General features: G+C 36.0%; 1 protein-coding gene and 1 pseudogene across 2 annotated transcripts; both read right to left on the bottom strand.

Annotated features, from left to right (window-relative positions):
- Positions 1–110,828: 110,828 nt before the first annotated feature.
- Positions 110,829–111,802, bottom strand: LOC307108033 (heterogeneous nuclear ribonucleoprotein A1-like; annotated as a pseudogene). Its single transcript has one exon. The product of its transcript is annotated as a heterogeneous nuclear ribonucleoprotein A1-like (transcript).
- A 33,593-nt stretch (positions 111,803–145,395) lies between these two features.
- SEMA3A (semaphorin 3A) lies at positions 145,396–416,915 on the bottom strand. The gene is made up of 18 exons (XM_079785338.1): positions 416,872–416,915; positions 338,816–339,009; positions 286,362–286,519; positions 283,661–283,723; positions 271,369–271,488; positions 237,121–237,214; positions 228,246–228,365; positions 194,089–194,231; positions 192,697–192,811; positions 192,533–192,602; positions 189,411–189,555; positions 183,291–183,510; positions 180,343–180,434; positions 168,181–168,222; positions 163,851–164,008; positions 161,533–161,600; positions 149,982–150,124; positions 145,396–148,676 (listed from the first exon to the last, which is right to left on the bottom strand). Exons 2-18 carry the CDS (start codon positions 338,925–338,927, stop codon positions 148,221–148,223), a joined length of 2,319 nt encoding a protein of 772 aa, XP_079641464.1. The 5' UTR covers positions 338,928–339,009; positions 416,872–416,915; the 3' UTR covers positions 145,396–148,220.
- Positions 416,916–576,716: the final 159,801 nt, after the last annotated feature.

The raw sequence follows: 576,716 nt of genomic DNA, 5'->3' as shown, positions 1-576,716 counted from the left end.
TTTGTGATTTTCCTTGACTGTTTAGTGTCCATTTGTGTGTAAGTGGTTCAACATTCTGTCTTTACTTTGAGACTTCAGATGCCAGATTGTAACCACAATAGTGTACCTACCTAAAATCTTCTCAGACATTCATTCTCTCTAGAAGACCATTAGATGTCATTGATTTCCATTCCTGTATTGTATATTGATTGAAAAGATCACATAAATGTCATGTAATTTTAAGGATTTCTCTAATGTTTAGTATAGTAGATTAAAATATGCTAAAGATTAAAATGATAAAGCAATGAGGTCCTTTGGGAAATATTAATTAGGAGGTTGTCATATTTAATACAAAGGAATGTATTTTTCTTAAAATGTGTATGTGTGGTTCTTTTTTCTTGCTTTATAATACTAAATGTATGTTCAATTAAAGTCATTAGACATAGTTATCTCAAAAAGATATTAATATACATATTTTCTTTTAAATAATTTATTAATCTTGAACTGTGGATAAGTTAATTGTTTGCAGCTGTCAGAAGCAAAATGCTACTTCCACTTCAACTAGCTACTGTAGTTAAGTTCAACATATGGCTTCATAACTTAAAGAATGTTCTTAGTCAGAGTCTCTATGACAATAATTATTGTCAAATAGATCAGGCATGAACTCCATCCCATACAGAATTTATTAGTCTAGAGTCACAATTTATTAATGTTATATCATTCAGAATAGTGTTTTAGAGGTGTGTGTTTTTTTTCACTCTTGCAGGGAAAATATAATAGCTCTTTCACAAAGTGTATATTTCTTTCACAAAGCCTGTGTGTGTGTGTGTGTGTGTGTGTGTGTGTGTGTGTGTGTGTGACTAGAATCACCCAATACTACTTAAATCTTATACGCTTAGGTGTTCAATAGGACTTTATTAGGTTTTGCTCCTTGGTAAATAACCCATGGTTTTCTAGTTTATCTGCCTAATTGAAATTTTCTAATTTGTGATGGTTCATGCATTTAAACAATTCAATCTAGAATTAGAAAATAAAGAGATCACAATTTATTTAAACCATTTTTATTTTCTTTAAAGTTTTGATCTGGTATATTTTATATCTTAAGGTCTATCTATCACATATTTGTTTTGTTTAATTAGCAGAAGTCTATTTCTTACATTGTTCATTTCACTATTAATTACCTATATTTAAGATTGATTTGTACATAAATAAATGTTCTGAAATAGAGTGTTGATGATTAAGAGTCTGATGCCAGTTATTGACAGTTATTAGTGCTATAATTTGATGTATTTTTGTGAAATTGTCATTGAAGAATATTGCAATCATGTAAGCAATTTGTTGATTTGCCAAATAAAAGACCACATATAATCTTTGAGCAAATGTAACATTAGCCAAAACATCATATGACCTCTAAAATAAATCCAAGTCTCTATTATTAAAATACAGCTGTCCATAAAATGATTGATTATTTTAGAAACCAAATGGAAGTAATGGAAGGTGAAAATTTGACCTTTCATAATGAGATTTTTTTTTAACGAGGCAACACTGAAAAAAATATTCAGCAATGTTGTTCTTTTTTAAAAAAATATGTTTTTATTGATTCCAGAGAGGAAGGGAGAGGGATAGAGTGATAGAAACATCTATGATGAGAGATAACTATTGATTGGCTGCCTCCTGCATGCCTCACACTGGGGATCAAGCCCACAGTCTAGGCATGTGTCCTGACTGGGAATGGAACCATGACCTCCTGATTCACAGGTTAATGTTCAACCAACTGAGCCACACCTGTCTGGGCTCAGCAATGTTTTTAATTTTTATTGTACTTCAATATCTTAAACAAAAGTTCTATTTTTATCACTCTGACAAGTTTTTGTCTCACTATATATTATATCCAACTGTCAATTTTACCATACAGCATATTATCCTATCTTTGTATTCTTGGAATTAAAACTCTTTTATATGTTTTGTGAAGAATGGTGTATTAATAGATGCCATGAAATTTATTTGAAAATAAATAGCCATTAATTTTGGTCAAATCAAATTCCTAAAATTCATGCCAATCACTATAAAAGTGAATAAGTGAAAACAATGTTATAGAAGTCTAAATAAAACAAACTAAAACAGCATATTTATAGTTCCTACTTTAATTTCAATGTTTTTTCTTTCTTTTTCTTTATTTTATTGTTGACACTGTTACAGATGTCCCCATTTCCTCCAGCCCCCTTGTTTCCCTCTACCCAGCTCCCAACCCCTTCCCCCAGGCCATCACCACACTGCTGTCTATGTCCATGGGTCATAGAGTGCAAGTTTATGTCATATTCTCCTGAACAAAAAAGACACTTTGTCACATATTCAGCTCGGGATTCCAATGCAATGCTAATGGCACATTCAACATTGTGGTCATACATAGAAATAACAAAAGCCACTTAAAGGCTTTATGAGAAATTTCTACATACATCATAATTTACAAACTAAGAATACTCTGATATAATTTCAATTACAATTCTTCTTGGTTTGTTCATATGACATTTAAACTGCCATTTATATCTGAATTAACACATTAGCAGCATTCCCCACTAGGGTCTATCAGCAAATATGTAATGAGAGATAAACATGGAAAAGCTCCTCAGGGTTACATCAAATGATCATTTATTAATTAACTCAGTAAATATTTACTAAGCACCCACTTTGTGATAATCTCCCCTCCCCCCCTTTTGGTCTGTTTATTTTGCTAGATAGCGGAGAGTCCTTTAGGGGAATAAAAGACTAGGCTTTGCCTCACAGCGGGCACATGATCACACAAAATTGAAAACATGTGGGAGTGGCATTAAAATTTTTTTGTTGACAAAAGATAGCATAAACAAGAAAAGTTGGGTCTAATTCATGAATATGCCAGGGAACATCTTGGCATGTGAGCTGACACATTCCATAAAGGGTTTCTTGGCGCAGAGGGCTTTTTTTTCCCTTTGAGAAAGATAGAACATGTATGTGCATATAAGTAAGTACAGACTATTGTCTTCCTCGCCCCCTTGAAGAGCATAATTAGCAAAGATTATAGGTGGGAAGAGATGTCCTTCCAATTAATATCTAAATATAGAGGTGTGTCCTTATACTAAGCTTTAATCCAAATATATTTATGACACTGTCAGTGCCTGCTAGAGAGGGGCCAAGGGACCATGAATTTGCCAATAAAGCTTTAAACTCTGAAAGGCAAGTACGTTTTGCTTTGGATATCAAGTTGGATATGTGTCAGATTTTTGTTACATTAATATTTATACTATTGCGGGGCCGGTGTTGCTCAGTGGTTGAGCGTTGTCCTATGAACCAGGAGGGCACAGTTTGATTTCCAGTCAGGGAACATGCCCGGGTTGCGGGCTCGATCTCCAGTGCAAGAGGCAGCCGATCCGTGATTCTCTCTCATCATTGATGTTTCTTTCTCTCTCTCCCTCTCCCTTCCTGTCAGAAATCAATAAAGATATATTTAAGAAAATAAATAAATAAAAAAGAAAAAAATTAAAACATACATTATACTGTTTTTGTTCTTGCATTTTCCAGGGAGAATTATGTTTTTAATTAGTTATGTATGTTAAAATAAATCAATAATTTAGGTGAGAATGTTTGCCTGGCATGATTTCATCCCTACAGCCTTGCTCTCACTCTTCTGCAACTTATGAACTAAATAAACACACACACATACACACACACACATACACACACACACACACTGCTGATGTTGGAACATAGAATAAAATTTCCCATTCAGAAAGGGAAGGAATAAAAGACATGAAGTGGACACTTGCCCATTACAACTCTGAAATCCCACTGGGAAGACTTTCTTGAAGGTCACTTACCTTGAGCATGGGGTCGGGGGCCTGGGTTAGGTTCTAATTTATCTCCCTAGAAGAAATAATATTTTTCCATTTTCTCTGTGGCCTCTGATCCACTCATTTGGAGACTGCTCCTCATCCATTTCTCTTCATGGCAGCATCTGAAGTGAATGTGAGAGAGACTACCTCTTTTGGGGCTGTACTGCCTTCAAAGTCTGCCTCATGCTGAAGGGAAATTGGGGTCTCAAAGTTTTATTTGTTATTGTAAGTCTGCAACAGTCAAAGGCTTCTTTAGTTAAAATATGTGATATTTGGCAATAAAATTATCTCAGGCTGTACATACACTTATTAATTTTAGTCTTGATTGATTTTATTCAACTGGGTCATTTCACTGGATCGTTGTTTAATCCTTTTAAAATATCAACACCAAACACTGGGGTCTAAAATCTATAGCTTTTCCTCCTTTTCAAGGCACAAATGTCAAGACTATTTTCTTTTATTCTGTTTGTAAAATGTCCAATTTACTCCTATATTTCTCTCTTTGATGGCAATACTTTGTAAAAAGCAGTCAATAATGTTCAAAATGTACTAATTCTTTGATTTGTTTTCCCAACCATATCCCTTAATGATTCTAGCTGAAGAGACAGTCTGACTTTCAAGTTACTGCATACAACAGTCTTCCCAAAGTTTTGCCTCCGCATAATATGGATCATCATCTTTCCAATTTTAACGTCATTTTTCTTGCTGTCCATCACCTGATCTCTTAACCTATAACAAATATTTTAGGTCTTTATCACAGCAGTAACCCTCAGATAGCACCAATTTATGAATTAGGATGACCTAAGGTATGCTGTGATTAAAAATAAAGTATGAAAACTCAGTAGCTTAGTAACAACAAAGTTTTTATTTATTTCTTCTGTCACAGTCTGATGTGCATTTGGTTTAACGCTTTTTGCCTGTTTACCTTCAAGCAGTTACCCAGCAAGCAGTTCAGTCTATTTTTATTGTGTGATGCTGATAACTTAAGGTCATGGTCCCTAAAAAGCATCAAAAAAGTTCCAAAGGTAGGTCAGGAAGTACTTTTCCCCCCCACCCACTTTGGCCAGAAACAAGAGACCTGGACTCAACCCAGCTGCAAGAATATGACATCATTCCTGCCCTGGCCAGTGTGGCTTACTGGGTTGGAGCATAGACCCTTACACCAAGAGGTGGTGGTTCAATTCTTAGACGCCTGAGTTGAGGGTTCAATCTCCTGGTCGAGTCATCGCAGGAAGCAACTGATTGATGTTTATCTCTCACATCTCTCTCCCTCTGTTCATCTCTCTCAAAAACAAGGAATATGGCATTCTGTGTTTTCAGGAAGGATTTGATGAACATCTAGACAGTATGTGCAACATATTTCCTACTGTTATTTTTTTAAAATAACATAAATAATCTATATAGTCTAGAAAATATATATGGAAGATTAATTAATTTAAAAGAACAGCCCTCTTTACCCCTAACATATTGTCATTGAAATAATGTCATTCTCTACCACTTTTTAAAAATATATATATTTTATTGATTTTTTACAGAGAGAAAGGGAGAGGGATAGAGTTAGAAACATCGATCCGCTGCCTCCTGCACACCCCCTACTGGGGATGTGCCTGCAACCAAGGTACATGCCCTTGACCAGAATCGAACCTGGGGCCCTTCAGTCCACAGGCTGATGCTCTATCCACTGAGCCAAACCGGTTAGGGCTCTCTACCACTTTTTTAAAAGTAAAACTTCTTTCCTCTTTTTTTCCCAGTGACATCAACTTCCATTTCTTTCTACTCCTCTCTTTCAGCATATCATTGTGTTTATTTACTTGGCCCTATTGTTTAATTCATTCCTTCATATTTTGGGGGAAAAAGATTTCACACTTCTCCCTTCTGTAAAACTTCGCAATTTATAGTGGGGAAGTTCCTAGGGAGAAAACACACCTTCCTAAGAGCTGATTCCTTAACTCTCTTGTTCCTTTTTCTTCATTACTCAGAATAAATGATTTTATGGTAGCAGTAATCACTGTACTTATTTGCCCAAACCAAAGCCAGTGTTGGACCAAATTCAGAACCCAAGGTTTTGAGGAATATGGGAGTAGCCTTTGGAGATAGTTGTTGGATTTACCTCACCTCCATTAGACTCTGATATCTAAGAAATGTCAAGGATGAGTTGCCAAACCCGTCATATAATTTGATATTAGAATCCTTGACATTTTCAACAAATACCAAGAGTGACCTATAAAGAGTGTGATTCTTCATAACAAGTCTATAAATTACCTTTAGAGTAATTAAGACCTCGAGATATTCACAGAAGTGAGGGCTTCATTCTGGCTCTAAATCTACTCTACATTTCTGATTTCTGTTGAATATCCTAACCACCATTCAAATTTCTAGAATTTAGTTCGTGGAATGGAGTTCCTAAGAATTCCTCAAACTGTAGGTAACAATTAGTCTAAATCAGATATCCCAATCCTGCTAACTTCCAAGATCCCCTATAGATTCCCAAAGATTAGGTCTACATGGTGACCCAGGGAAGAGATTTGAATTAGCCCAACGGTGGTTGCACTGCAGTCTTCTCTTTGGCACCAAAAGACTGATTTTGTGAGAAATCGAATTTCTGGAGATTGCTCTAAAAACTAACTTATAGTCTGGTTTTACAGGCCTTTACTTTTAACAGATAAATAATTTCAAATCATATAATTTTTATTAATATTCTTTTAAAAATAAATAAAATGCCCTGGCCAGGTGGCTCAATTGGTTGGAGCATCTTCCCATACACCAAAAGGTTACAGGTTTGATTCCTGCTTGGGCACATACCTAGGTTTCCACAGTTGGGCACTTATGGGAAACACAGATCAATGTGTTTCTCCCATATCAATGTGTCTCTCTCTTAAAAATCAATAAAAACATATCCTCTGATGAGGATTAAAAAATAAAAATAAATAAATAAAGGAATAGGCTATACTAACCTGGCTCTAAGAGAACACATTGAGTTTTATAAAATATGATTAGATGTTCATCAAAAATGAAAAGTCATAGGGTTTTTATATGTTAAACTAGAGGCTTTATTTATTTCCACTTCTGACTTTCTAACTCTTATTTATTTATTTATTTATTTATTTATTTATTTATTTATTTTATTTCCACTTCCACTTATAACTCTTAACTCACGTGACATATTTCATTACATCATTATATAGTAAAAGTAACTGAGAAGGGTATTCTGAGACTATGAAAACCCTTAAACCAAGTTCTATTACATATCATAATATATGTAGTGATCTAGAGTCTTCCATAGGAAATAAGAATCCATATTTTTCACACTAGCAAAGTGCAGAGATTCTGCAAATTCAACTACATGTATCAACTTGTCTGCTAAGAATGGAATGAAAAAGAATAGTGAGAAAGCCCTTTCTTATTAATATGTACTTTGCCAGATTAAAAACAACAGTGCTGAAATAACACATTAGTTATATACTTTGGAGGCTTTCTGCATCTATGAATTGAATGGCCAATATTAGCAGCATGGCATTAAACAATATGAATGAGCTCAACACTGGCTTCTCTATTACAATTAAATCAAAATACATTGAACGTGATTTTTAATGGTCATAGCTGCTGAACATTTAGAAGAATATTGATGTCAAAAGCAGCGTATTTTCTAGAAAAATACCTTGCACTGGGCAAGTGTAGGCATTTCCTGAGAGTCAATGTTAATATTATTCTTTCAAGTGTTTTTAATGTATATAAACATAACCTTTTATTGAATCATTTAAGACTCTTAGTGGAAATCTTGTGGTTCATGTTACAATAACGGATCTTTAGAGATTCAAGTGGCCAATTACTTAACTAAATAAAGGAATTGCTTTTCTAATCTGCTCTTGTAATGTTTAGTTAACATGTTCAAAACAAAGTACATGGTGCACTATTTCTTGTTTCCTTTTTCTTATGAGTAATATGGGACTATCAATGAACTCACGCAATGCTATTATAAATTGGATTCTAGAAATGCATGATGTTAGAAGGTCTGTGCAAATTTCACAAATGTGAAGCAGAGAAAAAAAATTTGCAAAATGTTACTTTAATATTCCAATTGCCAGAGCAAATTTTTCAGGACAGTGAGAAAGAACGTATTTCCCCCACAATTTTAAATATATATTAAAAACTATGCTTCCTCTGTTAGACCAAGGATGCATAACATATTCAATTTGAGAATCAAACCATTATAGATATTCTTCATGCGTATCTGAGATGTGGACCCATTCTTGGAGCTTCAATTATCAGTACTATGAATATTTTCAAATGAATGTTCTGGAAATGTATTATCACTGTCACTGGAGAGCCAATATCAAAGTAGACATATGAGTTGGATGAGAGTTTTGGATCAGATAGCTAGAGAACCCAAAGGGCAGTTTGTGAACATTTTTTAGCACTTGTTCAAAGAGACAGACAATAAAATAAAATGTTTCATTTGGTAAAGTCCAGACAGATGGTAACCGAGAGGAAACATCAAAATAGCGAGGGCACATGTATATAAACAACTTGATTCCTGAGACAGGGTATTCACTCAGGATTACCCTGGAAAATCTGGGCAATAAATATTAGTGTATTCTCTCTCAGTGGTACAGGCTCAGGGAAACTTCCTCTCATGTGCTTGGGGCTTGGGCTCTATTGTCTTCTCATACGTGCACTCCTGGGAAATTCCATTTACTCATGTGGCTATGACTACTATCTATCCTTTCCTCCAAGACTCACCCCTTTTCTGAACCCAGACTAGACCTTTTCTTTGGTGTCTCACAGCACTTTAAAATCAATATAACCCAAATGGGATTTCTTATTCCCACCTCTGCTTCTCACCAAACACGCTAACATTCTGCATTCAGCTTTCTGCCCCTCCTATAATCTCCAACTCTCTGGTTAGCACAGCCATCTATACAGTCATTTAAGTAAAAATCCTGGAAATAATTAAGTAGAGGGAAAAGTCCAAGAATCTAGAAAATTTTAAAAGTGATTGCTGGGTATATAATAAGGATATGTTATATTTATATGCAAGGTGTTCAAAACTTATGGATAGAAAAGAGATTCTAAGAAAAAATATATATATAGTCGAGAAACATTAGACAAACACTCTTTAATCTTCACCAAAACTTGCACTGTTCTTGCAAGTCCTCACCCCACACAAACTCCCATGTTTACCTCCTCAGGGCAAAAGCTGATAGGCACTTGACCTTTTGGTTAGACAAAAGCCTTTAAGACTGGCTTCTATCTCTAGAGAGGATTTTCTAAATAGTTCCTCTTTCCTTTTAGCATTTCAAGAACCAAGAATGGACTTAGCTAAAAACATTCTTCCATGCTATAGGAAAGAGACAATTTAGTCTAAGGCTTTCTGTTCTTTTTTGGAAAGTGGTATGGAGACTGGGGAAGAAAATAGAAGTGAGGGATGTAGGGAGTTTCATATAGAGTTTTTAAAGTTCAGAAAATTCAGAGATATTCTGTGTTCACATCTATGTAGACACATTTTGTTCACTGGACTTTCATGGGAGTACGATATAAGGCATAAGATCAAAGCCCAATATTATGTGTGCCTTGACACCTGGGGAAAACTGAGATGGACTTGAATATCCTAACCACAAATTCCTTTCCCTGTTCTGCTCCTGTGGCTAAAGTCCCCTACCCAAACAATTTCCTTATCACTATGATCAGGTGCAGTTCCTACTTATCTTTAAGTAGTTGGCTTCATTTCCCTTTCAGCTCCTGGGATTAGTCAAACAAGCCAATCATATTCTTCTCCTTGAAACAGGGGCACTCCACCCTCTACAAAACCAGCTCCTGGTACAACCTCATGTGACCCTGTTGGGTGTGTGATATTCTCTTCCTCCAGGCTATGAGTAGATGGGACTAATAAACATTGTCAATCTTATCTGCCAGTTTAGGGTGTCATGTGTTTAGCCATCCCTATAACACTAGGAAGATAATCTCTCCCTCACCAACAAGGTGAAGAGGAGGTAATTAAAAAAGAAAAGTGTGACCTGGCCAGTGAGTTCAATGGTTAGAGCATTGGCCTACCACCAAAGGGACACAGGTTCTATTCTGGGGTTGCATTCTGGGTCCTGGGCCCTGGGCCCCAGTAGGGACATTTGGGAGGCAGCCAATCAATGTGTCTCTCTCACATGGATGTTTCTCTCTCCTACTCCCTCTCTTCCACTCTCTCTAAAAATCAATGAGAAAACATATCCTCCGTTGAGGATTAAAAAAAAAAAAAAAGTAAAGGTGTAGTAGATATGCCTGAGGATTCCATAGGAATACAGATCTCTCTCTCTCTCTCTCTCTCTCTCTCTCTCTCTCTCTCTCTCTCTCCCATAGAGGACTTTGGAAAGACATCTCTGCACCAAGGAAAGCACATCAAAGAGAACTTGATGACAACATATTTTGAAATATAGAAAGCATTATTATTTTGGCTAAATTTCTGGGTGACATGCCAGAAGTTTAATTCCAACTAGTTTAGTGCCAACTAGCTTGCTACAACCTCAAAAACAAAGCATTGTTTCTTCTAAACAGCTCTAAACTTGCTTTTGGTTTCATTAAACTATGTCTTCCAAAAACTTATGGTGTATCTGAAGCATGCATGTAGCTGAGCACGCACAACATTTAGAGACTTTAGTGTAAAGTTGGAGGCTGATCCTTATTGTGATTAATTATTAAATGATTAAGTTGGTCATAAATGTATTGGGAACTAATTGCTTTTAGTTCAGATTAATTGCTGTCATGCTTATTTATAATCTGAGGCTTTATTCATTTTAATCCTTATGATAGGTAGAAATCTGAGATGATCTTTTTTCTTTTATTAAACCATAATTAGCTTACTGAACTTAGTCCACAGACATGTGCTCACATGTACCTTCTACTTTCCCTGAGGTAATGGAAAGTAATTATATTCACTTTCCTGCAATCATCATTCTTACAAGTAAATATCAGAACTTCAAGGTTATGCTCACAGATACTTAGTCTGGAAGACTGCTCTCTTAAAAAAATAAAAGTACACGATAGGATTTTGTAGTGGTTATGAAATCCTACGGGTTAAGAGTCCTGCAATTATTTTTGTAGATTTTTTCCCCTTTTATTCTTCTTTTTCATCACCCTCTTTTTCTATTAACTACTTGGCTAAATATGATATGATTCAGAAAAGAAAATTTGGCCTAGCCGGAGTGGTTCAGTGGTTGAGCATCGACCCATGAACCAAGAGGTCACCGGTTCCATTCCTGGTCAGGGCACATGCCCAGGTTGCGGGGCTCGATCCCCAGTAGGGGGTGTGCAGGAGGCAGCCAATGATGTTTATCTCTCTCCAATGTTCCTATTTCTCTATCCCTTTTCCCCTCTCCCTCTTAAAAATCAATAAAACGTATTTAAAAAAAAAAGAAAAAAATTATTCATAGTAATTCTCTTGGGAGACACACTCTTTCAATACCAATCTGCGGGGCAGTGTCAATGAATACTGACTAGCACAAGCGAGGGAACTGGGGAGGAAACCATTTCATGAAAAGCTGATTGCTGAATGGAGCCTATGTAGTCGATGGCAGATGTTGCGAGTAAATCGTTGGGAGGTCTACTGTCAGCCACCTGAGTATTTCTTAGCTCCCGCTGAACAGCCATAAATTAGTAGGAGCGCTGAAAAGTCTGTCGACAATGTCGCATGCCTGCAGCGACCAGGCTTTCATCTTTTCTTACATAAACAAAATAAGGATCAATCTCAATGTGATTAGTAGTTTAAAGGGACTACTTTATTTTTTTCACTTGTAATATAAAAGGAGACTGCCTTTACCAAAACTTTATAACCAAAAGATCTTATGTCCCATAAACGTTTGTTAAATATCTGTCTCTTTATTCAAAATAATATTTAAATAACTAAAAAATATAGAAAGAAATATTTCTTTAAAAAAAGGCAGATTAATTGCTCAAACTAAATGCATGTGATGTAGAAGAAGACAATATATAGTCACAACATTTAAGCTCAACTTATAAATAAAAGGACTTAGTCCAGTTTCTTGTTGCTATTAATTCTTGTTCAACACTCTAAGAGTTTCTGAGCCTTAGGTGCATTTCCATTACTTAACAGAAAAAAAAGGCATTCTTCCACCTCCTTGTGACTATTAGGAGGTTATTTTTATTTTTATAGTTCAAGACGCACCTGTGCTGCTACTCATATAAGTAACTTTAATATATTACAGTCATAAAATACATCTGATGGTTAAAATTTGGTTCCCAAGAGATTACCTAAATACTAAGTTTCAGAATTTTTTTACTAGAAGTTTCTGCTGCTCACTCATTCCCTTTCTACTCCTCCTCTTCCCACAGCCTCTAGATTTGTTCTAGTGGGATTAGTCTCAAAGGCCAAATAATGACGTTAAATTATAGGCCCAGGAGCAGAAAACTGTTTCAGCCATCAAATTCGCTTAATATTGGCCTTGCTTCTGTTTAGCGTTATGCTGCCTTTGAAGGCTGCCCTTCCAGTGAACAGTTTCCCCAGAGCCAGGAAGAAATGTCTGCTCTTTGGTTAACAAAATTCCTTCTATATTATTTTGTTGTTCCAGTTTCTATGCTGTGATTTGCTTGGCAATGACCTTCCTTTCAACTCCCCATACCACTTTACTTATGCCTGTCTTACAGCACTTATCTAACTTTGCCTTTTATTATAGTTGTATTTTACTTATTTTATTGAACCATTAAATGTTATAATCATATAGGGAGAACAGCACCTGTCCATTTTTTTTCTATACCCACCCCATAGCATGAATTAAATGTGTGTGCCTTTTATTTTCATTTCAGTTTTGGTAATTAATTTTTTCTTAATTTTTAAATGGATAGCGTCTTTCTTTCCTTACCTTCTTTTTCCTTGGTATACGGTTATCTGATTCTTCAGTTTTGAGCATAATATTTTGAAAAACAACCTGTTCCAAGTCCACCCGAAGGTTTATATCCTATATTTGACATTCTGCTCCTAAACATGACAGTTAACTTATGTAACACTCTTCCTATTTTAAGGTTGTTCTAATGCTCTCCCTAACAGTTTTGCAATAACCACGGCTATGTGCCCTTGGATAAAACAAGGAAAATACCACAGGCTCAAGAGGGCAGCAGAATCCTCAAGCTTCACAGATCAAGAATGAGTAGCTTCCCAGTCAGGAAAGAGAACAGATGAAGAATTAGCCCGAGAGGAGCATCTTGGTCTTAAAGAGGTTAAGAGAGTTCTTGGATGTTTTTAGCCTCTGCTTACTAATTAAAGTATAACAAGATTAAATTTACCTTTTTTTTTTCATGTATAAAACAGAGATGGTAATGCATACCTCAAAAAGTTGTAAGCATTACAGCATCCATTCAACCTATTTACTAAGATTCTCTCACATGGCAAGCTCTAGTCAGACCATGTCTGGTCCATTGCAATAAGTTATAGGTTAAAGCTGAATTTAACTGGCACAGGTCTAGAGAGGATAGTGGAGAAGGAAATGTTAATCTTATTAAAATAAATTGATTACAGATGATGTGATAGTTATCATTGGCTAACTTAATTCTGGTCACTATGAGTTCATTCTGAAAAATACCTGTATAATAATTGGGACTCTCTAAATAGAGTTCTATAAGTAGGAATGGATGACTATCTATTGTTGATATTGCAGAAAGAGAATGTCAGAAAATGAGTCCTAAATGATTTTTAAATATGATTTTCTATAATAGTGCTTTTCCTACTCTGCAGTGCTTTCTAATACCAAAAACGAATTCTCCAATTCTCTGAACAACAACAGCATGTCCAAAGATTCAATTCAATTCTGATACTAACTACTCAGAGTTACCACAGACCCAACAGGGTAAGTGCTCAGTCCTACAAGACTGTGCCCACTTCAGACAAGAGTAGCAAGCCCAGAGCCTTCTGTACTTCTGATTAAATGGCTACAAATTGGCTTCCCCATCACCCCTCCTCAGGTTCAATAATTTGCAAGAATGGCTCATGGAACTCAGGAAGGAACTGTAATGACCATTACTGGTTTATCATAAAGGATACAACTCAGAAACAGCCAAATGAAAGCGAAGCATAGAGCAAAGTATGAAGGGAGGGGCATGGAGCTTCCAGGCTCTCTCCCAGCAGGCCACACTCTCAGCAACTCTGTGTGTTCACCAACCTGGAAGCTCGCCAAACACCATCACGTAGGGATGATTGATGATGAACTCTCCCCTCCCCAGAGGTTGTGGGGGATGGGGCTGAAAGGTCCAGGCTTCTAGTCAAGGTTAGGTCTTTTTGGCTACTAGCTCCAAGCCTGAAGCTGTCTAGGGGACTGCTAAGAATTGCCTCATTGGAACAAAAAAATGCATGTTCATATACTGAAGTTTTTATATGGAAAACATTGGAGGTAGAGGAGAGAATTCTAGAGCAATTCCTTGTAGATGGAAGAGAATAGGGTTTAGTGTGGAAATGAAGAGAATTTGTCCTCAGACAGGGACCCAGATAGTCTATCTATGGTAATGGCAGAAAGACAAAATATTAGGGTACAAATGTAGAAGAGGGATACTTGGGGGTAAAAAATCTATGGAACTTCCTCCTGATAAGTTAATGTTCTCCATAAGGAAAGCGAGAATGAGAATGTAGAAGAAGTGTAAGAAGTTGTAATGTAGAGTGGATAATTTAATGAAAAATAAAAATAAAAAAGTAAAAATAAAAACAAAATAGAATTATCATGCAGGAAAAAGGCTCTGTCCACATCACGAATTTAAAGGGAGATGATTCATCATTGAGTATATGTTTTTCAATAGCCATGTTCAGCTACGACAGTCTAGACATGAAGAAAGAAGAGGTACATTCAATCAGGCTTGTGATTTTATTAATATTATTATTATTATTTTCCAAATAAGGATGGTGGAACAGAAGATGGAGAGGGTTTAGGGTTTTTGCAAGGGAAGGATTACAATGATTGCCATTGAATATAATTTGAATTAGAAAACTAGAGAAGGGATGAAGGGTGGAGGGGGAGGGGAAGTGAAATGGTTATAGTTCAGTGAGTTGGAGATCTCAGTATTTTTTCAGTCAGAATGAGAAATAGAAAGAGGTGATGTTCAGAAACGGGTAATGCTTGGATTTAAACTATAGGAAGGGTACAGTTACTGGTAATAAAAAGCTTACATTACTGGTATAAATATTAAAGTAAGTGGCTGAGGTTAAATGGGGAAAGATAACTGGGGAGAAGAGGTGAAAGACTAAGAAGCCAGAAAAATGACAGCATAATCTATTGTAGATATTTACTAGTAAATCATCTAGAAGTGTAACAGGAGTAGTTATGGCATGAGTGATGGTGTATTAGTCATTAGTCATTGTTCTCTGGAGAAACAAAAGAGAGAGAGAGAGAGAGAGAGAGAGAGAGAGAGAGAGAGAGAGAGAGAGAGATTATGAGGGATTGGCTCATGTGATTATGGAGGCTGAGAATTCCAGGATCAGCTGTCAGAGCTGGTGGCCCAGGAAAGCTGGTGGTATAGCTCCAGTGCAAACCCCAATGCCTGAGAAGCAGGGAGCCAATGGTATATCAGTCAGAGCCAGAAGGCCTGAGAACCAGGAGCACTGATGTCCAAGGGTAGGAGAAGGTAGATGTCCCAGATCCAGTATATAGAAAATTTGCCCTTCCTCTGACTTTTTCTTCTATTCAGGCCCTTGGTTGATTAGATGAAGGTAATCTTTATTCAGTCTATGGATTCAGATGCTAATCTCTTCCAGAAACACCCTCACAGACACACCCCAAAATAATGTTTTTACCAGCTATCTGGGCATCCCTTAACTCAGCCAAGTTGATATAAAATGAATCATCACAGACATTAAGCCAGGAGTTAAAATATAAAAGAATTAAAGATGTTACCAAGAAATCATTTGCTTCAAATATGAGCTGTTTTACGTGAAAGGAAGAGAAGTTTTGTGTATGTTTGGGGACAGGATGGGGTGCGGTTCAGCATGCACGAGAGACAAGAAAAAAAGAGGAAAGGATGTAGGTATAATGCTCTGTGATTCAAGGGCTTAGAGACACATGTGGGTTGGCCAACAGGGCCGTTGCAGAACATAAATGTCTGATTTGTACTGTAATGTGGCTTATTATTCAATGAACTCTGTTATTCTATCATGTCCAGCTTTGGAATAAATTCTACCAAATCTATTATAAATGTTTTGTGCACATTTTACCATGTTAATATTTTGTAGAAATTGTTCCACATTTTGTTTCATAAAGGGGTGAACAGAGACTGACAGACAGAAGCAAGAACGTAGGAGGGAGAGAAGGCCAAGAGAATATAAGCCTCGTGTCAGCTCAAAGTTTGGGGAGTGCTTTAGAGTTCCTCGAGTTGGACATTTGGTGGGCTATAAATGAGGGATGTTTTAACCAAGTTTTCTTACCTAGCAACTGAGATCTGGTCTGTATCTCTATATATTCATGTTATAGTTTACCAGTAGCAGTAACTTTTTTTTAAACACTCATCTCTCTAATGAACTTTTGTCGATAATTGCCCTCACCTTCATGCCATGAAATTGTAGCACCACAGATACAGTATGTATCTGTTTATGGACTGAGGTCCTTTAGAGGATCACAAACCACTGAAAGTGTCTAAATTTTTTTCACTCTCCTCAAGAACCAATTTTTGTCCCCTTGGAGGTAATATCAGGCCTACATGATGTAATGATATAAATTTCCATATGCTGAATATCTCTGTGTAGTGTTCTTTTTACTGCAACCATGCACTCTTGCTTTCTAGAAAGAGTTCTTTAGGGAAAATGATCTGTTGTGTCCCTGTCACAAATCTTATCTTGTTCATGTAATTTTTTTTCTCATAACCATCTCCAATGGGAATTTCCTAGTAGAGTTTCCAAAGCAATTTAATTCCTTATTAGTGTGGTTGATTCAAGAACATTTAAGCAAGTTTCCACTCTCCTTAGGGGTCCAGGACATGTTAAATGGTTTTGTATCATCATGTTCTAATCCTAAGTAATAAAACATGGTCCAGGAACAGCTGCTTAAATGACTTGGCCTCCTGGGTACACAGTTCACATTTTCTTCTGCCATAAATCTATAATCATTTATACCAAACATTCTCTCCATTCACACCAGATGTGGGTGGAATAATAGGATGAGGATGAAGGAAGTGAAGGTCTGAAAAATATTTAAATAATACTGGCCTCTTTCAAAACTTGGGTTTTCAAAGTCTATGTACAGCACATCTTATTTTTTCTTTGGGGTTGTGTATGGGTTCATGTCCAAATTTTCACCTGAACATCACAGTATGCTTTTTATTTTAACAAATTATCTTGGACATTTCAGCATCCAGAACTGTGAGAAAGCACATTTCAGTTGTTTAAGCCACCCAGCTTGTGGTATTTTGTTATGGCAGCCTATCAGACTAAGATATATGTATAATATTTTATATATACTATAGCAATTATATAGGGTATAAAATATATATAACATTATACACACAAATGTATATATTTTTCCTAAGGTGAACAGGATCTTAGGAATTGAAAAGAGGGCAAGAATTGGTGATATAACTTAAACAGCTGTCCATCTCTCTTACTCCATAGCTTACCTTCTGGTTAGAGATGTTGGTGAAGAAAGTGTACATTTTTCCTGGATATTAGTAGGGGAGTTGAATTTTAGGAGGCACCTGTAGTCACCCAGTACCTATTTTAGCATTTGAACTTTTTAAAAATCAGTGTACTCAAAGAGAATAATTTACTTCTATGTTTCTCCTGTCTAAAACGTTAAATACTTAAACAAAATGTCTACATGACAGCAATATAGAGTGTTAAACCAATCCAGATGTTTAGATCATTTTATACTTGATTTGAACTAAATAAAACTTAGGTAACATAAATCTGGCCTTACATTATAGTTATACACACCATTATATATTGCTCCCCTCCCTTGTTCTTACAAAATGGCATCACACTATACACATTAAAAAACAATTTGTTTTTCTCTCCTCTAAACAATATCTTGCAACTACTTGCTTTTAAGGTCATCATCTCTAGTTCTAAGTAGTGTTTAAACATGTATTAGCTGCATAATATGGATATTAAGTAATTTGTACAGTTTTTTAATAATGGCCATTACTATTTCTAGTTTTTGTTCAATTGGTGCTGTAACAAATACTATTGTAATGTATTCTTATTTGCTGTTGCATTTATTTCAGAAGGGCAAAATCTTAGAAGTAGTTTTGCTTTGTCAAATGTGCACATATTTCATGTTTTACTACATTGCCAAATATCTTTCCAAAAATAGTTTAGCAAACTTTATATGCACTTACACTAGTAATTTTAAGATTATCATTCTCTTTCACCTCACCAACACTTCATTTTATCAATGGTTTTATGTATTTTACTTTTCATCATTGTAACCTATCCTAACTTAAAAATTATTATGAGCCCTGGCCGACGTGGTTTGAGCTTCAGCCCATGCACTGAAAGGTCATGGGTTTGAATCCCAGTCAAGGGCAGGTACCTGGGTTTCAGGTTTGATCCAAATAACTGAGCCACACTGGTGAGGGTCATATATAAGTTTTAATTAATATAATTTAATGCCTTAAATTAAAATAGGTTTCCACTGCCAAAATGAGGTGAAAAGAAAGCAATTATCTTATCAGGATAATTTATTAAAAATATGATGCTCATGTTGTAGAATGAATTATTTTGGCAATTCCTTACTTTGCTGTTCAGGTCTTCAATGATGGTGACATACTAGAATAAATGGGGAACTGCTTTTCTTTAATATTTAATATAATGGCAGTGTGCAAACAGCAACACAATTAGTTTTGCAAATATGGTCTTATAAACTGCAATTGGAAATAGGCTCATTTAGGTTAAAAAAATCCTATTATAACACAATACATTTCTGCTTTAAAATGTAACTAAATCTATGCAATACCAATATGAGCAACAAAATAAACTTGGAAAAACAAAGCTCCATTTCAACGTGATGAACGAAGGCTCTTCCTTCCCTGTACAGACCCGCCGCCATGGCGTAGCCACCTTGTTCTGGTGGGGAATTTGATGATGGCTTATAAAACCTTGAAGTTTCCGAAGCAATTTAAATATGATCTTTAATGACTTTGGAGTGGATTAGCCCTTGACCTTTCTGCTCCCATGGCATTTTTCTCAACTAGCTTTGACATATGTTACAGAAAATTATGCTCTTCAGATCTCTTTGAAACTTCCAATTATGTCAAGAGGCTTAACTTGACTTTTGATTGACTTATAATGGCAAGAGCTGATCTTTGAAGGGGATTACAGATGCAAATTAATGCTCTTTGGGACTTCCTATTAGCTGTAATTCTGTTAATATTAAAAGGAGACATTTAAAAATAATGAAGTTATGATATAATTTATGTTTTGTGATTTAAAACAATAGAATTGATTTCCAAATGAGTCCAAATTATGATATGACTTTTGTTCCTACAGTACTTCTAATTCTTGCCCATTTACTAGTAAAGCCAATACAAGAAGTGTATAAAACACAGGGTGTGCAAAAACAGGTTTACAGCTGTAATACAATAAATAATACAATAAATAAATAATACAAGAATAAACTCTGTTTCCTATTCTTACAAATGCAAACTTACTTCAGCCTATCCCTGTATAGTGTATCAAGAAATTGAACATTTTATTCAATTTAATTTGGGAAAATGTAATTATAAGACAAGAAACACGATTTACAAAATGAATAACAGAAAAACAATATTAAAACAAGTAATTGACAAACAAATTTCTTACAAAAACAGTTTCAGATGCAAATAGAAGTGAAAAGAAGAAAATATAGAAAGTAAGCTGAGACACAGAAGAAGAAATGTAGAAAATACTGAGATGGTAAACAGAAATAACTAAAATGGTCATTAAAATACTCCATACCATAAATAGAATAATGTCAGTTTTACATGAACATTTTTGAAGAGGGGAAATAACATGTATGTATATATATCATATATATACATATATATACATATACATATATATATATATATATATATATATACTGATCTTTAAAAATAATTATGTAATTTAATTATTTATGTAGATCTACATAGGAAGAAACTATAGATTATGAAAAATGGATAATTCATATTAAGAATATAGAACTTGAAGGTAGTGATTATGAATAGAATATTTTCATTCAAGTTTATAACTCCTTAGTATAATTCTAAATGAGACAATCTAAATGAAGCACACATTCAAAAGGGGGCTTGCTGTAATTCTTGTGAATAAGGAACTTAGATTAAAAAAATATCTAGTTCTGTAGGCAAGTAAAAATCTGTTAGGTTAGGATGTTGTTTTGACTTTAAGTCTTGTGTCCTAGCAATATAGGCCCTTACTTCATTTATGGGATTTATAGTGAAGGTGGTAGATAAATGCATGACAATTTCTTCTAGTTAGATTTATACATTTATTTAATTACTGTATGCATTCTTATATTTAAAGATTTAAAAGGATATGTGTTGAATTATATCATAAGCATTTATATGTCGAAGTCCTAACCACCCGTACCTTAGAATGTGAACTTATTTGAACATACTGTTTTTGTAGATGTAATTATTTAAACCAGGATGAGGTCATATTGGAGTAAGGTGGGCTCTCAATCCAGTCTGACTGGCAGGCTTATAAAAGGATGCCAGGTGACTAGACAAATACACACACATACAGAAAAAATGCCATGTGAAGATGAAGGCAGAGATGAAGGTGATGTTTCTACAGGCCAAGAAACCCCAAATCTTGCTAACAAAACACCAGAAGCTAGGCAGAGAGACATGGTACATATTTTTTCTCATAACTCACTGAAAGAACCAAACCTGCCAATATTTTGATATTGGACTTCTAGCCTCCAGAACTGTGAGAAGATACATTTTTGTTGTTTAAGCCATTTAGTTAGTTGTATTTTATTACATCAGGCCTAGTAAATGAACACAATAAATAACCATTGTCCTTCTACGTTTTCTATAATGCAGTTAAAACCAATGGAATAGAAATAAATAGTACAGACTAAATCAGTAAGCTTAGAACAGAGAAAGCCTGAGTTATAGTGTAAGCACGAGATGAGAAGACTAGTATAATGTAAATAATTCAAGTTAATATTTACCAATATATATGCAAAAACATAAAATTAACCAATTATCTACTAGTCCTATCTAATAAAACAGTAATATGCAAATTGTCTGTACCTCCGCTACACCCACAAGCCACGCCCACCAGCCAATCAAGAGCGAGTATGCAAATTAACCCAACCAAGATGGCTGTGGCCACAGAGAGAGCAGGAGGCTTGGGTTTCCCCAGCAATGGAGGAAGCCAAGCTTTCCACCTGCCATGGCCTGCCTTGGCCTCTGTTTAACCCTTTGCACTCACTTGCTTTTTTCATCAAGCTGCTACAGATGCTAACCGTGTCAAGTCACACTCTACATCAGAGTGTAAAAGGTTAAGGCTACAAAGTTTCAATTACAGAAGATAAATAAATCCCAACAAAAATGGCTGCAGCCAGGGAGCAAGCAGGAGACTAGGCTCTTCTCAAGGCTACAAAGTTTTAATTATAGAAGATAAATAAATCCCAGATACCAGGGCCTCTGCTTGGGTCACTGGGGGCCATGGCCAGCCTGCAAACCACCATAGGCCCCTCGCCCAGGCCACCCCACACCCCAAGGGAACCCCCACCCTGATCCAGGACACACTTCAGGGCAAACCAGTCAGCTCCCACCCATGCACCAGGCCTCTATCCTATCTAATCCTATCTACTAAAAGAATAATATGCAAATTTACCATCACTCCAACACACAAGATGGTTACCCCCGTGTGGTCAAAGATGATTGCCCCCATGTGGACACAAGATGGCCACCACAAGATGGCCAGCAGGGGAGGGCAGTTGGGAGGGACCAGGCCTGCAAGGAAGGGCAGTTGTGGGCAATCAGGCCAGCAGGGCAGGGCAGTTGGGAGGGAGAAGGCCTGCAAGGGAGGGCAGTTGGGGGTGATCAAGCCTGCAGGGGAGGACAGTTAGGGGTGACCAGGCTGGCAGAGGAAGGAAGTTGGGGGTGACTGGGCCTGCAGGGAAGGGCAGTTGGGGGGGACCCAGGCCTGCAGGGGAGAGCAGTTGGGAGGAACCAGGCCTGCAGGGGATGGCAGTTAAGGGTGACCAGGCCTGCAGGGGAGGGCAGTTAGGCGCAAACAGGCTGGCAGGGGAGCAGTTAGGCATCAATCAGGCTGGCAGGGGAGTGGTTAGGTGGTTATCAGTCTGGCAGGCAGACGCGGTTAGGGGCAATCAGGAAGGCAGGCAAGCGAGCCATTGGGAGCCAGCAGTCCTGGATTGTGAGAGGGATGTCCGACTGCCCGTTTAGGCCCAATCTTACCGGGAGCGTACCTAAATGGGCAGTCGGACATCCTTTGAGGGCTCCCATATTGGAGAGGGTTCAGGCTGGGCTGAGGGACACCCCCCACCCCATGCAGGAATTTCATGCATCGGGCCTCTAGTATAATAATAAAAGCATAATATGAAAATTGACCGAACAGCTGAATACCAGAATGACCATCTGGACAACCATGCTATGACACGCACTAATGCCAGGTCAGCCAAGGTGGGTGCAATGTGATTGTTCCAGGAGCCCGCCATCGCCCCATGATCACCCCGCAGAGGGAGGCTCAGGCTACTGGCTGGGGACCTATTGATGGGGGGTGGAGGGGCTCTGCAATTACCCCAAAGAGGGAGGCCTAAGCCACCCTCTGTGGGGAAATCAATCAGGGGGCTCCACAGAACTGGGGAACTGGGGTTGTAGTGGTGGACATGGGCTGGTGCAGGTGGGAGGCAGGGCCACGAGGCAGTGCGAATTTCGTGCATCGGGCCTCTAGCATGTAATAAATAAGGACTAATGCTTGCATCAGAATTCCTTTGTTCCTGGTCTAATAGGTAAATTTTGCATTGATTTCACAAATGTATACCATTTCTTTTTATATATATATATATATATATTGTTGATTTTTTACAGAGAGGAAGGGAGCAGGATAGAGAGTTAGAAACATCGATGAGAGAGAAACATTGATCAGCTGCCTCCTGCACACCCCCCACTGAGTATGTGCTCACAACCAAGGTACATGCCCTTGACCAGAATTGAACCTGGGACCTTTCAGTCCTCAGGCTGATGCTCTATCCACTGAGCCAAACCAGTTTCGACAAAATGTATACCATTTCTTACTCTGCTAGTATAATATACAGTTTTTCAGTTCATCCACAATCTATCTATTTATTTTCAGATACCCTACTTATTTGCTGGCTATGATAAATTCTGCTAAAAATTAGAACATTGATATTGCTCCAGTCTAAGACTTTAGTCATACAAATAACTCAAGTGTTGCAGGATGGGGTTCTTTTATAGTTCCTTCTTTCTGCTGCATCTCCTTACTAGACAGAGTCTTTAGGTCAGGTGAGAAAAGAGAGACTAGTGCCATCATGACCCATTAAAATTCCAGTAGAAGCTATTGTAATATATCTCACCCTTAACTGATTCATAAGGTTGATTGACATAGTCTGCAGAGTCTATTTATTCATGGAAATTGAAATATGCTGAACTGTTTGGGTAATAAGCTGTTCATTAAAGTACCTGAGCATTTCTCCTTACCTGTAGAGCTGCATTCTTACTGAAATTCAGGTGTTTTTGTTTTGTTTTGTTTATAGTATATATATATATATATATATATATATATATATATATATATATATATATATATTTATATATATACTGGAGGCCCGGTGCACGGACTCATGCACCAGTGGGGTCCCTTGGCCTGGCCTGCACCCTCGCAATCCGGGACCCCTCGGGGGATGTCAGACTGTCAGTTTCGGCCCGATCCCTACAAGCCAGGCCAAGGGACCTCACCAGTGCACGAGTCCATGCACCAGGCCACTTTCAGCCCGATCCCTGCAGGCCAGGCCGAGGGTCCCCACCAGGCCTCTAATATGCATATAAGATCTTTGGTTATTCTCTTCCCACCCTCTCCCATTCCCTCTGAGATTCATCAGTCTGTCCCATGTTTCCATGCCTGTGTGTTGAGTGTCTGCCCCCTGGTGGTCAGTGCACAAAATAGCCACCAGTCGAATGGTTGAACAGTTGCTTAGACTTTTATATATATATATAGATATTGATTTTAGAGGGAGGGAAGGAGAGAGAGAGAAAAACATTGATGTGAGAGAGAAACATCATCAATCGGCTGCCCCTGCAAGCCCCCTCCTGGGAATTGAGCTTGCAACCTGGGCATGTGCCCTGACCAGGAATCAAACCTGCGACCTCTCCTTGCAAGTGAGGATGCTCAACCAACTGAGCAACACTGGCCAGGGCCGGGTGTTTTTTTACTTAAGCCTGTTTATGCCAATTTTATTTGTTTTAGCAATTATAGAATTCCATTAATATTATGCAAACCAATGAAATATGAGTACAAAAAGAATAAAAAATATGTGGTTTCTACTAATGGAATGCTTTGGAAAAATCTTGATAAGGATAAGTCAATAAAAAATTGCTGTCAAATTTAGAATGGATGAAACAACTACTAAAGATTGGGAGAAAAGTTTTAAAAGCTAGAATTACTATTTATTCAAACAGTTTTGTAAGTATCTTTAAGTTCTTATTCTCTTTAACAAATTTTGAAGTAAAAATCATAGATGATTAAGGGTATGCTTTCTAGAATACATCATAAAAAAACTTTATTTAATGGACCATACTCAAAGAAAAGGCCTGGCTCTACATCACAAAATTGGTAAATGAACACATATGCTTATGCTTTACATTAAAACAAGATGTATACATTTTATATAGATGTTTTAAAATTTCCTGCTTAAACAAAACATTTTAATTAACCAACTAAACTACTAGTTCTGATCTAGTCAGATAGAATAATCTCAAAGATTTTTATTTTCAATCTAAAATAATCTATAACCCATTCTCTGCATTGACAGAAATCTGGTTAGAGCCAAATGATTGAAAATCTTGATCTTGTTGAGAGGGCTGAGAAATGAAGAAGATGAAAATAAACATGAGGAAGAAAAGGAAGGAACTATGTGAAAGAAAATATCTGTATGGAATGTAAAATTGCTGAATGCAAAATATAAAACAATACATCTTATTGTTCTTCTGGATTTAGATGTGTTCATAGTAAGATTTCTAAAATTACTAAAACTGCCTGTTCACCTAAAGTTAACTATTAAGGCCATAATTAAGCTGTTACAAAGTAAAATTAAACTTATTTGGCAGAGACCAAAATGGACTGACCTCTGAGGTTAAACACAAAACAATATACAATGGTTCAGAATAAGAACAATATCTGGTCCAGAGCCTACACTCCTAACCATTCTGCTATGCTTCCTTGTCAGTTGCTGTTAGGAAATTATTACCTGGCATAAATATGTTAGTTAAGTCAGAAGATTTGATAGTATCACTAAAGTAATAAATATACATAGAAAAGAAAAGAGGGGAAAGCAAGAGATTGAGATTGAGCAATGGAGGAATTGACAAGGTTGTTCAGGGAGATAAAAACCCCAAAAGAGGGATGTATTGTAAACCAAATGAAGAAAAAAATTCAAGAGGAGACACTGAGCAACTGTGTCAAATAGTTCTTATAGGTCAAGTATGATGAATATTAAGAACTGGCCAATGGACTTTGCAAAATTGAGGTCATTGGTGATTTTGACTAGGTTCTGTGGACCACTGAGAACAAAGCAATCACTGGTGTGGGTTTAAGAAAGAATGGGAGAAAGGAATTGGGTAACTCTTTCTTTTTTTTTTTTTTTAATATATTTTATTGATTTTTTACAGAGAGGAAGAGAGAGGGATAGAGAGTTAGAAACATCGATGAGAGAGAAACATCGATCAGCTGCCTCCTGCACACCCCCTACCGGGGATGTGCCCGCAACCAAGGTACATGCCCTTGACCGGAATCGAACCCGGGACCCTTGAGTCCACAGGCCGACGCTCTATCCACTGAGCCAAACCGGTTTCGGCTGGGTAACTCTTTCTAAAACCAAAGAAATTGAGTAGTACATGGTGGAAAAAGTGGAATCAAGAGACAGTGTTTTTTTTATTTATTTATTTTGTTTTTAGATGACTGTGATTATCATATATTTGAATGCCAATGTCAGTCCTGTCAATAAATATTGATGTTAATTCATACATCTTGCAAACATGAAGCTTATATGTTATTTTACAGTCTAATTCTCTTTCATAACAAAATGAATAAAAATGGAAAATACTAGAAATTATTTGTGCTTTATCAATTTTGTATAGCTCTCAGAAATTTTTTTAGATATAAATATCTGAAAATCTTCCAATTTAAAACAAATATTTATAAGATTCTTTTCAATCAACTATATGATTTTTGTTGCAGACTTCCCTGTGACATTTCACTACTTACTTAGTGAATAAATTGGTCAGCTGAATTTAAACCAAGTTGGTAACATAATTTAACCAATACATGTGATGGTTTGAAGGCATAAATTATTTAAGTAAGTAATGAAAACAAAGAGCTACAAAAAATACTAATCAAGGAAAATGGGAATCTAAAGTAAAAGGTGATCTTTCTATTCTCCATCATTTTAAGTAATTACAGTACCTAAAATTTATGGAACATATTTCTTTGACCATTAAAAATACCTATTTTTTTCTTTAACTTATCATGTTTCATTTAAATTATATAATAATCCAAAATTACTTTATATATTTAAGTATTAACAAATAACCCAAACATTGTCTCTTCAATTCAAATCTATTAGCCTTGCAATGTTATCATTGGGAATGTAACTGATTAAATATTCATATTTAGTATTAAACATTTATAGTAGAAATTTTAAAACCATATTAGAGGAACAGCATGTTGCTGTTTTTTTTTTTATTGAAGCATTTGATCAAATAACAATGTTTAAAGAAATTGAATACTCAAAAGGAATTTAGATTTAAAATGTCACAATTTTGAAGTCATGTATTTTTACTTCCAAATGGCTTACTCAACTTTCCTGTTTTTCTTCAGATGGTACAAATCTTTTGCCTTTTAAAAAATGCTTACTCATTGTTGTTATTCTCTTCCAAGTTCCTAGATAAATTGAACTTATTTCAAAACTGTTAATTCAGTACCAAAATCTATATTTTTAAATAAAAAATTAATATAAATTAAAATAAAACAAGATATAAGATATTTATGGCTTAGCTAGTCTAGAAAAGGATGGTTTAAGTTTTATATTTTTATTCCCTAATGTTTTGTTTAAGCAAGCTGATGTAAAAAAAAAATTCACAAAGACTATACTTAATTTATGAAAAAAACACACCATATTTTTTAAAATGTTTTTATTGATTTCAGAGAGAGGAAGGGAGAGGGAGAGGGAGATAGAACCATCAGTGATGAGAGAGTTCATGTTCAACACCTGCTGGACAATTTATGAAACATTTTTGACATTTCATTATTTTAGGTTAGTTCTAATATTGCTATTTCAATGATGTATTTAAAATGGAATGAAAAACAAATACTTAAAGAGACTTTTATTTGGATTGCAAGATCAGTATTTACTACTCTGAAAGACCTAATTTTCTTGTTTTAGAAAAGTATGCAGAGTGGTTTAAGTTCCAATATTATTTTTAGAATTACTAACTCTTATCACCCAGGGTCAAGTGGTTTCATTGTGTCTTGCTCTCCTATACTGTTTTAAATCTGCTCTAATCAAATTTTCATTATCATCAGGACACTGAAACTTCTCCTATAAAAGAAAATAATGATCTTCATGTTATTTATTTATTGATTGATTTTTAAAATTGATTTTTAGAGAGAGAGATAGAAACATAGATGTGAGAATGAAACACTGATTGGCTGCCTCCTGCATGCACCCACTCACCAGGGATTGCAACCCAGGCATGTGCCCTGATGAGGAATCCAACCAGTGACTGACTTCTCGGTGCAGGGGACGATGCTCAACCAACTGAACCACACTGGCCAGGCCAATTTTCATGTTATTAAGTCCAACATTCAATTCTCATATTATTTTGCTGACAGCCAGAGCTGACATTTAGTCACTCTATAGTAGATTAAAAATGGCCATGGATTCTTTTACACTCCTCTCAGTGAGAGCTGAGGTCTATATCTCCTCCTATATTGTGGAGGTCACACTACCAGTTTCAGGACCCAGACCTTAAAGCACAGGCACCTTTACCTCATCCTAAAATACTCATTCCTTACACTGAGACTACCATGTTGGAGATGCCACTGTAGGCACTCTGATAGACAATTGCAGTTGAACTCAGCCTTTCAGACATCCCTGCTATGAAGCCAGACATGTGCAGGAAACTGTATTGGACCATTCAGATCAGCCCTGCGCCAGTTAAACATCTCCAAGGATCTTAGTCAGTCCTCTGAAGAGCAAAATATTCACTCATGAGAGCTCTGCCCAAATTATTGACCCACAAAATTGTGACTATATAATAAACTAGAGGCCTGGTGCACAGATTCATGCACATTGACAGGAAATCAATTAGAAGGTGGCCAGCGAGGTGGGAATGGGCAAGACGGGCTGGACACGTCCTGGAGCCAACCTCTCGTGGTCTCTCCCTGGCTGGCCTCACCTAGGGCGGTGCCAGGGCTCAAAGGGCATCTGCGGAGTGAGAAGGGTCCCTCCGGCAGGTGCGGTCCCTCGGCCTGGCTTGTGGGGATTGGGCCAAAACCGGGAGTCCAACATCCCCCAAGGGGTCCCAGAGTGCAAGAGATCACTCTGCAAAGTTGCTGTCACTCGGCAGCTCCTGTATTGAGTGTCTGCCCCCTGGTGGTCAGTGTGTGTCATACCTACCAGCTGGTTGGCTGGTTGGCCAGTCAGCTGCTCGGCTGGTTGCTTAGCCTTTTAAATATATAGAGAGTTGCTGTTTTAACTGGCTAAGTTTCAAGGTGGCTTGATTCACAGTAATAGATATATGAAACACAATGCCTTCTTTTTATTATAATTTCTTCACATTGCTTCCGAGAGCAATATTTTCTTGGTTTTCCTCCTACCTCACTGACAGTTTATTGTCTTTTATAAAAATATATATATTTTTATTTCAGAGAGGAAAGAAGAGGGAGAGAGTGATAGAACCATCAATGATGAGAGAGAATCATTGATTGGCTGCCTCCTGCACTCCCCTACTGGGGATAGAACCTGCAACCTGGGCATGTGCCCTTGACCTGAATCAAACCTGGGACCCTTCAGTGTGCAGACAGATGTTCTATCCACTGAGCCAAACCAGTTAGGGCTAGTTTATTGCCTTTTTGTTGGTCAATTCCTTAGCTGTTTCCCTTATTCCTCAATGTTCATGTCCCTGGACTGAGTAGTTAATGTTTTGATATGTGTAACTGTTATTTACATTGTGAAGAGCACATATTTTCCTTCAGATAGCTATTTGACTTTTTTTAACTTTTAAAAAAATATTTATTTTTATTGTTGACAGTATTACAGATGTTCCCCCATTCTTCCCTCTCCTTTACTCCCACCCCAGGCCTTCACCACACATTGTCTATGTCCATGGGCTATGCATATATGCATATACATTCTTTGGCAATGTCTTCCTGTTGCCCTACCCCACCTCTCTGAGATCTGTTATTCTCTATGACTAAAACTATTAGTAATGCTTACAGAGAAGTGAGAGATATAGGCAATCTGTTACATTATGCTTTAAGCCTGACAGTTTTGTCAGCTTTGTGATTTGTAGTCTTGTGTTTTGATATCTTCAAATCACACATTTTTTGCCTTTGCCATTTGATACAAAATATTAAAATTAATTTTCTCAAATATAAGTTATTAGTGGAAACATAAAATGGCTGTGATTTGCATTTCTCTACTGATTGATGATTAGTGACATTGAGCATCTTTTCATATGTTTATTGGCCATCTGTATATCCGTTGGGGAAGTGTCTATTCAGGTCCTTCACATTTTTAAAATTGGATTGTTTGTTTTCTTGGTGTTGAGTTCTATGAATTCTTGATAAGTTTTGGAAATTAATCGCTTGTCAGATGTATTATTGGTGATTATGTTCTCCCATTCAATGGGTTGTTTTTTCATTTTGTTGATGATTTCTTTTGCTGTGCTAAAACTTTTAGTTTGATGTAGTCCCATTTGTTTATTTTTTTCTTTAGTAATATATCTCTTTGCCTGAAGAGATATATCAGAAAAAATTATTGCTATGGGAAATATCTGAGATTTTACTGCCTATGGTTTCTTCATGACTTACATTTGTTTTTAGTCCACTTTGAGTTTATTCTCGTGTATGGTACAAGAAGGTGATCTAGTTACATTTTTTGCATGTATCTGCCCAATTTTCCCAGCACCTTTTATTGATTAGACTGTCTTTATCCCATTGTATGTTCTTGCCTCCTTTGTCAAATATTACTTAACCACAAAGGTGTGGGTTTATTTCTGGGTTCTCTATGCTGTTCCATTGATCCATCGCCTGTTTTTACACCAGCACCATGCTGTTTTGATTACTATGAACTTGTGATTATAGCTTGATATCAGGTAGCATTAATTCTTCAACTTTGTTCTTCTTTATCAAGATTTTTGAGACTGTTCAGGATTTCTTAACACCTGTCAGAATGGCTATTATCAATAAATCAACAAACAAGCCTTGGTAAGGATGTGGAGGCCACATGCACTGTTGGTGGGGATGCAATTTGATGCAGCCAAACCTTATTTACAATAGCTAAGATTTGGAAGCAGCCCAAGTGTCCATCAGTAGATGAGTAGATAAAAAAGCCATATACAATGAAATATTACTTGCATGTAAAAAAAGAAGGAAATATTACCTTTTGTGACAGCATGGAGGACCTGGAGAATATTATGATAAGTGAAATAAGCCAGTCACAGAAAGACAAATACCATATGATTTCACTTATATTTGGAATCTAAAGAATAAAATAAACTAACAAAACAAAAACAGATTAATTGATACATAAAACTGACTGACAGCTGTCCGAGGGGAGGTGGGCTGGAGGGCTGGGTGAAAAAGGTGAAGGAATTAAGGAAAATATCTCCCAGACACAGACTATAGTATGGTGATTGCCAAAGGGAGAGGAGGTGGGCGAAGTGGGCAAGGGCAAAGGAGAGAGAAATAGTGAAAGAAAGAGATCGCTTTGGGTGGTGAACACACATTGCAGTGTGCAGATGATGTGTTAGAGAACTGTACACCTGAAACTTGTATGGTTTTATTAACCAATGTCACCCCAATAAGTTTAATTAAGAAAAACATAAAATTGTTATATCTTTAAAACAGAAACTTTTCTCTTATTTAGATATGGGTGTGAAGAAATATTTTCCTGATCTCACACAACCTGATGAGGCTATTGAAACGTAATTTTTGGACTGGAACCCAGTTTCTTTGCCTGCAGGAATTGAAGAATGCATCCACGGACAGAAAGTGGTATAGCAAAGGTGGAGATTTATTAAAGAACTAGAGGCCCAGTGCACAAAATTCGTGCACAGGGTGTGGGGGGGAGTGTCCCTCAGCTCAGCCTGCACCCTCTCCAATCTGGGATCCCTCTCACAATCCAGGACTGCTGGTTCCCAACTGCTTGCCTGCCTGCCTTCCTGATTGCCCCTAACCGCTTCTGCCTACCAGCCTGATCACCCCCTAACCACTCCCCTGCCAGCCTGATCGATGCTGAACTGCTCCTCTGTGAGCCCAATTGCCGTAACTGCCCTTCCCTGCTGGCCTGGTCACCCCTAACTGCCCTCTCCTAACAGTCTGGTCGCTCCCAACTGCCCTCCCCTGCAGGCCTGGTCCCCCCAACTGTCCTCCCCTGCTGGCCTGGTCTCCCCAAACTGCCCTCCTCTGCTGGCCCAGTCACCCCTAACTGCCCTCCCTGCTGGCCTGATCACTCACAACTGCCCTCCCCTGCAAGCCTGGTCCCCTCCAATGCCCTCCCCTGCAGGCCTGGTTCCCCCCAACTGCCCTCCCCTGCTGGCCTGGTCACCCCCAACTGCTTTTTCTTATAGGCCTGGGTCCCCTCCCAACTGCCCTCCTCTGCCAGCCTGGTCACCCTTAACTGCCCACAACTGCCCTCCCCTGCAGGCTCTCTTGTGGCAGCCATCTTGTGTCCACCTGGGGGCAGCCATCTTTGACCACATGGGGGTGGCCATCTTGTGTCTTGGAGTGATGGTCAATTTGCATATTACTCTTTTATTAAATAGGACAAGTACAGACTCACACATAAAGAGGGGGGAAGGGTCCCACTGAGTTCCTTTTCCCTATGGCTTATAAAGGCTGCAGATCCTGGTGCCTTGACATCCCCTCTGATTGGTCACTATTCCCTTACCCTGGTTACTATAGTAACTCCTGAGCTCAAAGGTGGAAGGAACCTTACATGAAACATGTGAAGTTCTTCCCCATCCCCTTCCTTATTGTTTTCCTATTCCCTTTGGGCTTTCTTCTTCTCCTTCTGGATGAAGGGCTTCCTTCTCTTTATTCTGTAAATATAGACCTTTTGCTGTTCCCAGCTTCCCCATTCTATGGAAATGTACCTGTTGCAGCTTTCCAGCTCCCCCATTCTATGGAGATATACCTTCTGCTGCTCTGCAGCCCTGTGCTTCCTCCATGGTCCCCTTGATTTCTAAAATTTCCTAAAACCTGTCTTTTTCACCCCTAAAAATTCTTTTTTCACTATGTTATGCTCTTATCACAGCAACTGTTATCACTTCAAAACAGATTGATTATCATGCAAACTGAGTATTTTCTTAGTCATTATTTTAAATATTATTTTTTTCTGAAAATATTTCTTGGCTCTATTAAAATGTACTTGAGTCAGATATTTATAGTGTGAAAGGAAACATAGTTAGTCATTTTATAAACGAATGCAAATAATATAGGTTTCATAATTGCTTTCTTTTAAATTAATTTTTATTTATTTAAAACTAGAGGCCTGGTGCACGAAATTCGTGCATGGGGGGGAGGGGGATGTTGTGTTCCTCAGCCCAGCCTGCACACTCTCCAATCTGGGACATCCCTCTCACAATCCAGGACTGCTGACTCCCAACCACTCGCCTGCCTGCCTGCCTGATTGCCCCTAACCGCTTCTGCCTGCCAGCCTGATCACCCCCTAACCACTCCCATGCCAGCCTGATAGACACCTAACTGCTCCCCTGCCAGCCCGATTGCCCCTAAATGCCCTCCCCTGCTGGCCCGGTCACTCCTAAGTTTCCTCCCTTGCCAGCCTGGTTACCCCTAACTACCCTCCCCTGCAGACCTGGTTCCCCCCAACTGCCCTCCCTTGCAGGGCTGGCCCCCCCAACTGTCCTCCACTGAAGGCATGATCGCCCACAACTGCCCTCCCTTTCAGGCCTGGTCCCTCCCTACTGCCCTCCCCTGCTGGCCATCTTGTGGTGGCCATCTTGTGTCCACATGGTGGTGGCCATCTTTGACCACATGGGGGCGGCCATCTTGTATGTTGGAGTGATGGTCAATTTGCATATTATCACTTTATTATATAGGATAACAATATTCATAAAATTAATTTTTGGTGAAGTGTGGTTTTAAAGGGTTACTGAAGAAGTTATTAAAAATAATGAAGTGCCAACTGGTGTAATTCAGTGGTTTAGCACAGACCCATGAACCAACAGGTCACAGTTCGATTCCCAGTCAGGGCACATGCCCAGATTTCCAGCTTGATCCCCAGTAGAGGGCATACAGGAGGCAGCCGCTCAATGATATGCTCTCATCATTGATGTTTCAATTCCTCTCTCCCTCTTCTTTCTTCTCTTTGAAATCATTAAAAACATATAAAAATAATGAAGTAACACACACCATTTAATAAACATAAACAATGTGTTTATAGGAACATTTTTCTCATCTTAAAATTGGTTGTTTATTGTGCATATGTTATTCAGAAGTAAAACAATTCATTATTTTACAACAGAGGTTGTCAATTATGATCCTTTAGTTTACGTTTATTATATATATTTTTGGCTCTGATAGTAGTATACTTAACTTTATCAAATTGAATCAATATTTCTGTGGCTTTCTAATGTTTTTCCAACTAGACTGTAAACTGCCAAATATATAGCCAATGAATAAATTTAAGAAGTAAACACATTGATTTATTTACTATAGGTGCTCAAAGCGTTAAGTTAATACATGGTATTTTTATAATGTGTGTGCTGTGAACCATAAAAATATACTTGCCAAAATGCCAAAAAGCTAACAGAAAACACACACAACACATAAATATATGGAGTCACAAATTTACCAAGATATGCTGAGTGATAGGAAAGAGCCTTACACAAAAGAGCACAAACTATATGATTTAATTACTATAGGTAGTTCTATAACAGCCAAAATTAGCCTGTTAGGGAAGAAGTCAGAATGATGGTTTTACACTAATGGGCAGGGTAAAGATTGACTCAGAAGAATATGACAGAACTATTTCGATGAATGCAATGTCTAATAGCTATTTGTATTGCACAGCTGTATGCATTTATCACAATTAATAGAATGGTATAATGAACAATGATACAATGGTACATTTGTGCATCAATTGTATGTAAATTTTACAGAACTATAAACAAATACTGAAAAAAAGTAAACAAATAAAAATGTAAATAAGTCTGAGAGTTTTAGTTAATGATATGCATGCTAAAGTGTTTATGGTTGTTTACTATAATTTTTTTCAACTTATAAAGCATTCATAAATTTTCATGTGAAAATTCCTGAGAAAAATTTGTTTCTTAATTTTTCAAACTGATTTCTCAAAATATTTTTACATGAAATTACTTTTTTGTTTTAAATATATGCAAAATCATAAGATATTAACATTATCAAAGGTTTGCTAAAATTATCTGAAAACTAGAATCTATATAATTTTGTGTCAGTTACATTTTATATTAAGCTTTCTCAATCTCTATTTGTTAAGAAAATTGATTTGGGTCCTTCAATAGCATAAAAGTAAATTAGAATGTTATGCCATGAATCTATAATAATAAAAGCATAATATGCTAATTATACTGAACAGCTGAATGACCTTCCAGATGATGCCGCCATGGCGGGGGCCGAGGCAGAAGTGGTTAGGGACAATCAGGCAGGCAGGCAGGCAGGCAAGAGGTCAGGGGAGATCAGGCAGGCAGGCAGGCAGGCAAGTGGTTAGGAGCCAGTGGTCCTGGGATCAGGCCTAAACCGGCAGTCAAACATCCCCCGAGGGGTCCCAGACTGTGAGAGGGTGCAGGGCAGGCTGAGGGACTCTCCACCCCTGTGCACGAATTTAGTGCACTGGGCCTCTAGTTACTATATAAAAAATACAACTATGTTTTTTATTTTATTTTAAAAACTGATATTTTAGCTACTCTACCCCAGAAAACTACTATTGTATACATTATTAAAATGATAATACCCTGACCAAAGTGTTTTCTATAATTCATGACTCTCATGTAAATAGCTGGCTTACAAACATAATTCTCCTGAGCCTCAGGTAAATACTCAGTGTGGCAAAAGTAGGCTTACAGTTGTTCATATGGAAAATAATATGATAATTACTAAATAATAACACAAGAATAAACTGTTTTGCATGCTCACAACTGTAAACCTACTCTTGCCCCAGTGTGTGTTGGTGTTACATTTATTAAAAAAGAAAATACTACGTATGAATTTGTTCTGACAGGTCTGATTTGATTCATTGGTCTCTGATCAGCAAGAATGCAGTGTACTGTTATCATATTTTTGCACGGGTTTGTTTAAAAGCCATTGGAAGCATAGCCAGACTTATAAGTAACTAATCATTTGCCTTAAGAGTGAAAGAAAATCAATGTTAATAAACCAATGGAATGGTCCAGAAGAATGATGTGACAATTAATTTTATGTATTAAATTGTCTAGGCTATGGTGCCTACTTGATTGCTCAAATATCAGTTTAGATGGTGTTGTGAAGGTATTTTTTAGATGTAATTACCACTTAAATTGGTAGACATTGAATAAAGCAGATTATATTCCACACTGTCGTGGGCCTCATCCAATCAGTTAAAGGTTAAAGAGAAAAGAATGAGGTCCTGGCCAATGTGGCTCAGTTGGTTGGAGTATCATCCTGTACACCAAAAGGTCATGGATTCGATTATCTGGGTTGTAGGTACTGTCCCTGGTTGGGACGCTTACAGGAGGCAACCAATTGATGTTTCTTTCTTTCTTTCTTTCTTTCTTTCTTTCTTTCTTTCTTTCTTTCTTTCTTTCTTTCTTTCTTTCTTTCTTTCTTTCTTTCTCTCTCTCTCTCTCTCTCTCTCTCTCTCTCTCTCTCTCTCTCTCTCTCTCTCTCCCTTCCTCTTTCTCTAAAATTAGTAAACATATCCTTGGGTGATAATTAAAAAAGAAAGAAAGAAAAGATTGAGGTTCTGTGAAGGAAGGAATTGTGCATCTAGACTGCCTTTGGACTCAAGATCGCAACATCAACTCTTCCAGCATTATGAACTTGCCAGTTCCACCAATCACAAGGGCCAATTCCATGAAATAAATCTCTCTCTTTTTTTTGTCCTCTCATCTTACTGGTTCTGTTTCCCTGGGAAACTCTAATAATTACAAATAATAAAAGTCTATAGAAAAAATGTGGCATAGGTAGCAGGACTTTCTCAATGTCCACATTTTGCATAAACCCTTTTTATATCTGCACTAATTTGAATTTGAAAATACTCTACCATAAGGCAAAGCGCTCAAAAAGCTGTATATAGTGCAAAAACCAATACATACTGGTCTTTTAGTATAGCTCCTGAACTGGAGATATTCTGACTGAACACAGTGTTTAAAAGGAACACTTTTTATATCCAACTTGGATTTGCTAGCAGTGTAAAGAATATAGACTGTCTTAGTCAGTTTGGGCTGATATAACGAAGTACCATAGACTGGGTGGCTTAAACAATAAACATTGTGAGAAATATAGTTCTTGGGGCAGAGAAATCAAAGATCAAAGTATCAACTCAAAGCAGTCTGGGAGTTATTATCAACTTCTACCTCTTCCAATATCTAAATTTATTCAACTAAAAAGTTCCACCTGTGTTTTAGACTTTTATCAATTTTTGCCTAGGTTATTTGAATAAGTCATTCTTTTTCTGCCTTTATGCTGAGGTTGTCTAGTTTACAGATGTGTTGTTTTTCTCTCATTTTTCTGATCTTAGCCTCTTTTTCTTTCATCAGCAGTATTCTATTTCTGCATTCTAAGAAGTAGACATTTTTTAGTATATAATTTTCAACTGAATTAGTAGATAATTTTACCATTTGTATTCTAAGGAGTAGCCTAGCAGATAATTAAAAGATGTAGGTTCTGGAATAAGAAAAGTATTTCAGAGCTCTCTACCACTTTGTTGCCTGATCTGAGTGAATTAGACAAGATTCATACTCCTAAGTTTCAGTTTTCCTATCTCTAAATATGTAGTCCTACTTCATGCTGTTGAGATGACTACAAAGGTGACGAGGTAATGAATGAAAAATACATATTTACTACATTTCCTGATAGAAGGGAGCATTTAATAAATGCCAGCTGTTGTTATTTAATTGAGATTATAAAGAAGGGTTTGCCCTCATAGATTATTTCAATTTTTTAAAATCTTACTTTGACCAATTTAAATTTGCTTTTATAAGGAAAAAGTAATTGACCTTAACTCTTAACTTGACCTACTAGAAATAACTTACTCATTCTTGCAGATACTTATTCCTTTCCATGGCTCCTTCCAGTATTTGTTTTCTTCTAGACCTTTCTTTGTTTCATCTTTAAATAAACAAATCTCTGAAATTTTCCCCTCGAAACGAAGTATAAAGTGATTTTAACTCACTTCTAAAATTCTTACTAGTAATATTAGACCTTAAAAGATGAAAATATGTACTGAATAACTACATACTACTTCTACAGTAGTTGAATCATCCAGCAAAATACTAGGTAATTTCATTTTATTGTAACAACTTAATAATCAGAAAACTTGCCTCTAGACTTCTGGTTATTGTTATATTTATTGAATATGAACTTCTAAGTAGTTGTCTGAGGATACCATTTAAATGTGATTTTGAGGCCTTTTTTTATGGGAAGATTATTTAGGTTCACAATATGTACATTGTTATATGGTTATAAAAGAGTTCTAGAGAACAGTTTTGAAGAAAATAATGACAATATTTTCTTCTGCTTTATTTAATGACATCAAAGTTTAACTTAACATCTGGTATTATTTTTGCTTAAGAAAAGGCACTGTGTTAAAAATAATTGGGGCAAAATCTGTGTGATTAAGTCCAGAACACATGTAAAAATGCATATATATTTTGAATTTTATACTTGGTTTAAATTTTTTAAAAGTTGGTAATGGTATACGTAACTAATAGTGTGAAAATGATAATTTGATCATGGTGTGTTTTCATAAAGTAAAATATACCTTATTATGTAATTAAGAATTTGAATATTATAATTTGTATCTTTAGGAAAATTACATTTAGTTTTTTAAGGTTTTGTTGTTAAAAGCAATGTGTCACTAATTTAAGTTATACAGTTTTTCAATTACTCAGTATTTAAAATAAATCAGGTTAATTCATGAGCAGACCCTTTCAATTTTAAATTGTTTATAATACATGAAAATACATTTTAACATGTTATGTAGATAATGTTATAGAACTCATGCAAATAATGGTTGTTAAATATTGAATTAAATCTAATCTCTGGTTATCTCAGACTATTTCATCCAGTTTCTAATCCTAATATATAAAAAGCCAGGGTCTGTCATGACTGAAACAACCGGACAGACAACCGAACAGCAGGCTGTGTGGGGTGACAAGGCAGGCAGGGGGGTTAGTGAGGGATGACCAAATGGCTGAACAACAGGCTGCGTGGGGCAACCAGGCCAGCAGGGGGGCATTTGGGGGTGACCAGGCTAGCGGGGGTGGGGGGCAATTAGGGGTGATCAGGCCAGCAGGCAGAGGCAGTTAGGGTTATCAGGCTGGCAGCGGGGGCAGTTAGGGGTGATCAGGCAGGCAGGAAGATGAGCAATTAGGAGCCAGCAGTCCCAGATTGTGAGAGGGATGTCTGACTGCCGGTTTAGGCCCGATCCCCAGGATCATCCCCCGAGGGGTCCTGGATTGGAGAGGGTGCAGGCTGGGCTGAGGGGACCCCCCACCATGCACAAATTTCACGCACTGGGTCTCTAGTTATGATATAAAAGATTTCAACTATAAATTTACAAGGTTCTTTATTCTATTAGTTGGCTGTCATTGTGGTCTTTCAAAAGTATTTGGTCCCTATGTTCTCTATAGTATTTATATTTCAACAACTTATATGCACCACAGGAAAGTAGAGTCTACAGTTTGATGAGAATATCTTTCACTTGGGAACATCAATTAGCAGTATATATGGTAATGTCAATCCAGAACCATGTGCTAAGAGGATGTTTTGTTAAATGTCATATTTAGAATAGAGAAGGACCTCTTCCTGTATCTCAGAGTGATTTATCAAAGCTCACAGCAGCCACACTACTTGCAATGTTTATTATAGTTATACCAGTCCAGATGTTTTACTAGAAGAAAGATCATTTAATTGATTAATCATTATTATTCCCTTGAAGAATAAGATCAGTCCACCTTTGTATATAAATCTTTAGTGTGGAATTATGCCAAGCTTATAAGCTATAAATTTTTATGTTATGAAAATCTGTAAATTGAAACAAAAACATTCATCTAGTTAGAGTCTACATTTTTATATAAGTATATAATTATGAATAATTATTTTAATTTAAAAGATATTTAGTTCTTTAGCAATGTTTTATAGAACATATTAAAGTGATACATTTTAAATTCATTGCTTTAATAATGAGTAATCAGACATTGAGTTAGCTTCACACAAAACATATTCTGATAATTACCAACAAATTTTAAAACAGCTAGAAATGTGGAAATGTAAATGGATTAAAAACATGGGGTTTGGTGTCAGACTAACCTGGCTTCCTTCAGTTACTGTGTAACTTTGGATAAGTGTCTTAACATCTCAGAGCCTAATATTACTTATTTGTAACGTAGGCATATAAAGACATACCTCATCACAATATTTTCCCAATTAAATAAGGTATCAAACCAAAAGCTTATCATGGTAAATTAACTAAGTAAATTTGAGTTTCTTTTCCCTATCATTTGACTAGAAAAAAAAAAAAAAAGCAAAAACAGCAATAGGAAAACAAATCTCTGAGTATAAACAATTTTAGATTATTTTATCATTTAGTAATACTCAGAATTGGGCCTTTTTCTCTATGCACTCAAATTTTAATTTTGTTCTCTTCCTAGAATAATCAAATGTAATCACTTTGAACAATGCACTTGATCAAACCAATTAAAGTAAGTGCTTAAGCTAATTATTTTGCAGCCAATCTCAGAACTGCAGGATATGGCAGGCATGTCTCATTGTGTAGTTTGTGTGTATAGTCCTCTCTTTCTAGAAACCAGATTTGCATGTGGTGTTCCTATTCATTCATGAATGACATTTGGGTGACCTGTTCTCTGCAATTTCTATTAAATTCATTATACAGAAGAACTCAGATCTACCATTATGAGCACTTACATTCTTGGTGTTTTGAAGATAAAAGCACTATTTAGTATTGGGCTTCTACTGCATACAAAATTCATTTGTTTATACTGTTCTGATTTTTATTGTTGAGAAGTTTTAACAATGCCTGTTTAAATTAAAATATGTCTTTGCAAAGACCAAACTGCAGAGTCTCTGATTGATTCATTAATCACAAGTTAAATTGTTTATAGTTCTGATCCTCACAAAGGCAGGCAAGTTATGGGAATCCCACCTATATAGCCAGAGGAGGTTCAATCCAGTGCAGTTGCCCTAATGAATTGGATGTGGCTGGACTAAGTCCTAGTGTCATCAGAGAAGAGTGTGGGTGAATGGCGAGGTGGGGGGAGGGTGCAGGTTCTTTTTTTTAAAATATATTTTTATTGATTTTTTACAGAGAGGAAGGGAGAGGGATAGAGAGTTAGAAACATCGATGAGAGAGAAACATCAATGATCAGCTGCCCCCTATATGCCCCCTACTGGAAATCGAGCCTGCAACCAAGGTTAATGCTCTCGACTGGAATCGAACCTGAGGCCTTTCAGTCCACGGCCCAACGCTCTATCCACTGAGCCAAGCGGGTCAGGGTGGGAGTGGAGTTCTTGAGATACTGCTGGAATAGCATTTCTGGAGGCCCCCATGGGAGGATGAGATATGGTAGAAAGCTTTATTTCAGTAGAATTATATCCCTTCAGTAGAGCTGAAAGCAAAGCCAGTGTCCAGAGTTTCTGTTCCATGTTGCAGCCGGGTCCAGTTCAGCATCAGGCTAGTTGCATCCATTAGTCCATTGTGTGTGGGGTCCACATGGCCATGTGCCATGAGAGCCCTGCAAGCCAGGAGTCAATTGCGACACACCAAGAGCCAAGAGCTAAGAGCGCAAGAGCCAAGGGAGTGCACCCCCTACAACAAGAGTCCCCAGAGAATCAAGAGCCAAGAGGGCCAAGAGAGCAAATTCCTGTGTTTAGAGAATTAAGCATCTCAAACCTTCCTGCTTGCAGTGGTGTGCCCATTGTGGCCAATGACTTCTGTTCCCAGGTGTGACTGACTGAAAACACCTTTGCTAGTCTTCCCAACTTTACTGGGCACTGTGTCTATCTTCCTCCCTGTCCAGTCCCTTCCCCCCACCAGTGGCTTCCTGGAGAATAAAGCTGTGGCTTCCTAATGAAGCTGCTGCCCAAATAACATGTCTATAATATTTGGCCTTCCCTTTGCTCCTTTCCTATTATTAATAAACTAGAGGCCCGGTGCACAAAAGCCTGCACCCTCTCCAATTCGGGACCCCTCGGGGGATTTCCGACTGCCAGTTTAGGCTTGATCCCCGGGACATCCAGTTGGACATCCCTCTCACAATCCTGGACTGCTGGCTCCTAATTGCTCACCTGCCTGCCTGCCTGGTTGCCCCTAACTGCCCTCCCCCACCCCCCGCCCCGCTGGCCTGATCACCCTTCACTGCCTCTGCATGCCAGCCTGATTGCTCCTAACTGTCTCCCCTCCTGGCGGCCTGGTTGCCCCCAACTACCCCCCCTACTGGCCTGGTCGTCCCTCACAGCCCCCTCACTGGCCTAGTCGCCCCATGCAGCCTGCTGTTCAGTCTTTTGGTCGTCCCTCACTAACCGACCTGCAGGCCTGGTTGTAGGCAGCCATCTTGTGAGGACATGATGGTCAATTAGCATATTACCTCTTTATTATATAGGATAGATAATTACAAAGGTATCACTCGTAAGTCATTTGCTGACAGAACTGGCAGCTTTAACTTTCTGTCAGCAAGTATCATGCCTGCCTTGGCAATCTGTCTTCCTGCGACTAAAGTCCAGGTAATCCATCCAGACTGCTCAGACCCTTGAGACCTTGCCTAATTCCCACGAAGTACTCTTTCCCAAGTCAGATTTCCCTCCTGCCTATCTTGGAGATCTCAATGGCTTCATTTTGTTTATTTGAATAGTGACCATAGCAGAGTTCTGTTCCTGTGTGGTTGTGTTGTTGTTCTTGTTTGTTTTTAGGTTGGTTCATTTATTATTTGTGAGATGCAGAAAGAATTGGATTATCTCAAAGAGGTAGCATTCAAAGACCACTGCTGCTTTTAAGCCAAATTTGAGAAAAATAATTCTACTAATTGATAAATCAAGTATATATGGAGATAAATTTGGGGGTCATTATATCAACAGCCTCCAAAGTAATGTGTAGAGAAGTGTACTGGATGATTTATCAGCATATGAAAAATATTAAAATTCTATTTATATTAATTTTTAATAGAAAAACAAGAAAAATGAAGCTGTAATAAAATCAGCCACATTGAGTTAATATTGCTTCTCTCAAATAGTCCTTTATTTACTTGATTACTTGCCTTGTGAGTTATGAAAAAGGAAAATCATGTCACATATTGCAGGTTTGTGGGTGCTGATATGCTATCTAGCAAAACATAAAATACCCTCCTAAGATAGACATGGCTTAAAAAAATCCTATAAGTAAACTCTTGGTTGAAAATGATACTAATAATGCAAGAATTAGAATAAGAACTGTCTAATACTGGTTTGTAAAAAGGCTATTATGACACTAATTCCAACATCCAATATTTTTTCTGTATTTTCATTTCTTAATAGCAGAATAAAGGGGCTTATATAACTAGATATGTCACCGGTGGGATGAGACCTTTGTTCTTGTCTTCTTGTAGGAAAGATTTCAATCAAGAGACAAAGTATAGAAAAGCAAGCAAGAACACTCTTAGGGCAGTGAAACAAGGAAGGGCATAGAAGAGGCAACAGGAGAGGCCAGGCTGGGCTGCTTTGGCTAGCAGGGAAGTCAGAGAAAAGGGGTCTTCGAGACAGGTTCAGGTGGTTAGCCTTGGACAAGCTGCTGCTGCCCATTGCTCGTCTCATGGGGTCCCTTGAAGTTTCGTAGATACATGCCTGTGGGGGAAGCAAAGGGGTAAGGAAGGGCAGATAATTCTGTATATACTTCCTCAGAAAAATCACCTATTTTTACGTTCCTTTTTCCTCATTTATAAAATGGAACTATCATGATTGCCTTTTATTGAATACCAACCATATACCAGCACTCACCATATATTATCTATTTTATCCTCATAAGAACCCTTTTGTATAGCTATTGTTATTTCCACGTTTCAATGAAAAAAAACTGAGGTTTGCCTGGCCAGTGTTGCTCAGTGGTTGAGTGTCGACCTATGAACCAGGAGGTCAGGGTTTGATTCCAGGTCAGGGCATATGCCTGGGTTGTGGGCTTGATTCCCAGTGGGGGACATGCAGGAGGCAGCTAACTGATAATTCTCTCATCAATGATGTTTCTATCTCTCTCTCCCTCTTCCTCCTTCTCTGAAATAAATAAAAATATATTAAAAAAATAACAACCACAACAAAACCCTGAGGTTTGGTGATCATTCATGGTATGTGACTAGTAGTTGAGACTTCAAGTCATTTGAGTCTAGCTTTAAATTGGTTATGACCTCCCTTGTAATGCATTTTATTGCTGATATTTTAAGAGTTTTATTAAGGAAATTGAGATATAAACTCAAGTCTTGCATTTTCTAAGAACAGAATGCACACCCTGCAGAATAAGAGAGCAGATGCCTAACCGAAAAACAGATCTGCCAGATTTCTCCACGATTGAACCCAAAGTGGACTAAGGTCAAGAAACATCTGTGTTTTCATCACAGTTACAATATTTTATACAAACATTGTACCTTTTTTTCCTAATAATTTCTAAATGTGGAAACTGGCTTGGTGATTTTCTTCTCTTCAGCTTGAAAAGGTTCATGAATGCCTTTCACTTCCACACTTTCGCTTCACTTGCCTTTTCTGAGGCCACCCATCTTAGCAGAAAGATTACATGGTTGGAGGCAGGCAATTGTGGCTTTGAATCAACAAATTTGCTATACACTCTGAATCTGAATTTTCCTATCTACCAAGAGATAATCTTAGCATTAAGGATTGTTTTGAGGATATAATGGGGATTAAACAAATAGTGTGTAAAAATGTTAAATATTACAGCTCTACAATTCTGAAATTCCAAATGCTTTGAAAATAATAAACTATTAGCAATTCACTTGGTGACAATATCTAACCTGAAATAATATGTCTATTTATAGGGTGAATAATATATTTTCCACTGCAAATATTTTGATGAGTTTAATTATACATTGTAGCAACAGACTATAGAGGAAATAAGATATAAGATATGACATATGCATCATTTAACTTTTTCAAAACCTCAAATCCTCAATTCCAAAAAGACATCTAAAGTTTTAGAAAAAGTATACAGACATATTATATTGTCATTAAATATAATAAAATTCTAGCTTAAAACTTCTATGTAAGACATGAAACTGCTACATATAGTAATATTGTTCATTAAGTTTACACTGAACTGTGAAGATTTATATTAAAACACTTTTGACAAAATTATTGTTATACATGACTTGGTAAAATTAATATGACTTTTTTCAAAGCTGAAGAAATTGAATTATAGAAAGATATATTTAATTTTAGCAAAATTAAGTTAAAAATTAAGATCATAGTTGAGACTAAGAATCCTTAATTCACTTCCTTTGTGTTCAGCTCCTTGATTAGACATTTTCCATTTTCAGCTCAAGTACTTTAGGAAATGATTAGTTTTACAAAAGGATCTCATTGACTGCAAGAAATAGCAGCCAGTCTTTTCTATTTTTTTTTTAAATTAGGATACAAAGTAAAATTTTGGAGGGGAATGTTTGTACTTGATCCTTCTATTTGCTATTTGTTTAGAGGAATTTGCTCTAGCAGATAGTTTGAAAATATAGATTATAAGAATATCTGTGATATGTAAGAAAACACACATATGCAAACCTACATATCTATGCTTTTTAGCCATCTAGTGGCTTCAGAATAAAATTCATGGCCAAAGTAGAAATCACTATGTTATCCTGACTACTGCTATGGAATGCTTATTTTTTAAATTATAGAGTTTTTAAAAAAATACTTTAACAATCATTTAGGAATAGTTTGATGTTGTTTCACATAGCAAATCCTGCTTTCAAATTTTCATAAACTGTACCTACTCACTTTACTCCTTACTTCTGATGGACAAAAATAAAGTTAAACTGCTTGCCATTTTAACTTAGTGTCACAACATACTGTAGTCTACATGAGCGGTACACAAATGTTTTGCTCTTTTTTCTTATGTTAAAAGATCTGCCTTTCCTGTCACGGGATTGTTTTGGATGAAAACAGAATCTAAGCACTGATTGGTCTCAGTATGAAAACAGTAAAATAGAGTCACAACTTGGAATTTATACTCTCCCATCATTAGACTTCTTATTTTTCTATAGAATATCCTATATACCATGCAGTTTCATATATTTTATAACATCAAACACCCAAAATCATGTTCAAAGATAAAAAATAAAGGGTACTTGGATCATTTTCCATTTTGGAGCCCTTACTCTATGGCTGAATTCTTGGTCTTGCCTAATGAAAGATTTACTCTATCCCTTACATTTATCCCTTATTTTGTGGTTTGTTAGATTTTATATGTGTATGTGTGCTTTTCATAACTTGGCAAGCTTAGGTACTCAGAGATAAAAAGAACTAGAGATGCCACACAATCTTTTTTACTTCCCTAAAAGAATCTGCTATTCTTTACTCTTGTGGAGTAGCTATATTAATAAATCAATAAAAATGATGTTATTTACAGTAAGTCAAGAGTTTTTGGATATAGACTTCTCATTGTTTGATGAACTCAATTTGTCTTTAAATGAAACAAAAAAAGAATCTTGTACAAAATCTTTATATTTATTAATGTAAGCCAATCTAACAAAAATTATTGTTTTTTTCATTACTAACTAGCTTTATAGACCATAACCAAAAACATGTTTATTTATAAGTTTGCATTTATTTCTTAGCCACTATCTTTGCAAATTCTTGAGAATTATATGTGTGACCAATGTGGGGATCGAAAACACTTATTTTGTCCTGTGTAGGCTTCTGGGTCATCTTACTTTGAAGCTACACTTATGTGACCAGTCACATCAGTTAATGTCACTGAGTTTCTTTCTCTTAAAAAGAGAACACTGACTAGGTTCCATTGCAAACTTTAGATTCCAGATAAACAGGAACTAAAAACCTTCCTATATTTTGTTCTAGCAGTTGCTATATAGGGAGTGAATAACTATTTTATTGATCACCTTATATGTACATTCTTATCTTTACCCACTGCTACATGACTGTATCTTTACCCACTGTGACATTAGCATGCCTCAGAAACAGAACTAAACAAGAAATGAACTAAACATTTTTACAGCAATTTTTAAGTTTTCATTGGAGTTAAGGGCTATAGTCTTATAAGTTTTCTAAATGTGTATTAATCTAGTGAAAGACTTCTTTATTTCTTTATATATTTTTAGGAATTTGGAGTTGTAATAATACATCCTTTTTCTTGGGGTAACAACTTACCATAAAAGGATGTTCTTGAATGATTTTTCTGGAATGGAAAGACTGATGTCTCGATGCTTTTTTTTCTTTTCTGTTGTCTGAAATGTCAATAGATTATCAATAGTAATTAAAAAACATGTTTCATTGTTACAAGTTAAATTAACAGGTGCCTTTTAGTAGAAAATAAACTTTCTTTAGTGTCATTGTAGATAAGATTCCTTTTTAAATTGCATAATGGGAATTTTAATCTTTATATGTCAGTTGAGATTAAAGTATTACATTTAATTACATACCACTTTTAAAAGTTGGAAGGCTAAACTGTTTTTATTAGGAAATTTTACATTTGAATTACTTAATCCATTTTACAAAGAATTTACATCTCATTTCTTGAAAGAATATTGCCTGTGAGCTAATCCTGTGAATTAGAGATTTATGCTCATGGTTTCTTGGCATACTAAGGGATACTTGCCTGGGATTAGTTTGAAGACTTAGCAAAAAGATACATAGAAGATAAATTTAAAATATAATGCCTCCATTCAAATGGGGCAGGACATGGCAAGTCTCTACATTGAAGATGAACAAAAGGATTCAGGAAATCAGAATGCTATCTAGGAAAAATAGATACAAATTTAGAAAGTAATCATCTTGGAAGGTTTCCCCAGCTTGTCCAAAAAATAAGTCTCTTTATCTAATTACAGGAAGGGGGAAAAATAAAGAAGAAAGAATTTGCAATACATGCAGAAGACGGTGGCAAAGGAAAAATAAAATTATTGTCCCTTTGAAAAGCACTGAAATAATTTGGAACATAATATACTCACTAATTATAGCCAGTTAATATTATCAGAGACATATTGATTGGCAGAAGGCTCAGCTACAAGGTGTTCAATGCTCTGTATTCCTGCTGAACTAATTAATGCACCTCCAGGCATCAGCCATGGGGTCTATTTTCAACAGAAGGGTATTCCAGTCCTCTGTGTCTTTTGATTCCTCAGTGCTTGAACATCTGAATGCAAAACCGAGCACTGAGAGTGTAGGGTCGGCAGCACCTGTTACACATTTCCCACATCCTCTTTCGCTAAATAGAATAGTTTCAGAAACCATGTGTGAGAGTGACATTTGGTAACAGACCGCCAGTGCTGTCATTTAGGCATTGAAATAATCAACTTATTTTTTTAAACTTTAATTAGCTTGTTTTTTTTCTACTCTAATATCAATTGAAATTTGAAATTTAAGACAAACAATGATGATGAGGCATGTTAGCATCCGTCTGCTTTTCTCCCTGGTGAATTGAGCTGTTGGAAGCAGTTTTATTATTACAAATATAGCATGGCTTATAATGCATGGAAAGTAGGCATGTGTCATCTAAAACAATTATAATTGTTTTGGTGATGCAGTAACATATGAAACATTTATATGTTATGCAACATACTGAGAGGTTTCATTTGAGAGTCTAAATTCAGTTGTTTAAAATGCAAATTTGGCCCTGGCTGGTGTGTCTCCGTTGGTTGGAGTCTCCTGCCCTGCACCAAAGGTTCAATTTGATTCCTGGTGAGGGCACATACCTACGTTTCGGGGCTCCTTTGGGAGGCAACTGATCAATCCACGTATCTTTCTCACACTGATGTTTCTCTCTCTCTCCCTCTTCCTCTCCCTCTGAAAAAAAAATCAAATGCAAATTTTGTTCAATATTTGTTATTTATTAGAAGAATGTAATGTATGATAAGGTAGGACAGAGGCTGTTGCCTGAAATAATTTTAGAATTAGTTATACTTTGTTTTGAATTTTAGTTCCTGCATTCACCAGGTAGGCAAATTAATAGCTCAATTTCCTTCTCTGTGAGATGGGAATAATAAATCAGAAGTTGTTTTGAGGATTATATTACCTACTAGGTAGTGCTTAAAGTGACTAGCAGATGGCAAGTACTTTCAATGCAATAATATTAATGTGATGATGTTAAACATAGTTTAAATAACATACTTATAATTAGTTATAAGTAATACAATTATATGATATAAGATAATATAGTACATTATATTAGCTAATATTTTCATTTTATATTGATGGCATGTCACAATAACATTTCTTTAAAATATGTCAATTTTAATATATATTTTATAGTACACTATAGCATACTATTAACATACCCTACTCATATAATGTAAAATCATATAAAATATCTATAATAATAAAAGAGTAATATGCTAATTAGACTGGACGTCCTTCTGGACCACCTTCTGGACCAAGCTGGGGCCAAGAGGGAAGCTCGGGTCCAAGGTGCCAGAGGGAAGCTGGTGCAGCAGCCAGGGGAAGGAAGGCCTACTCTTGCACAAATTTTGTGCATTGGGCCTCTAGTATTTTATATTTTGCACAGTGGGAGGGTGTGACCCTCAGCCCAGCCTGCACCCTCTCTAATCTGGGACCCCTCAAGGGATGTCCGACTGCCTATTTAGGCCCGATTTTTCTGGGATCGGGCCTAAACGGGCAGTCGGACATCCCTCTCACAATCCAGGACTGTTGGCTCCTAACTGCTTGCCTGCCTGCCTTCCTGATTGCCCCTAACCGCTTCTGCCTGCCAGCCTGATCACCCCCTAACCACTCCCCTGTCAGCCTGATTGATGCCTAACTGCTCCCCTGGCAGCCTGTTTGCCCATAACTACCCTCCCCTGCAGGCCTGGTCACCCATAACTGCCTTCCCCTGCAGGCCTAGTCCCCCCCATCTGCCCTCCCCTGCAGGCCTGGGTTCCCCCAACTGCCCTTCCCTGCAGGCCCAGTTGCCCCCAACTTTCCTCCTTTCCCAGCCTGGTCACCCCTAACTGCCCTTCCCTGCAGGCTTAATCGCCCACAACTGCCCTCCATTGCAGGTCTGGTCCCTCCCAACTGCCCTCCCCTGCTGGCCATCTTGTGGCAGCCATCTTGTGTCCACATGGGGGCAGCCATCTTGTGATTTGAAGTGATGGTCAATTTGCACATTACTCTTTTATTAGATAGGATAGATGCCTGGTGCACGGGTGGGGGCCGGCAGGTTTGCCCTGAAAGGTGTCTCAGATCAGGGTGGGGGTTCCCTTGGGGCATGGGGCAGCCTGGGCGAGGGGCCTGTGGTGGTTTGCAGGCTCGCCATGCCCCTCCGGTGACCCAAGCAGAGGCCCTGGTATCTGGGATTTATTTATCTTCTATAATTGAAACTTTGTAGCCTTGAGTGGAGGCCAGGGCAGGCCAGGCTGGGTGGGAAGCTTGGCTTCCTCCATCGCCGGGGGCAACCCAAGCCTCCTGCTCTCTATAGCTCAGTGGCTGCCACCATTTTTGTTGGGTTAATTTGCATACTTACTCCTGATTGACTGGTGGGCATGGCTTGTGGGTATAGAGAAGGTACGGTCAATTTTCATGTTTCTCTTTTCTTAGCTATGATTAGCTTATTAAAATTTAATAATATATACCTGATCAGTGAAATTAAACAAGGTAAGAATGAAAAATAATGTAATATATTTTATTTGTGTTTTTTTCAACAAAGTACATACTTGAAGTTTTTTACATAGCACATTAGGGCTGGAAGTAACATGTAAACTTTATACTGCTATTCTCTGAACCTACAGAGGAAATAGGATATCTAAATTATAGAGGGAGAAAATAATGCATCGCTTGCAACATCTAATTCTTTCTTCAAACTGAAATTCTCTTAAGCCCCAAGTGAGAACCAGTCTTCAATGGCCTCCACAAGCCCAGACTGAGATGTAAAATGGCAGCTTGCTCTGAGGATTCTAATGATAATTGTAAATTTAGCTACTCATGAGGTCAAGAAAACATAGTCACTGTAGGAATGGCTGTTCCTCCAGGTGATTTCTGTTCTGTGAAGTCAGAAATTTCTCTCCAATTTAACTCTTTCACTTTATATGAAGCTTTTCTCTAAACTAGTTTGTAATATTTTAAATGATTTTTCTGACTTTCTCCTGAACTCACAACCTAAACTTCAAATTGCTATTACTGACTTTGATATGAAACAGATCTGAAATATGAAGCGTTGACAATTAATACATTAAAGTTCATGTTGATATGCGTTGGCATCGTTCTGGGTTTGTGGTATTTGTTAGGCAACACCACTGCAGATTTTGGCATTTGGGCACAATAATCTCCATATTGACAACACTCATATCAGAGAATAAAGAGAATAGAATATTTTATTCAGGGTTTCCTTTTAGTAAAACATGTGATTTCTTTGTAGGTTTTACTATAAAAATAACTTTCTTAGAAATCCATTAAAAAAATGAAACAGTGATCAAATATTTATCTGATATTCTAGCCTGTTATCTGGTTGGCAACTCTTCCACACAGCTGCTTTGTACGTAAGACATATTTATTATAACTGCAGATTCTTATCCGTTGGAAAATAAGAAAATATTAACAGACTATTCCTAGAACACTATCACATTTGGCAGTCACAAGTACCCTCCAAATTCAGAATCAGTCAGCAAAGTAAATTCCAGGTAGTTGAAACCATGTGACTAGCTGGCATATATTTTTTTAAATATATTTTTATCGATTTTCAAAGAGAAGAAGTGGGTGGGAGAGAGAATCAATAATCGCTGCCTCCTGCTGGGGATCGAGCCCGAAACCCAGGCAGGTGCTCTGACCAGGAATTGAACTGTGATTTCCTGGTTCAACCACTGAGCAACCCGACCAGGCAAGCTGACATCTTTTCATAGATTAAGGTTTAGAAAAATATAATTTGATTTAAAAAATGGTATTAAAAATTACTGAAGATTAAGACTCTGTATGGGTGAGAGGCAGTGCTGGGAAAGATTCCACTTGGTTGTTCAGCTCTGATCTGGAGTGAATTTTCAGTACTCTGGCCAGTCCACTGTAGTGTACCATCTGCCCACTGGGTTGTGTAATACTCAGACAAGGGGAAGTTGATCATAAAGACCATTAAAGTAGATAAAGAATCTCATTGTCGCCCTGGTTTGGCTCAGTGGATAGAGCATCGGCCTGTGGACTGGGGGGTCCCAGGTTCGATTCAGGTCGGGGGCACATGCTTGGGTTGTGAGCTCGATCCCCAGTAAGGGGCATGCAGGAGGCAGCCAATCAATGATTCCCTCTCATCATTGATGTTTCTATCTCTCTCTTCCTTCCTATCTGAAATCAATAAAAACGTATTTTTTTTTTAAAAGAATCTCATTGTCTCAACAAGATATAATGAAAGTAATACCAATCGCTACATATGCTAAGCATTGTCCTAAAGTCTCTGACTGCTGTCATTCAATAAGAAAGATAATTTTTCTATTTGTTGTTACCATTTATAATTTATAGAATGTCTCTTATGGAAGTCCCAATCTCTTTCAGTCCTCAAACTCCTCAAAAGTGTTACTTGTAAAGGGTAAAACTCTTCAAATTAATAGCGTCAGTAACACTAATATAACATAATATGTATTACCAGTGTAAGATTATCTATCTACCTATCTATCTATCTATCATCTTCAGTGTGGGACAAAAGTAGGTTTACAGTTGTATGAGAAACACAGAGTGTATTCTTGTATTATTATTTAATTATTGTATTATTTCCCATATAAACAAATGTAAACCTACTTTGCCCTGCACTTTCTATATATTTTAAGTGTTTGTGAAGTACAAAAGACATAAGTTAATATAGTTTGTCTATAAAAATAATAAATAAAATGTGAAACATAAGTACAAAGACAGTAATAAAATATTTCAAGTTATACAGAAACAGATTCAGTGTATGTTGCATGTGGAAAACTTCCAAATATATAGAAAAAAATCTTGATATGAGGATAACATTTTTTTTTTCTTTTACTACTGGGGAATAAAGAGCTGAATAAACGAAGTCCTAAAACAGAGAGAAGATACAAGAAACTTAATGTACCAAAGTATAGATTTATTTATTGTTTTCCTTTCCAAAAAAAACTTGCCCCACTTATGATTTTAAATAGACCACTAATTAGTGACTCTTTTATTTTTTAAAATATATTTTTGTTTTATTTTAGAGAGGAAGGGAGAGGGAGAGAGATATATAAACATCAATGGTAAGAGAGAATCATTGATCAACTGCCTCTTGCAAATCCCACAATAGGGATCGAGCCCAAAACCTGGGCATGTGCCCTGATCTGGAATCAAACCTTGACCTCCTGGCTCATAGATAAACACTCAACCACTTCGCCACACTGGCTGGGCTCGGACTCCCTTTTAATAATAGAATTTAATTGTCATAAAATAAAACTAATGTAACTAAATGTTACAACTTTAAAAACTGTTACATGTTCATTAAAATACAAAAAGGTGAGAATCTTCATGGATTTTTAGATCATGAGGAAGTGTTGATCAGTCAGAATTTTTCTTCCTTTTATTGTTTGTAAGTGATGCTGAGGTTTTCCAACACAGATACCTGATCAGTTAGGAAGATATGCCCTTAAATGAAGAAGGGTGAATAGCGTCATAACTTGGAAACGTTTAAGGCCTTTTACTTTTACCTACTCTCACAAGATAGCATGTTACTGTCCCGTGTAAGCTTTCCCATTGAGAAGAGGTCATCAGATTATACAATATGAAGATTTTGGGCTGATTGGGAAGCTGAGTTAAAAAAGTAAATACCCTCATAACAAAACCACCTCTTTAGGGTTTGATTGCCATGAGCTCCCAACAATCATGCAATAAGTAAAGGTACACATGCATAATGAATGCATACACACACACAAATGTGCACACACATGTATTTCAGAAACTTCCAAATAGGAAAGCAAACCCTAGGTGGCCAAAGGAAACCATTCTGATTTAGAGCAATATAATATCATTTTAATAATAGAGTTCTAAAACAATAATGAACTAAGCCAAGTTTGGGCTAAGTATACATTAGGAATTAGCACAACAAAATGCACAGACATAGAGCATAATTGATGAATCTAAAATTTATACCAAACAAACCAATTTTCTATTTCTAAAACTTAATAATGAAATTATTTTATTTTCTATCCATTCTGATATTAATTAATTTTATTGTATTATGTTGATTGCACTATACAGTGTGATTATGTTATACTCTTTTATTTGTTTTATTTTTATTCTGGATCTAATGAATCATTTGTACATGCTTTTGTATTCTTCAGGAGCTTAACTTTAGCTCTCCATTGTATTACTGAACATATGTTTGTTGAATGAAATATGTACATAATTGTTCACCAAGTTACATATAATCGAAGAAATTAAACAAGTACATTGCCCTGACAAAGGAAAAAAAATGGTGCATTATTTGTTTTAGTAACCAGAGGCGTTTCACATAAGTAGTCGGACAACTTAAGAAAATAGAGATATTTAGATAGCAACAGGTTAGATGATTACTTCTAAATAAATAGCTGTTAACAATAATTTGAATAATAGATACTATCTGTTCTATATGTTAATATTCATATTAAATATATTGTAACAAGAAAACTTTCCAAACCTGCAGCAGCACCAAAATATGTTGGTAATAAATTCTTCAAAGCCCTTTGAAGAGTATGTATGGCTCATTATACCTTCGAGAATTGTTAACTGAGATGACTCACGGTGATAACTTGACAGATGGAAAAAGAAAAGACCCAGGGAGGTACAATAACTCCTGGTCTCACACCAGAGACACTGAAAATACAAAGAATATTATTAGTTTTGTTTTTTTTTTACTATATACACAAACTTTACATTTCCCTTGACAAATTTCTCCTACACACCAATTTTTAAATAAGTTATATAGTGGTATTTATGTGATATTCATTTATTTTCATAACTATCCTTCACTATGAAATACTTTGGACTTCACCATGGTGTGACTGTTCCAGGTTCAGTTAACTAATGCTATGTGTTGTGACTCAAAAGCAGAAACGACGTCTGTGTTGTTCACCTCTGGATCCCCATCGATTGGGATGGTGTTGGGATATTACAGATACTTGACCGGTAATGATGAATTCATGTTGTTAGCTTCAGTCACTGACTTGAGCATTTAAGAATACTATTTTTAAATATTAGCACTATCTTCTGTGTAATGAATTCTATCTACATGATTTTTAATTGTTTACAGTCTAATTCTGTTTAGATTGCTCGTGTTTTATACTGGCCCTTTTCTCCAAGTCTCCTTTCTCTCTTATTCAAGGAGCTTTAGATGTTAATCTTAATAAATGATAGGAATAGAAGTTAAGTAACTAAAATACTACCTTCAAAATACCGTTTTCTTAGTTAACTAATACTTTAATAAAAAGGAGTTTAAGTCTTCTTTTAACTATGTTATTTGATTCTATTGCCAGGATTGTTTAATGACTGTCTATAATTCATTATTAATCCAATGTGTTTATAAGCAAAATGCTGTATTCTTAATCTATCATCGTTGGTGCTGATAAGGATTTGTAAAGCTAATGTGGCGTGGTCTCATGTTCTGAAAAAGGAACATCACCCCTGTCCTGGAGATAGTAAAATGTACCCTGAAAAAATCTGTTCAAGTGTCTCTTTGTTATTATCCCAAATACCTGGCTCAGTGTTTATAGTTATCAGTTCTGTTGAAATAGCTAGGAGGGCTAATTAGCTCAATTAGAAAATGTAAATTCATAAAGGTTGATACCTTCTCTTGGAAACTGAATTGCGGCATCGATACACTTCAGGGGTGTGGTTCAAAATGTATTTGACATTTACCAGGCCACACCTGTAAGTTACTTATATAGTCTATTTTCTGTTGGTAAAGTCTTGTTTGACCTGTACCACAAGCCCTTTTTGTAGGATTCCTATCTTAGCAATTAGCAGAGAGTGTACTTAATGTCAAATTAACAACCTGCAATATTTGAGGAACAACTTTAAAAGATGAGCAACCTCAAATAAGAAAGTCAGTATAAAGTGCTAGGATAGTGAACTCTGAAGTTGGATTCTCTGGGTTTAAATCTGCCTTAATCATGTGTTATCTTTCATGACACATTACCTAACAGCTTACTGTCTCTGTTTCCTCGTCTGTAAAAAGGAAATAATAATTGTAACTAAATCTCAGGACTAGTGTGAGCAGTAAATGAATAAATACATGTGAAGGTATCAGATACATATTAATATTAACAGCTCCATGAATATTTTTCATTTTGATGATTAATATATTAATTCTTGATCATTTTGATGCACAAAATACATTCAAAGATGATCCTTTCAACACTCTGTTTGCTGAATTCTTCTCCAATAAACTTGTCCTCCAACCGATTTCAGCCACACAGTCTCATGGTGATACTGCAGTGTCCAATAGGGTAGGCACACACATGTGGCTCTTTGTATTTACATTTTCATCCCTCATTTTTACTAACCATATTTCAAGTGTTCAATAGCCCCATGTGGCCAGTGGCCATTATATTGTACAACCCAGATATATACTATTCCTATCACCACTGACAATTTTATTAGATTGTACACCTTGCATTCAATAACTTTAATATACCAACCATAGTTTCATGCATTCTACTCTTTTATCAACACCTATCTTTCTAGATCACTCTTTGTTTTACTATGACTTCAACAATATCTTTACCCTATCCATTACTCTAATTTGTCAGTTCTCAAACTTTTTAATTTCAGGAACACTTTATACTTTAAAAAATTACGAGGATGCCATAAGTCTTTTATTTGTGTACTAGAGGCCCGATGCACGAAATTTGTGCAAGAGTAGGTCTTCCTTCCCCCCGGCTGCCAGCACCAGCTTCCCCCTGGCACCCGGACTCAGGCTTCCCAGAAGGTCGTCTGGTCTAATTAGCATATCATGCTTTTATTATTATAGATGTGACATCTAGTATTTTTATTGTATTATAAATTAAAAGTTAAACATAAAAAAGTATTTAGAAGTTTAATATAAATACATATTTTAGCATCAATTTCCACATTTGAGAAATTACCACATATCCCAAGCAAAAATAAATTTAGAGCAAAGTAGCTTTGTTTTACATTATGAAGAGCTCTTTAATAGCTAGCTAAAAGAAGATAGATGGATTCTCATATTTGTTTACATATTAAATCTGTTCATGTATTAAATCTTGAGCTTCTATAAAATTCCATTGTAGATTCATGAGAGAATTAGAGTTTAAAAAGGAACAAACATCTTAGTAGCATTATGAAAATAGTTTGGATCCCCTGAAAGTTTCTTAAGGAACTCCCAGAGATGCCCAGGCCACACATTGAGAAACACTGTTCTAGATGCTACCATCTTTTCACTGTCCCTCACTCCATGAAGTCCTCTTTCCCCTTACCCAGCTTAAGTACTGCATTGTATATAAAATAAATGTCCTTATCTATATTCACTTATCACACTAGTTTGGCAAAGCCACAACCGTGGTCTATTCCATCCCATTCTACAGCTGCCTCTGTGCAGATGAAAGCTGGTGAAAATAGTCATGCTGACTTCTCTCACTTTTTGATGTATGGGAGGACACTCCAACCAACTGAGCCACACTGGCCAGGCAAGGATTCTGCTTTTTACATTAATGTCCTATTAATTACATATACATAATCTTAGTATCTATTTATTATCTATCTATCATCTATCTATCTATCTATCTATCTATCTATCTATCTATCTATCTATTTATCTATCATCATCTCCTACCAAGTGCACTTTCTAAATGTACAAAATCAACCAACAGTGTGTTCTTTAACTATATTCGATATCATCTCCATAATAATGAAAACAAAATTTGGATTATTTTCTCTTGGAAAATACACAGAAACTACTTTTCTTTTAAAAAAATTTTTTTATTGATTTTTTTAGAGAAAGAGAGGAAGGGAGAGGAAGAGAGAGAGAAACATTGATGAGATGTTGATCAGCTGCCTCCTGCATGCCTCATACTGGGGATGGAGTCTGCAACCCAAGCATGCGCCTGACCAGAATGAAACTGGTGACCTCTCAGTGCATGGGACCAACCAACTGAGCCACACTGACCAGGGTCACTTTTCTTTACATAATAAAATTTTAAGCCTCTTAAAATTCTCAACATGAACCATATCTTCTGGGATATAAATTGTCCTTAATAAAATAAAGTTAACTTATATTGAGACCAAACATGTTTTACTGTCTAATACACTTAACTCATTCCTCCTGTGAGATAGCCATCTATTCTCTCCTCTTGCTCCTTTCTGACTTTTTAAGGATTAGAGTTCCTAACAGACAATAGTGTGATGAAGGCCTGTGGCAGGGCACAGGTGTGGGCTAGAAGGGGACAATGAAGAAAGAAAGGGGACACCTGTAAAATGTTCAACAATAAAGATTTTTAAAAAAGAGTTCCTAGACTTCAGATTAATGTGATGATGTTGCTAGGCTGACATAACATTAACAAAACTGAGTTCTTCCTTGCTTTGGAGCATAATCTATGCAGGTGTAACTCTGCTCATACCCATATATGGTCATCTACTCATTCTTCGGAAACTTAGTCACTGAGGCCTTGTTTACATTTATCTGCATACATTTTAAAAATAAATTGCAGAGCTTGAATAAAACTGTATTATTTGTATCAATTAATAAAGAAACAATTGTATCAATTGATATGATTAAAAAATACAGTTTTCATTACATGTTTATAATTCTGAATAGAAATTTACCAAAAATATCCTTATAAATCTTATAAAATATTAGGATCCCATAACAGTGAATTAAGACAAATTATATGGTCTCTTTTAACCAAAATAGATAAAATCAAATGAGAATAAAGCTAAAATGGTTGGTTAGAGCACATGTGGAATTTCACGTTCAGTGTTGGATGTTACTTTTAAAGTTGTATCTATAAGCTAGAATGCATTAGAAGACAGTAGTAAGGAAAATGAGATGAGTCCAAGTAAAATTAATTTATGTGTTCAATTATTTTGAGACAGCTTATTCAGATGTATGTAAGAGGTGGAAATAGAATGAAGTGTCAAGAACAAGAGGAAAATTAAAACATGTAATGATTACATAGTAATGCAGGTTTTAATGACTGTGTAGGGTGTTGTGGATACATAGCCTTTAACTTCTAGAGTTTCCTGGCATCTACTTAGAAAATATGGTATCAATCTGACTCACATTGTCCCAATAGAAAGAAGAAAAAGCATGCATATTACTCAGCCCTCTCCTGGCACTAAGCCTAAGAGAAATGACTCAGATGGCTTTTTTATATTGGGAACACTGAGTAATGTAGAAAACAACGTCCTCAACAACATCTCCCCAATAAATAAAATAACAGATTCCACATGTCGCTTACGGTGCCCCACAGAATAAACCAGGGCAAAATACTGTGAAAAGCATCCCTCCCAGGAGCCAGCCATGGTATAGAAATGCAGAATTTTCTGCACTTAAATTGATTAAGAGACAAAACCTAACTATCAAACATGAATTGAGACTAAGCCACTGGACCCGTGGAAAGCACGTGATGGTGGGGATATTGGGGCAGTTGAAATAACAAGAGCTGGGCAGCAGAGTGCTGAACTGGACAAGATCGTACAGGTGGCCTGGATTTATTTCCATCTATGCCACTTCCTGACAGTGTAACTAGAGCAAAATCATGGAACCTCTCTGTGCTTGTTGGCTTCTTTTGGAAATAGGGATGCTGATCATGCCATTTCTACCTCATGCAACTGTGGTTAGGATTGAATGAGTAAATACAAGTAAAGTCCTGTGCAAAAGGTTTGGCATCTGACAAATGCAAAATGAGTGTTAGCTATTGCTTTATCTTTAGATTTGAGAAGGGCTACACACAAGAGGATAAAGTTTGTTCTGTTTGACACTAAGAAGTGTGATTAGAATAAACACACTCCATCCTCATTATCCAAGGACTTGGTGTTGGCAAAGTCACCTATTTGCTAAAATGTCTGTGTAACCCCAACATTTACACTAGGGGTGTGCCTTTGCAGTCATTGGCAGATGTGTACAGAGCAGTGAAAGTTTGAATCGCCTAATGTGTGTGTTGCCATTTGAGGTTGAACAGGGCAAGCTCAGCTCTCCGACCATAAACAAGTGCCCCCCTCTCATTCCTCTCTTTGGGTTGTTTTCCTGCTTAAAATTACCCCAAGCATAGTTTGGAAGTGTATGGGGTTCCTATTGCAAGAAGCTGGAATGTGTCTTTGGAAAGAAGAACTTTAGAAAGATGGAAAAAGAAAAAAGGGAGGTGACAAGACTCTGGTGTCTGTGCTGCTTTAAGAGTTAGTCTGCCTTAGTTGTTATTTTGAAACATACATTGAGTGACCATTTATCCACAATTATGTAAAGAGAAAGCAAACAAAATTCATGTTTCAGGCATAAATCTAATAGCTGTGAGAAAAATGACTACACAGAAAACAAGTGTCTTCATAGTAAAAATATTTGGGAATTATAAAGTATTAAGAATTTTGTTTGTTTTCTTTAAAAAGTTATAGTTTGGAGAAAATGACTGCTATTTGTTGTTGTTTTTATCTTGTTTCTGGTGTTAATGCTTAACTGTTTTTCAAATATTTGCATTTATAACTGTGTCAGGGCAAGTCTTGTTGCCTGACTTTAGCTCTCACAGCAGCCAAGCACCTGTATCCTGGCACATCTGTTCAAGAGTAGAACACTGCCTTGTGAAAAATGCAAATGTTTATCTCTACAAGGCAATGCCAAATTATCCTCCAAAGTGGTTATACAGTAAAGATCCTACCAGCTACATCAGAGAGGCCCACTGACTCACGTACACACCAGCCCTCAGCTTCATCTGATATTTTCAATTATGCCAATTTGGGGGTGTGACTGGAAATAGTGACTAATTGCAGCCTGAATTTGTTTATTTCTAATCATTATTAAGGGTGACCAATTTTCCTATGTTTAAGGTCGTAAATGTTTCCTCCTCAGTGAAATGCTTATTCAGAATTTTTAATAGTCTTTAATGCTTAGAGCATTTTTAGGTTTACAGAAAAATTCAGAAGAAGGTACAAAGATTTTCCATATACTCCCTTCCCGCCCTCCACAGACTCCCCCACTATCAAAATCATGCCTTTTCATGAATTTTGTACACTTGTCTAGTGACTGATATAAGTTCTCTCTGAACAGCCATCTATTTCCTGGTTTCTGGCTTGCCTTTTTACTGTTCTATGTTGTCTTTTGAGGAACAGAAGATTTTAATTTAAATGTAGCTTATCAATCCTTTTAAAAAAAATAAATAGGTTTTTATTGATTTCAGAGAGAGGGAGAGAGAGACAGAAACATCAATGTGGGGATGGAGCCGGCAACCCAGGCATGTGCCTTGACAGGGAATCAAACCATGACGTCAAAGCTCAAGCACTGAGCCACACCAGCTGGGCTATCAATCATTTTTTTTTTCATCAGTTATCACTTTCCTGTTTTGTTTGCAAGCCTATTCTAGCCCAAGGCCATGAAAAGATTTTCCTATAAATTCTTACAATTATATTTTTCTACTTTTGCTTTTCACATATGAGTTTTTGCTCCACCTGGAATAGATTATTGTTTACAACAATGTAAGGCTCTATTCTAATACTTTCTGTTAGCGATGATAATTGTATCCCGCTGGAAATAGAAGGGCTTTAATAAGCTTTAAGGAAATTGAAAAGACTAAATGTCGTGTCCTAAATGGGTTAATAGTGGGAATCAAGCAATCAAAATAAGTAAGATTTGGATACATAACAACAGTCACAGGGATATTAAAAATAAGGACCCTGAGTGCTGAACCATGTGAAATGCATGGAGGAAATGAGAATCTGTACGTGCAAAGGCGCAGATGGACTTCTGCTTGATGGACAGGTCGTGTGCTTTCGCAACCTCGTATTCTGACTGCTGGTGTTTTCATCCCTGGCCTTCAAAATTCTAAGACCTTTGGCCTTTGCTAGAGGGTATCTTAAAAGTGGTAAATGCCTTGTACACAACAGCTGCTTAATAAATGTTTATCTAATTGAACTGAAATGCACATTATAAAATTACAAAATGAGGAATATGTGTTACGTATCCACAAATGATTGGAATGAAGGAAGGAAGTAAAGAAGGGAAGAAGAGGAGAGGATAGAAAAGAATATGAGACTTTCATTTTCTAAGTTCTGTCACAATATTACTTACATTTTTTTTTATTTTTCTTAAATTTTTGAGGAAGACTCCTTTTTGTGGAAGAATCACATGACAAGGATTACTTGCACTCTCTAACTGGAATACATCTATAGAATGAGGGGTGAGTCTGCAGCAGGGGCCGGGGCCTCTAGACACCAGAAAGGTAAGACATTGAGACATTGTAGGGTACACTTTACAAAACACACAAAAAACACAAGAAAGCTGTCTTACGTATTTCCTGATTATTTTGTTGCTCCGTCTTTCCCATGCTCCCATGGGTGGTGAGACACCATTCTCTGGCTGCTTGTCTGCCATTACCCATAATGAATTTTTAATGGCCTTTTCCCTACGTCCAGGAAATGGAAATGGCCTGACAGTGAATGTTCCATGACTACTAATGATTTCCTCCCCTCTTGGTACTGAAAAAAGTCATGTGGAAAGGAAACTCACCCGAAGCAATCATGTCATAAAATGATACTCATTTGAACTGCTTACCCTTACGAAGACGTAAGTACCATGTAAGTGCATTAAGGCTAATGATGTGAAAGACCTAAAAATAATCATAATCTTTAGCAGTATGACCCAATCCTTGCTTCACAAACACCTTACATAATTAGATGTGGCTCTGCCCAAACTCACTTAAATATTTTTTGTCATTTGTTTTCACTGATGTGTAAATAAAAGAATTTTCTTCTGGTTATTCCATGTACGAATGCAAGCTTAAAAAGTTACTTAGAAACTTAGAGCCAAGGAGAGTAAATATCATACTTTCCTAATGTTTCTAATTGGAGTAGATGAGTGATTAAAACCCGCCCCCCCCAAAAAAAACAACCCACACACCAAACACCTGTTGAAATTGAGGAAGCCTATTGTTCCTGTTGGTTAAATGAAACAAAGCTTTATTCTGTTAAGGTTTTCTGCAAGTCATACACACAGTACTGCTTTGTATACAGAAGTGGAAAAACATCCCATGAAGACCCACTCCTTAAAGATATCTGAGGGTATTGCAGAATGAGTGAACACTTTAGTTCAATGCCCATGAATACTGGTCATGGTTTAAAATTAGATACCTTTTGGGAAATTCTGTATGTTTATCTCAAAATATAGATGAGATTGAAATGAAAGACAATAAATCACAATGCAAGCGTACACAGAGTAATTAGGTATTTGTTAGCTGTGGTATGCACTTAAACTGACAGTTGAATTTTGGGATAAAAATCAAACAGAATGAAGAAAATTAATATGCTGACCTTCAGGTAAAGGGGAGATGACTGAAATATGATCAGTTATTCTTTATTTCCACTTTATTTTAAGATTAGGACAAGGAAGAATGTTAAGTCCCAGCCAAAAGTGATGTAGGTAAAATAGAATGGGGAGAATCTGAGTAAACTAAATTTAACTGTTTTCTCCACTGGGATTACAAAGCCAGCACATATTTACATCAGTAGAATGTTGAACTGTTTGGGCAACTCAAATGAAATGATGGTAAAGATGTGTAGTCTGGAGCTCTTGTCAAAGTAGAATAGATATGACACTAGGTCCATCATGAAACATCAACAAAGAGCGTAATAAAATGGGAGTAGCTTGGAATAAGGCTGGGGCTTACTTGTTTGGGATATTATTTAAATACATTGATTCTGGAATTTTATAACTCTGCATACAAGTCTATTTGTGAGGTTCATTGTGGGGTGATCATTGTGAGGTCTAAGAAGCAGAAACAAGTTGAAACCGGAGAAAACAAAGAGTAATTATGAGTGTGTTAGGTATAAAACTAATAAAATTACTTAAAAATCTTGTCCAAGTATAATTGACAGGAAAGTAAAATCACATAGGGAAGGAGGTAATCTGTTTTTAAGCATGAACCTTAATTGTAAAAAATAGTCTTATGTAAAATGAAATGGGGAAAGTATGTAATATACATTATATGTATGCGAGTATTTGTGTGTATGCTTATATATATGTTTCTATAGTTATTTAGTTCTACCTATATATGTATGTGTGTATTTGTGTGTGTGCTTATTATAGACTAGAAGCCCAGTGCACAGATTCGTGCACCAGTGGGGTCCCTTGGCCTGGCCTGTGGGGATCGGGCCAAAACTGGTTCTCCAACATCCCCTGAGGGGTCCCGGATTGTGCGAGGGACCCCACCGGTACATGATCAGGGTTGGGGAGGGACCGTGGGAGGGCTCCAGGGCATGTCTGGCCCATCTTGCCCAGTCCCAATTGGCTGGACCACAGCAGCAAGCTAACCTACTGGTTGTAACATCTGCCCCCTGGTGGTCAGTGCATGTCATAGTGACTGGTCGAACGGTAGAATGAATGGTCAGACACTTAACATATTAGGCTTTTATTATATAAGTTGTGTTTATATACTATATGTATATACATATATATACACACAAGCACATATACATAGTATCTATGAATTGGAACTGCTGAGCACAGTGCTAGACATATAGGATAAATGCCACAAATGCATTCTCACAGGCATATCTATTTATATAAAAGCCTAAGTGACCGTTACCAGAATGACTGGAACTACTAGAATGACTGGAATGACCAGAACAACTGGAACAACTGGTCAGCCAGTCGCTATGATGCACACTGACCACGAGAGGGCAGATGCTCAACGCAGGAGCTGCCCCCTGGTGGTCAGTGCGCTCCCACAGCCAACCTCCCATAGCTGGCCAACCTCCCGGGACCCCTCTCCCCGGCCGGCCACACCCCTCCCCCCCCCATTCCCTAATAGGCCTTGATCGCCGGCCAGGCTGATGCACAAATTCATGCACTGGGCCTCTAGCATGACATATTTAGGATTAATTGATACTCTCCTCTATACCCTAACAAACATGCATTCCTCCAAGAGAAAAAACATTGTCTAAACCAGTGATGGCGAACCTATGACACGCATGTCAGCACTGACACGCATAGCCATTTCTGACACACGGCCGCTGAGGCAGCCGCATGCCGAGGATGAAACATTTGCGACTAGAGTCTTGGAGTTAGTTTTTTCCTCAAAGTGACACACTACCCGAGTTATGCTCAGTTTTTTGGCGAAGTTTGACACACCAAGCTCAAAAGGTTGCCCAACACTGGTGTAAACTGTGCTCACGGCTTAGTCACTTTTTGCTTTTAATGTAGGGAAAAAAAAAAAAAAAAAAGGAAGAAGCTGTGGAAGGAAAAAAAAGAATGGGTAGGAGGTACCTGTGAAGAAAGAACTTTGGGCCGAAGGAGAAAATGAGAATAAGAGGCATGTCATCTGCTTTAAGGGACAAATTTGTAAATAAGCAAGATGTACTCAAGGAAAGTTTTTTGGAAGTTTTGATGTGATATGCGATAATGCTGCCTCCACCCCCATATTCCCAAGACTCATTCAGAGAAATTTACATTATCCCTAATGCTTCCAATGTTGAACTATGGTTTTTTTTCTCCGATAGAACCAGGGCTGATTTTGCTATGCCCTCTTCTGCTTTCCCTTCCCCTCATACTGTGTCTTTCATCCTCAGTTGTCTCCTTGAGACAATGCATGATTTCAATGTCCTTAAGGTATAGGGAACCAACCAAATTTTATATATTTCTGTTTCTCCTGAAGATACAATATGGATCTCACACTGATTAAAATGTCTAAGTATAAAGAGAAAGATATATGTCACTATAAACAAATAGAGTGAACCATTCCAGAATTCAATGTTTAACAAATAATTTAATTGTTCATTAAATTCTATACCAAATATTTTATGTAATTCTGGAAAATAAAAGCCTAAATATTTGTGGTTTCATACATAGTTGATGCCATTAACATTGCAAATAAAATGGTTCCAATTTCATCTAGATTTTACAAGGTTTTGGAACCATTTACCTCAAACTCTATAAAATAGTAAGATTGAATATAAATTTATGTAAGACGTATGATTTGGTCATGGATACAATAGCAAAATAAGGATATTAATGTTTTTAATACTCATAAATTTTAAACAATTATATATTATTTATATAAAATTTTCCAACTACAGGATGATACTGATTTCATAAAAAACAAGTGTTTGTAGATTTAACAAAATTGGAGCTAGAGAAGTGACTCATAGTCTAGTAAATTAATAATTTTAATTAGCTTTTTGATTGGTTAGAACTGGTTCAGTGGTAATTCTGCAGGGGCTTCATAGCTTCATAGATGAGTAGGATTTTCATAAGCTAATTGCTGCTCACTGGATAGCTAAGAAGAGCCCTTTAATGTGACTGTTCTAAACAATCACTATTTTTAAGAGTCTAAATGACCAAGAGGTGCTGACAGCTGAAATAGATAAAATCAACAAAGATATAAGAGAGACTAAAACTCAGTTATTATCACTATTCATTGAGAAGCTATTTTCTTGAATTTCACATTCATTCGGTAAATTATATTAGCATTTGTTATGCCCACGAATTATGTTTGATGGTGAAATTAAAACCATATGCTCTTAAACCACACAAGTAAGGAAGGTGGTTGCTAAAGCAAAGCAACGCATGCCTATAGAAAATGGCAATGTTTGCTGCTCCCGGTCTTCTCTCACCCTTTTACTCCTATACAGTTCCACTGCTGACTTGTGAAAAGGTTACGACCATAACTTGAAGTTGCCCTGTTTCTTAGCATTTGACCCATTTTCTGATAAACTTCATGCATCAGAATGCTAACAGCTGCAAATAAGACTACCCAACTAACAGCGGCAGCGATAGCCTCTTCATATAACAAAGCACAAGCTGGCCCCTTGTGGTTGGAGATGGATGCCATAGTCAAAAGCATTGTACAGAGTAAAGACTATTCTCCTTCTCTGTTTTTTTGTTTTGTTTGTTTATTTGATTTTTTGTTTTTCTATTGGGAAGGGAAAGAAAACACCAACCAAAACCCAGGATCCTCTCAGGTTCTGTTTGTCTGTACTGGTTTGTCTGCCCATGCCCTAGCTGATATTTTCAGCTACCACAGTGGGAGACAGGCTTTGCTAGGAAAAAAGAAATAGGCATGATAATGATGTATGGTTAGCACACAACCCATACTTCCACCAGTTGTGTACAACAGCGCCTGTTTCCGGAGAGCCTCACCAATACTGTCAAATTTTAGCTTTTCCATGTCTGCTAAATGAAAAAAGATACCATAGTGTGATTTTAATTTGATGTTCTTTTATAATAAAAGATTGAATACATGTATTACTTCTCTGCTCCTGGAAAAATGGAACAGCTCTCTAATTAGCTTTCATTTATTGTATGTGAGTACTACTGTATCATATCTTTTCTAATTAAAACAGTTTTATTTGAGCCCTGGCCAGTGTGGCTCAATTGGTTGGGCATCATCCCATGCACTGAAGGGTTTCTGGTTCAATTCCCTGTCGGGCACATGCCTGGGTGGCAGGCTCCATCCCTGATAGGGGCGTGCAAGAGGCAGCTGATTGATGTTTTACTCTCACATCGATGTTTCTCTAACTCTCCCTGTCCTTTCCTCTCTCTCTAAAAATTAATAAAATTTTTAACTTAATAGGTGATACTTTAATGTGGTTGTATATTCAAAATGTATAAAAAAGTATGTAGTAATTTTTTTCACTTTAAAGATCTTATATAACATTTGCATATTGTCTTACAAATTTTATACATATCACATATATAAAATATTTCAAAATTATTTTATTTAGCATAATCTATTTAAATGGTACTTTTTTGATGGATATTGAATTGTTTCCAATCATTCACTTATATAGACACTGATATATTATAAAAATATAAACATTCCTTCACACACACATGCAAATAAAACTCTAGGATAAAATACTGAGTCAAACACATATGCATTTGTAATTTTGACAGGTATTGCCTACTTGTCCACAGGGATCATTAGAACCCTCAATTCCACCAATAATATATGAGAGGATATTTCTCTACAAAACTATTTTGATTGACATTACTCTTTCAATTTACTTAGTTGCCACACCCTCTCTCTCTCTCTTTTTTTTTGAATGGGTCAATTTATTAACATTCTTTGTCAAGCTTTAGCTTTTCCTAAAGGTAAATATTGACACGACAATTTACCACAGGTAATGTCATAAATGCAACAGTCAATAAACAAGTTATTATTGTGCTTAACTTTCATTGAATGCATTTTTATGCACCAGGTACTATAAGTACTTATATTTCTTAATTCTTACAGAAATAGGGAATTGTTATTAATCTTCCTATTTTGTAGCTGAAGAAATAAGAGACAGGAGATATTTCATCTTTCAAAAATGCACTGCAAGCAACTGGGAGTACTGGGACTTGAACTCATGTAGCCCGTTTCCAGACCCCATGCTCTTCACCACCACAAAATCTTGTACTAATTCAACAATAACTTCCTTTATTCCTGATGACTTTTCAGCAAGCATTTCTCATCTTAAGACAGGCTCAGCGGTGCTTCCTTCCTTTGGGTTTCAGGATATACCCTTGTGAGCTTACAGTTAATCCTCCTGAAATCTGCTTGAGCGGTTTTAGTTCCTTTCTATCAAACATGCTCTGATGAAGATGGCAAGAAAGACTGTGTACAAAAGTCTGCTTGTCTCGTTTTCCCTGCCCTCTTTAAACCTTAGCGCAATAAGCAGGTCCTTATACTGTGCTGAGAGGCTTCCTTTGGGGAGAATATCTTTTATTCTGAACTCGGGGTAATGGGCACCTCGTCTATTTCCAGAAACCAGCACTGAGTCAACTAAGAGTGACAACCTCAGGGAGACAATATAATATAAATAAACTGGGATTTCTTTATTCAAACTTCATGTTGTTTCATTGCTGAGCATTGTGAGACCCATAGAGTCTTTAACTGACACCAAAACACTGCCATTATTGTTTAGAATAGAGGCTTTGTGTGTGGGTCTAAATTGGATATGTCACTCCTTCCCAGTGAGAGATCAGAATCTGGGTAAAGTTTCAAGCCTTAGAGATCAGTTAGGTTTCGGCCCTGGTACCAAGTGTGTTTGATGTGCTTGAAGAAAGAGCTGTAATTGTTCGCCTATGCTTTTCTGAAAAAGAAGACAAAGTTGATGGATGTGAGTTGACTCTGGGTTTCTAAAAGACAGACCTGGGGGAACCCAATACATTCAAGATTGTGACTATGGACTCATTATGTTTAGAACAACTAGTCCTGGGCAGAGTATCCTATTTAGATAAATGCTGCAGGAGAGGCAGGAGCCTGGTTTTATAGGGTTTGACAATGTCAGAACGCAAATATGTTTTCTCAGTTTCATGGGTGGGGAGATGAGTGTACGGCTATAGTAAAAAGACATTCCATATGATACCTGTAAAAACTGAAGGACTGAACTTTGAAGTAAGGCATAAAATGCCAAGCAGAGAAGTTCTAAGAAAAATGAATGCAGTGGCTATAAAAACATGCCTCCGACAGAAGGCACTCTGGCATCACAATTCAGAATAAACTTGGAATATGATTACTGGTGAGAGAAAAAGCAGAGTCAAAGTGAACAATCCTGGAAACCTGCACCAATAACCCAGAAAAGACAAAAACTAACTATTGACTGGGAAGCACAGCCAAATGTATAGTAATAGCTGGCCACATTTATATTGGAGCTTCACTTCACGGAGCTTGCCTGGGACATGGTTCCTGCCATTTCAAATTTCTTCAGATTTTCTGTCTCTCATCTCAGTTTGGAGAACCTTAAATGACTTGAGTCAAAAAATACAATTGACTCTTGGTTTCTTTCCAAGATTCAGTAGCTCCACTAGGTGCCTTTTGAGAACAGTCCCCAGTAATTACCATTCTAGGGAATGTTTGCAGTAGCACAATACAATAGCCAGAACTCTGTAACTCTCTGTGCACTGAATTGATTTGATTTAGCAGCACCAGTTACTTAGAATATCCCTAAATGCCAGCTTGATAAGCCACTATCTTGTCATTATTTAAAAATAAATCTCACATAAGATTTAATTTCTCTCTCAGATGTGACAGAAAGCACTCTCAATTCCCCCAGGCGTATCCCTCTCTTTCATAACAGTTTGACTTGGCGTGTCTGTGGTTCTTCTTCAGCCATCTATGCAGTCTTACAAAGTTCAATGAACTTTGTAAAATATCTTGTGAACATTTTATTATCTTTTAATTTTCATTTTTTAGGGTGAAAGAATAAGCTAATCTCAGAATCTGTGAATTATTGTGAAGCTCCAGAAAGCAGAGACTGGCTCTAACTCAGTAGCATTCTATGGTGCATTGCCTGTTGAAAAGTCAGAAATTAACTAATTTTTGGTGACATTGAGGGTTTGTATTATAGTAAAGTTTCTTTTTCTTTAAATTCTAATCTATTGATTGTTTTTTTGCTTCAGATATATTTAAATTTTAAACTAATTACAGACATGTTATGGCCACTCAATGTACAGTCTGATCAAAACCTAGAATTTATTTTCTCTGTGTCTTTTTCCTTAATTTCTAAATGCATGTAAAATTGAAAGGAAATGTAATCCACATGGTTTCAGTCATTTGTATTGAAATTGTGAAAATGTTTACTTTAAGAGCTCTTTGAAGTTCAAGATTTTAATAGCCCATTCAAATCTTTTTATCTCTAAACTACCATTGTATTTTGCCAAGAATTAACAAAGACAAACACCTAAAGGTTAGGGTTCAGCTAGAAATTCCAAACTCTCATATTTTCTCCCATGTGTTCTAAACCTAAAAATTCCCAACAAAACCTCTTTTCTCTAGTACCAACTGGACAATGAGCAATTGGAATATGGTAAGTGTCCTCTTTCCTTCACTCCATTCACATGTAAAGGTGTGATTTGTTTATTTATCAACACTATTTAATAGGTGATATTGTTTTAAAATACACTACTAGAAAACTAAAAAAGATATTTTATTTTGAAAACTGACTTGACTGAAGATAATATATAATACTAGAGGCCTGGTGAATGAAATTTGTGCACTGGTGGGCGGGGGGGTCCCTCAGCCCAGCCAGTGCCCTCTCACTGTCTGGGAGCCCCGTGATTGATTGCCCCAAAGAGGTAGGCCCTGCCCACCTGGCCAGGGCTTCGCAGTGGATTGTCCCCACAGAGGGAGGCCCTGCCTACCCGCCGCAGCGTGTCGCTGGTGAACTGGGCCTCCCTCTGCAGAGCGATCATGGGATGATGGCCGGGCCTCCACCAATCGCATCATACCCACCTGGCTGGCCTGATGCCAGTGGGTGTCATAGCGTGGTCATCCGGAAGGTCATCCAGACAGTAGTTCTGCTGTTCAGTTGTTTGGTCGATTTGCATATTATGCTTTTATTATTATAGATAATTTTATTTTAGTACATAGTTCAAAACCATTATTTTTTTAAATTAAATGTATTGGGGTAACACTGGTTTATAAGATTATATAGGTTTCAAGTGTAAAATTCTATGTCACATCATATATACTAGTATATATTCTGCATTGTGTCAAAACTATTATTTTTATACTGTAACTGTTTTATTTACATGGTACTAAGCACCAGGGATAGAGAAAATTCCAGTTTAGTAGGAAAGATGGTCAAAAAATAGAAAATGGTAAAGATCTAACAGAGGTAAAACATCCTGTGCTATTAGACAAAGCAGGATACTTTAAGGTCAATGATTCTTGACTAATTAATTGCAAAATATTAATCAAGATGTACTATAAGACCTGCATTCAACTTTCCTTTTCTCTTGCTTAATCTGTCACTCATATTCCCATCCCTGTATCTCCCCAAGTTGTTCATCTTTTTTCTCTTTAAATTAGTCCCCCCAAATTTAATGGCAGCACCAGAACTTCAGTGGATGTGGCTCTTAATTAATAGAAATATGCCATATATGTACCATATGCATTGGTGGGTAAAATGAGTTATGTCCTACATGTCAAATGTCAATGGTATGATAGCTACTTCAGCTACATGGGTATGAAGTTAGTAGAGAAATAAAATGACCTAGTTAAATTGTATTGTCTTGTTGATGCCATAGTCCTCAATTAAGTTATAAAATATATTAAAAGTAAGCACATCTGATAAAAAATAGAATAAAATATGAATAGGAAAAATGGTTACTTTTTAAGTAATAATAGGTTTGCAACATGATATAATAGCCATACAATTATCTAATAGATAGAAATAGCGATCAAACATTACATATTACTAGAGGCCCGGTGCACAAAATTTGTGCACGGGAGGGGGGGGTTGTCCCTCAGCCCAGCCTGCACCCTCTACAATCTGGGACCCCTCGAGGGATATCGACTGCCTGTTTAGGCTGAATCCCGGTAGGATCGGGCCTAAACGAGCAGTTGGACATCCCTCTCACAATCCAGGACTGCTGGCTCCCAACTGCTCGCCTGCCTGCCTTCCTGATTGCCCCTAACCACTTCTGCCTGCCAGCCTGATCACCCCCTAACCACTCCCCTGCAAGCCTGATTGATGCCTAACTGCTCCCCTGCCAGCCTATTTACCCCTAACTGCCCTCCACTGCAGGCCTGGTCACCCTTAACTGCCCTCCCCTGCAGGCCTGGTCCCCTCCAACTTCTCTCCACTGCAGGCCTGGGTTCCCCCCCCCCCAACTGCCCTTCCCTGCAGGCCCAGTTGCCCCCACCTTCCCTCCTCTCCCAGCCTGGTCACCCCTAACTACCCTCCCCTGCAGGCTTGATCACCTCCAACTGCCCTCCTTTGCAGGCCTGGTCTCTCCCAACTGCCCTCCCCTGCTGGCCATCTTGTGGCAGCCATCTTGTGTCCACATGGGGGCAGCCATCTTGTGTGTTGGAGCGATGGTCAATTTGCATATTACTCTTTCATTAGATAGGATAGAGGCTTGGTGCATGGGTGGGGGCCAGCTGGTTTGCCCTGAAGGGTGTCCCAGATCAGGGTGGGGGTTCCCTTGGGGTATGGGGAGGCCTGGGCGAGGGGCCTGTGGTGGTTTGCAGGCTGGCCACTCCCCCTAGCGACCCAAGCGGAGGCCCTGGTATCTGGGATTTATTTATCTTCTATAATTGAAACTGCAGCCTTGAGCGGAGCCAAGCCTCCTGTTTGCTCTCTGGCCGCATCCATTTTTGTTGGGATTTATTTATCTTCTATAATTGAAACTTTGTAGCCTTGAGTGGAGGCCTGGGCCCACCAGGGTGTGTGGAAAGCTTGGCTTCCTCCATTGCTGGGGAAACCCAAGCCTCCTGCTTGCTCCGTGGCCCCAGCCATCTTGGTTGGGTTAATATGCATACTTGCTCCTGATTGGCTGGTGGGCGTGGCTTGTGGGTGTAGCGGAGGTACAGTCAATGTGCATATTACTCTTTTATTAGATAGGATACCTAAATTTTATTCAGCAATAAATTTTTATTCTATCAATGCAATATTTCTGGGGCTTTTCATGAAATTTGGCAACATTTAACTATGGATATTGATGACAAAACTCTTAAGTAGAAATGGCAGAACTCTTATGCAACATTTTATAGTATACCTTTTTCTTTAATGATTTTTAGATGTTTTATTTTTAGCAACCATGCAAACATTCAAATTCTGTGACTTTTTTGGAATCATATTAATAACAGTAACGTTTGTAGTTGTTCTCCTTTATAAGGATGCCAAAAGATATGTTTTGTTTTGAATTCTCACCCAAGTATACACTTAGAAACAGGGAGGGAGGGAGAGAGTGAGAGAGAGAAATATTGATGTGAGAGAGAAACATCAATTGGTTGGCTTCCATATGCTCCCCAACTGGGGATCATAGTTGCAACCCAGGTATGTGCCCTGACAGGGAATTAAACAGATAACCTTTCGATGCACAGAACAATGCTCAACCAACGGAGCTGTTCCAGCTGGGTGAAAAGTGATGTGTGTTTTTTTTGTTTGTTTCAAATAAGGCTTATTTTCTAACTTGTAAAATAATTATACTTTTACATATAAAATATATAACTTACTACATAATTCCACATTTGTTTCTATTATCCGAGAATTGGTAAACCATACTGCAATGTACAGTAATCTTTACTATTAAGAAAAAAACAGTTGAAAGTTATTGAGCTGCACCATCTTTCTTCCTGTACTGAGTGTAAAATGGAACATCCTTATTTTTATTAATTATCTTCTTTTTCTTTACAATATTTTCAGTCTTTTAGAAATTACTTTGCAGGGTTTTTTTGTTTGTTTGTTTTGTGTGTCTTTTTTCGCCAAGATTACATACTAGGACCTAGCTCTCTCACAGAAAGCAGATTTGCACATATTTCGGAAGTTCAGTCTATTATGTGCTTAACCATGTGACTGAAAGGATTCTCTGATGTGCATTAGCAGAATGGCCATATTTTCTTATTTTTCATCTGGATGTTTCTACTGTACTTGGGTGAAAAGCCAGGAAGGCAAGCATGCTGCTCTCTGTGAACCTATAATTGGAACTCTCCTGTTAAGAAAAGAAAGCCTGACCTCACCATGGACACTAATACACATGGGAACTTTCTCAACTACTAGCTGCCTAGCAACTTCAGGATTGCAAAGGAGAGAGTCCCTAAGGCATTTTGAACGGAGAGTCCCAAAGTGGACTGATTCTCTGTTCTAAATGAAAAACTGTGATCCATCGCAAGATACATGAGGATACTAAAGTGGAATTTTTTCTCATCTCAGTTTACCTGAGCCATTAAGACCAGAGATTATATATTCCAAAGTGAAACAACTATACCGAATTGTCAAATGTAGGTGGCTGAAAACCTGTCAGAAAACTCTTAAGCCTTTACCCATGTCTAGGATATTAAAAATTCAGGAGGTAAAGATTAAAGAAGAATAAAACAGAATTTTTAAAGAGAGCTGTTGCTGTGCTATAACCTCCAATACTTTTTTTCACTAAAAGATTAGTGAAAATGGGTTTTGTTTCTTTTAATCCTCACCCAAGGATATGTGATATGTTTATAGATTTGAGAGAGAGAAACATTGATGTGAGAGAGAGACATCAATCGGTTGCCTCCCATATGCACCCTGATCAGGGATCAAATCCACCATCTAGGTATGTGCCCTGCATGCCTGACTGGGAATCACACCCACAACATGTTGGTGTGTGAGAAAATGATCAAGCAACTGAGCCACCCGGCCAGGGTGTGACAGTGGTTTTAATGAAACCACAGAGAGTTGGATGTGTATTCTCTGAAGTTAGGAATCTGACAGTAGACTAATCGCTGCTATCTGAGTGAGTTGCACGCTCCTTCAGTGCTACTGAGTCAACTGGAGCATGTGATAAAGGTCACTAGTTATTTTGCCAAAGTGGGTTTAGTATAGCACGGGGACAAAATCCTGGTAAAATTATGATGATGTAAAATGGATTATATTGATGCAAGATGTGAAAAAATATAGACAGTACATACAGACATTAGTTTTGGATGAGATACTCTATAAAGGGTGCAGAGAAATGTGGCAGGGAAGATGGGCTGGTGGGAAATGGCTTTTAAAAAAAATATATGTGGTTTCTTATGGTATATCCAGTAGGAAAAAAAAATGATTCCAGAGAGAGAGTGTATGTGATTGCAAGAACAATGTCTTTGGTATGCTAAAGGAGATGGTATACAGTGCACAAGAAGACTGGATTGCTTTTCCTTAAGATAATGCTATTTCATTAAATTTGGGGTACTATCAATAAAATGCATATACCTTTAAAAAAAGAGTGAATGGCTTTTGATAACTGCAGGAAGAATCCATCCTTTGTAAGAGGAGAGAGGGTAGAGCTCCTAGGATCAAGTCCAAAATCCTGAAGTCAATTAGAGAACCTCAAATTATTTTGCCCTTATCTTTAGCCTTACTTATTGTGTTTCTTTCATTGCCCCCTTTGCACAAATGCTAACATCTTCTGGTTTCTTTTACAGTCACTCATTGTTCTCTCACCTTCCGTCTATACTCATATTATCCCCACTATTTCGACCACTCTCCTTCAATAAAAAAATACATCACCCTTACTTTTATTACTGTGTTCAGCTAAACATAATTTGTATTTTATGGCTAGGCTTACACATCCCTTCTAAGGAATACCTTTCTTATCCCTAAATAGATAAACAAGCTCTAGTTTTGCTAATGCACAGTCTTATTCTATAACATTTATTTCATTAACATTTATTTGTTTGCCTTTTCTGCTTCATTGTGAGCTCCATGTAGATGATGATTAGGTCTTTCTTTTGACAATGCTGCATCCTATAATAGTTGACATATATTAGATATTTAATTAATTTGCTGACAGACAAACTATCTTGCATGGTTCATTATAAGGGAAATTCAATCCTTAATTTATCTTTAATCAAGTATCTGAACCCAAAAAGCTCTATGAAATATGCATTTAATATAAGAGGAGCTGTCACACTACGTTGATTAACACAAAATTTAAGGTGGATAAACAACTACTTAACAGAGAACAAAGCAAGGCGGGAATGAAACAAGGGATAAATGAATGATGGAAGAGGTATTGATAAAGACCTAAAGCATTGGCTAAGCTTTGGCACAAAACTGGCTTAATGGAAGGAATAAAGTCACTCTGTTTTTCAAGGGAAGAATACAAATTTCCCCACACTCTGTTTTCAATTCAGTCAAAATAACACTGGCCTTTTCTTTTTTGTTAACTTGATCATGCTTCAGACTTATGCTCAATTTAGAGGACTTGATTGCTCTTAAATATAGTTTGGCAATAGCATTTTCCATCTTGCTCCCATTAACTGAGTATCTGCTTTATATTATTTTTTCCCCAAATTTGTTTTTAGAAAATGAATGCCAACCAATTTTCTAATGTAAATATTAAGTTTTTGTTTTCCTTCTGTATTTTTGACATAGCTACCTTTTTCAAATTGTCCTTGAGAAATTATTAAGTATTCAATCCATATTTTGTACATATGGTAAATGTTTGAGAACTTATTACGTAAAAGGCGTTTTTCTTGGTATGGAGGAGTATAGAGGGCATTTATTCCCTTCATAGTAACATAAATAGTTATACAACTAATTATAAAATACAACGGAAGGTGATCAGAGCTACTGGAAGATGGAAAGTGGTGTGCCTTTGGAGCACAGATGAAGGAAGAATAAATTGCCTCCAGAGAAATAAATAGGGTCATAGAGGAATTTGAATGAGGCCTGTGCTAGGAATACTAGCTGAGAGCATTCAAGCATAAAGAAAAGCATGCTTTCTAGCGCAGAGGTATCAAAGTGTGTTTGGGTAAGTGACTTCCCTGGTGTGATAGGAACACTGTCACAAATGAGAAGGATTAAGGACAGGAGACAGGAAAAGAACCTAGAGCCAAAGTGCACAGGACATTGGATGGCTCTCTGAAACTTCAAACTCTACTCTGTGTGTGATACAATGTAATTCAAATTCAGACTTTCAAACAGAACTCATCTGAAGAATTGGTTAAAAAAAAAAACCCGCAAAGAATGAGCCCAGTGAGATGGCCATAGTCTAGGAAAGAGAGAAAGAGGCCCGAGCTTTGGAGAAAAGAAACTCCCATTCATTTACTGAGCTCCTACTAGGCACCTGAGACAGATGCTTTTTAGCATGTCTGAGTCAACTTGCAACAATCCCTGATGTAGGGGTTTCTACATCCGCTGAGGGCACTTTTATTGTCCAGAACAGGCTCCAGCCCCTTCTGCCCCGCCCACTCTTGGCAATAAAGTAGTTTCTTTCCTGAAAAGAAAGAAAAATAGCAATACTAATCTGCTCATTATTTTAGTGCTCTTCATGTTTTAATTAAATTAATTCTCCCAGCAACCTAAATGGAGGCCCAGAGAGGGTAAATAAATAACATGGCTTCTCCGTGGCGGAACCAGGATGGGCATAAAGCTATATAGTGTTTTATGGGTCAACAGTGAACACATTGGGGTCCTTTATGATAACAGTAGGAGGAGTGGAGAGAGAGATTGAGAACTAGGTACAGAGTTCCTTTAAAACGATTTTTTTTTATTTTTGTTACAAATTTGAGAAATAAAAGTATATAATAATTTCTGGGTATTATCTTTCCACTATCAAGCGCAGTGTAATGGTTAGGAGTATGAACTGGAAAGAATTCCTGAATTGAGTTCCGTCCTGTCAGTTACTAGCTGTGTGACCTTCAGGTAGTTACTTAACGGGTCTGTGCCTGTTTCCTTGTCTCTAATGCAGGGATCTCAAATATTGCTAATCTCAGTGTACTGAGGATTAGATGAATTAATATCGATAAAGCACTGAGAACAGTGCCTTGATTGCACCATAATTAGCACTATATAAATGTTTGTTAGATAAAATATTAACCAAAATCTCAATTATAGCAATCACTTTCAGTAAATGAAATCTTAATTTAGAGCAAAAACTAAAAATTCTCTATTTACATATAGGCTTCACCAATGTTTAACCTCGGAGGGAAGATTTATATCTTAGGAAAGAGAGGCATCCAAATGAATAATTTCTGTTTTTGATTCTGAATTTACTTTGCTTTCCCCAGTGGACCTAGGAGTGATCTTCCCGCTTGCCTAAAAGGCCTAACCAAAGTAAATACTGTATAGAAATGCCTCATTTTGTAAACATGAACAAGCATCTGATGGACTTCTCCAATTAGCTCTCATGGAATGAGCCTGAACTGCTCATTGTTACTGGATTGAACTTGGAGATTTTATTACAGATATGTAAGCATGTCATTTTTTTTCTTCATCTGTAACTGCAGAGAGTCATACTACTTTGCTAAAAATGGAAATTATAGCAATTTTCATTTCATACAATTTCTGAATGTATCCCAATTTCAGCATGTTTGGAGCAATAACCATATACATGAAATAGCCTGATAGGATTTGAGTGAAATTTTCATTCCAGAGTGTTTATCTTTAGACTTTGATTCAACCCAATAAGCATCATCATCTCTAAGGTTTTTAGAAGTTAATATCTAAATAATCAGGCTTCATGGTGAATGCTTGCATTTTATTTAAGTGGTATATTTTAGAATCTATTGCCAAAATCAGAACACAGGCAGTGGATCAAGTATGAAGCAATCCATTTTTTGTGTGTATAATGATAGTACAATTCATTGGGGCAAAGTCTACACATTTATTTTCAAATTTTTTGGAATGGTCCCAGATATTAAAGATGTTTTTTTTTTTTCTTCTGTTCAATGTATTTTCCTTACTAAAGAGAGCTGGCTCTGTATTGATAAATAAATCAGGAAAGAAAACCTTGGTTGAGTCCAATGAAGTGCTAAAGCAGCTTACCAGTGGTCCTGTAAAGATGAATAAAGGGCATTAAAACATCCTCCCAAGCATTTCATAAACAGCCTACTCTCATGCTAGAGAGAGCTGCTTATTTACCTGGCTCATTTTCTCACATTACCTCCTGGCATCACAGCTCCATCTAACATAAACTGTTGATGTTATAGCAATTTCTGATTTTCTCTCCTGGCGTAAAAAATTCTGAGCTCACCTATTAGTTAATAAGATAGGTTACTTAAGATAGTATTTGAGGCAGAGACCAGATACTAGTTTTTAAACATCTAAAAGATGAGGTATCAGTCCCATTTGCAATCACCACTTAAAAACGGGTCTTAGTATGAGTTGTTGCATAATCTACTACTTCACCGAAATATACACTTATAGTAAAGTTCATTTTTTCTACATAGAGTAAGATAACATTTTTTATTAAAACATTATTAATTTTTTTGCATCCCACAAATTTTGATAAGTTGTATTTTAATTTTTATTTAGCTCAAAGTATTTTTAAAATTTATCTTTATTGTCAAAGGTATTACAGATGTCCATTATTCATTTTTGATATACATTTGTTTAAAATATTCTGCTATGAGAAAAGCAGCATCTTCTGAGAGATAGCTTTTGAATTTTCCTACTGAATGTAGTTTATCATGTTACCACTTTTGGTTAAGCTGATACTGATGAATTTTGATTTTTATCCTTTAGAAATGAAGACTATTAATTATTTTGAAGTAAAACACTAAAAGGTTTTATTTTTACTGGTGGGCCACGTTTGAGAGCTATAATTAGCATGTGCAGATGTTAGAGGGTAAAATATTAAACACAAAGAATTTATTATTTCCAGTCCTTACCCTTCAAAGTCAGATGGATTCCAAAGATGATCCTTGGTTAGTAAAGTAGACCAGTGGAGGGCCTGCAAACAACAGAAGCTGAGAGAGAGCCAAACTATCAGAAAGAAATGGTCCGGAAAATATGGATGGGAATGAGAAGGCAGAACTCAGCTCAAGTTGGTGTTGGAAATATTCCAGAAGGGTTAAGTCTGCAGGCAGAATAAGACTACAAGAGAGTTGTAGCAACTCATTTGAGGAGTGGGATCTTGGGCAAAAGAGTTTTAAAAGGGATTTTAATAAGTTTGTATTTTATATGTGCTAACCCTCTCCTTTGTCTTATAAAATCTTCAGAAAATTCTTCATCCCCCTTTAATTATATTATTTTGAATTTTTATTTACTTGTCATAAAAGTGTAAATATTCTTCTTTGGTTTATTAAGGTATTATTTATAGACAATAAAATGATGCTTTGCCTCAGCGTGGGATGACTCGGAAGGGCCACTCTAGCTCTAGAGCTCCCGTATGATCAATTGAAGTGCAATTATTGTAACTAAATTGCAGTGTAACTCCCCCCCCCCCGCCCCCCAACGAATCCTGTTTCCTTCACAGCCTTACAGCAGTGGTCCTGGGTGTGCTACCAACGTCCCTCCCATACAGAAATCTCTACTGCATTTTGTTTCCAGGAGAGTTGGTGCCAGGAGCGGTCCTAAGGAAGAAATCCCTAAAGTGAGAATTGGAGGCTTGACTCACCTGCCAGCCAGATGACAATGAACACCCACATCTGACGGTCCGTAGAGTACCCATAGCCTTGGGATTCTCCATGAAGTCATTGAGAAACCCCTCAATGGGAGTAAATGGGGATGAATACCCATGAAAGGAATGTAAGACCTGGTGGAACACCTCAAGAGAAGTATAGGGAATGTAGTAATTTTAAGAATTATGAGATTGGCTGATTGTTACTGGGAACTATTGAAAGATTAGAAAGAAAACATGCTGGAGGTGAATGGTCACCAATTTAAGGTGGAACGTGACAGAGTATTTCTTTGGCTGCCTCTAAAGAGATTCCCATCTCCTGCAGGTAGACAGCAGAAAAAAAACAAAAAAACAGCCAGGCCCAGAACTTAATTCTAAGGGTTGGAGAGCTCCAGAGAGGTTTGAAATCTAAACCTTGGCAAGCTTGGAGCAGAGAGATCAGGTATTGTCAAGGCAGAGACTTGAGATATGAGACAGGGGCATCTAGGTTTATGAGGCTGAGGTCTCTGAAACTCCAGATCTCCCTGAGTCCCCTGGACATGCAGAAGTCCCCCAGTTAATGTTAATGCCCCTTGCTTGTAGGCAAAGCAGAGGCCTCTGCCTTGCAAGACACTACGCTGTGCCCTACAGAATGCACCCTTCCTTTCCTACCTGGCCACCCATAGAGGGGGTGAAATGCGGCCTAAGCCAGAAAAGGAATACCCACCACAGAAGCATCAGCTTCTAGGAAACTACACCAGACAATGAAGAGAGAACAGTGGAGGGTGCAGGATCAAGGAGAGGAGGCAGGATAGTAAGCAGCTAGGGAAATTCCTGGGCACGTGTAATGGGGAAACTGAGACGAGATAATTAAACAAGGCCAAACAATTTGACCAATTAATAGCCAGCTAGTGAATCACTTGGCCTAACTTCCCTAGTCAAGGACAATTTCGAACAAATGGTTTTTACCTCTCTTCCCTGACCAGAGAATAAATAGCTTATATCACCCTGGTCCGGGAGATAGAGGGAGGAGACCCAATTAATACCATTTGTCCCAGCCAAACCCAAGGGCGGATGAAGTCAGGGGAACAAATAACGAAAAACCTTATGAGAGCCAGACAGATCCCAGATAAAAATAAAGTGGTGAAACTGACCAGAGCATAATCCCAAACTCCCCTATACACCCATTTGGATGCATCAGCATGTTGAAAAATGCACTTGCAAAGCTGATATTCTACTGAAACTCTCTTCTATGATTCGTGCCCACAGAAAAAAGATAAAACCTTCAAGACAAAGGATGCTGGGTGGGCTCTCTTTGGAGCATGCTTGCACTTTTTACTTCCTTTCTCCTAAACTCCAGGAGTCCCCCTGAGACTTGCAACCAGGCACTCAGCGGGCAGAGTCAGCTTGTTTGGGCCGAACCCTGAACCTGTCTCCAAGGCCTCCTTTTCTCTGACTTTCCCTGGAGCTCACAGCAGCCCCGCCTTGGCGCACTTCTGTAGCTGTGACTATCACTTCCCAGTGGGCTCACAGCAGCCTCGCCTCGGCTCACTTCTTCCCTAGAACATTCCTCGGGAGCCACAGCAGCCCCGCCTAGGCTCTCTCCTGCTGCTTCTTCTCCCTAAGCCCTCCCTTCATTTCCCTGTCCCCAGCTTTAAGAAACACGTTCTCAGAACCACCTGGGCTCCTGTTGAGAAATCTTGCCTGCACGGAGTCAAGAACCCACACACGTCAGGCCTGCCCAAGGCCCACACCCTCTCTAGGCGCGGTCCCTGTCTGCTGACAGAGAGAAGCAGAAAGTTGGATAACAAAACGTTCCCTCCTAAAATAAGATTCAATATTTTGGCAGAGACCCGAATGAAACAGTGCTCATAAGCTAGTAGGGTGCTCTTGGAAGTTTAGGAAAGGCGATGACCTAACACACATGCTAGAGGAAGGGCTGTCTTAGTTTGCTCAGGCTAGGGTAGCAAACTACCAGAGACTGGGTGGCTGAAACAACAGGCAAGGCCAAGATCAAAATGCTGGCAGATTCATTTCACGGTGAGAGCTCTTTTCCTGGCTGGCAGACCTCTGCCTTCTTGTGATATCTTCGCATGACACACAGAGAGGAAGCTCTTGTGATTCTTCCTTTTCTCAAAGGAAAACTGGTCCAGTGATGAGGTCTCCATCCTCATGATCTCATCGAAACCACTCTCCTAAGGGCCCCACCTCCTAATAGCATCACATTGGCAGAAAAGGCTTCAACATGTGGATTTGGCAGTGGGGGTGGTGGTGGTGGTGACGCAAACATTCAGTCTCTGACAGTCTCTGAAGGCTCAAGCAGGTGTGTGTGCTGTAATGGCTGCACTAGATAAGGGGGAAAAACCCACCAGCCAACTGTGGGAGGACCCAAAGGACCCTCCATTTATCAAAGCAGAAAAGAGCATGTTGGAGTGAGCCAGTATCACTGAGAAGCCCCTTGGTAGTTGTCCTCTGCAGGCCAGGCTCATTGTAGAAAATGCTGATTCAGAACAGAGGTCCCTGAGAGTAATAAGGATCCTGAAAAAGCAGAGTCCAGCTGGTAGCACTTAACTGTCAGAATTCAGGTGGGAGCAATTACCATAATGAATAGCAAGGTCTGAGTGGCAGTCTGTGATCCCGACCCACAGAGAGCTATTGAAAAAAATAGAACACAATGTTCTGAGGCACAAGAGAGTAGGGAAGCCAACAGGAATTCTGCTTAATTTGTACAATAAAAAAAGGAAGGTGGATAATGAGGATGCTGAGGGCAGCTTCAGCAATACAATGTCACATTCTCAGGCCCAGTTTCCCGACATGAGCCAGGTCTACACCCAGAATCCACTGTCTGCAGGAGACACATCTCACACCCCAAAGGAAGGACTCTACAACAGGCCTGTAAGTGTGTACAGTAGTGATAGCTCAGTGCTTTTCTAAAGAAACATATGACCATCTACTGTATTCTGGGAGAAAGGAGCATAGGGATTTAAGACAGGACACAGGGCCTGAATCGATATCAATAACCCAGGTCACTCTTACACTGGTTCATGAGGACTCGGTAATGAAGTCCTGGTCAAGGTCTGGCTCACAGAGTGTCCACTGGGTCCATAGACCCATCAAGTGCTTTTTCCCCCCAGTCCCTGACAAATAGAGTTAAGGGTGTTTTTTTAAGAACAGCTGCAAGGTCATCTTAAAGAATATACCTGTGCCATTCTCCATGAGGACATGGTATATAACATGTGAATATTATTTTGTAGTCTACCCAAATGATAAAATAATGCATGGGTACTGGAACCAAACTTTTAAATACTCAAACCACTTTTATTATTATTATTATTTTATATGTAGACTAGAGGCCTTATGCACAAAATTCGTGCAAAGGGCTCAGCCCTGGCAGTCACAGTGGCTTGCTTCAGCCTTTGCAGCCCCTGCTTCGTCCAGAAGGTCTTCCAGAATGTCGTCTGGAAGGCTGTTGGGCCATCTGGTCTAATTAGCATATTATACTTTTATTATTATAGATATAATTTATTGATTTCAGAGAGAGGTAAGGAAAGGGAGAGAGAGATTGAAATATCAATGATGAGAGAATATCATTGATTGGCTGCCTCCTGCATGCCCCCACTGGGGATCAAGCCCGCAACCTGAGCATGTACCCTTGACCAGAATTGAACCTGGGACCCTTCAGTCTGCAGGCCAACGCTCTATCCATTGAGCCAAACCTGATAGGGCCCAAACCACTTGTTTCATAAAAAAATATATTTTTATTGATTTTAGAGAGAGGAAGGGAAAGGGAGAAATGGAAACATCAAGGATGAGAGAGAATCATTGATTGGCTGCCTCCTGCTCGATCCCCAGGGATTGAGCCTACAACCCAGGCATGTGCCCTTGACCAGAATCTAACTCAGGACCCTTCAGTTCACAGGCTGATGCTCTGTCCACTGAACCAAACCAGCCAGGGCCCACTTCTAATATTAAACATGAAATGTGAGCTGTACATGCATTTAAGAAAGATTAGTAAAAGGAAGTTAGAGAATTCTTTTCCAACCTGCTTATTCCATTTCAAGGTCTGGGTGGACAGAAAGCAGCTCAGGGAGCAATGCAGGAGCCCATCCTGGACAGGACACCCTTCCATGACAGGGCACGTGCGCGCGCGCACACACACACACACACACACACACACACTCACACTTACACTCACACTCACACTCATACACTCACCCAGACTGGGACAACTCAGACATACCAGTTCACCTCACATACACATCTTTGGAACCATGGTCCCTAGAGAAAACCCATGCAGACATGGGAGAACGTGCAAACTCCACACAGACAGTGAATGGCCTCAACAGGGAATCAATTATTATTTTTTTTCTCATCAGCATTATCATGACACTACATTGACTGAGAGGACATTATCAAGGACTTGCTGTACTTTGGATTGAGAGGACAGCTGAGAGAACATCTATATCCTGATGGAGCATTGCCTTCCCAAACAGCCTTCTACTTTAAGTGCCCAATTCTCAGGAGTGCTTCGTTTGATGAGCTTCCTTTAAGGTTTGAGAGAAAATTAGATGTTAGAAAAATTAATTAGAAATTGGACTCTTATCTACCCTATTGAGTTCTTTACATTATGTGTCATAGTTTGTGGTTTATAACTTTTTTATTCATTGGTGTTAGTAGAGGAACTAAAAAAGAATAAGATTTCTATGGAAATTCCAATTTAGTAAGTGAGATACAGAGCCCCCAAATCTGGGTTTTAAGCCAGTTCCCTCGTTCCTTTCTGCTTGAAGTGTGGTCCTTGGACAAGTAGCATTGGTATCACTGGGAAACTTTAAAAAATGAGACTCTCAGGCCCCACCCTAAACCATCTGAAGCATTTTGGTAATATCCCCAGGTGTTTTGTACATAAATTAAAATTGAGAAGCACTAAGGAGTCTAGTCAATACCCAAGTTTGTTAACCTGATGATGGTCAGTCAAGAAAAGCCTGGACAGTAAGACATCATTCTTTATTATGATTTAGTTGCATGTACCTCAAACATGTGTTGCTTATTAACTGTCTTATCAGGATAACCCATGCATAATTAATTAGATTTTGGGAACTGTTTATCAGCAAAATAAATAAATAAATAAATAAATAAATAAATAAATAAATAAATAAATCTCAGCCCTAGAATGAACCTCTGTCTGCCACATTTCCTCTTATTCAGATTGCATTAACTGTTCTTTGTTCCCTTGAATAGTCAAATGGTTTACTTGGTCTCTTCTCAATGTAATCTCATCAGAGATTCCTTCTCTACCCATGTGTGAAAATTAATCTCAATATCCATCACTCTCTACCCCCTCACCACCCCCTCACTTGCTTTATTTTATTTACTTGTAACAGTTTGACATCTTTCATATTCACTGTCCACTCTTGCTTCCATGCACATGCGTACACACCCACACACTCATAGGAATGTAAACTGCAACTTAAGGACTTTTATTTTCACTGGGGTATCCTATGAACTTATAAAATTACTAATTTATGTACGTACTCAGTAAATATTGGTTGAATGCCAAGCAATATGGCAGAAGATCACAAAAGATGGTTTTTTAAGATGTAAATCTTAGGAACTTTTGACATTCTCTTGACTTTCTAAATCCTTTAAGCTTATAGTTGAAGAACCTGATGATTCAACCAGTGAATGCAGCAAGACTGAATGCCAGGTAGATTTTTATCTAGGTGATAACTAATTTTTCATGTACATGTAATGCATTTCTTTGGAAAAATTGCATATAAATATGCAAATAACTAACCTTCATCTCTAATGTTTTCGGTATTTGACTTGTCAACTATGGTCTAAGATCACAAACGATGAATTGTATTTCATATCTTTTTTGCTTTATCAGAATCTCTCAAGTTAAAATACAGCCTGAGATATTTACATAGAGAAATCAGGTTATGAACTGAAAAATTTATGTTGCAAAAATTTATCAAGAATTAGCTAAGAGAAGACTCTTGAAGAATTAGGGGATATGAAGAGATTTCAGATAAATGCCTCACTTTCAGGTATCTTAAAATCTATTTGTGGAGATAATATACCCATAGGCAAAGAAAATTATAGTGCAAGGTAGAAAGTGACAAATTAATGATAGAGAAAGCAAGTTACCCACTGATCAGAGAAGACAAGCTGCAGTCAGAAGAGACTTCATAGAGGAGGTGGGGTAGTGCCAATGAAATATAAACATTTTCCTAAATTACTCCAAATGAAAGCCAACTTAAGGAATTAATTCATGAGAAATCTTCAAAGTTGAAATAGAAAAAATAATGAGTAATGTAAATAAATTCTCTAATCCAGCCAGGAGCATAGGTAGAACTCCGGGTGATTAATCGACTACCACAAAAGACATAATAGCTCCTATTGACTCTAGACATAAAGAGTTACTGCTTGCACAGCTTCTTCTCTTTTGAAGAGGAACACATACCTTTAATGTTTTCAGTGCCTGCTGAGTTGACTATAACTCACAGGTAGAAACCATGTTTATGTTCCTAAGGAACCCCCAAGGGTGATGACATCCCAGAATAATGTGAACAAGCAGCCCTTTTAATGCTTACAGTAGTGAATGGGTTTGAGCAATATGCATTCCAGATCAAACTGAAAAGGAAACTAATCAAAAGCTGCATGGATCAGTAATATCAATTCAACTTCAAATTTGATCCCTGTTATTCAAAGAATCTGAAAAGGTGACACCCGCAGGTGTCAGGCTGAATTATGTTGTTACATTTTTATTAGAATTCCTAATTATTATATTAAGCAGACAGTTCTTTTTAGAAACTGCTCTGGTATTTATCCAATCCAATCTATTTGCTGTTCTCTTTCTATACTACATTGTCATTTTTACCTGCTTAATTTAGAGATATTTCTTTTCTTCTTAATTTATCTTTATTGTTGAAAGTATTACAGATATCCCCCCCCCCGCTTTTTTTTCCCCACTGACCCCCTCCGCCCTACACCCACCCCTCCCAGGCCTTCATCACACTATTGTCTGTGTCCATGGGCTATGCATATATGCATATAAATTCCCAGTTAGGTTAGTCTCTCTCCCCTACTCCCCCACCCCCACCCCCACCTTCCCTTCTTTTATTTTTTTTTCCAGCTCTCCCTCAGCCCCAACACCTGTTCTCCATACCCCTGTACCGCACAGCAACAGATGAGCAAATAAAAAATGTTTTATTTTTATTACAATAGGACTTAGCCTAAGGAAAGGCTCAGGTACTTACCAGTAAGAATCACTTTAGATACTGAACATAATGCTTTGCATGGAAATACAAATGCGAAATCATCAGATGAAGTGGTTTCTACTCAGTTCTCTTCAAGTTACAAAAAACCTTTGTCCACAATAACTCCAAATGAGTGATTTTTACACTAAACTCATACAATATTTTCCTCTTGTTCTCCTCTTACCGTCTCATGTAGTTTTTACAAATCTGCCGGATATACTAAACCACAGATAGAGACAAAGAACAAGCAGGGTCAGGAGACTGTAAAGGTCTAACAATGACATAAGAGATTAAGTCAAACTGAAAACTCTCAATTAAAAGAGAAAACGTGGTTCTGGTTTAAGATAACAACAAAGAAGACCTTGAACTCACCTACCACAGACACACCAAGTCTACAGCTACATATGGAGCAATTTCCCATGAAAAGATCTAAAGGCTAGCTGGGCAAAGACCACAAATCAGGCAAACAAGTCCTGTAGGAGGCGCTGGAACACAATCTTGCCATAAACCCCACTCTTGTCTGGCTCTCCAATTTTTGTAGCTGCCATCAGGGGAGACCCCTACTACAGTCTGAATCTGGTGGCAAAATTTCCTATTTGGGGGGAACACTCTGAAGGCTTCATATGGACTCCAATGAAGACATTTAGATGTTATAAAATTTAAAGTGTTATGACATCTTACTCAGGAATTTCCAAACTTCTTCATATCCTAAAACATTCTTCAAAGATGTTTTAGGCGCTCTCACTGGAGGTGAAGGTGGGGTGAGAGTGGCAGTGAATAAGGAACGCTCCACCTCAAATCTTGCTTCAAGGAGATGAGACACATTCTATTGCTTCCAATATTGGGCTTTCCTGTTTCAAAGAAAGGATTTGTGTCAGTTTTGGATCTCCAGAAAGCATAGACCAATATGGAACAAAGACCTGTGAAGGATAAAGGTGAGAGGAATAGACTGAATGTTATATCTGAATCCTCAGAGAAGCAGATGCCAAGATGACATTGAAAATATCAGGATTTTATAGTAGAAATGCCTGTGTGAAAAGCAATGGGCAGGCGGCTGGGTGAGGCTGGGACAGCCATCAAACAGAGATGCAAGTCTTATCCTAAGGGGAAGAAGAGAAGGAATATTTAATGGAAGTATCTCAGGCAGCTGTGCAAACTAAGAGTTAGCGAGGTCTTCAGCGAGTTCTCAAGATAAATTTGGCCTTCAGAGGAATCCTGTTTCCAAGAACGGGCCTGCCTTAGCATCCTTCAGTCATTGGTGGGGAGCATCCAGGGAAAGTGTAATCTCGCAAACTTAGCAATGGCTGCTAGAGCTCAGCAGACAGGGCCCTTGGCCAATGACTTCTCTCTGCAGTTGGAGGTCTGCGAAGTGAATTTTCACAGCTGCCACGTGGGTGAGTGCCAGACTACAGTGTCGATCCAATACTTGTGACGAAACAGAGGTAAGGGAAAAGGATTGCGTGATAAAGGCCTCAGATTACAGTTCAGCTCTGAGGAACTCCCACTAGCCTGATGGAGAAACTGAACAAGATGACCTGATAGAGGAAATAACCTTCATTAGGCACAAATGATGCAGTTGTTTACTCCCACTGCTCTCAGTCTTTGCAAGTAGCCCAGGGAGAAAGTGGCCTTGGTGCAAACACCACAGCAGATTCTAAAGGTGCAGCCGCTGGGAGCTTTCAGCCAACTACATTCTTTGAGAAAGTTTTTTCCTGAAGGAAGATCTGGGTGGTGCACCTTCATGGCCACCACATTTTATGAGCAAAACTTTTTGAAAATTATGTATCTAATAAATCCCAATTTTACAGATTGTGAAATTTAATAACTGTATATGAAATGAATTTTCAAGGTCACATAGTTGTTTTACAGCCAAGACTAATACCAGAATATCCTTATTCTGTATCCAGAATTATTTCTACCATATTTTCATGAATTTCCAGCATTCAGTTCCACAATATAGCCAATAGCTTATTATTCTCACCATTAAAACCTTCAAATAATTACAGGATGAAGAGAAATCACAATTTGGCTTGCATCCTGCCTTAATCTTTCTTTTTCTTTGCAAATTTTGAAATTCTTAATCAGTAAGTGAGAACTTTAAGGTGAATAGATAAAGATGATGCTTTTATTTATTTTTTAAACTTCTATTGATTTGCAAATGAAGAAATAAAGTCATAGTTGGAATTAAATTGTCTAACGTGGTCTGAATAGTGAGTAATGATATGAATTAGTCCAATTTGTCTGATTGAAAAATCATCAAAGGAAACTGCTCACTTCTTTGGGTATGCTATTTTCATATATTTGAAGATGCTCCTGTTGATAAGATTTATTGTTATCTGTTAAGGAAAAGAGAGTCATAAAAATCATTTATCTATAGTCCATTAACCAGTACCCTACTTTTCAAGACCTGCTTCTGGAACTTGAAATCACAATTTGTGAAAATACTTCATAGTATTTTCTTTTCTCTTTTGAAATGTAAGACAAATAAATAGAAAGAAATGTTGAGCTTTACATAAAACAAATTAAAAAATAAAATTTAATTAGAAAGATGAATTCTGGTGCTATTATTTCTGTGATATTGAGTCTCCCAATATACCTAGTTGTAAAACTAGGGTGTTTCTCCATATTTTAATCTTCCCCCTTAATTTTTTCATTTGTTAAACAGTATAATCCTACTTGCTTATTAAGTTGACTTTCTTTTTGTGTATACTAGTCTGATGTATATACTTTAATGGCAAAAGATAAAATATCTGCCTCAGTCTGTTGCTCAGTGGTTAGAGCGTTGACCTGAGGACTGAGGGTCTCGGGTTCAATTCTGGTCAAGGGTAGGCACCTCGGTTGCAGGCTCCATCCCAGCTCCGGTCAGGGTGAGTGTGGGAGGCATACAATCAATGTGTCTCTTTCACATCAATGTTTCTCTCTCTCTGTCTCTCCCCCTCCCCTCCACACTCTCTAAAAATCAATGGAAAAAAAAATATCCTAGGGTGAGGATTAACAACAACAACAAAAAAGATAAAATATTTTAGCTCCTCTATGAGGGTTTTCCTGACTGCATGCTCAGTGATGTCTTCTGCCTATTGTCAGAAGAAAAGACAATGAAACCAGTCAGCAACTTAACTAAAACTGAGATTAACTATACCAAAAGAGCCAATTTTATAAGAGGATATGTACAACATTTTTTTTTTCTGATGTGTTGGAGTTTTGGATTAACAACCTATATCATCAGATTATAATTATTAGTAATTAATGAAATATTAGGAACTGTGCTACACAGAAGAAATTAAAGACTCTCATTTGACTCACGAAAGGCTTAATCACCAGATCTGAAATGAATTTAGAGATCATTCAATTCATTTTCTTTCCTGTGCATCTCTTTAGAAAATAGCCAATAAATTAGCAACTGCTTGATCAAGAATTACCCTAATTGTTAAGAGAATGTCTTCATTGTATAGACAAGTGGTTGGCAAACTGCGGCTTGTGAGCCACATGTGGCTCTTTGGCCCCTTGAGTGTGGTTCTTCCACAAAATACCACGGCCTGGGCGAGTCTATTTTGAAGAAGTGGCATTAGAAAAAGTTTAAGTTTAAAAAATTTGGCTCTCAGAAGAAATTTCAATCGTTGTACTGTTGATATTTGGCTCTGCTGACTAATGAGTTTGCCGACCACTGGTATAGACTATGGGCATCTCATCCACTAGCTTAATTTATTCTCTGTGAAGTGGCTCAAAATAGTTTCTATTCATTTTTCCACATGGAAGCACTTTTATTTTAAAGACAACTCTTAGGCTATTTGTCTTGATGTTTTAGCTACATAATTGTAGCTAAATGTATACTAATCTAATTTTCTTTTAAGAATAAATATTTTGCTACTATGGCTTTAAATGTATCCTGGATATCATTAAAAGCCTTGCCTAAAGGAGGTGCATTTGGGAGAGTGCATAGAAGTTTTTATTTCCTTGGCAGTGTTAAAAAATAGGATTCTTGATGAGAATTAAAGGAGAGGGAAGAATTTAGCTCCTTCAAATCCTTTTAGACTCTGGAGTGAAATCTCTGGGGAAATTGCAGGAGAAATGACAGAGGAGAATGAGTTTTAAAAATAACAAAATCTGCTAATTAGATTTAATTGGGGCACTTCCTTACTATCACCATAATCATCTCTCTCACTTAGTATTATTACACACACCAGGAGAAATAATGAAAACATTTCATAGTGAACAAACTACAAGTCTGTAAAAAAAGTGAGACATTTTGTAAAATGTAGAAGTAGTCTTATTTCAGCTATCTTAAAAATTAGTTTATATTTTTGCATGTATGCATCCTAATGTCCATTATATAAAAATTAGAATGCATTATGTGCAACCTAAATAATGGTGAATGAGATTTTTACACTTCTAAACTAAAACTAGGATTTACCCTTTTTAATCAAAATGTTTTAATTCTTTTGCACAATGAGACAGAGTAATATCTAAGTTCTACAGAAATTAAGTTTGCACTAGCATATATAAAACCTTCCAAAATCCAGGATTTACTTTCAGCCATGTTCTGATACTATCCCTTTGAAAATTGACTATTAAAGATTATATTCTAGGAAGCTGAATATATTTGATTCCAGTTACATAGAAACTTGCAATAAAGTTAGAAACATTGATTGCAAGTGTTTTTATGTGTAGAGACATAGTATTTTGTAAAAATGTATACTATATAAATTTTGATTTTTTATTGTATATTACCTTTTAGTAATGTTACTTTAAACCAGTTTTTGTGATATTACTATTTAGTACTTCAACCTTGTTAACTCTTAAAATATATTAAGGTGCAAAGCAAAGGTGAAAGATTTGCTATGTTAATCTAGAGGTATTATGGTTTCACATAAGTTTTATACATCACAACAGAATAGCAAAGAAAAAAAAGAAAGAAATAATCAGATAAAGCAAAATTATTTTCTATGTTGATTTTCTAGCTTCCTACTCCATAAATGCAAAATCATCCCATTAAAAATAGAAAAATTCATGCAAAATAGATGAAGTAAAAAGCTTGCTAACCTGGAGATTGAAATTTTCTAATACATTCACTCCTATAGCTATTATGACATCTTATTTTAATTTTGCTAGATTCCTTCTTCATTTCTCTTATAGGTAGCAACCAAACTTAAGAGGGTCTCACTGGGTGGGAAAGTTGGTAACTTAATGGCCTAGATTTCTATTTCTTAGCTAAAACTGAAGTTAGATATCTTCACATAATTCTCTTTTAACACTGTCTACACTATTTGTCATGAACAAGACTTAAAAGTTATAATAAATCATTCTCTATTCAGGGAAACATGGATGTACATTTTTATTGCAGTCAGTTATATATAAAATTTTAATGATTTTTTTTAATGAAGGGTGAAGATCAAATATATTATTCATTGTATATAATCAAAGGAAGACTACATACTTTGTGTGTTTAAATAAAGTCTAGATTGTGAATATGGAATGCATTTTAGAATTAATTTTGTAAATGAAAGAGCATTTTGTCATTTTCCAGATACATTTGGCCTAACAGTCATGTCAAGTTTGCTGTCTCTTGTCATTGCCTGTAAAAATAGCTTCTTTCTCCATTTATTAGGTGGAATAATTATTCAGGATGTGGCAAAAGTAGGTTTATAGTTGTCAGTACACAAAACAGAGTTTATTCTTGTATCATTACTTATTAATTATTATATTACTTGTATTGTTGATTATTATATTAATTTTGCCCCACACTGTATATGCAAAAAGATAGGTTTTGCTTTGGTCATAACATTTTGACAGATATTGGGGCTACTGGCAGCAACCTAGGTTAATCTAAACACCCCTCTTTCTACTTTATGCTATAACACATCTGTCTTATCCAACCATCACATGGGAATTTTTATCTGAAAAAAAAAGTTTTTATTTCTGATTCTAGCCTTGGTTGCATCATGCAATTATTGGTAAGGCTATTTCAGTGCCTTACCAACTAGGAAGGTATAAACAAGCAATTCATTCGTTATGGAAAAGTCAAATTCATTAGTTATGCAGAGGTCTAATTCTTTCAGTTTTAAAAGGAAATGCTGCTTCATATGAAAAACATTCTGAAGATGAAAAAATGGTTTCTTATTACAGAGAAGTCAATATTTTAAGTCCACACAAACTGAGGCATTTTATACCAAATTCTTCACTTTGCCTTAGAAAAATCTCATTCATAAATATAGCCATGTAGTATTATATTGCATTTAAGTCTCAGTTTCAAAGTGTTCTTGAGTTAATATTGTTTCAGCAATGAATCACTGTAACATGTACCTTGTTCACAACTGTTATTCAGAGTAATCATTTGTGGTATCACGGTGATTGCCTGACAGATTATGTGGTGAATTCAGAGGGCCTTTTCCTTGGCATCACTACCCAATAGAGACTAGGAAATAAAAGACCACAAACTAGAGTCCTAGACAACTGAACTCCATGGCTGGAAAGTGTGCTGCTTTTGGAATTTCTATTTCGTTTTGGATAATGAAATTGTGCATGACCAATTTCTAAAACACAGTTAAAACCAAATATATTGGACATGATTTCCTGTGATGTAAAAATATAGACTCTACTTTTCTTAAAATTAATTGTTAAAAATTTATTGTTGCTTCCTTTTTTATTATATTCAGAATCCATACAATTACTGCTTTTACTATTACTACATTACTAGTAACAGCTGATATTTATCATATGTTTTTATACCCTGAATCTGGTATGCATGACATTTCTTAGAACAGTTCTATCAAGGTAGTACAATTAGTATCATCTCCATCTTCCAGATAAGGAAAAAGGAATAAATAACTTATTGCATGTGACACCCATCAACTAAATGGTAGAGCTAAGATTTGGACAAAGGTAGGTCTGCTTTTACCCAGTAGCCAGGAAGATATTAGAAGCACCTAAGCACTCTGGTGAATTTCAGGGGTAGAGGTACAAGAGTGTCACATTGTGGCTGTTGTCAAACATATCATTTTCATCGTGGCCACTTGTCTGTAGGTACAATAGATCTGCATCATGTGGCTATTCCTCAGGTGAAATGTCTATAACTTCCTCAATATGACCCCTCATTGGTGATAACTTTTATCAGCATAGCAAGTATTTAATACAATAATTAACTCCAATACTACATTTTTATGGGCTTTGCCATCAACATATATGCATGAATATGTTTCAATTTGGCTTACACAAATACATACTAGTGTGTTTATAGCAGAATAAATGTTCAAATATAATCCCACTTTCCATGTAAATAATGTGAGTCAAATTAGATAAATAAAGAGTGAGTGACATTTTCTTTCTCATGCATATCAGTGTTGGTGACTCATGCTTCTGTAGCTAGAGTCAACCATGCCATCTGGTGTGCAGAGCAGGTGCTGCTATGAACACAGAGACAACAAACTCATGAACCCAGAAACCCACAATCTCAGAATTCAATCAATGTTACTCATTATATTTACTCGATGAAATTGAAAGTCAGGAAAAATATTAATTGCTTATTTATGATAAGGAATGAAAGGTTATGGTTGTCCTCTGTACACCTGGACATTCATCTTCATTCCATTCTTCCCTTCTCCCCTCTCCCACCACACACAGGCCTTTATGGTATCAACTCAAAGCCTCATCCACCGATGAGTCACAACAGTTATGTGTTCAAGTGATCATGCAGGAACACACCAAAAAGAATGGTAGAAACATTAGGGAGACCTTAACAAAAGGAACACTTGATCTTTTTAAGAGGAATATCATAAAGGTGACTAAACACAAAAGGATGCGGGCACATCACTGAAAGCTTCTTGTAAGCAGGTGGAGAAAGCACAAATACAAATACTTGGTGATGCCACTAGGATGTGTAACAAAATCTTAACAGCATATCAAACATAATTACATTAGCATCCTCAGCCTGGATTCAAATCTGGGCTTTATCACTTGTTATCCTGCTCAAAACGCAGCTTCACTCTGTTGTTTACATGGAGGTAATTGCAATACTCATCTCAAAGAATCATGCTGAGGATCAACTAGATACTACACATAAAACAAAACGGAGAGTTCTTAACATGTACTAAAGACTCAAATGTTTGGTACTAAAAAAGAATCTATCAGAAAGGGATACACACTGGGCTGGAATGAGAGCTTTACCAAGTTCTCTCTGACTCAGTCCTCCACCATCTATGGATCTAATTCACTGGCTAGAATTTAGTCCTATACCACATCAAGTGTCAAGGAAAGCTGTGAATTGCAACCAAGATTTTGTTATAATGAAGCAGAAAATAATATATGTTGGAAATGCAACTATTAATCTCTAACATAGTATGTTGCTATTAAATCTAAATTTAAACTGAATCTGTTGCTCATTCATAACAATATATTGAATATTAAGCTATATTTGGACTCTTGATACCTAATGACCAACTGCAACATCATTAAATACTAGAGGCCTAGTGCATGAATTTGTGTACCAGTGGGGTCCCTTGGCCTGGCCTGTGGGATGGGATTGAAACCGGCTCTCCGACATTGCCTGAGGGGTTCCAGATTGTGAGAGGGTGCAGGCCAGGCTGAGGGACCTCACCAGTGCATGATCAGGGCTCAGGAGGATGCAGTAGCAAGCTAACCTACTGGTCAACTGTCTTCCTCCTGGTGGTCAGTGCACATCATAGCGAGCAGTTGAGCGGCCTTAGCATATCTTTGGCATATTACACTTGGATTGGTTGAACGGCCGACTGGCCAACTGGACACTTAGCATATTAGGCTTTTATTATATAGGATTCTCCAAATTTCTCCCCCTCCACTCTTGACCATAAAAAAAAAAAAAAATAATGCTGGAAAAATACTAACACTTATCTGTTCCACTATCCACCAATTTTCACCTCAAAACACATATATAGTCTGCCTTACACTGTGAAAGCAAATGTGTAGTCACTCATTTCCTGAGAAATAAAGCAAGGTTTATTAGTGAGGGCACCAGTAAATTCCCTTCCTCAGTACAAAAAATCTGTCAAGTTCTTTTGGCACTCTATAAATTTAGCATATATCATTCTATCAGAATAGCCTTTTCCTGCGATTGCAGGGAATGTGTCAATCTAGAATGCTCCCCAGAAACACATTGAGTTAGTGTTACATTTACTAATATTAATTAATACAGATATTAATTACTTATTAATCACTAATTAATACTTATTACTCACTAATTAATATTTTTGAGATTCCTTTGAATTATCTAGACATACTTATGCCATCTGTGACAAGAATAATTTTACTTGTTTCTTTCCAATATTTATAGGTTTAATCAACCTCGTATTGCATTGGCTAGGACCTTCAGTACAAAATTGAAAAGAAGTGGTGAAAGTTTACATTATCCTTACCTTTTTTCCAATCTTAAAGAGAAAGCATTACATAGTTCACCTTTTAGTGTGATAGTTGTAGATTTATTTTTGTAGACAATTTTAATTAAATCCCTAGATTTTTTTATAATGCTTATATCATAAATGGTTGTTGAATTTTACCAAATGTTTTCTCTGACTCTGCAGATGGTCATATAGTTCTTTTATCTTATTTTTAAGGTGATAAATTACAATAATTGTTTTATGAATGATAATTTTAAATTTCTGAAATAACTGTTACTTGGACATGGAAACATATGTGTATGTAAGTATAAGATTATAAATATTTTGTTTGTAATTTTTATATTTATGTACATTAGAAATGTTATATATTTTTATTTTTGTAATGGCCATACCACATATTGGTATGATGATTATGCTGGTTTCAGAAAATGAACTGAGAAGTATTTTTTCCTTTTCTATTCCCTAGAAAAGTTTGTATTTGGATAAATTTATTGCTTTAATATATGGAGAAATTTATCAGCAAAGACATCTGGACTTGGAGTTTTCTTCATGGGAAAGTTTCAAATTATGATTTCAATTTCTTTTAAGTTGTTTTCTAGATTACCATTTTTATATTTTATCCTCAAGCCTAACTAAGATTAAGAACATTAATATAAAGTGAGTGTTGACAAGTGAAACTCAAGTAAATATAAGAATTCAGGAAATATGGAAAGGGTTTCAGTTTATATAGAAGTTCAAGTAACTGATGTTAGAAAATACAGAAGAGTTCTATGAGTATGCTTGTGTTCCATTTATAATGAACACAAACTATATTTATAATTTCAAAAATAGCACATTTTTGTTTAGAAACAAATGTGCAATGTCAATGGGTTTTAGCAATTTGAAGAAATTCTTTATTTTATTTTGTCAGATTATATACTAGAGGCCCGGTACACAAAATTTGTGCACTTGGGGAGGGGTCCTTCAGCCTGGCCTGTGCCCTCTTGCAGTCTGGGAGCTCTGGGGTGATGTCCAACTGACGGCTTAGGCCCACTAAGCCATCAGTTGGACATCCTTAGCATTGCCATGGAGGCAGGAGAGGCTCCCACCACTGACACTGTGCTCGCCAGCTGTGAGCCCAGATTCTGGCTGAGTGGCGTTCCCCCTGTGGGAGCACAATGACCATCAGGGGGTTGCTCCTGCATTGAGTGTCTGCCCCTGGTGGTCAGTACACATCATAGTGACCGGTCATGTCACCATTTCGTCATGTGCATATTAGCCTTTTATTACATAGGGTATCTTTTTCAATTTGAAAGCAGTCAATTTATTAACAGACCAGATTACAAAAATAACCATGATAGGTACCTCAGCTCATCCTTGTAATAAACCTATTGAGCTGGTGTTTCCTGTTGCCAGTATCTCCATCTTCTATAAAATCTGTGGTCTTTTACTTTATTCCACCTCATGGAGAAGGTAATTTGAAGGGCCACAGGAAGTTGTTTCAGATCCTCCATGAGGATGATGCCATATTTACCAAGAGATCAAGCAATCAACGTGTTATCTGTCAGGGAAATTTGCTCTTTATTGACTTGGCCATACCACACTTGTAGATAAATTCATTTACTGGCTTCAGGTTTGGGTACCCCAATGCAATATATTTTCCCACAATTCTCAGCATGTTAATGAAAGCCTTGCTGAGCCTAACAAAGGTGTCATTTAAAATCTGGCAAAGGTGAAGAAAGCACCTTTCAGACTTTGGGCTCACACCATTGTTACCTCTGATCCTGGTGACAAATGCCAATTTGTGTTCCGGAGGTACATAGGAATCACCAGCTATTCTTGCCATTCTAGCTATTCGAGCTCACTCCTGTACATACGCCTATGTTCTTTGTGATAGAGCTTAGCATGTTCATAGGTAAGCTTTCTCCTTGCCTTTCAAAGTATCTTTTGGGGGAACGTCTTTCTCAGGTGTTTGATCGTCAGCTCTGTGAAATTCCTTGCCTTTTTCTTAAGGGTCCTGGCACAGCAGGAACCTTCTTCTAGTCCTCACCTTCCTCGGTTCCAGCTGGAAAAGAGGTGTTCAGATTATTTCTATATCTCAATGTAATTATCTAAATTCACCTGTTTAAAACCCACCAGTTGTCTAGATGGTTCCTCCCTCTCCTCTGTCCACACACGTAATAAGCAATCTATGTGTATTAGAAAGTTAAATGAATGTGTTTTTGCATTTGGTTTTAATTATGTCCTCTGATTGGCTCATCTACCTCTGAAAATCAAGTATTTCCCATTTGAAATAATTTTTTTTTGTTTGATAAAAATGATAGCTACCATAAGTTTACATAATTTTATTTTGAAAGTAACCATGCCTTTCTAATTCGAGCTGGCCTGAGAGAGAAAAGCATGTTTAGTTTTTACTTATTGAGTCCAGAATTTTTTTTTTAACCTGGGTCATTCATGAAATAGTTCCATATGCCATTGTACAAAATGATATATTTATGTCAAATTATCTGGTTTTCTTGTAGTTGGTGATATTATATTAACTATCACTTTCCTAAAGCAAAGTAAGAAAGTAAAGAATAAAAAAATAGAGTAATTATTTATATTGGTGTTATTCTTTCAAGAAAGTTTTCTTCTGTTTTGTATATTGCTTAGCATAAAAGATAGATTTAAAAATGCTTACTCTCCCAATGACTTTTTTTTAAAGTAATAAAACAGAAATTTCATTTGTGTGGAATCACAAAAACCCCAGATAGCTATAATAATTCAGACTAGTTGATCTTTGGAAAAATATTTATTCCGGTCATTTGCCCATTTAAAAAATTGTATTATTATTTTTTTGTGCATGTGTATGTGTTTTTAGTTGTATGAGTTCTGTATATATTTTGGATGTTAATCCCTAATAAGATATATGTTTTGCAAATATTTTCTTTTCCATTCCATCGATTGCCTTTTCACCCTGTTGATTTTTCTTTTCTTTTCTTTTTTTGCTGTGCAGAAGCTTTTTAGTTTGATGCAGTCCCACTTGTTTATTTTTTATTTTGTTGCTTGTATGTTAGATGTGGTTTTCAAAAAAAATCATTACCAATCCACTGATAGTAGAATTTTTATGACATAGTTGAACCTAAGTATTTCATTAAGCAACTAATTAAATCATTAGGCACATTTGTTTTTTATTTAATGTTCATTGGTAGTATATTTTACAAAATCTACACTAATAGAAGAGAAACATGCAAATTGACTGTACCTCCGCTACCCCACAAACCACGCCCACCAGCCAATCAAGAGTGAGTATGCAAATTAACCCAATCAAGATGGCTGCGGCCACGGAGTGAGCAGGAGGCTTGGGTTTCCCCAGCAATTGAGGAAGCCTAGCTTCCCACCCAGCCTGGCCTGCCCTGGCCTCTGCTCAAGGTTACAAAGTTTCAATTATAGACGATAAATAAATCCCAGATACCAGGGCCTCTGCTTGGGTTGCTGGGGGGTGTGGCCAGCCTTCAAACCACCACAGGCCCCTTGCCCAGGCCTCCCCACACCCCAAGGGAACACTGACCCTGATCTGGGACACACTTCAGGGCAAACCAGCCAGCCCCCACCCATGTACCAGGCCTCTAGCCTATCTAATAAAAGAGTAATATGCAAATTGACCATCACTCAAACACACACGATGGCGGCCCCATGTGGTCAAAGATGGCTACCCCCATCTGGATACAAGATGGCCACCACAAGATGGCCAGCCGGGGAGGGCAGTTGGGAGGGACCAGGCCTGCAAGGGAGGGCAGTTGTGGGCTATCAGGCCAGCAGGGGAGGGCACTTGGGAGGGATCAGGCCTGCAAGGGAGGGCAGTTGGGGGTTATCAAGCCTGCAGGGGAGGGCAGTTAGGGGTGACCAGGCCGGCGGAGGAGGGAAGTTGGGGGTGACCAGGCCTGCAGGGAAGGGCAGTTGGGGGAGACCCAGTCTTGCAGGGGAGAGCAGTTGAGGGAACCAGGCCTGCAGCGGAGGGCAGTGGGGGGGACCAGGCCTGTAGAGGAGGGCAATTAGGGGTGACCAGGCCTGCAGGGGAGGGTAGTTGTGAGCAATCAGGCTGGCAGGGGAGCAGTTAGGCATCAATCAGGCTGGCAGGGGAGTGGTTAGGGGGTTATCAGGCTGGCAGGCAGAAGCAGTTAGGGGCAATCAGGAAGGTAGGCAGGCGAGCAGTTGGGAGCCAGCAGTCCTGGATTGTGAGAGGGATGTCCGACTGCCCTACTGGGATCTGGCCTAAACGGGCAGTTGGACATCCCTCAAGGGGTCCTAGATTGGAGAGGGTGCAGGCTGGGCTGAGGGACACACCCCCCGTGCATGAATTTTGTGCACCGGGCCTCTAGTAGTATTAATAAAGATAGATTCATTATTTCAGTTTAGCAGATAACTGCATTTTGCTAAAATGCTCAATCTAATTTCAATTATAAATTAATCCTTAGCAAATGTTAATAAGTTACTATCAAGTTTTAAAAAATAATTTAAATGTTTAATATGGTTTTTGTACTTTAGAATTAGTATTCTCTCCATTATATTGTAAGCTACTTTCATAATGGAGATATACAATATTTTTCTTTGAAACCCTGGCACCAAGCAGAGGTTAGATACATGTATTGGTTGCTTCCTGCACTTGCCCCAACCAGGGCAGGAGATCAAAACTGCAACCCAGGTATGTGCCCTTGACTTGGAATTAAACCCATCATCCTTCAGTTGGTGTGCCGACCCTCTCACTATTGAGCCATGCCAGCCAGGGCTATTTCTTAATATTTTTACTTAAATTTAAGCTAAATTCAACCATCTTCTGATAAGAAAATGGAGATGGACACACTACTCTTATTTTGGTCCAGTCAATGGCAACTTTAATTTCAAGGATTCATAAGTCACAAACAAAAACCAGGTAGAGGTTTGTTATTCTATAAGAAACCCAGACTCAGAGATTGAGCAATAACCTTTAGCAGAGACTGGTCTTACATAACCCGGAAAGCTGTCAGAAATTGAACTTAATCTATGTCTCTCAGAGCTTACATGTCTCCCATTTCTGTCTCTCTCTGCTTATGTGCTGTACTCTCCTATTTCTGTCAGTAGAATAGGCTTCTTCTGCTTATGTAATCACCCCTAAGTGACTCAGTGCTAGAGGCCTTACCCCAACATTTGTCATTTGCCTGGCATTCATTATTGGTTGACTATAGTCTGTGTTCTTAAAGTTCTGATTAGACATAATCTGATTGGTTTCGTTCAGCCTGTGAATCCTTCATCTTCTCGTGTTTATCCCAATGTATACAGCAATGCTCATGGCTGTGGATTCATATGATACCAGGACAGCCAGACCCAGAAACTCTAGGTGTGGTAGATACTCTGTAATGGGCCAATACTGTACCAATTTAAAGAGAGCAGTTGCCCTACATAGTAGGATCTGAGGCTATTCCCTTTCTTTCTTTTTTCTTTAATTGCTCTCCATTTACAACTCTTAAAGATAAACTAATTTAGAAAACATTTAAAGTTTTGAAATTAGTGTTTTTGTTCCAGTATTGACTTAGACTGCTTTGTTTCCCTTACTAATCTTTTTTCTCCACTTTCAAATCTTGTAATCTACATAATGCTGATGTAAGAATAATCCTATCTAATAAAGAGGGAATATGCAAATTGACCATCACTCTGTCACAAAGATGGCGGCGCCCATAGCCACAAGATGGTGGTGCCCAGTCCTCTTAGTCCTGCAGGAGTCCCCCAGTCCCGGGGGGGCAGCTGCTGATTGTGGCCTAGCAGAACACTTACTTCATTGCCATGGTGATGAGGCAAGTGTTCCACCCCGGTCATTGAGAGCCTCAGGGTAGGCCAGGTCCGGAACGCTTGCGTCGTTGCAGGCCAGGCTGAGGGACCCCCCCCCATGCACAAATTTCGTGCACCGGGCCTCTAGTTAAGAAATAATTATAAAATCATATTTTTAAATGTAATATTTCTAAAGGCTTACTTTATCTCTCATCTGTGCTCTCACCTTCCAAACAATGATAATGATGATACAAATGAACACAGTATTGCATAGTGGCCAACAGTGTAGGATCTGGAGTTAGATCATTTAATTTCTTATTCTAGCTCCATCTCATTCAAGCATTATGATCTTTGGCCATATGTGTATCATGTAAGTTGCTTAATACATATAATTTATTGCAAATATTAAACATGAAGTAGGTGTTTAATAAATAACAACTATCACTACTACATTATTACAACTACTACTATTACTACTAATCACTTATATTTAAAACTTATTTTTTTTTAGGATTTTCAAATTAATTAAACATGTTCAATTACTTTCTTGTAGCTTTTCTACAAAGAATATATAAAATTTTAATATGAGCCTCTTCAATAACTTTTTGTCAACTTTACCTTTTTGTAATATTTGTCCGTTGGAAAAATTCTACCTGCTGCATTGAGATTCACCCAAATTGTTTTGTTCTGTTTAGCATAAGAATAGTCATTTTCGAGGCTGCATCACTGTTTTTACCCTCTAAATATTTCTTTCTCATTTTCTATTCTAATGTAAATAGTTTAGAATACTCTAGGTCATTAAGGGAGGGGATTAAAATATCTACTTTTTACTTTTTCAGAACTTTAATTTTTATTCAACTTATATTGTTTTTAAATGTCTTACATTAAAAGAATAAAAAATAACTGAATATGTAGCATTCCTTTTGAGTGAAAACTGTAAAACCTTAGTTGTCTATTTCGGAAGAACAGTAAGGATGGCTCAAATATAAGTCATTCATGCACATAAATTATAAGCACAGAACAATCTTATCCATTGAGATAATTCACACTGTGAAAGCCTTGGATTACCTCAAATCTTGGTTTTATGTAAATGTTTATATCAAAGTGCAAATCAAGAGGAAGGTCTTTTTTAGATTAGTGTTAAACGTGAGGATACATGACAGCTCAATTGCCGGGAATAAACATTGTCTGGTGCCTCCAGTCTTATTTCCAAGAATGGCAGTCTTCAGGAGTGATCACTAAACTCTTTCCAGGAAGAGCTCTGTGAGAATGGCAGCTGGTGTAGAGCAGTCACGACATTGAAATTCTTCAGCTAGAATTCCTGGGAGGAGGATTATGAAACAGATGTACGGAAACCTTATATTTACACGTGATGAGAGTAACTCACGTGGTGATGAGATTAGATTTTTCTTTGGCTCCTCTAAAAGCCTCATGTTATTTAACTGAAACAATAATATGTTGCTCCAAATAGGTAAAATAAAATTATATCAATAATAAATATTTGAAATCAAATAGATGTTTTCTTAATCCCAGCTAAATTATCTTGTTATTTTTTTTCTCTCTTTTTCTCCTTCTGCCGTCAATGAGACTTGTGTTCAGACAGGTAGCAGTAAGTTCATAGAATGTTCTTCTGAGGTCACTGAAGTAAGTGTTTTTGACCAAAAACCTCTCAAAACCCAAGTGTATTTTTGTTGTTGTTGTTTCTATTTTCAAAGTAGAAATAATGTTTTTTTTTTTGTTGTTGAAAGTGAGTGATTCTAGAAACTAGTTAATTGTTTTGATATCTCTGGTTCATATGATACATTTTGTGCTTTTGTCAGGACTTGCTCTTTATAATAATTTTAAAGAGAAATGATAGTTACTAAGTCCAGTATACTCTGTAAAGGTATTAAATGGAATGTAATGCAAATACATTTACATGGCCCTCAACCTATTTCCAAAGGAAAGGACAACATCATACTTGTTTTTGCACTGCCATTTCAGACACTAATCTTCCTGGTGTGCAGTGCCAGAGCCAGTGCTATTGGATAGGACTTGACATTTAATTTGAAACTCAGATGACGAGAAACATACCTAAGCGAAGGGATAGAAGGGGTATTTATAGAAAAGGGGAATCAACTTATTAATGTATTGATTTATTCATTCAGTGTGTCTTTCCAAAACACCATGCTGTTTAATTGGATCTCGAGAGAGTGAAATGGGCAAGTAAAACAATACACTTTCCGTTAAGTCCTTTGAATCATAGAGGCGAGGACACTCATCTGCATGATTAATATAAAGGAGTGTGCAGATGAGCTCCAAGAAGCATTTTGAGTAATGAGCTGAGCCCCAAACTGGCAGCCTCAGACTCTCATGTTGTTCTTACGCTATGAGTGTCTCTGAAATCTCATCTCAGGAGCATGGCTAGAAAGAATGCCAGATGGTGAGGTGTCTTTTAAATCCCATCCCTGGGTCAAAGTTGATGACCAGATGTAACAGATCTGGAAGAAGGACTCTAAGCCAGATGGAAAGGGCTTTTTAAACACACACACAAACACATATATACTCTATATATTTTAGGAAGGCTAGAAACCTTAGTAACTCATGACTATTGTATCTATTTTCCAAGTAGAATCTTTAAAAGTTAAGTCTATTAATATTGAGAGATCTATAGTTTTAAGCTTATGTTAACAAAAGTATAGAACTTCATTTGTTAGAAACATTGTAATATACAAGCTTGATTGTAAATCAAGTGATTGTTAATCAAGTGGTCGTGACAGTAAGTCTTGAAGAGTCCATATCAGTGACCTTGAATCAAACTCCTTATTATATTATAAAAAATATTCAGATGACTTTTCTTCCAAATACCCATGCCTTTGGAGGCAGTTAGTCATTGGCTAGCTCTCAATATCTTTTGCAGACTTACCTTTCTTAGATATTTATTCAGTCTATAAATATTCTTCTCCCATTTATTGTACCAGTCATCCAAATCAAAACACTCTGCAATATCGATTCCCCTGAAGCATGTGGTCTGGATATCTGAAGAGCCCTCTGGAAATAAAACAAGATCCTAAGTCAATGAAAATATGCATATTTTTAATTCACTGCTGGGATCATAAGAAAACTAAAAAATTTTCTAGAGACAAATAAAACAAAACAAACAATCCACAAAAACAATAACAATAAAAATAGTGAGTCAAGTGAATAGAAAACAAAAATAAAACAAATTAATATCCAAATAAGAGTTTATGTCAATAGATTGTCAGTAAAGAAATTTCTATCAGATGTACTTAAGGAAGAGGTAAAAATGGCCAGAGATCATAAAGTAATAATGAACAAAGAAATAAGTAAATATGTAAGTAAACTGAAATATGTACTGTCTATATAAGATAATAATAGCATTGAAATATGTACTGTTTATATAAGATAATAATAGCATGGTCTTATAGATTTAACAAAAAACAAATAAAATTTTGCATTTTAATATCATATAAATCAGGAAAGAAAAGATTAGAATTTAAGAGTTCTCATCTGGCTGGTATGTCTCAGTGGTTGTGCACTGACCTATGAACTAGGAGGTCATGGTTTGACTTCAAGTCAGGGCACATGCTGGGGTTTCAGGCTTGATCCCCAGTGCGGGTGTGTAGGAGGCAGACAATAAATGATTCTCTCTCAACATTGATGTTTCTATCTCTCTTTCCCTCTCCCTTCCTCTCTGAAATCAATAAAAATGTATTTAAAAAAATAATTGGGAACACTTGAAAAAATCTTTAAAAAATAGAGTTCTAAGTATCTTGTATTATATATTGGGGGATTGAGATACTGAATAACTTTTGAATCTTAAGTTAAATATGTATGTAATTAAATTTCAAAGTATTCCTAGTCAAAAAGAAAAAAATTAAAATGATAGAATAATTGGTATGCCAAAAAGTAAAATACAAGATAAAAGGAAACAGAAAAAGTGACATTCAGAATGTAAAATAAAATGGTAGAAATAAGTCTACCAAATGTGTCAGTTATCACAATAGAATTAATAGGCCAAGCTTGACAGATATGATAATGAAGTAAAATCTATCTATGTGTATACTACCTGTATAAGGATAATATGGAAGAGGCAAAAAACACATTTAATGAGAAAACTATGAAGTAATTAGTTAACTTCAGAGTATAGGACATTCTAAGAGCAACTGTCTATAAGTCAATGGCATGAAGATGGTGGTGAAAGTTGCATGGCAGAGATCAGTTCAAGAGCAAAATCCATTTATGTATTCCTTGAGAGACATACAACCCAATTTAATAATTGTACCTTGTTTGCCCTGGGCAGTGTGCTAAGTGATTAGAGTATAGGCCTGTGCACCTAAGGGTCACAGATTGGATTCCCAGTCAAGGGTACATACCTGGGTTGGGGGTTCATTTTCTGGCCCCAGTAGGGGGCATGTGAGGGAGGCGGCCAGTCAATGTGTTTCTCTCACATTGATGTTTGTTTCTCTCTCTCTTTCTCCTTCTCCCCTCATCCCTTCCACTCTATGTAAAAAGCAATGAAAAAATATCCTTGGGTGAGGATTAAAAAAAAAAAAAAATCGTACTGCCCTAACCAGTTTGGCTCAGTGGATAGAGCATTGGCCTGCGGACTGAAAGGTCCCAGGTTTGATTCCGGTCAAGGGCATGTACCTTGGTTGTGGGCACATCCCTAGTAGGAGGTGTGCAGGAGGCAGCTGATTGATGTTTCTCTCTCATCGATGTTTCTAACTCTCTATTCCTCTCCCTTCCTCTCTGTAAAAAATCAATAAAATATATATATTTTTAAATTGTACCTTGTTTCAATCATAATTTAAATGAGCCGAGTATAAAAAGACATAGTTTAGCAATAAGGGGAAATTTGCACAGGAAAATAATGACAAAGTCAATTTGAGTTGGACACAATCTCTTTTAAGGCCTGAGTTACCAAAGGTTCAGGGATTGGTTCAGAAATGGAGATTAAGCATTTGGGGTACAAATACTACAAAGTTACACTCTGCATCTTCAGTGACAAAGAAATGATAACATAAAAGTCAACTACTTCACATACATGGTGCATACATTTGAAACATTTTATATGTTTAGTTGGCTATATGTTGATTTGACATATCCAATGAGACTATAAGCAGTTTATTTATTTTTTCTAAACTGTCTTTTGAAACTTCCTATAGAGGAAGCTCTAGAGTTACACCTAATAAATTTTATTAGGCTCTGATGAAAAAAATAGATCCAGAGACACTGAAGCATGCAATAGATGAATTTCAGAGGGAAGGGGTGGGGGGAGAGAGACTAAGCAAATAACTTATATGCATACTAAAGGCCCAGTGCACGGATTCATGCACCAGTGGGTTCCCTTGGCCTGGCCTGCGGGGATCAGTGGAATTCTGCACTGTTGCAGCCTGGCCTTACCCACCAGCTTGTTGGGCTCCAGTCCACTGTCCAGGTCGATCCTGCACAGCACGAAGTAGTGAGCAAAGAGGCAGGTAGTGAGCGAAGAGGCAGGTGGCTGGGGAGAAGCCCGAGCCCAGGCTGGGCACCTCGCCACTCCTGCTCAGCTCATCCTTGCCCTGCTTCTCCTGCCCCCACTGCTGCTCACATGCACAGGGAGAGTGTCCATGGGAGAGGCTCATGCCACCACAGCTGCACTCGCCCCACATCTGGTGCCTGTCTGTCAGCTGAGTGGCGCTCTGGCTGTGGAAGAGCACTGACCACCAGGGTGAAGCTCCTGCATTGAGCGTCTGCCTCCTGGTGGTCAGTGCACAACATAGCTTCCAACCAGTCATCCGGTCACTTAGGCTTTTATCCTACCTAATGAAAGAGTAATATGCAAATTGACCATACCTCTGCTACACCCACAAGCTATGCCCACCAGGCAATCAGGAGCAAGTATGCAAATAAACCCAACCAAGATGGCTGCGGCCATGGAGAACAGGAGGCTTAGGTTTCCCCAGCAATGGAGGAAGCCAAGCTTTCCACCTGCCCTGGTGGGCCCAGGCCTCCGCTCAAGGTGACAAAGTTTCAATTATAGAAGATACATAAATCCCAACAAAAATGGTGGCAGCCACAGAGCTGGAGTGAGCAGCAGGCTTGGGTTTCCCCAGCAATGGAGGAAGCCGAGCTTCCCGCCCAGCTTGGCCTGCCCTGGCCTCCACTCAAGGTTACAAAGTTTCAATTATAGAAGATAAATAAATCCCAGATACCAGGGCCTCCACTTGGGTCACTGAGGGGCGTGGCTGGCCTGCAAACCATCATAGGCCCCTCACCCAGGCCTCCCAACACCCCAAGGGAACACCCACCCTGATCCAGGACACCCTTCAGGGCAAACCAGCTGGCACCCACCCGTGTATCCTATCTAATAAAAGGCCTCTATCCTATCTAATAAAAGAGTAATATTCAAATTGACCATCACTCCAACACACAAGATGGCTGCCCCCATGTGGACACAAGATAGCTGCCACAAGATGGCTAGCAGGGGAGGGCAGTTGGGAGGGACCAGGCCTGCAGGGGAGGGCAGTTGGGGGTGATCAAGCCTGCAGGGAGGGCAGTTAGGGGTGACCAGGCCTGCAGGGGAGGGTAGTTAGGGGCAGACAGGCTGGCAGGGGAGCAGTTAGGCATCAATCAGGCTGGCAGGGGAGTGGTTAGGGGGTGATCAGATTGGCAGGCAGAAGCAGTTAGGGGCAATCAGGAAGGCAGGCAGGCAAGCAGTTGGGAGCCAGCAGTCCTGGATTGTGAGAGGGATATCCGACTGCCCGTTTAGGCCCAATCCTACCCGGATCGGGCCTAAACGGGCAGTCAGAGTTCCCTCGAGGGGTCCCAGATTGGAGAGGGTGCAGGCTGGGCTGAGGGACATACCCCTCCCCATGCATGAATTTCGTGCACTGGGCCTCTAGTATATATATAGATATGCATAACCCATGGATAGATAATAGTTTGGTGAAGGCCTGTGAAGGGGAGTGAGCAGGGTGGATGGGGGTCAATGGGGAAAAATGGGGACATCTGCAATACTTTCAACAATAAAGATAAATTAAAAAAAATAATATTTTAAATAATCAAGGTGTAATTCTATAGGGTTCTAAATCAATATAATCTAGTTAATTACTTTAATATTAGGATAAATATTATAATATAGTTTACTATTACATAAAAATCAACTATCCAAATATATTTCCTCTAGTGAAGAGGTTTTTTAATGTCATAAAATACAAATGGAAAGCCTCTATTTTAGAAGGTAAAATTCTATCATCAACACATTGTGTGCTTAAGGGCTCCCTCCTTACCCACAGATGAAGTCACCAATATTCATTTTACAACTTTCCTCCCCAACCCTTGTTTAGGTTGTATTTCCAGGCTGGATTCCAAGAATCAGCTCACTCTTCCCATTCACTAATCCTTGAATTTGCTCCCTGTCTTTTCTTTGGGTTTGACGTTGAACATTTAAGAGCTCATTTATGTCTCTGCATGAGACTTTATTTTACTCTTTGCTTTATGCTTTCCTACCAAGATCAACACCAGTTATAGCCACTGTAAAGTTCAGGTCTAAGGTTGCCAGACCAGGTGAGGGTCCAGATATTACTAACCCAATGAAAAAGAATTCCATTCTTTTATTTTTTTTAAAGACATATTTATTCAGCATCATGCTCAGACTATTCCTTTTGGTAATCAACAGCATGAGTTGCAAAAACACACACCACACTGCATTAAAACTCTTTGTTGGAATGCTTTACACTTTGCACAGAAAAGAAACTAAAATAACCTGTGATACAATTAGTCACAAATTCAGTCCTCGAGTTTTTTGCCCACTCACATAAGTATTGTCTAAAACATGTCTTCTTTGTAGCAGCTAGGCCCTGCCACCACTGTGTGTGGCTGAGTTCACAAATCTGTTGTAACCTGTAGCTTCCCTGCCACTTCTCTGGCTCTCCTCTCCTGCTAAGCGTTGTTTCCTGGCAGTAATTAAAACCTTCTGCCACTGCCATAGCTACTGCTGCTGCTGGAACCACCATAGCCCCCCTGATTGTGTGGTTTTGGCAAAGAATTGGCCTTCACTACTATAAGGGCCAGAGCTTCTGCCTCCAAAGTCTCCTCCTCTCATGAGTGCAAAATCTGAAGATTGATTGTTGTAATTGCCAAAATCATTGTAGCTTTTGCCACCTCTAAAATTGCTTCCATCATTACCAAATCCATTACAGCCATCCCCACTGCCACCATATCCACCGCCACCTTGACTGCCACCAAAGCCGCCTCGACCACTGAGGTTTCCTCCACCATCAAAGTGTCATTCCCACCAACATTGTCAGAACCACTTTGGATGAAGCACTGGCCACCTCTTGCTTAGATAGGGCTTTCCTTACTTCACAGTTGTGGCCATCCACAGGGTGGTATTGCTGAATGATAGTCTTGTCTACAGAGTCATGGTCATCAAAGGTTACAAAAGCAAAGCCTCTCTTCTGGCCACTGCCTTGGTCAGTCATGATTTCAATCATTTTTCCCTTAACTGTTTAAAATAATCCCTCAGGTGATGTTCTTCAGTGTCTTCTTTGATACCACCAACAAAAGCCTTTTTCACAGTTAAGTGGGCGCCAGGTCTTTCGGAATCTTCTTCTGAGACATTCCTCTCTGGTTCCACACTCTTCCATCCACCTTGTGTGGCCTTCATGCACAGCCGCACACGCCTTCTCCACGGTGACATAGGTGACAGACCCACAGCCTCTGGGCACACAGTCTGTGAGCGTCCCCCGTGGCTCAACATGGCTCCTCAGACTCTCATTGATTGTCCCAAAGCTCAAACCTCCCATAAAGAGCTCCCACAGCTGTTCTGGCTCTTTGGGAGGCTCTGATTTAGACATGACGACTGTGGGAGGGGAGAGTTTAATGATGCAGAAAAAAAAGAATTCCATTCTTTTAAAATGAACACATTTTAAAATGTGTTCATTAAAAAAAAGGAATTCTAAATCTTTTCTTTATTATAGGTCCTTCTGGCCAGGTTATTATAACACTTACATATCATGTTCAGACAGTCAAATATGTGGAATTTGCAGTTAAACAAAGTTGATGTTGACCATATAAGGGAAAAGATAGGTGAATACTGGCTGGGGAGGTATTGTAGGCTGTTTCCTATACTATCTGTGATATAAAGCAAGTCTCTTTATCTTTCTGGGACTTTTTTTGATTTATTTATACAGTGTACTTGTACTAGGCTTTTTTTCCAAGATTGCTGCTTATTAAATTATATCTAGCTTTTTTTATCTTTGTTAATGATGCATCCTATGTCTGAAAACTTCCCCTGAGTGGTCTGGACTATAGAAGTAACACCTACCTTTGTGTTTCAATGGCAACTTATGCGACTCTTTTAGGTTTATAATTAAATTGTCATCATTTATTTTGCCTCCCATTAAACTGAAATCCTCTTGTTCATTCTTATTTTCTCACTGTCTGTCTTGGATTCAACACATAATGTGTGTTCTTTAAATATTTATTGAAAATATGAATGAATTACAAAGAATATTTTCAGTTTATATCTGTATCATATCATACAGTGTTGTTGTTATTGTGTGTGTGTGTGTGTGTGTGTGTGTGTGTGTGTTTTGATCCAGTTTTGAGGTCCTGAGCAGAAGTCAACTGGTTTCTCTTCTTGAGCAGCTAGTCAAGTATGCACCTGACTATTTTCCTTGTTGGGCACGCACACTCTAGGGCCCACTGTGCATCCGCCCTAATCAGCTCCAGCTTTCTGTTGCCATGTCCCTGGGTGCAAAAACCCTGTGTGGCCCTGCCTGGCAGCCTTCTCTAGTTGGGAGCTATAACTAACAAGAAGTCCTGCCTTTCATCTATCTGCTGTTAGTAGGTTATTTCTTACCATCAAAAGGACCTTTAAATTTCATAAAACACTTAACCACCCTTACCTAAAAGCTACGTGTGTCAAATAAAAATAATCAATTTAGCCTTTATATTCAGAACTCCAAATAAAATGTCCCTTAGAAATTGGGAATAAAAAAATCTTTACTATAAAAAAGATTAAAATAACTGCCCTAAAGTGGACAAAAATATGTAAAGACTACTATCATTTTTTAAAACTAACTTTAAACTCTTTAAAAGAAGCAATTATGCCATATTCCATACTTATATAGTACCTCTTGTATTTTTAGATGCATAATAGGAACTTAAAGACAATTACCAAGTGATTGAATTCAGGACATATGTTGATTGATCTTCCTAAGGAAATGATACTATTTCATGATTTCTGTGAGGACAATTTAGTACAATCTAACCATATTAATATAAGGTGATCTTTAGACCAAATAACATAGATACAATAACATAATAAAATAGGTCAAATAACAGAATTTAATTGCAATCAAATTCAGACATAAGGAGTATGCTATTTTAAAGTATGCCCTACTGTTCTTTTTTTGCAGTTTCCAGCATCTGCTGAATTTACTCTATAGGTTGTATTGTCCTTACATTTTGGCTGAAACATAAGAGAGAACATATTTTCCTTACTGCCCCTCACACTCTTTGATTGGAAGGTTCCACTACTTTATTTGGACATTTTCCATCATACTCCTTATAGTATCCATATGCTAGCTTTTTATGCCTGTTAATGTTTTCTTTACTCTGGGCACCCTTCCAAACACACTACTTTGAAATATGGAACTCCTTATTTAGTTATATAGCCAATATCTAAAAACCTCAACTAAGAAAAGATTTCCACCAGCATTTTCAAAGGTGCTGTTAAGATCAATCAAGGCAGCCACTCAATGAGTGTGGAAAAGAGTCTTATAACAGCTCAGGAAACCATCCCATAAAGCCTCTACCGAGGAGAACATATCGGAAGACGGATACTACAAACCACCCTAAGGGGAAGCCAGCCAAGCTCAGCAGCAACAGATGGAGAAGAAACGCACTTATTGACTAACTTCCTTGTGAGGTTGTATTTATGTTTCTACTCATTGGGTGCAGATTATGTTTTTCTGCCAACAGTAAATGCTATTGATTTAATACATGTGAGCTCTGTACCGCACTACAGCCCTCTGAAATGTAGGGATGGAAGAGAAACAGAGAGTTTGTTTTCTAAGATACAGAAGATAACCCATAGACTATTCAGACACCTTTGGTCCGGAAAGGCTCATGGCTAAGGAATTTGCATATTGTCTTTTGAAAAAAAAAGGATAGACATGAAACAAAATACATTTTGGATGGAGATAGGCGATGCTGCTTCTTTTCCAGATGTCTGCCCAATTTCCTGGCCAGAAATCTCAAAGATTTATATGAAAATTTCTTTTAAAAATGCTTACCAATGCTCTGTGAAGAAAAAGCAAGGCACATAATGACTTCATCATCTCAGAGTGAGTCGTAATGAACAAGATACCACACCATTACTGAGAAAATATGAGTTCAGAGAAACCAGAGATCGGGGCTCTCTGGCCATTGGCAAAGCCAGGCTGGCTAACAAGAGCAGAGGCTTTTGATCCTATTGTGGAGTTGCCCCTTTGTGATGATGACATGCCACCTCCGGCATTCAGGAAGTAAACATTTTAAAGTAACTGGCTATGTCACTTGAAAATCCAAACTCAGAGTGGCTGGCTGGAAGCCAAGGAGTTACTCCCAGATGCATAAGAAAAGTGGTTGCAGCATATAATTAGGTTAATGCTGAACTAGACCCTGCTTTTGATGAGTTGGCAACTCCCATGACTGCTTTGCTTTAAGTGGGCTGGTGCCTGGGAGGGAAATATACCTCTGGGATTTAACAGGAGACAAGCACCAGAAAGCAATTGAAGGGCTAGGATTGCACAAGTGGTTCAAATAATGGAATCATAGAACAGAAAGGTCCTCCGTATGGGTTCCTGACACTACATGGGTTTTAGTCTGAAAGACGAAATCCGGTCTACTTTTTCATCTAGATCTCCATAAAAGAGGGCTCCACCATCTTCTTTGGTGAAGGTTTTAAGGTTTAATATATCAAAAAGTTCTTCCGTATGACACCCTGAAGTCTCTTTATTACAGTTAAGACCTAGTAAGTTTCTCTCAGAATATTCTTTCATATACATGTGTGTGATTCCCTCAGACTAACTCCTACAATTTTTTCATTAGAATCACTTTCTACACTCTGAAAATTTAAATTTCATTGTGGCTCAAAATTGATCAGAATTCCATAAATTCTCAGTTCTGATATCATGGAAAACATTGCCCTATAGTTCTTGGATTTCCTGTTAAAGTTATGGTCACTTGCAATAAGTAATGTCTTCTAGTCTACTTGACACTTTTTTTTTGAAACCTCACTCGAGGATATTTTTTATTGATTTTTAGAGAGAGAGGGAAGGAGAGAGAGAGAAACATTGATTAGTTTTTCATACATACCTTGACCGGGGATTGAGCCCACAACCTAGGTATGTGCCCTGACCCTGCTGGGGAATCAAACCTGCAACCTTTTGGTGCAGGGGAGGACGCTAAAATTAACTGAGCAACTCGACCAGGGCCTATTCAATACTGCTGTTAATTGGAAGGGACTATGAGGGGCACTAAATAAACCTGTTACCCAATATTAAATGGTTATGTTACTTAAAATTAAATTTGGCTGAAAGTGAGAATAAAAAAATCAACATATATAACGAGTATCTGGTATATAAGAAAATATGCTGATTTTTATGAAAAAATACAAACTATTATTCTATTATTATTCAACATATAGAATCATATTTTCTAAAGGTTTTCATTATACCTCAGAAACATACATCTTTCAAAAATTTTAACTGCTGTAATGTGCCTTAGTCATATGCTAGCACTGAAATGTTACAGATGCAGTCACTTTCAAACTGAACATTTAATAATATTGCTAAGCTACTGTGTGTACTCTGGGATATAATTCTAAAAATGTTTTTTCAGTAGCACATTTTCTAATCTGCCAGCAACAGAAATCAACATCAACCCCCTAATATGGCATAATTCCCTGGGGCCATGAGTCTTCTACCTGGTGATAGGTTCATTAGATTGGATTGCTAATCATCATGGAAAGAGCAATATTCTGTTCTTACTGGTATACTTCTAGGTATAGAGATTTGTCATTCTTGCATGCAGTGCTTCTCCCAAAACTACCATCCATGAACTTACGGAATGCCTCATACACTGTCACACAGCATTGCTTCTGATCAAGGAACTCCCTCCACAGCGAATGGAGTGCATGAGTGGACCCATGCTCTTGGAACCCCTTGGTCTTACGGTGTCCCCCATCATTCTGAAGCCGCTGACTTGGCAGAATGGTTACATAGCTTTCTGAAGACCCAGTTACAATCCAGATAGGTAGAAATATATCTTAGGGCTCGGTTCATGTTCTCCAGGAGGCTGTATAGGCTCCACATCAGCTACCAATATATGTGCTGTTTTTCCAATAGCCAGAATTCTCCGGTGCCGGAAAAAGAGGTGGGAATGGGAATCACACTGTTACACATGGTGATCCACTAGCAAAATGCTTTCTTCCTGCTGCTGGTCTAGAGGCCTTAGTGCCAAAGGGAGGAATGCTTGCACCAATTACTCCACTGAAATAGGAGTTAAGACTGCCTCCCAGCCACTTGAAGCTCCTCATGCCTCTGATCTGCAGGCATAAAAGGGAGCTAGTAAGCTTACTGAATTTATCAATACTGATAATTAAGGGGAAATTGAACTGCTACTCTGCAATGGAAATAAGGAGGAGCGTGTCTGAAAGGTGTTTCTTAGTACTACCATGCCCTGCCATTGAAGTCCATGGGCAACTACAAGTATCCACTTCACGGAGGACTGTGAATGTCCAGGCCCTTCAGGAATGAAGGTTTGGGTCCCTTCACCAGGCAAACAACCACAACCAGCTTCGCTATTTGCTGACGGTAGTGAAAGAAGGTAATTATAAATACGAGTGTCAGCCATGTGGCTAGTTGCAGAAGCAAGGATTATAATTGTTATGTTCTTATTGCTTTGTGAATATGTTTGTGTATGTTATGTGGAAAATCCTGGCCAATATAAAAATATAGGCAATAAAAATGATGACAAGAGATAAAAAACATTATGAGAATTAGAACACATACAAAACAAGAAATAAAAAAGGCAGAAAGAAGATAAAGTTAATAATTTTTAAAACCCTCTCAATGAATATAGTCAGCAAGGCATTCACAAAAGTGAGTTGCAACTTCATATTTTGACAAACACCATCATCTTTATTATAGAATGTTATGCTGAGCAATAACTTTATTCAAAATTATTTAATAACAGCTTATTTTTATGATTATTATCATACTAATATTTTAGATGACCAAATAGAACACAGAACTTACTAAAATGAAATAACACTTTTAAATTTTCAGAATTTCACTAGTAGAAGATTCTAGTTAATTTTACGCAGAACCAAAGGTTGCCTATATTGTTTTGTGTAAACTATTCTCAACAAACAGACTTTATTTTGAAATACTGAAAATAGAGTCTCGGTTACACATTTTTAGGCAGACTATGTTTGCTTTCAGGGGTAAAGATAAAAAGTGATGTTCTACAAAAAAATGAAAATTTTATATGCAATCCTAAATTAATTGCTGAATATGAGCCATATTTTCAAGGGAACTTGGAAAATATCAAATTGAAAATATGTAACTAACTTAAAACATTTGAAGATTAATTGAAATTATTATAAAGTATATAGAGAATAATGATCCAAATAAATAAACTAGAAAACAAATATAACACATACCTGTATATTTTACATTACATAAGAAATAGCAATCACTGACAATTACTTGTCCTACTATTACAGTGGAAAATCCTTGGAGTGATTTTTTAAAAACCATTTGATAAACAGAAAATCCGCATGGTTTTAACTTACCTTTGAGTAATATTCATAGTCTGTTATATGACAATATTACTTTTAAGAGCTGAAAGCATTCCATAAAAACAGTACCAAATACACAGATTATGTGCCATAAATTCCTAACCTTGATGTCCTTAAAGAGAAAGCTACTGCTGGGATACCAGAAACACGACTTTGGTATTTTGCCATAATTACAAGTTTTGTCTTTGGTTTATCTTAAACACATTTGACAACTTGGGTTTTTCTCTAAAGAGAAAATCTGCTCCTTGTTATAAAGTTGTAAATGTATTTTTGAAGATTTAAAAGTGAAACCAGAATATAAGCAAAATATGAAAAAGTTTTTCAAAGTTGATAAAGCTTAAATGTGCTATTTTAATTGCAATTTGGAAAGATGGTTTAGATTGCTTGATAAAACAAGAGAGAAATTATAGATTCCTCACATGGGCATATTTAAAAGGTAACTTTTTTGTCACTTTAAAATTTATTTATTAAAAAGTTGAGAGAAAGTTCAGTAAAAATGAAATATAAAACACAATGATAGGGATGCGCAATTATATCAGAAGTCATTCTGATATGCAGAAGTGAATTGTAGCAAAAAACTTTTAGATCAATACTAAAACAGAAATTTAAGAGGAAGAGATAAATTTTGAGTATAAGTAATGAACAGACACATTTATTATAGGATGATCAAGTTATTCAAGATAAGTAAATCATAGTCACACATTTGAAAATACTGATGATAAAAATAATATAAAATCTACAATATGCTACTACAATAAAGAAATGGAATATTTAAGAGACTTTGATATGCCCTATAATAATTTGGCTTCTAAAGGAAAAAACTTGGTAGACATCTCCCCAATTGGTAACAATCCTAAAAACTTTCATGTTATTAATTGATAGGCTAAAACAATTCCAACGGATACTTTTTCTAGTATCCCCATAGTAAATTCTATTACAAAATTATTGTTAAATTAAGAAGCAATCAAAATGTATACAACCAAAAGTATAAGAAAAAACATTATTAGAAGTGTGTCAGACCACTAAGAAAAAGTCCTAGACTCTCCTGCTAGGGTGGTTTTAGATCATGGCACTGCTTTAGATAACTTACTGGGTGAGCAAGGAGGAATCTGCCATAGCAAAGAGCTCTTGCTGCACATGCACCAACACCTCTGGGGTTGCAGCAAATATAAGAAATGAATGAACAAGCTACTTGGCTATACCAGGTTAATGCCCCTTCAGCTACATTCTTTGATATCTGCACTGGTTTGGTTCAGGGGGGCTTGGCTGGAAGTATACTTCCTTCTCTTGGTATTGTCCTCCTAATAAGTCATCACTGTAGTCTCCCTGATAGACTATGCTCCCTCCCAGGCCTTAAATTCATATTCACAGCCACCAGCAGCACGTCAGATGGTCTCCCTGGGCTTGGAGAAAAGAACCAAAATGAGCAGCAAAAATAAGATTTCCGCAGATCTGACACCATAAGCTATGAGTTGCACAATGAGACAAGAGCGACTTAAGTCTGATGGTGACAGTTTTTGATTAATATCTCACATATGAGAAGATGAGCAAAATGGGGGAATTGTTTAAGTATTTAAACAAAGAGGCCTTTAAACTTAATGTTGCTCTAATGCCATGGCGGCCTGCATAAGCAAACCAAATCTAAGCCTGTAAATGCTAGGGACAAACAATCAAAAACAGCCAACTAGGCTTTCCATGATACCCATTCAAATAATTTATTTTCTTTGATCCCACACTTTCTCTGTGTAAGTCTTTCCCCTGACTCCTGCTGGGGAAGCGGGCCTAACCACTTCCAATTTGGCGCTGCCTCATTCCAATTGTTTTTTGCTCAAATAACCTCAAATAACTATACTTTTGATCTTATGGATCCTGAGAATGGGGTTCAGGGTTCCCAAGGAATCCACAGAAAACACTTTGGGAAACATGCTCGAGTGGAACAATAGATACAAGTTTACTGAATGGCCCTGGCCAGTGTGGCTCAGTTGGTTGGGAGTCGTCCCTTGCACTGACGGGTTGCAGGTTTTGATTCCCAATCAGTGCACATGCCCAGGTTGTGTCTTGATTCCCAGTAGGGGGCGGGTAGGAGGCAGCCAACTGATATTTTCCTCTCACATCAATGGATCTCTCTCTCTCTCTTTCTCCCTTCCTCTCTCTAAAAAAAAAAAAAGAATCAATAAAAAAATCTTTTTAAAAAGTTTAGCAAATAGAGTGACAAGTAAAGAAGAGGATCATAAAAACTGTTCATTTGTCTCTAAATGCTCATATTATTAAGCTACGAAGGGCATTATTCTTAATGTTAAGCTGTCCTTCCCAATTTTTGGCATGAGAGGAAAGGACAATAATAAACTCATTTTTATTTATTTTACTTCAGAGTAAATTTAAGAAAACCCAATTTCTTAACAAGTAGTTGTGTGAGGAAATGTATTAACATTTTATTTCCTTGATATTTAGCAATTTATTCTTTATGTTTCTGACCCATAGTCTGAAAATGTTAATGTTGTTAGATTTTCAAACTTGTTAAAAGCCATTACTTTTCATTAAGCTCCTTATGGCTCAGCTACTGTGGAAAGCAGCATGGAGTCACCTCAAAAGATTACAAATGGAGCTGCCTTATGACGCAGCGACTCCACTTCTGGGAATTTATCTGAAGAAATCCAAAAAAACCCTAATTTGAAAGAATATATGCACCCTTATGTTCATTGCAGAATTATTTACAAAGCCAAGATTTGGAAGCAGCCCAAGTGTCCATCAATACCTGAGTGCACAAAACCTGTGGTACACGTACACAATGGAATACTACTCTGCCATAAAAGGAAGAAAATCTTACCCTTTGCAACAACATGGATGGACCTGGAGAGCATTATACTAAGTCAAATAAGCCAGTCAGAAAAAGACAAGTACCATATGATTTCACTCAGATGTGGATTCAATGAACAAACTGAGCTACTAAGCAAAATAGAGGCAAACTCATAGAGAGAGAGCAGGTAGACAGCTCTGGTGGGTGAGGTTTTTTTTGTCTTTTGTTTTGTTTCTTTTTTTGCGGGGGGATGAGCCAAAAAAGGGAGAGAGAGAGAAAAAAAATCCCTCATTATGGCAGGAGTTTGGTGTTTTGTTTTGTTTTGTTTTTAAATATATTTTATTGATTTTTTACAGGGAGGAAGGGAGAGGGATAGAGTTAAAAACATCGATCAGCTGCCTCCTGTACACCCCCTACTGGGATGTGCCCGCAACCAAAGTATATGCCCTTGACTGGAATCGAACCTGGGACCCTTCAGTCTGTAGGCCGACGCTCTATCCACTGAGCCAAGCCAGTTAGGGCAGGGGTTTGGTTTTTCATTAGCTGGTTTCAGCTGTCACCTATTTTCTATTTATAATAAATTGTCCATAATTTCTTTGAAGAAACTTAGGACCACTTCTTTTTTCTCTGCAAACACAAAAGAAAAACATTGGGTGGCTGCACATGATATTTTAGTGGGTGTGTACTTAGAATAATTTTCTCCATGATTACTGACAAACTGCTCTTTGCACTCAGCTCTGTTACTCAGAGTCTTATTAAAATATTTAGTTTCTAAATATGATTATCTAAATCCTGAGGGAAATAAACAAATTAAAGAATAAAACGCCCATGCATGTTTCACTCCAATATTTTTGCACTTATATTATTAGTGTGTCCAGCCCTATACTTCATTCTTTCTTTACCTTCACCTATAAAAATGTGTACTGTGAATTATTTATTTGTCTGACCTAATACCAGAATTCCATGCTCACTTGGATGCTTTATGAACTAGAAAATTAGGAGTGGCCTGGCATCCTAGGCGGATCACTAACAAAATTGGTGCACTCGTTCAGAGCAGATGGGAAAAAAACAAGGCTTATTAGGAAACATGCACAGACATAGCATGTGATGGATAAACATGTTCCCAGAAATAAAGGAAATCAATTACTGTTTTGATGTGATAATAAACTCTTTCCCTATTTATTCTCATTGATCCATTGGTCATTTGCTTATTTTTTTTCACAACTCTCGATCCCGGGCACTGAGATTACATTTGTGAGGAGAAGACAGACACTGAGGTATTGCTAACTGAACCTTGATGAGCGGGTTCCAAGGTGGTAGCAACTTAAAATCCCCTCTAAAGACATCCTTGAAAAGACTTCATTTTTTATGGAGCAGTTTTAGGTTCACAGCAATTTTGAGAGAAAGATAGAGAGATTTCACATATATCCCCTGCCCCAAAACATGCATAGCCTCCTTAATTATTACACCCTCCCCCACAGTGGTACATTTGTTATAGTTGATGAACCTACAGTGACACATCATTTTCACTTAAGTCCATAACTGACATCAGGGTTCACTCTTGGTAGTGGCCTACATTCTATGGGTTTGGCCAGGTATCCATCACTGTAAATATTATATAGAGTAGTTTTAATGTCATAAAAATCCTCTGTGCTCATCTATTCATCCTTCCTCTCTCCCCGCAAAAGCTGGCAATCACTGACTATTTTACTGTCTCCATTTTTGCCTTTTCCGAAGGTCATGTGGTTGGAATCACACAGGTGGAGCTTTTTCAGATTGGCTACTCTCACTAATATTCATTTAAGTTTCCTCGTGTCTTTTCAGGGCTTGCTAGCCCTTTTTTAAAAGCACTGGATAATACTCTATTGTCTAAATGTACACTATTTACCCATTTACCTACACAAAGTCATCTGAATTGCTTCCCAGTTTTATCTATTATGAATAAAGCCATCATAAACATCTGTCTGCAGGCTTTTGCCCAGGCCTACATTTTCAGTTGCTTGGAGTAAATATCAAGTAGCATAATTGCCGATTCATATGGCCAGAGTATGTTTAATTTTGTAAGAAACCACCAAGCGTTTTTTCCAAAGTGGCTGTACTATTTTGCATTCCATCAGCAAGGAAACAGTGTGTGTTCCTGTTGCTCCACATCCTTGCTGGTGTTTGATGTTGTCAGGGTCTGGATTTGGCCATCTGAGTAGGTGTGGCATTGTAGTTTTTATTTGCATTCTCCTAATGATATATGATGTGGAACATCTTTTCAGATGCCTTTATGCTTTTGTATGTCTTCTTTGGTGAGGTGTCTGTTCAAGTTTTTTTGCCCATTTTTAATTGATTGTTTCTTATTGTTGACTTTTAAGAGTCCTTTGTGTATTTTGGAGAGCAGTCCTTTAACAGATACATCTTTAACAAATATGTTTTCCCTGTCTGTGACTTGTATTTTTATTCTCTTAATATTGTCTTTCAGAGATCAGAAATTTTTTATTTTTAATGAAATCTAGTTGATCAATTATTTTTTCGATGGATCCTGTCTTTGGCATTTTATCTTAAAAACTCATCTCTGAACCAAAAGTTATCTAGATTTTTTCCTATGTTATCTTCTAGGACTTTTATAATTTTGCATTTTACATTAAGATATGTGATTCTTATTCATTTATTTGTGTGAAGGATCTAATCCTGTAACAAATTTTGAAAAAGTCCAGGGGACATCGATAATAAAGACATTGGCATCTTGTAGAACCTGGAAGTTCATTTTCCTTTTGCTGAAAGCTCATGTAATTGATAGGATTTGGAAAATTTCCATAATTTTTTTTGGTATATATTTTAATAAGATTATGATCTATAGTGAGAAAAAGGCTCTAAATTATTATGTATTTGTGAATACCTTCTACTGATAATACAGCAAGTTTCTCCTTATTTCTCTGTTATTTTGTGACACCTGAAGAATCCTTATATATAAAAACCCTGGGTCGTAATGACCACTAACGACTGGAGGCTGACCAACCAGAAGTCAGTGCTGGCCCCACCCCAAAGCAAGCGGTAAGGGGCAATCAGGCAGGCAGGCAGAGGGGTTAGGGGTGATCAGGTAGGCAGACCAGTGGTGAGGAGTGATCAGGTAGGCAGATCAGCAGTTAGGGGTGATCAGGTAGGCAGATGGCCCCTTGCCAGGCTGGCCCCGCCCCCAAGCAAGTGGATAGGGGCAATCAAGCAGGCAGGCAGAGTGGTTAGGGGTGATCAGGTAGGCAGACAGCCTCTTGCTGGGCTGGCCCTGCCCCCAAGCAAGCGGTTAGGGGCAATCAGGCAGGCAGGCAGAGTGGTTAGAGGTAATCAGGTAGGCAGGCAGAGGGGTTAGGGATGATCAGGTAGGCAGACGGCCCCTCACAGGGCTGGCCCTGCCCCCAGCAAAGAAAGAGGGAGGCCCACGCCAGCCAAGCCATTGCGCCCAAGCTTGTTGCCTACAGAGGGAGGCCACTGGTGGCAGGGGAGGGGGGGCAGCGCTGCACAGATGGCAAGCAGTGGCAGCGGCAGGGTTGGGGCCAGCTGCCTGCAGCCCGGGGAAGGAAAGCCCCGATAGGCCCTGATCTCAGGCCAGGCCTAGGGACCCTACCCGAGGGGTCACAGATTGTGAGAGGGAAGGCTGGGCTGAGGGACACCCCCCCGCCAGTGCACAAATTTTCGTGCACCAGGCTTCTAGTTGCAATATAACATTTTAGATGCTGTGTCTATGAATTAGTATTCCAGGATGTCTCTAGGCTAGCAATGTTCAACCAGTATGCCATAGCACACTGCTATGCCACATGAATTTTTAGAACACGAAATACCTGACAATTTAGTCAGGGGCACTGACCTCTTTTCCCTTAGTTTGTCAAATAAAAGAATGACAACAGTCTAAACAACCATAGTCCAGTGTGAATGAATCAAAATATACTTATAACTATTTTTTGTCAGATAAGCAATATATATATATATATATATATATATATATATATATATATGTATATGTATATATATGTGTGTGTGTGTGTGTATGAGTGTGTGTCACAGAATTTTAGTAATTGGTTTTATGTGTGCCATGAGATTAAAATGTTGAAAATCACTGCCCTAGACAATTGATTTAGCTCTGAGTCCTCTTTAGAATTTGAGATTTTAGTTTCATACACTCACCTGCCTTAAATGTTTCAAACAAAGCAATAAGCAGCAACAACAACCTTCCTTAGTCCACAAAGTATAAATTAGAAGACTGAAACTTTCTACAAATGGAGAAATGCTGTTAATGAGAAAGCAAGTTTCCCCGTGCCTTCTCTCTCTCAGAATCCTGTTTGTTCCCTTTATCCTACTCCCTAACTTTACAATTATTTTGTTCCCTTTGTTACAGTTTGCTTCTCTCACTAGAATGCATGTTAGAAGAGGTGTTTTACTTTTTCCATTTTATTTATAATTATATCCTGGGCCCAGCACAACACCCAGCACAGAGCAGACACTTTTAAACAAGGTATTGAGTTTAATGTTTTAAAATAAAATATTTTATTAATATTTACCACTAGAGGGCATTTTCCTTCCATCTGAAAATCTTAGTCCTTGTCTTTTTAAAATTGGAGATACTGAGTACACTTTATTAACTTGGAAAGATAAAATATTTCTCATCAATCAATCACCTCAAATTATTAAGGGCACACATGCTCTAAGGCACACATTCCTCTAAAATATGTATTTTATAGTTAAGCCAGCTAGAATTTAAAACACTGATCTAATAAACTATCCAGGCTTTCCAATTTAGATCCATATATTAACACACACACACACACACAAGCACAGATATTTAAATGATATGAAATAGACATAATGGCCAAAACCACGCATCGTATAGTATTTCAGTTACCTAAGAATGTACTATGTGTTTGATACGATTTAATAAGAGATGGATAACTTTTGAATACGTTAAAAATAAAGTTTTGTTTTCATAAAAGAGCACAAAACAAAGTCAATGTTCACAGTGAGGCTCTCCTGCTTGAGTTCCTGTTTCGACCCCCCTGGACGCAGCCTCGGAGATGGAGGGAGCCTGCGAGATGAGGTGTTCCTTAGGGAAGGCCCCTGGGTGTCACACCTGTGGAAAGGAGGTAAGGGAACAGGATGGGGCAAAGACTGAGCGCAGGCTCCGGAGGTGGACAGGAGTCAACACTACAAGTCGCTCTGGGGCCGCAAAGATCCATTAGAGCAGTTGGAAGTTAGGCCCACATGGCTGGCCCTGTATTCCTCCATCCACCAGTCCCTGGGCGTGGACCCCAGGAAGGGAGCAGCTGGGAGAGTCAGTAGTGCAGCTGGGGAATGAACCCCTAAGGAGGCCGGGAGCTGAAGGGCAGGGCCACAGGTCCCGCTTTGGAGGGAGATCTGGGAAGTGGCTGGCCATGTCTATCACAGATTAGGTTTAGGTTGAATTTATGTGAATCACTAGGTAAGTGGGGACTCCGGAATGGGTAAGTATAGTTAGGAACAAAGCATATTTTGCAGAGCAAGTGAAATACTTCAATGGATGATATTTTAAAAATTAATAAATGGATGTTTAAGACATATTGCTACTATTCAGGCCAGGAGTTGAGAGAAAAGTGTAGTCACCTTGCATAGTGAGTTTTAAGTGGAACAAAGACGTTATCGAAATAGTTTAACATTGATAAAGCTATTCTGCTTTGTTATGGTTTGATATATGCCCGCTCTAATTCTAAATGTTGACATTGATGTTCTTGATTAGAGAACATTATGTTTTAAGTATCAAGAAGTTTAAGATTTTTAAATAGCGAATTTGCCTGAAGGCCTTTTCAAGAAAATGTAAGTAACTAGGTGCAAAAACAAAAACTCCCCTCTTAACTGTAAAAGAACTTCTCTGGTTAATTTTCTCTGTCAAAAGACATACCTTTGTCTTCCTTGCCGCCACCCCTTCTTCCCACTTTACTTTTTAAAGTGAATTTTTACTCTGTTTTATGTCATTTAGAGTGGAATAAAGTACCAAGGAGGAAATATTTTCAACAATTCTGTAATTCAGCTACAAAGAACCGAAATTCTTTGTTCAATAACTTTGTGACCTAAAACGTTTAAGGAAAGCCTCCTGTATGTTCCCACTTCGTTTACCAGAAGATGGCGCTCTTGCTCCTCAGCGGCGAACCTGGAGTATTTGAAACTCCTCACACGTATCAGTCACGTATCTCCCCTCGAAAGAAGTGTAATAAAAAAGGCGCCTTCAGCATGTTTATCTGAACCCATTGAGATTCTTTAAATGCAGGTGCAACTAATCCTTTCAAGATGTAATGAAGCTCAATAAATCCTCCTTTTGCAATATCTTCTCTGGTCTTTGGGGCTGATTTTGCTTTCTGTCCGAAGCAAAGTGCAGAATTGCTCTGCACAATGCTGCATGTTTAAGCAATAAGAAGACTGCTCCATTGTCTCTTGTCAAGCTGCCTGGGACGCAATTTCCTTTTTCCTGTTCTCAAAATTAGCTGATGAGAGCAAGTTCCCAGGTGAGCGTAAGTTGTCTAGATCCCCCCCACCCCGTGAAATTGGTGACCAAAGAACCATGCCTTCACTAGCTGTTATTCTCAACTTTATGCGCTGGCAAATTCACTGGGGCACAATATATTATCCTCCCATATTTCTATAGCTGCTTCTTATTATTACAACAAAGTGTTTAGATGCTATTTATTTTCCTTTAAGTTATTGTGTAAATACTGAAGCTATAAATAGGAAATTTTCAGAATTATGATAAACATGGGGATCACTATCAGGCAAGTATACATATGTATGTAATATTAAAGTATATATATGTATACGTATACATATATCAATATATACAGGTAAGATATTATGTCTTTCTTTATATACTACAGGATAACTTGCCCTTTGAACTGGATAACTCGTAACCATCATTTCAAGCTAATGTTTTTGGTCATTTTTTAGGGTATCTCATATTCTCAGGTGCAATTAGTTAGAAATACTTCTGCTATTTAGTTATGACATTCTGTGAGAAATAGGTATACATAATAAGCAAACAGGACTTCTTTAAATTATTTTTAGCCCAAGAAAGTTACAATAATATCAATTGATTAGCTATGGGTTTTAGCCCTTCCATCACAGTTTAGAAAATGAGCTGCTAATGAGAATGAATGAAAAGTAAATGCAGAAGAAGCCTTTATTCATGACAATGATTTAGGGCTGATGTCTTCCTCCTTTAATATTCCTCAGCTTTCCTACAGCCATTGTATTCATACTAAAGCGTGCCACTAAGAGTTAGATACAGAAATAACATGCTGTGCCCACCTCGAGTTATCCCTCTCTATTGCCTATATGCTAGTTGTTGAAGGGCTAACCAAGCAGATACGTTTTGTCCAAAGCAACCAGAGGGATCTTGTAAAATCCTCAATCAGACTGAGTTCATTTCCTGCCTATTTTAAGATTTCCCAACATTTTCAAATTGCACTTAAAATTAAAACCTATATAAATCTTTGTTACATGTATTTTGAATTCCTCTCTAATTTGATATCCTACCCTTTTTTAAGCGGCACTGGCTTGATTTGGGATCCCAGAATGTAGCGGGCTTGTCACAGCCTCAGGATCTTTGCGACAACCATTTCTTCTATCTCGAACATTCTTACTGCTCTCCGGGTGTGTGTGTGCCTGTGAGTGTGTGTGTCTTTATTGACATTCAAATCCCAGAATCAATGGCATTCATTGACTTTCTCTGAAAAGTTCTCTTTTTAATTTATCCACAATGGATCACTGCTGTGTTGCTTTCATAGGCCTGTCATAACAAATTGCCCCAAACTAGGTGTTCTGTTCTGGAGACCAGAAGTCTGGAAGTCTGAAACCAAGGTGGTGCCCCCTCTGCAGGCTCTAGGGGAGACTCCCATCTTTCCCCTTCCGGCTCCTGGTGGCTCCTGGTATTCCTAGTCTTGCGGAAGCATATCTCTAGTCTCAGCCTCCTCCATCTTCCCAGGCCTTTCTCCCCTGTGTGTCTTTCTGTGTCCTCTCGTCCTACATGGACACTGGTCACTAGTAGCTTGATTTAGGGCCCACCTCAATCCAGTATGATCTCTGTAAAAACCCTATTTATAAATAAGGTCACATGGATTAAAAAAAATGATTTCAAGAGAAAGGGAAAGGGAGAGATAAATAGAAACATTAACGATGAGAGAGAATCATTGATTGGCTGCCTCCTGCACACCCCCTACTGGGGATTGAGCTTGCAACCGGGCATGTGTCCTGACCAGGAATTGAACCATGACCTCCTGGTTCATAGGTCAACACTCAATCACTGAGCCACACCAGCTGGGCTGGATGGATTTTGGAGGGACATTGTTAATTCCACTATATTCACGGTTTGATATATTTCATGATTTATGTATTGATTTCTTTATTGTCTTTTTCATCCCACCTACCACTAGAATGTCAGCTTCCTAAAATAAGAAACATTGTCTGTATGTTTATGTGCTATACTGACATATAATATAATTTAAGTAAATCCTTTTTTATTTTTAATAAATGAATGAAATGCTGCTTCCAGTCATCATAGCTGAAACCCTCAAACAGTGCTGGCATATGACTAATCTGAGGCATATGACTAAACTAATCTGGCAGATAAAGTTTCTGAGCATGTAAAACTAGATATTGGACTTCGTTGAATACAAGAAGGTAATTTTTTCTTTATGTGGCCTTTGTTTGGTTAATCTTTAGAATATCCCTTGGTTATCCCTAACTCAACACAACTTCTCTTTATTTAAACCTCTCCCACTTCCAATAATAGTCAGTGGTAACAGATGAAAGCTAGCAGTGGATACAGATAATATCACAACTCCTAAAAGCATCTTTGAATATCACAAATGCGATCTCTCCTTTAACTCTTGAGGGTATATCCAGGGTATCCCCAAAAATGTATACACACACTTTGAATAATTACAAAGACAGTGTTTATTAAAACACATTACATTTTCAAAATTGAGCTATCCGTTGTTAAAATGTATATACAGTTTTTTTTGGATACACCCTGCATGTGTTTTAAATTCCTGTTATCAATACCTGTTCACAAAAGGTTTCATCCTTGGCTGCACATTCATATCATACTAGAGGCCTGGTGCATGAAAATTCATGCACTGGAGGGGGGGGGTCCCTCAGCCTGGCCTGCCCCCTCTCACAGTCCGGGAGCCCTCAGAGGCAGGAGGCAACCCAGCAATTAGGGGAAGGTGACGCCCCATCACACCTCTGCTGCTGCCAGTGCCAGCAGCGCAAGCCTTGGCTGGCTCTGGTTACCTTAGCCTTGGGCGGCCCTGGGCGGCTGCGGGGCTGAGGGGACTGGGCACCACCATCTTGTGGCTATGGGCACTGCCATCTTTGAGGGTGTGACAGTGGATTAGCGTATTCCCTCCTTATTGGTTCTGGGTGCTGCCATCTTTGAGGGTGGGGCAGTCAATTAGCATATTTCCTTCTTATTGGCTGTGGGTGCCACCATCTGTGACAGTGTGAGGGTCAATTAGCATATTCCCTCTTTATTAGATAGGATGAGGAACTTTTAAGAATCCTGATTCCCAGGTTCCCTACCAAATACATCATAATATTGAACCCTCATTTATTGAGGTCTCAACACTTTTTAAAGAGATGCTAATGCAGCAATGGTTGATAATCACTACTGTATCTGATCCATTTTCTCCCCTGAGGCTGGCTCTCCTAAGGTGTCTTGTGATCCAAAAGTGTTCCTGCTTGTAGTCCAGCCTCTTTTCCAGGTGCTGGCTCTTTTAGCTTAGGACATGTGTCTGAGGGTAGAGCGCTCAAACTACAGCTGGCTCTTTAACTGCTCAACGTTTTCAGTGGTTCTGGTAAAAGGGCAAGATTAGTCTTAAATAGAAGGGTTTCTGCTCTCTTATTCTGGGCCTTTTCACTCCCATTTTTCTCTCGCATTGCCAGCTGTCTAGAGCATTGTCTTTTGTCTCCAATGCTGGAAGTATATCTCGAGACAAACACTAATAATATAGCTTGTCTTGGTGGAGAGGAATGTGGTGTGTGGGATGGTAGGGGGGCAGGAAATGTGTGTGGGCTACAGATAGACTGTTCTCTTTGTGGTACCCCAATTAGTCCTACTATAATTGCTCCAGGTCCCTCCCATTCCAGGCATCCACCATGGGATTTCTGAGGCTTTGCTCCTATGAAATTAAAAAAAAAAAATCATACTCTTCAAAAAGTCTGTTAAGCTAACATTCTTTTACTTGATCGAAGTTTGTCTCCTTTCAGTCTTTCAGGAATAGTTTAGTTCTGACCTTCTGAAACTTTCCTTCCCATTTCTGATTACGGCTCTACATTTATGCACACACACACACACACACACTTCTTGCAGTTCTAGTGTGTAACGTGAACAAAAAAGTCTGTAGTGTGTACTCAGTATGCCTTTTGGTCCAATGCAATGGCATGGTATCAAGTTATATATACTTTTTACTAATATATATATATACTATATATTACACACAAATTTCTCATTCATACTCAAAGATGGCACTACTTGTTAAGAAGATTTAACATATTTCTAGTAATGCTTTAACTACAAATTAACCAGTTAAAGATCTATTGAGAACTTACTACTATGTGTTTAAAACTAAACTGGAAGCTGCAGATATAAAGATAAATAGGACATGCTTTATTTTTTCTCAAGAAGCTCACCATTTGGTTAAGATGCCAGTCAGATAAAAACACAGAGGATTTAGCTGATATATAATACAATGACTGCTAGAGTAGAAGCATATTTAGAAAGTTTTTTTCTGCAGATTAAAAATAATGTAACTGATGCCTTTGAAGGATCAATATTTGATATTTGTCATTGCCTTTTTGGTTTGTGTTCATTCTCAATTTTCTCTGTATTATTTGTCTGAGTTCAGGGACTCTCACTGGGAGGATAGGGAGGGTAGTGGTGCTTTGCTTAAGACTTCATAGTTTGAATCCCTTGGGTGTCTATGGTCATGTTATCTGAGCACCTTGTAAGGCCTTTCTGTTGGTTTTCCATTCTTTATACAATCTGACATTGACTCTGCCTCTTTGTCCTGTGAGCTGTGTGAAATCTTTGTTTAAACTATGTCACTTTATTTTAGCTTAGTGTCAGAATGACCTGCCTGTTGCCATTGTCTTGCTGGAGACTAATCTATGTAACAGGTGCATTTCCTCAACAACTTAATTATATTGTTTCTGCCTGGGGTTACTATATTTGATTTTAGAAAACATCCTATTACTGCTCTTCTTCATATACACTTGGCCCAAAATAGCTCCAGTAAAGAATCCCAATTAGATTGAGCTAAAATGGGTTTTCCTTAGCTAGATCTTATTGGAGAAAACTGTTTGTGTTTTCTCATGCAAGACACAGATGTCTCATGCTTCTATCTTTTTTTGAGAAGAAAACTACATTTTAAAAGAGTGTTATAATTCAATTACTAGTATATGAAGGTGTTAATGTGAAGTTTCCTTTTCTATCTATTAGATAATTTGGGGTGTTCAGTATCTGGTAACTGTCAGAAAAATGGAAATTATTCCACATAATATCATTGTAGAGTGCTGTGTTATCATGACATTTTACATACCTTTCTAAAATTTGTATTTTCTAGCCCACAATACTATTAAGATAATTTTATGCCTATATTGAACAAATATTTTAATATTCCTATGTTTTCCTGTTTTATTTGTGCACTTAATGTGCTTATAAGCATAATAAAAATATTAATTTAATTAGAAAGTACTGACAAAATTGAGAGATGGTTTGAAATATTAATTTAGATCATTTAATTCCGGGTTCAGCTTGACCAAATAATTCAATAGTAAATATTTTTATTATGTAGCTAACTGCAGATGTATAGCTGGCTAATTTTCAGGATTGGGTTAACAGTGAATAAGAAGCTCAATGTTCTTTTTAAATGAAACAGGCTTTAAAAACTTTAGAGATAAATTTAGCATATATAAAATATAATTTTGTTGTATCCTAATGGAAAGTCTTTTTTTTTAAAATTAGATTTTACTGTTTTTAAAGTTACACCTCAGTTTTAAAATATTAGGTGCCATAATAAATGTAATTAAGAGTAATAGTGTTCTCATTTCAAAAGTAGAGGAATTAAAGTTCTTTTGCAAATATATCGCTCATTTGAAACCACAGTCATTTGAAGAATTCATATAACATTAGCCTTCTCAATGAACAAAAAAATTGGGGAATCGATCCAAATAAGAAAATATAATATTCAACTCGACTGGGATTTCAGAGACAGAGTCAGAAAAGAGCTGTTGTTAAAAAAATGTTCCTGAATAAATAGATTGTCCATATTTCTCCATGTTAATCTGTTTCACTTATTCATTGGATTTTATATTACTTCCTTTCTCCTATCCAACAAGATTTTATTCTCTATAGCTTGTGAGGAAGTGGAGAAAGAAAAGCCTATTTTCTCATAATGTGGCTTCTAACAAGTAATATCTTGGAGGCTAAAGAAATACTTTGGGTGCAGGTTTAATTATTCAGTATTTGCAAGAATACTTATTCACTTGTTTATTTTGGTTCACCAGCAATGAAGCATTATAATTTTGTGATTTATGGCACCTACTTAACTTTTAATAAAAATAGGTGAATTTAGTAAATGAACTCAATTCGTATTCGGGATCTACACATGTCAAACACTTTGTCTCTATTCATGTCATTACAACCTCAAATAACATTGGTTAAGTTCTACCAACTGACACTATCATAGATTTACAATGTGTCACTTTCCCCCCCTGTAGGCTTTTAATTTGAAGAAGGACAGATGTTGAGATTCAAACTGAGTGGGACCAGTTCTCCATTAAATGGTTTCCACTTGATTCTATGTTATGGCGCAACAATTGCAAGTGAAAGCTCTTATATGGTTGGATAACAGGCATTCATTTAAGTAGAAAAATTGCAAGGGTCAGTCAGCTGAGAATTTATATTATAATAACTTTGGGAGGAGTTTATCTCAGATTAAAGGATTTCTGTGTGGTAGTCCAGTTTAAAGCATACAGTCATATGCTAACACATTAGATGCTCTCAATAGTTATGGAATTAATGAAGTAAGGTATATGATATAATCAAAATTTAATTATTAATAATGGTAAAAGGGAAGAGAAACAGTGAAAATAGTGGAACTTTCAAATAATATAACTATCTGTTTTAGCACTTGTAATGTATTATAGAGGCCCTCTTGGTACATCTGCCATTCTGAGTACTTTCGCCACTTTAGTTTATATATTAAAGCCACATGGGAAAGGATAATTTCAGCCACAGCTGTGGGACTGTCTGGTTAACCATTTTAGCCTTCGCACCAATACTCACGTAGTTTCCATTTTACAAAGCTATCATTACTTGTCAGGCTGATCCACATCATTAGCTGAAACTTCTTTTTACTCCTTTCCTTTGTTTTCAATTCTAAGTTGTCAGGTACCATCTTTGAAGGTAAAAAATGAATAACATGTCTTTATTTCATCCTTCATGAAGCATTCAGCTGCAGCCAAACCCACTTAACTGTATCTAACCACCTACCGAATGTCACTGACTCCTTGCCTCATTTTCCATAAATAACACAATGCCTTGTCCATAATACTGGGCTGAAATAAACTGACACTTTCCACCATTTACTACACGCAAGGCATGTGCATTACATAGTAAATATATTATGTACTTAAATTTTAACAGAAACCCTGTAGATATCTATTGTTGTTCTCATTTAGCAAAGACGTAAGTAGCTTGCTAGTAGAGAGCAAATCCAGGCTACATCTTTCATTTAGCAAACAGTGATTAAATTCATACTCTGTACAAAGCACTCTGCTTAGTGCTAAAGGAAATTGTGAGTTATTAGATAATACTTGTTAATGGTTGATTGTCTGCTTCACACACTGAAATGTAGAAGCCTTTAGTACAGGAATTTTGTGTTTTTCATCACTAAATATTCAGCACCTTAGCACCATTCTTGATATACAACAGTGATCATTAAATATTTAATGAATGAATGAACAAATGAGAGAAAGAAAGAGAGAGGAGAGAGAGAGAGAGAGAGAGAGAGAGAGAGAGAGAGAGAGAGAGAGGAAGGAAGGAAGGAAGGAAGGAAGGAAGGAAGGAAGGAAGGAAGGAAGGAAGGAAGGAAGGAAGGAAGAAAGAAAGAAGTTCTCTTGGAGTAATTATATATGAATCAGAGGTATAAAAGGAAGATATCAAAAATAACAACAACAATGATATCATATGTAGAAGCATTTCTTTACCCAGGAATGCAAACTTGATCTAAAAAGAAGAAGTAATAGTTTTACAATCTATTTTTATGCTCATTAATTATTTTTTTTTCATAGTTTTCCCCAACAAGATTAGGTTAATTAGAATTTAAAATTTTCCAAAGTCCTGGAGGTGGAAGGGAAAAAGTCAAACAATGAAAGGATTTTGCAACTCCATAACACTTGGGAATTTCTGCGGTCAGATCTGTAAAAGGTTTTTACTCTGTGTAAGGAATTCATAGAGAGTGGATCTCCAGGGAAGATGGCAGGTGCAGGTTGGCTAAATTCATGGAGCTTTTGTATTTTCTAGACTCATCTGGACTCTTGTAATGTTACATTCTTCAAGATAATGTCACATGGAGATGTCTTCAAATTGAAACATAAAATGTCAAGAGGAAAAGTTGCCAAGAAATTCAGACTGAGACATTTTATGACGTGAAAATAGCCTTTGCAAAACCCCTAGATACTCATATACTGAGAGGATTTTACTTGAGATGTTGACAGCCTGTTGATGCTTTCCCCCAGTACAAACCCATTCTTAAGATAGAAGTCTTCCTGGAGTATATTTTAAAAAGTGGACACACTTAGCTAAGTATAAATTGTGCATAACATTACAGTTATGTGAAGGAAATGAGTAATCTAAACTTTTGGGATCTTTCTACATAAAAACAAAACAATTATTAAGGAGGGATTAATAGGTATGAAGTCATAGAAGCTACTAGCAGGCAAATGGAAAAGCAGAAATATCAAAAATATTTACACAAAAACATTTTATGTGACTGCATTTGTATAAATATTTTAATTACCATGGATAAATGTTTATGTTAACTTTATACATCCTAGATATAGTGATATTTAGTAAGAAAATTACTCCTCTATAAGGAGACATGAACTCTAGCATCAAAGCCTTCTACTATGTGTCCATTTCTCTGTATCGTGGGGCTAGGAATGCTGGATTTTCCTGAGAAAAGGAAGCTATTCCAGAATTGCTTTTGAGATTTGTTTAAAAGTATATGATCTATGAATTGCCATAATACATATACATCTTGTTCTCTTAATATATTCATTATTTCCTCTTATATCTTTCAGTATCAACCCTTAATTACAGCTTGTAACTTCCTAGAAGTCAGGTTTCTATCTCTTGGGTCCAGCACATAGTAAGGACTTGATAAATAATTTTTGAGTGAATAAATGAGATACATCAATGTCTTCTGGTCTTCCAAGTGTCAGTTCTTCCATAACATATATTTCTTTTATTTTTAAAAAAAATTACATTGATTACAGAGAGTAAGGGAGAGGGAGAGATAAACAGAAACATCAGTGATGAGAGAGAATCATTGATCGATCAGTTGCCTCCTGCAAGTCTGAAATGAGGGTTTAAATTAAGACTCTTAATAAAGATTATTAAGAAACTAAAAAAAAATCTGTGTATACTTACTGCTTCTATTGTTCAGTTAAATGGAACATACCGGGAACTAGACTATGTTAGGAGTATTAAGACTTGGATAGTAAAGGAATTGAGATAGCACCAGGGATGGGTGCAGTTTCCTAGAACAGGTGTCTGGCTTTGGCTATATTAGAATCATCTGGGATAGGCTCTACGTATGTCAGTAATAGTGCCAGAGTCAGCATGGGAGAAGTACAGATAGGTAGCATAGAGGCTTGGAGTTGGGTTGGATGTAGAAGAGCAGCAGGGATTGAAGGTGGGTTGCAACAGGTATACGAGACAGAACTCACTCGGAGGAACATATAGCCGTGAAGTGCCATGTCACATTTTATTTTTCCAAATGAGTTGCCTGTGAATTTGGTAGTAAAGGTGGAGCTGTTGGATTTGTTCCCACTGAAGTGCATATTTCTAGTGAAGGAGGTGATATAATCTATTCTATTGATTAATGGTATAGGGAGTGCAAAGATGAGGAAGGTATATAGGTGCTTGAGATATCTGTAAATGCTGTAGATTCCCATCAAATAATTGTAGCTTTAAAAAAATAAGGATTCTGCAAGTTACCTGCTTCAAATTTTGAATAGAGAGAAGTCTATTGGTTAGTTTGGATTTGTTTGAATTAGTTAAGACACACACACACACACACACACACACACACACACACCCCTAAATAAGCAACTCTCTGAACAAATCATGTCCCTTTTTGGATGAACCCAAACTCTAAAATTACTTTCAGCGTTACTGGAAAGTTCAGATTTCTCAAAGGAAGGAAGGTAAAGTTAGTTACTCTCCCACCTTCTTTTTCACTTTCCTTTCTAATTTTACATTTTGGTTTCTGCTCTGACCTCTCAACCACATGTAGCTCCTTCGCTTTGGCTTCGGGAGACATCCGTCCTCTCTGGAAGTGGCCCGAATCCTCCTGCTCCGCCCTCTGCTAGTGTCCTTTTTTAACCCCAAGGTGGAAAGGATGAAGAGCCCTCTGGAAAAGGTTGTTCTTTTGAACAATTTTCAAGGCCTTCTGACTAATTAAAGCTTTCGCTACTTAACATAATACTCATTAGATGTAAGCTACTGGCCACTACTCTATCATGGTCAGCACAGGAATTGTCCAGCAAAGCAGTATGGATTCCTCACTGTACCTTGCCAAGAAAACAGCTCCTGAGGCTCATTGGTCTTCAAGGGAACTGTCAGAAATGTATCTCAGAGCCACACATTTGCCAATGCAGACCCGAACTGGGGTGATTATTTGCCATCAATGGAGATTTGGATTTAAATTTTTTTTTAGCATTGGGTTTTGGCTAATGACATAGCTGTGGATGCTATATGAGATTTCATATATGGTTTATCCTTTTATGTTAAAAATGTAAAAATGTGTTAAGTCACATCAAGAAGCTGATATTCAATGGTGCAAAATTAAATGCTTATGTTTTAAAGCGCAGGGGCAGTAAATCCCATCTCTTTGGTAGTGACTTTATTTTGTCCTTAAAGCTGCTCAATTAGTGTATCATATCTGCCTTGGAAACATTCTTGAACCTCAAATTGCCCCCAAACTCCCATTCCCCTGGCTTCCAATTTATTCTTTTTCCCCAACAAAAAATGTAGGAGTCTATGTTACACATTAGCAAATCAGCAGTATTTTGAGATGATTTACAGATCGCTTAAGTGAAAAGTGCACTTTTCAAACTCCATGGCTGGAAACTCCCATGAGCTTTAATTCAGTCCTGGCTTTCTGAAATCTCATTGACATAAAACATCCGGTGCATCAGTTGTAAATGGTTTTCTGGACATGATTTTTAATAGGCCCACATGCTGCTGCTAATCAATAAACTATTTTAATTGAAACAATAGCATAGAGTCTTTTTTCTTTTCTTAAGGACAGGTATTCTGGTTGGTAAGAATGTATATACCTGTGACAACGGGTAGTCTAACATGAAGTTCATGAGCTGCATTCAACACATAGTATTTGTTGCTTTGACATGCAACAGTGAGTGTGACATAAATAATTTCATTCCTTCACAGTCATACTTGAGGGAAAAGTTCAAGGTGAATTTAACATTACAAAAACATTTATGGTTGTACAACGAATAGTAGGTATTAGTAATTTTTGCTAGTAGCAAAATGGCAAAGTTACTGAAACCTTTGTAAATATCCTCTGGTACTTAAGCAATGCACACATGGGTTTTATTTATGATGCTTTTCAATAACCCTGAACTTGGGATCAGTTGGTTGTACTGTGAAAAACAATAGTAAGACCACCCAGGATGCAGTGAAAAATAAATCTTAGAAATATATGGCATGTACACATGTGTACGCTTTTAATGTTGGTTGTGTTTTTAAGTATTGCGATTCGATGGCACCATTTTTTAAAGGAAATAGCCTTTGATTATTGTTTTTGCTAAATTGAATATTTAATTATAAAAGGCTTTTTGGCCTGGCTGGCATGGATCAGAGGTTGAGCATCGACCTATGAACCAGGAGGTCATGGTTCGATTCCAGATCAGGGCATATACCCGGGTTGGAATCTCAGATCCCCAGTGTGGGGTGTGCAGGAGGCAGCTGATCAATGATTCTTTCTCCTCATTGATGTTCCTATCTTTCCCTCTCCTTTCCTCTCTGAAATCAATAAAAATAATTAAAAGATAAAAATAAACCCTATATGAAACTATTTATAAAGTTGAGGTTTTTATATTCTTTATTTTATCTAAGACAACAATAACAATAACCTAGCACAGGCAGCCTCACTTTTAAAAGCTGAATAGCAGAAATATCTCCTAAGAGGAATTTTCCCACTTCCAATTTTGCCTGAATCATTGTTGGGTAAATATTATTTAAAACACAACTTTCTGTAATTTCTATGACAATCATTTTCACAATATGTAATAATTACTCTTCAGCAATAGTCTAAGTAAATTTAACCTGATATACCAGGGTCCCGACAGTTTAGTATTTGACCTCTGCCCCTAGTTCCTACAGACCCTGGAGGCAGGTTGGCCTTCCTAGGACTCAGACAGGAGCTGTTGGGCCAATAAAATCTTACAAAATCAGCCATGAAATGCAGTAAGAATGACCTAAATCTGTGCCTCTGAAAGAGAATGAGATGCAAATCTGTAGGAATGAATCACTTAGTACACTGCTGCTGGAACATTAATGCATGCAAAAATCTGAGGATTTCGCCAATTCTGAATCAGTTCTGACTCAGAAAGTCTGGGGTGGGTCTTAGGTATCTATTTCTCATAAGCTCTCAGGTGACGTCTGTAGTCCACACTTTGTCCAGATGTGTCTAGGAGCCTGGACTTAGTAGATGGTTGGCCAAAGTAGACAAGATCAATAGCACATCCGTGGGACCTCCAGGAGAGAAAAAAGAGGAAGTGAACTGGAACCCACTCATCTACACTGTCAATAAAAGAGATGAAGGCAGTGTTCCTTTATGCTTTTACTTCTTTAAAGATCAATGCACTTTCTCTCTTTCTTCATGCTCTCACAGCTTTTGAGATTTTTCTGCTCCTTATGCTTTTAAAATTTCTTTTGAGCACTCTCTTCTAACCCCGTAGCATTCTGTTAAACATGTTCTGTCATTATGAGGCCAATAAGTGAAAGTTGAATGTAGAAGGCAGGCTGAGATGTATTCAGTGCAAGACATTTAAACATAGCAGGACTGACCAGAAGCACAGAGAAACACAGAGCTTTAAAAGATATCAAAAGAGGAGACCTAGGCCCTGGCAGGGTAGTTCAGTCGGTTAGAGGGTTGTTCCATTACACCAAGATTGTGGGTTTGAGCCCTGGTCAGGGCACATGCAAGCAATAAGCAATGAATACATAAAAAAATTGGAATAACAAATTGATATCTCTCTTTCCTCCTTTATCTCTCTCTCTAAAATCAATTACAAATAAAAACTAAAAATAATGGAGAAATACCTAGACTGAAGACATACCAGTAAAAGAAAGTCTAGTTCAATATTCTCTGAAAATTATCTTTAGTGCTACCATGAATATATATACTGCCCATTAAGTTTTGACATTAATGCTTTTTTTAAAAGTTATGGACAGTATAAAATACTTTTGTACAATCACTCTTTTTCCACCTACCAGCTTGTCTAATATATACAGTAGTCTTTCCTGGGGACCAGCCCAAATGGTCTCTTAAAGTTTCTATGAATGGAATAATCCTACCTCAAAGCATGTCCTTATGCTGCTTTTCATCAATATCCAAGAAAGTTAAAGCTGAAAAATGACAACACTTCAAACAAAAGCAATTATTTTTAAAGAATTACCAAATAATTGAAGCCTATCAGTGTTCACACTTTTGGAACTTTTATCCTTTCCTGCCAGACCTTGAAGTTTGTCAGATTTTGCTGAGACCTTCATATTAGTGAACATCTGGAGCATGTCATAGTTTGGTCTTATTTTTGCCTAAGAGTTTCTTTGTGGGTTTGCCTCCCACAACACATATGGTTTATTTCTTATATTTATCCTTAGCTTGGCAGGGTTTTTTGATGGCATGTCTCCTTTCATCTCTACTTTTAAAAGGAGTGATCTTGCATAAATTATTATCTTTTTAGGTGTGAATTATGATAGTGTTTTTTTTCATGTGCTCTTTACAGACTATGAATAAATGTCTGCTCTTACATTTTCTTCCTGTAAATTATATCTTATTACAAGAAATATAATTTCTGCTATACTTTATATGTTTTTCAACGTAATTCTGTTTTTGACAGTTCTTCATCAGCAATTGCTTAGACTATGTCTCACTATTTTTATATATGGAATTCTACTTAATGTAATCTTGTTTATTTGAGCTTATATGAAAATACTTATGTCATTTTCTGGAATATAGTTTGTGAAATAATGTATAGAGATGTGTTTTCTTTCCACACACCTCCAAGCTTGAAAATGCTAACTTTGAAAACTAAGTACAAGTGAGTACTTAGTACAGAACAATTGGCTAACTCACTATTAGAATACATCCTTTGGGGTGATGATGGTAGACATAGCCCTTAAAATTAGAAATTAAAAGTTGACCTAATTAGAAATTAAGATGAATGTGTTGGTGTCTTAATTGAATGGCGTTTTATGAGAGGATAAAATATAAACTCTAAGTTCATATTAAAATCATATTAAATAAAAAACAGGCTTTATAAATACATATATAATTCAAAAATATTTTTTATTTTGTTTATATAATTAAATATGTGAAGAAACCTCATTTGTATTAATTAAAGTATTATTTTTTGGCCTGAATTCAGCTTAAGAAAGATGCATGAAGAAACCAATACTTTTTTTTATTATTATGTTTTTGTTGTAAGAGGTAAATTATAGGCATCACTTTGAATGTTTTATAACTGAACAATTGACCAACATTTCATATAATTAATATCTTATAATATCTTATATCACCAAGTGCCCAAGTTAACAATTGCTTTCCTAAATATACATTTTTTCAGATGATCTAAACTAAAATAATACTTACTGCATTGGTAATTTATTAAAAGTTTTATAGATTACTTACTTCACTATATGATACAACATGTTCAAAAAAAGGTTCTGTTCTAATTGGATCAAATAAAAAGATTTTAATCTGGTGCTTAAAATTTGCTGAATATTTGCTGAATGTTAAATCTAGATAAGCCATTTATTACATTTCTCTCCTTCAGAACTGGGATAATAAAATTGTTCTACTTCATATAAGGAAGATCAAATGAGATCATGAACATACCTTGAACATAATGAAGTGATATAAAAAATGTAATATTCTATCATCAAACAGAAGCTTTAGTAAAGTTTTATTACACTTCTGCTTCTATTGATTTTATTTACTATTATATTAAACTAGAGGCCCAGTGCACGGATTTGTGCACTGTTGGGGGCGTGGCCTGCGGCGATCAGCCTGCTGTGGAGTGCCTCTCATTTTGGTTAGCCGCTCATCTTGGTTATTCTGCCATTTGGTCACTGGGCTTTTATATATATATATATATATATATATATATATATATATATATATATATATAATATAATACAGTGCAATATATACTAAAGTTTCTATTCTTAGATTTAATATACTGATGTTAATCAGATAATTTTATAAAAACATAAACATTTCCTTTAAACAAGTTAAAAATATTACTTCTCATTAATAAATATAGAGCTACCTGATATTACATAATTTTAGTAAACACTGTCTGATGACAAAGAGGAGCTTAGAAAGAGATCAGTATGGAAAAAATTGCAGATTATATTCCAATCTCCATTTAGGGTAAGAGGATATGTTACTTTTTGAAAGATTAGGGATTTTTAAGTTTAGGGTATTTGTTGTGTGTTTTTTTTTAATTTTAGAGGGTTTAAAAAGTTAAAGGAGTAACCTTAATAGTGTCAAGTTTTTAACATCAACGACTATTGTTTTGATAAAAATGTAATAATATTGGGATGAATATTTACTCAAACTTTTCTGAGTGGATATATTTAATAATTGTAAGAATTCAATATAATCTTTGATAGTTGACTTTTCCATATGGATACCAGATTTTATTGTTGATGTAGTATAATATTCACTAGGTAATAATTTAACCTGCTTCCCAAACCAAATAAAATGTAACTATTTTCAACAAACATACCACTAGGGTCAAAAGTAATGCAAGAAGAAAATGAACAATGCTTCTGAAATTGGTAGCTGGCAATAATGCAAATTTGAACACAGATGTACCATTTTTATTTAGTATTTAAATTCAAATAGAATTTATTGAATGGTATATTGAGACACATGTTAATTTGTTTATCAGCCATTTAAAACACTGCATAAAATATTTAAAGTTTAATAAAACTATTTTTTTTAATTCAAAGATGCAAACCTCCTAAAAATTGAGGCATATTAAAAAAAAAATCTTAAAGTGGAAAAGCTGTTTGTGTTTAGTCACACAACTTTGTCTAAAAATGCTTAAGCTTCTGTAAATGTATTTATATAAAAGAAGGGTTAAAACATTATAAACTGGGCTACACAAATGACATGGATTTTTAAAAATGTCTTTACTTGAGGTATAATGTTTCAGCAAAATGTACAAAGAAAGGATGAAAGTTGAGACTTTAAAACTACCCAAGTTGTGATGATTTGAGTACATTTATAAAAACTTTTACGTAGGTACTGTATAAATAAACAGTGTGTCTACAAGTATAATGTTTACATTAAAAGAAATAAAATACATTCTCTTGTTATATGAGAAAACCTTGACCGTTTAATATAATGGTGATGTGAAGTTGACAAATTCAAGATGTGGCTCGGCCTCCTCGCTTTTTAAAAACTTTTTTTTGGCATGTGTGTAAAAAAATAAGTCTTTGTTTGTCAGCTACATATGCTAAACTCACTTGCATCATTGTTTAGCCCTGAAATACTACATCTAGGGTAACCATGAACAAATACAAGCTTCATATTTTAATACCTTTGGTGAAGTTTTTTTAAACCAAAAAAGAAAAAAAAAACAACCACACAACTATTTGCAAATTAGCAAGGTAATGTGGGAACCTGTGGCTGAGCATTCTAACACTAGATGAGTGAGGTAATGCCTAAGGAAAGTGAACTATAAGAAAGTGAACTGTCTGTTGAATTGTTAGCACACAGAGGGGTCAACCTGATGAAGCTGTCTTCTCCCAGCCACTCATCTGTGAAATCCTCAGTTCCAGCTGAAGCGTGGTCAGTTGACCTAAAGAGGAGATCATGGCATAAAGATTAGTTTGAAGATGGTTGTGGGAACACTGTCTAGTAAGGACTTCAGCTGAGTCAAAATAAAAGAGGTCAACATTAAGAGGTAAGGTAGGAAAGAAAGCAAACTGGGTAGGGGGTGGAAGGAAGGAGAGTACATGACAACATGTGCCAGATGAGAATGTGTGATTCAAATAGAGGGCATTAAACCCAAATCCAGGAAAAAATGAACAAATGCACTATTGACTCATCGTAGTGGGACATTTTACTTTTCTTGATGAACCACATGCTCCATCCATTTGGAGTACTTGTTCTGAGGATAAAAGCACTTTTCATGCCTTTTCTCCATCCTCCTTATTTTGTCTATTCAGAGCTTCCTTCTTCTATTCATCTAGATAAATTTGTCTTATATTTCAACATATAGTTTGCATATTACTTCTTTTCTGCCTGTGTGTGCTTGCATGTTTGAAATGAAAACCAAGCTCTTTCCTTGGTCAGGTTGACTGTAAAAATGGTCATACGATATGAGGCATGATTTCTGTGGCTTCATTCTCTCTTTCATTTATAGCTCCTCTTAATATATTAACTCAACAAACATATGTTTCTTTAAGTATAAGAAAATTGTTATAAATAAAATGATTTTGCAGACTTTTTGAAAGAGAATGTTTTCTTCTTCATGGAAACATGTATTTTGTAAATAAAAACATTGATTTTTAATAATTACTACAAAGTTAAAATAGAAAGGATGGCTGTCTTTGGCATTAGGCCAGCTATATTTAACACCTTACAACTCACTCAGCCATAAAACTTGCAAGTTTTCCATTAAAGTGAAATCAAATGGTGTGTAAAAAGTGAATTCATAAAACAAAGATTTCAAAATGTTATGCTATTCACTCCATGTTAATTCTCACTCATAACCTTCAGGATCATCAATTTCAATAACAAATTTGCAGACATCTTTGTAGGTCCTGAATAAAACCAAAATGATTATGATAATGACACCTTATAGAGTTTCATCCCCATATTTTCTTTTTAGGCATGACATAAAAATATCAATATTTAAGTTAAAGGTCATAAAATTTCACATCATCACCGTAAGTATAGAACCCAGTTCGCCGATGACCACAATGCGGAAACCTGAGAGATGATTATGTAGCCACCTGACTGGTTCTCCACATTTCCTGAACTTTATGTTCCTTGACATCATATGCTGGAGGGGACAGTAAAGACATCTGAATTCAAATGTTTTGAAGAAATGTGTATTTAGCAACTGAATACATGCCAAAAGGAATAATTTACAGCAGCAGTTTCATTACATTTTCTTTCCAGTTTTGTAGTTCCCATCTGAAATGCAATGATAAATACAGATTTGGAACATATGTATTACCTGGAAAAAAACATGCTTATTGAATGGGCACACACCTCCTGCCCTTAAATAGCACATGAACCACCTTGTCACCCGGGTGGGAAATCTGGCATTTTCCGGTGATGTTGAACACACTGAAAAGGAGTACCTGTATAATGTTGCATTGTACACTCGTCTTCTTTTCAAAATTATTTACATCTCTTTGCCTAATGTGTAGGTAGCAAAAATATTAACCACATACCATTGAAAATCACTAAGTAATACATAAAAATTACTATTAAATGTGCATTTACATGCATTTACATTTTACATTTCATTTCAACTGGGCCATAATTTCTCTGATGCAACATACCTTTTCCCTATCTTAAGACTGCCATCATAATTTGCTTAAGGACACGTGAATGTCTTAACTTGGTTTCAACTCTGATGATCCATGCATATATTAGTCTATCAAATTAAATTGAATGGGACATTGTTTTTCGTGCAACCTGTCCCCTCTCAATACACATTGGCAGAAGATTGTAACTGTAATAAGAGTTATTTACCTGCAAGTTATATCCTTAATTTTCTTTGAAAACTTATACCTGATCATTTATAAAGACATGCCAGTAGATTTGTTAGTTTTTTTTTTATTTCTTTTAAAGTCTAGACTTTCTTTCCATGGGTATTTCATAATGCTAAACAAAATACATTTAGATATTGGAAGACATCCTGAAATTATTATCCCTAGCCCTTCAAATCTTTTATTTTTAAAGACTAATAAGAAATAAGATACTTTCTGTTATTGTGAATAAATTTGTTTCAGTTGCAAATATAGAATGAAATGCAACACCGAATTTTAGTACAGTTAAGATACTCCACAAAAATAAAAGGATGACCTATTTTTGGAACACTCTTTGTTCTTTGATTTACATTTCACACTTTTCCTCCCTCTATATGAGTGTGTTCTTCAAATAATTTAAAATTCAGATAGCATTAGAGGATGTACTTCTAAAAGTAATACTGTATTAATCAATGGAGCCTAAAATGGAATGTTGAATATTTTTAGGCTTTCATTTGAAACAAGTGCCAACAAATTGTTTATTCAACATAATCATTAAAACTGTAACATGAGCTTCAATCTGTGAAAACTTTCAGCTGATAGAGAAATTTTAGAAAATTCACTCTAGTCTGAGGTGAGAAGTTAATGCTGAGTTAATTAGAATCCCAAGACAGAGTTAGAATTTCAGTGCTGCTTTCATCAAGTAGCAATAGGATGCTTCTTTTGCATTTTTGTGCATGTTGAAGGGCCTAGGGAGGGATTTCTGGCAAGGGGAATGCTGTGCAAAAGAAATTACTGTAATGCTGATGGTTCTATGGGCCTTGAAGTCAATGTCTCTCAAGGAATCATCTTAGGACAATAAAGCAGGCAAGCCCTTAGTTAATAATCATTACCTTATTTTATAAGTTGTTGTAAGAGACAAAGTTTTACATGTTTAAAGTGTGGATTGTGTCATGGAAAACAGTTTGTATAAAAGTCACTCCCACTGACATGAAAATAAGTAATGTTCTTTAGACAGATAACTGTCTTAATGAGAAATAAGAGGCAGTTGATACAGATGTAAACAGAGTTGAGAAATTTGCTTTTAAGATAGTGTTCTTAATATTAACGATTTCTATTTTAAAAAAATATTAGGTGGCACAGGTGTAATTCCTAATGGAATCATGAGAGAGAGTTCTTATGTCTCAAGTATCATGCAGGGATTCAAGCTTGGAATTAAGAGACATTTTCTATTAATATTATATTAAGATAATGCTTATTAATTTTAAGAAATATTCAGCTCCTTTTTCCTCATTTATTCATTAGATACAACAAAATGCATTTAACATATCAATTTGTTTCTTCCCTTTTTTGGGGGGGATTAAATGCTCTGTTTTTCCAAGAACATTATGCAGGTTAAAATTAATTTAGATAATACTTAAAGAAGGAGAGGTGTTATTTGTTTGAAACCCTCAGAAAAATAAAACATAATTTATCCAGGTTTTAGGAATTAACTTCTAATTACATGTATATATTTCTAAAACAGTATTATTGGCTCTCCTTCTTGCAGAACAGAAAAAAAATTTTTTTGAAAAAAAAAAGCAGCACAGAATTGGTATTTTTAAAGCAAAAACTATATAGCACAATAATTGTAAGACAAAAACCTACTCTAGCTTAGGAAAGAGCTAAATTTTACTGCATATTTGTCATGGTACATTTAAATTATAGTTTTAATAAAATACATCTTTAGATCAAAGCTGAAAGAAGACATCAGTAGTAGATCAGTGTATTCCATTTTTCTTCTGGATGATGGATGGTTTATGTTTTTCATATTTCCACAGACCATTTCATTTTACTCCTCCAGTACATATAAACAGGAGTGCTGGTAGACAAAAATATCCATGAATCCAACCACGTTTTGGAATATTCATCAGCTTAGTAAATCCATGCAGTTTATTTTAAAGTTTTAGTTAAATAAAATGGCTTTGCTGATGCAATTTTTCTTCTTTAGATGGCAATATGGCAAATGACATTTTTATTTCTCAGGCAAAGAAAGCAAAACCTGTACAGTGAAATCCCATAGGAAACGTTAAGACTGCTACAGGGAACATCTGTGTTCACCTGACCTCTATTACGTGTTGGCATTAGGAAGAAAGCCTGTTAGGAAAGTTACTCATGGACTTAATTTATAATTGGTGGAACTCAGTTGCATTTCCCACCGTTGTAAACATCCACATAATGCCATGAAAAAAGTTCATGTATATTGCATTTCTTTTTCCAGTTACTGTCTTAGGCAAGTTTCTACTTGCTTGAGGTTTCTAGAGGTAATGAAACTCAGACACTTCTGGGTGCCCTCTCAAATTCGTGGGTCCTCCTGTTTCTACCTTTCTTATTTTCCTGTAAATGCTTCCATTTGTTACTGTTCCCTTGGGTATGTCCTGGCCTTTGCCGACGTTGTTTTCGGTCCCTTTTCCAAACTTGTTCACAGAACTCATCCATTGTGTTCAGGTTGGGGTGGTTGATGAGCTGCATGAAGTCTCTGTACCAGACCTTCTGGCTAGGTGTCATGCTGTGGGACATTTCTTTGGTCTTAGGGCCATCTCCATCATCATCTTTATGAAGAAGTTCTTCCAAATGCTCTGTGTCAATGACTTCCAGGGTCACTTTAAGAAGAGTTTGCATGAAGCCATGTTCCACGGCATGACACAGGTAGTTGCCTGAATTCTTCCGCTGTAGACTGCGCAGTAGAAGGCCTTGTTCTGTCCTGATGATATGATCGTCCACTCTAATCTAGCAGAAGGGAAAAAAGGCAGTAATATATATATATATATATTTAAAATAAATGTAATTTCTGAAACTCTATCTCTGTAAAAATTTAGATTATGTGTTGAGGCACATTGTAACACTTAAAGTTTCTAGCGTAAGAGGTAGGATACCATTTTCCTATCAGAAAAAAAGTTATAAATTTGTCAATTGTTTTATAAGATGCATTGCAAAACACTGGCTCCCTATGGTTTCAATAAAATTTCTCATTTCAATAATTTAAAATATTCAAAGTAATGGGAGGAAAGTATAAATATATACTTTATTTTGTACATTTGAATGAAGGCATATAAATATAGGAGAAAGTTAACATTAACTATTGGAATTGGAAATGCAGAACCATGATAGTAGAAAACAATACAGCATTAGAATGAACATTTAGTAAGATTTGAAAAAAAATGAAACACAAACATCAGCAATGGAGCAAGTAGAAAAAGTGTAGCAATACAAGCTTAATAATTATTTATTCATTTTCCTAGGTCTTAGATGTGACAGAACCATGCAGATATGCTCTTGAATATATCTAACCTCACTTTTATTTTGAATACAGTTTCTAACAGAGATGTATAACAGTAATGAACAAAACCAACCTTGACATTTGTGTGATGTGATTAAATACTTAAAGACTGCTTCAGATGTCAAAAAAGATAATAGGATAATTTTTGCCTTTATATTCAGATTATGTTTATAAAATTGTCTGCATGTAATACATTTAAAAATAACCTGCATAGTCTGGTTACCCTTACTTAATGATTTTAGAAAGCTCAGAGTTCTCACTGATATTTTCTATGCACAATTCTTTATTTTTACAGAGGAATAAATGTATCCATTGAGGAGGAAGCTCTGTCTGATACTACATGCTAATTTCATATGAGAGTTCATACTGGGACCTTACATACTTCATCATAAATCTACTACTCCCTTTCCCAAACCTGCCTTTCCCATTGGAGGTGGAAGTTAATGAAGAAAAAAACACACATTTAGATAGCAGAATTGAACAAAAATTAAAATTACTAGGGGGATTTGTTTTTCACTAGACAAATATATATAACATAACTGCTTTGTAGATAACTACAGAAAGAAGATTCTAAAATATATCCCCAAATTACTTCTGAGACAAAACTCACATTTGTTTCTCCAACTCCTAGCACAAAGCCTGTCATATAATCAGCCTTCAATGAGTATTTGTTTAGTGAATGAGCTATTATTGAGTGAAGGATAAAGATTCACAGCACTCCCCCTCTCAATATTCACGCGGTTTCATTGCGATACCTCTTCTTTTCGCTCTTCATTTCGCCTCTGGAACTGCCAATAGACCAGAGCTCGCTGTGATTTGGGGCTGCATTCCAGGAATGTGCTGCTGTTTTCTACTCCATAGATGATTCTTTCTTCAAGGCTGTGGCCATGGTGCTTATCTGTTCAGCGAGGAAGAAATGAAATGAGAAATGTTGGAGAAATCAACTCAACTTTTCAATGTATTTATTTGGAAATTCAAGAGGTAAATTTATTGCCAAGCTGATTTTCAAATTTTCAAATTGATTGTGGATGGCAGAAATGTCAAGGATGTAAAGTTTCAGAACCCAAGTGCTTATCAAAATAGACATCACTTTGGTATGGATTATATAAGCCACGTGCAGATATTTGCCTACCAGAAAATAGCATGACAGCAACAAAATCTGTCATATGTGCAGTATCACTATACATTTTTAGATGCCATGATAATCCTCTCCAAGAAATGATTTTCACTGTAAAACTCTATGCTCTGATCAGTGGGGCTAGTTTATATTATAATATTTTCCAGCAGTAAAGTTATTCAACTAGGCCTTTGAAAACAAGATTTTGCCTCTTTGTATTTGTTTTTTATCTCTAAAATTAAATTTACCAACCAATATTTATCTAGTATTTTACAAAAGGTAGAGTTCAGGAATTTTATATTCCTTGCCAATAACTCCCAAATAACCCACAGGTTTGTTCTGAAGATCAATTGGTGTGAAATGGTTGGGATGGCTCAGAGGAAAGATGTGCCATTCTGATGCCATGTGGTTTCAATTGTTCTCATTTTAAAATGACACATCTTGCAATATTTTTAAGAATCAGACTAAAGAATATGGCAAGAGTCAATAATAAAATGCAACAATAAGAAATCCTGTTTCCTGATTAAGTTTCTATTATTTTACCCTTTATGTAACCTCCTTCAATGTGGTAAATGAAACACAGTTAAGATCAAAAGTATGACACATGGGGTGTAGGTAAAACTCATTTAGAGTAAAAAAAATCCTCCTTATTATCTTGTATAATCCTGTTTCCATTATGACATCCTGCACAGTCTGGAACTCATTATATTAATTTAGAAAATAATAAATATATTTTCATATGCATAGAGGGCTGACAGTAAGAGACAGACAAAAACTTTTTGTTCTCTATTTCAAACTTAGCTAGATTTTTTATTTAAGTCCCCCCCACTTTTTTTGGTATCACTTTGACAGTTTTACTCTCCTTATAATCAAAATGAGTACTTTTGTCTGTCAGACACAATATGATTTGCTCTCATTAGATTGAAAACTTTCCAAATCCTCCTTCCATCTGATCCTTGTGTACATGGCCTGGCTGATGTCCATCATCTCTCAGTCTCACCCTGTCTAGAATCCACTTTCTGCCTCCATTTGCTATTTCCAGGGATGTCAACCTCAGCGCCTTTTCCTCTATTGATGGAGATGTGAAATACAACTCTTTTAACATAGAGAAGTGGCTGTCCCTTCTTATTTAAAAGATCAATCCCTTAGAAATAGGAAAAAAAAAAGCAGGAAATGAATGAAATGTAAAGAAACAAAATTTAATCTACTTGAAGTCATTTTTTACATACTGGAGATATATATCTTTTTCAATATGAATATTGAATATGGTAGTATTTTTTCACTGATGTTATTAGTGTGTCTTTGATTGAATAGATATGGCACATGTTGCTCTGCTAGTTTGCAAGACATCCGCTTCCCTGGATGGAGAGAAATTGAATATTTCTGAAGGAAGTCTTCTTTGATTCAGGAGCTACCACGAGTCATTAAAATGCCTTGTCACAGAGGTCAGTACAGTTTACATGGAATGTCATTTCCTGCTAATTGCTGCGCAGATTAAAGTTTTTTTGATTTAGAAATCCTTTAAGTTGGAATATTAGTCAGCCTTAACAAAGAAGGAAATCTGAAATAAGCAACAACATAGATGGATCTTGAGGACAGAACAAATACGGTATGATCCTACTTATACAAGGTATCTACAATAGTCAAATTCCTAGAAGCTGAAAGTAGAATGGTGGTTGCCAGGGGTGGGAGGGAAGGGAGGTGTGGAGTTGCTAATCAATGAGTATATAGTTTCAGTTATGCAAGATGAATAAGATTTTGAGCCTACTGTACAAAATTGTACTTATAATAAACAGTACTGTACCATACACTTAAATTTTGTTAAAATGGTTAAATGTTTTCACACCAATAAAATTTTAAAAAGTAAAAAAAAAAAGTTTTAATTTAGTAAAAGAAATCATTTTACTTTTAGAAAGAGACTTTTCATTCCAGCTCTAAATATTCATGAAATCCTAAGATATATAACAGCATGACAACACAGAAAAAAGTCTACTAGATTCAGAAACAAACAACACGGTGATCCACTATCTTCTGGTTTACCAACCATGCCTCCAAGGCCTACTTTTCTTGTTGACTTCTCTCTCACCTAATGCATGTTATTATAAACTAGAGGCCTGGTGCACAACATTCGTGCACTGGAGGGGGGTCCCTCAGCCCAGCCTGCACCCTCTCGCAGCCCGGGACCCCTTGGGGAATGTCCATCTGCCGTGGAGGCAGGAGAGGCTCCCGCCACCACCGCTGTGCTCGCCAGCCATGAGCCTGGCTTCTGGCTGAGCAGTGCTCCCCCTGTGGGAGCACATTGACTACCAGGGGGCAGCTCCTGCGTTGAGCGTCTACCCCCTGGTGGTCAGTGCGCATCATAGTGACTGGTTGTTCCTCTGTTTGGTCAATTGCATATTAGGGTTTTATTATATAGAATATATATAGAAATATAAGGTATAAATTATTGATCTCAAACATAGAACTTTTAAAATACTTTTGTATACTAGTTACTCCAAAGCTAAGACAAATGTAACCTGCATAATAAGAAAGAAGAGGCTTTAATATTAACCTTTTGCACTCGGATGTCGAGTGTGACTCGACACGGTTAGCATCGGTAGCAGCTCGTATGTCTAATTGTATTGAATGTATCAATAATTTGAAATATAAAAAATCCAAATAAATAAGTTTGTATGAAAAGAAACTCCAGTTTTTTATTCTACTTCCATGCTTTGTAAAATCTGGGGTATTTAAAAAATTAAATCCCGAGTAGAATAAAGGAATCGAGAAAAAAGCAAGCGAGTGCAAAGGGTTAATATATTAGCAATTAGGTACTTCTAAAAAAGTTACTAAGTCATCTTCTTCTCAATTAATTTAATCATACTCTCTGGTCCATAGAGAGTTCTTGGGTAATCTTACCAATAGTCCTGAGAAACCTGCTTAGTTTTTAGTTTCTCTTCAAGATCTCCCTGGTGATAGAAAACATTTTCTTTCTGGTGTAACTTTTTAGGAATTAGTTAGATTTTCGTGAACAATTTAATTTTTAATGTACTTTGTGACTCATCAGTTTATCATATTTCCCCTTCTACATTGGCCAAAAAAATCTTTTAGTAAAATGTATGTCTTACCCTTATAACTTCTTTAAAAAAAATGTATTTTTATTGATTTTAGAGAGGAAGCAAGATGGAGAGAGAGATAGAAACATGAATAATGAGAGAGACTCATTGATCAGCTGCCTCCTGCATTCCCCCTCTGGGGTTCGAGCCAGCAACCCGGGCATGTGCCTTGACTGGAATCAAACCTTGGACCCTTCAGTCCACAGGCCAATGCTCTATCTACTCAGCCAAACCAGCTAGGGCCCTTATAACTTCTTGATATATTTTTCCTGCATGACTGTATTTGTTCTCTGACAGCATACTTGCTTTGCCTGTGTGACATTATTCCTATCTTTATCTTATATTTGTATTTAATCAAATAATTGCAAAATGTATGAAATCTATTAGTTTGTTTAACAATTATACATAACAAAATACTTATAACCCTTTAAAATATTTTCTGTGTGGTTCATAAAATATATCTACATAAAAATAACAGTATAATGTCTGAGTACAGAAATAATTATGAATATGTAAGGTGGTATTATTGTCATGGTTGTTCTTTTAATATTTCAAACTGTTAATTCATTCATAAGTTAGAATCTTTTATTGAGAATTCATACTAGACAAATTATGAACTCCCCAACATCAATCCTGCTCCTCCACCACCAAAACAGAAATTTTCTTTTTTATGCTTCCTAGCATCTTGTTTTGCATATATCTTTAGAGTACTGTAGTTCATTAGAATTAATTATTAATCTAGTTATCTTCCTCCAAACTATACATTCTACAAGACAGTCATTAACCCTTGGCTGAAGTTTGCTGAATGGCAAATCTAGGCAACTATTTACCCTGTATTTAAAGCTAAAATCTCATGTAACTTTGATATCCTCAAGACAGATTTACCATAGTTTTATTCAAAATAATTTTAAATGTAATCAATTAAAAAGGGCATAGGGTATATAACCCTGATTATGACATAATGCATTGTTAAACATTTAAAACTATTAGCCCTGCACACAAATCCGTGTGCCAGTAGCTCTCTGCGGGGCCTGGCCGCTCTGTGCCTGCTGCTCAGAGGCTCTCTGTGGCCCAGAGGACCATCCGCGGCTGGGTGTGAAACACTTGCCTCATTCTGCGCCCCAGCCTGGCCAGAGGCCCATCTGCAACTGGGCATGGAACGCTTGCCTTGTCGCCGTGGCGACAAAGCAAACGTTCAGCCAGGCCACTCATGCTGCCTGTTTTTAGCGGCTACCCCCCCGGGACTGGGGAACTCCGGCAAGGCTGAGAGGACTGGGTGCCGCCATATTGTGGCTATGGGCACCGCCATTTTGTGACAGAGTGATGATTAATTTGCATATTACCCTTTTATTAGAAAGGATATTTTAAATTTGTTAAATTTTAGAATGTTACAACAGTTGATTTGAGATAACATGAGAGATAATGATGACTACTCAAGTATACTCCAGAATAATAAATCCAAATATGGGATAAGAAGAGAAAGAAATTTGATAAATCAAAGAATACAGGGTAATATCTCCAGGGACCCCTAAATCTCTAATGGATGTCCTTGCCCATGAGTAATCTTGTATGTTTCCAGAAAGAAAACAATTTCAATGTAATCCACTTAGAAATACATTTCACACTTAGAAAGCAACTGTTTTGAATACAAACTTTTGTAATGAAAATTACCAGTAGACAAGAAGGGTATAGTTGTTAAATTTGCATAATGAATTCTCATGGGTTGAATTGAATATTTAGAGCAAAATAATTGAGAGAGCAACAAACATTAAAATAATTTTAAATGCACCACAGTGTTTTTGAATAACACAATGTTACAATATGTTGCAGCTGTTAATGACAAGAAATAATGTTTTTAAGGAAGCAATCTTCAATTAATCATTTCCTCTTTTAGTGGAATAATTTATGGAAATGAAATGAGCCTAATAAACCAGAAAGAATGGGAGGAAAGAAAGAAGTTAAATAAATTGCTTCCTTTTGTAACAACAAAAAGTCATGATATCCATCATTTGGCCAGAAATATCATATTGCTAAAGGCCTTATTTAGTATTTGATTCTCTTCCAATAAAGCAGAAACAGAAGGCATCACATTTCAGCTTTCCATTTATTTCACTCTCCATTTTAACCCCATAAATGTCTTCCAAGATCGAAATGTTAATAATGTAATGATCTTAACAAATTGATGTCATGTAGAAAAGACAAAGTTGGGTGAGTTAATGAAACGTGTTTACTCAACTATTTGGTCTCTGTTATCATTTTTGATGTCTTCCCATTTATGTTATTGAAAAGTTGAATTTCATAAATAATGAAAATAAAACAATTTGGGGGAGGGGTAAATGGTTGTAAATTATTTTAAATATTTAGCAAATACAGTTAATAGCTGATATGAAGATAAATCTAATTTTAGTTGTTTTTAACACATTGTAATTTTAATATTTGACTGTATAGATTTTTTCTCAATAATATTTGCTGTTAAAGTTCAAACAAAGAAGGAAAATATTTTTATTAAAATGTTCTTATTGGTATACAGATAGGTAAATGCATAAATGACAGAAATGACCAGGGTATTTTAATTTTTTTTAAGAAATATATTTTTATTGATTTCAGAGAGGAAGGAAGAGGGAGAGAGAGATAGAAACATCAATGATGAGAGAGAATCATTGATCAGCTGCCTCCCGCACACCCCACACTGGGGATCAAGCCCGCAACCCAGACATGCGCCCCCTACTGGAATTGAACCCGGGACCCTTCAGTCTGCAGGCCAACTCTCTATCCACTGAGCCAAACCAGCCAGGGCTAGGATATTTTAATTTTATTGTTCATAGGTAATTCTTGTTTCAGAGAGAGTCACTAGTATCTTATTTTTTAGTGACTTATTAAAATTTAAAATAAGAAAATGAAATTGAGGTATTATGAAGTTTCTATAAAGCCATCTGAATAGTTATATTTAATACTGGGCTTAATATCTTGTGATGCCCAAGCCTGCAATGCTTCTTAACACAGAACAGGCTGAAACTCAATTACATGAAAAGCAACCCCAATATCAAGAAATCTGCTGTAATATTGATTTAGTGTATATTGAACATATAATATGTCTTATCTTCAGCACATACAAAATTGTATGTCAGAGTAAAATTATCAGGATCGTTTATATTTAAAGACAGGAAACATAGACTTTGATGTTTAATTTACTCTTTCCCAAGAGGTATGATAGGAGATGATGGAAAATACCCACTTGCTGAAATATAAACCTTCCATAAACAATAATGAAAATACCATCTTCCGTTCTAATATGTTTTCCTTTTAAGTTTTGGAACTTAAGAAATATAGCATGTTTAAAAGTTTTCTGTTTACAATGGTTAAATTATAGGTGTAAAAACATTTGGGTGATCTCTGGTGACATATTTTAAAAGTTTAATAAAGAACAGTGATGGCATTAACTATTTCAAACTTCTTATCCAGGTTGTATATGCATGTTTTGCACACATATACTATGAATAATTGAATTATTTGCCTAAGGTACTATCAGACGATGACTATTGTGATAATTGATTATCTCCAGTGGAAATAGTTTCAAAAAAGGGTTTCCAAAAGTTATTGATAATAATAAAAGCGTAATATGCTAATTAGACCAGAAGCCAAACAACCTTCAGGACGTCCTTCTGGACAAACTTCTGGACGAAGCTGGGGCTGTAAGGGCCAAGCCCTTCATATGAATTCTGTGCATCGGTCCTCTAGGAGAAGATAATACTGTAATAAGTTCATTCTAGGTGCACACTTCATATCTTAAGATCTTTGGTATCAGAATGCATCTGACAGTTGCTCTTGATCTGAGTTGAAGTTGTTTTCTTTCAGAAAAAAATTGTTCTTCTGCCAGACACATGGGACCCTACTAACCTGATACCTCTTTAAATTAAAGTCTTGTCTGAGATTTTTGGTCCAACCTGTTGGTGAATTCAGAAAATAAACCTTCATGAGTACCACCTTGTAGTTCAATGAGTATTTCTTCCCATTTTCACTACCCATAATTGTGGTTGAAACAACCAAATATCCTTGGTATCTTCTTCTTCATGGGAATTTATTTCTCCTTTATGCTCATACTGAAACTTATTGTGCCCTGGCTTGATACTGGGACCATCTATTAGATTGTCCATATTGGGCAGTTTTTCTATTTTAGCAGTATACTAAAAATGCTGTATCTTACATTCAGTGGCATCTTAGACTTGATACAATTCGGTAATTTATTAAAGTTAGGGATTTTTTTTTTTTTAGGACTGACATCATGCTCATCTAGCATATCTTCCTGCTTCTCTTGGGGCTAAAAGCTCAAAATCGTAGTTGGATGCTTCTACATGTATAAAAGAAGCCGAAGCACAGACCAGGTTAGCACTGCCACAAAATACTATATTCACAACTCTGTAGACTATAAAAATGACATGGCCAAAGATACTTTATGAAATTTTGATGCCAACCAAGACATAATTGAGCTAGTTGTGGAGATAATTAAGAAGATCGAATTCTGTGGATGTTTTATTATGGGGATGTTAGAGGAGAAATGTAGAACAGCCAAGGGAACTATTACAGAGTGAAATTCAATGATGGCATTAAACTAGAAGTTAGGATATACCATATTTCCAAGATTAAAAAATCTAAGATGATGTTAATTTAAAAACTGCTACTTTTGGTGCAGCTTTTTCTTCTCTGGATTTGTAGACCACAGTTTGACTCATTCTTGTTTGGTAAGGAAGGGGACGGGAGGTAGTTTAAAGGTAAATTAACTCAGCCTCTCATGCTCCTGAATGCAAATTCAGACCGGCTTCAATTTTGTGCACCACAGTTATTGTAGGGAAGGAAACATATTGCGAAAACCTGAAGTTTGTCTTTAGCATTCTGAATGAGGTATAAGCGGGAGGACAGGAAGATCTGCCAGCACATATATATTTAGGGTTTTGTACTAAAATTTCCCTAGGTGAAGGGCCACTAGTGATGAAAGAGAGCCTTCTGGATAGAGGGGAAGGGGAGCTGGATTTCTGTTTCACCCAGGACAGCTCACCAAGTGCAGCCTTTACTCAGAGGGAGCAGAGCGCTGAGTGAGTGCTAAAGGTTTCATCAAGAGGAAAATTTCTTCCACTTCATTCTGAATTATTTTATATAGTCTCTCTATTAAAACTTCAGGATATGTAAAATATAGAGTGTTACAAACTGTTTACCATCACAGCTGGAACTGATTGTCCTGAAATGTATAATTTGGCTTCAAGTTGCCTAGCAGCTTTCTGTGAAAACATATCTTTGTATGTTTCCATATGAGCACAACTATTTTATTCCATGCGGGATGTGACATTAGCAAGACAACATACATGACTTAATAGGGTTGAGCTCTGGAGTTTTGCTCATTTTACTTTCAAGTATTGATAACACCTATTTTAAGACAATTTACTGATTCCCAAGGTGCGACTCTGGACAGATGGGTATACCTAAGTTTCCAAACATTTAAAATTTATTATAATCTTTGGTATATATATATATTTATGCTTTGTCAATTATCAAACAAGTAGACAAGGAAATAAGAGGCCTTCAAAAAGGGAATGTTTTATTGCTGCAGAACTTCTTGGACTATTTTACCATTTCCTCCCATATATCACAAGCATCTCCTTAGAGTTGTACACCCCCCACTCCCCCACACACACCACTCAGTAACACTGAAGCACAGCAATTCTCTTTCCTCTTTACAGCATGCATTCCAATGGGACAATCAGGAGAAAGCTTGATTCACATTCATTTTCTTTCTGTAGGTAAGCAATTCTATAGCAGCGATGTTTACAGGCTTCCACCGAACTAATTTCATCAAAGCACAACGTTAAAAGCTGAAGCACTCACTAATGCCTAATCAATCAACAGTCAACAACTTTAACATTCACAGCTTCACTTTTTCAAAAGTAAATACATCTTTGGTCAGCTTTTCCTTGCATATGTACACTCATAATTCCAGCATATATATAATTAAAAAAAATACTAACTGGGGCCCTAGCCAATTTTGCTCAGTGGATAGAACATAGGCCTGTGGACTGAAGGGTCATGTGTTTGTTTCCAGTCAAGGGCACATGTTCCATGTTGCGGGCTTGATCCCCAGTAGGGGGTGTGCAGAAGGTAGCCAATTAATGATTCTCTCTCATCATTGATGTTTCTGTCTCTTTCTCCCTCTCCCTTCCTCTCTGAAATTAATAAAAAATGTAAAAAAACCCAAACACCTAACCAGGTCTTTGAAGGGACTGGATTTCTAAATAAATGGATGAATCTGTAAAATGTTGTATTCAAACTGTATTGTATTAAAATTGTAAAATGATTTTTATATTATATTACAAATTGATTATCAGTAAAATATAAATATATGTAGCAGTATTCAAAGTATAGCATAATATCCTACATATACTGATGTTTAAAAATGATTTATTAGTTAATTGATTGACATTTCTTAAGATATTTTATTTCTGTATATGATTATGTTAATAATAACAATGTATGACAAATTATTTATACAAAAAATAGATGTTATTTAGTTCAAATCTCTTCTGAAAAACCAAAATAATAAGTATCTATGCTATAGTTGAAATATTTAGATTATTCATTCAACAAATATTTATCTACATGATATTTATTATCATGATATTCATGATATTGCATCTGTTATAGTTCCAGAGATATAAGAATGAGCAAAATAGCAAGGTACATACCAATATAGAGATTAAAGTCTGATAAAAAATGAGCTCTAGCTATATTATCTTATATCTTTTTTTCCATTTGTTATCATTAAATTCTCCATAGCTAAGCAAGCACATTATTTAATACATGAATTAATATTTCATAAGACAGCATAGCTTAAATAGTGCTTATCATAATTCAATATTTTTACATAAAATAGATGAATAGAAGACTAGTGAATAGAAGAACAGTTTTATTGTCCAATTGAATTATGCCATTTGAAACATTTAAGGGGGTAGATTAATAATGCACTATATCCACAATGACAAAAATTAATAACATTTACTCAATAAAGCGGTATATTTTTTCTTTATAATAAGAACAATAACAGACAGGAAAGTCCTTGGTAAGAAAATTTTGCAAGAAAAAATTATCTAAAATATAGGCTAAGTTCATGGCTATCTGTCTCCTGGTATTGCTATTCTTCAAACAACCCTGTGACTGTTCATAAACCAGATAGCAGTGCATATAGGACACATGACAGGGATCTGACTTTCAGAAAAGTAGTTAGGTTTTGGAATGCATGCTAGGGATGCTAGGGTGCTGCTTGTGCAGTGTGTTTTCTTTTGTTACATTAGTGAAACATGAATATTCTATTTTCAAAATTAGTAGATCAAATCCAAATTAACTGATAAACATATTAGACCTTCCTTTAAGATTAATGTAAAAGACACCAAAAAAGTTAATAGTATAATTATGTTCAATTACATGTAAAATATTCTCATTTTAGCTATGAATTCTTCATAGCAGTGATGTCATTGATAAGTTTCTCCAGCAGAGGGAAGCACAGCTGCATTATTATTTTTGTAAAGGGTTGAAGTAGGAAAATGAGATATTCTACAATTTTACTCCATTTTACATGAAGACTGGTTGGTATTTCAGCATAAACTAAGCACCTTGACATGAAGTAGGCCTTGAAATCTATTAGGAGGCATAAAATGAACTTGGTCCCAAATCCCCAGTTCAGGAGAACATTCTATTACTAAATCAGTGTGAAGATACTGGAATTATCTTCTACTGGACTAGGATATCCAATAACAATATATTGGGTACCGTCAGCATATTAATGAATACTTTTAGTGACATTTTAAGAATACACTTACTTCTTTGATATATTTAAATGAATATTTTTGTTGCTTACTACTCTCACATGGCAACTGTATATGAAATCATGCACTTAAACTGGCTTCTTTTGTTAATATGAGAATATTGAGCTTTAAGTCTCATAAGTGTATAAAATCTTGATGTGTGTGCCTTGCATGTATGTAGATATGCTTTATTTCTTGTGATTTTATGCCAGTGTTAGCAGGTTGAAAGACGAAAAATGTAACTTACCATGGTGTTGTAAGTCTGAACAGTGAGTTAATGGGTCTCCATTTCGTATATCTTGTCGTCTTGTACGTCTAAAACAATTAATTTAAAAGGTATTATTGTATTTCTATTCCCTCTTGGGAATTTGTCATAAGAATTAGGGTGAATTAAAAAGCAAAGACTTTAAGAGTTTATCAAAAGAAATGCATCCATAACTAAAATATTTTTTTAAAGTAGCTCATTATACCTGTAAAAGCAGTCCCCAAGCTGATCAAAATGGGAAACAGTATACAAATCTATTAACAATGTGTTAAAAGTCTTTAAGTCATTGATAACAAATTTTCTTTCCTTTTTTTTTTCTACTGGATGTGATTAAATAAGGATCTAATATCTAGAAACTCCTAAATTCTTAACATCTTAAATTCTGATTCTGAGCAAAAAGCATGAAAAATAGAATAGCAATCCATTTCTTCAATAAACAGAATTAAACATTTTTTTCTAATCACTAATGAGGAAGTAAGCTTGAAAATTAAAATTCATATGAATGTTCTCTTTCTCTTAACACATATTTTTGTTATGTTAATAGAGTTCAGTTAAGTTTAAAAGTATTAAGATTATGAATTCTATTTTTAAGTTAGTTTTAATTTTCTTTTATGGTTGCTATATCAACCTTTTAAAAAATATGTATTTTATGATCATAGGGCTATGATTGCAAACCAATTTACCTGTGAAGTGAATAAAAGAAGGAAAGCAACAACAAATATTGAAGAACAAGGCCTTCTTTCATTAGAATAAGGCAGACGAGAAGACAATGAACTTACCTCTAAAAGAAAAGCCAAATTTGCTATAAAAATCTAAATGAGTTTTTCCTACTCGTACTGCTCAGATTATGTTAGTTGCAGTACATTCTGTGTGTCCCATCTGAACTTAGCTAATGGTTGACCCAGAAGAAGGAGGTTGGCTTTAGCAATTGTGGTGCAAACAAGACTGCCAGAAAGGGGCTAAAAGTGGAGACTGGCTATGTGTAACAGACCGGAAAAGATTGGGGACACTTGCCCAACTGTTTTCTACATCTATTTTAATGGGTATTGTCTTTCTGAAAAGTTAGTTACCATCCCTGAAAAGAGCTCTCACAAAGGTCATTGAGAATTTGTTACTGTATTCATAAATTTAGAAGTCCAAAGTATTTATAGATTCCTATTTGTAGAATTGGTGAGACTATAAACAGATGTTGCGCATTTCAAAATTGAGCCAACAAGAGAACTTGTGAAACAGAAACCACAAAGCACTTGGAAAGGCATTTTTTTACTGCATTTAAGCTTTTGAAAAATGCCTTCACAAGGAATATATAAATGTGAGGTCTCTAAACATCCTTTACAAAGAAACATGCAGTTGGATTAAGTAAAATCTGCAAGGCATAACAAAATGTGTTAATAATAATTCCTTCAATCATGAATTGCAGGAATGCAATAGACACATTTCAAATATATAACACACAGCTTTTTAACATATCAGAGCTGTAGTTATGATTTTTAATCCTTCTTATTAAAATTAGCTTAAAATTAGAATGGATTATTACTAAATTAGGTAATATTATACATTTTTACATGGAAAGGAAATAATACTCAATTTTAGTTCAAACATGAATTCATATTTTTGATTAACATTAAAAGCCCCATAAAGCTAAATGATTTTAGGAACTATAACATTTTAATCAAATACTTAATTCAATTGCTGTAAAAACTGCACATTGTTATTTTTTAAATTATCCATGGTTTCTTTAATCAATAATGCGTTATCTCCACAGTAAGTTTTTGTTTTAAATGTAAACTTCCAACAAAATCAGTAGAAATATGAAAATGATACAAACATATCATCTCAATTCTGAATGTTAAAGGCTTAAGAAAACTGTATTTACAAAATGGATAGGCTAATACTACATCAACATTTAATATTATGAACTATCTTTCATCCATATGGACTGATTATATGATAGATTTAAGTTGAAGATGATTTACCACTCCATTTCCCCCTGTGTAAAATGAAGTTGCAAAACTTTATCACTTCCAAGTACAAACGTTCAAAGATATTATTGTGATGTTTTAGATTTCCCTCAGTAATTAATTAAAACCATTTACCCCATTACATTTGCACCCAACTATCCTATTATACATTTTTCTGATTGTTTTGACTAAGGAAAAGAGGGGAAAAACAACAACCCCCAAGCCTCTTTTTATTAATCGAAAAAAAGTTGGTATACTTATATGAAGGAAGCTGTTTCAAAAATGAAATCAGGTATGATAAGTAGCAAACCTTTTGTTTATTTCTAATATCTTTCCTACCTCTTTGCAGTAGGGAAGTAGCGAGAGCAAGAGGAGCCATCCCAGGCGCAGTACGGGTCTCGGGCCAGGCAGCACTCCGCACAGGCTTTCCCGTAGACATCACAGCGGTGCAGAGGCAGCTGGGCAACCCCCGCCACGGAGCCAATATATAGCTGTTGCTGTAGAAAGAATTTATTATTATGACAAAACTAACTTGTTTTCCAAAGTTTTCTTTTAAAAAGTTTATATATATCAAAGATAAATTTATATTTGCAGGTTTAAAAAAAATATCATTATTGGTAGTTTCTTCGAACTACCTGGCAAATAATGTGACCATTTAAAAATAGAGCAACATGAAAATTTAAATATTTGACTGAAACAGGTGAATTTTATAAGTATAAACCCAAGGGAAGCTAAAGAAAGACAGTGATAGTGATATGTCAACTACACCTAAAAAAAACAAAAATAAAGACAGTAAGACGTTGAACAAGGTAATGATAAAATCTTCAGGTTTTTTTTTGTTTTGTTGTTCTTAGATAGCTTGTTTTTGCTTCTACTGTTCATAATTTTGATTGATCAGATGATCTACCTTGCTGTGTATTCCCGAGGCAGCGATCATTTGCTTCTGACTCCTGGGTGCCCACATTGCCTGGGATGTAGTTTCAGGGCCTGCATCTGTGAGACGTTTTGCTCAAAACCAAAGGTGCTGTCCTTGCACTACCTCCAGGAAGATTACTTTAAACAAAACTACAAAATGACTTCTCATTTGAAATGTCATCCAAGAGGGAGATCAGGTACACTCTGGCTGGTGGAGCAGACCTAAAGCTAAAGCTCAGGCACTGTGGGCAGTGCTGTAACGGGCAGCGAGATACCTGGATTCTAAGTCTTCCCCTACACTAACTCTCACTGTGACCTTAGGACAACCACATTATTTTCTAAGCCTTTTCCATAAAATAAGCATGTTTAACTAAATCTTTAAAGTATGCATCCAGATAAAATGTTTTACTATGCCGTTATCCTCAATGAGTTTGGAGTTACCCAATAAGGCAGGATATAGGAGGGAAAAAAATTTTCTTGTACCAACAAATTCAAGATTTCAGCACAGTATGAAAAGTACCTTTTACAAAATTGAGCCAATGTAGCATATCAGCTGCAAATTTATCTAAATACAAAATGAAATTAAATAAAATTATTTTGTGTTTTCTTCACATTGTACTGTAGTTGGAGTCATAGCTTCCTTTTCTTGCGCTAAAGGATTGAACAAACGCTATGTAAACACTGAAATATGTAACACTTTGATGGAAAAGATCTTAAAAGTGTTTTTTTTGTAATTTCTCAACTATATAAATAAAAAAAAAAAGTTACAGAAAAGCTGGTGTCTGAAGCATGTGTGCTCTTTTAAATATTGCAAACTTCCTGACAGTCAGCAATGGGTATAAATAAAATTGCATTTCCAAAAGACTTTCAAAGATGGACTACATATGTGAATAAACAAGTAAGCTGAATAAAAACAGAAGTATCTATTAGAATGAAATCAATTGTTAAGGTTATAAGGAGTATTTTTATAGAAAATAATTCTGTGCTTCAAGCTAACCAACTAATTTTATCTTAATATAAGAAAGGGGGAAAATAATAAAAAAGACATTAAACAAAAAAAAAGAAAAAAGAAAAAGAAAAAAAAAAGGGAGCTAAGAGGAAAGAAGTGATACAACAAAAAACAAACCATAGTGGAAGCAGTTATCCTGACCAATATTGCTCATTTCATTCCAGTAAGTGAAAACTATTTATAGTATAGTATTCTAGTATAGTACAGATATACATTACAGCTGCTCAACTTCTTACTATATTCATCTTTTATTACTATATACTGACTGATGACATAAACCATGGCAAACTAAGAAATTAAAAAGTCCCTGGGAAGAAAAAATGAAGTAGTATCTCTCAGCTTTTCATTGAGAGACACTTAGGTTAAATTTTATCTTTCTTAAAAGCATATGCAGTGTGCAATAACAGTTGACCATAATTTGAAAAATTTTAACAACTTAATTCACAGAATTAACTTTCCCCCCCCTCCTATCCTTCATTTCTGTTTTCCAAAAGCATCTTTAAAAAAAAATAAACAGATTGTATTGAAAGCAAGAAATCTCAATGTAAATTTAAAAATGAAACAAACACATAATACTTAAACAGCAATTAAATTAGTTAAAATAGGGTATTAATATCCAGAAGCATATTTGGCAGTGGTGAATAAGGACACACTGAACCATATATTGTGGTCATAACTATTTAAAAAGCTATTGACCAAGTTGGTCAACCCATTCAAAAGACCTCTATGTTTGTCTAATAGCTTTTAAGAAGAATGAGCAAAATTCATACAGATTTTAAAAAATATGACATTTGAGTAGAAAAAGAGTTGTTATTATCTAAATAATATTTAAATATACCATATCTCTTTAAGAGAAAAACAGAAAAATAATACTTGGGAAGAACAGAAAACTCCAAATATGGCAACTAAAATTATTGTAATAAAAACCTAAAGTTCATAAAATGCCAAAAATTAAATATAACTCAATGGCCAGCTTATATCTTACAATTATTCTGCAGTACTATTAATGATTTGCAAAACCAATTATGCTATCTAAATGAAATACATGGGAGGTTTGCAGGCACCATTGAGCTTAATCCAGTCACTAGCAAGCAACCTGATGTGCTTTTTCTGCCCAATTTAACATCACCATAGGCTTTCTCACTATCCTCCTTAACAAGTTGCAGGTCATAAAGCAGGAGATGAGTCCATTTATCCAGAAAATTAGTTGTAACACTGATTATCCCTCTTGAAACTATTGCCTCACTCTTACAATTTCCAGGAGCATAAAAGAAATGGAGTCACATTTTAATGATATCGAACTCCCACTATTGGAAAATAAAGACTGGGGACACTTTCTTCCATCATGGAATTTTAAGCTGATAAACTGTTTTTTTGTTTGTTTGTTTTTGGTGTTTTTTATTTTTATTTTGATGAAATGTATTATATTTAATAGGCAATTGTTGAGTTAGCTTTATCATTTTTTAAACAGAAAGATATGTTTTACAATACTAGATACAACATAATGAAGATTGGCAATGAAACCTAGCAGAGAATAACTAACTTAACAAATCATTATGGGAAAGAATATCCCAGTCTTGATTTCATCCTGGAAATCCCTAGATTTGCTTGCCAACATTTGACAATTTTTAGATGAAAAGAACAGGTGAACAAATGCTTATGAAGTGTAAGATAACAGTATCAGGTCAATAATATCTGCACTCTGAGTTTCTGTAAATATCTTGGAGGTTATCAATCTATTTTGACATGTATGTGTGGAAAGGATATACTCTGTTTTATTGGCACAGTACTTTAGTGTCTTGTACAAGGGCTAATGCGTGGTCAGAGATAAGACAGTTCTGAAATAAGATTAGCCAAAGGATTCTCATATTAAACAATTTTGTGTGTAAGTTCTCACTGCAGTGAGTGAGGGACTCCCTACTCCATTCTGTTGTTTTTTTCCTACTAGGTTATTTAATAATTAATTATTAATTCAACTCAATATTAAAACCTTTTTAAAATATAATTACCAGTTACATATTGGATAGAAAGGCTAGATAACATTTATGGGGAAAGGGTATTTGGTTAGCAGTTAAAATTATATTTGTTTTGTACATGTCATTTAACATTTAGAAGTCATTTGTGTTCACGTGTCTTGCCAAGCATTCATTCAGTGTGACTGGAAAGTCTGTTAACATGCTGTCCATAACCTATGAACTCATGGAGTTTAATAACATCATTTGGCAGGACTGTTTTGCCATTATCCTTCAGAGTTAGCCAAACTAAATGTTTTCTCTAGACTATAATACCACTGAAAAAGTAAGTGACCTTTAAAATCAAGATCTCCAAACATATATAGTCTAGTGCATGCTTTTAAGTCTATAAAGTGTACTTTGTTTATGTATACAGATAAATAAAATTATAAATTTACACTCTGAAATATCCACCACTGTTATTTTTAAAGGAAAGATAGATAGATGAATATAATTATTTAGTAAATTATATTACAATAACCAGAAATGATATAAGTGAAAATTTACAACAAGTAATAATCTAACAAGTATATTTATAGGACATATATGAGACTGGTCAAAACGTGCTGGCAATGAAAATATCTTTAGATGTTATTCTACTAGCTTTCTGTAAAAACATTCTTTTCTCTTTTATGAACAATTGTCAATTATATGGATCATCAATATATTCATATATTTGAAACACAAAATTAAAACAATGTAGAATACTGGTTTTAACATATAATGATATTACCTGCTTAGTGGAAAGCTCCATTGCTGAAATAGTAGTTGGTTCCTAAAGAAGGAAAAGAAAATGTGAACCTTTGGTCAATTATAAAAGTCATCAATTAATTAACATAGAACACAAACATGTTTTCAGAGAGAAAATTTCAGTGCCCGTGAGAAGCAATATAATTGAGAAATAAGATACATGAATGAAATTTCATAGATAAGGGTTAAATGTGTAGAACAGACAATAAGAGTATGTTAATGTCTTTCAGCCAGAGACCATTAGGAACACACCTGTAGTTGATCAAGTTGGGTTTACTGCAATAAAGGATGCCATGGAATTGCTCAGTAAGCACTGAAAGGACTTACATCTTTTGGACTTGTGTTAGGTAATTTGATAGAGGGTTCAAGAAAGTGGGGCTTTGCTCTGCACTGGACGTTATCAAAAAGCTGAGGTAATTCCATAATTGGGTATCTTTAGAAATCTTATTTAGAAGGAGGGAAGAACAGAGTGAGGATTAAGCAGTGGTTGGAAACAAGTAGCGATCAATCATATAGGTAGGATATGCGATTTGGTCATCTTTTATGATTTGGACAATGTTTGTATTCTTGTGTGTGTTCAGGTATAATTACAGGAAGGTCTTACTTTCCTCTTGACTCATCAGGGTCTCAGAGTGACCCTGTCTGCTGTTGGTGTTCTGTGAAAATGTGTATGTTCAACTGGAGAACACCGTGGCCTGGCTGAAAGTGCCAGGCCAACTCCTAACAGCATCAATGATGAGCTGATAATGTGAGGCTAGTTTCCAGCCACTGGGGACTGTAGGAGCTCAGATGGGATGAAAGCACTGTTACGTGTTCTACCAAAGCCTACCAAGTTGGGCTTATTGCTCACTGTAATGAAGGATGCCATGGAACTTCTCAGTTAAGTGTTGAAAAGGCTTACCTCTTTTGGGCTTGTGTAAGGTGATTTGAACACATGTAGTTAGCATAAATAAATACTCTTCTTTTATGTACTTAGACCACCAAAAGGTTATTCATCTGAACTCATTAGCTTGTTCCTCGTAATGCTAAGAAGGAGATTGCTTAGGGGTTTCAGAGGTGGCTAATGAGAACAAGGCTTTGTTAGGTAGGAAGGATAATTTTAAAAGGCCTCACTGTGTAGGTGGCTGAAACTGAGCCCTAAACAAAGTATAAAGAGCTGAACTCTGGAGCCAAACAAACAGTATGGATTCCAACAGTAACTCAAACCTGGCCATACGTGTGATACTAGGTGAGCTACGTAACTTCTTTGTAATTCAGTTTTCTCATCTGAGAGGATGGTTGAGAAGATTAAATGAGTTAATAAATGTAAAGCACTTTGCAAATGTGCTTGTTTCTCTGTCTCTGTCTCTGTCTCTCTCTGTCTCTCTCTATCTATCTCTCTCTGCCTCTCTCTCTCTCTCTCTCTCTCTCTCTCTCTCTCTCTCTCTCACACACACACACACACACACACACACACACACACACACCCTTTTCTTGCTTTAGCCTTTCTATTTAGTGCTTATCACTATCTGGAAATACACATGAGTTCCCACCAATCTCCCAAAGCAGAATCTGAGGTAAGCTCTTATCTGCAGGTGGAGAGTAGGAGTGAAGAATTAAGAATTGAGAGGAAGGAGGGAAAATCAATAAAAGGATGTGTCATTGAAGTTACCACTGAGAGAAAATCTAAGAATAATGGACAGTGACTGCCAAAACTGTCCACTGAGGTTTGTACCAGGAAAAGTATTTATTCATTCCATTACTCAGTGGATACCCACAGGGATGTTAAATCTCCCACACTCCCAGTTGTGACTCTTGCTTGCCCTTTTGCCTGCTGTCAGAGAAGTCCTGGGGCAGAAAGAGAAAGACACACAGTGGGAATTAGAGGTAGGCTGATAGGATGTGAGGAGGGTCAGCAGAGAATCTAATATGTCTTCTGAGTTGTTTGTGTGCCCCTTTAACCCCAACACCCCACCCCAACACACAAATTTAGGACAGGGATTTTTGTTTTATTCATGGCCATATCCCTAGCACCTGGGATAGTTCCTGGCATTTATAAGTTTTCCATAAGTATTTGTTGAATGAATGAATAAGTAAATTAATGAATAAATCCTCTACCAATTTTCTCCTTTTTCTTTTATCTTTTCTATTTTTGCCCAGTATAGTCTGTTCCTTCCACTGAATTTGTATATGAAATAAAGGCAGCTATCATTTAAAAAGTCCTTAATTCTGCCCTGGCTAGTATGGCTTAGTTGGTTGGACATCGTCCCATGCACTGCTGGTTTGATTCCCAGTCAGGGCATATGCACCCACATTCCTGGTGGGGAGCATGCAGGAGGCAGCTGATTGATGTTACGCTCTCTCATTTATGTTTCTCTCTTCTCCCTTCCTCTCTCTCTAAAAATCTATAAAATACTCTTTAAAAAATAAAATAAATAAAAATTAAAAATAAAAGTCCTTAATTCTTCAATCTTAGCTAGAATTTCTTTAAAAATATTCTACACTCACTGTCTTTATTTGCTCATATCCCACTCAGGGCCAGTCACCCTTTGGCCCACTGAGTCTAGTCCTTACTCTAGAGAGATTGCCTAATGTTCTCAGATATAGAAATTACCAAAGAACCGATCTGCTGAATGAACACTCTCAGCCTGTCTTATTATTTCTGGACTTTGCTTAGATGGCATTATTGACCACTTATTTCTTCTAACTAATGTTTCAGTTTTCTCCCATCCTTTGACTTGGAATTATTGAGAACTAAACAGTTTTTTTCCTGAGCTTTGCACTTGCAAATTACAGCTAAAGGATTTGATAAAACCTTGAGAAACCATCACAACAGCTTATACTTAAACAATCTTAGTGACTGATCCTGTGTACACTGTGCAGAATTTATATCACCAGAGATATTCAAACTGCAGAAAAGGAGGATCTATCAGGCTGTACACTGCTTGCTTTCATTCTAAGAAAAGAAAATTTGATCCTTTCCTCTAAAAGTCTTCTCAGCTGACAGTCTTACAGACTCAGAAACTGGTTTAAAATATATGTGACCACTAAACTTTGTTTTTTCTTCTGTTTCATAGGCATGCCTCTTACTAAACACCTGATTTCTTGTTTATACAATATAGGTCTCACTTTGGGAGCCCATCTGCATCACCACTTCCTGAAATGACACTCAACGATTTAACTGAATTGACTTATTTTCAGGACTGCATAATTGAGTCAACAAAATATGAAGCAATCTACCAACTTTGCTTCTGGAATGATACAACAATTCCATATCAAGAGGATGTGCTTTGGGAATTCCAGTCCATTCCTACTTTGGAAGAATCAGCTAATAACCTCTCTGTTCCAGTCTTGGATCCCATTCCATTGTCCCCCTTAGATCATGCAGAGAGAGACTTCCACATCCTGTAGAGGCAGGGACCACAGTCCCTGTCAACAGGAAGCAGTCAATGAAGACATACTGTCCTCCCTCATCAGCCCTAAGATATTTCCCTAAAAGATTTCATGGATGGAAGTTTCTGAGGGGGAAATGAGACATGCTAGTAAGCCAGGGCAAGTAGGTTAGGGAAACTGAGAATGATAGTTAAACACCCAAGTAGTTTACAGGCATCTAGTAAATAGAAAAAATCCTATCTTCATAACAAGGATACTTAAGAGTAAATGGTTTACATTTCTCCTTCCCAACCAGAGTATAAATAGCTTAAATCATCCCAAGGAGACAGAGGGAAGCTAAGTAGACAGGGACAGGGACCATGGGGGAAGGGGGAGGAGGACATAAAACCCAAAAATCCAAGTAGGCGAAGTTACTAAGGCACCCCAACTGGGCAGAGAAGGAAGGGTGCGTGAGGGAGACAGGAGCTTTAAAATGTTTAATGTTGCTAAGACAGGAAGCTTGTAGATAACCAACCACAAGGTAGTAAGGCATATAAACCAATCCCAAGGAATTTGTGAAGGCAAAATTCCTTGAAAGGACTAATCAGGAAATAACAAGCATATAAAGCATATACAAAACCACGCCTGCTTCCTCTTCTCTCTGGTGTGCTAGGTTCTTGGGTTGATGGCAGATGTGCTCCCATGCCCACGTGGCTTACGGCCGTGAGGGCCCCCACACATGGACGATTAGACTTTAATTAGCTTGGATGCTGAACTACTCCCGACTGTAACATGGAAAGGAAGCCCTGGACACTGGGCTGCTCCTCGAACCCCAGCTGCATCTTTTCCAGGACTGGCTCCTTTCAATAAACTTCAGTTCCACGAACACGACTTTAGTCTCCGATTTCTGGAGACAATGAACTTGGACTCAAAAACCCCATATTTTGGGTTTAATCCTACTAGGGGAGATGGATAGCAGAAATCCAATTAGTACTATTTATGCCAACCACACCCAAAGACAGATGAGGTTAAGGCAATAAACCTCATGTTGGCACATCAATATAAAGCTTATATCCTATTGAGACCCTCCCTTAATACCTTCCCTAAACCCTAGGACTTTAAAACCCTCAAGAAAGAGGACCCAGCGCTTGCTCTCCCGCCTGGTAGTACGCCTGTGCCTTTCCCTTCCCCTCTCTTTCCCCACAGGCATGCATCTCCTAAACTCTGAGGGTCCCCATGAGACTTGCAACCAGGAGAGCAATGGGCAGCAGCAGCTCATACTGGCCTAACACCCCGAACCTGTCTCCAAGAACCCCCTTTTTGTCTGACTTCCCAGAGAGCCAAAGCAGGCCCACTGAGGCTCTCTCCTGTTGCTTCTTCTGTCCTAAGCCCTTCGTTGTTTCACTGTCCCCAACTTTAATAAACATACTCTCAAAATAAAATAAAGTAAAGTAACTAAATAAAAGACAACCTGCTTGAGAAATACATGAGGTAAATGATTTAGAATGTAAACTAACTTTATTCAGATAATTTAAAGATTCCTCGTAGTTTAAATTAATGATATTAACAATAAATATTTTCTATAGGAATTATAAACCACAAAGACAACTATGAGGAGAGGAATGTCTATCAATTTTCTCTTTTCAGTGATATGATCTTTAGAATTTATAGTAGCATCAAATCACAAAAATTGAGGAGACAATTCATCACTGCTTTTTACCTTATAGAAGACAAAGTTGACTACATTATTTAGTTTTGTATAATATTGAAATCAATGAACACAAACACTGAATTTAGAAGTGTTAAAAATAAACATTTTCCATAGTAACTTCTTTAATTCCAAAAGTTTCACAGGAGAAATGGTTATGTGATTTTGTAAGCAGCTAACTTCAAGCAGACTTTCAAGGTGCAAGAAAAGTGTTTCTTAGAGAATTATTAACAGTTTACTCTAATTGAAGTAAAAGTTAGATATATCTAAGTTCTTTGAAAATCTTAAGTAAAACTATCTAAAAGTGAAGCTGATTAACATTCATTCATTTCATGGTCATTGAATTACATATCCACAAAGTAGATGAAAATGAATTGTTTCATACATAAATCGTAAAACAAAACAAATCTCAATCCACACCAAACTCACATTACGACACATTATGATTTCAACATTCTTAAATTAAGATCTTAAAATCCCTTAATTAAAAGAACCTTATTTATTTTTCAGACTAGAAAATTAATAACAGTTTGGAATCAGATGTACTATATGCTGCCTTAGTTGAATTTGAATAGATAAAGTATTAAGATGACATCCATTTAAATAAGCTATATTTTGTTCTGAGAAATAGCTGGTGGAGAATATGATTTCCATTTAAATCAAATATAGCTTCATAAGCATTTTTTCATGCAAACTGGTTCATTTGCAAATTCAATTGGTATTCAAGTAAAATTATATTAAAAAAAGCATCTTTTCAAGATTTTCTATGACTTTAATTTACTATATATATATTTCAGATATTTTAATCTAGTCCTTATTAAACTTTTGCACTTGCATAGCTTTTGAACCTGCTGGTCCTAGGAGAATCTGACATAGCTCCCTGGAAGCTAAACACGTGGGCACTCCTTTAGAATAAGTTAATAATCTAGGTTTTGGAAAGCATCAATTATGTTTTACATTTGAATGAAAATGAAAACTCATTTACTTGCTCAGCTGTTCATGGAATATTGCATAAGTTGGGTTTAAAATGCATGCGTTATTGATGTAACTGCCTTGCAATCTCTTGCAGTTAATAGGACTATAAATAAACCCATTGCACTAAGGTACTGCAACTTGATGTAATCCTTCAATGTCTCAAAAATAAAACCCTCTTGAGTGAAAATCCCACCTTGAGTGAAATAAAAATCTAGATATGTCTGGCTTTTATACCTTTTGAATATTTTTAATGAGATATAGATGTGGAATTTTCAAGCATTTTAAAGGAGACTTTTATTGGTCTAACTAGTTAACAATAGCTACCATTTACTGATAATCTTAATTTTCCTTTTTATATATTTTGTTGTTGACAATATTACAGATGTCTCCCATTTCCCCTCCTTTTACTCCCCTCTACCCAGCCCCTACTCCCCTGCTCCAGGTCTTCACCACCCTATTGCCCATGCCCATGGGCGATGCATATAAGTATACTAGGGGCCCAGTGCATGAATTCGTGCACCTTGAAATGAACTGTGGGCCGTGAGACTGCGGTGGGCACAGGGGCAGGTCTCGGCCCATCCTCCATGCCCCTGGCCCCCTGTCCGCCAGAAGCCCTGCTCCTGTTGCCACCACTCCCACACACTGCGCTTGCTCCCTCTGACAGTGCCGAGTGGTTGGGACTGGTGCCAGCAGTGGGTTCAAGTGGGTCTGGCATGGTCAGTGGATGTGAGCAGTGGCTGCTGCCCTGATCACCCCTCAGGAGCAGGGGGAGGTGGAGAAGCCCTCAGGGGTGATCAGGGCCGGTGCAGGGCGCCGGCAGCAGGTGTGAGCAGCGACTCCGGCACTGGCTGCAGGTGAGAGCAGAGCCGTCACCAGCAGCCAGGGTGAGTGCCAGGCGGGACCGTGGCATGTGGGAGCAAAGAATTTTCAGTAACCACCAGAGGCTCGCTCTGATAATAGCGACTGGCACCCCACCTTGGTCTGGCACCCCCACTCACCTGCTCCACCATCCCCCCATGGCCGCTGCCTGCCATGTTCCTCACTCTGCTGCCTGCTGCAGACACCCACCATGTTCCACATGCACCCCCTGGTGGTCAGTACACATCATAGTGACCGGTTGTTCAGTTGTTCCACCGTTCGGTCTATTTGCATATTAGCCTTTTATTATATAGGATACATTCTTTGATTTATCTCTCTTCATCCCCCCACCCCGACATGGAGGTATGTCAGTCTGTTCCATAACTCCATGCTTCAGGTCTTATTTTGTTGGTAAATTCATTTTGTCCATTAGATTCCACAAATGAGATCATGTGATATTTGTCTTTCTCAGATTGGCTTAATTCACTTAGCATAATAAATAATCATAATTAAAAAATACTTTAAAAATTATGAACTGAAGAAGTTGAGGATCAACTGACTGTAACCAACATGTTCCTAGGATCATATAGTAAATATATAAATACAGATTTGTGATTACAATAATATTTGGAATTAAGTTTGTCTTAGTATTTTAATGTCATTTTGAATATATAATGACAATTCAAAGTCATTTCTAGAGTTTTATAACAATGCCGATTTTATTTCACTTCTTACTACCTATTAAAATTTTACTCTAAAGTGGAAGTGTTATTATAGAGAAATATTTTTTTTCTATACTCTGATTGGGATGTGATGTCACCCAAATAAAAGTATCTTGGATGTGACTGAAACCACTGGAATGTTCTGTGATTAGCTAGGGTGTTTTCCTAACACCACCCTCAAGATGGTAATGGACATAGTACTGGCTCTTATTCAGGATTTCATTTGAGATTTGGTTATTCAGTCTAGCAAGGACACATAATGAATATGGTCTCCTGGAGAAATTATGGCAAAATTAACTGGTTAATGACATTAAATATCTCTTTTTAAAGTCAAAGAGTATCAGATACTACCATGACCCTAAATTTGTGCCTTGTCTATTTACCTTGTCAAACTACCATCTTGCTCAGGTTAACCCTTTTTAATTTTATTTTATGTTAAATAGAATGACTCATAAGGTTCACTTAGAAATATAGAGACTGTAACATTTCTCTGCTTTTTTCACTGTGTATAGCAATTGCTTTAATGTGTTGTGTTTTTTCTCCCACTGCAAAATTAAACAAAGTTTGACAGTGAAATATTCCAATTGCTAGACCACAATATATGTATGAACTTTGCCTGATAGAACAGAATGTTGAAAGTAAATATTTCTCTAAACTCTGCCCCAATATGTTTTGTCTACTTGAGGACCAAAGAAATAATAATGACAATAATACAGAGCAGAGAACATAGAAGTGAACTGGAACATTTATCTATGAAAAGAGATGTGTTCTATGTTGCAAACAATCTTTTCACAAAATTATAAATGCATAAATACTTGTTTCCATGCCTGTACTATATTACTTATTTATATTTAATTGTTACAGGCTGATAAAGAAATTTTCTTGTGATATCTTAAAAATTACACAAATGTCATTTAAAAGTTATCATAGGTATAACTCAGTTGTGTATTTCTCTGGAAATTGCAACATGCTAACAAATCTAATAGATATTAAACATATGTGTTTGCAACCACTCAAGATTTTGTTAGCAGTCATTTAAGATCAGAATAAATTAATCTTTATTAAACTGAATTTTTATTAATTTACTAAAAAATGTACCTAAGAAGAAAAATGTAAACTTAAAACTCCAGAGATATGGGGAATATAAATTAGCTAGAATATAGTATTATTGTAAAATTATACATGTTCTGATTCATAAAATCCCATAATATAATTAATTAATAAAACAAATATTAATTTTAAAATGGCATGACATGAATTGATACAATTATATGAGATAAAACTTAAATGTAATAATAGATAATAAATTAAGTCCTTGAAACTATGATGGAGAACATGTAAGAGTCTGTAAGCTGCATAAGATCAGGGACCATGCCCTAACCGGTTTGGCTCAGTGGATAGAGCGTCGGCCTGCAGACTGAAGGTTCACAGGTTCGATTCCAGTCAAGGGCATGTACCTTGGTTGCAGGCACATACCCAGTAGGGAGTGTGCAGGAGGCAGCTGATCGATGTTTCTCAATGTTTGTAATTCTCTATCCCTCTCCCTTCCTCTCTGTAAAAAATCAATAAAATATACTTAAAAGAAAAAAAGATCAGGACCATGTTTTTTTTGCATTCAACTCTGAACCATAAGAGTTTAAATTTGTGCCAGAATCATGGTAAGTAGAATATATTTGTATACAGTGAATCTATATATATAAAAGCCTAAGTGACCATTACAACAGAATGGCCGGAATGACCAGATGACCAGCCAGTAAGTATGACATGCACTGACCCAGACATTGCTGCTGGGGCCCTGTCAGCCCCAAATCTGGTTCACCCACAGCCTGGACCCAGACAGGAGGGAGGAGGGAGCCTGATTCCTTGCAGAATCGGTTGTTGGTTAGCTGACTACTGGGGCCAACCTCCCGCAATCTCTCCTCCCAGCAGGCCGGCGCCCCCATTGCCCTGATCGCCGGCCAGACCAATGGACCCCACCCATGCATGAATTCATGCACCAGGCCTCTAGTTAATAAATAGAAGTTTTAAAATGATATGTAATAATTATTTATATAGTATTATGCAAATAAACCAACCATGACAAATCCATAAGTAACACATTCTAGAAAATGATTCAGAAATGCTTAAGTTAACATAATATTTTAATGTGTCCTGTAACTTCATTTACAACAGTGGTGGCAATATTAATTTTCAATATGTAGAATTGCTATTTTTTTCTACTAGAGAGTAATATGGGATATCATCAGCAGTATAACTTGTTGCTGTTCCCGGTTTATCTTCCTCATACTTTGGTACCTCCTTTAACATGGTCTTCCTGAGAAAGACCTTAAACTCTTTACTTTCTCATATTTTATTTTTTTATCAATACCAATTCCTTCATTTCTTTAATAGATGTTGGTTGAAAACATATTTTAGGCTCTGGAAGACACAACAAAGGACACCCACCCTTCAGTGCCCATAATTGGTTTGATGAATCTAGATGGACTCTATATTGCTAACACAGTCCATTAGGATAACTGTATTTTTGAATATGTAGATTAAAGTATCAATGTGTAAATGCTGAAGTGGGACTTAGTGAACTAGGAATTAGTCATCACTCTATGTCAGGCATAAATAAAATAAGGTCTAAGGATATGATTTAATATATATATATATATATATATATATATATATATATATATATGCCTAATATGAAAAGTGTCCTCTCGGGAGTTAAACTGACTGGGAGTTTGATTACTTGCTATGACATGCACTGACCACCAGGGGATGGTGTGGAATGAAGGAAGGCCCCAGCTGACAGCTGGCAGCTGCTAGGGACCCTACCCGTGCACGAATTTTTTCCACTGGGCCTCTATTCATAATATAACTATGATAATTTTATTATTTTGAAGACCAAGAATTAGTATAAAGTGCTACTGGAAATGTGGCTCATTTTCAGTGTAGCTAAACCAAAACAATAACATTATATTAATAATAAATTATGAGTACAGTATTTAGCACTGTCCTAAATGCTTTACATTATACTATCTTTAATTATTTTAGCCTCCTTGTGAAGTAGGCATTATTCTTGCTGCTTTACTGATGGGAAATTTCAAAGGTATTGTTAAGTATTCCTAACAGAAGTGCTATGTATCTGTGACTGAAGAACCTAAATATTTCCACTGGAACATTGTTTAGTTATTATTATAAGACTAGAGGCCAGACGCATGAATTTTGTGCAAGAGTAGGCCTTCCTTCCCCCAGCTGCTGGCACTGGCTTACCTCTGGCACCTGGGACCCAGGCTTCCCTCAACCCTGGCTTTGTCCGGAAGGATGTCTGGAAGGACATCTGGTCTAATTAGCATATTATGCTTTTATTTTTATAGATGTCTATGTCATGATTTACCAGTTATTTTTCCAATGGTAATCATAATTTTAATTGAATGAGTGTATATCAGGAGCTTGCCATAATGTACTTCATTTCCTCTTCAAAATAGTACTGAGTACTATTTAGCTTAATAAATTGATTTAGAAATATGAGGCTAAGAAATGTCTTAGGAAGACTTTGCTTACAATTAAAATAGTTAATCAACTGAAAAATTTGATCCAGATGCTTCATTTTACAGGTAAGGATCTGAGACACCTGGAGACTAAGTGGGATAATTTTGAGTAGACTAGATCTAAAGTTTTCTCATCCACAAAATTCTTCTAATTCCAGTTTATTTTGCAGTCTTATATGATTCTCTATTATTTTATCAAAAATTGAAATCACTCCTTTTATAGATATCTGCTCCCCTCTCCTATAATAAATAATGTCATCAAGGTGTGCTTCAACCCAAACTCTTCCTATTAGCTAGCGTTCCAGAAGGAACAGACATTGTGGTAAGTTATATTACTTAAGTTGGCCTCTCTCACGTCAACCCATATCCTCCAGTCTCTACCCCAATCTTATGTAAACTTGCCTTGACCTTCTGTGATTCAGGACAGAGGGACAAATATCTGTACATTTCTTAAAAGTGTAGGGTAGGAATCCATGACAAATTTACCACTAGTGATATAAAAGTATTAAAACTTTTCTTCTAAGAAATAATTTTATAAAGAAAATATGATGATAAAACAATTTATTAAAAAGTTGCGGAATGGTTGAATGTGTTCATTCCCCTATCATCCTGAAAGTATTTCCCTTAATAGATTCATGGAAGTTACCTATCATCCCAGTTATACTGTAAAGTGTGAAAGAAAAGATTTTGGAGGTGGGGACTCATGAAGTTTGTTCATTGAGGTAACTTACATAAATAATATACAATGTAAATCACATATATTATCATTGAGAAAATAAAATATGAGCCAAGAATACATTTCTCTACATTTTTAGATTTTACCAGCTTTGAAAATTTCAAGGTTTATTTTGACTAGTGTCTGGCTTTCCAATTGACAAGCTAATTAGAAGGGTATGCTAGACTTCTTGTCCATACCAAGTTTAGTGTGCAGCTGTCCTGAGGGAAAGACATACGAGTGAACTTGTTAACACTTGAAATTAAGCAGCACTCACCCGAAAAACTGCCATTTCTTCCAGCAGGACTTCTTCTAAATCATGCCACGTCTCTTTAGGAATTGAAACCACTTTAAGAACAGTTCCGACATCTTTGAGAGAAAATGGAGAAGAGCACAATTTAAATAGACCTCAACAGAGTTTAGTGTTAATGAATGGATTCAGTATTTGACCAGAAAGAACATTTTGACCTCAATCTTCCTTTTATTTTTTTGTTACAGGATTATTAACATATTCATATGCATTTCATGCAATTAGATTGACTACAAACATAGCATGAAACAAAAAGAATCAACTTTTTAGAAATACATGAAGCTTTGAAGATGATATCACCCTGAACTTGTATAATTAAAAGCACATATAATAATTACTAGGTTGGATTATTATTCTTTTTAATCTCAATTGTCAGGTGTCTCAGAAAAAAAAAATACAACAAAAATAATACCAGCTTTGAAATGACAGGTTTTTCCACTTTTGTTATGGAATCAGGGACTATGAAGACTTAATGGAGTTTCAAAAAGCCAGGAATGTTGTCAAGCAACAGATAATTGTTGAGTGGTTAGAGCTTCAGAGCCTGGCTGCTCATGCTCTTGTCACCTGAAAGCCTTTAGTACTTAGAGGCCCCGAAAGACAGCTCAATGACCATTAAGTGATGAATGACAACTTTATTTCTCCAAATAAACACCTTGGATTACTTACTGCAGTTTTTTTTTTTTTTCCATCATTGGTTAATCAATTTTGGTCAACATTTTGGTTAACAAATGTTACAGTACTGAAGAATTAAAAATTCAGAAGCATAAATCATAAAAACTATTAAGTTGAACACATTTTAGGTAGATTTCAAGCATTGTTTATTCTAATTTTAAAATTGTTCTAATGACAAGAGCTGTCACTTTTATCCTAAGTTGGGGTAAGCAGATAGTAATTTTCCAGTATTTACAGGCACATTCCTATTTTTTGATAAAATGAAGAACAGGCCTTATTAAATTAAAAAATTTGACTCTTCAACATTTCAATTCTAATCAGCTGATCAAGTATACTTAGTTTCAACTGGCTCACTTTAATCAAGTTTAAAGACTCATTATTTGAGAAGAAAATCTTGCCAGTAAAAAATAAGTTATGGCAGAAAAAAATTCAATGTATTCATATCACTGATAACCATTTTCAGGGGATCAATATGATGTGATATATGAGATCAAAAAAGGTTGCTAGTGTATCCCTTGTAAAGTTAAAAAAAATCCTCTTTTAAGAAGATCCTTCTATGTTTATAGGACCTTAGACTCCTTATAATACCAAAGATTAAAGGTAAGTTAGGTTAAACTACTTAGTGCCTCTGATGGGTCTCCAGTATCCAAACATCACTTTATCTGTGTTCCAGATCTAGTTTTACCGAGTAGTATTTCAAACAATTTCACACAAACTGAATCAGATTACTCAACTCGGATCAATAAATTATGATGTGCTACTTAGTTAAAAGATAAAATTACTGTAATCAATTTACTTTGCTGACAGATGACCCAGGTCTGTGCTGACCGATAGCCATCCACATCATTAGACATTCAACATGCTCATGAAACTGGTTCTTTTAAGGACAGCATGTGTCCAAGTAGAACTAAAAACCCATGACTGGGTTTCTTTGGTCAAATAGCCGGAAGCAAGCTTTTGTTGCACTGACAATGAGTGAGGGACTTCTCAACATGCTTAGGCCAGAGGTGAAGAAAAAGGCAAGTGTGACATTAGTGAACAAAATGAATTACTCTGTAGAGAGATCTAATTATAATTTGACATTAAATAATAAACTAAAATTTATAAAAAAGAAACCATATCATCTTATAATTTCTAAACATATTTATCATCAGAAGTTGATATTTGCAATTCATTGACTTTTATCGAACATTGAGTGTCATTGGGATTCTGTCATTTGATATAGAAACTTTCTCACTCGTAATAGTAGACTGTAATGTATTGCTCAGAACCTGACACTGTTACACCTGATAACATAGGTATTTCACAATTTTTGTTATAAAACTTTAAGTCATTAAAGCACTTACTCCAATGTTGTCATTCCCATTTAGTTAATGCAATTTTTAACCTGTTTCTCACCAATGGAAAATAAATGTTATTATACAAGGTTTCAGTGGAGCACTCACCCAGTTTCCCATTGATTTATGTCAGTTAACAATGCTAATGGAGACTAGGAATTTATTACCTTGGAACTTGACCCTAAGTAGATAGTTTCAAATTTGTAACTGGCACTTTGAAAAAAGTATTATTAAAGAGAGTAGGGGAAAAATAAAACAATATGTCATACTAGCAATGGAATTCTTTCTGAAAATATAGCTGTAAAAAATGTGTTTTCTAATCATAGAAGTATTAAAATTATGTTGTTGGATTTCTATAGAAATGTATCTAAAAATGTATGTGATGATCCTATAACTCCATTTTGTTGTTTTTCTGATAAAGTGTTCTTACCCCCATTGAATGGCAAAAACACTGAACAAATTTTGTTGCCCAAATTTATTTGCTAGGAGATTTGCACTCTATGGTATTTTTAAAGTTTGGATAATTTTGCATCAATTAATTCAGAAACCATTACTGAATGTTTTGGCAATTAATGATATGGTTTGAGCAATACATCTTTTTTCTAAAAAGCCACTGTCCAGAAAGAGTTATGACTCAATTATGGATATTGATTATTACCTAATCATTAGCTTTACCTAATTATACTTACCAACTTTTGATTGAAACAAAAATTGAATTTAATATATGTCAAATGGCTTATAAAGATAAAACATTATAACAATAGAATGTTCAGGTTTTTTAGTCATTTATTAACATTTAACTATACCTTGAAAATGACTATAAAAACTTCCTTTGGTTCTCAGTAAACTTAATCAGTTGAATTCAATGGTCTTGAAGGGAATTTAGAGCTGAAGTCAAATATTTACCTGTTCCAATAAACATGACATCATACTGGCCATCTTCTGCATCCACTCGATCCACTACAATTTGTGTAAACTGATAATTTACATCTGTTTTGACCATTATTGGGCGGTTATTAATAGGAAACACTGGATTGTACATAGCTGGATGACTTCTTGCAAATGTTATAACATCATCAGGAAGGTCTTTGGTAGAGTCAAATCCACCAAATGTTTTGCTGGGACACTGATAAGATAAAGAGAAGGATATATTTTGATTAAAATATAGTTAACATGATTATAAATTATCTATCTATAATAATAAAAGCATAATATGTTAATTAGACTGGACAGCCAGACAACCTTCCAGATGACTTTCTGGATGACCTTCCAGATGAAGCCTTGGCTGTGACTGCAAGGACCAAGCCTCTTGTACAAATTTCATGCATCGGGCCTCTAGTCCTAATATATAAAAATCCAGGGTCTGTAACTTCCAAAATGACTGAAGGCTCGACCAACTGGAAGTCAGTCCTAAAGTCAGTGCTGGGTTGCCGGGGTGACCCAGCACTGACAGCCTCTGGTGTTGGTGCAGCGACCCAGCACTGACTGCTGAGAGGGCTGTGGATCAGGCCCAGAGAGAGACCTGAAGAGAGAGGCAGGGTCTGATCCACAGCCTCTGTGGCAGCAGTTGATCAGTCGTTGCCTCTCTCTTACTCTATGGGCTTCACCAGCAGCCACACCTCTGTTTCACTCTGGGCCTCCACAGGGGCTGCTGATCAGCCCTGCCTCTCTTATCAGGCCCAGAGATAGGCCTGGAAAAGCTGACTGGCATAGAAACCAACCAATCAGATCCAAATCTGGGTGAACTGTGAGGAGCCAATGGCTGCCTAGGAGGCGGAGCTTTTGATGCTGACTGGCATAGAAACCAACCAATCAGAATCAAATTGGCCAGTAGGGGAGGGCAGTTGGGGACGAGATCAGGCTTGCAGGGGTGGGCAGTCAGGAGCGAGATCAGGCCAGCAGGGGAGGGCAGTTAGGGGTGATCAGGCAGGCAGAGGCAGTTAGGGGTGATCAGGGGAGAGCAGTTGAGAGCGAGATCAGGATGGCAAGGGAGGGCAGTTAGGGGTGATCAGGCAGACAGAGGCAGTTGGGGGTGAGATCAGGCCGGCAGGGGAGGGCAGTTAGTGGTGATCAGGCAGGCAGGCAGAGGCAATTAGGAGTGATCAGGCAGGCAGAGAGGTTAGGGGTCATCAGGCAGGCAGGCAGGTGAGCGGTTAGGAGCCAGTGGTGCCAGACTGTGAGAGGGATGTCTGACTGCTGGCAGTTGGACATCCCCCAAAGGGCCCCCGATTGGAGAGGGTGCAGGCTGGGCTGAGGGAACCCCCCTCCGTGCACGAATTTTGTGCACTGGGCCACTAGTATATATATAAAAGGCTAAGCGACCATCCAATAGCTATAACGTGTGATGACCATCAGGGGGAAGATGCTCAATGCAGGGGGATGTCAGAGAGCCAGTTTTGGCTCGATCCCCGCAGGCCAGGCTGAGGGACCCCACCTGCTGGAGGGAGCCCACTCACTCTGCAGACACCCTTTGAGCTGTGGCACTGCCCCAGGTGCAGTCAAGCCAGGGAAGGACCACAAGAGGTTGGCTCCAGGGAGTGTCTGGCCCTTCTCACCCAGTCCCACCCCACCAGCCACCTACTATTAATTAGTGCACGAATCTGTGCACTGGGGCACTAGTATAATAATCCTATATAATAAAAGGCAAATATGCAAATCAACCAAATGGAGGAACCACTGGTTGCTATGACATGCACTGACCACCAGGGGGCAGACACTCAACACAGGAGCTTCCCCCAGCCTGCAGGCCCTGACTGCCTGATCAAGGCCTGCAAGCCAACCTCTTGGTCCCTTCCACCAGCAGACAGGCTCCAATCACCCAATGGGGAACGGGGAACTGGGGGTGGTTGGCGGCAGATGTGGGCGGTGCCAGGCCAAGGACCCTGCCCCACCGGCCACCCCCCACACAGAGGGCAACCAGCAGCAGAGGGTGGGGCCGGCGAGCGGGTGGGAACAGCCAACCTCTCAGTCCCTCTCCCCAGCCAGCAGGCTCTGATCACCAGATGGTGAACGGGGAGACCGGGGGATAGGTGGCGGTGGGGGGTGGGGCTGGATGCCAGCAGCCGAGGAGGATGGCCCTGATCCTAGGCAAGGCTTAGGGACTGTAGCCATGTATGAATTTCGTGTACTGGGCCTCTAGTATATGACATAAATGGCCTGGGAATCTAAACCTGTGATCATTTTTTAAGTAAAAGAAATAATGTTAATTAGATTAGTAGATGTAATATATACTATGTATTTCCTAAACATATATTAAGTCACAATGGGATTTAGTTATGTCACCATTTCCTACCAAAAATTGCAAATGCATCTAATGAAATCAATGTATGGAAGGATCTGATGCCTCTATTAGTAGCGACACCATACATTTTATTTATGTGATATATGAAGTGTTTGGAATAGTGAATGGAATATATTAAAATTACATGTTAGAGACATTCAGCATAACTTTTTTAGATACATTTGATTCAGAATAATGTTTTTAGATATATTTGATTTTTATTGTATGTATATGCCAAAATACAAATGCTCTTTTCAAACTAAAAGCCAATATAAACTATTATTTATTGCTTTGTTTCTGGTATAACCCTGAAAAGGTACCACAAAACATATCAAAAGTACTATCTCTAAAAAGTTAGTTTAGGGATAAGAACAGGTGTTATTAAGTGTTTAAATTGCAGGGACTGAAACTGACCAATCAGAATGGACCAAGCAGAGTAGATGAGGGCCATAGGAGTCAGAAAGGATGCACTGTAATACACTGGCAAAATACCATCGCTGGATATAAATGCTCCACAGAAAGCAACAAAACAAAAATGAGAATATTCATATTTCACAGTCCCTTTTATTTCATTATGTGGTACAAGCACTCAGAGTACAATATCTCCAGTCTCATGCTTTTTGTCTTCCACTTAAGTAATTTCTGCCACTTAACGTAACAGTTTTGGAGCTAAAAGGAATATAGAGAAGTTCTAACAAGAGACTTAGAAGGGGAAATCAAGTGTCTGTATTACCTTGATATCTATCATTAATAATTCATGAGAAATAAAATGAATAAAACCTGTTTTGAAAAAAGAGTATGTATTTATGCACATATATGTATGTATACATTTGTATGTACACAGCCCCGCCTCCCCAACCCCCCCACCCCAGTGCATGATTCTCGTGCACTGGGTCTCTAGTATATTAATAGGTATAAATCTCTTAAAACAGGATCTGGCATACAATAATTTCTAATTACTGTTATTAATTCTATATATATACACACACATACATACCAGTGTAACAGTTAAAGGATTTAAAGAATTACTTTTTCTTTAAGTAAATTATAAAATTACTTATTTTATATTATATAAATATAAAAAAAGTTTTATAAATTCTTAGAAGAAATGATAAAACATATTTTATGGCATTTTCATTATTTTTTGCTTTTCTACTACCATTTAATTATAGCTTGCAAAAATTTAGAAATGTGTGATTTAAAGTTACAGTAAGGAATTTATTTTTATTTTATCCTATATTTGTGTCATTCTTTTGCCTTTCTGGACTTTTATTTTTGTATCTAGCAATACTTATTATAGGTTTTCCTTTAAAAACAAATGCCATCTACCATGGCTGGTGAGACTCAGTTGGTTAGAGCTCTGGAGAACTGAGGGGTTGTTGCAAATCCAGGTCAAGACACATACCCAGGTTTTGGGTTTTATACCTGTTCAGGGTGCGTTGAAAAGGCACTCCCTCCTCTCTCTTTCTCTCTCTCATCACTAAAAAACATATCCTTGGGTAAAAATTAAAAAAAAGATAAATAACAATAAATATTATCTACTGACACATTATTTAAATGTCACAGAATATTTTCATCAGTAATGTGATGAAATGGCAAATTCTCAGCTGCCACCTTTTGGGATTAATGAACTCATCCAAGTAAATTTTATTCATGGAGTTAGGTGTTATCTCCTCCCGGCATCCGTCTCCTAATTCCTATATCAGGCAATCCTTTCTGCCTTCTGCCTTTAGCACTTGGTGCATATTGCTGACTTAATTTCCCATGTTATAACATCTCTCCATGAATACTGGGTGAGAGCACAGGCTCTAGAACCAAACTGCCTGGACTGCATCCTAGATCCTATCCTTGCCTCAGAGTCCTCATCTGTGAAATAGGAACAATAACGGGGCTATTGAGTACAATATCCTATATAATAAAAGCATAATATGCAAATTGACCGAACGGCGGAATGACCGGTCACTATGACACACATTGACCACCAGGGGGCAGATGTTCAACTCAGGAGCTGCCCCCTGGTGGTCAGTGCGCTCCCACAGGGGGAGCGCTGCTCAGCCAGAAGCTGGGCTCATGGCTGGCGAACCCAGCGGCAGTGGCCTCTCTCACCTCAGAGTCAGCGCTAAGGAGCAGTGAGCCGGGCTCATGGTTGGTGAGTGCAGCGGCAGTGGTGGGTGGTAAGGAGCGAGGAGTCCTCGACTGCGAGAGCCCCAGACTGCGAGAGGGATGTCTGACTGCCTCGGGGATCGGGCCTAAGCCGGCAGCGGACATTCCCTGAGGGGTCCCAGACTGCGAGAAGGAGCAGGCAGGGCTGAGCCCCTCCCCCACAACCCCCCCACCCCAGTGCATGATTCTCGTGCACTGGGTCTCTAGTATATTAATAGGTATAAATCTCTTAAAACAAGATCTGGCATACAATAATTTCTAATTACTGTTATTAATTCCAAATATATTTTACACATCTTAAGATCAAATACTTTGTAACTCCAAATGGTAGCATAATATCTAGCACATTGAAGTAATTCCAAGTTTTTGACGTGAACCTCATAAGAGTTTGTATTTAGAATACAGTGGCATTCATTAGCCATAGAGATATAAATAGTCATAGGGATATAAAAATGTCCACCAACAAAGTAAAAACAGTTTACCATTAAGAAATAGAATAAATATCTTGTGCTTTTTATAAAACCCATTGGGCTTCACATAATCAATAGATATTCCATCTTGTTCATTTATTCTTCTGAAAGTTTATTTATTTATTTATTTATTTATTTATTTATTTATTTATTTATTTATATCTACAAGCTCCATCAGCCAGAAGTAATATTTGTAAAATGGGAAATTTTTAATTTGCTCATAAATAAATTTAGCAATACAGAAATACAAGACTATTAAAAGAATTTATGCCTAATAAAATCATAGAAAGCATAACTTAGTTAAATTTAACAGAATTAAAAAAAAACTGAAGTGAAATTAAAGTAATGGTTAGACTTCAAATACAAGTTTTTCATCACATAAAATTACTTCCTTAATGGTTCTTAGGATTAAAAACATCACATTTAAGTGAATGGTTCTATCAAAATATTCTATTACTTCTGCTATCATATTGAGGACGACTCCACTTATTTTCTACCATACTGAAGTCTTTTATTTTTTATCGCTACTTTAAATAAGATTCAAAGCTGTTTATATTTTGAGTTCTGTCCAATTTTTTTTTTTTTTAAAGCCTGCACGTGCCCAGGGCTTCTGGATGGTAAAGGAGAGTTTGGCGATAGCAAACAGCATCTCAAAAAGTAATAGGTCCTGCTCATTCTATGAGATTTTTTTTCACATATTTTCTTTACCTACAATATTAGCTAAAAAACTGTTTTTCTCCATTTAAGCCTCTGCTCTGATCAGAGAGAATAAGTCCAGGTGTACCCTAATTATTCCAACTCTCCATGAAGGCCATTTTCACTATATCCCATTCAGAAAATAAAATAAATAAGCCTGTCCATTCAGTTTCTATTACTCAAAGATGATGGGTATTAATAACTGGTAAGCACTGAATGTAAGCACTGATGTTCATAAAGAAAATGGTTTTAAACATGGAGTTCCATTGTGTCAGAGAAACTCTTTCCTTGCTTTCATTTATAGCCTGGGAATTCTGGTTTTACATAACCTGTATTTAATATCTGGGTATAGCTGCTATTTTAAAATTTTAAGCAGACATTTACTCTTTTTATATTTTAAGCATCTAGGCTACTTACAGTTCCTGGTCGTGGGTAGGGGACTCTTCCTTGGTAAGGCACCCACTGGTAGTTGGGACCATCCCTGTGAGCATATGGACCAAGGAACACCCTTCTCACATCACTCATGCTGTACATACACACAGCTGACCCCTTGAAGATGTTACTAAAAAAGAGAGACAAGACAAGAACAAATTTTCATCTCTATACAATGGCAAAGTTCTGTTGATACTGAGTTCTGAAATTTTCAATATCAATGATCAAAACGAACACAAATTCTTAGCAATATCAAATAGTGTTTGAGATATTTAAATTCATCTATATATTTAAACAGTACATAAGATTCTCAAAAATAGAAAACATGGAAGAAACCATCTCTATTATTTGTAGAATATATACTCATATTATGCATAATCTTTTATGGGAAAAACACATACACTGATATTCTAATAAGTAACGTTTAATTTTGACATCAACTAGAAATAAAAATGTAAACTTTGATAATATGTTAAGCCTCATGCGTCATAAATGAAACCAGGAAACTTTTAAACAAGAAGGCTTAAGAATTCATTTTAAAGCTGAAATGAGCAGAAAATGAATAGTCAAGGTCATATGATGTGTTACATTATATTATTTTTAACTCCCAAACCACCATAAATATTAGATCAGCTAATTGTTGTGAAGGTATTTAAAATCACTTCTTCCCAACACAGAAAATAATTTTAAGTCAGTAGCTATCACATCCTAGTCAAGGTGGAGTATTATAGCAATTATCCCCATCATTTTGCTAGACAAAAATCAGGTAATTGAAGCAAACTGGAAGTTTGCCATGAGTTGCCACAATTTTCCATTTTATTTTACTTATATAAATACATGTTGAGGGATGTATTTATAGCATGATATAAAACAGTTGTGCACATTTAAAATATGGAATGCTTATCTTTTAACCAATCTTTCCCAGAGAAAATTACATATAAATCAGACCAAATGAAAAACATGTGTTTATAAGATTTTATTATACAGAAATCATTGCATATATATAATGTCTAGTGGAGTGCAAGCTTCATGAGGGATGAAAGCATGCCTGGGTTCTTTTCTGTAGCTTCAGTTGCATATTGCATGACCCCAGACAGAGTCGATCTCAGTAAATAGCTGTAGAGTTTAATAACAAACTATATAAATAAAAGCCTAAGCAACTATCCAACTGTTCGATCATCCGCCTGGTAGCTATGACGTGCAATGACCACCAGGGGGCAGACACTCTGACCAATAGAGGAGGGAGCCTGATTCCTTGTGGAATCAGCCATAGGTTAGGTTGCTACTGGGGCACTGTCAGCTCCGAATATGCCTCACCTGCATCCTGGACCCAGAGAGGAGGGAGGTGGGAGGGAGCCAGTGGGCATCCAGGTCCTGGGGGCTGGGCCTGCAGGAGGGGGTCTCACAACCCGAGAGCCCTCATGGGAGGTCACAGAGCCAGTTTTGGCCTGAGCCCCGCAGGCCAGGCCAAGGGACCCCACTGGTGCAAGAATCTGTGCACCCGGCCTCTAGTATTTTCATAATAGAATAGCACGTTAATACACATATGATACATCATATATTCTGTTTATTTAACCATTTTCATCTCTTGATGAAACAAATCAACACTGATTATAATTTATAGCTCTTAAGACTAACTCACATGCAGACATCAATCTCACTGAAGTAGAGAGGCAGAATTATTTTTCTCATTATTAAGCCAGTGATTTTCAAAGTGTGTTCTCTAAGACCAACAGCATGGTATCACCTGGGAATGTGTTAGAAATGCAAATTCTTAGGTCCTGCCCCATTCCTACAGAATCAGGAACTGTGGGGGCAGGGCCTAGCCATCTGTATTTTGACATGCTCTCTAGGTCTGTGGTCGGCAAACTGCGGCTCGCGAGCCACATGCGGCTCTTTGGACCCTTGAGTGTGGCTCTTCTACAAAATACCACGGCCTGGGCGAGTCTATTTTGAAGAAGTGGCTTTAGAAGAAGTTTAAGTTTAAAAAATTTGGCTCTCAAAAGAAATTTCAATCGTTGTACTGTTGATATTTGGCTCTGTTGACTAATGAGTTTGCCGACCACTGCTCTAGGTGATTCAATGAATTCTTGAGTCTGAGAACCACTGTACAGGCATTGAGGAAGCAGAGAGATGGGTTAAAGTTTGTTTAATTTGGACCTCTCACATTCTTTAGTTGTCATTCTGTTTTTAAACCAAAGGGGGAAACTATTTAGGCTTGTATACCATTTTAGCAATATGGGTTTTTAAATTTTTACTTGTTATTTTTAAAATTAAATAAAAATATCCAATCAATTTGTAATGGCGTTAATATTTACAGAATAAATCAATTTTGGATATTGCAGTTAATCTTCCTCTTATGCTATCGCAATCCCCTGTAGCATTTTACCTGACTTTTGATTTTAAATTACTCTTCTTTTAAACATTTATACATATAGGAACACATACCCTTATTTATGTGCTTGTATATTTCCTTGAACAATTCCAGGTAATGTAAACTTTAAAATATTTTAAATAAAGAAAATATTATTTTAAGTAAATAATTTATTTATTTATTAAGTAAATAAAGTATTTATTATACTGAATGTAATAGAAAATAATTGCTGTTTGATTTATATCAAGATCCTTGAGGGACATATAAAGTGGGGGGAGGGGAAGGGCAAAAAGGGAGGAAGGAAAAGGTAGTAAGGAGGGGGAAGGACAAAGGGACAAAGAGTGAGGAAAGAAGAGGGGCTAGGAAGACAAGGAGAAGAGATAGGAGAGGGGAGGGAAAATGTTTTTTTCACTCTTACTTTATATTATTGTAAACTTATAAAACAGATTCCCATTTTTATAAAATTCTACATTGTGCTCAATTTGTAAAATCAAAGCTATGTATAGAACATGACATACATTTTTCAAAATTATTTTTGTAGTGATATTTTTTGCTAAAATTTATTTTTTTAAAACTTTTGAGATCATAACTTATTTCAGCCATCCAAGAATGCACACCTCAAAGGTTAAGCCAACATTGTTCTTCCATGAATATATTTTCACTAATGATGGATGCTAAGAAAGCACCTAAAGGACATAAAGTTTCTATGATAAGATGGTAAAAAGTTGTTTACCTGGAAGTTGTAAACACTCCATATACAATTGGATTTTTAGGATCTTTAGAATTCATTAGGAATATATCCTCTGTTTGAAAACAAAATTGAGAAAAGTTGCATTTTTTATTATCATGGCAAAGTCTGAGCAAACATTCTCTGTAAATATCACCAGCTGTACTTACGAAGTTCATCAAAGTGAGTGTCAATGCCGTTTGGACCTGGCACTGAGCAAATCAGACGAGCTTTGAGGAATGTCGTCCATTTATTCACCAGACTTCTGTGCCCCCCGAAGTCGTTCTGAAAGGAGAAAACACTATTTTGGGAACTTTGCATGCAAAAGCTAATCTCAAATATTTCTCTTATCTTGAGATAGATTCACAATATAATTCCTCATATTTCAAAATGAGAAAGGAGGAAATTTGAGTGACATGATACAAATACCTGTGCTTTTTAAATCATATTGCTGGTCAAATTTATTCACTCAAACTTTATTCAAGGAATTACTTACAGGGGAGAACAGTTAGGGGCAATCGGGCCAGCAGGGGAGGGCAGTTGGGGGCAACCATGCCTGCAGGGGAGGGCAGTTGGGCGTGACCAGGCCTGCGGGGGAGGGCATTTGGGGGCGATCAGGCTGGCAGGGGAGGGCAGTTAGGGGCAATTGGGCTGGCAGGGGAGCAGTTAGGCGTCGATCAGGCTGGCAGGGGAGAGGTTAGAAAGTGATCAGGCTGGCAGGCAGAAGTGGTTAGGGGCAATCAGGCAGGCAGGCAGGCAGGCAAGCAGGCGAGCAGTTGGGAGCCAGCAGTCCTGGATTGTGAGAGGGATCCCAGATTGGAGAGGGTGAGAGGGTACATGCTGGGCTGAGGGACACCCCCTACCCTGCACGAATTTCGTGATCTGGGCCTCTAGTATATAATAACAGTTGACTTTGTCCATATTGCACATATACTGTACTATACAGTGGTAGAGGGGAAATTAGTACTATTATCATATCTTCACACTGATACTAATTAATCCATAAGTATTGATCAATTTTATTATATATATCTAACATTATAATGCCATATTACATTTAATTTTGTGTCATACAGTAAATAATTACGCAGATCAATTTCAAAGCTTCAAAATTATGTATGTGCATGTGTACATAGGATGTTATAATAATCAATTTATAAAAACAATATTTATTACTTTTATATTAATAATTTAGTTATCCTAACAACAAATATTCATTCAAAAATTATACATTATAGGAAAGTGTGCTAGATCTGAGGATATAAAACTGTATATATTCTCCTAGGTAATATAAAATATTTATTCCTCTAGACTTTCAAACTAAGACCACGTAATATAATTTTGAAGTAATGCCTCACAACCTCTGCTTGCTTGTTTGACTATGAAGAGTTACTCATAAACAATGATATGTTTTCAATCATTTTTCAGCATTTAAATATTTATAATGATAATTCAAGAATTTTACTCAGATTTTTCATTGCATTTGCACATAGGTATAAAAGAAAAAGAAATGAAATTGTGATTCAACAGTATCTTCCTCAATTTATTTTTCTTCACCTCACCTTGCATATCTGACCTATTCTAGCGTGAGTGGCTTTTCCAGTGTGTTCTCCATCTATCGCATTTTCACGGAAGAAAAAATATACTTTGTCATCTTCAGGGTTGTCACTCTCTGGGATGAGGTGGGCACTAATGAACCTTGGATCTGAGAGACAAATTATAGGATAATTATGAATTCACATTTGGATGTATAATACCATTCATTACAGTGCATTTTCACTTTCTTTTAACTCCTATTTGATATATTTCAAGAACTAATTTTGCTTAGTTCACTTTTTCAAGTATATGTGAACCATTCCTTTTTCAAATGACAGTTGATACTTAATATTATTGTATATTAGTTTCAGGTATACAGCATGGGGGTTAGACAATAATAGAATTTACACGGTGCTCCCCACAACAATCCTAGTATACACCTGGCACCATACATCATTATTCAATATTATTGGCTGTATTTCCTATGATAAACTTATATCCCCATGACTATTCTGTAACTGCAATTGTGTACTTAATTCCTTCACCTATTTTTACCAAGGTCCCCAACTAGTGTCCCATAAAGCACCATAAGTTTGTTCTCTGTATCTATGAGATTGTTTCTGTTTTGTCTGTCCGTGCCTTATGTATTTTAAACTATGTTACAAGTTACCTTATATGTAATAAAAACACTCATTAATTTTTTCCCCAGAAAGTTAGGACTAGGTGCAGAACTCAGCAGTGTGACCACATAGTTCAAATGCATTACTGGCTAAAAAAAATATTTGGCAAACTTTAAGTGCTATCTAATATTACTTATTGCCATCACCAATAAGTATTCTTCCTTCCAAGCATAAGATATTCTAAATCAAACTACCAATTCATCTATTCCAGTTTCCAGCAAAAATTGGGTAGGAGGGGAGAAATGAGATCCACATAATACAACAATAAAAAATAAATCCTGTCATGTTGTTCCCATCTCGGTGAACAGCAATATCATTTTCCAGGCACTCAAGCCAAAAACCCTGGGGCCACCCTGAGTCCTCTCTGTCTCTCACATTCCACGTTCTATCAGCCCATCCCTATTTTCACCATTTCCTACCACATCCTTTAAGACCTGCCTCTCTCAGACCACCATTGCCAGCAATAGACACCTTATAGCCTCTTTGATTCTGCCTTACCAACCTTGGCCCACTTCTCCACACAACAGCCAGAGTGCACCTCTGCTACGTCACTTACCTCTCTAAACCCTCTTATATATTTCCAAACCACTCACAATGAAATATTAACTCTTATAGTAATCAGAAGCCCTATACAGTCCAGCCCCTGCTACCCCACATGCCTTTTCTACAACCTACCCTTCCTTCCCTAAGTCACTCCTAGTCAGCCAAGCCTCCCCCTTCTGGTTCTCAAACAAGTCAAGCCCTCTCAGTCCTGCCTCAGATCATTCTGGCCTGTGTATCTCTCTGCCCTCCTATATCCTCAAGTGTGGGTTCCTACTTCTACTCAGGTCTTTGTTCAAATATTGCATTATCAAAAAGCCCCTTGTTGATTACCTTCTTTAAAAGCCTTGAAATCCTTATACCAGGGCTTAAAAATCAAACAAAACAACAACTTGTTTTCATTCATTAATTTTGTTCCTAAGATGGTTCATTGCCTGCTATTAAACAGCTCTCTGCCTCTGTCTATATCTAATATTCATTTGCTTATTTTCTTTTCTCTCTCCACCCAATGCAGTATAATTTCCATGAGAAGAAGAACTTGGCATGTTTTGTTTGGCACTATGATTCAATAGCCTAAAACACAGTGAGCAGTCAACAAATATCTGTGCTAGGAGGGAAGGAAAGAAAAAAATAAGTCTGTCTAGATTAAATACAGGGTTTAGAGTACTATTTCAAAAAACGCTTCTGTAAATACCTGGGTTGATCTGGTTGTGGCTCATACAAACTATATAAAATATGTACCTGCTTCACGGCTTTACTATGTGACATACTAAGAAGTTGAGTTCCTCTCACTGAGAGCACTTAGGACATTGCAGGTATTTAAATTCTTAGAGTAATCTACCTATACTCCCATGGTGCATTATGTTAACAATGAAATATATACCCACCGGTCAGCCTCATACTTAAGAGACCAGAAAAGAATTCAGAATCCCAAAACCAGATTTATTTATGTCATTGAGTCCCAGTCTTTACACCTGTGAATAATCATTGCTATCCTCTTTTCCATGAGGATAGCAATGATTATTGTACTTGTAGCCTTCCTTTAACATTTGTTCTGGGACCATGTACTTAGTATATCTCACAGGGCTACACTTCACTATCCTTAGGCAAATTATACATACTCTCTAAAACATATGAAATATTACCTATTCACATTTTAAGTTCAGTGTTCCACTGTAATAAGAGTAGGAAAATAGTAACTTTTTGGAAAAAAATTGGAATCACTTAGCACCAGAATTTTTTAGATACATAAAATAATGTATTACTTTAAACATAATAATTGTTTGCAAATCTGATCTTCATAAAATTGTACTTGTTCATATGTATATGAGGAATTTTGCAAGGAATAGTTAATGTGACAGTAGGAATTTTAATGTACAAACCAAAGAAGTATTACCTCACCGATGAAATTAGATTCCTAGAAGTGAGGTGTGAGTGTATGAAAGAACACAGTTCATCACTTGCATCTTTTGTGACTTTTTTTTTTTTTTTTTGAGAGAGAGTGGGGAAGGGACAGAAAGAAAGGAGAGAAACATGGATGTGTGACAGAAACATCAGTTGGTTGCCTCCTGTACATGACCCGAATGGGGATGAAATCCGCAACCTGGATATGAGCCCTGTCCTGGGATCATTTGGGTGTACGGGATGACACTCCAACCAACTGAGCCACCTGGCCGAGGTTTCGGTGACCTTGACAATACTCTTACTTCTCAGATGCCTAATTTTAAAATTGGGTTCTATTCACCCTGTGTGTCACAAATAGTTTATATACAAACAAATATTTTATTATTTTTAATTAAATTTATTGGGGTGACATTGTTCAACATGAACATATACAAACAAATATTTTAAACTTAAGTAGTTCATGTGAAACAATTTATAAAATGTTAACAAAGGTATTATGTTATTATTAGATGATACCAAGAGGAAGCCTCAATCACATGTTAAGTTTAAGGGATCACATTAAAATTCAGCTACAGAATTTTTATTTTTAATTATAAAAACTCACACATTCTTCTGCTTTAGTCCTGGAGCAATGGAGAAGAAGTTGGTCTAATATTACCTCCGAAATGAATGCAGTTGTTCATATAAACACTTGAATAACTTAAATAATTTCAAGTAATTAAATCCAACTATCTTTTATTTCATCATAAATATATACAAGACACCATGTAAAAAACAAAATGAATAATATATATTTCTTGTTCTCAGAAGGCAATAATCTAACAAAAGCAATGTTAGAAGCACAAAAACAACAACAATACAAAGAAATTTTACATGTATAAATATTCTCTTGATATTTGAGCATGAGAGAAGTCATATCAAGCATCATGTTCACTTTCTAAAATATGTCAGGATAATTATCAGCTTACAAATGTGGATGCTAGTGAGAAATAATTCAAACAACATATGAACTACTTGGTAAAAGGGTTTTCAATCCTTATCTCTCCTTCAATATCTGATACTACAGGAGTGGAGGATATTATAGATGATTTAACAATTTGACATAGCTTCAGGTACAGCCAAAACCTAAAATTATACATGGAAAATAACAGCTAAATTTATTAAAATATGAAAAGAGAATATCAAAGAAAAATAATGCCAATTTAATAAAACTTATCTTTAAGAAATTTAGATTATATCTTATACTGGAAAAGATTCATTCTTATTATAATAAAACTAGAGGCCTGGTGCATGAAAATTCATGCACTGGAGGGGAGTCCCTCGGCCCAGCCTTCCCCTCTCACAGTCCAGGAGCTCTCAGGGGCAGGAGGCAACCCAGCGATCAGGGGAAGACAACGCCCCCATCACAACTCTGCTGCTGCCACTGCCGGCAGCACAAGCCTCAGCTGGCCCTCATTACCTGAGCCTTGGGCAGCCCTGGGTGGCTGGGCAGCTGTTATCTGAGGTTTGCCTGCACCTTGGGCCGGCCCTAGGCAGCCGGGCAGCCAACATCCGAGGCTTGCCTGCACCTCGGGGCGGCCCTGGGCAGCTGGGCAGCCAATATCTGAGGCTTGCCTTCACCTTGGGCCCCTGGGCAGCCGGGCAGCCGACATCCGAGGCTTGCCTGCACCTCGGGCCAGCCTGGGTGGCTGGGGAGCTGAGGGCCTGGGCACTGCCATCTTGTGGCTGTGGGCACCGCCATCTTTGAGGGCGTGGCAGTCAAGTCAATTAGCATATTACCTCCTTATTGGTTGTGGGCACTGCCATCTTTGTGAGGGTGTGACAGTCAATTAGCATATTCCCTCTTTCTTAGATAGGATAGGTGCCTCTATATGATCTCTTCAAAAAATTTAAAATAAATATTTTTCTAATATTTCAAATTTAGAAATTCTTTTTGGTCAAAACCTCTGCTCACTATTCATAATCTACTTCTTCAATCCTCCAATTTTGTCTTCTATTTTCTTGTGCTATTTTGTCCTCTTACCCCCTTTCTCATTCCCCTAGACCAGTGGTCGGCAAACTCATTAGTCAACAGAGCCAAATATCAACAGTACAACGATTGAAATTTCTTTTGAGAGCCAAATTTTTTAAAAATATATTTTATTGATTTTTTACAGAGAGGAAGGGAGAGGGATAGAGAGCTAGAAAAATCGATGAGAGAGACACATCGACCAGCTGCCTCCTGCACACCCCCCACCGGGGATGTGCCCCCAACCAATGTACATGCCCTTGACCGGAATCGAACCTGGGACCTTTTCAGTCCACAGACCGATGCTCTATCTACTGAGCCAAACCGGTTTCGGCAAGAGCCAAAATTTTTAAACTTAAACTTCTTCTAATGCCACTTCTTCAAAATAGACTCGCCCAGGCCGTGGTATTTTGTGGAAGAGCCACACTCAAGGGGCCAAAGAGCCACATGTGGCTCACGAGCCACGGTTTTCTGACCACTGCCTTAGACTATTCCTCTCCTCACTGGTGAATTCTCTTTATTCAATCTGAACATTCTAATCAGTCATTCTAATTGTTTTCCCTATTTCCCTAGGACCTCTTAGCCTTATGAACATTCACTATTCCTGCTGTGCAAAACTCAGAACTTCCACTTGCTTCTACATCTAAGCAAGGATAAAGAAAATCAAGTAGTAATAGTATATGGGTGTGCTATAAATTCACTCTATATTAAATAAGAATCTTGGTGACCCTAAGGAATTAGTATACTTATTGTAGATATACTAACAACAACTTTTAAAAGTCATTCAGATTGTCTTAAAATCAATAAGGTACTACCATCTCTCACTTTACATTCCAAAGATGAATTTGTTATTTGCTATATTGATAAGGCCCAGACCACCCTATTTTTTCTTCCTTCATCCCTCAATTTTTCTTTTTTTTCTTTTCTGTGGAGAAATGAGCTATCCTCTAAGTCTAAGGCCTCCCTTTATTTGCTATCAATCCAATAATGTACAGAATATTACTCCAATAATAATCTTTCTTCATGCAATCACTCACCATGTTTATTTTCACTTATCAAATATTTCCTAAGCACTTACTATGTGCTCTGCAGAGTGGAAGATTAGGGGATATTATGGTAAAAAGTGTTATGCTTACTGTCTGTGAGAGAATACCAACAATTAAATAGAGAAATTATAAAACTGCATAAAAAGAACAAAACTAAGAGTTTGGAAAGAACGCAGAAGGAAATGGAAGAGACAATCTTGCCTTGAAAGAATTAGGGAACGTTTTTCTCAGAAGATATGACATATAATTCAAGGCCTGAAGAAGAACCAGGAGTGTCCCAGGCAGAAGGAATATATGTGATAAGTCACAGAAACAGCAGAGAATGCTGTGCACACAGAGAGTGACCAGTGAAAACAGAGGTGGTCAGATATGACGAGAGAAGGTTAAACAGAAGCCAGGACAAAAGGAAAGCAGTTTATTGTCCTACTAGCTATGAGGGAAACCCTGAGTGTTTTAAACCTAGTGATGCCATTCTCAGATTTCTATTTTAAGGAGATCATTCTGGTTCCTGTAGAGAAAACAGTTATAGTGAGGCAAGAATGAAGGCAGAAAGATCAGTCTGGAGAGTGGTGAGAAATGATGGTAATATTGAGCTATAAGTAAAGAAGGAGACACATGCAGGGATTATGTGAAAGTAGAATTGATGGATTATGTTCATTGATAAGATGGTGTACATAAGGAGTAGTAGGAAAAATCATAGAAAAATTAAAGAAATGTCTGATTTAAATAACTGGTTGGATGGGATTTATTTATTTGGTTAGGGAACATTTGAGGAAGAATAGATATGAGAGTGAGGAAAAAAAGATGAGCTTAAAATTCAAATTCTCACTAAAATATCCTACCTAGATATCTCACTGCAACTTTAATTCATCACACCAAGCAAGAAGCATAGCGACTTCTCTTTTAAAAATGCTTTTGCTCCTTCCTCCCTTTCCATTTTGGTTATTGTCAACATCAATATCTAGATATAAAATGTTATTTTACCTTAAATTGCTTCCCTCCATCTCCTACAGTTCTCCTTTGCACTCTTAATTTATTATCAAATACATCCCTGCTACCATTTTTACTACCTTTTTAATGTTACCCTCACAATTAATGTCCTTTTTAATTTACAGTTATATTTTTGCAATCATCTAACTGGCCTTCTACATGTATTATCTATTTCTTCTAAGCCATGCATACAGTGCTTCAGAAGTAAGTATGAATGCATTAATACCATACATTATCAAAAAACAGATGGCAGGTGTCATAGGATATGACAAAATAACATAAATTAAGCAGAGAGGACAATAATTCTGCTGTTACTCTGAGCCAGAAAAATGGCTAAGAGCAGTTATTACACACACACACACACACACACACACACACATATATATATATATATATCTCCACATATTTAGCTCCAATCTTTCTAGCACAAGAATAAAATGGAAAACATTGTCAGTTACACAGTGTTTCTAATGTAGAAAATAAACGAAGGGCAATCAGTGTCATTCACAAACGAACTTTGACCTATTGTTCCAGCAGAACTGACTACTACTCCTTCTTTAAGTGCTTAGTGAACCTGTTTATCATTCTAGAAAACACCATAGATACTGACTTTATAGGCATGTGGCTCACATAACACAAAAGTTTGCTTCTACTTCTTTTATAACATTTAATTCTTTTTCTATTATCCTCATGTTCCTATTTAGTATGACAGGCATTTGTCCTATATTCCTCCCTCGCTTGCCTTCAGCTTCTCTACAGAACTAAGTATTCCCCGAAGCACATTCTGAATCTGTCCCACTGCAACCACTCAGATGAGGGTCCTCACACTTCTCTTCTGGTAGTCACATGGGGTCTATTTCCCTCGCTGCTGGCCTCACCTTCTCCTAACCATCGTGTACTATCGCCTTTGGGCACACAAACCATTCCCTGGCACCTGGTGCACATTTTTTAATTAGAATCCATCAAACTCTGATTTACTCACTTGTTTTCTTTCCGCTTTCTTCTTATAAGCCAGTCTTTTTATTTTTTGCTGACTATTTCTTCCATACTAAGCATAATTTCTGAAACAGAGCATTGTTCTTAAGAAGTGAATGAATTAAAATCTTCTAAATTAAAATGTGTAGGTTTTATTTTCATTCTGTGACATTTAAAAAAAATTGCTTTTCAGTTACAGTTAAGATGCACTATGATATCAGTTTCAGGTCTACAACATAATGTTAAGTATTTATATAACACTAGAGGCCCGGTGCATGGATTTGTGCACCGGTGGGGTCCCTCAGCCTGGTCTATGGGGATTGGCCAAAACTTGCTCTCCAACATCCCCCGAGGGGTCCCAGATTGCGAGAGGGCAGTTCTTGAGTGACACACCCTGGAATCGGGCTCCCTCCTCTCTGGTTCCGGGTGAGTCACTTGAGAACCACAGTTGCCACGTCACAGCTCAGCAGCTCCTGCATTGAGTGTCCGCCCCCTGGTGGTCAGTGCATGTCATAGCTACCACTTGGAGCATCTGCCCCCTGGTGGTCATTGTGCGTCATAGCTACCGATCAGACAGTCGGATGGTGGCTTAGGTTTTTATATAGATAGATAGATACAAAGTGATCACCCTGATAACCCTAGTACCCTCTGACACCAAAAATAGATATTATGATATTATTCACTATATTCCCTATGCTGTATTTCACATCCCCATGACCACTGTTATAACTGGCATTTGTGTAGATTTTATTTTTTTAAAGGAAGTATAACATTTTGTTGCCTTTTGACATTGTTAATTAAAGCTTCTGGGATGAACTGAACTCGATATCTAGGTTTCTGGTTAAAGAAATGCTTAGACATTCTTATTTGAATTGCAACTATTTTTAAGAGATAGTACACAATAGCAGGTTTTCAAATAGTCTTCTGAAATTTTACGAATATTCTTTTAACCTGGAAGAAGCTTTTCGTTTTTTTTTTTTATTGCATCCTTTGTGTCAGACAATGAATACAGCAAAAATCAATTACCTGTTTGCAATTTTTCAAAATTAGATTCCATCAATAGGATTAAAGTAACATAAGGCATGTTTCTCCATTATATGAAGCTAAAAACAATGCATGTGTTGGAGTTCAGAGGTTACCATTGTCCTGAAAAACTACATGCTATTCAGTAACTGATCTTATCATCAAAAATTCCCCATGGAAAAGTTTTACCACTCAGACTGATCTACTGTATCACTTCTCCTTAGGAACCTAAGAAAGTTATTCGAAAGATGCTATTCTACTTCCAGTTGCTACCATCAAATGGCACGCAGAAATGAGAAGTAATCCAAACTTACTAGTTTTTTTTTTCTTTTAAAGTTGTGTCTGTGGCCTATTAAAGCAGAGGATGCCTATTTCCAGCCTCCAGATAAAATTCCTGATTTCGGAGTGGCCATGTCCATTGAAACTAACAGGTACACATACACAGATCTTTTCATAATGTAACCAGCTACAATGCCCCTTGATAACGTGCCCCATTGCGATGTTCTCAACGCTGTAAAGTTCACATTCTCATGACGATAATTTAACAAAATCTTTCAGCTTGTACAATTCGAAAATATTTCTTGCTGCATGGAACAGGAAACCAGTGTGGATGTATGTTAAAGTTGACATCAAAAGAAAGTGGAAAAACCCATTTAAGCAAGATCAAAGTGCATTTATCTCAGCCTCACAAAACTGCAATGCAAACACTATGAAAGGTAAATACAGTGGGAAAGGATTCTCTCATTTGGATAGCTTGACTGGTATGCCTTTGGGGAAGAAACTTTGTCTTTGCAGGTACTATGGTACTTTTGCAATGCCCTGAGCACATGGCAGAAGCTGAACAAATAATCATATTTAATAATCTTGGGCCAATGCTATCATGTGAAGCATGGGATCTGTAGTCAAGATAATAGCAATAAGCCCTGGGTAAATACACTTCTCTTTTCTCCCCCCGCTTTATCTCCTTTACCACCCCCTTGACATTCTTCCACACCTCATCTCACAGATGGCATTTCTTGCAAAATTCACGTTTGGGTACCACCTGCCACTTGAAATAGTACCACTCTGTCGAAATATTTTTAGCAGCTGCAAATTAAACTGTCCTTCAGGTGCAATCTCGCACTTAATGAAAATGACACCTTGGCACAGGACATGCAGCTGCCTTTATGATTCATTTGGCAGCCGGAGCTTATTTAAATAATGAACACATTTTACTGCTCTCAACATTAGGATCAGTCAGAATCCTGGGTATAGCAACATTTTGACCAACATTTGGCTGGACCTATCCTTTCCATGAACAAGCCCACAAAGTATAAGAACATACAACTACATTGTAGAAAAAAAAATTTTTTTCTGAAAATGAATTAAATTTAAAGGGTGATTAATGAAGGCTTTTAGGGTGTCTATAAATTTAGAAGTTAGGACATATATTGGGTTTCTAGGATATAAATTATACATAGTTCATTAGAATAGAGGATGAAATGAATGATTGTAAGCTGTCTTATGTAAATACTACAAGGACTAGTTTCACACCATAAAACACTCATTCAATCCTCTTGCAAAGCATGTTAGGAGGTTCCACAGCAGAATGAGAAAACCATAAATCCACTGGGGAAAAAAACCTCAAAATTACTCATCTCTCTGAATCAATTATGATTCCACTTATGAGAGTAAAAGGAACCTTTCAAAATTTGTACAGTTATCTATCTATCATCTATCTATCATCTATCTATCTATCTATCCATCATCTATCTATCTATCATCTATCCATCATCTATCTATCTATCATCTATCTATCTATCTATCTATCTATCTATCTATCTATCTATCTATCATCATCTATATCATAAAAGGTCTATGGTCGTGATGCCATAACGGCATCACAATCAAACAAGTGGTCACCAGGAGGGGCATGGAGCACCTCTCCTGGGGCGGGGCTCACACAGGGCTGGCTGGCAGGGGGTGGGGGACGCGCGCAGCGAAGAGGGCGCAGCAAGGTGGGAGGCGGGCGGGCGGGGGTGGGGAGCATGGCCCAGGTCCCCAGGTGGTGAGCAGAGGTGCTCCCACAGCAGGGGGAGGGGCAGGAGCGCACACTGCAGCGGGAGCAGGCGGTGTGTGGGGAAGGATGCGAGCTGGGAGTGTTGCGGGGCACTGGCAGCGTCCACGGAGATTGTGAGGCATTGTAGGGCGGTGGACACGGCCCTGATGGCAGGCTAGGCCTAGGGGACCCTACACACGCACAATTTAATTGTGCACTGGGCCTCTAATATATATATATACTCTTATTTTCTTCACAGTAAAAGGTTATCCTACTGACCTAATAACTATTCATGAAGGTAAATTCTTACTAAATACATACCTTCAATTACCAAAATAATTCTTCTTTCACTGTGATAAGAATCAGAGAAAACTTGGTAAAATCCAAGCTTCTCCCATTCACTAGATTTGTAACGTCAAAAAATAAATTAATGTCAACTAACTTCAGTTTCCTTATATACTTATGTCAGAATAACATAAGTATATATGTCTGAGAAGTGCTGGGAGAAATATATATATCTCCTTTCCCTCCTTTCTTCCCTTCTGTCTGTCTGTCTTTTCTTTCCTTTTACCTACCTATCTACCTACCTATGTCAGCATATCATTGGCCTTCACAATTGCTAGCTGTTATCATAACACTGTTTAGAAAATTTTAAGAAATATCCTATATAAACCTATGTTTAAAAGTTAATGGTACACAATGGAATACTACGCTGTAGTAAAAAAGAAGGAATTCTTACCATTTGCAATAGCATGGATGGACCTGGAGAGCATTATGCTAAGCAAAACAAGCCAGTCAGAGAAAGATAAATATCACATGATCTCACTCATTTGTGGAATATATAATGAACAACATAAACCGATGAACAAAAATAGATCCAGAGACAGAGAAGCATCGATCAGACCGTCAAACCTCAGAGGGAAGGTAGGGGAGGGTAAGGACTTGTATGCATGCATATAAGCCTAACCAATGGACACAGACACCAGGGGGGTGAGGGCATGAGTGGGGGGGTGGGGGGTGGGGAGGCAATGGGGGCATAAGGACACATATGTAATACCTTAATCAATAAAGAAAAAAATTGTTAAAAATTATTAATGGTAGCATACACTTTGATTGTGAATGAAAGCAAGTTGAATCAGGAGCAGCTGATGAGGAAGGAGTAAACCTGTTAAAAAACAACTGAGATGCCCTTACTGGTTTGGCTCAGTGGCTAGAGCGTTGGCTGTAGACTGAAAGGTCCCAGGTTTGATTCCGGTCAAGGGCATGTACCTTGGTTGCAGGCACATCCCCAGTGGGAGGTGTGCAAGAGGCAGCTGATCGATGTTTTTCTCCCATTGATGCTTCTGACTCTCTATCCCTATCCTTTCCTCTCTGTAAAAAGTCAATAAAATATATTAAAAAAAAAAAACACTGAAAGGAACAAATAGCAATTTAGGTAAATTGTAAAACTCTTTTTTTTAAAAATTTTCCAATTAAATATTTCCAGTATCACAGACTCAGGCTTCAAAATAGTGATAAGCTAGCTGGAGGGGAAATTGGTGACGGGGGCAACTCATCACCACATGACAGCCAGCACACCAGGCTGACAGCCACTGTGACTGCTTTCTTCCCTTTCAGCTTTGCTGCAACGTGAGGGCAGGGGGGTGGGGGAGTAGCCCCCTGAATCAAAAGACCTTGAATGGAACTTCCAGCACATGGGGAATGTAGGGAATGCAGCACAAAGTCATCTTACATTCTTAGCTAACAGCCTACGCAGAGTGGATATATCATTTTTGGCTGTGGAATAGAAAAACTTCTGGCTGCCAAGGAACAGGCCTGGAAAAACTTCTGATGCTTAGCTGGCTGGGAAACTATGATCAGCTCTTGGGATAGTTTAACCCGAAGAAAGTTGAAGATGAGTCATGTCAGGAAGGAGAGAAGGCCTGATTAGGATGGAAGATGAGCCCGAATGGGAAGTAAATAATAGGAATTATTTACTGTGCACTTTCCTTGTGCTTTTCATACATTTTCCTAATCCACCCTCATCCCAGGAGAAACCCTGACATTAAGACCCAGTAAATACCCAAAGTGCAAGCTAGCACATAAACAAGAGCTGAGTTCTTTCTACAGCATCATGCGGCATCAAGTGTTTACCCATGGATTTTCCACCAGGTCTACATGTTGCATAGGCTTGTACACCATTTGGTTATTTTGTTTACTATTTTAACAAGGAAAGCAGTTTTTAATAGTAATAAAAATTAGTGGAAAAAGTTACTGTTTTCTACCACTACAAAATAAATCTATTTGAATTAAACAGTCATAATCAAATCAAACTTTCCACAGTTTTTCTCAACTGAAGGCACATTACTGAAGAGGAAGTGGAAAGTCTTTGGGATATTGGGCTTAGGAGAAGAAACATATGAAGTAATCACAAACATCACTGTAGAGTGTGGTGTCTCCAGTAGGATATGTCAAATCAAATTAGTAACCTTATGGTTTCCCTTATTTAATACTGCAAAGAGTTATCTCACTGTCATATTTTCAGCTTCATCTCCCATATCTGCTTAGTTGTAATTTCTTACCAATTCCATCCCTCACACATTTTTTAGCGTATTTTTTTCCTTACTTCTTTTGTTCTAATTATCTAATGTTCTCTCATCTCTCTCCTAAAGTATTGGTTTGGCTTCTTTAAAGATCCACCTCCCTCAAATCATTCTTTTAAATCAATACTTCACAATTCTGCCAATGTGAATTTCTAAACATACACTTAATTATATTGATGGTTTTCCAAAGGCTAAATAATTAAATTCAGTCTCAATTATCTATTTATGTACTTATTTTTAAATTTAAGTATAGTTGGCATACACTATTATATAAATTTCAGGTGTGCAATATAGTGATTCAACATTTATAAATTCGGACTCCTTTAAAGATATTCAAGGTCTTCACTTAGTAGGCTCACCTACTAAGAAAAATTGCATTTCCCCTATCCCCTTCTGTCTTATCACTCTGGATTCCCAGGACTTTCTTTCTTAAGTGACTTTACTTATGCAAATCCTCTATGAAGAATCCTGTCATTTTTCAAGACCCTTTTCAAATACCTTCCAAAGTGCATAGTGCTTTATTTAATTCTTGAGGTGGAAACTTGTCTTCTGAGTTTCCATATTATATTTTGTTTGTATTTCAATTAGAGTAGTTGTACTTTCCCACTTGCCTGAGATTATTCTTTTTTTTTTTTTTTTTACTCCTCATCTGGGGATATGTTTACCATTGATTTTAGAGTGAGAGGAGGGGAGAGGGAGAGAGAGAGAAACATTAATGTGAGAGAGAAACATGGATAGGTTGCCCTACTCATGTGCCCCAAACAGGGATCAAACCCGCATATGTGCCCTGACTGGGAATTGTATCCGAGATCTCTAGAGTATGACTCTCTAACCACTTATCTACACTGGTCAGGGCACCCTGGATTATTCTTTATAGTGATACAGTGTGTTTGTACTTTTAATTTAAATTTATTTACTTATTTATTTGAGAGAGATGAAAATATCTATTTGTTGTTCCACTTATTTATGCATTCATTGGTTGATTCTTGTATGTGCCCTGACTAGGGATTGAACCCACAATCTTGGCGTATCAGGAAAACTCTCTAATCAACTGAGCTATCAAGCCAGGGCTGTTCACGAAGCTCTTTTGAGGCATGGTTTTGTCATTTATCTTTGAATACCCTCTATTAGAGTCGCTCAACTCAGAAGCCTGGAATTAGTCTTGAGTTCGCCTTTCTCTCCATTGACAGTTTATTGATCACCAAGTTTTATTTCCATCTCTCTATCTTTCATATCTATCTGTATCCTTCATGTCTTAATTTAGGTCCTTACAGGTTTTTCATCCTTTCTATAGCTTTGTAAGTTTCTAGTTATCAGCCTCACTTTCCTACATTTTTTCTCTTTCACATGATGCCAAGAGTGACGTCAATATCAATACTCAATTTGTTTATGCCAATCTATTGTTTAACATCCTTCTTCATGTAATTTTTGATGGGAGTGTAAAATGGTCTGGAAGTATTTTGTAAAACCAAATACATACTTATCCTGTGATGCAGCCATTCCATTTCTAGCTATTTAATCAAGAGAAATGAAAATACACTTAAGATTAGTGCACTTCATTGTATATAAATCTTGTCAGAATAGAAACAAATACATAAACAAATATTGAACTCATATCACTACTAATCATATTTAAGAGGTGTGCTGATGTCTGATATCTACTTTGATTTCATTAAAAAATGGTTGATGTATGGAGAGGAATGAATGGATAGACAGAAACTGTTAAGTTATAGTAAATTATATATTTGTATCATCTAGGTGGAGGGCCAAGATGTATAATTATATAATTATTTCAATTTCCTGAATATGAAAATTGTCTATGCCTCCTGAAACAAAAAGTAGTTTTTCCTAACTTTCAGCAAAGGTGATCTTAGGTAGATAAAAGTATTCATGTAAATTTAAGGAAATATAGTATGTAACTACAGTATTATAGGTGGTAAAAAGAGTCATTTACTTTTTTCTTCACTAATACTTACCTTTGTGGCTCAGTCTTAAAGTAAACAATAGCAAAATTAAGAATTTTAAGCATATAACTGAGCCTGAAAACTGAGCATCACTTAGATTTTCATAGACATGCAAATTTGATATAGTGTAATCTTCAATGTATGTTTTAGTTTTCTATATCTAGAAACTATGTATGTTCCTTTTACTTAAACATTATGGTCTTTGTCATCTATTCAAATAGAAACATTTTCAAATATAACTGACTATATTGTGGAGAATTCTGTTTGGAAAGTACATTGAAAATAGCTCATCTGGCATGGCTCAGTGGTGAGCATCCACCTATGAACCAGGAGGTCATGGTTCACTTCTTCGTCAGGCACATGTCCGGGTTGTGGACTCCATCCCCTGTAGGGAGCATGCAGGAGGCGACTGATCAATAATTATCTCTCACCATTAATGTTTCTATCTCTCTCTGCCTCCCCCTTCCACTCTGAAACCAATAAAAGCATATTTTTAAAAAAGAAAATAAATATTTAGTGTATTTTTTTAAAGAAAATACATCTTGTCATATTTTGTTTTTACCTTTCTGTTTTGCTGACTGATTTATTTCTAGAATGCATATCTTCCAACCATTTCTCTATTTTGATGAATTTCACAAATTACAGGAATGTAGTGCTGAGCACAAAGAAGGCTTTAAGGAAAGTGATTGGAATATTAATCTAATTAAACTAAGTAGATATATCATAAGGTCAGGACTATTTTGTTGTTATTATTTTATAATTATCTACCAAAATGTGGTCTACGTTTCTACTCTCTTATCTTGTAAATATGTAGTCTTTTTCTTTCATTGACTGGTTATATAAGAAGGAATTACTCAACATTTCACTGTGGAAATTATATAATTATGTACTTTATTCATTATATACTAGAGGCCCTTTGCACAATATTCATGCAAGAATAGGCCTTCCTTACCCTGGCTTTGCTCCCGGCCGCCTGGGAACCTGCAAGTCCTCGCTCCTGGCCAGAGCACTGCTTCTGTAGCTCCCTCCCTCTCTGCGCCTGCATATGCAAATTAACCCACCATCTTTGTTGGGTTAATTTGCATACTCACTCTTGATAGGCTGTGGGCATAGCAGAGGTACGGTCAATTTACATGTTTGTCTATTATTAGGTAAGATTAGAGTGACTTTTTCCATTGCAGATTTTGGGAGTTTAATATAATGTCTTGCTATTCACAAGAACCGTTTGACTGTTCGACTGACAGCTATGAGGTGCACTGACCACCAGGGGGTAGATGCTTAACACAGGAGCTGCGGAGCTGAGGTGACTTTGCAGCTGCGGTTCTCAGGTGAGGAGCCCGATTCTGGGGTGCATTAACTGAGAACCACCCTCTCGCAATCCATGACCCCTTGGGAGATGTCAGAGAGCTGGTTTCAGCCTGATCCCTGCAGGTAAGGCCAAGGGACCTCACTGGTGCATGAATCCGTGGACCAGGCCTCTAGTGTTAAATATAAATTAGAAATATTTTGATGTTATTAGATTAATCCAGCTTCTTCAATTATAATGTTTTAGACATTTCTATAAATTTTGACATTTATTCCCTCAACTACAGGAAGCTGCAATATTTATTGATTATTCCATATATTAGGTCTTCAATGAATAAATTCATTCTATTAATGCAGTCATCTATCATCATAAACTGTTTTCATCATTTACATTATATTTTTGAATTATGTTAAGCATAAACTACTATATGATTAGATTATTTGTTTTTTGAGAAGATCAGATGGGATTTCATGAAGGAAATAATCTCTAGGAAGAATATTTTTAGGAACTTATAATGGTTATGTATACACATGCATGTACACACATATATGACACATATATTGTGGATATTAATTTTTATTACTTAAAGATATCAATGACTTAATACAGATTTTTCCCCCAAAAATTTTCTAAACATTGAAAGGTTTGGGAAAAAAGAATTATCCTTTTACTTTGCCATTACAGATGATGTCAACATGAAGGGAAATTAAATAGAATATGTATAATATAAATTCTCCCTACACAAAAAAATATGCTATCAATAGAGTCCATGTTCAAAAAATAATTATGCTATTTTGCATATAATACAAATTAAAAATAAATTTTAAATTTGGATGAAGAAAACCAAAGCAACAAACTTTCATTTCCTACATCTAAATAAAATAGAATTTTCTATTTAGAAAACCCATTGCCCCATAGTAACAAATAATTTATATGATCTTACCCAATCAATGACTTCACATTAAAACTTTCTCTCTTAAATAGAAAATTGGTAGAGGTTCAAGAAATGTGGTATTACCTAACTCTCTTCATTTTAAATTAGAGCACATTTTCCTTCCCTTTGCCAGGAAGTTCATCAATTTTTTAGACAGTGTTCTTACTCTGCTTTAGATGAAATAACCTCAATTAAGTGTGTATGATTTATTTTCTAAAAATCTCAGTGCTTAAGCAATGAGCTAAAAAATTCACCACACCAAAGAAATATAATACAGGTGTGATTTAAATCTACTTTAAAAAGAAAAAAATATACAAGTGCCTACTTTCTCCAATACATAATCATACCCCACTAGTTGGTAGTGGTTAAAATAAAGAGAAAAATATAAGTTTAAGATGCATTTCATAGAAGTAATTAAATCTTTTGAAAGATTTCACATACAAAGAGAATGAAAACATAAGACACCAACTAAGAGAAAATATTAGCAAGAGATTTGATAAAGAACTGTTATAAAAAATATACAAAGAACTCTTAAAACTCAATAATGACCTAACCAAAAGACACACTCAAGGAGTGGACTCAACGGGCACCAGAGCCCCACTGAAGTAAATCCTGCTCTGGGGGTCAGACCCTGCACAGCTGATCCTCCATGGTGGTTGCAGCCATTCCTCACAGCCAATCAGCCTGGGAGTAAATCCCTCCCATTGAGATGCCAAGAGCAAGCAAGGTTCAACTACAATAGGAGGATGTACACAGCCCACACTGTGGGAGTAGGGGTATATGGAAAATCTCTGTACCTTCCACTCAGTTTTGCTATGAATGTAACTAAAATTGATATATTAGAGGCCTGGTGCATGAATTCTTGCATGGTTGGGGTCTGGCCAGCCTGGCCAGGGGGAGGGAACATGGGCAGTTGGCCGGCCTGCCTGCTGGTTGAACTCCTGGTCAAGGGGACAATTTGCATATTAGCCTTTTATTATATAGGACTAGAGGCCTGGTACATGAAATTCATGCACGGGGGCGGGAGGTGTCCCTCAGCCCAGCCTGCACCCTCTCCAATCTGGGATCCCTCTCACAATCCAGGACTGCTGGCTCCCAACTGCTCGCTTGCCTGCCAGCCTGATCACCCCCTAACCACTCCTATGCCAGCCTGATTGATGTCTAACTGCTCCCCTGCCAGCCTGTTTGCCCCCAACTTCCCTCCTCTGCCGGCCTGGTCACCCCTAACTTCCCTCCCCTGCAGGGTTGATTGCCTCCAACTGTCCTCCCTTGCAGGCCTGGTCTCTCCCAATTGCCCTCCCCTGCTGGCCTTCTTGTGGTGGCCATCTTGTGTCCACATGGGGGCAGGATCTTGGACCACATGGGGGCAGCTATATTGTGTGTTGGAGTGATGGTCAATCTGCATATTAATCTTTTATTACTACTCTTTTATTAGATAGGATAGAGGCCTGGTGCACAGGTGGAGGCCAGCTTGTTTGCCATGGTGTCCCGGATCAGGGTGGGGGTTCCCTTGGGGCATGGGGCGGCCTGAGTGAGGGGCCTATGGTGGTTTGCCGGCCAGCCACACCTCCTGGCGACCCAAGCAGAGGCCCTGGTATCTGGAATTTATTTACCTTCTACAATTGAAACTTTTTATCCTGGAGTGGAGCCAAGCCTCCTGCTCCCTCCATGGCCAGCAGCCATTTCTGTTTAGATTTGTTTACCTTCTATAATTGAAACTTTGTAGCTTTGAGTGGAGGCTTAGACCGGCCAGGGCAGGGGAAAGCTTGGCTTCTTCTATCGCCTTGGAAACCCAAGCCTCCCTCCTACTTTCTCCGTGGCTGTAGCCATCTTGGTTGGGTTAATTTGCATACTTGCTCTGATTGGCTGGTGGGCGTGGCTTGTGGGTGTAGCGGAGTTAGGGTCAATTTGAATATTGCTCTTTTATTAGGTAGGAGATACACTGAGTGGCCAGATTATTATGCGTTCAGAGATCATAATAATCTGGCCACTCAGTGTAGACACAGCCCGGCATTCGCCTTTGTCTGTTGGTCAAATCCAATGCATCAAAAATCTTGTTCCCCTTCTTCTCTCTGGGCCCTTACAACAAATACAGGCCAATTGGAAGATGTGGGCCCCAGTGGCAGAGCCAGGCCCCACAATCACCTGGAATTTAGGCCTAAGACAACTGGGTAGCAATCTCCATGGAACAGAACACATTGTTTTAGAGACTTAATTCTCCCCTAAAACGTGCCCAGCTGCTCCCCTTTAGACAGATAGACTGAACTAAGGAACCAAAGACCAAGTTTCCTTTGAGGTGGGATCCGCCGGGAGCTGGCTGGTGGCAAGGCCCCTCACAGGTGGCTGCCTTCCCCCTCAAGCTCGGTGTGCTCTGAGCTGGTCCATTTCTGGCAGTGCCGGGGGGTCCTGGGCTGCTGGTCCTGCGGAAGGTCCACAGGGTTTCTCTCCGCCGCCTTCCTGGCCTCCTGAGCAGTACCCTCCGGCCAGGAGAGCCAGGCGGCTATCCTAGAGCCGGTACTCAGAGAGAGAAGGAGCTGGCCCGGGCCGAGAGGGACCCGCAAGTGGCCAGGCTGGGTCCCCCACCCCGCTTCTCAGTCTCGCTTGGGTGGACCAGGCCAAAACCTGCTGCCAAGACTGGCACCATGTGGGGAGGGTCGCAGCGGGGAGAGGGGCACCCTGACCTGCCAGCCTTGGTGATGATCATCTTGGTGCCCAGCTGATTGAATTCATTCCACAGAGCCTTCATCTCAAGTTGCATGCTCACACTGACCACCTTCTGGTTCTTCTTTATCTACGCCTTGGCGGTGGCTGCACAACTGGCCCCGGGGCCCTCGGGCTTGGCAGTGGTGCTAGTGGCGGCCCCTGCGGCCAGCTCGTTATAGCAACTGGTGGTTCCAGTCCTGCCCTAATGGTCGCTGGGCTTTTATTATATAGATTTTTTATATAGATAATTATACTAGCATTTTACCTATATTAATAATGCTTTTCTATTCATTAAGAACTTTAATTAGTATTCTTCATCTTTTTCTTCTTTATCAGGGTAAGAACATTTCCTTCTACTCCTAGCTAATATATTTTAACTAATCAAAAAAAGTCATTTGATTTATTTTTCAAGATTAAATAAGAAAAAGCATATATTTTATTATTAACATATTAAGACAATGAATTAAGAGATTTCCTATTTCTGATTCATTCTTGTAATTTAGAATTTATTAGGAATATTTGGGTACTCATACATATATTTATAAGTGTTCTTTTTTTCGTCTAGTATTGTTACTGGGAATATTCTAGCTCCATATGACTTGAATGACTTGTAAACCTTTTTATTTTTATCTATCTTCTGAGCATTGTTAAAGATTTCATACAGTGTTATCACCCACATATTTTATACATGGTTAAAAGTTAGATTAATTAAAATTTTCACCCAAAAGAAACAAATAAAAATCCCAAGCAAAACAAAAATACAAGCAACTATGTAATACCAATTTAATTTTTTCTATTAAATTTTCTTAAAATTTATGTGTGTACCTAATTTTTCCTTTTTTCTTCCCTCTGAAAAGTAGCTTAGAATCTACAGATGGCAAAACTGCTATTTGTGAATGTCATTAACAGTTTTATTTAAAAAGGCAATTCCATATATTTTTTTGAATATGTAAACTGAACATTTTTGTATTCTGTGAAATAAAAAGTCAATTATATACGTGGAAAAAAAAAAGTTCCTTTTTGATATTTGCCCATTACTAGGGCCTTAATTCCTAGTCAGCATTGACAGGGAGCTTTTCCTTGGAGTTGCCTGTGATTAGGCCCTTGAGTTCTAGGGAAAAGGGAATATCTGTAGGAATGTGGCCGGATTCTTAAAATAAAATAATGATTTAGGGACCAGGGAATATTTAGGTTAATTTTATTTGACACAGACCTTGGCAACTTTTTAATAACATGAATGTTATTATAAATAGAAACTAATTATACTGGTTGCAACACCAGTGTAGCTTCACATTTCTATCATCTTCTGGTCAGAAAATGTTCTCAAAATGCCGGAAATTCAGGATCTCTTCAAAGAAGAAAAACATGTTCAACTGTGATATAATTAGCAGTTTCTATGGCTTTTGTTCTTAAGAGACAATAATAGTTTTGATTCTTGAAAATCCCTAATTACATGGGGAAGGAAATTCAAGGCAGAAAGGAAGATAATTTATAGTATAATTTTAAAGTAATTAGAATTTGCAGAAAATAATTCTTATTATAAACCTGGTTTAATCTGTAAGATCTTAGTATCCTTTAAGAAATAATAATTTAAATTTAGCATTAGTTACCATTTTTGTACTTCCCTAATCTCAATGTGTTGAAAATAAATAATAGCTGTTTTTTTAATATAACTTCCTTTTATTTTGAATTTTTTTTCTTTTTTAGGGTTATATCTATGTGAACTGAAGAGTGAGGAAGTTGTCAGTTATATTTACATAAAATTTGTAATTTTTTTAAATATTGGAAAGTTTCTATTGTATCACATTCCTACAATTTAAAATCTAAGGTTGCAGTACCAAATGTAATGTTGTAACATAAAACTGTATAATATTTTTGTTTTATTCGCATTTATTTATGTTTCTTTGTACTAAAAATCTACCTAGTTTTCATTACTGTATGCTTTTGACAAAAAGATGTTTACAGGGAAGTAAAAATCAGTTATCGCATATTTTAAATACTATGTTGCTGTTTATCATCCAATTTATTACTTTAAATAAAACAGCATAGCCCAGCCAGCATGGCTCAGTTGTTGAGCGTCAACCTATGAACCAAGAGATAACCTTTTGATTCCCAGTCAGGGCATATGTGGGCTCAATCCCCAGTGTGGGGTGTACATGAGGCAGCTGATCAATGATTTCTGTCTCTGTCCCTCTCTCTTCCTCTCTGAAATCAATACAAATATATTTTAAAAATAAAATAGCATAAGTCCTAGTCTAGCTCTAGTGAAAGACAGTTACTTTTTTATTAACCTGTTCTGAAAACAACTTTAAAAAAATGAGGCTCTTTGAATCCTAGAAGTCACTACTAGAAAAAGTAGATTTCCTTCTTTTTAAATATGCTCAAGATGTCACTGAGGCAAAAAAAACCCACAAAACACACACACAAAATGCTTATAGATTTTCTATAACTACAAAGGCAGATTAAAAAAAACACCCAACACACAACTTAGAGATTTAAATAATAAAAACTACCTCAAATTGGGAAATTATTTCATTTTGGTTTAATGATAGAAAGGAAAGGCAGTAAAGCTATTTAATTTTATATTAAATAGTGTTAAATTAATTAAGACAATAAATGTTACTTAGGAAAACTACTCAGAACATGTATTTTAAAACTTCTATTCAACCATTGTTTTAAATAATCAAATAAGAAATTAAAATCTTACAGCAAATGAAATGCATTTGCTCTTAGAAAAATATTTGTCACGAATCATGATTAATGTTAATAGTTAATTAACTTTTTGTATATTTGTTAAAGCTCAGAGACCAGTTGAATAGACCTTATTTACTTATTTATTGGAAAACAGCCCACAGCATCTGCTGTTACTGAACCACTAAAACCCCTGGATATAAAAGAATATTGATTCTGGTTTCTCTCCACTCCCTGACTGCCTCAAACCACCAATCTCTTTTTTGTCTCCTTATTTTTGGGATGATTTCTCCTCTTGAAAATTTATTTATAATTAAGAACCTGTGCCATTATCAATAACATCTTCTAAAAATCTATAGTTGATTATCTATACTTTTTCTGATTCCCATCTTTTTTCTTCACAACCTCTAAAAAGGGTTTCCAATGTTTTTGGAACTCTCTTATATACATATTCTCTAAGAGAAGACTGAAGATATATGAACAAAAGATAGCCTCCCTCATAAGTTGTCATCTTTTTCTATCATTTTATAGTGAAAGCCTCAGTCAGTGGTTCTGGTATTGAGTTAATGGCTAAAAATCAATTGAATAAAAAATATGTTACATTTAAAAAAATGGATAGTACTGCCTTCTCTCTTGCTTTATGGGCTAAATCACAGTTTTAAGATATTAAGTCTTGGACATTTTTCACAACAATATCTTTTCTGATATATTGCCTCAGGTAAGGAAAACAAAAGAAAAAAATGAGATTACATAAAACTAAAAAGGTTTTGCACAGCAAAGTAAACTATCAAAAAAGGAAAAGACAACCCACTGAATCAGAGAACATATTTGACAATGATACATCTTATAAGAGGTTAATATCCAAAGTTTATAAAATACTTATAAAACTCACCATGGCCAAATAGGAATGGATATATGTTACAATAACATTTTGCTATACTCTAACTCTGTGAAAAAAATTCTTAAATATGTATCATATCTAACTTACATTATAAACTTCAGAGTTAGACTAGACCTTTAGATAGAAAACTTTATGGTGTAGTCTGGGGATTTTTATTTCAGTTTGTGATGTTATAAATTTTATTATAGTAATAGTTGTTTATTGTGGTTGAGTGATGCTAAAAACATCTAATCAGAAAGGTATAATTAAGTATTATATATTACCTTTTTCTTTTCTCCCTTTTTCCTCCCTCTCTTTCACCTTTCTTTGCAGATTTCATTCTACTGGTAGACAGATTTGTTTTTAAAAAATATTTTATTCTCTTTATGATGACCTATTGTTTCCCCATTTTAGAAAACATGTAATAGTTCCAAATAATCCTATATAATAAAAGCCTAATATGCTAAGTGTCTGGTCATCCATTCAACCAATCAAAGCATAATATGCTAATGATATGCTGAGGCCGCTCAATCACTCACTATGACATGCACTGACCACCAGGGGGCAGACACTCTGACCAGTAGGTTAGCTTGCTGCTGGGGTCCAGCTGATCGGGACTCAGTGAGATGGGCCGGACATGCCCTGGAGCTTTTCCGTGTCCCTCCCCAGCCCTGATCGTGCACAGGTGGGGTCCCTCAGCCTGGCCTGTGCCCTCTCACAATCTGGGACCCCTCAGGGGATGTCAGAGAGCCGATTTCAGCCAGATCCTGCAGGCCAGGCCAAGGGACCCCATGGGTGCATGAATTTGTGCACCAGGCCTCTAGTTAATCATAATAGCCATGCCTTAGCTTCCTCAATTGCATTAAAGTGTATTAGAAGTTTAATTTTTGCTATTATTATCAGAATATCCTTTATGAACATCTTTTTAAAAAATATATTTTTATTGATTTTAGAGAGGAAGGGAGAGGGCGAGAGGATAGAAACATCAATGACCTGGAATCCAACTGTGACCTCCTGGTTCATAGGTCTACTCTCAACCAGAGTCACAACCAGAGCAAAGAATACCTTTTGCTAACAAACTATGATCTCTCCAAGGACAAACAGTGTGGGAATTAATGAGTGGCTTATAGACAGTAATGATAAACAGAGTGGCAGAACATTTATATAAAATCAAGAAGATAAAATTAATCAAAACAATTCAATTTAGTGGTGATTTTGCAAATCTTCATGACGTGGCTACCTTTATCTTTGGTGCTGCCACTGCTCTCTCACTATCAAATGACTTCTCACTGCTGGACTGGCTTACAGTCTGCCATTGTTTTGCTACTTCCTGCTGCCATAGTCCTACCTCCAGCCAAGTTTTTTTTTTAATTGCCTTCTACAAGTTGCTCTCACACAGGAATTAGAAATAAGCAAGGAAGGAAGCAAACGTAGTTCCAGTTTGGAAAAATGTGTAAAATTAGTTCACATTTTAAGACTCATTAACAAACAATTATCTCAAGGTCTTTCAAAGGCAATTACATTATAATTTTCTTAATTTGGGCACTGATCTGTTGATCAGAGTTGGCTGCATTTAACTTGATATCTCTGAAGAATGCAATTATGCTCCTTTTTTTTTTTTAAATTAAAGGACACTGACAGAATTAACACAACAAAGAGGTCAGTCATTAGCCTTCTTATGGCAATCAGCACTATCCTAGTACTTCAATAATTTTTCAGTCAAAATATTTAATAATATTACAGAAAAAATATAAAGGTTATTGATCAAAAATCCTGTACCTTATTGGTTCATCCTACACATATAAGCCCAAATTGAATTATTTGAATTGTTAGTATGACTAGATTCCTCTTTAATTCACCCCCAAATGAATAAGATTTTGTTATAATATGTCTTTTTTGTTTCCTAACCTCCAAATTCATTTATTTTTTATTTGATTTACAAAATTGCTTCTCATCCTGCAAAGCAAGGGTATACTTTTTTCATCATTCTTAAATGTGTTTACAAAACACATTTGATAAACACTGACTCTATGGGTGCTAAGCAATTAAGTGGCAGTCATCAGTTTAATGCTAGATTTGGCATTATTTAAGTTTGAGGATCAGTGAGATTAACGTTCAATATATTATAAGTAGGTCATAACACAATGTATATGCCCAAAACACAGCTCTGTGCTGGCTGTAACACAAACCCTGCCATATGCCAAGCAGAAAAGGCAGTGTGATTCCCAAATAGAAACTAAGTCTGCTGTCACCAATTTTCCATACACATTCATGCTGAGGTTTTATAAGTGCACAAATGAGGTAGCTCTCTATAATACCGAATCCTGGAATCTTTTAAAATTAGTGATTAAGTGAACAAAAGAAATTATTTTGATGTATATGAACTTAGACAAATTTATAAACATTGAAGACACATTTTTCATGGGTTCTTTATGCTGTCAGCCTACATTAAATCAACAAGTTGTTATTTAGCAAACCATCAAGCAAAATGATAAAAAAACTACGCTTCCAATGAATAAAATATGTGCATTATTATTTGTGATTCAAAATTTTTGAAAATAATAATAGTACCACATATACACTGAGTGGCCAGATTATTATGATCTCTGAACGCATAATAATCTGGCCACTCAGTGTATATCCTATATAATAAAAAACTAATATGCAAATTGTCCCCTTGACCAGGAGTTCGACCAGCAGGCAGGCTGGCCAATAGCCCATTCGACCAGCAGGCAGACCGGCCAACAGCCCATGTCCCCTCCCCCTGGCCAGGCTGGCTGGACCCCACCCATGCACAAATTCATGCACCGGGCCTCTAATATATATACTGAGTGGCCAGATTATTATGTGTTCAGAGATCATAATAATCTGGCCACTCAATGTATAATGATATACTGTTTAAAATGCATAATTTATCTGATGATCCAAAAGTGTCAGAGGAAATGGATAGATTTCTGAGAGCAGCAAGTGGGAGGCTGGGGTGGGAGGTGAAGGGCTTTGATTTTTCTCTTGGCTAGTGCTTAAGTCCTATAGCAATACAGACATTTCTAATTTGAAAATGTTTAAACACACTTAAGTCTTCCTTACTAATATTATCAGGAAAACATTCTAAAGACCCCTTTCCTGGATAACATTTTGTTATATACATTTAGTTAATATATGAAGTTTAGGGCATTTTATTGCCTTTTTATCATGTGTAAATAACTTAGTAATAAGTATGTCACTAAGCTTACCAAAAAATCCTTTTTTATTTTTATGGAAGTGAAGGAGCAGTAGATTTATTTTCTTCAAAAGGGACAGACATTGCTAGGCAGGAAATCTGTAGGTGGAGACTCAGTCTAAGGAAAGGGTCCCTATCACTTCACCTTTTGTTTCCTTAAGCCACTTTCATGTGTTCCTAGAAATATGTGGCTGCTCAGTTAAGTGAAATTGAACATCCTACTACATTTGTAGTGATTTGACATATGTAGATATTTTCATTGTTCCCTTCCTTAAAACTCTTATGTAATATTATGAGACCAGATAACATCAACTGAATTGGTTGTTGTTGTTTTGTTTGTTTATTTGTGCTTTTGGTTTGTTTGTTTTGGGAAATTACAGTCACTATTCAAAATGCTTTGCATGAATTTACCCATACATCATCCTCATAACAACTTAACAAGGAAGACTTATTATTATTTCATTCAAAAAAGGGAACATTGAGCACAGAGAGCTTACAGGAGCTGTCTATAGTTGCTTAGCTAATTTTGTTAAACTCAATTTCTTTAAAAATTGGATTATTATTTTGATACTAAAGCTAAATATTTTATATATTTTTGGTGTACTGAGTGCTTCTGACAATAATAATGATGATACTCAAGTAAAACAGAACAAAATAGTGTCAGAGCAGATTAGGAAAGCAAACATAACTGGTTCACTGTATAAATTTGCCGAACAAGCATTATGCATTATTAATGTATTATTTTCTATTATTTACTCTATTGTTCACATCGTACATACATGTGTTATGTACTGTGTATGGAGCTGATATGCAAATGATAGCAGCAGCAACCACAGTTATCGAGAGCATTCATCCTATTATCAGACACTGTTCTTAATACCCTAAATTGTCTCATGCATCCTCAGAAAAACAGTATAAGATATTAGAATTAACTCCATTTTTAAATCATAAAAGGGTGGTGAAAATAAATGAAGTAAAAGCCACAGAGATAGTAAGTGGAGGGCTTGGGATACAAACTCAGGCACACTGACCCCCCAGCCTACAAACAGGAGTCATTGAATTGTTTCTTATTTGACACATCCAGAGCGAAAGGCACTGTGATAAACACAAATATGCATCTATGTGTTCTTTGAATTTAAAAGTGGGAAAGATTAAAATCTACTGGGTGGAATGATTAAGTGAAAAAGATAGTAAATTTGAGGACAACCAACTCTATTATTTGAGTATGTTAGTGTTTAATATTAGAGAGGTCACTTGGAATTAGATGTCAAAGGGTTTGACAGGGAGTGAAATCTGGATTCAATTCACTTAAAAACCGAGAGACATAAATGGTTTTTGAATGGAAAAGTGTTGTGATAGCCATCAGAGTTGCATGTAGGGAGTTCTCTGCCAGTGGGATCTACAAAGGAAAAGTATGTACAGCTTCTATTTGTTAGGTTGTCTTACAAAATTAATCATAAACAATAATTTATTGAGTAAAACAAATTTTCATGAGTCAACATTTCTGAGTCAGGATCAATTTTTTTGGTCACCTGAAAACTATAGCTCTAAAAAACTTGGGGCAAACATATGAACATTTTATCAACATGAAAAGGCAGTATTTTATAAACTTTTTTCATTTAGGTATTATCATACTAGTTTTTGAGACATCATAATTAAAAGATTCCAATCTGAAAACTTCTGAAATCTACCACTACGAAGGTATTTTTTTCAAGCCTACATTTAATTAATAATACACTAAATTTAAATGTATTCTGTATTCCTTCCACTGTAGTGATTAGAACATAGTACATTTTTTGGGGGGTGTGGTGGGTAGGGGGATTGGTCACAACTATCCATTCCATTAAAGTTCAATGGCACTGCTTGCCACCATTCAGCTTTATCTGGCTAAAATCCTTTAATTCCCCGGCCCCTGCTGTTGGGGAGCTCTAGGCTCATCACACTTAACCTCTGCCTAGGCTTCTCTGAAAGGAATTTGTTTCAGTCCATTCATAGTTTCAATAGTTGAGCAAGCCACACGCAACTGCACACTGGTCTTTTACCCTGAGCACACTAATCTGATTGTTTTTCCACTCTACAAACTCTGGGTCAACAATCAAGCTGCCGCCAGAAACTAATTAATTTGCAAACAGGCCTCTGTTTTCACAGAGGGAAATCTTTTGAGAGCCATGTCAGAGAGGCCAGGCACACCATGGTTACATGCATTGTCATGGCATCCACTTCTCTGGGTAAATCTCTTGCTTGATGTCACTGCACACATGAACCCAGATTACCCAGTCAGCAGTAAATCCCTATTGAGGTCCACTGAGCTCTGAATGTACTGACTCTGGAAGAGGAAATTGGTATAGACAGGCTCTGAATTCATTAACTTGATGGTGAGGCCAGAGAGAAAAATTTTAAGAACTCAGAGAAGAAAGAGAGCTGGCTTTAATTTAAAGAATTTTCCAAGATATTATCTAATTTTTACACATTTTCATTAAATTTAATTTAAAAGTGGGATTCGCTTGAGGGTACTAACACTCTTAAATGTTATTTTTCTAATCTCACCATTCAACTATAAATTCTCAAATAAGTGGTTCAAAATTTGTGACTAATAGGCCATACTTGAGAGTTGTATTTTTTAGCCAATCATTAAAAAATGTTAAAATAGCATATCCTTAATATTTTATTCAGGTACCTTTTTTTTAGAGCTCTGAAAAACATAAAATCACCTTCCAAACATCACCACTGAGCTAACTTGTATTCCAAAGTTTTATTCATTTTTCCTCATTAGTGCCATATAATTTCAAACAAAACCAATTGAGAGTGATTATGTGCCTTAGACAAAGTGTGACACAGTAAGTTTTTCTGGATAATAGATTCATAAGAAAAAAAAAACAGATAACTACTCGGTTGGATTGAGGTAAGGCATGGACACTCTTTTGTTGTTGAGATCTGTGTGTTTTTTTTCAATGACAGTGTAATTTCTATATTATTTTGTATTGGTTTCAGGTGTACAGCAGAGTGATTAGTTGGTATACTTTAAAATATTGCATATCCATGTTTCAGCATAATTTCAGCAAAATATGTTTATTTTTTTGTGATTCTATACAGTGATATTTAACTAACAGAGTGTAATTCGTAGATGTAATTCAAAAGTTAAAAAGACTGATTCCTTGTTTTGTCTTTCACAGGCTATGAAAACCAAGAAGACATTTGTGGTTGCAGTTGCTGTTTTGACTAAATGTTCACTCTACTTATGTAATACTCCTCTGCTCATATAACCATAAAATAAGGCTTCCACAGGGCTTTTTCCCCCAAGGTCAGCAAAATACATTACTAACTTGCTTAAGTCGGAGAAATAATTCAAAATGGCATCATTAAAAAGCCTGATATTATGCAAAACTACATAATTTGTTTTACTTATTAAGAAACCTAATTGGATACTTTGACATAGTTTATGTCTTTAAAGATAATAGATTTAAAATAGTACATCAAAAGAGTTGTACAAATGGTTTGAGATTAGGTATCTGGTACCATGTAACATTAATTCCTACTCTCATAATTTATTTGCAATCACATTTCTTGGTTTTATTTACATAAAAATAGATCTTGTGGAGAAATTTGAATCTTTAGAGAACATGAAGTATCCTGGTACATGACCACAGAGGAAGCTATGCTCTTTCCAATAATTGGGCCAACCAGGCTGGTATGAGTGTTACAGTGAGAGGAAGTAGAATGATGACTTGCATACCATTTCAATTACTGGAAAAAAGCAAGTGGGTTGGTCTATCCACAGGCACGATACTTTTCGGAAATCCACTAAAAGGAAACAGGTCTTCCTGAAACGAGTGGGAAGGCCTCACACTCTGGGCACTGTAATTAAGGTCTGTTTGTGCTCACTGGGCCTCGGCTCTCTCAAGGATCCATGTGGTTTCACATATTAAACCCTACTGTGACTGCCCTTTCACCCTGGCTCAAGTACAATCGCTCACAGAATGACCCTGACAAAGCTTCCGAAGCATGCTCCACCCCAGGGAAGTGGAACAAAGGATACAGAGAAGATTCACATTTAGCGAGTGTTTACCACGTGCCAATACTTACTTAGTACTTTTTACAGATTATCATGTGGTCATTTCCCCCCACAACTATAAGACGGAGGTAGTAGTATAATCCCATTAGAAATGAGGTCCAAAGTAATGTGAAACCATCTTGCTCTACAGACTATGGTCTTTCCTTCATAACATACAGCATTCCAATATTAATTCAAGATATAAACAATACTGAAAACAGTGTCCATCAAGTAGAAAAATAAATGTAGGCTAGCCCTTCATCTGCTCTAATGGATGGCTAATATGTACAAGAACTAGGTAGTAGTATTTAAATACAAAATATTAAGAAATCATTACTATAACAATAGCATAAACTTATTTGTATCCTTACTACAAATATATAAATGACACATTTATCTAATTCTCACATTGTTAGTAAACCGAAACTGGAACTGAAGTTTTAAAAACTATTCTATTTAGATCATTAATAAAGCACAAGGAAAAACATTCTGAATGTGGGCACATCATGGCAAACACATACCAGTACCTTTCCTGAAATCAAAAGCAGTTATAACATCTATCAGCCTTAAAAGAGGAGCTAGTGTCAATGAAAAAATTTTGTTTAGAAAAAGCAGTTTTTGTTTCCTCACCTAAATGTATTTCTCACTCCTAATATTTCCTGTGAAAATGAATTTAAATTATTATTGATATTATTATAAAATATAAATTTTAGTATGTAATTATGAAAATAGTGAAGTTCCATTACAATCAAGATATTTCAGGTTCTAACTCTAGACAACTGTTTTTATTTTTTTTTATTTTTATAGAGAATGATATTAAAAAGTCATTAAAATAGGACAACTGATTCTTCCAAAAATAAATGGTTGGAATTAATTTGAGAAAAGTAAAGGAAGTCCTGTGTCAAATTAATTTTAATAGATCTTTCATAAAGTACCTTGCAAGATAATTGATTACTTCTGATAACACAAATGATTATGCAGTCTATGCTCCTGCCTCAAAATCCAGTTATTTTATGCATGAATGTATAAACATGACGTTTCTAACTTTATTCTGAAATGTACTTAATTTCCTGAGGCTTGAGATTCACACAGTCCCTCATTTCTGTCTCAAATGTGTCTGCATCCCCATCTTGCAGCAGCTCTGGTTTCTACACCCTGTCAAATATAACCTTTGTGCTAATTTGGCAAAATCCGTTCTCACGTTTAGTGCTGGGAGACTGATAACTGAATTCTCAGATGAACTACACATTTGCAGAGATGAAGTACAGAGCTGCGGACAATGACTGTTTTCCCACAGTGTAAATTCTTCAGACTCAGCTGTCAACGTGTGAGTGTGTGCAGCACAAAGGCAGCTTTAACTTGATGACTTTTTTCCTCCAAGGCCATAAAAATGAAATGGATACTGTACTCGCCTTCATGTTATTCCATCTTCTAATGAGATGTTCTTTCTCAGGGACAGTGAAAGCCTGTATGCTTTTTAGAGTTCTTAGTAGATCAAAGTCTCCTTCTTGCAGAATAAAAACAAACATTATCCTTCCTAAATAAATATTTCAGTTTGAGAATAGACCAGATAGCAACAGTGGATGTTCCAAAATTGTCCTGTGGGGGTTTGGAGTTAAGCTCTTTTATAGTTTTACGCCAATAGTCTTATCCTGATCTTAGTAACTTTTCTCTTTCTTGGTGAGACACAATTTCTCTGCTGGTCACCCAGCTACCACACTTCTACCACAGGGGTAGGGATTTGATTATATGTCAAATCTCCTTTGATTACCACAGTGTTTGTACTTAACTAAATGATCTTAGGCACCATCTACATTAAAGAGAAACACAATGGGGAAGTGATGTCAAACTTATTTGAAACTTGGGAGAGCAGGAAAAAGGGAACCTAAAACAAGTGACTTTTAAAGAGAAAAGACTAGTGAACAGTGACACGTACTGAGGAGAGGCTTTTCTAAACGGAGATTGATGAACAGCTATGGAAAGTCATCAGTAACCTTTGGAGGAGCAGTTCCATGGGGTCAAAGTCAGGTTGAAAGTGGATAAAGGGGAGAAAAAGTTGAGAAAACAAGGTTCTAACAAGGCTATGCACTTAGATATGCAGGGACTTCAGGGCATGCCACGAGGAAAGGAGGTGTTTGAATAGATGAGCAAGTTTTCAGGTCAGAGGAATGGTTTAGTGGTACAGAAGAGATCAAGACAGCAAAAGCAATGCAGATTGGGGAAATTTACATAAGCTCATCAATGTGATTAGGAGCAAAGGCAGACAAGTGAAATATGGAAGGTAAGAGGCACACTAATACATAAAAAATAATGGATGATCAGAAGTGTTGCAGGAGGGAAAATGCTGATTGAGCTTACTGTGGTATGTTTTATGTTTTGAATGGTCACTTTAAAGTATGTATCAGAACAAAGACTGTAACAGACAACTCATTGTCTCCTGACGTTTCAGTGATGTTCGGAGGTCATATTGTCATATTTTCTCTAACAAGTCAATGAAGGATGGAGTGATTAAATGAATTTTGGGAGTTCCCCAGGAGAAAAAGCAGGAAAAACAAGTGTGACAGAAGTTCAAATAATGAAATATTCAAGCATCTTACTGAAAACAGATGGACTACAAAACAGGAGATAGGATTCTAGAAAGATTAAAAGAGAATAAAATAAACAAATGATATAAAAGTCCTTTAACATTTTGAAAATACTTTCAATGTGATGTTGTCATTAAGACAATATTTTAAAGTGTTACATAACTTATATGATGTTCTCAAGGCAACATGGAAGTGTGGAGGAAAAAAACACACTACAGCATGAGATTTGAGATTAGTTGTGGTGTTCCTGTAAGACAGGATTGGTAAGTCATCTTATCATTTTCCATTCCTCCCTTCCGTAGCTCCAGCCCAGATCTATTTCTTTCCATAGTTAACTACTGAGAAATTTCACTTTTGGCACAAAGCAAATATTTTCCTGAATCCTTAATCTCTCTTTTCTCTTTGCCCAGCTTTCTCACACCCACAACCATGAAGTCACTACCATGTGTTTAACTGCATATTAAATCTCAAGTCATATAGTTTGAGCTATACAAAGAAAGTTTCCCAGTTACTTACTACAGTTACACCTGTTACGTGTCTATGTTCTTACAAGTACCACCTACCATTGAGCCACCTGGAATCATGCTGCTCTGTCCTGATTGGATGGTGGTGCCCAAGAGTTCGGAAGATAGCAAAGTCTCGGCCCATAAAATCAGCTGCCGTTCCGGAGTATAACTCTCCATCTGTGTTGTGACAAAATAAAACCACATACACATACTTTAATTCAATTAAGGTAAGAAAAACAAAACAAACAAACAAAATACAAGTTCGGTGTTAAGATCATGCTAAAAAGAAAACAGAAATGCTCTCTACACCATTATGCAAAGCTATTTATTTTTTAATCTTATGTCTTTGTTACAGTGAGTATTTTACTAAATCATCATTTAATAATTTAGTACTTGACTACCCATTTAGTACTAACTTTGAAAAATTGAATAAAATATGACTCGGTGGATATTAATAAAACATGAAATATTATTCTTTTCCACTAAAACCAGAGACAAACTTACAGAGTATACACATTGTTTGCTTTTATATGTGTAAAGATACTATGATTCTAATAATCTTGTTTATGAAGATAAGGAATCATTGCAAAATCTTGCTTATAGTTCTTATTTTATGGAAATGAAATTTCTAATATATTCATTTAAAATATTTTTATATTTTATTATAATTCAGAAAGTACTAATATTTTCTTTGCCAAATCTTTCCTTGCTTTTTGTATTTTAATATAGCAACTTGGAGAAGTGTTTGAATTTAATAGAAGCTATCATACAGTCAAAAAGAAAAAAGTCCACCACATAACCTCAGATATAACAGAGATGTGTTTAGAGAGGAGGAAATTTTGACTAACAGCTCATATTCATTATAGTTCAAATTCTCTGTTCTTTGACTCATTCCAGCTTAAACTAAATTTACTCTAGGTCAGAGTTTAATGATGGAAGACTCCTAATCAGAAGGTAAAGAATAGATGGGAAAAGAAAAAAGGGAGGAGAAAGAGAAGTTAATATTTACTGAATACCACTCTGTGCTGGCCCAGCAGTCAGGCCCTGGCTGGACACTTTCAAATTATCTCATTTAGTTCTGTCAACAACCCCATGACGTAAGGGTATCCGTATTTTACAGTTCAAGAAACTCAAGGTTGCTCAGCTAATGACTAGGCAAGTCAAGGTGAAAGTTCAAATACAGGCCCATTGGTAATTATTCTGGTTTTCTTCCTTTAAACAGAAAGTGCCACATATTAGTTCATCCAGAAAACGCATTGTTGCCTGTCTACTTACAGTGAATAATCAGCACAACAAAATAAAAAAAAATTATAATTTTTTCTCCAAATAGTCTACCATAATGACAGTAAAAAATGTATATTATCTTGTTGATCATTTAGATATGTAATGTTTTTAATTCATTGATTTAAAAATATTCAGAAAATAAAATGGGTCTAGATAAATTATAACCTAGACATTTTAATAATACTATGTCCATTTTCAAAGGACTTTCATATTTATTTGATGAGTAGAAAACTTTCTCTGAATCTTCAATTATAAGTGCCTTTGAGGAAGTTTTATTAATCGGATTGCTTGTATGATATTATTTGTTCACACCCTCAATTCTCACTTGCAAATCAGGGCTTTGCAATGTAAGATAGACATTCTCAGTGGCCCAACCCAAATCAATTTCCTCGGTAAGACCTTTGGTTCTCTAATGTGTTTGAATGCACCAAAACAGGCTTCGAGAAAACCTAACGCTGTGAGGAATAGTGATACAAAGAGAACCGTTGAACAGCTACAACTTATGAGAATGAGTTTTAAAAAAATGATGGTTAGACAACATATTAAGTACAGATAATCAGTTTATTAAATAGAATTCATATGATATCCCAAATTGTCATAATATGATACCTTTGGGATTCAAAAACATCTATGTTCTCTTCACTTAATTAAATATCAAGTTCAAATCTGATTTGTTCTCACTATAACATGGTGCAGTAATATTTAATCTTACAATAAGGCAAAGAAATAATACTCTTAACCAAAGTTACCACAATAAGTATAATGTAAGAAAAATAAATAAACCTGTTCTAAAAGCACAAACATGCTTTGAATAAGCTAACTATAAGTTTCAAAGGTACTTTGAAATGTTTAAATGCCTATTGGTGCCTTAATTTTAACATATATTCAATCACTGTAATTAATTATTTTTCTCCATCAGACATTTGTGTCCTTCCCAATGTACTGTTTTATTAAAGTTGATATTGTATCATATTACTAGTACTGATATATAGATATTATATATTTTAAACTTCAGGGGAATTATGTTTCTTGTTCTTTGTGAATAACAGGGTGTAAGTGTAAAATGTGTTGTGAAAGTAGCCTAAAATATCATATCGATGTCAAATAATTTCAAGTTGTGAACCTGTCACAGGACACCTTGTATTCTCTTTACCTTAAAAAAAAATTAAGTTATTGGTTAACGCTTATTGCCCTCTTCACTATGCTAGTGATGAAAATCAGAAAAAGAGAAAATAGAACTTACCAAAAGGTGAAAACTGAATAATATCATATCAGAATGTAGTCAGACAGATCATGACTAATAGGAGGTACAATCAGAAATGTAAAGAGTGTCAGTAATTAATCATTCTTTTTATTTCATTAAGCTTGCTTTCGTGTGAGGAAAATCTATAATTATAGTTGTTATTACATGTAAACTCTATTCAGGAGAGAGTTGCAATAAAAAACAACAGCAACATAAGAAACAGTTACTTGGGTATAGGTAGGTATTTGTTTCTCTTATTCATTTAGTTAATGATTTTATAGCTTCCAGTTATTTTTGTTAACCATCCCACATGAGGAGGGCAAAAATCAATACAAATAAAGGCAGAGGAAGCATGACTGATTCGTCCCTCTTTTAACAAACAGTGAAAGTAGAAGAGCTATTCAGTAGATGGGCTATTGACTCAATTTATTACTAGAAACAGAATTAAATTAAACAATTGACTTATGAACCAAAGGAAGGTTGGAGTTTGGATACCAGTTGCCTTCAGTCATAGGAAATTACCTCTCACCTGATTATTATTTTTGGCAAAAGTCAGAGTGATTTCTGTGAGCTGGAGGGCGCCAGATAATTGGGTGGCCATGAAGGGCACATTCTCATAGTGTCAGTGCTCAATATCAATAACTATTCCTTTGCAACAGGTCTTAGAGCACATTTTCTGCTGAGGTTTCTATAGGATTCTTATCAAGGATGATTGCTCCCAGATAATGTATGACATATTTGTTGTTTTGATGCAAAATTATAGTTGGTGAAATAATCTACTATTGCATTCTCACAAAGCAGAAATATAACTATCAACTCAGAGTACATTTCATTTAATATGCTTGTGCATTTTCACTATATATTAAAGACTTAGTACATTTTGTGGTTATCTGAAATGATCTAATGATATCTGACTGTAAGAAATTTACTGTATACTTCAGTTGGCATATTTACAAATATGTTCAACAGAAATGCCTACTTGCCAACAATCTTTTGTAGTTTCTAGGTCAATTATGAAGTTATCAAATTATATGTTGATTTTTTTAGCATAATGATAATTTCTCAGTTTTATGACCATAATATGTTTTCCTGGGGATCTGAAGTAATGTTTTAGGTCAATGTTATCTTATGTTTGAAATGACACTATGGTTAAGATAGATATTTTTTGGTTTTCCATATATACTAAGCTACTAGTCAAAGAGCAATATTTGTCCAATTTAATTAAATTTATGATAAAATAATATACTCAAGAAATTGTTATATTTATTAAAAAGTGATTGTGGATACTCTGTCCAACAAGGTTCTTAAGTCTCTCTACAAAAAAAACAAAAAAAAACATAGGCAATTTAATATCTCAAAAATAATACAATGGCATAAGATACATTAGTGTTGACAGATGTAACTAACCACTCAGAAGTTGTCAAATTTAAAAGATGCTATTTGAGCACACCATTCTTTCTTAACTGTCAGCCTTTTAAACTGTCTATAAGGAAAGCATTCTTTACTGAGATGAACAGTTTGGTGAACTGCATTTCCACCATTGTGGAGTTATCTGAGAAACATGTGTTAAAAACAAAAGCTCATGTGTACTCTGGTCTTTCTGTTCACAACTCAAAATGAAGTGAAAATGTGGCTTAGATCAGTTAATGTATTAGATTACAATTCCTAAGAAGGGTGTGGTGAGGAGAAACAGAAGGTGAAAAAACATTTCCTTATGAAATCGAAGCATTACTAACACAGGTGTAAAGTGTGACATGGATGTGAGCAAAATCAAACAAACCTAAAACCAAGACATTATGTTGTTAACACCTTAAGTAAATTCCACTCACAGAATAGCAGAGTAATTAGAAACGGAGGAAAAGAGAGGTTCTCTCTCTCTCTCTCTCTCTCTCTCTCTCTCTCTCTCTCTCTCTCTTTCACACACACACACACACACACACACACACACACACACACACACACACACACACAGATAATATCTATTTCCTGAGAATGGAAGGTTATGAGAATAATTTTACATTTTTACATTTATTGAGCACATTTGTGTATATGAATGAACACAGGGTGGGACAACAGTAGGTTTATAGTTATTTGTATGAAAAATAATACAATAATAAATAATCCTATATAATAAAAGGCTAATATGCAAATAGACTGAACAGTGGAACAACTGGAACAACCGAACACCCAGTTGCTGTGATATGTGCTGACTACCAGAAAGTGTGTGCGGAACATGGCAGGCGTTGGCCAAGGTGGGATGGTGGAGTAGGTGAGCGGGGGTGCCAGACCAAGGCAGGGTGCCAATCGCTGTCATCAGGTTGAGCCTCTGATTGTTATTGAAAATTCTTTGCTCCCACATGCCGCGTGCTCGCACCCACTGCCAGCGCTGGAGCTGCCGCTCACACCTGCTACCGGTGCCTGGCACTGGTCCCGATCACTCGGCGCCATCAGCGAGTGCAAGTGGCGGCTGCTGGCCCTAATTGCCCATGAGGGCTTCTCCACATCCCTCTGCTCCTGAGGGGCTATTGGGGCAGCAGCTGCCACTCACACCTGGCACACAGGGCACCTGTGGCCATGGTGGGAGGGGCTGGGGGGTGCAGAGGATGGGCCAAGACCCACCCCTATGCCTACCGCAGCCTTGCGGCCCACAGTACTTTTCAAGGTGCACAAATTTGTGCACTGGGCCCCTAGTAACAATAATAAAATTGGTGTTTTGAGTACCTACAACTATAAACTTACTTTTGCCCCATCCTGTATAATATGATGGCTTTGTTATTTATGTTGTCCTTTAAAACTAATATTTTTGAGTAGTTAATATGTGCACATAGTACAAAGGTATTAAAAATAAAAAATGTATAAGGTACAAAATTTGTCTCCCAGACTTCCTAAAGGCAACCACTGTTACCAGTTGTTTTTGGTTTGTTTGCTTGTTTCTGTTTCACATATATTTCAGAATATGTAAGCACTCAATGTAATTAGTATGGCCAAGCCATTTTATATGCAAAGAAACTGATGTTCAGAGAGGTTCAAATAATTGTCTCAATTATAGTTAATTAATGTAAGGAGTACCTTGTTTGCTCTAACACAAAGTGAGAGTATATCCTAATGTCAAATTATGTTCTTTTCTTGAGACAAGACAAATTTCTAGTTAACAGTCCAGACCCTTGGAATAGACCTCAGTAATAGCTCTTAGTGGTGGAATATTTATAAGTTATTATTACTGCAATGCCTGGAGAAGATTTTAATGAGGAGACAAAACGGCTTTCAAGTTGACTATTCCTCTCAAGTCATGAAAATGTGAGATGATACTTGGTGAGGAAAATACTACGTTTTATTCTTTTGTTGTATTCACACATGTTTATTCTGAGCAGGACAACAACTACTACTTTTAATGAAGAACTTTGTAAAAATGTCATAAAATATTTAGAGGTGGGTGATTAAAGAAATATTAGAAAATATTGGGGCAATTTAATATTGACAATGGTTTTTATTAAAGAAGATTTGAAAAATTAACTTTACTAATGTGATTTTAAAAGCATAGACAGATTGTAATATTTGGGGACAATTCAGTAGCTATGTATTGCTCAGGAGATAATCCATATTTTCTATGGTCATCAGCTTAAAAACCCACGGCATTTTGGAATGAGGTCATATTAAACCTTGATAGATTTCATAAACTAAAATTTTTAAGCTGTCACCTGGTTTTAAAGTTTACTACTAGTTGAAACTGCTTAATAGAGAGTATAAAAGAATCTGCTGCCAAGCCCTTCTAGCCACTTTATAGGTGGTTTGTGCCAAACATGACATTGTATTTCTCAGTCTTGGGAAAGGAGCAGCCCAGTACCACCTTGACAATTTCTCTTATGTGCTGAAATGAGAGGAATATACTCAAAGTCTTTTGGGTTGATAAGTTTTCCCAACAGTCATTCACTAATATGTAATGCGCAGACTTTGTATTTCAGAGACAGTTACCCTTGTGTGTAAAAGTTTGGGAAGTGCGGTAGAAAATATTTATGTGTAAAAAGATTCCATTAAATTAGTAAGCATTCTTTTTCAAGCAGCATAATGGAAAAATGCCAGAAACATCCAACAAGGGGAATTAAATGTACTGTGAGAAGAAGAATTTATAGCATAGTTCTCAAAGAAGCAAATAACCTCAATAAAGGAAGTCACGGCTCTTGAATTAAAATGGTGTTGCAGATATTTTGAGGGACTTTACCCGGTCTAATCTGGCCTGCATTCTGTATCTTTCTATCCAATTGATTCAGAAATTAATTTATATTGGCTTGAAGAAACTTCCTTGTGAATAAGCACCAAATATCTCTGAAAGTTACTCAATTAGTTCATCATATTAGGTAGGTGAGTTCTGGACTTCCATTTTAAAGCTGCTTTTCTGAAATGCCTACTGTAATTTTTAGCCATACATTGTCTCCTTTTCCTTTTCACAAACCTATACAGGTTTTTTTTTTCCCCAAAGAATTTCTAGTAGAAAACACAAACTGTGGAGTTAATATTCTTTGTGGACTTTGTGTGGTTGCATACCAAATGAACTATGTAATACTTACTTGTCATCATCCTTTCTCAATGGAATATTAAAATAAATAATCAAGCAAATCCCTACTGAGAAACATACCACACATTAAAGCTGCTTTAGGCACAATTTTACATACTGCTTTTTGAGGAAAATCTATCTATTTTTTCTAGTATGCAGTTTAAAGAAGTATAAGCTGCAAGTTTGAACAAGGGTGGATTCTTTCCCTTTGTTTAAGACACCTCTCGGATTTCTGTGTGTGCACTTAAGGAAGTCATCCACATGTAATAACTAGGCTATCTGTGAATAGGAAAATTATAAGTGTGCTAAATTTGCTGCATTTCTTCAGGTCTTAAACTTTTGTTAAAATGCTCCATAAATGGATCAAATGGACTGAAATTGTCTACATTTGAAAAGCAATAAAGGAGATAATTCATGCAGTAGTGGTTCTATTCTTAAAAGGAAAGGGATCAGTGAAATGTAGTTATGAAGTAAACACAAGAGATGCTGGAATACTGGAAAATATATCTTTATAATTAATACTGTAGTCAATATGACTAGTTCTATTTTGTTGAGTAGAAAAATATTTTTAAAAAGGAAAATACTGGCAAAACTTTATGAACTTTTGTCACATCAACTAATAATCCAAATAATTTAAAAATACTTTTTTAAATTTATTTCAGAGAGGAAGGGAGAGAGAGATAGAAACATCAATGATGAGTGAGAATCACTGATCAGCTGCCTCCTGCATGCCCCTCACTGGGGATGGAGCGCTGAAGGGGAATCACACCATGACCTCCTGGTACATAGGTTGACACTCAACCACTGAGCCACACCAGCCTGCCCTAAATTTACTTTATAGAAATCCAGATTTAGTATTCAAATTTCAACTAGAAATTTATACTTGAAAAGTTTTACTATTATTTTTGTTATGTTATCAAATAATTACTCTCTATATTTTATAAAAAGGAAACAAGTTACATAATTTCTACATGATTATATAGAAACTACATTCAGGAGCAAGGTAATGACCAAGTAGATTTTGTATTTTAGGTTCTTGATATAATCAAAAGTTAAGAAGAAAAATTGTTTAATGATGTTAACTTTGTTTTATTTAACTCCAGTCTATAAGGAGTAAAAAAATATGGAAAATTATCTTTCAGTACAAACTAAGGTTTTCTCCTTCATCTGCCTAGGTCTATTTTCCTACTTCTAGCATGTCAACATCTAGCTAAGCATTTACTACCCATCATCAATGCTAAAGGAAAAAAGGAAAGGGAAAAAAAACTAGAAAGGAAGGTGGACTAGAGAAAAGGGTAGAAAGAGTATGTAAAATGTTTTGTTTTATTTGGAAAAGAGTGGAAGATGTAAAGTCAAAAAGATGAATACAGAAGGCCTTCATCGACTCAAAGTAACACCATAGGGTCTCTGCCAATCATACCTCCATTTAGACTGATTGTGCTGATTAAGTTTCCAAATGTTGAGCGTGTGACAGATCTTAGAACTACAATTAATAAGACAATTTCATTCTTTCCTTTTGATTTCTCAAAATTCTCAATTTAAACACCACTTTCATGAAATGAAAAACAAAACCATTCTTTCAAAATAAAAAGTTGGAAGTCCTAGTGTATATAGTGATTGAGCCAGCAACTTCAAAGATACCATTAAACCATTTTGAAGAATCATAGTCTACATAGTACCATCATCAAAAGAGCACTTGTATTTCGTCAATTTTCAAAATATTTTTGAAAATATTTCAACTCATATACTCCTAAAATTGTTTATGTTCAATAATCTTGGCATATAATAAATAACATGCAATCTAGTTATTATCTATAGAAAATTCACTGTTTAATTGATTGTTGACTACGCACCTATTAAGAGAGATGCTGTCAGCAGTTTAGGGTCATATGGACTCTTCCCACGGCCATTTTCAAAGTGTGAATCTTCCAGCTTAAAAATGTTGTCCTATAGATAAGAAAAAGAAGGATAGAATTTATTTATGACAAGAAGTATTTTATCATGCCAGTTAATCAGAGAGAGACTGAATATTCATGTTCATTATTAAGGGGTATTATTATTTATGTAAACGGTAATGATGGCAAAATAACAGTGAATTAAAATCTAGCTGTTACTAGCCAAAAATCTACTTAATTCAGGGATCTTTTTTTTGTAGCATTTAGCATGTTTCAAAGAATAAGTATGAATGAAATCTAAAGACAAGACATGTCATGATAAGAGTAGAGGGATCATGTTATCACATAGGTTTGCCAAGAGCTAACCTAATGGCTCTTGAAGCAAAGGATTTTAAATGACTCTTTTTAGTCCTACACAAAGAGAAAAAAGCAATGAACTATATTAGATGTCTAGAATAAAATACACTATCTTATTTTTCTTTATGTTCCAGAATGAAATGCTAAGTAGCCATAGCAGTCACTTCTCCTATTCTTGCCATTCCTACAACTTTGGGGCTTACATGCTTCTGAAGCATTTTTTAAATTATATCGGAACTGAAACGATCCTTATCCCTTTCTCTAAGTGAGAAATATAAAACTGTATGTTATGGGAGGTGTGCCTGAAGGTAGTATCATTAGAACAACAAACACACAGGTGACACATTTTTATCACTGGAAGTCTGCTCAGTTGACTCAAGTAGCCAGAACCTGGAGTGAATATTTGACTAGTACAGAAATATGCACAAGTTCCCAGGTGGAAAGTATTCCAGAAAGCACTGCAACAAAGTCCTTAACAAGGAGGCAACTAACTCATGCCTGAGACCCTGCCCTCAGAATGTGTCCTGTGCAGAGCTACTGCAACTTCTATGTAGGGTTGGGAGTGAAGGGGTAGGGGTGGAGGGGTGGGGAGGAATGCATTTCTGAGCACTCTTTTCAGAACCAGGTGCACTAGGGGATAAATTAGGTCAGAATATGCATGCTTTTTCCAGGAGCACATTAACTTGTCCACAGGCTGAAATAAAATAGCTTCTTTGGCAATTTCTCTAGTAGTCACATAAAAGTATTTTCTATCTCCTTAGAATAGTAAATGGTGTTCATTTATGGAACACTTTAAAATTTAATATTTCTGATGGAGCTAATGGCAGAGTTTCAAATTATGACTCTTAAAATTCATTTGGGTTATGGAGGAAGAGTGAAATAAAAAGGAAACAAAATGTGTTCCTCATTTTTATTACTGTGAGTCAGAATTACTGATTCCAAGTACTTGGTACTTAGTTATCCTCTAGCAAGGACGGTTCTTTAGCTGGATTCTAAAATGTACACTGTGTGGTAATTTACGGGTTTTCTCAGAATTGTGCTAAGTTGTAGTGCAAGGACAGTGATTAGAAGGCAGGCCCAGCTAGGCCAATGATTGGCTCGCCACTTAATATCTTTGAGGAGCAGGTTCTCAAATATCAGTGTTGACAACTGACTTGTTTATTGAGAAAATTTAAAATAATTAAATAAAGCCTTTATAAAGCAGTAAGCAAAATGAAAATCAAATATAATTTATTTTTATTATATTAATACTCATATTATCACTGCAACCAAAGAATATGAAAATTAAACAAACATTATCATTACTGTAAATTTTCCTAGTATAATTTGAAAGAACTATTACCTAAAGACAGTTATATTAGTCATGAAATTACAAACTTGTTTATAATATAAATTTATTACAGGCAGTTGAATATTAAGATTATAATATTAAACTTATTGGAATATACTAAGAAAAAACATAGATGAACATCTTCAGAAATGTTTGGATGTATTTTGATAAAAATTAGGAACTAATCCAAAACAAATATGCTTAGTGAAAGATATATACTATACTGCCACAAATCATAAAAATATTATTAAAGTTTTTATAAATGATTACTTATCATAGGTTAGAGGTAGCAGCAGGGAGAAGTGGTGGTGTGGTTAAAAACATTGTCATAAATATAATAAATTTATTGTCCTCTTAAGACATTTTCCAATACTGACAAAGATGGAGGAGCTATCTCTCAAAGTATGAGACACTTGATATCTGGGATCTTGTGTCCAAGTTAATAAGACAATGGCAAGGTAGACAAGAAGTACTTCCAACCTGGTGCTTAGTATTTGATTTACAAAGTAAAGGATTAGAGTTCATAGGAAGAGAGGTTAAGCCTGTCAGTTATGGTTCAAGAGAAGATGAAAATCTATCCTCTGTCATGGTATCAGGCCATATGTTCAAAGCAGGCCTCCTTCTTCTTTTCTCCCTCCCACCCCCTTTAAATGTAATTCTTACCCAAATTTCTGGGTATCTACCATGTAATTATTATATATTCTTATATGATTCTATTGAAGGGTAAGAAATTGAATTTTCTTTCCACCCTAGTTAGTTGGGAGCCTAGAAAAAATAAATTTGATTTTGAATAGGGAAGTAAAAGAAATTTCCCACATACAAGTGTTTGTAGTGTAAAATTTATACCCAGTACACACAGTAATGGGGTTCAAGGGTGTTGAAATCAGGCAGAGCTGGTATTTTCCCTGGCTCTGCCTTTTATTAGCTCTGGGCCTCAGGCAATCCCTACACCTTTTTGAGCTCAGATTCCTCATCTGTAAATGGAGAATAAGAAAATCTCATAGGGTTTATGTGAAGATTCACTGTAATAAATTACATAAAGTAATACTTAGTGTGCCCTTGAAAATATTCATTACTTTCCCTTTTCTACAGTTTTGTTTATAGTTGGCACAATAAAATCATGCTTTCTTACACCGATTGATGTCTTGTGCCACAGTGGAAATCCCTGCCTATATTTTCATCATTGGAAATTAGGACATGTGTTTAAAATAGATGTGAATGTTTTGAACACTGAAAATGCACTGAAAATTGTTCTTTCCTATATTTAAACAGGAGTCTAGTTCAAAAGCTTTGTTAAAAATATTAGTAAATATACCATGTATAAAAATTCTCAATTAATAAGACTACCTTTTTAATATGTCTGATAAATTTAATGGGATTGATATTAAGAGACATAAATATTGCTCTTTCTGTTATCTTGTAAGACCTATTAGATATATGAAGATATTAATTTACTATAAATGAACTCTGTTTTTATATAATTGATTATTAGCATCCTATGTTGTCATATATAAGATGTCACATAGAAAACTGTCCAGCTGTACTTGTTAGGCCTTTTGAAATCTTATTGCTACTCAAGGATTTTCTGTTTTAAAGAGTATTAAATAGATCACATATGCAAATAATGAGACCAAAATATCCCAAGAACAATGTACACAAACTGCATAGTTTATGTCTTATTTGGGCTGAAATGGTTTCCATTTTTAGTAATACATGAACAAAAAATCTAGCTGCATAGATTCTAATTGCTTTAGCAGATACTATGAACATATCATATAATTACTGTGCCATATTTTAATACATGATTGCATCAATTTTCGGCAACTATTTTTAACTTTTGAGACCACTCTTTCCCCTTTGTCTTGTGGATTTCCTGAATGTTATTAGACTGAGGTGAGGTAAGGCATTAGAGGAAATAATAACTGTGCTAATGTCTAATCCAAAGTCTTATAAATTATAAACCATGGGTGACATCATGGCAATATATTTCCTAAATCTCAATCTTGTCCAAGTAATAAAGTTAGGTAACAAAATTGCAATTTTAATTGTTTTATGTAACAATTAAAACATAAGTGATATTTCTAAAAAAAGACAAGAGTAAGAAAAATCCTACATCTATATGATAGAATGACCATTTGGGTGAGAAACTATAAAAAATTATGTAAAGTTCAATACTTAGTATTTAAAAGTATATACTATTTTTTTCACACACAAAAAAATGCCTTGATTTCCAGCTATACTAAATGATCAAGTACTCCCTGGTCATACCATGCATTTTCTTATCTTTGCTAGAAACATCTCCCTCTCCCCTGCACCCCCTACCTCCTGCTCAGCTCTCAACCCCAGGGTGAACTTGCTTTCCTTTAAGGCTAAGTTAAAGTTACTTTCTAGGAGAAGTCTTCTGAAATTCCTGTAGATATAAGTTACTAGCTTCTTTTGTGCATATCCTAATTACAACAGTACACAGACAATGACTATACTGGGTAAAACTATTGACTTCAGCAAAGAAGGGATGCAATAGCATCGCATAGGAAATATTGGGGCATATTGTACTTCGCCAAAGGGAGATCCTTTTGTGGATCCAATTCATCTGAAATTTATATTTCCTAAAAAGGTGACTCTATGATCTGTGATATGCAATACTGTAGCCATGAGCCACACGTGGCTATTTAATTTACTTGGTTAAAATTAAAATTCACATTCCTCAGTTACCCTAGCTGCATTCCAAGTGCTCAATGGTCACAGAGGCTTGTCAATACCAGTGCAATACTGCAGAGACACAAAGATTTCCACTGTCATGGAAATCCTATTGGACAACATAGCTCTAGATCCTGAATCTTATTCCCTTAGCAGGAGAAAGTAGAGTCAGAAATCTAAGGGCTTCCAAGGAGAGAAACTTATCATCAGATCATAATCATAGTAGAAAAAGTCCATGAATTATACTAAAAACACTAGTTTAGATTTTTTATTAACCAGCGTTTATGCCAAGCAACATTTAATGATAGTGCAGATGAACAAATAAATGTTCTGTATTTTCTTGTATATCATTCTTTTTTAATTTGAATGACTTTTCCCTAATCTATGCAGATACAAATTTTACCCATACTTTCAAGTTTAGGTCATGACACCCAGTCCACTAGACGTTCATTGATTTTTTCCCAGCAGAAAAAATGTTTGTAGAACTTGCATAGCAACATCTTCATACTCTCTTTCTGACATTTGTTACCTTCATCCTTGATATTCAATATTGCAGGTGTACTGATTTTGCTATTAAATTGTTTGGGGGCAAGAGACAAATATAATTCAATACATTTCTATCTATACTAAGATATAGCTTGGCATGAGCTAAATCACAATAAAAGATCCAATGACAAATCAGTGAATAAATGAGTGATTGTATGATTAAGCGTAAGAGGCTCCATAGAAAACTGTTTCCAAGGAATTGGGAGGACATAGCCCTGGCTTCTAGGATCTAATAATTTAAGGATATGACACGGATACCAGTGTAAACATGGTTGCACAGTAGGTGTCATTCTACAAAATTCAAATATTAAACCAAGTTTTAAAGTGAGTTTCAAGAAATGTTACTCTTTTTCTTGTTATATATGTTACTACTAATATAATATTGATACTTGGCATACACTTCAAGGATAAGTTTACTCTTACTATAAAAGATAAAAAATAAAACCTAATGACAAAGGATATAACCTTACAGTCCCTTTGCTTTCATATCCCTGTTCCTCTTTAATTTTCATCAGGCCTTGTAATTCTTCACTTATCTATATATATAAAAGGTTAAGTGTCCTTCTGTCTGACTGGTAACTATGACACGCTTTGACCACCAGAGGGCAGATGCTCAACACAGGAGCTGCCATGACGTGCACTGGCCATTCCTATCTAATCAAGACAGAATATAAAAATTGACCGTCACTCCCCAACAAAGATGGCGGCACCCACAGCCAATAAGAAGGGAATATGCAAATTGACATGACAAAGATGGCAGCGGCCACCCCGCCCACAACAGGCCTCTGGGCAGCATGCGCTCAGGCGCAGAGCAGCCAGGGAGGGGCGGGATGCCTGCTATGGGGGGAGGGCAGAGGTGGAGGGAGCTACAGAAGGGCGGCAGGGCTGAAGCGAAGACAGAAGGTGGCCCCGGCCAGAGCAAAGGTGGCAGGTGGCAGCCAGAGCTAAGGCCCAGGTCCCGGGTGCTGGAGGGAAGCTGGTGCTGGCAGCCAGGGGAAGGAAGGCCTATTCTTGCACGAAACTTCGTACATCGGGCCTCTAGTTTAAAAATAAACGGCACCACAGACCTGGAGCCAACAAACCAACACTTGGCTTCCCCCAAGTGGGACACAGGCCCTGACACCACCCTGGAGTGACATCCCACCAAATTGCAGCCAACACTGCCAAGGCCCCATGCACAAAATGTGGCCCACAACCCAGCCCAGCCCGGAAACGGTCACTGTGGGCAACGGGTAATGACGTCATGTAGCAACGCCCGGCTTCCTATCTCTAGCAACTAGCCTCCTTGGAGTTTCTTCAGCCCAAGAACCCGACTTGCTTTTACTAGTAGCCATTTTACAGTTTAACCAAATGTTTGTGAAGCGTTTTCCCGTGCCTCATCTCATTTGATCCTCACAGAAGTCTTGGAGTAGGTAGATAGGACACTTGGTAGATTCCTATTTTCTTTTTATTAGCAAAACATGAACAGCAATATTAAAATATTCCTTCTAATTAATTTCCTTTCAATGTGCACGAATCCATGCACCAGGACACTAGTTATTAATACTAAGCTTATTAATGAATTACCCTCCTTAATAGAGCAATCTTCATTGAAAGATAAAGATTATCATAGTATTTGTTTTTAGAACAAATCTTTCTGATCAATGTAATATCTCTCCTGTGTATCCCACATTCCATTACAACTGGGTTACCTGATCCTTTTTTACTTTTAACATCTCTGGGATATAAGCAAGTATAACAGCAAACTGGAGATGCTGCTTGCCAAATGTAATTTTCTATTTATTAAAACACATAATTACTTATTGGTATTTTCATCTTTACACTTATTTTAGAACATTCTAATTTACATATTTTCTGAAACACTAAGATGAATGTTAATTGATGCAACAAATATATATTGAGCTGTGACTATGTAAGAATTATGTTTGGAAAATGAATGTGAAGTGTGTAATTGTTTAATTCAAGGAGTGTATGAGAACTTATAACAACATTGTATAGTAATAATACCTAAGATATTATAATTTTTATAAAGTATTTGGTAGCTATTACACTTTACATTGAAAACATGCAAAGTGCTATTGATAACCTGAGACTTAATATTCACACAACCCTACTATTTTTATATCAGTTTTTATAGATGAGAAACTGAAATAGTTTAAATAGAGTACTTAGAGTCATAAAACTAATAAGTGATAGAGTAAGAATTTAATAACAGGACTATCTCTTCCTAAATTCATGTTTTTAACCATATCATGAATCTTATGTGAGATGTACCCTAAAATAGTAGAAACTGGAAACAGAGGAGTTCAAAACTGGAGAGATAGACTTTTCTCTTTGGTATATGTAAAAGGCTTTATTTGATTTAGTCCTTGAAAGATATATTTTGGTGGGAGATGAGTATGTCTGTGTGTGTGTAGGTGGTGGGTGCAGAGTCAGAGGAGCTCATAGAGAGAAGACAGAGAAAAGCAGGGAGGCAGATTATTCTATCTAGAGGGAAAAGAATGACCAAAAGCCCTTCAAAAATAAGTGTAATTCATATTTAAGATATAACATGAACTTCAGTTTAGACAGTGAAAATATATACATGTATTAAGAGATAAGACTGGATGTAAATTTGGAATCAAACTGTGGAAAGTTTTCTGTGCCAGAATAAGCAATTTAGTCTGTATTCAGAAGGTGTCAGAGACACAGTGATAATTTTAGCTGGAGAACAATAGCATCAAAGAGGTGTAATATTATGATGGATCTGACAGTAATGTGTAGGATGGGTTAGAGACATACAAGCCTGGTGGCAGGAAAAGAACTATTGCCATGACCTGGAGAGGGAGGGAAGTTGGTCTTCTTACACGGTTTAAAGGAATTTTGCATGTTGTGACTTGGTTAAATCATTTAGCTTCTTTGTAGCTCGCGTTTCTTAACTTCTGTTGCATCAGAATCCTTATGAGATCCCAACAAATCTATTAATTTTTCCCCATGAAAATTAAAGCTAAGCATATATACAGTATGTAAGCAATCTTTAGAATTTCTTGACTTCATGTAGTCATGATAAGAGGTTCCTAATTAGTTATTCCCAGAGACCTTTGCATTTCTAACATGATGTGATTCTATCTTACTCTCACTCTGACCTTGGACAATTGCTTCTGCTGTTCTTTGTCCCCCTCCTTGAACATAAATATAGAGATTTTCCAGATTTTTTCAACCCATTTTTATTTTCATTCTCTACACACTAATATTTGGAACTTATTTTATTTTTACAAATTCAGCTATTAAACTTTTGCCCCAATTCCTCTGCTATTCTAATCATTCAAACTTGGGTTTCCTGGCCTGGATGGAATCTGCGTGTTTTCCATAGTTGTTTCAAAATTGAGAGCTATTAAGAGTCCTTGGATCTTCAAAGGAATATAGGAGCAATTATGAATAATAAACTTCAAAAAATTACTCTGTCAGGAATAGTTATTTAACAATACACATTGCGGGAAGATACAAAGGAAATGTAACCTGGTCTTCATCATTGAGTGCTGAGAAATTTAAAAAATAATGCTATGTGAATAGAGCAAGTATAATTTTCTGCCCTGATTATAATATATCAGCCCTGCCTCAGGTCTAACTATGGTCTAAGCCATATCATATTAAAATTTTATGTTTCCCTACAATAAAACAAACAAAAATTATGCACATAAGTGACTGTTGATGAAAAAAGAAATTCATTAAAAAGTAAGTTCAAGGAAAAGCTATACCTGTAAGGCCTGAATATATTACCAATACCTTCCTTTCATAATCACTAATAGTTTTGAGTATTTTTAGATGTAGAATAATTATAATATTTGGTTTTAAATTCAATCCAAATGTAGTTGTTTGAAGCTAAATTATTTTAAAGCAATAATTATAATTATTATACTTAATAATTGCCACTATTTTATTTTTAAATATATACTTTGGCAAAGAAAAGTTCCTCAGGAAGTATAGCTACAAAGCCCACTATATCATAACTGTTTTGATCAAAATGTATTTTATCTATAAAATTGAATAATAAAAATACTCCAGTTATATATAGTTCAGTTTAATATTCAGGAAACATTTAATACTTTAAACAATAAAGAATTTAAAGAAAAAATATTCATGATACATATGACCAATCTCTAGTTGAATTCAAGCAGACTTTTTAAATTGAATACAGATACAGTTTTTGTTTCTAAGAAATTCTTAGGATCCAAAATGGAAATAAGGATAACATTATCAGGGCAGACAACATTTCCATAAAGTTCATCTACAGTTTGAACCTAAGTAGAGATGCTTGCCCCCTGGCTTTATTGATTTTCATTTTTATTGTGTCTGTTCAAGCATTGCTTTAGTATAGTGGGAATCTTACCTCTGAAATTGGTCTCCAGAGATTACATGGCTTTTCTGTGACCCAGAATTTTCCTGTTATTTGACCTTTGAAGTATATGCAGTAAAAATATTATTGTTTATGAATTATGAAATCTAGATTCTATGACCCAGTGTGCCAATTATTGATGAAATGTCTTAAAACAAGTTTTTAAATCACTCAAGTGTTAATATTCTTAACTATGAAATAAAAACACTCCACAGTATTGCCTCAAGGATTAAATAGCATAATGTATATTAACAGGGTATCATGCTTTTGCCATATAGAAATTTAGTTTATTATCATTTTAATTATCATAAATACAATATCAATGGTACAACTCTGCTTCGATAGCATGTTGATAACTCATTTGCTATGATAATAATAGCTAATATCTCTTAAGCAACCATCAGCTAATTGCTTGTTGGTATTTACTTTTTTTATCCTTACACTAATAGGATGATTATTCTAATTTTGTAGATGAAGTAATAAGGAGAGAGGAAAAAGGACTTGCCTTAGGTCACACAGCTAGTATATAGCAGAGCCAGGTAACCTGTTTCCAGGAATTATAAAAAAAGGAGGAATTATAAAACTTTAATTTTGTGTGTGCTTGATTTACACAACCAAGTTACTTTATAAACACGTCATACATTAAAGTGTTGAACAGAATATCTCTTAACTCAGCTTTGCATTTGAATTGACTATGTTACTGTTAATAGAGACAAGTAGAAGGAATTACCTAATTTATAACTTTATTTTCAGAAAAATATGAAGTCACTTTGTTTTCAAGTGTGTGAAAAGTTAGTATTACTTTATTCATTGTCCTTTTAGTAACAGTATGTACATACATACAGTTCATACAGCTGGGTTAAATAGTATTTGCCCTCTAAATTTAAGGGACATGAATTTATCTGGATTCCCCAAATAAACAGTGACATAATTCATCTGCTTTTTGTCATCATTAAAATTAATAGTATAAACCGAGGAAAAGAGAAAGCATATGTGTTCAGACTTCATGCAGATTATAGTTTAATAAGAGCTTAATTTGAGTTTATGCAGATATCACATACCTGTCATGGTATAATTATTCAGCTATGAATGCCTGTTAACTCCCAAGGTATATAACTTTGAAAGAAAAATATTCTATATTGGCCAGAATGAGAAATTCCAGAACTTAAACAATTTACTCTAATGTTTTGCCCCAGTGAGACCTGATCAAGTTAGCTCAAAGAGTGAACCTACGGTCCAACAAAAAATAAAAAGTGGAACATTTCACTCGATCTTTCCACTTAATTTTATGTCTTCTAATTTAAAAACTAGTAACTCTTATTTGCCATCTTATAATTCCATATAGCATCAGAGTGCTTTTTAACCTAAATTTTGAAAGTACAGTTATTACATTTACCAATTCTTTTTATAAAGGTATTGTAGGAAAGAGACAATCCTGGTAATTCTTGGTGAGAATATAAATTTTAGAGAATAACTTGGGACTTAGGAAGATCTGTAAAGTGTCCATAAACTTTACCTTGATTATTTTGTTCTTGTAAATACATACAAATGCAAAAGAAAAAACAAGAAAAAATGTAAAGCAAGAAGAGGTTCATCATGATATTTAGAATTCTGGAAAAATATTTAAATGTGGGAAGTAGGGGGAACTTATATGCATAGCCCATGGACACAGATAAATAGTGTGGTGAAGGCGTAAGAGGGGCAGGAGCAGGGTAGAGGCAGTCAAAGGGAGAAACATAAAATAAACAAAGGAGACATCTATAACACTTTCAACAATAAAGATAAATTTAAAAGAAAATGCCAATAAGAAGGGAATAGTAAGCAATGGCATATCTACAAAGTTGTATATAATGTGGGTGTTAAAATAGATGTTTACATTAAATATGTTATAATGCAGTCATCTCTCTGTATGCATGAGGGGTTGGTGGCAGCAGCCCCGTTATTACCAAAATCTGACGGTTCAACCAATCGCCAATATAGATGGCTGACTGTTCCTAGAATTAATACTTCTGTGAAGTCATTGGAAGCAATATGTAGTAATGGAACAACTATAAAAAAAAAAAACCTTAAAGGAAATGCATTAAAAATTTTCTTTAAAATGTTATTTGGGTATTTTTCCTATTTATCTTGATTTTTTCTATTTTTAATATTTTATATAATGTTCATGCAGCACATTATTAACAAAACAGGGTCTCCGTATCCTATTATCTAAGTAAATATTTAAATTGGCAGTTCTGGACTGAATCTGGCCCACAGGGATCCTTTATTTCCTTGACGTGGGGTTTTGAAATCTTGAATTTGAATGCCTTTCATGGGACTTAGGACTCTTTCTCCTTTTTCTTTTTGCATTTCTTCTTTCATCTCTATATGTTACCCACATGGCCACTGTGGGCATTGGAGTTTGTAACCCTTTAAGCACTGTAATTTGATCACCATCAAATACATTGCATTTACCATCTGATATTCCCCATTTTTCAGATTTATTTCAAATAAATAAATAACAAATTCCTCAGAAGGGCTGTAGTCATATTCTCATCTCATGATGGAAGTACTACGAGGGTTAACAGCGAATTATGGTTAAACACAGAAATAAATGGAAAAGTCACTCAAAGTGAATTGAAACGTTATCATAGTGTCATACATCCCCATTGCTTTTCACTTAGTCTTTTTATATAATTAAATTGATCCAAACACTCACTACTATTTAACAATATGTTTCTGCTTTATTAGAAAATGTATTGACCATGTCACATATTTACAACTAAATTAATTATCCAGAATCCTAAAAGTTGAACTTTAAGGCTGTGACTACTGAAATATATAAGCAGATCAGTCCTCAGAGAAGTATTCAGATACTGAATGGCTTCTTTTACTTTCAAATTAATTAGAATAGAGACAGTCTATATCACATGTTGAGTTGACTTTTGGGTTCATTATTTCTAATCTATTATAGTGAACACATTAATTATTTATAAATAAATCTCACTGGTAGAAGACAGTTTCTGCTTATAAAGCAAGAGTTCTTTGTTTTCATATAAACAATTGTAACTACATAATCTGGAATAAATCTAGCATTTTTATTTGATTTATGTAAAAACACTTTCTTTAGAGAGATGCTTTATTTTGTTATTTTAAAAAAGAAAACCTTTTTCCCCCCTGAAATTTGAGCTGAGTCTCCTGTTAATTAATTTTGCGCTCTCAGATATGGCATACATTAGAACTCTAGGGTTGCATTTGGAGACATTCAATTTTGCCAATGCCAAGGTAGTACATTTCAGGAAAAATGGAAAATTAGACAGCTCTCTAGTTGATTAATAAAAAGGCACAACACTCATTTGCCTCAAATATCCTAATGTTTAAGTCAAAATTTCTGAACAGGAGATAAATACAGTAGAGATCTGGTCTCAACAGTAAGTGAATTACCTTTGTCTTTATAGATACAGACTGTCAAGTAGTTTGAAAACCGACTTGTAAGCTGCTATTCATTGTCATTATCCCTGGTCAGAGATAATGCCACCAGAAAAAATAAAGTTACAGAATGTTGAACCTGAAAATGTCTATGTAATGTGATGCCTAACTATGTGGGTTTCTGGAGGGGTGTGAAGAATTAAGGATGTGTAACTAGTAGTGAGGGAGGATGCTACATTTGGAATGAGGTGTTTTTTGGCTAACTGCATCAATGGACTGACTATATAGAAGTTTAGGAGGACCAAAGGGAGGATGAGAGGGGGTGTTGTAGGAAATGAGAACATAGAAGTAGGAGGATATCCTATTACACAGAGCTTTGAAACTGATCGTAAAATCTTAGACACTGTGCTGGGGAAACACTGTAACTCATGGGCTTGGATGAGGGCGGTGAGTGAACACAAATGGAAATGACAAATTGCCGTAAGATCAAGTAAGGAGAAATATGAGAGGAACTAAGTTGCGGAATATTCTGAATTGTGTGCTAAATGTTCTCAATGATAGCATACCTGGACATTTTGAAGTTATGATATTTTTTGCAGACAAAAGTCCAATAACATTTACCAGAAGAAAAACAATTAAAAAACATGGAATACATTTGTTGAACTACTTATACTATAAAATTAACTGTATCTCAAGCATCCCGTCATATTACTCTCAATTTTTGTACATTCCTTACCTTTTAAAAATAAACAAAGCCATCATTCTCCACAAATATTTTACAGGCTCCCCCCTTGCCCTTTTAAATATAAATAAGGCATAAAAGAAAAGATGTACCCTGACTGGTTTGGCTCAGTGGATAGAGCATCGGCCTGTGGACTGAAGGGTCCCAGGTTCGATTTCGGTCAAGGGTGTGTGCCTTGGTTGAGGGCACATCCCCAGTGGGGAGTGTGCAGGAAGCAGCTGAATCAATGTTTCTCTCTCATTGATGTTTCTGGCTCTCTATCCCTCTCCCTTCCTTTCTGTAAAAATCAATAAATATATTTAAAGAAAGTAAAGAAAAGATGCATAGTTGTGGGTTATCAGGAAGACATAGCTGGTTGTTAGTCAGAGGCTTTGACACCGTTGGTTTTTTTTGGAAGAGAGAAGTATATCTGTCATTTAAATGTATGGACAAGCCAGACTACTTGCCTTGCATACGATTTTAGTGCTTGTTTGGTAGTTTTGCCATCGTTGGGCACATTATCACTGCTCCGGTTTTCCAAAACAAGCCGATGCATGACGTCAGAGAAGAGGTCAGAGCAATGCTGTTTCCTTGTTTTTCTTCCCCCTGTTGCTGTTGTAAATTGTCTGCGTGTGCTCTGCTTGAGACTTTCATAGAACCCGAGCATGAACATCAAAGGCAGAAAGCCTGCTGCTGTTGATACAGCTACTGCAATCACTACTACCACTGTGGACTTGGCCAGTCCCTTCTCCAGGACTAGTGTTAAATCACTGCAGCACAAGCTGAGACCATAGGAAGATGCTGGGTCCTGTGCCGGCCACTTGCACAGTCTCTGAAATTATTGCACCTGGGCGTGAGTCCAGGCTCTGCTGCTTTGTAATTGTGTGGCTGACTTTCACCTCCCGAAGGCTTTCCCCTATGTGACAATAGCATACAAAAGCTGCGCTATTTTTTTATTATTGTTATTTTTTTATACCATATCATATTTATATTCCTCACAAATGAGCTGTGAGGTAGGTATACTTTTCTTCATTTGACAGTTAAAGAGACTGCTTACGCCCCAGGGAGTACAACTAATAATTAACAGAACTGGAATTTACAGTAATAATACGCATGGCCAAGGTATTATATTAGAAGATAGTAGACTTAACTTTCCAAGTTGTTGCTACATGAAACGTATGATTTCTAAAATCCGTAGCGAAAATGATGTGGTTTGTGTACTGAGAAAACATTCTAACAACCAGGATCTATTATTTCCAATCTTGCTCTACCACAAGTTGCCTTAACTTGTTTCTTCCTATGCTTAAAAAATGATAACCAGGGGCTTGTGCAACAAATGATAGACCTGGGAAACAGGTTTGGATATGTAATCAGTAATTTATATAGTGTTTTCCATGATCCTACCGCATGCCAGGGGCTGGGGTTGCAAAGCTGAACAAAACAGACACAGTATCAGTCCTCTGGCACTTGTAGTTTTATAAAGAAGACAGACATTAAACAACGACTTATACAACACTCATGTAATGTTAATGCATAGTATTTCTAAAAGACAGTATCACATGAATGACAGGATGGTGATTGAACTTGGGTGGGGACTGGGAATGACCTGGCCAGAGAAAGCTCCTCTGAAAGAAGTACAGCTAAGGATAAAACAGAAATTATGTTAGAAAATTGTTCAGGAGTAACATGAAGATTGTAGCTCATAGTTGTTTTGTTTTGTTGTTGTTTTGTTATTATTAGTATTATCTTGCAACCTTTCCTGAACACTTCATTCCTACTCAACTCTGTTCTTGAAAACCTATTGCATTTTATTATATTTGTTCACTATAGCCAGCTTTCATCTATGTTTTTGCATTTTATTTTACTCGTGTTCCTCTGTGCCTTGTGGTGTTCGACTATTTTCCAAAATGACACTAGTCATGTGTTGGTCTTCTTTAGAAATAGCTTAAATATTCTTAGGCAAAAATTGGGTATTCCAGAATCAGAAATTCTATGGTACATTATACATAACTATTTTATAACCAGTCATTGTTTTATGTTACATATTATTTATTTTCCAAATGCCTATATAGTTCTAAGGGAAGAAATTTATCTTTTATATGTAAATCCATAATTTTGCTATCATTGTAAAATGAGCACAAAAAGTATTTGTTAAAAATGTTTGTTGATTATGACATTTTAAGTCTCTAACTGGTAATTAGGATAAGATTCCTGTCTTATATAGTTCAATTTTATTTACCACTATCATAATGTGACATGAGTGGCATTCTCTGTGTTTTGTATGCTGATTATGAATACATTTTCACATCTATTTAAAGATGTTAGAATATTTTATCTTCCTTTGACTATAAAATGTGACATATTTAGAAAAATAGTGTGAAATGCATGATCCTATCTGTTGTTCTCAACTTCCTGCCCAACAAATGAAACCACCATGATATGAAATATTAGTTTTAGATTTCAAAAAGAAGTATGCTATAATTATCCCTTTGCTAGCCAAAATACTTTTTTGTTGACCTACATATTCTTTAATGGTACAATTTTTTTCAGCATTTGAAAAAGTGGGAAGGGGCTTTTATTTCTTTAAAAAGCAAAGTTATTTGCTTAACGTTTGGGCTCATACTGAGTGAAAAAGTCATTGAAGTAAAGATCTTCCTAAGACCCAATGATGAGTCCATTTAGAGCTGTCAGGAAAAAGAATGCCACTTGGTGAAAAATTATCCATAAACATATCTCACGCACCACTTTGTGCACGTTTTCAGGGCGGTATATAATTAATCTTCCCCTAAATAGGAACAGAATTCGCAGGCTCGTAGTGTTCTGTTTGCTCTTCCGCTTGCAGAAGAATATACGTTACACACATTGCCGTTACTATAACTGGTACGAATTTTGCCATTTCAAAAATAAAGCAAAGTCAAGTCTTCAACAGAGTATTTTTAACTTTAGAGGTACTAGCCTATAAAACTTATCAGGTATTAATATTCTGACAAATACCACATTGTAAATATAATTTAAAGATAAAAATAGAGTGATGAACTTACTGATATTAGTGAAGTTATAGGTTTGAAGATACCATTTGAAAGCCTATAACCTTCAGTTACTTGACTGAAATGAAATGTCTAATAAAAACATAGTCATTTTTCAAAGTAGTTTAGAATTTATCATGATAAATTCAATATAAGGTACATTTTACAAACTGAGTGATTTCTTATAACTATGCAGCTATAAAAGTAAAAGGTTATATAATGTACTGTTGATGCAAAATTGATATTTAAATGAAATATTTAAAATATATAAACACAAACTAAGTAAGACATCTAAAAATTTCATTTTAGGAAACAATATATTTGAAAATCTCATTATTATTATTATTATAACATAAATACTTCATGTTAGATCTGTCTTATAATAGAATATAAACCAGAGAAATTGTGTTTTGGGAATTTTGGGAAATTTTATCTTATACATTCTCTGAGGAATAAGACAATTCAAACATAAAATATCATTTCTATTTATTAAGTTGTGATAGAATTGTAAGTGCATGTACTTCTCAGATTTGAAGTTTGATTAGAAAGAAGCTGGAAAGAACTTTATAAGTAAAATCATGGAAGTTTAGGGACTAGATAAGTCATTTTAAGTATCTCAAAGGGAAAGATCAACATGTATGTTTAATAGTACGTAGGAATTTGACAATCAATACTGCTAAATCATGAAAAGCCCCCCTTTGCATTTCTAAAACATGTATTCTTTAATGTTTGCTCCATAAAAAAATGTGTAGGGAACACAAAGTTTGGAGATAATTTGCCTAAATCTGTGCAGGAATAGCCTACCAAATGGCAATAGCGTGTTTTCTCTGCAAGGAGGAAGGATTCAACCCAAATGCGAAGAAAAGGAAATGTACAACATAGAGTTGAAGAAGCAAAGCAAAATGGCATTTAAGCTTATACCTTAGAAGAAATCAAAGTGGAATCAAATGCATGCTTTTATCTAAGTGATTTTTTTCTATTATAAATAAGACTACTTAAAATCAATACTTTCAAAGTTGTAATAACTGATACTAGTGGTTATTTATTTACTTAAATAAAAAGGATTATCTAGTGTCTGAAATGTTTCTAGTGTCTAGAAAGCTACACAGATAGGTACAAAAAGAATAGGCTTTTTCATATAATACTGCATATTTCATATGTAACATGAAGAGAGAAATTCTGAACTAAAAGAACACAATTTATCATGTGGAATGCTGGATAGGGCGGTGGAGGTAGCCATAGAATGAGAAGTATTTATTGTCACAATGCAGAACTCATTCAGCAGAGTGCTTTACTAAGTTCAACACATTTGATCACAAGATCTCTTTGAGATAAAATGATATAATTAAGTCCTAATCTAGCTAACACTGTGGTTAATTCAATGTAGTTTCTAAAAACTCAACCAGGCTTAGAGAAAACTGATTTACCTTGACTCATGTTTTAAGCAATATCCATACTTTTTTCACAATGAATATCCAGAAATTGATTAATTGTTTTAGAACTCAAAAGTGAAGAGTTTTCATCAGTATTTTCTGTCTGTCAAAAGCAAGCAGTGATTTTGATGACAATTCCCTTTTTCTAACCTGCCAAGCATTGGAGAATTCTAAAATGCTTTATCTAGAATCTAAATCAGTAACTTCTGAACAAAATTAAATGCCATAATATTATAATGTCTTTTTCCCCAATAGACACATGCAGGTTGCATTTGTACATAAGTCTGTACACTCTGCTGAATTCTAAAGTCTGAATTCTAGTCTGTCCACCCTCTATTCTCTAACAGCATTAGTGAATTAATGTTTTACACCTGCCAAATGCATGCTGTTCACAAAGAGGAAAAAGGGCATTTAAAGAGAGTCAGGGAAACTTGCTCCCTGTCAAACTGCTCAACCTCTGAAATACCTGATTGTTAAGCAGGTTGTGTCATCTCCTGCCAATTAAATCCTGATGGAGGAAGATGAAAGGCAATTCTTTTAGCAAAATGAAATTTGCCTTTATCCTCAGAGAGCTTTAATTCGTAACTCAAACAATGGAGCATAGTTGTTTTTTTGTAATACTACCTTCAGTTATTATCATTTGAATGTTGGTGTGCACATATTTCTGCCTTTGCCTCCTACTTGTCTCCCTTGCCCTCTCACCTTAAAACTCCCACTTCCCTACCCTGTCAGGAAGAGGCTGCTGTTGAACATTGCTCATTATATTTATTGCTTCCTGTGTATTAGTCTTCAGAAGTGAAATGCAGATTTTAGATAAGTGTTATGAGTGAGAGCATCCAAAGAATCTTTAAGTATCATGTTTTATTCAGAGAATTAAAGAATTCCTAATCTATTTTAACAAAGGGCCCCAAACAAAAATTTATAGACATGCTATTTTTATTACTATTTATTATGCAATCAATTCATTGTTAGCTCAATATGTTTTATCAAAATGGATTTCTTCCTTAATTCATTCTCTCTTTCTTTCCTTTTCACCATCTCTCCTTCGCTTCTTTCTCCTCCCTTCTTTTCTTCCTTTCTTTAGGTTTGGTTATGTATCTATCCAACTATTTCTTTCCTGATTTACTACATAAGGGCTCTAATCGCAGAATAACTTTCAGTTGCAGATCTGTGTAAATGTTATTGAGAAAGTCTAATTTAAATCTTTTCTCTACTTAAGCCTGAGGGATAAAACAATTTTATCATCATCAACAACAACAAAAGTGCTAAAATTTCAGCATAGTCATATGTTAATTCATATGGATTATCCCTGACATGAAAGTGGGATACATGTCAAATGTATAAAACGGCTTATACTGAAAAATGAGTATCTACAAACTTTTAAAGAGACTATTTAGTGTTATTGATCTAGGGTTTAAACTGGCTGGGGATTTCTCATTCTAATTTGCACCTTGTGGCTTTTTGCACAGGAAAAACACAAGTATAATTAACCCTCGAGAGATGAAGAAATGATCCTCAACACTTCAGAGTTTATGACATGAATCCTACCTGCAAATACATGTATTAGACAATTCTCTAATCCCTATTACAGAATTTATCATCACAATATATGTACCTGTTTAACTATACTGCCTCCTCACCCATGTTGCTATGAGAGTATATATAATAGTAGTATTAGCTACAATTAATAGAAGTTGGGGAAACGTGCTCTAAGGAAGTAATGCTTAAGTTGAGATCGGTGAGATGGATTTATTAAACCCAATATGTGAAGGAAGATCTGTCCAGGAAACAGAAACAATAAGTACAAAGACCTACGAGAAGAGAGACTCAGAATGAAAAGGAGCCAGAGGAAAAGGAGCTCCAGAGTGTCAGGAGAGGGAAGGGGAGAGTGGTCCAAGGATACGGAAGGAGGAGGGTCTAAGACCAAAAAGCAGATTGCCCTAATTGCTGGGATTAAAAGGAAGTGATAGGCTACCATTTGCTTCCTGAGAAGACAGCTCTGACTTCAGTGTGGAGACCAGATTGAAGAGGACAAGTGGTGGGGCTGAGGAGAGGGGTGGAGGGGATATGAGTTAAGAATGTTATTGCATCAAGTGCAGCCATATGTCTGGGTGAACTTTACACCTCTGGTCTAGTGTCCAGCTAAAGCACCTGTTACATACAGGCATGATCTTCGAGGTAAAGAGCTTCCTTTTTTTCTGGTTTCCTAAATACTTTCTCATTACATATAAGATCACGGCTTCTTGCCATTTATGTCCATGATTCACTCTCTCTGACCTCAAACAGGGTTCACTTTCCTAAACTTCAAGTGTGTGTATTTTTAAAGTTTCTTTTTTATTATCTGTTAGAAGAAATTATGGCCAATTCAAGAGAAAGGGTCCTCTGCCATTAAGTTTCAACGTTAAGTTTCTAACGTCATTATTATATCCATGTATTACAGAATATTCTATTACAATGACGGTCATGCTCACAAAAGAATGTCACACATGTGCAGACATAAAGGTTCGGAACAGCTGCTGTAATATTCAGAATCCTAGAAAGCACTAAATTATATGATACCAAAATTTATACTTATAACAGCATAGTATGATATTGATTCTAAAAACGAAACCACCATCATCATCAGCACCATCCTTTGGGATACAAAGACTCACCAACCAAAAAGTCTCCCAAATTTATGAAGTACTGATGAAAAGATGTTTGTCTTGGATATTTGCAAGAGCTGAGTATGGACAATGTCCAGGCTAATTCCATCTGTATACAGAACTGATCCATTTCAAAACAATCATTGGCCCACAATAAATATTTATTTCCTTAAATGGAAAATAGACTAAAGTCTGTATTTACAAATATGTGTTCAGGCAGTCTAAATTGACTTATATTTCTTATATTACACCCATATAATTTTTCTAAGATGTTGTCATTCGCTATGGATATAAACACACTACTTAGAATATGTATCATATATAATTGTGTGACAAAGATTAAATACACTTATTATATAAATATTTCCCATTGAACACATTTGTAGAGAACTACTATAGGAATTATAAATATTTTAAATATAAATCAAATTGCATTTATTAGCTTTCTTTCTAAAGCAGACTTATATCTTTGTACCTATTGAGGTCTGTGACTATTAAATAACTTAGTTTCTGCAATTTATCTCTTTCTTTTCTCATGCTCTATGTCAACACTCCACTAGAATTCACCCTGTTCGTTAAACCTTTTTTCTAACAGATGTTGCCCTTTTTCCTTTTACTCTTTCATGTTATCCTGGAAAGATCAAAGCATTCAGTCATTTCTGTCCATTGTACCCAGAGGTGTGTGGGTGAAATTTTGCATGATTGCTATGTTCAGGTTGCTTTCTTAATGTTTTCAATTATTTTCTGTGATAATATTTTATTTGTGTTGATTGCTTCAATAGCATTTTAAATCTAACTACTTTTATTAAATAAGAGAAAATAATGTAAAGTATTGAATTCACACTCAAATTGTATCTGTTTTGAAGAGACAATTGATTTATTCACAATAGATATGTTACATTTGTAAAAATCATCATAAAAATTTTACCTGAAATTACATAATTTATAATTAGACCATGAATGCATGAAGAAAAAAAGTAAGACAACCATTTTAAAAAAAATAATTGTCTAAAAAATAAAAGTAAAAGTAATTGTTTAATATTTATTTTATTTTAATTTTGAATAAAATCTTTATGAATACCTTAAGTCCATGGAAAAGTGTGACTTCCATATGCTTTTATATGTTTGGCAGTGAAAGTGAAGGCAATATGGTGTAATGGAAAGGACTGTGAGTTAGCTGTCAGGAGACTGAATTTAAGTTCAGCTTTTACCAATAAATAGCTATGGAATTTGAGAATATTATTTAACCAATCTGAGTTTACATTTTAAAATGAGGAATAGGAGCTAGAGGAGCTATGCATTAACTGTAAGCTATAGTATTTTTTAAACATGTATTTTTGAGCAAGAATTTTATGAAAATTGTGGTCGGAGTTTAACTCTGAACATGTAACTTTAAAAAAAAATAAGATATCAGGTATTGCTGAGTTTGTGTTTAGTGTAGTATTTTGCTTAAGTAGTTATGCATATATAACATTTTCCAACTTAATTTTTTTGTGCTAAAATACTCCAAATAAAATATTTTTTCTTAGCAGCATAGTTGAAAAACAAGTCTTAGGGGATTACTGAATATTTCAGACTTTAATAAGTACAAGGTAGAAAAGTGAGTAGGATTAACTTTTTTTTCATTCATATGCCAAATGCAAATTTTATTTTGTTTATTTTTATTTCACCTTAAGTTGATATTAAGCAAGAGACTAGAAACGACTGATTGCCTATGATGCACTTTATAAACTAGAGTGTGTCAAAGCACTTCTAATGTTTTGGGTGTTTGCCTGGTAAAAACAATAACATTATACTTAGTTATCAGCTACATAATCTATACCCATTCCTTGGATAAGTTATTATACCATGTTCTAGACAGAATATATTTACATTAAGATTTTTGCATATATTTACAATACTTTGCGATTTTAGCATGAATTAAAAACAATTCCACATTGTTGTCAGCAAAAATTTGAGGCAATATCAAAGTAGTATCCGAGCTTACTATCTAGCATGATCTAATACAAATAATAGATATTTCTCCTGGAAATATTATGTTTGCCTCCAAAATTTAGGCCAGCTAAGGGCAAGTAAATGTGGGACACTAGACATCCATCATTTCCAGGTTAAGTAATTTAAATATGAGGTAAGACAGCTATTAAATGCCAACAAAATATAAATCAAAAGAAGAAAAGTTTGCCAGGATAAAAGCACTTAAAAGGAGCTTGAACCCTGGCATGTATACAAAACTGCATTAGCAAAACTAGAAAGATCCAGACTCAGCCTCTGTATAAAGCTTTGGGATAATCTCAAATGAGGTAACTCATTGAAATAGAAGCTGGTCTTGTACTTCTTAGTCAGTAAGTTATTTTTTAAGTGTATATGCGTAGTGTGTACTAGGTAAGTATTTTTAAATCACTGGAGAAATCTTGGTGTATAATAATGTTGAGGAGACCGGTTTAATGTCATTTCAGTGGCAGTAAAAGTCACACACACAATGAATCAGTGACAGGCCTGCGAATTGATTCTAAATCCCATTAGACTCCCTTTCCAACCACTCAGCAATTCCTGAGATTGCTTTCAGTGACCAAGGATGCACAATTGAATTAAAATGGCAGATTGGAAAATAAAAATAAAATAAAAATGGAAAGTAGTCATTCTGTGCGGTTTGATATCTGACAATTTGAAATGCTATGCATAAATATACAGATCTCAAAGCTGTATTCAGGTACTATTATCAAATTTCTATCACTTACATAGGAATGAATTTAAATTATTAAATTATAATAGCAAAATGTGCAATGATAGAAATAATTGTATTAAATAAAAATTGAAGGCCTATGCCATTCAGTTTTTTAGGCAATGTTTCTTTAAATATTTATTCTAGCTAAAATTTCTAAAGACACATAAATGCAAAATCAAATTTGAGTAAAAGTGAAATTATTCCCTCCAAATAGGTTAATATTTTAATATCTTTATAGGCAGGGATAGCTTGATAAGGCCCATTTACATTAAGCAAAATGGAATCAATATATGCTTATCTTTAGTTATTTGATAATTTCTATGTCATATAAAATTAAGCATTTTCTGTTTATTAGAGATTTTAGAATTCTATCCATATAAATATATTGATACCAAAACTTTTCTGTGTTTTTGAAATATTACATGATCAAAATATTAAGAAAAATTGAAAGGGCATGTTTCAGTGCTAAGTTCACTTTCAATGAAATTTGGAAAACTCATTAATTTTTAAAAATATTTTAAGAACTCTGTTTCAAATATATTCATATTAGTGGTATCTATTTTGATTTTCCCTTTGGGGTAAAAATGAACTACAACTTTATTTGATTGTAGAACATTACCACTCTCCTGTGTATGAGTGAAAAAATGAGTAGGTAGGTTTTGTCTTTGTTCGACACCTATATTAAATATAGAGGAAATGAGTGGAAACAGAAAGTAATTGTTTGTATTGGGTATCCTAGCACTTCTTTACTGAAACATGACTTCCTGATTATTATTATTTACCACTAGAGGCCTGGTGCACGAAATTCGTGCACGGAGGGGGGGGTGTCCCTCAGCCCAGCCTGCACCCTCTCCAATATGAGATCCCTTGAGGGATGTCCGACTGCCCGTTTAAACTTGCAGGCTTGATGACTCCCAACTGCCCTCCACTGCTGGCCATCTTGTGGTGGCCATCTTGTGTCCACATGGGGGCAGCCATATTGTGTGTGGAGTATTGGTCAATCTGCATATCACTCTTTTATTAGATAGGATAGAGGCCTGGTGCACGGGTGGGGGCCAGCTGGTTTGCCGTGAAGGGTGTCCTGGATCAGGGTGGGGTTCCCTTGGGGAGTCGGCCTGGGCGAGGGGCCTGTGGTGGTTTGCAGGCCAGCCACACCCCTGGCGACCCCAGCAGAGGCCCTGGTATCTGGAATTTATTTACCCTCTACAATTGAAACTTTGTAGCCTGGAGCGGAGCCAAGCCTCCTGCTGGATCCCTGGCTGCCATTTGGATTTGTTTACCTCTATAATTGAAACTCTGTATCCTTGAGTGGAGGCCTGGGCCCGCCAGAGTGTGTGGAAAGCTTGGCTACTTCTGTTGCCGGGGAAACCCAATGGTAGCCATCTTTGCTGGGGTTAATTTGCATACTCGCCCTGATTAACTAGTGGGCGTGGCTTGGCCGGTGGGAGTGGCTTGTGTAGTGGAGTGATGGTTAATTTGCATACTACTCTATTATTAGAGAGGATATCCCTTTAAAGGATTCCATGAACTTGCCACTGCATGAAATTCTACCAAGCTGATAGGCACTGTCACCTTTACAGCACAAAGAACTTAATGTTCTTTAAAGAAGGTTCCTAATAATGCAAGTTGTAATTTATTTTACTTGAAATTAAATGTTTGAGCCCAGCCAGCATGGGTCAGTGGTTGAACATTGACCTATGAACCAGAAGGTCAGGGTCTGATTCCTGGTCGGGGCATATGCCAGGGTTGCAGGCTCAATCCCCAGCACGGGTTGTGCAAGAAGCAGCCAATCAATGATTCTCATCATTGATGTTTCTATCTTTCTCTCCTTCTCCCCTCCTCTCTGAAATAAATAAATAAATAATTATATATATATATATATATATATATATATATATATATATGTATATATTTTAAAGAAATACAATGTTTGAGAGGGTTTAGACCTGAGTATTAATGAGCACATAATACATGTTGTTGCATATGGCAGGATTTCCTATTCTATTGTATGTATATACCACATTTTCTTTATCCGTTTATAGATGATGGTCATTTAGTTTGTTTCCTTATCCTAACCATTATGAATAATGCTTCAATTAACCTGAAAGATGTTATGCTAGGTAAAATAAGCTAGTCACAGGGGACAAACACTTTATTGTTGTAGTTATATGAGAATTCTAAAATAGTCAAGTCAGAGAAAGAGAATATAATGGTTTCCAGGGTTATGGGAGTTGGGAGAAATGGGGAATTTCTGCTTAAGGGTATACAGTTATGAATGAGGAATAAAGTTCTAGAAATCAGCTGTACAACACTTTGCCTATAATCAACAATACTGAGTTGTATACTTAAAAAATTGTTAAGAGAGTAGATCCTGTGTTAAGAATTCTGACCACAATAAAAAAAAAAAATTAATGAAAATCCTCACACGGTACAGCATCATACAAATGAGGTATAGTTGGTACACTATTGACATTCAGGCCAAATGTTATGATAGCTATGATTATAGTTTACTAGTTGTATGATGACCATCAAATATGCCAACAGTGAAAGTCATTAATATTAATAAAAAATGGGAAAAAAAACATAGAGAGAAGTTACAGCAGGACACAAATTGGGCAGAATAACAAGAGATAAATCAAGCATATAATTTTCATAATAAACTCACAGAATCAGTATAAACTACTATGCAATAATAATATTATAAGTATAGCATGGCTTGGTGATTTTTCATTTAAAATCACTCTTTCTAAGTACTGTACAGGTATAAGCAAAAGTAGGTTTACAGTTTTGAGTTCACAAAACAAAGTTTATTTTTGTATTATTACTTATTAATTATTGTATTATTTATTTGATTAAAACTATAGACATACTTTTGCCAACCCATGTATATATTGTTTCCTTTTTTAAAGTTAATTTTTATTTCAATTTTTTAAACAAAGTGTGTTTAAAATTGCTTTCACATATGCATTTCACAAAATAGCCTTCTCTGGATTTACAACCATGGAGAAAGCACAATTTTATGAAATGGTATGGGCGAGAAATTCACATAATTTTGCATATTATAGCTTACTTAATATTTTAGGCACAGCATAAATTCAGCTTATTTGCAGACTCATGAAGTGAAAATTAAGTGTGCATGGATCTCAATATGCTACAAAACATGTTTGTCTAATTATCACAAAAGAATTGGAAAACCATTTTCCCACTGTGGAGTTTAACATTGTCATCATCTCAGGTGTATTTGAAATAGTGGCTTAGGATATTTGGATGTTATTTTGATTTGTTTTCCAATGAGAAATTTAGGTACCACTTAGTGTCTTTCACTCAATATCAGTCTAGACTATGATAATATCACATAATCATTTGCCATAGTCTCCAAATGGATGTATCTACTTGTCCATTCATTTTCCCTACATTTATACCAAAAATATGTTTTGAAACCAATTATAGCAAAAATAGTAGCCTTTTCCTAAAAATTTGTATAACTCTTAACTAGCTTCTCCAAACTCAACTTGATCCTAATTTTCAAGCCTCCTTATTTTGAAAATCCCTATACTCTATGTACAATGAGATATTTACCCTTTCCCTGTTGGCTTTTCATGTCTCTATTCTCCTATTCATTGTTCTTACTGTCTTGATTATCTCCAAAGCTCATCCATACTTCACCTATTTTTTCAAAGTCCAGCTTAAATGTGATGGCCTTTGTTCACGTCACCTAGTGTTCCTTATTTACACTCACCACCTTGTTCAAATTAGGCACACATTAATTTTTTTTGAAATACAAAATAAATACAGGAAAAGATCCCTGACTTAATCCCCTAAATTCGAATTGATGATTTTACCCTTTATCTCCTACTGCATGCTGCTAGTACTTCCTTTAAAAGGAGTGATTTCTAGACTTAGACATAAACCACCAAACATCATGCTTGCCTTAGGCCAGTGGTCGGCAAACTGTGGCTCATGAGCCATATGCGGCTCGTGAGCCGCGGTTTGCCGCTCTGTTGACTAATGAGTTTGCCGACCACTGCCTAAGGCCCATTACAAAATACCCATAGAAACCTTAAATTTCTCATCAGTAAAATAGGGATACTAAGAGTACCTATTTCATCAGATTTTATAAAGATTAATTGAGGTAATACATGCAAAACAGGCAGTATAATATCCTATCTGATAAAGAGGGAATATGCTAATTGACCCTCACACCATTGCAAAGATGGTGGCGTCCACAGCCAATAAGGAGGGAATATGCTAATTGATTGCCACACCCTCAAAGATAGTGGCACCCTCAGCCACAACATGGCAGCATTCAGTCCCCTCAGCCCTGCCAGGGCAGCAGGCACTTGGCAAAGCTGGGCCCACCCCCAGGCAGGCCCGGCCACTCCGCGCACCTGCCTCCAGAGTCCCGCAGTCCCCTCAGCCCCCCAGCCACTCAGGGCCAGCCCGAGGCACAGGCAAGCCCCAGAGGGCAGCTGCCCAGCCACCCAGAGCCGCCTGAGGCTCAGGTAACCAGGGCTGGTCGAGGCTTGCGCTGCTGGCAGTGGCAGCAGCAGAGGTGTGATAGGGCATCACCTTCCCCTGATCGGCGGTTGCCTCCTGCCCCTGAGGGTTCCCGGACTGTGAGAGGGGGCAGGCCGGGCTGAGGGACCCCTTCTCCAGTGCATGAATTTTCATGCACCGGGCCTCTAGTATATATATCTATAATAATAAAAGCATAATATGCTAATTAGACCGGACAACCTCCCGGACGAAGCCAGGGCTGTGAGGGAAGCCCGGCTACTGGGTGCCAGAGGGAAGCTGGTGCCGGTAGCCAGGGAAAGGAAGGCCTACTCTTGCACAAATTTCGTGCATCGGGCCTCTAGTATTATAATAAAAGGTCTGTGACCATGATGCTATAACACAGAACGACCAAACAACCAGTCACCAGGAGGTCCAGAGACTAGAACACCACAGCCCAGCCCCAGCAGGGACATGCACCCTGATCGGGGGCATGGCTGGCCTGCAAACCACTGGTGCCGCAAGCTCAGGCAGGCCTCGCCCCCCAGCGGGGACCTGCACCCCAATTGGGGGCGTGGCCAGCCTGCAAATGGCTGGTGCCCCAAGCCCAGGCTGTCCTCAACCCCCAGTGGGACCCACACCCTGATTGGGGGTGTGGTTGGTCTGCAAACTGCCGGCGCCCCAAGCCTAGGCCTGCCTCGCCCCCTCAGCGGAATCGACCCTTGGGGAATCGGCCATTGGTCAGCTTGCTGTCAGTGGCCTGACAGCCAGGAATCCCATTTACCTGCACCCAGGACCCAGACAGGTTGTTATTGTTTATTTGTTAATAAATTTATATATTACTTTCATATACATTTTTCTAATTTTCTTTAATCTCTGACACTTCTATTATAGAGAAAGGGCAAATAGTGATATTAAAATATTTCTTTTAATTAATTAATTACCTTTCAATGTGCATGAATTCATGTACCGGGTCACTAGTACCAAATATATATATATATATAAATTGCTCAATCACTATTAGTTGTTGGGAGTATAATTATTATTATGATATCTTCACCTATGTTGAAGTTAAATTTTTATGTATATGTGAGTCATATTAGGTAGACATTTGCTTTTCTATTCCTCAACATTACTATTAGGGCCTTGCTTAGAAAAAATGCTTCCTGTATTTTTACTAGTCAATTTTATCTCTATTGAATCATTTATCTGAATACAAATTGTTTCCAATATGACTTGGGCATTGATTGTCAGAGTTAAGAAGAATTGTAGCTATAAATCTTAAGAGCCCTTGTTATAATTGCCTCCATTATGCCCTAGTGTTCCCTCAAATCTATTTGATAAAACCTCTTTTATCATTATATCTTTTCTTTTCACCTTAGTGTTATTTTCATTGTGCTACACTGATTCTCATCACCAATCTTTCTATTTCTACTTCCTCAGATCTCATCCTATCCAAATTGACTCCTCCTACAATGCTGAGGTCCAGTCTTACCTCTATAAGCCTACAACTGACAACCCTGATTGCTCTCCACTGCACCCCATGGTATTTGTTTTTATTCCCTACATGTACTTTCTCTTTTATTTATTGTTGGTGCAGTCAAAACACACCTTAGCAACTTACATAATGATATATCTTCATGGCTTTCTATAATGGCATATGTTGGCTTTCACAGTGATACTATTCAAGATTTATAAGGGTAGGTCCTTTCCACATGAAAAGTGTAAGTGCTTTCATTAGAAATGCATGCATCTGAAGCAGACAGTCCAGAGTTAGATACAAACAAAGCTGTGATATCACATTTACCTTCTCAATATCCCAGAACAATGGTGATTTCTTTTCTTTACTGTCAGAAATAAGAACCTTACCCTTTGAGACAGCAAGGAGGGACCTGGAGAGTATTATGCTAAGTGAAATAAGCTAGTCAGAGAAAGACAAGTATTAAGACTTAAATGGCACTTAGGTATGAGGACTGTTACTAAGAGCAGTTGATTTAAAGTTTTGCATTAAAACAAACTCTTATTCTTGGTGGAAGGGGAGACTGTAGCAAAACATTGTGGGTTTTTTTTATATCTACATATTGGTTGTCATTGTAGAAAGGACCTTATAGATAGTCATTAAGCTTCACTGCATTTCTTAATGTTTTTTTGGTTCTATCATAAATTGAGATCATGGCATTATGAGGGTATTTATAAAGTTAATATTTTCCAACTCTCATCTGGGTCCATCTTTCCTTGATTTCCTGCTCAGTACACAGAAGAGGCTCATTTGGAATTTGAAAAAACATCCAGAGACTTCTCTGAAAAGCTATACTTGTCCTAAACACATACCATTTCTTAACAGATGTAAGTTTGAAGGGGAAATAACATATACCATAAGCCATTTGGGAATATTCTGTCTCTTAAGGATGACTTACATTTTTCACTTGAGTGGCATGGATGCTAACAGCTTAAACATAAAACTCATCTGTACTCTAGCTCTGAATCATTCCTTCCATGAACTCTGCATGCATTTTTATGATAAACACATACATGTGTATGAAGTATGTGACCTCACTGGCAGTTATCTGCAGTGTCTAGTACTATTGGCAGATACCCAAGAATTGATTGACACACATCCTATAGAACTAGAATTAATTAATATGTCTATCAATTCCCAAATGTACTACAGGAAACAGAAAATCTCTTTAATACAGCAATCAGTGACATACACTGTGTGGTCAGAAGGCATTCACTACACAGTAAAAGTAAGTTTTGAAATACAATATTCAAAAGTATAAATATTGCTCTTAAAATGCTAGGAGAGTACAATAAGATCTATTTAGCTAGGGAGTACATTGCAAACTGTTTATCATTTTTAAAAGGAATTGTTAATTTCCTCCAACAAGATCTGAAGCTCTTAAGTGATAAATAGAAGCTTTATTTACTTCAAAAGAGACGTCTTTAATTTGGTGGCCATTGGCCATTTGAATTAGTAAGCCCATCATGTCATTTTCTAACAATAGGTTTCAATAATCCTGGGAACTCATGTAAGACAATGAGTTATTTTAAAGGAAGAACACTGCAAAGAAAAAAATGAAAGTAAAGTGTCCATATAATCCATGCTAAAAGCAAAAAACAAAATGTCTTTTTTTTTTTGTATGATAAAATCATTTATAATATGTAAGGGCTGGACAGAGTATAAATGAAACTATTTACTTAGTGCAGGGCAGGTAACAGCAAAGTATACATATTACTTCTAAACTAGAATCTAGGACAAAGATGTGTCATGTTTTTTATCTGAAAGACCGTCCTTGTAAATAAAGTTACTAAATGCAAACTTCATGAAAGTCTATGAACTCTAAAAATTCTGCTCTTGGTCTGACTGCTATTTTGTTTCTTTCTCTTACAGTTTTTCCATTACCCTCATTCTTTTCCTAACTGTATGAAGCACACATTGTCTCTGTTATCAAACTCCCCAAATAGCATAACTGTTTAAATCCAAGGGTAGTGTTCTCAGTATCTGTATAGATCAATTTAAAACAGATTCTCTCTTAAGGAAGCTTAAGCACTGAAAATTAAATTTCATGTCATCTAGACAAACTATCTTGATAATTTCTTTTCCAGAATTTCCTAGATAGACTGTCTAGACGGCTCCAAATCCCCTAGGTAATTGCATAATCATCTTTTCACTGACTTCCTAAACAGTCCAGAACAGTATTTCTCAATATACAGTTGCCATAGAAATGAAGCTCAGTGGAGCTTTTAAAGAGGACCTCTCTTAAAGGTTCTGTGCTTCAGAATTTCAGAAAAATCCTTACACCCCAATATTCCACATCAAAGGAGATTTAATGGAATCTTTATTTATTTTTTTCAGTTGAAGAAATGGCCTCATTTGCCTGAGTAAATGGCCTGTTTCCAGAACCAGTACCGTTCCATCCCCCCTCCACCCATAAGTCAGCAATGAATAATCAATTGATGAGTTGAGAAGGAATATGCTGTGAACTCTACTAAATAGCACCTTCAAAAATGAAACAAAATGGACATTCTTTTGGAAAATGATAAAAATAGGGGAACAATATGGAGTATTTTAATTTAAGGTCATCAATGTCCTCCAAGCTTCAAATTTAAAAATGTAGGAAAATGAGACAAGTGCAGAATCACCTGGCAACAATGAGAGCTCAGTGCCATAATTTGCATGCTCTGATGCAGTGAAGTACGTTTAAGAGGCAAAGTGACACTTAAATACTAACATGAAAGAGAGCAGTGGCCTTCAGCCCTGAGGTGCAAATATATATTTTCAAAATGGTAACTGATATTTTCAGCACCTGCTACCTATTAAACTCTCAGAACAACTCCATGAGGTATGGACCATTCCCTATCACTTTCTAGGTTAGAAACAGAGACAGGAAAAATAAGTAGCTTGCTCTATTTCAAGCATCAAGTATTGAATTGAGATTGGACAAAAGTCCTGCAGTCTGAGGTCAGAGGGCATGCTTTTAACAATGATGGGATTAGAACTCCTTGAGTTTCTACAGCAAAAATGTCAATGGGTTGCTAGGAGGGTTGGAAGGCAATTGGAAGTAAGTAGTCAAACACTCACTTAAAATATATGAATACTGAGGATCGAAGAGGATTTGTTTAGTTTTGTTTTACACATTGTGAGGCAGAGTCTCAGAGAGGTTAAGTAATTTTCCAATGTCCCATAGCTAGTAGTTTGTAGAACAAGATCAAAGCCATCTAACCTGTGATTGGAGCTCAGCTCTCCTGACTCCATTGCTCTGACAGCATGATGCCTGGCATAAAGATGCATAAAGTACAATATAATATTATGGAATTTTCTAGAGCTATCTTCAGAGTATTAAAAAAGTGGAGCAATCACTCAAGTCCATTTTCTAGGGCCCCTGATGATAGAAAATGGCCAAATAGGCCAAGTGGGAGAGTGTACCAAGTCTTCAGTACTATGTGCAGGAAATTATTCCTGATTTCACCAATATGAAACAAGCAATTTAAATAAAGCTGCCTTTCCTTAAAGTTAATTTTTTACTTGGGTATGTCCTGGCCTGTGTGCTCAGTGGTTGAACATTGACCTATGAACCAGGAGGTCACGGTTCAATTCCTGGTCAGGGCACATGGTTGCTAGCTCAATCCCCAGTAGGGGGCATGCAGGAGGCAGCCGCCGGACAATGATTCTCTCTCATCATTGATGTTTCTATCTCTTTCTCCTTTCTCCCTTCTTCTCTGAGATCAATAAAAATGTATTAAAAAAACACACCTCTTGGCTATGTTGCAAGTACAGTATACATGCTTGTGCGGAAGAGAAGGAGGAAGGATGTGGTGGGGAAATAGAGAGGCAATTGCCTAAACTGGTTTGACCTGAGGAAAGTGTTTAATCTTCTCAGGCTCAACAAGAAAGTAATAGTAATGGTACGTAGTCTAGAAACCACATCTAGACATCTCTAAGGTGTCTTATTTAAAAAAAAATGTTACAACACTGTTTTGAGCTCTAAGCCTTTGGGTTGAAAGAACACATTTGTATCACTTTAGGACACCTTAAAAATAATTTGGAGATCCTAGAGTTTAAGTTATAAAGAAGTGACTAACATGTAAATTATATTTTATCTTTAGGGTTCCAGAAATATCCTGGGAACAAATCCTTTATTTGCTAAGTATTTCTGAATTCCAATTTGGAAGAAAACTCTGTCACAAATGATTTTCTCACTGCATAAATGCGTTTATTCTTAGGATTTTGAGCCAGAAGTTATAAAAGGGCTTATAATTGAAGGATATTGGTAAGCCCAATTCATGAAACTACTTTCAATATTAGTAACTTTTCCTTTCAATATTCCCCTAATTTCAGCTTTTACTTAAACTTACCTCATTTTAATCTCCTCACCAAATTTTCTCACTAAGACATCTTTTAGGAATCATAAACATATTAAAGAAACATTTTTTCCATATCACCACTATAATAGCCAAAAATATAAAAATATCACTGAGCTGAGCTAGAACACGTATGAAAATAACTGAGGTCAAACATGAGAGCAGATCGCTGTGCACATGTATGGCATTCTTTTATAATCCCCAGGCAGAAGAAAACAACTGGGGTGGCAGACACTTCTGACTGAGGGTGGAAATGGAGGGGAAAGCTGGCAATAAAAAAACGAAGGGGAAAACGGCGCGCACTCAGCCGGCTGACATCTGCCACACATGCAAAATGGATTTGACTCCGTCATCCAGGGCGAAAGCAAGTGCTTTCTTCCTTCCTTCCTCCTGTTCCATAGTTAGCCTTGAGTGATGGTCTCATTGTTTTTGCATTCACAGATTAAAATGAATAGCAGCATCTGAATTTGAAGTAGTTCTCACTGAATATGAACCAGAAGTTAAATGAGCTGAAGAAATCAGTAATGAACCATTTGAATAGGAAGGGGTCATGGACAAACACTATTTTTTTTAAAAGCCAGCTTTACCTCAGGATGATGTCCAATTTCAACGTAGGTGCAAATCGGATGAAAAGCCCCCGTGCCACAGGCATACAAGTGAGTCTGATTGTACGCTTTAAGCACCTTGATGAAATTAGCACATTCTTTCTGTAAGACAAAAGGAAAAGCAGTGAGTTCTAGCAGGCAGCATGCCTGAGGTGTCCTCTAGGGTGCTGAGTATGATTGAACAGATTTTTTTGTGTCCTTTTCACGGCATTAGTAGGGATTATTATTCTATTGTTTGCTCATATTTTTATATGAACTGAAAACATTGAAGTTCTTAGTCTTCCAGGGGGGTGGGGTCACTAAATAAAATATTTTGTTGTACTGACTCTTTTAATAAAAATATTTGTAATTAATTTATTCAAAAGTAGAATAAATGTAGATAACCAATCTATAATCAAAGGTACATTTTCTAGAAATGAGATAAACAGAAAGTGATTTGATTAGGTAAATCAATAAATTAGGTAAATAATCCAAAGGTGATTTTTTTCAAAAAATCAGCTTTGAATTTAATTTCAGAAAAGGAAAACAAAAGTAAAGATAATATGCACTTCTTTTAAACATGAAGTTTAATATCAATAGTAACCCATGATGATGGGCAGTCGACTTTGAACTTCGGAAGCACTGCTTGCTAGTGAGCTCTATAGACCCTAAGAAGTTAGGGCCACCTTCTCCTGCAAATGTCGCTTCAGCCTCAAAGACAATCCGGGTATACTTAAGGTAAGATAAAGATGTTAGAGTTTGGAGTATCTATAGGCTAAAGGATGTTTTGTAGAGCAAGTATAATTACAAAGTACATTCAGAAAGTTCATGGACATCCTGAACTCATACATGAAACTCCCTGCCTAATGAGTCATGGATTTCCCAGGGGGGAAAAAAGAAAAACTATTAGGGATGAGTACATTCTAGTCATGTTTTAGTATTATTTATAGAAGTTTAGACATGCCTGGAAAGTTATTTTCTGAATAAGATATCAAATAAGAAATAAAATGGATAAAATTACTTATATTCTTTCTATAGATTGTATTCTATCTGTAAATCCTATGGAAGAAAATACTTTTCTATGAGCAAACAGGAATATCAGCCTTTTGTCCCTGTGGAGGAAAGATTTGAGGGAAATCTCATATATTCATAATATAAGTTGAATAATTTTATTGTCCCAAAAGTTCAGAGCAAGAAAGACTCAATTTTAACAAAATATTTTAAATAGATGAACTATATCAATATTGTAAAAAGAAAACTCAAACTCAAAATAGCTTAAAAATGTTATGGGCTACTATCAAGTCACAAATCCTAAAAATTGAATATTTTAGGAAAATACGAGTTCATCATAGAATATATAACATCCATTGAAAAATTTACAAATGAGCATTTATGTGATAAATAAAACTGCACTAAAAAAGTATTCTGTTATTGATCATACACTTAATTAGTTTTGTGTTTTTACTTATAAAGATTTGGAATTAAGACCCAAATATGGAAGTAGAAGTGCAGGCAAAGAGTAAAAGCGGACTATAGTGCAAACATGTTGGGAAGCATTATCGCGATTGGGTTGGTCCTAGCACTGTAACACGCCAAAAGTCACTCCCTGTGACCGGTGACTTACAAAGTGAGAGCTCAGAAAGCACTGGGCCTTGTGTAGTCAGTGGGAGTTTATAACTGAGGTGTTACAATAACTTGAGTACATTTCCACACCACATCTGTATTCCTTGCTTGCAGCCAATGATTGGGTCTTAACTCTATTGTCTCCATAAAAGAAACGGGGCAGACAACCAAATGAACAGACTAATTGATATTTAAATTCAAATAATTGCTGCCCATCAGCACAGATTTTTCCAGGATGAAACCTGAGGATGCCTCATAAATATATTGTCCTCAAACCGAATTAGAGCTATTTAAAGTAAAATATATAACTTTCAAGTTAGGACTCCTCATGCTTTCTTAACGTATGCTGAGTAGTTTAGGAGAGTCACTACAATCAACATCTAATTTTCCCCACTGTTATTGCTACCTCGATCCTGAATTTTACTTGTGTCTGGTAATACATTAAAAAAAAATAAAATTAAGCTCTGAAACCAACGGATTTTTCAAGTTGCTATGAAGAAACATTTCCTAGCACAAAGGGTATGTGGATCGCAGCCATGTTTCACTTTGAACATGGTACATCTTAGGAAAAACTGTGAAGCAGATATAACAACTTCCAAGACTCTTAGCAACAAACTCCCTGTTCTGTAACAGTTTCTCCTCTTTCCCCAAGAGAATAGGGCATGAATGCTTGGGCAGTGGAACGAGGTTGTGGAGAGGGAAACAGCTGATAAACTCATTTACAAATGAAGCATTCATGAGTCTTACCCAAAGGATTTATCTGTGTTTTAAAGAAAATTCAGTCATTTGCGAAGAACTCATTTTCAGGAAAATGCTTTATTGTATTCCTTTCTTGGAAACATGTATGTGGCCACACACTCACATAAAGATAGCCATCCCTGATTGTGGCTCAATATTCAAGATTTTATATATAACCACCTCCATCACCATATGTTGAAACCAAAAAATTGGCTGTGTGTATATTGGTAAGAAAATGAATATTCTAATAAATAATAGCGGTAGTCCCAGAGGGATGTCTTGTTCATTTTAGAAAAGAGCAGAATTTCAGTTTCTCTGCCATGTCTTTAAAGATTCTCATGCAATTTTGAATACAAAACCTAATTCTCTAATCCCATTAGTAGTATCTACGTGCATCCTGGAAATAAGAGAATAGACTAATTCTTCATAATAAAAAACAAAAGGGAGGAAATACCGTCCAAGCACAGATATTTATATCAATAAGTATTGATATAAATCAATATTTATTGATATAATTTATTGATATTGATATAAATACATCACCTCTTAACCATTATGAATTCTAAAATCATAGAATTCATTGGTTCTTATCTCTTATAGATTGTGTAACTGATTGGCAAAAAGTAATGATTGAAGAACTCTCAGGGTTCTTGAAAAAGATGGAATAGAGCTACACTGAACATAATCATTTTAATTTGTTCTCTATTAACTGTCAAAGAAGAACTTCTATAATATCAACTGTTCCTCTACTGAGCAGCTAAAAAGAAAAAATCAATGGCAGAACCAGGGCTGTGAAATCTGGCAAATGTTTCACACCATTCTCACCAGGGAGTATGCTGATAACGAGTCTCTCTGTGCTACAAAGCAACTATTCCCGCCCTATTGGCCTTAGGCCTGGCAGGATCCCTTTCATTTCCCCACTGAACTCTCCCAGTTGGCAGCAGGTTGTATTGTTGCCGTGCCCAGGGGCTAGTTCAATATTATTTTGAAGTGAAGGTTGAGGCAAATAAAACGGAGAGAGAGAGAGAAATTTCCTGGGTTTATAGCGTGCTAAGACTGAACTGAAACAAAGAAAATGAATTGAATACTTTCAAAATTGGCTAAAAATCGCTTCAAGAAAACTCATCAACAATAATGGAGTGGAAACAATGAATTAAAAGAACTGGACAGAAAAAAGAACGCACACCCAAAACTTGACAGAAACATGGTTGGTAAGGATTTGTTCTTTAAACAGAAAACCTACATAAAAGAGTATCAATCCTGTCATTCATTTGCCTTCTTTTCTCTAGCTTATTGCTGCCAAGGTTTTCGAGTGTCCCAAAACAGGATATTCACTTTATTTGGAAGCAGCCTGGACATTCCATTATAAAGAAGGAAGCGTGGCAGAAAAAGGAAACACACTTCACACATTTCTGCTCTAGGGAGACAGAAGAAGAGTGTTTCTGACCTTTTCTTGAACCATGACGATTCTTAAAACTCAGAATGTAATGTACTTTTTGGCATTAAGACTACCGCACTGCTTTGCTCAGCACGGGCGGATTTACAACGTAATAAAGGGAATGTAATCAGTTGAAAATGAATTCATTTTCAAACCTTGCTCCTTTTTGGAATTTAAGTTGACATACCCAGGTAAGTTTAGCAACAACTTGGCTTTTTGAGAGTCAGGCAACCATACTGACCTCTTATTTTACTGAAATGTACTCCAGACCCACAGCATTATGAATTGTTAACTTAGCCTAGAAGTAAACGTAAGGGCAGTCATAAACCAGTAAACCCCAGGGCCACACCTGAAGAGCAATGATTCATCATCCTCAGTGACAAACCATTTGCACTTATTATTATTATTTTTTTTTTAGGATTTCCAGTCCTTTCGGATCAAATGTGTAATTTCAGAGGAATTATACATTGAGATATTAGCCTGGAAAAATAAATTAGAAAGAAAATGTCTACTCCCAGAAAATGATATAGGAGCCAAATGCACAGTGATTCAAAAACAAACATTACAAATATGTAGCACTGATTAGACTCTGTTACACAGTCTTTCCCGCACGGTTACAAAAATAAAGTCCATCCATCTGTCAAAACAACTGCTCCATGCATGAAAATTAAAGGGAATTGAGGTGTTTTTAACTAACTTCCGATAATTATACTTTTCACAAAAGAATATAATTTACCTCCAATTCCAATTACCTCCTTGCATGTTCTTAAATTATGGATGGAACAGTGAAATTTTGCTATAAATAAGAGGAAAAAAAAAAGGAGAGAAGACTGTGAAGATGAACAATCTCTATTCAAATATATTCAGTTCATGATTAAATCTAACAACTTGTTCTGGTACAAATATAAATTAGCCCAAAATGAAGGGGTATAGTACAGCATTGCCTCAGGTCAATGAACAGTCATTTAAAAAGAAGAAAAAAAAGTCTATATCCCATCTGCAGTTTATGTAGAAACATTTTAACGCATGATCTTGCAGCTGGGAAAGCCTTTCCCTATAATGATGGGTAGATTCATTTCTGCATGAAAATCCATTAATAAGCTTAATTTCTGAAGTTAATCTGTTGACTTTTTTTCCCCTCTGGTCCATTTATTTAGCAAGCTAGCTGAATACTAGAATCTTCATACCAAAGTTGTAATCTGTGAGATTGTTCCTGTCACTCACCTCATCCCTTTCTCTATTTTGGCTGTTCCATACTTATCTAACAATAAGGTTTCATATCTTTTTCTTTTAACACTGTGCTGACATCAGACCTTCCATAATCATGTCTTCCTAATACCTTGACATTCACTAAAGGATGTTAGAAATCTCTTCTTTAAAGGGACATATCTATTAAAACTAAGATTTCACTATCTTCTAATTACAATATTAGCCATCTAATGTTGAATTTGTAACTTGAGTTTTAAACAACTGTCTTATGAAATGGTGTGTAGGCTGTTTTGTTTTTCTTGGGAGATATTTTTACCTTTACTATTAAGAAGGATGGCGTAGTAAAATCAACTGACCTTTCCACCTTAATGTTTTTTTTTGTTTGTTTGTTTTTGTTTTTAATATATTTTATTGATTTTTTACAGAGAGGAAGGGAGAGGGATAGAGAGCTAGAAACATCGATGAGAGATAAACATCGACCAGCTGCCTCCTGCACACCCCCTACCGGGGATGTGCCCGCAACCAATGTACATGCCCTTGACCGGAATTGAACCTGGGACCTTTCAGTCCACAGGCTGACGCTCTATCCACTGAGCCAAACGGGTTTCGGCTAATGTTTTGTTTTAATGTGAGAGAATTTTTTCTTTAATTCTGATTTAACTAGGACAACAAAATTGGCATTATTTCATGGCTAGTTATTTAAATATACGTCTATTCATATTACAGAACCATATCATCTTTAAACTTATATTAATTGAAAAATAAATTTAAAGTGGTTTGAATGATGTGATAAACTAAAGACTCCTGCACTAAGCTACCAAATGATTTTACTGAAATGCTCATTTCACTCAAGTGTCCCATTTGACTGATTTTATACCTCCAGATTGACTGTTTGTTTTGAAGTATTAGAAATTCTGCTTAAGATTTTATAAATTTTTTTTTCAAATTACTTGAAACTTTCAAACTTGGTCAAAATGATTATACATACAGCCACCATAGACGATGATATTAACAAAAGTTGTCCAATGTATTTCTCTTCTATTTAATAATTTTGAATAATTTCACTTTGAAATTCCATATGGACCAGAGAAGTTGATAATTTCTCCTTTTTGGCTTATATTTTCTTTTATATTGTGCTATAAATATCATTATCACATTTGTACCACTCACTGGCTTTGATTGTGGATGGTTCCTAATATGCACCTCCATAACCTTTCTTCATCTCATATTTCCAAAGCTCACATTAAATCTATGATATGATCGTTAGTGTATCCCCAGAAACAAGTAAAATTTCATTCAGGAAGATTATCAAGTGAATAAAGAAGCAAAATACCAATGACAACTATTAGAAACTATTCCTTCCAGCAACTTGGAACAACCTGCTACCTATGTAGTGAGAAGACATTTGCCAAAACCCTGTTCCCAGAGGAATTGTTCAAATCATTCTAATGAAACTTACAGAGTATAAAATTCTTACTGTACTCTAAAAATAAGTTTGTAAACTGATGTGTGGGTGAAATATGGTGTCCACTTAAATCTAAATATTCATTTGTCAATCAATGACAAACATTTGAATTTCATTTCAGCCATTTAAGGATATAATGGAAATTTCTAATAAAGAGGAACACAATTCAAAAATCTCCAAGCCCTCTGGAAGTTTTTATATAATGCTTCTATTACAAGTGCTAGACTTACTTTGCCAATATATACTTAAAATGCATTTAAATTTTAATCCTGAATCTAAAGGAGTTCCAAAAATGTGTGTGTGTGTGTGTGTGTGTGTGTGTGTGTGTGTATGTGTATATATATATATACATATATATATATATATATATATATATATATATATATATATATATATGTATATATATATATGAGACTTGATTCATGACAATTCAGTAACAATGATTACCATCATATTTTGTTTTATTAGCAAAACATATGAATTAAAAATAAGAATAAGCCCTGACTGGTTTGGCTCAGTGGATAGAGCGTCAGCCTGCGGACTAAAGGGTCTCAGGTTCGATTCCGGTCAAGGGCATGTACCTTGGTTGTGGGCACATCCCCGGTGGGGAGTGTGTGGGAGGCAGCTGATCAATGTTTCTCTCTCATGGATGTTTCTAACTCTCTATCCCTCTCCCTTCCTCTCTGTAAAAAATCAATAAAATATATATTTTTAAAAAGAAAAAAAATAAGAATAAGACCTAGTTTCTAAGGTAATTTTAATGGTAAAGCTTCATTTCACATATATATATCTCTTACCTAAGACACAAAACTAGTTAGTCCTATTACTTTGAAATATGTATTTCACATCCAAATATGAGTTACATACATAAGCTAATAAAAGCAATTCATGAAGAACAACACCAAGTACATATAGCAAGCTTTCAATAAGTGTTAGCTATTATTCCTACTACTGCCACTTTTGAATGTCCAATTAAAACGATAACCCTATTTAGTTTACCTGAAATTTACCCCTAAGCAGAAATATACTCACATCTTGGTGCACATGAAAATCTGTGCTTATTTCTCTGATATTTAATAAATAAGGCATTCACTGGCCTTCATAAAAGATAAGTTATCTCTACTTGAAGTGTCATCAAATTTCATCATGGGAATCATGTTTTAAAATGAATAAACTGACTATCATATTTCATTTGTGAGATCATCTTGATTGTCCACAAAAAGACAGTTGTAATCCATACTGTCAAGAACTGTGAAGGGTCTGTGATTTTTGTCTTACTTGTAAAAGAAGTTACCCTGGCACAGTGTCATGGATGCTGGCAGAAGATATATGTCTCCTCGGTCAGAGATAAAAGACTTCATTGCAGAAACGGCAGTACTCAGAGTATCAACATTTCTTATGCCAGTTCCTCAAGCTCCAATTCCCTCTGGACAGTGAGAAAAGAGCCAGGTGACACTGGCAAATGCATTTAGTTGTATTACAGGAGAAAAACCCTGGGTGGAGGGAACCTGAATATTTCATAGTAGTCAAAGCATCCTGGAACTTGAGGGAGGCATTGTGTTCATTTCACTGGACAGGAAGCGAACCTGTCCTTTGTGCCAATGCAGACACTATCTCTACTTCTCAAGGCTGTTTGCAAACCAGCCTTTTGCTTCACAGAGAGACAGTGCCTTCCAAGTCTCTTCACTGTACAAATACCCCTAAATATAGTCTGCAAAATAGGCAGTTAGTACTTTTTTCTCATCAGGTGCGCAGAATGTGAGAGACCTATAAAAATTTTTATTCTAATAATTATACATAGGATTTAGAGATGTAAGGAATCTTATGATTGACTTTTGTAGAATGAGGAGGTTATTCTAACTATCCATTTAATAAATTTCTATAAGTCCTTGAAGTCTCTAAAATAAAATAAAAATATTAAACACGTTGTCAATTTTGATCTTTGAAAAAGTAAATGAAATTCAAGGACTAACATGCATTTAGGGCTGCATTGCAACTTAAGATGCTTGGGTAGCATCAACATCTCAATTGCATTCATATGGCAAAAATTAGTGTTGCTAAGGTCCTGCAATTTGAGCCAGAATAATTTGACAAAACGTTATCATCTATGATAGCATCAAAAGTGAGTAATAACAACTAAGAACAAAATTATAAAAATAAATCCCTCAAGAATTTCAAAAATGTCCCAAAATTCAGGTGCATGAAATATTACACTTTGAAATGGATCCAACAATAGGAATGTTATGAGAATCTGATTTTTTTGTTCATCTCAGATGGTTGAGATTTTGATTTCCAATGATATTCAAAATATTTCTAACAGTCATACGGTTGCCATTTGGTTTTATGGCAACAGTGCAAAGAGGGATGATTTAATAGGATAAACAAAGAAGAGTCAGAGAGCGAGTGATTCGAAACAGATTCTTTTACCAGTTTAGCATGTATTCAGTTTTCACTTGCAAAACAGGGTCAAGGAAGTTAATCCCCCAATAGGAATGTTATTGTGAATAACAAAGTGGATTTTAAGCATCAGGGCTACATAAAAAATGCAAGTAAAGTGGATAATAGCAGTCAGAATGGACATATGTGGATTGCATTTATTTCCTTATTCAGGGTCTCTGTTCAATAATATAATATATTATATAATTTTTTTTTTCAAATTACAACTCTCAAGTAACAACAATGGAAAAGTTCATGAGTAGTTCACTCCTGTAGTATAGAAAAACCACAACAAAGGTTAAGAACCTACAACACCAAGAAAAGAAGGCATATTGGTATATATCCTGTATATTCACTTCTACAAGAGGAACAAATAAATTTAGATTAATGTTGTTGTCAGAAATGTCATCAGCAGCCTCAGACACATGCATGCGTGCTCTCTCGAGAGACACAGAGCAGGAATATAAGTGATTGTGTCTTAGGCTGCAGATTCCCTCTTTACCACAAAGTCCATCTTTGTGGAATAGCTGCTCGAATTGCAGTTGCTGACTTAACATATGTGTTTGATGCAGAACTGAGCCATGAGAAATGATGGTTTGTATCTTCCCAGATGCCTGGGAGAATGAAGAAAGGGCTCAATTTTCTGTATGATGTTACACTCAGTGACACAATCTTCGCCCACTCTCAAGGTACATAATGTTAGCCAGCGTCTTTGCCCCGCTTTTCTTACTGTATTTTCCTACTGAATCCTTGCATCTGAATCTAATACTGAGAGGAGAGCACTTCCCCAGGACTGTTTGTTTAAAGGAGCCTTATTTCCGGAGGGCTTTCTGAGAGAACACTGAAGCCCAAAGAGAAAGGGTAAACTCAGGTTCCAGAAACCAAAGAGAGCACTCAAGGAGGTCATTAGTTTACTTTTCTATAAATGCTCAGGTCAGTTCCTATTTTGGTTACAATTCTATCTTGGAGTCCCGATGGCTGCAAAAACCACTCAAGCCTCATTCTTGTGGTTTTCAGCATCACAAGAGCTCTTTGAAAGGAATCACTGTCCATAAGTCACAGCTGACTATTATTTCCTCAAGAGTGCAGAATTTCCATCAAACTGTCCATGTATCACTTCAAAAATCAGGTGTTGAATGAAAATTATAAAAAAAAAAACCTCTTTACCTTTCATCTTTCTTCCCAAGTGATTATTTCAGAAATTATTGGTAAAAATAAGATGCTATTTATTTAAAAATGTTTATTAAGGAAGAAATGTTACAAATCCCAGGGAGTCAACTAATTGCTATTCTAAAATTACATTAGAAAGAAATGAAAAAAAAATTGGTCTTTATTTGAATAATCCAAAAATATTCAATCAATGCCATATATCTTATTCAAATGAAATAGACATGTAAATTGAAGTACATAAATGAGGTTATTTAAAAAATAAAATAAATTTTAATAAAATAAATTATAAATGCATAAAATATATTTTGAATAATAGGTCAGTAAAAAGTAATATTAAAGAAATGGGTTACTAGAAAAATAGTATAAAATACATTTTACTATGTAAATATATTTTTGTGTTTGGTGTTTAGAACAAGAGGAAAATGCATTTTTTTCTTAAACTAAAATATCTAAAAATCTTTTAGGTTTTCCTTTCATTTGATAAGTGTTATAAAAGAGAACTTAAAATCCACAACAATTAAATTGATTTAGTGCATACCATAAAGAAATAACAAAGACAAAGACTCTATCATATTACATTAATTAGTTGATTTTGCAAAGATTGGTTTGGCTAATATTACCATACCATTGAACTTTTAAAAATTTACATCTCTCAATGGACATATAATTACCTATCTTTACCATAACATATGAAACATGATTTATATGTTTTCAGAATCTTTATTACAAGGTACTATAAAATGATGTCTTAGGTCCTTTTAATTTAGTTTTATAAAAATCATAAGCATTTTCAATAAGCCAGGAAAATATAATAAACTTACCCTTCTTAGAGAGGAAACCTCTGAGGTCATGATCAGGACTACCCATACAGTATTTTGAGGATCATGACTATATTGCAGCTGCTGAATTAACTGCATCTGGGCTCACACTAGACTCTCTCATTATACAGTATTGATAGCAGAGTTGTGGGGTGGGGGGCAGGACCAAACTAATTTCACTTAGAAACTGTCTAAGCAACATACACAAATAATAACAACAATAATAGTTAATATTTGTATTGTGTATTATGGTTTATGTCATAATTTTACTTGTGATTGTTTGAGTTCTAAAGGAATTCTGTGAGCTAGATATTATGATAAGACCAGAGTAGATAAGGTATTTTTTTTTAAATCTCTATTGTTTAATAGGCAAGTTAAAACACATATATGCCACAGGACTCCAAAAACTTTATCAGAGGCATAGAAATTTTGATCTTTGCTTCTAGGATAATATTCAAAATGCTCCAAAACATTAGAATAAAAAAAAAATTAAGGTACTTGCTCAAATACAATGAATAATTGGGAATATCAACATATAAGGAAAAGAATGGTGTTAAGATAACACAGCAACAATGATTATCCTATCTAATAAAAGAGTAATATGCAAATTGACTGCACCTTCGCTATGCCCAAACCACGCCCACCAGCCAAGAGGGCTAAGAAATGTCATATCCTGCCCTAGCCGGTTTGATTCAGTGGATAATGCCTTGGCCTGCAGACAGCAGGGTCTGGGTTCGATTCTGATCAAGGGCATGTATCTAGGTTGCAGGCTCCTCCCTGGCCAGGGCCCAGATCAGGGCTCATGCAGGAGGCAAACAATCAAAGTGTTCCTCTCACTTTGATGTTTCTCTCTGTCTTTCCCTTTCTCTTCCACATTCTCTAAAAGTCAATGGAAACATATCCTTAGGCGAGGATAAGAAAGAAAGAAAGAAAGAAAGAAAGAAAGAAAGAAAGAAAGAAAGAAAGAAAGGAAGGAAGGAAGGAAGGAAGGAAGGAAGGAAGGAAGGAAGAAAAAAAGAAAGAAATCCATATCCTATGAAAGACACATCTTGAAAATGCCTAAAGAAAGTTGTCATTTTTTCTTGGTGAAGGGACTGGAGTCCGTGTTGATGAAAACACCTTGGTGGCTGTGGTGACTAGTGGTGGCTGCAGCAGCGGGATGATGGGGCTGGTGCCTTCCCATGATCACCCCGGTTGCCTCCCACAAAGGGAGGTCCATGGGGCGCTGGCCTACGCCATCAGTAGGACATCCCCTGAGGGCTCCCAGTATGTGAGAGGGGGCAGGTTGGGCTGAGGGACCCCTGACCCCCAGTGCACAAATTTCGTGCTCCGGGCCCCTAGTAGAGTAATAAATTACTATATGCAATTACTAAAATTATTTAATAGATTGATACTCACCAGAATATCTTTTCCAGCCCACTTGCATTCATCCCTTCTGGTGTAAGATACTGGCCACACAATCTAAGGGCAGAGAAGAAACATTGTTTTATGCCAATTAAGTTCTATTAGTACTAGATCCAACATTATAGTCTGTCAAACCAAGTTGGGGCAACTGAGATAAAGAGAGTTCCATAAAGCATTACGTGACAGGGACCTTTCAGTGTAGACTATGCAGTGGCTTCAGTTAATTGGTATTATCTTAAATCACTCACTATTCATGTACCCAGGTGGCTTTGCTGTATATGAGAGCTGAGCAACACAGATTCAGGTAGTCAATGCAGGCATGCCTTATTTTCTAGTGCTTTGCTTTATTATGCTTCACATATGTTGTGTTTTTTACAAATTAAAGACAAGACCTTCCACCATCAAAAAGATTTTGGCCCATTTCATTGGGACACCTGTTTTATTACAGAGGCCTAGAACCAAACCTGCGGTATCTCTGAGGTATGCCTGTAGAACTAATCAATGTGTAGTAGAAAGAGTTCTAAGGCAGGCTGGGGAGAGAGATATTATCTTGAGAGGAGGTGAGAATCTAGTGGAAGAGATTGATTGCTCTGGATCCATTTCCCTAATCCAAATCTCAGCATGACATGCTAGAACAAACAGCTGATAGGATCAGAAAAACCCATATTAGAAAGAATTTTTTTTTTTAAATAGGTAAGAGTAGCTTTATTTTACTTTCAGGAGATAAAGGGGAAATGAAGCTGGATAGATAGCTTTAAAAATAGTCACTCTTTTTACTGTAAGCAAAACAGACTAATTAAGAAATAATTGTTTTTGTTTTCATCCCTAATATTTGGTCTGCATCCTTTCCAAAGTTCCTATATTTCATGAATACTGTGACAGTGGAGGATAACCAAGGTGTTCCTGGTGGCTTAGAGGACTGTGGATACCTTTCCCCTCAATCATATTAAAGCATATATCCTCATCTAAATTCTAATATAAGCTTATAGTTTCCCTTAGCAAATCCAATGACACCTACTGTATTGGGGCACAACAATTTAATTTTTGATATTTTTATAATAGGAGATTATGTCAGTTCAAATATTGGGTGTTTATAATGTTTTATCATTTTATAAAATTCATCTATAAATAAGTGAGTGAATATATCTATATATAGACAATATGAGTACATATCACTTCAGAATATATATTTAATGTATTTAAATTTTTTTCTGAATAGTCTTGACTTGGTTTATATATTCAGTTAGTTTTAAAATTGAAAAGAACTGAATTATCTTATAAGATAGCCTATTATTTTATAGATGAGAAAAATCATAGAGCCATAAGCCCAGGATATATCTCGGTGTCTCTTCTAACAATGAGACCTGTAATAAATAGGGGTGAACAAAGGTAGGTTTATAGTTGGGATTACACTAAATACTGTTTATTCTTGTATGATTATTTATTAATTATTGTATTATTTTCCATATGAACAACTATAAACCTACAGTTTCCAACCCTAGCCATAATGAAATAATAAATTAAAGTTAGGTGACTTGCACAGTGTATAATATTATAGCTACTGTTCTTGAGCTTAAAATCATTATTTTAGTAATAGAAGACATAATTCTAATTTTGAAACATCCCACTTCAAACATATTACTTAATTTTAATTATATCACACTGCCTATAAAAGTAAATACTATTTACTTAAGGATTTACATCTGTTTGAATATATTTGCCTGTTAAGCTCTTTTGACCCTATTTTTAATGTTCTTCAACAACTTATTTCCTAAGCATCTACTATTGTCATAAACTCTATAGGGAATAATATAGTGTCATAATTCTTGAGAAATTTTTAAGATGATGTTAGAGATGTATGAACATGAAGGTCAAAGAATTAAGACCAGAAATACTGAGTGAGGGAAAATGTTTGACATAGAGTATAGCATTTAGGCACAGTAGCACAATTTCCACAAAATTTTTCAGTCCATGTTTATTTTCAAAACTGTATAACTTATTAACTAAATAAGCTGGAAACACTATAAAAGATAAGGATAAAACTGATAAATAGTTAGTGTCTAAGTGACCCCATATGCAAAAGCCTGACACCGAAAATTGATCTTCCAGATCAGGATTTGGCAAACATTTTATTTAAAAGGCCAGATAATAAATATTTTAGGCTTTGTGAGCCAGATGATCTCTATCACAATTACTCAAGTCTGCCACTGTAGAATAAAAGCAGACATAGAAAATATGTAAATGAATGGGTATCTGTTTTCAATAAATTTTATTTACAAGCACAGTTGACATACGAGATTAAGCATGTGTACAGTGATTGATGAATTATGTATTTGCTGGCAATATAGAATGTATACATTTATATTTATACACACATATAGCATATACATAGATACATATATACATGAATTAAATTATAACACATTTCTATAATGGTTCAGGTATTTATTTTATGTAGGAAAATGATATAACTATATCATTTAAAAGACAACAACTATAGTTTCTTTCCTGAAGATTTTTATGGTTTACTGCAGTCATTGATTTGTGATGGTCAAATCAATGTATTATTTTTGTTTGCATCTGAAAAGATAAAGTATTAACTCAAACAAATTTTCAGTTGTCACACTGTTATATAACTAGAGAATTCTTGAAATGTTTTAAAAGTACCACAGTGCATATATTAGAATAAAGATACCTTTTGATAATCCTTGATATTAACCAGGTTGAATGAAAATATGTGATCCTTTGCTCCAACATACAGCCTGCTCCGTTCCTCATCCAAAAGAAAGGTATGGTAATTGGAGCTGTTGGCCAAGCCATTGAAAGTGATCACATTGTTGGATTCCAGCATTTCTGCAAGGTAACAAAACAAGACATTGGATGTTAATCTGAGGTCCTACATGAGCATAGACTTAACACATGGTGATCTGGCTACTGCCTGCTATAGTTACCAATCAATGATTTATCTTCATTGAACTATATAGAAGCCATTTTTCTTTAAGAAATAAATAGAAACCTTTTTTTTTTCATTTCATTGAGATGGGAATTATACTCATTAGTTTGCTAAAGGAAGGGAGAGATATAGCTTGTGCACAGTGGTTTGAAGGAATCTCTTTGCACTTAGCAATGGATTAGAATAGTTGGTATTCTATATAAAACATCTTTAATTTTATAAAGATTGTTGTAAGTGGCTTCGTTTGCAACCAAATCATTATCTAGAAGAATAAGCATTAGGGCCATCAAAGCAAAGGTAGTCTGGAGATGCATTATTTAACCTCCTAGGTTGTTTGAGGCCTCATTTTATTGCAGAATTTGAAACTTTTTGCCTTGGACAGACTCCCTGATCAGGGTACAAGGTGCCCACAATTTAGCTTGGGACAAGTAAAGATCAATTCCAAGCTAAGACTACCTTCCATATTGCTATATCCCACATAATACACAAGTGCCTTGGCCCAAATTGTGAGGAAGGGGCAATACATTTTCCTTTAAATATGCATGTAAAAACCTCAAGAGTAGGCCCATCTGTGATATTAACCTTTTGTCCACCTTGTATAATATGAAAAAGTATGTGTTCGCAATCTAATCTGATGAATAAGATATTTTTAGTTATTTAGTGGAGTCATTCAACTAATTCAACAAATACATATTCGGTCCTTATTATGTAAACACATAGGCATTGGTTAAGAAGTATGTGGAGTAGAATGATTAGTAGAACCTTTATGGAAAGTTACACAAATGGCATCAGAGAAGCAAAAAATGAAAAGAACAACAACAAAGAGAATAATAAGAACTAAAGAAGCTAACGGGGCAGGTGGGGAATTAATGTCATAAGAAGAAGTGAATAATCCTTGGAGAAAGGGTGTGGCAATTAAACCTGGCCTTAAGTAATATACTAGAGGCCTGGTGCACGAATTTGTGCATGGATGGGGTCCCTCAGCCTGGCTGACAATTAAGGGGTCAATCGGAGCCAGCCGGCTGCAGGAAGGGACTGCGGGAGGTTGGCTGTGGAAGTGCACTGACCACCAAGGGGCAGCTCCTGCATGGAGCATCTGCCTGTGCTGGTCAGTGCGCATCATAGTGGCCGGTCAACCGGTCACAGTTCCTTAGGCTTTTATATATATATAGATGGGACTTTCAACAGCAGAAAGAGGTGTAGCAGAACATTCTATGCAGAGGACATGAATAAAGACCAGGAAGTAGAAATAAGGAAAATATAAGAGAAAGAAGTTTTAAATACCTACTATATGCCAAAATATGCTGAATGGTTTAATAAGTAGATTCACTTAAGCCTCATAGCAACACTATGAGATGAAAATTTTCATCCCCATTTTATCTCATGAGGAAATTGACAAAAAAAATACTACAAATATCCTAGGTCATGGAGCTGGCTTGATGTAGACTCAAGATATCCACCTTAATCTGATGCCAGAGGCCAGGTCCTTTATATCTTGCTCCATATTACTTCTAGAATTTTTGAGAATACTAAGAACTGATTGTTGAGCAGAAATGTAAGAAATGTAAGAATAAATTTTGGGGAATACAAATAACTGACTGTTGGGAAGTTTGGTTACCTCTCATTGGCACAAAACTTGTCTTAGTTAATAGGCTTGTCAATATTTATATTATTCTATTTGCTATGCATTTGGTCTTTTTATAACTCTATAGGTAATTTTATCTGCAACTATTGCTTTCACTGCTAGAAGTATTTTGACAAAATGCATATCTTCCAAGACAGATTTCCCTTCAAAGGCCAAACAAAGACTTACTAGTAACCTCTATTTAGATATTGTACAGAAATCTCAGTGTCTGCATGACTTAAACAGAACTCACTTCCTGTTCTTTTCTCCATTACTGACATCATCACCTTTCTGTATATTTTCAAATTGGTTGCAAATATCAGTCATCCAAAAAATCATGCAAGCCATAGCCTCTTCATCATCCACAGATCCAATCCAGTTATTTTTAACACTACAAGTTTTGTTTAACACTATAATAAGTTTTGTATCACTTCAGTTTTATTTAACACTATAACAACTTCTCCTAGAGTTTCCTTTGCTTATATACTCACTGTCACTGTCTAGTTCAAATTTTCATGATTTGTCATAATTATCTTCCTTCTAAACTTCCTCTTTGAGTTTACATCAATAAATGATGTTACGCACTGCTGGCAAAAGAATGCTTCTACAAAACCAAATATGACTTGTTTTTGGTAAATTTGAGAAAAAGCTTCCATTGAATCTCATGGAAAAAAATAAAGAAAAACAGGCAAGAAAATATTCATATTAAATGAAGGGAGGAAACAATAACAATGAAATATCAAGCCACAAATTTTTAAGAGAATATATCCAATACAGTGAAGCCTAAAACATTTTAATATAGAATGCTGAAGTCTGGCACCCATCCATATATCCCAGGTAGGATACAATTAGTAATAAAGGGGCTACAAATTATACAACTTATATTTACAAATGCTTTATTATAAAAACACACTCTAGGAGTCCATATGACTATAAAACTGTTGGAAAATACCTATAAAATTGAAAGTATAACTAAAGTACAAAGTCAGCATGATGATGATGATGATGATGATGATGATGATGATGATGATGATCACAACTAACATGTGCATGCCAGGCACTGTTTTAATGAGACACACACATATACACACATGATATTAATTGTGTGTGCATTATCCTTTTCTTTTATTAAAGGAAACTACTGTATAAAGTACGGTGAAGGCAGGAGTGAAAGGTATGGACATGAGACTTTCCACAGACTGTTTTTGATGGGAATTCAAAAGAAACACACCAATTATCAAAATATGAAAGAATGAAGAATATCTTTTTCCCAGAAGAAAATATATCAAACATTTTGGAGCTTTTTTGATTCAAAACAACTATTTGTACACTCTTCCAGCTCACTCCCTCATTGTCAGAAAAGGAGATAAAAGGTTTACCAAAATGCAATGAAAAAGCACAGAAAAAAAAAAAGAGGAATTGACCTAGAAAAGAGAGTTAATTCTGGTTGTCAAAGTTCCAAACTAATAAGAAAATCATTGAAAGACAGGAAATAAAACCAGAAAACAGACATGTCTACAGCCTAAAATATCACCATCCTCGAGGAAAATCTAATTTTACAGAAGGATCAATTGTGGAACTTACTAATAAAGGAAGAATACATTTGGGCTCCTTAATAAAAACAAATCAATAGTACTTGCTTTATAGTACAATAGCAATTAACTACTAACATCTATAGCTTAAAGCAATTGTTTAACTGGTCCCCTATCTTCAATTTCTCTCAACTTCAATATAATCTTCTAGACATCATCATGTAAATTGCTGTGAATCTATTTCAAAAATGTATTAGTTTTATTTTAAAAAATACACTTTCAGCTACCACCACCACCTTAGCCCCAGCTCCCTAATAAAAGTTGCAGGCCCTGCACTTCCTTTGGTAGCGTATATAATTCCTGTTTCCAGAATTCTACCAGAAATGGCCAGTTTACTCTTTTCTAAACCTGGTCTGTCCCCTCTTGTTTCTAATTTATTTTCCACAATTCTACCAGAAAGGGCCAGTTAGTTCTTTTCTAAACCTGGTCCATCCCCTCTTGCTTCTAATGTATTTTCCCTGTTAATTGTGCTTCCAGGTACCGTGAGAAGCCACCTCTCCCACAAAAGCCTTGAGAACTAGGAGATACTACTCCATCCGCTGTTGCCCCACCTGCTTTGATCAAGACACATTAATGCATGAATTGCATGCCACTCATCTCCTTGGGCATTAGGGTACATGCTTTAGTTCTCCAAACCACGTTAGCTCAGTGCCATCGGATCTAATTATATGTGGAGGAAATGGTTAACTAGATGATTAATTATTGAATTTGAGAGCTTAAAGAGTCTGATTACTGCCATTTACAAAAAAGTGTAAGAGACTTTTATCCTTAGCAATTGCACAGGTCTGATTTAAATTCAGTTCTCCTAGCTCTCAGTTCAATGTACTTTCTAAATAAATTTCTAGGAAAATGTGGCTTTAATTTTTCTCTATATTTTGTGTTGCATGATTCTTGATATTGATCAGTTTTTGGTACAAGTATTTCAAAAATGTATTAGTTTTATTTTTATGCTGAAAAAATAAAAGTTGCAAACAATTTAGAAAATAACTAATGCAGAATGTAATTTTTATATCTTGGAAGAATAACAATGAGTTTATATGTCATTGTTACATAAAGCAACTAAATGTTGTAAAGTGGACAACAATGATTAATACAAACATGAGTTGTAATTAGCATTTATGTGCAAGATGATTAGTCAGTGAAAATTTAGAATTACAGTGTAGATCCTTTTCTTACAGTTCATATTGATTTAATTTAGTGTTTTGAGAGAAGGGAGAGTAATCCAGAGACTGAAATTTTGTTTTTGATATTGACTTATGTCTTAGCTACTTATAAGGCTCCTTTACAGTCAGGGTTCTGTTATCAGTCAGCTCACCAGCAAATGTTCATTAAATGCCTCTTAGTGGTAAGCATTTGTATTAGCATTAGCAAAGTGAGAAAAAAAAAAGGAGGGGGGAGTTTCTCTGATTAACACAATTGAAAGTGGGTTCTTTTCCAGACAGTCTTGGTCAATTATATACATACTAGAGGCCCGGTGCACAAAATTCGTGCACTCAGGGGTTCCTCAGCCAGGCCTGCGCCCTCTCACAGTCCAGGAGCCCTTGTGGGATGTCTGACTGATGGCTCAGGCCCGCTCCATGCAGGGAGCAGGCCTAAGCCGTCAGTCAGACATCCTTAGCGCTGCCTTGGAGGCAGGAGAGGCTCCCGCCACTGCTGCTGTCCTCACCAGCCGTGAGCCAGGCTCAGGACTTCTGGTTGAGTGGCGCTCCCTTGTGGGAGTGCACTGACCCCCGGGGGCAGCTCCTGTGTTGAGCATCTGCCTCCTGGTGGTCAGTGTGCATCATAGCAACCAGTCATTCTGCCATTCGGTTGATTTGCATATTAGCCTTTTATTATACTAGTATAGGATACCACACCATAAGGTTCAGTCTGCTCACAAATTACTATCACATTCCACATGACTATAAAAAAGCAAATGTTTTCTTATACTTAAATATTATATACTTCATTTTTCCAGTAACAAAACTATGGAAAATATTCACAAACAGTGAATTAAATAGTTATAAACCACTTAGCCACCCACTATCCTGTTGCATATGCCTGGTATAAGAATGTTAAAAAACTGCCTAAGAAGGATTTCTTTGAATTGTTCTAATGCTGAGCTAATAAGCTTCTATTGAATAAAGAAATTAAGTATTTCATCAATATTTTTCCATCACAGGACACATTTATGTAAGTAACATACTGGAGAACATATTTATTTCAGTGTTCATGGAGACAGGAATCTGTTCAACCCTTGGAATTGGAATGTAGAGAGAAGGACACAAGGAAGCCCAGATGATCATGTAGACATTTTCAAGGATCATTCAAGTACCCAAGTCAGAGGAGCAGGTTTATCTGGCTCGGGGTAAGAATTACCCAAACCCTAGATTTGGCTAACAGAAGGTGTTTACTACACGTGTATAAAATAAATGAATAAAAGGATTTCTGGCTAGGTGGGTAAAATGTATATGTTTCTGAGTGTGTAATAGTGCATGTGGATTAGATAATCCATAACTTATCCTGTTGTCCTGACCACTTCTAATCACTTCATTCTCTAACTACATAGTGTCTGGGTGCCACAAACAAATGTATTTTATGTTTGCTAGTTAAAAAAGTTAAAGTTGTTGCCAGACAGGTTATTATAATGTTTCTTTGGGGGGAGGGAGAAGGAAGAGAGGGCACTCGTATAGCATGTCTAGACATATTGTACTCCTTTAACTGAAATAGATACATTTTGATGATTCAGGCTTCTGGCTTACCCATAAAAGGATTTCATTGGAATCAGATTTCCCTGGAGAGAGGTGGGAGAGCAATGGGAGAGAAGAGTGTTGAAAACCAATGAACTAAAACATCTCGAGATAAAATCATACAATGTGTTCTGGATATATTCTGATCTTAGTGACAATAATATCCTATTTATGATGGACACTATAAATATTTCTCCTAATAACATGCTTAATTTGAGAGTGCACTCTTAAGTAATGGAAGTCAGATGAACTAATGAAACTAGTTCATAACAATTCATTGACATTTTTTTTTTAATTTTTTGACATACACAAGTAAAATGGGGGAAATTAAACTACTACATAGATAATTTGGGCCAAATTTGAATTGTTCTAATGCTGAGCAAATGAGCTTTTATTGAAGAAAGAAATTGAGTAGTTCATCAGTATTTTTTCCATTATGGGACACATTTATGTGAGAGTAAATGTGGTAGGAAGCTAGACAGACATGAGCAGAACAAGGACGATGGCCAGGTACAGAAGGTCACCAGGGGTGGAAACCCTGGTTGCTTAGCAAAGTTCAAAACTGGGAAAACAAGGACCATGCCCTCAGGGTAACTTTTCCTTCCCTAGAATATGGTTGAGTGTGTGGTTTAGACCCCCTGACCTTTCCTCCCCTGGCATGTCACTAGTCATGCAGTAGACCCCCTTGGAGGAGGAGCAAGGGGCCAAAGAGTGGTCTCATGGGACTCCCATTCAGGCCCTTATATAACCACTAGAGGCCTGGCACACGGAAATTCATGCAAGAGTAGGCCTTCCTTCCCCTGGCTGCCGGCACCAGGTTCCCTCTGGCACCCGGGACCTGGGCTTTATTCCTCATCCAGCCGCCGGCAGGAACCCAGGACCTGGGCTGGCTTCCCCCGGGGTCCGGCTTCATCAGGAAGGACGTCCGTAATGACGTCCAGTCTAATTAGCATATTACCCTTTTATTATTACAGATTCCCTCAAGCATTAACCGCTAGGGATAGCATCTAAGAACAGTTCTGTTTCAACTCCAGGCCCAGAGAAGCAGCGAAACCAGACAAGAGATGCCATGGCTGACATTAGGACCAGCTACATTGACTAATGATCTCTGCTTGGGCACCGGATGACTCAGAGATTCCCTAGGATGACACAAAGAAAGCCAACATGTTTGTTGAAAATCTTTGCTCTCTCAGGCGTCATTAAATCAAGTATATCCCTGGGTCACATAGGACAGCAGACTCTAAGGATTCTGTAGACCAGTGCAGGACACACAGACATTTATTGCCATAAGAACAAATATCTAATTCTGAAGCAAATTTAACTTTTTCAAGAACGGGCAAAAAAGTAGCATAAGTCAATGTATTATTAAACTTCCTTCTATACTTCATCAAAAAAAGTCATTGATTGCTTTTACAAAGCAACAACAAAAAGCAAAATGAAAACACTAATAACAATGTTAGAATAGGTAATAAATGTTTAGAGTGAAATATGATATTTTATTCTCTGCTGACCACAGCACACATTAAAAATTAGATCCTCCCATTATTTTGAATGCAGAGATAACAGGGGTACAATTTGCCTTTAAACATGAGGTAAGGGAGACATATTTGTGCTATATAGTTCTAATGAAACCTTCAGAGTGGTTCAATGTGAACAACAAAAGAGCCATGTAACATTATCTAAAGTCACTGATATCTTAATCCTTTCATTTTCCTGATACTTGTTTATTTTGCATATAAATAGTTAAAAGATTATCTCTGTCAATCACATTTTTACAACAATATTGCTATTTCTAAATTTTGGATTAAATAATTGAAAATAATTTTATACCTTCAAAATTGAAACATATTTATTTCTTTGAAAACACAGGATAGGTATTTTTTTTCAACTTTCTCTTCAAATTAGTAAATTGTTATGAAAATAATGACCTATGAACTTCTACCTCACAAAACTTACTTTAAAAGCTGATGTTATATATTTTGCTATATCCCTAAGTGACAATACCTTTTTAATAAGATTTCCAAGGTTTTAAAATTTAATTTTAAATTTTCTTGTAGGATAATTATTTTTTTAAAGGCATTTGTTTCTTATTAGGCTAAATGCCATTACTTATAAAACTCAAAATAAAGTGGTGTATTTTTTAATTCTGGCTTTTCCCAATTATAATTTGCTTTATCATTTCTAAACACTCAAAAGGGAGAAGAAATTACTTCTACTTAAAAAAAATGAAAAAAATCTAGTTTAAAAGTTCATAGCTGAGTTTCTTTGATGAATTTAATGACTTCCACCTCATTTAGTAAATCAGAATCTAAAAAAAGCTACACTCACCCCTCTTGATAGGCTCTGGAGTTTATCAGCCCTGCTTTGCCACTTCATTAGCTGTCAAGAAGCAGTAAGTGATATTGCGATGAAAGTCTTGATTCAGGTAGTTGAAAATGCTCTTATTGCAAAAGTAGCAATTATCAACAGATTTGAAGTAAAAAAGGGGGTGTATCCGGAAAAGCACATAATCTAAATACATGCAGTTGGTTATCATCTTTGTAGACATCAAAGAAGGAGAGGTTGTTTGAACTATCAGTAGTTGTAACATTTATAAAAAGCACACACATTGATTTAATATACACAGCAGCAGAGTTATAATTGACCTTAAAACTTTTACCTTACAATCTTGTGAGGGCAACAAAATAATGATGAAAATGCATATGTTTTTCAAAAGGAAGAACCTTTTGAAAAAGTTGCATTTTTGATATCTGTGTTTAAATGAATTCTTACACTTGGTCTTAAACTATTATTGTGGCTAGTCTTTTCTTAAATGTATTTTTGTTTTGTTAACTAATCAATTCTACCACAAGCTTCCCCTTGAATGTCAATATATTATTTGAGGTTCAAGTGTTACTTTAGTGAAATTTAATTTGAATTATATAGACTTTTATTTCCTCTCTACCTTCTACCTTATTTCTGTGGCTGGTAAACAGAAAACTAAGCAGGAAAACCATTGGTGTATAAAATCTTAAATAACCCAACAAAAATTAGAATATATTTTCTGGTAACATTTACATGACATTATCTGTACATTAAGAACTGCTGACTCTGTCTCCACCTAATGAGAGCAAACATACATGTTAATGAATGAATAATCCTACAGTGTTATGACCCATAAAAGACAAGTTTTCTTTGATATGCAATGGAATGAAGGATTCCACCAGAAAATGAATTTGGAAAAATATTAACTATATCACTGTATTATACTTCAAATGAACACATTAAAGACTGTTGGAGGTCTGGCTGTAAGGAATTTTGCTTAGGGAAACTATTAAACCCAATGATTCCCAACCGTGTATGTCAGAGTCTTTTTAAAATATATAAAAACACTCCTACTCTCAAGGAATATTTAGGGAGATACTATCATATTAATGCCAGACCTTGATTATTAAAAATATAACACAACTTATTTTAAATACTGGGATGTTAAAATGTTTGGGAGCAAATATTTGGTGGGAATTATTTTTAAATCATAGGTATCACACTATTCTAAAAAAAAATGAATGCAGCCCAATTACTTTCTTTGTGCTTTAATATTGTCTGCAATTTCTTTTTTTTAATATGATAACTTACTTTTAAAATATTATGTTTTTATTGATTTTATAGAGAGAAAATAAGAGGGAGGGAGAGAGAGAGAGAGAGAAAGAGAAACATCAATTAGCTGCCTCCTGCATACCCCCCCACTGGGAATTTAGCCTGAAACTGGGCATATGCCTTGACCAGGAATTGAACCTGTGACCCACACAAGCCAGGCTGTCCGCATTTCTTTATATTTTTGGAAAATAAAGTATTGTAAGAACAATAATACATTTTTTCAGTAGGTTCTTTAGTAAATTATAGCATATTTTTAATATAAATTTCCAAATTAAAGAAAAATTATTTAAAATAAACATTACATTGAGAAAGGTTGTAAAATCAATGCAACCAATATTTAATATCTAATTCATATGAAACTAGTTACTATGAATTATCTGAATAAAAATTTAGACAGTTTTCTATAAATTCAATTATTTGCCTAGAACTAAAAATAATATGGGTGTGAGATTTATTGGGACAATCGCTTAGTATGTTGCACAATGTCTAATTACTGGGTTGTACACCTGAAATTAATATAATACAGTATTGCATGTCAACTATAATTGAAAAAATATTTAAACTTATAAATAAACAGAAGTCACTTTCTGTAAGTTTCAAGAGTTTTTTGGGGGGAGGTTAGAATATATCTATGTACACATTTGGCCAAGTCTTTGTTGTAAAATGGTATAACCATTGTATATTTTGTAGTATATATCTGGTATCTATGCATATGTATGCAGGCCTTGCGGTGGGGCATATGTCCTCTGTCCTGGTGAGGGCAGGCAGCCCTCCCGGAGGCAGAACAGTGGAAGAGGCCACCTGTCCTGCTCACTGAGGCCTGCTGAGTCTTCATGGCAGTCACAGGGCTGTGGCAGCCACAGGGCTATGGCACCGGGCCTGCCTGCAGGCCATCACTGGAGGTTCCTGTCTTGTGATGCTTTGCTGAGTGAGCAGAATCTTTGGTGGGTGGGTGGGACTGGTGAGGGACATTGACCAGGCATTTAGGTGAGAGATGACAAATTCTTGGCACATTTGCAGCCATTCCTCTCTCCTGACACCTGGGGCAGACATGGTTAACTGACCACTGCATTCAGAATCCCAACACCAGGCAGGCAGCCAGACTCTCCTGAAGGGTGAGGGTTATCCCTGCCTGCACAGTGGGAAAGTGAGCCTTGCAGGCACCAGGGGCTGAAAGTCAGGCCCCCGATGCTAAGAGGGTAATGCCCATGTCTCAAAGCCAGGCAGTGGCCCGGTGAGGACTAGAACCCAGTCCAGGGCACTATTTACCGCCTGGCTCCTCTTGGTCCCTTCAGACCGGAATCAAATTCTGGGATCCCCAATCATGATTATGGGGTTACTGGCTAGCTTCCTTGGCATGCTCTGTAAAATATTAAAACCATGAAACAGATAGATCTATATAAAAAAGGAGGGGCAGGGTGAGTTTGGGTGGGATGCTGAGTGCTTCAGGAAAGGCTCAGGGAGCCATGGAATCAGGTCCAAACGCCCCCACAGTCTGGAATTCACTGCCCTGAGGAAGCCAGATCTGGACCAAAGGATGGGGGAGGGGGAGGAGCTACCTGCTCTGCTTTTACAAGTGGTCATAACAGTAGGAAATACTTATTCACCTAATGAAAAGGCTTCAAAACACACGAATCAAAAACTATAGAACTACACATAGAAATGAGCACAAATGCACTTTTATATTTAGATATGTCAATAATGCTTCAAATAATTGATAGAATCAATACATATATACATATATATGTATATATATATAACATATATATACATATATATGTAAGATTACAGAAAACATATACATTATCAACCATCTTGACATTTGTAGAACCCTCCATCCAACAAGAATACACATTCCTTCACTTCAAGTAAATATGAAACACAAGACAACCTACATTTTGGGTCATAAAGCAAGTCTTAATAAACATAAATAATTCAAGTCATAAAATATGTACTCTGACTGCAAGGGGATTTTTTGTTATTGATTTATTTCAAGGAAAATTGTGTTTTCATGCTGAAGCAGTGTGTCTGAAATGCTTGAGTCCAAATGTCCACTTCTCTCTGAGAGTATTGGAATCCTTAAAACGACAGTAGCTAGTTTGATTCCATTGTGTGCAAGACATTACATTTTACAAAAGCAGCTGTTTTTCATGGAATATGTCCAGGTTTTTTTCCTCGGGATATAAACCAGTGACCTCATACTTCCAACTCAAGACCTATCTATCAACACTCTTTACCATGCAAGATTTTCATTATGCAGGATCCTTCCTACGGCTGGAGCAGCAGATTGAGGACTACATATAATAGTGTCTCTTTAAATTAGACTCAAATATCTTTAACTCCCAAAAGACTTTCATAGCTTTAAAAATTTAATCCAAAGTTTGCGGGAGATTTTGGATGTCTTTTAGCTTTCATCAAATCTATAACTTCCTAGTCTCCAGCTTTTACATTTTAAGAAGTTGATGTACTTTGGGCAGGTGTGCCTTATTCTTCCTAAACAATTTGACAAAAACACTTGACCTCGCATATGCCATGTTTTCCACTTTGGGAATTTTTCTTGGTAGAAGATTAGAAATTGTGTCAACTTGCATCAAACATTGCTTTGAGGGGTTACCAAATGTAGTCTTCTTGGTTTCAATACTTGTTTCCTCTTTATAATCATTAGCTTCTTATAATTATACTAGTGGCCCACTGCACAAAATTTGTGCACATTAAAAGGGAATTAATTAGAGGAAATATTTTAATATTGATATTTGCCCTTTCTCTATAATAGGAGTGTCCGAGATGAAAGAAAATTAGTAAAATGTGTATGAAAATCTCCCTCCTGTCAGAGTCTGGAGCGTGCCGCGGGACCTAGAGTCAAGTCCCTGCCCACCACCCACACACACTTCGAAAACGCAGGAGATCCAGACCCAGCCGGCCCCACCCCCATTGGGTGAGACCCAGACCAGGCCGGCCCCACCCCCATTGGGTGAGACCCAGACTGGGCCGGCCCCACCCCTGTTAAGCCCCTCCGGGCAAGGGGCACAGCCTCAGGTCCCCTGGCCTGGTGGCCTGAGGTCCCTTGCCCTGGCAAGGTACCATGCACCCTCAGGTCATGACATTATGGCGTCCTGTCTAATTTGCATATTACTCTATTATATAGATAGATAGTGGAGGATGAAGAAGGTCCAACTAATATGTTTTATGTGTATTTCTACCCTAACTTACAATAAAACAGTTTTTAAAGCATGTGTTCTATTTGCTGGTGAGATCTGCTGAGATTCCCTATACTACTAATACTTGTTTCTTATATTTAAGCAACATAATATCATAAATACTATAAAATATATAATGTTTCACTGCAGGTTTAAGGAAGATCAGAAAGCTGAGTTTTTGTTCTGAACAGCATGTTAATCTACATCTGATTTATGATGAAACTACTGGCAAGATACTATGTCTTTCTTTGTCTCTGTTAAACCACATGTAAAATACCTGCAAACTTGAAAAGAAAAAAAAAAATGATGTCATGTCTGAATCTCTTTAAAGACTTTTCCTTCTGGTGTTATAATGATTCCAATTTTTAAAAGTTTCTATACAGTTCTTTCCAACTGGAACTTTGTAAATTATAACAAGAACTTTTAATTGTTTTCTTTTTTCCATAGCCTCTGGAATCAAATGTTACCAGAGTTTACATAATGCATCAGAAAAAAATAAAAGAAATGATGGGGTTTATACTTCTGACTAACTGATGTGACCGAAGTATGCCATTTTTACTCATACCATGAAAAGTACTTAGCTACTTGGAGTCGATTCAAAGTTGAAGTTTCCACCTGTGAGCCTTAGAGCAGAAAGCGTTATAGTAGTCTTTGCAAACTTTTCCTCTGACAAGTAACCCCTGAAAGAGTGACACTTAATAAAATGCTATCGTTAGAGCTAAAATAGGATTCTTGGATCATTTTATGACTTGAAATCTTCAAAATAATATATTAGAAAAATGTTTTAGATTAACGCTGCATAAATGAGCAAGACACCAAATATAGTTTTATTATTTTGCTTAGTATTTATTGTCTGGATTGTCTATAGCGGAATTATTTGTAAAATACACATTCCAATTCTACGTATGTGGCATGTTTCTGTGGGAAAGTTTGTATGTATATAGGTCTGTATACAGTGAAGATACACATGTCAAAAAGACATGAAATGTATGTGGGAATATTATGTTTTCACCAGCTGTGCGTTCTAGCCATAGGACTTTTTCCATATATATTTATTTGAATGGAAGTCATAGTCCTCCATTCTGACCCATAAAATGTTAATCCTTTCAAGAACGTCTCAATTTCTTTTGTTTAAGGAACTCTGTATAACATTAGCAAGCGCCAATCCTTACTTATAACTAACCTTTTCACCTAAAGGTGGATAAACAGACTTGAAATGTCATTAATGCATGCCAGCACTGATTTAAAATACATGTAAGGAATCCTTTATTTTTTTCTTTAAATTCCGCCCCCCCCCAAATTAGCAACCAGCATTGTAATTTTCAAGGTTAGTACATTTGAGCAACTGATTGAATGCTTTATGCAATTAGAACATTTCCTGGAATATATGCATGGGCAAAAAATGTATTCTTTTGAATGACATTAGAATGAATTCTAATCATTACATTCTTATGAAAATTAAAAGCTTTTATTTTTCTTTTACACTTCTACAAAATCCTTACACCCAATATTTTACCACATGTATGTTTACCTGCAAAAGTGCAGGTATAACTATTAGCTATTAATTGTTTTCTGTACTGCAAAATATTTACATCCTTTGAATTGCTGTACTGCATTTTTTGCTCCTTTTTAACTTTATTGTTGACACTATTACAGATGTTCCCATTATCTCCCCCCCATTTGCCTACCTACATGCAGCCCCCACTCCCCCTTCCCTCTGACCACACTGTTGCCTGTGTCTATGGGTTATACATATGTGTTCTTTGGCTAATCTCTTCACCTTCTTCATCCAGCCCGTTCCTTTTCCTCTTATACTTCATTATTATTATTTTTTAAAATCCTCACCCGAGAATATTTTTCCATTGATTTTTAGAGAGAGTGGGAGAGAGAGAGAGAAAGACAGAGAGAAATATCGATGTGAGAGAAATACATCAATTGGTTGCCTCATGCGCATGCCTGACCAGGGCCTAGGCTGGGGAGGAGCCTGCAACCAACATATGTGCCCTTGATCAGAACTGAACCCAGAACCCTTCAGTCTGCAGGCCGACGCTCTATCCACTGAGCCAGTACTAGGGCTATACTCCATTATTGACTGGTGAATTATATCTGCAGGAATCTTAAAGGCTTTGTATTCAGAGTCTGTTGATTGTAAATTTGTTGATGACCACACACTAACTAATATCTAATAAGGGGACTCTGAGGAGTCTATCTACTAGGAAACAAAAGGTGTATTTGCATTCTTACATACGTTGGTGTGTGTGTGTGTGTGTGTGTGTGTGTGTGTGTGTGTGTGTGTGTGTGAGTGAGGCGGTTGAGAGGGGTCAGGGGACCGAGGCTGATGGCCAGGGGAGTGACCATGTGCTGGGGAGGTTCTTAGGGCACTGGGGTCTCGAAGGAATTGTGTGAGTAAAGGGAACAGGAGGCCCAGAGGACGAAGATTGGCGATGTAGAGTCACTGTGTGTTTGTGTGTGTGTGTGTGTGTGTGTGTGTGTGTGTGTGTGTGTGTGTAAACAGCACCAGCAGTCTTTTCTGAATATCTAGAGCATATAGCGAGTTCAAGCAATTTTAATATTCTAAGATACCTTTTAACTATTAGGAAATTAATAGTGAAGTGTACAATGGTTGCAATCACCCAGATTCAGAAAGTAACAGTTCATTTTATTATGAAAATATATCTCAAACCCACACACCCTTTTTAGTTGCTACTACTATCACCCTAGTTCAAGACACTCTTCTCTTTTACCTGGACTAATGCTACAGAATCCGACATGAATTTGGCTCGGCCATTCAATGCATTGGACACAGAATAGATGGGCTGAGCCTCTTAAAACATGGATCATACCATGCAACTCCTCTGCTCCAGTTTCTGCCATGATGGGGCCAGTGTCTGACTGAATCCTTCCTCCCTCACCACACTTAGAGATAGAGTTCTTTTCTGTCTTAGTTGTTTAGCAGATAGTATAACTTTGATCTAGAATCTTCTAATCCCCTCGCCCTCCTCTCTACTTGGCTAACTTGAAACTTATGTTTCAAATTAAATGTTACTATTTCAGTGATGTCTTTCCTGATGTGAGAATCTATAATAGGTTCCATTGTTAAATTCCTCATGATATCCTCTGTTTTATAGCATTTATCATAGGGTGGAACTATACATATTTACTTTTACCATAATTTTATTTACTGCTCCTCTCTCCAGCTAGACAATGACTTTCTTTTGGGTAGCACTATATGTATGTGTGTGCCTCCTCTACATAATATAGTGCCTAGCACAGTGTAGGTACTCAACAATAGAAAATGTATGTTTGTGTCACCTCCTCTATTTTGTGGTAAGAATCCGTCACAATCTGGGGGGTGATGGGTATGTCTATTCCCTTGATTGTGGTGCTGGTATTATGGGTGCTTTTATATGTCCAAACTCATCAAATCTCATACATCAAATATGGGTAGGTTTGTATATAAATTACACTTAAAAAAATACTAAACAAGCCGCCACTTCATATACAGTAAGATGACTGTTATGGAAAAACAACAACAACAACTAGAAACAACCTATTGGTGAATGTGGAGAAATTGAAACCCTTGCACATTACTTGTAGGAATGTAAGTGGTGCTGATGCTATGGAAAACAGTTTAGTGGTTGCTCAAAAACATAAACATAGAATTACCACTCCTTGATATTTATCCATGAGAATTGAAAACTGCGACTCAAACAGATACTTGTACACCAAATATTCATAGCAGCATTATCGCACTAGCCGGAAGGAGGAAATAACCCAAGAGTTCATCAACTGATGAGTGGATAAACAAAATATTGTATATACATACTTAGAAGTGTTTAAAATGGTAAAATTTATGTTATGTATATTTTGCCACAATAGAAAGGAAATAAAAGCTGCAACATATGTAAAGTTCCATTGCTAAATGTTCTTCCATTAATCATTAAATTTTGTTGTAGTGACCTGAATTTTACTTTTTTTTCTAGAATTTTTAACATTATGTTTTGTTGTTGCTTTTGTTTTGTTAAATATATTTTTATTGATTTCAGAGAGGAAGGGAGAGAGAGAGAAATATCAATGATGAGAGAGAATCATCCATTGGCTGCCTCCTACATACCCCCTACTGGGGATCAAGTCTGCAACCAGAATATGTGCCCTGACCAGGAATTGAAACATGATCTCCTGGCTCATAGGTCAATGCTCAAGCACTGAGCCATGGTGGTTGGGCCACATCATGTTTCTGATAGAATATAAAAATTCTAAAAGATGACAATAAAGGAGAAAATTGCACATATTCGTTTTTGTAGATGACAAGTCATTTCAAAGTTGGTCCCTGACTTAAGATGATGCAACTTTAAGATGGGTAAAAGCAATACTTACTCATTGATCTTTTCCCAGGTTAACAATGCTTGGTACTGTACTCTGTGCTGGTGCTGGGCAGTACAGTGAGCTGCAGCTCTGAGTCAGACACGTGATCATGAGGGTAAACAACAGATAGTCTACAGTGTACTGTGTTGCCAGTGTTTTGTAGATATTGTGTTCTGAGCACATTTCAGTTAAGCTGGGCTTAGCCTTAATGTTTGGTAGGTCAGGTGTATTAAATTCCTTTTTGACTTATGATATTTTCAACTTACAATGAATTTATCAGGAGGTAATTCCCTTGTAAGTCAAGGAACTTCTGTTATAGGTCACAGTGTACTCCTAAAGTAAATTTTATGGACTAATTTTTAAAGCTGGCCGTATAAGAGTTTGTAATTTTAAAAACAAGCCTGCATCTGGTAGATAATGTTTTTTTGCATATCATTAATTCAAAACATTTTACTTTTTTCAAAGAAAGGAACTGTATCTTTAGCTTGCTCTCCCTTCTGTATAGAAACCCATTAGAATAATTTGCCACTGTGCGTACTGAATAGCCACTTCAAGCCATTTATCAAGGTCTTAAAGGTACAGTATTCATAAAATTCTAATTCATATTTTAATGTTTGACACAGTTATTATGGTGATACCAATTGTTCCTATACTCATAGAAGTAGCAAGTTTATCTGAACCTGCTACAACTTACAAGAGTAGCAAATTAAAAACAGACAAAAAAGAAAAAGAAAACAACCTTTTGTAGTACTATTTTTATTTTTCAGTACTATAAAAGAAATAGGGTTTTTTTTTGGAAGAATATTACACATAAATCCTGTTAAATAGTAAAAAACTCTAGATTTCAAACTCCTACGTGAAGCTCTATCTGTCTACCCTCACTGTATTTCCAAGGGACCTGACATAGTAATTGTGGGGAAATAAAATTAGAACACCACCTCTTCACACCAGTTAGAGAAAAGCATTCCAATGTTAAGGCAATCTGCAGTATGAGGAATGCATTACTTAATGATACCATAATTCAATCACAGAGTAAACTGTCAAAAATTATGGCTAGGCTGTTTTAACTCTTGATGCTATCTAAGCATTAATGGTTCTAGTAATTTTAGGACTGGAAAGACACAATTTAACCATTAGCTTTAGATAATGCCCATGTGCAAGCTGGGTGTGGACAACTGTGCTCTAATGAGTTTAATATTGTCAGTTTCATAATTTGGATATTTTGCTGTTAGAAATCCAGCAAAGGGACACTAAATAATAAATACAAAAGTTTCACTATGGAAAGCATCAATGTCACACTAGATGGAATGAAAGCAGGCATAAAGATTATAAGTTGGTCCCAAAAATGTGATTCGCAATGACAATTTATTTCTGAAATAATGCATGGCTTTTTAAACCTCAGGAGGTAGCTATAAGCTCTTAATGAAATCTGAGGTACCATAAACTCAGAATAAAAAATATTTTTAAGGATTATAGTGACTTTACATTTATTCTTACTAACAATATTGCACCCAGTATTGGTATTGAAATATTTTGTGGGGTAAAATAAAATAAAAATAAATATGTATTCAGTTCTACCCTATGCCAGGCACTCTTAATTACATTATCCTTATAATAACTTCATGAGGTAGGTAGCTAAGCCATTTTTACAGATGGGAAGGCTGCTATTCAAAGAGGTAAAGAAACACAGCTAAGGCCTCAGAGCCAGCAAGTGTCAATTTAATGTCCCAACAGACCCTTATTTCAGCAGCTTTTTCTGGTAGGACAAAATGTTGTTTCGCATGAGTAGGCCAGGAGAATTCTTTTTGGTGAAGTAAGTTTTAAATTCAAACCAGAAATTAAAATGTGAACTCACAATCTACATTCAAACAGCACCTAGAGCACTAATTACCCCAAGCATACTCACAGGGCACCAGGAATACTGCATCCTCTACCTTAGGAGACCCATGTCAGAAGGATTTTACTCTCCGAAACTATGAATGCAGTGGGCAAGCCCATGAAGGAGGTGGCTTGAAATGATGTATGAAATTATTTCATTGTATAGTGTGTACATTTCACTGCTTTGGAGATTGTAGAAATACCTTGATTTGCAGAGAGAACTGCTCGATACCGATGGTCTCATTTTGGAACCGGTACAAAGTGGATGCAGGGTAGGCATGCTCATTCACACGTGAAATGCTTTTGTATACTGACTTTACTTAAGAGAGACAACAAATAGGGGTTTAAAATATTGACAAGACAATAGTCAGGAGAGATATTAATATATTCTATTTCTTAAATCCTAGATGAAGCAATATTTAATGCTATTAATACTTTACTTTTTTGCATTTTTATAAGTTTATCATCAAAACAAAAACAATGTAGCCCCAAACTGCTTGGCTCAGCATTAATTTTAATCCTGACCCTAATTCACATGCTGAGAGTTTAACCTGCTTAAGTACACAGTATTTAACATTGGGTCTTATTGGATTTACTTGGAATAAAGTGTTACTGAAAGAGCTAGGATATTTAGCTTCACATAATGCCAACTGAATAGTATAAATATAATAGTTTACTAATTTATTTCTATACTCATGTGCAGAAGCTCCTATATGCATGGAGTTTGCCCCAGATTATAAGTTACTAAGTCCATTTTTCTCTAATAAATGTCACTATAAAAGCAATTTGATGCTGTTATTTTCTGTGGATGACTAGTTGAGTTGACACCACATGTACACTCTAGTAGGATTTACAAATGTAGATGTGGGGAGGGTGGGAGAGCATGGGGGAAGTGAATGAGAGTGCCCTGCTGGAGTCAAAATGACATTCGGACTTGGGTAATTTCAGGGATTGGAGTTGGGATTCCTCATCTGATTTAGGACATGGGAAGAGGAAGAGAAGAGAGGGAAACTTCATAGCAATTCTCAGGGGTAAAAATTGGAGGATGATTCTCTAAGTACAGTAATTTGTATTTTTGGCTCATGTCCTTCAGGTCTGGCATTGCTTTTTTTTTTTTAGAAAAAGAGAGAATTAAGAGAAAATTGAGAGATGTGTTTCATTTAAAAACACTTTTCAAAATACAGGTGTATAGTCCTCTTAGCAGGATGTTAGACTGAAAGGAAATCGTTAATTTCAGTTTTCCTACCAACAACCAGAGTTTGGGCACCTCAAGTTCTGAGAGGCAATGCCCTGCTGAAGAGTTCCAGAAAAGGTCTCAGTACATGGTGGCTTGGCAAAGTTGTGGTTAGGTCTATGCAGTGCCACAAGGTCCAAGGAGAATGCAGGTGCATAGCTAAGTAATAGCATTACCTTGTCTATAAATTCATGCTAATTGGATTAGATTTGTTATTGATAACAAACCTGGAAACTCCCATAAATAATTAGGGAGACAGCTGCTGCTTGGAGGTTGGGATCTTGCATTAGGACTTGTATACTAAAGTCAAGGGAACACAATTAATTAGTCAATTCAATTGCTGATAAGTCCCTTATAAACTCAATTTCTGAGTATCTGCAGGTTAAAGACCATTTAACTTTATTTTATTGGTAAGCAACAAGAGGGCATTAATTATAAAGTTGTCAAAAAACATGTAAGTTGTTGGAACTGTGTTTTAATCCAAAATTATTGATTGAAAAATCCTAGCTTTTTTCACTATACATATGGTTTGTGTAGTATTTTCTTAGTCCTATAAATTATATTTAGTGGTATGAACTTAAAATTTCAAGTGATATATAAATGTGTGTCCATGTGAATACACATATGCACACACACACGTATGTCTGTTAGAATACACTTAAAGAAGCAGTTCAGTGAGTGGCTGGTGAGAGTAAATATCTACCAAAAGGTCAAAAAAATTAACTTTTTAAATTTTTTTTCATTAATTAATTTATTTTCTTTAGCACTTAATTTTTTTTCATCCTAACAGAGGCTGCTTATTTTTCTTACCCGTCAGTCTGTCTCCCCACCTGCTACCCCCAAAATTCTGTATCTTTATCACTCCATTAAATAATATTAAACTAGCCTTATTTTATATGAATGAGTATTTCAGATTAGCCTTTAATTTTCAGGGACAGCACAATTAAAATGATGAACATGGTGATTTCAAACTCAGTGTAAGTAATACTGAACATTCTTATATCAAAGATGCATAAAAAAGAACTAAATATTTTCTGAAAACGAGATAGAAAAACTATCATCACTCAATAAATATATTTTATAGTAATTTTAAATAACTGAAACTCAATAAAATGAATAGTACAAAAATATTTTCTATATCTCTAAATTTTATAAATTTATTTGACCAATATTTAGGAAAAAAACTTATTTGTAAATTGTGATCACCTTCTTATTGAATCACCTTTTTCATATGGCATTGAGGGAAATTATATTTATATGGGAAAATGCAATTAATCTCACATAGTACTATTTTAACAGAAATGTTAAATCATAAAACCAAATAATCTTCGTTCATGATACTGCTTTATCTTTATGTCCTGAAACAATAAGTCAGAAAATAATTCTTAACATACTTCTTATTCCCATGGTACAAAAGAATCTTCATTTTAATATATTTTCTTATACATTCATATTGAGAACCTCCAGTTTACCCAATATTTATAGTAAACATGAGTATATATGATATGTGATTATATAAAATATGGACAGTGAAAGATAGTAGGACAAGAAAGATGAGACTTTTAGTAGTCATGTTGAGTTAATGGCTAGACAATGAATTCTGTGAACTTTATTTGTGTTTCACTGTATCCCCGGGCCTAAAACAGTACTTATCACATGGTGGGTATTCAATGAATATATGCTGAATAAACAAATGCTGCAAATGCAGCCCAGATTTTCTGTGTCATGGTGTAACTAAAATAGCAGTTTGATGTGATAATGAAAAGACAGGCAGCTTGAAAAACATAATGCATCTTGTATGACATGGTAAGAAATAAGGAATTTTTCCGGAAGATGAAGGGACATCATTGAATGTGGGAAAAATGGAAGGGGAAGAGACCTGACCAGGATTTAGGACCAGATAGGACATGTGGTTCTTAAGCTATCTATAGGACATGTGGTTGAGGTGTACAGATCGCAGTTGAATAAGAACTGAAGTCATTAAAACTCTGAGTGTGCAACCACACTCACAGCCTCTCTCTGAATAATAGGATCAGTATTTGCTGTCATGCTTTATAGCATGTAACCACAATTTAAAAGGTTAGAGAACTCTGCCTGAGCCAAAGTCTGCACTCTATATGCCTCTGACATGGCCTGGCACAAGAACACTTTTCAGTAGGAACATTTTATTATTGAATCCTAACTAAAAAGATTAAATGTTCTCTCTTAGGGATTCTGAATACTAGAGACACAGAGAACTGAGTATGGCAAACACCCAGACACATAGAGAGAAAATTGTCAGAAGAACCCAAGACGATTAAAGTCATGAAAAGGCAGAGACTATGAGGTGGAGAGTACAGATGGATTTGTAAGTGGTGTGAATAGAATAAAAGAAATCGCAACAATTTGGAGCAAATATTTCTATATCATTTAGATAGACAGTTTGATAATTCTAATGCCTTCATTTCCTAGTTTAAGCTTAGTACTTCTCTAAGAGGATAAAATAAACGTTACCATATCTCTTTTCAAATTCAAGTAAAAGAAACAAACAAAATATATTAATATTTAGATTATTTTGTTTAAATGGCTTCGTTTTGAAAAGCATTGCAGTGATGACTGCAATGTTTTGAAGAAGAAAATTAGATAGAGTGGGCCACAGGCCAAATCAACAACTAACGGCTACAAGTTAGAAGAAATAAGCGACAGAGTCCAGTTGGCTTTGTTGATTATATTTACTATTTTCATTCCCATAGATCAGTGGTCAGCAAACTCATTAGTCAACAAAGCCAAATATCAACAGTGTCACGATTGAAATTTCTTTTGAGAGACAAATTTTTTAAACATAAACTTCTTCTAATGCCACTTCTTCAAAATAGACTTGCCCAGGCCGTGGTATTTTATGGAAGAGCCACCACACTCAAGGGGCCAAAGAGCCGTATGTGGCTCGCGAGCTGCGGTTGCCGACCACTGCCATAGATTATACAACGATATCTAATTCAGTAGTGAGGTATTACCTAATAATAAATAAAGGCACTCTGGTTTATGATCAAGGATAATTCATACGTAAGTGAAATGTTGTTCTGGAATTCCATGTTCTAGGCTAAAAGTCAATTAGAAAACACTGCTCCTGAAAGAAGTCAATGAAGAATAAACAGAGGCAGGAAGACAAAATAATATGTCTTATGGGTTGTTGTACCCTACATTCAAATAACTTTTGCAAAGAATCAAATTAAATGAATGTGAATATCACCCTCTCCTTTCACTCATTTAGTGCATGTTGTTTTTACAAACCCTTTCGTTCTGTTTGCAACCCACATGCTGACACAGCAATCTGTTTTCTATTGTTTTAATTTCTAACACTTAAAACAGAGAAGCTTCTAAACTGTGGATTGTTTGATTGCTCTCATTAATAAAGATAACAGCAGTAATGCAAATATACATAGAAGTATTAAAAAGAAGGGAGACTTTCTACAAACTTAACCAGCAGAAGAATTAAAGTATGCTTCAAATAAGAGGATACTATTGTTTCTAAACCTTGAGGGAAATGAATAACGGCTATCTACTTATGGAAATTAAGTGCTTTATTAAATCAATTTAATCATTTTATAAAAAAAATTAGATGATTAACAGAATATAATTTTATTTTAGAATCTGATGGGAACCAATTGGAATATTTAACATAATACCTACTAGTTTACAACATATATGACCTTTCTGCTATTTGAGTTAATCTTTTTTAAATATACATTTTTAAGATTATCTTCATTATCTAAATTTATCAGAATACTTTTAAATTTCTACTTAGCTGTAATATATAACTACCTTTTTGAGGTTCAAGTTTGTATCACACTATACACACCTAGAGCTTTGATTGCAAGCCCGACCTTACATTACTGTCAACTGGCAAGCTTTAAAAGATGTTGAGGTTAATATACTTGATTCTGTGCTGAGTTATGTTGTCACCGGGTGATTCTAAAATATGGTCAGTGTTGCAAACTCTACATTGTCCCCAAATACATGAAATGTTGTGATAAAAATAATATATATTGTAAATTGTAAATAGCACTCCTATTAAGTAAAAACACTTGTCGATATGGAAGAGAAAGCAGGGCCATTAGGTTTCTCCATTACTTATGCTATCTGTGAAAATAATGGAACATCATCAAATGTCCAAAACACTTTCTGTGGGTGCCAGGCCTGGGCCCTAGTCCTATCTTTGCCACACATTTTTAAGAGTGGAAGCCAATGAAAAATCCTACGCTTCTGTCTTATAATTAATACAATTAATAAGTTGGATTATGGGCTATCTACTATCACTGGTTTACCATTGTAAAATGTGGGCATTGCAAATAATTATTCTAATTTATGTACCTACATAAATGCTCTTAACTGTAAGCCTTGCTGGAGCAAAATATAAGTGGTAGTGAATGATTTTCAAATTAATTATGATAAGTGTACTTCTTTTTAATAGTAATTATTATAATTTCTATTCTTCAGCTATGGAAACTAAGATTCATAAATATTAAGAAAAAAATTTTTTCAAGAATTTTCTTCCTGCTCTAAAAAACATAATACCATCTTTTTACTATTAGATTGTAATAAATTGCCTGCAATGGATAAATCAGAAAAAAAAAATGACACTTTCTTGGGAAGTAAAATCAAATAACGTGATCACAAAGTGCAATGTTGTTATTGATGCACATATTAAGATGAAATCAATGTTAAAATGAGGCACTACTCATTCAAAATGACAATAACTGCTAGCCATTTCTTTATATGGACCTTTAAAGCATTTCAGTACAGATATTAAGATTTAAAACTGGGGATTTTTTTCAAGCTACCTTTATTTTAAAAATAAAACACCTCCAACTAATTAAAGTTCTAGTAAAAAGAGTAAAGTAAAAAAAAGGACAAATATGTGTGTCATCAAGCACTCTGCTATTTCAGTTTTCAGGTTACAAAGATGAATGAGATATCAGGTGAAAATAGCTTTGTTAGCACAGCTTTGACATAAGTTATGGAAGACGAAGATACCTTGGCACTGTTACAATGACTCACTACCTTGCAAAGATAAAACATTTTTATACATGCGTTGTTTGACATCTTGCCCATATTCTTATTTATATAAGATAGCATTCCATTTTAAAAAATGAAAGTGACTTTTTCTGACAAAGTATACAAAAAGTCTATGTAGAGTACAACTATTGAGTTTCTCAAGGTGTGTAACATTATAATGACTTTTAAAATAAAATTCACAGGTCTTTTGCTGTAGTTTTTTGTGTGCAAATAAGACTGCACTATAGCAAATGCTATGACAATTGTGGATAATTAGAAAATGCCATCACACAATTTTTTCTGCTATTTGCAGTATTTATATTTTTGACAACCATGAGATGAATTTGGCATGTGTACAAAAAAAAACACTTTATATAAAGTTTTCAAATGGTACAGAGCAACTGATAATTATTCTAGGATTTTGTGAATATTATGATAGACTTGTCTTCAAAGATGTAATTATTTATAGGTTAAAATCTTTGACTTCCTTACAGTTAAACATTTAATTATTGAATCTCCTTGGATGTGCACAAGTGATCCTTATGAAAAGCTCTTGCTGCATAAAGAGATTTTTCAGTCTGGAAACAGACAGTGTGTGGCTTTATGTTTGCCAAGTGTTGCCATCTTAAAATCTTGACTGTTGAAACAATAACATTTTGGCTGCTTTTATAACACTCATTTAATGTTTACAGTTTAGTAAATGTGCACTTTTATAAACAGAGGGCTTACCTAATTAAACTGGACCAGTGTAAGAACTAGGTCAATGTATTGTGAGCAAAATAATCCCAATATGGTTGGGTTATGGAACAGCTCAATTTTTCTCATTGAGTTCTATCGATTTTTGGCAGAGAAGAAAGAAGAAAGAACAGATGGTGAAAGAAAGAAATTGAGCTGCCGGGTGATGGAATACACTATCACACTGAATTATAAAGAATGGTGCTGCAGTCTCCAGAATAGTTATTTCAGTTAGGGTACAAGTTCAACACATATTGCTTATTTCTGAAGCAACACAATATTTCTATAAAAAGGAACAGAGTTCAGTTTTAAATTATGATGATCCAGTGTCACAACATGCTATCATGTGAAGGGGAAAGGTCACTTTCTGCAGTTGGCTTAATGAAAAAGATAAACTGTATTTTCTTGTTTGGGTTGGAGAATGGGAAGAGATTTGCACTTACTAGTTGATAATTTGAGAATTCAGATCTGAGGGATTTATACTACTCTGACATAGGTGAAGTTTGTTTATATATGTAAATAGCACAGAAATATGTAAATTAACACTTTTGCCCTGACAGAGATTAGAAAGTAGCTTACCTTCAAATACACAAAATTACTAGAAAAAATTTAGTTTTTCAAAACAATAGCATGAAGATATCAATTTACTATAATATGGCAAATTAATTTTATGTTGATATTGATATTCTATTCAATTGTTTTTTATTTTTTATCATATAAGTCTAGATAATATTGTGAACAACTAAACAGTAGCTACATGTAATATTTGTAAAAACTAAAACAAAAATAAATGAAAATATCCTATATAATAAAAGCATAGTATGCAAATTGTCCCCTGGACCGGAAGTTGTCCAGGAGTTTGACCAGGGGGCGTGGCCATCCAAGGGAAGGGAGGTAGGCTCCAGCGGGTGACAGCGGCAGTGGCAGGCAGCCGGGAGAAGGGAGGAAGTACCTGGCCGGCAGCTGGCAGCTGCTAGGGACCCTACCAGTGCAAGAATTTCATTCACTGAGCCTCTAGTTAATATAATAAAACTATTATAAAAAATATAGTTCTTATACTTTAAATAAACTGCTTTGATAAGGAAAATTTATTCTGTTATGAAAGGACCAAATCATTTTAATGCTAAAAGTTTAAAGATTTTAAAATTAACATATTTTATTCTGCTTACATGTGAACATAATCATTTTGAGTTTTCTCCATTTGCTGTACCATGAGAATAGTAATATGTCACATCAGGCTGCTTCAAAGAAGAATAAAAAAGACAAAAAACCAACTATTAATTTATATGTTTAGTGGTAGAGTAAAAAAGCTAAATGATCAAAAGATATATTTTTTCAAATCTCAAACACTCTTAAGTATTGTATCAGAATTAGTCTATAACTTATAAGTTAACCAACTAATATATTTATTTTGTACATCTTCATATTGTCAGGTATTAAGATTAAATGACTTTTGATCTCTAAAAGCAAAAGTGGATCACAGTCATTTCCAAGTATAATTTAATGCAATGATCAGCAACCTTTTCCAGTCAAAGATCATATAGTAAATATTTGACATTGTAGATTAAGAGGCAACATTGAGGATTTTGTATAGGTATAAGAGAGAGCAACACATTTCCACAAACTATTTACAAAACTAAAAACTTTATTTGTGAAACTGAAGTTTGAACTTCATATAATTTTAATATCAAAAATATTATTCATTTTTAATTTTGCTTCCAACTATTTAAATGTGTAAAAACTCTTCTTAGCAAAAACAGGCAGCAGGCAGGATTTAGCCCACTGGCTATAAATTTCCCACTCCTGGATTCAATCTATTGTTTTATTTATTTATTTTTGTTTTGGAGAGCATCTAAGTTACAGAAAAAAACATATGTTTCTTTACCTGAGGAAGTATAAGTCTCTTAACCTAAGTTACATGTTTCTGATATATGTACCAGATAAGTTTGGGGTGAATATTATTTTGATGGCTGAATTCTGAATTCCCTTTTGTCCCTATCAGAAGATAAGATACATTTTTATTTTTCCCAATACTTTATGACTATTTTTTTTAGAGGCAAAGTATAGTGAGAAACAATTACTTTCTGAAGCAAAAGCATTATTATTATTTAATATTATAGTTATCATCTACATTGAGTTTTTCTCTAGAGTGGGTAGTTGGCCTATTTTTATCATATTACCATTTAAGGTATCATTACTAATCATAGAAAAAGTGAGAGCCTTCCATTGGCCCATCTGAACTATCTTTAAAAACTCTTATAAAATTTCTATTTTTTATTGGAAATATGTAATAGAATTCTATCTAATAAAGACAAAATATGCAAATGGACCATTACTTCATGACAAAGATGATAGTGCCCACAACCAATAAGGAGAGAATATACAAATTGACCCAATAAGGCGAGAGGCGGAAGGCGGCTCTGGGCTGAAGTGAAGGTGGTGATGGCAGCCAGGGGAAGGAAGGCCTATTCTTGCAGGAATCTTCATGCATTGGGCCTCTAGTATAGTTAATAAAATGGAGAAACCTGGCATTACTCAAGTTCTCAGCTCAGCTGCATAGATGATCGTGCCATACATTGAGTGGCAGTGGGCAAGAGAAGGAATTTGAGAGGGAGGAAGTCCCAATGAACTCAAGTTGACATACACTAAATGGCCAGATTATTATGATCTCTGAATGCATAATAATCTGGCCACTCAGTGTATATCCTATATAATAAAAGGCTAATATGTAAATTGTCCCCTTGACCAGGAGTTTCACCAGCAGGCAGGCCGACCAACTGCCCATGTCCCCTCCCCCTGGCCAGGCTGGCTGGACCCCACCCATGCACGAATTAATGCACCGTGCCTCTAATATCTATATCTATATCTATATCTATATCTATATCTATATCTATATCTATATCTATAATCTGACCACTCAATGTATATTCCTTTAAACATGAATTCAAGTTAGTATACCTAGGAGAGGCCCAGGATACAAAAAGATATATGTGTCTGAAATTCAGAAGCAGAAATATGAAACAGAAATCAAATCCTGGGGTCCAGAAACACTGTCATAATACCTAATCTGTTCCTTTACTAATCCTTTATAAATTTCTAGTTTGTGATAGTTAAGGAAAGTGATTCAATTTCTATAATTAAGCATTCCAATTGTTCATCTTAGCACCACTCTAAACATCTAAATGAAAGGGCTGAATTAAAAATAAAAATATAACCTGTGGTGGTGCCACATTGTTCTTATCACTGACTGTAAAACTGGAGCAGCCACATTACCTAAACACGGTTTTTATCTTTCTTCCTGAGAGATTGATGAGCCTCTTAACATTTCATAAAAACTGCTCATTTCATTTATGCTGAGAAGTAATGCCTCCAATAAAGCATGTGCAATAGAATGTGACAATTTAGTCTATGATTTTTTTTTCATTTGTCAAAAGTTTGCCAAAGCTTAGGAACCTTTATATGAACCAGGTCCAAGTTGCCAGCAATGCTACTGCAATATTTGGATGTTAGGAAGGGATTTATGGTTTATAGAGTAAATCCTGTGGAACACAGAGGTTTTACATTATTTCAGTCTCAACCAACCATATTATATAAATTTCACTTGAGATTTGCATACAATTTTCTTGAAGTCTATAATAATGGTTTGTATGCCAAAACATCTTAAGCATCAACAAAAAACAAAAGTTTGAACTGTTAGCTTTTGCAAAACCTACTTTTAATATATTACCTGTTATTTCAGCAAACTTAATTATGTAATGGCATATGATTTAGCTCTACATAATGAAAACTACACATTATGATTCACTTCAATATACAATGACAGATTTTATGGAAATCCATGTCATTTTCTACATAAAGACATACAATGAATGAAGATCTAAAATTGAAATGAATCTTCTTGTAGCAGCCCCAATTCATTTTTATATGTAGCCCATATTCTTAGAGAAGATGATTTTATTTACAAGATTGTAGGTATTAGTGTGTGCTTTAAGTTAGGAAAAACTATACAATCTCTGGTTAACTTCTTGGTAACAGTTTCTGAATTTTTAACATCTAAAACCCAGTAGCGATAATTTATGTCAAGAATTTTAGGACTGCATATTTGTAATTAATTTTTAAATGCCATTTTCCACTATAATTATTATGTATAATTTCACAGTGGCAGCATTTGAATAGTGGTGTTTTTTTGTGTGTTTTTTTTCAATCTCCTGGAATGAAATCTTCTTTAATTGAGAGCAGTAATTAAAAGTAATGATTTCCCTCATATAAGATATCAAAAATAGTCAAATTTATAGAATAAAAGAAGTGAAATGGTGATAACTAAGGGCTAAAGGAAGGGGAGATGGGAGGTTACTAATCAAGAGGCATAAGTTTCATTTAACAAGGTGAATAGCAAGGTGAATAAATGTTAGAGTTGAGCTGTGCAACACTGTACCTATAATCAACAACAATGCATAGTACACTTAAAAATGTATTCAGAGGGTAGATTTAATGTTCAGTGTTCTTACACCAACTAAAGAATGAAAAGGAGAGGCTTGGTGTCAGCCAGACACCAAAACTGTTTCCCTTACTACTTTTTTTTTTTTTTTTTCTGTTTCCCTTACTACTTGTTCTACTTTAGGCTGTGGTTTTACTTATCCATAAAAGGATGAAAAATGTACCCTACCTAGAGTGGCTGTAACAATTACATGAGATAGTTTACACAAAATTTTAGCACTATTTATGGCCAATAAATAATATTCATTAAATGGTGATAACTGGTGTTATTTTTATCATAGCCATTATTTACTCTAACAGAAATATAGGAGTTTTTTTTAAGTATCTTTGTTTTAGAACTGATTTTATTTTAAACATCAGTAAACACCAGCATTGGGGAATGCCAGGCATCCTCAGTAAAAAGGAATAGGAAGGCTGATCCCCAACCAGCACCTCACTGTAGGATCTATGCCAATTGAGTATTCTGAGTGTCAGCTTCCCTTTGCTTTTGAGGTGTGAGGATTCACCACTTGATGGTACACAGGCAAGTTCAGTAATCATCATTCTGTGTTATTTGGGAACTTGGTTCTCAGGTTGAAAACTGGAATTTTCTTGAGAACAAATTCCATTCCCTTCTTTTGGAGTCATCTGGATGACTTAAGGGCAGAACATGAAACATAGATAGAAGGTTTTAGCTTTTCAAATGATAGCTAACAAATGTTCAGATTGGAAACCTACAGCAGTACTCTCACTTATTAAGTTCACTGTTTTGAATAAAAAATCTGATAAACATCCCATCAGGTGAATGCATGTACTACTGCAAGCTAAACACGTGAATCCTAAATGTCTGGAAATAGGCAAAGGAGCAAACTCTACATGAACCTTGCCTGCCCACAAAAGAATGCTCTGAAGTTTTATAGCAGTTTTTATTTATGGCCACAGTGATTCACCAACACTAACAAGCACTAAATTTTCACAGCACTCCCATCACTTTATTTGGCATGGGAAATGGCAAATCTGTGACAGCCAAAATATGCAATTCTGAACTAAAACTCTCAATATTTCCATCTAAGAAAAATTCTTTCTATTTAGTTGCTCCCTTCTTAACATATACCATATCTAGTTTCCTTGAATTTTTAAATTAATTTAGATGCAGTTCTTATATTTAAGTAGATACAAATATTGGTACAAAATGCACATTAAGAGGTTATTCTGTGGTATGTTGTAAATTGTTGAAGCAATTTAAATAACGGTCCCAATTAGTGGGAATAGTAAGAACTTTGAGAAAAGGAGCAGCCAAGTAAAAAAATTATTATCCAGACTGGAATAAAGATCTGAGGGGTGTAAATATGTTTTCTATTGGGATTTCTACCACAAATGGCTCTCTTTTCCTGTATTTAATGTAAAACATACTATGGGTTTGATGTATACCTATCAAAAAGAAAAAAAAGTACACACACTTATTATCTTCTAAGATATATGAGCTTATTCATTTCTGAAAGATGGCATGGCCAACCACTTGGGTGCCAGATTAAATCCCAAAATAGTCTAGAATGGTGGCTTAAAATGAGCATTTTCCCCTAAGGGTAGTAGTAGAAAAATTAGCATTTGTAAACCAAGTGAACAGCTGTTCTTCCTATGCTTAACATCTGAGACTTAAGGGTGGTGTTTAATAATGATTAAGTATTTCTTTAAGCATTTCACAGTATTTTGAGATCTGACAGGGAGCAATTCCTAGTATTCCCTATTCACTTACATTTCCTAGCCACTCCGACAATGTCGGTTTGTGATCTAAAAGCAATGACTTTAATTTACTTTAGTAAGTAACTTAGATAATTCAGTCTGGAGCCATCTTTCCTAGTAGTGTGCATGATGTGTAGAGTGGGCAACATTTAATTTCACTAGTGAAGATAGCTGACTCTGGAAACTGGAAAAAAATGGCCCCGTCTTAGCCTTCTTTCAGTATTGCATAATAATGTGTAGCCTTGAGCCATAAAATTGGACTACTTCAGTGGTGTGCTCAAGTTTCCTGAAAATATTTTTGGAATCGTCTTCTATTATTAGGAATACTCAGGGAAAAAGTTAAAAAAATGCTACTTCAAAAGTTAAAAGGACATGAAACATGTTCATTCACATACAGCTTATTCTTCTGAGTCATTTAAGAAAAACAGTTAAAAGCATAGAACTGCAGTCCAGTGGAATGACTTTGGAACTGTGATAGTGGAAGAGAGAAATAAAGGGCATACACATGGAGCCTTTACTGTATGGAGCTTTTATGCTGCATAAGCCTATTTTGATCCATTACATATCAGAGGGTCCATTATAATAACAACCTATACAAAGGTTACCTGTGTGACCATGTATTTTATTCTTCTAAGTGATTATCATATAATATCATCTTAGTCTTTTAGCTATAGCATCTGCCATTATTGTCGCGTAAGGTAGAATTTCTTTATGTTCTTTCCCTGAGCTAAAGGGGATAATATATTGTTAGACACAATTTCAACAATAAGAGAAATGTAATGAGATTGTGAGAAAATGTAATTGTTTGGTAATAACTAAGTCTTTATGTATTCTATGCATGATATTCTATTATGTTCACTTTTTATAAAGTACATTAAAAAATACCCCCATTTAGTTATTATTGTTTTGCAATTCAATACCATTATAACACTTTAAATAATTTTATAAGCTAGAGTTATTTCCTGTCTCAATAAATGAGAATTATAAAAATAGTGTTAATATATATTTTAAGTTTCCTCTTTCTCAATCCATCTCACAGTATCTACTTGCTTTCCTTGATTCCACCCTACTGATCTGATTAACTCCTATTCCTTTACTATCTTTATAAACTTCTGGGTAAAGCATTATATCCAATGACTCCAATAACTATCGGAATGCCTAGTCATCTTGCTCTTTCAAGTCTATCTGGTTTGATATATCTTGGCCTAGTCACTACTTACCAATTTTTTCAGGCGACAGGAAACATAATAGGAAGTCAAACACAATGATTAATATCTACATCAACAACTGTAGCCACACTAAATGGAATGATTTAGTCAACCCAATGCTTAATACAATAAAGGGAAAATAGAAGCAAACAAATTATCTTTTCCTCTTAAAATATAGCTGTGTATTTACATAACCGCACACACCATTATCTCAACTCTTGACTTATCTTGTGTCCTTTCTTCTATCCTCATTTCTCATCTCACTCCTTTGTGAAGAATGGCTCTTTTGCTTTTTCATTCCACTTATTAATAGTTATTAGAAGAATGAGCAAATATTATGAAGAATCATTGATCACTGAAATACTCAGATTTTTAGAATTTGCTTACATTGCCTCACTATCTGCCACTCTTTTCCATTTAAGGTTACATTAATTTTGCTTTTCCATATTTAAGAAACAGCAAATTAATGCTAATGTCTTCAGGCTATGCTTCTAAAAGAAAAGTCTCCCCCATTCTTTCTTGCAAAATTTTCTCATCCTCATGGGTCCAGCTTAGTTCTCACTCACTGTAAAAGATATTTTTCTCATGACCAATAGCATGCCATAGCATAATTAACAAATCATTGTCACCTATAAACTTCACAGCATTTGCTTTATATTAAAATGATGGACCAATTTGCCTTATCATCGGGTGGTATTCTTTAACACTATGTGGTGAGAAAAGGGATTACTCCTACGTGTTTTTTCTCCTCCTAGTAAATCATTATAATGATTGGTGCATAGTCATACTTAGTATATTTTTGTCCATTTGAAATAAATTTAAAGTTTTAAAAGTACTTTCTGGGTTAGAAATAGAATAGTATGTAAATAAGCAATAGCTCAATGTGGATATGCAGGGTGTCCCAAAAATGTATATACACTTTAACAGCTGATAGCTCAATTTTATAAATGAAATATATTTTAATAATCATTGCCTTTATAATTATTCAAAGTGTGCATACATGTTTTTAGGGCACCCTATATATATGCCAAGAAAAAATAGTTACAGTTAAAACATAAACCTAACAACAACAACAAAACAACAACAGCAACACACACACACACACACACACACACACACACACACACACACACACATCCTGGTGGATGGATTTGTCTCTTGTCTACATTTTTCATGTCCAGCAGGCTTAATCATTGCTTCTCTGTATAGCACCTCTATTCCCCGTCATTCTCTTTCTCCTCACAGCCCTCTATGATTGCTGTATGAAATAAACTCCAAATGGCAACTGGTATTTGTCTAGCAGACTGTGAAATTAATAATTCTATTTTTGAAAACTTCCATATTTTCTTTAACAAAGTTATTCCCATGATACACTGAACTCTGATTAGTCTGCGTTGACACTGGAGAGTAAGATCCTCCCGCACAGGGACTGTGTCATTTATCTCTGCTAGTTCCTCAGAGGCCCTGGCCCAGAACATGGCAATATGGAAGGTGGCATGCCGGGCCAAGGTTTGGAGACTATTTCTCTCTTTAAATATTGGTGAATTTTACTTAGATATTTATTATAATGATTCACTTCTTGGTTTCCTCAAGTATATTGTTACCTGAGTGGAGTTTTGTTTGTTTTATTATGAGCAAATTGGGTGTACAAAAAATACAATTTCAGTCTAACAAAATATAACCTTGTGGTGTTTTTTTTTCCTATGGAAAAGATACAATAATGCTTGAATACTCATCTATAATTTATTTTATTTTTCCTTTTATTATTTCCCTGTGTGTGTGTGTGCGTGTGTGTGTGTGTGTGTCTAGTAACACTTCTCTGAATTCATGTCATTTTAATATCCGGCTTCACATAGAGCAGATGGTAGAAATATTTTAAAGATATAACACCATCATATTGAGACTAAAAGTAGCACTGTTTTGAATTTAAAGAAAGGAAAACATTTATTTTTATTATATCTATTTCCTTTTCAAGGAAATTTGATTGATTCAGGTTTATATGTTCAAAATTTATGAAATGTTATGTAGCATATATATACATATATACACACATATATATAAATAGAGTATATTACAGGCAAAACAAATTGATTTCATGATAATAAAAAAGGAGGGGAGCATTTATTTTAATAAAGGATAACTGTAGCCAGCCTAACTTCCAGTTATAAAATAAGTAAATCATAAGGATGTGATATACAGCATGGTAACTATTATTGCATATTTCAAAGTTGCTAAGAGAGTAAATCTTAACATCTTCTGTACCTATGTATGGTGACAGATGTTAACTAGACTCATTGTACCGATCATTTTGCAATATATCAAAAGTAGAATCTTTGTGTTGTACACCTGAAACTAGTATGATGTTGTATGTCAATTATACCTCAATAAAAAAATTGAAAGATAAAATACAACCCTTGGCAAAAGTACTATTATAGAGATAGACTGATGTTAGCAATGTCTAACTATGAATACATACATTTTACCAAGTACTTAAGGTAAAAAATATTTCCATTTGAGTATTGCATTCTAAAAACAATGTAACAGTACCAGATAGCACTATATTTTACATTTATTGTACTTTACCAAAGAAACCCTAGCAGTTTTTTTTTTAAATATTCATCACTGATTATTTCTATATTTAAGTTAGTATTGAAAGGCACATTTCTCTTTGTGATGTGGTTATCATTTATAACCACAGGCAGTCTACATTTTTAAGCTAAAACTATACCTCACCTTCACATGTCATTTACATATACTTATTGTTTCCACATGTCTGGCATAAGGTAAAACAGTTTATGTGCATTTTAATATGGCTAAAGCTACAATAAAATAAACTTCATCTTTGTCTAGAAGACCTCAGAAATGTATTCATGCCGGTACATAAAGTGTTTTCCAAAGGAATACTTCCTTCCAGAAAAAAATCCTTTAAAAGCTGACTGTGGTTAATGTCACCTCCTTTCTAACAACGTCTAGATTTCCCAGTCTGGCTTCCAAGTGTCTTCTGCTTAACAAAAGCCCCTTTAAGTTACTCTCAACATGTTCTCCATTCTATTTACTAGCTTCAGGCTGCAAGTTTATTTTCTTGAGTGACTGCATATCCTCTTTCCTGCAAATGGGTTATTTGTGATCACAGGTGGTTCACAGAATTGGTCAGAACAACTCAAACTTTATATCTACAAAGTTTAATTCAGGCTTGGGAACATATTACATAGGGATATTGTGTTAATTCCTATGTGGATTCAATACTCTTTAAGTTGTCATAAAGGATGTTGTGTCTTAATGGACGAAGTCAGAACAAAATAATATTCAAGGCAACAATTACACCATTTGAAAGGATATGATGTAAGTACAGGAGCAAATAAAATAGTCATTTCCTGGTTAGTTTTACTAAATATTAAATGACTGACTTTGATTCATGTTGAAAACATAAATTGGAGTGTAGAGTCTGTGAGATGCAAGCGAGCCTTTCCTAAAGAAGCAGGTGCTTCCTTGTTCATCCTGACTCAGGGAGTATTCAGAGCCAGGCGACACCAAAGCCGGGTCTTCTTTCATCCTCATCGTTAGCTTTGTGTATACACTTACACAGATTGCATTGAAGTTGCACTTAAAATTGTGTCAATAGGTCAGCATCCAAACATTTAACTTCACTGAAAGGCCTTATGCTAGACTCAGCAATATGTCATCAATTGTTTACTTGCAACATTAGCTTTTTACAAAGCCTTCTCATATGTTCACTGACTAGTTGATATTGACAAAATTCATATTTTAAACATTCACACTATCACAGGTCTTTGAACGAAGCACACTACACATACAATTGTGATTTTCTTTGCATTATAATTATACACACACACACACACACACACACACACAGGGAATAGCTGGAGAGCACATGCATGCATACCTACTCTAAATGAGCAAAACACGGAAACCTGGAATCTAAGCAATTATGAATCTGCCTCAAGTGATCAATAGGTAATGAATATCTTATATGCACTAAGTAATAATTGGGCACCTTAAATGTCTACTGTCATTACCCTGATAACAACTACTATAAATAGCTATTCTTCTATATTAGAGAAGAGAACCTTGAGGCTAATAAAGCTAATAACATGCCAAAATCCTTACACCTAGAAAATTTCAGTCAATTCAATGCTTTCTTCACCATGCCAAGATTCTTTTATCCTCATGAAATTTTTATTCTAGCAGCAAAATTAGAAAAAGCCATTAAATTTCAGTAGACTAATAAGCAAGTACTTGAATTTAAATAATAATAATGTACATTATCAATATATTTATTTTTTAATATATATTTACTAGAGGCCCAGTGCACGGAATTCTTGCATGGGGGGGTGTGCCTCAGCCCAGCCTGCACCCTCTCCAATCTGGGACCCATCGAGGGATGTCCGACTGCCCGTTTAGGCCCGATCCCAGTATCGGGCCTAAACGGACAGTCGGACATTCCTCTCACAATTCAGGACTGCTGGCTCCCAGCCGCTGGCCTGCCTGACTGCCTGATTGCCCCTAACTGCTTCTGCCTGCCAGCCTGATCGACGCCTACCTGCTCCCTTGCTGTCCCAATTGCCCCTAACTTCCCTCCTTGCCAGTCTGGTCACCCGTAACTGTCCTCCCCTGCTGGCCATCTTGTGTCCACATGGGGGCAGCCATCTTTGACCACATGGGGGTGGCCATCTTGTGTGTTGGAGTGATGGTCAATTTGCATATTACCTCTTTATTAGATAGGATTGATTTCAGAGAGGAAGGGAGAGGGAGAGAGAGATAGAAACATCAATGATGAGAGAGAATCATTGATTGGCTGTTTCCAGCATGCTCCCAACTGGAGACAAACCAGCAACCTGAGCATGTGCCCTTGACCAGAATCAAACCCAGAATCCTTAAGTCTGCAGGCTGACCCTCTATGCACTGAGCCAAACCAACTAGGGCAATATATTTATTTTTAATTGAATATATGTGCTATCATTTTGCTCATTCCAATAATGTAGCATTTTATTGTTTTTAAAAAATATATTTTTATTAATTTCAGAGAGGAAGGAAGAGGGAAAAAGAGATAAAAACGTCACTGATGATAGAGAATCATTGACTGGCTGCCTCCTGCATGCCCCACACTGAGGATCGAGTCCACAACTCAGGCGTGTGCCTTGACCAGGAATCAAACTATGACCTCCTGAGTCATAGGTAGACGCTCAACCACTGAGCCACACCAGCTGGGCTAAAAATTTATTCTTTTAGAAATATAAAAAGGCAATAAATCTGGCTTTTTAGGTGGGGCACATCCAAGACATTTAGCCATTATCTCTGTCTCTAAAGAAAAGTAAATTGTTTGAAAAAGATGGAGTAATATGTACAATGGGGAGTCTATTTGGGAGAATGTGGTCCATACTGTGTATTCCATGTGGCACAGGTTAATATTATAGACTGAGGGGTGTACTTAAGAAACAAATTACTACAGTTTCACTAATTTCACTTCCTTATATGGCACCTGCTTAAAAATAGACTAAACATATTCTTTGGAAATTAGTGTGCCGGTGTTTATATAGTTGCGGACAGAAATACTGTCCTAGAGTAGACAGTTTTCTCTAACCTGACAGCTAAAGAGCAAAGCCAATCAGATAGGTATTAATCTAGTCTCAATTGGGCAAAACAGACACTGACTGCCTTTCTCGGGGATTTTATGCCTGTAAGATAAAAACGTTTTTATAGTCACTTGGTCTCGTTTTGTTATTATGCTAGAAATCTTTCTCAAGAAGATGTCTGGATTAGGAGGTCCAATGACAGAGAATGTCTGCTCTGTAAGTGTGCAAAGGGGACCTTAACTCCGTTCTGAATAAGCACCTTGGGAATCAAAAGAAGGCTGAGGCTCTATTGAACATGAGTAACACACAGTGAAAGTAAGAGATTCCATGGCTGCAGGCCAGTGTGTGAGAGCCCAACAGGGAGGTGGAGTCTTAGGAATAATTGCTCTGTGTGAGCACAGCTTCCAATTTTATCTTGTTAGAATCAAGTGCAAAGGAGTGAATCTTTGCACACCAGCCTGGCGGGGAGGGGGAGTCCATCAAAGAATAGTGAACCCACATAATATAGTGAGCTGAAAAACAAAACAGAACAAACAAACAAAGTCACCCTTGAAATCTTGCTTTGCTCAAATAGAGGCATTGTGATCAAGTTAAATCTGTGTTCTAGTCCTCAGAAGTTCTCAATGTACACCCTGCCATAAACCGAAGCACATATGAAGGAAGTAGTATGTAACATCAACGATTATCAGGTAGAGAGCTGTATCCTAAATTACACCTGGTTGTTGGATTTTAAAATTTTATACAGAAGCACAGATACCTTCAGTTTTTCTTAAATATGACTTGCATTTTTCTGGACATGTGAAAATACATTGCTCTATGTACCAGTAGATATGCATAAACTACATGTCCACATATGTAGTCCTTGTGCCCCAAGAGAACAGGCCGTTATGTGAGGCCCAATCTGAACTGTAAGCATTTGTTTCAGAATCTCATTCAGTATCTCAGGTGATGAGTCAGTAACTCAGCACTGAAGGCCAACACCCAGGTTTCTGGATTCTTAAAGCATTGCTTTGCACATACCACTCATTTATAAACTTTAAAAAGTTTTATCATCTATTCAAATGTAAAGTTTGAATGCTGTAACCTCTATTTCAAAATGTTCTACCTATTACCTATATCTAAACTCTTTTTTAACCTTAAATTATTTTTCTGCCCATCAAATATTTCACTACTCTATTTAAAAAAATTAAGCTGGCGTCTGCGTGTTCTCACTTCTGTGCCTTAGCCCTCTCACTTGGAAACATTAACTGCCACCTCCTCATTTCTTCCTTCAAGCACTTCTCGCAAAAAGTATTTGATGAAACTCTATCATGCACAAGACTCTGTACTTGATTAAGAATATAAGATGGATAAAGAACAGGTGTAGTGTCAAATTTGACAACCTATGTCTTCTCTCCTTCCAAATGTTAAGTTTCTTCAGGACAGTTGCCAAATTATGGTTTATACCTCTCTGCCTCTTCAAACGCTTTGCAAAGGAGATACTCAAGTCAACGTTTGTTGGAGAGAATAGCATCAGTAAGCAGCTAAAAGGGTGGGAGGATGTTCATCCAGGAAGGGAAGTTCACGGGTGGGATGTAGAGAAAGGATGACTGTGTCGGGGCATTGTTGGTGCTGCAAGGTGAAAAGAGTTTCACTTTCTGGTTACTATGAGCTGTTGTAGCACACTCCTAGTAGCACAAATTAAAAACCTGTTGTTCTCCAATTCTTCAGATCCTTCCTAGACACAATCATTTATCAAACCTGCTTTTTTAATATGGTCAATGTGCTTCACCTCCAGCCTTTCTTTCTTATTTCTATTATCATGATCCTTATCCAGGCATTAATTTCCTCATATCTGAGTAACTGCAGGACCTCCAAATAGTTTCCTCTATGTCCTAGACTCCTTTAGACCATTCATTTTTATCGGCTGAACTAAGGAGTTTGTACTTTAATCAGTAAGAATTTCAAAAAAGGAGTAGTTTTATTTGAATTTCAGAAAGAATTGTAGACAGTAATGAAGAAAAAAATAAAATAATTATAGATGGCTGTTGCCATAGTAGGGCAAGTAATGATAAATGCCTGACTTAGCCTGGAGGAAAGACTAAGACAGATTTGAGAGATAAACTCAAGCAGTGGACTCCACAGAACATCTAGCTAGATGTAAGGTAGACCATCAATGGAAGGGGCAATGATACTACTGACCTGGACAACTGGGACAAAATGATAACATTCCCTAACACTTGAATAAGGGGGAGAAAGAAGTTTGTAGAGAGGAGAGTGAGTATAGTTTTGAACAAGTAGAGCTCGAGTTCCCTGTGAGAGATCCAAGTGTAGATATTCTATGGCTTTTGACATGTGGAAGAGATACATGCAAGATACATACCTTAGCAACTGGTCCCTGGACTTTGTAGCACCTTCCTAGGTAGGGGCATGGACAAATGGAGAAGAGCTCTCTGGGTAACATGAGCACGTAATTCCCAGTGCTGTTAGCCTTCTGCTACTCTTCCCTTCCTAGTCGTCACGTGGGCAACATTTCCACATCTCAAGGGTCAAGGATACTAATTTGTCCTTTAATCAACATATTTTATAGTTGTAAAGCAGAGGCATTTGGACTGATTGTGAGAACCATATTCTGTGTGTCAGGGATGATGTCTAGTTTAGATCACTAGGGTATGTGTATATAAGAGGGCAATTAAGTGTAATTTTAAAGTGGTAAGATTACCATTCTTTAAAGACAAGTCATTATGTTTGTTCTTTGGTAGATTGATCTGCTAAAAACAAAAAGTTTCCAACCACTTCTCAAAAGAGACAGAAGGACTTTTAATTTTTGAGCCCTAGAAACTTTTTCCATACCCCAAGAGAATAATAAATAGGATTTTGTTTTCAAAAAGATAAACTTAAATGAGATTTATTTAGCTAGGACAAGAAAAATGAGTTCAAACTGTATTTCCAGAGAAAAGATGGGGTGAGAATAGGGAGTTGTGGGAAAGGGTGGCTAGGATTAGTTAAATAAAAAATTCTACATTTCAAATCTGGAAAGATGGAAGGCTATTTTGTATTGGAAGGTTTGTGACTTGCTCAACATTGTGTACATTTCTGTGGAGGCAATGACACTATGCACTATGGCTTGAAGCCAAGATACCAAGAAGGCTCAATAGAAGGGCTACTGAAATGAGCATCTTGATAACTCCTAAAGTCCACTGCCTAAGAGGGAGCAGAGAACTCGGCAATGCCGCAGCACTGTACAGTAGAAGATGCTCAGGGAAGGTCAGCCATTAAAGGACAGAAGAGCACAGACAATCCTGGATCACTCATGATCTGACATCAAGCAGAGAGAGAGAACCTCTCTTCAAGACATTTCCATTCAATCCTATGCTCTAGTGATTGGCATTCCACTTTCCATAATTCCCAATTAAACATAATATGATTTCGAAAAATAATAACTTGAATGCAAGTCATTTTTGTACTTGTTATACACACATATGAACTGCATATAACCACATTGATTTATATAGTTCTTTATCCTATATAATAAAGAGGTAATATGCAAATTAACCCTCATGTCCTCACAAGATAGCTGCCTACGACCAGACTAGCAGGGGGGTTAGTGAGGGATGACCAAATGACTGAACAAGCAGGCTGCGTGAGGTGACCAGGCCCACAGGGGGCAGATGGGGGTGACCAGGTCGGCGGAGGGGGGCAGTAAGATGCAACCAGGTCTGCAGGGGGGGTAGTTAGGGGAAACCAGGCCAGTGGTGGGGTGCAATTGGGGGTGACCGGGGCGGGGGGGCTGTTAGAGGCTATCAGGCTGGCATGCAGAGGCAGTGAGGAGCAATCAGGCCAGCAGGCAGGTGAGCTATTAGGAGCCAGCAGTCCAGGATTGTGAGAGGGATGTCCGACTGCCAGTTTAGGCTCGATCCCTAAACCAGCAGTTGGACATCCCCCAAGGAGTCCCAGATTGGAGAGGGTGCAGGCTGGGCTGAGGGGACCCCCCCCCTGCCGTGCACACATTTTGTGCACCGGGCCTCTAGTCTAGTATATAAAAGTCTGCAAGTACAAGTGATTGCACTATTATGACCAAGTTCTAGAAGTGATCTTTTTCAGTTTGCGTTGAAAAATACCACAAATCTACAATTTATCTAGTATATTATAAAATGTTGCAAGATTTTAGTAGCCTGTTTGTTCTGAAAGCAATTTATTCTTAAGTGAGCCAGAGAAACATCCTGAATGATAACAAAGTGCTAAGTGAATTAAAATATATGCAATATGTAACTTTGAATTTAAAGACATGTGGTATATAACAAGAATACATAGTTAAGACATTTTAATATATATCCTCATTATGTAGATGACATAGGCATCTTTATATTAAAAATAAACATGATTTATGAAATAGCAATTGCTTTCTCCATCACTTATTGGTGGGTTCATTAAAGAAATAACAAGGTAAAGCTAAAAAAATAGGAATTAGCTAGGAAAACAAGAAAAAAAAAAACTAATATATTTTATAATCTCAAGGAACTACAGTCAGTCTTTTCTACCTTGGATAACCAAACTCAGTTTTCTTTTCTTTTTTCCATTGGTTAACAAGAAGTCTGGCCAATATCGTTTACAGATAAATCTGAAGGAGAGATGGATAAGCCCAAATGATCACTGTGTCCACTATGGAAAAGTCCTTATAACTATGTACCACTTTTCCCTCTTGATTTCATTTTAGTCAAACCTAGACAGGCACATATTAAGTCCATAATGTTCCTAGTCTGATATGCTGCAGCTTTAATTTTCCCTTATCAAAGGACAGATTTGTTTCCATGTTGCATTTGAATACAGAAAAATTATATAGCTATGGCCAGCCGGCATGGCTCAGTGGTTGAGTGTCAACCTATGAACCAGGAGGTCAGGGTTCTATTCTGGTCAGGCACATGCCCTGGATGCAGGCTTGATCCCTAACGTGGGGCCTGCAGGAGACAGCTGATAGATTCTCTCTCATATTGGTATTACTATCCCTCTCTGAAATCAATAAAAATGTATTTTATAAAAGAACAAGTATATAGCTGTATCACTATGTAAACTATATAAAAATGTATTGTTTTCCTGAAAAGAAAAACAAATCACAAGGAAATAGTTTTTGATAGCAGTAATTACCACTCTGTTTCTGCCTTCTCACATTTTTCTTCTTTCCGAGTTCACCTTCCTTGTGCCGTATTTTCAAAAGCCTTCTGACGTCTTTAGGTAGATGTGAGAGTTCGCCCTCAGACATCCTACTACAGTCACTTTATTATCCAAGAATCATCTTGTTCGTGACGAAATCCATAACGTGGCTTATGTAGGTTTGTGTGTTGTATGTGTAATTTAGATATAGAATACAAGTTAAAAGTACTTATTAATTATGATAAAGATTTGTAAATAATTGAAATTCACATACCTGAGGAAAACCTAGATTAATTTAAACCAATTTGTATAAAATGATCACAATAGTGTTTATTATTCTCTTAAACTTAAAAGATTAAAATTTCTAACGCATAGTATGATGATTCACCACTACTTAGTTTGAATTTGACCTCCAGTATAAATCACTTTGTTTTGGCTTTCCTCAAATATATTCCTTAAAAATTGGGACTAGGGCTTGATTTTTTTAAATACATCTTAATAGTTATGATGATTTGTACATAACAGCACTTTTGTACTATTAATGCTTCTACTTTGTCACAAGACTAACATATTTTATAATAATCTAAAATTAAGCATTACAACTTAATTCATATTCTACAATCAATTACAGACCTATAAGTGCACTAAGGAAATTAGCCTATTATGCGCCCCCATTCTCTTAATTATGAGATTGAGATCTTAAACAAAGAACTCAACATGTATTTTGAATATTCACACTTAAGCAAAGATTCCTGTGGCTATTTTCTATCACATCGACTCTCCTGGGCCAGTGGGGGCTTAGAAGCAAGAGCTGAGAATGGAAGAGGGTGGTGTTCCTAGAACATAGAGCACAAAGCCAAGGAAAGAAGAGGCTGACTTGCAAAGGAAAAGCAAGGGGAAATGTGCAAGTGCTGCTATCCGTAAGTGGAATCGAGGATAAGGGGATCCAATGAAGGTTCTGCAATAGGAAATCTTAACCAGTTGTCATAGAGCAAAGTCAGGTTTCTCCCAAAAGTGAGGACACTGAATTCTAGTCAATTTAAGGTCTTAAATGATTGTGCTTTCAACTTTGTTTGGTAGGAGAGATTTGTTTTTTCACAAAGGCTCAGATACAATGAGACTGATGATGAGAAATTTTATCGTTAGACGCTATTTGGTTTTAGAATAGTCTCGCTCACTTTCTTTTCTGGCTGTGTGTCCTGAGACACAATAATAAGGGTATGCATCCAAAATAAGGAAACAATTCCTCAACCTGGTTCCTAGAATCTTCCAAGAGGTATGTGTTATTATATTTTCTCCATCTCTTGTGGGTAAACAAAGATGAAGCAGATACTTTCTGATTCAGATACTTTCTGGAATAGGCTTGATTCATTGTCTGTGGGGATACCACTGCTCCCAGACCCTTTGTGCACTCCAAAATGCCTCCCTCATATCCTCCTCTAGCATCTAACACTGAGTTTACTTCCCCTACAATTCCCTTATAATGCATTTCGTATTTTGAATTTGCATTCTTTTTATACTCACTTATAATCAGGTACATTATGCATTTAAAAAACAGGGTGTGTCAAATAAAGCCCGAATTCATTCAATAATGAGTGACTCTGTCTAGCCATCGGGAATGTAATGATGAAAATCAATGCAGATCCGCCCCTGAGAAACTTCCAATCTGGCAAAATAAAGATGATCCACATAAGCAGGTTTACAAACTAAAGATGCAATGTGATGTATTCCATAGAACTAAGCTTCATTTAGTTTGAGGGTGAAGACTCAAGTTTGTGGTGTTATATATTTTTTTTTCTCAAGACAGGTTTATGATTACAGCAGCAAATGAAGTTACTGTAAAGTTTGGTCAACACTGTTTCCCATGACAGGTCTCTCCAAGCAAAGGAAACCTGGAAATGCAGGTTTAATGACTCATTCAGGAGCTGACAAGACTCCCTAAATTTGTGGTCCCTCTAAGTTTTACTCAAAGCTTGTAGAAAATCCTAAAACCAATTCATTCTTCACATTTATCAACATAATTTTATTGTTTCTTATCTTTATTCCCTAATTCAAGTATACATTGTATATTTTCTTATCCTGGGTTTGATAGAGTCCAGCTCTGTTACTGTTTCGAAATGGTGTACGAATTCCTTATTTTTACTGATGTTTATGTCTTGGCAGTAGAAGGAACATTCACTGGGGACATTTGTGTCAGATAGAATTTATTGATCTTCCGTATGTTTAATTATAAAAATAATTTAAAGCAACCTACAGACCAAAAGGTGTTATTCTTTTAAAAATATATCAAATGTAATTTTTCTAAACATTATTTTACCTTCTCAAATAGCCACTCTCCAATTATAAACAATGGCAATCACATACCATAGGCAAGCTGCCTAATTCCTGTTAAGCACACTTAATGATTCAGGCTTAAGAAAAAAATTATATATATATATATATATGACAGTTTTAATATATATTTCATACACATGAAACTGTCCCTCCAGCATTCTGATTGTTTAGTACTACTATTTCATCTGTTATTTTGTTTTATATTATATAATTAATTTCACATGTAAAGTCTAATTTAACTAAAAATATGTTATTTATTTATTTATTTATTTATTTATTTATTTATTTATTATTTATTACTTATAGTCATTTACTTTTTCAGGGTCAAACTGTACCAATAAAGGTATGAAAGAGCATATCAAAATATTTAGAAAATTTTATTTTAACTAATGCTTATGTTTTGTACATGTTACTTCTCCTGACTTATACCAGTTTTTCCAAGCTTGGTCTCCAAACATTACTCTGTGTATTTATCCTAGCAGCCTGCCCATTTCCACACTAATGAAAGAGCTGTCACAAATTGCTAGTGCCACCTATTAGTGGAAGCACAGTACTGCAAATCATGATGATGCCTTGAAAAAGCACCTAAGAAGTCACGAGGTGTAAAATCCATCCTAAGACTCACACTGGTTCTAATTTATGTTTACAACTGCTGGTCTTTTAAAAATAAGCTTTCAGTACATGCACTAAACTTAGATACTGTCATGGGTTTTGGAGAATTTACCTACAACTTTGCATTAATGAATCATAGATTTGTCCATAATGTTTTGATAAGTGCAATGTTTTAATCAATGAATATGTAACTCTCCATGATATATCATGATTTTGTAAATGAATGTTAGATAATGATCAATCAAAAATTTGTTTTAGTACTGGTATCTCTGGAAGATTTTAGAAAAAAAAAATCAAGCATAAATGCTGTTTAAAATGGTCCTGACTTGAGATTTCAAAATTCTTCAAAAGATGTAAAGGTGTGATGTTCTGATGCAACTGTGATGTTTAGATGTACCACTAAAGTTTGAGTGAGAAAAATTTAAATAAGAACTTTATCACACAATTTCTTATAGCTTTCTTATAGTTCTTGATAACTTTATAAGTTAGAGCACACATTTGAAATACAGTTGCATATGCACAATAAGCTTAAATATGTTATGCTCTGCAACTGACAGTTTAATTTTATTACTAGGAACATATTATATTAATTAATTATAATTAAATTTTTTCCTGAAAGGTTTTAATTACACTAATTGTTAAATATGGAATTTAAATATAATTGACCAAAAATCACAAAATATTTGTTACTTATGTTGTTTGATTTCTGTGTAATATTAAAAATAAGAAAACAAAGAGAAATAAGTTACCACAGACCTACACATCTATTTAGTTCATAAGCACCCAGGTATTTTATATTGCTAACAGAAGTGGAGTCTTGGAAATAATTTATATGAAGAGAAATAGCAATATACAAAAGTTAACATTGGGAAAATTACCTTTTCCATTTTCAGGTTTACTTAAGCTAGTGATGACTGAATATCATTATCAAAAGTTGGTGGGTTAGAGACTTAAACAGGATGGTTTTGTTGTCTCTGTTATTTTCCTACTTGCTAAAGTCCACTGTATAAATTATTTCAAAAGCCAATCTGGTTGGCAGCTTTAAACAGAGAAGCCACAAATCTGGAGACTTTCACTATCCCTCATTTAATCTGACCAGCATTGAATCACCAGATGTGTGATGGAGCATTGTGTTTTGTTTTATTTTTATGTTATTTTTCCAGGATATACAGGGCAAGGCAAAAGTAGGTTTACAGTTGTTCATATGAAAAATAATACAATAATTCATAAATAATAATACAAGAATAAACTCTGCTTTGCATACTCAGATGCATTACATATATATCTCCCTACACATTTCATTTGACCTGTGAGGAAATTTTTATAAGCTTCATTCTGCACTATTATGTAAATACTTGAGATATCCATGAAAACTTTCCATGGGACTCAAAAGATCATATATATAAAATTTAAAATATGATACTATTTTACATCAAAAATTAATTTGTTATAAGCCATAACATGTAGATTGCAAGGGTTGGTTTTATCAATTGTTAAATATAAATATAAAGTTTTATTATTTATATATATTTATATTTCCATATTTATATATTCATATATGTGTGAATGTATGTTGTAATTTGGTATAAGTAAAAAGAATCTCTGAAAAGTTATCAACTGCAAGAAATAATAAAATAAATCATTCATATTAATTACATTTTAAAGTGATCATAATATATGAGCAATGGCAAATAAAAATTCTTCTGCAAATTTTACTACATAATTTTTAACTTAATATCATCTTCTAGTATCAGACAAATATGTATGATAATTTTGATCTAACTGATAATTTTATTCTTAAAGAAACTACTTGACTCTGGGAAAAATAGCTTTACAAAGTATAAAAAGAAAGCCATTAAAATGTCTACCATCTATTTAAGTACTATTTACTAAGTCTTCCCTACAAAGGTAAAGTTAAAGACACTGATTTAACCTTTGGATCCACATGATCATCATCACATTGAGCCTTGCATGTGTCTTTGATTTCTACTAAAACTGAAGCACACAATGTCCTGGAAAAGCTCATTACACTGAGTGATGGAACATTTGTCATTTGTTTAAAACCCCAAACCTAATTTATTTCCTTGTGATTTCCATAGCTTTTTCTGAAGTCTTCATTGTACCACAGATTCCAAAGGGAAGATTACATGATATTCTTGTATTTCATGAGAAAAGTGAAATTTGACTAGTTGTGTAGGGGAAATAAACTGTTATGCACCATTTAGAAAAAGAAGCACTTTAACATTTAGCTCTACAACATATCTTTAAGGAAGCAAAAGTATCTCTGGGTGAATGTTTCTTGAAGATAATTTGTAAGTGACTGCTGAGATTTACAGAGTTCTCACATTTGCTTCCCCCACAAGGATTCTAAATCAGATTGGTTCAGAGGAAAAGCCAGCATATCCCATTTTTCTAATATTATCACTTCTCCAGATGGCCCTCCAACATCTATTCAATTCCTTTTTCCTAGAAAGTAAAGAGGTACCTTATTAGATACCTATGTACATCCACTGCAAAAGCTGCCTTCTTGTTCTTCTTTTTCTTTCTCACTTAACATAACAAACCTCTTTTATCTCCTACCAGAAAGCAAGCACAGTGATTGCCTAAAACTTTGTCTTGGCAACCTGAGCAATGAGAGAGTTAATGGTGGATCTTTGAAAACAGTGACATGGGAAATTAGAGTTGGCAGGGATTTAACTCTTCAAAAACCATGCTGGAATATTTTTAAGGGCAATGCAATGGGTGTTTTAACTATGTTTGACATCTAATTAAGGAGGAAAAAGAAGCAGCTAAAAAATGTCTAGTTTAGTTTAGAAACAAAGTATTCATAATTAGCTACCAGACTTTTGCTTTGGCAAAACAAATGTACATGGAGAGACAGAAAGGTAATGACAGACCAATAAAATGACAAGAAAAATGGCTTGGGCCATTCCTTTTATTCTTCTTGCTGTTGTTCATTTCACAGTTTATTTTACCAAATTGCCAAGTTCTGGGTATATCAATGGAATTGTTATGTAGCTGTAGGGTAGTTTTTAGTTAAAGGAAAGCAAAATAATTATAATGGATACCATTGCTAAAAAGAGCTTATAAAGATAGTGTCAAATATATACACCTTGTGAATACATACAGCTAACTTCATCAGACAAGTTTAAAGCAGGTGTACATAACAAAGGTTATTCTAATTAAATGCTTCCTTTTTAAAAACGGAGAGCAATATGCCACCAGGTAAGTAAGATTCTTGCAAAATAAATAAATATAACTCTCAATTCTTATTTATTTTACAATTTATTTAGCACTTAGACAAGTAACTGCAATTGTAATAGATCTTTTAAATGTATTTAATGTTTCAAACTTATTTTAAAATTATAACCTATAGCCATTCACTTCTTCAAGAAGTAGTTGCATGCAAAACTTACTTATAAGGAATATAAACTTATATAAAGTGGACCATCAACCTGAGAATTAATTGATGACATCCTTTCAAAGAGTGAAAATAGAGAGCAAAAACTGATGCAAACATAGATGCCATAATATCATATACTATAAACAACTTAAAGGCAGCTACTAAATAGAGGCACAATAGAGATTAATTAAACATTTAATGGAGTCTATATGTTTTTAATATCTTAGAAGAGTACAATTGCAATCGCTTGCTCATGTTTAAAATGCCCTCACATTTTAATAAAGAAAATGTTATGCCAAAAACAAATATATTTTCCAAGTAAGTGTATTTTATCTAACAAGTATTAAGTCCAAATAAACACATTTAATAGGTGTCTAATTTCTAATCCAAAGTGTGAAAAGTACATCCCCCTTTCCTATTTGTGGTCCTCATTCACACCAGAGCATTCAGAGAGATCATCCCCATCATGTGAAAATTAAAGAATCTGGTTGCTGGCATAAGAGCAATGTACAGTATATAGACGTCTCTGCAAGAGAGATTCAGTAAATTTGCTTCACAGTATAGGCTAAACACAGAATATAATTGAAGCTTCTCACTGCCCCACCCCCTGTTCTAGAAATCTGAGAATCATAAGAAAGCAACACCTTAGGGAGTAAAACTACTTGAGTTCAAACAGTTGAATCTTAAACTCCACTTTAATAATACCTCAGTTATATAAATATTTCCTTCCATTACAAGTTACATTTATTATTTTGGAATCCAACTTAGCATTATTTCATACAAATTTATAAAAATTTATCTAAACAAATATAGAACAACTATTTTTCTGTAAAAACCATCATTAAAAAAACATGCATACACATTAAACTAGAACCAAATCAAGTATTAGCAACCATGAGATAAAGCTTTTTCTTTCTTTTTTAAATTTATACTGTTTTTTTACAAAAGAAGTTCACACTAGTTCTACAAGTAGGAAGTAGTGTGTCTTCATTTCTTACTGAAGTATGTATGGAATTAAATAACATTATATTTCAAAGACTCTGGCTTTACACCAATTAGCCAAATACACAGTCTTTTGTACAATCATAACACACTGTGGAAAAACTAGTCTGTTCTCTCCAGTTTATATTCTCTTGGCAAACCACGATCTACTGCTTATGTTAAGCATCTGATTGTCAGATTCGAACAAACTGAATATTCATGATGATGATTAACCATTTAGTGTCTAAAACTAAGAAAACACAATTTGTCATAACATTTCTTATAGGTGAGGCATGCATATCTAAAAAGGGGCCATTTTTTTTTCAATAGTAGTTTTAAAGACATTTTAAAAGAAGTAAGGTCAGAAAAATTAACAGAACACATGATCACATGGACAGATCAGCATTTCCCAGGCATTCGGCTCCTCTCTGCAAATGTGATTAAATGTTCTTTGTTTGCATTTAAATTTGTCATCTCAAACAGAAGACATGCTCTTATTTATTTATTTATTTTAAAGTGCTTAAAGCATCTCAGAAAGACGCATGCAGTCATATAGCTTGCCCAGGTTAAACGAAAGGTTTTAAGGTTTGGGTTGGGAGGGAGTTCAAGGAATAAAAGGGGGGGCGGGGGGTGCCTGAGGGTGTATCACACAGCTAGCCAAATAAAAGAAAAAGAAAAAATAGAGATTTACCTTTGTAGGATAATTTCAGCCTTGGCACATTGTTCTTCCCATTTTGATAGTTGGCTCTGGCTGTAAGTAACACTCCCCAGAAGAGACAGGCGATCTCAGTGAGCCAGCCCATGCTGCAGGCGCAGTAGGTCCTTGTGCTGCCTCAGGCTTCCCTCCTGTATTGTGCGGCCAGAGAAGTTCAAACAATCTGCAAACTGGAGGTAACAGGTGACCTAGGTCAGTTTCATTCATAAAAGCAGACAAGCAAGACTTCACCGCAACACTAACACCTCTTCTTCTGTAACAGTCACTGAAGAAACTTCAAAACCTCCACCAAAAGAAAAAAAAAAAAAGGAAAAATCCGAGCCAGGCACCGGATAATGAGGCACAACTGTTGTGTGGAAAGAAAAAAAAAAAAAAATTAACCAGGGCTGCTGCAGTGGCGCTTAAGAAGCAGTTCCTTTTATCTAGGCTCTTCTGATAGCCGGTGGCAGACTCTAATCCTGCTCCCTGCTTCATTCGGCACCGCACCGGGGAAGCAGAATGAAAGGGAAACGAGAGAGAGAGAGAGAGAGAGAGAGAGAGAGAGAGAGAGAGAGAGAGAGAGAGAGAGAGAGAGAAACCGTGAGCAGCGCGGACTTTTCCTGTACACATGTAGGGAGCGATGACACAAGATCCCACAGACAGGTTTTCCCAACACTCACTAGACTGGCTGACAATGGGAGAGCAGGCGAGCTCAACCCACTCCCCTTCCCTCCTGTCACACAACACATGCAAAAAACATCTCCTGGAGATTAGAGCCGGGAGCAGAACCCTCCAGCGTGCCTGTGAAAGGCATGTAGCTATAAATTTACTTTCAGGGGCAAGCGTTGTTTTATAGCCATTTTAGGTGCAATTTTGATTTAAAAAAAATCTGAATTCGGCTACCTACATAATGTATAACTCATGCTCATGATATAATTCTGCTGAACTTGCGCATTATCCGTGTGTGTGTGTGTATATGTATATAGAGAGATCTGCATATGTAGATGTGTGTATCTGCATATGCTTTCATCAATAGAACTTTAACCACTGAAGGTTTTAAAGGCTTGTTAGAGATCCTTCCCTCCTCCCTACAAGCACACTTGGCTCAGCCACCCCCTTCCCCGCCCCACTGCAATCTCAGCAAAGAAATTCCTAGTAAAGCCCATTTCAACAATCAGTTCAAGACAAATATAGGTCCACTGAGAATTATAAATTACAACAGGGTATTCTCAAAAGGATACTCAGAATTTAAAAAGAGCTAGGGTTTTCCAGCTTCTGGAATGCTCTGGCTAACATTTTTAATGCATCACATCTCATTAATTAAAGCCACTTCCAGAGTTTTGGTTTAAAGGGCAGAGGAAGATGACAAAGTTCACCAAAGTCCCTGCTGTGTATCAAGGGCCAACATATAGAGGAAATCTCCGTGTCTTCATGAGCTGATAAGGGTTCCTATATTTTCTGTGGACACGTGAATGTATTCAGGCGGTCATACAACGTCATTAGTTATTTCCTAAATAGGAATACTGTATGAGGTGTTTAACTTTCCTCTTCTATTTTTTTCTTTTAATTTTCCCCAAAGCTGATATTCTTATAAGATTTTGGGGAGTGTGATATCTAAAAGTTAATAGGACAGACGTTTCCTTCTTTACTCTTCACTCCCCAACTCTATCTGCCCTGCACTCTCCCCTCCCTCCAAGCCACACCACATACACACTTGAAACACAGGAGAGAGAACTCTCCTTCAGTAATACAAAACTGTCTCAGCTGAAAGAAGAGGGTGGGTCTCACAATTTAATACATAAACACACATTGAAAGTGGTTTAGTAGCCTCATAAAAAATGGTCTGAGCATTGTCATACAGCTTCCATTAGTTAATGTCTACAGACAAATAAAGAGCATCCCCCATCTCTCTCTCTCTCTCTCTCTCTCTCTCTCTCTCTGTGTGTGTGTGTGTGTGTGTGTGTGTGTGTGTGTGTGTGTAGGTGGTGGAAGAGGAGGAAGAAAATGAAGAGGATTTAAAGGGAGGAAAATGGGGGAAGGGGAGGAGGGATTCTCTTTCTACTTCACTAGTTGGATTGATTCATCAAACAGATCCATATTGTATTTGTCAGTTTCCACAAGCCTATTGATCAGTCAGTATTGTTCAGAAAATAAAATCCAAAAATAATGTTGATTTTACTGATTCCCACACTTGTTATCCTGAGCACCTTTCACGCTCCAGGCAATGGATTAAGGCTACAAATGACAAGAGACTTGTCTGTCTTCCATGGATTACTCTCTATAGACATTCATTCTGCAGAGGAATTCATGCCACTTTGGCAGAACGGGACTAATGAATTATCCTATTGAAATCTCACAAGTAATCAGTCTAAATACCTTAAATGGTTATGCCATTTTCATTAATATATATTTTAAATGTCTCAAACTATTTATTCTTTCTCTAGATCTTTTTACTTAGAGTAGGAGAGCAAATTTATATTTGTCAAAATTTAACAGGATAAGCAAATTTAGAAATATATCCATTTCACTAGCATAGAGACTAATCCTGACAAATAAAAGGTTGTAGGTAAAATTCAGTTAAAAGAGGGTCAAAATTGATTCCATGGGGAAGAAAGACATTCAATCTGGATTTTGAACCACAAAATCAGGACAGATTTATTTCATTTTATAAAACAAATGATTTAAATTAATGTTAAAGCCTGGAATTTGCTAACACAGACTAATAATAATAATAATAATAATAAAACTTTGATATGATTACTTATATTTGACATTTGTCCTACTCTCCATTTTTTATGATTCTTGTATCCTTTCAGATGTTTGAATGTTTTAATAAATTAATAAATTCACATTAACATTTACTTATCTGTATAATTTTTAATTAAAATGAAAAAATCATAAATTGTTTAGGTAAGCATAACTGTCCTAGAATGATTAAATTATAAAATAGTAGAAAAGTATAAGCATATCTAGATGTTTTTACTGTGATTTAAAAAAAGAAAAGAAAAATACAAACTACATGACTATAAAATACTTACCATAAGTATTAGGAATAGTATGTGTTTATCTCTTTTAGTCTTTTGACTTTGGTCCAAGTTAAATAAGGTCATTTTCAACTCTTTTTTTTTTTAATTTCTATAGCACCAATAGGTAAGGTATAATCAAGGTTAAAGCTATTTCTGAACAGAGAGTGGTGGACCTGGGTGGGTATTTATCAGAACTTATAAAATCTGGATGCATGTGTGGCGTGGAGATTTTGATTCACCCTTCTCCCCACTAGATCCCTCCTCTGAGAATCTGTGGCCTAAGCCTTGACATGATCCAGCCTGCTGAATTTGCCACCTCAGCCATTGATTTTGCAGGATTTACTTCTTTATAAAAGTCAAAAATATATACATTGACCTTTTAATGTTGAATTTTACTTAAATTAAAAGGGAAAATCTTATTTTGTTTCTTTCTCAAAGCAATCTCTCAATTTTTTAATTACATTATAACTCACAATCTATATCATGTGATATAATTAAGTCTATTTGCAACTGAGTTCCTAATATCTTAAGTTTCAAGTTTTCAGATATGTTTAATTCCTACACCAGAGTCAAATTTGAGTAGGTACTTAATATGAGGATCATGCTGTTGTGTACATTTCTGTCAAATTAACCAATGGTTTTTAACTCACCCCACTCCATATTGAAATGAATTACACAGACAGCAGTTTTCTGGGTGGTTTGCTTGATTTTCTAGAGACACAACACTTCATTTTCACAACAGGTTGGTTAACTCTTGCTTTTCAATAAAAAACTGTATAGTCAGAGAAGATATATATCGAAGCATTTCTCCATTGGAAATGTATTTCTGATCTTTTGATGAATTACATAAAACCAATGTGTATATACTACTTTTAAAGGTTCACTCTCTAATTTTGCTATTTACTATAAAACAAATTGGGATAACAAACATTGCAATTTAAGAGCAGAAATTGTTTTTCTAATTTGTGAGGTGCTCTTCCAAGTATTCCTCCATGTTACTGACACTCTGAATCTTTCTGTGAATGGTAGGTGAAAAGATTTGCTATATTTGTGTATAAAAGAATGTAGGGAGATATGTATAGTTTAGCTGTATCGAAAAGGTTTAGTGGATTAAATGTGCCTAAAGTTATGGTGCACTTTATTAAACACCCTTGTCTCTCCCTGTAACCCCAGTCCATCCCCGTTTTATTGTGGTTAGATACAGTAACACCCCCAAAGTGTGTGCCACTGATAGAGGCAGGTGACCTCTTTAAGATAAATTACTGAGTTAAGACTTTCAAAATGAGTTGGTTTTTCAGTTTTTCAAAAAACAACACCAGGGGGAAAAATACGAAAAACAAACAAAAAATATCAGTAGTCTTACTAAGATGTTCAGTTGAGTTATGTAAAAAAGACAAAACTATATTCCTTTTTACCTAACATCTGTTATTTCCTTTTTTTCCTTCAAGCGAATGCTTCATTAGTATATGAGAAAGGCCTATGATCAACAGAATTAAAGCAAATGTCATAGTCGAACACTTCCCCTTGCTCTGATATCTCATGTCGGAAATTCATTTTTAATGAGGGTTTTCTGGTACAGGGAATCTGAGCCTTTTTTTTCCTTTAAAAAAGAATTGTGTGGGTGAAAACATTCTTTGGAAGATCAGAAGACATCCTATTAATTGGAAAAGTGAAATAGTTGATGTATTATTCGTTCTAGCCAAAATTGATAGCTATTTAAGATCTACTACAGCAGTCACTGGAAACTGGGGGTGGCAGGTTAAAAGTAATATTTAAGAAATTGTTAAATTTTTCATAATCTGACCCTTGTGGATGCTTTTAGTATAAGCAAAATGTGAAAGCATAAGCTGAGAGGAGGAATTGGTAAAAGACAAAGGGAATTCAATCTGGGGAAGCGTCCACGCCTCCCTTTCCCTCCCCCCACCCTATGAATACAGTTTTCAGTAAACCAAGCTTGTTCCTCTAGACTGAATTTGTAAGAGTTTGAAAAAAACAGTTGTGTGTTTTCTCTTGTGACATCAATGTTCATGACACTTTAAGGTAAGTAGGTACTTAAGATAAAAGACTCCTTGTTTTTCAAATGAAGTAATAAATTTTAAAGCAATGCAGAAGGAGACCAGGAACTGGCCAGCCACATTATTTGTGCCTATAGATTTTAAGAGAAACCTAAACATTTAAGAGTTTCAAAAATTATAGGGGAGTTCTTTAGTGGTGAGGTGAGGTGAGGTGGTAGCTTCCCTAACCTTGAAAACATGGTTTGTGGGGCTAGTAGGTAAGTTTTATTAGGGTACTAAGTTTGAGTGGGGGATGGCAAAGGGTGAGAAAAAAAGGGATGCATAAAATTGTGTTTATAGTTAGTATCCATGTTGGCGAAAGTGGCCAAAATCCAGTTATAGGAACATGCTTTATCATTTCTTTTGATAAATATTTTTGACTGCTTAAATCAATCATATTTTTCAACATTTCAAAATGTTTTAAACATGGAGTTTTTCCTTTTCCTTTTCCATCTATTTAAAGAGCTAGTTATCACTTCCAGCTTCTTTATTAGATTATCTGATAAGTGAATGCGGTGTTTCTGAATATTAACATATGGAAATAATAAGACACGGAACTTACTAAAATACCTGTTTTTGTTTTTTATTTAAGTGAGAGTGTCTCCACCTCAACTCAAATGGAACAAGAAAGTTTTTTGAGGAAGACAAAAATCCCATTGTTAATACAGGCCAGGCAGTGAGGAGGAACAAATGAGGCATCCATGGAATACAAATGAAATGAGCAGGTTGGCTGTTGAGTGTTTCAGGACATGAAGTTATAAGTTACTTGCTTTCAGTAAAGGTATATCACACACCTTCTCACTGAATAAATAATTAAGCAGATCTGTACTATATAAACAAAGTGAAGAAATTAGTAAGTATTGAGGATTACTTTACATCCGACTGAGGCAAAGCAGATGCATGTAATTTCCCTTTAGTACCAACTGAAAAGAATGTTGCACCTCAACTGTGAGTTTAATACAATCTCTATTATCAAGAAGCAACCTTTTTTCTTAAAAAAAAAGTTTGTAAAGAATTTGAAACTGATAACAATAGGGAACAGAAATGCTGAAACCTAGAATTAAAGCTCTTTAAAAGGATTTATTATAATGGTAACACCAACTGTTTGGTGGATGGTGACTCAAAAAACATAGTGCATTCTGCTTTTTAAGGGCACAATTAACTCCAGATTTCAAAAATAAGAAGAAAAAAAAAGAGACTTAAATTACATATTTTTTTCATATTCTGTATGGTCTCAGGTGTTAACTATTATTTGAGCCCCCATTTTTCCTTTTGTGGCTGGGGGTGGGGTTAGAATTATATGCCAGGTTTCATTTCACCGCCTTGGCTACAGGAGCAGCTGTCACCTTATGGGAATGACTAGGAAATGGTTTGTTTATTAGTTAACAATTTTTTTCATTAACAAATGATTTATGAAGAAAATTCAAGTCTTCCTTATTATTCCTCAGAGCATATCCATAGAATTAATCTCTTTGGAAGTCAATCAACATAAATTCATTTTCTCATTCCTGCTATATTCATGAAGAAGAAAAAAAAAAGCATCCAATATGTCTAGCCTTGAATCTTCTTAAATTACAGATCCAAGGTGAAAATGGCTTGACTTAAATGATGATGATTATTCCCTTGCTGTTTTTTAAAAGTTGCTAAATGACTTTAATAACTTAAAGCACTTAAAGACCCCCAAATATCTAACAGAATTGTATAGAACACCTTTTGAGGCATTAAAATAAATGCTCACTCTAACAAATTGTGTTCTCACACAGTTTCTAACTCTATTATCTCAATTAAAGAGCTTTACCAATAAACTGTAACAACTCTAATGCCGATTATACATAACACTTGTTAATTTTTTGAATTTGCAATTTTAAATAAGAAGTGTATTTCTCATTGTATACCTTTGTAGAAATGACATCTGCTTTTTTAAAAATAGAATCAGATAGTTTGGTGGTGTTATTTGGACATCCTATATAATAAAAGCCTAATTTGCAAATTGACCAAACAGCAGAATGACCTGAGAAATGACAGGTCGCTATGACACGCACTGACCACCAGGGGCAGACGCTCAATGCAGGAGCTGCCTCAGCGTGCAGGCCCCAGGCTAACCAAGGAGGGTGCCAGTGGGGGCCCCTTGGATTGCCCCGCCGGTCACCCCACAGAGGGAGGCAACCAGCGCTGGCAGAAGGGGGCAAGGTCGGCAAGCAGGAGGTGCCAGGCTGGCCAAGGCAGGTGCCAGCACAGGCCCCCCCAATTGCCCTGCCTGTCGCCCCACAGATTGGCCCTGATCACCAGCCAGGCCTAGGGACCCTACCTGTCCATGAATTTTGTGCATCGTGCCTCTAGTATGAAATAATTACAAAAGATTTCATGAGCTGTGAAACCTAATGCAATTCTGTTAAACAAAAATAAAGATACTTAGAGAAATAAGAAAACTAAATTTGGATGAATCAAGCTAAAAGTGGCAATCTATTTCGTGGGCTGTAACACAAGTCTGTAGGTGCTTGTCACTGTGTGTAACCCAGCACACATAATTTGGTTCCAGAGATGTAATTTTAAATATATTCTTTTTTTACTTTCAAATCCAGTCACCTTTGAAAATATTTTGCTTATTTCTTGGATTGTTTCTTTTATATTTACCCATTCAACAAAATATTGGGAAATTTTTGAGCATTGCCTAGGTGCCAAGCATTGTGGCTTGTGAAACAAATTACACGTTTTTTGAGGCTAATGATAAATATTCCTGGTAACTAATGCCAATTTAACCTTGTTTTTTAACTTCCTACCACAAGCCATAATACCATAAAACCACTTATAAAGCTGTTTGTACCTATTTTGGACTATAGTACATTATTTATTTGTTTTATAAAAATTACATCTCTCCTGCTTTTTTCTTTTCATCAAAGCCTGTATCTGATCTGTTTTCATTCCTCCTACTAATATCTTCTCTATTATTGTGGAAGACTCTAGCCGATGACAGATTGTCTACATATTTTGTTGGATTACTCATGATTATAGACTATTGTATTCCACTAAAGTTAATCTGCCTATATCAGGATTTTGCTTTAGGGATTCAGGATATAAGATTGCTTACAGAAAAACACCAAAACCCTTGCATAATTTTAAAGAATGTTTTGTGAATATTCTGGGAGCTCTTTCCCTTATAATTCTATGGTGCTGTGTGCATATATATATTATTTGCTTTATATAATGTTTACTCAATAGACTCTAATCTCAAAGAGAACAGACACTTTTTTCTCACTATTTTATTTTCAGTTCTCAGCATGACATTTGACACAGAGTAAAATTTAACCTATTAATGGTTGAATTAATTAATTATAGAATCAGGGAAAATATAGGCTAGATATTTAAAATATTAGCCCATAAATCTCACAATTTTAATAGTTTGGTAGCAATAGTTTCTTTGCAGATACAATTGCACTAGTTTTCTATGCTCTCATATTAAGCATGCTTTGTGGAGTATAGATATAACTGTTAGGACTGTAGGGCAATACAACTCTTAACGGCCATTTGTAAGCTTCCTGCCACAGGAGAACAAAAGACCAGCAAAAACTCATTGGACACCAGGAGTCAGACCATACAAGGAAAGGAATGGAAACTGTCCTGAAGGCACCTGATAGCACACCTGCATTCCATCCTCTTTCTAAGCTCACCAGCTCAGCCCCAGACCCACTGGCCACCAAAGGTTCCGGCCAGTGACTGCATATGAGGATGAAACTCCAGCTCCTGGGAGCTGCCATCATCGACCCGATGTCCTCGTGGCTCACTGCTGCGCAGCCCTTCCCTTTGGATATCCCGTCCCCCACCCCTTTCCCTAAACAAATCCAATTTTCTTTAATCACCTTCTGAGATGGCTATTTAGCCTGCCCACATGCACCATCTACCCCGTTCACTTTTCACTTCCTACACTCTCACAATGTCTCTTGTCCTGGCTCCTTTCAGGGTGTGGACCTAACAGTAACATTAGAGAGAGTTCTCATCTGATCATTTTCTAATGAACAAAATAAATCTGATGAACAAAATAGATCCAGAGACATAGAAGGCTTGGGTAGGGAGAGATTAACAGGGGAATTTATGCATATATGCATAGCCCATGGACACAGCAATAGTATGTGAAGGCCTGTGAGGAGCAGGTATGGGGTAGGGGGGCTCAATGGGAAAAAAAGGGGGGCATCTGTAATACTTTCAACAACAAGGATAAATTAAAAAATAAAAATAAAAGAATGAAATGCTCTGAAAGTAAGCATATTATGCTCCATAAAATAAAATGTTTGTCTCCCCTTCAAAACATGGGGAAAAATTATTATTTTTTTATTTTTATCCAATTATGTATTTCTTTTTAGATTAATGAGTTCTCTTCAGATTTTCTATACTCTGTAAACTATTACAGTATGTTGCTAATGTAGATGTTAATCAAAATAAGCATTATATAGGGCTTCCAAATAGCAACAAGTTCTTTTTTTTTTAATTTAAAAAATTAAGAATGGTGGTTATAAAACTCCCAGAAATCAATCCACTACAATTGAGAAAATTCATGTATTATATGAGATAGGACACCTGGGTTTAAATCACATAATCCTAATTCATAGCAATATAATTGAAATGTTTGTGTCTTGGTCTAGAAATAAAATTGATTATCCACCCTTCCCAAGGAATGCTATCATATCTGACATTGCCCAACACAAGGACATCCCGGGTGCAAGTGTTCTCAGGCAGAGTTTCCACCTCCACACACTATGGAGTTGGACTCTCCAGGCAAAGGTGTGGTCAAGCATCTGGACTCAGAATTGAATATGGGGAGGGGGTGGGAGGGTGTCATGTAGATATTGATGGATAAAAAAAAATCCAACAAGGGTGATTCTAAAATGCTCTTTTGGAGTAAGAAAAGACAAGCACTTGAGAATCACTGTAGTAGGCATATAGATGTTAGATGGAAAACAAGAAAGGAGGATCTAAGCTGCTATTCATTTTATAGGTTGAAACGTTATCCTTTAAGTACTACAGGTTAGATTTTAACTGCACCAAAGTTACATATCGAATGCAGCAAGTTTGTTCCTGAAGAATACCTAAGTTAAAAGTTGAAGAGTAGAGAAAGCAGTGGTAAGCAGAGAAACCATGGCTTAGCCTGAGACAAAGGAGCATGACGTTGCCTTGGCTAATAGCTCTGCGACTGTAGGCAGCTTCCAATTAAAGGAGAGCAGCATTCCATTTCTTAACAAATTGCTTGTGATTCACTGGGCCAGATGTGGATTTGAAATTCCCCATTTTCACAGCTCACACAGTATAGAAAGAAATGTATCTTTTATGGTAAATCAAGCCTTAAATTAGTAGAGGACCCATTACCAGCACTAAATCCTCTACAAGCAAGGAGGTTTTAATAACCTAAGTTGCAACCTTCATGAGTTAGTATTTATGATTCAGAGCAAATTATTTTCCCAGATAAATGTTATACTTAACTTTAGGAAGCGGAGAAGTTTAGGTCAACAGGTGAAACACCTGTATAACTATTATGGGAATATCTCCTGCTACTATTTATTTTTTAAGCCATTATGTCTCAGAGGTCAGCAGCACTCTTTAGTATTTCAACTGTTCAACAAGTTTCGTTTCATACTGCTTTCGGAACACTAGGGAATCTTGATTGGCCGGTAAATAAGTTAATTTTCCATCCTAGTGGAATGTTTTGCTATAATAGTTTCAACAGGAACATTTCCTCTTTACCTTTATTACCTCTGAACATTTCCTCAAATTTACAAATGGATTCCCACAAAAATATAACTTAGAGTCACAAAATTAATTTTAAATATCTTAATTTACAAAATAAGTCAATTTTCTTATTTATTTCTTCATAATAATTGCTAGAAGTTAAAACATAACGAAGTATAGAAACAATTGCCACAAGCTGAGCAGAATGACCGTTTCTGTTTTTGCATAAGTATCAATCAGTCCGTGGCAAAACTTTCTAGCTTTCTTGGCAATAAGTAGTGGGATATGTTGGATATGGTATGTAGGTTTTAAAGAAAGAATCACGTTTTATAAACCTATAAGGAATTTTAAATGTTCATCATGTTGTACTCCCTCAAAAAGTCTGTGTTTTAAATGTATTTAGCAGCACTTTCAAACATGAGTTCAATAAATGTGGAAAGCCACTTAGTCTCCTACTAAATTGGGTCTATCAGAAAATGGTTCAAATGTCACTAATTATTTTATAGGAATAATCATGTTGTAGCTTTAAACAAACTTAAGCTTCAGTGTACTTTAAGACCGGAGTGCCAGGGTGAAAATAGAGACCCCGCTGCTGAAATAGAGAAGATTGAGTTACATTTAATGAGATGCAGGATGTGGCACTTCAGCTATCTAACAGTGGTGGGCTGTTTGCCACCCCAGCAGCTAGATCAGATTTCCCTTGCCTCATACGATTTCAGAATAATTTCATAAAAATTACATGATTGGCACTAAAGCTTTCTTCCCATTCTGATTTATTTAAATGTTAATGTCTCCACAACACATTTATACTTTTAAAGGATTGGAAAAGAAATAGAAATAAGCCAGCAATCTCATTTTGGTGAATTTGAAAGAGTTTAGTTGATTGCACAAATGAGGGTGACCTTTACTCTAAAGGTTTTCCCTAATTGCTGTTACTTTTTTATTTCTTGTGATTTCATTAAGCGGACTTTGTGATACTTTCTACACTTCTTTCTCTCAATTGCACAAATGAGTGATTGGATACTGTACAAAAATGGGTAAAACAAAATTTTCTGTGTATATATTATAGTAAATATAATAATATAGTAAATATCGCTTCCCTAGTTCATTCTATCTCTAATTTGGTTATTCCTGCTTTATATTTGATGCTCTACAAAGTTTTGCAAAATAATTTGCCCTAACTGTAGTCACTCTGACACTAATGCATTCTGAGCTAAATCTTTACACTTATGTATTATGTTTGGGGCATGTTATATGTATTCTTTCTGTTAGACAGACGAACATATCTGTCTTTATCTGTGCTTTAATTACAGGGTATCTTCAATGGTGAGGCTCATGTGGGCTGCTTCCTGTGAAGTTCCTAGTGCAATTCCTTAACACAATGGGTCCTCAATAAAGGTACGTGAATGACTTCCTGACTATTGTCATGGCTCCTGGGAGATGCAGGATGGGGTAGGCAGCGAGAGACAAAGCTGGCTGTCAAAACCGTTATATTCCGATGGCCAGCAAAAACAAGAGAGGAATGAAAACTGATGGTTTTCAAAAGAACTCTGCCCATTCTGACAAAAACTGAGTGAAAGAATTTCACATGTTCCTGAATCAGTGGAGCTTGGTTTGCAAAACAAATCCCCAGAATTCAAAAACCTGATAAATGACCATTTGCTTATGGGTTTAAAAACGCTATGTTTTAAAAATTATATTTAACTGAAGACCCTTATGATATCCTAGTTTGGAATATTTTGTAGGGTGATGAAATATCCTTAAATAATAGAATTTCATTAGGTATAGGTTTGACATAAATGGCTTTCGTTTGCCCAGTTCTCTGACCCATAAGCTAAATATCAGGTGTTACAACATTTAAGAGCTAAGTCTTCTTCCTGTGTCAGTAGGTGTGGGGGAAATGTGTCACCTTTTTCTGAGGACGTTGGTGGGGCTGTCGGCAGGGAGGCGGGTTGCCCTTCACATGCTCTATACTACAGGAGTACTGCCAGGAGAGAATAAGGCTTTATATGTAATGAGATCCTTAAAACAGTGAGAAAATGGAGATTTTGAAGTTAAGTCAATACTTTTCCTGCCAAGATTATAAAGCATTTAGTTTTATGTATTTTATAAATGCCCACATAAATGAATTCCACACACATTTCCTGGATTTCTGTGTCGGGCATTGCGCTAAAATTGTGAGAGTGCAAAGACACGTGAGCCCATTCCCTCCCATCAACGATTTGCAATTGAGTTGGAGAGCAAATGCAAAACTAGCCTTTTGCACGTAGATACCAACCATCTCCTAGGTGCCATTAAATTATAGACTTTAAAACGCAGACAAAATATAATTACTCTGTTTTCTTAAAGTATTTGGCTAGGCTGAAGTAGTTTTCAACAGTGTGTATTCGTTTTTCTTCTTGAATGATACAAACTCCTGTATGATTTCTGGCATCTAATGTAAAATTGGAACAGTTGACTTGGGCCCACTTCCTTATTCTGAAGAATTGCTCTCAGATTTCAGTCTAGGAAGAAGTGATAAAGTCTATTTTCAGAAATCAGATGCTTAGGATATAGAAAACTGCAGGTTTCTGCTTACTGCATTGTAAACGGGTATAAATGTAAATACTATCACCTGAGTCTCATTATAAGAAATGGATACTATGTATATATGTACATTTAATGCTGTAAAATAATGTTCAACATTCTAAGTAGCATAAAGTGGCTTATACACCTTGATTCAATTTGAAATATCAAGAAATTTATTTTGTAGTGACTAATATTTGCATTTTAAATTTATTTTTCTTCTGAGTATTTTATGTTTACTGGAGAGGAATGTCACTTTTTTGTTTTTATACAAATACCTGAAAAGAATCTGTAAAGAAATTGAAAAGCAGAGTTGAACATTATATAACAGCTTCTCATTGATTCTTTTTACATTCCTCAGTGGTCCAAGAAGAAATGACAACAAAAATATTTCATTATTATTAGGAGAATGTGTGTATGTATTTGTGTGTATGTGCAGCCTCAGCTGTGATTAAAACACATGAATTACATTTTAAATATAAGTAAGCAGACAGTACAGTGTGAGGAGAGAAACCTAAACTGAGCCCTATTTCCAGCCTGGGTATTAACTAATTTATGTTATATTAGATAATTAATTTGGAGCAGGGAGGGGGGTTCAATATCCTTCTCTATGCATGAGTTAGCTGGACTAGATATATCCCACCTTTGATTCTTTCTAGTACCCAATATACTATTTTCAAAAGTCAATTTCCAAACCATAGTGTGACATTTATTATTTAAAATATTAACAATATTTAATTATTTTAGTTAGAAATAAGATTTTAATTTGATCCATGTAAAATTGTAATTTCAATTGTGGAATAAAATGTAAAAATATATTATGCTAGAGGCCCTGTGCATGAATTCGTGCACCGGTGGAGTCCCTTGGCCTGGCCCGCGCCCTCTTGCAATCTGGGACCCCTCGGGGGATGTCGGAGAGCCAGTTTCGGCCCGATCCCCGCAGGCCAGGCTGAGGGACCCCACCAGTGGATGAATCCATGCACTGGGCCTCTAGTATGCATATAAGATCTTTGGTTAATCTCTTCCTCCTCTCTCCCCTACTCCCTTTCCTCTGAGATTCATCAGTCTGTTCCATGTTTCCATGCCTGTGGTTTCCGCTCCTGCATTGAGCATCCACCCCCTAGTGCACATCATAGCTATCTGCCAGTTGTCCGGTCACTTAGGCTTTATATATATATATATATATATATATATATATATATATATATATATATAATACTCCCTCATTAAAACATTTGAAATATCTATGATTGCTACAATATCAGCATATTAATTTATTAAATAAAATATATTTTGAATATTTCTCTTATCCTAGTCTCTGAAGTAGCAATTTGGGATTAAAAATCTAATGACATGGTTCTCATATTAAATGTAGTTGGCATGATGCTGAATAATTTGGCTGAAATTAAGGTTTCTAGAGAGTGTTTACTATTCTTATCATTTGGGGAAGAAAAGTTAAATTTCTTCCTCAGAGGTTAATCGAGACCATAGTACTTATGTTCATTTACAGTGGTGACCTTAGGTTACATTGAAATATGTATTTGATAGAAAGGAAAACAATATTACTGGTGATAATTTTAATTCATCTTATTTCAATTGATATTTGGCAATCATTTCGAAATACTAAACTACTTGATATTAGAAAGAAAAAATAAGATGTGTTCTTGCCCTTGAGGAGGTCCCAATCTAGTAAAGTTACAGAAAAAGAAAACACAGCAAAGTATGCTAATTGCTCAGATAGCATAAACGATAGGCATTTAGAGGCTTCCCGTGGGAGATGGTGCCCAAGCTGGGTCTTAAATGATGAGTAAGAGCAGGTGAAGAAAGATGAGGAGGTCTTGCCAGGGCTTTACCCAAAGTACAAAGCCACAAAATAGGAGAGCATGTGTGAGTGCAGGAAATGGGAGCAATTTTGCTATTAACAGGGCCTAAATTGCAGAGGAAAGGAAGGAGAAATCAGCAAGGGCCAATTCAAAAAGTGTCTATATAATCATGCTTGTAATTCTAATATGGGTGGTGAAAGACAACAGAAGAACTTTAAAGAGGAGAAAGCCATAAATAGATTTTCTTTTTAGATAAATGAGTCAGGTTGCAGTGTGAGGGATATAATTACTAACCAGCATGAAGGTAGAAATGCCAGGTAGGTTTCTATTGTAACATTCTAGACCAGAAGTGACAAGGCATGGGAACAGGGCAGTAGATTATGAAAAGGAGAGAGAAATCACATGAAGGAAATAGGAGGCATCCTAGTCCTGATGAAAGGTTTGATAAGAAGAAGGATGGATAAGAGGGTTTTTACATGTCCCCCACTGTTATTACAATATGGTAAATATTGTTTTATAAATAGTATAACTATTTACAATAATTCCTATGTTTGTGACACAGGTGATTGGAGCCATTGACTGATACTAGCAACAGAAGAGAAGCAGATATTCCTGAAGAAAGAGAAGGGAGTTCAGCTGAGAACTTGTTGGTTTTGAGATGATTACTCAGTGTACAGTTAGATATACATAAGGAGTTTGGTAAATTAGTTTCAAGCTCAAATTCTGGAGACAAGATTGGGATATATGTGGGAGTTCAATTCAATGTAGAGAGAGAAAAAAAAAACACAAAAAACAGGCTGAGGACAGAACTCTGGATGGCAGTAAGGAGCAGGAGGACCCTCCAAAGAGAATGAGACAAATAATCAAGGAAGTATGAGAAAGCAAGCATCGTTATGGAGACCCAGGTAGAAGCTTTTTAGGAGGTCAGCCAAATGTGGGAGAGGAATTGTGGAGGCGGGCAATGCAAATTTTGATTGAAGCTGCGGGATGAAAATTCATCTCTACAATGTGCAAGAACTGAGTGGGCAGTGGGAACAGAAGCCAAATTGCAGTAGGTTTTGGGAAGACCAACTACAAGAGAAATAATTAATAATTAGCTTATCTTTGGCTAATCAGCTCTCTCTCTGTCTCAAATATGAAATGAAATTTAAAATTTTTATAATAGAATTTTAAATTTATAATGAAAATGGAAACTTCTACTGTGAACATGAAAATTGTTTAGAACATGTAACAGTTTTCATTTATCATCACATGGGGAAAAATAATTCTCTTTTCTTGCAAATGATTTGATTTATTTCTCCATTTTCCTTCAAGTTGTTTTTCAGGATCCTCATAGAAATAGATTCATGGATCACAATGTAATATGACACCCTTAACTTTTATTGTAAGTTGATATAACAAATGATCTTATAAAGAATACTCAAACGTCTGCAAAAACACTATTCATTATACTAGTCAACATCTCAAATAATGATACACATGATGAATCCCTCCCAGAATTTAGTGCCAGGAAAAGTTTTTCTCTAATGAAGAAATGATATACTTCTTTTTTATCAGTCAACAGGAATGTTTTTCCTTTTAACTTTGGCTGATGGGAAGTTTAAAATGAAATTTAATGCTCACATGAAGAAACCAGCTTTTTCTAGTTTCCTAGTTGATTTCCGGAGAGTATCTTTTCCTTTCCTTTATGAGTTTTCTCATTCCATACTATTTTAATCATATCTATATGTCCACCTATAGGTCTGTATACTGATGTCCTCTTCAAAGTCTATCAGAATAAGAAGTGAAAGTAACAATAACAATAAAACTGATAGTAATAAGTATTTGGTGAGCATTTTATTTCACTTTTTCTTCCTTTCTTTTGAAAGTCCCTTTTCCCTTCCACACAAATCCATGCATGTATTGTTTGAAGAAACACATACTTTTGGTATTATTTTAATTAAAAATGTTCTAAGAATTTTTCTTTTATCGATTATTTTCTTTTTTCATACACATAGTTCTAAGGAAAGAGATAAAATAGAATTTAATTATGGCTTAAAATGCATTAACTATTAATTTATTATGCTCATATTTACTGTTTAATTATATAATTCAGAGCCTGGTACTAATTAATGTAAATATCAGTGATGTTTTTTTCTTAGATTTAGCTGCACTTAGAACGTCTTGAGTTTGTAACGCAGTTCAAACTGCTTTTTTGACATTCTCTTCCAAAAGCAAATATATTTTTAATGTGTGCTGTACTTACACCTCATTTTTCCTAAACATAATTTTCTAAGAACAGTGTGAAGAGTGGAAGTGCAAATAAAAGAATAGGAATAATATTCAAAGTTATGGAAAACTTACAGTTTGCATATAGGCATGAGAATTTTAGAAGGGTGTTTGACATAAAAACTAGCAAAAGCTGCTTCTTTTTACAAGAAATCCCAAGATATTCTAATTAGTTCTTCATGACTCATCTCAAATATCATCTTCTTTTTGAACCCTTTCCTAAAACTCTAGACTGCTGTCTGTACCTATTTTAAAAATCAGCTTCCTTTCTGTTTGACAGGGTAGAATTATACCATTTTTGCCAAATGAACAAAGGAGTAAGCATACACTAGGTACTCAATAAAGGTTTCTTTGAAAGCTGAAATGTATGAAGGAATGAACAGATATTCGAGTGAAAACTGCAGAATAATGGGGATAATGAGGGGTTGGTCTGGATTTTAATTACGTTATTTTCTGGAAGCATTTGAAATACTTTACATTCAAGATGACTGTCACCTTTCTACGGATGGCATGAGATGGCAAGCATAAGAGTCCTAGGGAGAATTTCAAAACTTGGGAAATAAATCTGAGTTCTATTAAGCCAACACTAAATCACAGTCGTGCTCTGAAGCAGTGATGCAACATCACCTCTAAAATAGCACACGACTCCCAGGAACAAAACGTTTAAACTGAACCTGCCTGAAAGCATTAGATAGTGAGCATAAACATGTGCAAACCCCAGGAGGTGGAACAGCCATGGAGGCACCGAGAAAAAAGACCCAAAGCCAACATGAGGCAGCGCATAGCACTGCCATCTCCCCTGGCTGTTCGTCTTCTGAAAAGGGGTGGTGGTCCCTTTGTGGTCGCATCAGGCTCTGCCCTCAGCATGATGCCCTACAACAACCAAGAGTGTATGTTACTGCCTTCCCCTTTTCTGGCTCCAAGAAGTCTGCTTATAAAGAGAGAATGTGATTGTCATAAAAATACGAGCGAGCATTATGGGGTTTGTGACATTTACGTTTCTTATTGTACTTTAAAAATAAATATTCTGCTTGATTACACAGTGATGACACACATTCGTTTTTATTGCCCACAGTAAGCCAGATGCTAGACACTCTTGCATATGATAACTTTAATCCTCACAACAGTACCCTGTGATACAAGATTTCCCCCCTCCCCCATTTTAGTGATGACCAAACTGAGTCCTGGGCAAATTAAGTAATTTTACATCTGACAACACAGCTCACATTGCATTTGAAAACTCTTTCTCTATATAGTTACAATGCAACTGGACTAATATTGGTATATCCCGTCAGATAACATGATGACAATATTAGATATAGAAAGCATTTCTGTTACTTAAAATTCAATTGTATTATGAAACTAGACAAACATGCCACCAGCATTGCCTTTCTTTCAAGTACATTTATAAAAATGATAGCCTCTAGGCCCTGGCCGGTAGGCTCAGTTGATTAGTGCATTATCTCATAAATCAAAAGATTGTGGGTTCAATCCCTGGTTTGCAACCGATCAATGTTTCTCTCTCATATCAATCTTTCTCTCTCTCTCTTTCTCTCTCCCCCTCCCCCACCTCTCTAAAATCAATAAACACATATCCTCTGGTGAGGATTAAAAAGTGATAGCATGTTATACTCACAAAACTGCAATGATAATGAGAGAATATTTTATCCCAACTTTTTGCACACAAGGGAATAGCTGAATTGTATGAAAGTCAGCTTCTTACTTAGAAGAGTTCCTCTAAGCTCTGCATACTTGGACATTAATAATCAAAGGCCAAGACTTGGTGTGCCCTTTGCCTGGCATGCTCGTCCCCAAATAGCTGCAATGTCTTTCCCTCAGCTCCTTCATGGATTCACTCCAAGGTCACATTCTCAAGGAGGTTGCATTCGCTCTGACCACCCAACTTAAACCTGTAACCTTTATTTCTATTCTCTATGATCTATTTTTCTTCAGAGCCCTATTACCATCTGACATGTACATTTTACTTATGTGGATTCTGTTTTTCTCACCCCTTTAGAAAGCATTCCTAGTGGCTAGTCTGATTTATTGTATATCCCAAGTACCTGGGATAGTACCTGGTACATCATAGGTGTTACTAAAATTTTATTAAATTAATTAATTTTTAACACATTCAGAAGTATAGATATGAAAAACTAATTAATTCATTTTTCATTCACTCTGAAAAAAATAATTTTTCTATGCCATACAGAAAACATGCAATCATTTACAGTACAGCTCAGACAAAACTGTAGTGTCAGTTTAAAAGTATATTATTACTACGTTGAACTTTCAGTTGACTTATTAAACACTAATGCACTTGAACAAATACTTACTGATGATGATCCTTCTAGTCCTCTATTTAAAAGTAACTCCTCTGGTAGTGAAAAATAATCTGTCCTCAAATTTTCTTATAAGATATAAGAGCATTTGGAAAATAAGTTCTTTGTATTAAGGTATTAAGAAACTATGGCAAATATATTTTAAAAGCATTTTTTCAAGATCTGACTCTTTTTCAAGTATGAATTACACTGATAGTTTTGGTCTGATTCAAACAGCATGCAGAAGACTCAACTCAAGTTATGCCACTGAGACTAAGAAAGAAACCTTGTACAGTCACTGCCTCTGAGTCATGTAAGGCAGAATGACAGATGGACGATGACATACACAATGACATGGCAGTCTTTGGCTTTGGACGGAGGTCCATAAATATTTTGCACATGCTTGGAATACATGGACATCCAGTTGACAGGCTCTCCAAGAAAATTCTAAAATTAGATACTAGATCTAAACTGGTATCAGGGATTTAATAAAAAGTGATGTCCACGGGGTCCTTTAGGTCATCACACAAAGCGGTCTTCATTGTGTTTTATTCAGCATTGCCCTGCAAGCCATTTTTGGAAAAATACAGTACAGAGAACTGAACATGAAAGGAGTGATTCTCTTTCCCCCCATATTGCAATCAGTTTGAATAGCAGCAGATATGCGATTCATGTTAATTGTGCCAAAACAGCAGCAGCATGAATGCTAAATTATTCACCATGTTCACAAACTGTCAAATGGGGCAAATAGCCAACTATTCAAAATAATTGCAAAAAAAGATTGGCACAGCTGTAATGTGTTTTTATTGTGTATTCCATATTCTCCTGAAACCAATATTCAATGTGGTGAAATGAATGCCTCTCTTTGATAGTCTCAGATGAGGATTTTGATTTCATTCATAAGTATTTCAAGCAAAAAATAATTCATTTGTACTATAATTTCCTGCTCTCTAATAATTTAAGAATACCAAAATATTTTCAGATTGGTAGAAATTAGCAATAAAAATTGAACACACAAATACATGTAGAGATGTGTTTTGTCTCTTATCATTACAAGGGAACAAAGTCATTATATCTGAATTGTAGGCTTGTATATTTTTATAGTAATGAATGTAGCTGTAAAAATTCAAGTATGTAAAAAATTCTGCTTCCATTCTGAATTTTATGTTATAATATTGTTTGCTAGCTCTCACATGTGCTGTAGTGTTTAAATGGGATACATATTTCCAAGAAGAGGGAGAAAGACAGGGAGAGGCAAGGAGGGAAGCAATGAAGGGAAAGATAGAGGGAATAAGGATAAAGAGAAACAATGCAAGGTTTAGAATACTTATTTAAAAAATATATCTTTCCTTGCGATCTTAGATATATCCTTTATCATTTTAATATACCCATTCTTCTCGCAAGTAAAATATATTTTGAATAAATTCACACCTAAGTTTGTGATTTTGAATAGAGCTTCTAATTTCCATACTTAGCAATAGTCCATTACTACTACTTAAACCTAGTCATCAGTATAAAAAGTGTGATCTTTTCTGAATGAATTCTGAAGATATATAGAGATATGATTCTAAGAGGGATAGCCATAATTTACCTAAAGCCCTTGTAAAACTAGACATGAAACTCCCTAATGTCAATAGCATAAGGCTCTGCCATGATGATATGATTCTCTACAGTATTACTAATGCAATCTAGTTATTGCTGTCAAAATTCATTTTTATATCTCTGAGAAACCTCTAAAGATAAGATTTATGTCAAGAAAAAAAAAACACTAAGTTATTATTGATTTTAATACTCAGGTTCTATGCTATTCAATGATAAAGTGGTCAAACAAAAATAAGCTGAAATATGTTAAGAAAGTTAGATTCAAATTTTATACCTGTGACACTAATCCATAGCCTCTAAACAAGGAACATAACATCATATTTCCTGTTCTCATACTTATGGATGAAGTGGAAGGGCATATCACCAATGGTAAATATTTAGATTCAAACCCAGTCACCGAGACTTTTCTTATACACAACAGAATAAATATGGAGGACTGGACATAGAAGAATAGATTCAAGAAGGACAATCCATCAGTTGTAATATAATGACCAAAAATTGAAAATCTCATATTGCCTTCAATAATTTGGCATAACTGAGAGGTTTGAAAGTGACAGTTGCTGACAAAGCAATTTACACGGAATTCATTTTACTTTTGTTTCGAAATGTAATACCTGTGAGGATAGGATAGATTTCCCAAAGAAAAATGTACAAATTTCATATAAGCAACAGTTAATTTTTAAAAAAATGCATTAGTGTCAGTAACATCTATTGGTTCTGAACTAACATTTTCAGCCTTCTTCATTTATCCATTAAATCATTATTTTTTTAAAATATGTTTTATTGACTTGAGAGAGAGAGAGAGAGAGAGAGAGAGAGAAACATTGATCAGCTCGCTAGACTGGAAATCAAACCAACAACTTTTGGATACCCTGGATGAACCTCAACCAGCTGTCACACCAGCCAACACCCATTAAATCATTCTTTAAGTACATAATAACTACGATGTGTGACACCAGTGCTAGGGCAATGGTTCTCAACATTGGCTGTGCATTGGTATAACTGGGGTATTTATTCAACATATAAATAGATAGAAATCACTCTGAACTTGCTGGTTCAGGATCCAAAGGTAAAAAGCATAATCATCTGTGTTTTCAATAAGTTTCTCAGATGATTCCTATGCCAGAGACACGCATTACACCAATTGAAAATGATTCTGAACATAACGTTTCCTTATCATAACAGAACCTTGATGCATTATGCAACAACTATTTTTCGGCAGAATTTTTCAGCATGGCAACCTAGGAAGCAGGTGTAGACTGAGAAGAGATATGTATCTTCATTAAAAAGTTGGGAACTAAAGACAGAGAAGGGAAGGAGTTAAGCTGACTGCAAGAAAACCATCATAGGTCATAGTCATAGCAAGCTTCACTTAATGTTTTCTGAAGTGGAGTAGGAAGAAAAACCATTATAGTATTAAAATAGGTTTGTCACCATTCTACATAGAGAAATGTATGTGGTCTACGGCCATACCACCCTGAACGCGCCCGATCTCGTCTGATCTCGGAAGCTAAGCAGGGTCGGGCCTGGTTAGTACTTGGATGGGAGAAATGTATGTGTATGTGTGTGTGTATGTGGGTGCCCACATACATACTTGTCCAACATGTTACCTTGGTCTATAAACTGTTCTTTTTGTAATACAGAGGTTAACACACTGACAGAGCTCAAATCTTACTAATAATCTGTTTCCAAATATGGCTATTTTACATAAACTCGTTTAAGGGGTTTATACCACAAAAATAAAAATTAGATTACTCTTATTTCAAGATTCAACTCAACATATAGTGGGTTTGTATATATAAGAGATGGCCAGTTAGACTGGAGATTTAAAAAAACCATATGATAAAAGCACAGAAAGGGGAATATTTTATATTTATGTGAAAAGCTAAGGCTTCAACATATGCAACCAATATGGGGAATAAAGATAATAAAATTAACATGACATTTAGAGAATTTCAGATATCATGAACTTCAGGAAAGATAAGATGATATCATAGTTTTGAAATAAAATAGAAATCTTATCTTAACTGAACCCAGTTGTAGGGTTCACCAGAAGAAAACCTTGAGATTTGTATTTCTCCTTCTATTGAAATATACACTCAGGTATATATAGGATAATTACAAAAATGATATCTTTCCAAAAGCAAGAACCAATGTATGAATAAAAGTACATGGCCAAGAAATATCTTTAAAAGCTTCTATAGAAATATACAAAAAAATTTAAAAAGATAATAGTATAATTTACTACAACTGTACATTTTTCAGATGCTAAGCATACACAAATTAGATTATCATTTTCTCATGCACATTTTTCCATTTTTAACTCAATCATTCATTCGAGGGCAACATTTGCTTTCTGTTCTTCATGTTCTATCCACATTAATTTAAAGTTAACTAATTTATACAAAGGGTAGAGGAGAGCATAAAAGTGACCTATGTAAGAGATGATGCTCCTAATAAATTACCATATTTTCTCAAAAAGAAGGTTTAACTTAAAGGCTCTGAACACAATTACAGGTTGCTATTTGTGAATTATAGTCTTTTAAAAAATTAAGCATTGCAGTACTAATTGTATTCTCTGCATGACACAGAGGAATTTAAGGCGTTTTTTTTTTTTAATTTTCCAAAATTCTCCATACTTAATTATTTATAAGAAATTGTCTGGTAACTATACCTAATAGTAAAAGGTCCCCTAATCTTTTGCTTTATTTAGGTTTTAAAAAACAAACAACAGCATGATGAATGAGCATTGACACAGCACTAAAACATTCCCATGAAAATATACAGTAAGAACTATACATAGTCCATTAAACAGACAAAATCCACTCCATTTTAGTTTCTTCTTAGTCAGTGTGAGTATTCAGAGAGAGAGAGATTTAGGACACCTTGATCACCCTTTCAAGTACCACCAATGAAATTAATAATATTTGTTGTCATATCACTCACTGGGAGGTGGATGTGGCTTCATGCTTATATGCATTTGTCACTCTTCAATTGAATAATGCCTCCATTAATACACAGACCTTTTTACCCAACAGCTGGTAACTGCTCAAGTAGAAGTTAATTGAGTCATTGGTTTCCCCTTGACTCTGAATGTTCGTGGATTGTGAGCCATCTACACTGCATGTAATAAGGTAATAGTCCAATTCCTATTATAAAAATAAGATGAGCCTGCTTTATATTCTACTCAGGAAAATGTCCTGGAACTCTAATTCATTAGGAGGAAGTTGAGGAATGGAAGAATCAGAAAGTATAGAGCAGATTTTTTATAGCCCTAATGGGAAATATTTGAAAATAGTACTTACTGTATTTCACAGAGAAAATTGAGTTAATTTTTCTGATTTGTAGTCAATAAGTGACTTCTAACATTTGTATATCTTAGTCTCAGGTTCAGCCTTAATATAATTCTAGAAAAGCATCATACATTTAGTAAAGAAAAAATGAATCATGATCGGGAGATCTGAGTTTGTGGTCATAGCTCTGAATATAAACAGCACATAATTAAATAAACATTTTATCATATCTCACACATTGTGCTTGATCTTGATATGTTATAGGTTTTTCTTCTGGAAGACAAGAATAATACATCCAGAGTTGTGGTAAGAAATTAAAAATCCCCAACAAGTCCATAAGAACCCTATTGTACAAACGCATGACCCAGGTATGTGCCATGACCAGGAATCAAACTGGCAACCTCTCAGTACACAGAACGATGCTCAAACAACAGCCACTCCAGTAGGGCAAGTTTATTCTTTTGAGAGAGTAAGAAAGAATTTTTTCAAGGTTTGTTTTCTACCATCAGTGGGATGCCCTTTACATAATCAGCAAAGAAAGAATGCAGTAAAAGTGTCAGAGCTTCCTTTAGCCCAAGTGTCCATTGGTCAATGTATGGATAAAAAAGCTGTAGTACATTTACACAATGGAATACTATCCTAATATAAAAAAACCCTGGGCTGTAACCACCAGTAAGGACCAGAGGCTGACCAACCTGAAGTCAGTGCTGGCCCCGCCCCCAAGCAAGTGGATAGGGGCAATCAGGCAGGCAGGCAGAGTGGTTAGGGGCAATCAGGCAGGCAGGCAGAGGGGTTAGGGGCAATCAGGCAGGCAGGCAGAGGGGTTAGTGTTGATCAGGTAGGCAGACGGCCCCTCGCAGGGCTGGCCCCACTCCCCAGCAAAGAAAGAGGGAGGCCCAGGCCAGCCAAGCCATTGCACCCCAGCCTGTTGCCTGCAGAGGGAGGCCACTGGTGGCAGGGGGGGTGGGCAGCGCTGCACAGATGGCAAGCAGTGGCAGCGGCAGGGGTGGGGTCAGCTGCCTGCAGCCTCGTGAAGGAAAGCCCCAATAGGCCCTGATCTCAGGCCAGGCCTAGGGACCCTACCCGAAGGGGTCCCAGATTGTGAGAGGGAAGGCTGGGCTGAGGGACCCCCCTGAGTGCACTAATTTTCATGCACCGGGACTCTAGTGTGGCTATGAAAAGGAAGGAACTCTTACCTTTTCAATGGCACAGATGGACCTGGAGATTATAATGCTAAGTGAAATAAGGCAGTCAGAGACAAGACAAATACCATATAATCTCACTAATATGGGGGAATCTAACAAACAAAATAGAAACAGAGTCATGGCTACATGGTACAGACTGACAAATATCACAGGAGAGGTGGAGGGGGGACGAGATGAAAGAAGGTTAAAGGATTAGCCAAAGAACATATATGCATACCTATTACACACAGACAACAATCTGGTTATGGCCATAGGCAGGGGAGGGAGGTCTGGATGGAGGGGGAAATGGGGCCATCTGAAATAATGTCAACAATAAAATATATCTAAATATTTGGTCCCTAAAGGCATGATTCACAAATTCCTACTGTGAACTAGCCCCACAAGTGATACCAATGCCTATTCTCGTTTGAGAATCAGTGCTCTGTGAGCACCTTGAAAATTCAGAGTGTAGCAATCGTTGTTTCTGGAAATCCAGGCCTACATCCACTAGGATTTATTTTTCCATCTGTATAAAAGTTATCTAGCGCCTCAGGTTTTAATCTTTCTTATTTTAAAATAAAGAGCTAGAATAAAAAAGAGGATAGAGAAACAAGGCTCTGTTTATAAACTAGAAAGATGACATTCAATGAATCAGAGCTTGTGCAATACATTCAATGACCTTGCCTGCACCAATCATGTGCCTCTCTGTCTAAACAGAACCCTCAGGGCCTGATGTGAACTCCTGGGTCATCTCAGAAGGAAGCACAGAGGTCCGGACGCCCTGTGTGCTCTATTCTTCAGAGATACAGACAAGAAACCTTCCTGTAAGGATGTGGGTACAACAGTACAGAATTCTAGGCAGCTGGAGAGGAATAATAGGAGAAAGTGGGAAGAATAAGATAACTTGCTGTCTACTTTACAAGCAGTCACATGAAGATTAATGGGCTAATTTCTGAGAAACACTTAAACAGTGGTGGATGCCAAGTTTAAACATCATTATTTATTAGTTGGCTATGTGGTAAATTTCCCCAGAGAGCATGTCTGAAAGCCATATAAAAATGTATCTCCTTATTTAATTTCAGTATACATATTGTATATAAGGTAGATTTTAATTGTGTGAGAGCATTGGAAAAGATAGTAAATCACCTTGAAGTAAATCTAAGTGTGAAATGATATTGCTTCAAACATTTAAGGTTGTTCAGTATTCAAGGGGTGGCAAATCTGAAATTAACTATTAAATGAGACATTCTGTTGTCTCTCTCCCTGGAGAACAGGATTCAGGACTGTGAACATAAATTCAGAATGGTGCTGTTGGGAACAAGAAAGGTGTCAGAAATCACACATTTTGCTATGGACTCTCCTATAAGAAAGACTTTAAAGAAAATGTCTTTAAATATAAAAGCTGAGCCCATAAAGCTTTACAAAAAGCAGGAGCTGGGAGAACCCGGGATTTTTTGAGGCACTTAGAAAATTTGTCTACAATACCGTTACAAGCCACATTTTACAAGAATAGGTATTTATGCAGTAAAAATCACATCTTCACATCTATAATTTTTTCAATGTAGCTTGTTGCCCAATAATCAAGATTTTTGATATCATTATTTAAAATTAAGCATGCATTTTAAAGTTCCACTTTATAGTTGGGCAAAGACTTATAGCCAATGTTAAGGTGGTAACATCATATTTCAATTAAAAAACAAAAACTCAAACATAAAATTATTCTGCATAGTATATTTTAACTATATTCTATAATCAATATCTGATACCTAGTCCCCAACAATAACTCATACTTGAAGCTAAAAGAATGCAAGGTAATTTTGGCATAAGGTTCTTAAAATCATTTAGTACAAATTACATATCATTCTATTCCTAATAGCTGTGGCATTTGGGAATGAAGATTTATCATCAGTCATTAATGACTTTAATTATAGAGATGCCATTAAAATCTTCTTTGCATTAAATATGCCTCATAGACTCCACTCTCATTATTTGTTTAATGTTTGAGGTTTATTCTTCATAGCACAGAAAGGCAATGGAAATGAGAGCAGCTATCTTGTACAAGGTTAATTCATGAATGATAAATGAGGGCCTTAAAATGTACTGCATAGGTTACAAGTTAGACAGGTTTTGGCAGAAAACCAGTTTTCTCTGCTCAGTTGGGTTTTTATTCAAAACAAAACAAAACAAAATAAGAGAGACTCAACAGCACTGAAAAAATACAAGTGATTGCTGTACAAAGTCTTTTTCAAGAGAGATTGAGGTGTTCATCAGGATATTTTCAACCTCAAAGCAGGCAAGATGTGTGATCCTGATTAGGACACAACAAGCACTTATTTGCTATCTCCTTTTTTGAAACAACAGTAAAACTAAAAAAAAAATGTATTTTAAAATGTCTGTCTTGTGTAATAGTTGAAGAAACAAAAAGAATTTTAATGAAATAGCTGACTAGAAATGTCATTCTATCCATCCCCCCAATTTATTCAATTGAACTCTCGTATATCAAAGTGACTTCATTATTAAATTAATTTTGCTTTTGAAAACAGGACAAAAAGATAGATACAGAGACAGTAAAGCATCAAACAGACTGTCAAATTACAAGGGGAAGGTTAGGGAGAGGTGGGGGAGATAAGAGATCAATCAAAGGACTTGTATGCATGCATATAAGCATAACCAATGGATGCAAAACTCTGGGGGGTGGGAGCATATATGGGAGTGGGGGGTGTGGGGGGGGCAATGGTAAGATATGTACACATATAATACCTTAATAAAAAATTTGAAAAAAAAATTTGAAAAAAAAGAAAGAAAACAGGATTCCTATAGTCAGGAGTGTTTTTCCAATAACTCTGAGTAAGCCACTCTATGTGAATTCTATTTATAGGGATAGTCCTGATGCCCAGGGGAGTAGATTCTTTCTGAGTAGGACCCCCTATGTGATTTGAATTTCATGGACTAGAAAGAACCTTCCTATGCATAGAAATTCCACCACCAGACGTCTATAGAAATGTGCCCTTCTGTCCAGCTCAAAATTCTCATCTATGAGTAATTTATTTTTTCTTAGATATCAGGGGACTAGTAGGTGATGTGTGTGTGAGGGGCAGGGGGTAGTTTAAATCTTTCATGGGATTCGTAAGAAAAGGCAACAGATAATGAGACACAAAGATAATCTCATTTAAACATAAATGCCCCCCTAAAGACTTTGATATGAACTTCAGCTCTCCCTATATGGAAGCCAAAATATGGCTGAGGTTGACAGGATGCAGAGATATGGCAACATAGAGCACAATGGGTGTGTATGAGCCAGGAGCAAATGGAGATCCAAGTCATGAGTGGATTGGGAACTGTGAAGTACAGTAAATGTCTTACTAGAGAGAAAATAGAAATATGTTTTATCAATGCTAACCAAGATTTAGGAACCTTACGGAGCCTGCAGGGACACCCCACTGACCTGATATTCTTTAATTATTTGTTTAGCATTTATTGACTTGGTTAATAAGAAATGACTTTTTATTAAATGCTACATCACTGTCAACATTAAAAAAATGAACTATATATATATATGTGTGTTAGAAATCTTCTATTTGCCCTTTCAAATACCCTATCTTCTCTTTTTTTGTGCTCAAAGAGCCTTTCCATACAGGTATAAACTAGGATTTTCTGTCCTCTGGCTTCTGTTTGGTAAGAAATGTCCCTTTATTAAGCTTTGCCAATAGGGATTACCAGCATGAGCACAGAGTGGGTCAATTTAAAAAGATGAGGGAGAAGGAAGGCCCGATGTTGATTTTCTTGTCTTTCTTCCTCTTTTTCTAAGCTCTGTAAGCACCTCCCTGCCTCTTTGGTTGTAATACAGTACCACTATCTTTGTGGTTCCTCTATACCCTGCCCACACATTTGTAGTACTAGTAAATGTCCCTTTATTAAACTTTTCTCAAATTACAAATTTTGAGTGTGCCAGCTATTTCTTCCAGGATCTTGCCACTTATAATATAGCACATGTATTGTTCATAACTTTCTTAGGTATATTTTTGAGATTGTCTTTAATATCATATTTTCCCCCATCATTTTTAACTAGCAGGATAGGGACTCACACAAAATATGACTGGTAAAATATGGAGACAGCTGCAAAGTTGCTTTAAAATTTCTCTGTTAAATTTGCTAAAAATGTTATATAATTTTTCTAGTTTCCTTTTGAGCAGTAGCATTTTCACGTGATAATAAAGACACATATAGTAGCCCCCCTTTATCTGCTGTTTGCCTTTCCAAGGTTTCAGTTACCCAAGGTCAACAGTAGTATTAAATGGAAAATTCTAGAAATAAATAATTAATACATTTTAAAATTTGCACCTTTCTGGGTAGTGGTGATGAAATCTCATTCATTCCCACTTTGTCCCACCCGAGATGTAAATCATCCCTTTGTCCAAGGATCCATAGCTTATATGCTACCTTCCCCTTAATATCCTCTTGGTTACCAAGAAGAGAGAGAGAGAGAAAGAGAGGGAGAGAGGGAGAGAGGGAGAGAGGGAGAGAGGGAGAGAGAGAGAGAGAGAGAGAGAGAGAGAGAGAGAGAGAGAGAGGGAGAGGGAGACGGGAAGGACACTAAATTTACTATAACTTTTATTACAATATATTGTTATATTATTCTATTTTATTACTAGTTATTGTTGTTAATCTCTTACTATGCCTAATTTATAAATTAAACTTTATCAAAGTTATGTATATATAGAACACCATTATATATATATATATATATATATATATATATATATATATATATATATATCAGTACTATCAATGGTTTCAGGCATCCACAGGTCCAATGGGGTCTTAGAATGTATCCCATGAATATCCCCCAAAGAATAAGGGGGGGAACTGTAATTGAGACAAGTATTGGCCATGGACAATTATAAACCATTTTATAAGTTTAGTATTACTAAAATCACAAATGAAATTAAAAAAATTACTGCCTATAAGTAATTTTTATTTTAAACAGTTAGTGAAATAACAGTTACTAGAATCTCATAAATAAACATACTTTCCCCCTCAGTTTTATTATCAATCCAATTTAATCTTGGATTGCTGATTTAGTACAACATGTCACTCAGCAGAATTTGGTTTACCAGATGGATTCTCATTAAAATATTTTTTTTATTTTGTGGTGATTGCCATAATGAAATCTCAAGGCCTCCATAATTTTTTAATGTTTTTAAGTTCTGTATTTCTAGGATTATATTGATGTTAGTCCTTAATTGAAGGTTTCCTGTAGCATGAAGACAAAATAATAAACTTTTACCTTGAATTTTGCAATATAAAACTACTTATCTTCAGCCCCTAAAGTATACACATGAATGAATGAACTGGCATCACATCTTTTTTTTCTTTTTTCTGTTATCTCTGCAACACCTTCCAGCCCTCGTCTTTCTTCATTTTTTTATCTTTCAAGTCAATAAACATGCTCAATATCCTAGTCTTATTGAAAGAAAGGCGGGGGGGGGGGGAAGCAGTAAAGAATACCTTCCCCACTCTCCTATGTCTCCATCTTGCTATGAACCAATTATAGCCAACTTTCCAAAAGATGAGTCAACTGGGACTATCTCCAATCATACCCTCACACATTACTCAGTTCTCAGAAGTGAACAGAATGCCCTAAGTAGGTCACTAATAAACTCCTAATTATTGTTATCATCTTATTTCAATTCTCTGTCATTTGTCACTCTTAACCAAATGAAATTTCTACTTGAACCTTCCCTCTTCTTTATTTTCCATCATAGATCTCTCACTGAATTCTAGTACTTCACAGAGTTATTCCCCCACCTCCCCCATTATCTTTGTTGACTGAGTAATCTCATCATATATTTTATTTTATTTTAAAAAATCTTTATTGTTGAAAGTACAAATGTCCCTTTTTTTTCTTCCCCTTGCCCCAGGCCTTCACCACCCCATAGCTTCTTTCTTTATCAAAGTTTATCCCTGGCCCTCTTTTCTTCTTAGCCTAAACATTTTTTAAATTATATTTATTCTCATCATCATAACTTCTACTATTACGGATATTCTGATATTTTCCAAATTAATAACTCTAACCTATAACTTTCCTTCAAACTCCAAAACTCATGTTCCTTTCTGCTTTGGAGATATAACTACATAAATATCCTCTATGGAACTCAACTTCAACAGGGATTCAATTGATTATCATGCCAAATAAAGCTTTTCTTTTTCATTTGTATATTTCCCCAATGAATAGAATAATCCTGAAATTTCAGTCATCATGTCCTTTCAGTTATCTTAGCTCTTGCATATCCAAGTATATTTCACCTAATCAATCACCATACTTTTTCTGATTTCGCTGTCTAACCATAGCTTGTCTGGCTCTGCTCCTATCCCTGCTACCATGGTGTTGGTTTGGTGTCTAAACTTCTCTTGATTACACTTTTACAATAACTTTATATCTTGTAGCCTTGATTACAGAGTCATCTGGTTAAAAAGAAAACTTAATATTTTCTTATACAAAGTCTTTCAATACCTTCTTTTACATTTGCCTTCTAAAAAACGACTTTTAATAATCTGGATCTTGTTGGTATTTCTAATTTTATCTTCTAACATTTTTCCTTTAGCAGTCTGTTCCAGTTATTCCAAGATATTTAAATTTACCCTCAATATTAGAATATCACAGTGAAGTATTTATATACAATCTAATCATTTGGCTGCATTGCCATGCTGCTCTGGTTCTGACTGAAAAGCTCTAGTTATATTTTAAAAATCTTTTCACCTAACACTTCTTCCTGAGACCATTCCTGAATCTCACAGACCTAGGGAATCACACCAACCTTGTTGCATCTATATATATTTATTTGCATGTATTTCACTGAACTGCAAGGGTTTATTTACCATATTATTTTCCAAATATACTTTGACCTTCTTGACTATAAAAATGTGACTTATTTGCCTTATTACATCAGTTCCAAGAACAATTCCTGGATCATAGAAGTAGCCAATATATATGTGTCTATCCACAGCATATGAGTATATACGGAAAAGAAGACAGATTACAAACTTGTAATAGTACATAATGTAGGCCAGAATAAGAATCTATGAGGTTAGACAGAGATAGTGAGTCTCCATCAAATGGAAGACAGTCAGAAGGAAGAGAAGCTCTTACATGGTAATTTTTCAGGGAGTGAAAATAATAAACAAAATAATAAGTATCCTAAAACTCTAAAATAAATTCCATTTAATTTTCAAGGAGAGCATTGTTACACTATTTAAACGTAATTAACATGGCATACCAGATATCCATAGGAAAGCTTCTAATGTGCCAAATCTACAAATAAGTCCTGGAAAGAATGAGAAAACTTTTGAGGCCAAAAAAGACTGGAAAGTTTGAATCCTGTGAGATAAATTAGCACCCTGGGAACTACGCTTGCTAAGTAGGAGTATGTGTTTAAATGGGCTGAGTGTAGGGGACAGGAGACAAAACCAAGGCCAGGTTGTGTAGGAAATCACCTCAGATCCTGAAAAGTGATCCTGTCACTTCGGAAAAATAGAAAAATACCCTTCCCACAGGGGATTTAATGGAATGTTTACCCTGGGTTCGCAGCTTTGATACTTAGTAGAGAAGAGAGAGAAAGGAAAGTGTTGAAAACAAAATAACATAAATATGTATGTATGTATATGTGTGTATATATATCTATAATAATAAAAGTGTAATATGCTAATTAGACCAGACGTCCTTCTGGACGAACTTCTGATGAAGCCGGGGCTGCATCAGGGTCCCGGGTGGGGTGCTGGAGGGAAGCTGGTGCTGGCAGCGGGGGAAGGAAGGCCTGCTCTTGCACTAATTTCGTGCATCGGGCCTCTAGTATATATATATAATGATCATTATTTAAAATACTGATTAAAAGAAAGCTGGTATAACTTTATTAATATCTGGCAAAAGAAAAAATAAAAAGCATTACTTAAAGAAGTTCACCAAATATGAGAAACTATTTTCTATAAATATAATATTTTAAAATTTGCCTGCAACTAAAACCATCGTTTCACAATATAGAAAGCAAAAACATCCAGTTTTCCAAACATAAATATAAAAATCCATGGCCAAATAATAGATTTGAGCACATCCCAATGATATATTGTCCATTCAGATACACACACACACACATCAGTAAAGACATAGATCTGAACACAAAAATAACAAGCTTGTACCCAACAACTATCCCTTTGTAAGAGCAATGCCTTCCCTTTTGAAATGTTCTTCGTTTTAACCCCGATACTTAGAAAAACAGTTTTCAACTTCACAGAACTGAGAGTTTTCCTTTTTATTTTCTTCTGTTAATTTTCTTACAAAACTAACTTGATGTTTGTATTTTCATTCATTTCCTTGAAATGCCTCCAAGTTCTGTTTAAATGTAAGAGAATGCTTCACACAAACACAGATTCATATTTCACAAACATTTAGTCATCTTTGCTGTTCTAGGTGCTTTCCCTTCTCAGCACCTCAGATTCTTTCCAGGAGTCTGTGCCAAGGGTCAGCTCTTCCGTAGAACAGCCTCTATGGCTTTTGTTATATTCAAGTCCCTTCTTAGAATGTACTAAGTAGCAAAGCACGATTTAATGAAGAATATTGTTTAAGACAGGGAAATGACAAGTTATTAAGGTGGAATGCTCTTGGAGCTGTTCTCTTGGAGTTCTTTTACTCTTTTTTCAGATCATTTCAATAACTTTGTAGACTTCCTATTTCTTATTGGCTGATCTAACCCTTGGTCTGACCAAAGATAAAAGTCAGGGCAACATGAAATTTCTCAACCATACAACACTTTTTCAGTCTAATCTATCCTCTTTTTATTGTTAAAACACTCATTGGTCAAGAACAAACTTCTCTTGCATACATTTATTCTCTTGGGTAAAAAAATTATGTTGCTGGTGAATACTCTAGCAAGCAGAAATGCTTTTAAACATGTTTTCAACCAAAACCCCACATCCGTGCTGGCTATGTGATTTTCACCACTTATTTAACCTCTCTGTATTTATTTTTATTTTTTCATTAAAAAAAGAAACTAGTATTTACTTCAAAGGGTTGTTGTGCGGATTAAATGTATATAAACTACAAGATATTCTGTGTGGTAACAATTCATAGATACATTCACAAGTATGCAATGTTTGCACATGACAAAAAAAAAGAAAATTGTCTTTTTGTCAATAAATATGATTTAAATTAATGGGGGAATTTTTAGTCAAATGAATGAAAGAGTATATAAAAACTATCTAAAAGCCTTGAAAAATATTTAGTTGATAGAATGATATCCGTAATAATAAAAGGGTAAAATGGTAATTATACTGGATGTCTTCCGGACTTCATTCCGGAAGTCCTTCCTGACGAAGCCAGGGCTGGAAGGAAGCCAGCCTGGGTCCCAGGTGCCTGTAGGCGACCCGGGGAAGCCAGCCTGGGTCCCGGGTGCCTGCGGGTGGCCTGAGGGAAGCCAGCCCAGGTCCTGGGTGCCTGCCAGCAGCTGGAGGAGGGAAGCCTGAGTCCCGGGTGTCAGAAGGAAGCCGGTGCCAGCAGCCGGGGGAAGGAAGGCCTACTCTTGCATGAATTTTCATGCACTGGGCCTCTAGTCCTATATAATAAAAGCCCAGAGACCCAACAGTGGAATGACCAGAATGACCAGTCGAACAGTCGCTATGATGCGCACCAACCAGCAGGGGACAGACACTCAATGCAGGAGCTGCCCCTGGTGGTCAGTGTGATACCACAGTGGGAGCACCACTCGGTTGACCAGGATGAGCGCCTGCTCCTGCTGTGAACCTGGGCTGACGGGCAGAAACCCAGGCTGCGATCATTGCCTCCTCGCCCAAGGTTCCTCCTCCTCGCTCCCTGCCACCTCCTCCAGTCAGCCGCAGGCCGCAGCGCAGCCACCATGCTCCCATAGTGGGCAGATCACCGCAGGCCACGCCTCCCACCAGTGCATGAATCCCATGCACCGGGCCTCTAGTATTCAATAACACCAACACCGTAATGCTCTCATTCCCTGAACACTTGTTGCAAGCAGAGTAGATTTTTGTTTCTATTTTCTTTCAGATTTCCTTATATTACACTAAATCAAGGAGTAAAATATTTTTAAAATAATATCTCTGTTGTAACCCAATAGTTTGTCTGGCAAATTCTGCCACGCAAAGATGCAATAGTGCTGCCAGACTGGTGTGGCTCAGTGATTGAGTGTTGACCTATAAACCAAGAGGTCACTGGTTCGATTCCAGTCAGGGCACATGCCCGGGTTGCAGGTTCAATCCCTAGTATGGGGAATGTAGGAGACAGCTAATCAATGATGTTTCTCTCTTATCGATGTTTCTGTCTCTCTATCTCCTTCCTTTCCTCTCTCTCTAAAAAATAAATAAAAACATATTTTTTTAAAAAACATGCAAAGTGCATTTAGTGAAGCTCAGGACCCTGGTACGAACTCAGCATTAAGTGTCTTTTCAAATAATAAGATACATGTAATTTACAATAAACTTAAAATATTGTGGGTATAATGTGAGTGTTAGATTCTATAGTAAAAAAAATCCTGTTCATCCCTATAAGGTATTGTAGAACCACAGCTATTAGTCTTGCTTGTTCATTTGTTTTAATGCTGATCTCATAGCCATGATGCAACACAAATAATCAATAAAAAGCAGCACAAAAAATTAAATACATTGATTTGGGGTGGAGGTGGGGGTGGGGGCCTTAGGGGTAGCAATCAACCCTTCCTTTTGTCCCTAAACAAAATAAAGTCTAGTGTCTGACTTTATTCTATTAAAATTATCAATGAACTTATAGAATTCACAGGGGAAACAATCAGAAATGGTTGAGTATGCTATCTTTATTAACAGCATGACTAGTTTAAACCACTTTTTATATTGTGGCATCTTAAACTCTTTTACTAGCTTATTCCACTTGTCTCCTAAGTACAGACATTTTCTCAGTGCCATGGTCAGAGTGCATGTCTTTTCACTCTACATATTCTTCGCTAATCTACGTCCCTCCCACAATTTCAAATATCATCCTTACTGAACGATTCTCAAATTGTTATCTAAACATCAAAGCTACACACCTAACAACCTGCTGTTTACTGTACAAAACACACCTGAAGTAACCTTGAACTCCAGAGGAGTAGATTAGAATTCATTAGTTTCCCTTCCAAATCTTCACTCTGCTGTTTCTTCGATTTTAAATGCATCACTATCCTCTGCTTTGCTTGGATTTAAAACTCCCGACTTCTTGAACTTCCTCTTCCTTATTCTTCACAGCTAATCACCTTATGTGTATTGATCAGTGGGCAAATAAGGTCAGGTTTTGGATGAGGTGCTATTTCCTTTACACTCCCAATTATATTCGCCTATTTTGGCTATTAATCACTTCTCTAGTAGACATTCAAAATTGCCTCATACTAGAGATTTCTAGCTCTCTTTTCCTTCAGTCACACAGTCATCAACATTACGCTGCTCAAGTTCTGGTTATGATGGCCCCCTTTTGCAAGAAAGAAAAAATATTACTAGCTTGACATTCCAGGCCCTTGCTTAAAGATGTCATTTCAACCTTCCCTTGAAACTTCATATTTCATTCACAAGTTATACTCATCTCCCCAACCCTCTACTTGCCACAAAGGAAGAGACACATTCTCCTAAAATGCCTGAATTTTTCCAACTGTGACATTAATTTGAACAAGATAAAGAGTTTGACATTCACTTGGACTGCTGGTAATTATTAATTTTGCACTATTTCCTTGATTGTCATGTTCCAGTGTCTAAGTTTTTAGTCACTACGGTGTACTACAGTTAAAACACTGCACTGAAACCCATATACAATTAATAGAACATCCTTTAGGGATTCTTTTAAAAGAAGTTCAATGATAGTGGAGTTGAGAGGGGAAATCATTGCATTTCCTGAAGTGCTCTCAAAGAACTCATCCATGAAAAGAAGAAAGTAGTATCATAGGCCAGTAGATGGACAAACAGCAATGTTGTATGGAAAATACTGAGGAAGCCAGATTTGGCTGAGCAAAGGTGATTTGGGGGGAATAATAGATGAGGGTGCCTCAGAGGCATGTTGCTTACATTTTTAATTGAACTTGAGTACAGAACAGTGGGTAATCTACAGCATAGGGGGAAAATAGGTTTACAGTTGTTCATATGGAAAATAATATAATAAAAAAAACAAAAAAGAAAATAATACAATAATTAAATAATACAAAAATGAATTCTGTTCTATGTACTCACAATTGTAGCTACAGTATAGTTTACACCATTAAAGACAGATAACAGTATGAACTGGATTTGTAGAGGAAATGAGAAATAAATGATTTGCCATATATCAGTGAGCAGCAATGTTTCTCTGAAAGCTGATTACTGAGAAAAGGAATAACCATTTTAAGACAACTATATCATCTAAATGAAAGTATAACTTAAAATATTAATTTATACACTAACACATGTTTTTAGTGTGATTAAAGAAGCTGAAATATTAACTAAAAAGAAAACAGTAGTGTGTCTTCAACTTGCATATTCAAATATGCTTCAATTAACTTTAAAACTTCCTATATAATCAAGTGGCATCTAACTCTATGCTTCCTGGAAATCAGACTTTCAGTAAGTTCTAATAATAAAAGTATGTCAGAAACTAAATGGTATGGATTTTAGGCCAAGTGATATGGGTTTAAAACACCAAAGCTATTATAAATATATCAGATTATCAGGTTCAAAGAGAGATAGAGAATTATAAGAGGCCTGAAGACATACAGAATTGAACAGGTAGCTCATTAATTATAGTAGGCTGGATAATGGTCACCCAAAGACATCAGGTCTTAATCTCTGGAACTGTGAATGTTACCTTAGGCCCTTGAGTTATCTCAGGTGGGTCCTAAATGCCATTAGAAGTGTTCTTATAAGAGAGACGCCAGGGGGATTAGACACACTCAGAGATAGACAGCCTTGTGAAGATGGAAGCAGAAAGATCTGAAGATGTTACATTGCTGGTTTTGAAAGGTTTTTGTTATTTTAAGACACCATATTTAAGGTTACTGCAACCCTAGGGAATTAACACAAAGACTTTCTAAGCACAAAGGCAAGTGAAAATTGATAAAAACAAACAAACAACAAAAAAACACACACGTGACTACACAATTTCTTACACTTATTTATATCAAAAATAAAACGTAAGTAGTATTGCTGTTACAAATAGAACACAGGGTTAATAATCCATATATATTAAAAAACAAATTACTAACACCCTGAATTTAGTAAGGCTATTTCTAAAATAAAAAATTCAAGAGATACAAAAATATATTTACAATTCACCCTAAAAAGGAATAAAATAAATGCACATAAGTGAGCTAATATTTTTTGCCCCTAAATTGATAAAATCCCAAACCCTACTTATTTTTATTTAGTTTAGCAGGGTATGATAAATTAAACACTATCATACTCTTCTCATAGGAGAAATTATAACACCCTAGAAAATGTCTTGATATGTATAACAATGACCCGGGTGCATCGTATTTGATCCTGTAATTTAGAATTGGGAAAACAAAGTGATGCAATGAACTACTTTCCACTTTGTGTTGGGTAGTATAGTAATTTCCTTGTCAACATTCGGTAAATAAAGAAATACATAACCTTACATTCTACCTATCTTTATAACTTCAGGATACAAACTGTAATTTGTGGTCTCTTTTCTGGTAAATGACAGACATAACTGACACTTAATAAATGTAAGTAATCCTAAATTTCTGATGTCCATTTTTCCCCTCCAATCATCTCCTTCTTCTTTAAATAATTTACAGCCTTTTAAAAAAATGGCTAATAATATTTTCTCTGAGATAAAATTATTTAAATAGAATTTAAAAGAATGTCAAATTCTTGACCACACCATTCTGACAAATTATGTAGGAACACTTTCTGCACCTCCCATGTGTGTGTCTCATGCTCCAGGAAATACTTCACAACAGCAAAAGGGAACTATGAGATGTACAACCTTTTGTTGGGGATTGTGGCATGTGGTCAAGCAGATTTTTTTTTTCTTTTTTACCATAAACAGAATACGCACTCATCTTTTCTTGAGAGTCAGCAGATTTAAATTTAGGTTCCTCTAGGATTTGTTTCTAGTTATACTGGCAAAAGATAGAAACTGCATTCTTTAGCTCCATTATCTACAAGAGTTAACATATTTTTCAGGCACATGTTTCAATAAACAGCATGTCAATGATTGTTTATAGTGGTAAAAGTTTTCCTCTAAGCATAACACCTGAAAAAATCTCACTCTTTGATGTCCTTTTTTTTTTTTTTTTAAATTAAATCACACAGTGTGTGTTGGGAGGGTCTTCACCTAGGAGACACTACAAAAAACTCCTTATACTTTTAATAGCCCAGTGTGCCCACTATCAGGAAGTGTAGGGCTTCAAAAAACAACAACAGAAAAAGAACTGCTCCTCAGAGTGGCTGGTCCCTCCCTCGTGGCATGATCTGGGTCAGAGCAAGGCCACATTTGGCTATGTGCAATGCAAGCTCTAACCTCATGTGGAATAGGAAACCTGGGTGTGTCTATATTTGGCAAATCATGCACAATATTTTACATAGCTCAGTTTGTTTTCCCTTTCCTACTCCTCAGGAATACGGTGCTTCTCTATACTGTATTGGCTTCCAGTCTTGAGGGTCCTCCAAGGAGCCATGTTCCCCCCTCCCCTCCTGCTATGATACCTGAAGACTGCCCATTATCTAGGGAATCTTAAAAGGGGCCATTCTTCAAACCTACTCTTCCTATTAACCCTCTACACTGAAACATTCCCATTAACTTAAAGCAGGGGAGTATTTGCTCACAGAATAGCAATTAAGATCAATCTGGAAAAGGAATTTAGTTAGAAGGGGACTTGTGTTGGTCACAATCCAAATTTTTTTTTTTTTTTGCTAACATATGCAGATACAATCAACACATCCAGGTCTCCCATTTCCAATTAATGTGGGTGAAGCCATTTTTTTCAGACACACAAGATTCAGGAAATAGTATGTCAACTTATTTCTAGTGCTAAAAAGTTATTCTTTAAGAATATGATAAAAAGTATGTCTTTAAATTAGTGATAAAGCCAAATGCTCCATGTTACTTAAGAAGACATAATTCCAGGTCTGATGTCATATAATGTATGGAAATAAAATGAATTTGAGCCTGGCTCCAATTCTTACTTAACATGTGGTCATGGGGGGAATCACATAATCTGTGTTTGTGTGTGTGTGTGTGTGTGTGTGTGTGTGTGTGTGTGTGTGTGTTTTATTGATTTCAGAGAGGAAGATAGATAGAAACATCAATGATGAGAGAGCATCATTGATTGGCTGCCTCCTGCACACCCCACACTGGGGATTGATCCTGCAACCTGGGCATGTACACTTGACCAGAATCGAACCTGAGACCCTTCAGTCCATAGGCTGGTGCTCTATCCACTGAGCCAAACCAGCTAGGGCTGTATGTTTTTTAATTGTCATTTGTCAAATGTCCCTCTACATTATATACATTACCTCTACTTAGAAATCAAATGAGATAATGAAAATGATTTTTATGATATAAAGTGTGTTATGTTTGCATAACATATTACATTGAAGTCTTCTGGCTCTGTGACTGGTTTTCTTTTTAACTGACCATTTTCAAACAAACATAAGTAATATTATTATCTCATTCAATAAGTCTGGGTTTTCCAGCCTAATAAAAAATTATAGAGTTCAGAAGTACTTAGACATCCTTTTTTAAAGAGAGAACACTTATAATCAGTTATTGACTGACTATTCAGATGTGATTTTTAGCAAAAAAAATAGTATGTAAAAACATAACTAAACATAAAAGGCAATTTTTTATGTATCACTTTTGTTAGAGACATTTAAAAAAATCGCATTTTGATTTCATTAAGACTTTTTTGGTATCTGTGTTAAAAACAAACTCAAAATAAAGCAACATTATTTAACTGTTTAATTGCTTCCATTTTGTTTGGGAAACTTAACCTCAATTTCACCTTTGTGGCTACTGTGCAAGTCAAAAACTCAAATGACGTTGACGATCTCAGTCCCACAATAATAAACTCTTCGGGGGCTTTAAGCCTCTTTACCTTTAACAGGGGGGACTGAGCAGTCTTCAACTTGTTTGTGTTCGTTGATGGATAATGAACAGTTTCTCTGTCTACATCTGTGTGGGGCTCTGTGAGGTCTGCTTTAGCCTGCTGGGAATTGAGAGGAGGGAGAGGCAATCACAGTGGGTTTAAAAAATTGTTCTAAAGATGACATTTGGAGGCAAATATTTTGGCCACAGGCCAATATGTGTTTTTTTTAAAGTCTAAAACAAGCTTGGCACTTTACATTTTCATTTTAATCTGCTTTCACAATCCAATATAAGTTGACAGTTCACTATTTCTAAGTAGTGGAAGCTTTCTTCAAATGGCTATCTCTACCAATAGGTTATTTTACAAATGCGTGATGAAGGAAAAATTCCAGACTTATACTCTTTTATTCTGATTCCATCACTCGCTACAAAATCTATTAAGAATCAACTCTTATCAATTATGGAATACTTGTTTCTTACTTTTGTTCATTTAATTTCGCAAAAAAATTGCCCATGGCCATAATGTGAGATAATCTCTTAAAGAGTTAAATACTTCTTATTAAATGGAAATGGGATAGTACTGGCAAATTCATAAAGCTTACTCTTCCTATAGGATTTTTCTTATCATAAGAATTTCACAATATAAATAAGTTCAAATATAACCAATGCCTTTTAAGCCATTTTCCCAACAAGAGAAAAAGTGTGGGTCAAATTTTAACATAGTATGACTTTAATAACACTTTTGATTTCTCTATTCTATACAACTGGCTATCTTTAATTCTATCAGTGTTATGGTTCTTTGGGTTTTCAGGAGCATTGGTTAAATGGAAATGATCATTTCCTGATACAAGGTGCTATGCTTTGGTAAGTAATCAGGAGAGCAGCTGGGTTGGCCTTCTGACTGAGAAACAACAGGTTAGAAGCCAGGAGGGCTGATTTACATGATTGGGAGGCATGAGTCTGCTTCCAAGTGGATAGGAGGACTGGGAGCCAGGACACATGGTCAGAAGAACTGACTCCAGGAAAAGCAGTGTGTTCTCATTTATCCTTAAGTGAGGACATCTATGCCTAAGTGAAGACAGGGAGACTGTTTTTGAGCCAGAAGGCTGACTCAAGAAAACTATATTTCTTTATAGCTTGAAAGGCTATCCACGGAGCAGAGGTCCCGCAGAAACCATGCTATACATCTAGTGACCGCCCCGGTACACTTTAAACAAAACTTATTATTACATGACTCATCCAGCCTCACCACATACTGGGCTTCCCCTGAGCAGTAAAACAAGTTATTTTAATTCTCAGGGCGACTAGTAGGATTTCCTGGGTCACTTCCTCAACAGGATTCTTGCAAGAAATAGGGGTTCTCTTCTGATCTGGAAAAAAAAAAAAAAACAAACCCAGACTTTCTCTGTGTACTCTTGTGAGCTGCTAATTAGACAATGAGAGTTAATACAATAAAAAATGTGATTCAAGCCCTGGCTAAGGGAGGTGGTTCAGCAGATAGAGTGTTGGCCCTGGCACTGAAGGGTTGTGGGTTTGATTTCCGATCAAGGGCATGTACTGGGGTTGCAGGTTTGATCCCTTCCCCAGTCAGGTAGTACGGGAAGCAACAGGTCCATGTGAGAGAGACACATAGATGTCTCTCTCTCTCTCTCTCTCTCTCTCTCTCTCTCTCTCTCTCTCTCTCTCTCCTCTCTCCTCTCTCCTCTCTCCTCTCTCCTCTCTCCCTTTCACTTTCTCTAGAAATCAGTGGAAAAAATATCCTGGGGTGAGGATTAACAAAACAAACAAACAAACAAACAAAAAATGTGATTCAAGTTCCACAAAATAAAATAAAGCAATGCCAGAAAACATATCAAATACTTGTTTCTTCTGCTGAGAATAGAGAAAGTGCTTTTTACATCCTGAAAAACTTGATATTTCTATTCTTACAATAAATAAAACCATAAGAATAATATGGCTTAAAGATAATATTCTATAATTCAAGAAAAATACCCTATAAGGAGTCAAAATGCTATGCAACTCTTTTAATATTCAGATTAATCTAAGATTAGATGCTAGAGTGGATGGAAAGTGAATATTCCAAGCAATCCTCTTCTCTGAATGTCACTGCTCTCTGTGGAGAGATTTTGGTAAGTATTGAGCAGGAGTAAGATTAGCATTAGACCTGCTGGTCAGTGATTCTATTTGCTGAAAAATATAGATCATATAATTTAATAGTCAGCCATAGGGGGATAGGATTGATAATCATTAATGAAAGATGAAAGATGGAAAAGCCATTCATACTCAAGTAGAAGAATACTGACTTCCATATAAAAGCAAACCCCAGAATAACACAGAAGGAATGAGATTATTTTTCCAGATGTGGTACTGACTCTGCAGTAGCATATACAACAAAATGGGCTACAGATATAAGATCCATTGTTGAAAGCAAAGTCTCTTTCATAAGTTGTGCACCAGTGAGAAAAAATTAGTACTTACCTAAGATACTTCCTTAATTCTTGGTGAATATTAATCATTTATAAAAAAACAACTTTCCCTATATACATAAAATAGAAATACAAGGTCTCACCTACAGAGTAATTCACAATGACATACAAATTTTGAGGGCCTCTGATATAAAGAATCAAGATATATTGGATGATATAAAATAAAATACATTATTTGACTCTCCTATCCATTTTCATAAATTTCATTATATAAACTCTTCAATTTGTTTGAAAATGCTAAAAGTGTGTAATTGTACAGAAGATGGTGGCTCTGAAAGCTTTAGTAAGTATTCCCTTCCTGCTTAAGTAACTTAGAAGTATGCTTTCTACAAAGGTCAATATATTTGTAAATGCAAGTTCTGGTAAAGTATACTATATCACTTTTAATAATATTAATTAAATCACACAGTACATATTTACTGAAAACCTACCATGTGAGGTTTGAAAATATGGAAGGAGAAAGACAAATCTAGCCCAGACCTCACACCTCACAAAGTTTTTAGTCTCAAAAAGTATCTATTAGATTAAGTGACCTAGATTTTACTTATTTGCAGCCCTACAAGACTGATTGATAGAGACAAAAGTTGTGTATGCTAGATATATACAATTTATGTGTTATATATGTATGTATGTTACACATTATAGTTAGACATAGATATATGATGTATGTATTACACATACCTATATAAATTATATACATGGTTTATATATAAATACATGTACCTGTATATGTAGATATTTAACTATGAAAGGAAGAATGGAAAAACAAAATTACTACCTGGAAGAGGGTGTGGGACAAAGGAAGTTTTATATGGAAGATAGTTGTAAAATAATAACAAGAATGATCTAGTACGGAATAACAGTTAAAGTTATAGGAGTGAAGCTATATAAAGTAGAGTGAGAGCTATAGGAGGAAGTAGAGAATGAGGTCCAGGACACACTTCAAATAGGAGGAAGAAAAATCTTCTGGCCCAGTGGGCTTGGCTCAGTGGTTGAGCATTGATCTATGAACCAGGTGGTCACACTGCGATTCCCGGTTAGGTCATATGCCCGGGTTGTGGGCTTGATCCCCAGTGTGGGTGTGCAGGAGGCAGCCAATGATGATTCTCTCTCATCATTGATGTTTCTATCTCTTTCTCCCTTTCCCTTACTCTCTGAAATAAAAAAAATATATATAAAACCATCTTCTGTCTGAGGAGGGAAAAAGAAAATTATAAATGACAAGATAGTTACATTTATCCATTAGGTGGTAGAAAAGTGAGATAGTTTTCATTCGATGGTTATTATTTTCTTCATTGCAGTAAGCGCCTACATTATCTCTGAGAGGGAGAGATGGAGGCAGAGAAAGGCTGTGAGAAAGCAAGCACATTTTGAAATGATTCCTGTGGAGAACTGCAGAGATGCTGATGAGGAAAACCAAGAATCACTGGCCAGCTTCAGGGCCTGGTTGTGCTGGTCATTATGAATGTATATTGTTACTATCTTTCATTGTTTTGTGACTTTCTTCAGTAGTTCTGGTAGAAGCATGGAGATGACAGGCGGTTCAAATGATCCAAGACTGGGGTTTGGCAGAAAGATGCAAAGGAATTCAATTGTCCTGGGAAATTGAGGTATTAATCCTCATGGTGAATTATAAGCTAAACAAGGAAGTTGTAAAAAATGGGGGGGAAATGATAACAATTGAGAAAATAGGAACATCAGGCTATTGGATGTGTGGATGAGAAAAGGCCTGAACTGCTGTACTGGGAATAGCTGAATGAGAGTGCCAGAAGGGAGGCTGTAATAGATTTAGTTGTCTCAGTCTTTCATTCCAAACCCCTCCTGGTGATGACAGGGCCCAAATGTGACTATGAGATTCAGTCACTGAAGTCTAGTCAAGTGGAGATGAGACAAAGGAATTGAAAGGGCAGGTTGTCAGCTGAGCAAACACAAAGACATTGAATTTGCATGAGATAGCAATCAAATTTGGATGCGGAATTAAAAAAAATAAGATGAGTTGAGTACTAAAGTTTTCAGTAAATAGTGATAAATAATTTGAAGGTCAGTAAAACTAACTAGAAAAGAGAATGCAGGGAGATAGAGCTGATTGCATGACATAAAATCAGAAGGGCTTATACCTAAAAGTGAGGTGCAATGGCTTAGGGACTTCCCTGAGAATTGAAATCAGAGGACAAATGGCCCATTCCAATGTGAATTTTAAATAAAATGCTTACTTCTAAATATCTCTTCCTCAAACATTTTAAAAACACTTCTATGTTAGTGTGACAATTATAAAGTGCATACCTTTTGTGTCAGCTGACCAACCTTTACAAAATACACATAGCACATCACCACCACCCAGTCAATATGTAAAAGATTATCAGTACCCAGAAGCTTGCCTTGTGCTCTCTCCCAGTCATTACCCACCCATCTATATCGGTAATTACTAACCTGACTTTTACTATCATGGATTAGCTCTGTTTACTTTTGCATGATATTATGAATAGTTTGACCATGTCTGCTGGCCTACATACTAGTATATGTACCAAAACACATTTATATGAGGTTCATGAAAGCACCATTTCTAAGAGCTTTCTTTACATTTTAATAAAGTAACATTTGGTAATTACTTCACCTATGAAGCATATATGTCTTGTTGAGTTCTATTTTGATTGCTGGAGACAAAGTCTAAGTGAAGGGTAGACCGAATTCAGAAGAAGCTCTAAACTTTCAACTTGACTGTAGATCACTATCACGAAGTGAAGTACCCAGGGACATTGTGGACCTGGCATGGGCAAGCCTTGGCTCGGAGGTGGCTAATTATATAGCTGCATGTAAATTACCTCCATTACCTTCACAACCATTTTGTAAGGTCGCTATTCTTTTGCCCCCATGTGAAAACTGACCAAACTGGGGCACAAAGAAGTGAGATTGTGGAAAGCTTACGGATGTCTCCACCTAGGATTTCCATCCAAACCATCTGCACTCAAAGGTAACACTCAGCCAAGCTCCTTCCACCCTCAACCTTGACCGTTTTGCAAAGATTGTAGAATTTTAACTAGAAATGAGCAGGGACACATCTGGTACACTATAGAACTCTGTTGAAATTTGAAACCTGAACAATGATTTAAATTTATAGTCTTTGGTGAACATCTCCGAGGTCTATATTCTCCCTTCTTTTTGGTTTAGAAAACTTCAGAGGTTGATCTCCTCTGTGTCCTTGAATTATTTCCATTGATTGCAAACACTCCTACAATTTTATTTGAGCGCACATTCACTATTGGTCTAATCACGTGAATGGGAAAGAGAGAGATGGTGTAGAGTTTAGTAGCCATACCCAAATCACTTGCAAAAATAAAAACAGAAACATTCTATAATGCTGTACTGCTGTTTTCTGATTCTTTATACAATTGCCAACTGGTAAAATAGGCAAGACTTTTAAAATTGTAATATTGCTTTTATTGTGTTGGCAGATGAAACAATCCTACTTCTATCACTTTTTATTTCGCTTTATGTAGTATCTAGAGATTTATAATCCTTTCCCAAAGCACAGGAATAAAATGCAACATGCACATAGCATTTGGAGTTTTTAGAACACCATGTGGATTATGGGGGTGACAATGATTATGTGGTGATGGCAACATTGCATCCAGACTAAAGTCTATTGTATGTTTGGTTTTGTGTATTTTAACTCCCTGAACGTACTTAAATGTATACGGAATGTAAAGAAAAACTATAAATGTGACTTTCTTTTACAAGAAATAACATGTTAAGGTAGCCTAAAGAATGTTGTTTTGCCATATTTAGGATTTGATAAAATAGTATGTAAATTTGTGAAATGAAGGTAGTATAGGTAGCTGCATTATATATCCTATAAAAGTTGTGTTGTTATCTAAAAGTAATGATTTATCTTTAACTTGTTTATTTTTGAATAATAAAATCTATTCTTAAAACTGTGTCAAAATTCCTAATATCTGATCACTGCTCTGACACCTAGGAATCTTTTGGGCATTTTATAACCTATGATTGTTAATCATGCTTTTACCTAAGAGTATTTCTTAAAGGCAAATAAGAAAAAGAAAGCCCTAGTGAATGTAAGCATCTGTTTGAAAGCATTCTAGTACAAAGGGAGCTTGCCACACGCTCTGGAGCAGCCATGAAGGGGTTACTGTTTATCATATTGTACAATGGAAAAGAAAATGCATACTGGCTCTCAAGTTCAAAGGGCTTGAGGGAGCTTTGGTAACTTTATCCCCTTTAGTCACAAACTGTGAGACGGCATATGGTTAACATCCTTTATTGGTGTTATTTTTAAACTTGTTTATGAGACATAAATAAAAAGTATTCTAAACCCTATAATGACGTTTCTCCCTGAATGGAAACTTGATTGTGATGGGCCTGGCGTAAGTACCTCTTCCAGTTGGACTCTCCGGCAACTTTTCCCTGCACGGGTGAAGCAGGCATGGAAGCGAAAGGCTAATACAGTACATTCTTGCTCTTCTTTTTTCCCCTCCGAGTTTTCCCCTGGCATAGGTATTCCAGACCTAAAGAGCTAAGATGGTTGAAAGGGGATTTAGAAAACTGTCAAAAATCATTTGGGGAAGGGAGTATCTCCACAATATTCCATGAATCAAATTTGGTAACAAGGGAATATCATTTTCCGGCTAACTTAATTTCTGACTCTATAGCAGCTAGAAGTTTGGGCCTCCTAAATCACACAAGAGTTTTTTAAGAGAAAAAAAAAAGCCATAGGAAGTAATAAATGTCAAAAAGTCATCACAAACAGGCTGGGCACTTTAATTTTTTTTTAAATTTTATTTTAGTCTCTACTGGAGTTCTTTGAACATGTAACAAGTAATCCATCTGCAGTTCAAAACTACTGTAAAGCTGGTTTACCATGCTACCTGCTTTAAACTTACATCTTTCCCTCAGGGCATTACGTACTGGGGCCATAACACTTTCTGAAAAACAGATCTCTGTTCCCTTTAATATTTTCCTTGGTATAGATTTAGAATTTCATACAATATAATTAGGGAACATTTAAAGCGTCAAGATGCATAAACTTACGGGCACTGGCATCACACTGGAGTCATTTGTTTTCGGACAAGAATGTCAGTGTACCTGCTCTGAAACACTAATCCTCACAGGGGACAGCCAGGGCTTCCCAGTAGAAATTAAAGTGTGCCTGCTGTGATTTTCCCTAATCTGATTCATCAACAGTGTGTGCATTGGCTCTTCATAAATGAAACTGAAAAGCAATAAGTGTGCATTGTATCAAGACACTAAATTTTCCTAGTGCTTCATTCGGGCATGCATGCATAAATAAATAAATAAATAAATAAATAAATGAGTGTTTATATTTACAAATGAAAAGAACATGGCTTAGATGGAATAAATGTCATGACTCAAATAACTTAATAAAGAAAACCTTGTGGACAAATATGAGATAAAATATGGTAAACATTTCCTAGCCTGTTTTAGAAATATTAAATAGAATGATATTTCACTTCTTCTGCTTGTACCTTTTCTGTGACAACTCAAAAGCCATTGCCACTACTCATGATTTATCTGGCACAAAAGAGAACAGTTTTCACTTTAAAGCTCTGAGCTCAAGTTTTTGTGTTCAAAGCATCATTCTCTACCTTTCTTCTGACAACACTTTCTTACACAGGGTCAGGGCATGGCTGGTTCCACCTCCTTCATCATCTAGATTCACATCCAGCACTTCATTTACTTAGGCCAGTGAGCGAATGAGAACTTGAGGTTCTCAAACTAAACTTCTGATTATAAGCTCCTATTTCTAAAGGTCAGTTGCTGCCCTTGCTTAGCTTGGACTATTTTATTAAATTCACCTCACTTCCTGTGTACAATGGGTATTCATAACTGAATGTTTAGTAATGTGATGTTTCTACTGAATCCTTGAGGATTTCTTTTCCACCATGTAAAAGTTCAAGGGAAAGAGTAAATGTGACATTGTAATCCAAAAAAGATTTATATGCTGTACTTTGAGAAGATAATTCTACCCTTTTCAATATAATTCTCTCAACCTTGCAGGAAAAAAAGAAAAAGAAAAAGAAAAAAACCTGAGACAATTACTCTTGATTTCTACAGGATTTTATATAGTTTCAGTCTGATGAAAATGAGCTCCCTTATGTTTTATTTGTTGCCATGTGATATATGAATAATAATATTTTAAATATTTCTAGTGACAATGAATACTTACCTAGCATGCTTCAGAGCTCTAGCAATAGTTAGAATGAATTAGGCAATATTTATTTATTAATCAGTGCTACTTCATGCTCTAAGAGACAATGAATAAATGGTGCAACCAAAATTATAAGCTAGGATTCCTAGCTTCTAGTCATAAATTCCAACCAAAACCTCATTCTTCTTTTTAAGATATTGCTATAGGAAACTAGTCTTATTTCAAAGGCAAGACTCTAGGGATTATCTAAACCAGAAGGGATGATTTTTTTTTTTCTTTTCTGAGCTGTGGCTTTGCCATCTGTTATATTTCCCTTATTGCACAAAACTGGTTTCTATGACCAAGAAACTAAAGTTCTGGCAAAGAAATAGGATATTTTAGGAAGATCTTACATTATAGAGAGCAATCTCAATATTGAGATACCTGCATTTTTACTTATATTCAGATGAATTCGTTTTTCCAAGAAGTTTAAAAATAAAGCATTTGAACAGTTAAAAACCACATTGTATTTATTTTTAACTCATCAGTGATGATCAACAGCAATATTTTTACTCAGTTTATGCTACAGAGGATAGGTTATGTGGAACACCATTCTATTTTTCTATTAATTCTATGTAACATAATTTTTAAAGAGAATTAGTTTCTTATGTATTTGATCTGAATAATACACCACATCCAGGAAAAATTGCCTCCTAGGAGATGAGTAAATTTTCTACTCCACCCCATTTATTCTGAGAACAGAAACTAGTTCCCCACAGCTATGCCAGACTGACTTCTGGGGTGAAAGGTATATGAGATATGTATGTTTGTTATATGTATGTTGGGGGGAGGGGTGATGATGGGTTTGGGGAATGGTTTGGGGAATGTGACTTGAATATGTTACTGAGAAAAGAGGAAGAGCATGAAAATAAACAATTATTATTTAACTTTTCTGCACTAAATCTTAGAAACATATCTTAGAAAAGAAAGCAGTAATATTTATGGTGCTGGGAATTCAATGCAATCTTCACTTGAAAGACCAAATGCTGTCCAGGAGCGGATGTAGATGCTGTAAATGAGGACATTAGTTACGAGAAGACATTAAAGGAAGCTGTAAGTGAAGAACTGGGAGGTTAGCCCAGTGAAAAAGGAAGTGGAACACTTGGAAGTATAATATGCCATAAAATGAGGGCAAGCCCCCTGTTGTTGCTGGTGAAAGGGAGTCCTGTAGATCAAAGCTCACTGAGGACACTAGTACACGGCCCACGTTTTTGATGCTCTGTGTCATCTGCTTACATTTTTTTTTTCAAAGATATTGTTTCATTCTTTATTGCATCTACAAAAGATAGAATGCAGCCTAACATTTAGTTGGTAGTCAATACATATGTGATAAGTGAATGAATAAATGAGTGAATAAATAAAATGATATGAGAATGACTGAAACTTTTAAGCCTAGCGTATCTTCAAGAACTTCACATGAGATCAAGATAAATAAAATATACTCTCTCCATCATCATAATAATAGTCACATATGTTTAATACATAATCTATGCCAGGCACTATAATGGATACAGCAATATATAGCATTCATATTATTTATAATCCTCACAGGCATTCATGGAAGTACATATTGTCAGTTTCTTTTGAGGAGCTCTACTTTTTCCAGATATAGCAAGATCCCTTGAACCAAGAGCATCCAGGAAAGCAGGGTTCCATGTCTTTGAGTCTGCCTGTGGGGACTTTGCAAACTTATATTAGAGATCATCTCTAAGCTTAATGTTACTTTGATCATTAAGTATTACTGCTTTGTATTAATTGAGAAACCAGAGTAAATATCCCTTTTCCATAATGACCATCACACTTTTCAGGACTGCTATATTTTCAATATGTAATCATGTATTTAATACTAATTCATATATTCAGTACAACATTTTTTAAAAAGATGGTAACTCTTTTGCATTAAATTACTTTTCCTGAGAAGCACAGCTAAGGATATCTATAGCCATATCAATCACTAAAGATATATAGAATGAGACTTTTTTTTTTTACAAATATAACCAGTAGAAATGTAAACCAATTTTTAATTCACTGATTCCGGTGGCCCCATGTATGGCAAGTATCTAAATTATATTTTCTTGTTTATATTCCACCATTCTTATTGGTCAGGTGAGTATATCACAAAGTGTAGACTAAGAGCATGTAGATTCTCTCCAAGGGTTTATTAAGAGTGTCAAGGTTAAGCTTACAGAGAGGAAAGAATCTCATGGATGACCCATGGAATGAGGAAAACATGGTATATTTGTGGAAGAAGTGGGAGGGTTTGTCTTTAAGAAGCTATAATATCATATAAAGTATACGATATAAATTATAAATATATAAGTATTTGAAATTTTGGCATAATTAAACATAAATTATGGCAATTATATACTTTAGCAAATGGAACTTTTAAATTTACCTATAGTATCTTCCCTTTTCATTAACCCTTGGGCAATATATTTTCTAATTTGCTCATTTTTTAAAGTTAGCCCCAATTTCTAAAATATAGTACATTATAAAATATGTGGTAGAATTTGTGCTCTTTATCTAATCTTGTGGACCATGAGTAGGCAATTGCAGGCAGAAACCCTGGAGGTCTGGAATTCCTAGTCATTCCCACTTGGAAAATAGTATATGTAGTGCAGAAAACAAGGTCAGGACTGCTTGCCTCAGAATTAGAAAATCTCAGTTTTCTAGAACCTTTAATTTTAATGTTGGCAATAGGATCTGTTGTATCTTATTTTTTAGTTTGTCATTGCATTATGTTTTGCTGCCCTCCTTGGAATATTTTATATCTTACGTCCCTCTGTATCTATAAATGGGTCTACTTAAAGTATTTAATATAGCTTGTTGTAAGGATTAAACTATATACCGTATTTTCCGGCATATAAGATGACTTTTTAACCCAGGAAAATCTTCTATATGCCCAGTCGTCTTATACGCTGGAAAATACAGTATATATAAAGCATTTGTAACATATCTGGCACATAGTTACAGTTATATAAGTGTTATATAAGTGTAAGCACTGTTATTCATTCTCTCTCTGTCTCTCTCTCTCTCTCTCTCTCTCTCTCTCTCTCTCTCTCTCTCTCTCTTGTTTCTCTAAGCATGTCCTCTGCTGAGAATTAAAAATAAATAAATTAAAAATAAAGAGAGAATGCAATATATATAAATCCTAAGCATTACACTTGGTCCTAAAATGAAATAATGTATCCCAATATAAGCTGTATTGACAGTTAGTGAAGTTTTCCTTTATAGCGTTAGAACTGACAACAGATGAGTAATGGAAACAAAAATTTGACATATCTGAAACTGTTTATTGTAAAGCATAGAATAAGCTAATTTCTTTTTAAATTAAGTTTGTAAAAAAAAATGTGAATGAGTCAGCATTATCACTGCTTCCACCAAAGAAAGGCATGAATGATTGATCCTATGCTACTGTTGATGGCATTGTTATTTTTTTCTTTTTCTTGTATTAACTCAGTCTTTATTTTTGTTTTAATAAATATTTTACATGTTCACTAGTCTGTCTTTCTGCCAAAATAAGCTTACAAATATCTTCTCATCTCTTCACATAGATGGAATACTTAAAAAAATTCCATGTAATGATTTCAGAATGTGTTAGGAGAGAATGTAAATATTTGAGGAAAATAAATACTAACCTCAAGCAAACTACTTGGGGGGTCTACAACAATGTGGATAACTCTTTGCCCTGTTCTTTTTAATGTTCCTGACTACTTATGCATTTTGCTTCTGGCTAAGGATGACAGTAGAAAAGCCAAAATTCTATAAGAAAAATTACTCCTGTGGTGTGTTTTTTTTTCTTCTTTTTTTTCTGGCTCCTGTAACAGCGATAAATTCAGGGATACCAGATATATAAAGATAATGTATTTTCATTAAATTTCTAACTCAATTGTGAATCCATGTGGTTCAGATAAAATGCATTCATGTACAAAGATCTGAGATGCTCACTGTAACCAAATTGAGCTCTAGTGCCCTGGAGCATTATTCATTCTGAAAATGAGCCACATCCATATCTAATGAGAAAACAAAATCCCGTTTTTAATTGTCAGTGGGGAGGGTTTAGGAGCTCTTTTTTAGACTGCTTAAGACTGACTTACTAGAGCCAGGACACACTCAGTCTTCTCAAACTTTGCTTCACTCTGCAGTGGAAACTGAGATACCAAGCCATTGTCTCTGGTAAGTTTTCCTACATCACAGTATTTCAAAGTTGATGAGCTTATTCCCAGGTTGTTATAAAAGTTGAAGTTGTCCAAGCTCCTCTCCTAAATTTCTGAACCAGGTTTCTTGTGTGGCCTCTATTTTGAGATTTATGCCAGCCATCATCCTACTTGCCCATTTCCCTAGGAACCTAAGGTTCTACTGATGTCCAAACCCAACAGCACTCAGCTCTAAGCCCAAAGTACGCCACTTCATAGTTCAAAATTTCTCACTTAAGTACTGCTTTGGAGTCTTCAAACTTTAAGTATGGCTTAGAAAGTTAAGGAACTACCTCAGGAATGAGGGCTGAAAAACAGTAAAGCTGATTTTATAATGACATCTAATCATATTCATTTAATTCTAAATCCATGCACATATTCTTTGAGCTACTGCTTTTGCTTTAGCTTGAGTACAAGAAAACCGGCCTCTGAACCCCCCCAGAATGGTGCTATGCAACCCATGGGATGGCCCCTTAGACATTGTCTAATGCTAATCTCCAAGCATTATTTAACATCAATCTACTGCAACTATGTACTGCTCTTTAGGCATTGAGGGCCATACTACTCTGTTAACCGATAATCATGCCTGCCTATTTGAAAATCATTCTTCACATGGCTCTGGCTGACTAATCAGTTCAGCCTGGTAGACTAAACTGGTAATAGGTCTTATCCCTGCCACCTCCCCCAACCACCTCCTTGTCCCAAACTCTGACTATTCTGCCTCCTGTAAGGAAGCAATCTTGCTTAGATGAAGCCCACAGTATGTTTAATGCTCAGGAGATGTAATCGATGTATAGGTTATATATACTAAGTAGTAAAAACATTGCTATACAATTAGTAGGATCATGGCAGGAATGAGTTTTCTTGAATGTCAGACTAAGGATTTAAACATAATTTAGTTAGAAATGAGGGTCCACTGACCATTTTTGGATTGGTCGAAGTGGTGTTTTAGAAAGCGTTTTCAGGTAGTATGACAGTAGCAGGAAAAACAAGAGACCATTTCAGCCTTTCAGAGTACAGGTGAAAATGTACATGAGAAAATGACTGAAAAATCAAGCAGCTTTGTTGTGACTCTGTGGATATGAAATCATTATTTTTTTGGCAAATTTGGGGAATTTACATTTTTGAGTTAAGAAGGGTGCAAGAAAAAAAGAATGACTTATGAATCATCTAGTGAGAAAGAGTTACTACCTGAAATTGTAATGAAATGGGAGGCCAAATGCAACTCTGAAAAATTAAAAACATGATTGAAAAGAAACCTTAAGTGCCAACTGGCACACAAATGGAAGGAAATTGCATTAGCTTGTGAGTGAGAAAATAGGAATGATGAATGAGCTGAGGTTTGGTCACCACGGGACTTATAAGAACATTTTAGGAATGTGATAAATATTATGTTTATTGAGAATAAGAGCTTATTGAGGATATGTATAGCCTTAAATATTAGTAGAATATAGTTAAATATAGTTACATATAGAAATAACAGATATTATAAGTAAAATATAGTTAAATTTATGAAAGTTATTTCATATTTCCTAATTTAATTTTCAATATATCAGGTAAAAACACCTATCAAATAAATTCCATAGTTTTAGCAAAGGTATAATGTCACCTTTTAAAATAGTTATACATTATTAAGCATATTATGTAAAATTTTTCAAGACTCTCTTATCTCTATTCAACTCCTCTACACGTGGGCACACCCACCCACAAATGCATGATTATCAACTTCTCAATGATAGGAATCACTAATTTTTTTAAATATATTTTTTTATTGATTTCAGAGAGGAAGGGAGAGGGAGAGAGAGATAGAAACATCAATGATGAGAGAGAATCATTGATCAGCTGCCTCCTGCACACCCCAAATGGGGGATCAAGCCAGCAACTCAGGCATGTGCCCTTGACCAGAATCAATCCCGCGATCCTTCAGTCCACAGGCTGACGCCCTATCCACTGAGCCAAGCTGGCTAGGGCGGAATCACTAATTTTTTATAAGTTCCCAGAAGCTAGTCTTTTTGCCTTAATACTGAGTATATTTGTCAGTAAATACTAATAACATAAGCAATTATAAGTATTAGATATGTTAACATTTAATATTTTCATTTAATAGAGATATTATATACATATGCTGAGAGAGCAAATTCTGATTTCTTTTTTTAGTCCCAACCTGGGATCAGGCTAGTTAAGATGTTTGCCCTTCCACCTTGGCTTGGTGGAATACATGGTCTACAGTACCAGAGTGAAGCTCCAATGGGCTCAGGGAGAGAAAAAAGCACAATGGAATATTTGAGTGCCTGCTCCATAAAGTCTGAAACAAACCTCTGTCTCTCTTTCCTGATATTTTGCCTCTTTCTTTAGGCTTAGTTGACTTTGGTTTGTGTATCTTTCACTCAAAGAGTTTCCTTGACTTTCTCAGCAAGACAGGCACTCACCACCAGAGTTAAGAACAATTTACAAACCTCTATTACTCTACCCTTTCTTTCCTCTCTAGATAGAATGTCGGAATGGAAGCAAGGGGTTATTATTATAGGCTTAACCTAAATGTGTTCTGATTTACTTTAAAGAAAATCATTTGCAAAGTTTGCTTCTTTAACAAATATCAAATTACTTGAAATTCACCTACAACTAATCATGACCCATCAGTGTATCCACACCACTCTTGAGAATTGCAACTCCAGTTCAAGGAAAATGAATGGTTTTAATTTGCTACTCACCCACATGGCTAATCAATGAACAACCTCACAGTGACTCCTCTTGCTAATAAAATGGACCTTTAGTGTACAGCTAGTAAGTAAAATGTTCTTCTTACTACCACTGTTCCTCCCTCTCTGCCTCCTCTCTCTCTCTCTCTCTCTCTCCCCCCTCCCTCCCTCCTTCCCTCTCTAATTTTTTGGAAATTCCTTCTCTTTTCTTCTGGGATTCTGGATCAAGAAATAGCCTGAAATTGTCAACTGGTAAATATATATATATATATATATATATATATATATATATATATATATATATATGTATATATATATAATTATTTATCAATCCTTATCCTTCATAACGGGAATACTCTATTCCTCCTAATATATATCTGACTTGGCTTACTTCTTTGTGCTAAAATGCTAATTATTTGATACATAAATTTTAAAATATATTTTTAAGGACAACCTAAGAAGTGAAACATGGCTTTGAAGTAATTTATCCTAGGAAACAATACCCATGTCATTAGTTTATATGAACCCTGATCAAAACTGGGCCAGTGAGAGGCATATGAACTGATCACTGATGGAAATGGGAATTATGTGAGAGTGGCTTTTTAGCATCATGGAGACTTTTGAGTTTCCAGGGACCTAGGAGATAATATAGTCAAACACTCCAATTTTAAGGATAATTAATTTAAATCAAGAGAGGTTAAGGGATTTACATAAAATAAAACAATTAATGGATGTCGGAGCACCGATCAAAATCGGGCGCACCTATCTCACAAGTCAAGCATCTTGCTTCTATAAAATGTCTGTTAGTCTAAACTAACAGTAAGGAGCTATTAAGTGGTTATTATTAATGTTATTGAAGTTTGCACAAGCCTATCCATGCAGGATTTTACTTTCTTCTAAAAAAGTTGGTTGTTTGCTTTTACCTCTAGCAGAAATTCCTGTTGGCTAATTTTTTTTTCTTTAGTGTCTTTGGAAAGATGAATTTTATCAACTTGCATAGCATATAAACAGATTATAGTAATCATATCATAGTTAAAAGTAAGTTTTTCAAAGAAGCATAATTTAACTTAAAGATAAAGCATTTTCTTTAGAACAAATTTACATGATTGAAAAACAAGAACATTTTTCTCCCTTACAAAACTTGTCGAGCAAGTGTGGTTTGCAGCAGGGATATTTAGATGGAGAACATGATTTGGTATACCCTGAGGGAAGATCAGTTTTCAAAGGATTAAGCTTGGAAATCTTCTCAAATGGTTTACCTGCTTGTCTGACCGGCCACGAGAGTCCAGGTGGCACTCTTATTTTACTCCTCAGCTTGGGTGGGCTTAATTCTGTAAACCACATAGAAGAATTTTCATAACTTACTTTCCTTTAAAAATGTGCTCTTGGCAAGATGGGAAATAAAGATCGAAACACCTGTGTGCCAAATATAAAGCTCTGACTGCCCTGCAGAATCTCTGCAGCATGGACCACGATCAGACCTTTATTTGACCTGCTGTGCAAGAGGATACAAGTGAAGGCGATGAACCAAGGGAAGGTGAACATTTTGAGAAATAAATCTCATTCCCTGAGTTACTCCCAGCACTACTTGAATAGCTCTAACTGGACTTTGGATCTAGTTTGCTGTTGATTGGACTTGGGTAATACTTCTTCTTTGCTTCTAACCTTATACACATGCATTCTTTATTGATTGGCTTGCTGTTCTGTTTGCTAAATCTCAGGGATACATTAGGATTGTGTTATTTTTTTAAGAGGATAAGAAACAGTTGAAAAGATTAAGTCTTAAAAATCTATTAACAAAAAGAAATTTAAAAAGTGAAATGATCAACCAAAGGACTTGTATGCATGCATATAAGCCTAACCAATGGACATAGACAATGGGGGGGGAGGGGGAGAGCATGAGTGGGGGTGGGTCTGGGGGGATAATGGGAGGATGAGGACACATATGTAATACTTTAATCAATAAAGAAATTTTAAAAAAGTGAAATGAACAAGTCACAGTTTATGGAGAGAGGTTGTGTTTCACGAGTTCTAGCAGCAGGGGCATTTCTATAAAATGGACCTTTCAGGCAGATTGCTTCTCTTAATCTCTGGCCCAGGGCTGCCTGGTTCACCTGGGGAACAGGCTGGCATTTTTCAGGTAAGTCGATCCAATTTGTCTGCTTCTCCTCGTCATTCACAGTCACTCACGTTTATATTTCTATTGGTCAAATTTAAGGATCATTAATTTTTATAAGGAATACATAAGAACTATATACTTTGGACAGCATCATCTTTCTCCCTAATCTCATTCTGATTTCTTCTCTCCACTTTCTTTTTCTTTCTCTGTTTATTTTTCAGTTACCTCCTCTGAAGTGTATGATTTCAGAGACACAATACACATTCATTTGAAGCTACTGAGGAAACAGATCCACAAAACAAAAGTGGTACAGCAGTTTTCACTCTAGTCTGAACCGCCTCTCTCAAATCAGAATCATAACGTCTGGAAAACCACTTTCACTATATTTTGAATAGAAACATAAATGTGAATAAGGGAAAATTAGATAGGTCATCGGCCTTACAGCGACATTATATCTAGTTTCTGAATGTTATGATAAACTTATTGTGTCAAATATTTAGGTAATTCCTAGCAAACACAATCATAAACAAATATGCACAAGCCAATCGTTGACTGTCCTTTATTTTACAGCCCCAGCCCTCACCTTTAATTTTAACCATGAAAGACCAGGAGGGTCTGGTGGAGTGCACCCCAATCTGTCTCAACACTCTTCACAGGTCCTGTCCCAATGAAATCCATTCAGATAATCATCCTCAGAAATTCAGAAAAACACTACCAAAAATGCAAATGCAGGACTTTAATAACATGCTTCTAATAATTCAACCTTTGTCCTTGATGTGAGATAATAATATGTTGTAATTTATAGCACACCGCTCAGTTTCAAAATGCAATTAAATTACTTAGTCTGCTCACTTGTGATTGCATTTCTCAGCAATTTATAAGCTTCTTTACAGCAAGCATCATGTCTGTCCTGTTGTTGACATAGCCAGAGCAAATAGCACCCTGCCTGCCTGGCACAGATTGCGTATTTGTTGGATGAATGAATGAAATAACTGAATATTCTATTAGCTTGATAAAACTAATACCATAGTTAGTATTACAATTAAGCACAGAAAAATACAGAAAAGCAAAGAAAATTTAGAATCTGTGAAAAGAAAGCAAGATTATATATTCTGAGGTAATTTCACATGCACCTGTTGCAGATTTATAGAAATTGGAATCTACCCTCTTTGATGACAAAGACATAATACTTCCAGATGCTTCTCCCCACTGGTTTTGAACCCAATTATTTTAACTTGTTTATTATAATAGAATGGGCCATTTATATCCATGTTGTAAGTAATTAATACTTACAAAAGTATTAGATTCAGCTAAGAAATGACAAAATAAATATATTTGTAATTCAGTTGGCTAAAGAAACTTTATGCTGAAGAACTTGGCAACCAAGTATGATCATATTGGTAACAATGTCTTGGGATATTTTTAAATATCATTTCTTTCATCAATACAATTGGCTGTACTTTATTTTTCAAGCTGTATCATTTATAGTGATTGTAAATGAGACAAGATTACAAAGTCTAGTGCTGAAAGGTATTTTCCCACACTTCCAACCAAGTTAGCCACGGTATAGGCAGGTCAGGTTACAGCATTATCTCTGAGCATCTGGAAAACGTATACTATTTTGTCCCTAGGTACCTACAACAAATTCTTTAGGGATTTTTTGTTTTTCTAGCTCGGCTTTTCTTTTTCACCTTAAGAAATAAATAATCATCATGAGCTGAAATATAAATGAAATTAATTTCCAACAGTACATTATATCATCCAAACGCAACAATGATGATTTTCTACATTGTACTTGTGAGGGCATGCCTATCTCAGTTCAAAAATACCTAGCCCTTATGGAATCTCAGGTTTCATATTTAAGAAAATTTCAATATTATCTGTCAGGCTTCTTTTTAACCAGGTCTTCTGCTGATACATTACTGTAGGAGAGAAAACAATCCAGAGGAAGGTTCAAATAACTGACCAATGAATGGAAACCCAAAATCTCTTTAAATGCTTTTCCCATTCTACCTTTGATTTTCTTTAAATTTGGTTATTTATAGCATAGCCAACAGCATGCTAGGAACAGTAATACACAGCAACATTCCTCCAGCCAGTTATCCCCAACATGTTTTCTGTAGGACACTAGTATCCTGGAATATTAATAGATGCCACTCACAGTAAAGTTTCTGAAATTTAGGACACTTAAGTAACGGTAGAATAAACAAAGTTAAGCAACTAATTTAGGTACAACCAAGAACTCTAAAACCATTAATTGTGTGGATGTGCAATGTGAATTTTAGGACCGTAATAGAGTCTGAAAGTTTTCTTACTTTTACTTGACTATGGCACCTTGGAAAAAACTAGTGTTCCAAGGAACACACTTTGAGAAAAGTTGTTTACATCTCACCATCAATTTGTGAAAATTAACAAAATCTGTACTCGACAGTTCTGAGGATGCAGAGCGAGCAATTTCATATGATTGGACATTCTCTAAGTAGAATGTATATAAACTCCTGAAATTTAAATTGTTGGTGGCGTTCCCTGCCTAATCTGTGCTATATTTTGCTCGGCTTTGTGTAGTACTGCACTTTACCTCTCCACTATGGAGAGTCATGTTTAATAGATAACCTTACCTTTCTTTGGTTGCCACATTTCAGGGGCATTTCATTGCTGGTTCAGTTCTCCCCTTCCCAAGTGTCTTGCCTATTTTATTTACGGGACACTCGAATTTCATAACTCATTCTCCAAAATGTATTAATCCTAGTCTCTTCAGATCAAATTTTTTAAAATGACATAGCCCTGGCTGGTTTGGCTCAGTGGGTTGGAGCATCATCCCTTACACCAGAAGGCAGATCAATGTTTCTTTCACATCCATGTTTCTCTCTCTCTCTCTCTCCCCCTTCCTCTATCTTAAAATCAATAAAAATATATCCTCAGGTGAGGATTAAAAAAATTATATTTACATGGAATGGAAAAGTACATCTATGTAAGTTTTATTTTCTTAATATAGATTCTTAGAGCTCCAAAATTTTTTGGAGATTATATAAGCATCCAATTATTTAAATTAAGGCTCATGTTTATCCGTTTACACTTTATCGTTTTCTTTTTCTGCTTAAACATACAAATTCTCACTTCCAGGGTATCTTTATCATATCCCAGAAGAAGGGGAAGCCATTGACCCACCTCTCTGTCTGCAAGTTTGCCTTCAAGGCTTTCCCTTCCCTGACCGGGTTAAGTCGCTGCCTCCTGTTGATCCTGCCCTTCCCTTGGTCAGTAAACAATCTGCCCTGCAGGAAGGGCCTCTGGAATTCCTGACAATTATTTCGCACTCTTCCCACCATTAGGTAGTAGAGAGAGTAGAGAGGTGGAGGAAAATACACAGCTCTGCTTAGACTGTCACTTTGCATCAGCCTGAGAGGGAGCACATACTGCTGGCCTGAAAGGGGCTGCCGGGAACAATTAAGCACCGGGCTCGGAGTGGACCTGGGAAACATTCCAGCCCTCACGTCAGGTCTTCACCGGGGGATTTCCCGCATAACCAGGAATAAATAAATAAGCAAAAGAAATCCTTACCAGAGTATATGATGGTCTATTTTAAAATGATGTACATGTTCTCCTTACTGTGCTTCTCCATGACATACTTTATAAAATATCCAAAAGACAAATTATAAATGCATGTGATAAACAGGGCGATATCCATTGGTGCTAAATTCACTATGAACCATAGAAATGTTGATTGGTATTTCAAGTAGATATTTTGATGATTTTGAGATCATCTCCTCACTAGTTAGTAAATCTGACCACATCAGCATTATGTTTTACCTATTATGGAGACTGAGGAAGTAGCAAGAATCCCAGACCTGTTCTGTTTAATACAGTAACCACTAGCCACATGTTGCAATTAAGCATTTGCTAGTAAAATGCTGCTAATCTAAGTTTAGATTCAAAGCGAGTACAAAAAAGGATGTACAATATTTAATTAATAATTTTAACATTGATATGTCCAAGTAATAATTTGGCCCTTATTATGTATAATTTTTAATGTAGAGTATGGATAAATCAATTTGTTTTCATATGACTACTAGAGAATTTAAAAATATTTGTGTGGTTCACATTGTGTTTCCATTGGATACTTCTACTCAGGATCACAGAATAATGTTCTGATTATGTAAAGTGTGGCAGTGAAAACATTCACTATGTGCCTCAATTAATAGTTTCATATTTGCCTTTTGCCATTCTTCATTCCATGCCCTAAGTTTCAGATCTATGATGCTATTTGAAATGTAATCAACAACTATTCTTTCATTTACTTTTTAATTCAATAAGTATTTATTGAGTATTGATATTGTACCAAGTAACACCAGTAGATAATGGGGTCAGGTACCATTTTCCCAGGCTTAAAATGTCTAAAAATGTGCAAAATAATTTTAATTCCTTTCTAGTGACCTAATATCCTAAGTGGAAGGGAAAGAGGGCCCAAAGAAAGGTGAATTAATGAAAACATAATTACAGGGAAAATATAAAATTTTAGACAATATAAAAAATTTAGTCACTGGTAGTATATGGCAGAAGACTATCCCTAACTATTGTAGATTGGGAGAGGAAATTAATGCAAACGTGTGTACAAATATTTTAATGAGATTGTTATGATTAATATCATCTCTGAAATACGCATTATGTTCCTTTTTAAAATCCAGATATTTGCATTATACAAGGAAATCACATAATTTATAGTAAAGTCTACATTTAAGGGCAATTTGAGCACCTACAGTCTCTTCTTAAGTAAATGCTATGTGTATCTGTCTTTGAGCAGGTGTCTTCTCTAAAGTGCTGACACTGATTATTAGGAAAATCATTGAATAAATCTACTAAGAAAAATTTTAACCTGGTTCTTCTGATGGTTAAAGACTACTTTTCTCTTACCATACTCTATGTATTATATTTTCCCTTGTTGCGAGTATTATGTTTCAGGGAAAGTCTGAAAAATAGTATTTGAAATGTTGAAACACAGACAAAATAGCAGATACAGCCCTAAATCTATCCTGGTTGACAATATCACCACCTGAGATCTTTAGACTTAACCTATAAAATGTTGTGGTGTGGCAGACAAGGCTCGGTAGATGATTAATCTTAGAAAAGTAAAATGCTTCATTGCCCCATACTCATCAAAAATTAAAACAACTCTTGGCCCTCAAGCTGAGTGTCCTATTCTGGAGGGCATTGAGCAATTCAAACAGAAAGCTGGATCCCCTTAAATCATTGTTTCCTATGAATGGAATGACTTTTTCAAAGTTATTAATAACAAAGGTCATGAGGAAGGAGAATGTGTTTATTTTTTAATCTCACTCTCAAAACTCTTTTCCAATTTTCTAGATGATGTTTCTTTTTTGATTGATGGGTCTATTAAGTTTCTGGGAATAAAAGCCAAACAAACATTTCATACAGAGGTTTTCTTTAGGCACTCAAATTCAAGTCCTATTTAACACAGTGGGATCACCAAACATCCAGTAAAGCTTTTGCCAATGTTTGTGTTTTCTTACAATTAGATGAAAATCAAAGCCATGTGGACACCACAGGGCAAACAGCAGGTCTCAATGTGTGCTTGGTGGGGCACATTCTGCTTTTCTCATGTCCTCTTTTATGTTTTGATAATGTAACCAAATTTTATTTTATTTTATTATTTGTGTTGTGGTTATGATGGTCCTAATTTTTTTCTACCATTTTATATGCTGTTATCTACAGTTCCCAGGTAGTTTCAAAGAAGATAATCAAATTTTCTCCTGTAATGAGTCTATTTCCTTTACTGTTTAAGTACAGAAGACAATATAGCAGGTGCCTGAAACACTGTGGGAAGACATTAAACAAAAAGTAAATCCAAAGAACTCTGACTTAATGCTCTACTAAAGGCTTTTCCAGGAAATGAAAGCAATACACCTACAACAAAGGTATCTAAAAACCAAATGTGCGTTCATACACATGCACACATTCACACACACAATTGAATTCCTAAAATACATGCTTATGGCAAGAACAAGCAATAAACCAAATTCATTTAATAGGAAAGTTACATTTATTTCCAACTAAATATTAAGATATAAAAGCTGGTGATGCCAACAATTTTAAGTGGCTCATATAATTGCTAGCATAAAAATCTTTATTTTTATTTTATGAGAATTGTAATAAATGTGTTGTTTGTTTGCCTTTAACTGTCAAGATGGTTCTCATAAAAGAACCATTTTGGTAACAGACGACTTGTTGGGGGAAAAATGGCTATGTACATTAACAAAAGCATGGCTCTCAATAAATATGCATAAATTATAATGGTTCTAATTCCATTGAATATTTTTGGCATGTTAAACTTTGTTAAAAACATTTTAATTCACCTCTTACCTCCACCTCAGCAAAAAAAAAAAAAAAAAAAATACAGAGCAGTGGGTTTGTTACTTTAAGGGACAAAAAAGGGAAATAAATAAGAGGTATCTCAACATAGCAGTGGTAGCTTTGGTTTGACATTCATCCAAATCAATCTTTTTTTTCATTCACATATTGAAGTCTCATTAAATGCAATGCCATACAGTGAAGGAATACAGGATACGAAGGGTAGCAGATAAAGGAAGGATTAGACTTAGAATTTAATTTTGATATATAATACCTTTCATTTAAAAATATCATTCAATCCAATGAAAAAATGGGTAAAGGACTTAAATAGACTTAAATGTCCTTTTTGAAAGAGGCCATACAGAAGGCCAAGAGACACATGAAAACCTGCTCAAAGTCACTAATCATCCCAGAGATGCAAATCAAAACAACAATGAGGTACCATTTCATACCTGTCAGAATGGGTATAATCAACAAACCAACAAACCACAAGTGCTGGCGAGGATGTGGAGAAAAAGGAACCCTCATGCACTGCTGGTGGGAATGAAGACTGGTGCAGCCACTGTGGAGAACAGTATGGAGTTTCTTCAAAATATTAAGAATGGAACTCCCATTTGACCCTGTAATTCCACTTCTAGGAATATATCCCAAGAAAATAGAAACACCAATCAGAAAGGATATATGCACCCCTATGTTCATAGCAGCACAATTTATAATAGCTAAGATTTGGAAACAGCCTAAGGGCCCATCTGCAGATGAGTGGATTAAAAAACAGTGGTACATCTACACAATGGAATACTACGCTGCTATAAAAAGGAAGGGACTCTTACCATTTGCAACAGCATGGATGGAACTGGAGAGCATTATGCTAAGTGAAATAAGCCAGTCAGAGAAAGATAAATATCACATGATCTCACTCATTTGTGGAATATAATGAACAACATAAACTGATGAACAAAAATAGATCCAGAACAGAGAAGTATTGAACAGACTGTCAAACCTCAGAAGGGAGGCAGGGGAGTGGGGGAGGATAAGAGATCAACCAAAGGACTTGTATGCATGTACTGGTATATAAGCACAATCAATGGACACAGACATTAGTGGGGTGAGGGCATGTGCTGGGGGTTGGGGGTGGCCAGGGAGAGGTCAATGGGGGGAAAAGGAAAGATATGTAATACTATATGCAATACTTTAAACCAGTGGTCGGCAAACTCATTAGTCAACAGAGCCAAATATCAACAGTACAACGATTGAAATTTCTTTTGAGAACCAAATTTTTTAAACTTAAACTTCTTCTAATGCCACTTCTTCAAAATAGACTCGCCCAGGCCGTGGTATTTTGTGGAAGAGCCACAATCAAGGGGCCAAAGAGCCGCATGTGGCTCGCGAGCCTCACTTTGCCAATCACGGCTTTTAAACAATAAAGAATTAAAAAAAAATGACTGACAGCTACTCTGCCTCTCTGCCGGTGTGGCTCAGTTGGTTGAGCATCATCCCATGTACCAGGAGGTTACCCGTGAGGTTCCCAGTAGGGAGGTGTGCAAGAGGCACCTATCAGTGTTTCTATCTCTCCCTCCCTCTCTTTTCCTCTCTCTGAAGTCAATACAAAAAACATATTAAAAAATGACCCCAACTACAGAGGCATCATCCTAGGTTCCAATTATTTAAATTATCATGTCAAGTTACTTTTATCTCTCAATGAAAATAAAATCTCAATAAAGTTTATATAATCTAACTTTATTATGACTAAATTTGCCATGTTCTCTTAATGTTTCATTCCAAATAATCTAAAATCTAGAATCATAGCATTTTTAAAGCCAAAAAGAACCATCTGAATTGGTTTCCCTGTGCAACATCATCTCTTTTATCATTCTCTTAATGCAAACTCTACTCATAAGATGTATTTTTAAATTCATTTGCCAAATATATCACTCCAAAATTATTCCTCTCCTACCAGATCTGATTCCTTTATGTTCTTCATTGTAATTTGAGAGTTAATTTGGTTTTTGAAAACTCTTGACCAGCTTGCTGTATTTGTTATTATTATTGTTCTTTCTCTTCAATTTGATTCAAATATGAAATATTTCTTTTCCATTTTTCAGTTATTTCCAAAGCACGTCTTTGAGAAGTCTTTCTATGAGTGGATTTTGAGGAACTGCCAACTCCAATCACCAGTTTAACAGAAGTTCTTACTTCTCAGATATTGCAAATCTTGATCTAATTTACTAAATTTTTATTATATTTTCTTAAGTTTATTGATTTTTAATCCTTATGTATGTATTTCTTTACCTTAGGCCAAAAACAATTTTTCCAGATTTATGGTTCTGTGCATTAAATGGAGGCACATTTGGAAAAACTAGTTCCTCTAGTATTCTGTCCAGTGTACCATCGTGTAAAACAACTACACTGAACACTTCAAATGTTTATTGTCCACAACGGATTTGCCATAATATCTGCAGGTTATTATGATTGTGCCTTTGTTTTGTGTCTTTAATAGAAAGTTGTTATAAGACAGTGAGAGTGAGTTCTTAACTTGATTAATGTTATTAAACATATGACATTATATAAACTCTAGAGGCCCGGTGTGTGAAATAACTGCACGGGACTTGGGGGGGGGGAGGGGTCCCCTCAGCCCTGCCTGCACTCTCTCGCAATCCCAGACCTTTTGGGGGATGTCTGACTGCTGGTTTAGGCCCAATGCTGCAGGGATCGGATCAGGCCTAAACCGGCAGTCAGACATCCCTCTCGCAATCTGGGACCGCTGGCTCCTAACTGTTCGTCTGCCTGCCTGATCGCCCCTAACCACTCACCTGACTGTCTGATTGCCCCTAACCACTCTGCCTGCATGCCTGATCACCCCTAACTGCTCCCTGGGGGGCAGGGCCAGCCTGGGTGAGGGGCCGTGGTGTTCTGGTCTCTGGTTGTTCTGATCATTCCATCGTTTCAGTCCCTGGACTTTTATTATATAGGATGATAATTACAGGGATCAATGCTGTGTTTAGAAAAATGGAAGTGAAAGTTACCCTCTGTATTCCAGTATCTTTGAGAATTATCACCCTTTCCATGCACAATGTGGAGTCTGATTTTCCTATGATTGAGGCCATGGATGCTTCCATCTTTTCCATCTTTATCATTTAAAAAAATGTAAGATTACAAAATGTTTACGTATTTATATAATTTTAAGTTAAATTTTCAGGTCACAGAGTATGAAAGAATATGTATTTGTCCCTGGATAATCCAGAATTCAAGGATCTCTTTTCTGACCTCAGTACCACTGGAGAAGGTTTACCTTTGCAATAACTTTAAGATAACTCATGTTTAGATTGTTCTTTAAGCTAAAAAGTAATTTTTCCTTTTATCCAAACTGTGTCTAAGGAGCCACAGAGTATTCTGAGTACTCCTGATGGAGTAACACAGCCAAAGCCTCACCCTTCTTTATGTGATAGCCTTTGAATTGCCTCTTTTTCCCTAATTGTCTCATTGAGTTTTTTAAAATATATTTTATTGATTTTTTACAGAGAGGAAGGGAGAGGGATAGAGAGTTAGAAACATCAGTGAGAGAGAAACATTGATCAGCTGCCTCCTGCACACCCCTTCCTGGGAATGTGCCAGAAACCAAGGTACATGCCCTTAATCGGAATCGAACCTGGGACCCCTCAGTCCACGGGTTGACCCTCTATCCACTGAGCCAAACCAGTTAGGGCTGTTTTTCTTTTTTTGAATGACATGCTGAGTGGCATGCTGAGTCCCCCTCACCATGGTAACAGGTGCCTTATGAATTAAGTCCTTTTTTAAAAAAAAGTAATTATCTGTTTGAAATCTGAACATATTTTTGGAAGTATTAAATGGGACTTTCACCATCCTTGTTACTTGAACTAAACTTCTTCAAGGTAGTATGTTATCTCTACTAGGGATATTTCATGTAGAGAGTAACATTTAATTGGTCTCAATAAATGTCCCTTCTTGAAAAGATTTTGCATGAGCAGACCAAGGAATCATTTTGGATAGAAAACCTTTGTCTTTGCCCTCAAAATCTTAAGGAATATTGTCTGACTAATGGTTGTATTATATTCCTTTCACCTAGAACAGGTCAAACAGCAGAATTAAATGCCATATTACTGATAAGTTAGGTTATTTCCTATAACACGTCATCTATCTTACATAAAGGGGAAAAAATAAAGACTTCAAAGGACTTAGGCGATATGCCAGATATTGTTCAGACTAGTGCCAAGGAATTAATCGTAAATTACTTTCAATAAATTCCTTTCTGTGTGTTGCCGCAGAATGTTGTTCAGACCATCTCATTATATATCAGATCAAATTTAAGAAGTCATGGAATAAATATATATAAAAGATATATATCAGATCAAATTTAAGAAGTCATGGAAATTTGCAGATGAATAATATCACCTATATCCATTCCTTTGTTGAAAAGTATGAAGCATATCATATTAATTTATACTGTATAAATTTGAACTTCAAATTATTTTACCTGCCCTTAATATTTCATACATTGTTTTTACACATAATATTTGCAAGCAACGGTGAGGAAATCTAAGGAACATAAGAATCTAAGGATTATCTGTGGAGTGTCTCAAATTTATATTTTGTTGTAAATGCATTTGACCAATTATTTTTTTAATTCTTCATGCCAACTGATTTGCAAGGCCTATAAGAATGGCTAAAAATGTAAATAACTAGTTCATGCTATCCCTTCATTTTTAATATGAAACTATAATCTTTCAAGCATTGAATACTTACAACTTGGAACTTATATTGCCAGGTTCTTTCAAGTTACAAAGGCAGGTAGTCTTATGATATAACATTTTAAACATCTTATGTGGGATCCTGGTATTAACAGAGGACGGTTTCCTTCTCATAAGCCGTTTAGTCCTTATTTGTTTCCAGGCTGACATTACTGACACCTGACACTGTTCATTCTCCAGTTTAAAAGTAAAAAGCTTCTTAAAAAGAAAAGCCTCTCGTCCATTTTAATTTCCTAAAGAGTTTCCTCCTTTGGGCAAAATAACCGTGTGGAGCGCCTGGGGTGCAAGTGCTGAAGAAATGCCCAGCCAAACCCAGCCGCAGCTGTGCCGTAATCAGTGGAGTGTGCCCAGTGCATAATGGCACATTAGGTCGGCATTGATCTCTGCCAGTTTATGAGGTCTCTTACAGAATGAGGCAGACTTTTTCACTGAAACCCATGGAGCAGAAATTGCTACTTCTAAGCTAATCCATTTTCAAAGTGCCATCCAATTGTGGCTGATGACCTCACTACAAATCCGCTTATCTACCTCCAACCACTCAGCAAGCAGAGGAGAATCAATCGTCATTTCCCTTTATTTTCAACTCTTTATAAAAAAAAAACTCGCCTTGCCCTTTTATTCGCCTTTTAGTGCAACTGCAGCTGTGGAGATAAGCATGATAAATAGTAAACTCTGCCTAATTGTCGGTGTTTATTTCGAAGGTAAGGTGGGAAAGTAGAATATGTGCTTAGTATGATACAAGGTTTAACTAAGATTTGATTTAAACATTGCTGCTAGATCAACCAAAGGGTTTGTATGCATGCATATAAGCATAACCAATGGACAGAGATACCAGGAGGGTGAGGACATGAGCAGGGAGGTGGTGGTGGGGTAAGGGGGCAATGGGGGGAGAAGGACACATATGTAATACCTTAATCAATAAAAAATCAAAAATCGCTGCTGTGTAAATTATGACTAATTTAATTAATTTATTTTTAATAATTTATTCAGACTGAAGTATACTGACTGAATGCCTGATCAAAACAATTATTATAACTACAATATATAGCTATTCCTCAGTGAAAACACTGAGTCCAGTTTAATCATCTGAATAGGTAAAACTTAAAGCAGTTAAAAGAAAACCTGTTTTGGGAAAAATGAAGGCAATCCTCAATAGTTTATGTAACTGAAGGTAGCATCATGTAAAAATCATGTAGGAGGTATTAAACACAAAAATTAGAATCAACCAAAACCTATTCCTAGTTTCTCCTCAAGAAACTTTATCACAGAAGGTAACAGTAGTGACTTTATGATCCACAGTGTTTGGTAGTTGCAAGAATGTGTAAATAAAGAAAGTATAAAAGTGATATTGACTTGTACTACTTTTTCTTAGAAAATTATAATTAGCTATAACTTTCAAAGGCCCTTCAATATATTTAAAAAGTCAGTGTTTAGTGCATATTTTTAGGTTATTTATATTGGGAAAAACATCTTGACTGACTCTCTGAAAGTTTTTCATGTGGACCATTTAGTGGAAACCTAATTGGTAAATTAATGTATGTATGGGAATATTCGTTTGCATATTTCTTGAAGCAAACAATATACAAACAGCAATTTGAACACAGTTCTAGCAAAAATTGCAGAATGTCTGTTTACACATGCATTGGACAAAGTAGTTACAAAAATGTTAGCCTTGGCAGGGTGATGAATGAGGCAGAGAAATAATTATTTCCATGTCTATAATTAAAGCACATATTTTTGAATGTTTCCATCTTGAATGTAATCAAAATTCAAACATCTGGACCAGTCATTGCTGTGAAGCCTCATCTTAGCTGGTTTACTTGCAGTGCCCTGGAAACGGACTGGCAGAAATTCCTCGCCAGAGCGAGGCTAACAACACTTGACTTTCCTGAAAGAATGTCTTCTCAGAGGAGTTGGAGGTGCTTTCTTACAGTTGCCTTTTGACTTATGCAGGTATATCATGTCTTCCTTCTGAACATTAATCAAAATGCTTCTTATATTTGTGCATGAACTAGAGTAAGCCATTTGTAAAGGGAGACAATAATACCTATTCCAACCTACCTACAAGTAGGTGGGATGAACAATACCCAATTAATTCACAGATGAAAAAAGGAAACAAAATAAAATTCTATTTTGGTTTAAAATGTCTTCATTTTACCAGTAATATTATCAAATTCTGGATTATCTCTCATAAATGGATGAGGAAGAGCCACTGGTCTATAAATTACAGTCATCTAAAATATTATTTCAAGTATATTCATCATCACGTTTTCTAAAATATCTATGTTTTTGTTATAATTAATATTTTTAAACATAATCAACATCTATTTACCTTGACTAGTGAAAATATAAGAAGCTCCATAAGAAAAAAAATAAAATTCCCTATATTAAATCATTCCCTTATTCCTTCTGTTTCTAAGGTCAACAGCAGGTTCGTCCACATTTTCTTCACATGATGAGAACACATATATACACATATATAATATAGATTGAGTTTTATGTTACCTGTTAAAAAATAGTGTTATAATATAAAAGTTGTTTAGCAAAATTTGTTTTTTAGTTGAATACACAGATCTGATCCATACTGTTAGTTAATGTGTAATAGTCAATAGTATCGATTAAAACCACACTACTTAACTCATCCTCAGTGAACATTTGGATACTCATTGTGGTCAGGTATTTACTTTGTCATTATTTATTTGTCGTTGTTGTTCATTAGTTGTTATTTTATTAAAATATATATGTTTTTATTTTAGTAGATATTTCTTGACTAGTTTTCATGAGTTCATGGCCATCTGGATGCCCTCCAGCAAAGAGTGTGCACATTTCTTGGCACCCTAGATAATACTGACCAACTTTCATCTTCTTAATTTTTACCAAGCTGATGGAAGATAAATGGTATCTCATTATTTCTATATTTGGAGTTCCCTGCTAGTAAGCTTTAGCATCCTTTCATATGTTTGTTGCATATTACAGCTTGGTCTGCTGTGATTTCCTATTTTTATGCTTTGGCCAGGTTATTTGTCTATATTTATCATCATAATTAAATAAATTAAATTCCTATGCTCATCCCATAGGAGTTATATAAAAGCGTATAAAGACTGAGAAGTAGGCACTCTGCCATCTTAGTACTTAATACAGTTTATTGAAAATTTTACTATATTGCCCCCATAATGACATTCTTTTGACTGTAAGGCATTTGTTGTAAATTCTATTTTATCAATATTTTATCATAATTCCTGATATTCTCTACATTTACCAGAAATAAACGATAAGCTCCTAAAATGGTGAGAAAAAGAACATCTTCAATTAAACTACCGGCTATTGAAGGAAGGACTCACATCTCATATTCAAGCATCCCCAACAGGAAGCTTTTGAGAAAATTCCTCTGAATTAATTGGTCACACAATCTTTTTTCTAGCTTTACTGAGATGTGATCAACATAAAACATTGTGTAAGTTTAAGGTGTACAGCCGAATGATTTGTGTGGCGTATTATGATTTGATTACCACAATAAGGTTAGTTGACAAATTCATCACCCCACATGATTACCATTTGTGTGTCTCTGTGATGAGAACATTTCAGATCTATTTATTCCCTTAGAAACTTTCCAGGATATAATACAGTATTGTCAGCTGTAGTCAGCATGTGAACTTTAGATCCCCAGAACTTTTTCATCTTGTAACTAGAAGTTTGGGCCCTGTAACCAAAATCTCCCTATTTCCATACCCACAAGCCCTGACAACGACCATTCTACCCTGTTTCTAGAAGTTTAGCATTTTCAGATTTCATATATAAGTGAGTTCATATAGTATTTGTCTTTCTCTGTCTGACATTATACTTTGGTTGCTCAATCTTGAAACACTTTCCCCTACCTTCACATTTATTCCCTGACGTTTTAACTTTAAATCTGTGAGACTATAATGGCAGGGGCCTTTCTCTTCTCACTGCTTTCTATAGGACCTTTGTATAGTATATATTTTAATGTTAATTTTTCTTAGTTTTTTTTTACTCTTAGTATTATGTTCATTTCATCCAAACTTGGCAATTGACGGTTGTGTGGAATTTCAGCTAACACATCTCAGATGTGCATGATCTCAGCCTGTGGGATATGAAAGGATTTAATGTTGAAGGCACCTCCACCTAATTTCAGAGTCTAGACTAACAATTGGTCTAAGAATATTTCTATAGGACAATGGTCTCTTGATTCAAAATAGACATTAATCAAAATGCTGAGAATATTATTTTGTTGTTAAATGAGTGACATTCCATTTGTTATTTTTGTAGCATATTCTTACACTAAGTTACCAGGTTGTGGAAGTAAAGGTTTTCTTCATTCACAAAATGTGACTGCTATAATTTATCTTTTGCTTGAGGCAAAACTCTTAAAACAAATACATCTCTTGCTGAAACCGGTTTGGCTCAGTGGATAGAGCATCGGCCTGTGGACTCAAGGGTCCCGGGTTCGATTCCGGTCAAGGGCATGTACCTTGGTTGCGGGCACATCCCCAGTAGGGGGTGTGCAAGAGGCAGCTGATCGATGTTTCTAACTCTCTATCCCTCTCTCTTCCTCTCTGTAAAAAATCAATAAAATATATTTAAAAACAAACAAACAAACAAACAAAAAAACACACACAAATACATCTCTTAAAGTAGGAAGTAACTGAAATGGAGTCCATAACTGAAAAAGTATCTTTGTAGCTTTCAAAAAGTATTATTTCTATACCTAGGCTTTCTATTGACTGTGCTTATTTGGGACAAATCATTTTGCTTCCTATCCTTATTTCTTTCATTTTTATACCTAAACTAGAGGCCCAGTGCATAAAAATTCATGCACTGGAGCGGGGGTCCCTCACCTGGCCAGCCCCCTCTCACAGTCCAGGAGCCTTCAGGGGTGGGAGGTGACCTGGCGATCAGGGGAAGGTGATGCCCCATCACACCTCTGCTGCTGCCACTGCCAGCCAGCCCTGGTTACCTGAGCCTCGGGCAGCCCTGGGTGGCTGGGCAGCTGCCATCCGAGGCTTGCCTGTGCCTCAGGCCAGCCCTGGGCAGCTAGGGGGCTGAGGGGACTGGGGAACTTTGGAGGCAGGTGCCTCAGTGGGGCTAAGAGGACTGGGCACCGCAATCTTGTAGCTGTGGGCACCGCCATCTTTGAGGGTATGGCAGTCAATTAGCATATTCCCTCCTTATTGGCTGTGGGTGCTGCCATCTTTGAGGGTGGGGCAGTCAATTAGCATATTCCATCCTTATTGGCTGTGGGCACTGCCATCTTTGAGGGTGGGGCAGTCAATTAGCATATTCCCTCTTTATTAGATAGGATGAATTACACAGAATTATCTCCAAAATCTCTGCTCTAAATTTGCTTTCTTTGGTAAATGCACTTCAACTGTAAACAAACAAATTTATAATTATGTCCACTGACAGATACTCAAGCCAAAGTTGTAAATAAGTTATTACTACATATTGCAACATGTCTATAAGTGTGTAAGTCAAAGTCACTTTCATAGTTAATATTCTTATTTAAATGGAAGCAATAAGATACCATGAAAATAATTAATCAAATATATATTTAAATGTATGCTCAAACTGTACGTTGTCCTTAGTTTTCTTGTGTCAACAATGAAAAGGTCTTAAATTCCTTCTGGCTCAGATATTCTGTGGATCTAGAATCATTTAGCCCAATTTATAAAAGATAGAAGAAACACAAAGGAACTGTTTGAGAAAAGAAGAAATTATTAGCCAGGAAATAACTAAACAATTCAGCCCGAATCTGTGGTAGGCAGGATTTGAGCAAACATCCAGACAAGTTTTTCAAAAAGGTAGGTAACATTCCCCTCCTACTCAGGGCCATTCTGATCCCACCCTCACTGGGTGCAGAGGAGGTTAGGCGTAGCTAGATTCTCTCAGGAGCAAAGCCACACCTCCTAGCACTCCTGACCCTGTGGGAGCTAATATCTGAGCCAAGGCCATGCCCACTTCTCCAAGGTTTCCTGTTACCAAAGCCGAATATGAGCTCAGCTACAGCATGATTTTTTTTAGCTCGCCTGAACTATCAACCTCTCTTCCTTTAAAAAATGTCTAGGGAATTCTCTGATAAGGAAAATGTATTCAAATTCCTTGAAAAATCTTATAAGTGGTTGCAAAGCAGATTAAAATATTAATAGGCTACAAGCTTAAAGAACTGACTAAAAATCAAATTTAAGTAAAACCTAAATTTATAGGGGAACATATGGAGTCAAAAGGACTTTTTAAAAAGTCTTTATCTTAAATACTGATACCCTTTAGAGAATTTTAAATGTTTTTAAATGATTTTGTTTTAACTCAATTCACAAGTAACATATCTAAATAAAAAGGTTACTTTCTTTTATTTTAGTCACTCATCAAATATTATCTGTCCCTTAAACTGGCAGGTGGGGTGGAGGGGCTGGGTGGGCAGGCATAAAGAAGAAAAAATATTTTCACCTTAAAAAGCTTACAATTAAAAATAAAGTCATTTTTAAAATTTTATAAAAAATGCAACACTTTGAAAAATGAAATAAATAAAAAGTAGTTTGAAAATTATTCAAAACAGGAAAATATATTGTACATTTAAAATTTCAATTAAAAATAATATATTTCAAATATGTAAAAATTGTAAGCAACTGAAATTAGGTATTGGTAGTCCTAATGAGTAAATGAAAAAGTTAAATTAGGCAAAGTCATTTTTCAAATTAATACAGTGATTCAGCTTGGAAATCCAGAGATATTTGAGTCAAGAGTATAATTTCATTCTAGTATTGAAAACACTTCCCTACAAAACAGACCAAGTTATTCAATATTCACGTAACTATGAACTTCAAATAGAATACTAAATTACATATACTACTCTTGATTTTCTTAGCAATTCTAACTTGTATCTTCTTCCTTCTCATCCACATATTTTTCAGTTTTTCTTTTTAGCTAATGTGAAGTAGGAAGATTTTTTTAAAAAAGGAAAAAGGGATCAAGATCTTGATATTTCAAAGTGGTAATGAGGCTTCCCCACAAACTGTTGTTTTCTATGTGTGTGTGTGTGTGTGTGTGTATGTGTGTATTTTTAATGCTGAAGCCCTCTCATTCCACAGAATAGAAGGCTATATTAGTAAAAACAAAAAGTTCCCTTAATTTTTAAAATTTACCTTCTAAATTATTACCAAAGAAATGTATTAGCATAGCAAAATTTCTACCACATCTTATTAATATAAAAATGTATATATTTTATAAATCTCTTACCTTCTTCCAAGAAAAAAATTCTTAATTTCTGAGATACATTTGTTCGGTCCAACCGGTTATTTTAAGTATCTGGACACTTTAAGTACCCTATAAAAATAAGCAAGTCCATTCTTAGAATCCATTATATATCAAACAATTAGCAATAAATAAATAGGTGCTTCATTACATTAACTTTCTTCAAACCACCTCTATACCTTGCATATGAAAATGTAGAGAAGAAAGGAAAAAGGTACTATGGGAGGCAGATACTGAATTTGACAAACACTTCCCTCTTGCTCCTCCAAACAATGTACAATTTGTAATCACTAATGCGATTTAAGGTATTTGAAATAATTCATTCTTTAGGCTCTGACTCTGCTAAAGAATAACTGATTTACTTGAGGATTAGTTGAAACCCTAACATGCTCTGATGTCATTAACATTTTTCACTACTGATGCTGAAAGGATCACACTGACAACCCAGCTAAGCAGTAATTTCATGGCACTGCTAGCAAGTAACTGGACTGAACTTAAACAAAAGCTTTTTTTTTTTCATGAGTAAAGATACCATATATAAAAAGTAAATAGAAATTTTAAATAACTGAATCTTCTCAAATATAAAATGAAAAACATGCTTTAAACATTTTTTACTAAAATCAATGCTTTGTAATGTTAAACATAAACTATTTCATATTTGAATAAATAGTAAAAACAATTTAGAAAACTAAATAAAGACAATTCAAATCTAGGCCAGAGATTTAATATTATCTCATTTAGGAAAAAATATAATTTGGTACAAACCAAAAGAAAGTATGCAATGCAGATTCATTAGCTAAGCATTAATCTTATTAAATAATATAAATCTCATATAATTTGATCAAAACTACAGTAATAACATTTCTGAAATAATACTTCTCTCATATTTATTTTCAATCCTAACTACATTTTTTGAGAAATATAGACATATATTACAATAGTTTTGAGAAATATAAAATATATTATCTTACATGCACTTATACAATATGTTTTTGTTAGATTCTATGTAATAGGATTAGAGATAATTTAAAAATTGGCTTAAGCAAAACATTTATGTTAGGGTACGGCAAGCAGAAAATCTATTACTCTAAGAATATATACAAATATTGAAACACAAATGGCAATACCATGTTAAATATTCCTTGAAGGCATATGTCACAAGTTAGTGAAATTATTTCACAATACTAATAAGATGGAAACAAGATCTGTGGGGTTACGAAGTCAAGTAATTTAGAGACTAATGTTTTTGAAGACTCATCTAAGTGGGATATTGAACTTACCATACTATATGATGAGAATGACAGTGGAGAGAGTGACAATGAAATAAAACTAAATCTTAATGAAGAGAGGAAGTGACCAGCAGTTGGTAGAAAATTGTATAAAGAGGAATAGCAGGTAGAAGTCATAAGCTCACAGGTAGGAGGTTGTAGAAAGAATGGAAGAGACTGCTCTGGAAGAGACATTGAGAAGCAAAGAGAACATTGCCCATCTCTAATCTCAATAATTTAAGTGGTGTGGTACAAAAATAACCATCTCTTGAAAACTAGCATGAGGAGCAGAATCAACAAAGAAGAATCTGGCTTTATTTAGAGAGAAGATAAGGGGAAAATAAAGAAAGTGATTGAAAATGAAGGGGCTTATGGTGAACAACATAGACTGATGAACAAGAACAGACCTGGAGACAGGGAAGCATCGATCAGACTGTCAGACCTCAGAGGGAAGGTAGGGGAGGGTGGGGATAAGAAGGAGAGATCAACCAAAGGACTTGTGTGCATGCATATGAGCCTAACCAGTGGTCACGGACACCAGGGGGTGGGGGGGCATGTGTGGGGAGGGGTTGGGGATGGGAATGGGGGGGGGATGAGGACAAATAAGTGATACCTTAATCAATAAAGAAATTTAAAAAATAAAAAAATAAAATAAATAAAATGAAGGGGCTTGGTTTGGTGAGTTTCAGAAAATATGGTAAAAGAGTAGCAGAAGATAGGGAGGATTATAGAATGAGATTTAGAGATGTGAGAATCAAAAGTGTGTTGGATACTACGCTGCGGTAAAAAAGAAGGAATTCTTACCATTTGCGACAGCATGGATGGAACTGGAGAGCATGTGCTAAGTGAAATAAGCCAGTCAGAGAAAGATAAATATCACACAGTCTCTCATTTGTGGAATATAATGAACAACATAAACTGATGAACAAAAACAGATCCAGACACAGAGAAGCATTGATCAGACCGTCAAACCTCAGAGGGAAGGAAGGGAAGGGTGGGGGTAAGGAGGAGAGATTAACTAAAGGACTTGTATGCATGCATATAAGCTTAAACAATGGACACAGACACCAGGGGGGTGAGGGCATGAGTGGGGGGTGGGGGGTAATGGGGGGATAAAGTCACATATGTAACACCTTAATCAATAAAGAAAAAATGTGACTTGGAAGTTCTGAATTATTTTTGGTGATTGACATAAAATGAAGAAGTGAGCTTGATGAGTCCAATCCTGGTTTTTCCAGAGAGCTGGTATGATATCTTGTCAGGAGTGTTTAGGGACTCAGGGTGTCCACTTAACTCTTGATGATAGTGCTCTCTGACCCAGCAAAGAATGTGTGAATCCTTGACATCTGACGGACACCTTTAAGTTAACACAGGACTGTTTTTCTCCCTTGACCTCCATCAGCGGTGGCCTGAGATGAGGAAGGTACACTATGTGTGGGCTTCCATTTGACTTGCACAGAAGGCATCATATGGTCAGTGTAGAGGTTAGTTCACACTAAGCACATAGCCAATCGCTTGAGCCCTGTTAGTAGTAGCCTCAGTCCTAGCATGTTTCTGAATCTTCTGCATATATAGAGCTAACAGCCTTCAGGGGGACCATCAGAATATTTCAGCATTTTGATCTCCACTTGACTTCTACTGCTGGAAGCCTAAAGGAATAGCAGCTTTGTTCCAAATATAAGGGCTTCCATTTTTTATATGTTTGAATTTTATCTTCTCCTGATATGATGAATGTTCTAATTATTTCATGAAGAGCTTTGTACAATTTAACTGGTCTGATTGTTCATAACTAATGCAGATATTTATTATTAATTCAGTAAATATTTATAATTTACTCTGTGCCAGGCACTATTTTAGGCAGCAGTGACAAGTAATTGAAGTTCCTGGATGTAAGGCACTTAAATTTTATACAAACAATAAACTCAGAAACATACAAATTCATAATACAAGATCAAGTGATGTTAAGTGCTATAAAATAAGAGGATAGAAGTTGGCTGGGTTATAATTTGCTTGGGATGGTCAGAAAAGTCCTCTCTGAGTTGGAGCTGGTGACATTTTACCCAAGGAATAAAGGAAGAAACCATGTGGATATCTTGGGAAAGAAGAGTTAAAACCAAAGGAGCAATAACAGCAAAGGCCCTGAAGCAAGGTCATGAATAGATTTTTCCAGAAACAGCGATATGTTGCAAACAGCCAGTGTGTAATGAGTGAGGGAGGAGTGATGGGAGGGAGGTGGAGAGGCAAAATAATTGTAACCAAATACAAATTTGATTTTGTCAGTAACTATATTACAAACACTGGTAAAACCTATGCCATGAACACAATTTCCTAGTTAACTGCAGTACATTGGTCAAATCAAAATATTGTAAGATACAAAACAAACAAAAAACTATGAATAATATAATTAAAAGATCTTACTTACACACTGAAAGTCTCAGACTTTCACTTATCTCTCTGTTAAATTCACCACAATAGAACCATCATGCTGGTCAAAAAAATTTACTTTAGCAAATGGAATGTGGTTTAATCCAATAGTTAAAACTATAACTTAAATATACTTTGTTTGACCGAATAAAAATATGCATCTTCATTGATAATGCAGTGAATCTTCTTTCACACATGACATTTTCCACCTATCTTTGGGAAGATTATGTGAGCCAAGTAGGCACCTGTGGATACAAAATATCTGATCCTACCTGACAGTTTTTGTTTTTTTTTTTTCAATTCACACCATATAATTATTCAACAACAAAAAAAAATCTGTCAAAAGATATTCCATTAGCGTCAGATAATGATTCCTAACCAGAATACTTTGCACTAAAATGATAGCAACAAGTAAAACTTAAATGGGAAACTTCTATTGAAAATAAATTGTAATTCTCTATCTTATCTATTTCTTTTCTTTGATCCTGGTGTTCTCTTGGAAATTCTAAAGGAGTTGTGACTTTGACAAATCTGATGTCTGCTGGTTTCTACAGGGATGTACTAAGAGCAAATGTAACATTCTCCTCTGATATACTTGTTTTCATTAAACAATGATTTACTAAGAGTGAGCTGAATTGAAAATTGCATTGGTCATTTTTTTAAAAAATAACAGTACATTTATTAGAAAGACAAAATTGTCATTAATATTTCTAGAAAAATTCATTACAAATTTAAAAACTCTCTCCCTCTCTGTCTTCTCCTTCCCTCTCTCTATTTCTCCTTTTGTGTATTTCTCATGACAGGAAGGGAAGATGAGATAATTTGGGAAATGGATATGAGTATATTAAAAAACACTCAATTGAAATTTTATTTAATTTATGTTGCAGAATATCAAGTGATTTTTATTAAAATTAATAAATGCATTTCGAATAACTTGAAGATATATGCTTTCCCGATTATTTAAATTTTATTAGTGTATAAATTTAAGTAACTTCAAACATTTTTATTTTTAATTATAAAATTTTTGTATTTATTAATAATTTTTAAAACTTAATAAACCTATATATTATGTCAGGAAATGTTTTTGGTCCAAAATTAAATTAGACATGCAGCTTAAATATTACCTCTGGGGAGCAGGGATTTACTTTTTATTTTACGCTCTATTCCCAGTGACTAGAACAGTGCTAAGCTGAGAGTAGCATTTAAATATATAGAATAACAAGTATATATTTTAAATTAATATATGTATATGAATGAGTGTATATATTTGAATAAATGGACACATGTGTTCCCATCTCCTTTCTGTTAGTTTCCTCAGAGAGTCAAACAACTAAGTTAATTATTACAGTACAATGTGATGAATATAATGATGCTTGTATGTATTGAATGCTCAGGAAGTGTAGAGGTAAGAATACAAATGAAACTACCTGGGTGTTCAAGGTTCCAAGTCTATGACTAGAGAATTCATGGTACTTAGTCAAGATTCAGAAAATACACATCTGAGAGTGATATCAATCAGTAGGCACTACAGCAAATTGCTCAGATAAAACACATACACGTTTTAAGGTCCCAGAAAAATATATCATTGTGAAAAAAGATGTAAATCAGATATTAAGAAATATTTAAATGCATATTAAATTTTACTTCTCAATATTATTGACTGTCAAATTGTAAACTTTTTATAGTTAAGAGTCTCTTATTCTGCAAGTCTCCCCAAATATGTATTGTTAAAAATAAAATCATAGAAAGTGATAGTGAAATGAAACGACACGTTTATTAAATACTTTCAAAATTTTAAAACAAAAAAAATGTTTAATATAGGACAAAGGTATATTTAATATATTTGAAGTGCTATGAGTTGAGGCCACAAAAACAAATAAATGACAGTCAGGGCCTCAGAAGACCTACAAAAAGCCATACCATCCTGTCTTGTACTGGTTCTGACTTAGGCTGAAAATAATTATAATTTGATCAAAATATTCACATGAAATCTATCATTTTAGTAAGCAATTTCTAAAACCCAAATTGTCATTGGTCACCCAAAGTGTAAAATAGAGTAAGCAATTTCTAAAACCCAAATTGTCATTGGTCACCCAAAGTGTAAAATAGCCACTTGGAACTAAAACTTCATCATTTTTATATTTAATAAGATTACAAAATTATCCCAATGGTAACACTGAAAATATTTTTTAAAAATATTACACTGAAAATAATTTTCCCCTTAGAAAATAAACTAGGAAAATATATGAACTATTAGAGAACTGTTATCTACAGATTAAATGCTTGAGTTTACTCATATGTTAATGATTCTACCTAGTAAGTTTTCATATATATATATATATATATATATATATATATATATATATATATACATTTCATTTACACCCAAATACACTTTATAAATATCCACTGTTATATCTAACACATGCATATATACACTCATGTGTGTGTTTACTCTGTGACTCGTTCTACCATTAATCATACTTATAAATATGATTGGCTCAAAAATTTTTGAGTCTCCTGATGTTTCTGACATTTAAATTTATTTGCAATGTAGATTTATTTTTGCTTTGAAATTTTTTGAATAATATATTAGATCTCTTTGGCTACACTGTCTCTCATTGAATAATGATCTCTTATTTAATCACTAGAGGCCCAGTACAGGACATTCATGCACTTGGGGAGGGGGGTGTCCCCTCAGCCTGTCCTGCACCCTTTAGCAGTTCGGAAGCCCTTGGAGGAGCAGGCCTAAGCCACAGTCGGACATCCTTAGCTCTGCAGCAGAGGTGGGAGAGGCTCCCACCACCACAGCTGCGCTCTCCAGCCATCAGCCTGGCTTGTGACTGAGTGGTGCTCCCCCTGTGGGAGCACACTAACCACCAGGGAGCAGCTCCTGCATTGAGCATCTGCATCCTGGTGGTCAGTGCACGTCATAGCAACCGGTCGTTCCACTGTTCAGTCGATTTGTACATTACCCTTTAATTATATAGGATTATTTTTTTAGAATATCAGCTGTGAAATACGTTTAAATACTTATTTTCTCTGAAATTCTATTGCCAGCCAAATCAAAATAATTCAATTTTGAGAGTAAAACAATACAAATTATATGGAAAATGAAACTACACGTCTATAAATCCTTTCACTTAAGCTATTCATTTTGCAATTCTGTAAAAATAAAAATACTGATTCATAGTTATTTGGGAATAAATCAAAATAACTACTTATTGTCCTCTTTTGTGCTTTAAACATTTTAACAAGACTTTTATTCTTCAAATTACCTGTTAAGAAACAGGTGTGTGTTTTTTTCTTTCTTTTTGAGTTGACTAGCACCATATTCAGTTTTACACTTAAAGTGATAAGTAAAGTTGTGTTTGTTAAGTGAGTCTGTGAACAAAAGGTCACAGTGTATGCTGTGTTCCCAGATGAATGGTTATGATGAGTGAAGAGATAATCATTTTTTTTTACAAATATAACACTCAACTTTTCTACCCTTCAAGTGTGTGCCATAGCTTCTCAAGTTCACTCTAGACCACACCCTTGCACTAAGACATTTGATAGTCATGCCTATTAAAAAAAACAAAACAACTCTCAGCATTCACTCAGTGAAATGACCCCAGTTTTGCAATTAAAGCAGTAAAATTTTAATTAAGACAGACAATTATGCATTTGTGATTTACTTCAATGGAAACATTAGAGAAATAAAAATTAAATACATACATTTAGGTACCTTGTACATTGCATATTACAAGAAACTCTCTTTCCCCTGACTGTTTATCTAATATTATATTACTAAAAGAGATATTTATGTTATGCTCATTTTAGTAATATCAACAAGTCAAATGTTTATAATCAGCATCAGCATTATTAGCTCCATTAGGAAAAAAAAAAAGATTACTCCAAAATATCAAGCAACTGGTATGTAGTATACTCAATAAGCATCAGGTCTCAGTCACAAACCTCCAAATTATATGTTTTTTCAAACTTTGTCTCATCTAAGACAAATGTGTAAGACTTCACTATTGTCAAAATATTTACATCCCATCTCTACCATGTCCTTCCTTATCAGGAAGATTATACCTCACACTCCTTTGATTTTATGTTTGGCAATGTAACTTACTTTGGCAAAAAAAAAAAAAAAATGTGAATGGAAGTGACATGGCTATTTCTGAGCAGAAGTTGTAGGTGCCACAATGTGGTTCTGCTAATCACCCTATTTTTCTGCGATACAAACTCATTCTTTTTTTAAAATGTGTTTTTACTGATTTCAGAGAGAGGAAGGGAGAAGGAGAGAAAGATAAAAACATCAATGACGAGAGAGAATCATTGATCTGCTGACTCCTGAAGGCCCCAAACTGGGGATTGAACCATGACCTCCTGGCTCATAGGTCAAAGCTCAAGCCATTGAGCCATACTGGCCGGGCTGAGACATAAGCTAATTCTTAAGTCTGGGTGCAAAATAATGGAGCAAAACTGACACCAACACACAGAATATGCATAATCTGAGTGATACTTAAAAAAATATATTTATTCTCATTGTAAGGTCATTAATTATCTCAGCATAATATAGTCTATGCTAATTGATATGGAATTTGGTGTTTAGAAGTAATGTATTATAGTAACAAAAAATCTAAAATATATGATGTCAGCTCTGAGGTCTAGCAGAGGTGGTGAAAAGAAATTTTATCCGCGATGGCAAAATGGTAACCTATGTAATGCAACAGGAAAACATTTGGTAAAACTGTAAGCTGCAATCATTTGGGAAGCAGCAAATGTTCTAAATTAGCTGTGGCTTCAAGTTATGGTCATGCCTCAATTGGTACTGACCAGTTTGTAAGCACAGTCAACAAGAAAATGTAGACAATCTGGAAATTACAGGCCTTACAACGCTGAAGCGGTTTCTTATCTCCAATTAGTGAAAGAGAAAATTGGGGAAAGCTTTGAGTCAAGAAAGCTAATTATAATGCAGCCTCTTTCTTAGCAAAGAGTAAATCAAAGGTGTGACTTTCACCCTTTGTTGGAATATCTGTACTAATAAGGTAGCAGCCAGTAAATACTTTCCAGTGGACAGAATGGCTAAGAGAAAGTAGAATTTAAGAGGATATGTCTCCTAGAAGCCCTATAAGTCAAGGGACCTTCATTTAGAGAGAAAATCATATGCGTGGCTATTGGCACATGGTTGGGAATAAAATAAAATACTATAAATAAATATCCAACTATGTTTTGAGAAAGTTGTACTACCAAATGAGCCATCAGCCTGGAATAAAAGAGAATGTGAGTGTTTGAGATTTAAAATATAAACTTTAGATTTCCCAAACTTCTAGTGGCAGTAAAATTAGGCTAAGAACACTACTTATTCTATAAGAAGGAATATTTGCAGGTTCCCTCTTCAAATGATGCCAAGGAAATACTATGAAAGACCTGCCAGAGGGCATAGCCAAGAGCCATAGAGAGTTATAGGCTAAGCAGTTGCTGGCAGGCATCAGAACTGGGGACAAATCAGGAAACATTCCCCATAGCCAGTCACGCCCATTAGAATCTCAGATTTGCTATAATCTATAGGCTGACTACTTTGGGATTCACTCCTTCCACTTTCTGATTAAACATTTTTGGCTGTTCCACCATAGAATACTATAAATGTGTGAAGGGGTTGGGGGTGGGGGAAATATAAATGGTTCCTTAAATTCCTAGATCTCCAGATTAAGAACCTCATCTGGGCTATCATGAGGTTCAAGACTGAGTCTGACACTATGATTAGAGGGGACTTGGGTGCTTGTAAGAGGGGAAAGTGAGTATGTGTGACCAGACTTTGGTAGATTGAATTACTGCTGAGATATGTGCCATTGCTCCCTGCTGGGCCAGTTCCTGCAGGAGGATTAGACTTCCTGTATCATTGATTTATATAATAGACATATGACTTGCTTTAGGCAATGACCTGTGACTGCAACATGTGCCACATCCTTGCAGACGCTTTAAAAGCCAGCTTCTGGTTATGGCTTTGCTCTTTTCCTCCCGCCGTGAGATTAGTATGCCTCAGAGAGGGCCTGCTTTTTCATTTTAGAATGATGGAACAGAATGTAAACTGTCCCAGGATGAACATATAGCATGTGCAATATATAAACTTGGATATTATGAAGCCACCTAGATGTTGAGACCATTTTTGACCCTCATACAACATAGTGTCACTTCACTGACTGAATGATACCACAGAAACGAGCACAGAAGCAAGAGGGGTAGAGAAAACAGCATGTCAGAGGCAATGGCACTTTTGCTCAGCCAATGCCTGCTTCAGAAAGGATTCCTTTTATACCCTGTCTGCCTTGGTGCCTGAGGAATTCCAGGGAATTGACCCACAAGACTTGGTTGGAAAGCCATTTTTTCTGAGTAAAAGCTGGTTTTTCTCTGAATATAAAAAGAACCATGTAACACAAATGGAAAACGTAGTTTGAACTGTTTTAATTTCATAATAATTCCTTTACATTACTGCACAATTATAAGAAGTAAGTAAATAACAAACTGAAAAGAATATTCTCTGGAGTTTTTCATTTGTTATGAATAATTTTCTACTGGCTGTTCTACCTGGTGGACCGGTAAGTCACTCATTTCCAAATGGGTAATCAGCCTCACCAAAACCATACGGCAAAGGACTCCAAAGCACCCTATCAAGTGGAAATGTAAAGTTAGATAAATGTGCTGGGTAAATTTATCACCTAAAATATGCAATTGTAGATTGTTGGCTGGAGAGGATATGAACTATTCTCCTCCAGATACTTTTAAAAATGTTTTTAATATTTATTGTTCAGATACTTTTAAATGTGGAAGACCTTGGTTTTATTAATGACACCACTGCTAGAGAGACAGTTCCACGGAGGAAAGACCCCAAGATATCAAAGTCTACATACTTTCTATTCTCCTTGGGTGACTGGCATAATAATAATAGATATGATATGAATTGTTTTGAAAATACCTGTATGATTAAGTAATAAAATCACGGGATAGAAACCAGTAATGGGAAATCATCTATATTGTCTGTGTTAAAACCAGTCTTATAGCAATTATGCAGCAATCTTTGGTGACTAAAGTTTTTCTTATATCTTTTTTTCCTTAATGTAATACAATAATATAAAAATAGAACAATACTGGTAATAGCAAGTATTCATTTTAAATAAAATTGTCCTAATTAGAAAGACCACTGCCGTAAGTTTTATGTTCCTTTCTTAATGTTCAGTATAATTATAACTGAACTAAAGCCAAAATAAGCAATAATATGAAAAAGCATTTGGAAGTAAATCAGTTAATATTTTCAAATAATAAGAATTTTAAATCCTCAAAATGAGAAAATGACTTAGTATTTCACATCATCCAGCATGCAGGCACACAAACTAAAAGCCTTCCTTGGTTTTGCATCATACAGAGCATATACTTACCTCGCCATATCAGCCATTAGCAAGATAAAAGAGGTGTAAGTCTCTGCATTAAAAGTATACTTGCAAACATTGAGAGACACACAGAAAGAGAATGAGTTACCATTTCAGAGCTCTTGTGAGTCTTCTTTCGTATTACTTGCTGCTGATTTTTTTATAAAGCGTATCTTTAATCTTCCAGAATCACATTCTTTTAATTTATTTTAAAATTATAATCCAATGGTAGAAAAAAGATTTCCAAAACCACTAATAGTCAAATAAAATAAGAGACTTGAAGAGGTGGTGGGTGCCCGCGATCAAGTTGATGAAACTCTGCAGGACCTGCAGTTTGTCAAAAACCTTTTTGCTGCTTCCCATTTTCTAAAAATGGAAAAGGGGGAGCTTTCACAAGTAGCAGGCTCCAAATAAACCAACATGCCCTGCACAAAGCTCGTGATGCCAGCAAAAGGTTGTGTTTTTTTTTTCCACACAGGAGGAAGTCCTACTATTAGCTGGTACCCATCATCCGAATAGGCCATTTCTCCATATTAATGTGAGGTTCAGCTTCCTAAAAAACTCTTTCCCTCCCTCGGGCTACATTTGTCCCAAAGAAGCATTAGTCACATGTAGCCTTGAGGGGCTTTTCTACCTAACTTATGGAAGTAATGTATAGATTCTATCCTTGGGAGCGAAAAAGACAAAAGAAAACTGGGTCACTGATGGTGATTATTAAAATGGTAATCTAAGAATGCACGTTTACTTCTTCCTCTTCATTTAATGTCCTCAGATTCACCCTGATTTTTCTAGAGAGAAGTGTGCTGTGTATAGAAATTAAATATGGGCTATATGGTAGTTACCCATGATATTTTATATTCAGTGACAGCATACTCTATCATAAGTGAATAACAATTCACTTATTATTGCCCTCATCCTATCTATAAGGTAAAGGCATTAAGTTAATACTATTTTTTTTTTTACACTGAGCTTTGCCATAGCATAGTTTTGATCTTTTAGCTTAACTTGTATTTTAACAAAATGGGTCTTTACCAAAATGTTACTATTTTTTCAACTTAAAATAAATGTTAAAAAAATCAAATATATTACTTGATAGGTATTATTCTTCATTGTTTTTGGCATATGCTCATCCTATTCTAAAATTTGCAGTACATTTCACATTCACTATACTTGACTACTCCTTGTCTCAACATATTTCATCAGTTATTATGGTCGCTGAGTTGCCAATAAATTATTTAACTGAAATAAGTTCTCTCTGATGGACAGCATTTCTTAGGACAAACTCCATGAAAATGCAATTCTTCAGAAAATACTGAAACTGCAAAATTGTATTAACAATGCCTCATTTCTAAATAAGCTTTAAAATAAATATATTTTAAAATATAATTTGTTTCTTAAAAAATTAATTAATCTAGAAATATTTGGTACATTTTTCATATAGTAAAAGAAATAAAGCACGAATGAGAATTAAGCAAAACAAGCTGTTAATCAAATGCATTTTAAGGTCATACCTGAGCCTCCTTTTTCTCATCCAGGAGCTTTAGATTTATAACAAATAAGTGATAACTAATTCTTAGGTTTTTACTATGAAATTTCTATGATTTTAAACACTGGTAGCATTTAAAAAGTAGATATATGGATTTTCCACATTTAGTCCCATATCTTTGTTAGCTATTAAATCTTAATACTAAATTGATGATCAATTGTTAATAAAGTGAATTGTTATCACAATTTTGAAACATAGTTTAAATAAGGAAATTATTAAAGCTCTGTCTATATCACTTTTTGTGTGAATAAATTATTTCTTTCTTTTTATATTCATAAAGTATGTAGAATAAAACAAATGTATAGGTTAGCCTAAAATGACTTCCATGTACCATTGCTTTGCTCAGTCCCATTTTGCTTATAGCTACCTTTATCACTCCTGTAAGTGAATTGTGAGAGGATACAATACCACCAGACCCAGATATTAACAAAACCAATTTGTTTGAAATCTATTCAATTTGAAATCAACAGGATATGTTCAGGTATGGTCTTGGAAAGATATTGCTTAAATATAGTATTTATGCAAATGATTATTAAAATGTTACACACTCACCAGATACTACAAACAAATAAGGCTGAATTAAACATTAACCCTAAATTTCAATACATTTCAAGCCTCCTCATCTACAATGTAGATGCTGATTAGTATACTAATTTATCATGTATCAGTCACCAAGTCTCAGAGGTCAGTATAATAGTAGCTACTTATCCTGGGAAGTTATTAGTAAAGTCTATTTAAAGCACTTTACATTGACTAGTTACTTTAATTCGGATAACAGTTAAGTGAGTTTTTGATTCAATTTATTGGTAAGAAAACTAAGGGAAAGAAAATTGAAGAGCTGGATAATCAATGACAGACTGATATTGGAAGATTATCTGATTTTATTGCAATGTTTTAGTTCTTAGGCTCTGTGGTCTTTAAGCATCAAAATTTTGACCAACATCAATATTTTGTGGGAGAAGGGAAGCTGGTAGTGCAGATAGACCACAGAGTGCTCAGCTTATGATGTTAGGCGCCGACAAAGTGCTTGATAATTTTTGTAAACAAACAAAAAAACAAACAGATCTAACTGGATTTACTGAAGTAAGTAAGCAGAGGGAGCAATGAACTGGAATAGGGCAGACATAAAGAAGACGACAACGGAATATAATTCAGCAATAAGATAAATGAAATCTTGCCATTTGCAATAACATGGATAGACCTAGAGATTATTATGCTAAGTGAAATAAGTCAGACAGAAAGATACATACCATATGGTCTCACTTATATATGGAACTGAAATTAAATAAATAAATTACTAAACAAAATACAACGGAATCAGACCCATAGAAAAACGCTGATGGTTGGCAAAGGGAAGCGGAGAGGAGATAGGAATAAAAACAAAAAAAGAAAAAGATAGTGTCAAAGATATACTCCACTGACATAAAGTCATTCTTCAGAATCTCAAAGCTTTTTAACCAGGGGTTCACAGAACACAAAGAATCTGGTATAAAATTCAGGCAATCAATGAGTTTAGATTGGAAAAAATAATATATATATATATATATATATATATATATATATATATATATATATATCTCCTATCTAATAATAGACAAATATGCAAATTGACCATACCTCTGACACACCCACAAGCCACGCCCCCCAAAAACGCCCACCATCCAATCTGAGCGAGTATGCAAATTAACCCAAACCAAGATGGCTACAGCCACAGAGAGCAAGGTTTCCTAGGTAACAGAGGAAGCCAAGCTTTCCGCCTGCCCTTGCCAGGCCTAAGCCTCCACTCAAGCTACAAAGTTTCAATTATAGAAGGTAAACAAATTCAAACAAATGGCCGCAGAATGGAGCTTGAGAGAGCAGGCCAGGCTGGCCACCGGCAACAGGTGAAGCAAAGCTTTCTGCACACCCTGGCCGGGCCCACCCGCTTAAGGCAACAAAGTTTCAATTATAACCTCAACACAAATGGCTGCCAGCCTCGGAGGGAGCCCCAGGCTTGGCTCCGCTCCAGGCTACAAAGTTTCAATTGTAGAAGGAAAATGAATTCCAGATACCAGGGCCTCCCCTTGGGTTACCAGGGGGCATGGCGGGCCTGCAAACCACCACAGGCCCCTCGATCAGGCCACCCCACGCCCCAAGGGAACCCCCACCTGATCCGGGACACCCTTCAGGGAAAACCAGCTGGCCCCCACCCCTGTACCAGGCCTCTATCCTATCTAATAAAAGAGTAATATGCAGATTGATCATCACTGCAACACACAATATAGCTGCCCCCATGTGGTCAAAGATCCTGCCCCCATGTGGACACAAGATGGCCACCACAAGATGGCCAGCAGAGAGGGCAGTTGGGAGGCACCCGGCCTGCAAGGGAGGGCAGTTAAGAGGGACCAGGCCTGCAAGGGAGGGCAGTTGGAGGTGATCAACCCTGCAGGAGAGGGCAGTTAGGGGTGACCAGGCTGGCAGAGGAGGGAAGTTGGGGGCAAACAGGCTGGCAGCAGAGTGGTTAGGGGGTGATCAAGCTGGCAGGCAGAAGCAGTTAGGGGCAATCAGGAAGGCAGGCAGGCAAGCAGTTGGGAGCCAGCAGTCCTGGATTGTGAGAGGGATGTCCGACTGCCCGTTTAGGGATCCGACTGCCCACCGGGATTGGGCCTAAACGGGCAGTCGGACATCCCTCGAGGGGTCCCATATTGGAGAGGGTACAGGCTGGGCTAAGGGACAACCCCCCTCCATGCACGAATTTCGTGCACCAGGCCTCTAGTATATATATTATATATATATAATTTCGTGCACCAGGCCTCTAGTGTATATATATATATATATATATATATATATATATATATATATATATATACACACACACACACATATTTTAATAACTTGAAACTGAAGTTTAGCATTTTCTTAATTTATGAAATGAGTAATAACCACAAAGGTATTAGCAATACTTGTGACTGTGTCATCAAAAGCAATAAAATATTTTCATATCACATTATATTTCTTTTATAAATCTTAGAGTGACATTTATATCTTAATTACTTTCAAATTGTGATATTATTAGATTTTCTACTAGATCTTATTCTAAAATGCTTTAATTAACAAGGACATATATTACTCAGTCATAAATATGTTCTTTTCAATATCTTATACTTTTTAAAATATAATTGCTTTCCCTTATAATACTTGTACAATGTGGGAGTTAGAGGCACCTACTCCATGCAGTCAACAATCTGTATACAACCATTGATTGATTCTCCAAAAACTTAACCACTAAAAGTCTATGGTTGACCCGAAGCATATGAATAGCATAAACAGTCAGTTAACACATATTATGTGTGTTCTAAGTACTGTACTCTTACAATAAAGTAATCTAGAGAAAATAAAATGTTAAGAAAATCATGAGGAAGAGAAAATATATTTACAGTATTTATTTTAAAAATCGACATATAAGTGAATTCAGAGTTCAAAACTGTGTTGACCAAAGGTCAACTGTATTTTATTTTCTGCATTTTAAGACACATGACTGGAACCAGACTGCCTGGGTTCAAATCATTACTCTGTAACTAACCAGTTGTGTTACCTTAGTTTTATTATGTGTAAAATGTGGATGGTAATACTACCTACCTCATATTTCTGTGACAATAAATGAGTTAATATAAAACAAATGCCTGTCAAAAATAAACCCTCAATAAAATACTATCTCATCACCATCATCATTTATATTTTAATTATATTAAAGAAAAATATACATATTTTTTAAAAGATACAAGGCATTTAAGAATTAAAAAAATAAAATAAAGTAAATCACATGAGTCCCATTAAACTCATTAGGGGCTTCATTTGAGAAGAGGGCTTTCCCAGGCAACGTGTCTCAGTGGTTGAATGTCGACCTATGAAAAAGAAGGTCACAATTCGATTCCCGGTCAGGGCACATGCCCAAGTTGCGGGCTCAATCCCCAGTGTGGGGCATACAGGTGGTAGCCAGTCAATGATTATCTCTCATCTTTGATGTTTCTATCTTTTTCTCCCTCTCTATTCCTCTCTGAAATCAATAAAAATATACTTTTAAAAAGAAGAAGAAGAGGGCTCATTCCTAAAACTCAGAGCAGCAGAGCAGTTGAGAACATGGCACAGAGTCACACTGCCTAGTTTACAAATTTGACTCCCCATGCTACTCACTGGGCAATCTTCAACAAATGACTATAACTCTCACCTGTTTCCTAACCTGGAAAGTGAAGGACTCCTTGTCAGGTTATAATAAATATTAAGCGAATCTTTCAGTGAATGTCCTGAAATACTAAATGTATATAAATGCATTAGAAACGCTTAATAAGTAATATCAGTAAGCCTAAGACTTCTATTTTAATGATCTCTGAAGATTAGTTAGCAATCGACTGACATTAAACAAAGTGTTCATTGACTCTATACTATAATATTTTTGTTAAAGCATCAATACTTAAGAGAGCATGAGTCCTTCTTCCAAAGATACAGTTCACTGTGGTATGGTTGCTAAAGTTTGCTAATATTCATTTTAGCAAGGCTCTTAATCTACATGCTCTTTTGGCATTAATCACTACGTAATCAAGCATGCCAAGTATGACAGACAGACCACCATTGGCCAAAGCAGAACATAAGTACTATTGGCTTCTTCAAAAGAAAACATTTCTCTGATGAGAAGAAATCATGTCATTTCCTGAGTGGAAGTTCACAAGGGGTACTTGCAACATGCAATGAGTAAAATAAAAAAAAAATTGAGGGGGACAAAGTAGAAAGAAGACTGCAGAAATGGTATAAATGAAAAATATTTCCATGTTTTTATGCTAAACATGATCCATTCTTACAATGAACTATAGTTCTTTTTAAAATGGAGAGCTTTTTCTCTGATTATATTCTGTCATAAATCATGTGGACAGATGTGTGCTTTAGTCACGCATCATGGTTGATTAACATCATTCAAGGTTTATGCAACACAAGCTAAGAATTTTATAATTCATTATTTTATTTTTTGTATTATGTCAGATAAACATTAGCACCATAAAATTATTTATGTCAAGTATTTTTATTTTAAAGGTGACTTTAAAATCATGAATAAATATGTTAGTTCTCTTCAAGAGAGTAGTACATTTTAATGTTTAAATATGTTTCAAAATAAATTGTTTTAAAGCTTTAAATTATGTATTACCTTTCCTATTTTTTTTTTTAATGTTAAATGTTTAAATAAATAAAAATTATCTGGAGAAATAGTATTTACCAGTGTGATGATGGTTGAACTTAACTTATATTTTTGGCACCATGAGTCAATAATTTCTTTTATTGCAGGTGTATGAAGACTTTCCAAATATTGTTGAGCCACAGCAGCCTAATTTAGGTGGGTGGGATAAATACATAGCGCAATTTTTTTTACAAAAGCAAACTCTATAGGATGATGGTAATCTACTGAGGTTTCCAATCAACCCTTGTTCATTAGTGCTAGTCAGAACTAGTACACAGAGTAGATTAACATGAGATTACGTGATATTTCTATTAGATAGAATTCAGACTTGACATTGGTCATGGATATAAAGTTAATGCTGAATTGGCTTCGGAATTCAAACCCTTCTAGTTATATACCAGCTCTAATGAATGAACAAAAACAAGACTGTTATAGGGCAAAAAGAAAAGAACATATGGTGGAAGCAAAGCAAATGTTGTTTTTGGCCGATAGCTAAACAGCAAGAAGATGATTATTTATACATTGGTAATCATATTTTACCAAATTAGAATTATGGAGAAGAAAACATGTAATTTTTCAGCTTTAGCAAAAAATTTCAAAAAGTATACCTGAATTCATTGTTTTCAGAGACTGAATTTATCCTATGGTGTGTAGTCTTAAAATCATTCTCTTTTCTTATGATAAATAAAGTATATAGCAAAATATGTCTATGAAATAGACTACAATACCAGTAAAAATAGTAAGATGATTCACAATATTCCTGACTACATTATAATTCTCAGTCACAAAAATTATGATCTTTCAATACATAATTATCCTATATAATAAAAGGCTAATATGTAAATTGACCGAACACAGTCGCTGTGACATGCACTGACCACCAGGGGGCAGATGCTCAATGCAGGAGCTGTCCCCTGGTGGTCAGTGTGCTCCCACAGGGGGAGCGCTGCTCAGCCAGAAGCCGGGCTCATGGCAGGCTAGTGCAGCAGCGGTGGTAGGAGCCTTTCCTGCCTCTGTGGCAGCTCTGGGGATGTCTGACCCATAGGGAGAGGGCCTAAGCCATCAGAGGGTGCAGTCTGGGCTGAGGGACCCCCCCCCCCCGCTTCAAGTGCACAAATTTTGTGCACTGGGCCTCTAGTTTTTTATAAAACATACTAGAGGCCTGGTGCATGAAAATTCATGCACTGGATCAGGGTGGGAGGTCCCTCAGCCTGGCCTGCCCTCTCTCACAGTCCAGGAGCTCTCAGGGGTGGGAGGTGACCTGGTGATCAGGGGGAGGTGATACCCCATCACACCTCTGCTGTTGCCACTGCCGGCAGCGCAAGCCTTGGCCAGCCCTGGTTACCAGGTGTGGCCCTGTGTGGCTGGGCAGCTGCCATCCGAGGCTTACCTGTGCCTCGGGCCGGCCCTGGGTGGCTGGGGGGCTGAGGGGACTGGGGAACTCCAGAGGCAGGCACGTGGAGTGGCCGGACCTGCCTGGGGGTGGGCCCAGTCATGCCCCTCAGCCCCTGCCACCCCGGCGGAGCTGAGGGGACTGGGCACTACCATCTTGTGGCTGTGGGTGCTGCCATCTTTGAGGGTGTGGCAGTCAATTAGTATATTCCCTCTTTATTGGCTGTGGGCGCCACCATCTTTGTGAGGGCATGATGGTCAATTAGCATATTCCCTCTTTATTAGATAGGGTAAGATATACTTAGTATTTCAGATAACACTAAAATTAAGAAGAAGTAATCAATGGATTATTTCAAAGACTTTATATTTAATTGAAAAGAATAAAAAACATTCATTGCATACATGAGAGTATGAAAAGGAGTGGCATAGCTAATATTCTAATATAATAAATGCTTTATATGCAATGATTTATATTTGTCTTTATTTTTATAATAGGCCTACAAACCTATAACAAAGGAATTTATACATATAAATTATGGAGCAGGCACAGTTCTGAACTTTGAACTCACGGCAATGGACAGGCAAATTCTTGCCCTTATGAAACTTATATTCTAGGGAGAAAAGACAGACAATAAATAAGTGAAGCAATAGATTATAATATGATATGAAAACAATACAAACTACCAAAGTGAGACAAAGGAAGAAAAGAATGGTGAGAGATGCTATTCTAGATTAGAAGGTCAGGGAGCGCTTCTCTAATGAGGTCAAATTTGCATGGAGATCTGGTTAAGGGAGAAAGTTAGCACGGGGTGGCTGTGAGAAGAGTCTGAGGCAGCAAAGACTCAAAGTGCACAGGGGGGAAGCATTTCAGGAAGGTGGTCTGTGTGGCTGTAGGGGCCTGAGTGAGGGGTATAGAAGGACATAATCACTGAGTTATGAGGGAGCCTGACCACAGAGAGCATTGTAAACTCCCAAAGACTTGACAGGCCAAAAGGAGTAACTGGACAGTTTTGAGCAACGGACCTAGATGACCTCGCATATTTTAAAAGACCCCTATGGCAACTTGGCAGAGGAGGGACTGTTGGAACTGCCTGTACAACCATGGAGATCATTCAGACAGCGTTCACCGTTGTTCACAGGAAAGGTGTTGGTTGCCTATGCAAGGGTATTCACAGTGGTAAGAGTTAGGTAAAGGTTTCTGGACAAATTCTAAATAGGCAACCTATAATTCAAGAAAAAAATTAGAAACTAAATTTAAGTATTTACAAACCATAAACAGGAAATATTTTCTTGAATCATTTGCTTCTTACCTAATTAACTTGGGATATATATGTAAAAACCATAGTCACTCTGTTGTTAGTGGGAAAATATACAGTATTTCATTTTTATTTTGTAAATCTTCCTCATGAAAAAAATGGGATTTATGAATAAAAATGTTTTATGTATATTTATTTGGTATTTTAACTTAATTTTGTAACAATTCATATGACATAAACATATTATTTTTGTGTTAAAATGGTTTTAGAGGTTGTTATAGGCACAATATTACAGACCCCTTTCAAAATGTAGCCAGTCTGAAATTGCAAAAGTTTTGCCCTCAATATATTAACATTATTTCCAGGGAGGTTAATATTTATATATGAGAATTCCAAAGGCTTTTTAAAATAAAATTCATAACTTAATTATAGGCATTTTCAAAGGCAGTTAGGAAACAGGTGTTCAGTTTTAACTGAAATAATCAAGGAGGGCTTCATTTAAACATATTTGAGATGAGTAGAAGGACGGAAGAGAGAAAAAAGGGAGGGAGAAAGAAAAGCTGGCAGGCAAAGAAAGTAGGGAAATACTGAGACCTTGATGTATGCCAAAAATTATACCAGGATCATTCACATATAGTCAAAGTAGTATCAAAAAGCATGCAGAGCCCACTGGCTGGTGTGGCTCAATGGCTGAGCATCGACCTATGAACCAGGAGGTCACAGCTGGATTCCTGGTCAGGGAACATGCCTGGATTTGGGGGTCAATTCACAGTAGGGGATGTGCAGGAGGCAGCCAATCAATGATTCTCTCTCATTAACATTTCTATCTCTTGCTCCCTCTTTATTCCTCTCTGAAATAAACATATATTTTTTAAAAGCATGCAGAATTCCTAACAGAGAAAGCATGTGTATGTAAAAATATTCTTGATTCCTAGATCTGGTAGAATAATTCCATATGAGAGATCTTTTAAAAGTTTATAAGATCACTCTTTTTATATTATATTATTATAGCTGAAATTTTAAAGATATGAGTTTATTTTTTCAAAGCAATATTGTTTCTAGCTAGGCCCAAGTTTATAACTTTCACCACTGCTAACTAATGAAAAGATTTCAGGTCTAAAAGGATGCAAATGGAACAAACTTGATTATAGAAAACCAGCTATCCTATATAATGAAAGTCTAATATACAAATTGACCGAACAGTGAACGGCCGGTTGCTATGATGTGCACTGACCACCAGGGGACAGATGCTCAACTCAGGAGCTTTCTCTAGCCTGCAGGCCCCAGGCCAGCCAAGGCAGGTGCCAGTGGGGCCCCCCTGATTGCCCCACCAGTCGCCCTGCAGAGGGAGGCGACCAGCAGCGAGGGGCAGGGCCACCAAATGGGTGGCGCCATGCCAGACAAGGCAGGTCCCAGCAGGGGTCCCCTGATCACCACACAGGTTTCCCCATAGTGGGAAGCGACCGGTGGCAGTGGCGGTTGTGGCGGCCGGGTACGGGGCCAGCGAGCAGGCAGCACCAGGCCAGCCACGGCAGGTGCCAGCAGGCTCCCCCACCCCCCTGATCACCCTGCCGGTTGCCCCACTGATTGGCCCTGATCGCCGGCCAGGCTGAGGGACCCTACCTGTGCACGGATTTCATGCACCAGGCTTCTAGTGGTACATAGTTTTTTTGATGAATGGACAACCCTCAAGTTTGCTTTTCTTTTTGCAAAGTCTTTTAGCCTGTGATAAAACTCAAAATTGGATTAATGGCAACAACATAGTATTTGCATGCATTGACCACAAAATAAATAGACCACAAGATAATTTATAGGATTTTCTAATCTATGGTGATGATGGTTGACAGATTACAATTTTTAGTTTTACGAATTAAATCTTTGCTTTATAAGCGGAACCACTTATTTTTAAATACTTTGTTTTTATTGGATTGCAAATAATTCCCTTTGTGCAAATAAGGTTTTTTGTAAATTACAAAGAAATTTAAAAAGCCAGTATAATCTTTTTTTAAAAAAATATATTTTATTGATTTTTTAAAGAGAGGAAGGGAGAGGGAGAGAGAGTCAGAAACACTGATGAGAAAGAAACATCAATCAGTTGCCTCCTGCACACCCCCTGCTGGGGATGTGCCTGCAATGAAGGTACATGCCCTTGACCAGAATCGAACCTGGGACCCTTGAGTCTGCAGGCTGACACTCTATCCACGGATCCAAACCAGTTAGGATGCCAGTATAATCTTTAGGAACATCACTCAGAGAATCACAAATGAGTCAAGAAAATAAGAATTTATAATAATAAAGCCTAGTTATTTTTTATGGAAGTCTATGTGGGAAAATATTTTAGTGTTCTCATCTTTACACTTCAAAATCTCATTTATACTATTACAAGAGAAAGAGAGTTGGGTAGCTATAAATAAACATTAATAGACCCTTTATGATCATGTCCTAAAGAAGTTTCTGGCATATAATAAATCTTTCATTCCTGGAAGGGAGACAGAAAGGAGACATCAAAGAGGGTAAAAGGAAGAGATAGAGGAAAGATATTATAATTTTCAGGATAAGAAACTTTTATATGTGAAAAGTTTCTATCTTCATAAAAAATAAAACATTACTTGCTACACATAAAATATTTCAAGGTTTATTTATGTGTGAGAAAGTCCCTCATCCATACTGTATCAATTGATTACAGCTGATCTATTTCAACAGCCTATGTCAAGTTTATGGAGAAAAAGAATATTCTTTCTTATACTGATTTTTATTCATTTTGACCATTTACTTCTTTCCTTTATTCACTTAACACATAGTTACCAAGTATGTAGGCACTCTACTAGATACAGGAAACAGTTGTATATAACATGTGGTTCCACCTTTAAAAGGACTCAAAATCCCACAGTATGATAAAATATAAATTCATTAGATAAATGAGTGCAAAAATGTAACTAAAGCAAAGATACAGAGATAGGATGAGGTGAATAATTCCTACTCAGGTTCACAGAAAACTTTCTGGAAGAAGGCATTTTTAAATTTTTAATTTAATTCATTGGAGTGACATTGGTTAATAAGATTATATAGATTTCAAGTGTATAATTCTGTGTTACATCATATCTATATCACATTGTGTGCCCACCACCCAAAGTCAAATCACCTTCCATCTCCATGTGTTTGACCCCACTTACCTTTTACTACCCCAACCCCTCTTCCCTCTGGCATACTGTTGTCTGTGTTTATGAGTTTTTATTTGTTTGTTTTTCTTGTTGGTTTATTTTGTTGCTTTCAGTTTTATATCCCAAATATGATTGAAATCATATGGTTCTTGACTTTTTCTGTCTGACTTATTTTGCTTAGCATGATATTCTCAAGATACATCCATGTTGTTGCAAATCACAGTATTTCATTTTTTCTTATGGCTGGAGAAGACATTTTTACCTGGGAATTTTGATCAGATTATACCAGACTCGTAGGATGCAGGGAAGCTGGGTTGAATAACAATAAGGACATTTCAGGCAGATGTAATAGTATTCATAAAGTCACTGAGGCAGCAACACATTGAACTCTCAAAGAATTCCATGTAGTTTTGTGTTTCAAAACATATATTTTAGTGAAACAAGTAGACAAAATATAAGATTTGAGAGGCTGTCATAGGTAAAGATTTGAGGCAGATTTTAATTGGTAGGTAGAGAAACATCAACATAGCATAATTTTAAGCGGGACTGAAATCAGATCAGCTGACTATAGTAATAGTCAAGTGAACAACAACCAACAAGGAGAATGTGAAATAAGTGGGGGTTATGGTTTTGTTTACCAAAGCCCTATAACATATAATATCATCCTTTATTTCTCTGAATAACAATAATTAAAATCAAAAGTATATTACATGTTTTCATGAAAAGGAAGAGAGAATACAGAGTATAATTCCAAAATAGTACACGTTTGCACTTCTCTTTGTGCTTTCACCTGGGCCTTTGTGGCCTTTAAGTGAATTGCTGTTCTGCCCCGCAATAATGTTATGCTATCATTTCTTTGCCAAATTGAGGACTTGTACTTGTTGGTTTAAATGATAGGCCCTAATATATGATTTATTCAATTACAGAGAGTTGGGGCCAATCATAATGATTAGTATCAGATATGCCACATTCTTACCTAATGGACAAGGATAAAGATATGATACATAAAACACAGATTCTCATAGAAGTAACTCGAGTAAAAGAAATGCAAGGCCAGTAATATTCAATTTATTTTACAATATCACTGGTTCAAGAGGGAATAAATATTTTACGCCCTGAATATATATGATCCATTGCTCTATTTAATGGTTAGTCTATTAAAAATACATTTTATTGGGAATTCAAAATGAGTTTGAAAAAATCTTTTATAGTATTCATATGATATAGATCATATTTTTAATATTTAGAGCATAATTTACAGTGAGGATGATAATCTCTTAATTTTCTCATAAATAAAGAATATGATAAGTGACTTTCTTAAATATATCTGAACAATGAGGAAATGTAATATCAACAGTTTGAAACAAACAATAACTAATGTGATGACGAGATATAACCAAATATTGTATACATTAAGAAATAAGATATAATTTTTAAACGTTTACAAGGAAGATAATTTGTTTAGGCAAACACCATAAGTAACAAATTTTAATAGAATGATAGTTTGTGAAGAAGTGAAATATGTATCCTTTTATGTGTTTTAACATTGAAAGAATGTCACCTAATTTATTTTTTTCTTTACCACCTACAATAGTCACCAGCCATTCATTGTACCACTAATTTTCTAGCACTTATTATTTTTTAACTATGGTACATGGAGCACATAGGAGTAATTCAATTTATTTTTTGCATACTTAAGTGACTGGGACTTTTAGAGTTTTACAAGCACAATGTTTCATCCAATTATTCCATGAGCTCATGCTAACAACTACAATGGTTCTTCCTTTACATTCTGAGATAAGAATAGTTTGGATTTTATTAAATCAATGAGGCTTAAATGTAATGGAATGGATTTTGTCCTATATCTCTCTCTTTGATATTTATATCTGAGGGTAGTTAGCCAAGGCATTCAAAACAGAAACTGATGAGTACATGCCATAGAAAGAAAGACCAGAATTATACACTTTTAGGTTTTATAGATGAAAGTCTATATATCAGATTTTATATTTGAATGCCATGACCTACGTAGAATGGAGTTTCAAGCAGTCAATGCCTGTGACAGACATGCTTTTCGTTTTGGAACTATTTATTGCTTTCTCTGAATAATCTCCAAATCCCACTTTGCAGTCATTCAATTTGGAGTTCAAAAAGACATTAGGAACTTTGAGATATCAAAAAAAGCAGAAGTATCTAAAATGATTAAGAAATTTGCCAGGGGTATTTGGAAGAATTTTTGGGCTTCCTTCCAAAGTTCTTTTAGCTTGAATTCAAGTCTTAATATTTTATGACAAGAGCTTTCCCCTTTAGACAAAAGGTGTATTTCTGCTTTTCATCCCAGACCACAATTTTATAACAAAGTTTGAAAATGAAAGGCTTGGGTGACTCTAGTTTTCATTAACTGTTTTAAATTCACTTAATTTTTAAGTTAGGTTTTCATTGCCCCTTATCTACAATGCATTGGACTTGTTCTTTATTACTTGCAGTTTGTGGTTTTATATGCTTCTCACTAATCATTGCTCATTATACCAAAAGAATCAAATTTCCAACTATGGTTTGATGTCATTGTATATGTTCAGTATGTCCACAGGTGCCTGGAAGGCCAAAAAGAAAAAGAAGGAAACCAGCCAAGATTAAAGTTGCATAGACCCAGATGTTGCTGCTGCTGATGTTTGAAAAAAATACATTTTAGAGCTTGGCATTTCAGCCTTACAGCTGGCAAGTAATAAGAGAGAATGAGGTCTGCGTGCGTGCATGCGTGCTCCTTTGGTGGCAGAAAAAGGAGAAAGAGAAGGAAGGGAAGTCCAATCTGCTGAAATAAAATAGGAATGTGGATGAGAGCCTGTTCAACCCCACTGGCAATGAGGTATTTCCCTGCTTCTTAATGAAATGTCCTGGCATATTAGGAAGAATAACATTTGTGTGCATACATGTACAAGACAAAAAACTAAATAAATAAAAACTCAAACTCCTAGTAGCATCTTTTTAGCTTATTCACAAAATTATCATGAGCAGGATTCAGTAGTCTTCCTTTTTCATTGAGTAACTTATTTTTACCATTACTCATTACTCCTTTACTCGTTACTCTTTCAGAAAGAGTTCTGACAAAGGATCCACAAACTACAGAATTCACTGAGTCATGCAATACGCTAAAATGTGGATTGGTGTGGCATAATGATTTTTACAAGAGGCTTTTAGCAGATGTTCCTAGCAGGATGTTACAAATAAACTCAAGCCCTAACCCGTTTGGCTCATTGGATAGAGCATCGGCCTGGGGACTGAAAGGTCCCAGGTTTGATTCCGGTCAAGGGCATGTTCCTTGGTTGTGGGTACATCCCCAATAGGAGGTGTGCAGGAAGCAGCTGATCGATGTGTCTCTCTCATCGATGTTTCTAACTCTCTATCCCTCTCTTCGTCTCTCTAAAAAATCAATAAAATATATTTTAAAAAATAAATGGTGTTGGGAAAATTGAACATGTACATGCAAAAACAAACAAACAAACAAAATAACACAAAAAAAAAACAAATAAACCCAAAATTCGAAATCCCAATGACTCATTTCCAGAAGAAAGAAATGGCATTATATTCACTGCCCATAAAAATGTGATTAAATCAAGGTGATCATAAATAATTGTGAATTCTTATTCATGGCAATGTATTCTACCACCTTCTCCTTTTTTTCCAACAAATATTTTATTTTTAATCCTCACCCGAGGTTATGTTTTTATTGATTTTAGAGGGAGAGATGAAGGAGAAAGGGAGAGAAAGAGAAACATTGATCGGTTGCCTGCCACCCTAACGGGATCTAACCCGAAACCTAGGTATGTGTCCTGAACAGGAGTTGAACCTGAAATCTTTTGGTATACAGAACAACACTCCATCCACTTGAGCCACCTGACCAGGCTTTTTTTTTTTTTTAATTGTACACATATTAGATGTACTGTCAATGAAAAGATATGTTCTTAATTCTAGCCTAATTAAAGTCTATTAATTCCTAAATTAAGTATATTAAATCTTGGAACAAAGTGGGAGTAAGCATTCAAAGTAAAGGCTAACATTTCTTCTTAGAGATCAGTTAAAGCAGACTTGACATGAAGAAACTAACCTGTTGTGTTTTTTTTTTCAGGGGCAATTTAGTATTGTTAAAAAATATAACCTTAACACATGGCTGGGCCATAATCAAAGCCCTGATAACTCAAAATATGCATTTATCTTCATACACTCTACTAATGAAATATGTGTAAATAGGCTTCTATATATAAATAGACATGTGTTGTAGAAAAAATTATAGACAGAGAAATACTTAGTGTTCACTCTATATTAGCTCTTACTCCAGAATAAATATTTATAATTCTTGAGTATATTTAAAGATTGCATAACTTTATTAAGTTTGCTACACCCAAACAGGCTATTTTTAAATGTCTCATCTACTCACTGCAGACATGTTATCAATGGAATGATTTATGAGGTCATGAATCATTTTATTATTTAAGATAAGAAGAAGAAATAATACAATCTCTTTTTTTTTTAAGTCACGATTCAATCTAAGACTGCTGCCACAACGCTATTTCAGGTCTTAATTTGGGCCTTTACTTATCTCCATTAATTTTATTTTTGTGAAAAAAATATAGCTGTAATGGAATATAGCTTATGTAAAATGTGGAAAACAGCACCAGCAGCTATCTACTGCATGTGAGTTTCAATTTAGAAATACCTAAAAAAACACAATCCTCCTGAATGCTCAGTTGAAGCTACTATCAAGCTCCTCATCAAAAATACATATAAGACCTCCTTTGAGTGTCCCTTATCTGGTGTTTACACTTCCAGATTGTAGAAATTAAACCCAAAGGAAGGTCACTCTAATATTTAATCCCAATTGGCTAATATTTAATCGTAATAACACTCTAACTTTAAAATGATGATGAACTTTTCCCACAACACTGACTCTATACTCCTTATACTCCCATTTAGCTCTTTATCAAAATCCTCAGCATTCATAGAAGAAATTAAAACAAAACAATGAGTGATAGTTGCCTCTAATTAATAAAAATTACAAAGAATGTTCATTGCTATTTCAAAATGTCAAACTATTTCTGCTTGCCATGATAACCTACCCTCCAAAGGAAAAAAAAAAAACTCAGATGAAAAAAATATAGCTCAAGGCCAGAAAGTCAGAAGACAGAAGATATTTTGGTAAAGGTGCAGATAGAAGATAGTTTGGTAAATGTGCTAACTCGAAATGTTTTAAAGAAAGGAAATTTTCATATTTGTTACGCTGATGAGCAGTGATACATTTTTGGTTTTAGTTTATAACTTTTATCCAAAATTTTGTGTGTGTGTGTGTGTGTGTGTGCGTGCATACATACACATGCAGAGACTAAGTATTGTTATAATGTAAATAAATCCCAAGCTATCAAGTAGCTTGGGATTTATTTACATTATAACAATACTTGGGATTTATTTATATTATAACAACTTCAGTGCATAAGAGAAATAAATTTGAGTTGTCCATATTCCATTGTATTCCATTGTCATAACACTGTCAGAAGTTTAAACTTAATGTACTGAAGAGATAATTTTCAGATTCTGGACTGTGTTAACTCTTGTATTTAACAGATTTTGGTAGATACCTAAAGTCTACCCAGTGTACTGAAAAAAAAAAAAAATTCCTGCCTTTTCATACATTTGACTAAATGCCAAAAGCAATAGTTTCTTCTTAAAAGGTAATTAACAAAAAGGCAGCAAGAATCAAAGACTAAACCAAAATTACTTTAAGTTCTCTTTACTTGATTCCAATGGTCCGGGTTGATTTTTTTAAAGAGTAAGTATTTTTGTCCTAGCCGGTTTGGCTCAGTAGATAGAGCGCGGGCCTGTGGACTGAAGGGTCCCTGGTTCGATTCGGGTCAAGGGCACATGCTGAGTTGCAGGCTGGATCCTGAGTAGGGGGCGTGCAGGAGGCAGCCAATCAATGATTCCCTCTCATCATTGATGTTTCTCTCTCCCTCCCTCTCTCTTCCTCTCTGAAATCAATAAAAAAAGATTTAAAAAAGAAACAAAAAATGAGTAAATATTTTGGACATACAAATTTGATTGCCATTTATATATTTACTGTTTTATAAATTTTATTTTCATTAATTTAACAATATATTTTATGTGATATGCATTTCAGAGTAATATCAAAAGTATTTTACAACTAAATCTGGAGAAAACTGAATTTATTTTTCACCTGAAATTATGTTTTATGGGTGATAAAATTTTTCAGAATGCTAAAGTTTATTTATAACCCTATCTAATAAAGACAGAATATGCAAATTGACCGTAACTCTGTGACAAATATGGCGGCCCCCACAGCCAATAAGGAGGGAATATGCAAATTGACATGACAGGGCGAGAGGCAGAAAGGTGGCTCTGGGCCAGAGCGAAGGTGGAAAGGCGGCTCTGGCCAGAGCGAAGGTGGTGCTGGCAGCCAGGGAAAGGAAGGCCTATTCTTGCACAAATCTTTGTGCATCAGGCTCTAGTTTATAATAAAGTAAAACAAAATTAAATTAGGTAAACAATTAAATTAAAATAAATAATTTACAATATTTATTTTCTTTTTATCTTTTTGGATAAAAGCCTTTCTAAAATACATTACCAATTTCTAATATTGTATATATAATTCTTTTTATAAATAACTCTAAATGTTTTTACTGACTCATATTCATCCTTATGCACTCAATTATTTGAAATAATTTGGATCTATTCTATAACTATGTGAGATGGGAAAGAAAAATTATTTAAATTTATAGGATTACCTAATAATTCTTTCTTTTCCCTCTCTATAAACTTATTATTAATGTTGGTGTCATGTAGAACCTAAGGTACTAGGTCTTTAAAATACATATATCTACATTTGTTCATAATTTTAATTGTTTTCATATGATGACGGACCACTTCCCTTTCATAATAAAATTCATGAGTTTTATGTCTTTATTTCTCAGCTCTTTTGTATATATATTTTGACTATGAAGGTTTATGCCTGCTAAAAAGCATATTTTTTACATTTCCATATACAGGTTATAATTGTTAAAGATAATAATTATTAGCTTAATTGAGATATTATATACTTACTAGAGGCCTGGACAACGAAATTCATGCACGGAGCGGGGGTGTCCCTCAGCCCAGCCTGCACCCTCTCCAATCTGGGACCCCTCAAGGGATGTCCGACTGCCAGGATCGGGCCTAAACAGGAAGTCGGACATCCCTCTCATAATCCAGGACTGCTGGCTCCCAACCGCTCACCTGCCTGCCTGCCTGATTGCTCCTAACCGGTTTTGCCTGCCAGCCTGATGACCCCCTTACCACTCCCCTGCCAGCCTGATCGATGCCTAACTACTCCCCTGCCAGCCCTATTGCCCCTAACTGCCCTCCCCTGCCAGGCTGGTCACCCCTAACTGCCCTCCCCTGCCAGGCTGGTCACCAATAACTGCCCTCCCCTGCCGGTCTGGTCACCCCCAACTACCATCTCCTGCCAGCCTGGTTCACCCCAACTGCCCTCCCCTGCAGGCCATCTTGTGGTGGCCATCTTGTGTCCACATGTGGGTGGCCATCTTGTTTGTTGGAGTGAAGGTCAATTTGCATATTACCTCTTTATTAGATAGGATAATATCTGTCATACACACATGTGCACACACACAAACACTCACACTGTTTAGTCCTGCTATAAAGTAAATATTATGCAATCCACATTTTCTTAGGAAATTCAAACATGTTACCTTTATTTTTTTTAATTTTTAAATGATGATTTATTTATTTTTTTTTAAATTTATTTATTGATTAAGGTATTACATATGTGTCCAAACCTTTAAATTAAACATACTTATGAACTATGGAGACATACATTTAAGCAAATAAATTATTTTTGGCACTTTATTTTTTAATTCAAAAAAATAAAAAATGCCAATAAATTATTATATTTGACAATAAGAATGCAAACATAGCCGAAACCGGTTTGGCTCAGTGGATAGAGTGTCAGCCTGCGGACTGAAGGGTCCCAGGTTCGATTCCAGTCAAGGGCATGTACCTTGGTTGCGGGCACATCCCCAGTAGGGGGTGTGCAAGAGGCAGCTGATCGATGTTTCTCTCTCATCGATGTTTCTAACTCTCTATCCCTCTCTCTTCCTCTCTGTAAAAAATCAATAAAATATATTTTAAAAAATGCAAACATAACCCCACATAATGAATATAGTAATTATTGTTTTTTGTAATTTACTAGCATTATCTTGGCTTTCAGAAGTGATCTAAAGCAGCAAAGTCAAATACAATGTGAGTCACATATTTAAATTTAAATTTCCTAGAAGTCACATTTCAAAATGAAAAAAACTTTAAATAATGAAATTGATTTAATAACATACTTTATTTTACCTATAATAAATATTATAGGTGGTCAACATGCAGTCAATATAAAATTATTGAGAAATTATGCATTCTTTCCTTCTTACTAAGTCTTCATAATTTGCAAAACTCAACCAACATGAGCACAATTGAAGAACTCATTTGTCACACAAGGCTACTAGCTATCTCTTCCATTGGCCAGCACAGGTCTACAGTGCGGCTAAAATCTACTAAATGCATGATCTCAAGAAATATCTGAACTTTTCTTCCTAGATACCATATTTAGAAGAATATAAGCAGGCAACTGTCACATTGAAATATCACGAGGACTACAGAAACAAACCCTATGTGAGTGCAATTAAGGGGAAACTTTTCAAAACAGAGGGAGTAATTAAGTAGAAAATGCGTAGTTCCATCTACACAAAAAAAGTTGGATGGAAAGATCCTTTCCAAACAGAAGAACACCAAACATAAAAGGAAAGGGGAGGGGAAGAAACTTAGCCCAGGCAAAAATTACCATATTTACTGAATAGAAGGCCAGTTTGGCTCTGGAAAACTTTTTCTTTTTTTCCGCCCAGAGAGAATGGCTACATGCCAATAGATACTGGCCTGAAATAGAGTATATACCACGGTAACCATAGTAATGAGCAGATAGAACTAGAAAAAGCTGGTCTTGGGTGAGCAGATGTTCAGTCAAAGCAAGAATGAAAACATGCACTGCATTTCACAACCTCCATTTCATCAACATACAGTAGGACAGTGTTCTAAGAGCCTGTGGGAGAAATGTGCCTGTGGAAGAGAACCCAGAACACCAAGGAGGCCCTGTCATCTACACAGAAACCGGGGCTTCCATTAGGAGATTGCATACACCAAGTAGGTGCATGAAAGGATGATAAATGTTACCCTTATACAGTTGTACACACACACACACACACACACACACACACACACACACACACACACATTTGCCCTGCAGTCTTGTAACATAGTCCGCCCAAGGTAAAGTGTGAAAAAGTTCTTTACCATCTCAATTTTCACCAGGAAGTCTAACCTGATACAATTTTTCTAAGAATAACAAGTTATTATCTACATTATGCCAACACCTTCTCTAGACTTAACGCTATCTTTGCTATAGAAGTGGGCCAGTGTTTTGGTTAGCAACAAGGAGTGTTACGCAGACTGTCCGAGTTTGAAATCTGGCTCACCAGGTGACTTACAACAAGTAATTTACACTTTTTGAACCTCAGTTAACTCACCTGCAAAGTGAGACAAAATCATGCCACTTCCTACCATTGATATGTGGGTTAACATAAAGAAATTGGAGGTGCTTGGTACATAGTAAGCAGGGACTCAAATATATGGTGACAGAAAGAGATTTGACTTTGGATGGTAAACACATAATGCAATATAGATGATTATTATAGAACTGTACACTTGAAACTTATATAATTTTATTAACCAATGTTACTCTAATACATTTAATTAATTTTAAAAAAAAAAATAAAAGGATCTACTCTCTTAAAAATAAATTTCAAAATTTATTCAAAGACAATTTTTTAATTATATACCATATGTGCTTAAATTCCAAAATAGTTGTCAAGAAAAATACTGAAATTGTGTTCTATTGTGCCCAGCACATTTTTGTTGATATGTGTGTGCACAAACAAAAAATACACAGACTCATGCCCACACCTTATCTACATTTTCCATCCCTTAAATACACAATTTAAGGGAAACCATGGAAGGTATCCTCAAAGAGGTAGCTCTGATCTCATCTTCCCAAATGCTGTTTGGCCAATACTTCTCTGTGTGCCATACTCGGTCTGCTACATTCTGCTGGCAGTGTATCAAAACCATATTCTAAGCTATAGAACGTTACTGAGGCCAAGGAGCACTGAGTCCAAATTAGCTCAAGATGTAAGTTCAACAGAAATGGATTACAATTCAGTTTAATAGAAAAAGACCTTAGATGGAAGAAACCTTGTATTGAGATCTGAATGAAGCAAGCTTACATTCGTTGTTTTTAATTTTTTTTAACTTATTGGGGTGAAAATGGTTAATAAAATTATATAGGTTTCAGGTGTACAATTCTATAATACATAATATGTATATTTTATTGTGTGTTCACAACCTAAAGTCAAGTCTCCTTCCAACACCACTTATCCCTCTTTACCTCATGTACCTCCCCTACCCCCTTTCCCTTCGGGTATTACCATACTGTTGTCTGTGTCTATGAGTTTGTCTTTTTTTCTTCTTTTTTCTTAATCTGTTCACCTTGTATTCTTAATCATTGGAAACGCCTTGATAAAGTACCTCCCTAGGCCCTTAAATGCCTTTTGCACCGGGGTTGATACATGTTCATCCCAATCTATAGCTAGCACCCAAAGCACTGTCAAAGAAAAAACAACAGCATACAGAACTGCCTCGCAAGTAATGTTTCCCAACAATGAATTTCAGGAAGCAGTAGTTAGATCTCTAGGAAGAGAACATTTCAAGCAGGAGTTGGATGATGAACCCCACCATTCAAGAAATCTTAGATATTTAACAAAAGCTTTCTACCAAACAAAGTTTAACAAAAGCTTTATTCACAAAGATGTTTATCATAGTAATATCTATCTATATCTATATCTATATCTATATATATGTATGCATATATATACACATATATATGTAATTTATGTATACATATGTGTATAGATAGATAGATAGATAGATAGATAGATAGATGATAGATAGATAACAGTGGGAAATGTTCTACATAGTTCAATGGTTGGTAAGTGACTAAGTAAGTATATATAAATGAAAATTAAGTGCTTGCATAGATCACAGCAGTGTAAAAGACATCCATTAAGAAAGCTATAGAAACACAAATCTGTTCCTTTAAACTATAGCTAAGGTTTAGGTAGAAGGTGAAGTTAAACTACAAAATACTTATTTAGAATTATGTCTTCTCCCCAAATTTTAACATTGTGACTCTTTTGCCTAAGTAATAAGAATTGATCATTAAAATGTTAACATTCTTTATATTTTATAAATTGTAATTCATGATGCCCATGAGTTGCAGCACACCATAGCTGCACCTCACAGTTAAGTTACCCTTAGACATTACTTATTTCTAATTCTAAGATTATTATTTTACCTCTAAGAATGAATATTTGAAGAAATGGGAAGTGTAAACAAAGAGATTGGGCATGAATGAATATAATGTCACTAAAATGGCAGAAAGAGGTTCTGCTTGCCCATATCTACACACATACACACATACAGACAATCTTTCAATGCCAATTTCTGTCTTCACATGGACCTGCCTAATTGTGTTCATTCAACTAAATAACTAAAATAATAGATGAGCATTTCACAAATTTACAGTTTTCTAACATTCTTAACAAAATGGGAAAATAGATTTATAGTATCAACTGAACTTATTTTTAATCATTGGGAACAAAGATCAAATTTAGTTTTTAAAAATTGGAAGAGAAACATTTTTTAAGTTATTTCTATCAGATATGGGGTTTTACTTAAATTTGCTCTTTGTTTTTATATGGAATAGCTAAGATGTCTGTGGTAGGTTCCTTTCTCCACATTGAGATATATATATATATATATATATATATATATATATATATATATATCACACATATACATATATTGGGTCCCTAGAAATAATTTGGTGCCAAGGATTGCTTTAGACTTTTTAGGAATTAACTGTTCAAACGGCATTCCTTTGGAAAATTACAAATCAGAGAGTGGGCATTAACTGAATCAATGTAATTGCACTCTATTTGGTGTGGGTTTGTGTGTTGAAAGAATATATATTCGGAACAAAAGCAGATGATGTGGGGACTAATGCAGGCACAATAAGGGAGACCAGACTCTCCCTGCAAGGTCAATTAGAGGCTGCTTGTGCAATTTTCCCCCTGTCTAATGGCCTTAATACAACCACATATTCTTTAAAGTTATTAAACATATGTAATCTGTGTATCTGTCTTTGTGGGTCCTTTCAATAGTTCTTCTCAGGGCAGCTGCACTTGAAGCTTAAGGGTTTGCAGCTGTTAGAAGCTATATGAGGAACGTGAGGGTTTGGCACTGGTTTTCATAGTTTCTACTGTGTAAAAGTTTGGCAAGAACTGTGGAAAGGGTATGGTGACCTAAAGAATGTTTGTAAAACTTTTCCCCACAGTTGTGGTTCTGAGCACATGAGGTATGGAGTTGAAGAATATAAGGGTGGTTATTTTGATTGGGGCATTTGGGTCCCATCCATACAACTAAGATGAGGAAAAACTGTTCTGAGACTGTGCCTAAATTTTGTTTTTTCTTTGATAAATGCAGCAAACAGAAGAATGCTGTGAAGTAGGTCTGAAGAGTATTCCATTTTCTCAATTTCAATAGCAATTTTCAAGGCCTTATCATGACCATTTACACAACATCTTTAAAGAACATATTAATGGTAGTATTCCTGAAAAAATGATCCAATATTCAAAGAGGAACCATTTTACCCACATGCATTAATCACGGGGAAAAATAATTCTAGAACTCAAGTCATCATTTCAGATATTTGAGATAATTTTAGAACGAAAAAAAACATGTAGGGAGGATAAAAAAAAATTGCCTCAGAAAGAAAATTCAAGGGATTTTTACTTTGTACAGAAAACATTTTCAAAATTAGCATGATGTGATATAAAGATTTTTATTTTCAGATTGTTTAAATATTATAAAGGAAAATAAATATTTACTTAATATACTTTTCCAATTCCTGGATGTGATATTATTAAAGTAAATCATTTAAATGTGTATTTAATGGAATATTTATATGAATATAATAATAAACTATAAATTCTTGATGCTCTTAAGAAGAAATGTGATAAAGTGACATTTTCATGGGTAAATTTTAAACAATATATTAATATATATTAATAATCCAATGAGATATATATTCCTTGATTGAGAATAACATTTGTGATTGAAGAGTATTTTTTAAAATATATTTTTATTGATTACAGAGAGGAAGAGAGAGGGGGAGAGATAGAAACATCAGTGAAGAGAGAGAATCATTCATTAGCTGCCCCCTGCACACCCCACACTGGTGATCGAGACCGCAACCCGGGCATGTGCCCTGACCGGAAATTGAACTCTGACCTCCTGGTTCATAAATTGAAGCTCAACCACTGAGCCATGCTAGCTGGGAAATGAGTACTTTTAACTCTAACAATTTTATATACTAGCTAGGACATTCAGATTATAAGCCATAGAATTATAATAAATTCAAGATAAATTTATCTAAATATATTTAGAAAGATATATGGATACATCTATAATAATCTATAATAATAAAAGCATAATATGCAAAGCAACTGAACAACTGAACAGTAGAATGACTGTCCGGACGGCCACATTATGAGACGCATTGGTGCAAGGCCAGCCAAGGCGGGTGCGATGTGGTCGGGGGGCGGGGGGGGGGGGGGGGGCCCTGCCATTGCCCCACAATCCCCCTGCAGAGGGAGGCCCAGGCCACTGGCCAGTGGGGCGATCAATAGAGGGGGGGCTTCTCGGGGGAACCAGGGAACTGGGGGGAGGGGGTGGCAGCAGACCGAGGCAGCGCCAGGCCAAGCTGAGTGGAGATGGGGGGCAGGGCCAGAGCTGCGAAAGCTGAGGCTGTGAAGCTGAAGTCGTCAGCCGGGGCTGCGAAGCTAGCAGCTGGGGGAAGGAAGGCCTACCCTTGCACGACTTTTGTGCATTGGGCCTCTAATACATACATATATATAATATGAAATATTTGTATTAGGTCAACTATAATTATTGATAATTTATATGTAATTATATATGTATGAAATTATATGATGTATACAAACCAAATTATAACATTTGTTTAAAAATTTGAAGTGTAATAGGGAAATTAGAAATCTTCTGAAATCAAAATTTCTTAATTTAATATGCTAGTTATAGTTCCATATACAAAGTAAAATGGAGAAGTGAGGCAATTTCAAAACAATAAAAGGATCACTTGAAAAAAGAGGTCTTTGAACATAATTGCTAGAATGATCTGGTAAGTCAAGTCTCCATTTCACTTCATGTAGACATGAAATACCACAATATCAACCATATGATAAGCAACTACTCTCTGTGCTCCCTGCAGCTAACATAATCACATGTCTAACTCTAATATATCCCTCTAGCACCCATTTATCAAGCAATAGCTAAATATGCAATATTAGGTATTTAAATATTGTTTTCAAATATTGGTATGCATATTTTTTATCCATCTTCAAAGAATATTTGAAGGCAAGATTTTACATGTCTCACACCAGTTCATGAATCTGGATGTCTGAAACATAGGGTCTTATTGAGTCTCACCCCACGTTCATTCCATCAGCTGGTCCCACAGATAATGCCTTCTGATTAGCTCTTTATTCTCTCTTCTTCTCTCCATCTCCACAGCCATCCATTTCAAGCCACAATCATCTCAAACTTGAATGGCTGCAACAACCCCCTTATTCTTCCATTAACTCTAGCTGCCCTTCAATGTGGTCTTCACAATGCTTGCCACTAAAGAGATTTTTAAAATTACAATTCTGAACATGTTACCTAGACACCCCTCTTGTCACACCTTTAAGGATTGGAAAGTGTCACTATAATTCCAAAGATATCCCTTTAACTAAAGGCTCCTATTGAGATTTTAGAAGTTTATCCTCCCTCACACCTTAAAAATCTGTGTCCACAATGCATTTCCTACCTTCCCGTCACCAAACATATTAGTTTCTACTTGTTCTTTGCATGCAATCTTATGAATTACCACCTCAAGGAAGCCTTTCCTAAACTCTTAAATCAGATTCATTTATTCTTGGCTACTATAGAAACTTTATTACGCTTCTTTGGAATACCTATCAGCATTTGCAATTACATTTTGGGGGGATAACCTACTTAGCTTCTATACTGTGAATGTCAAGAGCACAAGTACCTGGTCTGTTGGAATAAATTAAATGGAAAATTTAGAAAAAGCGATGGGCCTCGGCCAGTGTTGCTCAGTGGTTGAGAGTCGACCTATGAACCAGGAGGTCATGGTTCAATTCTGGGTCAGGGCACATGCCTTGGTGGTGGGCTCAATCCCCAGTGTGGGGCATGAAAGAGGCAGCCTATCAATGATTCTCTCTCATCACTGATGTTTCTCTCTTCCCCATCCTTTCTAAAATCAATAAAAATATGTTTATAAAAATAAAAAAATAAAAAGCTATGATATATTTACATGATGGAATACTATACAACTATAAGAAAGAAGGATTTATTACCCTTTGATACAGCATGGAGGGACCTGAAGATTATTATGCTGTGCAATAAGCCAGTCAGAGAAAGATAAATATCACATGCTCTCACTTATATGTGGAATCTAATGAAGAAAGTAATCTAATGAATAAAATAAAACCAGAAACGTGGAAACATAGAACAAACTGACAAACCTCAGAGGGAAGGGGGGCAAAAGGATGAGATGAGATTAACTAAAGAATTTATATGCATCTATGCATTGCCCATGGACACAGACAATAGGAGGTGAAGGCCTGGGGCGGGGCAGGAGCTAGGTGGAGTGGGACAATAGGGTGAAAAGGGGGAGGATATCTGTAATAGTCTGAACAATAAAGATTAAAAGCAAGAACATTTTTTAAAATTTAGAAAGAGTGCAGGTATTCAAATTCTAGTTTTCAACTAAATAAACACTTCAGGTAAAATAAGAGCTCTTTAAATAGACTCATCTTAAATGTATATTTTCCATATCTCTTGAATGAGCACACAATCTAGTGAAGTTGGTAAATATCATTATGAATAATTAGTTGGTAATATCAATATCATAATTGTGAATGAATAATAAAAATAAGTACTTAATGAATACTTACCAAGTGCCATACACCACATGATATGTTTTGAAATGTATACTCTCATTTAATTCTCACAAGTATGTATGTGATGTGAGTACTACTGTAACTACCAAGATTCATTTACCTAACTAAATACACCAAACTCAGGATTAGAGTACTTTGAAAAAAGTCATATTAATGTGCATTTAAGAAATAGAAACATCTGGCCCCCAGGATGGCTCAGTGATTGAGCATTGCCCTGTGAACCTGGAGGTCAGGGTTCCATTCCCCTCCAGGGCACATGTCCGGATCGCAGGCTCAATCCCAGTAGGGGGCATGCAGGAGGCAGCTGATCAATGATTCTCTCTCATCATTGATGTTTCTATCTCTCTCTCTGTTCCACTCCCTCTCCAAAATCAATTAAAATATATACAAAAAATAAATAAATAAAAATGTCTAAACTCAGGAGTCCACAAACTTAACCACAAACTCATACTGCTTTTTAGGAGTAGAGGTAGAGATGAAGCTGGAATTGAAAACCGTGGTACACACTGAAGTATTTTGGATGCCATGTTTAAGAATTTCAGCTCTGTCCTCCAGGCAATGGAAAACACTAGAAGGCCTGAAAGCAGGGGTATTATATGATCCGATGTAATTTTTGAAATATTTCTATGGTCAAACATATGGAAAATTAATAAAGATAGATTGATTAAATTGCCTATGACTGCATTAAATTGCTTATAACTGAGCTAGGCAGCTAGGATACTTAAAAGTAATTTAATTCAGTCTTACTCAAACTAAATCCTCTAGAGTGATTATTGAATCCTACCTCATCCTCTGCCAAAACTGATTCTCTAAGGAAACACTTGTCTGTTGCGGGTAATCTGGCATTGAGAAGTAGCTGATGTGCTTATGGGACAGCCAAGTGGAGCTGTCAATAAAAAGTTAACAATATGAGTCAGGAAAGAAAGAGTCATGCAAGATACATATAGAAAGTTAAAAGTATAAACATACAAATTATTTAAAGTAATCTGACTTTATTAAAAGACATTAACACTGTTGCAAAGGATTCATTAGAATTATTAGAAGACAGATATTTATGGCATTAAAATTTGCTCAAATGGAAATGTTTGCCAATCCACTCAATATGGATATTTTGCAATACTGCCAATATTATGCAAGATAAAAACTAATGTTTCTGGCCAATGTGGGATAACAGGGACCAGATTTACCCTTCTGCTTTAAACAACTAGAAAAAGAAAATACAAAATGCATTAAAGAATGGTTTGAAGACATTGCACAACTAGTGGTGCAGGAGTGTAATCCATCAGAGAAGGAAAATTGGTAAGGTGAGCTCTAAAAGTACATCAACTAATTGTGTAAGGGCAGTATCCAGACTTTAGCGCAGAGAGGGGGAGAAGACTCAAGCACAGAACAAAATTTTGGTTGAGGTGAGTTTACAGAGAACCATGTTCTGAAAGGCTAAAGCAGTTAGACTGGGCTGGCCAGAGTCCTAGAAAAGAGAAAGCTAGAGGTCAGAAAACAGATACCTCTGTGTATCTGCAGAGGAGTCTCCTCAGGTCTTTGGCAGACTACTGGTCTACCCAGGTGTGTGAGGAGACTACACTGGGAAGGAAAAAAGCTCACTTTAAAGAGGAGTAGGCAGAAAAAAAATGGAGCTAAAGGATCATAGTTTATGCTTTCATCATCCATAGTGGAAAGACCTCACAGGACATGAAGTATCAGATAGAATCCTTAGACTTACTCAATATTAAAAATGTTTGCTCTTAGTTAAGAAAAACTAAGAGGTATGGTACACATTGGGAAGAAATAATCTCAAAATCCGAAAGAAAAAAAAAATTGCAACCAGAATACTATATAAAGAAATTCTACAACTTAATAACTGGTAATTCTATTTAAACAATGTGTACAGTATTTGCATAGACATTTTACCAAAGATAAATATGAATGGCAAATAATGAGAAAAAAGCTCAGGATCATTAGTCATTAGGGAAAAGCAAAATATCAACACATTGAGCTACCACTACACACTCAGCTTTATGACTACCACTAAAAATACTGATAACACCAAGTATAAATGAGGACATGGAATTCTCCTGTGTTATTTATGAGAATGCAAATTGTATACTAACTTCAGAAAACATTCAGCAGTTTCTTATGAACACATCACCCTCCTTCCATACAACACAGCAGTCTGTGCTAGGCATATACCAAATGAAAACACACATTAAACCAAGGGTGTATTCAAAACTTAGAATAGCTTTATTCTTAGTAGGCAAAAACTAAAAAACAAAACACATTTTCATCAACTAGTGACTAGATAAACAAATTGCAGTATATCCATATAATAGAAAACTACTTCGCAATAAAAAAGAACAGACCATGTGCAACAACAAAATTATTCTTAAAATGCATTTTCTAAGGAAAAGAAGCTAGCCATGTAGAATGCATTCCCTACAATACCATTTTTGTGAAATCCTAGAAAATGCAAAGCTTTAGATTCATAAAGCAGGGAAGCAGTTGCCAGTGGCCAGAAATGAAATGAACTCACTGCTGAGGGGCATAAAGATGTTGAAATGTTCCATGTCATGATTATGGCGTTAGCTAGATAGCTGTATACATTTGTCAAAACTCATGAAATTTACACTTAAAATTGGTCGAGTTTATAATACGTATATTATATCTCAGTGAAGCTGATTTAAAAAATTAATGTGTATGTTGACAGCAGGAGAGTTTGGATATGTATAAGCAGGGTAAATATGGGAACTCTGCACTTTCCATTAATTTTGCTTTAAACCTAAAAATGCTCTAAAACTAAAATATATATTTTAAAAGTCAACGAAAATACTGCCAAAAGATAAATTTCACCATAAAAAAGTAATGTGGCTTTGCTAAAGTCTTAACACGTTAGTATTAAAAAAGAAATATATAAAAAATATTTATAGGATTTTTAACTAAGAGATTTGTTTTTGTGGGACTATTATATATGATAGAAAATACTAAATATTTGTTAACATGTATTTAAAGTTAAGATTAGTTTTTCTATGTAGTTTACAAAATGTAAATTCACTCAGCTTTAACTGGGATTTTGGTTTTCCTTTTTGGCCATGAAAATTATTTCTTTAAAACTAATGATTTAAGATTTCTGAAGACATTTTTAGATATATAGTTGATTACCTTCTTTGGAATAGAAATAATCATCAAAATACCAAAATGAATTTGATAGTTATAAAGTTGAGGAAATGCTAGTCTCCAAAAGTACATGCTGCATTTTTCCATTTATATGAGTTTAAGGAAAGGAGAAACTGAACTATGGTTATGAAAGTCAGATTGTTGATTTTACTTGAGGGACTATGGGCTGGAAACTGGCATTAAGGAACCCTATGCATTTATCTCAGTGGTAGCTGTGTGTGTGACTGTATGTGTGTGTCTGCATATCATGTTGTAAAATTCATCATGTTATAATTAAGAATCATTCACTTAGTTCATATAGTTAGTACTTAAATGTTGAGGTAGTTGTTGTTGTTTTTTCTGCATAGGAGTTACATGATCTACTTAACATTTTTCTACTTAGCATTTCCCCCCTGGCTTCATTTGTTTCCTTAGTGAATATAATTTTATAGCTTCAACTCTTTTTTGTTTTCATTCTTCCACTGTGTTCATGCTCCCTTTCTATCTTCTCTCTCTCTTTTTCTCAATGAATATATATTTTTAAACCCTCACAATATCCCAAAATTTGTTAGGTGTTGGAGATAAAAAAACAAAAACAAAAAAAAACGGTAAAAATAGGTGTGGGCCTGTTGTCATGAATATTAAATTATAGGAATTATTAATTATTTTTAATAGAGAAGGAGAGAAAGAAACACTGATGTGAGAGTGTAAGATTGACTAAGCTACCTCCTGCATGCCCCACACCAGGGATCGAGCCTTCAATCCAGGCAGGGAATCTGAATTGGCAACCTTTTGGTGCAAGGACAGCATCCAACCAACTGAGCCACACTGGACATGGTCATATTATTTTTTTAAAAAAACACTCAAATAGCAGTGACCTTGGCGGTCCCGGATCTGTCTCTTGCTTCAACAGTGTTTGGACGGAACAGACCCAGGGACACCCCTTCTTCCAGCCTCAGACCACTCTCCTGCGTCTCATCCAGTCACCACCTCAGAACCACCTCCGAGACCAGCCAACACACCGTTTTGTTTTGTTTTTCTTCTACCTTCACTCCTTATTGCCGAACAACCATGAGCTCCCAAATCCATCAGAATTATTCCACCGAGGTGGAGGCTGCGGTCAACCCCCTAGCCAGCCTGCACTGCGGGCCTCCCATACCTACCTCTCTCTGGGCTTCGATTTTGATGGTGACGATGTGGCTCTGGAGGGGGCGGGCAGCATCTCCCACAAGTTGGCGGAGAAGAAGCACGAGGGCGCTGAGCGTCTCTTAAAGATGCAAAACGCGCGGTGGCCGCCTTCTCTTCCAGGACGTGCTGAAGCCTCCCCAAGGTGAGTGGGCGAAACTCAGGACAGCATGGAAGCCGCCCTGGCCTTGGAGAGGCACCTGACCCAGGCCCTTGTGGAGCTGCAGGCCCTGGGTTCTCCCAGCGCAGACCCTCATCCTGTGGCTTCCTGGAGAACCACTTCCGGGTGAGGAGGTGAAACTCATCAAGAAGATGGGCGACACCTGACTAACATCCGCAGGCTGCTGGCCCCAGGCTGGGCTGGGCGAATAGCTCTTCGAAAGGCTTACCCTCAAGCTCCACCAGGAGCCTTTGAGGCCCAGAGGCCTTTGAGGGCCCTCTGCATTCCCCTGGGGTCCGGCTTTTACCTGAGCCTCTCCCTGAAACTACTAGCCACTCTTGTAACCACCCTGAAGCCCTCTCCCATGCACTGGACCAAATGAAACGATAAAGCTTTTTGCAGCCCAAAACAAACAAACAAATAAACAAACAAAACACATAAAAACAACACTCAATTCGATTCAAGAATAATAAATAGCTATATAAAAGCATAAGCTATGGAGACTTAACTTACGTTCTAAGGTCAGAAAAGTATTTTCTGAATAAATAAGCATGATATCTTAATAGCATTCCACTTTACTGATATTTTCTCCTAGAATTTATTCCAGATCCTCTCTTCTTTTCCACTATAGTCTTTGGATAGTCCTGTCTGTATTTATTATCCTATTTAACAATGACATCTCTAGGCCAGACTTCTCCTCTGAGCTCAAGATTTATATCTCTGCCTGCTTGACATCTCCTGGTATATCAATATATCCTACTTGAAAATACATTCTTGCTGCCTTGAGTCCCCCAAATTGACCTACTAGTGCTCCATATTTCAGTGTTACATCTGTTTATCACACAAGCCAGTAAACTAGATTTAACTTTGACATCTCTTTTTTTCCTTTATGTTCCACATCAATATAGTTCCATGACCTTTCAGTTAATCTATGTCAATCTCTATTGCATTGATCACAAAAATGTCCCTCATATCAATTCATATTTCTTCTTTTAATTCCCAAAGCCTTGTTCATACTGTATCATCTCCTCTATTGTGCCCAAACATATTTGCCAATGCTTCCTAATGTGTTATAGGGACTAATCAAGAGCTTTGCTATGGTTGGGGCATTTAATTTTCACTGAAAACTTAATCCAACATAAAATTTATGTTGGTAATTTCATTTTTTTTACTGGTAAAATAGCACGTCCGGTGTGGTTCAGTGATTGAGCATCAGCCTATGAACCAGGAGGTCATGGTTCAGTTCCTGGTCAGGGTACATGCCTGGGTTGCAGTCTCGATCCACAGTGTGGGGCATGTAGAAGGGAGCCAGTCAATGATTCTCTCTCATCATTGTTGTTTCTAGCTCTCTCTTTCTCTCTCTCTCTCTCTCTCTCTCTCTCTCTCTCTCTCCCTTCCTCTCTGAAATCAATACAAATATTTTTTTTAAACAAACTAGAAAAATAGTTTCTTTGTGATTTGCACCCTGTGAAAATCATAAACTGATGGCTCAAATTTTACTGGCACAAGCATTGTTTTTTTTTGTTTGTTTGTTTGTTTGTTTTGGGGGGTCACTGCATTCTGGATTTCTCCCATATTAAAGATGTTTACTAGTAACAATGAATATATTCAACTTTATTTTTCATTTACTTGTTTAAACATACAATGTCTGCTATACTATATTTAAAGTCCAAATTTAGAATTCTTAGAAAGCATCATTAACAATGCTGCTTAGAAACCAAAGAAAGATTCAGAGCACAATAGTTTCAACAGGCACCTAAATCTTTAATTACCATGGTTGCTGGTTTTTTTTTCATAATTTGTATATCTGATTTACCTTTATCTCTTTTATTATTTTAAAATTTTAAGTACCCCTTGAAATGTATCCAACTTATTCTGCCATAACACTTGGTGCCCTTGAAGAATTGTTAGTGATTGAGAGAGTGAAGATATGATGGGTTGTGTGTATTTTGTGATGCTCCTTGGAAACCAGATTATTTTTAAGACAGAAGATTAGTTGTATAAATACAAAGTTATGTGAACTCAGAAAAGCATGTGTGCATGCATATGCATATACATACATACAAACACACACCTTAAAGTAACACATTAGAAAGTATCATTTTAAATGATCAGCTGTTAGAAACCTGTATAGGACCAATATTTATTCATAGTACGTATATGAAGTCAATGTCAGGATTCCTAATGATTTAGATGACCTTAAAAACTCTGTCCCATCCTGGCCATATGTCATACCCATTTCCACATGGACTCAGCGCCTTGCTTGGTCTCCTCCAGCAATGTCACATCTTGGACAGGCCTCTGGAAGAATCCTCTATAAATTCACTACATTGCATTTTTTTTAAATACTAGATTATAAATTGAGGATTTCGTGATCTCTCCTATGACCCAGCATGATACCTTTTGCCTCTATTTCAGCATATGTAACAGAATTTCACAAATTCAATTCAATTTTTAAAATAGGCCCCTTCCTATAGTAAGACAAGAAGCTGCTGGCTCATGCCGACATACGAAGGGCCAAGAAAAAGCAGGGCATGTTGACATGTGGGTTGGCTCGTGGACTCGGTTACCAGTGGGCGGCAAACTCATTAGTCAACAGAGTGGCAAACCGCGGCTCGCGAGCCGCATGTGGCTTGCAAGCCGCAGTTTGCTGACCAATGCAATGGGCTACACCGTGTGTGTTGGGGGCGGGGGTACATTTTTGTAACTATATGCTCTTGCATCCTGAAAAACATCTGCCACTATAGGGAAGTAAGCAGTTTAGAGTCAGACTGCCACATCATTCATTATACCCGCAAATATGTATTGAGATCAAGTAATGGGAGACTGATAGGTCACCTGGGCAGCTAATAGGCAAGAAAATTTGAATTAGAAAGAATAAGTATCAAATTAATCTGTAACAGCTACATATAATACATATTTAATATGTATTATATTATGTTATATATACACATACATATACATACAGAATCATGGACACGTAACCTTCTTTCTTTTTTAATAAAATAGAAGTGTTTTGGAAGTTTAGTTATCAATTATACCACTTCTCAAGATAACCTGAAATAAATAAAAAAGAAGTGATCCAGAAATAATGAGTTACCATCAGTGGCACTTCTTTATGAGATAAATTACTTTTTGTATATGTTCCAAATGCCTAATATGTTTATGTGGTCCTACATACCATATATTACATAGTGCATATAAATATTTGGATGAATAAGGCATAGTTCAACATAGATGAGTTAATTAATATAAAATATGAAGAACAAGTTTTTCTTTTTTTGTCATTTTGCAATAAAATCTGACATGCTATGCAATCTATAGAATTGAAATCAAATTTTTAAAATGTTGCTTTTTTTCCATAATATATTTTTGCGAGAAATTAAAAAAAAAGCTTTGATAATCACAACATTAAAAAGTCATAAAACATGGAATCTAACTTAAGAAATAGTTTCGACTCTGAGCTTTTAGGTCCACATTGTTTATTGATTTTATCCTCTTCTCAAACCATATGTTAAGTTACAAATACTGAAATTGCTTCATTAAATCACATTTTTCTTCTTTTATGTGTCAGTTACCTATTGAGAACATATGCTATCTCAACACACTAATGCTTACTCTCAAGTCATATACTATCAGCTTACTGCTCTGAAGAAAAAGAGAGAAATAAAAATGTCACCATGTTCTAGCTGAAAATAAAATTTTGTCAAAATAATAGTTTTAACATTTAAAATGTAAAAGAAAACTTATAATGATGTAATAACAAATTCACAGAGTTCTTGGACATAAAAGACTACACGAAAGAGCATTGCCAATGTATTACCCTCTGCATGAAGTCATTGCATACTCTCTATTTGCACTACACAAGCTAAGAAAACTTAGATCAAAAATTTGTATTCAACTTAACTGATGCTAGTTCCTTAAGTGGTAAGATGACTGAACTTACTCTTTCAATAAACAAACCATTTATTATTTCATTTTTCATATAAGAGAGATATAGAATTTTAAAATAGACTGTGCTTTTAACTGTAAGAAGGGGTGTAACCGTACCATTATCCTACCCATTTAAGTTCCACTTTCCTCCTGCTTCTATTCTTTTCTTTATCCACCCATTAAGTTGTCAGCATTTTGGACAGAATTTCTTATAAGAGATTTTTCTAAAACAAAAAACATATAGCCAAGCCACAGTAAATGAATGATAAATCATATACACAATAGGTTTTATCCTGCCAAACACTGATAGAGACAAAAAACAGTACTGCTGGAATGTTTCTGCCTTTGGGCTAGGAAGGCTGAAACTACTCCTATAATTATATCATCTTATTTTTATTTTATTTTATCCTTGTCCATGAAAGAAGAATTTGATGCTGATCCTTTCGATGTGATTCTTCACAAATGTAATATTTGCTGAGTCCATGTGTTACGTATGTACCACCAAAATAAACAAATAGATGTACAGTTGGTATTTGGAAGGGAAATAGAGGAGATTAAAATAATCTTAGACTCATTAAATTCAGGTCATTCCTCCAAAATGACATAAAAATATGGCCTTTTATTCATTTTATCATAGTAAATTTTACTCTCCTAACCAAGTCACGAAATCAATTCATCTACCACTGTAACTTCATTAGAATGAAATACAGCATCTGCATACCAGACCTTCATGACTGGCTGAGGACAACACAGATCATTTCCACTTAAGATTCTCAGAGAAATTAAGTATACAGAATGGAATGCCCTAAATTAGAGTGTCCATAAGATGAGAACAGAAACAACTGTTTTGACTAGAAACCAAGTTTTCAATGTTTTTTTTTCTTATTTTAGGATAAAAACAAAGTTGTTTTTGAAGTTCTTGGGTTTGCTCAACTTCTCAGCTGTTTTATATGATAAAATGTTTCAATTCATTCAATAAACCAGAAATGTATTATAGGTTTAAGTACACATCCTATCTAATAAAAGGGTAATATACAAATTAACCATCACTCCATCACAAAGATGGCAGCACCCATAGCAGCCAGGGTGCTGGATGCCGGCGGCGTCACCCCGGCCACAAGCCCCAGTGTCCTGCGTGCCCCCGCCTGTGGAGGGAGGGAGGGCGGGCCTCTGCCCAGAAGCCGGCCAGGACACGGGACGCTGGCATCGTTGCAGGCCGGGCACGAATTTCATGCACCGGGCCTCTAGTATATGCTATAGTTCTGTAGGTTGATTCTGTAATAACTGGATAATCAAAACCTACATAAATATTTTTCTAAAAATCCTCAGTTTAGCAAATCAACAACTAACTTTTGAATTATTCTTACCAGTAATTTCTCAGCATAATTTTTTAACCTTTTGCACTCGGATGTCGAGTGTGACTCGACACAGTTAGCATTAGAATAAAGGAATCGAGAAAAAAGCAAGTGAGTGCAAAGGGTTAAATCTGATCAAGGGTCCACTTGGAAAAAATTCTGTCTGTTTAATCTGGAACTAAAAACAAAAACAAAAAGAACAAAGGAGAAAATCAAAGAAAGTTGAAAAATGTATGAGCGCAAATGAAATTGTTTTAAACAAAAGGCCAGGAAGAAAAGATCAATTTGCAAGTACCTGAGAATGTAATCTCTTAATGTATATTCCCTGGTGAATAAAATATGAATGAAAAACCTGGTCAGTCTAAAGTGTCCATGGCTTTCCTGTTATAGCTAGAGGTAGATAGAAATATCTTAGAATAAAAGGAAATAGCTCTGAAAAAGTTTTCATAAATGGCTTTAACAAGAAACAGTAATGTTATACAAACCTTTGCTATATTTCTGATTCATGGGTTTGGTTTTACAGATCTTATTTATCCACCATGCACAGTAAATACCATATATCTTAGAATATTAAAAACACTATGTTTTATTTTGAAAATTATGTCAGTGTTTTAAAAATGGGCAGAATTTGGGTCATAGTGATGTTATAGAGCATGCACTATGAGTTTAACTTGCCCTTTAAAAAAAATAATTGAGAGGTAAGATATAGTAAGATAGTCATTGAATTTATTGCACCCCATTGCTAATTAACTTTATTTCTAATATATATCTTATAATCAAATTCAAAAGCAAACCTTGGGGTAAATTGCATTTACCCCAATTCCAAGAGCATAAACAGCACTCTACTTTTAACCTAGTCCATTTTTTTAGAAAATGCCCTGGACCTTACAGGTCATCTTTAAAACATCTTTAAACTTAATAAACCTAAAAGATTCTGAATTTTTTAAAATTATAACCTTGGATTTAGTAGATGCCTATTAAATGAATGCAAATTCAATTTCATAAAGTAACAATAAATCATTAGGAAATCAAGACTTTTACAACATGTATTTTAATGAGAAAATATGCAATTTGAAAACTCTGCAATTGTATTTTTTCTATAAAGTAGGGTTTGCACCTGCTGGAAAGTCTAACTCTAAACGGATTTTATTTGGGTCATTTATTCTTAGTGCTTTATTTATTTTGATTTTTGAAATGTCCTCAATTTAAGACAATGCAAATAATAGGATTACTTTATTTAAAACAGTTTTTAAATGATAAAAAAATAGCTCTGTTAAGCCTACACAATGATATTTAAAATTTTTATGATGTTGAAAAAAATATATAGGCTCTGAAATTCCAGGTACATATTTTGTGCTGCAAGTTAATAAAAAGTCATTACAGAACCTTCAGTACTCACATAAAGCAGCTTAATTTTGATTAAGTCTATCTGAGAAGCAGGAAGGTAAATTATATGACACTTATTTTTCTTTTTCTTTAATCCTCATCTGAGGATATTTTTTCCATTGATTTTTTTTTTTTAAAGAGAGAATGAAGAGGAGGAGTGGGGGAGGGGAGAGATAAAGAAACATCAATGTGAGCGAGACACATGGATGGTTGCCTCCCACATGTGACCCGACATGGCTGAAGATAGAGCCTGCAACCAAGATATATGCCCTTGACCAGGAATTGAACCTGAGACCCTTCAGTCAGTAGGCTGATGCTCTAACCATTGAGAAAAACAAATCAGGGCATATGACACCTTTGTTTCAATGTTATGAGGACAAATTAATTCCTAAAAAGATGAAGAACTTCAGAACCTCTGTTCTGCTATATTTAAAAAGGTTTTACATTGAAACAGATTATAATGGCAAAAGTATTAACATATTTTTCACTTGCCCAACTTCTTGGAGCATGTCAGGATGAGTCTAGGATATAAAGTTTATTATGCAGGTTGCCACAAATGTGCATTGAATGAAATTATCTCAACTTCAAAGTCTAATAGAATAACTACACTTTTTAGACAGTATCCTTATCTACAGCACTTTTAAAAATCTAGAGTTTTAAATAACCCTTTAAAGATTCTGTCATTAAGAATTAAAACTTAAAAATTTTAAATGTACATCTATAAATATCTCTTTTAAATTTTTGTTATCAGGAATTGAAAGTTTAATACTTGTTTTTCTGTATTGTGTCTTTGCACATGAATACTTGAAAACGGATTACATTACATGCTTATTGCCAACTTTATTGTGAGAGATGTTTTCAACAGGCCAAGTTAACCTGTATAAGTATACTTAACTTTTGCTATAAAACTATGCTAAATCAGAAGACAAACAATATAGGAATGAAGCAAAACAGGATATTCTAGATTGGTTGCCATCTACTCAGCAGTAATGTAATGAAATTAAATAATTCAAAACAAAATTAGAACTGGATTGTCTTCATTCTTTGCCACATCAAATGAAATTGACAATAAATTTTGAGACATGAGGGCATGAAGTAAACAAATGTGTGATCTATCAAAGGAAGGAAGAAAGGAAGGCAAGATGAAAAAGAGGAAAACACAAAAGAGGTATAATTGTGCATAGCAATGACAGGAAGGGCAAAAGAGATTTCTGTGATACTATTTCAGTGAATACACCATTAGACAGATATAAAGATGGTAGAAAAGACATATAACTTTAGGAAACAGGAAACTTTTCCGCAGCCAATATGATAAACTAATCAGGCTGTTAATTAGGAAGAAATTTATTTATTCATCACAAAGAGCACGAGGTAATTTTACAAAGAGAAAATCTGTGATTTACTTTCTTGGCAGGGTGACCAACCCATGGAAGAAAATGAAAGATCTCAATTCTCCTACAAAAACTTACTAGATTTGGCAGGAACCAAGTTGTTTTTTGTTTTGTTTTGTTTGTTTGTTTTTTTCATAAAAGGTGAGCTTAATTAATTTTGTGTAATTGTTAATGATCTTGTGCTCTGATTTTTGGGTAGTTTACAACTAATTGACTTTCAAAGGCTGGTGTTAATAAATGTTAATTGGTCCCTGGTAGATACTAGAAACTAGTAAAAAAAAAAAAAACTAAACTAAAAGAAAGCAGGAGCTCTTGGAACTTGGAATGACTGATCTTGGGGAAAAATAAGCTGTTTTGCACAATTTCTCAAGTAGTCACCATGGAGAACCACAGTGGTTCAGAGTTCCACTGGAGAGGATTATCCAAAGGAGAGATGACTAAACTAGAAGATGTTTTCATGAAGTGCTGGATTTGTTTTAAAGCCGTATTATATAGCCAGATGGACTTGAGAAAGAATATTTATAATGAATTGGAGAAATGATGCAAAATAGAAACCACTGATTACAATAGCCTTAAATGGTAGAAAGGAACAAATAAGAATAACAAAACAATGATAAAATTAGAAAGCTATAATACAGTAGAAGAGATGCTACCACTAAATCAATGAAGCTTTTCATATAGACAAATACATATATCTATCTTAACAAAGCATGGAAGTTAGGTCTTTTAAATATGAAGTACTAGTATATATTTAAAGAAAAAATAATAAATAGGCATCATTAGCTAGAAGAATTCATATAAAATGGATGAATCAAAGGACTCTTCATTACTAATAATGCCTCAAAAATGATGACTCTCCTGATACAGAATAGGAAGCTAAGCCTTCTGGAAAAGTGTAATGAACAACAAGGAGAATCTCAAACAAAGCCTCCCTGTGCTAAATCATGTGAATACAAATAACATCACCAAAAGACTCAGAGAGTCATATTTAAGGTTAGGCCTTGGAGGTTAACTGAAGGACTTGGGAGAGGAGGCTGATGCTCTATAGTTTTGGATAGTATATTTAGTAGTTATGAATGGGAGGTCTGAAAATAATCTCTAAGATAAATATTCTTCCATTAGTACTAAACTGGATGGCCTTAAACAAGTCACTTAATCTCTCCCAGATCAGTTGGCTTATTCATAAAATTGCAATAATAATCATATCTACCTCACAGCAATTTGAGACAATTAAAGTAGAGAATTCTCAATCCCAACCACATAATAAACGCTTTAACAAATGTTAATTTTACTATTGCTATTCCGGCTTTTATGGGCCCATCAACAACATCGGAAGGTGTATTTAAGCATATGCTCTGAAAATATCAGAGAGAATCAGGACAACATTTGACAGAGTTGTGTAAAATGAATGTGATGGTGACCAAGGGCAACTATATCATTGGAAGTTCTTCCTCATCAAACTTTCTAATCCCATTTTTTAGTTATGGATTCTTATAAAAATCCACGCACTTGAAGTTTCACATGGCCCAGCACATATGCAATTCATTTCTATATTTATAATAGAACTTGTTAACTATTAATATTTGCAAACTTTCATAAAACTGTGGTATCTTCATTGCTAATTTTACATTACCATCAACTATCTGTAATGTATTTATCCATTTTTTTACATTAGGAATGTACATATCTATGTAGCCCAATAAAGATGAAAATGCAACTCAAACATTTCATCTCTAAATAAACAAAAATGGGTTAATTGAAACAAATTACACTGTAAATGAATGTTAACCGAGGCAAACTAATTCAGTAGTATAGTTAACATGTTTTAAGTGCATATATACCTAATGGGCATAGACAATGGAGTGGTGAAGACCTGGGAAGGGGATGGGAGCAAAGTGGAGAGGGTTAATGGGAGAACAAAGGGGGATATCTGTAGTATTTTCAACAATAAAGATACATTTTTTTTAAATTAACAATTAAAATATCTCGAGACTTCTGTAACATATCAAAATAATTCCTATATTCACAGCTTATACATTATATGTGCACAGATTTACTGCATATGTGTTCCCTCAGAAGCAAACAATCTGTCTGCAGACTGCTATGGAAACCTACCAAGTATGAGAGGAGGATTCTTTAAAACCCAAATACTGGACTGTGTGGGTTACTTGAAAGACTGAGCACACAGAGCCCCACACCGTGCCTGCACAAAGACAGGCTCATTCATTCATCTAGATAAGAAACATACTGTAGGACAAATGGATGAGGGGAAAAATGGGAAGTTACACACTAAACAGTAGTGTGGGAGTGTACCATGAGCAACAGCTGGGGGAAGGAAATGGATGACTTGTCCTGCAGCAGATCATCAAGCTGCCTAAGAAGCCAAACAAAGTAGCAATGGGAGAGTTTGTCTATAGACATCTGCTGAAATTCTCTTTCAACAAAGTCACATCATACGACAAGTTGCTGACACACCTTATTGAAAATTCCATTTGTCAAAGATAAAGGAAATGAATTATTTGGGAAATGACTCTCTGGACCTAATTTTAACCAACAAAGAATTGATTCATTAAGTGAGAGAAATAGGAACCCTGGGAGAGAAGAGTTCACTGGCCTAAAATTCCATGATGGCCCAGGAGATGGAGATGATTCTCATTCTTATTGGGCATTTGGAAATACACATCTATGTCCCAAAGCTGATCACATTAGATGCATTTTCTTCCAGTTTATTTTATGGTCCTTTAAAAAAAAACACAGTTTTAATACTTTAACTTAGATATAATTTCCAGTCATTTAAAAAAATATACCTGTAGGTATTTTATTGACCACATTAAACATACAACTTTGTATCTTTTGTATTTAATTTTATAATATAAACACGTTTCCACTTAGTTAATGAGATTAACCTAATTTGAATGGCTACATAACCATAAATTTTATTATGGTTTAGAGAACTTTGCAACTGTCGCTTTCACATGGAGTCTAGTCCTGCTTCATTATACAGCAGTCAAGCTGCTTTTCTGACAGTAAACCCACCTCCTGGTATGGTCCCATCGGCCAAGGACAGTTGTGCTAAGAGCTTGATCTAGAGAACCCTAAATTCCTCAAGAACTTTTCAGATGCTCTGCAAGGACAAAACTGCTTTTTAAATCATATGAATATATAGTTTGCCTCTTTGACTCTTATTTCCTGGGAAGTGTACAGTGCAGCTTTCCAGAGGTTACAGATGGGTGCTGTCACCAGAAATTAAACGTAAGTGCAGAAGTGAGACCCCATCTACGAGGCCTGAAAATGCACAAAAACATAAAACAATGTTACATTCTCACTCATTGGTTTTGGAAATATATTTTCATTCAAGTATATATTGTGTTAATAAATGATTAGTTTATTATACCTTAAAATGAAGCAATATATACATATCTTTAAATGTCTGTGTTATAATTTATATTATAGTATATGTAGATAGATATAAACATATTTTTAGGGTCCTAAATAATTGAAATGAATATAATGAGGTTCTGAAACCAGTAAGTTTTATATATTAACATAATCTGTTGCATATTTCCTGAAAACACTTTTGTTAATTTGTACTTTGCACATCAACACTGTTTATATCAAGAGAAGAAATGTAGAGATTAAATGTGAAATAATTTTTAAATAAAAATTTTAATTTTGTGTTTTCAAGTATTTACTTTTTTTCTTTATAATTTTTGTGTCATTTAAGCTTAGAAGTTTATCATACTTTTTAACTTAAGCTATATATATTTGTTTTGTTCTGATATTTTAGTCATTTGAATTTCTATATTTAATTATTTTAGTCACAGAAAAATTATATTGAAGTATGGTATAAAAAACAAAGTATTGTATTACTCAAGCTTATTTCCGTTGTGTGATATAAGAACCTAAGAACCTAAGTCTTTATCTTTTCCAGCAAAAACACTTTTCTATTAACACCACTATGCTATTGTTTTTTGTTTGTGTAATTTTTTTGGAGTCATTATGGATCAGAAGCAAAATTCATTATATAAGAAAAAGGAAAACAAAATCAAGAGTAACTTTTGGAACCAAAAGAACTTAGTAAATTTTGAATAAACTATTTAGGTCAGGCAGGCCCTAAGGACACAGAGAGATTTTTGAGGAGGAAGATGGGGGAAAAAAAGAACAAGGCGAGGTGGGGGTGAGGGGGAAGAGGTGGAACTGTAGAATTGTTTGCATTCTTTTAACCACAAGAATGAAGGCACTTAAAAAAAAAAAAAAAGAATGAAGGCACTTAAAAACCCAGAATGCCTTCAATGAAGTAGAGGTATAATTCTTGATCAAAGCTGCTCTATGCACTAATTCTCTTCCCACTGACCAGCAATAGGATCTTGCCTTATCATTATCGCTGGTTATGGCCCTACAAAAGGAATAAAAACATATATCAATCCTATAATAACAACTAAGAATCCAGATAGAGTTGAAAATCAGTTCAACCCTGTGGGGAGATCTGAGGGCCTATGGGTGGGGTTTGTTTCACAGGAAAATAAATGACACGACAGGAAAGAATATGCAGCAGAGAGTTCCCTTTATCTTTCATGCTGAAGAGAACATTGTCTTACCCAATTTACTAAAACACTCATGCTTGGGAGGGAACCCCACCCATAAACATGTGCCACTTAAGGACCGGAATATGTTCTGAGAAATCCATCATTAGATTCTTTCCTCATTGTGCAAACATTGTAGCGTGCACTTGCAGAAATCTAGATGGTCTAGCCTGCTAAACACCTAGGCTATTTAGTATAGCCTATTTCTCCTAGGCTACAAAACATGATATTAAATCAAGCAGAAGATAAAATGATATAATCAAAAGACATGGTCAATATGAGATGTATGAGGCTGTAGATGGTGTAACATTGCATATTATTTTATTGCAAACTTTGTGTGTGTTTTTATAACTAGAAAGAGTACACTCTAAAGTAACAATGAAAATATAGTATAGTAAATTCATAAACCAGAAACACAATCATTTATTATCAAGTTCAAGTATTACGTACTCTTCATAAGTGAAAGGTGAAATATTTTTATACATCTTGCAGTGTAATAGATCTGTTCACACCACCATCACCACAAACTAGTTTGAATGAGAGAAATGCCCTTATGTGTTTAGGGTTTGGAACCAGAATAACAAGAGTATTCTAACCATTATAAAAAGATTACCAGAGTAACATTTTGGTGCCTTTATGGTTCAGAGCAGTCTAAGTTTGACAGCACTGGATTTGTGCTCTCTGCACTTTTTACAATGTTTTACAATTGTGCCCATTCATATTTGAAAAAGAGATGGAAAGTGTTTGAGTAACTAGTTCCAAATCACAGAGCTCTAAAGTGGTAAATCAGGCTTTAAACCATTAACTCTTAGCCTCCAAAAATATTCCCTAAAAGACTCTTCTTTCCCAAACTAGATTTGACTATGTCTCATATTCTGTTAGTTATTTTATTGATATGCTTATCCATGTTGGTAACCACATTTTTTAAATTAAAAAAATTAATTGATTTTTAAAGAGAGAAGAAGGGAGAGGGAGAAATAGAGAGAAACATTAATGTGAGAGTAAACCATCAATTGTCTGCCTTCTGCACGCACCCCAACCAGGGATCCAGATCGAACCCTCAGCCGGCTCATGTTCCCTGACCAGAATTGAACTGGCAACTTTTCTGTACACAGGATTATGCCCAACCAACTGAGCTACACCGGCCAGGGCAGTAACCACACTTTTATTTTGCGTTTCTGAGATACCACCATAGTATAGAAAATGTATCTCCAATGTTCCATTTTCACTTCACCTTGTATGACTCTGTAGGTTACAACCATGCTTCACTGCTCAATCAAGCAAGAACATGGAGCACATTCTTTCTGCTTCAATAGATGAGCACTCCAGGCAGAATTGCTTCAGGTTTCCTCAGGAGAGTCACTTGCTTCATCCATAAACAACAACCGAAAAGGTCTTTCTGTTTAACAATAATCCGCACGTCATTTTCTAGTCTTTTAAAGATGATGGGCATGCTAGCAAGTAAATTGTTATTCCAAATCTAACCATTTTTTTAATAAAAAATTAGTCAAATTTATTTACTTGGTTATGTAAGATTTTTTCATTGTGTTCGCATTTAATGATGGCAGAAAATTATTGAGAGCTTGTTATTAAGCAGGGTTATGTCCTAGTTTATGTATTACTCATTTAATCCTCAAAACACAAAACAAAACTCATAAGGCAGGCTCATCTCATTCCAAGTTTAGTTTTTGAGCAACTTGAGGTACTGAGAATTTAAGCAACTTGTTTGAGGTCTGAAAATAAATCTATGAATTACATTTATGAATCTACTAGTACCACTCTCCTCTATTTCTCCCTGTTCAGATCACCTACACAGGATATACAAAGTATTGCTAGCAAAACCCCTCTAGAAACCACGGATGAAATGTGAGGAAAATACATTTTCTATTAGTAAATAAATGTATAGGTTATGTGTGCAATAACCAGTTTTGGGAATGTCTCCACAATTTAGTCTAATTACTCAATTTTCCACCTAAATAAACATGCCAATGAATGCTATTTGATTTATTTTAGGTTATATACAACTGCCTTTAAAAAGAAGTGTTATAAACTAAGCCTGCAAACTCTCAGAAATAATGAATATAATGTGTGTCTATATGTTTAAGAATCATAAAATATAGTTAAAGAGCTAAGGTATGTACATAAATAAAACACAGCTTCTTATAATATTACTGCAAACAATAATTTTGCTAGAAATTTCTCTGGACATTCAAAGGATAGATTTGCTATAGATGTTCCAAAAAGATGGTTATCTAGTTTAGCCATCTACAGTTATTCTGATTATTTCAAAAGACTGGTTTTGAATTAAGGTTTAACAATCTAAGCTTTTGGTAAGACCTGTGGAGAAGAAACGATATTTCAGACAGGAAAAATGGAATGAGGAAAAACATATAGTTGAGGCATCAAGAGATATATTTGGCATAATGAGAAGGCCTATGTATATATGTATAGGTAGAGATTGGGTTAAAAATATAGGCTGAAATACAAGTATGAATAACAAAGATTAGGCTAGAGAGATTGGACTTAATTCTTTGGGAGCCATTCACTTGCCTTTAGCCAAATTTACAATCTTGTTGATTTAAAAGGGTCCTCAAGAAATCTTAGGTTTACAAAATAGTGGACCTTCTTAGTAGCACATTCAGCAAATATGTGGTAATTCATTGAAAATACTGGAAATAAAAACATAACTAAGGCAAAGTAAATGCTCCCAGGGACTTTATGGTTCAGTCAAGTAAATAAGGTAGAATGAAGTAATGCTATAGGTGCTATGAAAAATTAAACACATAAAGTATTTACATTTATTTACAGACTAGAGGCTCGGTGCATGAAATTCATGCACAGGATAAGGTCCTCGGCCTGACTGGCAATCAGGGCTAATTGAGGCCTTCTAGCTGCCAGCCAAGGCATTCCTTCCCCGGCTGCCGGCTGGGGCCTTCCTTTGTTCCGCGCCACCCCCTGGTGGTCAGCACACATCATAGTGAGCGATCGAACTCCTGGTCTCCCGGTCAAACTCCAGAGGGGACACTTTGCATGTTAGCCTTTTATATATATAGATACTATATAATAGTTTTTAAATAGGCTATAAACCTTAAAATATCTACTTTTCTTTAGAACTTAATAGATGGAATTTTTTTTTTCACTGAAATTTTAGTGAATCTCACTCATCAAAACAGTGAGCTTCTGACTAGACCCAGTATGTTTTCATTATATGTAACCATTTTTACTATTTATTTTTTATTTTAACCCAATAGGTGACCTGTATGTCAAACTTACTTATGAAATTAAATTATTATCTTCTGTAGATGAATTGCAATTAAAAGCATGTTATTTATCCTTGTAATCAGGGATATGAGAATTAAAAACAAGGCAGTTATTTTGCCGATCACTTAAATATCACATCACTAGGCCTGGCCAGCATCGCTCAGTGGTTGAGCTTCAACCTATAAACCAATGGGTCACAGGTTCCATACCTGGTTGGGGCATGTGCCCAGGTTGCGAGGCTCCATATATTTTTGTTTGTTTGTTATTCTAGGCACTGTCTAAAAGTCACATCATATGTTCACAATCTTGTGACAAAATGAAAATCCAGATATTTGTATTTGGAGATCTTTTTCTTACTCAAATCAGTGAATCACTCTTATCTCTGAGATGTGGCAAAGCGGTAATTACTGGAAGTACTTTCTAGTGAAAAATTATGTTAATTATAATATTTTTTAGAAATTATTAAATATTTGGGTAAGGTACTCAATTTTGTTCAAGTTATTATTGTTATTATTTTTTGGCTATACATTGTTCTTAACTTAGTTATTATATAGCCTCTCTCTCTCTGTTGTGTGTGTGTGTGTGACTGGATTTTATTTCAATGATCGATCTTTAATTTAGTCTTTCAAATATGTATCCAGCCCTGAAACTAAAGATATCACTGGAGTACAATGTTAATTCATCTCATTTAAAATTATATTATTGTTGTTCTCACTGAAAACAATAAACCTACTTTGCCAAAACTGCATCCCCATGGAAATCAATAATTACAGAGATAGACACATAAAACACAAACCTATATTTGGAGTCTAAGCAAAACCTCAAACCAGCTCAGAGCCAGACATTTTACAAGTTTAGTATGTCTGGGAACTTTAAAAAAATGTATTTTAATATCCTGTGTTCTGTATAAACTTATTTCTAGGGGATTTTTACCAAATGTACATTATCATCTTTCCTTGGAATCAAGTAGAAGAATTGTTTTTAGTCATGCCCAGGAATTAATAATAATGTGCTGCTTTAAATGACTTTAACTATTTAAAGGATCTTGCTCCTAAACTTTATGACCCCAAGCGACAAGGACATAGGCAAGTAATCTGTATCAGTTTCATAAAGAGACTCCGCGATGCAGCATGAAGCTGCAGACCGGAGACAAAACAGCCTCATCTTTGGATGCTTGGACCAGGCTGTCTTTTTTAAAAAAATCATATTGAACACTCTACTTCTATAAACTGACACGGACATGGGTAAATTTCTAACCTAGGTATTTGAAAAGATGAGTTCATTTATTCAAAACAGATTAATTGAACATAAGTATATGCCAGCTGATAACCTAAGTGCTGTGAGTAAAATGGCAAACAGACATAGATGCTACACTCACAGGTATGTCATTCTTTTAAGTGATGATAGGTAATAAATACATGGCCCAGTGAATGTCAAATATCATGTTAGGTAGTAGTAAGTGTCATAATGACAAATAAAGCAGTGTGAGTGGATTTTGAATGATGGGGATATATTTCCTTCAGGCTGGTCAGGGAAGGCTTCTCCAGTGATGTGGGGATGTGTGGGAGAGGTGAGCAATGAGCAATGCTGACATCTGTGATGGAACATGCCTTGCTATGTTCAAGAAGCAGCACTGAGTCTTGCCTTGTTCAGGGGAAATGAATAGCAGGAGGAGTGGTCAGAAGTAGTCTGAGTCAAAACAGGTCATAAAGAAGGGGTTTGGATTTTATTTTAAACCATAAAAAGATGCCATTACTGTATTTGGGCAATGACATTAAATGATCATATTGACATTTAGAATGGTCATTCTGGCTACTGTAGGGAGACTAAGGTGAAGGGGCAAAAGTGAGGAGGCTTTGATTTGGCTCTGGTGGTTATAAGAAATGGTAATTCTCCTTCCCTCCAGTATTACAATAGTGTTTTACTAGTCATCTGACATTATTTTCCATTTTCTGTAAGTTGGGAATATATATATATATATGTATGGGGAAAGAATAGCAATATAAGAAAACTCAGAAATAATTTATTATTTTATTAAAAATTATAATTTACCAACATAATATTCTATTTTGTAACACTCAGTATATTAGTCAATTAAATCTTCACCAACAGGAAAAACATCAAATTTTATTATTAATTAGTAAGTTAATATTTTTTACTAATAATATAGATATTAGTTTTTCAGATAACAGTGGGATAACCATGGGCTAGGATTATCCATAAATACCAGCAGGTAGAAGCTAGACTTGCTATTTAAAGAATGTAGGATGGGTAATTTTTGGTCAAGCTGAAAACCATCTCGGATGGGAAAGGACACTGCAAAATAGAGGTGAGGATGTGTCTGTGGAATCGTGGGTGGCATGAATAGGCTAGTCCTATTGAAGCAAGGAATCCCATTGGACAAAAGTAGAAGATAACCTCAGAAAAGTAACTTGTGGCCAGATGCTAGACAACCTGGAATAGCAATCTAAGGGACTAGTTAGTAAGTTACTCTTCAGACAAAGGAAGACATTGCAGGTTTTGAACATAAGCATGAAATGATGAGAGGTGTGTTTAAGAATGTATGAGGATTAGATATGATAACATATGCAAACTGCAATTCATATATTTCATCTTCATATGGTGGTATGCATGCTCCTGGGGAAGCTAATTGCTATTTGACCCTCACGCCTCATCAGAGAATCAGACATGTGTGCACACATATGCCAATCCTTATATATTAATGTATGTGTTTCCTCCGAAATTATACAGTTTAACAGATACATCCTCAAATAAAATATGTAATATCTATGGAAATCATAGATAAATTATGATTTCCAGGAAAACTTAAAGTAGCTAGGCTTTAAATACAATTTAAAAAAATTAAAAACATACAAATAAACTTGGTTGCTCTGTTGAAGCCCTTTTTTAGTATGGATCAACCCTTTCTTTTTTCAATTCCCCATTTCAATTTGTAAACACCTGTCTTTTCAAGATTCTTTATCTACATTTGCTTTAGTTATAGTTCAACAATACTTTTACAATATGCTAGAGGCCTGATGCATGAAATTCGTGCAAGGGGCTTGGCCCTCGTAGCTCCGGCTGCTACCTTGGCCCTCGTGGCCCAGGCTGCCTCGCAGCCCCACCCCCCGCCACTGGTCATTCCGGAAGGTTGTTCCCCTGTTCAGTCTAATTAGCATATTAGCTCTTTATTATATAGGATATTTCTATTTTCACTTTATATGAAAGGAAATTGAGATGCATAGAAATGTAGCTGTAGGACGTGAAATTTCTTTAGTAACAAAAGATGAGGGGGACATACAAAGATGAATACATAAATCTAAGCTAACACAGCATGCTTCTAGTAGGAGGCAGAGCTATCTCGGGCAGCAAGGTTTTCCATGACAACAAAAGATAATAATGACACTACCTAACCAGATAGAAGATCAGTATAGATGATAGATAAATTGATACACACACAGATGATAGATGGATAGATAACATATATGTAACCTCTGCAAGATATATATATATATAGATAGATAGATAGATAGATAGATAGATAGATAGATAGATAGATAGATGTGCACATATATATTACATTTGCATATGCACATCTTCTGTTATACACACAGACACACACAAATACACAGATATTTATACACACACACGTGCATATACACATATACACACACAGAAAGATCTATCTTCATGAGATTCTACTTTTGCCATTCTCACTGAAGATCCATACACCAGAGTGCATAAGTAATTACTGGCAGAATCTCTTTCCAATAATACTTTCTTTATCGTCTTGATCCTTAATAAACTTATTACAGAATCAGATACACCTATCTATGTCTGCATGTTGATAGCTACTATTGGACAATGTATAATATGTCTCAGAGACTTTTATCCATAGTACTTAATAGCAGAAAGGTAGATAGCTGAGTCATTTAAAACAAGTGGAATTTAAAATCATGTTAATAATATTCATAATATGTGATTATCTTTAGTTTCTACCCTAATTCAGACTTAGCTATTATTAAATAGTAATTCTGTGACACAAAAGTTTACATTTTTATGTTAACTTGAGTAAAATATGTAGGTCTTAATTGTTGAGATCATAGTGCCAAATTATATAAGAAAATAAAATATTAAAACATACAACTGTTAATTATAGATACAAAATTACTTACGTAAAGACAAGTTCTATCTCTCACAGAAATTAAGAAACAATTAATATTCTCTTTAGTTGAATTTGGAAAAATGAGTAGACAACCGATTAGATCTTTTACTCTGTTTTTAGATACTTGAAGACTGGCTGTAAGAATATAAAGATGCTAATAATTTCCTTAAAACTGTTTTAAGTTCCACTTACAGTCAAACACAAAGCAAAGAGCCCTTCACCTCTTAGAAATAGCATTTTTCTCCCCATTACCTGCTAAGAGGCCTCTTCTTGATGAATACGTCCCTTTGTTGCTTCAAGATTGTCCCATTGATTAAATTTTAAAATATTCTGGAAAGCAAAGCAAGTAAGCAAACAAAAATATTGCATATTTGAACCTTTACAATAACTGAATTTTTTTTTTTTGGTAAAATAGTTAAAAATAAATAAATGAACAAAAAGAACACCTCTCACTAGTGGTGAATTCTCTGACACCTTGGAGGCATTACTGAGCTATCTCGCAGGCATCGTTAACCTCTGTGCTCTCTCATCACTAGCCACTCAGAGCATTATTATCTCCCTCACTTCTTCCCCAATTGGATACTCAGAGATTATTTCCACTATTTGCGTGTGTGTAAATTTGGCTCATGTCTTCTCACTCTCTGTTCAGCTGCCTTATCTTTTTAGACAAAATGTGTTCACCCACTCAGCTGCTGTAGACATTTCCGGCTTTCTATCTTCAGTCATACTCCTGGGCTAAGATTCCCTCCTCCAATTTCCGCTTAACTTACTGGGAGTGAGTAATAGTCACCTTAGGATCAGGTTCCCTGGCAATCCAGTTATTTTACTTACAGATAATTACTCTCAAGTGCTCTTCTGAAATTTTAAGACTTAATTTTTTTGGCACCAGAGTTGAATAGGAATTCTGGATTCTACAGTTTTCATGCTTATGTGACACAGCAGCCACAGAGTTGGAGGCTGGGCATGAGGTTGAGTGGGTGGATATAGTGGTGACTAGTTTAATGAGTCACTCATTGAGAGGTGGTAGTGCTGAAAACCGAACCCAGAGAGACGCACAGGAGGTTCTGAAAAAACCAAGCAATATCATTTCATAGGAAGAGAACACCTGACCCCCAAACATATGACATCCATGGTCTCTCCTTCCTCCTTCAGGAAGTTAGAAAGTTTCCCTGTATCCCGGGATCAAATAGTTAAGAATATAGGTTAACATTTTAGTTTAATATTTTAGTTTCTTTTCAAAGAAAATGCAATTGTTATGGTGGTAGGTTGCATTAGTGAGCCCTCCCCCCCCCTTTTTTTTTCTTTATGCTCTTTTCCACATGACTTTTGCACTTCTTCCCACAAAGGGGCCCGATTATATTTCCATCCTTTGGCTATGAGTTTGGTTATGAGACTTCCTCAGGCCAATTGAATGAGGCAAAGGTCACCGTGTGCCCGTTTCAAACCTAGGAAATGTTATTTCCATTCTCTCTCGTGTGTTTCTGCCACTTTCACAAGAGGGGCACGCCTGGGCTAACCCACTGGTCCCACAAGGACAAGGAGAAATACCTGGGACAGAGCTAGCTGCCTGGATAGAATGCCCCACTGAGTCCAAACAAGGCTAGTGACCCCAGCCAACCTGAAGGGGCTGGAGTGAGCTTATATTAGATAAACCTCAGTGGTCAGAGTTAGAAATTAGTTTATAACTCAAGGAGTTAATTTATAACTCTATGGTTAATATCTCCAAAGTTTGTCTAACACAATTAAGTACATGCATGCAAGATGAAGTGTGTGTTTAGAGGAAAACATAATTTTGAGATTGAATTGTCTCCACTGACCAAATTCAAGAGTGAAATTCCAAAGAATTGAGGAAACTGCTCATGAGAGATTCTGTGGAACACACACATCACTGGATTCATCTACCAAACACATGAATATAATTGTTTCTATTTATAAGAACAAAGCTTCTACTTGAGGAAATGGTCTGGTCTGAAAAATATCCGCCAAAACACCAGTTATTCCATAACTAGAATGAGGTGACAAAATTGAAGCAGGAAAAAAAAAAAAAGCAACTAGGCTTCATGCTCATTAAAATTAACATGGGAAAACCCATATAAGTTTTGTAACCAATAAACTTCAAAGTACTGGTGGCTCTTCTCTTCATATTTTACTGCTTACAGTACTTTCCAATTAGGGGCAATTTGCAACAAGTAAGACAAAAATACTGGCAGCATGACTCACATACAAATGCTAAATACATAAATTAGATTTGTTTGGCAACTAATTTGTGGCTATTTTGGTTCCAATGTTAAAAACATAAATGAAAGTTATGGCTTCAGAATGAGACTGAGTGTAGTATATTTGGCTTTGGAAAATTTGTTTCATTGAATTGTAAGGCAATATGAGAAAATCCAAGGCAGGCTTTGTATGAATTCAGAATAGTGAGTCTAGCATATGTTCCCAAAGAAAAAAGACTAATCTGCAATGTATTCCAATAGTTTATCACACAGTATCATAAAGATGGCACAGTAAATAGAAATGAAAGGTTATTTCCCGGGATTGGAAGAAAAAGATTCAAATGATTAATTTTATTACTCTAAATGATTTTGAGTAATAAAAATGTTTATTGTTCCAGGTGCACTGGAAGAGCCAAAAAAGGGAATAAACTTAAATCATATTTGTGATATGTTTACAATGTAGTCTGGCAGCAAAAGTAAAATGGACAAAATCATCAGATGGCAATTCAGGGTCCTATTATATGATACTAGAGGCCCGGTGCACAAAATTCGTGCACTGTTAGGAACCTTAGGCCTGGATGGCAATCAGGGCCAATCGGGGCCTTCCAGCTGCTGACCAGGGCCTTCCTTCATTCTGTGCTGCCCCCCGGTGCTTGGTGCAAGTCATAGCAAGTGATCCAACTCCCAGTCTCCTGGCTGACCTCCTGAGGGGACACTTTGCATATTAGCGTTTTATATATATAGATGGGCTACAAGTACTTCGAGTGGAAGTTAGAGTAAACGAGGAACAGAAGAGGACTGCTCAGAGATATTGAGTTTTCCTCAAGCTCTGAATTTACTATTGCACTCTAAAAGGCAATGAAAGCATGAGGCCACTTTGCTGAAGATCATGAACAAACTCAGGAAAATGGAATGGAATTGGCATGGGTACTCATTTTCTATTGTTGCAGTGAGAATGTAACAAAAAAGTTAGTGCTGCAAACAAAAATTTATTATCCTATAGTTCTGTAGGTCAGAAGTCTGCCAATTTTGGGCTAAAATTAAAGTGTTAGCAAGTTGAGCTCCTTACATAATGCCTTAGGGTAGAATCCATTCTCTTGACTTTTCCAGTTTCTAAAGTCTCTTTGGTTCTTGCACAAGACCTGTACATTTCAAAATGAACAGCAAGGAATTTAATCATTTTCATGTGGCCATCTCTCTCTGACCAAGGATGGGAAAGGTCCTCTCCTTTTAGGAACTCATGTGATTAGATTGGCTTAGATCCAGGAAGATCTCCCAGGCCCTTACCCTTAATCAAATCACCGAAGTCATTGCCAAGTGAAGTAACATATTCACAGTTTCTGAGGATTCGGAAGTAGATATCTTTGGAAGCCATTATTTTCTTACCACATCATGGGCATGGATAGAATATTACCCTCCTTTTTTTTTCCTTAGTTTTCTAACAATTTAAATGTTGCTCCTTAAATTTTACGTTAGTCTAAGCTCTACTCATTAAAAGAGGCTGATTCTAATTTGAGTGTAGAGGTTGGGGCATGGTCATAGTGGAAAGTAAAAAAAAAAAAAAAAAACCTAAATTTTAATCATTTTCTCATTTGCTTCAAGTCAGTCATGACATTAGCCTAGGGAACTTAAGCCCATTTTTATCAGAATATTCTATCCTGTAACCTCTACTTCATTTAAATGACAATACACAAGGACCTTGGTGGTAGTTGTTTACAGGTCGGACAACAGGTAGACTATTCTTGTGTGGTCTCCAGTCATCAAGATTCCCTCCAGATCAGCCATAGTTATCTTTTGCAAAACAGTCAATTCACTTAATTCACTTTGTTCCTCCGGCAGTCATTTAGACCTCAAAACACACAGAAACTTACATGTTCAACAAATTGCTCAAGTACTCAATTTCTGCATACCACACTCTCTTATTCTCCTAGTCACATCTGTCTCATAAAATTCCACTCTTTGATTTTCTATTTACATTTGGGCTTATTATTTTGTATACTGTGGTTTGCAACACCAGCCCTGTCTCCAGTACGGTCTCTCCTCTCTTGTCCAAGTGCAAAGTCTGATAGAAGAGAGTAAGAAGACATTCCTAACAAGCAAGTTATAGCTTGAATCTTAGTAGCAAATATAGGGTGTTGCAAAAATAGGTTTTTCAGTTGTGAGTACTCAAAACACAGAGTTTATTCTTGTATTGTTGTTTATTAATATTTTCCATAAGAACAACTTAAACCTACTTTTACCCCATTAATGTACAGTTAATTGAATATATTGAGGTTACTCTATGCAGAGTCTTAAATGTTGGCCAAGATTTTTGCCTTGATGCAGTAACCCTTCATGCATGAGGAAGTTTCAGGACTTAATACTTTAGAAAAATTGTTTAGGTGTATCTTCCGAAAAAAGACAAGAATTGGAGAGATGTAGACATGAGGCCAGTTATGAGGTTTGTGTAGTAGTTGAGGAAGTCAAGATTATGTCAATTTTATATAAAAACATTGGTTTCCTTCAGAAAGTCATAAAAATATTTAAAGTAGCTTTCTCTTTTCAATATTCATATGCTAGTTTTAATTGAATTTTAGATTTTATATTCTGGGTTTTTTTAAATACGTTTTTATTGATTTTTTTTAACAGAAATAGAAAGGGAGAAGGATAGAGAAATAGAAACATCAATGATAGAGAAACATCAATTGACTGCCTCCTGCATGTCCCCTACTGGCAATGGAGCCCATAAGCCAGGCATGTGCCCTGACCAGGAATCGAACCAGTGACCTTCGGTCGATGCTCAATCACTGAGGCTTACCAGCTGGGCAACATTCTGGTTTTTGATGTATGTGTCTTTGTGTGTGAATGCATGAGTGCGTATGTAGTGCATAATGGAAACAGTCTTATAAAAAAATCTCGACAGAAATAAATGAATGATAATTTTATCATTTCAGATATTGTTCAGGATTATATACATAGTCAGTTGGTTTAATTATGCACAAATATCCCATATCATATGTTAACTTTTTTTAGAAAATATATTCTTGATTGCAGTAACTATAGGGAAAATTGAAATAATTTTTCTTTATAATTGAGGAAATGCTTGTAAAGTCAACTGTAGTAATTTCCTGGAACATCTCTTAAATACTTTTGTCATTATATACTTTTTAAAACAATTATCTCTAAAACGTTAGTCTAAGAAGACATGAATAATAGTGGTAAAAAACAACAACAACAAACTCTTATTTCTACATGGAAAGCTATTACTTTGAATAATGAACTAAAACAATTAAAGTTATATTTCTAATACTTATTAAAAATAAAAAAATATAAACACCATGCAAGTATACTTCTCTGTTGAAGGACATCAAATAAATAGGGTAAAAGAAATGAAATATTCCCACTATATGATAACTAATTTTTATGCTTTACTAGTTAGAAAATTTTAAAAGGGGGTATTGGTTCTGAAGATAAAATGTAAGACTTCTTAAGTTTTCTTTAACTTCAAAGAAAATTCCAAAGTTCAGTAAATTTGAAAAACATAATTATTAGTTCATTTGCAACAGTACATTTCTATATTAATATTTCCTTAAATTCACTTTTAACAGTTTACTTCAAAATTACAGCTATAGCAAACTTAGGCTACTGAAAGGGAGACTTTAATCATTGATGCAGTTAATTACAGTCCCTGGGACCTATTATTTAACATAAGAAGGGATCTAGTTACAATTTATTCAAATAAGCCATGTCCTGTGATAAAACACAACAGATTGCCATTCAACCTTCTATGGAATAGATAAGGTATTATCTGTTTCATAGAACAAAGCAGTGGAAACTATCAAATAAATTAATTATCGCCGAAACCGGTTTGGCTCAGTGGATAGAGCGTCGGCCTGCGGACTCAGGGTCCCGGGTTCGATTCCGGTCAAGGGCATGTGCCTTGGTTGCGGGCACATCCCCAGTAGGGGGTGTGCAGGAGGCAGCTGATCGATGTTTCTCTCTCATCGATGTTTCTGACTCTCTATCCCTCTCTCTTCCTCTCTGTAAAAAATCAGTGGAGTATATTAAAAAAAAAAATTAATTATTTTGTGCTATTCAATGCATTTGTGGAATGTTTGTTACTACCATGAATCAGGTTAAAAGATTTCTATACCTAAATCTGCTTGAACTTTGATCAATTTGGAGAGCAAACTTCAATAAATTTACCTCCTTACTAACTTAGTATATTGAGATCTTTAAACTTTAGAAAAAAATACTTTTTTAAATGCTTAGTATTAGACACTATCATGAATTATTTGAAAGGTAAATTTCCCCTTTTGCCTGGACCTCACAGAGGTTTGGCTAAAAAGCAGAATCACTCCCTTCTGTGTCAGTCAATTCAGAATGTTTGGAAACCTCATTAGTCATTTCTTGGAGGGTACTTCTAGGACACAACTGTCTCAATTACAAATAGGGTCATATGAAAGTTAATGAGTCCTTTAAATAACTCACTGGTGCCTTGTTCCATTTATTTTTGCTAAGATGTTAGGGCAGAAAATACTTTCCTATGACACCAAGAAGTAGAAAATAATTGCCATTTGCAGGTTTGACACTATTTTTTATTTGTTATTATGTGTTAAATTATATTTTAGGTCAATATATTAAGGAACCATAATCACAGAAAATAATTCTAGTATTGTGACTTCTGAAGAGGAGAAGAGAGATCAATTTAATAATTATTATAATATGTAAGAATTAAAATAAAGAAACAAGTTTGCTAAAAATATTAAACATTTTTTCACTCTGAAACCAGAAAGTAGTATGTCTCTTCTAAATGTACATTAAGTGTGGTAATAATTGTATTTACTTAAGAAAGGTGAGGTTATAAAGTAGTAAAAAAAAAAAAGAAGAATTTTCAGCAGCCTAACAACAAAAGTCCATTTTTCATTCCCACAAATGCTCTATGGATCCCCCAAAATCCCAAGGCCATTATGCTCTGTGCAGCAACCCAGGGATCCAGGGAGCTTCAATCATGTGACTATTACCTCAACACAAGTTTTAGCTGTTGCCAATTTAGGGAAAGAGAGAGATTGGAAATCAAATATGAGCAAAACTTTCTTAGCCTGAAAGTTACATGTGCCACTTCTATTAAGCTTAAATTGGCCAAGACTAGTTATTGTTTTGACCAAACCTATGGAGTGAGGAAATGTAAAGGACTGATGGAAAATGTGAGAGTATTATTTAAGAATTGTCTCCTTCACCCAATGTCCTTTGTTCCAATAATTCCACCAAGAAACACTCTCAACTCATCTCCATGAGAGACACTCAAAGACCAATCCAGTCTACTTCCAGGTTGATATGTGAGAGTCTCTATACCAGGCTCAGATGTCACTACTATCAATTAAAACATATAAACGAAAAAGATAAGTTAAGGGGGCCTTTCCATATATATACAAACACATACATGACACTCAATAATAAATTATCTATATATATAAAAGCCAAGCGACCAGAAAGACCTGAACGGCTGGTTGCTATGATGCACACTGCAGCCGGCCAACCTCTTGTGGCCCCTCACCCCCGGCCAGCCCCACCAATGCACGAATTCATGCACTGGGCCTCTAGTTAATAATAATAATGACGAAACAGAAACAGAACAGATACCATTGATTGAAGAGAAAATTGAGAGACACGTAGCAGTCATTAGTCCATTTTGGTCCTTGTGAGCAGGCATTGTGAGAGGTCCTAAACCAGGGTTGGGGACTCTTCCTCTATTGGATCTAAATTCTTTTTGGGAGCCTCCAGGGAGTCCATTGTTCTTTGTGCCTCCTAGCTTCCATTTTAAGGATCTTTTTAAAATATATTTTTTATTTATTTCAGAAAGAGGAAGGGAGAGGGAGAGAGAGATAGAAACATTAATAATGAGAGAGAATCATCTATAGGCTGTTTCCTGCATGCCCCCCACCGGGGATGGATCCTGAAACCCGGGCCTGTGCTCTGACCAGGAATCGAACAGTGACCTCCTGGCTCATAGATTGATCCCCAAACACTGAGCAACTCCCGCTGGGCAAGGATGCTTTTTCCCCTCCATTATTCTTGTTCCCATCAGAAGTGGGTTTGGGGGAAGATTCTCTACTAGGAGCCTGAGGAGCTGTTCTAGCAGGCTTCCTGCTCATAGCAAGTTTGTGAGCTTAGAGTCATCTTATATTTCTAAAAGATTTCCCCTCCGAACTTAGTTTCTTTACCAGTAGAACCTACAAATAACCAGTAAGCTTTTATTCTAATTTCCTCCATGTGCCCAGAACAAACACAGATGCTTTTTATGTTGTACATCTCTACTCTTTTATTCCATTAGTCATTATATACAACAGGGTTACACAGAAGCTGTTTTAATTTCCGAGCAAAGCCATACTCTTAACTGGTCATTACCCTGAGTCATTTTACCAAGTTATTGAGAGCCACATTCTTAACCTGTTCTTGGATTTGAGGCAATTTAATCAGTTAGAAATATGTTACCAGACATTTGTCTGTAAATACTTTTGCACTCTTTTCATTTATTATGGTCACAAAGCGATTGGCTTTCCAGCATTGAAAGGCTCTGTATTAGACTCTCTGCCACTATCGTTTCTGCTTGCAAACAAGCCGATCCTATTCTGAGCTCATTTCTTACTTAATACTAGTATAGTTTGCCAAATAGAGTTAATAGCAAATCATGAACATTATTAACATCCAGCTTTCAAACCAGGGTCACAGATGTGTTAGGTACGTGATGTGCTCACATTATTCTAATGTTTTGCTACTGTATGAAATGAGTCACCCATCTTCTGAACACCTCCAATATCAGTTCTCTCTCTGTTTTTCCATGGCTAGATCCCCTAGGTCCATGTCAAAGATAATGATTTTTTGAGGATATCATCTCATTTCTGGTACCAATGTCTAACATAATCAAAATAGGCTAGATAAGACAAACTGCAGTAGAGAGGTTGGAGAGACAAAAACAAACAATCTCACATCTCAACACTCAATACAACAAAAGGCTAATTTCTGACTCATCCTGAACCCACTGCATAGTTGAGCATGCTTTGGGCATTGCTCTCCTTGCAGCAACTCAGGGATCCAGGCTGTTTTGATGTTTCGGGTCCACAACACATGGACTTCTAAGCTCACAGAAGAGGAAGAAAGGGACTGAATACTGGTGCCTGAGGTTTTCACTATTTTAGCACTGAAATGAGACACATGACACTTCTCACACTCTATTCTCCAAAATAGTTTTATGGTTTAAAATAATTGCAAGAGTACATAGGAATGTGGGGGAGAAAATGGAATATTTGGAGAGTATTAATCTCTGCCACAAGAGAGGAAACACCCATTTCCCCTACATTTTTGTAAAGATAATACGGTAATATGTTCACCTATTTTAAAATAGAAGTTTCTGTAACTAACACTATTTCAAAAGAAAAATAAAAGGCAGTATAAAAGTGGAGGTTCTTTTTTTAGACTATCTTGGTCTATTATCTCTGCTATTTTAGGCCAAGAGAGGTGAAATGAGATAATTTTTATAAAATAGCAGGCATGTATGAAGTAGTTGACAATTTTTAGCATTAATTAAGAAGCATGTTCTATTTGAATTTTTATACTTCCATAGAAATAATAGATATTTAACCCATCATTTTCTGCTAATATTAATAGATGATGTTAGTAGAACATACCAAAGAAATCTAATCATTTTGCCACTAGAACAAAATAAAACCAAGTTTTTGCTTGAGGACTTCCAAAATAAATCTAGTAAAGCCAGTTAAATTTGGAATTCTCAAGCAAAAATGGTCTGAAAATTGGAACACATGGTGTGACATTATTGTAAGTAAACTAAGAAATAAGAGGAAGAGGGGTAGTGATGAAGAGGGGGGAAAGGTTAAAAGAAGGACAGATTAAATTTAATGACAAAATATAGTTAATTTTGTCTAAAACAAAACCTAAGAATAATTGTTAATTAATAGACATACATGCTCCCCCCATCTTATTTTAATACCTGCAATATTATTCTGTTTGATCTCTTCTCACTGGAAACCATTGGCTAAATGGTACAATACAAAGAATTTTGCTCTCATCAGAGAAAATGAGTTCCGACTTTGGCTCTGCTCTGCAGTCTGGCTCTTTTATAGCTGTCCTGACTTCTAAAGAAACAGATCTCTTTAAAAACAGGACCTGTTAGAATGTGGACATGTTTGACATATTAAAACTCTACATTTGTTTGATCTAACCAAACAATTTGAATGTATATCAACAGAAATAAAGCTCACATCTGCCACAACAGGCATGTTTACAATCATTTTAATGATACCATTAGATGTAGCTCTTCAGGGCCTGCTATTCCAGGCTGTTATATAAAAACCATGTGATATAAGTTTACCACCTGTGCACAATGGAAATAACCCTTTTAAATGAATCATGGTAAGAACAGATAGAAGATAGACCTCAATTCATTTCCTATGTTAAAATATGACCTTACAAGCAAAGTTATTTTATTTATTTATTTTTTTTTGTGGATGAGGATGCCTTTACTCTAAACCAGAAACAATAAAATACAATAAACAGACTTTTCCTGATATCAAAATATTTGAACTTCATTGTCTTTGGAAAAGTCTTTTAGTTAACAGGTAGGTTCTTAACTCATGCAAGAAACCTGAGCTTTAAAGTTTTACAAAACATTTACCTGGTTCTTAAACCATCTTAGATTTAGTATTTTCAGGAAAGTTGATAGTTAAGTAACCATAACCTTATTGTTTCTCTATTTTTCTTTAAAAGGGGTAGAAATTGTTGTGTGTTTTTTAGGACTAAAAGAGTTACAGGATAGTTTCTCCTGAATCTTTACTGTTTTTAAGAATGTATTCTTTCTTTATTTTAAGCCAGGGATTGTTGGAGTGTACTGTTGATTATACTTAAAACTATTATTGAGTGGATTATAGGCTTTTGTTTAATTTTAAATCTTATTTTTATACACCTCTTTGTATTTCCAGACAATCAGACTGCAACTATCACAAGAATTCTTTGTAATTGTCTATACAACTTTATATAACAACTAGAGGCCTGGTGCACAGATTCCTACACCGGTGGAGTCCCTCAACCTGGCCTGCAACCCTCTTGCAATCTCAGACCCCTTGGGGGATGTTGGAGAGCTGGTTTCGGCCTGATCCCCACAGGCCAGGCCTAGGGACCCCACCAGTGCACAAATCCGTGTACTGGGCCTCTAGTATACATATAAGATCTTTTGTTAATCTCTTCTCGCCCTCCGCCATCCCATCTTCCCCCTGAGATTCATCAGTCTGTTCCATGTTTCCATGCCTGTGGTTTCTGCTCCTGCCTTGAGCGTCTGCCCCCTGGTGGTCAGTGTGGGTCATAGCTACTGGTCGGATGGTCAACAGTCAGCCGGGCACTTAGGCTTTTATATAGATAGATGTGGAAGACAAAAAAACAACAACAAATGAATACTAAGCCCTAGGAATGGAAGCACAAATAATAGAAACATAAATTATTTTCTAGTCGCTACTAGGTTATTAAAGGAATACAGTAGCTAAGGAACTTTTAGTTTCTGATAACAGGCTCAGAGCATTCTCTATGTTTTATGATACTAAGAAAACTTCCTGATTCCTTAGCTACTCCACCTCCCCCAAGGTGAAAATAAAGCCTCATTGATATGGTTAAGGAAATAAAAGTGTGCAAATTAATTGAAATACTTCCTCACTATTGTGATCATAGTAAGCAATCTAAGGTATCACAGTTAAAGATCACTCTTTATAATTACGAAGGAACAGATTACAAAGTATAATTTATAAAAAGCAGATATTATAGAGGAGAAAAAGTAAGAGTAGGGGTCCCATTTCTATATCTCAATGTGAGCATTAGAAATGTTAGTGGTGAAGTTCTCTGCAAACAAAGCTTCTATCTGTCAGACACCAAATCCAGTGAAGAAAAAATACAGCAGTATTCCTGATCAGATAAAATAGAGTCAAAGTTCATTTTGGCTCTGACTTCTCAGGTATGTTGGAATTGGTCCACTCTGGTAGAAAATTGCTAGAGTGAATCTAACCTCTCTGTAGCTCTCCCCTGTGTCAGTGTGGTGTACTCTCTGATTTTTCTACCCACTAGGTGCAGGAGGGTAGCCTATTTTGTGAGTCTGAAGTATGTAATGATGCGCCCTGAGAGTGCATTTTGCTTTCCTGTCTATGCAGCTTTTATGGTTTCATTTCCCCCTTTTGATTTTCAAGTATGTAATTGTGTAACTCAATGGTACACACCTGGCTTCTGAGTAGACTAGCCCAGGCTGTTAAGAAAACAATTCACAAATCTCCAAAGTCTTGGCAACATTTATATGTCAAATTAATAAAACTGTGCAGGGATCCTAAACATACCTGCTGAATACTGATTGGAGATACCCTTCCTATGTATAACATAAGATCCTTTGCTTAGCTAAGTAATTTTTCTTAGGAACTTTAAAGTAGTCATCATGATAAAGACATAAATTTTGTGCTTGAATGAAAATGCATTCCACTTTTCTTTCTGCTGCCATATACATCATCAGCAATATTCTAAAATATATTGATAAACTCACACAATATCAAGATGAAGAAATATTCATGATATTGCCTATGCAAGAAATTAAAGAGATGTGGGTAATTTACTAAACTCAGGTTGTCATGATTATCTTGTGCCAAAATAATAGCTACAAGTCTCCTCTGAATAAAATAAAAAGTAAATACATATAACAATAAAATAGATGATTGTATTTCTGAGACACTTTATATTTATAAAGCAAGTGCGGCACTGGTTGTCTAGAAGTTTCTACAGAGACTTGTAAAGCTCGTTCCAATTCCAATGCCATTGTGCTAGGACCCTCCTGAACATCTGGCAGTACAAGATTTTTTTATTGATACTTTTAATATATTGAGCTAACTGAAAAAAGCTGGTGGTAGTCAAAAATTATTATTATTATAACAGCTGGGAACCAATTGTTGGGTCAATTTCAATAATGTTTCCAGTATTAACTCCTTTACTACTAGAAATAAGAAATGGTCCTCTGGTCACAATAATGTTTGTGAGAACACCAGCCAGTGTTCCTGCTGTTTTCGGTCTTTTCTCTCTGAAGTACTACTAGACTCAGCAAACTCATCAATTAAGGCTATATTTCCCATGCAGAGGTTTTGAGCCATTAGTAATATTCCCAAGCCATCAGTGTGTAACCAATACATATTCTGAACAGGGCAGCAGGATTGGGTTGATGCCAGTGCCTCCAAATGTAGTATTGTTTGATAATAAATAGGATGAAGAACAGCCAGAAATTAATGATCCCTGACTTTCATTAATTTTCTTATTTTAAATCTTTATTGTTGAAAGTATTGCATATGTTCCCCTTTTCCCCCCATTGACCCCTTCTAACTCCCCCCCCTCACACACACACACACACACACACACACACACTGCCACCTGCCCCAGGCCTTCATCACCTTATTGTCTTGTGATCTCTGACTTTTAGAGACTGTTGTTCAGATTTGGTGAACCTTTTCAGCAAACTGTGGCCTAGACTTCTTTGGGATATAGATAATGAGCTAGCAGAGGCTGAGCTGCTGGTTAATGAAGAGTTAAAACTTAGCATTTTGGGCTGTGTTTAGTTGCTTTTTGAGGCCAGACACTCTTTGCCTGTGGCTTGCATTCTGGAATGCTTGAGGATCCACCCTCATAATTTGCAGCTTGGCCAGGTTAGAAAAGCCAACTTCTGTTTGCCAGCTTAAAGCTGGTATAAATGCCACAGCATGCACAGTCTTATTAGGAGATACAATAAGAAGGTGCCTCAGTACCTTTCTTCCAGAGGGAAACCCTCCAGAAGAGACCTATTGCTAAATATGCCTACCTATCCTAGCGTTAAGATTAAAGTAATTTAAAAATGTTTAAGTAATTTATTTTGGCCACAGATACAGCAGCATGGAATTCACTAAGAGCAAATAGATTAGAACTTGCTAAAATTGAAGGAAAATAGGCCTGGCCATCCTGGCTCAGTCATTGAGCTTTGGCCTATGAACCAGGAGGTCATGGTTCGATGGCAGGTTGGGGCACATGCTCAGGTTGCGGGGTTGATCAGCGGTGCGGGGCGTGCAGGAGGCAGCTGATCAATGATCCTCATCATTGATATTTCTATCTCTTTCCCTCTCCCTTCCTCTCTGAAATCAATAAAGATATATTAAAAAAATAAAATTGAAATTGAAATAAACCAGCAATAAAACACTAAATCTGACTAGAAAACATCTATGGACATCTCTGGGCCTCCAAGCGAGCATCAGTGGGAATAAGGAAGCCAAAACAATGAATCCTCCAGGAGAAATATCTTCAATATCCAATTTAGATGTGGAAGGGAAGGAAAGCAAAAAGGAAATTCTCTCTCTTTCTATTAGAACCAAAGATTTTGGGACCAAAGTAAGAATAGAAAATCGGCTAATCAGGTAACTTACTTCATGCCAGGATAGGGTTTTTTGCCATTACTCTCTAGCAGGGTTAGATGTATGTTCTAAATAGCAACTGCTGTGTCTTCCATGGTTCACACTTAAAATGAAAAATTATAGTATTTCTTCTCCAAAGTTGTACTTTTTATGCATTAAAGGCAAATGTCTTCTGTTTGTTTTTTTAAAATACATTTTTACTTATTTCACTGAGGACGGGAGAGGGAGAGAGAGAGATAGAAACATCAATGACGAGAGTCATTGATCAGTTGCCTCCTGCACGCCCCATACCAGGGTCCTAGCCCACAACCCAGGCATGTTCCCTTGACTGGAATCAAACCTGGGACCCTTCAGTCCACAGGCTGATGCTCTATCCACTGAGCCAAACCAGTTAGGGCTAACGTCTTCTGCTTTAACTTGGAATCTCTTAATTATGAATAGTCCCATCTATCTTGTCAGAGAATGATGCATATCACATAGGTATTGCATGAAAGGAGCCACAAACAATAAATGGGAGAGGTGAGTATCTTCCATGTAAAAAGAGTATGGATGTTGAATAGTCAGAAATGGAAGTATCACAGACACTAGTTTGTCTCTTTCATTCCCAACTTCTTATCTCTTGTTAATTCCCAGAATATTGTCAATAAGTGGCATACTAAGAATTAGAAAGAAAACAGGTATGTTTGTAGTGTTCTTTAATTGCTGGATCATCTATGAAACTATCTACCTCTAAACATCTTCCTAAATAAACAATGACATTATATTGTGTAGACACTGTTGATCTGGTATTTTGTTTCTTATAGTCTAAAACTTTTTAAATTATTAAGTGCTGATAGGTCACTAGCTCAATATTTCCCCAGGTGATTTAGAAAATCAGAAATTTATAGTCTGTCATATTAAGAACATTTTTCATGTAGAATTAATAGGTCATGGAATTCTGTGCATTATTTGTTGATTTTTAAAGAATAATTAAGGTATGTGGCACATATACAAAATGGAATACTATTCACTCATAAGAAAAGACAAAATACTGCCATTTGCAACAACATGGATGGATCTTGAGACTATTGTGCTAGGTAAAGTAAGTTAGATAGACAAAGTTAAGAACCATATGATTTCACTCATATGTGGGATATAAAATTGAAAGTAACACATGAACAAACAAGAAAAACAACCAACAAAAACTTAGGACACAGACAATGGTTACCACAGGGAAAGGTCGGGGGGTGGGGGGGCGCATAATCAAGGGTAAAGGGGGGTCCAATATATGGTGACAAATGGTTTTACTTTGGGTGGTGGGCTTACAGTGCAATATACAGATCATGTATCATAGAAATGTACACTTGAAACCCATATAATCTTATTAACCAATGTCACCTCTATAAATGTAATAAAAATAGTTAAGGTAAAAATGGGATGTTATTTCTGAGGTATAATTTATAGGAACTCAGTTATCTATAGAATACTAGAGGCTTGATGTTCTGTCAACATTCGTCTGCTGCACCAGTTCTAACAAAGGCCCTGGAATTACTATGAAAGTTGGGCAGCAACAAATGCAACTTTTTAAAAACTAAAATGCACACCTTCAATATATAGAAAGCAATGTTTAAATATAATAACAAAAAGAAAGCATATGTAATAGGTGTTTTGAAAATAGCACAAATAGGATTTTCATTGCCAAGAACTAGTAGAGAAACTGCAAATGGATCTCTCAGTAAAAAACAAATAAGAGCAATATGAAATGTAGCAAGTATCTTTTTAAATGCCTCTCTGGGGTGGAAGTAAATTTTAAAATCCATAGAGACTAGAAACACAGTAAAAGTAAAAACTCTAGTAACTAGGTGTGCTAAAAGCCAGTTTCAGATGGACTAGACAAACCCAGGGGATTTTAAGTTTCCATTTCGATGGCTATTCAGGATATACAAGACACAAGATAAAGTCTTGGGTATGCTTAAAGTAGAGTACCTGATAGGAGATTGCTCTATAAAGCTAGGCTCCCTAAGGACTACACCTTCAATAACCCACAGCAGAAGAGACAGTAAATAAACTTCCTTATGTCACTGGTATTGTGAGACTGGGAAAATTATCTTTTGAAAATCCATAAGCATAATCTGGTAGATTCTTTCTCAACTTTACAAAAATTAGTTGGTAGGGGAACTGCAGGCAACTGACAGAAGTAAATGCAAAGCATATACTATAAAACTTTGATGTGATTCAGAATTTTTATACATAAATAAACATCAAAAAACGCATGGGGGCGGGGGGGAATGTACCATGAGTGAAAACCAGGTGAAGTAGACTTGCAGAGGGATTATATTTTATATGTATAAACAAATAATTTAAAGATGTATGTTTTATATATTTCAGGAAATAAAAGTAAGCTTGAAAATTTGCGTGAGAATCAAGAAACTTTAAAATGTCAGTAAAGATTTAAAAAAGAATCTAATTTAAATTTTGGAAATGAAAAAAAAAATCAGCAAATTAAGGGAGAGGTACAAAATAAAAAAAAGCTAAAGAAAATATTCAAAAGGCAATCAGAGAGAAAAGTTAAAATATCCAATACTGGTTATGAGATAGAGAAATTGAATTGAGAAAGTCTGATAAAAGTCTAATTAAATTCCAGAATAAAAAGAATAGGTAAAATACAATATTTTAAAAAATTGAATATAATTATGAATGTTGAGATATAATTATATAATTATGAATATGAGTTTATAGAATAAAAGAAAGACATCCAACTTTTTACCTCAGAAGAGCAAAAATTACCAACAGTTTAAATAAATAAAAAATTCTGAGCAAGATATATTATTCCATTAGACTGTATTATTTAATAGTACAGTAATAGTAATAATAGTAATTGAATCTCAGGGACAAATACAACATTTTTTAAATGTCAAGAAAGAAAAGATACATCCTTTGTAGAGAAAAGACAATAGGCTGGCCTCTCAACAGCAACAATGGAAGTTAGAAGCACTGATAATATTTCCAATATGTTGAAAAACATAACTGTTATAATTCCATATCTGGAACTACTGTCTTTCAAAAACTAAGGTGAAATAAAATATTTATTTCAGGAAAACAAAAAGTGAAAGAATTTGCTTGCTGATTCTTATTACACAATCTTCCAAAGGCTGCAATATAGGTAGTTGGGAAGATTCCTGGTGGAAGGTTTGAAATGTTAGGAGAAATCAGGAGAAAATAATTATAGTTTTTCTTTCTGCTCTATCTGTGTTTTTATTTTCTTTTCTTGATGTAGAGAAATAATCTAGGACCAATACTTTAATCCTCGCTTTCCTTACCAAGGCAATATTTACCTCATTAGGCTTGAATAAGGATAAATTCTTAGCAGGATATGTAGTAAGTAATCAGTTCACATGTGTTCATTTATTGATAATTCCTATGTATCACTGTCCAACATTAACTGGCAAGAATGTGTAATTTTTTTCTTCTGGTTCCACATAGTTGCATAAGTGGAAACATATATATAGATTCTATTGTAAACAAAAAACAAAAATATGATGGCTATTGTTTGAGATTTTCAAAATCTTGATGATTTACATTTCCAAGTTTATAACAGAAGTTTTTAACGGTATAACACCAGGTGATAAATTCAAAATTTTCCAAAGCTACAGTATTTCTATTGTTTATAATATCAAATAAAAATAGTTTACTCTATATTATTTGTTACTTTAATTGTCTAGTTCTAATTGTGATATGTTGAAAGATCAGTGTGCAAAAAGTATTTAACTACTCAATAAACATTTATTGAGTTTATTTTACATTGAAACTTCTAGCATTTCTATGAAAATAGTTTGCATGTAACCTTTGCCACAGTAATCTTCATGAATTTCTTCCTTTTAATTTCATACAGACATGGGCACAGGAGACTAACGTGTAATGTGGTCTTTTGGAAAGGAGTCAGAGAAAACCCTGAGGTTAGTAGTTTTGGAAAGTTTAGTTAACCCCTATGGACCTTTGTATTTGAATGCTATGCCATTTCTGGTAGAGTGACCCCTAGACCATGGGGTTTTGGGATAATTAAATGAGATAAGTCATTCAAAGTTTATGGAACTGGGCATGGTACATAAAAAAAAAAAAAAAAAAAAAACAACAACAACAGTGTTACCCCTTTGTATCTGTATGCCACGCATGGTCCATGCTATGTGACGCACGTCTTACTCAATTTACTTTTTCAAAAGACCATTCAGAAAAGTAAAAGTAAGCAAACTAAACAACTAAAAGACATGTTGACTGATAATGCATTTTAATTCCTGTCTCTCAACTTTCAAACACGTATAATCCAGCTACTTCACTTTCTTATCCAACCGGTATTTTAAGTCTCTAACAGTGACTTTAATTCCACCTCTCCTTATTGAAAGTAATAATAGCTACCATTTATTGTGTGCCTGCAATTTCCCAGAACCTATAACAGGAGTGTTCTGCTGTTTTGTTTAGCATAAAAGAGTCTAGTGCCTTTTTCTCACTTTTCATCCTGATTAATGTTACTGTGCCATGTGATATTTCTGACCATTCACTTCTTAGAACAGTGTTTTCTCTCCATTTCAGTGATAATACACACTTCAAGCACATCACTCTTTCTCAATTCTTCACTGAAGCCCTTAAAATCAGTTAGGCAATATGTTCTATTTTGCTTCTGCATCCTTCTAAAATCTGTCCTCCTAGGTCTGCTGCACTATTCAAATCCCAACAGCACTTTTTACATCCATCAGTCCCTTTTGTGTTACTTCCTTGGCATTTTACAACTGCCCAAGTGGTTTTAACTCAGAACTTGAGGGGACAGTAACTTTGACATCACTAACATTTAACTTAGCATATATTAGGATACATGGTGGAACATTGCTCTCTGGCCTGAAACTCATTAATACTTATTCACAGATAAAAAAAAAACACACACCTATCTTTTAAAATCTTCTTCAATTGAAAGAAACAAACTCATTTATTCGTGTTTGATTTCATTGTTCCCAAAATAGAAAGAGAAAGCAAATGTATTTTCTGAATCACTGACATTCTTAGACCAAATCAGTTAGGTGAGAAGAACTACGTTAAGACATATGATTTTTGAAACAAATGAATTTAGATAAAAGCTATAAATGTTATGTAAGATTTCATTTTTAGAGAATTGTGCACTGGTTCCCAAGGCTCTCCTATTGTGAGGTATAAAATGCAGGCGTATTAATATTACTTAAATATGTAAACATTCCTGACTCTTCATCAAAAGGTTCTGTGGTTTTGTTTTGTCTTTCTGTTTGCAAAGAATGACTAATACAGATCAGTTACATTATGGAGTAGCACTCGTTATACGATAATTTATTTGAAAGGCAATTTTCCCACTGGGGAAGTCAAATAAATGAATAGTATAAGCATGTTAAATATGTCTTTTGCCTTGTACAAGAATTAGTAAAAGTAAGTTAATGTTAACTTCTTGTATTACATGATCAACTGTTTGCTACCTAAAGGGAGACACAAATTTACATGAATTATTATATTTTATACACTAATATAAATGCATATAACACATAGATAGAACTATACACAGAACGTATTTTTTACAAGCAGTGATTGTGGTTATTCATCAGAGGACATTCTCTTCTATAATTTTCGAGATAAAAGGCATTCTTTTAATATCAACCTGTGCCTATATAGTTATGCATTATATTATTAAGCAGGCAACCTGGATTTAATTCCCAGCCCAGACTGCACACTCCCCAGGCTACTCTGCTCAACACCTGTAAAGAACAAAATTGCTAATGCTACATGAAAGCGCCTATTTTAGCTTTAAGGAAAGGTGCTAGTTTCCAATAAAGGAATAAAGTGTTATTTTGCTTTGTTTGCTGTTGGGAATGCAGTAGCTGTGGCCTTTCAGCAGGAGATATTAAGCCACCCCACAAAGGGCTCCCTTCCCAGTGTATCCATTACTCTGCCCAAGACCACATGTTTTTCTCATAAAGAAAAGGAAAATGCAGGTATTAGAGATTCTAATGATATGTTCCTACAAACTGAATTAACACGGAAATGGCAAATTGCTTGGGGGAGCATTTAACCCCATGTCTCTAAAGCTTTCAAAAGTATTTGTGTTTCTCCATACTTGTACTTTTAAAACTCACTGGACTATTTTTTTCCCAGGATATCTGCACCCGAAAGACTCAGCTTTCTATTGACACAGTGGCCACTACTAGATAGAACTTCTCCCAGCTGTTCCTGAGAGGTGTAACCTTCCATTGCCCACACAGCTTAATGTTTCAGATAGAAGAAGAAGCAAGTAAGTCGGCGTATTAAAAAATGTTTGCAGGCATGTGCATTGTTTAGGAGCGGAGTTTAGGAGCAGAGTTAACCATATCTCAGAAACATCAACAGAGGTGGAAAGACAACCTTCTTCCTTAGGTAATACTGGATTTCTGGAATAAGAGAAAAAATGGTAGCAGACTACTTACGATTGTTTTTACAATGTTGGAAGTTGGTTGTGATTATGAATTTCCATTGTAGCAACTGAACATATTTAGGGGGCAATGTAGAAAGCACAGCCACTGGAGCATAAACTTGAGGGGAACGTAATAAGAACTTTTGTCAGGAATGATTTATCTTGGAGGGAAACTAGGATTCTAGTTCTCCCTTGCTTCCTAATTACTATGAATCATTGACTCCATGTCCTGCTACTTCCATTAGGATGTTTCCAAAATATCAGCCAAAGCAGTCTTTCCTATTGAGTGCATTTGAAAAGAATAGACTGCTAACAACTTCATCTATTTCTTAAAATATTGACATTTGGGTGTGATGATATATTCTTGGATTCTACTGTTATAACAAAACAACTGGGTGAAAGTAGACGGGCTCAAATGTATTAAACTTTAAAAATTTTAAAGGACATAAAAATTCCATTGGAAAAAATCATTAGTTTTCCCTTATCTATGTTGAAAATTTTTCTATTATTTTTTTCTCATATCAACATGAAATAGCTGGATTAAGAAAAATCATATTTTAAAGTCAGGTTTGTTTTCTTTCTTCTTTCAACAAGAGGTCATGGACCACCTTTAACCTTGATCTTGATGGATTAAATAAAATTTGTGAAACTGAATCCATTTAATATAATAGAGTCTATAAAATAGACACTTTGTATTATTCTCCCCCATTATCCCATTCTCTTGTGGTTCTTCCTAAATTCAAATGTGCACTTATTTTTAAAATACTTGATTTCAGTAAGTTCGACATTTCTTGCCTTAATTCCTAAGAAAGGCTTTGTGACTTTTCTTACAGTGCTGGGAAACTTTGAACTCCTAGATGGTATTTATGATAGCTGGAAATGAATGCCTTGATGAGGCTACAAAGCAAAGGAATGGCTTGAAAAGCCTACTGATGAAAAGGTTGGTAGGGAGGCAGTGCAGACCACATGCGTGGATCATGCGAGAGGCTACAGGAGGTCACAGGTTTTTAAGGAATGAGGATCAAGCAGGGTCAGATTGGTTACAGCCAATTGCACAGCCACATTCTTCTTCATTCATCCTTAGCTGAATCTCCAATTATGACCTACACAGCCAGTGCCAAAGCACTAAAGAGTGAAACTGTATTGTTCCATGGTGAGGGTTTAGCAAAAGAGCTGGAATTCGATACTTAGTCACAGTTTGCAAACAATGTGGTTGAACCACCTGAGGGGTCACATTTTTACATTCTGAGGCAATTTATTAGTAATGGTACCTGTCAGTCAGAAATCCCCCCAAAGCTCTTTCATTCGTAGGTATTACTTTGATATAGAAATAGTTCAAAGTAAGAGGCAAATAAAATGAGCTAAATCATTGAAAAATACCACCACATCACCACATTCCCTTTAAACTTTCCTGATGAGCAATCTTTGTAGTTGTGCTCTAAGTGGTGTAAAGATGAGGTTGGAATGGTTGTTTTAAAAGCGAGCCTTTTTATTTGTCTAAGAGGGATGTTTCAAGTTCCCAAACCATTTCCATGACTACTTCCACTTTAACTCAAAATATAAACAGAAGTGAACACTATGGTTGAGGTATTTCATGCAAAGACACTTTCCCAGGCTATAGTACTTCAGGCGGGAATGAGTCAAAGTTTAGGAAGCTTGTCTAAATTTAAAAACAGTGTCCTGCACATAAGGATGTTGCACAGCTTTCTCCCAATACACACATACTCACACAAACACATCTCTCACACACACACTCACATATTCACACCCTCACACACACACTCATATCCACACCCATACACACTCACACACACAAACTCAGGCAATCATATGCAAATGCACTTACATTTCCAGCCCACAAAGCAAGCTTCCATTTCTGATTATCCAGCAGTTTTTTCAAGACAAGTATACAGAATTCAAAAAACATTAGTGTTTTGCCATTGGAAGAAAATGCAACCTGTTACAACAGATAAAATATTTTATTATTTTTATTTAATTAACTAGGGGCCCTTTGCATGAAGATTCATGCACGGGCGGTGGGTCCCTCAGCCCGACCTGCAACCTCTCCAATCTGGGAGCCCTTAGGGGAGCCCTCTTCAATCCGGGAGTTTCTGTCTGTCTTTGCAATCATATGAGCAACTTGTCTGAGACCCCAATCCAGTTTGGTTTGGTTCTCACAAAATAATAGAGGTCTTCTTTTTTTTTTTTCCTTTGCTCCATTGGTGGAGATTTTCTAGAAGTTGCAGGTATCTTCCCTTTAATTTTTCCTCGACACTCTGACTTTACTTATGTCTCTCACCTTTGCTTTCCCTCCATCCCCCACCTGCAACAGTAACTTGCTCCAGGCTCACTTAGCTCTAGTGTCTAGGACAGTGGGCGGCGAACCACGGCTCATGAGCCACATGCGGCTCTTTGGCCCCTTGAGTGTGTCTCTTCCACAAAATACCACGTGCGGGCACGCACATACAATGCGATTGAAACTTCGTGGCCCATGCGCAGAAGTCGGTTTTCGGCCTGGGCGAGTCTATTTTGAAGAAGTGACATTAGAACACTCAAGGGGCCAAAGAGCCGCATGTGGGTCAGTTTGCCGACCGCTGGTCTAGGAGATCCCGCAATGTGTCTGCAAACAAAACTATGATTCCCAGCATTCCTGGTGCTCCCCGCACTCTTGGTTTCTGCTTCTGGTCTAGAGGCTGCACAAACTAAAAGGACTGCGAACTCCAGCTGCCCCCAGGCCGGACTGACAGGACTGGACACTCCAGTGGCGTCCCTGGGACCCTGGCCGCTCGGCGCTGGTGTGCGCGCTGGCGCTGGCCACAGGCTCGAAGCGGGCGGGGTCCCGGGGATGCCCGCCACCTCGCCCCAGCTACACAGAGGGCAGGTGGCATCCCACCCCTCCCCAGCTGCTCGGTGCATGCGCACGTAGGCCCTGAGCGGCCAGGGGACGGGAACGCCCTGCTCCTCGGCCGCTCGGCACCTGCATGCGTGCATGCTGCCCACAAGCCCGCCTTCTTTGTCGGGTTAATTTGCATACTCACTCCTGATGGGCCATGGGCGTCGTGGAGGTATGGTCAATTTACATATCGGTCTATTATTAGTACAGATTTTCTATACATGCTTCTGGAATTATTCTTCTTTTATATATTTCTTTCTTTCTAACACTGACTTCCATTTAGGAACTTATTGTTTATAAGGGCAGTGTTTATGACATCACAGGATACATTGACAAATGTGTAGAGTAATGTTGCTATTGCCACATCCTCTCTAAATGAAGTTCTTCAAGAATGGAAGCCACATTCTCTAAGGAATTTATGGGGGCTATTTTAAAACAACAAACAAGAGATTTAAGGCAAGAAAAAGAACATAACGTGAAAAGCAAATTCATCAAATGAAATTGCATATGTAGAGAGAAAAATCTGAAAGCAGCCTAGATTATGTTCCATCTGTTCTTTTGCTTCATATTACAGTAATTAATAAATTAAAAATATTAAATCACATGATGGATAGGACAATGTAATACAGTAAAAATAACTAACATATGAAAATAATTGTTACATGCTAGGAAATACAATTCATGCTTTACATGTAGTATCTCAATTAATTCTTACTACAGTCCCATGAGGTAGGTATTATTATTTCAAGTTTAGCACATGGGGGAAATTAGCCCCTAGGTCACACATGCTGCTTCATTATAAATTCCTAATAGCCCTATCAATTGATATTTTATTGAGCATTAAAATGGTATTTATCATAAACCCCTCATTGTTAACCTAAATAACTTGTTTGATATCACTTTTAAATGTATGTATACTGTAACATTTGTTACATGCTCTATATTTTTAAAAATAGTTTCATATTCAAGTGTTCACCACCTTTGAGATTTGGAAGCTAGGCACATGCATATGCATTAATCTCTTAATTCCAATCCTGAGCTCTCTTAACCATTTCTATTGCCCATAAACACTGACATGTCAAAGTGAAATAATTGTTTTGCAAATGCCAGTGTAATAATTGGCCCAAGCCAATAATCAAACATGCTAAATCATTGGCTAAAATGTTGTTGGGGAGTAAAATCTTTACACAGTCTCAAAGTAACACCCCACTTGCTGATAAATGTGTGCAATAAAATATACATTTACAATGGAGAAATCCCACAAAAATCACTGTAACCTCATGATTAAATTTAGTATCTTCAAAATTGAGGCAAACTAGCACTATGTATACCTGATATGATAGCAAATATACAACATCACCTGTAGCATTCTTGCCAAAATTATTTAACCTTCATTTAATTCTGACTAAACACTCAGACAAATCCAGGTGGGGAACATTCTATAACACTATTAAGTAGCATTCCTAAAAGAAAAAAATTTAGTATCAAGAAAAACAATCCAGGATGAAGTAGAAAGGGTGAAATGGAGGGACTATTCTTCCACATGAAAGGGAACTACAGAGACATGTAAAACAATTACAATGCAGGTTTCTTGACCGATTCCTGGATCAAAATGATCAAACAAATAAAGAAGCAAAGGACTACAAAGAATACTGTTGAAACACTTGGGAAATTTAAATAAGGGCTATATATTAGATCAGATTATTGTTCTGAAGTATTTTAATAAGTTAAAAACATAACTCTTTTACAAATATATCTGTCAAAACATTTATCTAACTCATCAATTAATGATGAACCAGTAAAATATTAAAGTGAGAGTAAATATTATATGACTATCTATGTTACTATAAGCAAATTAATAAAGAAATGTTAACTTAATATTGCTTGGTTAGGTACAAGACCAGGGAAATAAATGATAGTAATCAGGGTCATCTTTTTACAAAGGTAGAATCCATTTGCATCTGTGCAGACAAAAATATATAAGTAAACCTCTGTTATTTTATAAACCTTGCTTTTTACAAAACAGACACATTGATCAAAAATTTACAAAATTTGCCACCTAGCACTGAGCATATCAAGGGAAACTCAGTGATATCTTTTGCCTGTTAAGTTTCAGAAATTTTTATATTGTTAAATCAAAGTTAAAGTTCTTGGGTGTGATAACAAAACTGCTATACATGTAGGAGAATGTCCAAGCTTTTAGAATATACAGGCTGAAATATTATGGGATTTTGTTCCATAATGTCTGCGATTACTTTCAAATGATTCAGAGAAAAATACTGCTTGGGGATGGCAGAAAGCAAATGTGGCAAAACTGTCAATACCTGATAAATCTAGTCGATATTTTATACAGTTTTAATTTTGCTAATCGTCCAACTTCTTTGTAGGTTGAATTTTAAAAAAGAAACGTTTGGGACCTAACCAGTTTGGCTCAGTGGATAGAGCATAGGCCTGTGGACTGAAGGGTCCCAGGTTCAATTCCAGTCAAGGGCATGTACCTTGGTTGCTGGCACATCCCCAGTAGGAGGTGTGCAGGAGGCAGCAGATTGATGTTTCTGTCTCATCGATGTTTCTAACTCTCTATTCCTCTCCCTTCCTCTCTGTAAAAAATCAATAAAATATATTTTAAAAAATTAAAAAAAATAAACATTTGGGAACATCATGACTAAAATATTTGGCATATTTTCTTATTTAAATGTTATCAGTTTGCTTGTATTAGTACCCTGGTGTTCTCATCCTTGGAAGCAGTCTAGCTTGGAGCATAGGCAGGTTTTAAATATCAAAATCCCTACATGCAAGCTGTGTGTAATTGGACAACTTATACTCCATGCTTACTTTTCTCAGCTGTATGATTGGGATATAGCATCCAGATTACATAGCACATATTTAATACTCAATAAATTCAACCTAATGTAATAGTATTACATTTTATATCTTTAGTAATTACAGCACTAGTCTCCATTTGGTTAACTAAGCTCCAAGGATTTCTTTAAAACGTACTGTGGGCCTAATTCCACAAGCATCACAGAATGTATCAATGTGATCTAGGGTTTCATGTACCGATTTACGAAAACCTTCAATATCTTTTGTTATTGGCAAGACTTTTTACAAGCTGGTTTTGCTGTCGCTGGTTATCCCTTGCTGATCAACATCTCTAAAAAGGAAGTTATGGTCACATGCATTTACTTCATAAATGCAAAGGTTTGAAGTTGGAAAAAAAATGTTTCAAACATGGAGTTTGGGGTCTAAAACAAGATAGACAAGAACTATCTCAAAATAGATGATCAACCTTTAGTTAAATGTCAGACTGAAAAGTTATAGAAGCTTGAGAGTTAGAAAAATGAAAATGTTCTCAAGTCTTTTTTTCTCTTTGAAATTGAACAGGTATAATTTAAAACAATACTTGGAGAAAATAATTTGGAGTAAAGACTAACCTTCAGAAGGAAAATGATGCAAAGACTATTCCTCTATTTTTAATCCATTTGGAGCCACAGTTCTAATATCAGTCTAATTAGAAGAAAGATTCTGTTCCAATGAGGAATAAAATTCAGTTCCTGCCTTGTTTATTAAGGCTCCCATGGTACTTGCAATTTTTAAAGCACAATCCTTTGGAAAAAAAAAAAACACAACCTAATTTATTTGATTACTGTAATTGGCTGTAATATTTTAAAATTTAGGCTCTATGCTATACTTTTTAATTTGGCTGCATTATAAATAGATATTAAATTCCAGTTCAGAGAAAGGCTACTCCAACCATGAATAAAGAGCATTTTACTTATACTTGATTTAAGAGAGTTCTACTTTATTACAAATGTATTTCAGATACTCTGTACTCATTACAAGAGTCATTACAAATGTAAATTATAATAAAAATGAATAGCTGCAATGTTGTGTGGTCTAAAAATGGTAAGATGATAAAAACCTTCATTTAGATTTTTAATAAAAATTATTTTGTAAAATGTTTACTTACATGACAGAAGACAGGAAATTCACTTTAAAGTTTATGAAAAGAAATTGATACAGATAGGTTGTAAATGTATTTGCTTACACAAAATATTTTAGGATTAGTTTATCTTTCCAATGCAAAATTTTGTTTTATTTCAACTATAAACTAACTGATACAAATTTCTGCTCAAAATTTTTACTTTTATAAAAATTTAACTTAATACAAAGAAAAGATTTTATTGTTTTCATTTAAACATCAGTTACAATTAACAAATTGTTAATTTTAAAAATGGCATTTTCCTTTCATTTTTTTAAATTGAATATTGCTGTTAATAATCAATTATTCCAAGGCATCAACTTAGATGTGAGGAATAAAATAACCAAATCTAAATGAGTTTATAGTTAAGAACACTGCAGCAGTTACTAAACTACTGCAAAAATAATTAAAGAAAATTAATAGCTACATTTATATAGCTATTAATTTCTCCTAATAATCTGGGTGGCCTGAATATATTGAAGAAAATAAATTTTTTTCAGGTTCATGTGTGGAGGAAAACTAAGTGCACTTAAAATTGTATTATCTGCCCATGAATACTCGAGGGAAAGTATAGTTTCCATAATTATGATATGCTGACACCTAATTCATCAAATGATGTTTTATATGCTATTTGATGTTCACAGAATCTTATAAGTCTATTAGCCTTTAGAAGCTATTCTTTGAACTAAGAAGTCATATTTTGCTTAGAATATAACTAGTTTTCAAAAAGATGATGCTCATTTTTGGAGTCAGAATTCACTAAATTTGAATTGAATTCAATGAATAAAGCATTTTTTATCATTAACTTTGGATAATATATAGAAGAACTTATAGAAAAACCTTGACTAGAAAGGCTACCTTAATTTGATTATAGGGTTGGGTTTATTAATTATTTTCTACGATTTTTAAGCAAGATAGAATAATGGATGAGACCAGTTTTAGTAATTAAGAATAGACAAGGTATGATACATTTTAATTAATTAAAAGCTTTAATTGAAAGTCACATTAGAAAGACTCTAAGATTTCAGTGAGTATCCTGCCTTCAAAGGGATTACAGTTGTGTGGTAGAGGAATACACATAAGCAAATACTTTCAATAGACCTGATAGAACTGCATGCAGAGTAACACAAGGATAAAGTTATTGCCTCTCTCTGAGGGGGGTCAGGACAGATTATACAAGATGAAGTGTACTTGTCATTGTGTACTGAACAGTGAACAGTTTCCCAGTAGATAAAGGAGCCAGATACCTAGATACCATGTAAACAAGTTTGGACAAAGCTTAATAATGATGGAGCCATTCAATCTTTTCATGTAAAGGTGGCATGAGAACATACGTGTTTTAGTAGTCAATCAGAAAGTGAATTACTTAGAATGTTTCTGTCATCCAAATAGGGCCAAAGTTAATAGACTCATAATTTATGGGGACTGAGTTTAAGCCATAGTTTTCTTCCTGGACTTATCCTTTATTGTTTGAGAGGCTCAATCTTAAATTGATTTTTATGTGGAAACAATGAAAAAAAAAACTTATTCTGAAAGAGAACTTGTTTATTATCCAAAAGTCTTTTTATTCAGCTTCCCCAAACCGTTTTAAAGTCCTTTATCTTGAGTTAAATACCAGTAATTCAACTCCATGTCAGAAACACAGACAAAGCAGAATCCCAGTTACTGTCATCTAACACAGCTTCTTGGCACTATGTGTTTTACATATTATCCTTCAGGATAAAAGATCACAAGGGATTTTTTGTTGTTGTTGTTTGTTTACAATAGGCTCACTGGGTGGTTGAGGAACCTCCCAAAGGGGTCAAATGAAGAATGATCTATGGTAAATCAAAGGATAGTAGCTTTAGTGGTTAATCATTCATGGAGGACTCGCTGTGATAAAAAAGGAATAATAGGATGAGCTGAAGTAAACAGACATGGAGGTGGGGTTTGGTGTCATTTGAGCTAGTAATCAATTTTTATTGCTAGCATTGAAAGTAACTCACTGCTTTGCTATTCTCTTTTGCATGTTTCTTTCCAATTAACAGTCAAGCTTGAGCATTAAATACTTAAGCTGATATTATTATTAAGATAGTCTTATGTAAGATGCTCCTAAGGTTAGATACAATGTCCCTTATTGTATTAGTAGAACATATTTCATTTAAAAACATTATACATTTAATTTCAAAATTAATCTGATACTTTTACAGCATTGGTTTTCTATTTACAGCTGAGTGGTTTTAATAAAAGAGGAAATCTGCTTTAAAGAAAATTATTAAAGAAAAGATTTTTGTAAATAAGGTATTATGTAATCATACATGAGGACAAACTATTCCAGGTAGACAAGATTAAAAAAATAGAAAATGCCAATAAGTAAGTATCTTGAGATGTGCAGTTATCAGAGTGACAGAATAAAAACCAATAGAACATCCAAGGACTGCAATGTATGAATCAACCAAAGTATGTGCTCAGTAGTACTCAGATGCCACTTTTTGAAATTAATTTATCTAATTATATTCTAGTTCAGCATTAGTGTATGCTCAATGTGATATTAATTGTTAGTGAAATAACCTCAACTTATTTTTACAAAGTGGATTTTTTAAAATGCAGCAAATAAAAGTTGATGCCCAGACAGATGAACAATGGAAGAAAGGCTTTGTGAACCAAGTAACTGATTCTGAAAAGGGTTGGAGAAAAATTATGTATCACATATTTTCAGGGACTTCCAAAGACTAAGCAGACTATGGAACATGTTTTGTTAATCAAAATAAAGTTAAGGGTTGTTTTTCAGCAACAAATATATGTTGACAATCTATCTATTGAGGACATAAAATAGGGAGACTAAAATGAAGTGGATACAAATACTGCACTAAAGAAGTTTACAGTGTGTTAGAAATGACTTCATAAGGGTTTTTTTTTATGCATGTGTGTGTGTGTGTGTGTGTGTGTGTGTGTGAAACAAGATAAAAATAGTCAGAATAAGATGATCTTGCAACACTGTATGTTAGACTTAAGTAATTCAATTCATTTTTTTTCAGCAACTTCAAGGCATCAGACTTATGTGTTATTATAGAATCCATAGAAGATCAAGCCTATAGCTATAATGGGTAGGCCCTGGTAATCATGGCTGTAATACAGTTATTATTTCATAGAACTCTAATGAGTCGCATAACTTTTCCCTAGGCAGGGTATTGGTACTAACTTGAAGTGTGAGCTACTTCATTATGTGTAGCATCACAGATAGCCAGCAAACCATTGAAAAGTCATGCCTTTCAATCCAAAAACTGAGTAGCAAAAACATTTTCCCCCTTGTTGGAGTAAAGACAGGGAACGTATTCCTTGAATACTGCTTTCATATGATAGGTAATAAGGTAACACCCACCAGGTAGAAATAGTCAAGAGTTTGAGAAATCAAAGATTGTTAGCATGGTAATGACCACTAGTTGAGGATTGTAATAAAATATTTTGTTAAAGGTGTTTGTTTGCTTTTAAATTTCAGTTTATAACAGATTTCATTGAAGTTTCTTCCTTATTATAGTTTATTCTTTCTAGCAATATTCTGATAGTACCAATATGTCTCAACTGTGCAAAATAAACTAACAGAGCCCAGCTGGCTTGGCTCAGTGGGTGAGCATCGACCTATGAACCAGGAGATCATGGTTAGTCTCGGTCAGGGCACATGCCCAGGTTGCAGACTGGATCCCCAGTGTAGGTCATTCAGGAGGCAGCCAATCAATAATTCTCTCTCATCATTGATGTTTCTCTCTCTCTCTCTCTCTCTCTCTCTCTCTCTCTCTCTCTCTTTCTCTCTCTCTCTCCTTCCTCTCTGAAATCAACAAAAATATATTTTAAAAAAGTAAAGAAACTAATGGAAAGGGGGTTATCGCCAGAGACTGTTGTACCAGAAGGAACCGAGCAAGAAGACACAGTGCTCACAAAATTGAAAAAGCTTCAATGAGGTGAAAACTAAAAAGACAGATTGGAACCCACTTGTTCAGCTTCCTATCATTATTGGTGATTTTCTTCTATTGGTTCCCATTAAAAAGCTTTAAAAAAAAGGATAAGAAAATGCTTATCTAAATATATAAAAGCCTAAGCGACCAAGCAACCAAACGACCAGCCAACTTCCCACAGTCCCTCCCCCGGCAGGCAAATCTCCTGTGCCCCCCACCCCCACCGGCCAACCTCCCACAGCCCCTCCCCCTGGCCAACCTTTCACAGCCCTGATCAGCCCTGATCACCAGCCAGGCTGAGGGAACCCACCTGTGCACAAATTCATGCACCAGACCTCTAGTTTTTAATAAGAGAGAGAGATATATATATTGATGTGAGAGAGGCACATTGCCTGGTTACTTCCCCCATTCACCACAACTGGGGCCAGGGATTGAACCTGCAACCGAGGTATGTGCCCATGACCCATTGAATGGGAATTGAACCTGACGCTTCAGTCTGTGGGCTGATGCTCTAACCATTGAACCAAACCAATCAGGAAAGAAATGGATTCTTTCTTAACTAACAATTTATCTTAGAGAGCTTTAGTTTCTAAACCCAATCACATTTTTTTATATATATCAAAGGTGGAAATTTATTGAAGAACAAGTACAGACTCCCACACAGGGAGAAGGACAGAGTCCCACAGAATGGACTCCCACATGGGGAGGGGGAAAGGGTCACACTGAGTTCTTTTTTTTTAATTTCTTTATTGATTAAGTTATTACATATGTGTCCTTATCCCCCATTACCCCCCTGCCCCCCACTCATGCCTTCATCCCCCTGTTGTCTGTGTCCATTGGTTAGGCCTATATGCATGTATACAAGTCCTTTGGTTGATCTCTCCCCCTTACCCCCACCCTCCTCTACCTTGCAGAGAAACATCGATCAGACCATCAAACCACATTTTTTAATGAATAATTCCAGTGGATCTCAGAGTGGAGATGCATGATTTATTTTTACATATCTTTTATTGATTGATTTGAGAATGAGAGAGAGAGAAACATCAGTTTGTCATTCCACTTATTTATGCATTCATTGGTTGATCCTTGCATGTGCCCGGACAGGGGATTGAAACCGCAATCTAGCTGTATCAGGACAATGCTCTAACCAGCTGAGCTAACTGGCCAGGGCTAATCACATTTCTTTTTAACAGGTGGAAAGAATTCTACTTCTTAAAAAAAGAAAAAAAGTTTAATTTTTCTAACTATTGTGTCTTGCCAAGCAGTTACTTTGTTTGTAGCTTTGTTTGTAGCTTCCAAAATGTACTGAAATATATGAGTACATACATTTTTGCTATTGATTAGAGTATATACTTAAGATAAATCCTCCAGAGTAAAATTGCTGGGGCAAAAAATATGTGCAACACACATAACATTTCTCTTAGCCTAATACAGAAACTTTTTGCTTCCCTATGGGAAGCGAAATATCCCCTTTGGGTGATATATAAATTCAGGTCCACAAGTAATCAAATCACAGGGAAAAGTCTTTGTTGTCAATTTTGAGTCATTCTGGAACAAATTTGCCTAGCTATCACAAATAATTCTTAAATCGATTACAGATGTTTATAGCCCTAAATTATTGTCAAATAAGTGAGGCTAAATCATTAACCTGAGATTCAGGTTACTTTTCCCCATGATACTAGTAGTGATTTTTATAAAACATGACTGCGATAAAAATTTGCTTTATATATAAATAAATATTTTATGCACAAGGAGCTCATGTCTTCTTTTTATGCTGTCTCTACAATCTTGAAATCCAGCACTACTTTACCAAGTGACATAGTTTGAAAATTTAAAGCAAATGTATCACAGCAAGTTTTCCTTCACCAAATTCTTGTTTGAAAATCATTGATGACCCAGTTGTATGCTGAATTCACATTTCATTGAATACCTTATTGCAAATAGAACCATAGTTGGATTTTTTTAAAATATATTTTTATTGACTTCAGAGAGGAAGGGAGAGGGAGAGAAAGATAGAAACATCCATGATGAGAGAAAATCATGGATCAGCTGCCTCCCGCATGTGCCCTGATGGGGAATCGAACAGTGACCTTCCGGTTCATAGGTTGATGCTCAACCACTGAGTCACGCAGGCCGGGCCATAGTGTGATTTTTTTTTATACCTTTACTTTCCCCTCTTCCAAGTTTGGATGATGAGAAGATGTTGGAAGTCTTGTTTTGTTCCTCTATAGTCTACCTACCCTTCATTAGTATCACTATATTTTCCTCAAATAAAGGTACAGTTACATGGGTAAAATCTGCAATCTCTGTTCCTTTCTTATACTCCTAATTTCTAAATAAATTTAGTAATATTTGCTTAACTTGTTACTTTCAAATCTATTTTTTAAAACAACCTTTACTTTATTTATTTAAATCTATCTTCAACATTTTAAAAAATATATTTTATTGCTTTCAGAGAGGAAGGAAGAGAGAGAGAAAGGAGAGAGAGAGAGAGAGAGAGAGAGAGAGAGAGAGAGAGAGAGAGAGATACATCAATGATGAGAGAGAATCATTGATCAGCTGCCTTCTGCATGCACCCTACTGAGGATTGAGCCCACAACCCAGGCATGTGCCCTTGACCAGAATCAAACCCCGGGATCCTTCAGGCTGATGCTCTCTCCACTGAGCCAAACCAGTTAGGGCTATCTTTAACATTATTTTACTAATCATAATTAAGTCTGAATAATAAGATTCATATAAGGAGCACACTTTTTTTTTCACTTTGTAAAGCTAAAAAGTTCAGTGTTTGAAAAAACAGAACAAGCTCTTATCAAATACTTTCAGGATTGTTATTTTTAAGTCAAGATTTTTACAAAAATATCTGAATTTCTAACACAAACCCACTTGGACATTACTATGCCTGCGTGACCTGTGATAGGAATTATTTTATGGACAAGAGTAAGGTCATGGAGACCATAATGGAGAACTGAATTCTACTGCCAGCAACCCTGGTAGGTACCACACACCTTGTGAGTAGGATGAGGCCATGTGGAAGCATTTATGTTATCCCCACAAACATTCACCAGGATCATATGTGGTGGCACAACTGATCATATAAATCCGGTGTTCTCATGGTGATTTCTATCCTGTTACTGTGCTTCTTTCCTAAACCTAGTGATTCCTTTTATTTTAAATCTTTATTCTTGAAAGAATTATATATGCCCTCCTTTTCCCCCATTGATCCCTTCTAGACCCCCACCTGCCCCCACCCCAGGTCAGACAATAGAGTGGTGAAGGCCTACTTAGTGATTCCTTTTTAATTGACCCTCAGCTTGAAGCATGTTATATTATTGTTTATTATAAATTAGTTTTAAAAGTTTTTAAAAGTTAAAATATGTAGTAGGACACTCCCAGGGCAGCTATGTATTTTGCCAGGGGCACTGCTCCATGGGGTGCTGCTAATGAAAGACCTGCAGACAGCACTGACAAGTCACCTACCTGCTTTCCCTGCAGCAGCATGATGGATGCAAAGTTCACCTGTCACTAACCAGAAGTGTCATTTTTCTCTTTCATTCACAACTTGCCTGAACTTGGCGTACTGGGTCACTTGTCACTCTCTGTGAGCCTTTGAGCAAGTAAACAAGGATTTTTTTAGGGGGAAGTAAATCTTTGTAAACTGTCAGAATCTTCCTCTTCTCGTTAACATTCGAAGTTTGTATGGTAACGTCCTTATTGGTTTGTAGTGTATACAGTTATACCAGTGATAGCTTAAATTTTTTATGTTAACTCCTCTTTATCAAAGACAAAGGAATGTAGAGGGAAATAAAAGTTGGACCCTTACACACATTGGCTACCTGCTATTATGCAAACTAAACAGTGAGAAGCCTGGAAAGAGAGAATCTCTGAATGAAGCTTCAGAGGAAATGATGATGAGACTGTGTCATTTTGAGTGACAGGTAGACTTCATCCTAACACACACTGTGCAAAGCTACATTCTGCACAACGTCAGGAAATGGCATATAATGGAGCCGCTTGGAGGAAACACTCCCTGTCTTTCCCCAAAGGCCACACTCAGTATTAAATAGTCTTTCATTGTTTACATTATCTTAGTAAGAAGTAATCTGGAATTTATCAAGAATATCTGTTTGCCTTACTCTGCAAAAAATTGTATAAAAGTTTATTTGACAACATGCCAAAGAAAGCTGTTGTGCAAGGATTGCGTCAATGAATCAAATCTGACCTGATTAGATGATTTCATTCTAGTTACACTTTTTCTTTTAGGAGAGGGAGTAAACAATACTTGTCTTTGATAATACAGTATATATTCAAGCAATAAAAAACAACAACAAAAAAACCTTGCTGTATAAAAAAATAAAGTAGATGTTATAAGCAATTATTATGATCATTAAAACAATGAAAAATGCATCCACAATATGTGTATCAACTTTTTGACTTGATATTTTTAAGTTTGTCTCAATTCTCTCTTTTGCTTAATTTTAAGTGTTAATGGTCCTGAACTTTATCTGAGAAAAGTAAATTAAAAAAGCAAACAGGTGGACAATATAAAAGAACTATAGAACTTTACTGCAGTTTGGAGAATATTTTCTTTTTCTGCCTTTATTCTGTGTTATGCATAATTTGGGTTTTATTTATGGAAGATGTCAAGTGGCTTTACACTAAGACTTTAACGTGTTTACTCTGTGAAATAGTAAGATATATATCAGCCACAGATAAGTCCCTAGTTGGCCTTAAACAAAAAGGAACTGACTTTAAGGGGAGAGTTTAGGGTTTTTTTCCCCATCATCTCGTTGTTGAGTATACATCGATTATTCACTTTATTGTCATGTCATTCTTTTTATTGAAGACCAGTGCATAAAAGAGTGACCAACCGTTTTACCCAGGGATGTCTGGGATTGACAGCTCTAGGTGTTGTAGCAAGTTGAATGATCCTAAAACAATAACTTTAATTATAATTTTAAAACTCATGATATCCATTATGGCATGGATACATTATGTATAGCATAATTACATTAAAAAAAATAGAAACCATTTAACAGCAATTACCAGGTATTATTGTCTATTTGTATTACATTTATAATGTTTTGGGCTTTGTGCAAAATATCAACATCAGAAAAACACCCAAAATAAAAATGAGAAAAAAAAAATTCTTACTCAGGCTGCTTTTAACAGAACTATTTGACTCTGATTTTTCCTGCCATCTGGTGGCAAGATCAAAACTCAGACAATATATATTCAACCACATAAACAATGCACTCTAATTTTAAATATTTTTACCATTGTGAAACAAGTACTATTATATTAGTTTTACATAATTCCAATAATGAATATAATAAATATTTTAATTATATGTGTAATCTAAGTAAAAAAGAGTTATTTTAAATATATGAACAAATGCCACCTCAAGATTAACATAATCTTTAAAACTATGACTCTACTACATTAAAAATGAGACAAATAAAAATTAACAAATTAGCTAGTTTCACATCTATAGGTCAGTGGTACTTATCATTATACCACATTAAATATTTGTTATACATTTAGTGGACAGTATTGTATCATATTCATTCATTTTAATAGAGTTGAATTTGATAGAAATACAGAATATAGTTTTAAAGCAAGAATGCTAGAAATGTGAGAACTCATTCTTAATTTTTTAAATGAATTTGGTGGATGGAAATGAATATCCCTTTCTAAAGATGTTTAAAATTGAAAAGGAAGTTTAAGATAAAATAAATATTATTTTATATAAACATTATATAATTTACTTTGAATGCATTCTTTCAAATGAGAGTACAAATTTATCTTACAGCATTTTTTTTATTTTAATAGAACTACTTTATTTAATATTTTACATCTATTGGACACAAATACTTAAAAATACATGATAACTTAATACTTCTAAATGTTTAAAATAGATGGTTCATTAATAAAAGTTCTTATAATTTATGTACAATAATTTGAAAGGTTTTAGAGATAGTGACATATATTACATAACAAGTGATTTGAGTTAGTGACAGCAATGGTTAGAGAACCCAGTTCTACATTTGAGGATTTTTTAAAATAGATATAATCTCTAAAATTTCAGTGTGAGCATTTCTTCTTATAATTTGGTCTGAGGCTTCTTATCAATACATCTATAATAATAAAAGCATAATATGCTAATTAGACCCAAAGTCCTTCCAGATGACCTACTGGACGAAGCCGGGGCTGCGAGGGCCGAGTCCCTTGCACGAATTTCATGCATCGGGCCTCTAGTTTGTATATAATTAAAGAGAATAGTCTTAAGTTTATTACTAATTTATAAGAATTTCCTTAAATTTATAACTGTAAACAACTTTAAAAAGTTATGAGTTATATTTTTCTGAATTTCAAGAATAAAATATCTGTTCTGTTTTGTGTATGATAAAGAGCAGGACTACAAAAATATGTGAGCAATGTAATAACCAAATATACTCTAATTTGTATTCTGATGAATATTCTTTCTTACCTAGTTGGAAATAGGCAATAGCTGAAATAGCTCGTGAGACAGCTGAATGGCTGATTCATGCAGTCTATGGATACATGTTCTGTCTACACAGCATAAACTGAAATGGAAATTTGGCAGACACCCAATTTATGTGATACTTGACAATTCAGGCCTTAAAGTAGATTTAACACTTGTGAATGAGATGCCTAAATAAAGGATGTTGGGGATGATATTCTAAAATTATTTCATGCACTTCACAACTTGTTAAGTTCTCCTTTGAGAAAAAAAAATATTTTAAAAAGCAGAAAATACCCCTTTCTTATTTCTAATCCCCTATGCTTATAAAGATATGTCTATAAAAATAAATTAGATACTGATACATCTAGAACTTTTGTGTCAAGTCAATGTGGGGCCGGCAGATGGATAAAGTCTTAATATGGTAGACTCTATTATTATATTTTGAAAACTCTAGGTTGTACAACTCTCAGAGTTCTAAATTAACACAGGAGTCGTTCATCAATTTTTTTAGCATTTATGTGTCAGACACTATAATTAAATAAATGATGAAGGAGGCACCATTATCTCTTAACCATTTAACTTTGGGATAAGTATTAAATGAAAAAAATTCTATCATGTAAAACTAAGAATCTAATATCAACTAAGTAGAAAGACTTAAATTTCACAAATATGTGGTTTCTAATAAATATTAATATATTGATTTATTTAATTATACAATTTTGTGTCCTATAGCAAGGCCTTTAAAAATCACTAAATTGAATAAATTTTTCAATTAATGTTGTTTTAGTGCTTTGTAGGGGTGCAAAAATAGATTCCCATTTGTACAACATGTTAGAAAAACTCATTCAACCTTTGAGTAATTTTGTAATTTAAATCTTACACCCATTATGATGATAGAATCCTGAGGCTAATGGACCCTAAGTGACTTGACTAATGTCAGCTAGTAAGTGATAAAGCAAGGTCACACAGACTCAGGTCTTCAGATATGAAGCACACTCATTTGTGTGTTTTAAATAAATAGACATGAATTTTGGTATCAAAGAAAAGTGGGTCCCAATCACAGCTTCACCACTGAACACCTAGTACCATTAAACAAATCCAATGATAATGCTATCTCTAGTGTGAAATGAAATGTCAGAAGGGGAGGAAAATAGAAAAGTGGCTATTTTCCAGCTTCTCCTGAGTCACTTAGTCCTCAATTACAGAATATACCCTTCCTTAGTTACAAGAAAGTACATTCCAAATCTGCGTAGGTATGTATGACAATTTGTCATATTTCAGTCTACAGCTCCTCTGCTCTGTCATGAATGATCGAGATTTGAGTGCAGAACAAACTCTAGGGAAGTTGCTAATACTAGTTAATAATCTTCAGAAAGTAGTGGAAGATTTAATATTTAGAGGAGGAAGACTTATCTTTTGTTTTTTTTTAGTAACTGTAAAAAAAACAAAAGTAATATTTATTCTATAAAGTTTTAAGTAATTTGTAGGAAAATGAATTGACTTATTTTTACAATAATCCTTTAAATTGAACCTAAAAAATGTTTTGGTTAAGTGAGGCATTTCTCCAAGATAAAGAAACAATCTCAAGTGTTCCTATTTTCAATCTGGTGGATATATTTTAAACATAAGTTAATATAATAACTCACTGAATATCTATGTGAGGTGTTCTGACTTGAGAATACCAATATATATGATAATGAATAAGGGAAAACATATTTCTAATTCTTAATTTCTTCTGAAACATATTAGCCAATTAATCATTGGGAAAAATATAATTATTGAGCAAAGAATTCTAATATTATATTATTACCCTGTATAATAAAAGCCTAATATGCAAATTGACTGACCGGCAGAATGACCTGCGGAACGATGGTAGCACATTGACCACCAGGGGGCAGACGCTCAACACAGGAGCTGCCCCCAGCCCGCAGGCCCCAGGCCAGCCAAGGCAGGTGCCAGCGGGGACCCCCAGTTGCCCGCCGGTCCCCCCACAGATCAGCCCTGATCGCAGGCCAGACCTAGGGACCCTACCCGTGCACGAATTTCATGCACTAGTCCTCTAGTAGGAAATAAATAAACAAAAAATAAATAAATGAATACAGACATATATATATGTCAGTTAAATGAGGGGTCCATCCTGAGGAGTTACCTGGGCCTAAGTGTACTCAACTCTTAGTCCTAGTACTTCCACAGACAAATAATGCAGCCTTAGGTGCCACATGAAACGTTATGTTCACAACCTATTTCTTGAACTGTGTGGACATTGGTGAAGTGAGAAAGCAATGCCTCACGTTTAAGAGAGAGTGATTTTCATTCTCTAGCCTTTTGGTAACAAGAATGCATCCTCACTGCTCATTTAACATATTCAGCATCTTTTATTTGTGGCCTCTCTAAAGAGAAGAAATGAATACTTTAAAACATTTTATTTAACTTTATTATTATTAAACATATTGATGCCATTAATTCAGTGAACGAAGTCAAGTCAGCTCTTTGTTGCTATGTTAATCATAGAAATAAATCAGATGAGAATTTTGGCTCTTTTTCATTTTGGTTGCATATTCTACATACGCTAACAGAATTAATAATTTTTCATTTACATACTACAATTGCCCATCCAGGGGATTAGAATTCCTGCTTTTTGCCTTTTCAGAGGAAAGAACCTCTAGCCTGTCAGCTGTGGTTACAGGACCCCTCCCACCTTTCTCCTGGTTGACCCTCAGATTTCACTTTTTCCTTATCTCCCAGCTCTTACTAAAATTGTTCAGAGTGTATAGCACTAATACCGCCAATCTCCCAGCACCTGCTCTTTATGTTATATGTAATTTTATTCTCTTTAAAAACCTTCTAAGGACTCATTACATTTCCAATATGTGACTCATTTTCATGTTGCAGAAAGTTGTTGTGGTATCAGGAAAAAAGTCACATGAAACATAAACTGAGTTGCAGTTAAAAAGACATACGCATATTTCTAAACACTGACTTAACTATTGAAAAAGAAGTGTAGCTACTGAACCGTTAAGAGCAAGAAGGAATCACACTGGATCTGTTGACACAAAAGAAATTCTCCAGTGCTGATCATTACAGATTATTTGCACTTTATTTCTTTCTAATAAAAGATAGTAATGATGCATTGTTTTAAAATTCTCTCTAAAAAACTCAGTTTTTCAAACAAATAAAGAACAATAGCAAAAAACTTCAGCAACCTTGGTAGCAGGTGGACAATGAATATTATCTACCCTAGTAGACATGAAAGAAAGTAGATATGATCAAGTCAATGGTGTGTGAAAATTGATACCGGTGGAGATATAGAAAGAAATATAGGTTCTGAATTATTCATTTCCTGAAGGCTTCCTTCATACTCTGAAAAACAATCTTTGCATTTAATACAGGTTTTCTCACATAATTTTAATAATAATAAGGAAATAAAATTTTCTCCAAATTAATTTATTCACTTAATAAAATTGTTTTACTATATAACTTTCAGAGGTATTAGAGAGGGTTTCATCAACTCAATTCAACAATGCTATAAATTCTGATTTTCAAATGTTAAGAATTCTTGACTTAGAATTTTAAAAACTAATTTAAAGAAATGTGATATAATCACATATAAACCCTTCCACTGGGCTTTCTAATCTTGCAAGTTGAAAAGCAAATAAAGTAATGAGAAATAAGTTTGGCTTTGTTTTCTTAACAGATTAAGAAACTAGTAATATGTACTATATCCTTGTGTTAGACTTATATTTGTGGGCATTTTTCCAAAAATATAATGAAGCATGCAACACTATAATTTGTTAATCAATTCTTTAAAAATGAGAAAGAATAGCAATAACAATTATTATTTTAGAAGAATTATGTGTTGGCAGGCTATTCTGTATCTATTTTTCTACCAACTCGTTGGGAGGCAAAGAATGTAAACTCATGTACTCTCTTAAATCTCAACATTTGATAAAATCGAGGTAAATAATTATTCTCAAAGATCTCAGAGATCGTAAAGATCTATACACTGTTCTTAGTTCACTTGTTGATTCAAACACTAGCAATTTGAATTATAACATGCTGTCCATTTCATCAGTGTGTTACAGTTCACCAACGCCTTAACGTATGCCATCTAATTTAAGACACACAAAGCTCTGTGGGTAGACAGGGATTTTCTTACCCCATTCAAGAATAAGGAAGTGATGGCTCAAAAAGGACGTGCTTGTAGGAAGTGGAGGAGCCAGGGCTTGAACCTCCTGGTTTCATGTGTTATTTGTCACTCCTTGCAACTGACACCCAGATGTACCAAAGTGCAAAATTGAGTCACATAAACTTTATTAAAATACCTACACTCACTCGCTCAATTTGCCTCAGATTTCAGACCAAGAGAATCCCCAAGATGTGTGGTTGAAAATTGTCATTTTTCTTATTTGAGAAAGGATAATGAACTTCAAGTATACTTCATTCTGAATGTCATGAAATACACACAATGTTCTATATTGGGTGTGAAATGAATAGCAGATTAAAGATGTTGATTAATGTTCTTAGTGAGCAGTCTGCAGCTGCCTTATGTTTCAGTCATTTACATCCTTAAAATTGGTCCTTACGTTCAATATGTTTAAACATTCAAACACCAAAATGTCAAGGATCTTCACTGAACATCCTGCTGTGTCCCACCAGGAGTGACATTGTAGCAGAGTATGAAGAAGACAGGATTTAACATTTGCAAGATTATAATGTTGCCCCTTGCAAGAAACACATTTTGGTGGGTAATTTTCTATCATGAATATGTATTTTTAATGCGCAAATACTTTGAAAGCTTTTTTACAGCTGACTTCACTTCTTTTAAGTAAGACAAACTTTAGATGCATAATTTAGGATAATTATGCATAAAGAGATAATATTTTGTGCATTATAATCAAGCATAGGCCATGAACAAATAATGAAGAAATAAAGAACAAATAAATAAGGTTCCTTCTCAATGTATATAGACTGTTGGGGACCAAAATAAGCAAAGACATTCTGAGAAGGGTTAAATCTACTTTACAATACCAAACTATTAATATTTAGCTAATCCGAATACTATTAGGGTAGAGTTGGTTCAAATGGAAGACAGCTAAGTCACATAAAGTACATCTGTTTCATTTATAAAAAATAAATTTATGATTTATTTTGTTCTTTAATTCTAATTTCTCATTTAATTTTGTGTTGTTCACTTCTTTCACAATTTATGTTTACCATCATGGCCACAAAGACCAATATTTTAATAGCAAGATTTGGAAGTTTGCAGATTCTACTGCCTTAACAATACTGTTAACATTTTTTTTTTTTATATTCATTCTTTCGGACATTTCTTTTGATGCCAATTTAACTTTCTTAAGTCACTTTTTATTTTTTAAGTATTGGTGATAGCCAATACATCTTAATTATTCCTCTCTCTCCATGATTACATAATGTTTCATATATGAGCAGCACCTTACAATTTATAAAGCATTTTCCCATGTGGTATTAAGCATTGGCATGTTACATATTGAATGCTTTTTCCCTCACAAAAATATACCTTATTACCAAAGCATTCTGAGGAATTAACAAAAGATGGATGGCCTGATTTTCAGCTTATGTTACATTTCCAGGATACCACTGCTGCAATATTTTATAATACACAATATAATTCAAGGGTTCATATTAATCAGGCAAGAAGAAATGACAAAACTTTACATACAGCAACTGTGACTTCTGGAGTCTTCCCAAGGAATTTTATGTAAAAAAGCCAAACTAGCCCTGAAAGAATGTAAGGAATAAATTTTCCAAGATCACTGGTACTCACACTAGATCTGCATGATCATTAAAGTCTCTTACTTTTTAAATTAGAATAACTATGGTTTGTTCCTTTGTCTGGCTGATTTCCATTTACTCTTCCTTACAGTCTGGCATTCTTAATTAGTCATGTTCCTCACATCTTTAGTTGGAGCTGGTGTGTGATAAGAAAGGCCTTTTCTAAAACAGAAGGTATGGATGTTAGCAGGTATGGATGCCTGGTCCACTCTAAGAGAGTAGTTTGCATTTGTAGCACAGGATCAGGGTGGACCCGATGTGAAAAGAACGAGAGAGCTCTAATTTAAAAAATGGCAAGAAAGAGTCTCCTTATTTGCATGTACAGTGTGTTCAACCCACAACCCGCCATATTCTGACATCTTCATCTTGTTCCAGAGATTAAAGAAGTGCCTTTGAGCCCCTCCACCTAGGCTCTTGACTTGACTATGTTTTCAAATGTCCTTTCTATGCTAGCTCTTCCCTCTATATTCTGGTCTCTACTGTTTCCACTCAATATCTTTTGTTTAAATAGCCATCGTTCTTTTTTAAATAATTTAACTCTCCATTTCCCATTTTTTAATTCCATGTATTCCTCAACACAGTGAACTACATTCTGTCTGCACCACACTAAGGCAATACTTCTTGAAAAATTTACCAGTGAACTTTTCATATTCAAATATTATAATAACTTTGCATTTTTAAAATTAATGGACCTCAGAAGCATTAGACCCCTTATTCCTTATTCCTTAAAACTCTAAAAGAAAGTTCCCACTTATTGGACTCACACAACAACCCTGACAATAAAGCAACACTATCCCTATTTTCCAACCTACAAAGCTCAGAAAAGTCATTGACCTGAGGTTACACAAGTGAGTGGCAGTGCACAGAGTGGAACTCAAATCTTTCTCTCCAAAGCTGTGACTAAAGTTATAATGGAGAGAAGAAAGAAAAGAGGGTTTCTCTGAGAAGTTGACATTTAAGCTGATTTCTAGGGGAAGAAAATGAAGAACCTGCCATGGGAAATTTTTGGGTGAGAACATTCTAGAAAGAAATTAGACCAGTACAATAGCCTAAGTCATTAGCATGCTTGATAGGTTTAAGAACAAAAGTAATTATAAAGGATCTGCAGTGTGATAATGCCAAAGAAGAAAGCAAGGCAAACAACATTTAGGACCTTAAATGCATTCTAAAACTTTGCACTTTTTCCCTAATTGTCATAGAAATTCAGAGAAAGATTGCAAGTGGAATAGAAATATAATCTGATTTTCATTTTATAAAGATCATGTAATTGAGGCATAGAAATTAGACTCTAGAGAGCAGATAACAAAGATGGGAAAGTTGTATAAGAATGATACATGAGAAGGTCATATTTATGTTCTCCCACATAGCAGACTCCCTTTTCATTTTGTTCTGGTTTCTTTTGCTGTGCAGAAGCTTTTTATTTTGATGTAGCCCCATTTGTTTACTTTCTCCTTTGTTTCACTTGCCTTAGGAGATGTATGGGAAAACATATTGCTATGAGAGATGTCTGAGATTTTGCTGCCTATGGTTTCTTCTAGGATTTTTATGGTTTTGAACTTACATTTAAGTCTTTTATCCATTTTGAGTTTACCTTTGTGTATGGTGTAAGCTGGTGCTCTAGTTTCATGTCCAATTTTCCCAGCACCATTTTTTGAAGAGATTGTGTTTACTCCATTGTATCCTCTTGCCTACTTTGTCAAATATTAATTGAGTGTAATACTTTGGGTTGATTTCTGGAGTCTTGATTCCGTTCCATTGATCCATACACCAATGATACATCTGATAAAGGGTTAATATTCAAAATATATAAGGACTTCATACAACTTAACAAAAGGATATATGCTTTACTTACATCTTTGGCATTATTATACTCTAAGATCCTTCAAGCCTGCATCTGCCCCTGCCCTCCACCCCCGATCTTTACCACACTACTGTCTGTGTCCTGAGCATCAATATGTCCAACTGCATATGTTTATTTGAAATTCTCAGAAAGATCTCAACTTGACATACTATCAATAAAAATACTTGATTCTATTTATTTCTCATTTCCCAACCCAGAAAAGCAGAAACATCATCCTAGATCCTTCATTTCTATATGTGTTCCTCAGCCCTATATTCTACCTCCTAAATATCTACCAAATCTACTCCATCCACTTTAGCTACTGCCTTTATTACAAGCATCAACACGTTTTTAAGGATATTAAAAAAATGACCTCCTGCCTGGCCGGCATTGCTCAGTGGTTAAGCGTGAACCTATGAACCTAGAGGTCCTGGTTCAATTCCCTGTCAGGGCAATGCCTGGGTTGCAGGCTCAATCCCTAGTAGGGGGCATGCAGGAGGCAACCAATGAATGATTCTCTCTCATCATTGATGTTTCCATCTCTTTCTCCCTCTCCATTCATCTCTAAAAATCAATAAAAGTATATTTTTAAAAATGACCTCCTCTTTGCCAACACACTTTTCCAAATCTCAGGTCATAACTAAATTCCATATAATTCTGATCATTTTCTCTCCTTTGAAGGGCTTCCCAGTTTAATCAGGACACACTTCATAGCCTGGGCATAGCTGCTAACACTTTAACAATTAATCACTCGCTATGTACCAGTCACTCCTTTAGGTGCTTTAATGTTAAAATGGTTTGTGGAAAAAGTTAGTCTGTGACAGAATCCAAATGAAACCTTGTTTTTGTCTTCCATCATCTTTAAAAACATTTTTCATAAAAGTTATACTCCCTGCCCATGGAAGAAAACCCACAGGCCCATAAATGATCTGCCCTTTCTTAAGTAAAAGAGAGTTTTTTCATCACTTAAGTCACAAAACACAACCTCAATTTACAATTAGAATATATATATATATATATATATATATATATATATATATATATATATATATACTAGAGGCCCAGTGCATGATTTAATCATGCACCTGGTGCACCAGCTGTCTGTCTGTCCACTGGTGCCCCAGGACTTCCGAAAGCCTCCGGCGCGGCGGAGGCTTTCGAAAGGCCTTGTGCCGGCGCAGACAGACAGACAGCTCCCCCGCTTTGGCTTTTGATCGCCGCGAGCTCAGCGTCCTGCTGGCCCAATCAGCTACCCCGGCCACCCTGAGTCCCGCCCCCTGCGCCTCCTGCTGGCCCAATCGTGGGCGTAGCGGAGTGATGGTAATTTACATATTACCATTTTATTATGTAGGATATATATATACCCACCTGAGATGAACCTGATTGAACAACACATCCTCTTCCATCTGCTTGCTCAGGTTGGCCTCAGCGTGGAGGGTTGGGTGGGACCTGGGACTTGGGAACGGCTGGAGGCTGGCTGTTTTCCTGGAAGGCCTCAGTGAGTGATTCAAATGGCCCCCGCTGGGACTGGGATGCGCTCACCTGCAGTTCCCCTCCCTACGCTTGAGGCGATGGAAGTAGCACTACTTTAACCCTGACTCCCCTGAGGACAGATGCCTAAAGGTTGGCAATTATTCTGATTAGTAACATTTCTTCATCAACCCTCCTCCTCTCCCCTCTGTTTCCAAGGGTTAACAGTTTCAAAGGATTACCGGTGTTCAGAAATTTCCTTCCAAAATCTGCATGTGGTGATCTGGCATCTCAGTGTACAATTTTGTATTTTTCGTTGTTGGTGTCTAATGGATGTTTCAATTACCGTATGAATTATTTAATTTACTCCTTAACATAATCCTATGAGGGATAAATCTAATCGCCTTTGTACACTTGTGGAACTGAGTTTAATAAATTGTTGTAAGTTACAGAACACATGAATGACTAAATCAGAAATCAATTGTGGAACCGAGTTTAATAAATTATTGTAAGTTACAGAATGAATGAATAAACCAGAAATCTTTGGATCTGTGACCCTAAGCCCTGAACTATACAGCCTCTCATGAATTTCCTTTTTATGATCTGACCGCTATCTACTCTAAGCCACTTTCCCATTTTCAGTGCATTCCAGCATCATTGACCTTTAAGACTCTTCATTTACCAACATTTTTTCACTTTCTGCCCTCACACAGACTGCTTTCTCTACCAGAAATAGCCCTCTTTTTTTCCTCCTTTGATACTGATTACCTGCTGAACTCTTATTCTCAAGATAGCTGATTTCTTGATCTTACCAGGTGTAAATACTTCCTTCCACATGCCTGCAAATAACACTATTGTAGGCAAGTTTTTCTATTCTTTTATAATTTGTTTGCATTTCTGACTCTCCTGCTAAAACTCTGAGCCCAAGGCAGATAGAGACTAAATTGTGTTCCTCAAGTCCTAGAAGAAATGTTCGTTGGATGAAAAAAAATAATAGACTCTGTGTAGGCTACTAATGGCGAAATGACATGCTTGCTAAACATTCGGGATAGAAAGGTAAATCTTTGGAAATGATCTAGTTCAACTAACTCACTTAAGAGTCAGGACAATTTAGGGCCACAGAGAAAACTGTACTTGACGGCACCTACTATTGCATTTTTAATTTAGAAGTCTCTCCTCCTCCATATCTTGGGTATTTTTGCACTTCTTATTGGTACAAAGCTTTCAGCGAGGTCCTGTGGCACAAGGCCAGCTTACAGAACACCCTCATCTTTCTAAGACCTAGCAGATGTGACCAGGCTGTGCCAGGACCACCTGGGAGTCATTCCTAAGTGGCAAGACTTGTCTCACTTATGCAAAGGTTATAACTACAATCCACAGCAGGTGCTTAGTTTACTGCATTGAAGGTCATTACCCAGGCGCTTTGCTGGGTTCTTAGATGCAATGAAACTCATATCAGAGTAACAGTGTTAACTTTGATTGCTCCCTCTCTTTGTTTTTACCAACTATTTAAGTAAATGGTTTTCTGTTGCCTATAATTTTTATTGCATAAGTCCTTTTCAGAGATAAGGTATAAATTATGAATGGGTGAACAAATGGCCAAAATCATATTATCAGTTCAGAAGAATAATTTAAAAGTAAAAATTAGTGAGAGAGGCAGAGAGATTTCTTATCTTCATATTCAGTCAAGATTGGTATTAGATTAAACAATCTGGTTCCAAGGTTTTCCCAATCATGATTTATAAGTATTAGATTTATATCAAGAGTGGTTATTATTGTCATTTTTTAAAAACTCTCTCTGCAGTAACATGCTCTTATTTTTGAAGAAAACTAGGTCAGTCTTAGTGTTAAATTTTGCTTACTTTTCAAGTGATAATATCAATATGTTACAAAAACATAAGCCTTTTTTTTCCTTTTTATTTCATGTCTTGAAAAGTAAATAAAATGGTCAAAATTAAGGAATTTTTATCAATAAATTTTTAAGAGTTTAGAGAAGTGATTTTTTTTAAATGGAAATATGCTGACCTCAAAATCATACCACATGTGTTTTTAAAGTAATGCCCATGTTTTATGCATTGATGTTTTTGAATAATAAACTTTCTATCCATCTCTAGGAAAGGGAAAGTATGGTTATGGATATGAATGATGTAATATTACTTCCTGCCTTTGGGAGACCTTTTCTCTTGTTAGTACCATTTGACTGTAACCTTGTAATCTTTCAAGAATGTTTTTGGTCATGGGCCTTCACCTACCAGTGATTTCATCCAGATCCAGTTTCCATAGTCTTTACTGGTTTAAACAGAAGGAAAGAGCAGACCATCTGAACAAAATAAAATGTCACCATTAAATTGGTTTTTGTAGCTTAAGGTACAGTGTAATGATATTTTTCCAGCAGCTGCTTTCAGTTGGATTTAAAGTTTAGAAAAAGCTTTGCATTTGATACAAAATAATAAAGTGCAGGTTGTGTTACTTCCTTCTTTTGTGTCCCAAAACATAAGGAAAGTCTTTGTGTTTTTACATGGTAACTGTTGATCATTAAATTTTTTTTGTTAACCTAAATAGTTGCCCACATGTGGTAAATGGGGTATATGTAAAAGTGCTTTTGCAAAAAGTAAAAGCATTCTTCTAAGAAATATGACTGTAACTTGGTCAATTTGTATGACTTCTCACATTCAGTTGATTTCTTCTATAAAATGGTTTAATTGCTTATGTAAAATAAGATGTCTCAGTGATAAATCTGTTGTTGTTTCCAAGAGGTAAGGATTTCTTTCATGTAATCACAGTAATTAATTTTATTTCCCAACCATGCTGATATTTGCTGTATTGGTGAAGAATATATAGGCTTTGGAAGAATACAAATTTAAAAATATTCTGAAATAATGATTATCTGTGCTATTACTTTTAAAAACTATTAAATAAAATAAGTAAAATGAAACAAAAGCATTAAATATTTAAACAAAACTCAAAGCAGAAAAGCTTTCACTACTTCTCACATTAGGAAAGTGAATACATTTTCACCAATTAATAAATTTACTGCTAGATATCTAATGAAGAATAGGAAGAAGAGCAAAACTTCATTATAAGATTCATTAAGTGTCTGGGATTCCCCTATCATTATAATTTATAAAGAGTTCATAAATCCTCCGTTGTTTCTATTATCAGAAATTTCAAGGTCAAAATTAAATATTAAGAAGTGCTTTCCATGTAAAAAAATGTTCTTCACAAACCTCGATTTTATTTTTCTTTAATTAGGCCAAATTTGTGTTCCTAATCAAAATTTGAAACTATGCTGAGAGACAAAGCATTCGAGAAGGGACAAATGATCATGTGGATGGTAGAAGACAATAACTGTTGTGAAACATTGTTTAAAATTTTTTTAATAAAGAACACTCTGGCCCTGCCTGTGTGGCTCAGTGGTTGAGTGGAGACCCATGCACCAAGAGGTTACTGGTTTGATTCAGGTCAGGGCACATGCAAGTTGTGGGCTCGATCCCCAGAAGGGGGCATGCAGAAGGCAGCCTATTGCTGTTTCTCTCTTATCGATGTTTCTATCTCTTACTCCCTTCCTCTCTCTCTAAAAATCAATAAAACTATGTGTGTGTGTGTGTGTGTGTTTTAATAAAAAGAACTCTCTGGAAGGTGAAAAGATGGAAGAATACAGACTGGCCCCTGGTGTATGGGTCTTACCTTGCTCTGACCCAGTGAATCAACTTAAGGACAATCAATGCATGATGAATTTAAGAATAAGACAGTCAGTTGATGCTAAAACCCTGAGGCTTATCAATATATATATATAAAAGCCTAAGCTTGATCAGGTGCATGTAACTGAGTAGGATTGAAACTCACGAGAATGTTGTAAACATCTTGACCACGCCCTTACTTTGCCTCGTGGCATCTTTATTTTATAGCAGATGCCACGAGGCAAAGTAAGGGCGTGGTCAAGATGTTTACAACATTCTCGTCGATTTTGATCCTACTCAATTACATGCACCTGATCAAGCTTTGTTTACTTGCAGCCTATATCACTTAGGCACGTGGGGCCACGTGTTCGGACCATAGGTTCAAGCTTACAACTACAGCTGTTGGCTGTAATTGTGCTGGGAGGGCTCTGCCCTCCAAGCTGGGACTTGCACGTGGCCACGAGAGGACTGTGCCCTCTCATCAGTCCAAGGCTTGAACCTGTCCAAAACTCTGTAGCTGCACCCCACACAGAACGACTGCGGGACGACCCGTTGACTAGTCACTATGATGAGCACTGACCACCAGGGGGAAGACGCTCAATGCAGGAGCTGGCCCCTGGTGTTCATTGTGCTCCAATAGCAGGAGCTCCTCTCAGCCAGAGCTGGGTTCATGGCTAGTGAGTGCAGCTGCAGGGCCGGGATGAGCCGCGGTGCCCGGCCTGACTTGGGCTCCACCATTCCCACCTGCCTCTTTGACACTACTATATCCCTCGGGGGATGTTGAGCTGCTGGTTTTGGCCTGCAGGGATCAGACCAAAACCAGCAGTCCAACATCCCTAGAGGGGTCCCAGATTGCAAGAGGGCACAGGCTAGGCTGAGGGACCCCACCTATACACAAATCCGTGCACCAGGCCTCTAGTATATAGATAATTGCTCATAGTTACTTACTTAAATATGGTATGTAGCAAAGATTATACATACAAATCCCAGAACTCCTTCTCTAATTAATTTCTAATTTTTTAAACACTTCTTACTTAGCAGTATTCCTTAGCATCAGCTCTAGGAAAAACTCTATAGGAATAAAAGTAGGCCTGTCCCAATCTTGTCCCCATTAACCCATTTGGCTGCCTCAGTGAGATTTGAATACTTTCTCCTTAAAGATTGTATTTGACATCTTTTTTCATAATTGGATTTTACATATACTAGTAAAAGTATTTGGGTCAGAGGGAAAATAGATTATGATTCTCTACTGGCTAACAAATAGGAAAGATAGAAACACTGAATAGACAGAGAAAGGGGGGAAAAAGAAGACATGGCCTTAAGTTTAACAGGCCTTCCAACAAACAAGTGAAAGACTAAAATGGGGAATTATGATATATTAATCTTGTATGCCAATAAAAACTGTGACGTGATAGCCAGCAGTACACAAAAACAAAACAGTTTACTTAAACCAGACAGACATCGGGATTAAATCATTGCCCCTACCTTTGTAATGTTTCTTTTCTGTCCTGAGTCATAAAGTATTAATGCTCATGAGTGGCCTAGCAAAAGAACTGATTTTAAACTGTGTGGAGTTTTTTCCCCCAGCAGTATTTCTATTTAGCAATCAGAATAACTGCTTGACACAGTATCATTTTTAAAAGACTAACATTTTTCTGACTCATCATATTTATATCTCCCCTATTAAACAAATGCATAAAACCTTAAAAGAGGGTGAGGAAATCCTTAAAGGAGGATCTTTTCAGTATAAGACTTTAATGAAATGTTGGAAGTGTTACTTAATGTCAATATATTTTATTTTTCCATGGCATAAAGAAATATACGCAGGAAGAATCAAAATACCTTGAAATCTATAGAGATGTTAAAAAAGCAAAGCTTAGATTTGTAGGACAATAATATCCGTCTTTTGTGGGATAAAAATAGACTGGGTTAGCAACCTGTCCCAATGGCTTTACATCCTCATGGGAGAGAGAATGAAAGAGTTATGAAACCTAGACCTGAAATTGCTAGAGTGCAACAAAATCCCCAATTCCCCTAGCCAAAAAGAGACGGTCTAAACCATCCATATTTCTGTGCATGTTTTTTTTTTTTCCTGGTTTCTAGGGAAACATGCTTTTATCCCTAAGGCTGACTTGGGAAATCTTTTTTTAGATATCTTGTTCCAGTAAAAAATTGCTGCTTCTATTGTGAACAACACATTAGGAATAGTGGCCCTCCAAATTGTCTGACTTTCAGATTTTTCCCCCATAGTAGATTAAGTTAATGCCCAGGATTATTATTAACTGCATTGACTTGACACTGATTGCTAACAAAATTTAATAGAGTTTTAAGAGACTAACTCAATGAACACTAGTAGATAGCTCTTAGGACTACTTAATTTCAAATTGAGTGCCCAGTCTATAATAAGATGTTAATATGTATGGCTGTAATAGAAAAGAAGGTATATAGAATATATGTGTATGCTTATATGTCCATATAAGTAAAATTGAGAGAAATGGTAAACTTTTCATGAATTGAGGAAAAGTTAGCTTAGAGTCACTGGCTACAAAGAAAAACAATGAGTTGCATCATTCCATTCCTCCACAACACATGTTTCAGGAATATGAATAGATTTGGGGGAAGTCTTTGGACTTTGATGAGATATGAATTTGGGTTAAGAAGGAATCAAAATAAACATCTAGAAATTAAGAGGAAAGATCTTAGCTAACATCTTAATTATTTAAGAAATAGTATAAAATCCACCAGTGCTTTGCATTTTTACTGGTCCTGAAGCTGCTGCTGATATTTGTTCCATTTTTAGTATATATTCCACTTGTTTTTTCCCCCCCATCATGTTCTCCAGCCTTTTTCAGATAAATCATGCCACCTCTCATTCATTTCAGGGAAGACATTCAGTGTTTGTCAACTTACAAAATAAATTTAAATATTTTAGATAGAAATGAAAGTCTTCTTTTAAAAACAAACTCATATACCAAAATTGATCATATAATATAATTAGAGGTAAATACAATTGGAATCAGTATTATGCTCTTAAACTTTCACCATGACACTTCACCATATTGTTTTAGAGGAACATAAGCTCACTAAATCAAGACGATAGAAAGAGTCATATAGTAGTCTTTCACAGTGGAAAAGGAAAATCTCAAACACAATGAAACATTGACATTCAAGAAGTAAAGTAATATTCCCTCCCACCAAATGGCAAATGATGTAATTTATTAACAATAGTTTGTTTTTTTATACTTATAAGGATACGTTTTCATTGATTTTAGAGAATGAGGAAGAGAGAGAGAGAGAGAGAGAGAGAGAGAGAGAGAGAGAGAGAGAGAGAGAGAGAGAATAGAGAAAGTCAGTTGGTTACCTCCATTACTGGCCTTGACAGGGATGGATCCCACGACCAAGGCATGTGCCCTAACTAGGAATCCAACCCATGATCTTTTGATGTTTGGTATGATGTTCCAACCAACTGAGCTATCCAGCAAGGGCAACAACAGCTTTTGATATTGCTATTAGTTTAGAGTGATGCTCATACCATTACTAACATTTCCAAAAATGGTGAGAGTGACAGCAAGAAGGGTACTGCATATCTGTGTTACAAAACTGGACTTTGGAGTACTACTAATTCTAGATATGAACCTAAACAACTTACTTGATCTCTTTGAGTCACCATATGTGCTTTCTTCATAGAGCTTGTATTTGTGTTTAATAAAAAAAGACACTACACACACACACACACAGGTATGTGCATAAATAGACTACCCCATACCTAGGTATTTATTAAATGTGTCCTTTTTCTTGATTCCTCTAAAGGTCTTAACATTAATTTTTGTATTTAATTACTTTATTATTTTTTGTAATTTTACCTGAAAATAAATAAGATTATAGGAATAAAATAAATAGGAAATTAAAATGTCATCTATGGATAAATCTTAATATTCCATATTTAAGTCAAATATAATATGTTTTAATTGCCATGAGGATAGTTGGTTAAAATTGCTAATCAGTCAATCAGTGAAAAAACTAAGAAGAAAAATGTAAATCACAAATAAGAGTGCCAAAACTATGAAAATTATCTTCAATGTGGGTCCTAAGAGAGAACTTATCAATGAAAACATGTGAAAGACAACTATAATTAACCATGGTGCACTGAGGCAGGAGTGAGTTAGAGCTGTATGTCCCATACCTCTGCTGAAGGAGAGTCCAGGTGCCTGAGACACACAGGCTCAGACCTTGCTGAAGGTGGGCTTCGGGCCAAACCCTGCTTGGCTGTGTGTATCCCACCACTGCAACCATGGCTCTCGGTCTCAGCTGCTCGGAAGTGGGGGCTCCTAACCACTTCACTTTCCTTATCTCTTGGCCTTGGAAAACAGTATGATCCTGATTTTTCTGGCTATAATATGAAAAATGATAGGATTAAAGAAAATAAATTAGCTAAACCTGAACTTCCCTTGAAGTAAACAACAGTCTTCCCATATTTTACTTTATATTTTATTTTATTTTAAATAATGTGTGTGTGTTTTTTTAGTTGATTTCAGAGAGAGAAAGGGAGCGAAAGAGAGAGATAGAAACATCAATGATGAGAGGGAATCATTGATCGGCTGCCTCCTGCACGTCCCCCACTGTCAATGGTGCCCTTACTGGGAATGGAACTGTGACCTCCTGGTTCATGGGTCGATGCTCAACTACTGAGCCACACAGGGTAGGCAATGCTCTTCATATATGTTAAAGTGGGTGGGGGGTGGGAGAGGTGGAGGGGTGGGGAAGGATGAAAAATGAAAAGTGTGTGTATGCCCCTAAGAGTGGTGAAAGGGCAGAGCAGGACAGCACAAAATGTACTGTACCCTCCATCCTGTGTAACTATGTATATGACTCCTTTTTCTTAGAAAACCGCGAGAATGTAACAGTTGCATAAACCTGCCAATAGGAATGTAGAGAAGTAGACTCAGTCCAAATTCGGCAATCTCTGTAACCCACGTCACTTCCCTAAGCCCACCCAAATGACCAACCCTTTATAACCTATCGTTCTCCCGGGGTTCGGTCTCTTTGGTCTCACTGCTATGCCAGAAAGAGGCCAGGAGCCAAACCCGGGTTTGAATAAAGACTCTTTGCTTTTGCATCGGAGAAAAGGCTCCCTGGTGGTTGATTATTGGGGACCCCGAACTCTGGGCATAACAAGTGGCACATAAAAACTTCACCCAGAACAGGGTGAAGTTGGTCTTTGAGACAAGTGAATCCAAAGCTGGTTCTTTTTCTCAGAAAGGCAGGCTGTTTCTCAGAGAATGGAAGAACTGTAGGAAAGTACGGTGGGGACTTCTGCTCCCTAACCAGGTTGTATAAAATTCCTCTTGCCTCTAGCTATGCCTATGCTGAGGATGGTCCTTTTTTTTTTTTTTTTTTTTTTTTTTCAGAAACATTTGAAATGAGCGCAACTACTCTCCTGTAGCATCTTTTACACTTGACATTTTATCCTCTGGGTAGGTGTGATAAGGATTATGACTACTTCCACCCTCAGGAGGGTGAGAAAAGAATTATTACCATTTGGCATTAATATGTTTCCTCTGAAGAGTGTGTGAAACACATCATAAAATGTTAATTAATAGCCAGTATTCTTCAACACTCGCCTGGAGTTGGCAAGTGCAGGTGATGATCCTCACACCCCTCACATCTGCCCTGGGGGGAAAAAAGCCCCGTCCACAGTAAAAAAATGAGAGAAAACACAAAGGACCGGTGGGAATGAGTGTTTATATGCATTTGATCAGAAGAATTGTCACTCCGTTTAAGGGGATCAGACAAGTTTGGAGAAATGTTAGAAGTCTTAGACAGTGGGGAACTGCTCAGAGAGGGGAAAATTGAAGTATGAGAGAAGGAAATAGAGAGGATGAGGAAAAAACAGTGAAACATCTGTGACATCATTTTTCTGCCAGAAGGCCTCAGATGGACTAGAGGCGCCAGAGTTCTCACCCCGGCCCTCAGGAGTGCTGAGTCCCCGGGGTAGGCGGGAGGGGGGGGGGGGGGGGGACTGGGGTTGGGGGGCGGGCAGGTACAGCCCCTCTCACACTCCTTGGTAGAAGTATATTTTTACCATACACATTTGATGGGAAATTGCTTTGCAATGATGAGTAGTTGGAAAGGCAGAATCTGTTTTTGTAGTTGGTTGTTTTTCTCTGTCTGCTTATGTATTTGTTTGTTCCTTTGGTGTGAGGGTGTATGTAAATGTGATGAGTGGTTACACTATTTCTTATCATTGGCTTTAGGGTGGTGCTGGTGTGTTGACTTGCTGTTTTAATGTGAAAAAACCCATATGAAACATATCATTTTCTTAAATTCCTTTCTACTTAACATTCAAAAAATTCTCAAGTGAGAAAACGCAGTCATACAGATGTTGGAGCAGACTTTATAAGTATCAGCATTAAGTGCTTTTTGTAGTTGATAAAGTATTGTTACACTTTATGGCTTTAATATTTTATAATTACCTATGAGTCAGCAATATAACAGTTCATATCCTTATAGGGACACTCTGACCTAACTCTTTTACAGATAATATAAGATGAAAATAAATTTCAAAAACAGTCTTTAAGGAGGAAAATCCACATAACATTCAACCTTGTTGTTTAGTTGGGAAGTAGGAGGCTTCCCTATTTCCTTTATCCGCCCCCCCGCCCCAATCTTTGGTAAGAATTAGTACTGAGCAAATAGTTTGTAAAATAATGAGTGATGTGTTCAGGTAAATGGACTTACTTATCTCCTGATTACCTGAGGCACTCATTCCTGCTCTCACCGGAGACACTAGAGTCAAAGACAGTACTCCTCCCCACTTCTCCCTGGGGAATGGTCTCTGCCCTTGCAGTTTTATCTAAAAATGTTTCAGCATTAATCTTATAAGCTGCTTTCTTCTCCCCCGGTAGGCTTTATCTCTAGTTTTCATACAAATCTAAGTTAAAACTTATTTTGGAAAATCATGCAAATAATGCCAGATTTACAGAAAAGACACAGTCAACACGATAACAATTTTTTATTTCCTTAAAAGTTGCGTATTTTCTTAGAAACTGGAGATAAGGTGAAAATAGTTTAGGGAATCTTTTAAAGATGCCTCATTCTTCCAAATTTAGAGCCAATACCCAGTTTAGATTCTGCAAAACAGTGTAGTAAAGTGGTAAAATCTGATGTTAGTTTTAATAAATTAGGGTGACAGTGCTTAATTGGAAGAAAAATAATGTCATTAAACAAATAACCCAAATATCTAATATATGCTAGGAATTCAGGTGCCAAAGTAGGAAGATAAAACTGATAACAATTATAAAAATTATTTTACTAATACTAGGGATATTGTTTTGCTCTTCAAGTATCCAAATAATAAAATATTAGAATCATGTGATTCTCATGCACAACCACTCAAACTGGCAAATATACAAAAAGTAATACAGCAAAAGTATAAAAACATCTATCTATATAAAACCCTAATATGCAAATAGACTGAATGGCGGAACAACCGAACAACCAAACAACCAGTCGCTATGACGTGCACTGACCACCAGGGGGGCGTGCATGGAAAATGGGGGGTGTCAGCTGTGGCAGGATGGTGGAGCAGGTGAGTAGGAGTGCCAGACCAAGGTGGGGCACTGGTTGCTGTCATTGGGGCAAGCCTCTGGTGGTCACTGAAAATTCTTTGCTTCTGCATGCCACGGTCCCGCCCAGCACTCGCACCTGCTGCCGGCCCCCAGTGTTAGCCCCAATCACTCAGCGCCATCAGCAGGTGTGAGTGGTGGCTGTCAGCCCCGATCACACCTCAGGGCTTCTCCACCTACCCGTGCTCCTGAGGGGCGATTGGGGCCGGCAGCCACCTCTAGCACCTGTTGCCGGTGATGGCCCTGCTCACACCTGCTGCTGGTACTGGAGCCACCACTCACACCCACTGCCGATGCTGGCCCTGATTGCTCGGCACTGTCAGTGGGTGCGAGCGGCGGCTGGCGGCCCTGATCGTCCCTGAGGGCTTCTCCACCTCCCCCTGCTCCTGAGGGGAGATTGGGGCAGCAGCCTCCACTTGCACCCGCTGCTGGTGCTGGCCCCAATCGCTCTGCACCATCAGCGAGTGTGAGTGGGGCCGGCCCTGTCAGCATGTGGGAGTGGTGGCAGCAGGAGCGGGGCTGCCAGCAGACAGGGGACAGGGAGCCATGGCAGGAGGGGCCTGGCAGGGGTGGGGAGGATGGGCCGAGACCCACCCCTGTGCCCACTGCAGCCTCATGGCCCACAGTTCCTTTCAAGGTGCACGAATTTGTGCACTGGGCCCCTAGTAGAGTTATAAAAGAATATACATTTTATGTAGTCCAGGCTCTTTAAATTGCTCCTGAAACCCAATGTAAGACACTAACTTGCCCAATATCAATATGGTTTCATTTGCTCCTAATTGTGTAATAATTAAACGAAACATTTCTTATAAAGTGGAGACATGGCTTCAATTATTAATTATCACTATCTGTGTTCTTTAGAAAAAAAGTGAAGATAACATTTTAATCAGTTTTCCACTATTTAGCTTCTATTATAGTATTTAACACTCATATTAAAGGAAAGAAACTTGTCTTATTACTAGATGTTCTGGTGCAAGTAAAAACCATTATAGAAGAGTGACTGCCACATGTTTGTAAAAAGAGAATAATTTAAAAATGCATTCTTAATGGATACATGGGACAGACTGACAGCTGTCAGAGGAGAGGGAGAGTTGGGGGACTGGGTGAAAGAAGGTGAAGGGGTTAAGCTAAAACATACACACACATATATAGACAACAGTGTGGTAGCCAGAGGAAAAGGGGTGGGGGTTAAAGGGACGTGAGCAAAGGTGGAGAAAATAGGAACAGAAAGAGACTTTGCTTGGGGCGGTGGGCACACTACAAGGTGTGCAGATTATGTTTTATAAGTTGTACAGTTGAAAACTGTAGCCTAATAAATTCAATTTTTAAAAAGTATCTTAAAAACGTTGTTGAGACAGTTTATGTTACTGTCTCAACAGTAATGACCTAAAGTATTCTTGAAGTGTCATGATTTCTGAAGCAAAGTTACTCAAAAAATAGATGTATATATTTGAGATGACATTTTGCCAAGATGAAGAAAAGAAATTTACTTCCATTTATTTGCTTAATTTTTGAGCTAAATCCGTATGTTTTTTCATCAACTTGTGTGAAAATAATGTCAGTGTATATCGAAATGTCCAAGCTATTTTTCCTTATATATAGCGACAAGGCTATGGACTCTACTAAATAAAAGGTCAAAGAGTTCATCAGTATAGTCTTAGGGTCTTTGTTCCTCCAAGAGCATCCTTGGGGCTATACATGAATGAAGGCAAAAATGCTTAGAGAGCGGAATAGCTATCTGGAGAGACGTTTCTGTGAAAGCTATTGATTAATTCTCAAAATACAGGGTCAATATTGGATTTGGCTTATCCTTGTGGCTCTCCTTCCTGGACTTTCTTTTGCCAAGTCCCCCTCTCATTATCACCTTTCTCTTCAGGTAGGTAACTACATTCCAAGTGAACTCCTAACCAGCCCGTGTTGAGGTAGCATCTTTCTAGAGTTGAAGACATCATGTTACACTAGTTTGTCTTGCAGAGAAATTTACATTTCTTAAACTGACCTTCAAATGCAGTTGTAAGGAAGACCCTCCCCTGCCCGCAGTTGCTCACACCTTCTAGCCATGTCAATTTCCTCTGGGACCTGGAGCAAAACGGAGCACTTGGACAAATCTAAAAATAATCAGTCCATTAGTATCACGTTGCTTTCCTGAATAAAGCAAGGTGCTCTTTCTGCCTCCTGCATAGAACCACCCTCCCACACTCTCTTCCATCTCACCCTATCATGTATTATGTTCAGAATCCAAAGGAAACTTCACTGGCATGTTATTATCCCCCAAAGATTAAGGACTTAAAGCATAATTGCATCTAAAATTGAACCAAAAGCTTTTTTTGCAACCTTGCAATACTGTTTTACTACATTTATAGGTTGTGAATGCAGATCTTGGTGAAAACAAACTATGATATAAAAGAAATACAATAAATTGGAATACATTAATTAACACTTGACATTTGTTTCTTGAACATATAATTATTTTATATCGTTTTTGTGAAAAGCCCCAAAGAGAAAAAAATATAGATTTTTGTAGACTATAACTGATCATGAAAATGGTGTTATTTCAGTAACATGGATTATATCTATGAACAATAATATTTACAAGAAAAAATCTAAAATGTAATGTTTAGAAGGACATTTCATTTATTTTTTTCTGTTATTACCTGACATTAGAAAATAGCCACTATTCTTAAAGTAATTGGTTGATTCTACATGTCTGGAGTTAATATCACATAAGATTTTAGCAACAGCTTTAGGGAAAGGTTATTTATTTTTATAAATAAATTTGCCAGTTTAATTAGAATTGATATGTGATAATCTCATGGTTTTCAGTCTTATAAATGGTACTTTAAAAAAGCATTGTCTTTTCTCTTATCAAATATATCCTAACATGCTTCTCAAAATAATTTCCCAAATTTTGTATCTTTCCTTGAACACCTGGAAAAATAATTAATATTTACACACAGAAATGGAGTCTTTTAAAATACATTTTTATAGCTACTCACAGAACAATAAAAACATTCTACTAAGATTCTTTTCAATGCTAAAAAATGCATCCAGTGGGGTTTGTTTTGGGGGATTGTAAGGGGAGAAACCTGGGGTGCTTTAGGTTAATGGACAGTGATTAAGGTTAATGGCTGAGTGCTTAAGGTTAAGTGCTGTATTTACATAGCTGCCAGTTCTCTAGGAAAAAAGTCTTCATGTCTATCAATCAGTTCCAGCTAATAGCTAATTAAACAGCAAATGGGGCATAGAAACAGAAGGTAAAGACCCTCAATCTGCATTTACAGAGTGGATTTGTCAATTCTCAATCAAAAAGTATTTATTGAACACCTACTTTGTCTAAGCTGTGTTGTACACAAAGAAGCTTAGCACCTAATAGGGAATGGAACAATGAATGAAATACTTCAGCACAAGTAGCTATGAAATAAATGACACAGGCAATACATGTTATAGAATTCGGAGCAGGGAATGACACATCCTAGCTCAAGATTTCATAGCATGGGAAAGGATGTTTAAAGTATGCTTTAAGATTAGTGGTTTACAAAGAGCTATAGTTCATTCTTTAATAAGGTATACAACCTTATACAATGCAAACATCTGTCAATGACGCCATGTGCCATACATATTTTCCTGCCATAGTTTAACCATTAAAACTACACCAACAATTTATCAATAATGTTAATAAGGAAGTTCAATAATTAGGAGTACTCACTTGCACTTCTTTTTCACATGGGGAACCTCTAGATCAATTTAAAGGAAGGGCAACAATAACAAAAATAGCTAGAGCAGGACTACACTGTAGCCCACGAACCTTAAATTGAATGTAAACTTACTTAGACTAGGAAAATGAGAAAAGTTTAGGCTAGGGCAGGGTCTGTGGAACCCGGCAGTTATCCAAGGCAAACTGCATTACTAACCCCCAAATGACAACATGATTAATTATATAAATGAGGTTTTCTAAAACAAGATTAATGTTCATCTCTGCAGCAGCCACTGGGAACAATGCTTCGTACATGGAGCAGCCGCACTTTTACTCAATTAGCAACGTTCACTCAGGGCTGTTTGTATTTCTCTTTCCCTTCCCTCACTCGCCCTGAGTTTCAACATGATTTCAAAACGAAGGCATGCTGGGGATGGAGCACGTGGAGGTTAGGGGCTAAGAGGGAACACCCTGGAATGGTAGAGAAAGTGAAGAATGGACTCATAACATAATTATTAAAAGTAAAATTTCAAACCTCTTTTAAGTAATATTTTCTCTCGGTAAGGTTATTCCATTGGCTGGTTTCAAACTGCTTAGAGCAGGAGCATAAAGCAGGCAAAAGTGAATGGGCAGGAGAAGTTGACATTGAATTGTAACAGATCCTGATCTCCTGACAGTAAGAGTGATGGCCTGGGAGCAGCTTCCTTGAATTCAGTGTAAACTTACTTAGACTGGGACCCTCAGAAACGGGCTGACCTGAGGCAGATGACAGCTCACAGGTGGGATGATAAGGGCTCCCAGTTCCTGGCCTGAAATTCACCTCTTTGAACTTTTCTGAAGCAAAAATACTGGAGGATTCTTTTGAATTGGAAGAATGCTTCTACTAAAATGTCAATACCCCCCTCCCAAAGGGTTAAAACTTTATTAATTAAATGATACTTATCAAACTGTATTTTCAACATGCTGTGTTTAATATGTTTCAACATGTGTTTAACGAACTTCCTTTCCAGGGCCGAGAAGTAATTACTACACCAGTAGAATCAGTGTTTTGATTTAGGAATTGCTGGGTGTAAGGGTGACAACTCCGAAGAACAGACTGTTTTAGGAGCATGGAGTTTTTGAACTGAAAACATTGCTCTTGGCAGAAGTTCAAGTTTTGGGGTAATAGGAAGTCGTATGGGCTTGAGGGTGACTCAATTGTAGAAAAAAATTAGGGAAGAGAAATTGGCCCAGAATTGGGAAAGTTGTGAAGAGAATGAAAAAGTGCCAAAGATAGTTTGACAAGGGATCAAAATTTGCTAAGGGTCAATCCTGTTCTCTATATTTCCTCGATCTTCTGGCTTCTAATTAGAAAAGGTCCTCCTTATCTCTGGGGTGGACCAGTGAGAAGATGCCAGGAAATCAAAGCTACGGCAATCCACGTGTCTTTCAAGTAGTCATTACCTCTTTCTTTTTTGCATGTGGCTCAATTATTAATGGCCTTTGCTGTACAGTAGGGATCAAATCTAATTAAAATAAACATTATTTCATATCTCTTGAAAGATAACTTTGAGATGTTCTATTGAAAGAAGAAAAATCCAAAATGTTTTAAATATATGATCAATCCAAATTAAAAGAACTAGCCACAACCTATGCTAAAACTTTATTTCTATTAAATAAGAAATACAACGTATAATAGAAAGAAAAAAAAATACAGAATTTTCTATATCTGTCAAATTTTCCAAAGACTTATAGCTCTGATTTTGAAAAGGGTTATGAAATAATTGCAATGTATCTTTCTATTTCTTTAAGTAATATCATTCTTAATGTGGTTTCATACATTTTCCTCTTATTATACATAATTCAAGATAAGTTCGCTACTTTCAGCTAATTACATTTCACTATCTCCATTTTATTATGGTGTCTATAGTTTGACAGAACAAAAAAATTATCTTTAATAGAATAAAAGCAAATTACTATCTATTTAAAGAGTGAGAAATGCATTTTAATTCCTTAATTCATGTAAGCCTTAACAGAAGCCAGCAAAATTAACTAAAAGAATCAATGTTCTCATTTTTCAATGTTCAAGTAACTTGAGAATATTTAATTACTCAAGAGTTTATTAATTGAGTCAAGATTGACTTTAAGTCATTTAAAGTATATCATAAAAATAAAATTCTTTAAAAACTTAACATATCTTTATAAGAGTAATATATCTTCTACCTAAATTTTATTTTTAAATCATTTTATGTACTACAATTCAATAACTAGAGGCCCAGTGCACGACATTTGTGCACTGGGGGGGCGGGTCCCCTCAGCCTGGCCTGCGCCCTTTAGCATTGTGGGAGCCCTTGGGGGATGTCCTACTGATGGCTGGGGAGCAGGCCTAAACCATCAGTCGGAATCCTTAGCGCTGCCGCAGAGGCGGGAGAAGCTCCTGCCACCACCGCTGTGCTCACCAGCCATGAGCCCAGCTTCTGGCCGAGTGGTGCTCCCAGTGTGGGAGCGCACTGACCACCAGGGGGCAGCTCCTGCATTGAGCGTCTGTCCCCTGGTAGTCAGTGCATGTCATAACAACCAGTCATTCCCCTGTTCGGTTGATTTGCATATTAGCCTTTTATTATACAGGATATTAGCTATCACAAATGAAGTACTGTATGCACACACTTTTTAAATTAGACAAAAAAGAAACTATATACATCATTTATTTAAAGTTCTCATTTTACAGGTGAAAAATTTTAGGTAGTATTAATAAATGACCTATTCATTGTCATACTACTAATGCTGGCTTTAGGGCAAGTAGAAGCTCTGAGCTTTCAGTAGATTCTCTCTTCTATATAAGACAATTTACATATACAAATGCATACACTTTACAATTATTGTGTAGCTACTATCCATTCCTAAACAGCAAACTAGTAAGCTCATTCTGAATTGCATAATGTCTCTTAGTGTTCATTTATTTAAATATCGCTATTATAAATCCTTACTGGTGCTTTTAAAATTGAACAATTAGTATTAGCAACCACAATAGTCAGTGCACTCAAAATGCTCTGAACCTGCTCACCTAATAGTCGTTTCTGGAAAAGATAGCTGAAGTCAGTCCTTAAACACTGATAATCAGAACTTAAAAGGTATCATCTGACTATTCCACTGCTTCCTCTGGAAAAGCTGGAGTTTCTGACATGTTCACATCCTTCCCTCTAGAACATACCTATGTCATGTGGAGCTATGTGTAACATCATTGCTCCGGCCACAACTGCTGATGGACCGTGGATGGGTCCTATCAGCCTCTCTTCATTCACAGGCGGTCCTCCAGAGCTAGCATCTTGAGTTTTGAAAGCAATTTCTTGCTTATATTAAAGTCTTGTTTATTTAAACACTTAAATAATTGACTGAGTTTTAGCCTTTTAAAATGTAGCCTTAACCTTTTTTAGTCTAAACCAGGGGTCCTCAAACTTTTTAAACAGGGGGCCAGTTCACTGTCCCTCAGACCGTTGGAGGGCCGGACTATAGTTTAAAAAAAAAAACAAAACTATGAACAAATTCCTATGCACACTGCTAAGTCGGCTGCTAAGCAGGACAGGCAACGGCGGCAAAAACACCCGGCGGGCTGGATAAATGTCCTCGGCGGGCCGCATGTGGCCCGCGGGCCGTAGTTTGAGGACCCCTGGTCTAAACTTATATACAGGACACACAACTCCCTTGGAAATTTTAATTAATATATTCAGATGTTATTCAGCCTTTCAAAATGCTGGCATGAAGGTGTGCATAGTTTTTAAAGTTTACAGAGAGGACAGAAATGCTTAACATGCTTTGGAAGTGAAATCAAATGGACAACTGATGGCAGGTCTTGGTGCAATAACCATAATTATAAACCTAAGTGCAGTCTGCTTTTGTCGGCAAAATGGAAATATGCATGTAGTCCTTAAAATTAATCTTCTCAAACTTCATGCTAACAATCTATAATAATAAAAGCGTAATATGCTAATTAGACCAGACATCCTTCTGGATGTCCTTCTGGATGACCTTCTGATGAAGCTGGGGATGCGAGGGAAGCCCGAGTCCCCGGTGCCAGAGGGAAGCTGGTGCCGGCAGCCGGGGGAAGGAAAGCCTACTCTTGCACAAATTTCGTGCATCGAGCCTCTAGTCTGTGGATAAAAGATTAACAACACACGTTCCTCCTCTCATAACAATTGGATCTTTTATGAACTGGGAAGCTCTATTTCCCCGGGAACCTGGTAAAAATTAGAATGCCTCAGGTGGAACCCATGCTGCTGCCTTGCTACAGTATGGTCCCCTCTAGGCCGAGCTCCTTCTGAGTAGGCTCACGTCAGCCCTGGCCAATGGTGGTCTTCTATGTCTAGTTGCTCAAGAGAATCTAAAAAATACTCTGAATGAGCAATACATTACCCAAGTCATATTAATGTAACACATATCGGGGTTTTATCACAATATAAAAAACAGTTCACAATTTCCAAAATGGACACATTTTTTAAAAGTTAATAATATTATCAAAATAATTTGCACGCCACCTATAAGACGTCTGTGTAATGCTGTCAGTAGCCATAGTCATTGTTTAAAGTTACACATTAAATAATATAAAAATCCAGTATCCCTAGAGCATCAGAGAATACCAATTAATTAACATAAATATTAAAAACTAAACAGCCAAGGTAAGCCAGAAAACAAATGTTTTAAATTTATAGATTTTTTTCCTGTTGGTGCAAACAAAAGCTTGTGATGAGATTATTTGTAAATTATAGAGCATGATTTGTTAAATAAAATAAAAATCCTTTTTTATTTAATAAAACTTGCTGTGGAATATATTATAGAAATATGCTAATATAAGGCTATTCACGCATGCATGTATTCTCTTTCACACACAAACTACATACACACACATAACAAGTTATTACATTATTGTAACACAAATTAATAAGTATACCTAAAATATCATATAAAGACAAGATTTGATATAAAATGTTTATATTTCTACATGACAAATCCATCGATAGCATTTGTATTCTCATTAAAGTGCCAAAATAAAATGACTTAACAAGGAATGGCATCGTTTTATATCATATTCATTTCTTATATTGTCCTGAAGAAAAATATGATGGCAATGCTAATGCTTTTGTCAGGTAACACTCTTACCATAAATATAGTCTATAGATATGCCTTGCTTTATTGTGCTTCACTTGATTGCACTTTGCAGATATTGTGGCTGCCCTGTGGTGAGTGAGTCTATTGCTACCATTTTTTCTAATAACACATTGTGTCACATTTGGTAAGTCACTACATGTCTCTGTGTCACATTTTGGTAATACTTATATTTCCCACGTTTTCACTGTTATTATATTAGTTATTGTAATCTGTGGTCAGTGATCTTTGTTGTTACTATTGTAATTGTTCTGAGATAACACAAGCCACAGCCACCTATAACAGTTAACTAAATTGATAGATGTTTTGTGTGTTCTGACTGTTCCACTGATCAGCCATTCCTCCTTCTCTTTCTCTCTCCGCAGGCCTCCCTATTCCTTGAGATACCACAATATTGAACTTTCACCCAATTAAGAACCCTATAATGGCCTCTAAATAGTCAAGTGAAATAAAGTTGCGTGTCTCTCACTTTAAATCAAAAGCTAGAAATGATTACGATGAAGAAGGAAAGTATATCAAAGCTGAGATAGGGTAATAGCTACGACTTTTGTACCAAAGTTAGTGAAATTGTGAATGTAAAGGGAAAGTTCTTGAAGGAGATTAAAAGTGCAACTGCAGTAAACACACAAATTATAAAGTGAAACAGCCTTATTGTTGATATGGAAATTCTCATGGTCTGGATAGAAGATCAAACCATCAACAACATTCCCTAAGACAAAGCCTAATCCATAGCCAGGGTGCTTACTCTCTTTAATACTCTGCAGGCTGAGAGGTGAGGAAGCTGCAGAAGAAAAGGTTGTAGCTTAGAAGAGGTTAGTTCATGAGCTTTAAGAAAAGAAGCCATTTCTGTAACATAAAAGTGCCAGGTGAAGCAGCAAGTTATCCAGAAGACCTAGCTAAGATCATTAACGATGGTGACTTTTCAGTGTAGATGAAACTTATATTGTAAGACGCCATCTAGGACGTTTATAGCTATAGAGAAGTCAAGGCCTGGCTTCACAGCTTCAAAGGACAGGTTCACTCTTGGTCAGGCCTAGTGCAGCTGGTGACTTCAAGTTGAAGCCAATAGTCGTTTACCATTCTGAAGATCCTAGGACCGCCAAGAATTATGCGCTATCTCCTCTGACTGTGCTCCATAAATGGAACAACAAAGCCTGGATGAGTGCACATCTGTTTACAACATGGTTTATTGAATATTTTAAGCCCACTGCTGAGACCTACTTCTCAGGGAGAAAAAAAAGATTCCTTTCAAAAATATTACTGCTCATTGACAATAGACCCAAAAGCTCTGATAGAGATGTACAACAAGATTAATGCTTTTTCAAGTCTACTAATAATAACATGACATTCATTCTGCAGCCCATGGATCAAAGGGTAAATTTGACTTTTCAGTCTTATTTAAGAAATGCATTCCATAAGACTATAGCTGCCATACATAGTGATTCCTATGCTGGATCTGGGCAAAGGAGGTTGGAAACCTTCTGGAAAGGATTCACCGTTCTAGATGCCATTAAGAACAGTCGTGATTCAAGGTAAGAGGACAACACAGCAACATTAACAGGAGTGTAGAAGGAACTGATTTCATCCTTCATGGATGACTCTCAGGGTTTCAAGTCTAAGTGGAAGAAGTAACTTTAGATCTGGTAGAAATAGCAAGAGATCTAGAATTAAAGGTATAGATGTGACTGAATTGCTGCAATGTCCTGATAAACTTTAAAAGATGAGGAGTTGCTTCTTGTTGGAATGAAATCTATTCCAGATGAAGAAGCTGTGAAGATTGCTGAAATGACAACAAAGAATTTATAATGTTACAGAAACTTAGTTGCTAAAGCAGTAGCAGGGTTTGAGAGGACTGACTCCAATTCTGAAAGAAGTGTTACTGTGGGTAAAATGCTATCCAACAACATCGCCTGCTACAGAGAAACTGCTCCCATAAGGAAAAGCCAGTCAATCAATGCAACGAACTTTCTAGCTGTCTCATTTTAGGAAATCGCCACAGCCAACCCAGACTTCAGACACCACCACCCTGATCCGTCAGCAGCCATCAACAAGGCAAGACCCTCTGTTAGCAAAAATACTACAACTCACCAAAGATGCAGATGATGGTTAGTAATAATGTATTTTTAAATTGAGGTATGTTCACTGTTTTTCAGACATTATGCTATTGCACAACTGATAGACTATAGTATATTGTAAACATAACTTTATATGTACTGTATATCCAAAGTCTCCTGTGACTTGCATTATTGTGATGTTCATTTCATTGTGGTGGTCTGAAACCAGACTCACAATATCTCCCAGGTATGCCTATATATGCTCATCCTTAAGGTTCATCAAGTATTGAAAGAGTTTGAGTCTCTAAACTCCACTCCAAGGAACTAGAGCTAGAACATAAAAGAGTTTCTGACCCAAACTACACTGCATTTGGGCTTCTTGGCATGTTGGTACACCTTCACTTCTTTTCAGAATTATATTAATCATTTGAAAATTATTTTTGGTTTAGTGTTATCCATAAAAATGGACAAAATAAAATACATTGATCATCTTTAAATGGAACTTATATATTCACTTTTCCCTGTAAATATGAAGATTAAATGAGATAATGTAAATCACAAGAAATGTAGTTAGTGAATTGATTCTCCTTCTTTATAGTCACTCACATATACTTGCTTTTATATCTTGAAGGAAATGGAAATGTTTTTACATAAACTAATCTTAGTCAAATTTTAATTTTGTATACATTAATTTTTGAGAACAATATTGTTTGTGATAAAGTATACTGCTAAGATTATTTAAGAAGTGAAAAAATTAAAGTGTTATGGTGGTATCTCATGGAGTACTTGAGAGCAAAAATGGCAGGCAATATATGTCAATATTTAGTGTGAATCTTAGCACATTTTAGTTAGTACTAACAATATTCCCTTTTTTCACTATTTTTCAAACCAATGTTGGCTGTGATTGGGTGGGTAAACCAAACTTAATTCAAGAGTTCAGCATGTGGACTCACTCTCAAATGTTAAACATTTTATTTCCATTGTTAACTTTGTTTTATTTCCTAAATTTTTCAAAACAGGACAGGAGAAAGACCCATAAACAAATGTCTTTCTCTGACTGGCTTATTTTAATAATTGCCTGGCCAGTGTGACTCAATTGGTTGGAGCATCGTCCCATATACTAAAAGGTGGCAGGTTCGATTCCTGGTCAAGGCACATACCAAGTTTCAGGTTTGATCTCCAGTTGGGGCTTGTGCAGCAGGCAACCAATCAATGTTTCTCTCTCTCTCTCTCTCTCTCTCTCTCTCTCTCTCTCTCTCTCTCCCTCTCTCCCTCTCCCTCACCCCCTCCCTCACTCCCTTCCTTTCTCTAAAATATCAAATTAAAAAAAAGAAATATCAGAAATCAAATATGATTCCTTCATTAAGTTTACAAATGAAGGTTTGAAAAGTGGTCATGGAAAGAATTATTAATTTAAACATGTTTTGTTAAGTGAGATTTAAACACAGATATAATTTTTGTGATTAAATACTACTAAAATATATATAGTCTAAGGGAGAAAATATGTATTATGCTTTATGTGATATAACATAAATTACATCAAACATATAGTCCTGTACTACATATGAAACCCTTTAAAATCTGGCAAGAGTCTTGTGGGAAAGGTCATATACGTGGCTTGTGCATTTCCATGCTCTTTTATAATGTGTGATAATTTATCCAAGTTATTCCTGGTCACTTAACAAAGGGCTGTGCAAAGTTCTTTTACATGTAAATAATCACAAAAATGTTACCTACTAGATATTCTCCACATTTTGAGAATGAGTTAGTAATTGTCAGAAAGAAAACTGAACCCCAGTATTCGTGTTTAGTGCTCGACTTACAGAGAATTTTTTTTTTTATTTAAGAGAAAACACATTTTATTTTCTCAAAAACACGTTTTTATATTTTAGGTATTATTACCACATTTATATAATTTCTCCCAATTCAATTTGGTTTTTTTTTATTACTTTATTGATTAAGGTATCACATATTTGTCATCAACCCCCTCCCCCCGTTCCCTTCCCAAACCCCCCCACACGCAAGTCCCCCTCCCCCTGTTGTCTGTAATCACTGGTTAGGCTCATATGCAAGCACACAAGTCCTTTGGTTGATCTATCTCCCTTGTCCCCACCCTCCCCTAGAGAATTTTAGATTTATAATTCAGTCAAATATAATTATAAATGCTAAAAACTATATGCATAATTAGTAGTACATAATTTATCTAGCAAAAATAAATTCTAGGGTGACTAAAAATACTATTTAACAGGAAAATAATTACCTCACATAGACATTTAAGTACATCTGGCCAGAAACAAAGTCAAAATGCAAACTTTAATGGAAGTACAAATAGAACACTAATAATCCCTCTCTGCTATTCCTAAACTTGAAGGTATAATATTAAGGAATAAAACAAACGAAGTTGACTACTAATTAGATACCACTTTGATTTTTTGAGTTAGACACAACTGCCATTTTTACTTTGAACATACATCAATGATAAAGTATACTTCATAACAAGATTAAAAATTGATATCCTGTTCAAAGTACGTTATAGGTTTTAATGGGCTTAAAATGAAGAAACATTTAATATTACCCAGGGTAGAAACCAAGAACTTTTGCATATTTGTTAGAAAAAAATAGATCCACGAGGTTCAGGAGTCTGAGTCCTGTAGAGAGACTGGACCCAGAGCCCTCCATGAAAGGAAGAAATAGGAGTTGAGCTGCGGTTGACTGCTGCCTTGGGCTTCAAAATGTAGGGGTCTGTATAAAAAGGCAGGGGCAGCCAACCACCAGATATGGGTGAAACTGTCCACCAGCACAATGTGTATGCCTACAATGTTCCCAATGTTGTCCTGGAACATGAGAAAAAGGAACCCGTAAACGATTTAATTGTAGACCTGGGATCTGCTGGAAGGCTTGGCATGGGTCAGGTAAGGAGACAGGGAAGGGGAAGAGGAGACTCACTTAAGATGAGCCTATACTACTAAATGCACAGGAAGTCGTTTCTGGATAGTTCGAAAAGGATTTATGGGGATAAGATTAACTTCAAGGAGCGAGCCTGTTGATCTCTTTGAGTAATGATAGTGATAGAGGAAGTCTTGGACCACTGTTTTTTAAGTAATCATTAATCCTCAAGGTATTTAGAGCTTTCAGATCCTGTCACCATAGATTAATTCTTCCAGGATCTTGAAATTAGGTTGAAACATTACTTGTTTTCTTTTGTAAAAGTAATCTATGTTTCCATAAATGCCAACCACACTTAAATATCTTTATCAAATCTTTCATCAGAACCAAAGAATATGTGAGAATTAAAATAATATTTATATCTACCTACTTTTCCAGAAAAAATCAGATTGTGCTTGCTAAAATTTTAAAGTAATTTCCTCATGTTCATTTCATTTTTCATTTACCTTGTATAAGTCTGCTTGTGTTTATAAAAGTAATCTATGTCTTAGCTTAAATATTACAAAAATATAGACTTTATAAAAACACCAAAACTCCCTTTAAACTAAATATTCTGTCTTTATCTGGAAGAGGATACACAAATCCATAATGATAAAAGTTATATTATGAAATGAAAGGGTTTTTAAAATAATAAATATTTTGTTTTTGATCTCTATAGAAAGAATGTTCTCAATCAAATTGATAAATGTCCATCTTGGGGAGAGAGCATTTGAGCAGATAGACATAACACAGATGCAGGTCCTGGGAAAATCTGTACTTGAAATGAAATCTCTCAAATAGGTGTTTTCCAGGCTATGTCTGCATGACAAAATAAATCCACAGATAAAGGGAAAATGCAATTACTATTTTATTTTATTTTAAAATATATATCTAGATGGCCCTGTTGAATAACTGAGGCCTGAAAATCTTTGCAGGTGAATATTGGCAGTTCATTTTTTTTCACTGCTTTAGAGGTGGGAATGTTTTGAGGTGACTCTCATTGAGGGGCCATTGTGATTAGAGTCACCCCTGTTAAGGTCAGCAGTGGTTGGAAATACCCTCAGGGGACACACACTTCTCAGAGAATTAATATTAACAGGAATAGAAATTTAGCAACTGAATGAGTGTGGGAGGTCCAGTTTCTTTCCCAAATGTGTGGAATGTAACTGTAACTCCTTTACCTGTAGTAAAATCTCAGAACAGTAGTAGGGTCTATAAGGGCTGGATGATGACATAATTTGAAGAGAGGTCATACACACTGGCATGTAACTATTTATGTTTTGTTTGATTGGGTGTTCTACTTTTTCACATTTATGGACTGCTTTCAGAGTTCAAGTAGTCCTAATAAGGTGATCAGAGATTAAAGACAACTTTGCACTGATAATGAAGTTACCTGTTAAGGAAGCGGTTCTGAGGCACAGTTCATTTGAACCAAGTTCCACTACTTACTAGTTGTGCAACACTGGGCAAGTCCCTCAACCACTCTGTTTTTACATTTATAAATGGAAATAGAAATAGTACTTACTTCACTGAGCTCTCAGGATAAATAAATCATCCATATAAAATGCTGGTTCCTTATGGATGACCATCTAATGCTATTCATTAACACAAAATCTGGAAGTACTTGGCTTCCAATACAGAGCAAAAAATGCAACCCTGAATAGGAGAGTACCTAGAAGATACAGCTGTGGACGCTAATAAGGTGAGAGGACATAAGAAAGTACTAAACTCTTTTTTTTAATTTATTTTTTTATTGTTTAAAGTATTACATAAGTAGTACATATATCTCCTTTTTTCCCCCATTGACCTTCCTCCAGCCTCCCCTACCCCCTGTCGCATATCCTCATCCCACGCCCCCAGTGTCTTGTGTCCATTGGTGTGCTTATGTGCATGCATACAAGTCCTTTGGTTGATCTCTTTCCCCCCCCTCCCCAACACTCCCCAGCCTTCCCGCTGTAATTTGACAGTCTGTTCGATAGAAAGCATTAAACTCTTGTAGAGCTGACTACACTGTCACCTACTTGAGTGGCCATTGAAATTGGAGTACATTTTTTCCCAATACTTCCCATCTTTATATGTAATATAGTTCCTTTATTACAACTGAAAATGGAGTTTTTAAACCCTATAAATGTTAATTTATGATTAAAAAATAAATCAGTTAGAAGAGAATAACCCTTAGAATAAGTTGACCTATCCTGTGATTTCTAAAACGTTTCCCCAAGCATATGAAAAATTTTATGCATAATAGATATAGTATATATACTTACATTGTTTGTATTACTATATTATCCACATTGGAATCTTATTTGAAAACAGGCACAGATAAAGCCAGAGTAACACAAAACACATACAAATAAAAAGATGAAGGAACTTTTTTTATGACCATCTACTTTGTGAATTGCCTAAATTTAATATGATATTTACTGGCAAAATATAATTCCAGTCAAAAAATTTTGTTTTTATTCATTTTAAAATGGACTTAATGTTTTCCAGCAAAAGTATTAATTATAATGGTTATAACAAAACCAACGTTATAACTTTTAATGGCTAAATTGCTTGAGGATGTCACCTAGGTTTATAGTTACTCACATCATCTCCATGTAGCTATATTCTTAAGTGAATTTCTCCATCAGCAAACAATCTTTATCTGCAAGAGTTACCTTTATATATTTACTTGCTAGCATATAGCTAGTACTTAAGCACAATAAATCTTATGTAAAACATCAAACCCTTTATCTGTCACTCCATCTTCACCCCATACAGTGCCTCTTAAAGGTTATTAAATTAACTGAAATTTAAGCAAAGACTCTACAGTGTAACTATTTGGATAAAGAGTAAAATTCTCATTCATCATCCTATGCCCTCAATAATAGGCTGGACTGATTTTTTCACTTAATTATTATTATTTTTATTGAACCAAATATACTAACCAATGTGCTGCTCTCATATAAAACCAACCACAAGACGTTTAAAAATTGCAGGATAGTACCACTTGATTTTTATTACACTTTGAAAGGCAAATGAAGTAAATCAAGAAGAAACAAATCTAAATGCAGTGCTGAAGTGAGGCCTGGCCTTTCAAACTGGCTTCCTATTAATCACAGGGCTGACCTTTTCATTAAGGGGCACTTGTTGGAGTCATTGACAGGGCTACAGCATTCATATGTGTGAACTATACTCTGTGGTATTCATGTACTGGGGAAGACATAGTGAAATTAGATTCTCTCCCTGTAGGGGGTAGACATTGACCGCTATTCAATGCCAACAATTGTCGGTTAAAGTATTTCATGAAAAATGACTTTTAAACTGCGTTTACTCCACCATCCTTAATGTCAAATGTGATTCTAAAAGAAATATATTTAACCAGGAGTAATTAATTAGACCTCTCATAGCAGCAACTTTATCCAAGCTAAATCATTTCTGAATAGACACAAAGGAGTCATCAGGATTCTACTGTCATGGCTTTTAAACCATCAATTTCAATAATGTCTATCTGTAATCTTTAGAAAACAAAAACGAAACACTGGCCAGTGGGGGATTAGTTAAATAATGCAACAGTGTATTATCCGATTTCACCTGCCTATGTACTCTAGATATGCGCATTGTCTTTTGATATGACAATGCCTTCCATACTGATTTTTCAAATAAAAAAAATACCTAAATTAAAAAAAACCCCACACACCTCAAATGATGACTACATATAGATAAGATGTGCTGAGAGTTTTTATCGCATCCTTTTAAAATATGATCATCATTGTGCAATATTTGTCGGGTTGAATTCGGGAATCCTAACTGAATCTTTGTCAGGGCATATGTGCCATGTGCTTACTTCTTACATGAAACATCATGCATTTGAACAGCAAACACATTCTTTCACATTGGCTGACATTCCACCTGAAAAAAGTCCACCAGTTAGCTTGTTAACACAATTCAGGATATATAGTCTAGTAGTAAAAAGATTCCCCATAGCCAAGTAAAAATAAGAGTAGGGGGCTCAAGGAATAGAGCTGCACTTAGATCAAATCTGAACTTCAAGTTCAAACATAGTTTAATGGTGAATCTTAAAGTTGTAAATGCAAAGTAAACGCAATGTGAAGGCTGCTTTAAACCAAGCATGAAAGACCAAAAATCAAAGCTGAGATTTCCTACATCTGGTTTTAATATCTGTTCCTATACTATTAGACAAGTGATCTTTTGTTTTTGTTTTGTTTGTTTTACAAATTCATTATCATTGTCACTGCTTCTACAACCCAATACCGGGTTTAGAGTTTTTTAGGACCACTTCTTTGGTAAGAGATTGAGCTGCACAAATTTGTTAAGCAAAATTTACCAGCAAATCTTTCACATTAATGTATAAACAGTGACGTAACAAAAACGGTAATGTGTAAAAGTTGAAATCCATTTCCAAGAAGGGCATGTGCTTCTTAAAGACTGGTTTCTATTCTCCTAAATGTGGCAAAAACATTGGCCACCATCACTTTTGACAGCAAGGAAGGACATTTCACCCAGAAAGAGCAGCTAATACGCCAGGCTACAGGATTGGATTAGCAATGTTATTAGCACCACATTGGAGTTCCGAGAGCATCTGAAGCGGGAAGTCAGTCGCAGAGTCTTTAAGCCTCAGTGACAGTGCCAAGGCACCGTGCAAAACGAAACCAGAGGAAATCCTCAGGGTTATGAACGCAGGCTTTTTGCTGGTTCACCTTTACCAAATCTTTAGAGGATTCCCTGAGAGTAAACATCTCTAATTCATTCCAAGAAAAAGAGAGAGAAAAAAAGATAAATATCCCACTTACTGCATGTGCCGTCCTCTGTCCACACGTGGAGGTGAAGGGGTGGTTCTGCTGTCCTTACCGCGCTCCAGGTTGCCCCCCGGATTAGGCATCAAGGGGAGCGGCCAGACGCGTGTTGACTTTGTAACTGGACCAGGAGCAGCGCATCGCCCTGCTGCCAGAGAGCCGGCCTGGACAGAGTGCTGAACTTCAGCCGGAGAGAGAGCACAGCATCTATTACCCCCGAGGCTCTACCATTTCACCTACACCTGGGCGGATCTATCAAGCTTCATCTCTATTAGACTATTTGACTCTGTGGTTTAAGAGGGAGGAGGGGGAAAAAAAAAAAAAAAAAGAAAGAGGCTCGCCGTTGTCACACTTGTTTCCTATTAAAGAGCCTTACGGTGGATTGAGTAATTGTGTACGAAGGTAGTCTGGCTGGCAGATGTGTGCGGCCCCAGCGGAGCCCTAGATTCAAGGCAGATGGGCTGTACCAGGGCGCAAACAACATTGAGAGAGAGAGAGGCGTGATTAAAACAGCAGGCCTCTGTTTTATGGTATTGGAAGTGGGGTAGCAGGAAAGCCCCTGGGAACCAGAGTTCCCCAAATGGTACTGCTCTACAGCAAGGAGAACAATAAATTCAATAAAAAAGAAAGATGTTCCAGCTACAAAAGTTATAGAGGTATTTATACTACGCACTTCAACTATTAATGAAGGACTAAATGAAGCACCCTGCCCCCAACACCCTACCTGAATTTAATTAAAACTACTCAATCATGGGTCATAGTGGGTTACTGATAGTGTTAACGTGATGGATTTGAAACAGATCCTTCCTTCTGCTACATAAGCCAAGGTTATCTTTTTAATCTGAATGAAATTGCTTTAAGGAGATTTACACTGTAAGGCAGATTGACATTCTGCTATTGGGCATTTAAAAAAAAATGTGGTTGAAGCCAATTGTTAGAAAAAAATGTTCTCTTGTAGGGATTTCTTCTCACCACATATTATTTTAGGCACCTTAACCCATGGAAATTTTAGAGCTTTCTATTTCACACTCTTTGAGAATCAAAAATGTATAAGTAATCAGAATGACTATAGTTAATTTTCACAGATAAGAACTGCTTGATCTGTTTTCCAGTGTTGTTAAATTAGGAGTCCAGTGCACAGATTCATGCACCTTGAAAGGAACTGTGGGCTGCAAGGTTGCGGTGGGCATAGGGGCCGGTCCTGGCCCATCCTCTGCACCCCCGCCCGGCCCCTCCCGCTGCGGGCCCTGGTCCCCCGTCTGTTGGCAGCCCTGTTCCGCTGCTGCCACTCTCACGTGCTGACGGCGCTGGCCCCACTTGCATCCGCTGACAGCGTGGAGTGATTGGGGCCAGTGCCATCAGTGTGTAGGAGCAGGGCTGGTGCCGTCAGCGGGTGCAAGCGGCTGCTGCTGCCCCGATCACCCCTCAGGAGTAGGGGGAGGTGGAGAAGTCCTCAGGGGTGATCAGGGATGGCAGCAGAGTGATCAGGGCTGGCACTGGCAGCAGGTGCAAGTGCCCGGTGGGACCACGGCACTTGGGGTCAGAGAATTTTCAGTAACCACCAGAGGCTCTCCCCGATGACAGTGACGGGTGCCCCGCCTTGGACTAGAGTCTCCACTCACCCGCTCCACCATCCCGCCACAGCTGATGCCCACCATGTTTCATGCTCTGCCGCCTGCTGCCAACACCTGCCCTGTTCTGCGCGTGCTCCCTGGTGGTCAGCGCACGTCGTAGCGACCGGTTATTTGGTTGTTCGGTTGTTTCGTCATTTGGTCTATTTGCATATTAGGGTTTTATATATATAGATAGTGTGAAATTACTATTATAATTAATGATGATGATGATGATGGTGATGGTGATAATTGAACAATTGCTACATGCCAGAAACTCTGCAATGAGCTCAACATGCCTATCTCTTTCAAGTCCTACAAGGACACTTTGAGGTCAGTATTACTATTATTGTCACCTTTTTTTTTCCGTTACAGATGAGGGAAAGAGTTATAGAGGTCCTGCTAACCAAGGTCACACATTTGTTATGATTTGGAAGCAAGATTTCATTGTATCTCACTCTTCTCCTTGTCATACCATCTCTATGCAGAATAATTCTTATCCTGTACAAAGTAAGATGATTACTGTTGATTCCTTTTACAGGAAAATTGGAAATAAATGCTTCTTTTATTTCTCTGAGTAGTTATAACTTAGAATTAAGTTCTCTAAATCAGTAGGAAGAAACATTAGATTGAAATTTTTAAATTTCAATAAATAAATAAATTCTTAATTTTCAATGTTTCCCTAGGTCACCCAAGGTATATTATTTAAGTAATCATTTCTTATTCTTCCTTTTATATTTTACCATTTTCTTATGGGGGATAATGCTTTATTCCTTCTAATAGAAGCTCATTTTACTCAGCAGTAAAATCATTACTAAGTATATTTTAAAAAGAAGAAAAATCCACTTATTTTGTTTCTGAAAACAAAGAAGATTAGTAAATTTGAAAATAAGGTACATTACATTTTTGTGAAAATTTTATTTAAATAATAAGATTTATATTTAATTAAACATTTTGCAAAAAATAAAATAAAATTATGGTTTAAATAATAGCATGGTCTATGTTATATGACAGATTACACTGACATACATATAGTCCTCAGACTTTGGATATTTATAATAATCATGCTAAAAAGTTAGCAAAGTATCCTATCTATCATTTCATTCAAAGCAATAGAATAATAATGAACATGCTTCTAAATACAAGAATAAATTCAAGGGAAGTATTAAAGGATGATGAAGGAGAACTATAGTGCATGGTAAAAATGATTATCTAGTACTAAAAAGGGATAGATAGAAACAAAGAGTAGAGATAACACTGGGTGAAAAAACAGGTCATGATTTAAATGTAACCCAAGGGGCCAATGCAACTTGAAGCCTAAATGGTTCACAACTACTGCGTGCGTACAGATGCAATACGAGGAGAGGGCATTTTAACTACTTCTGGTTATTTTAAATATTTGTGTATAAGTGAGTGAATGTATGCTTGAGGGTTTATACATCTCAAAGACATTATAGGCATATTTTGTGTATATTTGTGTATAAGTGAGTGAATGTATGCTTGAGGGTTTATACATCTCAAAGACATTATAGGCATATTTTGTGTATATTTGTGTATAAGTGAGTGAATGTATGCTTGAGGGTTTATACATCTCAAAGACATTATAGGCATATTTTGATATTAAAGTTATAGAAAACACAGTACTGGAAGAATACAGAATTATCTTTAGAAATATTTTATAAGGGAAAAATCAATCTTATTTTTATTTAATTGGAGTTAAGTAAATTAGGCTAAAGTTTACCTATGACCATCTAAAATCTCTTTTATGAACTTCAGCCAAACATTGACAATTTTCAGATTTCCAAAGTTTTCATTGGAAAAAACAAATAAAAATTCTACATTATCATGGTTTTACATAAAATGCCATGAATGTTTTCAATGTGATTTATTTCTATCTTGGCTGAAAATGGTACATATTGGAAATATCCCAAGAAATGTCCTTGGGAGTTTCCAGTCTAACTTATATATGAAAGTCAGGATAAGATTTGGACAAGCATACAGACTTTATTTTTATTTATTTCTAGATTTATTCACAGCCTATCATATCAGCTTATTCTCAAGATAATCTTTTTATACCAAATGTTATCAAATTTATGAACTAATTATTAAGTGCTTGCAGTTTCCTTATTTTCTTTAAAAAAGTAAAAATCAAAATCTTTTCACAACCAAATCACCTTGTTTCTGATTTCCACCCCCATCTTCCATTGTGTTGATCACCATATCATAACACATGATCTCCCCTTTAGTTGTACTGTTGTTGACTATGATGACAGTGGCTGTGGAGTTATTATTAATAAGATTTTTAAAATAAATTCCAAATGTGATCTGCCATATCCAATTCAATATCAAAAACATTTTGTTAAAAATCATATAAAAATATTTCCGTGATATATCTGTTCAAACATTTAAGATACTATGTCATTGAAACCAAAATTCATGGTATTCTTAATTATCTGGTTCAAGATTTGAGTCTTTTTAAAACCTGTGTCTCACTTGGGTCAAGATTTTGAAGTTCAAGTGGTAAATAACTTGAACTCCAAACTACTTATTTCTGAATTTAAGGTAATAAAAATCCTCATGCTGATCCCTAGTTACAAGGTGACATTTCTGCAAAAAAAATACATCAGTTATGTTTGTTGTTTTTTATCCTCACCAGATGATATTTTTCCCTTTGATTTTTTAGACAAAGTGAAAGGGAGGGAGGAGAAAAGGGAGAGGGAGAGAGAGAGAGAAAGAAAGATACATGGACTATTGACTGGAGCTGGGGATAGAAAATGCTTTATATAAATATCTTCAAAGAAATTCTATATCCTGTTTTTTTACCTCATTGTTAACCTAAGAATATAAAACATGGGAAGCTTTTTAAAGCATAAGATCCACTCTGTCTTCTGTACAGATTTGCTTGTGTGTTTGATTCCGGCCCCCACCCCAAGTGTTGTTTGTTTAGATAGGTGCAATTATATATAAGGTGAAGATGGGATAGAAAACGTTATGTTTTATTGATTTGCCAGCTTTAGAAGATGGGAATAGTGTTATTTTTCATTGTTATTACTTTTAGAATACATTATGCATCTGGGCAGAAAAAAATGTGTATGCCCCAAATCATTAGTATTCTATTAACTTTATGATATTATTTTAATAATATATTTTAGTAATACTGATAAAATATCAACAGAATGTGATGCATAAAATTATTAAAGAGAACCTATTTCTGTGAGGAGATCTGAAAAAAAATTATACAGAGATCTGTCATTTGGATGTGAATAATTAAGAATTAAAAGAATACTTAGGGGTAACTCCTTTTGTGAGACTAGTCATAATTTGTATAAATCTATGGCACAAAATATTTCCAACACTGGTCATCTTTTCTTCTATTAGATATTCTATATTCTCCATAAAATATCCTCCTGGCCAAGGTCAAGAACATTCTCTCCAAATATTTTGCTTGTGGTAAAAATGCTAGTAATGTAGGAGAAAGATAAAAGTTACTACTTTGAATATTTTCTTAATTTTTTTTCTTTATCTTCTGGATTAATTTAGGACCTTAGCTAGTGGTCATTGGAAAGCTGGTATAATATACTTTTGAAAGGACAAGTTGTACTATAGAAGAGATTTCTTGGAGAATATAAATAATTTTTGCGGGGGGGGGGGGTCAATAATGGTTACAGAGCCCTAGCCGGTGTGGCTCAGTGCATAGAGCGTCGGCCTGCGGACTCAAGGGTCCCAGGTTCGATTCCTGTCAAGGGCATGTGCCTTGGTTGCGGGCACATCCCCAGTAGGGGGTGTGCAGGAGGCAGCTGATCGATGTTTCTCTCTCATCGGTGTTTCTAACTCTCTATCCCTCTCACTTCCTCTCTGTAAAAAATCAATAAAATATATTTAAAAAAAAATAATGGTTATAGGAGCCATCATAATAGCTTCAAGTTGGCTGAAGTCTGTAATAGATCCCCACTAGGAGGTCAAGCCAATAAAAGTTATTCTTAGAAAAAGATACCTCTGGATGAACACAAAATTAGGCAAAGGTTGGAGGTGGAGGATAGAAAAGCCAAAGGAAATTTAACATTTTTAGACCAACTCTACAATTTTGTTTAGGCTAATACTGTAAACTACGCAAGTTAATTAGAGAATATTTGTGAGACAGTTAATCCAAATGCAAAAAATCTAGAATGAAAAATATTTTTACCATTATTCAAGATTTTTCAGGTAATGTTTAACTCAGCTCAACAAGCTATAGATGCTTCTTATAAGCTATCACTGATGTAGATTTCATAGAGAAGTAAAGCAAGTCCTACCTAGTGTTTGACCCTAAAACATTTTACGAACTACTTGGGATAAAAATATACACACAGTAAATTAAATGAGATTTTGTTATCAGAAAGATTGACACAGCAATAAATTTAATAACAGGTCAGAAAAATGAGAGATCAGTGTGGTTTGCATGAATTCAGAGGTAGGGAAGGCTATTGTGTGGTTCAGAAATGATGACAAAAACACTCTCTGTCAAGTGGAAGATTTGAATTGGGGAATCATGAAGAAAGTTGAGGAGGGCCAAAATTGTGTAGAACAAAGAAACATTGTTGGAAGTTTTCTGGTACGCGCCTGGCATGATAAATATGTTTTGGAAAGATTCATTGGAAGGGATTAGGAAAGGCAAGACAGCCTTTCAGTATGCTGCAATAACTCAGGCACTGACCTATATTTCTCATTTGACCATCACTTTTCTCTGCAAAGGACTATCCCTTCAGATTGATATACTCTAGTCTTCCTTACAATCCATTACCCTTTCTTCTCCTATGTTCATGCCATGTGCCTGTGGTTCAGTGGAGCATGTGGGATTTTAAAAGTCTTTGATTTAAATCCCGATTCCATCACTCAATAGCAATTTAACTTCCCCAAACCTCATTTAAAAAAAGGGATTGCAACCCTATTTATGAAGTTTAAGTATGATGAGATCACTAAACTGGAACTTTATACAATGGAATAAATATAAGCTTGTGGTTGGCTAATCAGAATATCTGTGTCCCCATTTTCTAACATCATGACTGGGTAGTAGTACAGATGTCATAAATACTCTTTTGCAAATGATTATATGTTTTCATATTTCTCATAGGATTTATTAGTACACAGAAAACTTGCTGAATTTGATTTTTTTAGGATGACCAACTAAACTTGGTTAATGATAACAGGATTAGAAAAACAAAAACAAACAAACAAAAATCACATGGCTTCAAAAGGAATTTCAAAGCTAGAAGCAATAAAACCTTATACCTAATGAGAGAAGAATAAAGAGGTTGAGAGAAAATTAATTCTAGAAGTCACAGTAAATAATAGTGGATTTTAAAAAATAAATATTTATTTCATGTTTCTTCTTTGCTCAAATAAGAGAAATCCAGAAATAATATTCTGAGATTTGTATGGCATTAATTTTCAAGCCATTAGAGATATGGCATCTTTCTTTCTGCTCTGCCATTTTTGGCTAATAGATGTCAATTTCAAGGTCATAAGATGGCTGCTGAAATTCTGGTCATTGCTTTTGTGATGACCAGAGGAAAGGGAAAAGAGTAAAAAGGTGACCATACCAGTTGTTCAGCCCCAATTAAAGGGCAAATTCATCAGGTCCACCCAACAACCTTTGCTTATATAATATTGGCTTCACAGTTGTAAGAAATTTTGATAGCATTGACTATCAAGAATGGTGGCTAATTCATTACCTTTGCTCTTATACATTTTAGAAAAAGATTGCTAACTGTATTTCCATAAGCATATATATATATATATATATATATATATATATATATATATATATGTTAAAAGCCTGTTTTCTCTATCACCAAGATTTAAAACTTGTCATATGATTTAGTGAAAGTTTACTGCAGCACATTTTGATTATACACATTTAGACATTGCTTTTAAAGAGGTCTGAAGGAATCTGAAAACACTAAAGCAAATGCTAAAAATCCTTTAGGCAGGAAGTATCAGGAGTGAAAGCTGGTTTTCATTGTTCAAATAATTATTCTACAATGGTTAACATTTCACAGTGGCATGTTATATGTGTCATTTTATTTATGTGATGGAAAAGTACAAGGCAGTACAACCTATTTAGTAAATCCAGATTTTTGAGAAGCAATAATGAAGAACAAAATCTTTATTATGTGTTTTGATCCTATCATAAATTAGTAAGTGCTTTCTAATAAGATTTGTAGGAAACACATCTAAGTTTCCTCACACCTTTAATTTAGCAATAGCATGTTTATTAAACAACTGAATTATTCATCAAAATCTTAGATTACCTATAAATATGCTTTTTCTTTTGTTTTTTTGTCTTTAAAAATTTTCTTTTGTGGGGAGCCTTTCTTGTTGCCATAATTCCAGTTATCACCATCTTCAGCACTTTTAAATAAACACTACTTGAATGTTTAGTATATGCTAAATAATTTTGCATCAATGTCTATCTAAATTTTATCTTGTTCTCTCTCATTGCTTAGGGAATAAAAGTATTTTTTTCTAATAAAGGGGTTCTTTAAATTTAGAAATTACTATGCATACTTTTATGTATTCATTTACTTTCCCTAATTAGCTAATCTTTAATAACTCTCAAGAGCTACCATTATGCTATCAAAGTGAAGTATTTAATTGGTGTAAAGATAGCATTTCTATAATTTTTTTGCTCTCTTTTCTCTATTAGTTCCTGGTACACATTTATAATCTAGGAAAATGAAGTTAGAAATGTATACCTTTATAATATTACACTATCAAAAAATAATTTTCCTTTCAACAGATTTTTATTAAGCATCTATTGTATTCAAATCCACTATGTGCAGTGAAGTAAATATAAGTTGAAATTTTATTGACACTATAAAAGACAATAAAATGTACTTAAATGATTAATAAATTGTTATTTTAAAAACTCTCCTATAATTTAGTTTTCTGAATTTATAAGAAAATTAGGTAATATATTTAAGTGCCCCCTTTTTCTCTTTTAGTATTTTTGATTATCAATGATGCAAACAGTAATATTCTTTTTTTAATTTTTAGTTAGTAAAGCCTACTTATAAATACACATTGTGTTCAAGGCTCTATTTTTAATAGGATCCAAAGATACTAATTAGACATGCATAATTCAGATGACTATAATATTATAGAGAATATATTCAGTTGTAAGTGCCAATAAGATTGCTCATCATAGAAATACTTCAAAGTAGTTAATTGTTACATGGGTAAACATGAAGAGATTGGTAAAATAATAATCTATACTAAAAGAAGGGTAATATGCTAATTAGACTGGACATCCTTCTGGATAAAGCCACAATGGTGGGGGCTGAAGCAGAGATGGTTAGGAGCGATCAACTGGCAGGGGAGGGCAGTTATGGGCGATCGGATTGGCAGGAGAGGGCTGTTAGGGGTTATCAGGCCAGCAGGGGAGGGCAGTTAGGGGCGATCAGGCTGGCAGGAGAGTAGTTAGGGGGCGATCAGACCAGCAGGCAGAGGCAGTTAGGGGTGATCAGGCAGGCAGGCAGGCAGGCGAGCAGTTAGGAGCCAGCAGTCCTGGATTGGAGAGGGTACAGCACAGGCTGAGGGACCACCCCCCCCCCCAATGCACGAATTTCATGCACCAGGCCTCTAGTATTGTTAATAAAAGCATATTCTAAGTTACCAGAAAATAGTATTATGAAGTGATGTTAGTGATTATAGAGACACTAGAGGCCTGGTGCACGAAATTCATGCATGGGGGGGTGTGTCCCTCAGCCTAGCCTCACCCTCTCCAATCTGGAACCCCTCGAGGGATGTCCAACTGCCCATTTAGGCCAGACATCCCTCTCACAATCCCGAACTGCTAGCGCCTAACTGCTCACCTGCCTGCCTTCCTGATTGCCCCTAACCGCTTCTGCCTGCCAGCCTGATCACCCCCTAACCACTCCCCTGCCAGCCTGATTGATGCCTAACTGCTCCCCTGCCAGCCTGATTGCCCTAACTGCCCTCCCTTGCAGGCCTGGTCATCCCTAACTGCCCTTCCCTGTAGGCCTGGTCACCCTCAACTTCCCTCCTCTGCTGGCCAGGTCACCCCTAACTGCCCTCTCCTGCTGGCCTGATCACCCACAACTGCCCTCTCCTGCAGGCCTGATCCCTCCCAACTGCCCTCCCCTGCTGGCCATCTTGTGGTGGCCATCTTGTGTCCACATGGGGGCAGCCATCTTTGACCACATGGGGAAGCCATCTTGTGTTGGAGTGGTGGTCAATTTGCATATTACTCTTTTATTAGATAGGATAGAGGCCTGGTGCACGGGTGGAGGCCAGCTGGTTTGCCTGAAGGGTGTCCTGGATCAGGGTGGGGGTTCCCTTGGGGTGTAGGGCAGCCTGGGCGAGGGGCCTGTGGTAGTTTGCAGGCTGGCCATGCCCCCTGTAAACCAAGCCGAGGCCCTAGTATCTGAGATTTATTTATCTTCTATAATTGAAACTTTGTAGCCTTGAGTGGAGGCCTGGGCTGGCCAGGGTGTGCAGGAAGCTTGGCTTCCTCCATTGCCATTGCCGGGGAAACCCAAGCCTCCTGCTTGCTCTGTGGCCGCAGCCATCTTGGTTGGGTTAATTTTCATACTCGCTCCTGATTGGCTGGTGGGTGTGGCTTGAGGCTGTAGCGGATGTACAGTCAATTTGCATATTACTATTTTATTAGATATGATTGCTTTGTTAACTGTACTTGTTGTCAGGACAGAAGCATAAATTGTGCTTTAAAGACTGGAGCGTAAAAGCTCACAAGTAGAAGGTCCTCAATAGCATATTAGAAGGTTTATTTTATTTTGAGGGGCAATTAGAAGCCACTTATGGTTCCTCAGACTATGAAACATGAAACAACATAATATTTGAAAAAACATTTCCCTCTGAGAGCGTCACAAGAATTTAGAGGTAAGATTAAGGATTTTTTCCAGTACTTTGGTGAGAGGCAGTGATGGCTTGAACCGAGACTGTGTAACAATAGAGCAAAGGAAAATTCCAAGAAATAGTATAATGAATAGGATTTGGTAATTACTCAAACACACAGGACAGAGAATACAGATACAAAGAAGACTTGAAAATAAATAGAGAATGTTCTGTGACAAAACAAGGGTGACCAACTATCTGTCTAATCACCATGTTTATAAAAAGCCACATTGCAGAGTTCACTACACAAACAAAAAATATAATTTTCCATATACAAAAGAGATTCAAATTCTAAACAGCATCATCCACTTTTCTGCATTATTTTAGTGAAGCAGAAAACAAAATATTTTCTCTGGGTACTTTTTGCTGCTTTGTTACTCTGTGCCAACAATAGTCAGTGGACTGAACAGCTATCCATACCTAGAGAAAGATTACTGATGAATAAGTGTCAGCCTGGGATACATAACCAGTGATGTTTTGAAGGGGTCACCTTTGGTTCCAGGGCTGCTTAAGTGTTTTTTCAATGGCCTGGAAAATGGAATAGAGAATAGGCTCATCAAATTTGTAGATGAGTTCAATCTTCTAAAGAGAATAAAGACAGGGCTACTCGTGGAAGATAGATTCAGTATTCAAAATGAACCTGGAAAATTAGCAAAGCAGTGAGAAATGAACTGAATATTTAAATGGCTCAAATTTCAGGTAGTGCAGGAAACGACAGAGACCCATCCTCAAATAATACACATATCTCTATAATAATGGGAAGTATGGTGATTTGGAATATTACTGGAAATACTCTCTACATCATTGCTGAAAACAGTGGGGCATGATGACTGCATGCCAACAAGAACACAGGAGAACTAAACTCACCACATTCTAGCATTTCTTGTGAATTTAAAATAGAGGCCACAAAATACTCACACAAAGACTTCCATTTAGCACTTCAGCAATAGTTAGATATCTACTAAATGAAATTCTCCATTTTGTTTTAGTGCTTCTTAACAAATGAAAATAACGCTCAATAAATCTATTTCAAAGAATTAGGATCAACAATTTAGAGATGAATATAAAAACCTACACACACACACAAAAAAAAAAACTACACTTACAAAAAATGCTTTATAAACAACTTCTTAATCACATTGTTTCTGATATTAGCTCATTCAACATTTATTCAGGAAATAACAGTTAAGTACCAGTGGTGACTAAAAAGAATTGCTGACCTCCAGGAGCTCTTAGTCTAGGGCAGGGGTCTATAAAAGTCCAGATACTAAAAATCTTTGGCTTTGCCAAACAGATGGTCTCTGTTACAGCTCAGCTCTGATGTTGTAGTGCAAAAGCAGTCATAGACAACATATAAACAACTTGTGTAACAACTATCTTATCCACTAACAAGAGTTGAAAAACTAAGGCGCGTGGATCGAATTTGGCTCACTGCCTGATTTTGTAAATAAGCCTTTATGGGAACACAGCTACACCTGCTTGTTTATATGTTGTCTATGGGTATCATGTGAAAGAACACGCAGAGATGAACAAGGAAAGGGCTTTAGAATGGTTGTTTGGGAAGGTTCCACTGAGAAAGTGACATTTTAGATGAGATCTGAAGAATGATTGATTCATAGTTGGCCAGTCCACACATAGGGAACCAGTAAGTGCAATGGCTCTCTGGGGCAGAAAAGAGCCAGGTAGCAGCAGGTAACAGAGTGTATTGTGTACTGGGCCAGTTCTAAGTGAGGAAAGAGAGATGGCAAAGGAGTAAAAGTTGCGGCCAATCAGGATATCCTATTTCAATGGAATAGGCATGAGCAGAATGTCATGAAAAGTTCTATCAAGAAAATAAAACAAGCTGACGTGGTAGTATGATTCGGAGGAAAGGGGTCAGTAAGTGTACGGCATTTGAGCTGAATGTAAAGGAGACACCTTGAAATCACTGGGAGAGGCAGTTCCAACCCAAGGAAAGAGCAAATGCCAAGTCTCAGAGGTAGAAACAAGGTTGTCATGAGTAGGGCAAGAAAGATGACTGAAGTGGCCAGAGCATCTCATGTATATTAGTGGCATGCACTGTGATAGACAAGACTGGGGGAGAAGTAGGACTGGGAGGGAATGTCAGGAGTTCCGTTTTGGTTGTGTTAAGTTTGATATGCTCCTTAGACATCTGAACCAAGATTTCCAGTACGGCGTTGCATACAGGAGTCCATGGCTCAGAGCTGGAGCAGTAAGGATACGTTTGGGAAACTCATTAATACATAGAAAGTCGGTATGCTTGAGCATAGAAGATAAGGGGGGCTTTTGAGAAAAAATAAAAAGGTAGGCAGGTGACATGATGGAGGGACTTGCAAGCCATTTTTAGCAGGCTGAATTACTCCAAATATACTAAGAAAACCATCACATTTTAAACCAAGAGAGTATGACGATTCAGTTTATAGTTAAAAAATGTGGACTCTTATCATTTGTAAATTTTCAAAATTGTCTACTTACCAAAATCTATTTGTGATCCCCAAGTCATTTGCAGACATGCAGAAAGCAGTGAAAAAAGGAGCCTGCAAGTACGCATGTCCCCAGCTGAGGTTGAAGAGGTGATTCTTTCTGTGGGCCGCTTCGTACAAAATGTTTCACGTTTTGTGCTTTTTGTTGCTGAGTTTGCTGTTTAAAATGTCCCTCAAGCAAAGTGAAGAAGTGCTGTCTAGTGGTCCTAACTCAAAAAGGCTGTGCTGTGCCTTAAGGAGAAAAATATCCGTGTTAGATAAGCTCCGTTCACGCATGAGTTGCAGTTGTTGGCTGTGAGTTCAATGTTAATGAAGCAAAAGTATATTTTATTATATAAGGTGCCTTTCACAGAGAAATAACCTAACTAAGATTGCATATTGATCAGCTGATGACAATTTTGTGACCAGAGGTTTGCAGGAACCTAACCCTGCATTTCTCCTAGGAGCAATGATTCAGTATTCATTAATTCCGTACTTGCACTGACTTTATAGAACGTAACGACCGTGAATAACAAGAATCGACTGTATGGCTCAAAAAGGCTACATTGAATTATACTATGAGACAGTTGAGTTTATTATAAGGAAGCTTTTCTTATAGCTGTATAAAACATTGGCAGGACTTCTTTAGGAAAAAAAGTAATTTCTTTTTCAAATCGTATATATATAACAAGCAGTAATTGAGAAACTTTAGCCTTCAGATTATATACAGCAGTTGGTTTATTTTATTTGTCATTAGATAAAATGTAAAGTGAAGTTTCAGTTGGCTTTTTCTACCCTGGCCTTGAAACCAACAAATACAATTATGTGCATATGTGAGACTAAAGCCAAGTGCTTAGCGCATGACAAATAATCCTTGTTTCAGTAAGTGTTAACCTCTGCTGCTGCTGTTGCTGCTGCCGTTGCTGCTGCTGTTCCAAGTGCCCTGAGTAGAAATGCCCTATTTCAGCCCAGAGATAATGCTTTCAAGGGACAGAGGTGGCCACACAAAGCAGATTAGCCCGTTCCCTAAAGGTAGGTGTGACTCAGGACATTCTGCTTATGCCTGCCTTCTAGTCAGCATTTCCTTCTATTGGTGGCCCCTGGCTGGTACTGGTGCTCATACTTACCCAGAGACGTTTGTAAGTAAAAACACAGAATCTGGATATAATGGTGGAGTAGCTGCTACTTCACTTTGGAACCAGAGTTAGGCAAAGGCCAAGGAAGGGAGGAGTGTTCCATGCCAGTGTGTCCTAAGCAAGTAGTGGCTGCTATAAGGGTCAAAGGGCAATTTTTAGAGCTAAATGTTGGGGACAAGTGGCAGTTATTAGAGCTGTTAGAGGAAGGTGTTGGGACTGATGGAGCAGGAGGCCTGGGTTTATGATGGCACCAATACCAGAATGAGGTAACAGGGAGGCTGCAGAGAGCTAGGTTTGGAGAAAGTTAGCCAATCAGGAAATGTAAAAAGGAATTTTGTTTTTAAATGTGAGAAAGGTAGAATCATAGAGATACAATGGAAACAAAAGGGATTAAGTAAATGTAAGCATAAAATGTCAGTTTTGTTCATAACTTTCTTTTTTAAAATATATTTTTATTCATTTCAGAGAGGAAGCCAGAGATAGAAACATCAATGATGAGAGAGAATCATTGATTGGCTGCTTCCTGCACACCCCGTCCTGGGGATAGAGCCTGCAACCGGGGCATGTCCCCTTGGCCAGAATCAAACCCGGGACCCTTCAGTCTGCAGGCCGACGCTCTATCCACTGAGCAAAATCGGCTAGGGATCTGTATTTCTTTAATTTTCTTCATGTCCTTCTGCCTCCTCCTTTTCCTTCACGGTCTCCAATATTTCAGGAGCCTATTTTTCAGAATTTGAGCTCACAATTATTAATTCTATCCTCTGTTCTTTTTATCTCCTGTTTCCCCCTACCTCTTTCTTTGTTTCAATTGGCTCAAATAAAATATCGTTTCCATGTTTACTTTCTGCTTTATTCTTTTCTAAGTGGAAGGCAGCCTATGTGTGATCTGGCTGTGTCCACCTCTCCTGCCGAACCTCAGATCACTCTTCCAGTCGGCAGCCACCCAGCGCCTTCTTTCGGATCCTCCCAGAGCCAGACTTTTCTATTACAAGGGCTGTACATTCACAATTCCCTTCTCTTTGGAGACCTTCCTTTAGTCTGTGTTACTTCTAGTCATTACTCATTTCTCAGCTAAATATCACTTCCTCAGACAGGTCTTCCCTAATTAGACCAATCAACAATGTTTACTAATGATTACTGCTGTGTAGCAGCCCTTGTCCTAGATAATGGGGCTATAGTAGTGAGTGATACAGATAAAAACTTGGGCTCCCATGGAGTTCCCAGTGAGGTGGAAGATAACAACTGAAATAAGAATTAGATTGGTGCTGTGTTGGAGGCTCTTATTTTCCATAGAGGAAAATAAGAAAGGGAAAGAGGATAAAGGGGATGGGGGGACAAGGGGGCTGGGCTCGGAGGATTTGCAAGTTTAAAAATTTGGTTCTGGGAAGACCTCTCTAGGGAAATAGTATTTGAGAAAAGATCCAAAGAATGTGAAGCAATAAGCCATGAAAATCTGCGGTACAACAAGATGAGGAAGGGTTAATTCTAAAGGTCCTTAAGAGGAAACAATAGGGAAATTTAAGTAGGTTGAGCCAACTGTGCAAGGGCAATTGTAGATAATGTCAGGCAGGCAACTGGGCAACATTATTGGCTAATTATTGGCTCTTACCTTGGTGCTCGACCTTACATTTTAAACCATACTACCATGGCAGCCGGGTCAGGACTACACTGAAAAGGAGCAGAAATGTTCTCAAAGGGTCCTTTCCTCCCCGACTCCCCCATTGCATTCTTCCGCTATTTTCATCTTTCAGGGCATCCTCTTCTTTCTCCTTCGAAAGCACTTATTAAAGTGCATCATTATGTATTCAATTTTATATTAATTTATTTAGCGTTATCCTTCATCCTTTGGAACTTATGTTCCCTCAGGGCCAGGAGAGTCTAAGGTCCAGGATAGTCTCTTTTGTTGACTAGTGACATTGTTGACAACTTCCTCCTCCTCCTCCTCCTCCTCCTCCTCCTCCTCCTCCTCCTCCTCCTCCTCCTCCTTCTTCTTCTTTTTCTCAATTGGTGTTGAGTCTAGTTCAGTGCCTGACTCTATAGTAAGTACTTAATAAGTAATTGTTGTTGAAAAGGTTAAACAACCCTACCATGCATTATCTCTACCTTAGTATTTAATTGAGTCTCTGGGAGTTAAATAAGTTGCCTAAGTAAAATAGGATAGTAGGAATTAAATTGAGGGTTGTTTTTTTCTGATTCTAAAGCCAAATGCTTTTAACTATTGCATTATTAAATAATATTTTACATGATTTTATCTAACAACATGAATCAATATTTGTGTTAAAATTGTCACAGAACATATTCAAATTTAAGCAGCTCCTTTTGATTTTCTATTTTAATTGGAAAGATTGATATTGTAAGTGCTACTTTCTTTTTAGAGAGAGAGAGAGGAAGGAGAGACAGGGGAAAGGGGGGAGAGAGAGAGAGAGAGAGAGAGAGAGAGAGAGAGAGAGAGAGAGACTCCCATATTCGCCCCCCATCAGGGGATAGAACCTGAAACCTCGGTTATGTGCCCTGACAGGGAATTGAACCCACCTTCTTTTGGTGTGCAGGAGGATACTCCAGCCAACTGAGCCACACCAGCCAGGGCTTACATGTACTACTTTAATACTGCATTTCCAAATATTATTCAATGTTACTCCATTATGTGGTGAAAAAATTAATACACACACACACACACACACACACACACACACACACACATACGTATATAAAATACTTGAGGAAAAACAATATTTCCTCTTCCTTTAAGAATGATGGAAGAAGCTTAAAAAAAAAACAATTGTGGTTTTTGTTTATGGCAGCATGCAGATCTCTAAGGACTTGAATCGTTGCAGTATGTCTTAGACTCAGTGAAGGTAGAATGAATAGAATCACATTTCCAGGAGGTTACCTAATATTATAAAAGGCTCTTGCTAAATCTCAAGTGATTTGCAGTAACATTTTACTGCCCTGTTGCTATAGCTTCCCACATGTATGTGTATACAAGCTGTTTGAAAGTCTTCAAGAGTGAACATGGACTGGCAAAACATCCTTGGTACATCTGTCCCATTAAAATAAAAAAGTAGATTTTATTATAACCTAGATTTTATTATTTTCTATCATTAAAATGAAAAATTATTGCAAAGTAGGCTAAATTAATCTAACATTTTAAAGTTAATTTAAATATAAGCCTTTTAATGAAATATTTACCTATTTAAAACAAGCAAAGCATCAATTAAGCATTTCTATTATTTTAATGGAAAATGGGGAGGTAATATATTAGGAATTCAAGGAAATACACTCTTAGAGTCTGAAAACTCATAAAAATGATATAATCTGATCTAGAGTTTTCATGTTTCTATATTTGATACATGTATTCATAAGGAGAAAAATAATGAACAGGAATTGTGGAAAGAAATACTTCCTAGTAACATTAAAGATTTCTTATTCACAGTCTTGAAAATACCACCACAAGTACCAGCTGATGTGAACATAGAAATTAGCCTGTGTGATATATCTGTCTCATGAGCAATGAAATAGCTGAGTTTTATCATGCCCTTCCTCTCAGAACCTGTTAGTAGTCAGGCACAAGTTTCAGGGGAATAATACGTGGTGTTGAAGGATTGTTTATAATTTCTTCTCTCATTCTGTTTCCTGCTCCAGAACATACCAGAAATTATAAATTTGCCCCAGATAATGTAAATTCCTCTCTAGCACACCTCATTTTCTCCTTACGGCACAATGAATCTCTGTAACATACCAGCTAATCAATCCTGGGAATTCAATCATCCATTGAATAATTAAA

Source organism: Cnephaeus nilssonii (assembly GCF_951640355.1).
Source record: "Cnephaeus nilssonii genome assembly, chromosome: 12".
NCBI lineage: Eukaryota > Metazoa > Chordata > Mammalia > Chiroptera > Vespertilionidae > Cnephaeus > Cnephaeus nilssonii.
This window is presented reverse-complemented; position numbering and strand designations above follow the sequence as displayed.

Bases quoted from the DNA above. Each gene is read 5' to 3' on its own strand.
- SEMA3A (XM_079785338.1), bottom strand. From the start codon at position 338,927: ATGGGCTGGCTCACTGAGATCGCCTGTCTCTTCTGGGGAGTGTTACTT. The intron at 168,223-180,342 runs GTGAGTGCTGCT...TTCCTTCTTTAG, and splicing joins AAGAAATGGCAGTTTTTCGG to GAACCAACTACTATTTCAGC. The intron at 161,601-163,850 runs GTAGGAAAGATA...TAATTGTTTTAG, and splicing joins TACTTCCCTACTGCAAAGAG to ACGTACAAGACGACAAGATA.